Source organism: Ovis canadensis, chromosome 3 (assembly GCF_042477335.2).
Source record: "Ovis canadensis isolate MfBH-ARS-UI-01 breed Bighorn chromosome 3, ARS-UI_OviCan_v2, whole genome shotgun sequence".
Lineage (NCBI taxonomy): Eukaryota > Metazoa > Chordata > Mammalia > Artiodactyla > Bovidae > Ovis > Ovis canadensis.
The window spans coordinates 113,996,333-114,573,048 of NC_091247.1; the positions used below are offsets into that span (position 1 = coordinate 113,996,333).

Consider the following 576,716-nt stretch of genomic DNA (forward strand, 5'->3'; position numbering starts at 1 on the left):
TTTTAAGGTAGATAGAGATAAAAAAAAAGACCATACCCAAATAAGACATAATGATCACAAAACGTATTTATAAACATTAATTTGTGGACATACATTGCTTTTAAACACATCCTCTACTTTAAATAACTTTGATTTTTCTGCCTAGAAGAGTACATTAATACCTATCACTTACTAAGTTTACCTAGTTGAATCTTAGCACTTCTAGAAATGAGTCTAAAAAAAGTAAATATTCATTATTTTTTCATGTTGGAAGATTAAAGAAATAAATGATCCTTTGAAACTGAAACTGAAATTCTCAGAAATGTCAAGAAAATATTTTGCTCAGTCTCACTTTAAGAGGAATTGAATAGAGATGATAAAAGCCTTTCCACATTATGCTATTGTTACATAATGTAACCCAGGTAATCAGGATCTGCTTAATTTGGAACCTGTAGCAGAGAAGGTCTGAAATGTGTTTTGCTGCTTTGTAACTCATTTTTGAAACCCCATCTATTTAAAATGAATACAATAACATCTCTCTGGGTCATCCCCGTGCACCAGCCCCAAGCATGAGGAGGATTCATGTTTGGGAACGCATGTACACCCCTGGTGGATTCATGTCAATGTATGGCAAAACCAATACAGTATTGTAAAGTAAAATAAAGTAAAAATAAAAATTTTTAAAAAGGGGGAAAAAAAAGAAATTAATGCCATTGTTACAAAATAAATAAATAAATAAAATACCCCCCCCCAAAAAAAAATGAATACAATAAAACTGAAGAGAGGCTAGAAGTCATCCCTGGAGTTAAACTGTGTGGTGAATGGAGGTACCACCTACTTGAATACAGGGCAGCCCTTGCCTCTCCAGCAGTAGCACATGTCCAAGGAATCCCGTGCATGGCACTACACAGTGGTTTACTCAGCTTAAACTGAAGGACCCCATGGACTGTAGCCTACCACGCTCCTCCGTCCATGGGTTTTCCAAGTGGGTTTCCATTTCCTTCTCCAGAGGATCTTACAGACCCAGGGATCAAACCTGGATCTCCCACATTGTAGGTAAAGCGTCTGCTTTACCATCTGAGCCACCAGGAACAGAATTCGAAGGAAGACATACCTTTATTATTAACAAGCTAAAACATAAATGAAAACATGGTCTCCACTTTTCGTGGTCCCCAGATTAAAAAGTTCTATAGTTAGGGTTTTTTTCTTTGGTTGGTTGGTTGTGTTTTGGTTAAACTCTAAGAACACTGATTCGTTCAATGGTAGCTATGCAAAAGTTAAATGAAAAAAAAAAAAAGGTTAAATGGAGGACTATAGGTTGAATGTTGTCATTCTAAGTGTAAGTTGCTCAGTCGTGTCCGATTCTCTGTGATCCCATGGACTGTGGCCCGCCAGGTTCCTCTGTCCATGAGGATTCTCCAGGCAAGAATACTGGAGTGGGTTGCCATGACCTCCTCCAGGGGATCTTCCTAACGCAGGGACTGAACCCAGGTTTCCCGCATTGCAGGCAGATTCTTTACCATCTGAGCCACCAGGGAAGCCCTATCATTCTAAGGCACCTTTTAATTGGCTCCTGTATCAAATCCATGGGAAACTAAATATGTGTCAGAATGTGATGGAAAAATTCAAATATCAAAGATGCAAAAATTAATTAAAAGGCATTTCCTGAATTGGAAAACACAGCTTACTGTCTTTAGAGACTTGTTCAAGTCAGAAATGACTCGGGACTTGGATTCTGAAGTTTCCACAGCTTTCTGTACTGATAGTATTTGACTTTGGTTCAATACTAAAATTTTGAAGGTTAGTCGCTAAGTTGTGTCTGACTCTTTGTGACCCCATGGACTGTAGCCCACCCCACTCCCTCTGTTCATGGGAGCATCCAGGCAAGAATAATGGTTGCCATTTCCTTCTTCAGGGGATTTTCCCTACCCAGGATTTGAACTTGTGTATCCTGCCTTGGCAGGAAGGTTCTTTACCGCTGAGCCACCATGGAAGCCCATACTAAGATTTTAGAAAGCCTATAACAACACTTAAAATTCGTTGTTGGTGATGGTGGAGTGACTCCAGCATAGATGACTGATAGCTTATAATATTCAGGTTAGAGGTCAAATCTGAGACCTTATTATACATCCAGGGAAAATTACTTTGAATAATCCACAGTTATTTTGAATTATTATTTTAAAATTATTAAAATTATTATTTAACAGTTATTTTGAATAACCCACAGTAAAACCTTCAGCTCCAAATAGAGGAGGAGGAATTCACATATGGACATTTATACTTTCAAAGTGACCAAATTACACATGATTTTCACTTGCTCTGAAATGACTCCATATATGCAATTTAAAATTTTGTTTGTTCATCATTCTATAAAAAACTTAGCAATAAATTCTAACAAAAGTTTAGATGTTTAAAAAAGGAGAAAGTATTTTTTTTTTTAGCTACTCAGTATTATAACATTTATATATCAAGAGTGTTAGGGAATATATAACACATTTCCTGTGCATCTCTAATAAAAGAAAGCTTTCAATATGCTGTATTTTTTCCCTTATTTTTCATAACTGCAGCCTCATAATTAGAAAACAAACTGAGTAAGATAACTCACAGCCAATTGAATCTGGTGTTAGAAGTTAAGGTGCAAACGAGACTAAATCAGATATTTGAGTTTTTTCTAAACAGGATTGAGCAGCATTTCAAATCACCTAGAATCAATTCTCATGGGACACTGGTAGAAATAATGATACTGAGTTAAGAAAACATTTTTCTGATGGAAAAAATCACAAGTCAGAGATTGCCACTTACATTATCCAAGATAAGTTTGGTGATTATCCTGTAAATGAACATCGATTTTTGTGTAGACTCCAATATTTCCAATCTCTGAGAAACGGTTCTGGTGTCTAAAATGTCCAATTGCAGAATTATGGCAAATACCTTTTAGTGAAGTGGTTGCTTCTCTGAGAAAACAAAAGAAAATTGCTTCACCTCTGAGTTTTGCCACTCTACAAAGTCTAGCTCTAACCCAGCATGTATGCTTGCATGCTCAGCCATGTAAAGCTCTCTGTAAGTTCAGACTGTAGCCTGCCAGGCTCGTCTGTCCATGGAATTCTCCAAGCAGTAATACTGGAGTGGGTTGTCATTTCCTCCACCAGGGGATCTTCCCAGGGATCTAGACTAGATCTCCTGCATTAACAGCTGGATTTTTTTAAAAAATCACTGAACCACCTGAAAAACTCTTACGGCAGAGGGAAAGAAAAAGAAAAAAACCTAAATTCATACCCTATGTATTTACTGTTACTGGCTAACCCACAAGGTGGCACTAAAGAGAAAAGTGACAACAGTGAAGACCGCAAGCAATTTCTATACTAAATCAATTCCTTTATGGGCATTAATCCTATTTCCTGACATGATTATCCTTTTAATACGCTAGGAACCCAAAACATCCATATTCAGGTTCATTGCTTTTTTCTCACAGACTGTTCCTGGAGTTTAAAAAAAATCATTTAATCCAGCAGCCAATTATAAAGAGTAAGTTTAAATACTTTAGTGTAGTTCTTTTGTAGGAAAGTTTTTTTTCTTCCAGATACATACTTTACAATTGTAAGGTTATAAATTATGACCATTTTTAATGTTTTGTATAGTGCTTGGCACTTAATGGTCTTATAAATGTAAACAGTCTTATTTAATGTTTTAATGTTTATAGTAAAATGATATATTTAGACTTGTAACATAGGCATACCTTGTTTAATTGTGCTTCACAAATACTGCATTTTTTTTTTTGTAACAAATTGAAGGTTTGCAGCAACCCTGTGTCTATCTCGCCCTTTTTCCAAATGCATTTGCTCACATTTTGGTAATTCTCACAATATTTCAAACTTCTTCATTACTGTGATGTTTGTTATGGTGCTCTGTGATCAGTGATATTTAATATTACTGCTGCAAAAAGATTATGACTTGCTGAAGGCTGAGATGATGGTGAGCAATATTTTTTAAAAATATGTATTTTTGGAGACGTAATGTTATTGCATACTTAGTACATTACAGTATAGTGTAAGCATAACTCTTACACGGACTGGGAAACATATGTATGTGATTTGCTATATTGTGATATTTGCTTTTTTTTTCTGGTGGTCTGGAACGGAATCTGCAATATCTCTGATGCTTGTTTGTGTAATAGCATATAAATAACTTCTTTAAGTTATTTTAGGCAAAGTCTAATTGTTTGAGTTCCAAAAAATAATTCCTGAATCCCCAAATACATATTTTACCTAACTTTCAAGGCACTTGGAGAGCACTTCCTGGATGCATGTGGGCAAATGTTCTCAGAAAGCCTTGTATGGAGAAACAAACAAATGGTGTGACATTGGCACAGCCTTAATCACAACCCTGAAAGTAAGGGACACGGAGGATCCTTAGTTACAGTGCCATGTGGTAGAAGGAATTGGGTCTTCTCTAGCAAATCCGATTCTGAGCAAGGAAGGATAGCCCCCCAAAGAGGCTATTCTTCAGTTCATGATTAAGAGATAATGTTATTCATCCACATTTGAAGGAAAATACTGTGATTTGGTTATTTTTTTCCTTGGTTTCAAAGCAGGAATTTAATGAGTCAAGAAACAATTCAAATTTTTACTGTTATTGTATAATATGCATACTATGAATATGAATACTTGTGAAATATTTTCTAACAGAAGATATCTTTCTTACTCAGAAATGATTGCATCTTTGACTAGAATACTGACTCATTAAAAGTATGCCCTATGCATATGATTAAAAATAAAAAATATTGTGGATCTGGATCAGTTTTCAAAACCTTATGTATCAGTATATGACCTCAAGACTAGTGACATTTCATTATCTTAAAGAGAAACACTTCACCCTATTTATCCTAATTTCTTGATCAATCCATTTACAACCACCATTTGCTACTCAAATTCAAGAAAATATTGTAATTACCTTATTTAACGAATTAATTTTATTTTATTTTTATTTCACTTGTTAAGATTTAATTGATGCACTAACATTTTACGTTTAACGTACATAAGTTTAAGGTGTATGTGAAAGTTGAAGTGTTAGTCACACAGTCATGTCTGACTCTTTGCAATCCAAGGACTGTAACCTGCCAAGCTCCTCTGTCCATGGGATTCTCCAGGCAAGAATACTGGAGTGAGTTGCCATTCCCTTCTCCAGGAGATCTTCCTGACCAGGGATCAAACCTGGGTCTCCTGAATTGCAGGCATATTCTTTACTGTCTGAGCCACCAGGGAAGCCCACTACAACTATATATTGTAATTTGTAATATGATTAATACTGTAGCATTAGCCAATACCTCTGTTACTGTCACATAATTATTTCATTTTGTGGTGAGAACATTTAAGATCTAGTCTCTTAGCAACTTTGAGGTGTATAATACACTATGTAATTACCTCATTTAAAGAGCAATAGTGACAAACATTTATATATCAAACAAATGTCTGTGTATGTCTAGTAGGTACAGGTTTTAAAAGATAATATGCTTTATTATTAAATGGAAGAAGAGTGAACAAATGAGTGGAAGAGAAAAAAATTGGATTAGAAGGTACATATGGAAGAAATACAATAGGCTATCTCCGTCTCTATGTGACTTTACATTAATATTTAAATCAGCATACATTCTTCAAATATTTTTCATGGTTTCAAAGGGTGAGGCACTACTCTAGTCATGTAAATTTGAACAGTCACATGAGCTCGGGTCAGAGGTGAGATTTCTACGGCATGTGCGTGCATGCTAAGTCACTGCAGTCGTGTCCGACTCTGTAAGTAAGACTTGTTCTGTTTAGTTTTAAGCATAATTATGAGATTCTTGGCCTAATAATATGTAGTAATACATTAATAGGTTAGGGAATGTTTTCCTCTAAAAACAACTTTATAATTTTAAGATTTTATGTGAGTAAAGAAGACATAATCAAATTTAAATGTGATATCAATTCAGATTAATCTTTTAAAATAAACATAAGTCAGATAACCAGCAATTAAATCAAGGTGTTAATTGTAGTTAGTGAACATTATGGAATTGCACTGTTTCAATTATGGCCAATTTTAAACTGTCCTCTTTCCATTGCTAAGATTCTTGAGGAAAGTTCTATCTTGAAGGGTGTTTCTTACATGCTACCCTTTAACAGATGCAGTGATCAAATGGTATGAAAATCTGAAGTTATATAGTACAAAATATTAATAAAGTTTGCAATATTGTTTTTCTCATCAAGTTATCGCCATCTCAAGTCTCAAACCACATTGGGTGGCGCATGGCAGCGCCACTTCAGCTGGGTGCAGAGGCTCCTGCCGCTCACTGTCGGCTTCGACCTCCAGTCACGTGCGGCCTGCAGGGCCGCAGCCTCTCAGAAAACACATCAGTCCTGTTTTCCCTGCCAGAGTAGCAGGGGTTGTTTTCTTTTCTTCATATGCTTTTACTAGTGCAGTGTATTTTTATAAAGCTTTGTTGTCCATTAATAGTTTTTAGTTAACTTTTCTTTATTTTTGCTTCTCAATGGAGAAGATGAATTAAAAACCCGAGAGCGTGAAGAGATTAGTGTTTTAACTCTGGAATTTCTTTTACAGAATTTGAGAACTGGATGAGATCAAGGAGGTTGACTAGGCAATCTAATTACTGTACATGAACCTGTGGAGAAACTGAGGCAGTGAGGTAGGTTAGGATAATGTAGGGAGGCGAGGGAAGATTTGTATCTTGTTCTTTCTGCTGAGCCAAGCTGTTTCTGCAAGTGAAGTGCTAATTACACTTGAAGGGGCTGAGTATAAGGAGGACACTTCAGTTGTGTCTCTACATACAAACCAGTGGGAAGAGAGAAAAAGCAGCTCAAGTGTAAACAATCAAAGAGTAAAAAGCCTCTGAAGCCAGCGCATTCACTGAAAATAGTTCAGTTTGATTAATCATGGAACCTGGTTGTAGATTTAGTTAATAACTTCTGTTTGGACTTATGGATATTAAACATTCAGACTGTTTTCAATTTTACAAGCCTCTAAATCAAATATGGCCACGAAATGACTTGAAAGACATTTATTAACTAAAGAAAATAATCATAAAGTATCCAATAATAATAAATTTACCAAATTTATTATTAACGATAAGTGTGTTTCTGAGAAGAGCATCAGGCACTTTGGAAAGTCTTATTCTCCTGCATGGGTCTAACACTGACAAAGTCACACACTGAAGGCAACTTCTTTAAAGGAATATTAGTGAATCATCTCTTTAAGATTTTTCTTAGGTGCACTATCTGAAATTTTGTCTTTTTTGGTTTTGGTTTGAGGAGGGTAGAATACACATTCTCTAAAAAATAAAATTAAAAAGTTACTATACCAAAGTTATTTACTTCTCAGTGGTAGGTTATATACTTTCAGAAATTAACAAGAGAAAAATTCACTGGGGCCCTTTTGTAACATCCACATAAGAGGAAAAAATATTTACCCACTTGGCCTTGATACTACATTTACTGGGTTAAGTTGCATTTTAGAGGAATCAGTGTTTCATAAGTTATGTTCACTACAGGTTAATGAGCTCGTGTCTGCTCCACTTAGGTCTCAGAAATAACCCATCCACTAATTTAATTATAGCCAGTTGAGACTTTACTAGTTGGTAAATGTATTCTTTAATTCCAAAATCCTCAAGAGTTGCCTTGTAGAGATTTTCAAAAGTACACAGATAAAATACAAAGAAGAACAGAAAAAGCCTTCTTTGAATCTTTTCTTGACTAATATCATTTAAAGATCCTTTAGTGGGTAATATCTTCATTGAGGCAGTGGTTCTCAGACTTCTAGGGGGTGGTTCCAGATTCCTCTTATAATTCAAGTGAGTTGTATCCATGGACTTTTGATCAATAATCCTGAACTGTGGGTTAGGACCCTAAGGTCAGAGAAGTTTGGTAAGCTGCTAAGAGTCACACAGCTCTTTCTGCCTGCCTATACTATGTTTCCTGAGTCTGTGAAAACAAACTAACAAACCTTGGACTCCTCAGTTCTTAAAATGCACACAGGCAGATTCCTATGGACAGCAAGAGCACAGAGATTTAAAAACAGAGCATAAAAAAGTAACTTGAACAGACTGTGGCATTTCCCTTGGTCTGTTGCTAACAGCCCACATAAAACATGCTTAAAAAAAAAACCAAACTGGCACTTCTTTTTATCATCATTTTAAACGATTCAAATGGACATTCAGAATGTATGGCCTTGGGAATGTATCCCATCTGAGTATAAATGGTAAAGAGCTTCATTGAACAGAGGGCTGTGTTTTCAGTGGTTTTCGGGCTGAAGCTGATGCATATTTGGGCTGTTCTCTTTGGTCATGCTTTAAAGCCAAACGCAAGATTTTAACGTGTACGTTCAGGACTCCAAAGCCAGCGGTGTTAAACATTCCTTTTCGTAAGAAAAATAATTAGGGACATGATTTTTTAAAATGCCTTTGGAATTTGAAGATGTGAAAGAAATGTGTAAAAAGAAATTACTCCATTCTCTTTTTATTCTGCACTTTTCAAAATTGACTCTGAAGCCCATCACACTTTGTTTCATTGAAAACTAGAGACTCCTGCCTCTAAGCTGTGATCTTTGTGGTGGCTGTATTCTGAATAGTGTTCCAATTAGAGTTCTCCACCTAAATTCTATGGCTTGGATATTCCCTATACTCATACATATTCTGTACTCTAATTTAAAACTTCAACAAACTTAGACAAGAATCCATAACCAGCCAGTGGTCTGTGAATCTGTTTTGACGATACAGATGTGGATGGACACTTTCTATTGATAACTGTTCTTAAAACAGTTTAAACGATTTTCATGTAACACTGAAAACAGCCAAAAAAAAAAAAAAAAGTAATTGTGACCAGGTGAAGTGAAAAACTGTCCAATCACAGAATATCCCTGTTCACTATACTAAGTCTAAAGTAATGGAGCTTATGTCCTCAGCTTTTCTCAGTCTCAAGTTTCTGGTCCTGAATATTACATTTGAATATTTTAAGTATTTCCTCAATCCGAAAATATATTTGTTGGGAAAAAGCCATCCCTTTTCTGCAGCCTTTACTTCTGGAGGAGTCTAACGCTTTCTTGCTAACCCTTATTTTAATACCGCACGCCTGGACACATCACACAGTATAGTGTATGTTGTCAGGCTTTGGAGAATTTATTTCAATTTACATACAACCCTCCAAATCCTCTGGTGAGCTTGATGTGAAATCTGAGACCGCTCCTTCTCCCCAGCAGGCTCTTTCTTGGCCTCTAGGCATTCACAGCCAAAGGCTCCAAGGCTCCCTCCCGGAAGGCGCAGTGGGGCTGAAGGGTCGGGAAGAGGGTGACTGCGGGGCTCGTTGCGCTGAAGATTTACAGTACTTCTCGCAGGCGGCGCAGCAACCCCCTCTGTGGCTGTGGGTGTCTGGTGTGACGGAGCGGAGAAAAGCTCTCTAATCTCCCAGGGCCTGCCTCTGCCGCTCCCCTCCCTCCCGTTGTTGCGGCCTCCGCGCTCTCGCGCTCTCGCCGTGGCCTTTCTCGGGGAGTTTCGGTCCCTGAGCGCAGCCAGAGTAGCTTTGGCAATCTAGATCTGGAGCCTGTGTACACACGCTCACGCACACACGCGCGCACACACATGCACACTCACTCGCACACACGCACTCCGGCTCTCCCCACGGGCATATAGAGCAAACCCGGAGCTTCATCTACCTTAGGGGGATGGCCCGGACGGACACTTCTTGCTCAGTTGTCGTCTCCGGAGGTCAGCGCAACGTCGGGACCAGGGAGGCTCGCTGCCCGGTGTGCAGCCTTGCGCTGTTTGCCGCCACCGCTGCTTAAAGTGTCCAGGCTGGAGGAGAAGGCTTCTCCCGGACAGATTCCCGGCGCAGCGCTGCGGCCCTGGGACTTCACTGAGCTGCTTCATCCAGGTCTCTTCCGCCCCGGCCATCCTCGCGTCCCCGGCTGCCGGGCTCAGGACTCGGGCGCCTCCGCCGCTGCCGCCGCCGCCGCCGCTGCTGCGAGCACATCCCGCCCAGAGGACTGAACGCCGGCGCTGGAGTGGGGAGAGAAAGCGACAGCCCTAACTTCCCTCTCCACTGCTCCCTCCGTGGCAGCCGCGGACCAGCTAGAAGGCTCCCGCGGAAAGCCAGGCGAGAGCTCGCCGCTGGGAGCCGCGAGCGCACAGGGGCGGGGGCAGCTTGCGCCCTGGAGCCGGGCGCCCGCCGAGGAAGTAGTGCGCGCTCTGGGGCGAGCGAGACGCTCTCCAAGTTGGGCGCGTCCCAGAGCCCGCTGGCCCGCGCCCCTGCAGCCAGCGCGCTGTCCGGGGAGGGGCGGGGCTGATGGGGGGCGTCGCGGGCGCCATCGCCTACGGCCGGAGCCCGTCTTAAAAGGCGCCCGGCCGGCCTCCCCAGGGCCGCAGCTGGCGTCGCGCCCTCGGCCGGCGCGCGCGCTGATGCAGACGCTGCCGGTGGCCCGGGTGGCCCGCTCACGGGGGGCGCCCGCGGGGGCGGGGGAGGAGGAGGAGGCTGTGTGATGGCCCTAGACGGCGAGCGGGGGAAACAGGAGGAGGAGAAGAAAAAGAAGAAGAAGAAAAAGAAGAGGAAGAAGAAGGAGCAGGGGGCTCAGAAGAGCGGCTCCCTCTTGGCGGCCGCGATGGGCGAGAACGACGCCGCGCTCCGGGCGGGCGGCAGGGGGCTCTCGGACCCGTGGGCGGACTCCGCGGGGCTGCGGCCCCGCACCACCGAGCGCCACATCACGGCGCACAGGCGGCTAGTGCTGGCCTTCGCGGTGTCCATCGTGGCGCTGCTCGCGGTCACCATGCTCGCCGTGCTCCTCAGCCTGCGCTTCGACGAGTGTGGGGCGAGCGTGCCGTCCGGCGCCGACGGCGGGCCGGCGGGCTTCCCGGCGCGCGGCGGCAACGAGAGCCTTCCGGGCCCGGCCCGACGGAACCACCACGCCGGCGGGGACGCCCCGCAGCCCGCGGCAGGCGCGGAGGCCACCGCGGAGACCCCGTCCGCCCAGCCGCCGTCTGGGGAGGAGCGCGAGCAGTGGCAGCCGTGGACGCAGCTGCGCCTGTCCGGCCACCTCAAGCCGCTGCACTACAATCTCATGCTCACCGCCTTCATGGAGAACTTCACCTTCTCCGGCGAGGTCAACGTGGAGATCGCGTGCCGGAACGCCACTCGCTACGTCGTGCTGCACGCCTCCCGCGTGGCGGTCGAGAAGGTGCAGGTGGCCGAGGACCGGGTGGCCGGGGCGGTCCCGGTGGCCGGCTTTTTCCTCTACCCGCAAACCCAGGTCCTGGTGGTGGTGCTGAATAGGACTCTGGACGCGCAGAGGAATTACAATCTGAAGATCATCTACAACGCCTTGATCGAGAACGAGCTCCTGGGCTTCTTCCGCAGCTCCTACGTGCTCCATGGGGAGAGAAGGTACGGAGGGAGGCGGTGCCCCGCGCCGCCCCACCCAGCCAGGCTGCTCTAAACCGCCGGCCAGCCGGCGACCGGGCGACCGGGCGAGCTTCGGATACACGGGGCGGGGGCGGGGGGACAAGGATGGAGGGAAGGAAGTGAAGGTGGGATAGGGCCATCGCCCAGAACTCTCGGGGGTCTTCCTGAGGCTTGGGTTCTTCCTGTAGCCAGCTGCACAAACTCACTCACCGGTACCAGATGCCACTCTAGGCTGGGACCCCCTGCCTCGTTAAAGTTGCTTAGACAGGCAGAGCACACAGCCTTTTTTTTTTTTAAAGAATGATGTATAATCTGAGCGGCCCCAGGCCAAGGTGACATCAAAACCCTGCCAGCTTACCGTGGAGGGAAAATAGGTGAGCGCCAGAGGCCAGGGTCGCAGCCCGGTGAGGAGTCAGGGCGCGGGAGGCAGGGTCAGGTCCTCCTCCCTCTCCCTGCCCCCCCCCCCCCCCCCCCCGCCCCAACGTCCCACGGCCGCTTCTGGAAGGCGTAGAGCTGTGGACAGGCATTGGCCTCACGAAGTTTTGCAAAACTGGAAGTTGAGATTCTGGACAGTAAGAGCCGGTCCCAGTGGCAGAGTAAGGGAGGGCGTGGGGTGGGGGTGGTGGCAGCTGCCTTGGCCAAATCCAGCCAGGAATGTTCTTGCTGGTGCTTCCCACTCTCCTAAGGCAGAGTGACTCCTGTTTGTTCCTGACTTACTGCCTCTGGAAGTGACTCCAGTGGTGAAAAGGGAAAAGCTAAGTGTCAGTCTCAAATGCCTTATTACTGAGTGCCTTTGGTGCTTCTCTTAGATTTGGACAGTATTCTGTTTCTTATTTTTCTGAGAAGCTGTGGGGTTTCCCATCACTTGTTTAGAGTCCAGCAGAACTGGGTTCAGATCGCAGCTTCAACTCTACTGGTGATGAAGGCTTGCGGAAGCTGATTAATCTCTCACCAGGTCCTGGCAATGACTACTAGTGCTTAATGAGCGTCCTGTATCAACTCAGTCCTACAGGAGCCCCACAAGCCCGGGTGCTGTTAACATTCCCTGTTTTACTGATGGGGAAGAGGAAGCACCAAGAAGTGGAGTAACTTGTAATATAGCTAAACGACAAAGCAGGTTTTAGACTTAGGCACTTTGGCTCCAGAACCTCTACTTTTAGTTTTAATTTGGTGAAAATAATAATAATATCCTCATGGAATTGTTGCGGATGTCCATGATTAAATGCATTGAAAAGCACTTAGCCTTGTACTTCGCACATAGACTGCCCACTCATGTTATGAGTGTCCCATGGTAGCAAGCCCTCAAGCATGTTGTTGAATGCATAAACAAGTGATTTTTGTTTTTTTTTCCTGACCCCTTGCATTTAAAATAACTGAATAGTTAAATGGCTATGGGGCCAGGGAATAACCCAAATGAACTTAAAAATGAAATCAACAACCTTTGAAGTGGAGGCAGGTTGGAGATTAGTAATGGTGCCATTGGCAGAGACTCTCTTGTTCTCTAGAGTCTAATGACAGCAGAAAACTTGGGATCAGAGCAGTCCAGGGCTCCTGGGGTCAGCAGACTGGGCAGCAGAGAGCTGGGACTCAAACTTAGGTTTTCTGAACCCTGGACTAGAGCTCATGCTGTCTGGAGACTCCCAGAAGTTGCTATAGTATAAGAGGCTGGGAAAATTTAAGTGTGTTATGAGAGAACACAAAAGTTTTAATATTTATAGAGTGCTGTGGTATAACCTCATCTAAATAAATTACCCAGTGCTTTAGTGGTTAGGGACCCTGGTGACTCAGATGGTAAAGAATCTGCCTACAATGCAGGAAACCCAGGTTCAGTTCCTGGTTTGGGAACAGTTCCTGGAGAAGGGAATGGCAATCCACTCCAGTATTCTTGCTGGAGAATTCCATGGAGAGGAGCCACGGAGTCACAGAGTCCAGCACGACTGAGTAACTAACACACTTAGTGGTTGTGTGCTAATTAAAACCTCCTATAAGTGAACGTATAAATTATTCACAAACTCCTAAGACCAGATGTAGATAATTTAAAACCGCTTCCACCACGTTCTCTGACATAGTCTCAAGAATATAGAGGAAAAGTGAAAGTGAAGTCACTCAGTCGTGTCCGACTCTGAGACCCGTGGACTGTAGCCCACCAAGCTCCTCCGTCCATGGGATTCTCCAGGCAAGAATACTGGAGTGGGTTGCCATTTCCTTCTCCAGAGGATCTTCCCAACCCAGGGATCGAACCCAGGTCTCCCGCATTGCAGGCAGACGCTTTAACCTCTGAGCCACCAGGAGAAGGGTTTTTTAAAAGATCCATGAGCACATCAAGTTTAGGGGAAAAGCATAGAAGGAAAGTTTGCATGTTATGTCAAAATGCCAATAGTGGGAACTGCATATCATTACTGATAACTTGCTGTGGTGAAATAAGTATTTCCAGCAAATCCTGTTTTTTCTGAGCTGTGCCAAAATATATTTGGTGGAACTGAGCTTGTTGTGGTCAGTGCTTTCAAATTAACAGGACTCTTAAAAGGACCAGATGTTCCTGCTTGACCTATAACTGATTTCTTGTACCCTAGTGCATATTTATATTCCAAGTCTGCTTCATTTTCCCCAAAGATGTAAATAACGTGGTTGGGAGTTTAGCCTAGTGCCTATGTAGCTAAACACTGCATCCCATTAACACTCCAGGATTTGGCATTTTTGGAGATCTTAGCATGGTTTTATACTAAGCAGCCTCTTAGAAAAAGTACTTGTTCTTTTTTTTTTTTTCCCTTCAACATCAGAATGAATATGATAATTTCTTATATGTTTCTACTAGAGTTGATAAGGCAAAAGAAATCGAATCAAACATGTCACAGTTATGTCAAAATAAGATATATTAAGCTTCTTTGTTTGTTTGTTGTTACTATGGATACTTGGAGAATTTTTAAGCACACCAATATCAGGAACTCAGGTAGAGTTAGACTTTTATTGGTGATGATTCTGTCCCCCAAATGCAATGTAAATCGACATTTTAAAACATACTTTTCAAAAGGACTTAAATGCAAACTCTAAATTTTCATTTGTTTAGTGACTGAATGTCTTGGTCTTTTAGTTAGAATTTCTTCCAATTTAATTATCAGACAATTTCTGTAATGAAAGCATTTAATCTGGCAATAGGGAGTCACATTGAGTAATTTGAAAGATTTAAAAAGAGCAATGCTACCATTCTGTCCACCTGACTTAGTCTATGTGGAAACAACTGGTTAATAATCAGTCTGATTTTCTGGTTCACTCCTTAGAGGCCTGAGAGGTATAATTTGGGCAGAACAGGGAAACAAGATTTCATTATGTGCTGTATGCCTTTGACCCTGAAAAGTTTCATCCCCCAGGGGGTTTTGGAGGGGGCCTGGTTTTTGCTCTATAGAGAAGATTTACCTCCCTTGGTTCCCATATTACAGTAGAGAAAGTTTAGAAGACAAGCTCTTCACTTGAGGCAAATCTTTTACTCTCGGTTCAACATTTGGAAATTTACCACTTGTTGAATATTGCAAATAAATTCTCTTAAATTTGAAATGTTTACACATATCAGTAAATGATCTCTGTTAGGCAGAATACCCACTCGCTTTTCCCTCAAGTAGGTGGGCAGCAGGCAGATACATGCCATAATATCTTGTAGTAGAATACACTTGCTTAGAATTAGGCAAAATCTTCATTTACCTGAAGTAATTGATGCTTTGGGGTAGCCAGATGGTGAGCATACCCGTGTTTAAGGTAAGATACCTTAATTTAGATCCAGATGGTCGGATTGAAAGAGGAAGCTTACCCAAAGTAAATGACCGTCTTATTCACTTTCAAAAGGGACACCCTTTTTCTTTGACAAACTTTGAGTCTGTGACATGCCACAGTGAGAGAAGACAGAATGAAAAGAGGAGGTCTTTTTCTTTCAAGGGTTATGCAGAGAAAAACCATGATCTCCAAGTAAAATGGAAGGATAAAATTATGGTTCTCACAGAAAATTGCAAAAAGCTCCTTTGCAAAAATGTTGTGGAGAGCATAGAAGATTCTATGGGTAGGCATTTGATCATTTGTGATATTAGTGTGGATGGTTTGATGCTTTGTACTTTTCCTGAAATGAATTAATTTCATTCAAAAAACCATGGCATTTAATAAAAATAAGAAAAATATGTTGAGAGCAGTCTTACTTCTCCCATTCACTCTGCACGGGAGACATCTTTACATGAACAAATCAGAATATATGGCTTTTTCCCCCTCTATAGAGGGCCCTGCACTGAGAAATCTAGGAGAATCATTTGTTTCTGTGAAAACTTTTTGTATGATTCTTTAATGGACTTGTTTAACTCATTGTTTTCCTGTCAAGGCAGACACAGCTGTGTGGCCAATCTGAGTCCAGTGTTGGATTTTGGTTACAGTTCAAAATGCTATCAGCAAACTAAATTAGAAAATATTGGGAAAAAAGTTTTGACCATTTAATAGTCACTTATTCAGGGAGGAAAATTCATGTAGTTGGTGTTTGTCTCGCTATGTTTTTTGGTCACCCCGGATAGTCATAAAGTATACCTTATTTATGAAAGAGTTAAGTTAATTTGTCTGTGTATTTTTTCTTCAAAATAACCCTCAACAGGGCCTGTCTGCTCTGGATCTCTATGTTGGGTTCGCGTAGCATGTTTATTTTCTCAAGCCAATTTTTGCCACCATGTATGCATATGGGCTTCAGACAACAGTACAGGGTAGTAATTTAGGCTTGCTTGAGGATGATGATGGCATTTGAATGATATGAGAATAGGACTCGCTTCTTTAAGCATGGCTTTTAAGAGTGATATAAAAAGAGTATAGAAGAAATAGTCTACCTTTAATATGTGTTTGACCCTCTATAAGGAAGAGTGTCCCCCGTAACCCCAGGCTCATTCATCCTCCTATCCCACCAGCAATGATCATCACCTTGTTGTCCTTTTAATTCAAAATTATACCAGTGGCTGGATTCCTCCAGATTTTCTCAAAGATCCATGCAATCCTGCTTTTTGCCACTAGAGAGTAGCTGCTCTCTCCAACAGAATTTTGCTACAGAGGATCTGAGAGGATCTAAAGATGCAAAACACTTCTTGCCCCTCCCAGTTCTTTGGATGGTCTGAAATAATTCACAAACAGGCACAGCTGGATGGTGGTCCTGATGGGGCTGTAAGGGTGAAGTAAGAGTGGCAAGACCTTACTGAGTGGGGCTGAGCTGGGGTGACGAGTCCCTGGCTCCCCACTCCCCCCTCCCTGTCCCCAGGTGTGCCTTCTTGGTCTCTGAATAAACCGCTCGCTTATTAAGGCGCTCTGGCAGTGGTTGCACAGCGACAGGCGTGGTGAAGTCACTTTAATCATTTGGATATTTTCTCATGACTACACAACTCAGAAAACAAACAAACAAACAAAACCCCAAAACCAAAGGATGTAAAAAGAATGAAGTTTTAAAATTACCCTTGTTGGTTCCTTTTTATCCCTTTTAAGAAGAGGTTCGAGCACTGCTAGTTGTGTTGCTGGATGGAAAAGTGTGTGTGTGTTCAGGGACTCTGGAACCAGACTGCGTTGGTTTATGTCCTGACTCTTCCACTTAATTAGCTTCATGACCTTGGCCAGGTTTCTTCTTGTTCTGTGTCTGGTATCCTTATCGGCAAAACAGGGATAATGATATCCTCTTTCGTGGTGTTATTGGGGAGGATATTAAATGAGTTAAGTAATAAAGCGCTTAGAACAGTGTCTGACAGTTGGTAAGTATTTGTGGGTATGAAATACAATTATATTGTTACATGGCTGGATAGCTATTCTTCGAGCTGGTACAGGGTCATTTAGGTTCAATGTTGTTGCCTTAGGCTTCCCCTTATTCTTAAGGCAGCGAGTAAACGGTCACTTTGGACATTCCTTTCACTGCTGTTTGTTTTGCCCCCTAAGCAGAGTTCAAAAGACAGGGAGAAAAGAAGCAGAGCCCTTCCACAATGAAGAAGGGAGAGAAGAAAAAGGCTGTGGTATTTCATAGCTAGAGAAACCCCATGCTTGGTCCAGACGCTGCGATGGAGAGGGTCGAGGGGGCAGGAAGAGGGTGTGAAGCAGAAGGAACTCGTAACTCTGATTATTGCCCTGCTATCTCAGCAGTGAGAAAAGTGGAAAACAGTGACTGAAGGGTCAGGAGGGCTTGTTGCTGGAAGCCAGTACAGGAAATAGAAAAACCTCCAGTGCCAGGGGAAAGGCACATCGGTCATTAGCTACTGCTCCGCAGACTGTATTTGAGTGCCACCAGTAGCGCTTATTTATGATACTTACATAATACTTTTTCTCTTTCCAATATTAAACAAATGAATCTCAGACACTAGTTTATTTATCCTTATGAGAACCTAATATTATGACTCAGGAAAGTAATTCCAGTGAGTCCATAATACTCTTCAACAATGGTGATCAAGTACTCAGTACTCATTTTTGAGAAGAGTATTTAGTGCACAAAAATGAAAACAATTATGAATATTATGCTCTGTTTTTATAACACGATAATTCACATACGCACCACTTCCTACATACATATTGCTGGTATTATTGCATTATGTTTTTAGTTTACTAGAATGGTTATTTAAAAAAATATACTACACACTTGCTTATAGCACTGAATATTCAGCAGGAGCACGTCTCTTCTGAAATGGCAGAGTCTTAATGACTCATTGCAGTGCATAAAAACACAGTCTAAACAACGACCCATTTTGCCTTAAAATGTTTTGTCATCGAGTAATAATTTGCACTTTGATCAACAGTCTTCACTTTAAATGGGCCGTGGGTCATTTTCGTGACCTCGTCGCTGTCCAGTTACTAAAAGCAGTTGAAGAGTAACTAGATGATTCACTGGATCACTTCTTTCAATCTTGGGAGTTTTTGTTACTAATCTTAAACTTTTGCAACAGTAGGCAAATTGCTGTTGTGACAGAAGCAGCTTCAAAGATTATCATCCATTGTGCTCTATGTGTGGTCTGGATAGGTGTGGCTGAAACAGAAGTCTTCCAGAAATGTCCTGCCATTGTGAGGTTCTCTTGGTTTTTGGTGGGTTCCGCAATGAAACATGAATCAATCTGAATACGAGCCGTGTTATGCAAATATTTGTTTCCTTTGCATATATTAACTTTATGAAAAGGCAAACTGAAAATAATGGAACAGAAATTGTTTGTATCACCTACTGTAATTTGTTGGCAATATCAGCCAATGTTAATGCATTATTTCAGCTGAATCTTATCATAATGATTCAACACAAGTAGCTTGCCTAGTGAACTTCCGTAGAAATAAGAAGAAATCAATTCTCTATATCCTTCAGAGGCAACATAGAGCTTTAAGCTCTACTGCTTAGCATAAACAAAATGTCAAATAGACAAGTTGTTAAGAAATCAAATAATTTGTTTTAGATACAAGAGAATTAAAATAAATGTATATTATCCATTTTTCTAGTTATGCTAAAGTGATATTCTTGGAATAACAACACTTCCAGGATGTTACTTTTGGTAGTGAAATTCCTTTATGATAATAGGATGATTCTATAAAAGATAAAAATGTTTTTGTTTGAGAAAGCAGGAGAAAAATAGACGACAAAATACTTTTCCCCATTACCTTCTGCTGTTTTATTTTTACTTCTTGCTGTATTTACATATGTATTTCATATCCTTACTATATATTAAAGTGTTCTCTATTTTAAATTAATTTTTTTGTATGTTTTTTCTACCTGGTGTACTGCTACTACCTCAAACTCTGCCTCAAATTTGCTTAAAAACCAAACTCATTATTTTCTATTCCCAATCTCTTTCCCTAGAGGTCTTTGATGTTTTTAGTGACAGTAAGCAGGAAAGAGGTCTCAATTCCACTACTTGAAAGCAATCATCAAATACACGCAGTGAAGATTATGTTTTTGAAACCCAACAGACACTATTGCCCACTGAGGGCCCCAAGCCTGAAACTGGCTCTCTTTGTTAGAAAGGAGACGATCCAGGGAGAGAGAGGTATTAAAGATAGATGGGCAATACTGAGATCTGAGAAAACCAGAACCTCTAAGAGAGCAAATAGGACGTTAACTTAATATGTGAGTCAAAGCCTTTTTAAAAGCTTCTTTCTGTGCCACCTGTAGTCCACTTGCTCACTTCTCCATCCGTCTCTGACCCTTAAAGTAGTGCCCAGGCTTCAAGACCAGTTTTTAACTTCCTCCTCCAGAAAGCCTTCTTTCAGTTCTTAAGACAGGTGGTTCTCAGCGAGGTCGGTGCTGCCTCCCGGGGCACATTTGCAGTGTCCGGGGACTTTTGGGTTGTCACAGCTGGGGAGAGGCGTTGCTACTGGCCTCTAGCAGTAGACGTCTAGGATGCTGCTAAGCCCAAGATGGCTCTAAAAAGAGAATTATCCATCCTAAAATGTCACTAGTGTCAAGAATTCCAGCACTGAACCACCCATACTTACATTGAAAACAGAAAAGTCAGTAGTGCCGAGGCTGAGAAATCTCGCATTAGAAGATGTAACTTCTTCATGCATTCGTCATGGCCTTTTGTGCAAAACCTGTCTAGGCTTATGTTTTATTTATTTTATCAGAGTAGAAACTCCTTGAGGGAAGGAACATATATGTTTATCTTTATCTCCACAGCATTAAACACTCAAGAATGATGACCAAGAGAAGCAAATGTATATAGATCTTGTAGCAAAAAGCTATCTAGCAATAATGTAATTTAGTATTTTAAAATCATCTCATCAAATTCAAGGACTATTTTATTTCTAATTTTTATTCAGTTATAGGTTCTCAACTTGAAAAAGACCCTAAGCGTAGTCTAGCTCAATTGCTCTTCTTTTCCAAGGGGCTTGTTTTGATTTCCTAAAAACTGAATTGAAATTCAATTGCAATCGTCCTCAGGTGCCAGACTGTGAAATTGGTATTTCCTCATTTAGACATTATCAAATATATGCTAGCCCTCAGTGCATGGCTATAAATATACTGTGTGTAGGAATTCATTAAGAATATTAATTGCAGAAAAGTCACTAGTTGATCTTTATAGTTCCTTTCAACCCTGAGAATCAGCAATTTAATTGCTGGCCCTTACTAACATATTTACTTACTATGTGAGGCAAAAAGAGACTTGAACATGACATGATTCCTCTGCATAAATATTTGGTTTATTAATTTCTCATTAGCCCAGAGGTATTTAGATAGTCTACATATAATAAATTCCTACCCTTTAATTACTCAATACCAAAGACACCTTTGATTTTTTACCTAATGACCAGTACATTCTAAATGCAACCTCTCTGTTGAACTCTTATGGAAATTTCCCCTAGTATTATTAGTAGTTTTAATGCATTGTATATATTTTTCTTTTCAGGTAGATTGCAAAAGCCTTAAGGACAAAAATGATTCTATCTTGAAAAAAAGTCCTGCCACATGGAGTGAAAATCTCACACATGGCAGACAGTGTCTAACTGCTCAATGACAAGACTTGGATTTCTCAGTACTTGGAAGTGAACATATTTCCTTGTATATTAAATTTCATAAGTATCTTTTAAATGGCCTCAGTAAAGGAATAAGAAGCCTCAGTGACCATTTTAATTAATAAAAGAGTTAAGATTCAAGAACATTTTGAAGACAAAAAAGCATGTGAAGAGAAAATCGTGAATGAGTGCGTCTTAACAAATAGTTACTGATATTTCGTTAAGCAAAAACTATATTGCTATTGTTGTAGCCACGTGTTCTGGAAACAAACTCACTCAAAAGGACAATGCAGATAGTGGAGTGCAGTGTATTACACCGGCGGGCCCAAGGCAGAGTCTCCTCTTAGCCAAGGACCCCAACCAGCATTTGTGAAAATCTTTTATACCCCATGTGTATGGGTCTGAACCCACCACTCCAAATTCCTTGAGACTTACATAAACCAAAGAAAATACAATCCCAATAACCCCATCTTTCACGTGCTATGTGCTCATGTGCTCAAACAGTTAAACAGTTAGCCAATAATCAATAAACCCAAGGTTATACTCCGATTGATACAGAAAAACTTATGGCCTGTCTGGAGGAAGGGGTGATTAGTGTATGTTTTCTCCTAGGCGATGAGTAACCTAGATACGATCTTCAAGGTTCCCCGGTCTGGAGGGGGTCTTATCCTTCTGTTGTTGTTTTCATAGGCACTGAACACAGAGTTCAGAGTCCATTGGAAAGGTGGCCGAGCATGGTCAGATGAACAGGCCTAAGATGGAGTCCAGGCCCTATGAATTCCTTCCTCACGATCAGTGGAAAATAGGGAAAATATTGCCAAGATGCTAGCAGATTTGGAAACAAAAACTTTCATGACCAATAGTCAAAATAAAACCTTGCTTATAAATTGTGGGTGAACATTCATTTTGCTGTTTTTGAAATAGAATTACCTTTTTCTCGGACACAGAAAATGTGGATTCCGGACCCAGCTTTGCACTAATTGCCTCTGTAACTTTAGATAAATCACTTACCCTACTGGAACTACTTTTTCATTTTAGGAATTTATGAAAGCTGGACAATTTGTTTCTAAGATTGCTTCCAACTTTAACTTTATATTTTTTCTAAAGATTTACAGTTAAAACTTCTTTCCTAAATATTATCTCATTTTATCATCTCAACAGTTTCATAAGGGAGGCCTAGAAATATTTTCCTTCTACTAATGAAAAAATAAACTCAGGCAGTAAAGTGATTTACCCAAGCCTGGTATGGAGCAGCTCAGTAATGCTTCAAGATAATTCTTGAAACCCTTCTCTCAGAGGAAATTTACAATTAATCTTTAAAATGTCTTATTTTCTCTGTTTGAAAACTAAGCTTTTAAGAAGTAGTCCCTCAATAATACATGTGTCATAATTTTTAAAAGTATAAGCATTTACATTTTATGGTTTGATCCAGGGATAGCCAATAAGATTCAATACACATGTCAGCCTCTATTGATTAGTATAGCTCCCTGAAGTGCTGTGTTGAGAATAATTTTGAGGGCGAGCTTGGGCTCAGCGGGAAAGTGTGCCATGTGAGATTAAGCAAGAACTCTGTGGATGATGGGGAAGGCAGGGTGGGTGGAGGAATGGCTGTGGGGATAAGAGCCTTCTGAAGAGATGGCTGTAGCACTCAGCAATGTTTTACCAAGGGTTTGATATTGATTTGCCTTAGCTACAGTTTTAACTAGTATTATTTAAAAAGTTTGGGGCTTCTCCAGTGGCTCAGTGGTAAAGAATCGGCCTTCAATGCAGGAGACCCAGATTCAATCTTGTCAGAAAGATCCCCTGGAGAAGGAAATGGCAGTTCACTCCAGAACTGCCCCCTGGGACATTCTGTGGGCAGAGGAGCTTGGAGGGCTACAGTCCATGGGTCGGCAGAGAGTAGGACACAGCTGAGGGACTAAGCGTGCACATGCACATATAAAAAGTACAATTAACTTAGACTCTTTTCGCAAATAATGGCCCTCTTTTTAAGTTAAAGGAGTGTCTGTCTTCAAGTATGTAGTTTGGGTATTTTGATTTGAAAGAATGCAGAGGGTGTTTCTAGAGTTTGAATGAGATGCAACTTTGCAGCTTGATCTGAAAACCAGAGTGGATTCAATATAATATAGATATGCACATACTGACGTGCATATTTACTATACAGATATTTATTATATTAACATATAATAACACATACTGTATATAGCAAATATATACTGTGAGTGGTAGAAACCAATGGTCTCTGGATCATCCTGTGTAAATGCATGTTCTATCATTCTAAGAAAGGTCGGAGATGCTGTGAACCAGTGGCTGCCATTTACTACCTCCTGCTGGGTGCTGTTCATCTGGTCACACCTTTATATCCTCCTTTTCCATTCTACTAAGCTTTACAATGCTTTTTAAGTTGGGCATGGTTATTTCTTTTTAAGCAATGAATAGCTGCACCTTACGGACATTTGGTAATCATCCAAGATGATATGGTTGAGAAATGTTGTGGAGTCAGAATGCAGACCACGTTTTGTCAGGCTTCAGGGCCCATTTCCTTAACAAAACCAGGACACGTCTTGCTGAAATTTGAGGATGTAGATGTTTCCTAGTGATCATCTGTGTCTTACTTGTATCTAATGACAACTTTTGGATTTGATTTCATTGTCTTTACTAGTTGAACAGTTTCAACCAGTTTCAGAGAGGAGAGAGAGGCATACCACAAAGGAGAACCATTATTTTCTAATACTTTCCAATATGATGATGAGTTGTTTTCTGTAAAGTGTCAGTTTGGCCTAATAAGCACAACTCAGGGCTTCCCTTGTGGCTCAGCTGGTAAAGAATCCACCTGCAATGCAGGAGACCTGGCTTCAATCCCTGTGTTGGAAAGATCCCCTGGAGAGGGGAAAGGCTACCCACTGCAGTATTTTGACCTGGAGAAGTCCATGGACTGTATAGTCCATGGGATCGCAAACAGTCAGACACCACTGAGTGACTTTCACTTTCACTGGGTTTAGAGAATTTACTTTAGTTGAGACAGAAAGTTTTCTGAAAATTTTTTGTTGTTGGTGAAATATGCATGACGTATGCTTTTGTACCATTCATGTACTTAAGTTTGGTTCAGGAAAAAAGTGTCTTGTAATTTGCAAAAGGATTTTATTAACAGAAGTATATAAAGTGATCATAACTGAAGACATAAATGTAATTGAAAATGTCATATTCTTTTTTCCAGATTCCTCGGTATTACTCAGTTTTCGCCTACACATGCCAGAAAGGCATTTCCTTGTTTTGACGAGCCAATCTACAAGGCTACTTTCAAAATCAGCATCAAGCATCAAGCAAGCTATTTATCTTTATCCAATATGCCAGTGGAAACTTCTGTATTTGAGGAAGACGGATGGGTTACGGATCACTTTTCACAAACCCCTCTCATGTCCACGTACTATTTAGCCTGGGCAATTTGCAACTTCACATACAGAGAAACTACCACCAAGAGTGGGGTTGTAGTAAGTATTTTAAGCTTAATGTTGTTTTTGGAAAATATATGCTGATATCTGGATTAACAATGACTCATTTCTCTCTTCTTCCCATCTTATATAGCTGAATTCTTTTCTTAATCCTTGGAAGGAAAATTATCTTCTTGGTTTCAGAGTCGGAGAGGAACTTCTCTTCCTTACCCAGCCTTCTTATGAATTTAATCACTTTCCCACCCCTGCCATTCCTGTTCCTTTTGATCGCCTGATTATCTCTGCAACACCTGTTGTCTGTTATGGGAAATCGCCTGTTTTTATTTATATGATGATAAAGCTTCTTTTTATTATAAAATATTTCACACATAAAGAAAATGCGGAGAATAATATTATAAGCTCCATATACCTACTAGCCAGCTCTATAGAATCTGAACATTTTACCGTCTTTGTTCCAGTCTCATTTAATTTTTGAAAAAGTAAAACATGTTGGATAGAGTTGAAGCCCCCTGTGGACCCCTGCCTGATATTGTTGCCTTGCCTCCTACCTCCTACCTGGCCCTGAATTTGAATTTTGTCATTTCTATGCATATTATCACACAATTATTAAGTATATTATTCACTATTAAGTATAAGTGACATCGCTCAGTGGTGTCCGACTTTTTGCGACCCCATGGACTGTAGCCCACCAGGCTCTTCCATCCATGGAATTTTCTAGGCAAGAGTACTGGAGTGGGTTGCCATTTTCCTCTCCAGGGGATCTCCGCTACCCAAGGATTGAACCAGGGTCTCCCGCATTGCAAGCAGATGCTTTACCGTCTGAACCACCAGGGAATCAATCAATCATTATTAAGTATAAATCTGTTTAGATAATTCCATGCTTTAAAATTTCATATAAGTGGTTTTATATTACAGATAATCATTTCTTCAACTTATTTTTATTTGATTTCATTTTTGCTTAAAATTATGTTTTTGTGGCTTATCTGAGTAGAGTGGTTGAATGAATATATTAAAATTTCCCTTCCTCCTATAGATGAACAATTTAGTGTTTCCTGATTTTTCAGATTAACAACAATGCTTAGTGAACATTTTTGCACCTAAATTCTTCTGCTGATGCGCTAGAATTTCTGTAACGTATGAAGCTTCTTTTAACCCATAGCACCCATATGTATAGAAATATGTACTTAGATAAGGGTGTTATACAGGAAGCCTCAAGAATTCACTCTCTGTATTAAATTTATAACAAAAGTCAATTGGATTCTTTATGATCATTACCATTTGTGACACCATTCATTATTCCAGGTACTTTTGACATGCTATTGTCTTGCATTAATCAGACTAAAGCAGGCCATGCTCACTTAACAACTTCGTCTTCATTTTGATGGCTTATGCAATAAATATGCACTTATTTTAAGTTTCATGTCAACCCTAAAGCAAGGTATTATAATTCCATTTTTCCAAGTGAATAAATTTAGGTGGCACCAGTGGTAAAGGTCCTGCCTGCCAATACAGGGGACATTAGAGATGTGGGTTTTATCCCTGGGTCGAGAAGATCCCTTGGAGGAGGAAATGGCCACCCATTCCAGCATTCTTGCTTGGTGAATCCCACAGAGTAGCCTGGTGGTGTATGGTCCATGGGGTCGCAAAGGGTCGGACAGGATTGAAGAGACTTAGCACGCACAAATTTAGGGTTAAAGAGGTGAAACAACTTTATCAGAGTAAAAAGTAAGTGAGTGGTAGGGCTGCAAGACTAACTTCTTACGGTATGACCCTACGTTTTGGGCTCTCAGCCCCCATGCCCCTCCTCATGCTGTTTTTACCATTTTACCTGTGTTTCTATATGAGAGTTCAGGCAATGATTCTTTCCGTCCAATGCCCGTTGTATCTGGTGTTACTCAAACATAACAGAAAAAGTGAATAGAAATCTATATTCTTATTCTGTAGGAAGTCCATAGCTCTATAACCGCCTAAATTTTGAATAATAGGTTTAGATAAACAAATTTTTCTTGCTGTTAACTTTCAATTTAAATCACCACAGAACCTATTTAAAAAATAAAATTTGCTTGCATACAATTTTAATGCCATTACTAAAGAAGTGTATATGGTGAGTTAATCTACATAGTCATTAAAAATAATGCCCCTAAGTACTGACTGTAGAAGGCTAGAAAAAAGACATTTTGCTCTTTTTGGACTTATACTTATTTAATATGTTTAATTCCTCTGGTATTTCTTGATATCTCCTATGGATATATACTTCAAGGCTATTCATGTTGGACTGTACAAAGAAAAGGAATACTGATATATGTCATTTCCTTTAACATCTTCAAAATTTGATGAGAGTTGCTGTGGGTCTCTTAGGAGCATAGGGTACATTGGAAGTGTTTTTTTCTTAGTATGATTTCTTTATCCTAAAAGTATTTTCAGCTCTACACCATTATGCTTGTTGCTAAGTGATTCATGTTTTAGAACCAGATACACCCCAGTTATTTAGATATGACTTTTATTAGAGTTAAGAATTCAAGTGATTAGTAAACATTAAAAAATGCCTATTTAATTATTTTTAAGGAGAAAAGAGAAAGCATGCTACTAGAGAACACTGGAGGGGCAACTGAAATAAAATTTTTGTTGTATAATTTAAAAATACTAAGAGTAGTAAAATTGCTATTGGGAACCCTTATTTATCAACTGTGGAACTAAAATATTAAACCTGGTTCTCTTTTTTTGTCACCCCTTCTAAATCCAGCCTGTTTTCTTTTTATTGCCATTCCTCTTTATTACGGAGAACATGGAATGACATTTCTGAACTCTTTAACAGCTAGGAGTGGAAGTTTAGCTTTAGACTCTTGGGTGTAGGATGGTCATATGAAATCCAGGTGATCGTTTTGAATCAGAAACTGAAGGAGTTTCCTTTGAAATATGACAGAGTAACTTGAAAAGCATCTTAATATACAGCTGAATGGAAGCAGAGCATCAAGTATGCATATTTGAAGCATCATTATTTGCTTATCAAGTTACGTGTATTTTGCAAGGCACTAATTAGTCGCTCAGTTGTGTCTCACTCTTTGCAACCCCGTATAGACTGCCAGACTCCTTTATCCATGGAATTCTGCAGGCAAGAATACTGGCGTGGGTTGTCATTCCATTCTCCAGGGGATCTTCCTGACCCAGGGATCAAACCTGGATCTCCTGCATTGCAGGTGGATTCTTTACCACCTGAGCCATCAGGGAAGCTCCTGCAAAACACTATCCTAAGTGATTAAGAAGATTAAGAAAAGTCTGGCTTACTTCACTCTGTATAATCGGCTCCAGTTTCATCCACCTCATTAGAACTGATTCAAATGTATTCTTTGTAATGGCTGAGTAACACAGTGTACTAACGCATATATATGGAATTTAGAAAGAAGATAATGATAACCCTGTATGCGAGACAGCAAAAGAGACACAGATGTATAGAACAGTCTTTTGGACTCTGTGGGAGAGGGAGAGGGTGAGATGATTTGGGAGAATGGCATTGAAACTGGGGAGGGAGGTGGGAGGGGTGTTCATGTTTGGGAACGCATGTAAGAATTAAAGATTTTAAAATTTAAAAAATAAAAAACTAAAAAAAAAAGAAACATGTATAATATCGTATAAGAAATGAATCACCAGTCCAGGTGTGATGCAGGATACAGGATGCTTGGGGCTGGTGCACTGGGGTGACCCAGAAAGATGGTACAGGGAGGGAGGGGGGAGGGGGGTTCAGGATGGGGAACACATGTACACCCATGGTGGATTCATGTTGATGTGTGGCAAAACCACTACAATATTGTAAAGCAATTAGCCTCCAATTAAATAAATTTTTTAAAAATAAAAAAATTAATATAAGAATTAAATATCTATTAATAAATTAATATGAGAACTAAATTTAAAAGTGAAACTAAAAAATTGATATTGGGAAAAAAAAAAGAAAAGTCTAAGATCCTTCTAGTAGAGTGATTGAAGGGCAACTTTCAAGTGGAATCCGAACCTGTTGAATGTGAAGTTTCAGTTCAGTTCAGTTGCTGTCATGTCCGACTCTTTGCGACCCATGAATTGCAGCACGCCAGGCCTCCCTGTCCATCATCAACTCCCAAAGTTCACTCAGACTCACGTCCATTGAGACGGTGATGCCATTCAGCCATCTCATCCTCTGTCGTCCCCTTCTCCTCCTGCCCCCAATCCCCCCCAGCATCAGAGTCTTTTCCAGTGAGGCAACTCTTCGCATGAGGTGGCCAAAGTACTGGAGTTTCAGCTTTAGTATCATTCCTTCCGAAGAAACCCCAGGACTGATCTCCTTCAGAATGGACTGGTTGGATCTCCTTGCAGTCCAAGGGACTCTCAAGAGTCTTCTCCAACACCACAGTTCAAAAGCATCAATTCTTCGGTGCTCAGCTTTTTTCACAGTCCAACTCTCACATCCATACATAACCACTGGAAAAACCATAGCCTTGACTAGACGGACCTTTGTTGGCAAAGTAACGTCTCTGCTTTTGAATATGCTATCTAGGTTAGCCATAACTTTCCTTCCAAGGAGTAAGTGTCTTTTAACTTCATGGCTGCAGTCACCATCTGCAGTGATTTTAGAGTCCCGCAAAATAAAATCTGACACTGTTTCCATTGTTTTGCCATCTATTTCCCATGAAGTGATGGGACTAGATGCCATGATCTTTGTTTTCTGAATGTTGAGCTTTAAGCCAATGTTTTCACTCTCCCCTTTCACTTTCACCAAGAGGCTTTTTAGTTCCTCTTCAGTTTCTGCCATAAGGGTGGTGTCATCTGCATATCTGAGGTTATTGATATTTCTCCCGGCAATCTTGATTCCAGCTTGTGCTTCTTCCAGCCCAGCGTTTCTCATGATATATTGTGCATATAAGTTAAATAAGGAGGGTGACAATATACAGCCTTGACACACTCCTTTTCCTATTTGGAACCAGTCTGTTGTTCCATGTCCAGTTCGAACTCTTGCTTCCAGACCTGCATACAGATTGCCCAAGAGGCAGGTCAGGTGGTCTGGTATTCCCATCTCTTTCAGAATTTTCCACAGTTTATTGTGATTCACACAGTCAAAGGCTTTGGCATAGTCAATCAAGCAGAAATAGATGTTTTTCTGGAACTCTCTTGCTTTTCCCATGATCCAGTGGATGTTGACAATTTGTCTCTGGTTTCTCTGCCTTTTCTGGAGAAGGGAATGGCAAACCACGTCAGTATTGTTGCCTTGAGAACCCCATGAACAGTAATGAAAAGGCAAAATAATAGAATACTGAAAGAGGAACTCCCCAGGTCGGTAGGTGCCCAATATGTTACTGGAGATCAGTGGAGAAATAACTCTAGAAAGAATGAAGGGATGGAGCCAAAGCAAAAACAATACCCAGTTGTGGATGTGACTGGTGATACAAGCAAGGTCCGATGCTGTAAAGGGCAATATTGCATAGGAACCTGGAATGTCAGGTCCATGAATCAAGGCAAATTGGAAGTGGTCAAACGAGATGGCAAGAGTGAACATCGACATTCTAGGAATCAGTGAACTAAAATGGACTGGAATAGGTGAATTTAACTCAGATGACCATTATATCTACTACTGCGGGCAGGAATCCTTTAGAAGAAATGGAGAAGCCATCATGGTTAACAAAAGAGTCTGAAATGCAGTACTTGGATGCAATCTCAAAAACGACAGAATGGTCTCTCTTCATTTTCAAGGCAAACCATTCAATATCACAGTAATCCAAGTCTGTGCCCCAACCAGTAACGCCAAAGAAGCTGAAGTTGAACGGTTCTATGAAGACCTACAAGACCTTTTTGAACTAACACCCAAAAAGGATGTCCTTTTCATTATAGGGGACTAGAATGCAAAAGTAGGAAGTCAAGAAACACCCAGAGTAACAGGCAAATTTGGCCTTGGAATGCGGAATGAAGCAAGGCAAAGTCTAGTAGAGTTTTGCCAAGAAAATGCACTGGTCATAGCAAACACCCTCTTCCAACAACACAAGAGAAGACTCTACACATGGACATCACCAGATGGTCAACACTGAAATCAGACTGATTATAATCTTTGTAGCCAAAGATGGAGAAGCTCTATACAGCCAGCAAAACAAGACCAGGAGCTGACTGTGGCTCATATCATGAACACCTTATTGCCAGATTCAGACTTAAATTGAAGAAGGTAGGGAAAACCACCAGACCATTCAGGTATGACCTAAATGAAATCCCTTATGATTATACAGTGGAAGCGAGAAATAGATTTAAGGGCCTAGATCTGATAGATAGAGTGCCTGATGAACTATGGACGGAGGTTCATGACATTGTACAGGAGACAGGGATCAAGACCATCCCCATGGAAAAGAAATGCAGAAAAGCAAAATGGCTGTCTGAGGAGACCTTACAAATAGCTGTGAAAAGAAGAGGGGCAAAAAGCAAAGGAGAAAAAGAAAGATATAAGCGTCTGAATACAGAGTTCCAAAGAATAGCAAGAAGAGATAAGAAAGCCTTCCTCAGTGATCAATGCAAAGAAATAGAGGCAAACAACAGAATGGGAAAGACTAGAGATCTCTTCAAGAAAATTAGAGATACCAGGGGAACATTTCATGCAAAGATGGGCTCAATAAAGGACAGAAATGGTTGGATCCAACAGAAGCAGAAGATATTAAGAAGAGGTGGCAAGAATACACGGAAGAACTGTACAAAAAAGATCTTCACGACCCAGATAATCATGATGATGTGATCACTAATCTAGAGCCAGACATCTTGGAATGTGAAGTCAAGTGGGCTTTAGAAAGCATCACTACGAACAAAGCTAGTGGAGGTGATGGAATTCCAGTTGAGCTATTTCAAATCCTGAAAGATGATGCTGTGAAAGTGCTGCACTCAATATGCCAGCAAATTTGGAAAATGCAGCAGTGGCCACAGGACCAGAAAAGGTCAGTTTTCATTCCAATCCCTAAGAAAGGCAATGCCAAAGAATGCTCAAACTACTGCACAGTTGCACTCATCTCACATGCTAGTAAAGTAATGCTCAAAATTCTCCCAGCCAGACTTCAGCAACACGTGAACCATGAACTTCCAGATGTTCAAGCTGGTTTTAGAAAAGGCAGAGGAACCAGATGTTAAGTTTACCCATCCCCAATATGGCTTAGCATTTTTCTAGTTAGTTGGCAACATTTTGAAATTGGGAAATGGCACATAACATTCTTTATATCTGGCTTCTCTTGAAAAATTGGAAAATCTTGTGACAGCTGGCTCACATTCTCACTTGGCAATATTTGTTCATTCATTTATTCCTTCAGCAAACTATCACAGAGTTTACTGCTATAAAACAAGCGTTTTATTGCTTTCAGAGTTTCAGTGGGTCAGAAATTTAAAAGACCCAACAGAAACACTTTGTCTTTGCTCAGTGATGTCAAGGGGCTCGGCTGGGGAGAGTTGATGGCTGACTTAACAGCTTGAAGCCAGGATCATCTGGACCATCTTCACTAATTTGTCTTAGGACTGTTCTGTCAGTCTTCTGGGACATCAAATCGGAGGTCTGGCCACAGCGTTTATGTGCGGCCTTTCCATACTGTCTGGGCTTGCTCAAAGCATAGTGGCCTCAGGCTTGTTGGATTTCTTATGTGGTTGTTCAGAGTTCTAAAGATGACTGTCTTAAAAGAACTATGTGAAAGCTGTATGGCCATCAATGACTTATCCTCTGAAGTCACACAGCATATTGGGCTTTCCTGGTGGTTCGGTTGGTAAAGAATCCATCTGCAATGTAGGAGACCCAGGTTCGATCCCTGGTTGGGGAAGATCCCTTGGAGAAGGAAACGGCAACTCCCTCCAGTATTCGTGCCTAGAAAATCTCATACACAGGGGAGCCTGGAGGGCTACAGTCTATAGGGTTGCAAAGAGTTGAACACAACTGAGCGTCTGCATGCATATATATATCTCGCTTCTATTGCGTTTTAATAACTGCAAGTGAGTCACTGAGGCTGGCCTGAGTGACTGAGCGCGTAATCCATGGGCCATCACAGTAGGAATGTCTGAAGTCTCAATAGTTTCTGAAGTCACATCCTTGGCTTCATCGTGTGTTCCTGACAGTGACCTGCATATTTTTTTTCCTAAGGCCATTTCTTATTTTAAGAATATTTTGCCAGAAAGTGTTTTAACTCTGAGCTCTTCAAATCTTGGCTCTTTTCTGTTTCTTCTAAATTTTGCTTGGAAACTGGGTAGTTTGTTCTGAAGCTCGTCTCCTGGTTTGTATTTTTCATATCCAGGGAGAAGAAGCCAGTGGCACTTTCAGTGTTCTGTCTGGAAGTCTTCTTAGCTTGAAAAGGGAAAGTGAAAGTGAAGTCACTCAGTCGTGTCCGACTCTTTGCAACCCCATGGACTGTAGCCCACCAGGCTCCTCTGTCCATGGGATTTTCCAGGCAATAGTACTGGAGTGGATTGCCATTTCCTCCTCCAGGGGATCTTCCCGACCCAGGGATCAAACCCGGGTCTCCTGCATTATAGACAGATGCTTTACCATCTGAGCCACCAGGGACATCCTGACAGCTTGAAAACGTATTTTAATAATTATTTCTTATTTTCCATGGTATTACATGCAACAGTATTGCCAAACTTTCTTTCACTTAATAACAAAGGTCCTCTTTCAAAATTTCAGCTTCCAATACATTTACCTTAATATCTTTCAAGCTGCCACCACCAGCTTCCTCAGGGACTATAAATCTTTGGCTAGAGGATCCCCTCAAGGCTCTTCCAGCTTTTGCCAGCAGTTCAGTCTCAAAGCCAATGTCATCTGTTTTAAGGCTTTTGTTATGGCAGTGCCCCACTTCCAGGTACTAAAATAGTTTCCAGTTGGTATTGCTGAATGATAAGTCACTCTAAAACTTAGCAATAAAACAGAATAACCAGTGTTTGTGCCTGTTGCATTCTGTGGGTTGGAGGTACGGACAGCATGAAGCAGGGTATGATTCATCTCTGTTCTTTGATGTCTCGGCTGGAAAAGCTTGACTCCTGGGAGTGACTTGACAACTGAGGGCCAGCGTCATCGGAGGGCAATCTGTACTAACTTTCTTTGCTTGTTGTTGGTTGTTGTCCGGGATCTCAGTTGGGGCCCTTATCTGGATCACCTGTGAATGGTCTCCCTTTGAGGCCTGAGCTTCCTTGCAGCCTGGTGTTGTCAGACTTGTTACTGGTGACTCAAGCCTCCAAAGGTGAGTGTACCAAGAGATTTACACTGCCTGCTCTTTCCATTATGATTACATAGATTAAGTTAGTCACCATCTTCTTTTTTTTTCTCTCTTCCTTTTAGCCAGGCGGAGGCTATGTTATCTTTCCTGACCTAGTCTATGAGGTTAAACAGTTCACTGTTGCTGCATTCTGTTACTTACAAACAGATTCTAGCAGAAGGGACATAGTCTCCATCTTTCAATGGGAACAGTGTCAAAGAATTTGAAGGCTCGCTTGGAAACCACCAGTTGTTAAAAGTGTTATAGAGATCATAAAGTCACAAGCACAGTGCCTGACATGTGGTACTCTGATGATGACAAATTGATATATTCTGAAGTCATAGAAAGGAGAAGGGATATGTAAGTTTGAGAGGTAGATGGAATCTAGATTGCAAAACGGCTTATGCCTACTTTAAAATCATCATTCAGTTAACAGTAAGATCCACTGGAAATTTAAGACCTGGAAGCATGATATGTGTAGTTTTAAAAATCTTGAGAGAAGCATGCAAAATATGTGCATGTGAGGAGACTGGGAATAGGGGTCCATTTAGCTAAGAAAGTCTGGACTGGAGTAGTTATTATTTAAATGGATAAGATAGTGTAATTATAAGAGGCATTTTAAAGAAAGAATTGGTAGGACTTGGTGCAGGATAAAGTATAGGAAAAGTAAACACCGAGGAAGCAGAAGACGGAGTCAAGAATGACTTTAGGGCTCAGAGTAATAACAGCTCTATAGTTTCTGTCCTCCAGATTCACTGTGTATTCTGAACTGGTTCTCACAACCAATGAGAGTTTTAATTTTTTTTTTTTTTTGGCCAATCTGTTGAATGCACGACCTACACTACCCGAGTGATCTGTTCCTCCTATTATAACTGGTTATATAGAATTTTATTAGTTAGCATTTTTTTTTATTAGCAAGTGGCAGAAACTCAATTTGAACTTAAGCAAAAAGGGAAATGTGCAAGAAAAAACGGAGTATGTCAAAGAATTCCAGGTGAGGGGTGGACCTGAAATTTTGAGCCCAGTGAGGTATTTGGAAATGCTGCTTCAGATCCTTGTCAGTGCTCCTTCAGCTTTGGTTTACTCTCACTGAGGACAGGCTTCTTCTATTCTTTGACACATGTGGTAGAGTGTTGCTGCCAGAAGTTCCCAAGTTTTGTATATTGCCATGCAGGCCCTAAGAGGGAAGCTGCCCCTTACAAATTTCCAAACCCATAGGAATTGTATTGGTTGTCCTGGTTGGAGTCATGAGATCGTCTCTGGACACTGTATCTAGAGGCTGCACATCATAGGAAGATGACATCTTCTGTTTCACCATGTGGATGGGAGTGTGAGTTGCAAAAAAGAGGAATTACTAAAGAAGAGATGCTGAGTGAAAAGCAACTGCAAGTGCCCCAGATATACTTTTTGTTTATTTATTTTTTGTGTGTGTGGATTGATTAAAATAGGGAGGATACACAATTTACAGTGATGGTGTATATGTACCCACACCTGTACCTAGGAAAGTATACATACTCAGACACGTGATGCACATTTCTGACGCTAGAGTTCTAGTGAGAGTTCTAGTATATACACTTAAAACGTAATTATTCTGTGTTGTTTCCTACTGGAAATAAAATTTAGGTCTCATTTTAACAGAAGTGGAGGAGTGTAGGTTAATGTACTCTAAGCACTTAAAAAATTCATGTTAAAAAATCCATGTTAATATTGAGTTCTTTTGTTTAGACTGCATTACAAATATCGTAATGGTCCACAGAGAAAGAAAAAGTAATGACAAGAGGGTTGGATTGCAGTCTATTCAGGAATATAAGTGGAGGCTTCTTGATTATCCCAAGAAGAGATAATCCTCTTTGTCTTAGAATGCTCTCAGGAGACTTTGTACATTCTTCTTTCACAGTCATTATCCTCCTGTTTATAGTCCTTTCTTGCTGGCCTCTTTGCTTCTCTAGACTGTGAACCCTTTGAAGTCAGGCACTGTATGTTGCTCATCTTTGTAAGATCAGCCATTCCTATAGTATACAGAAAATGGGAGATAGTGAAAATCCAGTGCACGTCTAAATAGGTGAATCCCTTCAGAGAAGCCATGATGTCAGGAGTTTCCAAAACCTTTTGTTAGGTTAATGGTGGGGGTGGTTTAGTTGCTAAGTCGTGTCCAACTCTTTCGACTCTATGGACGGTAGCTTGCCAGGCTCCTCTGTCCATGGGATTCTCCAGGCAAGAATACTGGAGTGGGTTGCCATTTCCTTCTCCAGGGGATCTTCCAACCCAGGAATAAAATAAAAACTCATGAGAAGTAATTTTGACCAATATTGACTGTAAATAGCAAATGCTGCAAAACATATATCCTTACTTTTTAAGTACTTTGTTGGAAGATGTTGTTCAGGAGAGTTGAATCCTAAAAGTTTTACTGAAAATAGGGAACTGGATTTAGTTCAGTTTCTAGGATCTGGAGGATCAGGTACAGAGGAGGAGAAATGACCAGGGATTGTCTCTGTCATCTAACAGGAATGGAAAGACTCTGAGTGCTCACTGGCTGGTGATAGCTGGGCTTGTGGGCCTGGGCTGGCTGCCATGTGGGTGTCTGTCTTGGAATCTTGGGGCCCAGCTTAACCTCTGCTATGTGCGAGGCATGCCTGAGCCAGGCTGGGTCATTCAGTCAGGTCTGTACTGCTGTCAGCAGGCTATCTGGCCAGGTCAGGAGTTTATTGGAGTCAAGGAGTTCGAGAAATTAAAAAGGAAAGAAAGAATACAGTTGATGTGCCTTCTTAAATTTTATTAGTATGGTAGGAATAGAACCAAGGGCTTTTGTTAAGGAGTGAGTATAGAGTGAAGAAACGCAGGCAGTGATTCTAGACTGTGTCCTTAAGAGTACTAGTTAAGGGAAAGGAAAAGAAAATGCCTGTATGCAGAGCCTAGTGCAAGTGAGTTTTAGATATAGCAATGCTAAATCTACAAGAAAAAAACAAAAATTTTATTAAAAAACAAGTTTTGTTTGTTTATTTTTGGCTGCGCTGGGTGTCGGTTGCTACCCAGGCTTTTCTCCGGTTGGGGTGCATGGGCTACTCATTGCAGTGGCTTCTCAGAGAGCGCGGGCTCGAGGGCGCACAGGCTTCAGGAGTTGCGAAACGTGGGCTCAGTAGTTGTGCACAGGCTCAATAGCTGCCTGTAGGCTCAGTTGCTCAATGTCTTGTTGGATCTTCCTGGATCAGGGATTGAACCTGTGTCTCTTGGATTTGTAGGCAGATTCTTTACCACTGAGCCACCAGGGAAGCCCCTAAAAAGTTTTCTGACAGTTGTTAAAGAGCTACTAGATGTTCAGTAGCTTGCTTTTGTAGGGGAAATATCCAATACTCCTTTGTACTGTTCTGCAAGTTTTCAGAACCCAGGAACAGGAATAAAGAAAGCAGCTGTGGGAGATTCCACCTGGGAGACTGTACAAGACTCATGTGGCCAGCCATCAGGAGGATTCAACATTTAGTTACGGTGAAAACATTGTTGAAAGTATGGGCCCTGGTTTCCAGAAAGGTACAGAATCAAGGAAACCTGATAGCTTACTGTGAATGGTGTCTGATTCGTGATCTCCTAAAAAGAAGATTTAACTTTGGGACCAGGGACCAGGCTGCATCACTCAAGAGCTTTTGTGCAGCAGAGTTTTATTAAAGTATATAAAGGGACCGAGAACACTTCTGACACAGATATCAGAAGGGGGACAGAGAGCGCCCCCCTCGGTAGTCTAAGCAAGAGAGCTATATACTTTTTTAATTAGTTATTACAATACATCAAAAGAATGTCCCAGGGTTGTAAAGATCTTACTAGACCCACTCCCATAATTTACAGTTTAACATAACAGGATTAGCTAGAAGATTTTCAGGAAGGAGAAACTGTCCTCAAGCAGGATACATTGTTGTTATATAATCCTTAGTACATTTAACTTATATGCAGAGTACATAATGAGAAACCCTGAACTGGAAGAAACACAAGCTGGAATCAAGATTGCCGGGAGAAATATCAATAACCTCAGATATGCAGATGACATCACCCTTATGGCAGAAAGTGAAGAGGAACTAAAAAGCCTCTTGATGAAAGTGAAAGAGGAGAGCGAAAAAGTTGGCTTAAAGCTCAACCTTAAGAAAATGAAGATCATGGCATCTGGTCCCATCACTTCATGGGAAATAGATGGGGAAACAGTGGAAACAGTGTCAGACTTTATTTTGGGGGGCTCCAAAATCACTGCAGATGGTGACTGCAGCCATGAAGTTAAAAGATGCTTACTCCTTGGAAGAAAAGTTATGACCAACCTAAATAGCATATTCAAAAGCAGAGACGTTACTTTGCTGACTAAGGTCCGTCTAATCAAGGCTATGGTTTTTCCTGTGGTCATGTATGGATGTGAGAGTTGGACTGTGAAGAAGGCTGAGCACCAAAGTATTGATGCTTTTGAACTGTGGTGTTGGAGAAGACTCTTGAGAGTCCCTTGGACTGCAAGGAGATCCAACCAGTCCATTCTGAAGGAGATCAACCCTGGGATTTCTTTGGAAGGAATGATGCTAAAGCTGAAGCTCCAGTACTTTGGCCACCTGATGCGAAGAGTTGACTCATTGGAAAAGACTCTGATGCTGGGAGGGATTGGGGGCAGGAGGAGAAGGGGACGACAGAGGATGAGATGGCTGGATAGCATCACCGACTCGATGGATGTGAGTCTGAGTGAACTCCGGGAGATGGTGATGGACAGGGAGGCCTGGTGTGCTGTGATTCATGAAGTAGCAAAGAGTCGGACACGACTGAGCGAGTGAACTGAACAGAGTTTAAACTGACTTGTGTAATCATCAGTTGCAGGCTTAAAGAAAAAAACCTTTTTATGTGACTAAGACTAAGGTATGTAGAGAAGAAAAAGTTTGTCCTTTCCTCTACCTTGAGAATTCCAGACCCCTCTCTCCTCCTCAGGGACCCTGGACTTCTTATCAACCTGCCTAGGAATTGACACTCTCAAACCCAGATGGGACTGATGGTCATGGAAAATGGATTGGGACAGATGAGGAATAGCAGTCACCATGAAAATAAAAGAGTAGAGTGATGAAGTGGGTGAGGTGGGAAGCTGTTTTAGGAAGGAGATTTCAGGTTTCAGGGTGAGTTGGAGCAATTTTCACTGCAGTTTAGTGGCATTGGAGTAGTGTTATTACGAAGTTGGATGGAAGACAGAATCGTGGAGAGAGCTGAGATAAAATAGCAGTAAGATCATGTTAGAACAAACATCAAAACCACTGAGGGGGACTCCTTGAGTATGGCAGCCTTAAGCCAGGCTTTAGACTTTTGAAGTGTGAGTGTCACAGTTGGAGACCTAGATCGGGAAGAAAATTAGTGAGCTGCATTAACTCCAAAAGAGAAGAGTTTTCCCATAAAAGTGGAGAAAGTGAAAGTCACTCAGTCATGTCTGACTTTTTGTGACCCCGTGGACCATACAGTCCACGGAATTTTCCAGGCCAGCATACTGGAGTGGGTAGCCTTTCCCTTCTCCAGGGGACCTTCCCAACCCAGGGATCGAACCCAGGTTTCCCGCATTGCAGGGGGATTCTTTACCAGCTGAGCCACAATTTGGGGTATAAAAGCAGCAGTGGAAAGTCAGGAAAGCACTGATCCCTCTCTGGCTCTGCAGGTGGTTGAGAGAGGATCTAAATATAGATGAGAATGTGAGCAAACCTTTGACCTTTTCATGTCATGTGGCCACAGTTTTCATCCCAGTCCTAAAGAAAGGCAATGCCAAATAATATTCAAACTACCGCACAATTGCACTTATCTCACACACTAGCAAAGTAATGCTCAAACTTCTCCAAGCCAGGCTTCAATGGTACATGAACTGTGAACTTCCAGGTGTTCAAGCTGGATTTAGAAAAGGCAGAGGAACCAGAGATCAAATTGCCAACATCCGCTGGATCATCGAAAAAGCAAGGGAGTTTCTGAAAAACATCTACTTCTGCTTTATTGACTATGCCAAAGCCTTTGACTATGTGGATCACAACAAACTGTGGAAAATTCTGAAAGAGATGGGAATACCAGACCACCTGACCTGCCTCCTGAGAAACCTATATGCAGGTCAGGAAACAACAGTTAGAACTGGACATGAAACAACAGACTGGTTCAAAATCAGGAAAGGAGTACCTCAAGGCTGTATATTGTCACCCTGCTCATTTAACTTATATGCAGAGAACATCATGAGAAATGCTGGACTGGATGAACCACAAGTTGGAGTAAAGATTGCCGGGAGGAATATCAATAACCTCAGATATGCAGATGACACCACCCTTATGCCAGAAAGCGAAGAAGAACTAAAGCGTTTCTTAATGAAAGTGAAAGAAGCGAGTGAAAAAGCTGGCTTAAAACTCAACATTTACAAAATTAAGATCATGGCATCTGGTCCCATCACTTCATGGCAAATAAATAGGGAAACAATGGAAACAGTGACATACCTTATTTTGTTGGGCTCCAAAATCACTGCAGATGGTGACTGCAGCCATGAAATTAAAAGATGCTTGCTTCTTGGAAAAAAAGCTATGGTCAACCTAGACAGCATATTAAAAAGCAGAGACATTACTTTGCCAGCAAAGGTCTGTCTAGTCAAAGCTATGTATGAGTCATGTATGGATGTGAGAGTTGGACTATAAAGAAAGCTGAGCACCGAAGAATTGATGCTTTTGAACTGTGGTGTTGGAGAAGACTTGAGAGTCCCTTGGACTGCAAGGAGATCCAACCAGTCCATCCTAAAGGAGATCAGTCCTGAGTGTTCATTGGAAGGACTGTTGCTGAAGCTGAAACTCCAATACTTTGGCCACCTGATGTGAAGAACCAGCTCACTGGAAAAGACCCTGATGCTGGGAAAGATTGAAGGTAGGAGAAGGGGATGCCAGAGGATGAGATGGTTGGATGGCATCACCAACTCAATGGACATGAGTTTGAGTAAAGTCTGGGATTTGGTGATGGACAAAGAAGCCTGGTGTACTGCAGTCCATGGGGTCACAAAGAGTTGGAAACAACTGAGCGGCTGAACTGAACTCGATGTGAACAGAAGTAACAGGAGTCAAGGGTTTGTGTAAAGGCTAAGAGCTATTGATCTGAAGGGTGGAACACTAGGCTGGAGGGACATGTCCGCAACAGAAGAGAGGGGACTGAGTAGGCAGAATTTAGTGAATGGAGGAGATTATATGACCGTCCTGCTCCAAGGTTTCCACTGGGATGTTGGCGTAATGGAGTGTGCCTCAGCAAATCTCCATCCCCTGCTGGTTGGCCTGGGCTGATGGTGGATTAAGTGATGAATGATTATGAGTTTTGTTGTATAATCCACAATTTTATCAACTGTCCTGAGTCTTAAGAGTCCCATGTATTGAAGAGACTAATAGAAGCTAAGGAAGAGGGTTTAAGTGAAAACAAACCTATGAAACAGAACCGTTTAGTCATGTAGACTATTTGTGGTTGTAGTATGTTTAATCGTGATGATGTGTGTGATGGATGATGTGGTGTGTAGCCCGGTCCATTCTCTCTTGGTCGAGAGAAAAGAGATGACTCTGGCTGTGATCCTCCTTCCCTCAGTCTTCTTGCTGAGATTTTGGGTGGTTGCAATGGGGCCCATCAGTCCAATTACCTCTTAGATATGTTCCTGGCACATCTAGAGTAACATGCGTGCTGTGTGTATGTGCTAAGTCGCTTCAGTCGTGTCTGATTCTTTGCAACCCCATGAACTGTGGTTCTCCAGGCTCCTCGGTCTATGGGATTCTCCAGGCAAGCATACTGGAGTGGGTTGCTGTGCCTTTCTCCAGGGGATCTTCCTGACCCAGGGGCTAAACCCTAGTCTCTTATTTCTCCAGGTCTCTGGCACTGGCGGTCAGGCAGGTTCTTTACCACTAGCGCCACCTAGGAAGCCCTAGAGTGACGTAACATATCGTGTAAATTAATAATCTGACAGGCTCCTTTTCATTTCTTTGCTGTGTACTTTCCTTATGACTTCAGATTTATTTTTGCCAATTTTTGACCCTCCTTTTTTGTTTTACTTCTAGTTCTTTAGAACTTTTACTTTAAAAAACTGTTTGGCCCAAGCCTTTATAATCTAAGGGAAGTAGAATATTTTATAGTATTGAGGAAGAAAGTGGTGAGAGATGATGTTGGAGATTTATACAGGGGCCAGATCATGAAGGGATTTGTAGGTCTTGTTAAGGAGTTTTGATTTTATCCTTTAAGAAAAGGGGACCATTGAAGGATCTGAGCTTGGGAGGGCTTCAGAGCATGTCAAGAGCTTTCTGTGGAAGCATGGAGATGATACAAAATATCTTATCATCTTCGCCAAAAGGCTCTCAGTTCCTTTTTCCCTTGTTTTGTTGAGGATCCGCTTTCCTCTTTGGTTAAGGCTGCCATGCTGGTCTTGTTGACTTTCCTAAAGATCACGGAACAGGCAGCAAGCACGTGTAATGCAAACAAGTGGAGGGGCTTAGATCATGGGCGACGTGAAAAACACACGCAGACTTTCGTGCCTGGTCCCGGACACAGAATATGCTTCAGTCCAGAGGAAAAAACTCTGGGCAAACATGGTATAAAACAAAAGATGAAAGGAAATTGTATTCTAAAGGTTGATGTTACTGAGATTCAAATGATTCTTATAAGATTTGATGTCAAATTTCAGAGACTAACTAGGGTATTTTGTTAAGACATTAATATTTCCGGAGATGGAACTTGCATGAAACAAAGAGGAAAATTTTGTGCTGAAGATTCAGATAGTATTCCTGGAAGGTCCGTGTATTTAGCTGGATACATAAAGCTGAGTATTCAGAGTGAAAAAGGTATCCAGAATACTAATAATACTGTCTTGTAGCCACTGCCACCTACTAATGTTTCTTGACTTCCTTTTCAGACCAGATGGCAGGAAACTGACTGGGTCTATAAGATGTTGCTGTTTTCTGATTAGGTTCAATTTGGGGAGGAACTGGTGAACACCTAAAACCAACCACGAAGCAAATGTACTGTGCTCATGGCACTGAAAATTACTTATTTCTTATCATATTTCTTAAAGCCATAGAAAACCACTGCTTTATCCATTCACAAAGCTATATTAGTTGACTGTGGCCAATAATAAACTGAGAAAATCATAAAATTCTCGTGTAATTAAGATGACTAAAGAGAGAACGGACTGAGTGGAATTCATAAGCAGTTCACAAAGATGTGGGACTTTGAGTGATGAGGAGAGGAAAAATTCTCAACTTTTTGTGATTAGCCAATCAGCAAGCTAATAATAGATACCCAGTGTCTCCTCTGGGTTAAATACTGCACAAAACCAGTGTGTAAGATATAGATTTTATTTCCAAAGGCTTTAGGAGCCAGCTGATTAGACAAGGTAAACACATTATCACATACTGGATGGTTCAAGGCGCTATTTTATAATGGGAAGATAAATTCAGTGGCTAGATGTTAGATATCGAAGAACAGAGAAGGAGATTCATGTGGACAGATACTTATTGAGGAGTTTGGATCTTGAGGGAAGGGTGGATATTGATATGTGAAAGGCAAATTAGAGAGTCTTCTTTGTGAGATGAAGAGAGCGTCTATGGAAGGGACGACCACAGAATTTTCTTCGGAGTGAGAAAATTCATGTATCAGTTATTAATAGTTGGTTGCAAGTGTCTGAAAGCAACTCAGGAAAACTTAAGCAAAAGAGAAAATCAGTGGTGGGATTCTGACCAGCTCCAAGGAGTGGAGAATTAAATGATTATATCTTGGGAAGGACAGCCTCGCGCATCTAGATAGCAGTTACCGGTGAACAATCTGGGGATGCTGCCACGTGAGTGTCTAAGTTGCAGTCCCCAAGTTCCCCGGAGACACAGAGGGAGCAATTTGTTTTGCCTGAATAGAGCGCCCATCTCCATGGATGAGGTATTAATAGATTCTGGGATGCCTTCATAGGGGCAGATAGAGTCTGAGGAGGGGGAGTTTCTCAAAGGAAAAAGTGTGACATTATAAAAAAAAAAAAAAAAGGAAGAAGTGTATTCTGTCAGCAAAAATCAGATAAATAGCAGACATGATTGTTGAATACTTAGTAGCTGCCAGGCTCTGATCTGTTTAATAATTCATTTAATATTTTGAGATAAGAGCTGTCGCCCCTGTTTCCTGGATGAGGACAGTGAGGCACTGAGTGCAGGCCTAGCGTGCCCATGGCGACATGGCTTACAGCGGCAGAGCTAGCATTCACACCCGCCCTGGGAATGGAGCCCCTGTTCAGCTGGGCGGGGTCCCAGGGAAGATGCGAGGTGGAGCGGCCGGCAGGGAGAGGAAATCAGTGGAATGGGGTCGGAAAGACAGGTCTAGATCAGAAGCGGAAAGAAGCCAGGATCCCCGAAGGATAAGGGAATGACATGATAAAAGTGAGGTTTTTAGAAATACTAATCTTGGGGAAGGATGCCAAATCCAGGGGAAGGGAGGAAAGCCCGGAGCTTTGAAAGCCCGCCAGAAGGTGATGATTGAGCATGGATGGTGGAGATTCAGACCTGGTGAAGGCAAATATACTGACCGTTCCTATGTCTTTTTCACACGGCAATGAAACACTTTTTTAAAACATAACTCCATGAAATGCTATACTTTTATTACTGAATTGAGATTTTAAAGAATATTGATAAAACAGGGACAAATTATCCAGGCACTAAAGCTTAACAGATCTAGGCAGTTTTAGGTTTCATTTCTGCATGAAACCTTGCCCCAGCTAGCTTCTTGCCCTTCTTTGAACTGTAATTGCCCTGTAATCATAACTCTGTTTGGATCATTGTCCAAATAAATTAATTATGTTACTTTCTGCACATCTTTTTTTTTTGTTTTTACTTGTGAGATTGCAAGATCTGTGAGGATAAGAATGCCAGTGAAAAATACATTCATATACTATATTATTCATATAAGCATACAACATACGCACATGCCCTGGGCAGCTTACAGAAATCATGTTTCGTATATACTGTATACGCCATGGTATAGACCACATTTCTTTGCCTATAGCAGTCACTCAGTAAATATTCAGAGCATGGATGTTTTAAGATGCACTTGAAGGAAAAATCAATAGGCCTTGATGAGTGTGTTGATTTGGGTGACAAGGGAATAAAAGTGAATCAAACAAAACCTGAGTTTCAGGTTGCTTGACTGAGATGACGGTGCTTTACTGCTGCGTCTTTACTTCTTGTAGTTTTCTTCTTTGCTTTGCTTTCTTTCCCCTTGTTTCTTTTTTGTAATTTTTTTTTTAAATTGTGGTAAAAGTCACACAATGTAAAGAATACTATTTTATCCATACTAACTGTGCAGTTCAGTGGCGCTAAGTACCTTCACATGGTTGTGCAACTCTCGCCATTACTCAGCCCCCAACTCTTCACCTTCCTCCTGAAACTCGGTCCCCCTTAGACACTAAGTCCCCATTTGCCCTCCCCGCCCCAACCCTCCCCACTCCCCACCCCTGGCATCCACCAGTGGACTTTCTGACTCTGAATTTGACTACTCCAGGTACCTTGTATAAGTGAAATGAAACAATATCTGTCTGCACCTAATGTATATTGGAATGCATTTTTAAGGTTAACAATATATGTCCCATGGAGAGACTGTACCTTCTTTCCCCCCGATCCCATGCTATACAGTAGGTTCTTAATAGTTGTCCATTTTTTACGTGTATATGTCAATCGGAACCTCCCAGTTTGTCCTCCCCCTTCCCCGTTCTTTCTTCCTTTCTGTCTCTCTTCTCCATAGGATTCTAGGTTCAGGTGGAGGCTCAGCCTGTGTGAAGTGCCTCACTTTCCTTCTTCCCCTCTGACTTACACTATATATGCCTGTCATGCCAGGCATACCATTTCTTTCAATATGGTAAATTTATTATGTGTGTCTCTCTGATGAAATATGAATCTTTTAAATGGCAAGTCAGGTTGAAAGTTTGGTTATCTCTACACATGCCTAGAATTAATGCAGTTGTGTCTCTGAGCATTTCAGAGAGGAAAAAACAACCATTTGAACCAGTAACCCTTTTCCTGACAGGAGATATATTCTTATTAATTTCTTTATTTTAGTAATCCATTGGCCAACGAGAAACTCCATCAGAAGGGCCTTGTGGCAATGTCTGAGACGCTCGCGGTGGGGACAGTTCTCTGCCTTCAGCTTCCTCTGGAGACAGGCAATGTGAGTGTGTGGAGTAGTCCTGGGTAAGAGAATCCATCAAAGGGGAGAGATTCTATTACGTGATATGTGTTTTCTAGGAGGCCATCAAGGAGTCAAGCACAGGCTGGACCAAGAAGCATAGTGCGAATTGCGTTGGTATTTGGCAGATTGGGGTTGAATTTTGGATTTCACCACTTACTAGGGGCAGATTTCTTAACTAGAGCCACACTCTCTGATGTGACTGGGGATAACAATGCATACTTAGTAACACTGTTGAGAAACTTAAAAGAGCCAATGGAAGGGAACTGTCCATCACATTGCTGGGCATGTAAGGATGCTCCGTTCGTGGCAGCTATACCGAGAAGCCTGTTTCTGGGTTTCACTCTCACTAATGAGTAGGTTAGCGAGCAGGATGAGAAGGAGTACAGGAGGGTAGAATGGGAGCCTCTGTGGCACCCACTTAAAAAGGATCGTTTTCAAAGGCCAAAGAGGTTTGTGCGGAGGGGAAGATGAGAAACACTGCCATTTCATCTTGACACTCCAGCATAATGCCGCTGGGAAAGGTGTTGCAGAAGTTTTCAGTGTTCATGTTTGCTGTGATCACCAACATTGTGGAAATGAATTACAAGCTCATTATTAGTGGGAGGAAGAAGGGTGTGAGGTATCTTTCTCTGTGGTTCTGTCATAGGTGGGAAGATGGAATCATCTCAGATTTATAGAATTGCTCCCATGGAGGGAAGAACCCAGGGAGAAAAATGTATTTGCAGACATGGAGATTCTATGTCTATTTTCTATGTTCATATATTTAAAAATACAATTATTTCCAACTAGTTATCAGGCTATGATTTAAGGTAGGGTGAAGGAAAAGGAAAAAGAGGTTAAAAGATGGAGAAGAGATTTTCTGCACTCTTGGAACATCATAAAATCATTCACATATTCATCAGATTATCTTATTTTAAAATAGCATTATTTTATTAATCATTTATTATGTGTCAGATACTGTTCTAAGAACTTTACATGGATTATCTTATTTAATCTTCATAACAGTGATGTTTGGAAATTTCTATCACAGGTTTTATATTCTACAGACAAGGAATCAGAGGCTGAGAGAGATGTCATAACTTGTCCATCATCACACTGCTTTAAATGTTGTGCTCGAGCTGGAGCTCAAGTGGTCTTACTGCAGAGCCTGTGGTCCTCACTGCTCCACTGTGCTGTCTTACAGATGCTTAAGACTGGATGTTTACAGGGCCAGACACAGCCCTGTGCACAATAAGCATGACCTCTCTCTTCACAGAGCTTATGATCTAGCTAGCTAGATGTGAGCTGCTTCTCAGAGAATGTGTGTTTGGGTATTCTGTCCACATGTCTACAGGGGAAGAGTATCCTTCTCACTGGAAAAGTCTCTGATGCTGGGAAGGATTGAGGGCAGGAGGCGAAGGGGGTGACAGAGGACGAGATGGTTTGATGGCATCATCAACTTAATGGACATGAGTTTGAGCAAATTCTGGGAGATAGTGAAGGACAGAGAGGCCTGGCGTGCTGCAGTCCATGAGGTTGCAAAGAGTTGGACATGACTGAGTGACTGGAGAATAGCAACCCTTCTCAACCTTGGCCCTGTAGATTTTGGATTGGATAACATTTTGTTGCAGAGGTCTGTCCTGTGCGTTGTATGGGGTGCAGCAGCATCCCTCTCTCTGGTTGTTGCCATTAGCCCCTCCAGTCACGACAGCTGCAAATGTCTCCAGACATTGTTGAATGTGCCCTGGCAAAATCACCCTTAGTTGAGAACCACTGATCTAGAAGAATGACTTAGTGGTTGATGACTCTATGTGAAAGCCATGGAGAGGACTCTATCTGGAGGTGTGTGGCTAACCTGGATTACAGATTCAAGAAGTGACAGAGACTCCTTCACTCACTGATATACTTGCTTCTTCAGATAAAAGTGGACACAAATACAGTTCAGGGAAATCTAGAATACATTATTGGTGTCCGACTCTTGCAACCCCATGGACTATAGCCTGCCAGGCTCCTCTGTCCATGGGATTCTCCAGGTAAGAATACTGGAGTGGGTCACCATTTCCTTTGAGATTCTGCATAGGAAATGGATTAAGAGACAAAGCTTTACATAATTAAAGGACATAGCTCACCATGTTGAAAGAACAAATGAGCAGGAAATTTAAAAAAATATTGAATTTTGGCTGTGCTGAGTCTTTGTTGCCTTGCGTGGGCTTCTTGCTGCGGGGGCCCCTCACATCACAGCACATGGGCACTAGGGTGTGCGGGCCTCAGTGGCTGAGGTTCCCAGGCTTAACGGCTATGGCACATGGGCTGAGTTGCTTCCCAGCATGTGGGATGTTCCTAGACCAGAGATCAAACACGTGTCTCGTGTATTGGCAGGCGAATTCTTTACCTCTGAACCCTAGGGAAGCCCCATCAGCAGGGTATTTTTATGCTGTGTTCTGTGGTGAGGCTTTGTGTTGCTGTTTGGCTGATACTCTGATTCATTGATGTTCACCTAGTCTCCGTGTTCTAAATGTAGGGGACTTGGTGGAGACCCTACAGAGGGGTTCTTAAACCACATCAAAATCGCCTGTGGACTGGTTTTTAGACTCACACTTACGAGCCCTTCTGTTTAGACTTGATGAACTTGAACCTTCCTATGTGGGCCTTGACTCTTAGAGGCCACTGAAGCGCTCTGGTCTGCACCCCTAAAGGAAAAGCACGGGCTCTAGGCTTTCGTCTCGTGCCTGCCTATCTGGGCTGATCTCTTGTGACCGTGTGCTCTCCTTTTAAAGGCAGATCCTGAGAGCCACACATAAAGCTCTGAAAAAACTCCCACCGGCCATAACTTTCTGTGGCATAACTTACTATGCCTGAGCAAAAGGGATGACGGGAAATGTCGTCTTCCCTTCATTAGGCCGTGTGTTGAGCCAAAAATGAGGGATTCTAAAACTGAAAGACAAGGGGACTGGCTCAGTCAGTCAGTCAGTCACTTCAGTCGCTCAGTCGTGTCTGACTCTTTGTGACCCCACGAATCGCAGCAGCACGCCAGGCCTCCCTGTCCATCACCAACTCCCGGAGTTCACTCAGACTCACGTCCATCGAGTCGGTGATGCCATCCAGCCATCTCATCCTCTGCCGTTCCCTTCTCCTCCTGCCCCCAATCCCTCCCAGCATCAGAGGGGATTGGATATTGGTAGACAATTAGCAGTCCCTGACACAGATTATTATCATTAAAACATAATGAGAACATAGGCTATTTATTGAACACTATATGTGTATCAGGAGCAGGGAAAAGCAACCATGAGATGTTGCTGCTGCCCTTAGCCTTCTTTTATAAATGAGGAAGTGGAATCTCAAAGGGCCTACCAGTTTGATCTTTGTCACACAGTTGGTGGATGTCAAAGCTAAAATATTAAACAGCTTCTGTCTACAAGCTTTTTCCATGAGACAAATCTAATTACACTCGCTCAGTTGCCCCAACGAACCTATTAGTTACAGTTTTTAGATTGTTATTTTAGATATAAGACATATTTGACCTTTATTGATAACAGTAATGTCAATAGTTTTTCATCCTTCAGATTTTATTAGAATTTTACTACTATCTGTATATTTAATTTAGTCTCTACTTTGTTTTGAGAGTTCTAAACGAGGAAAAGCAATAGCACCATAAGATAGAGTAAGAGCACCATAAGCTCCAGGGATAGCCTGATATCATTTCGTGAATTTGGCAACATTTTCAGTTGCTAGTGCCCAATACTTCAGGGGATCATTAATAAATATTAGGAAAGGTTGGAATGGCAGTGATCTCACCAAAATATGATTCGTAGAAAATCTAGATTGAATTTATATAACTATATAAGCCCCTCTCCATGATAGCTAGTACATGAATCAAGTAGAAAAACACCTGGCTAAGCTTATTTATCCTCTTGAGATGACACAAACAGCAACCTCTGAGAAGTCTTAGAGCCGTCTGTCTGTCATCAAAAGGCCAGTTAATAAAAAGGTCCCCATAACCTGCTCCAAATCTGAGATGATTATTGTCACTGAGAGCCTTTTCTTAGATTGCTTTTGACTCCTAATATCACTGAGACAGATTATACACATAAATTAACCAAACATGTTTTAGGAAATTGTTAATATAGGGAATATATTTTTCCAACTCCCTGACTGGCCTTTAGAATAGTAAGCTATTCATAGCATACTGGTCTCTTTAGGGAATTATCTCCTCTGTAAGCAGTTGTATATGGTTATAGATAAGCAGAAATCACTCTTATTGTCCCATGTGTCTGTCATCTTGTCCTGTGGTTAGGTAAATATTCTGAGAAATTGACATTTACTTTATTAGACTACCTTACCAAAAAAAAACCCGAGACTCCAATCAAATCAATGTTCTTTTTGCATTTTTTTGTTCAAAAGTATCCAAACCCCACCAATAACAATAAAACAACACTGACAAAGTTTTAAACATGACATGTGACTTTCTTATTAGAAAATACTAAATATCATTCCACAAATGAGGCTAAATCATTTTCAAAAATTTATCGTTTCTGAAAAACCAGACGATCAAATCCTACTGACAGGCTTCGGGCTCAGTCATTCCGGACAGTTACAGAAGAAGATACTGAAATATCATTGGTGTTCACCATCTCACTTTTGCAGATGAGATCATAGAGATGTATGCTGCCATTGATGACAAGCCAAATAGCTAATCACCAAATGATGACTAAGAATCCCAGAGGATTTGGGCTACAAGAGTCATTTGCCTCCTCTGTAATAGGTCCTAGTATTTTCAGTAGGTATACCCTCAATGTGTTAGGACAGTTGTATCAGGAGGAATCTGCAACTAGAGAAAGAGAATTTCTCTGATAACATACGAAGGAGCAGGGAATTTTCAGGACAGGCAAAAAATAATCCCAACAGAGATGAGATTTGATTGTTGAAGATGCAAGGTCAGTCTAAAGGTGTAGGTGCAATCTGACAAGAGTTAATGATTTTCTCCAGGAACTTTACTGGTTTCAGCAACTTGGTGCCTAAAATTCCTTTCTTCTCAAACAAGGCTTCATTACCCCTCCACACACCCCAAATCTTGGCAGGCATTCCTGGATGTCCCTCCTGGTGTTCTTCCCCTCTTTGCCTTGGCTGTTACCACGTTTTAGCTCCTCTGGGTGTGACACCGGCATCTTACAAAGAACTCCATCTTGATGGCTTACTATTGGTGAAAGACACCGGTCCTAAGACAGGTCCCATGCGGGTTGGGTTGGTCTTTTAGTTGCTTTTCAGTCACTAAGTTGTATCCAACTCTGCGACCCCATGGACTGCAGCATGCCAGGCTTCTCATAGTGGAGACTGGTCCTCCACTATCTCCCAGAGTTTGGTCAAATTCTTGTTTGGTTTGGTCTTTCATCTCTCCTTTTCTTGCCTCATGGCCTAGAGTTTGTTCTCCTGGAGGACATCTAGTTGAAACTTTCTTGATTCCCTTTGAAAAACTGTGAGGTCCCATGTCTTAATCTAATATTTTGCAGGAGAAACAAGTAAGCTTTATAACATTTGTTTCTCATGAATGTTTCCCATATCTGCAATCATCACTGAAAGCACACCAAAGTACAGTATTCATCAATTCCCCCATCAGTTTTTGATTCTGTGTCAGAAACTGATTATGGACTAAGCGTAGTATTTCTGTAAATCACAGCCTAGTAAATGCTATTTTGAAAATCTGCGTAATGCTAACATTGTTAAATCAGGGAGGATAGAAATCAGTTTCTGATACATGCTATTCTAGTACTCAGCCATGTAAAGCAGCTTTTTGCCCTTAGTTCAATTCAGTTCAGTCGCTCAGTTGTGTCCGACTCTTTGCGACCCCACGAATCGCAGCACGCCAGGCCTCCCTGTCCATCACCAACTCCCAAAGTTCACTCAGGCTCACGTCCATCGAGTCCGTGATGCCATCCAGCCATCTCATCCTCTGTTGTCCCCTTCTCCTCCTGCCCCCAGTCCCTCCCAGCATCAGAGTCTTTTCCAATGAGTCAACTCTTCGCATGAGGTGACCAAAGTACTGGAGTTTCAGCTTCAGCATCATTCCTTCCAAAGAAACCCCAGGGTTGATCTCCTTCAGAATGGACTGGTTGGATCTCCTTGCAGTCCAAGGGACTCTTAAAAGTGTTCTCCAACACCACAGTTCAAAAGCATCAATTCTTCAGCACTCAGCTTTCTTCACAGTCCAACTCTCACATCCATACATGACCACTGGAAAAACCGTAGCCTTGACAAGATGAACCTTTGTTGGAAAAGTAATGTCTCTGCTTTTCAATATGCTGTTTAGGTTGGTCATAAATTTTCTTCCAAGGAGTAAGCGTCTTTTAACTTCATGGGTGCAGTCACCATCTGCAGTGATTTTGGAGCCCCCCAAAATAAAGTCTGACACTGTTTCCACTGTTTCCCCATCTGTTTCCCATGGAGTGATGGGACCAGATGCCATGATCTTCGTTTTCTGAATGTTGAACTTTAAGCCAACTTTTTCGCTCTCCTCTTTCACTTTCATCAAGAGGCTTTATAGTTCCTCTTCACTTTCTGCCATAAGGATGGTGTCATCTGCATATCTGAGGTTATTGATGTTTCTCCCAGCAATCTTGATTCCAGCTTGTATTTCTTCCAGCCCAGCATTTCTCATGATGTACTCTGCATTTAAGTTAAATAAGCAGGGTGACAATATACAGCCTTGATGTACTCCTTTTCCTATTTGGAACCAGTCTGTTGTTCCATGTCCAGTTTGAACTGTTGCTTCCTGACCTGCATATAGGTTTCTCAAAAGGCAGATCAGGTGGTCTGGTATTCCCATCTCTTTCAGAATTTTCCACAGTTTCTTGTGATCCACACAGTCAAAGGCTTTGGCATAGTCAATAAAGCAGAAGTAGGTGTTTTTTTGGAACTCTCTTGCTTTTTCGATGATCCAGCAGATGTTGGCAATTTGATCTCTGGTTCCTCTGCCTTTTCTAAAACCAGCTTGAACATCTGGAAGTTCACGGTTCCCATATTGCTGAAGCCTGGCTTGGAGAATTTTGAGCATCACTTTACTAGCATGTGAGATGAGTGCAATTGTGCAGTAGTTTGAGCATTCTTTGCCATTGCCTTTCTTTGGGGTTGGAATGAAAACTGACCTTTTCCAGTCCTGTGGCCACTGTTGAGTTTTCCAAATTTGTTGGCATATTGAGTGCAGCACATTCACAGCATCATCTTTCAGTATTTGAAGTAGCTCCACTGGAATTCCATCACCTCCACTAGCTTTGTTCGTAGTGATGCTTTCTAAGGCCCACTTGACTTCACATTCCAGGATGTCTGCCTCTAGGTGAGTGATCATACCATTGTGATTATCTTGGTCATGAAGATCTTTTTTGTACAGTTCTTCTTTGTATTCTTGCTACCTCTTCTTAATATCTTCTGCTTCTGTTAGCTCCATACCATTTCTTTCCTTTATTGAGCCCATCTTGCATGAAATGAAGCAGTCTTTGTCCGACTCTTTGCGACCCCATAAATCACAGCACACCAGGCTTCGCTGTCCATCACCAACTGCCGGAATTTACCCAAACTCATGTGCATTGAGTCGGTGAAGCCATCCAGCCATCTCATCATCTGTTGTCCCCTTCTCCTCCTGCTCCCAATCCCTCCCAGCATCAGGGTCTTTTCAAATGAGTCAGCTCTTTGCATCAGGTGGCCAAAATATTAGAGTTTCAGCTTCAACATGAGTCCTTCCAATGAACACTCAGGACTGGTCTCCTTTAGGATGGACTGGTTGGATCTCCTTGCAGTTCAAGGGACTCTCAAGAGTCTTCTCCAACACCACAGTTCAAAAGCATCAATTCTTCAGTGCTCAGCTTTCTTCACAGTCCAACTCTCACATCCATACATGACCACTGGAAAAACCATAGCCTTGACTAGACGGACCTTTGTTGGCAAAGTAATGTCTCTGCTTTTGAATATACTATCTAGGTTGGTCATAACTTTCCTTCCAAGGAAATTTAGGGCTTTTTGCCCTAATTCTCCTTTATTTTAAATGTACAATAAACACCTTGGCAGCATTGCTAGAGGAATCTACAGCTTCAGCTGTAGCAAACAAGATAGTAAGCAGTCCTCTCTGTGTAAATATTATGATTTCATTCATTCAGTCATACAAGAATGGTCACTCACCAAATGTTTACTTGAGTTTTCCTATGTTCCAAGCACCCCTGTAAGCACTGGAGACAAGGCAATGAATAAAGCAGATAAAACTTTACAAAGCTTACATTCCATTTCCTTGGGAGATTGACAATAAAATAGAATACATCTATGTGAGAGGATGACATGTGCTAAGGAGAAAAGCAAAATGGGAAAAGAGTGATGCAGTTTAAAATAGGGTGATTAGGAAAAGACCTCTTGAATAATGAATATCTGAACAGAGACTTAACTGTAGAAGAGAGTGCTGGGGTGTCTGGGGAAAGAAGATTGCAGACAGAGGGAACCGACAATCAAAGATGTTGAGGCAGGGGATAGGGGAAGGCCTGGAGTGTTCCTGGGGGTGAAGAAGAGCCCTGGGGTGAAGAGAAGAATAGTAGATGATGAGGTCAGGTGTGTGTGTGTATGGTGTAGGTAGGGTGCTGTGGGTTATTGTAGAGACTTTTGCTTTCAACCTGAGTGTGATTCCAAACCTTTGGAAGGTTTCAAGCAGAAACATGTTGTATCAGACTTATATTTCTAAAGGACCCCTCTGAGTGCAGTGTGGGAGTATGCTATATTCTGGTAAGGATGGATGCAGAGAGAGAGACCTTCTAAGTGGTGACAGTGTGTAAGTATAGAAAAGTGGTGGAATTTGGGCTATATTTTAAAAGTAGAATTGCCAGGATTCATGATGTATTGGCTATGGGTTGTGAGAAAATGAGAATTTGAGGAATACTTTCAGTTTATTTTATGCTGAGATGATACCTACAATTTCTGTGTTAGACAGGGAATGGTTGCTCCTTGTCATCAGAGAGAACAGTTCTGAATTTGCTCAACTGAAACTAAAATAGAAATTTTTCCATTCTTTAAATGGATAATATTGATACTAAATAACTCCACCCAACAAAGTAATTAATTGAGCTTTTAAGAGTGCATTTTGCAGCTAACACATTTTAAGTGCACCTGTAAAAATATAACCTTTATTAAAAATAAATGTTTTATGGTCAAGATGCTTTTTATGGTCATGCCTGTTTCTTGTATATCATATGATGTAGAACTCTTGTGATTCAACCAATTACTGCCTGAGGGCAATAGCTTTAAGGTTGAAAACATTATATATATATATATATATATATATATATATATATATATATATATAAAATTTATTTATTTATTTATCCTTTTTTTTTTTTTTTGCTTTTTTGAAGTTTCTCCTCTGGTCCACATCATTTGCGAGGACCTAGAGAGAATACAGGTAAGATCTCAGAGTAGTGACTCTGACTTCCGTGGTTCTTGGTGCCTAAGGAGAATGCGCTGACAGAAAGTGAGATGGTTGGATGGCATCACTGACTCAGTGGACATGAGTCTGAGCAAACTGTGGGAGATAGTGAAGGACAGACAAGCCTGACGTGCTGCAGCCCGTGGGGTCGCAAAGAGTTGGAAACAACTTAGGGACTGAACAACCACAAAGGCACATTTATTTCTCTGTCTGTTCCGTAGGCTAGGCACACATCATTGAACGTGAGGACAAATTGCCTGTGACTTAGCATTTGTCAATGACTTCCTCAGAGAGCTGATACCTGAGAGAAAGCACTTACTGGGCATGTTCCAACCCACTCCTTTAGGTGATTGGATATGTATGACATGGAGGAGGGTTTTAAATCTTGACAGATTCTGGAACTGATTCTGATTCCAGAATTCTGAACTGATTCTGATTCCTATTAGCTGTGTTATTTAACTACTTTCAATAAGATATTTCATTTCATCTAACAAGCTTTTATTATGCATGTTAGATGAAATGAGATTTTATATATATAAAGTACCTGGCATGCAGAAGATGATTTCTTTTCAATCCTTATCTGTTTCTGCAGTGTATTATATTGTCAGAAAGCAACAAGCCCCATCCAGGTTTTTCATCAGTAGCTGTAGAAATTCTTTCATCGAATATAATTTAATGTTATGTGCTCATTTTTTAAAAACAGAAAGTGATACATTAAATGTTCAGCTAAGTATTATGTCTGTATTTCAAAAAACTGTTACATTACCTTCAATCTCAACTGTGAAGACTAGGTAATATGTTCCTTGTTTAATTCTAGTACCCATGAAATGGTTTCTCTAGCCCAAGATTACTCCTTTTCTTTTTTGATGGAGAAGAAACTCACATCTTAATTTAGTATCTAGTTGCATAGTTTATCTTATTTTACCTGTTGATAACTCTGGTATTGCTGTGTTTATTCCCTCAGTCATGTCTGACTCTTTGTGACCCCATGGACTGTAGCCTGCTAGGCTCCTCTGTCCATGGAATTCTCCAGGCCAGAATACTGGAGTGGGTTGCATTCCCTTCTCCAGGGCATCTTCCCAACCCAGGATCGAACCCAGATCTCCCACATTGCAGGCAGATTCTTTACCGTCTGAGCCACCAGGGAAACCAAGAATACTGGAGTGGGTGGCCTATCCCTTCTCCAGCGGACCTTCCCGAAGCAGGAATCAAACTGTGGTCTCCTGCATTGCAGGTGGATTCTTTAACAGCTGAGCTACCAGGGAAGCCCTACTCTGGCCTACTTCCTTTTGATTCATTTCTTTGTTCTTTATTGAATGTTTGAACTCTTGTCCCACTTATATTTTTAATCAACTTTTTAGGGTACAGCTTAGGTATGATTAGTGGCACCCAGTTAAAATGTGTGAATTTCATTGGGTTATGATGGATGTGACCCTGCTGATACAGTGAAGATACAGATTGCTTCCATCACCTCCAAAATGTTTCCTAATGTCCTCCTTTCATCCCAGACAACTATCATACTGCATGCAATTTTGTAAAGTTAAGCCTTTGCAAAGTCCTTTTTGAGGTGAAAGACATATGACACTAGTTTGAGAAACAAAGAGGAGGGGAAGAAGGGGAGACCGCATCTACTCTTTTATGACTTTAGATGTGAAGAGAAAGTCTAGGAGAAGCGGTCAGACACAAATTAAGAGAGAAAGTTTTAAAAAATAAAGACAATTTTAGCATGTTTGTATGCTAAATGGAAGAAAGCAGTGGAGAGGCTGAAACAAACTCCAAAGTAGTTGAGAAGGGCTGGGATGAAACGTATAACTGGGGGAGTAACTGGCAACAGAGGAAAAACCCTTTTGCCTCAAAAAGTGGAGAGGAGGTGGTATGAGATGAAGCAAACAGGAATGTTACTATATGTGGAATCAGAGAGTTGAAGATTTTATCTCAGCTGCTTCAGTTTCTTTAATTAAGTGCCAGAACATTCAAATGTTGTGAGACATGAAGTAAGAAGGTACCTGGGCAAAATAATGAGGGTTTGGACTAGCACCTGTGGGGAGGGGAGAGTGTTCCTCTATGACAGAGATTACTGGTGGTTCTAACGTCTAGCTGACCCTGGAGGACACGATTTCATGGGGGAACCCATCTCATAGTGATCTTGCTTCAGTTGTTCTTTGTGGCTAGGCTATAGCAGCAAAGGATATATTATTAATAGAAATGAGTTTTTCAAAGGTGAGGAGAAGTTGCAAAGAAGATGTAGAGGAAGGACAGGAAAATCAGGAAGATTCTATTTAATACAATAGTTATACCCTGTGTGGTTTACATGGATTAGGAGCCTGGTCAGAGGCAGGAGACAGGGTAGGGTGAAGAACATTCCACTTTCCATCAAATCTGAAGCTTTATTATCCTCCAATTAAAAATAAAAATTAAAACAATTTGTATAAAAAGAACAATTGAGCTTTCTAATTTGTTGCTTATTCATTGAATAGTCAGTTTCCATTAGAACAAACGAGTTGTGTGTACCTTGGTTAGAGTAGACTTTGTTCCTAGCCCAGAAATAGTAGAAGACGCTGTGACACACTGTGCTCCAGGGTGTTGGGCCATGGAACCAGGCCTCTGTTGCCTGAGTTTGAATGCTGCTTCCTCTGTTTTCGGGTTGTGTGACCTTTGCCAGGGTCCAGCCCTGGTGAATCCAGGGTAATTCGAAGTGGGATCGGTGAGGAAAAACTTATTTATTTAGAAATATAAAGAGAGAATAGGAAAGAATAGTGTAGTAGGAAAATTAGTGGAGAAAAGAGGTTGAATAACTTGGTTTACCTGGAAAACCAATAAAGTTCCAAGACAAGAAACTTGCACCATCTACGTAGGCCACTGGCGCCCACTTGAATAGCGGAGGGTGCCCCGCCTTGGGCTCCCTCTCCTGTGGGTCTTAGAAGCCAGGGCAAGTAAGTAGACTCGGTGAGCCTCCACACTCCAGATGGGAATTCAGCCAGAAAAGGGAGAAAAGAACGACATGGGGGAGCCAAGCATCGGTGCCAGACCCACAACTTTATTTTCGAAAGCAGCTTATATACCCCAAGTTGTACATAAAGAAATAATGGAATATGCAGAGTTATGCAGGGGCAGCAGTCCTGACCTTTATCGAGACCAGGCTTTCTTTTTGCATACCTTCCCGTATACAAAAGGTCCCAGGTGGTTTTACATCATCTTCTGGCCAGGGGGCCTGTTAACATTCTTCTGGCTCTTTCCCTAGATAAATGTCTATCAGCCAGAAAACTCTTTTTCCCTTGAAGTGTTTCTTCTTTAATCTGCATCACCCTCAAAGTATTAAATAAAGTTACATTCTTGTAGAACAAAGGTGCAGTGGGTTATAACAAAGAAAGTACTTAACTTAAAGATCTAATGTTGTTAATACCAGGGCTACTACCTGTTTTTTCTATATATCAGCTATATCTACAAATAAAAGATATGAAAATTCGGCAGCAAGTATTGGCTCAACAAGTGAAACCCTTAATCAGTCTTATTCTAATGATTTTGACTCCTTGGAAGCCCCTACATTCCTAGGATGTTTTAAGCTTCCTGTGCCTCTCACAGTCAGGAGGCCACAAACAATCACATACGCAGCTGTAAGAGTCAGGCAGGCAGGCTAGAAAGCCATCAGAGGGGTTTTTGGATTGAAACACTCGTATTATGCCCAGGAGATTTATTATCTAAAAGCTCTAAATTAACTTTTTCCAGAAAAAGGTGGTGGGGGGACAGCCCCCTGTTAATGTCAGAAGAGTAGGTGGAAAGCATAACACAGTAAAGCAGGCAGACTCTGGCTTTGGGGGTAGATGCTCGAGAATTTCCAGGGGGACCCCTGAGGCTCGATCCCGCCTTTGTGTATGCCGACCCTCCTTCCTCATGACCTTTGCCACGGGCGGGGTTCCTCACGCTGGCTCCCGGCAGACCTTGGTCAAGTTGCTCGACCCCTATGGAAACTTAACAAATCTCCTTATTTGTAAAGTGAGACAATGATAGGACTCAGTTCATAGTGTTGTTGTGCAAGTTAAGTGCTTTGATGTGTGCTAATAGTAACTCTAGATATTGTTATTAGGAATCAGAAAACCTGGATTCAAGTCCTGTGTCAAAGATTCAGAGCCCAAGATCTGAGACTATGTGCAAATCATCCAGCTGTTGCTGGTTGCCTTTTACTTACCTTATTCGTGAAATCAGTTGAATAATTCTTACTGCATGTGCCTTAGTGACAGTGACGGAGATAATATATGCATGAAAGTCCTCTGTGACTTTGAAATACTATACAAAATAAAGAACTCTTATTATTTTCACATAATATACTACATTAATTGTATGTCCAGTTACTCAAGAATTATATGAAATAATTAATGTGAAAATGCTCCAAAATATGAAATGTTTACATAAATGTAGAGCAACAGTGGGAATTGGAAGTGTGTTTAGGTTTTAATTTAAATAATTTTAATTATATATTTGATTATATTTTTAAGCTACATCTCTGAAGAAAAAACTTGCTGGAGAAAAGGCAGCCATTTAAACTCCTAATTAAAATGAAGTTTTTGCTTTCCTCATGCATTTCGTTTCCTGTCTTTGCCTTAGCATGTGGAGTTGAAATTTGACAGTACTTAATCAATACCAATTTCAGTTGATTCTGACCTTTAATGGTATTGAGTCTAAGAATTTATTCATGTGCAGAATGTTGCAGGTTCTTTTAAAGATTCGTGACAACTCTGCATTTTAGCTTCATGGAGCATTATTGGAGGATAAATGATAGCATTTGTTGTCAGAAGGGTCCCTCCACTTTCTTTTCCCTTTTCCAATTAGCTGGCATTTATTAAAGTCAGGTTTATTGGTCTAAAAGTTATCAACAGCAATATTCACCCTTTTTAGATGTGTAATTCTGTGGATTTTGACAAATGGATACAGCCATGAAACCACCACCACAATCAAGATGTAGAATATTTCCATCACTCCCCGAAGTTCCTTTATGCCTCTTTGTGGTCAGTTCCTTCTCCTGACATCCCGCCCCTGGCGACCACTGATCTTTTTTCTTTTCCAGTTGTTCTGCCTTTTCCAGAATGTCATTTATATCAATTAGTCATTTTAAAACAGTGTTTTGAGGCCTCTTACTGGGCTTCATTACTGCTTGCACCCTAGTTTAGCACCATCTCTGCATGTGGGGTTTATGGATGTGTGTGTCCGTGTATCTGTCTGTGGTGGGTGCATGGAGGTGGTGCTACCGAGTCCACAGACGCAGGCTTTAGTGTAACTCACAGCGCCCAGGCCAGCGGTGCAGTTGCCGTAGGTGTGATCAGTGCACCAGCATCGCTGAAAACGCAGGGAGAGGGAGATGTTGGATCTCTCAGCTGCCACTCAGCGAACAGCACTGACTCTTCATCAAACGCACAATATCTTAATGGAACACTAACGAAATTGCTGACACAACTGCCATGGAGAAACTCAGTTAATCTGTATGATAATATAATAATAAGAGGATTAATCCTATTTTGTTCACTACACTGGCCGATCTGGAGTGCCATGCTTGAAGTCAGTACATATTGGTAGATGTCCAGTAACACAATCAGAGAAAACTAAATTGACTGCAACATGGTCAATTGAAAAGCCATATAAACTCTTCCCATAACATATGGGGGAGAATGAAACTCATTATTTAACTGTCTGCTGTGATAGCTTTAAGTCAGTTAGTGCCTTCCTTGGAGAAAGGCTTCTTTTTTACTAGTCTCTTTTTTACTTCCTATTTTCTTCACAAGGGCTGTTATATAGATTTCAAAGACTGGATGGTAGCATTTGTAGAGATGTGGATAGATGGACAAGCCGAGTGAGCCAACGTTTGTTGAGTGTGATAATCACTTTAAATACATCTCACTGATTTTTCACAGAAACCGAGAAGTAGGATTTTAATCTCCATTTTACAGGTAAGTAAATCTAAAAAGCGTGCCCCGAGTCACACAGCTAGTAAAACCAGGTCTGCCTTCAAAGGCCAAAGCCCCTCACCTTACTGATCCCCTGTCCTGCCAAAAGCGTTATGCTCTACGATGACTTTTCAGCATCGTCCCTGAGGCTCCACGTATCTGCTGGCTAAATGTATTGATACTGTTCACAGCACATCAGCTTTATGATTATGTACAGTTGCTCAACAAATAACAGGAATTGCTTTTTATTTTCTATATTTAGGAGTTTAGAATGACTTATAATAAAGTTGATGACCTAGGGTCAGACATTTCCTGTAAAGTGATGACCAAACCTTCTCCAGCCTGCTATTAATTATGACCCAACAGCACTCAGCCATTGCTTTAAAAATAATAAAAAATAAAAAATAACACAGCAAATGATACACTGGTTATTATGTAACAATGTGGTGGGTGTTAAAAAGGTACTATTGGTAGCCTGTGACTATTTCCTGTTACTCCACTTACAGAGCAGATGAACACATTTTCCGGTAGACCGTGAATTTATCAGATTTCATTAAGCTATCTTATCCTTCCAACCTTAATAAAATTTCATGAAGGTTATAATTCTGTGAGGTTTTTAAGGTTATGACACTTTAAAAAATTTGAGATAAACATCAGCTTCTTAGGCTAATGTGAAAATATTTGTGCAGGAATTTTAATAAGTAATAGAGTAGTGACTTGTACCTCTGCTGTTATTTTCCTTTCCCCCTTTTTTTCACCATCACTATGGATATATATGAAGAGACATATATCTAGTTTTTGAGGGTCTTGAAGAAAAACTTAGATTTCTTTTTCTTTTAAAAGGGGCTTTTCTTTCTCTCCCTTCCTTCCTTCCTTTTTAGCCATTTGTAATATTTCTGCTTTTGTAATATAAACCTTTAGGTTATCTTTAATTTGATTAGAAATATTAAAATTTTTCCAAGATATCACATTTTATGATTTTATTATTTTGGGCCATATTTATAGTTTCAAGTTATTAGGTCAGGTAGGTAGATAATTTTGCTACTCTTTTCCAAAACCCAAAATACATGACTACTTCCTGAATATTGACTATTTTAAAAAAATCTCTATAGATTTTGTTCCTATTGTAGAGCACCTCATAGACCAAACATTAGGACAGGTTTCTGTATATTCTCTTTGTACTAATATTTTTCCCTTAGCTTTTAACTTTAAAATTAAATTAATTAATTAAGTTTGTTTAAGTTAAAACATACAAAATATTTGTAATACTTGTTAAATGTTCTAATGAGTGTTTTTAAAATGTTCTTTTATGAGAATAAAATATAATTGTGATAGTCTAAGAATTGATGCTTTTGAGCTGTGGTGTTGGAGAAGTCTCTTGAGAGTCCCTTGGACTGCAAGGAGATCCAACCAGTCCATTCTGAAGGAGATCAGCCCTGGGATTTCTTTGGAAGGAATGATGCTGAAGCTGAAACTCCAATACTTTGGCCACCTCATGAGAAGAGTTGATTCACTGGAAAAGACCCTGATGCTGGGAGGGATTGGGGGCAGGAGGAGAAGGGGATGACAGAGGATGAGATGGCTGGATGGCATCACCGACTGGATGGACGTGAGTGTGAGTGAACTCCGGGAGTTGGTGATGGACAGGGAGGCCTGGCGTGCTGCGATTCATGGGGTCGCAAAGAGTTGGACACGACTGAGCGACTGAACTGAACTGAACTGAAGCTATAACCCAAATATATATTTATTGTACTGAAATGAGTACTACTATCAAAAAAGCATTATTTTTCTGTTTGTCAATACCAAACTTTGTCATTGCACAAATGTTCTTATAGAACTAGCACAAAATTTTTCTTTTAGATAAACGGTGAGGCACTTAAGAAGAAATACTTTTTATAAAGTAGGGAGTGTAGAGTACAGAACTATTGGGGACAGTTATCCAAGGTGTTTCTACAGGTCTTGTGACAGCCTTTGTTCTGCACTGTCTTTTCAAGGATGTTGGCTCAGTGGTAAAGAATCTTCCTGCCAATGCAGGAGATACAAGTCTGATCCCTGGATTGGGAAGATCCCCTGGAGGAGGAAATGACAACCCGCTCCATTATTCTTGCCTGGAGAATTCCATGGACAGAGGAGCCTGGCAGGCCACAGTCCATGGGGCTGTAGAGTCAGACATGACTTAGTGACTGAGTGTAGCAGCATGGCACAGGAAATAACTTTAGAAGCTAGAGATTGTATCCCCTAGGGAAGAAGGCAGATTTGTTTCCTGACCAAGATAAACTCTCTCAGGACAGAGATCAGGCAGTTTTGCTTGCAGTTCTCCTTGGAAGATTCTCTCTGGAAGACTGGCAGTTTTCCCAGCGTGGGTTTCCTTCACTGTGGCCTAGACCCTGGTGTGCGTAGCGTCCCTCTTGGCCACTCTCTGTCGCCCACATTGGACTTGAGTCCAAGGGTAACCCGTATGAACAGGAAGCTCATACCGCCTGCTTGTCTTTTGGTAGTCAACTTCTTTGCCTCTGACCCAGGGATGTCCTGTCTTTGCTAAAATCGATGAAACTGTAGCAAGCTAAACTGTTAGCTTGCAAGCAAGATAAAATGTCTGACCCTTCTCAGTTCTTGACAAAAACCTATTTTATCACATGTGATCTGAATGTGAAAGACCAGAGCATCAGGTATTAAAAAAAAAAAAGTAGAGAAATAAAATACCTTATAAATTGCAAACTTGCAATCTGTTTTTCTTGATTTTTAGTTGATTTTTCAAATTAAATGCACTGGGAATGAGTTGTTCCTATATAATGTTCATCTTATAAAACATAATCCACTATGGCAGCACTTATTGTAGACACAGGACATGAATATGAAATTAATTTTATTTGCATAAAATTGCTGCTGTTTCAAGTAGATGTCACAGAAAAAAAAAAGGTAGTTCTGTGGAGACTTTGGCTCTACTAAGAGTTGCGGGTGAAATTTATATCTGAATTTAACAACTGCATGAAAGTATTTCAGAATTTTTAAAAGTAAAGGTGCCTGGTAACTGTGACCTTATGGTATTGTGCCTTTTTTGTTTCAGACTTGGCTCCACTGATAAAATGCAGAAATTCGGGATTGAGATTTGAAATGGGGTTATGTTTAAACATTTTAAAAATACTACATTTATGACCAGTGTTCAGACAATTAACTGGCAAGTTTGCACTCACTGAACCACAATACCTGTTAATATAATTTGTATTTTCATTTCAAGTTGACCAGATCAGCTTGGTGCTACCTGTTTAATAATAGGTAGATAGGTATAGCTATATAATTTACACTAGGTTGGTGTCTTTAAGTTTCTTTATTTTTACCCCTAGTTTTTAAAATTGTAATATAGTGGACATACACTACTATGTTACTTTCAGGTGTACAATATGATGATTTGACATTTGCATATATTATGGGATGATCAACATGATAAATCTAGTACACATCTGTCCCTGTGCAAAGTTGCTATGATATTATTGACCATATTCTTTAGGCGGTATATTACTTCCCACAGCTTATTTATTTTGTGACTGGAGGTTTGCACCTCTTCATTCCCTTCACTAATTTTACCCCTCACTCCTTGCACTCTGGCAACCACCCATCTGTTATCCCTGCCGATGATTTTGTGTTTGTTTTTTTTAGATTCTACATGAAAGAGATATCATAGACTATTTGTCCTTCTCTGTCTGCCGTGTTTCACTTAGCATAATAGCCTTTAGATCCTCCTGTGTCATCACAAATGGCAAGAATTCATTTTTATGCAGAATAATATTCCATTGTATACATATACCATTTCTTCTTTATTCATTCATACATTGATAGACAGTTTATTTGCTTCCATGTCTTAACTATTGTGAATAATGTTGCAATTAATATTGATGTGTATATAATTTATAATTAAGTGTTTTTGCTTTCTTCAGCTGAGTACCCAGAAATGACATTGCTGGAGTCCATGGTTCTATTTTTAGCTTTTTGAGAAGCTTCCATGTTGTTTCCCATACTGGCTGCACCAATTTACAATCCTACCAGCCGTGTATGAGCGTTTCCTTTTCTTCACATCCTCTCCAGCTCTTGTTGTGTGCTGGTTTTTCTGATGATAGCCATTCTCACAGGTGTGAGGTGATATGATATTGTGGTTTTAACTTGTGTATTCCTAATGATTAGTGATGCTGAGCATCTTTTTGTGTGTCTGTTGGGGATCTGTATGTCTCCTTTGCAAAAGGCCTATTCAATACCTCTGCTCATTTTTTGAGCTGTATGTTTTTTATAAGTGTAGTCCTCTGAATTATTTGTATGTTTTGGATATTAACCGCTTGTCTGATACATCATTTGAAACATCTGAAATAGCTCTTTCCCTTCAGTAGGCTGCCTTTTCTTTTCGTTGATAGTTTCCTTTGCTCTAGTTTGATGTAGTTGGTTGTTTATTTTTGCTTTTGTTTCCCTTGCCTGAAAAGAACTATCTAAAAATATTGCTGAGATTGAATCTAAAGAGCATATGCCCCGTTTTCTCCTAGAGGTTTCGTTTCAGGTTTTATGTGTGTTTAGTCCATTTTATTTTTGTACGAAAGTAGTCCAGTTTGATTCTTTTGCATGTCACTGTCCAGTTTCCCCAATATCATTTATCAAAGAAGCTGTCTTTTCCTATTGTATATTCTTGCCTCCTTTGTCCTAGATTAATCGTCCATATAAGCATAGGGTTATTTCTGGGCTCCCTATTCTGTTCCAGTCATCTATGTGTCTGTTTTTGTGCCAGTACAATACTGTTTTGATTATTGTAGCTTCATAGGATAGTTTGAAATCAGAGATGTGGTATCTCCAGCTTTGTTCTTTCTCTTGATTACTTTGGTTATTTGAAGTCTTTTGTGTTTCCATTAAAATTTTAGAATTACTTGTTCTAGTTCTGTGAAAAATGCCTTTGGTATTTTGATAGTGATTGCGCTGAATCTATAGATTGCACTGGATAATGTGGACATTTTAACAACACTAATTTTTCTAATCCATGAGCATGTTGTATCTTTACACTGGTTTGTGTCATCTTCAGTTTCTTTTATCCATGCCTTATACTTTTCAGACTACTTGTAGTCTTTAACCTCTTTGGTTGATTTATTCCTGGGTACTTTATTATTTGGGGGCATTTATAAATGGGATTGTTTTCTTAGTTTCTCTTTCTGATAGTTCATTGTTAGTGTACTGAAAAGCAACAGATAATTGTACATTAATTTTGTGTCCTGAAACTTTACTGAATTCATTTATTCATATATACATTAGTTCTAATAATTTTTTGTAGCATCTGTAGGATTTTCTACATATAGTATCATATTATCTCCAAGTAGTGACAATCTCACGTCTTCCTTTCCGGTTTGGGTTTCTTTCATTTCTTGCCTGATTGCTGTGTCTAGAACTTCCAATCCTTTGTTGAATAGAAGTGGTGAGAGTGGACATCCTTGTCTTATTCCTGATCGTAGGGGAGATGCTTTCAGCTTTTCACCTTTGAGTACGATGTTAGCTGTGTGTTTGTCATTTACAGCTTTTATTATGTTGAGGTATGGTACCTCTATACCCACTTTGTTGAGGTGTAATAAATGGATGCTATTTATTTATAATGTAATTTATTATGTTAGAAGCTTTTTCTGCATTTATTGAGATGATCATCTGACTTCTGTTCTTTAGTTTGTTAGTGTAGTGTATCACATTGGTTTGTGGATATTATTCTTCCATCACTGGAAGACAAATCCCTCTTGATCATAGTGTATTATCTTTTTTAATGTATTGTATTTGGTTTGCTAACATTTTTGTTGAAGATTTCTTCATCTATGTTCATTGGTGATATTGGCCTGTAATTTTCTTTTTTGTGTGTGTGGTTGTCTGTTTTTGGTATTCAAGTGAAGCTAGACTCATAGAATGAATTTGAAAGCATTCCTTCCTCATCAATTTTTTTGGAATAGTTTGAGAAGTATAGGTGTTAACTGTTTTTTAAATGTTTAATAGAATACAACTGTGAAGCTGTTTGCTCCTGGGGAACAAAAAAAATTCCCTTTTGTTTGTTGGGAATTTTAAAATTAGTTATTTAATTTTGTTACTTTAATTTTTAATTCTGTTAATATTTTGTGGTTCTTTCTAATTCAGTTTTGGGAGATTGTACTTTATGAGGAATTTATTCATTTCTTCTAGGTTGCACATTTTATTACTGTGTAATTGTTTGTAGTAATCTTAGGATCCCTTGTACTTCTGTGGTGTCAGCTGTAACATCTCATCTTTCAGTTCTGTTTTTTATTTATTTGGGTACTTTGTCTTCTTATTCTTGATGAGTCCGGCTAAAGGTTTATCCATTTTGTTTGCATTTTCACAGAACAAAGTCTTAATTTCATTGATCTTTATTGTTGTTTTTTAAGTCTGCATTTCATTTAATTCTGCTCTGATCTCTATTATTTCTTTCCTTCTGTTAACTTCGGATTTTGTTTGTTCTTATTTAGAGTTCCTTTCAGTTCAGTTCAGTTCAGTTCAGTCGCTCAGTCGTGTCCGACTCTTTGCGACCCCATGAATTACAGCACGCCAGGCCTCCCTGTCCATCACCAGCTCCAGGAGTTCACTCAGACTCACGTCCATTGTCAGTGATGCCATCCAGCCATCTCATCCTCTGTCGTCCCCTTCTCCTCCTGCCCCCAATCCCTCCCAGCATCAGAGTCTTTTCCAATGAGTCAACTCTTCGCATGAGGTGGCCAAAGTACTGGAGCTTCAGCTTTAGCATCATTCCTTTCAAAGAAATCCCAGGGTTGATCTCCTTCAGAATGGACTGATTGGATCTCCTTGCAGTCCAAGGGACTCTCAAGAGTCTTCTCCAACACCACAGTTCAAAAGCATCAATTCTTTGGCACTTAGCCTTCTTCACAGTCCAACTCTCACATCCATACATGACCACTGGAAAAACCGTAGCCTTGACTAGACGGACCTTAGTCGTCAAAGTAGTGTCCCGGCTTTTGAATATACTATCTAGGTTGGTCATAACTTTTCTTCCAAGGAGTAAGCGTCTTTTAATTTCATGGCTGCAGAGTTCCTTTAGATGTAAGTTTAGATTTTTCTTGTTTCCTGAAGTAAGTTTGTATAGCTATAAACTCCCCTCTTGCAGCTGCTGAACTCCATAGATTTTATATATTTGTTTTTCTAGTTTTAGTTTTCTCCAGGTATTTTTTGATTTCCTCTTGGGTTTATTTGTTGACCCATTGGTTCTTAGTAGCATGTTGTTTAGACTTAATGTGTTGGGTTTCTAGTAGTTTTCTTCTTGTAGTTGATTTCTGCTGCTGCTACTGCTAAGTCGCTCAGTCATGTCTGACTCTTTGCGACCCCATGGACTACTGCCCACCAGGCTCCCCCGTCCCTGGGACTCTCCAGGCAAGAACACTGGAGTGGGTTGCCATTTTCTTCTCCAATGCATGAAAGTGAAAAGTGAAAGTGAAGTTGCTCAGTCGTGCCCGACTCTTAACGACCCCATGGACTGCAGCCTACCAGGCTCCTCTGTCCATGGATTTTCCAGGCAAGAGCACCTGAGTGGGGTGCCATTGCCTTCTCCAATGCATGAAGGTGAAAAGTGAAAGTGAAAGTGAAGTCGCTCAGTCATGTCCGACTCTTGGCGACCCCATGGACTACAGCCCTCCACGCTCCCCCGTCCCTGGGATTCTCCAGACAAGAGCACTGGAGTTGGGGTAGTTGATTTCTAGTCTCATGCTATTGTGGTTGGAAAATATGCTTGATGTGATTTTAGTCTTAAAATTTGTTGAGACATATTTTGTGTCATAGTACATGATCTATCCTAGAAAATATTCCATGTGCTCTTGAAAAAAATGTGTGTTTGCTGTTTTGAGATATAATTTTCTATATGTATCTATTAATTCAGTCTAATTTACCACATTATTTAAGGAGTGTGTTCCTTACTGATTTTCTGTCTGGATGATATATACCTTGATGTAACTGGGGTATTAAAGTCCCTTCTCATTGTATTACTGTCATATTTTCCTTTTATGTTTGTTAACATTCGCCTTATGTATTTAAGTGCTCCTATGTTGCTGTTGTTTCTCAGTGACTGAATCATGTTTGACTGTGACCTCATGGACTGTAGCATGCCAGGCTCCTCTGTCCTCCACTGTCCCCTGGAATTTGCTCAAATTCATGTCCATTGAATTAGTGATGCTATTTAACCATCTCATCCTCTGCTGCCCCAAATATTACATATATATATATTTACAATTGTTATATTTTTATTGAATTGATGCCTTTAACGTTATATCTTATTATAGCTCTTCTTTTCAGTTCATTTTTCATGATTTAAATATTGCTTCCCTAGCTTTCTTTTTGCTTGCACTTGCTTGGTATACCTTTTTCCATCCCCCCACTTTAAGACTGTGTGTGTCCGTAGATCTGAAATATGTCTCTTGAGGCAGCATATATATGGGTCTTGTTTTTTAACCATTCAGCCGCTCCGTATCTTATTTATTAGAGCATCTAGTCCATTTATATATCTATGTATGGTTGCTGTTTTTAAAATTGTTTCTCACTGGTTTGGTAGTTCTATTTTGTTCCTTTTTTCTTCTTTTGCTCTCTGCTTGTCATTCTTATCATTTGATGACTACTGTTAGCATTATGTTTGGATTCCTTTTTCTTTTGTGTGTGTGGTTTTTGGTTACCATGTGCTTCTTATATAACAACATGATGTTTTAAGTTGATTATCTCTCGTATTTTAAGTTGATAAGTCTCCTAAGTTCAAATGCATTCTAACCACCATACATTTTTGGTATCTTCACTATCCCCACCAATATTTAATGTTTGACATCATATTTGCATCTTTTTGTTTTGTATATCTCAACTAATTAGTGTGGATATATATGTTTTTACTACTTTGTCTTTTAACCTTCCCGCTAGCTTTGAATTGGCTGGTCTCCTCCCTTTACTGTATGTTTTCCTTTACCAGTGAGATATTTGCTTCCATTATTTTCATATTTCTAGTTATGGTTTTTCTTTTCTGCTTAGAGAAATCTCTTTAACATATCTTATAAAGCCAGTTTAGTGGCGCTGAACTCTTTTAGCTTTTGCTTACTTGGGAAACTCCATTTCACTCCTTTAATTCTGAATGATAACCCTTTCAGGCAAAATATTCTTGTTTGTACAGTTTAAACTTATTTTTTATCTTTGACTATATCATGCAGTGCCCTTCTGGACTGCAAAGTTTTTGTGGAAAAGCCAGCTCATGGTCTTATGGGAGATCTCTTTTGTATTACTAGTTGCTTTCCTCTTGATGCTTTTAAAATTCTATATCTTTAATTTTTGCTAGTTTAATTACAATGCATCTTGATGTGAACCTATTTGGATTCATCTTGTTTGGGACTCTCTATGAGCCCTAGACCCAGGTGTCTGCTTCTGTACCCAAGTTAGGGGATATTTGGCTATTATTTTTTCAAATAATTATCTGCTCTTTCTCTCTTCTTCTATAATGTGAATGTTAGTATGCTTGATGTTGTCTGAGAGGTCTCTTAAACCTTTTTTTCTGTTCAACATGTGGGCCTTCCACTGCACTGTAGTCTAGATTCTGTTCCTCTGTATCATCCAATCTACTGCTGACTCCTTCCAGTGTATTTTTAAATTTCAATTATTGTTTCCTGTTTGGTTCTTATATTTTCTAACACAGTTCTCACTGTGTTCATCCATTCTTTCCCTGAGTTCAGTGAACATCCTTATGATCATTACCTTAAACTCTTTATCAGGTAGATTACTCATCTCCACTTCGTTTAGTTCTTTTTCTGAGGTTTTTGTCTTATTCCTTTATTTAGAACGCATCCCTCTGTATTTTCATTTTTCCATATTCTTTGTACTTATTTCTATATATTAGGTAGGTGGGTTATATTTCCTAATCTTGGAGAAGTGGCCTTATGAGGACATGTAGTATGGGGTCCAGCAGTACACTCCTCTCTGCTCACCAGACTTATATCCTCTGGGGGGTGCCCTATATGGGTTGCATGTACCCTTCTGCTGTGGCAGGGCCCACTACTGTGGGTATGAATGGTCTGGCCTCTGGCTCTGTTGGCTGGAAGGCTGTGCCTCCACTGGAGAGTGAGGAAGACCTCCCATGCAGCTCTTTGTGTGGCCCTGGGAGGCTCAGGTAGTGCTGGTTTGCTGGTGGCTGGGGCTAAGTCCCTGGAGCTAGTAGGCTAGAGTAAGGATTCCAAAATGGTCCTTGGCAGCACTGGTGCTATTATGATGGAGTGAGCGCCCTCAAAGGGTGCTGCCAGGGTCTCTACCTCCCGGGGGGCTCCAGTTGCCTCCTGCATCTCCAAGAGGCTCTTTAAGATCAGTTAGCAGGTCTGACCCAGGCCTCTTATTGCTGCCTGTCCCCTGAGACTCAGGACATGTGAGATTCTACATGTGCTTTCAGAGTGGGGTCTCTGTTTCCTACTGCCTCAGGTCTTCTGAATGTAAGCCCTGCTGGTTTTCAAAGCCAGACATTTTGGCAGCTTATTTTCTTAATGCAAGAACAGTGAACTAGGGAGCTTAATGTGGCTCAGACCCCCATTTCTTGGGGAGGACCTCTAAGATTGGGATATTCCTCCAGTTTCTGGGTTGCAACCCATGGGTGTGTATAACACATCTCTAGTCCTCTTACCTCTTTCACCATGGGTCCTTCTTTGTCTTTAGTTGTGGGAAATTTATTCTTCTAGTCTTCAACTCATTCTCATAGATACTTGCTTTGTAAGCAGTTGTAATTTTGGTATGTCTGTAGGAAGAGACCCTGAGATCTTCTTATTTCACCATCTTGGACACCTCTACTGTTCACATTTTTAAAGGATACATTTTTTCCCATTTATTTATTTTAAAATATAAATTTATTTATTTTAATTGGAGGTTAATTACTTTGCAGTATTGTATTGGTTTTGCCCTACATCAGTATGAATCCGCCACAGGTATACACGTGTTCCTCATCCTGAACCCCCCACCCTCCTCCCTCCCGGTACCATCCCTCTGGGTCGTCTCAGTGCACCAGCCCAGGAAAACTGTATCTTTTTTTTTTTAAGTTCACTTGTTTGTAGGTTTTCTCAGCTACTTCCCTCAAAATCTTTCATGTGCATGATCAACATGAGGAAGATAAAACTTTACCTTAGTCTTTGGTAAGAATAGGAAGTATTTCAGGTAATATTTATGGGTTGCTTTCCACTAATTTTTTAAGAAAAAAACAAAAATGGACAAACTGATAAGTTTTATACAAGTTCCTCAAGGTGGCAATATTTTATGAAACAAATAGTTTAGTTTTGTGAAGTCCATATATACCTTAGATTATTTTCAAGCAGCCATCTGTGCCATAACTCATGATTTCTTTTGCATTTTTAATCAGCATATAGTTATGCATGGCCCCAGCATTAGTGCCATCTAAAAGCTTAAAACAGTAAAGTGCTGCAGGATATTAGGACTCATAGCTGTAAAATTATGGTGTGCATGTTTTTCTCTGTACCTGAGCAGATGATCTGCAAATCAAAGCCTTGCAGAGAAACATCTGCTAAACTGCTGGAGAGTGTGACTGGCAATACAATCCCAGGGCTTGTATTTGAGACTGCCACGGGGCTGGACTTCTTGTGGTTCAGCCTTGGGTTCTACCATTAAGGATGATGTGCTGTGTACTCCTACCGCTGGCTTATTCTCACCAAGAAGAGAGCTGGCGACACTGCATTATTGCCATGTAGCCTGATTTTCTGCAGCATTTTAATTACATCGTGTGGTCTTGAAATTACGGTTACTTTAAATGGATCTGCAATGATTTTTTCCTCCTTTATGTGTAATTTAGCTTGGAAAAAAAGAATGCAACTAAATTTCATTTCAAGCAGAAATGTGTTGCACCAGCTGCAGATTAAGGCCTGGCCTTGATTTGCAAATTTTCACAGATTCAGAGGATGTTCTGCCAGCAGCCAGTGTAATAGCTGGGATATGGCCAAAGAGCAGCTTTTCATTGAATGTATTCTATTCCAGCTTCCAAATGCACAGATCCAAGGAACTTTTTCCTTGAGAAGACACTGATATATTTACTTGGAGCAGCATTATACAGACATAGATTAAGAGCCCTGGCAAGAAAATCAGTACTTACAGGTTTTAGTTCTGAGTCATGGATTTGGTATATGACTTTAGGGTAGTCACTTACGCTGCCCGCACCCTTCTCATTTTAGCAATGAGCGCGTTGCCTATAGAACAGGTGTCATTTGGGGCCTGACAGCTAGTATGGAGTATAGCTAATGGTTAGCACCATCATTCTTTTAATAATAAACACTTTCGTTAAAGTATAAAAAGATCAGGAAAAGTGGCTAAGTTATATGCTTCTGTTTCAGTGAATTTTTACAAGGTGAGAACAGCTCACACCATTGAGATCCAGATCAAGAAAGGGAATCACCCATACGCATGAAATCCGTTCAGGCTTCCCCTTAGTCACCAATCCTCTTTTCCAAAGGAAAGTGCTATTCTCTCGTTAGTTTGTGTCTAGTTCTTAACGTTTTGTGAATGGAATTACCCATAATGCTCTTTGTTTCTGACTTTTCACTTACTGATATGTCTATAAAATTCTTTCATGTCAATGTATGTGGAAGAATCCCATCATAAGAAAATACCATTGATGCTTGAACAACTCAGGTTTGAAATGCATGGGTCCACTTCGTGTGTGTGTTTTGTTTTTTTCCAAAATATGCATGCATGATCTGTAGTTGGTTGAACCTATGTATGTGGAACCACAGATACAGAAGGGTCTGATGAAGAGCTATATGTGAATTTTCAACTGAGGGAGAGTCAATGGCTCTAACCCTTACATTGTTCAAGGGTCAAGTATACCACAATTTATTTATTTTTGTAAAAAGAGTGCATTGGATTAAATAACCCTGTAGTCTCTCCTTGGTTTAAAGATTATAACCGAATGATCATCCAGAAAAATGTGTTGTGATACATAAGTTACATGATTAGCTTGTAATCGCTTGTATAGGATAGCATTTAATGCAAATTGAAATTTTTAAAAAAGTAGGTTATGAGAATTTGAAAATAGAGGGATTTGGATATGATACATATCAGAAGAAGAGTTACATATATTTTTATTGTGCTTTGTACGTTAAATTCACCAAACAATATACAGGTGTCCCTTGTTTTTATTTGCCAACAAAGGTCTGTCTAGTCAAAGCCATGGTTTTTCCAGTAGTCATGTATAGATGTGAGAGTTAGACTATAAAGACAGTTTAGCATCGAAGAGTTGATGCTTTTGAACTGTAGTATTGGAGAAGACTCTTGAGAGTCCCTTGGACTGCAAGGAGATCAAACTAGTCAGTCCTAAAGGAAATCAATCCTGAATATTAATTGAGAGGACTGATGGTGAAGCTGAAGCTCCAATACTTTGGCCACCTGATGTGAAAAACTGACTCACTGGAAAAGACCCTGATGCTGGGAAAGATTGAAGGTGGGAGAAGAAGGGACAACAGAGGATGAGATGGTTGGATGGCATCACCAACTCGATGGACAGGAGTTTGAGTAAAGTCCAGGAGTTGATCATGGACAGGCAGGCCTGGCGTTCTGCAGTCCATGGGGTCACAAAAAGTCAGACACGACTGAGCGACTGAACTGAGCTGGCCTGGTTTTCAAAAGTTTGCTTTACAGTGCTTTGCTTTTATGGAAAATCTATGTTAGTACTGGCGCTAATTTAAAGAAATTCAAGGATTTTCACTTTCATGAACAAAAGGTGAGAAATGAAAGCGGTGCTCAGTGTGTGTCTTGCAGCGAGCTGTTGCAGACACAGCGCACACCCTGAACTGAAAGACTGGCCCCGCCAAGCCCCTTCTTTGGAAACTGTGTTCAGCATCTTGGCATCAGGCTGCCAGAGCTTTGAACTGCGTCTGTGAGCATCTGTGCTTTATCTCGATTAAGTTTGTGCACCCATTAGCAAGATGTGTTCTAAGGTAATTATTTTTTCACTTTATGCTGTTTTGGTTTACAAAAGATTTCGTAGGAATGCTCTACTTCTGGATAACGGGGACCATGTATTGAGTATCAGACACTATACTAGGTACTTTTAAATTTTAAAGCAACTTTATAGGGTATTATAATTCCTTTTTTTAAAAAAACAGATGAGGAGACTGAGTCTCAGAAAGTTTGTTGGTTGTCTGTTTTTATATAGGTACCAAGTACTGGCTTGTTTAATCCTGTTTTTTCTATTGTATCTTCTTAATAAAGTATTTAGACAAGATACTTGTTTGCCTCATAGTCAATAAAAGAGTCAGAAATGCTGGACTTGGGTGCAATTGCAAAAACAACAGAATGATCTGGGTTCGTTTCCAAGGCAAACCATTGAACATCAGAGTAATCCAAGTCTATGCCCCAACCGCTAATGCCAAAGAAGCTGAAGTTGAATGGTTCTATGAAGACCTACAAGACCTAGAACTAACACCAAAAAAAGATGTCCATTTCATCATAAGGGACTGGAATGCAGAAGTAGGAAGTCAAGAGATACATGGAGTAACAGGCAAGTTTGGCCTTGGAGTACAAAAGGGCAAAGGCTAACAGGGTTTTGCCAGGAGAATGCACTGGTCCTAACAAGCACCCTTCCAACAATACTAGAGATGACTCTACACATGGACATCACCAGATGATCAATACCAAAATCAGATTGATAATATTCTTTGCAGCTGAAGATGGAGAAGCTCTTACACAGTCAGCAAAAACAAGACCGGGAGCTGACTGTGGCTCATATCACAAACTCTTTATTGCAAAATTCAGACTTAAATTGAAGAAAGCAGGGAAAACCACTAGGCCATTCAGGTATGACCTAAATCAAATCTCTTTTGATTATACAGTGAAAGTGACAAATAGATTCAAGGAATTAGATCTGATAGAGTGCTTGAAAAACTATGGATGGAGGTTCATAGCATTGTATAGGAGGAGGTGATCAGAATCATTCCCAAGAAAAAGAAATGCAAAAAGGCAAAATGATTGTCTGAGGAGGTCTTACAAATAGCTGAGAAAAGAAGGAAAGCAAAAGGCAAAGGAGAAAAGGAATGCAGAATTCCAAAGAATAGCAGGGAGAGATAAGAAAGCCTTCTTAAGTGACCAATGCAAAGAAATAGAGGAAAACAACAAAGCAGATCAATGAAAAGTTTAGTCTGGTGGAGAAAAGTGGTAATAGAGGTATGGGTCCATGGAGGGGGAAACATCAAGGCTGTATATTGTCACTAACCTTATTTAACATATATGCAGTATACATCATGCAAAATGCCAGGCTTAATAAAGCACAAGCTGGAATCAAGATTGCTGGGAAAAATATCAATAACCTCAGATATGCAGATGACACTACCCTTATGAAGAGGAACTAAAAACCTTCTTGATAAAGGTGAAAGAGAAGAGTATAAAAGCTGGCTTGAAACAACATTCAGAAAACTAAGATCATTGCATCTGGTCCCATCACTTCATGGCAAATAGATGGGAAAAAAATGGAAACAGTGAAAGACTTGATTTACTTGGGCTCTAAAATCACTGCAGACAGTGACTATAGCCATGAAATTAAAAGAGCCTTGCTCCTTGGAAGAAAAGCTATGACAAATCTAGACAGTGTATAAAAAAAGCAGAAACATTACTTTGCCAACAAAGGTTTGTATAGTCAAATCTATGGTTTTTCTAATAGTCATGTATGGATGTGAGAATTGGACCATAAAAAAGGCTGGGCGGTGAAGAACTGATGCTTTTGAATTGCACTGTGAAAGACTCTTAAGAGTCTCTTGGACAGCAAGGGGATCAAACCAGTCCATCCTAAAGGAAATCAACCCTGAATATTCCATCCTAAAGGAAATCAACCCTGAATATTCCATCCTAAAGGAAATCAACCCTGAATATTCATAGGAAGGACTGATGCTGAAGTTGAAGCTCCAATATTTTGTGAAGAGCTAACTCATTGGAAAAGACCCCGATGCTGGGAAAGATTGAGGGCAGGAGGAGAATGGGATGACAGAGGATGAGATGTTTGGATGGCGTGACCAATTCAATGGACATGAGTTTGAGCAAACTCTGGTAGATAAGGAAGGACAGGGAAGCCTGGCATGTTGCAGTCCATGGAGTCACAGAGTTGGACATGACTGAGCAACTAAACAGCAGCAATGACTTGCATGCCTGGAGCTTGTATTCTATAGGCTTTAGCTGCAAATGAGCAAAGCAGATGAATTCAATGAAAAGTTTAATCTAGTGGAAAAAGTTGTAACAGACGTATGGGAGCTTATAGGTCCATGGAGAGCGGAAGGCCAATGGCAGTCTACAGAATGGGGAAGGGGTTGCAGAAGGGAAGGGAGTTGTAGGATAGAATGAACAGAAAGTATTCAAGGCGGAACAATGGCGTGTGTGAAAGTGCAGAATATTTGAGAATGCTGCTATGGAAAGACATCCAGATGAATGGGAAGGGGCGGAGTGCCAGAAGGAAGGCTATGTTAGGCGTGAGGCTGAAGAATGGCGTGGATAAGACATGGAGGATTGCATTTTCGTCTTAAGAGACTCTTCCATGTTGGGGATGTGCAGCCATCAGATTGTTTTTCATCATGGAAATAAATCATGATGAGATGTATTAGGACATTGTGGTGTCACTGTCCTTTAGCCAAAGACATATCTGTAATGGAAAAGTTGGATTTATTTCTCATTACAGTGAGGGACTGACTATTCACGCTATGGGCTATAATGGGATATCTCTCCCCCTCCCCATCCTCAGCATGTCCTTGCTTTCTTCCACCACAGAATGCCCAGCCTGTGTCTGCTCTGCCCTGCAACCTGAGATCTCTGTGGGTCTGGCCCTTGCCTTGGAGAGAGGGGTTAAAAACCCAAATGTGGGCACTGTGTTCTTCCAGATCCTATCAACCCAAGGGCCAAAAATGCCTATGTGGCAACTGTTGGTGTTTTCTAGTAGTTCAGTGGTAGAATTCTTGCCTGCCCACATGGGAGGCCTGGGTTCAATTCTCAGCCAGGGCAAAAAACTTCAGGAGATGCAGGTGTAATCCCTGGGTCAGGAGGAAGTCCCCAGAGTAGGAAATGGCAACCCACTCCAGTATTCTTGTCTGGTAAATTCCCTGGACAGAGGAACCTGGCGGGCTGCAGTCCATGGGGTCACAAAGAGTCAAATGCAACTGATCGACTGAGCACAGCATTCAGTAAAAAGGTGTTAGAAAGGACTTCCTATATCTGGTGATTTGGGGGAGTGTGCCAAAAAGTGGGGGTTCATTCTGGATTGGGTTCTATCAGGAAATAGGGGTGATAAAATGATTTTGTACCGCAATCAATCTTACCCATAAGAAAGGTAGAAAAGAGAAGTTTAAAACTGTAATTGGTAGAAGGGCAGCAGTCACTCACGTAATTGGAGAGGGGGATGTTTGGGAGTTCTGTCCTTGGCACAATGGCCTTATTTGTGTGTGCGCTCAGACGGGATTTTGAAATGGTATTGGGCTTGGTCTCACCTCATCAGTCATAGTGAGCTTGGCTGGTGCTGGCGCACTTCGGGGCTGTTTACACCAACAGGAAGACACTGGAGCTTAGCCGTGAGTTGCAGGCCAATTTGCAGATGTCAGAGCGTGCTTTTCTGTTTCTCAGTGATTAGAAGTGCAGTGTTGTTCTTGTGTCCTGGCTCCATTGTCTCAGCTGAGTGAATTTTGAAAAGATATCTGTTTTCTTTGTGACTCAATTTCTTTATCTGAAAATGGGATGATTTCAGAGTTATGAAGAATAGTGTGAGATATGCACTCACGATAGGCAAACTTTAATATATATAGTAAATATTGATGGACTTGGAAGAAGAAATAGACAGCAGTACAGAATAGCAGGAGATTTCAGTACCCAGTACCCCACTTTTGACAATGGATCATCCAGACAGAAAATCAATAAGGAAACATTGGATTTAAATTACCCATTAGACCAGAAAAACTGAACAGACATTTACAAAACATTTCATCCTACTGTAGCACTATGCGCATTCTGTGCCAGTGCACATGGAACATCTCCTAGGATAGAACATATGTTAAATCACAAAACAGGTCTTAATAAATTTAAAATGATGGAGATTATATCAAGCATCTTTTCCAAATACAATGGTATAAAACTGTGTTAAACTCGATAAAACTAAATGATGAAAAATCTAAGACACTGATGAAAGAAATTTGAGAATATGCAAACAATTGGAAAGATATTGCCTGGTCATAGCTGAAAGAATTAACTATTGTTAAAATGTCCTTATTACCCAAAGCAATGAACAAATTCAGTGCAATCTCTATCAAAACTCCAATGGCATTTCTTATAGGGATAGAACAAATAATCATAACATTTGTATGAAACCACAAAAGACCATGAGTGACCAAAGTAATCCTGAGAAAAATGAACAATGCTTGAGGCACCACACTCTGTGATTATAAACTATATTATAAAGCTATGGCAATCAAAACACTAAAGTATTAACCTAAAAACAGACATAAAGATCAATGGAAAAAGAAGAGGAAGCCCAGAAATAAACATATACATGTATGGTCAGTTAATGTATGCCAAAGGAGCCAAAAGTATACAACGGGGAAAGTACAGTTTTTTCAATAAATAGTGCTTGGTAAACTAGACAGCCCCATGCAAAAAAATAAAATTTGCATTACTATTTCACACTATAAATAAAAATCAGTTCAGAATGGATTAAAGACTTGAGCTATTTCAAATTGGATTAAAATTGAGCTATTTCAAATCCTGAAAGATGATGCTGTTTAAAGTGCTGCACTCAATATGCCAGCAAATTTGGAAAAGTCAGCAGTGGCCAAACGACTGGAAAAGGTCAATTTTCATTCCAGTCTCAAAGAAGGGCAATGCCAAAGAATGTTCAAACTACCACACAATTGTACTCATCTCACCGTTAGCAAAGTAATGCTCAAAATTCTCTAAGTCAGGCTTCATCAGTGTGTGAACCAAAAACTTCCAGATGTTCAAGCTGGATTTAGGAGAGGGAGAGGAACCAGATATCAAATTGCCAACATCTGTTAGATCATAGAAAAAGCAAGAGAGTTCCAGAAAAATATCTACTTCTGCTTTATTGATTACGCCAAAGCCTTTGACTGTGTAGATCACAACAAACTGTGGAAAGAGATGGGAATACCAGACCATCTGACCTGCCTCCTGAGAAATCTGTATGTAGATCAAGAAGCAACAGTTAGAATCAGACATGGAATAACAGACTAGTTACAAATAGGAAAAGGAGTATGATACGGCTGAATATATTGTCACCCTCCTAATTTAACTTACATGCGGAGTACATCATGTGAAATGCTGGGCTGGAGGAAGCCCAAACTGGAGTCAAGATTTTCAGGAGAAATATCAAGAACCTCAGATATGCAGATGACACCACCCTTGTGGCAGAAAGTGAAGAGGAACTAAAGAGCCTTTTGATAAAAGTGAAAGAGGAGAGTGAAAAAGATGGCTTAAAACTCAACATTCAGAACACTAAGATCATGGCATCTTGTTCCATCACTTCATGACAAATAGATGGGGAAACAATGGCAACAGTGAGAGACTTTATTTTCTTGGGCTCCAAAATCACTGCAGATGGTGAGTGCAGCCATGAAATTAAAAAACACTTGCTCCTTGGAAGAAAAGCTATGACCAACCGAGACAGCATATTAAAAAGCAGAGACATTACCTGCCGACAAAGGTCTATCTAGTAAAAACTATGGTTTTCCAGTAGTCATGTATGGATGTGAGAGTTGGACTTTTGATGCTTTTGAACTGTGGTGTTGAAGAAGACTCTTGAGAGTCCCTTGAGGACTGCAAGGAGATCAAACCAGTAAATCCTAAAGGAAGTCAGTCCTAAATATTAATTGGGAGGACTGATGCTGAAACTGAAACTCCAATACTTTGGCCACCTGATGTAAAGAACTGTCTCACTGGAAAAGACCCTGATGCTGGGAAAGATTGAAGGCAGGACGAGAAGGGGATGACAGAGGATGAGATGGTTGAATGTCATCACCGCCTCACTGGACATGAGTCTGATCAAGCTCTGGGAGTTTGTGATGGACAGGGAAGCCTGTGGTGCTGCAGTCCATGGGGTCACAAAGAGTCAAATACGATTGATCGACTGAACTGAAAGAATTGAGTGTAAAACCAGGAATCATAACATTCCTAGAAGAAAATGTAAGCAGTAAATACCTTAACATTGGTCATGAAGATGATTGTTTAGATTTGACACCAGAAGCAAAGGGACAAAAGCAAGAATAAGTGGAATCACATCAAACTAAAAAACTCCCATGGAGGAAAGGAAATCATCAGCAAAATGAAAGGCAACCTATGGAATGGGAGAAAACATTTGCCAACCATTTTTCTGAAGGGGTTAATACGCAGAATATACAAGGAACTCATGTAACAAAATAGCAAAAATTAAACATTCTGATTGAAAAATGAGCAGAGAAACTGACTAGACGTTTTTTTGAAGAAGACAGACAGATAAGCAGCAGACACATGAGAAAAATGTTCAACATTGGTGATCAGCGGGAAAACGCAAATCGAGCTTACAGTGAGATACCACGTCACACTATCAGAATACTATCGTCCAAAAGACCACACATAACAAATGCTGGTGGGGACATGGAGAAAGGGGCCACTTGTGTACTGTTGGTGGGAGTGTAAATTGGTGCAGCTGCTATAGAAAACAGAATGGAAGGTCCTCCAAATCTTAAAAATAAAACTATTACGTCCAGCAATCCCACTTCTAGGTTTATATACAAAAGAAATAACAATAAGATGGAAAATATACCTGCCCTGCCATGTTCCTTGAAACACTATTCACAATAGCCAACTATGGGAACAACCTAAACGTCCATCAACAGATGGGTGGATAAAGATGTGATGTATCTGCAGTTACATGGATGGACCTAGCGATGATCATACTAAGAGAAGTTAAGTTTTGAAGAGAAAGACGGATACCATATGATATCACTTATATATGGGCTCTAAAGTGTAACACAAATGAATTTATCTATGAAACAGAAGCAGACGCACAGACGCTGGAAGTCTTGACAGCCTCAAGTCTGTGGGGACGGAGGGAGAGGGCTGGACTGGGAGTCTGGGACTAGCAGATGCAAACTATTGTTTGTGGAATGGAGAAACAAAAGGGCCCTACTGTACAGCACGGGCAACTATATTCAATGTCCTGTAATAAACCAGAATGGAAAACAATATACATATATATGTTTATGGGGTGGAAAGTGATTCATATATATATACGCATGAATTCAATATATATATATGAATCACTTTGCTGCACCAGAAGCTAATACAACATTGTAAGTCAACTATACTTCAATTTTTAAAAATGTGCTATATATATCCAATTAAATATTATTCAGCCATGAGAAGGAAGGAAGTTCTACCATTTGAGACAACACAGGTGGACCTTGAAGGCATTATGCTGAGTGAATAAGCCAGAGAAATAAAATGCTGTGCAGTACCGCTTATATGTGGAATCAAAAAAAAAAAAAAAAAAAAAGGTTGCCAGTAAGGTCTGAGGATCTCATGTAAGAAATGCTGTCTAGAGTTAAAAGTGCTATATTATGTAGATAACATTTGCTAAGAGAGTAGAGCTTGAATGTTGTCACACAAAAAGGGAGACATATGTGAGGAGATGAATGTGTTAATTAACTAGATGAGGAAGATCCTTTTACGATGTATGGTGGTGGTGGCTTAGTTGCTCAGTCACGTCTGACTCTTGAGACCCCATGGACTGTAGCTCACCAGGCTCCTCTGTCTATGGGATTCTGCCGGCAAGAATACTGGAGTGGGTTGCCATTTCCTTCTCCAAGGAATCTTCCTGACTCAGGAATCAAACCTGCGTCTCCTGTGCTGCGGGAAGATTCTTTACCGACTAAGCTACAAGGGAAGCCCCTTTATGATGTATATGTATAACAAATCAACATGATATACACTTTAAATAGCTTACGATTTTATCTATCAATTACTCCTCAATAAAGCTGAAGTTAAAAAAGATGTATGCGATAATATACATAAAGTATTTAGAACAGTGCTTGGCATGTGGTAAAGTTCCAATAAATTATGCTGTTGATATTATTATTATTTTGGAAAGATGACTCCATCAGAACAAAAGAAGATAGGTGCAAAGGAGAGAGAGGGAAATGACCAGGAGCGTAATTCAGGAACCTCGATGAGGGGTTGTTTTCTCTTTGAACCAGGGCAGTGGGAGCAGGCATGGAGAGAGGGCACAGTGGGTGAGAGCTGGCACTGGAAGACGGGGTCACCCATGGGTGGGGTGACGGAAAGGAGGGGAAACAGTCTCCCTGTGGTTCTGGTTTGGAAGAATGGTTGGGAAGCAAGGTCATCGCTGCAGACGGGGAATACAGGAATAGAAAAGCGCGTTGGAGGACAGACATTACGGCCAGATGGAAGTGGCCAGCGGCTGCTGACGAGCCAGGACTGAGGCTCAGAGGCGAGGTCCAGTGCCATGGCCCGGGTCACTGCTGACCTCCACGGAGAGGCCAGCTGTCTAGGTGAGAGAAGAGAAGCCACTGCCCTTGCCCTCGGCGCCTCCCTCGGCTCCCCTCCTCAGGATGGTGGGAAGGGACTTCAGTTATTTCGTATGCAGTGTCAAGCCTACCCACCTTGTTCATCGTTAAAAGTTGTAGATTTGTCTTGAATCGACAACATGAAATTTTTCAGTGCCAAGATCTTGTCAGAGACTTTTAACCTTGAACTCTTTTCTGCACAATACTTAATCAAAAGCTTGAATGTGAACAATAGTATGTATGGAATGCCTGAAATGTATGCTGCTCATAGATACTTTCTTAGATTATCTATTTTATTAATCTGGCCATCAGATTTACTAAGTAACTAGACTATTTTACATTTAATAGAATTGCTTTTACAGAATTGTGATTTGACATTCTGCTGTCAGCTTGCTTTGGGGAATATACAAAATAGCTAAGGGCACCATGGTTTATTGTTTTATTCACTATTTTAATATTATGAAGAATCAGGGTATTTATATTGCATCTAAGAGAGTTTGTGACGACTCGTGGGGGGCAAATATCTCTCAGACATTGATAACATATTTTTTTCTTTGATATGGTGAGTTGGGTAGCTGATGATGTTTCCCTCTGTGCAGTGATCACTGGGAAGCTTGGAGTGAAATATGTAGCCTTGAATGAAGCATCTGATTATTATGACATGTACTCATGTATTACTCATACCTCTAGTTTTATTTTCTTTCTCTTACTTTTATTTTTCCTTAAATACAATCTTCTCACTCGTTTTAGTCTTGTTGCAACAGAAGCTTGCTTCAGTTCTTGTTTGGAATGAGGAGCATCTGTGTGCACTGGAGCACTTACACACAGAATCATATATTTTTTAGTAGCATTAATGGAGTGATATGGACAAAACTATCCCTATTCAAGTGAAGCTGACATTTCTGTGTGGAATATAAAAGCAGCACCTTAATTTCTATCTCTTTGGAGTTTCGCCTTGATGACAGGAATATATTTAAAAAGTAACGTGTGATAAAATATGGATCAGCCCTTTTGCCTATATGCAGACTGTAGTAGGAAAAGCTCTGAACTTGAAGCTAGAAGATTGGATTTCATCTTCCTTAGTCTGTTTCTTGCTGTATGGCCTTGGACAGGCTGTTTAGTCTCTGTGGGTTTTGGATTTCTTGGGAGAATGAGGATGAAATTACTGTTCTACCCGCCTTACCTTTATTGCAAAGATTACATTAGGTAATGCATAAGCCTCTGTGAACTGTAAAAGGCTAGAGGTAAGATCATTATCCAGGCTTTGATTGCATGTGGAGGATATTTTAACTTCTTGGTCAGAAGGTCTAGAGCTTAGTCTAAAGCTCCACCTGAACTTGGGAACAGGAGTCACCAACTCCCATGCTGATATGAACAATCAATGTGTGAGAGAAGGAAAACTGTGATCCTCATTTGTTTATTTCTTTATTTTGGTCTCAATTTGGATGGATTAGTAAGAGAAATACTTAACCTACCTCTTAATTTTAAAAAAAGGAAAATGCAGCTGACATGTAGCCATAATGTGAGCAGTAATCAGAAGTTCTAGAACCTGAGCAGGAGCGCCCTGCCTTGGAGGCAGCTACGTTCTATGCTGGCCAATGGCTTCCAGGCAAGAATGGGAAAGTGTTCACCAATGATTGTTTTTCCAGGAGAATTCAGAAAATCAGATTTTGTGTAAGTTCTCCTAGTTTATAAAGTTCAACAATTAATTCAAATTTCAACCCACTGAGGGAGTTAACACTGTTCAGGGGAAACGACATGATGTACATCCTTTGGGCAACCGGTCATGATTGCTCCTCTGGAAAGTTTTTATAGGTTACCTTGTGTTTGCGGCTACCTGGACCCCAAGGAAGAATATATTTTTGAGTTTTTATTTGTAGAAAGTAAATGTGTCTCTATTTTACCAAGTGTTTAAATCCTTTTCTTTAGTGAATATTCATTAAAATCTATACATTTTGTTCTAAATATATTTGGTTTGTTTCTAAAAGTCACTCTTTACTGTGAATGCTTTATAGAGGTATATGTTAAAATCAAGGTTAATAGTTATAAAGTACAAAAACAGCAGCGTTTATCAACAATTATTTGTAAATAATGTATGGTTTGGCTTAGTGTTGGTATTCTCTGCAAACTTGTAGGTAACAATATTATCAAAACTTGGTAGTTCTGAAGTCTGTATTCCACTAGCATCAAAGGAACTGTTGGCTACTCATTTTATTATAGTAGTCTCTGTGGCAAGAAGATCACAAAATATCAAGAAGAAAATAGGATGTGATTTAATCACTTAGATTATATCAATATAAATAGCCCTTGTGTTCACAAATTCTATAGTAGTAAATTTGCGTCTACACTAAAATTTATTTGTAATCTCAAAATCAAAAGTCATGGCGCTTTCATCATTGTTCCCAGGCAAGTGCAGAATGGTGAAAAATTGAGTCATCCGACATAAGTATTCCCAGCTGAGGTCACACAAAATGATGTTTTGCCCACTTGCTTCAGCTTTTGTATTTAGACAAGTGTCTTCCTCATGATCTGTTTAGTGCCAGTTATTTCCACCCCCCCCCCCCCCGCCCTACATTTCTGGGCTTTTTGTTGGAGATTTTACTGTTTAAAGGGCCCCGTAACAAAGTGCTGAAGTGCTATCTAGTAGTGTTCCTTAGCACAGGAAAGTTGTAATGTGCCTTATGGAGAAAGCATGTATGTTAGCTAAGATTTGTTAGAGCTTGAGTTATAGTGCTGTTGACTGTGAGTTTAATATTAATGAAAAATGTATAATAAATAACTTGTCTTTAAGCAGAAATAGACCTAAAATAAGGCCATATATTGTTTGATGAAAAGGTGTCCAAAGACTTTCAGGAGCCTTGTCCTATATTTTCCCTAGGAGCAATGGGTCAGTTCAGTTCAGTTCAGTCACACAGTCGTGTCTGACTTTTTGTGACCCCATGAATTGCAGCACGCCAGGCCTCCCTGTCCATCACCAACTCCCAGAGTTCACCCAAACTCATGTGCGAGTCGGTGATGCCATCGAGCCATCTCATCCTCTGTCATCCCCTTCTCCTCCTGCCCCCAATCCCTCACAGCATCACAGTTTTTTCCAATGAGTCAACTCTACATGAGGTGGCCAAAGTATTGGAGTTTCAGCTTTAGCATGAGTCCTTCCAAAGAACACCCAGGACTGATCTCCTTTAGAATGGACTGGTTGGATCTCCTTGCAGTCCAGGGCACTCTCAAGAGTCTTCTCCAACACCACAGTTCAAAAGCATCAATTCTTTGGCGCTCAGCTTTCTTCACAGTCCAACTCTCACATCCATACATGACCACAGGAAAAACCATAACCTTGACTAAACAGACCTTTGTTGGGAAAGTAATGTCTCTGCTTTTGAATATGCTATCTAGGTTGGCCATAACTTTCCTTCGAAGGAATAAGCATCTTTTAACTTCATGGCTGCAATCACCATCTGCAGTGATTTTGGAGCCCCCCAAAATAAAGTCTGACACTGTTTCCCCATCTATTTCCCATGAAGTGATGGGACCAGATGCCATGATCTTCGTTTTCTGAATCTTGAGCTTTAAGCCAACTTTTTCACTCTCCTCTTTCACTTTCATCAAGAGGCTTTTTAGTTCCTCTTCACTTTCTGCCCTAAGGGTGGTATCATCTGCACATCTGAGGTTACTGATATTTCTCCCGGCAATCTTGATTCCAGCTTGTGCTTCCTCCAGCTCAGCATTTCTCATGATGTACTCTGCATATAAGTTAAATAAGAAGAGTGACAATATACAGCCTTGACATACTCCTTTTCCTATTTGGAACCAGTCTGTTGTTCCATGTCCAGTTCGAACTGTTGCTTCCTGACCTGCATACAGATTTCTCAAGAGGCAGGTCAGGTGGTCTGGTATTCCCATCTCTTTCAGAATTTTCCACAGTTTATGGTGATCCACACAGTCAAAGGCTTTGGCATAGTCAATAAAGCAGAAATAGATGTTTTTTTCCAGAGCTCTCTTGCTTTTTCTATGATCCAGAGGATGTTGGCAATTTGATCTCTGGTTCCTCTGCTTTTTCTAAAACCAGCTTGAACATCTGGAAGTTCACGGTTCATGTATTGCTGAAGCCTGGCTTGGAGAATTTTGAGCATCACTTTACTAGCATGTGAGATGAGTGCAATTCTGCAGTAGTTTGAGCATTCTTTGGCATTGTCTTTCTTTGGGATTGGAATGAAAACTGACTTTTTCCAGTCGTGTGGCCACTGCTGACTTTTCTAAATTTTCTGACATATTGAGTGCAGCACATTCACAGCATCATCTTTCAGGATTTGAAACAGCTCCACTGGAATTCCATCACCTCCACTAGCTTTGTTCATAGTGATGCTTTCTAAGGCCCACTTGACTTCACATTCCAGGATGTCTGGCTCTAGATGAGTGTTCACACCATCATGATTATCTGGGTCATGAAGATCTTTTTTGTACAGTTCTTCTGTGTATTCTTGCCATCTCTTCTTAATATCTTCTGCTTCTGTTAGGTCCATACCATTTCTGTCCTTTATCGAACCCATTTTGCATGAAATGTTCCCTTGGTATTTCTAATTTTCTTGAAGAGATCTCTAGTCTTTCCCATTCTGTTGTTTTCCTCTATTTCTTTGCATTGATCACTGAGGAAGGCTTTCTTCTCTCTCCTTGCTATTCTTTGGAACTCTGCATTCAGATGCGTATATCTTTCCTTTTCTCTTTTGCTTTTCACTTCTCTTCTTTTCACAGCTATTTGTAAGACCTCCCCAGACAGCCATTTTGCTTTTTTGCATTTCTTTTCCATGGGGATGGTCTTGATCCCTGTCTCCTGTACAATGTCATGAACCTCCATCCATAGTTCATCAGGCACTCTATCAGATCTAGTCCCTTAAATCTATTTCTCACTTCCATTGTATAATCATAAGGGATTTGATTTAGGTCATACCTGAATGGTCTAGCGGTTTTCCCTACTTTCTTCAATTTAAATCTGAATTTGGTGATACGGAGTTCATGCTCTGAGCCACAGTCAACTCCCGGTCTTATTTTTGCTGACTGTATAGAGCTTCTCCATTTTTGACTGCAATGAATATAATTAATCTGATTTCGGTGTTGACCATCTGGTGGTGTCCGTGTGTAGAGTCTTCTCTTGTGTTGGAAGAGGGTGTTTGCTATGAGCAGTGTGTCCTCTTGGCAAAACTATTAGCCTTTGCCCTGCTTCATTCTGTATTCCAAGGCCAAATTTGCCTGTTACTTCAGGTGTTCCTTGACTTCCTACTTTTGAATTCCAGTCCCCTATAATGAAAAGGACATCTATTTTGGGTGTTAGTTCTAAAAGGTCTTGTAGGTCTTCATAGAACCGTTCAACTTCTTCAACATTACTGGTTGGGGCATAGACTTGATGGGTCAGTATCCATTAATTCAGTGTTTGCAGGAACTTTCCAGAACATAACTACTATGAATAATGAGAATGACTGTGTATGAAAACACAAATTGTTGACTATTTGTTCAATACATATAAAGACTTATAGTTCCTACTTCAGTGTTGAAAGAAGTATCCTAAAAATTCAGTAATAGCTCCATAAATTGTAAATGAATTTTTAGTATTTGAGATATCCACGTGTATGTATCATGTCAGCAATTGATATGGGGGTATATGAACTGTGAGTAGGACCTTAGCCTGCCTGGGTTCTTGTTTTAGTGTTGTTACTGGTTAGTTGAGTAATCTTAGACAAACTAGTTTCCCTATCTTGGACTCTACTTTCTCATCTCTGAGAAAATGAGAAGAGTGCAGGTTTCTAAAGTTCTTTCCAATTTTTAAAATATATGTCTATGAAAATATTGATTTAGCACTTAGATGATTATCCATGATCTTCAGGATAGAGGAAAGAGGAAGATTACAAAAATGTGTCTCTATAAAGTACAGTACCTATAATTAAGAAGGTCACAATCAATTTGGGGTAACTCAATAGATTGTTTGGCTTCCCTAGTGATTCATACACGGTAAATAATCCGACTGTAGTACAAAGGACACGGGTTTGATCTCTAGGTTGGGAAGATTCCCCTGGAGGAAGAAATGGCAACCCACTCCAGTATTCTTGCCTGGGAAGTCTCAAGGACAGAGGAGCCAGGTGGGCTGCAATCCATGGGGCTTCATGGAGTGGAACATGACTTATGACTAAGCAACAACTACAGTAAATTGGTTTCATTTAACCCTTGTCTCCACTTTGTGCTCTCCCTCAGAATGTGTTCTAACAACATAAGATGTGGAACCCTTCGTAATTAATTCTGTATGAGTTTCTACAAAATGACAATGCTCTACTTGCTTCCATTCTTGGAATTTGTCCTCACAGCTCCACTTACAAGGTCACATCCTTCAAAGGGCTGTACTTTTGCAAATGTTTGTTCCAGGTGCTCTTGGCGCTCCCTTCTCACCCTAATTCCACGGATGATTGAATTATATGAGGTCACCTTACCCACAGGGTGCCAATTCAGTGGGTATGTGTTGGTGCAAAAAGATGAACTGGGCCAATCAGATTTCCCCTTAGCGAATTTGAACCAAGTAATAGTAATTAAAGGAAGCAGCTGTGGGAGCTGAGGCTGAAAGTCCTGATGTAGAAAGAAGCTGGGTTGGTCTTGGTGGATCTCTCAGAAGATGAAGGTATAAAGAGAAGAGAGACAGAGATAGAGAAAGGATAAGGGCAGGCATATGAATAGAAATAGGGAGGGGCGTGGGTGGGGGTAGGAGAAGGAGAAGGAGAAGAGAGAGAAAATGGGTATGAGAAGGAATCTGGTTCATTAAGAGGACAGAGAGAGAACTAGATGCAGAATCACTGAGTCACAGTGATGGACGAATATTCGTTGAAAATCCCCAAGTCCAGCTCCACCACATAGTTTTGTGCTTTCTGAGATCAACATATACTGCAATTCTTGCCCTTCCGGCTGCCAGTTTTTTCAGCACTTCCTGTGCATGTTTGTCCTTACAGTAACCTCTCTTCCTTGGAACCAAACTGTCTAACAAAAGTGAGTAGTGAACCTGGAGCAATCAAAATGATTTGTGTTTAATGAATACCTACCGGACACTTTCTATTTGTTAACATCAGTTTAACATCAACAAGAAACCGAGAGACGTCTGAGGCTCAGAGAGGCTAAACAACAGTTGTTGTTTTTGTTCACGCATCAAGTCTTGTCTGACTCTTTGCAACCCCACAGACTGAAGCATGCCAGGCTTCCCTGTCCCTCATCATCTCCCAGAGTTTGCCCAAGTTCCTGTCCACTGAATAGATGATGCCATCCAACGATCTCATCCTCCACTGCCCCCTTCTCTTCTCCCCATAATCTTTCCCCACACTGGGGTGTTTTCAAATAGTATTGGAGTTTCAGCATCACTCCTTCTAATGAGTATTCATGGCTGATTTGCTTTAAGACTGACTGGTTGGATCTCCTTGCTGTCCAAGGGACTCTCAACAGTCTTCTCCAGCACCACAGTTCAAAAGCATCAATCCTTCAGTGCTCATCCTTCTTTATGCGGCAGGCCTCACATCCGTGCATGGCTGCTGGGAAGACCAGAGCCTTGGCTAGGAGGGCCTTTGTTGACAGAGTGATGTATTTGCTTTCTAGTACACTGTCCAAGTTTGTCATAGCTTTTCTGCTAGGAAGCAACTGTCTTCTAATTTCATGACAGCAGTCACCATCCGCAGTGATTTTAGAGCACAAGAAGAGGAAATATGTCACCGCTTCCACTTTTTCCCCTTCTATTTGCCATGAAGTGATAGGACAGGATGCCATGATCTTTTTTTTTTTAAATATTGAATTTTAAGTCGGCCTTTTCTTTCTCCTCTTTCACTCTCATCAAGAGGCTCTGTAATTCCTCTTCACTTTCTGCCATTAAAATGGTATAATCTGCATGTTAAACAACAGCTATTTATGTAAACAAGAAGGTGGAGGGTCAAAGAACTGAGGCTTTTGAACTGTGATGGAGAGGACAATCTTGAGAGTTCATTGGACTGCCCGGAGATCAAACCAGTTAACCCTAAAGGAAATCAACCGTGCATATTCATTGAAAGGACTGATGCTGAAGATGAAGCTCCAGTACTTTGTTCACCTGATGTGAAGAGCTGACTCATTGGAAAAGACCCTGATGCTGGGAAAGATAAAAGCAGGAGGAGAAGGGGGTGACTGAGGATGAGATGGTTGGATGGCATCACCGGCTCAATGGACTTGAGTTTGAGCAAACTCCGGGAGATAGTGAAGCCTGGCATGCTGCAGTCCATGGGGTCACAAACAGTCTCGACCGAAAAGCAACAATAAACGTCTGTAAATGTGTCAAAGCCAGGACTAGAACCTGCATCTCCTTGATATGACAGTTCTTGATTTTATGTTCTGCCTCCGTGGGTGCAGCAAAGGCCTCATGAATAAAGTAGGGGTGCTGGTGATGGGGAGGATATACGTTTTTTTTGAGCAAATGGTATCTGTTTCCTATTATCATGGGTAGAAGTGCATAAGCAACAATTTTATATGGAGGATAACCTCCTCCTGAAAGAGTACACTTTATCCCCTGTGAGTCTCATTTACACCTTCATTTACATCTCTGAGATTTTTGTATTTGAAGGAGGCCTCTTTCTTACATGATCTTCAGTATTATTTTACAAAAATACTTAATGGGTCATGCTATTTAAGTGATATTTTTTCATCTTTCTGTCGTCAACATCCATCTAGACCTTGGGTTTGAGTCGACATTTTAGAAGACATGGGGGATAATAATGGTAAATGTACAGTAAACTGAGCTTCTAAAGGTGGTGCTCATCAGTTGGGAGCTCCTGAGCTAAACTATTCCTCTCAGGGATAGAAAAAGAAAGCAGCAAGCTGTTTGAAACAAAATGAAATATGAATTAAAAGAGAAAAACAAAACAAAACTCAACAGAATTCTTTTGGCATAGAACATTGCCCATAGCCATTTGCTCCATATTTTTAATCTGGAAAAACCCTTGTTATTGGTTATGTAGACATAAGACTGTTATTTTTAAAAAGGCTTAATTCTAAATTAAATCCTATTTTCTTCAGTTTAAACCTGCACACTCCACAGTTTTATTTTAATGTAGACACCATTCTCCTATTAGCAATTTTTCATGTACTTTAAGGAACTGAAAACTAAAGAGATTTAGATTTCATCTTCAGAGACTTATGTACATATTTTTACATGTTTGTTTAAATCTCCAAAAGGCAAAACCCAGAGAGAGAAAACCTAGTAAAACAGATGAACATTTTTGTTTACCAAACAGCATTTTGTAAAGGAAAACTATAATGGTGATTTTGTTGTTCTTGTTATCAGAATTTGATGCTTTAGGAGCAAGGAAGCTATGCAAATATAACAAATAACAAAAAACAGCAGAATAAGATATTTTTCCCCTAGCAACAAAAAGCTAGGAAAAAATACAATATGACCTTTTATCAAAGGTATTTTACTTGTATTTTATCATTTCCTGTACCTGTAGATCTCTGTTATTTTCAGCCTTTCAAAAGATTTTAACCAATGATTATGAAACCAAGTCTTTATGTGAAGCACCACAGTGAAACCTTTTTATTGTAAAGATGAGTTTAATTACTGTAAAATGAGGAATTATTTAGTGAAATTGACAGAACAAGCAGTCAATTCTTTTTTTAAATAATAGATTTGGGGCTTTTTGCTTCAGTTATCTGGATAACTACCTATTGTGCAACTCACTTTGCTTCTACACAAAATTTGATTCTTAGTTTATGGAAATATAAATCAAGCATTTGATCTAGTGTATTCAATCAAGTAACTCGCTAATTTGTTTGTGAGAGGGAGTTTTTTCTTGTAGACCACTTAAAACAATTCTCAAGCCAGTTTTCCAAGTAGCTGACATTATTAACATTATTAACAAACACAGACAATTAAAGAACCTTTTGATGAAAGTAAAAGAGGAGAGTGAAAAAGCTGGCTTAACACTCAATATTCAAAAAACTAAGATTATGGCATCCAGTCCCATCATTTCATGGCAAATAGATGGGGAAACAATGGAAACAGTGACAGACTTTATTTACTTGGGCTCCAAAATCACTGCAGATGGTGACTGCAGCCATGAAATTTAAAGATGCTTGCTCCTTGGAAGAAAAGCTATGACTAACCTAAATAGCATATTAAAAGGCAGAGACATTATTTTGCTGACAAAGGTCCGTCTAGTCAAAGCTATGGTTTTTCCAGTAGTCGTGTATGGATGTGAGAGTTGGGCTATAAAGAAAGCTGAGTGCCAAAGAATTGATGCTTTTGAACTGTGGTGTTGGAGAAGACTCTTGAGAGTCCCTTGGACTTCAAGGAGATCCAACCAGTCCATCCTAAAGGAAATCAGTCCTGAATATTCATTGGAAGGACTGTTGCTGAAGCTGAAACTCCAATACTTTCCACCTGATGCAGAGAACTGACTTAATGGAAAAAAACCCTGATGCTGGGAAAGATTGAAGGTGGGAGGAGAAGGGGACAACAGAGGATGAGATGGTTGCATGTCATCACTGCCTCGATGGACATGAGTTTGCGCAAACTCCGGGAAATAGTGGACAGGGAAGCCTGGCGTGATGCAGTCCATGGGGTCACAAAGAGTCGGACACGACTGAGGGACTGATCTGACTGAGACAACTAGAACAGCTAGAACATTTGGAGGCGTTTCTGCTTTCTTCTTAACCACCAGTAGTTCCATGTTATGAGGAAGATAGTGTTTTTGTTATTATTATTTTTAAGGGACACCTCTATAGTTCAAAAACAAAGGGCATTGACTTGTCAACACACTAATCCTGTGTCCACCCTGGCACTTTGTACCACTGTGTTCTGGTTTCTTTATCTCACCAAGCTTTATTTATTTATGTGTTTACTACATAATGTTTGTATTAAATAAAATTTAAGTTTGAATTCACACATCAGAAAAATGAAGAAACAAATATTGTGGACCCACAGTAATTTCTTAACTTTTAATCTCAGAGTAAGCACAAGGAGCTCTTCTTCTAGCAAGCCACCATCATTACTGGCATCATCTCATCAAAAAGTGCATTTTAACCCCAAAAGTGGGAACTGCATTCTCAGAATACAGATAATTTTTTTTTACATTGAACAAATTAAGCTTTGTGAAAATTTGACACATTGCCCTTACTTTTCTCACTTTGACTTTAATGATGAAGCATTCCTGAGTTAGGTTATATGTATCTCTAGCTCTGCATCTACTGATAAGCTCTAAAGTACTTTGATTTGATGACTCTAAGTTTTGTTCCTTTGAGCATGCATTTACATACTAGAGGAAAAAAAAAGCTCAATTATTAATAGATTTTGATTTGGTAGATGACTCTTTGTGAGGACTTTTATCTTACTCATTTTTTTTTTTTAAACAAGCTGAGGATGATTTCGGAAAATGACTTGAGCTGACCTGTCTAATGAGAAAGGCACAGAGGCTGGAGACATGGAGCAGGGACTCTAATTAGTGACAATGAAATCTGAATGAGGAATCCTTTCTTTGCAAGCATGTGTGCTAAGCTGCTTCAGTTGTGTCCAACTCTTTGTGACCTTTTGGACTGTAGCCTGCCAGGCTCCTTTGTCCATGGGATTTTCCAGGCAAGAATACTAGAGTGGATTGCCATTTCCTTCTCCACGGGATCTTCCCATCCCAGGGACTGAACCTGCATCTCTTGTCTCCTGGATTGGCAGGCAGGCAGGTTCTTTACCACTAGTACCACCTGGGGTTCCCCATCCTTTCCTTATATCCCCTTAATTAATATTAGGACTAATACAGAGAAAATGCCGCATGAGGTGAGAACTGAGAGTTGGGCAGTCGTGGGAGTCTGATGTAGGTTTCCTAAATTAATGAGTATTGGGTGGGAAAATGAGTGAACAAACCAATGAATGAATAAATGTTCTTTCTCACATCATTAAATCTTCTTCCTGGTGAAAATACTTAGGTTAGGTTCATAATGGTCTAATACTATTCGTATTTGGGTAATCATTACATTTTAACAGACCATTTAGTAGAAAACATTGAATCACGAAACTGACCACAGAGATTTCTTTTCATAATTCAACGCAGTATTCATAGCGATATTGTCAATAGAGGAAACTGCTCTGAGACCACAATTAAGAGATTTTCTGTATCATTTTACGGATGATTTATTTTTTCTGCTTACAGACTTGAACAATTTTTTTTTTCTTTGTTGTTGTTGTTTGAGGCTCCTTAAATCCCAGATGAAACTAGCTCTTAGCAGTTGTCCTCTTTTATGGGATTGATTTTAAAAGAGAAAAAACGATGTAACATAAAATTAACACCCAAGCTACTTGATTATGTATCAGACTGGAAATGTGAAAGAACTGGCTTTGACTTTCAAAAGGTTGTTTTGGGAATTTGTTCTGCTAAGACTTCTTTTCGTCGCTTGTCTCTCACTTAACAGCATTTGCTCCTCAACTTTCTCACTAGGGGTGCGTGCGGGGCGCGCAGCCCAGGTTCAGCAATTGTCCTTGCTCGGCTTCGACCTAATCAGCACCAGTCAGTCTAGTTTTTGCATGCTGGCACGCGTTGTAAAGGGCCCGGGGGCATCAGAGAGAAAAGCTCGGCTCACCGGGGTACAACCGTGTCAAGTTGCGAATTATATCAGCCGAAGCCAGTATTTCAATCTGAGGCCCACCAAGCCACATTCTGAGCTTGCTGCTGGCTTGGGGTTCTTCCATTTTGCTGCACTGACACGCAGTAAAGTCAGTTTTCCACAAAGGCTGACACTGAAAGGGTGGGTGAGGTGCTCAGGGATGGTTAAGACAGAAGCTGAGTGTCACAAACACATTATAAGTAGTTGCCCAACTTGGAATTTACGTTTTGTAGTAGGTTGCACCTTAGTACAATTTAAGAGTTCAGATTTAAGTTTGATGGCCTTTTCATAAACAGCATTCATCTATTGGTTTTCCTTTTAAAAGCTTGTGCGTAGGCCAAAAGATAGATATTCTTACATTTACCCTTGGATTATTGATGATTTACTTCACCATAGTTTTAGGCAAGTAAAACAGAGGAGTGATTTGTGCTTTTATGATTTGGGGGCCCTTGGATGGGGAGCGTGCAGGTATTTTTCTGAGATTTCAGAATATTTCCACCTAGTTATATTTTAGAGAGAAGCTGTAGTACACATGCAGCATAAATGAACTGAACTGGAAACATTTCTACTGAAATAGTTTTAAATGACAAGATTTAACTTTGTGTGAAGTGAAATAATTTTTCAGTGAGGAAAGGTTTCTTTGCTGCTAACTTTCTTTGCCATGTCATACTGTTAGTTTTCTGGGGCATAATTCCAAGGGATTTTCCTAATTGGCATAATCCTATTTGAGTAAATAGTTTATTATTTGTTTTAGCTTATACTATAATATCTAGTTTATTTTAACACCCAAGTCACATAAGCTTTTGTATAACGACTTTATCCTTCTGGTGCTTGTGTGCTAAGTTGCTTCAGTCGTGTCTGACTCTTTGCGACTATATGCACTGTAGCCCACCAGGCTCCTCTGTCCTTTGGATTCTCCAGGCAAGAATACTGAAGTGGGTTGCCATGCCCTTCTCTAAGGGATCTTCCTGAACCAGGGATCAAACCCTCATCTGTTATGTATCCTGCATTGTCAGATGCATTCTCTATTACTAGCACCATCTGGGAAGCCCTATCTTTCTGGTCTCCCCATTTTAATCTGGTCTCCTTTCTCTGATGTCATTGAAAATAGGTCTCTATAAATATATAAGAAACAGTTTCAAAGTGTTATAAAGTTTTTATTCATTTATTTTACTACAAACATACTTGCAGAGAGTTTGGCATATTCTTAACTTTTGCTAGATCTGGTTATAGAGGTTGCTTTCCAGTTCACCATCACCTGACTAGGGACAGATAAGAAAACCAGTGTTTATCATGTATTGTCTACTGTAATAAACCAAACAGAGGGCATTATGGAAGCTTTAAAGGTGTATCCTTGTTTTTGGATATAAAAGTGTTGGTGGAACTCATCCACTTCAGATAAACCAATCCTTAAAAGTTCAAATAATTGACAACAAACTCAGCAATTTTAAAGCAAGATGTAGACTATAGGAAAATCTGATTTCATTTGGAGATGTCAATTAGGTATATCTAGTGCCAACCATAAGGAATCAGAGGCTTCCCAGATAATACTAGTGGTAAAGAACCTGCCTGCCGATACAGGAGACATAAGAGACGTGAGTTCAATCTCCAGGTTGGGAAGATCCCCTGGAATAGGAAGTGGCAACCCACTCCAGTATTCTTGCGGGGAAAATCCCATGGCAGAGAAGCCTGGCTGGCTGTAGTCCATGGGGTCGCAAAGAGTCAGTCATGACTGAGCACGCACACACACAAACAGGAAATCAGAGAATTGCTATAGTGATAGTAAATGCACCGAATCCATGTTTTCCCTTCCATACTGGTAATGCAGTACCTTTTTCTATTGAGTGTTTGAAGCGAGTGTTGTACCATGTTTTACAAGCAACCGAATGGAATTATTAAGGAACAGTGACATCTTTGGTTTTTGAGGAAGTTTCTGGCTTATTCCAATTTTGTTTCACTAGTATATTACAGGTTGCATTGATAGATGGCAGAATCACGAATCTCCATTTTAAAGAAGATTATGTGGTGAAAAGTGAAAGTGATGTCTTTCAGTTGTTTCCAACTCTGCGACCCCATGGACTGTAGCCTACCAGGCTTCTCTGTCCATGGGGTTTTCCAGGCAAGGGTACTGGAGTAGGTTGCCATTTTCTTATGCAGAATATGTGGTGGAACTAGAATATTTTCTTGTATTTTTGTTTATCCCATTTGAGTGGACAAAAAAAAGGCTCTTCTCTGGCTTATTTCCCCCATACTAGCTCCTTCAGAGAGGAAAAGGGTATCTTGAGGCTTGGTACCCAAAGGAATCACTTGTCTTGGATTTTACCAGGTTTTTATCTTTAAAATTTAAGAACACTGGTATCACAGGGGAAACCAAGAGAAACATAAGGGAAGCAGAGAGATGAAAGTGGGATTCCAACAAAACTGAATGGTTTCATTGTCAGCGCAGTGTAATGAAAATGAACTCAGTGTGGGCAGTGCCCACTTTTCTCATCGTGACTAGCCCCAAACACTACTTTAAATAAAGCATATTTCTTTTATTTCCCATTTCTTGCTTGCTAACTTAAAGATAAATGACTTACTTGCAAGTGCAGTGAAAAGGAAATAAAATCAGTAACAGGCAGTGCCCACAGTGCCCTAGCTGCTTAACGGTCTGGCCTTGAGCAATACACAGTTTTTATGGAAAAGTTTGAGTGTTCTGCAGTTAAGGAAGCAAAAGCACCTCTCCCTCATCCCCGCCCTCAATTCTCAAAAAATAAAAGCACAGAGAAATAGGCAACCAACATCAAAGCTTAAAAAAGTCACAGCGGATCAGAATCCTGCATGCAGATGGTCGTGGGAGTAGCTGAGACCTGGGGCGGGGGGGGTGGGGGTGGGGAGGGGTAGGTCGCGGCGCTCAGCCACCAGTACTGTTTCCCCCGGTGGCGGCGAGCTCGCCGTCCTGCTCCTGCAGCCAGGGGCCAGCCACTGGTGATTAGACCCATAGGGTTTCTAGGTAGGCAACTGGATAAACAATTAAATAGTTTGTGAGCAGCAGTTTGGGGCACTTGTGGTTGGCAATTAGGCAGCACTGTTACTGAAATGACTAGGTAGTTCAACACACTGGGGCAGAGCGTGTTAGTGTTAGGGTGCAGAGTGAAAGCACTTTCCAGGCAAAGGTCGTATCCCCTTAGAAATGATAGGAACCATTTAGTATCTCCTCTGCGCCTTACGCTAGCATTGTTGCTTTCCATCCACGGTTTCATTACTCTTTAGAACAGTGCTTCTCAAACTCACAGAGCACTGGATTCATCAGGAGGACTTGGTAAAACTGATTCCTGGGCGCCGCATGGGTGAGGCCTAAGAACTTGCATTTCTAACAAGTTCCTGGATGATTTTGCTGCTGCCTCTGAGAACTACCTTTTGAGAATCAGAGACTATATACTGATAAAACCCTTGGTGATGATGGTCACAGTAGCAAGCTTTGGGTACCTCCTGTGTGCCAGACACTGGGCTAAGCAGTTCACATCTGCTTCTATCTTTACAAACATGCAAACATGGTATTAGGCATCATTTCTCCCCTTTAAATGTGAAACTGTGGGCTCCCAAAAGCCAGAGGACTTGGCCAAAGCCATAGATATATCGGTGATGGAGCCATCATTTAGACCCAGGCAAGGATTTAAACAAAGACTTTGGTCTTCAAGGGGCTTCCCTGGTGGCTCAGATGGTAAAGAATCTGCCTGCAGTGTAGGAGGCCCTGGTTTGATCCCTGGGTCAAGAAGATCTCCTGGAGAATGAAATGGCTACCCACTCCAGTATTTCAGAATTCCATGAACAGAGGAGCCTGGTGGACCACAGTCCATAGGGTAGCAAAGAGTCGGACATGACTGGGCAACTAACACTTTGGTCTCAAAACCCATGCTCTGACCACCATAGCACAGCACATCCTTGTCTTTGTGTATAGTTTGACTCAAAATTTTCACTTTTTCCTCTGTCCCAGGTAAAGAATGGAAGAAGCCTCTAAAGGTGATTAATTTTCTTTATTTACTTAGCAGGGGTTGTGTAAATACAAGACAGCCATCTCAGTGAATCTCACTCTGACAAAAGGGCCTATCGCCATGTTGTCATCAAAATGACTTGTTATCTCTGCTGTGGAGGTGTTCATGTGTTATTTGGCTTTACTAACAATGTCCAAAAAGAACTACGAGGTGCAGACTTCTGGAAGGTGGCTGGGGAAGCTGGGCAGAACTTCGTGGAAGTGTGCATCTTGAGCTGAAGAGCTTGGTACCTCAAGATTCATGCTGCTGTAAAGAGGAACAGTTTATGGGGAACTCGAAAGGACGGGCGTGCATTTATGTACTGAAGTGTGGGAAAATGGTCCAATATGAGGGGAAGTTTTGCAGGGAAAAGCAGAAGGCTAGGGACAGTGGGTCAAATATAGACCCGGTTGATGGCCAGGATGTGACATTGGGTTTAAAAATGATTTGACTGACTGTATATAAGAGAAAGATTGGGTTGAGATGAATGCACTCCTTTCCTATATTATTTTCTTCTTCCTTATCTCTTTCACAACTATTAATAATTCTTTATTACAGTGGTAACTACTGAGCATTTTTGCATGCCATGCAGCAGGCCAGGCACTGGTCTAGAGCAGGGGTCCCCAACCTCTGGGGACCATCCTCCTGATGGCCTGAGGTGGAGCTGAGGTAATAATAATAGAAATAAAGTGCAGAGTAAATGTAAGGCTCTTGAATCATCCCCCAGACCATCCCTTCCTGCTACCCTGGAGCATGGAAAAAAATGTCTCCCATGAATCCTGTCCCTGGTGCCCAAAAGGCTGGGCCCTGCTGGTCTAGAGTGAGGCTGGGAGACAGACGCGGCGCTGCTCAGAGACCGCCCCGTGTAGCCTTTGCTCTCAGCGCTTAGCAACATCAGCATCAGGCATCATCGGGAGCTTGTTAGAGACGTGTATCTCAGGCCCAGTCTGGATGTACTGAGTTCGAATCTACATCTAAGCAAGACTTCCAGGTAACTTACACGGGCATTGACATTTGAGAAACACTAGGCCGTTCAGCTTTTAACACTTTGCCCTGTTCTCAGTCACTGCAATTACTGTCTGTGAGGAGGAGTTTCATTTAGAAGAAGATGAGTACTTTTCCTGGAGTGATCAAAGGAAGTAAGAACATACGAAAGTGCGAAGGAAATTAAATCTCCAACTAGCTGGTGTTGGGTGCTTGATTAGATGTCTCTAGCGATGGGGAGGATGCTCACTACCTTTCCATCTCTTCTCTAGCTTCTAATTCAGGGTCAGACACTTTGGCAATGCCCAGTGAGGACTGATGGATTGTTCAAATGGTGGAGAAACGAATAAAAGTTAAATCAGAAAATAAGGTTGTTTCTGAGTATTTACCAGTTTATATTCATGTCTTAGTATGAGATCTAAAGCCAGAATAAAAACTAAAGGAAACTGCTTTTAGCAGATCTGAAGGTTAGGTTGTACGAATACAGAGATGTTAAAAATTAGAAATTTGACATTGGAGAGAGTGGTAATCCAGGTGAAGATAATTGAAGTCTAGTTTTAGAAAAGACAGTATTTGGGGAGATATTGTGAAGAATTTGTGACAGTAATGGGATTAAAATAATAGCTCTGCACTACTGAAGATTTCTTTTTCTATGCATTAAAAGTGGATGAACATGGGCTGAAGGGACCCAGTAGGTATAAATTCACAAACCTCAGTGATCAGGTGTATATTAGGTTAGTAATGCATGTCTGTGCCATTAGTAACTCTTGTTTGATCTTCTTGCCTATGTAGGCTGAGGATAGAAATATACTTCTAAAGATGGGAATCGGGACAAAAATATCAACACCGCCAGACTGAGTTAGTGATTTGGGTTTGGAACTGAGGAGAAGTGTTACCTTGCTTAGTCATCAGTTGGGTCTAACTCTGTGACCCTTTGGACTAAAGCCCACAAAGCTCCTCTGTCCATGGGATTTTCCAGGCAAGAATACTGGAGCTGCCGTTTCCTTCTCCAGATCTTCCTGACCTAGGAATCGAATCCCAGTCCTCTGTGTCTCCTGCATTGTAGGTGGATTTTTTACCCACTGAGCCATCAAAGTGTTATCTTATGTACATATTGTTTTCCTAGGTGCGGATAGACTTTCTATTGGAAATTTTGTTACTTAAGAAACAGGTTTTTTCGTTTGTTTTAAAGCTTTATTATACTGTACAATTCAAATTTAAGTGATACTGCATAGAAACAAGTAATGTTTTATGGTCCAGCTATTTGGGGGTTAAAATCAACCTTTGATTTTCTGCAGTTAGTGGAATGGCTATAACTTTATGTTTGTTGAGAGTCCTCTGAATGACTTCTCCTAATTATTCTCCCTTCTTTTAATTCTTTTCAAGTGTAAACAGAAAAGCAGCAGTGGCTTCTGCTGTAAGAATTGTATTTCAAGGGGCAGGATGTAAAATAATAACATGATAGTGCTCACAGAGAGCAAAAATCTCTGTGTAATATATTGTTCAACAAATCATTCATCATCATAATTGTTATAATTGACACGTCGCTCATTTGTAGATTTTTCCTTTCTTGCCGTAAAATTTCTTTAGTAAAAATGATTTAAAGAGTAGCTATAGGGTTCAATCCTATTCTTCATGATAGAACAGGGACAAGAATGGTGTATTTTCCAAATCCACTCCCACTTGAATTCAGTTTATTGTGACTAAACATTCCTTAGGAGCTTGCCAATCATGAGTATTTTCTTTATGTTCTCTTGGGGGCGAATTCTATGTTTTGTCAAGAGAGTTCAGAGAGTGAACCCTAGCAATACGGGGTAACCCTTACTGTGTCTATTTTAGGAAGGCTCAGCCTTTGAGCTACAGACGTTAAGTTCAAATGAACCATTGGGCACAAATATATAATATTAGAAATTACTTTGGCATTTAGGCATCTGTTACATCAGTCGCTTCTTTTATGGGCCAGAGAGGTGACGAAGATATGCATTAAAACAAGCAAATGACTTGGCACCAACACTGGACTACTCTTGGGTGTGCAAATATCAGACAGACCTTCTCCCACCTCCTGCCAGTCCCTGCCCTGCATGCACACAATTACCCATGAGGGTATGAACGACTGGAGGGCAGGGACAATTTCATAACCATGTAGGCTTGTCCCAGAGAGTCTCACATGTAGGCATGTAAAAAAATATATTTATCACATTGAGCTTACTGAGTGAAAAATTGAATGAAACTTTTCCTAGGAGTGTAGCAGTCATTCAAAATATTCTGTTTTATATCTCTGGTGACTGTATTCTGAAGCCAAAAATTGGAGACTATTGTCTGATGAGTGGGCAGAATATTTGAAATCAGATCTGCCTTGAAAAACCCAGGTGTACAATTGCCATTATCTTTATTTCTGTTAAAGGATAGATTCACGAGCAATTATTTTTAAAATGCTGAGTGAGCAAGTGGGATAATACATTTAACATGCTTAAAAAAAGGAGTAAAATTCGTAAATTCAATGTAATTTTCCTTAGACATAAGCACATTTAGAGTAGTCAGGAATGGAAACAGTAGAATGGGATGGGGGAAGCATTTATAGTGACTTTGGAAATGCAGTTTATTTTAGGTGTCAGTGAAAGGGGAAAAGAGTTTTAACATTTGTTAAGAACTTGCATTTGTCATCTCTCCCAAAACCCGGAGGCAGGTTTTATTATACTTCTTTTATATTGGGAAACTGAAATTCAGAGAGCCTGTTTGACTCAAAAGCCTGTGTTCTTTTTACTCTGCACCGTCTTAGGTTCAAACAATGTAAAATCTTAGAGCCCAACCCAAGAGAATCAGCAGCTAATAGACTCTCTCCTGATCTTCCAATTATCCGTGTTAATTATCTGGGAATGAAAGGATTGTGAGTATTTCCTGGGTGTTCTTTCCTGATATTTGATTGTACTAGTATCTTCGAGACTCAGTTTCAAAGATTGTCCTCTTCAGGAAGCTTGTTTTTCCTCTGTCTCTCAAGCTGGATTAGGTGCCTATGGCATGTTACCATATTGTTAATTACTTCTGCATCTGTCTATACCGAGGGACTCTTAAGATCTTAACCCCTTGCTACCCGAAGTGTGGTTTGTGGGCTAGCAGCATCAGTGTTACCTGTAAGCATGTTAGAAATGCAGAATCTCATCTGAAAGTGAAAGTCGCTCAGTTGTGTCTGACTCTTTGCGACGCCATGGACTCTACAGTCTGTGGAATTCTCCAGGCCAGAATACTGGAGCGAGTAGCCTTTCCCTTTTCCAGGGGGTCTTCCCAACCCAGGGATCGAACCCAGGTCTCCCACTTTGCAGGCGGATTCTTTACCAGCTGAGCCACAAGGGAAGCCCAGAATCTCACCTGGGACCTACTAAATCAGAATATTCATTGAAGGAAACCCCCGAGTGATTTGCGTTCATTTGGGTTGAGAGCATCATCCTAGCACCTGGTAAACACACAATTGAGCAAATAGATACAACAGTAAGTATTTAAAATACACATAGTGACTTCCTGATAAGTCAGTGGTTAAAAATCTGCCGGCCAGTGCAAGGGACATGGGTCCGACCCTTGGTTCGGGAATTAAGGTCACACGTGCCGTGGAGCGACTAAGCCCGTGGGCTGTGACTGCTGAGCCCACACGCTGCAGTTCCTGAAGCCTGCTAGAGCCTGCGCTCTGCAACGAGAGAAGCCATCCCATGAGAAGCCCGTGCACTGCAGCGAAGGGCAGCTCCTGCTTGCCACAGCTAGAGAAACAAAGCCCGTGTACAGCATCAGAGACTCAGTGCAGGCATGAAGTAATGAAATAAATAACGCACGTAGCCCTGTTCTCTGAGTTTAGAAGAGGCTGATGCTCTGACTTCCTGGAGTGGCAGAAGCGTGTGCTGAGAGAGGTCCTATCCTTCTGCTCCTGCAGCTTGCTGATTTGGGGGCAGGTCTGGCTGCCTAGAGGGAGAGCTTGCCAGGCTTCACAGAAAGGGCAGGCTAGCTCCAGGCACTCGCCTGTCTAGTGCTCTGTCTTAGTATACCCCAGGCAAGAGCAGGGGACTCAAACAAACATGTTTTGATGCCAAGAAGAAAGGAAGGGAGGTGTAAATCTAAAACGTCATCTGTAGACCTCCTTCAGAGACGATGAACAGTTCTTTTCCTTAATTATTTATGGTGTTACCTTGGTGGTATTTATAGATTATGATCAGGTTCCCTCCTTGAAGCTCATTCTCTAGACTGTATAAATTTAGTTTCCGAGTGTGTCTCATATGTCTTTTCTTCCTAGCCAAGCCTAAAATGCATTCTATTCCCCTTTGCTTGCTCTGTGATTTATCTGCATTATTCCTAAACTGCTGGAGCCAGAGAGTTCCTGCTTCTGGTCTTTGGCTGGTTTAGATTCACTGCTGCCTCTCTGGCTTTACATGCTGTTCCTAATATCCATAACTGAAAGTTGCATTGGGATTATGATTATTTTTTTATTGTCAGCGCAGTGCAAACATTTAAAGGTTGTATGGTGGATAGCTATACCGTTTTCCCACTGCTTGCTCTTGGCTATGGTGAAGCATGATAACTAACAACTCTTTTAGGTAGGAACTTAAGATCTGTGAAAACATATCAACAAAATCAAATAAACCCTCAAACAGATTGCAGAGAAAAATCAACTTGTGGAAATCTCAGATTTTCAGGAATCTTCTGCTGTTGCTACTGCTGCTAAGTCACTTCAGTCATGTCCGATTCTGTGCAACCCCATAGACTGCAGCCCACCAGGCTCCCCCATCCCTGGGATTCTCCAGGCAAGAACACTGGAGTGGGTTGCCATTTCGTTCTCCAATGCATGAAAGTGGAAAATGAAAGTGAAGTCGCTCAGTCGTGTCCGAATCTTAGTGACCCCATGGACTGCAGCCCACCAGGTTCCTCCATCTATGGGATTTTCCAGGCAAGGGTACTGGAGTGGGGTGCCATTGCTTTCTCCGAATCTTCTGCTAATTGGAACTTAAAAATATATTTTGAATGAATATCACTGTGCCTACTTCTGTTTTCACACAGAGTGTTGGAAAGGAATGTGTTTTCTTTTTCTTGGCTCTCCTTATTTATTAGATTGATGCCAGCTCTTTCTGCTGAAGCTTTTTATTGCCAGTTTGGGGTTGTAGAATACAACCCATCCCACCTCTGGCAAGAATCCTGTTGTTCTTTAATAAAGGATGGTGGTAATGATTGAGTTTCTTCTTAGCAGTTATGCCAAAAATCCCGATTGATTTTGTAGATAGGTTGTGACTTCTTCAATCAGGTATTTCCTTGTTGACTTACCTGGTGAATTTTAAATAATTCAAGGACAGTGAAGAAATAGATGCTTAATAGCTACACTGAACTTCTGAATTTGGGATTACTGAAAGCAGAGAAAAGAACAGAGAAAAGAGTACCGTGTGTGAAAGTGAAGAAGTACTGGGTCAGGGGAGTTGGAGAGTGTGGATTCTAGCTTTGGATCTAGCAGGTACTAGTTATATGACTTTGCCTAAGTCACCTGTTTATACTGAGGAAAATGTCTTCTGTGCCACATGTCTCTGAGGAGGACTGAGTGGTTGATGTATGTAAAGCCCTTGCAGACAGTGATGTGCTATAAATATATCAGGTAGCAGATGATGATGAAGACGCAGCAGCTGCTGCTTATGGTGCTATTACTTATGTCCTATGAAGAAGATGTATGCTAAACGAATTTTGTGAGCCTCCAGCATCTCTTTAGAAAGAAATACTAACAAAAGGGGAATAGTAATATACAATTTTTTCCTCAAAGTGTGCCAAGATTTGACAGTCAGCAGAGTTTGAGTCCTTTAAAGACGAAAATATCTTTAAACTTTTTCTCTGTTAAAGCTGGCCTTACATTTATTCATCCAGGCCAAAACTTGGAAGCAACTACTGTCCTTCAGCAGGTGAAGAGATAAATAAATTGTAGCATCTCCAGACAATGGAATATCATTCAATGCTAAAAGGAAATGAGCTACCTGGCCATGAAGAGACACGGAAGAACCTTAAATGCTTATTACTAAGTGAAAGAAGCCAATCTAAAAAGGTGCCATGCTGTATGATTCCAACTGTATAACATTGTAGAAAAGAAAAAGCTTATGGAGACAATAAAAAGGTCAGTGTTTGCTAGGGATTGGGGGCTGGCAATGAGGAGAGATGAACAGGTAGAACACAGAAGATTTCTAAGGAAGTGAAAGTACTATGTATCATATTATATTGCTGGATAGATGTCATTTGTTAAAGTCCATAGTATATACAACACTAGATATGAACACTAAGGTAAAATATGGCATTGGATAAAAAAGAAATTGCCCTGACATTGGAGAAAATGATCATATTAAATATTTTTGTCTTGGAAAATGGTTTTTAAAACTTTGTGTGCTTAAGCTCAGTCATGTCCGACTCTTTGTGACCCCATGGACTGTATCCCGCCAAGTTTCTCTGTCCATGGAATTCTCCAGGCCAGAATACTGGAGTGGGTTGCCGTGCCCTCCTCCAGGGCATCTTCCCAACCCAGGGTTTGAACCCAGGTCTTCCGCATTGCAGGCAGAATTTTTACCATCAGGGCCACCAGGGAAGCCCTTTAAAACTTTAGGATTAGATAATTTGGAAGAGGTTAAGATTGAAATCAGAGAGAGGTCTACAATTTGTTGATGGATCTAGATGAGAAGTGATGAGGGGCTGGATTTAGAAATACCATTAAGGATGAAGCCAAGAGGCAGTATTCAAAAACTATTCAGAGAGTAGAGTCAACAGGATTTAAAACCTATGGACAAACGATATCCATTTGTGAAGAATGGATCTGAAGTTTACAAAGGCAGTTCTAAAAGAATCTTCTGAAAACAAACAAAATATTGTACTTCTTGAAAATCCTGGGCTGGTAAGTTATGGGTATTTATTCAGAAAGAGAAAATATTTGAAAAATGTTCTGGAGGAACTAGTCTGCAGGAGTGGTGAGCTTCAAAACAATAGGGAATAGATAACAGTGGAAACAGTGACAGGCTTTATTTTTTGGGGCTCCAAAATCACTACAGATGGTTACTGCAGCCATGAAATTAAAAGACTCTTGTTCCTTGGAAGAAAGTTATGACCAAACTATATAGCATATTAAAAAGTAGATATATTACTTTGCCAACAAAGGTTCATCTAGTCAAAGCTATAGATTTTCCAGTGGTCATGTATGGATGTGAGAGTTGGACTATAAAGAAAGCTGAGCTCCAAAGAATTGATGCTTTTGAACTGTGGTCTTGGAGAAGATTCTTGAGAGTCCCTTGGACTGCAAGGAGATCCAACCAGTCCATCCTAAAGGAAATCAATCCTGAATATTCACTGAAAAGACTGATGATGAAGCTGAAGCTCCAATACTTTGGCCACCTGATGTAAAGAACTGACTTATTGGAAAAGAGCCTGATGTTGGGAAAGATTGAAGGCAGGAGGAGAAGGGGACGACAGAGGATGAGATGGTTGGATGGCATCACTGACTCAATGGTCATGAGTTTGAGTAAACTCTGGGAGTTGGTGATGGACAGGGAGGCCTGGCGTGCTACAGTCCATAGGATCGCAAAGAGTTGGACACGACTGAGTGACTGAACTGAACTGAAGTGGTAGAAAGCATTGAAACACAATTCAAAATCAGCACTCAAGATTTAAATAAGAAAAGACCTTAAAAACTCCCAAATTTCTGTGGCTATAAAGCTATCTAAAATAAAATTGGAGCTTATTTAGAGAAAGAATCACCAATATTTGGGATCTGTCTTCCTAAATTTTTAGTATGTTTTATTGTTATACTTTGATTGTGTTCATTTGTTTGCATCATTATAATATAACCAAGTTCAAAAAAAACTGCGGATATAACTTTTTTTTTTTTTTAGATTGGAAAATACTTGAGAAGTATGATGTAAGTGAAACAAGTTAAATCAACCAGAGCCAAAACTTGTTTTAGTTATATCTAATCATTTCTTTTTAGATGTTTCAGTTCAGTTCAGTTCAGTCGCTCAGTCGTGTCCGACTCTGTGACCCCATGAATCGCCAACACGCCAGGCCTCCCTGTCCATCACCATCTCCCGGAGTTCACTCAAACTCACATCCATCGAGTCGGTGATGCCATCCAGCCATCTCATCCTCTGTCGTTCCCTTCTCCTCCTGCCCCCAATCCCTCCCAGCATCAGAGTCCTTTCCAATGAGTCAACTTTTTGCATGAGGTGGCCAAAGTACTGGAGTTTCAGCTTTAGCATCATTCCTTCCAAAGAACACCAAGCTAATTTTCAGTGTTTTGAACTCTCAGAGGTCAGAATAGTTTTTCAAGAGATAGTTCCCTGTATCCTGTATCTACTGAAAAAAGTGTATTTCTCCCAAAATAATATCTTTGTGTGCACTCTAGTTTCTAAAAAAGCAATAATGAAGAGTCTATAGCTCATGTAGATGACTGAGATGTGGAATTAGAAAAATCAGCCTTTTAAATTTTCATTAACTTGTAAAGTAAGCAGTTAATGAATAATGAGAACACCATTGGGATATAATCTATGTATTTTATAAGTATATTTAGCTGGTACCTCTGAGGAACAGTTAGTTCTGTTGTCCTAATATTATATATTAAAGATGGAGTTAGACACATAGGACATAGAACACATTCATTGATTTTCTTTCTTCATTATAGTGGCATGTAATATATAGTTCTATAGACATGATTCGCAGAGAGAGATTTTTTGTTTTCATTTTTTTTGGAGCCTGGCCATCGTAGCAACTAGGCTTTGAGATATGTCTTAGTTCAGGCTGCTATAACAGAATACTATAGATTGCATGGCTTAAACAATAAACGTTTCTTTCTCACAGTTCTGGAGGCTTGGGTGTTCAGAACAAAGGTACCGGCAGATCTGGTGTCTGGTGAGGGCCTTCTTCCTGGTGTGCAGGTGGCAGCCTTCTTGCCGTATCCTCACATGGTGAAGAGAGAGAGAGGAAGAGAGACAGAACTCTCTAGTCTCACTTTGTAATCCTGTCCTGATGACTTCAGCCTCACATGTGTGTGCCTAGTCGCTCAGTCATGTCTGACTCTTCCAATGCCATGGACTGCAGCCCACCAGGCCCTCTGCCCATGAGATTTTTCAGGCAAGGACACTGGAGTGGGAAGCCATTTACTCCTCCCTCACCAAAATGTAATTACCTCCCAAAGGCTCCATCTCCAAATATCATGTCAAGGGTTAGGTTTCAACATATGAATTTCAAGGGAGATACAAAACACATGGTTTATAGCAAGATATTATTTAATTTCAGTGATAATGCTAGTAATCATCACCAACATATAGCATTTATTTTTTGTCAGGCACTATTCCACGTGTGTTACATATAATACTAACATCCCATGAAGTGGGTCTCCATTATGTAGATGAGCAAACTGAGGAGCAATGAGGTTATGTAACATGGCTAATGATTGTCAGAATCAACATTCTCAATCCAAGCAGTCTCTTGATTTATTTATGTAAAATAGTTCTTATTGGAGTCCAGTTGCTTTGGGAACATTTCATGCAAAGATGGGCTCGATAAAGGACAGAAATGGTATGGACCTAACAGAAGCAGAAGATATTAAGAAGAGGTAGCAAGAATACACAGAAGATCTATAGAAAAAAGATCTTCATGACTCAGATAATCCCGATGGTGTGATCACTCACCTAGAGCCAGACATCCTGGAATGTGAAGTCAAGTGGGCCTTAGAAAGCATCACTATAAACAAAGCTAGTGGAGGTGATGGAATTCCAGTGGAGCTATTTCAAATCCTGAAAGATGATGCTTTGAAAGTGCTGCACTCAATATGTCAGCAAATTTGGAAAAGTCAGCAGTGGCCACAGGACTGGAAAAGGTGTATTCATTCCAATCCCAAAGAAAGGCAATGCCAAAGAATGCTCAAACTACTGCACAATTGCACTCATCTCACATGCTAGTAAAGTAATGCTCAAAGTTCTCCAAGCCAGGCTTCAGCAATACGTGAACCGTGAAATCCCTGATGTTCAAGCTGGTTTTAGAAAAGGCAGAGGAACCAGAGATCAAATTACCAACATCCGCTGGATCATCGAAAAAGCAAGAGAGTTCTGGAAAAATATTTATTTTTGCTTTATTGACTATGCCAAAGCCTTTGACTGTGTGGATCACCATAAACTGTGGAAAATTCTGAAAGAGATGGGAATACCAGACCACCTGACCTGCCTCTTGAGAAACCTATATGCAGGTCAGGAAGCAACAGCTAGAACTGGACATGGAACAACAGACTGGTTCCAAATAGGAAAAGGAGTACGTCAAAGCTGTGTATTGTCACCCTGCTTATTTAACTTATATGCAGAGTACATCATGAGAAATGCTGGTCTGGAAGAAACACAGCTGGAATCAAGATTGGCGGAAAAAATATCAATAACCTCAGATATGCAGATGATACCACCCTTATGGCAGAAAGTGAAGAGGAACTAAAAAGCCTCTTGATGAAAGTGAAAGAGGAGAGTGAAAAAGTTGGCTTACAGCTTAACATTCAGAAAATGAAGGTCAGGGCATCTGGTCCCACCACTTCATGGGAAATAGATGGGGAAACAGTGGAAACAGTGTCAGGCTTTATTTTTGGGGGCTTCAAAATCACTGCAGATGGTTAGTTCAGCCATCAAATTAGACGCCTACACCTTGGAAGGAGGGTTATGACCAACCTAGATAGCATATTAAAAAGAAGAGACATTACTTTGCCAACAAAGGTCCATCTTGTCAAGGCTATGGTTTTTTCAGTAGTAATGTATGGATGTGAGAGTTGGACTATGAAGAAAGCTGAGCACCGAAGAATTGATGCTTTAGAACTGTGATGCTGGAAAAGACTCTTGAGAGTCCCTTGGACTGCAAGGAGATCCAACCAGTCCGTTCTGAAGGAGATCAGTCCTGAGTGTTCTTTGGAGGGACTGATACTAAAGGTGAAGCTCCAATACTTTGGCCACCATATGTAAAGAACTGACTTATTGGAAAAGACTCTGATGTTGGGAAAGATTGAAGGCAGTAAGAGAAGGGGACGACAGAGGATGAGATGGTTGGATGGCATCACTGACTTGATGGACGTGAGTCTGAGTGAACTCTTGGAGTTGATGATGGACAGGGAGGCCTGGCATGCTGCGATTCATGGAGTCACAAAGAGTTGGACACGACTGAGCAACTGAACTGAACTGAACTGAGTTGCTGCATAATGTGTTAGCTTCTGCTGTACGGCAGAAATGATCGCCCCTACGTGTACATACACCCACTCCCTCTCGGGCTTCCTTCCCCTTCAGCTCACCACAGTACCTTATGTACGCTTTCTGTGCCATGCAGTGTGTTCTCATCCCACTCTGCTATTTAAATAGTGTGTATTGGGGATGTCAACATGAATAGCTCAGAGAAAAATCTAGAAAAGTCACTGTTCCATGTAAGTATTGCTCTGAACATTTAGATATGAAGATTTACAGTATTCTGGTGTGTTCAACAGCAGTTGACATGTTCTTGTTCAGTGTCTCAGTTGTGTCCGATCTGCACCTCGTGGGCTGCAGCGTGGCCGGCTTCCCTGTCCTTTACTATCCCCTGGAATTTGTTCAAACTCTTGTCTTGGGACAGGTGTAATGTTAATATTGTTATCTGTTACTTTAAATTTAATTTTATGCACTCTCCTGTTTATTGTGCTAAGAGTTTATGTTCTCAGTTGAAGGTAATTCATATTTGATGACTAGTACTCTTTTTAATTAATGTAGTTTCCTGTAAGTTTTTTTTGAAGTAGAAAATATAGTATGACTAATATGATTTGGGATGTGATACAGGGAGATTTAAAGTATCTAAAGAGAAAGTTAAACTTCTTGATTCTAAGAGGAGAGAGCCTTTCTCAGTGCTGGAGAACCTCTGTTTGGTTTATAACATAATCAGTCATTTATATTGTGTTGTTTTCCCTGAAAATTTATCTTGTGATTATTATTCTTATCTGCCGAAACCAACTTCTCTTAAAATAACTTGCCAATGGCAGGCGGATTCTTTACCACCAGTACCACCTGGGAAGGCCCAGCTTTATAATAGGATCATATTAATCTCCTTTGACTATATTGATTACTTTTCTTATAATTTGTTTTCATTGGACTCACTAACATTTGCTTTTCAGTATAAGATTTACTAAATATATAGGCAGATTATATGGGCTATTTCTTTATTAACATTTTAATAATCTTTTTTAAATTGGAATTTATTGCAAGTTAAATACTACCCAAATATATCATTGCTTTCATATGAGTAAAAAGCTATTGTTTGAATCCTATTATGTAAACAGAAGCTTCTTAAGCCTCAGTTTCTGCTTTTCTGAAATGGGTGTAATAATAGCACCTATCTCCTAAGTAAAGAATCTGCCTGCAATGCAGGAGACCAGGGTTGGATCCCTGAGTTGGGAAGTTCTTCTGGAGAAGGGAATGGCAATCCACTCCGGTATTCTTGCCTAGAGAACTCCGTAGACTGGGAAGCCTGGCGGGTTACAGTCCGTGGGGCCACAAAGAGGCAGACACAAGTGAGTGACTGACACAGTCACACAGTCCTAGGCTTAAAGTGTGAAAGGATTGGAATGAGATAGTCTATGTGACTCACCAAGCCCAGGGCCTAGCAAGTAAGTGCTTAATAAATATTATTGCTAGAGTTACCACATGTAACATCTTATTTAATCTTTATAACAAGGTGGTGATTATCTAACCTTACTACCGAGAAAGCTAAATCCTGAAGAGCGTAATAATGCCAGATAGCTAATAGGCAGTGGACCAAGCACTGGTGTCTGTAAAGATCGTTTATTCATTAATGCAAATCAAACTTGAGTCTTGCTATGTTTTAGGCCCTGGGTTAGGTTCTGATGGAAAGAAAAGGGCTTCCATGCTGGTGGGCAGCATGAGCAAGGACTTTCTGGGGAGAACAGCAGGGTGGGAGTGTGGAGAATTATAGGCAGTCTGATGCTGTTGGCATCCGAAAGGCAAGCTAGAGAGCGGCATGGGGCCTGGACTGCTTCTAATCCATGTGGAACTGGATCAGAGGATAAGTGGGAGCCAGGCCCAAGTCCCCATGAGGGCTCTGACCAGCTGCAGGCCTTTTGTCTTCCCACTCCTGGCTTGGCCCAGCACCATGTCACTCTCTATGTATGCCTGTGTCCAAATTTCCACTTTTTACAAGGAGCATCAGTCATGTTGGATTAGGGGCCCACCTATTCCAACATGACCTAATCTTAATTAATTACATCTGCAAACATTCTAAGGACATATCACATTGATATATGAATTCTTGAGGGACATAAACGCATGACACATGGATTCAGAGGGACAGAACTCACAGCAAGAAGACAAGTACAAGGGAGACATACCAAAATTCTGGATTGAGTAATGAGTCGAGGTGGACACAAGGATCTTTCCATTCTAAAATCAGCACTATGTTTATTCAAAGATCAAGTCATTAACGTGTTATTTTTGTTGAATATTATATATATATTTGCCATGAAACAACTTAACTCAGAAGTATGGTGCTTAGAACACACCAGTTATTATCTCACGGTTCCTGTGGGTCAGCAATGTGGATGCAGTCTAACTGGGTCATCTGACTCAGGGTTTCTCACGCAGCCACTGTCACGGCATGGCAGAGGCTGCCGTCATCTCAGGGTGTGGCTGGGGAGGAGAAGCTCCAAGCTTCTGCCGTGATTACTGGTGGGGCTCAGCTCCCCACGGGCTGGTGGACTCAGGCTTGCTGGCAGAGGTTGCAGACTGTGCTCACTGCTTTGCCACGTGGGCTTCTCCATAGCTGTGCTCACAACATGAAAGGTGGCTTCACAAGTGAGCAAGCTAGAGGAGCCACATAGAGTGCAAGGCAGAGACCAAAATCTTTCACACTCCAGTCTCGGAATTGACATCCCATTCAGTTCAGTCCAGTCCCTCAGCTGTGTCCGACTCTTTGTGACCCCGTGAACCGCAGCACGCTAGGCCTCCCTGTCCATCACCAACACCCAGAGTTCACCCAAACCCATGTCCATTGAGTTGGTGATGCCATCCAACCATCTCATCCTCTGTCGTCCTCTTCTCCTCCTGCCCTCAATCCCTCCCAGCATCAGGGTCTTTTCAAATGAGTCAACTCTTCGTGTCAGGTGACCAGAGTATTAGACTTTCAGCTTCAGCATCCAGTGAACACTCAGGACTGATCTCCTTTAGGATGGACTGGTTGGACCTCCTTGCAGTCCAAGGGACTCTCAAGAGTCTTCTCCAACACCACAGTTCAAAAGCATCAGTTCTTCAGCACTCAGCTTTCTTTATAATCCAACTCTCACATCCCATTATCCCATTAGCAACATGTTGCCAGGTCTAGGTAATACTCAAGAGGAAGTGATTACATAACGGCATGAATTTCAGCAGGCAGGGATCATTGGAGATGATCTTAGAGAGGATTCCTGCATGTATGCTTTATTGTCTGTAGCAGTTGAGCCACTTTTTAAAAGTTTATATGTCAGTCATCTTGGAATTTTTCTTTAAATACATTTTTCTTTGAATACAAGCTTAGAAATTTTATTTTTATATTGGAGCATAGTTGATGAACAATGTTGTGTTAGTTTCAGGCATACAGCAAAGTGGTTCAGTTACACATATTGCTTGTATACATCCTTTTTAAAATTCTTTTTCCCTTTGGGTTGTTACAGAATGTTGAGCAGAATTCCCCATCCGTAGAGTAAGTTCTTATTGGTTATTAATTTTAAATATGGCAGTGTGTACATGTCAGTCCCAAACTCCCTAACTATCCCTCTCCCTAATCGTTACTGTCTGGTAACTATAAATCTGGTTTCTAAGTCTGTGAGTCTGTTTTATATATAAGTTCATCTGTATCATGCTTTTAGACTCCTCATATAAGCAATATAATATGATACTTATTGTTCTCTGACTTCCTACACTTAGTATGATAATCTCCATGTCCATTCATGTAGCTCCAAGTGGCATTCTTTCATCCCTTTTAATGGCTGAGTAATATTCCATTGCTCATGTACCACATTTTCTTTATCCATCATCTGCCAGTGAACATTTAGATTGCTTCCGTGTCTTAGGGCTTCCCTGGTGACTCAGACAATAAAGCATCTGTCTGCAATGCAGGAGACCTGGGTTCGATACCTGGGTCAGAAAGATCCCCTGGAGAAGGAAATGGCAGCCCACTGCAGTACTCTTGCCTGGAAAATCTCATGGACGGGGGAGCCCGGTAAGCTACAGTCCATAGGGTTGCAAAGAGTTGGACACGACTGAGCAACATCACTTTCATGTCTTAGCTACTAAACGTTGGGCTGCATGTATCTTTTCAAACCATGTTTTTCTCTGGATATATGCCCAGGAGTGGGCTTGCTGGATCACATGGTGGCTCTATATTTAGTGTTTCACGGAACCTCCATATGGTTCCCCATAGTGGCTAAACCAATTTACATTCTTTTCAACATTGTAGGAGTGTTCCTTTTTCTCCACAGCCTCTCTAGCATTTATTGTTTGTAGATTTTTTGATGATGACCATTCTGACTGGTGTAAGGTGATATCTCATTATAGTTTTTATTTTATTTCTCTAGTAATTAGCAATGTTGAGCATCTTTTCATGTGCCTTTTGGCCATCTGTATGTCTTCTTTGGAGAAATGTCTATGTAGGTCTTCTGCCCATTTTTTGATTGGATTGTTTGTTTCGTTTTTTGATATTGAGCCCCACGAGCTGGCTCATCAGTTTGTAAATTTTGGAGACTAATATTTTGTCAGTCATATTGTTTGCAAATATCTTCTCCTACTCTGTGGATTGTCTTTCCGTTTTATCTTTGGCTTCCTTTGCTGTGCAAAAGCTTTTGAGCTTAATTAGGTACCATTTTTAAACATTTGTTTTTGTTTCCATTACTCTAGGAGACAGCTTGAAAAAGATACTGCTGCAGTTTATGTCCAAGTTTTCCTCTGTAAGAGTTTTTTAGTATCCCATCTTGCATTAGGTCCTTAGTCCATTTTGAGGGTTTTTTATTTTTTTGAATGGTGTTAAATAATGTTGTAATTTCATTTTTTTCACATGTAACTGTCCAGTTTTCCCAGCAGCCTTTATTGAAGAGATTACCTTTCCTTCATTGTAGAGTCTCACTTCCTTTGTCATAGATTAATTGACCACAGGTGTGTAGATTTATTTCTGGGCCTTCAATCCTGTTCCTTGATCTATACTTCTACTTTTGTGTCAGCGCTATACTGTTTTGATCACCCTAGCTTTATAGTATAGTCTGAAGCCAAGGAGTCTGATTCCTCCAGCTTTATTTTTCTTTCTCAAGATTGCTTTTGCTATTCAGGATCTTTTGTGTCTTCATACAAATTTTAAGATTTTTTTTTTCTAGTTCTGTGAAAAATGCCTTTGGTAATTGGATAAGAATTGCACTGAATCTATAGATTGCTATACTAACCAAGGCAATCTACAGATTCAATGCAATCCCTATCAGGTTACCAATGACATTTTTTTGTGTGTGTAATAATAAAGAATTTATTTCTTTAATCCTGTTAAAGCAGTTGAAAGCCTCTGTCTTCTTGTTTAATTCTCCATGTATATATGCTATCCAGTCTCCCTTCTGCATCACTCTGGACCAGTGCTGACATAATTAATTGCTCTGATATCTGACAATGGCATTGATCTTTTCCATCTGGGAGTTCTGCCATCTGAATAACTCTTTAATGGATGCAGGTCATCTTTTGCTTTTGGGTGTGCAGTATTTTTAAAAGATTGTTCTAGAAGCGATTATAAATCTTAATGAGTTTAAGTATACTGAAAGGGTCAAATCTTTCTTATTTGTCCTGCTCTTCCTATTGCAGAGGCTCAGACTTCTTTTTCAGAATAGATGTTGTTTGGAGTAATTTCATGATGGACACATAAACTTGGGACATTTCACATGAAACCTGTGGTAGCCCCTGTGATAATTTTTAAACTAACAATGTGTTTAAGTACACTCCAATCAACGTACTGTCTTTTGAGATCAATATACTCAGAGAAGTATATTGGTACTTTGATGGATCTATGTGGCCAAAACAATATCAGCACTATAAAATTTATCTAATTTTGCTTGACTTTAAATCTTTTATCTTTGTAGTTGTTTTAGGTTGAAAACATTTTGTCTAGTAGAGGTTTTTTTTTTTTTTGCTAATAGATATATATATTTTTCCAGTAGGATATAGTATATGGAAACTTTGATTTTTTTTTGTTTCTCTATTTCATGGTTAATGGAGTTTGCTTGTTCAAGCTGAATTGTATGTCCTCTCCTCATGTTTAGCTTCAGGAAACGTAGTCCCCTCTGGTCCATTAATATAGCAATCGTCAGTGATGTAATCCTGTTTCATTTCTACTGTGGATTTTATACAGTAGTTATGATTTCTCATACATAAAGTTGGGTTTAGCTAAGCATGCATTTTTACCATTTTTTCCTTTGAATATCTTTGCATTCCTAAAAATGCTAACCATTTTTTAAAATCAGAAATTTATTTGCTCATACAAATATTCTACAGTCATCATGGAGATGCATAGTTTTATTTCTAATCTGTCAGACTTTATTTCTTTGGCCTTACTAGACAAATAGTTGTTCTTTATGCTTCTGAAATTTCTCAGCATTATATGGTAATCTTGAAAGGATTGTTACAAAGTGCTGTTGTTAAAGTGGCTTCATGTGATGCTTGGGAACAGTGGATGCAAATGTGGCTCTTTGTTTTCTATGTTTTACTTTTAGTAAGAAAATTCCTTGAAAGGTAATTGGCAGACTCTTTGGCCCCTTTGACTCTTTGGTTTGTAGACAAATACACACTCTTACAGTGTCCTGAGTAGTAGACCCTGCTTACTTTACACTGAACTGTACCATTATCTGGTTATTGTTGAGGATGGTAATATGTGACTAAAACTAATTGCATATGCACTTTTACTCAGGAAAGACCAAGCTGTGTGGCCTTGCGATTGACTTTGGTGTAGTATAAAGGGCACTCTGAAGTGGACTTAGAAGGGAGGAAACCTGGTTTAGGTCTGGGTCTGTTATTTCCTAAATAAATGAGTCACTTCTTTGAGCCTTTGTTGCCTCATCTGTAAAATGGAAATATATGTCATGCATTTCTTATGCATGGTATTAGTTATAAACCAGAATATGCTTGTTCTTATAGAAAACTAAAATGTAATTAAAAAAACCAGAGATATTAGATTCAAGTCTGTGCTGCCATCTTTTTCCTTCACCTGGTGGTATATATCATTTCCCATACTCCATATACTTTTTTCTTCAGACCAACAACTTACTCCTTCATTTCATCTACTCAATAGACTTGCAAATACAATTTTACATCTTCCCTCTCCGCCTAGTCTAGATGCACTTACCCAGTTCTTTGAATTTGTTAGTAATTTTCTGTATTACTTACTTAATCTTGCATCTTCTAGTATGCCAGGAGAGAGCTCATGGGCACAACCTTTACCTGATACACATCCGTCCTGCTTTGGTGGATGGCCGTGGCTGAAGGACATCAGGAAGCAAGACCATGGTGCTAGTGGCGACAGTGATGTTAGTTCCTGTAACTTTCTCTCTGCCAAGCATTTTATGTATTATATCCCAGCATATTATATATTACATCGTATAACATAGACTACCACACATTTGGCTTATGTAGGTTAAGTAACTTGCCCAAGGCCATGCAGCTAGTAAGTCATCGAGTATCAGATTGATAACCAAAGTCCATGTTTTGAACCATGCATGCCTGTAAGCCCAGAATTCCAGTGGGTGTTTGATATGTCTGGTTTTCCTTGGCTAGATTTTGATCTTCCAGGTACCAACTCCGCTTATTGAAATTGCTAATGAGAAATTAGCAGTAGAAAAATGGGAGGACAGATATACTCTAAAATTAAAATGAGTATCTTTTCAGAATGTGTGAATGGATGTTAAGGAATAAATCTGATAGTTCAATTAGCAGTGAACATGGCAGAAACTTATACCATCCTTAGTGGTTATAGCTTAGCAAAGGAGACAAGCAATTTTAGAACCACAGAAAAGTGAAATTACTCTGAATGGCAGCATCGTAGTCAATGTCACTATGAGAGTCTGTAATAAAAGAATCTAAACCTAACCAAGTAGAACTAGCATTTGTATACAACTGACTGCGAAATTGGAGGAGAAATTTTTGCACAATATTTAAATATGCTTGTTTATCTATCATATACATCTTATTCAACTAGCAGAAGATTCAGAGGAAAAGATTAGACACTTTTTGAAATTTATACTTGTTTTTCAGATAAAATATTTCATAAACTGGAACAAATCCTTGGAAAGGAATGAAGCCCTGGGAAGCAGGCATCCTGTGTGTTATAATCAGACATTCTGAGGAAGCAAGTAAAGTTAACAGCAATGAAAATAGCTTCTGTCCCACAGGGTTAAATAGGATCATAAGTCGGTCTGAAAAATATGTTCTGCCATGTTACAGAAGTGGAGATTACAGAATATCTGCAGTTAAAACTGTTCTTTCTTGTAAATAGTGCTGAATTTATTTCTTTAATGGATGCATGAAAAATTCTGCCTGGGAGTCCCAACAGTAGCAAGAGTGTAGTTCCTTTAACTTGCAGGGCTGTGACCAACTGGCAGCCATAATGGAGTAAGCAGTACAATGGCTCAGAAGATTCTTAGAGAAATTATGAACGAGGCTTTTGTTGCAACTGCCCTTTGCTATCTCATTTTATTGATTCTGCCTCTTCAGTATCTCTATAGCCCCAGCACCTCTTCTTTTCATCTCTACTACTACCACCTCATTTCAAGTTACTTCTGTCTCTCACCTGGACTATAGAAACATTTTTTATAATTGGTTTCCATTCTTGTTGTTTCTCCCTATTCATTCTCCACATTGGAGCCTGCCTTCTTAAAGTCCATCAATAGCTTTCCATTTTACTTAAAGATTAAACATGTAAGATAGCCAAATAGCCAGGCACCTTCTGGAGACCCTTCTTTTACCTTTATCTTGCGTCTCCTTTATACTCTCCAGCCTAGCCATAGTTGCAGGCTTCCTACAGTCTCTTGCACCATAGAGTTTTGAACATGCTGTTTCATTCACCAGTTTAACTCATCCTCTGCCTACAGATGTTAGCTCAGGGAAGCTTTCTCTGATCTTTCAGACTAGGTCAGATTCTTTCATTATAGACTTTCTTTTTTTTTTTTTCCACTTTATTTTTTTTAATTGAAAGATAATTGCTTTACAGAATTTTGCGGTTTTCTGTCAAACATCAACCAGAATCAGCCATAGGTACACACATGTCCCCTCCCTCCCAAACCATCCTCTTATCTTCCTCCCCATCCCGCCCTTGTAGTTTGTCACAGAGCCTCTGTTTCTATCCTCCATTTTCAATTTCTAGTGTGTTTCTATATCAGTCAACGTATTTGTTATCTATTGCTGAGTCTCAGATTAGCCTAAAGCATGGTGGATTAAGACACTGAGTTTTTATCATCTCATGCAACTTCTGTAGAAGCTGCAGTCAGTGTGTTGCTGGGGCTGTGGGATCCCCTTGGATCCTCTTCCAAGCTCACTCCCAGTTTGGAAAGTGAATGCTAATAGTTGGCAGGAGGACTCAAGCCCTCAGCATGTGGATCTCCTTAATAAATAACATTGACTGTGATTCTGACTTTCAGAATAATTCCACTTTGATGTGATTTAGAGTTAACGTTTGTCTCCCCTGCTGAGCCACAACCACTTGGGATGTTGTGAGTTTTTGCTCATAATTGTAACTCCAGCATCTAATGATGTTCATGAAATAAACTAGATGAATCTGCATATCTGCTTTGGAATTAGTTATAATAAAAGAGATTGGGCTAACTTTAAAAACTTGTGTCCGTTTTACCTACTTAAAATATTCCTGATCCATACTGGAACATGTTACTGTTCACCAGGATGTCTTCTCTGTCATGGGCGGATTTTTATCTACATCACCTAGTCTTTCCATTAAAACAAATGACAAAAATCACACAGAAGCCTCAGGTTTCAGAAGGCCATCAAGATAGCATGTGAAAATGGTGGTGATTGGTCACTATTCTATTTATTTAGCTGTGATCCTTCATTTACCCTCCCATTTTTATATAAATTGCACTCTTTGATGAAGGAGACAATTACTTTTTTTCACTGACACTTTTGCATCTCTTCTTAAAAATAAGATATAGTAATCATAGACTTCCTATGCAGATCTGAACTGAGAAGTTCGTTTTCAGTTTGTGTGTTGTTTTGAGTTGCTACAAAAGGGTCACAAACTTTAGGGTTCTCCTCAAAGATTTTCATTAAACACTAATCCTTCAATTCAGTTGCTCAGTCGTGTCTGACTCTTTGTGACCCCATGGACTGCAGCATGCCAGGCTTCCCTGTCCATGACCAACTCTCAAAGCTTGCTCAAACTCATGTCCATTGAGTTGGTGATGGCATCCAACCATCTCATCCTCTGTCATCACCTTCTCCTCTTGCCTTCAGTCTTTTCCAGCATCAGGGTCTTTTCTAATGAGTCAGTTCATCTAATCAGGGGGCCAAAGTATTGGAGCTTCAGCTTTAGCATCAGTCCTTCCAATGAATATTCAGGACTGATTTCCTTTAAGATTGACTGGTTTGATCTCTTGCAGTCCAAGGGAATTTCAAGAGTCTTCTCCAACACCACAGTTCAAAAGCATCAATACTTCGGTGGTGCTCAGCTTTCTTTATAGTCCAACTCTCACATCTTTATACGACTACTAAAAAAACAACAGCTTTGACTGTTAGGACGTTTGTCGTCAAAGTAATGTCTCTGCTTTTTAATAGGCTGTCTAGGTTTTTTCCAAGGAGCAAGCGTCTTTTAATTTCATGGCTGCAGTAACCATCTGCAGTGATTTTGGAGCTCCCCCAAATAATGTCTGTCACTTTTTCCATTGTTTCCCCATCTATTTGCCATGAAGTGTTGGGACCAGATGCCATAATCTTAGTTTTTTGAGTACTGAGTTTTAAGTCAGCTTTTTCAATCCCCTCTTTCACTTTCACCAAGAGGCTTTTTAGTTCCTCTTCACCTTCTGCCATAAGGGTGTTGTTATCTGCATATCTGAGATTATTGATATTTCTCCCCACAATCTTGATTCCAGCTTGTGCTTTATCCAGCCCATGATTTCACATGATGTACTCTGCATGTAAGTTAAATAAGCTGGGTGATAGTATACAGCCTTGACATACTCCTTTCCCAATTTTGAACCAGTTCTTTATTCCATGTCCGGTTCTATAAGATCTTCTAGAAGTAACATCAAAAAAGAATGTCCTTTTCATTATAGAGGACTGGAATGCAAAAGTTGAAATTCAAGTGTTAACCTGGAGCAACAGGCAAGTTTGGCCTTGGAGTACAACATGAAGCAAGACAAAGGCTAACAGAGTTTTGCCAAGAGAACACACTGGTCATAGCCAACACCCTCTTCCAACAATACAAAAGATAACTCTATGCATGGACATCACCAGATGGCCAACACCGAAATCAGATTGATTATATTCTTTGCTGCCGAAAATGGAGAAGCTCTATACAGTCAGCAAAAACAAGACCAGGAGCTGACTGTGGCTCAAATCATGAACTCCTCATTGCAAAGTTCAGACTTTAACTGAAGAAAGTAGGGAAAACCACTAGACCATTCAAGTATAACCTAAATCAAATCCTTTATGATTATACAGTGGAAGTGACAAATAGATTCAAGAGATTAGATCTGATAGAGTGCCTGAAGAACTATGGATGAGGTTTATAACATTGTACAGGAGGTAGTGATCAAAACTATCACCAAGAAAAATAAATAAAAAAAGGCAAAATGGTTGTTTGAGGAGGCCTTGCAAATAGCTGAGGAAAGAAGAGAAGCAAAAGGCAAAGGAAAAAAGGAAAAGCTGTATCCATCTGAATGTAGAGTGCCAAAGAATAGCAAAGAGAGATAAGAATGCCTTCCTCAGTGATCAATGCAAAAAGAATAGAGGAAAACAGTAGGATGGGAAAGACTAGAGATTTATTCAAGAAAATTAGAGATACCAAGGGAACATTCACACAAAGATGGGCTCAATAAAGGACAGAAATGGTATGGACCTAACAGAAGCAGAAGATATTAAGAAGCGGTGGCAAGAATACACAGAAGAACTGTATATAAAAGATTTTTGTGACCCAGATAATCACGATGGGTGATCACTCACCTAGAGCCAGACATCCTGAAGTGTGAAGTCAACTGGGCCTTAAGAAGCATCACTATGAACAAAGCTAGTGAAGGTGATGAAATTCCAGCTTACCTTTTTCAAATCCTAAAAGATGATGCTCTAGAAGTTCTGCAGTCAATAGCCAGCAGATTTGGAAAACTCAGCAGTGGCTACAGGACTGGAAAAGGTCAGTTTTCATTCCAGTCCCAAAGAAAGGCAATGCCAAAGAATTCAAACTACCACACAGTTGCACTCACCTCACACACTGGCAAAGTAATGCTCAAAATTCTCCAAGCTGGTCTTCAACAGTACGTGAACTGAGAACTTCCAGATGTTCAAGCTGGATTGAGGACAGGCAGATTGCCAACATCTGTTGGATCATAGAAAAAGCAACAGAATTCCAGAAAAAACACCTGCTTCATTGACTATGCTGCTGCTGCTGCTGCTAAGTCGCTTCAGTTGTGTCTGACTCTGTGCGACTCCATAGACGGCAGCCCACCAGGCTCCCCTGTCCCTGGGATTCTCCAGGCAAGAACACTGGAGTGGGTTGCCATTTCCTTCTCCAATGCATGAAAGTGAAAAGTGAAAGTGAAGTAATTCAGTCGTGTCTGAGTCTTTGTAACCCCATGGACTGCAGCCCATCAGGCTCCTCCGTCCATGGGACTCTCCAGGCAAGAGTACTGGAGTGGGGTGCCATTGCCTTCTCCGTCATTGGCTATACTAAAGCCTTTAACTGTGTGGATCACAACAAACTGGAAAATTCTTTGAGTTGGAAATACCAGACCACCTTACTTGCCTCCTGTGAAATCTGTATGCAGATCAAGAAGCAACAGTGAGAAACACTAATAGAAACATTTGATAACAGATGTTTATTGCTGCTCTAATTTGATGTTTTCTATGATTTTCTCTATGTTTTTATAAGAGATTGCTAAGAATTTTATTAAAAGTGGCCCTTTAAGAGTGATAAATAGTTCGTTTAGTAATCTTACAGGGAATTATTTTGCAAGCCCATTTTAGGGATTATTCTAGTTAAATACTGAGTTTGAAATGGAAACAAAGTATTTGAGACAATTTTCAGACTCTATAGCTCTTCATTCTATAATTCTGCTTTTCTAATAATTTGCCAATAAAAACCACAAATAGAATTGTTTAACTTTTTCACAGCAGAGCTAAGATGTATCATCCTGCAATTTTGTATTTGTGTGTTGTTGACTTAGAAAAATGTAATATAAATTAAATTTTATTTAAAATTTATTGACCATATTAAAAATACATTGAGATTCAATATTTTGTTCACAAAAATGACCCAGCAAGGCAGTAAGCAGAAAGAGCAAACAGCTGGAGTTCTATCAGACAAAGACGGGATATTTATCTGATCACTCATTTACTTATTCATTTAAAAAGATTTGCAGGAGACTGATATTTGGAGTATACAAGAAGCTCATATAAGCCAGAGAGGAATATACAGGAAATAGAGAAGAAAAATAGTTCAAGGTTATAAATGGGCAATTTACAGGAGAGAATATGTGTATGAAAATAATAGTAAATAATTATAAAGTAGCCAAAATTTACTGAACACTTCTTTGTACCAGATTTTTTCCTGGGTGCTTAATTTTTTTGACCATTTAATTCCTCACAATAGAAGTATTACTATCATTCTGCTTTACAGAGGAAGTAAAGTGAGTCACGAAACAGTTAATAATATAACTACTTGAATACTACATGGGAATCTGGTATCAGATCTCTCATATGTACATGGAAACTCAGGCTCACTAATTGTCAGAGAAATGTGTATTAAATATATAATAACCAACCTAATACTTACACTTATCAGATTTAAAAAAATGTGAAATCAGGTCATATCAGGTGCTGATGAGAATGGAAAGATGAGGGGAGCCCTTTTTCACTCTTTGTGGTATCTAAGCTGGTATGGCCATTTCAAGGAGCAGCAGCAGTTCCTAGGGAAGATGGGTATGCCAACTATGATATTCTGGCAGTTCTGTTCTTGGGCATTGACCAGAGAGAAACTGTCAAGTCGTTGCACTTGGAGACGTGCCCTAGGATGCTTATTGCATTGATGCTGGGAATGTGGGCAGTTGAGAGTGTCATAGGATTCCTTTTCTAGGAAAATGGATACCTTCGTATATTTATAGGATGGTATGCTATGTGATGCTGGTAATGTTAATTTCCAGAAATTAACTAGATTTTATATTCAAAAACAGGAATAGATTTCCAAAGTAGTTGAATGAACAAACAGTAAAAATTAAAAAAGAAAAGGATGAGATTATTGAATCTGGGTCTCCCGCATTACCAGCAGATTCTATACTGATTGAGTCATCAGGGAAACTTTATAACATAATATCATATATAAAAAAATACATAGATACTGTGTGTTTTCCTGGATATACTTTTACAGAAAAACAGGTATGATGGGTAGATAGGAGGTTCATAGGAGTAGTTACCAAGAAGTGAAAAATGGTCTTGGAAATAGGGTATAAACAGGAAAGCAGTAATAAAAAGCAAATCTAGAACAGAGGAGGAAACTTTCACAGATCATTGATGAAAGCACGACATGACATAAGCTCTGTGGGGACCAAATTATAATCTACTTTATAGGCCTGTCGCTTGAATCTAAATCTGTATCTGGAGTATAAAAAGCCTTCAGATAAGTAAAGTCGGAATGAAGAATGTACAAATTAAAAAGAATGATCAACTCAGTTCCATGTGCCTGGGAGTCAATCAACATTAGTGTCTCTCCACTAATTTCTTATTTTATAATTAAATACATATTACATACAGGCACTAGGCCAGTTGCTGGAGATACAGAAATGAACCAAACACATTATCTGCCCCTTAGGAGATCACAATATTTTGGGGGAAACTGAATGGAAAACTGTTAATAAAGTCAAATGTGATAAGTGTGATAGGAATTTGCAGATTGGAGTGGAAGCACAGAGGCTAAATGCCTGGAGATTCATGCATTCATTCATTCAGTTGACCAAGATTGATTTGAGTTCCTGCTTCGTGCCAATTCCTCTTTTAGGTGTGGGGATACAATTAAGAACTTTCTTGGAACTCTTATTCTTCTGGGGAAACTGATATTTATCAAATAACCACATCAAAAATTGAAGGCGTAAAATTACAATTGTGCCAAGTATTCTCTCTCAGGATTTATTAAAAAAGAATGATGCAAAAACCTTCGTCTAGATTTGGATTCCAAGGATGGTTTTCCTAGAGAAGGAATGAGGAAAACTGAAAGGCTATTGGAAGTTAATTAGGAAGTGGATCTTCTCTGGCAGTCCAGTGGCTATGACTCTGCGTGCCCAAGGCTGGGGGCTTGAGTTCGATCACTCATCAGGGGACTGGATCCTATATGCCGCAACTAAGAGTTTGCATGCTGCAGCTAGAGATACTGCGTGCTGTGACTAAGACACGGCACAGCCAAGTACATATTTCTTAAAGTTAATCAGGAAATGGTTAGGGATGTGGTGGAGGGTAGAGGTTGAGGGCTATATCAAGATGAAATGAACAGTTTATGCATGACTGGTTAGAGACTGACCGCATGGAGCCCCTAGACCTTTTTCCTCAGAGAAAATGAAAGTTTGACGATGGAGGTTGCATCCACCAATTTGCATTCTGAAAAGAACCTCTGGCTACATTGTGAGCATTAGATATAGAGGAGAAGGGAAGGATGTGAGAAAACTTGAAGTTATTACAGAAGTTCAGAAGAGAGATTGGATCACTTGCCTTGGATGGCAGTGAATAGGGAGAGAAGTGATGGATTAAAAATCTATTAAGAAGGTTAAATAAAAGAACTTGGTGATGGATCGGATTTGGGATAGTGTATTGAAGTTGTGGGTGGGGGGCGGATCAGAAGTGACCTGAGCAAGATAAGGAAAAGCAAAGTCACATCAGAAACATTGTGGTAAAACTATGAAACACCAAGCTCAAGGAGAAAAAACAAGAAAACAAAAACCTTGAAGACAGCTGGAGATCATTTCATAATATGTATAATTACATCATCATTACATTAAAAAAAAACAGTTTTGGAGATGTATATGGTATGAGTGAAATGACTAAATGTCTACGATTTCCTTTAAAATACTTTAGTGAAGAAAGAAAAGGTATAGATGAAGCAAATTCTTGATAACTTTTGAATCTAGGAAATGGTAATATAGGAGCTCTTGGTACTGTTAGCTCTGTTTCTTTCTGAAAATTTAAAACTATCGTGTTTGAAAAAGGGCTTCCCAGGTGGCTAAGTGGTAAAGAATCTGCTTGCAGCGCAAGAGACATGAGTTTGATCAGGGGTCAGAAAGATCCCCCGGAGAAGGAAATGGCAACCCACTTGAATATTCTTGCATGGGAAATCCCATGGACAGAGCAGCCTGGCAGGGTATAGTTGTGGGGTCGCAAAAGAGTTAGGCACCAATTAAAGATGAAACTACGACAATGAATGTTTAAAAAACGTTACTAGAGAGAAAAGAAAGATCACTTCTTGAGAAAGGAATGATAAGAATCACATCAGTGATAACAGTGTCTCCTAGATAGTGTGATAGACATTTTCAAAATGTGGAAGAAAGTTAAAGTTGTAGCCTAACTGGGCTTCCATATTCTGATGAATTATTATGAGTGAAGGCAAAATAGAGACATTTTCAGACAAAGAAGGACTAGAAGAGTTTTCTGTTTACAGACCACTGTGGAAAGAATGACTATAGGGTATACCCCAGGAAGAAGAAAATTTAATCTAGGAAGAGAGAAGCAATGGTAAAGCAAAGATTGGTAAACCTGTTGGTAAATTTGAATAAGCATCACCTGTTAAATAATAATAATGACTAACTTTGATGATGTAAAAAATTACTATAACAATAGTTTAATAGTATGATAGGAAAATGAAAATGTATAACAGGTAAGATATACTAGCTACTTCTCTCAGCCCTTTCCATGTAGTGACTAATTGAATTCTCAAGCAATTATGATTAGCATTTTTATATTAACTTTATTTTTCTGATGAAGGGCCTGATGCAGAGTGATGGTTAGCAACCTACCAAGTAAATGTTATGAGGAGACAGAGCCAGGATCCAGATCCAGGTAACCTAGCTCCAGACCTCGTCACTTGATACCGGCATGACACTGAATGTACAGTGTGTTCGGGCCCTTGTTCTCAAGGCATGTAGAGGCATGGATTAACATTAGACTGTAAAGTCATCATGCATTAGTACTGGAGTGCAGCCACCGAAGGAGCGCATAGAAACAGATTATACAATTTTGAAATGATGAAAAGGATAAAAATAGACTAGAGAAAATGATAGATCTACTATAAAGCAGGAAAGGAGAGAAAAGAGGCAAACAAAAGCAAGATGAATAGGAAACATTGAAAATACAGTAAAGCAGGATCAGAATCTGTCTGTAGCTGTATCTGCATATCTGTTTACACTAAATTTGCCTATTAAACTAAAGAATGAGTAAAGCTGCTTTTGTTTTAGTTTAAATAAATCGAATAAAAAACTGGGTAAAGAAGTAAAATATGATGCTATCCTCTGACAGAAGATTCATCTTAAATATAAAGCCCACAATTTTGAATGTAAAAGGAAGGATAAAGTCAATGTTATTTGGTAAAATGGATTTTAAGGCTTTCACATTAATGAAGCTGAAATTATAAGACATAAAATGTCACCGGGAAGACATGAACCCATATGCACCTAATAATGAGAACTCAAAGTATATAAGGCAGAAATTGACAGAACTATAGATGGACAATCAACTCCATGAACTTGTGGGAGATGCTAAAATCTTTCTCAGGAACATAAAACAAAAACCTAATAGAGGTTTGGAAGTTATAAACAACATAATATTAATCTCAGTATGTTTTAGAACCATTTTAGTGGTTAAACATTGTTTTCAAGCATCTGGATCCATTGCTTATAGAATTCATCAATCGCTAGTCTACAAAAAGTCTGAAGAAATACCAAGAATCAGTGTCAAATGGGCCATCCTTTTGACAATAAAGTTAGATAACAATAATAAAAATGTAACCTAGAAATTACATACATAGGAAGGTAAAAACATACTTCTAAATAGTTTATGGGTGAAACAGAAACTTAAAAAATGCTTAGAAATTAATGAAAAAATGAGAACACTGCTTATTGAATTTCATGGATGCAACTAAAACTATACATAGAAGGAACTTAGAGCCTTAAAGGATATAGAACAAAAGATTGTATTTAAAACATGAGTAATTTAAAATTCATCAGTTGATCATTTCATTGAAACAGAGAAATAACAGAATATAATGAAAGAAAGAAGCAAGAAAAGAATAAAAATAAGATTAGAAGTTAATGAAATAAATTAAGAAATAATATGCTTAATGATGAGAAGGCAATGGCAAACCCACTCCAGTACTCTTGCCTGGAAAGTCCCATGGACGGAGGAGCCTGGTGGGCTGCAGTTCATGGGGTCGCGAAGAGTCGGGCATAACTGAGCGACTTCCCTTTCACTTTTCACTTTCATGCATTGGAGAAGGAAATGGCAACCCACTCCAGTGTTCTTGCCTGGAGAATCCCAGGGACGGTGGAGCCTGGTGGGCTGCCGTCTATGGGGTCGCACAGAGTCGAACACAACTGAAGCGACTTAGCAACAGCAGCATGCTTAATGAAAGTTGTTAGAGACTTCTTTGAAAAGAGGATTAGACATACCTCTGACAACTTTAATAAGAGAAAAAAATAAGTACAAATATTATTAGAATTGAAACAACTCTATAGATGAGAGATTTTAAAAATAGATAATATTATGAAGAAACTCTGCGTGCTTTTAAGACTTAGATGAAATTTTTTTTAATGTTCATTTATTTGGCTGTACCAGGTCTTAGCCCCAGCGTGTGGGGTCTAGTTCCCTGAGCAGGCCCCTCTGCATTGGGGGCTTGGAATCTTAGCCACTGGGCCACCAGGGAAGTCCCTGAAATGCATAATTTTAAGAAAAATATGAATCATCAATAGCCACAGAGAAGTGAATCACTAATCAAAATCTGTCCTCTCACACACAAAGCCAAGAGGCTCCCACAGCTTTTTAGGAGCTTCCCAGGTGGTGCAAGCAGTAAAGAACCACCTGCCAACACGGGAGACCTAAGAAATGAGGTTTCAGTCTCTGGGTCAGGAGGGTCCCCTGGAGGAGGGCATGGTGACCCAGTCCAGCATTCTTGCCTGGAGAATCCCATGGACGGAGGGGCCTGGCGGGCTACAGTCCACGGGCTGCAAAGAGTTGGAGCCAACTGAAGCAACCTGGCATGCCCACATAGGCATGTTCTAGTTAAAATAAAGTTAAATTTTACCTTAAACAAAAAGCTTACCAACACATCTAAGTGGGTTGCCACTTCCCCATCCCTGCCCCAGTAAAGCACAGTTAACACTAGAGAATTTGCTGTTATGATTCACTGTGCTAACAGAACACAGGAAAAAAGAAAAATATCATCTGAATAGATGTGAGGAAAGCATTAGAAAAATCCGCCACTATTCATGACGTAATTCTTGGCAGACAGTGAATACAAGGGAATTTCCTTATCTGGCAGCAAGAATTATAGTTGGTGGTGAAACAATAGAAGCATTCCAAATAAAGTAAAAAATAAGATAAAGATGCCTTCTTTCATTGCTTTTATTTTTTTAAAATAAAGCTGGCATTGTTCTATAAATCTTGACTGAGACCAATCAACACAGAAAAATTGTTAAAATTATTTCAGTCGCTTAGTCTCAAAGTACTTTACTAAAATCAATATATGACTAATATCAGAAGGGATAGATTAGAAATATGATTTTTCAAATCCCATTCACAGTAACAACAAACCCCGAGGTATCTAGAAGTAAATCTAAAAAAGATATGATGCAAGGTTTATGTGAAGGAAATTGAAATAATCAGGATGTAGTCCATGGGCATGGGTGTTAAGATCTAACATTTGAAGGAATACATTTAACATGCAAATCTAATGCAATTTTATCAAAATCCTCAAGAGGATATTTTGTATAAATGTGTAAAATCTTCCTAAAATTCATGTAGAATAATAAGGAAGCCTTGAAAAAAATTAAGGAAAAGGACTGGTCTTATTAGATCTCACAATTTATTATTTAGTTTTAGTGGTTCCAGAATGTGCTGTTGGTACAATGATAGACATACTGACCTATAGAAAAAAATGGAGATCTCAGTTTGTGTGAGAAATTGGTATATGGAGAGGAGCATTATAAATCAGTGGGGAAGGCAAGACTTCAGCAAACTGTACTGAGACAATTGATCATCCACACAGAAAAAACAAAAAAACAAAATGAGGTTGTTCTATCCCATTATTCACATAAATACATTCTGCGTGGGTTAAAGCTCTGATTTCGAAAAGCAAAAGTTTAAAAATTTTAGAAGAATATATAGGAAAAAAATATCTTTTTTGACCTTGAGGGCAATGAAAGATTTCTTTAAAGAGACCCAGAAAGCACAGTCTCTTAAAGGAAACATTTGCTATTTGACTGCATTCAAAGTGAAAAATTCTGTTTGATCAGGGACATAATGTTGAAGGTGGCTTCCCTTGTGGCTCAGTTGGTAAAGAATCTGCCTGCAATGCAGGACACCCGGGTTTGATCCCTGGGTCAGGAAGATTCCCCTGGAGAAGGAAATGGCAACCCACTCCAGTATTCTTGCCTGAAGAATCCCATACACAGAGAAGCCTGGTGGGCTAACCGCCCATGGGGGTAAAAGCTTACCAACACATCTAGGTAGGTTGCCACTTCCCCATCCGGCAAGAGTTAAACGCGACTTAGCAACTAAATCACCATAATGTTCAAGACTAGCACAGACTGGTGGCTCAGATGGTAAAGAATCTGCCTGCGGTGCAGGAGAAGGGAATGGAGAAGGGAATGGCTACCCACTCCAGTATTCTTGCCTAGGAATTCCATGGGCAAAGGATCCTAGTGGCTAGAGGATCCTGATGGCTACAGTCCATAGAGTCTCAAAGAGTCGGGTATGACTGAGCAACTAACACGCACACACACACAGAGCACAGAATAGGAGGAATTTTTTGTAAGTAGTACACAGGCAAATTACTACTGTCTAGAATATACCAAGGACTACTACAGATCATGAGAAAAAAGATAAGTGAATCAGTGGAAGACAGGCAAAGGAACACAGGGCAGTGTGCAGAAGAGGAAACTATAAGCCAATATACATGTGATATGGTGCTTAACGTCCCCAATAGTAAGAGGATGCAAATTATAACTAGTGCTATCATTAAATAAGCACTGATGAACAAACGTTTCAAAATTCATGAGGATATGGGGAAACAGGGGCTCTCATGCATTGCTGGTTGGACGTAAATTGGTACACCTCCTTTGAAGAGAAACTGATAATGTCCATTAAAATGAAAGACAATTATAACATGGATTGAACATCTACTGAAGTCTGTACTCGATAGCCATGGTTAATTCTAGAGTGGGAGACGGAGGTGTATTGCCTCAGGAGTTTAAACATTTTACATGGTTAAAAAATATCTGAAGCAAATGGAGAAAAAATATAACATTGTTTAAAATCTGTTAGGGTAACAAAAAAGGTAATGTACTTTTATATGATTGGAATATTTTGTAATTTATTTATTTATTTTAAAGTTTGAATGGAGAGACTTGAGGACAAGAATGAAGTTTTCAGGACTTTGATAAGTAGCTCTTCCTGGAACCTATGCCTACATTGCTTCCATCCTTACTTATTTTATATTTGTATTCAAACACCAACTTCTCATTGAGGCTTTCTCTGATCTTTGACATTTTCTAACTCTTTTAAATTTATTTTAATGTTGAATACATTACTATTTAACATGCTGTATATTCTTTGTATCTATTTGTATTTTTACTATTTGTATTGTATCAATATATTTGTATCATTTGTAGCATTTATTTGTGGTGTTTCTATTTATCCCTCTTTCCTGCCAGAAAAATAAACTTTCCATGGTAGGGATTTCTATCTGTTTGGTTTACTTTCTAGAAGAATGCCTGGCACAGAGTGGACTGTCAATAAATATTTATTAAATGAGTGAATGGACAAAGGCATTCTGAGTTCTGACCCCCAGGTGTGGAAGACTGCCTGCATCACTGAAAGATCCAGAAAAGAGGACTGGTCCAGGAGGGATGCTGTGTTTGCCCTGGATGGTGCTGAGTTGGAGGGGAAGGTGGCATAGATAAAAGTAAGGTCAACGGGCTGCTGGAAATCAGGGAATAAAAGGACAGATGGGCCAAACCAAATTGAAACTGAGTCCAACTGAGCCCTGAGCTCCTGTATTTACAAATAGATGTTCTTGGCTGTCAATCTTGTTGAAGAAATTTGACCAGGCATAAAATGGATGGCTTAATAGGGAAATTCTCTACATTTATTCTCTCACTTAAAAAAAATGCAATTCAGTTTACTACTCTGTCTCAGAGAGGGAATAAATGCTACTGTTTTGTCTATAGACTTTGACAGTATTGAACAACTCTTACTGGTCTTCAAACACTGGATCTGACTCATCAATTGTTTATCGTTTTTTGTGCAGGGGAAAGAAAGATTAGTTTTTCAAATTAAAAATAATGAGTCATGTTGAATGTGTCTTCATTGAAGATTCTGATGTTGAAAGAGATTTAAGGAATAAGGATTTATATGTTTTCCTATGTGTTGGGCTTTTGTTAAATATTTCTTTTCAGTCTTGAGGCTTGCCTGATGTGGGACTGAATGAGCAAAAAGTTCTTAGGTGACTCTAGGCCAGAAGTTCCTCAGCTTTAGTGAAATATATATAATTGAATTGGTTAGCATGTTCAAATGAAGATTAGGGCTCTATGGAGAGAGATAATTCAGAATTTCGGCAGCAGTTAGACACAGGAATCTGAATTTTAAACAGTTACTTCAGGTGATTCTGCTACAAAACATAATGAGACAATAGTTGGAAAATACTTACTGTGGATGATTCTCACTTTTACTCAATCATTTCACTTTTGTGCTTGTGTCCCAATTATACACAATACTGTGTTGTGTGCTTGGTAATAATATATGTAAGTAAAACAGCTGTGCCAATATTAGCAGACTGAAAGCTGTAAATAATTATATCTATAGTAGAAAGAGTGACACAGGAGAAATATGAAATATGCTCTAATCTGAAGGTGAAAATCGAACACAAAACAATGTATTAACTGGAATGAAAATTAAAAAAGCATGTTATATTAATTTTTTATTACTGATGTAACAAATTGCCAGAAACTTAGGGACTTAATACCACACAAGTTCATTCTCTTACTCTTCCAGAGGTTAGAAATCTAAACTGAGTTTTCTTTATTTTCTTAAAAGCAAGACAGTAAGGAGGGGCCGAGCTAGCAGCCACTCTCCTTTGCGTCTTTCTTTTGCTCCTCCGGATCTTATTGATTGGCTGCGCGGGGTCTTCATTGCCATGCACGTGTTTTCCTGGTTGCTGCTCTAGCTGTGGTGCACAGGCCCCTCGTTGTGGCGGCTTCTTGTGTAATTGCGGGCTCCGTGGCTGTGGCACATGCGCCTACTTGCCCACAGCACGTGGGATCTGCCAGGACCAGGAGTGGAGCCTGTGTCCCCTGCATTGGCGAGTGGACTCAGCCACGGAACCACCAGGGAAGCCTCTAACCTGACTTTTACGGGGTTAAGATCAAGTGTTGCAAAGCAGGCTCCCTCTGGAGGCTCTAGAGGGTGAGCTAGCCCTTGCCTTTCTGGCGTCTAGAGCGGCAGGACTTGCGTTTGGTGATTTAGGACCTCTTTCTCCTTCTTTGCATCTTCAGATTTCGCTCTGCTTCTGTCACCTGGAGCTTCGCTGGTGGCTCAGATGGTAAAGAATCCACCTGCAATACAGGAGACCTGATGTCGATCCCTGGGTTGGGAAGATCCCCTGGAGAAGGGAATGGCTACCCACTCCAGCATTCCTGCCTAGAGAATCCCATGGACAGAGGAGCCGGGCAGGCTACAGTTCACGGGATTGTAAAGAGTCAGACATGACCGAGCACTCTTGTTTTCTGTAGTCAAAACTCCTTCTGCCTCCCTTCTAGTAGGAGAGTTGTGATAACATTTAGGTCCTAGCAGAACTATCCAGGGTAGTCTCCTTGTGTCAACATTCTTAATTTAATCACACACAGTGTCCCTTTTGGTAACATTCCTAGGTTCTAAGGATTCGGCCGTGACCCCGGTGAGGGGCCATTATTCAGCCCACCACATAAATATTAGAAGGATGTGGCACTGGCAGCGTGACTATGGCAAAGCCCTGCCCTTTCCTCGAAGTCAGTATGTTGAACTTGTAGGCTCCATAGTGAGCTAGTAAATAATATGCTTAGAAAGCAAATGTGAAGAGATTTACAAGAAGAGACTGTTCAGGTGGCCACAATACTAATTTCCTTGCCTGAAGCAAAATGCAGTTGGAAGATGCAATCAATCTATGATAATAGCATTTTAGTACTTGAGCAGACAAGGACCTTCAAAGTTTATTGCCATTTTATGGGCGTCAGCAACACGTTGTCAGTTCCTCTCGGGTGAAGGGGACTCTATTAGACACATTAAGGAGTAAAAAGAGAAATTGAAGAGATGGACCCAAGGCTTAAAGAATTTCAGTCATAGAGAAAGATGAAACAAAAATGCTTTAAATGCAGAGAACCTATGAACCCATAGAATTAAGGCTGCTGCTGCTGCTGCTAAGTCGCCTCAGTCGTGTCCAACTCTGTGCGACCCCATAGACGGCAGCCCACCAGGCTCCCCCGTCCCTGGGATTCTCCAGGCAAGAACACCGGAGTGGGTTGCCACTTCCTTCTCCAATGCATGAAAGTGAAAAGGGAAAGTGAAGTCGCTCAGTCATGTCTGACTCTTAGCGACCCCATGGGTACTACCAGGTCCCAAAGAAACCCCATAGTATGTAGCCAGTCTGTCTCAGGAGTCTCAGAAGTGCTTTTTCACGGATCCTTAGTAAAATTCTATGAGAGGGGAAGGGAGAAACTACAGGCAGGGACAGGCAGAAAGAACAACTTAACCAGTGACAGTGCGCTGTGTTCACCTTATGACAGCATTTGATATGAAGTGAAATGTAGATCTCATTAAAGATGTAAGTCACTGTCCTCATAAGAGATCTCAGGTGGGTGCGAGGCAAGGAGTTCCAGGTCAGGCTGCTGGAGGAGCGCTGCGATGGTGTCTACAGGGCGTGTGTGTTGGGACGGCAAGTGCGGGGGCTCTCATGGTTTTATCATCACTGCACGCCTCGCTCTTAGTGTTGCTGTTGTTTAACAGTGTTAGGTCGTGTCTGACTCTTTTGCGACCTCATGGACCATAGCCCATCAGCCTACTCTGTTCATATGATTTCCAGGCAAGAATACTGGAAAGTTCCTCCTGTTGCCATTTCCTCCTTGAGGATCTTCCCGATCCAAGGGTCGAACCTGGGTCTCCTGCGTTGGCAGGTGGGTTCTTTACCACTGAGCCACCAGGGAAGCCCCTCATTCTTAGGACTGGGATCTTACTCCCCATCCATTCCCCATTCTCAATTCTCCTCCAAATGAGCTTTTTGACTGCAGTGATAGAGACTGGCTATTACTGGCTGTTCTCCCTGTAAAAACTGGAGAACTTAATTTTCACTGTATTATTAGGCTTTCTGCTCACTAGCCACTCTGTCTCAATATGTCTTATGTTCTGTTGCCTAAATAATCTCCCGGTGTCGTTTTCAATCATGTTCCTGTGCTGAAGGCTCCGAGGTGGCTCTGTTACTGAAAACAGCACACCGGGCTCTTCACTCGAGCTGCCAAGCCCCTTTGCGGGCTCTGCCTCCTGGACTGGCACCACCTGCTCCACCCAGGCCAACTCCTGCGCCAGCCCCCTTGCAGCCTCCTCTTTCTGTTTATTGGCTCATGCATCTGGGTTCTGGTTCCTTCTTTCTGCCAGAGTTCTGTGTGTATTTATTTTCCTTTTTGTTTACTAAAAAAAAGGCATCTTCCAAATTTTAAATAAGACTAATTCTGCTGGGCTTTCAGCTTCTCGTTTACATCCTTCCTACCTTGTATCTGTGTATTTGTCTTCTACTCAGTGCCAAAAGCACCTGCTCCCTCCTGCTGGGCTTGTTCTATTTTATTGATTTATATGAAGAACCCCCAAATCAAATTATATTCACATATGAGAATTAATTCAGCTTAAATGGTGGCAAGTTTAGTGATATCACGTCATTGTTTTGTAGTTATTGAAGAAAGGGGCTGCTTTTTTCAGTTAGGTGAAAGAAAAAGTAAATTTGTTATTGTTAGAGTGAAAATTTAATGCCATGAAATAATTTCTGTCTTCCAAAGTTCTCAATGTACTCTTGCAGTGTGAAATTTTCTCAGAGAATATCTCTGGCAAGCCAGAAGGTTTCTTCCACTTAACATACCAAATTGCAAATGTCAAATCAGAGAAAATGCTGTTTAAGTCTTTGTTTAACAGGTGTGCTACTGTTGTAGATGGTTTTCCTTTTTTTTCCTTTTTTACCTTTGCTGTATGGGGAACACACTGTTTCACATAATTATATAGAAACTACCATAATTCATTTTTAATACAACAAATAATTAAAACAGTCTAGAAGAAAGACACTAGAGAGATTTAGTTTCACTGTCCTTTAAAATGACTCAGAGTCTATAGAAAACTTTCTTTTCAGACTCTTCATCTGTAATATCAGAATTTACCGATGAACTCCATACTGATTCTACAGGTGTTTTGTTAAGACAAATAAGAAAACCTATGAAGTATCTTAAATTATTAGAAGAAAGTCTCTAAAATTATTTAGGGAAAATTTGTATAATGTGTCTGACAACTGCATGTATTTACTTATTTGCTTTATATTACAATTGTATAAGTGTTCTTACTTTTCATTTGAAATCTTTAATACAGTGAAAGGTAGAATGTGAGTTGTAAGAACTTGGATAGGTGTTTGCTTCTCTTTGCTTCTTTGGTGCTCCATCCTTGTTCCGATGAATCACTATTATGATGCCAACAGCCACTGTGAATTAGGTCCACATTGATTTTCTCAGTGACCACACTTACTTGCTGTATCTTTCCACCAGACTGCAAGCTTCTTGAAAGAAGAGACCACGTCTGTTTTGCTTACCTGTGGGTGCTCGGTGCATGGCCGTCAATGGGCGCTCATGAAACAGTAGCTAGCTGACTATCACGCAGTCTTGGACGTTCTCACTCTGCGCTGCACAGCTCTCAGAGACAGTGGATCTGAGCCTGTCCAAAGCTTCCTTCCATTATGACTTCTTTCCAAAGAATATTCTGCTAATAATGGCAGGTATCTGCCATCAGTGCCGCCTCTCCTACCCCTGCCAGCACAGACGGTGTTTCACACGGTCAGGGCACCTTCTCCGGGAGAGTGCAGGGGTGGCCTCAGGTTTCCTCCAAGAAGCCAGTCTCAGTTGTTAGAACAAGTGGAAGCTTAATTGCCACCCCTGTTATTGTGAGAAAGTAAGATGACTGATGGGATTGATGATATCTGCCTTTAGTATTTTACCCCCTTCTGTGATTAAAACACAGTTGACCCTTGAACAATTAGGTTAGGGGTGTCAACGCCTTGTGCAGTCAAGAATCTATGTGTAACTTTTGACTCCCCAAAACTTAACTACTAAGATCATATTATTGACCCAGAAGCATTACAGACAGCAGTCAATTAACATATATTTTGTGTATTACATGCATATCTACATATAATTTATGGGTTCATGACATGCCTATTTTTTATAAGTTTTTTGATATTTTTAGACTATGCAGTTCATATTTTTTCAAATTGTTGCAAATCTCTAAAAAATTTTCCATTGTATTTATTAAAGAAAATTTGAATATAAGTGGACCTGTGTGGTTCAAACCCATTATTCAATGATCAACTATTCGTAAAATCCTATAAAAAGATGAAATAAAAATACTTTAAATATAAAGGGTCCATAAAAATACAGAGTAAAGGCTACTGGGGTAAATAGAAGCCCGCTAGGAATATCCATTTTGGGCATTTAAGTTTTCTATGGGATCAAAATTATATAGCTCCTAAACCTTAGCTCATTGCTACAATGGTGGAACCATAAGATCATTTTTTTCCAAAGCAAGCTTCTTGTATTTCATATTGGCTGGCTACCACAGTTACATCTGTCCAAGTTCATGGACAGTTCAGGAACAAAAAGAGAACTTTTTTTTTTTTCCCCAAGAGTGAAGAATGGAGAATGACTGTTGAGTAGCTGGTATGTATTTTCATGGTAAGTGAAAATGTCGAGGAGTTAAACTGTATGAGAGTTAAAAACAAAACTTTTCATTATTTTCTTCTCAAAATAAGTAGTGCCTGCTGCTGCTGCTGCTGCATTGTTTCAGTTGTGTCCGACTCTGTGCGACCCCACAGACGGCAGCCCACCAGGCTCCGCCGTCCCTGGGATTCTCTAGGCAAGAACACTGGAGTGGGTTGCCATCTCCTTCTCCAAAGCATGCATGCATGCTGAGTCTTTTTAGTCGTGTCCAACTCTGTGTGACCCTATGGACAGCAGCCCACCAGGCTCCTCTGTCCACAGGATTCTCTAGGCAAGAATACTGGAGTGGGTTGTCATTTCCTTCTCCAAAGTAGTGAGTGGAGGAGAATAATTTATGATACACCAGTCGCTCGGGGTTAATGTGGTATATAGATAATGATAAACTCTTATCCCTGGAAGGAACTCTGAACTGAGACCCACAGAAGTTAGTAGACTTTCACAAGCTGACAGTAGTTGGTGAGAAAGCTGAGTCTCATATCCCTGTTTGCCACTTCTTAGTGTAATGTCCTTTCCACCAGACTTAATGGGCAGTTTGGTTTATATTGGTTTTAGGAAGAAGCTATGCAGAGGGAGAGATAAAGCTTGGTTAGCAATTTACATGTTCAGAGCTGGGCTCTTATCGTGGAATGTCAGAAAAGCAAATGAGCAGGTGTAATAAAATTATATTTATTGCTTTTGAATGATAATTATGTTTATGAAGATTTAGTTTCTGTGTTACGATTAGTAGAACCTAGTTTACTCTAAAAGAAAAGAAAAGCTGGTTGTATTTTTCACAGTATAAAATGAATTATTGCACAGCCAACTCTTGATGAACCACACAGGAATTATCCAGTTTGTGAAATATTTTGGACTTTCCCCTGTCCTTCAACTGATCTCACTTGTTACAACTGGGCACTGAGTGAGACAGGTACAAATAAGGTGAATGATTGTTCACAAGTAAGAATGTGAGTATAGTTAGTTTTACTTGATAACTAAAGGACATGTGCAATAAAATATTTAAAGTGAAAAAGTGAAAGTGTTAGTTGCTCAGTCGTGTCTGATTCTTTGCGACTCCATGGACTGTAGCCTGCCAGGCTCTTCTGTCCATGGAATCTTACAAGCAAGAATATTCCAGTCCAGGTTTGATGCATGAGACAGGGTGCTTGGGGCTAGTGCACAGGGATGACCCTGAGGGATGGGATGGGGAGGGAGGTGGGAGGGGGGTTCAGGATGTGGAATACATGTATACCCATGGCTGATTCATGTCAGTGTATGGCAAAACCACTACAATATTGTAGAGTAGTTAGCCTCCAATTAAAATAAAAACATTTTTATTTTTTTAAAAAAGAAAAGAATATTGGAGTGGGTAGCCATTCCTGTTAGGACCAAGTGAATGAATCAGACCATTTCTCTCCATCCCTACTTGCCATCTCTACAGTCCAAACCACTATCATTTTTTCACTGCAATAGTCTAACTCATTTCCTTTGTTTGTTCCTAGTCCCTCCCAATCTATCATCTACACTGTAGCTAGTGTCATCAAGGAAAACATAATTCTTTTTTTTGTTATTAATTTGTTTTTTATTGAAGGATAATTGCTTTATAGAATTTTGCTGTTTTCTGTCAAACCTCAACATGAATCAGCTGTAGGTGTACATATATCCCTTCCCTCTGAACCTCTCTCCCATCTCCGTCCCCATCCCACCCCTCTAGGTTGATCCAGAGCCCCTTTTTGAGTTTCCTGAGCCATACAGCAAATTCCCACTAGCTATCTATTTTACATATGGTAATATAAGTTTCCATATTACTCTTTCATGCATCTCACCCTCTCCTCCCCTCTCCCCATGTCCATAAGTGTATTCTTTATGTCTGTTTCTCCATTGCTGCCCTGTAAATAAATTCATCAGTAGTATTTTTCTAGATTCCATATATATGTGTTAGAATATGGTATCTTACCTTTCCCTTCCTGACTCACTTCACTCTGTATAATAGGTTCTAGGTTCAACCACCTCATTAGAACTGACTCAAATACACTCCTTTTTATGGCTGAGTAGTATTCCATTGTGTATATATATCACAACTGTATCCATTCATCTCTCGATGGACATCTAGGTTGCTTCCATGTTCTAGCTATTGTAAAGAGTGCTGCAGTGAACAGTGGATACATGGGTCTCTTTCAGTTTTGGTTTCCTCAGGGTATATGCCTAGGAGTGGGATTGCTGGGTCATATGGTGGTTTCATTCCTAGTTTTTTAAGGAATTTCTGTACCGTCTTCCATGGTGGCTGTATCAGTTTACTTTCCCACCAACAGTGCACGAGTGTTCCCTTTCCTCCACACCCTTTTGCGCCTTTATTGTTTGTAGACTTTTTGATGAGGGCCATTCTGACAGGTGTAAGGTGATATCTCATTGTAGTTTTTGATTTGCATTTCTCTAATATTGAGTGATATTGAGCATCTTTTCATGTGTTTGTTAGCCATCTGTATGTCTTCTTTGGAGAAATGTCTGTTTAGGTCTTTTTCCCACTTTCTGATTGGGTCGTTTGTTTTTCTGGTATTGAATTATATGAGCTGCTTGTATATTTTGGAAAGTAATCCTTTGTCAGTTGTTTCATTTGTTATTATTTTCTCTCATTCTGAGGGTTGTCTTTTCACCTTTCTTATAGTTTCCTTTGCTGTGCAAAAGCTTTTAAGTTTAATCAAGTCCCACTTGTTTACTTTTGTTTTTATTTCCATTACTCTAGGAAGTGGATCATAGAGGATCTTGCTTTGAATTACATCATCAAGTGTTCTGCCTATGTTTTCCTCTGAGAGTTTTATAGTTTCTGGCCTTACATTTAGGTCTTTAATCCATGAGTTTATCTTTGTGTATGGTGTTAGGAAGTGTTCTCATTCTTTTACATTTAGCTGTCCAGTTTTCCCAGAACCATTTATTGAAGAGGCTGTCTTTGTCCCATTGTATATTCTTGCCTCCTTTGTCAAAAATAAGGTACCCATAGGTAAATGGGTTTATTTCTGGGCTTTCTATTTTGTTCCATTGGTTGATATTTCTGTCTTTGTGCCAATATCATAATGTCTTGATGAATGTGGCTTTGTAGAAAAACCTGATATCAGGAAGGTTGATTCCTCCAGCTCTATTCTTTCTCAAGACTGCTTTGGCTATTTGGGGTCTTTTGTGTTTCCATATGAATTGTAAAATTTTTTGTTCTAGTTCTGTGAAAAATGCCATTGGTATTTTGGTATGAATTGCATTAAATCTGTAGATTGCATTTGGTAGTATAGTCATTTTCACAATATTGATTCTTCCTACCCAGGGACACAGAATATCTCTCCACCTGTCTACGTCATCTTTGATTTCTTTCATTACTGTCTTATAATTTTCTGTGTACAGTTCTTTTGTCTCCTTAGGTACGTTTATTTCTATATATTTAATTCTTTTTGTTGCAATGGTGAATGTGATGGATACTTTAATTGCTCTTTCTGATTTTTCATTGTTAGTATATAGAAATGCAAGTGGTTTTGTATCCTACAACTTTGCTAAATTCACTGATTAGCTCTAGTAATTTTCTGATACTATCTTTAGGGTTTTCTATGTGCAGTATCTGAATTTGGTAATAAGGAATTCATGATCTGAGCCACAGTCAGCTCCTGGTCTTGTTTTTGTTGACTGTATAGAGCTTCTCCATCTTTGGCTGCAATTCAGACTTAAATTGAAGAAAGTAGGGAAAACTGCTAGACCATTCAGGTATGACCTAAATAAAATCCCTTATGATTATACAGTGGAAGTGAGAAATAGATTTAAGGGACTAGATCTGATAGATAGAGTGCCTGATGAACTATGGAATGAGGTTTGTGAAATTGTACAGGAAGACAGGGATCAAGACCATCCCCATGGAAAAGAAATGCAAAAAAGCAAAATGGCTGTCTGGGGAGGCCTTACAAATAGCTGTGAAAAGAAGAGAGGCGAAAAGCAAAGGAGAAAAGGAAAGATATAAGGATCTGAATGCAGAGTTCCAAAGAATAGCAAGAAAAGATAAGAAAGCCTTCTTCAGTGATCAATGCAAAGAATAGAGGAAGAGAACAGAATGGGAAAGACTAGAGATCTCTTCAAGAAAATTAGAGATACATTTCATGCAAAGATGGGCTTGATAAAGGACAGAAATGGGATTTACCTAACAGAAGCAGAAGATATTAAGAAGAGGTAGCAAGAATATACAGAAGAACTATACAAAAGACAACTATACAAAACTATAGAGAACTATACAAAAGATCTTCATGACCCAGATAATCACGATGGTGTGATCACTCACCTAGAGCCAGACATCCTGGAATGTGAATTCAAGTGGGCTTTAGAAAGCATCACTATGAACAAAGCTAGTGGAGGTGATGGAATTCCAGCTGAGCTATTTCAAATCCTGAAAGATGATGCTATGAGAGTGCTGCACTAAATATGCCAGCAAATTTGGAAAAGTCAGCAGTGGCCACAGGACTAGAAAAGGTCCGTTTTCATTCCAATCCCAAAGAAAGGCAATGCCAAACAATGCTCAAACGACTGCACAATTGCACTCATCTCACACGGTAGTAAAGTAATGCTCAAATTCTCCAAGCCAGTCTTCAGCAATACGTGAACTGTGAACCTCCTGATGTTCAAGCTGGTTTTAGAAAAGGCAGAGGAACCAGAGATCAAATTGCCAACATCTGTTGGATCATGGAAAAAGCAAGAGAGTTCCAGAAAAACATCTACTTCTGCTTGATTGACTATGCCAAAGCCTTTGACTGTGTGGATCACCATAAACTGTGGAAAATTCTGAAAGAGATGGGAATACCAGACCACCTGATCTGCCTCTTGAGAAATCTGTATGCAGGTCAGGAAGCAACAGGTAGAACTGGACATGGAACAACAGACTGGTTTCAAATAGGAAAAGGAGTACGTCAAGGCTGTATATTGTCACCCTGCTTATTTAACTTATATGCAGAGTACATCATGAGAAATGCTGGACTGGAAGAAACACAAGCTGGAATCAAGATTGGCGGGAGAAATATCAATAACGTCAGATATGCAGATGACACCACCCTTATGGCAGAAAGTGAAGAGGAACTAAAAAGCCTCTTGATGAAAGTGAAAGTGGAGAGTGAAAAAGTTGGCTTAAAGCTCAACACTCAGAAAACAAAGGTCATGGCATCTGGTCCCATCACTTCATGAGAAATAGATGGGGAAACAGTGGAAACAGTGTCAGACTTTATTTTTTTGGGCTTCAAAATCACTGCAGATGGTGACTGCACCCATGAAATTAAAAGACACTTACTCCTTGGAAGGAAAGTTATGACCAACCCAGATAGCATATTCAAAAGCAGAGATATTACTTTGCCGACTAAGGTCCGTCTAGTCAAGGCTATGGTTTTTCCTGTGGTCATGTATGGATGTGAGAGTTGGACTGTGAAGAAGGCTGAGTGCCGAAGAATTGATGCTTTTGAACTGTGGTGTTGGAGAAGACTCTTGAGAGTCCCTTGGACTGCAAGGAGATCCAACCAGTCCATTCTGAAGGAGATCAGCCCTGGGATTTCTTTGGAAGGAATGATGCTGAAGCTGAAACTCCAGTACTCTGGCCACCTCATGTGAAGAGTTGACTCATTGGAAAAGACTGTGATGCTGGGAGCGATTAGGGGCAGGAGGAGAAAGGGACGACAGAGGATGAGATGGCTGGATGGCATCACCGACTGGGTGGACGTGAGTCTGAGTGAACTCCGGGAGTTGGTGATGGACAGGGAGGCCTGGTGTGCTGCGATTCATGGGGTCACAAAGAGTTGGACACGACTGAGTGACTGAACTGAACTGAACTGATGTACAGTATCATGTCATCTGCAAACAGTGAGAGCTTTACTTCTTTTCCAGTCTGGATTCTTTTTATTACTTTTTCTTCTCTGATTGCTATAGATAGGACTTCCGGAACTATGTTGAATACCAGTGGCAAAAGCAGACACGCTTGTCTTGTTCCTAATCTTATGGGGAATGCTTTCAGTTTTTCAGCATTGAGAATAATGTTTGCTGTAGGCTTATCATATATGGCCTTTACTATGTTGAGATAGTTCTGTCTATGCCCGTTTTTTGATGAGTTTTAATCATAAATAGATGCTAAATCTGTCAAAGGCTTTTCCTGCATCTATTGAGATGATCATATGGTTTTTATCTTTCAGTTTGTTAATATGGTGTATCACATTGATTGATTTCTGTATATTGAAGAATCCTTGCATCCCTGGAATAAAGTCAACTTCATCATGGTGTATGAGCTTTTTGATGTGTTGCTGAATTCTGTTTCCTAAAATTTTGTTGCAGATTTTTGCATCTATGTTCATCAGTGATATTGGCCTGTAGTTTTCTTTTTTGTGTGTGTTGTCTTTGTCTGGGTTTCATATCAGGGTGATGGTGGCCTCATAGAATGAGTTTGAAAGTGTTTCTTCCTCTGCAATTTTTTGAAAGAGTTTTAGAAGGATAGGTGTTATCTCTTCTCTAGATGTTTGATAGCATTCTCCTGTGAAGCCATCTGGTCCTGGGCTTTCATTTTTGGGGACATTTTTGATCACAGCTTCAATTTCAGTGCTTATAATTGGGTTCACAATTTGTATTTCTACCTCTTTCAGTCTTGGAAGATTGAACTTTTCTAAGAGTCTGTCCATTTCTTCCGGGGTATCTATTTTATTGCCATATAGTTGTTCATAATAGTGTCTTATAATCCTTTGTATTTCTGCATTGTCTGTTGTAACCTCTCCATTTTCATTTCTAATTTTGTTGATTTGATTCTTCTCTTTTTTTCTTGATGAGTCTGGCTAAGGGTTTGTCAATTTTGTTTATCTTCTCAAAGAACCAGCTTTTAGTTTTATTAATATTTACTATTGTTTCTTTCATTTCTTTTTCCTTTATTTCTGCTTGGATCTTTATGATTTCTTTCCTTCTTCTAATTTTTTAAAGAAATTCTTCTTTTTCCTGTTGCTTTAGGTGTAAAGTTAGGTTGTATTAGATGTTTATCTTGTTTCTTGAGGTAGGATTGTGTTGCTATAAACTTTCCTCTTAGAACTGCTTTTGCTGTATCCTGTAGGTTTTGAGTTGTTGTTTTTTCATTGTCGTTTATTTCTAGAAATTTTTTGATTTCCCTTTTGATTTCTTCAGTAACTTCTTGGTTATTTAGAAACGTGTTGTGTAATCTCCATGTGTTTGTATTTCTTACAGTTTTTTCCTTGTTATTGATATCTAGTCTCACAGCATTGTGGTCAGAGAACATGCTTGATACAATTTCAATTTTCTTAAATTTACTGGACCACTGATTTGTGGCCCAAGATGTGGTCTATGCTGGAGAATGTTCCATGTGCACTTGAGAAGAAGATGTATTCTTCTGCATTTGGATGGAATGTCCTGAAGATATCAATGAGCTCCATCTCATCTAATGTGTTATTTAAAACTTGTGTTTCCTTTTTAATTTTCTGTTTTGATGATCTGTCCATTGGTATGAGTGAGGTGTTAAAGTCTCACTATTCTTGTGTTACTATCAATTTCTCCTTTTATGTCTGTTAGTGTCTGTCTTGGATATTGAGGTGCTCCTATGTTGGGTGCATAGATATTTACAATTGTTATGTCTTCCTCTTGGATTGATCCCTTGATCATTATGTAGTATCCTTCTTCATCTCTTGTAATATTCTTTATTTTAAGGTCCATTTTGTCTGATATGAGGATTGCTACTCCAGCTTTATTTTGCTGCCCATTTGCATGGAATATATTTTTCCATCCTCTCACTTTCAGTCTATATGTATGTGTCTTGAGGTCTGAGGTATGCTTCTTGTAGACAGCATATATATGGGTCTTGTTTTTGTATCCATTCAGCCAGTCTGTGTCTTTTGGTTGGAGCATTAATCCATTTACATTTATAGTAATTATTGATATATATATGTTCCTATTTCCATTTTCTAATTGTTTGGAGTTGATTTTGTAGATCTTTTTTCTTCTGTTGCATTTCTTAAACGGACTATATAAGTCCGTTTAACAGTTGTTGTAAAGCTGGTTTAGTGGTACTGAATTCTCTTAACTTTTGCTTGCCTGAACAGCTTTTTATTTCTCCATCACTTCTGAATGAGATCCTTGCTGGGTACAGTAATCTTGGTTGTAGATTTTTCCCTTTCAGTACTTTAAATATATCCTGCCACTCCCTTCTGGCCTGCAGAGTTTCTGCTGAAAGATCAGCTGTTAAATGTATTGAGTTTCCCTTGTATGTTTTCAGTTCAGTTCAGTTCAGTCGCTCAGTCGTGTCTGACTCTTTGTGACCCCATGAATCGCAGCACGCCAGGCCACCCTGTTCATCACCATCTCCCAGAGTTCACTCAGACTCACGTCCATCGAGTCTGTGATGCCATCCAGCCATCTCATCCTCTGTCGTCCCCTTCTCTTCCTGCCCCCAATCCCTCCCTGCATCAGAGTCTTTTCTAATGAGTCAACTCTTCGCATGAGGTGGCCAAAGTACTAGAGTTTCAGCTTTAGCATCCTTCCTTCCAAAGAAATGTTACTTGGTGCTTTTTCCTTGCTGCTTTTAATATTCTTCCTTTGTGTTTAGTCTTTGTTAGTTTGATTAGTATGTGTATTGGTGTGTTTCTCCTTGGGTTTATCCTGTATGGGACTCTTTGTGCCTCTTGGACTTGATGGACTACTTCCTTTTCCATGTTGGGGAAATTTTCAACTATAGTCTCTTCAAAAATTTTCTCATACCTTTTCTTTTTCTCTTCTTCTTCTGGGAACCCTATAATTTGAATGTTGCTGTGTTTGATATAGTCCCAGAGGTCTCTGAGACCGTCCTCAGCTCTTTTCATTCTTTTTACTTTAGTCTGCTCTTCAGAAGTTATTTCCACCATTTTATCTTCCAGCTCACTGATTCAGTCTTCTGCTTCAGATATTCTGCCATTGATCCTTTCTAGAGTATTTTTAATTTCAGCAATTGTGTTGTTTGTCTCTGTATGCTTCTTTTAAAATTTTCTGGGTTTTTGTGAATTGATTCTTGCATTTTCTCCATTTTGTTTTCAGGGTTTTTGATCATCTTTACTATCATTTTTCTGAATTCTTTTTCAGGTAATTTTCCTATTTCCTCATCATTTGCTTGGACTTCTGTGTTTCTAGCTTATTCCTTCACTTGTATTGTATTTCTCTGCCTTTTTATTTTATTTTATTTTATTGTGTTTGAGGTCTCCTTTTCCCAGGCTTCGAGGAAAGTTGAATTCTTTCCTTGAAGAAGGTTGAATTCTTTCTTCCTTTTGGTTTCTGCTCTCCTAAGGCTGGTCCAGTGGTTTGTGTGAGCTTCTTGTAGGGTGAGATTTGTGCTGAGTTTTTGTTTGTTTGTTTTTCCTCTGATGGGCAAGGCTGAGTGAGGTGGTACTCCTGTCTGCTGATGATTGGGTTTGTATTTTTGTTTTGTTTGTTGTTTAGATGAGGCGTCCTGCACAGGGTGCTACTGGTGGTTGAGTTATGCCAGGTCTTGTGTTCAGGTGGTTTCCTTTGTGTGAGTTCTCTCTATCTGATATTCCTAGGGTTAGTTCTCTGGTAGTCTAGGGTGTTGGAGTCAGTGCTCCCAATCCAGAAGCTCAGGGTTTGATCTCTCTCAGTGTGCAGTCAGCTTTGTGCTTCCCTCCCTCCTCTGCAGCCGCCGGGACTGCAGCTGAAAACTTAATTCTGATTATGTCATTCTGTAGCTTAAAATCCTTGACTCTGCCTATGCCTAGAGCAATAAATTAATCATCTACAATTTGGTTTAAAAGTACTTCTTTAATTTGAAGTTTTTCTTTACTTATCAGTATGCTTCTCTTCACTTGTCTAATTTTGTCTCTCTTGAGTCATCATTGAGTGTGAAAGAGGGCAAACAAGGATGGTTTTGAGGTACTGAATTTGGGCAGCTGGATGGAAACACTTCTGGAGGGTTAGGTGTGTGTGTGTGTGTGTGTGCGCTCCATGTGTATGAAAAAGAGAGAGAGAAAAAAAAGAGAGAACGATTGGGAGTTTGGATTTTAGACATGTTAAGTTTGAGATGCTTGTTCAGTATCCAAATGGAAATGTCCAGTGGGCAGTTGGAAGTCTGGAATTATGGGGTAGGTCATCAGCATCTCTATAGCATTTATAACCATGAGACTTGCTGCTATCTCCAAAGGACTAACTATAGGCAGAGAAATGAGGTCTACGGTTTGAAATCCAAGATCTTCCAATATTAAGAAGTGAGAGGAATGAGGGAGAGGATGAGGATGAATCAGCTGAGAGACTGAGAAGGAGTGATCAGTCAGATGGAAGGAAAGTAAGATTGAAGTTAAGTGAAGGAAGCCTTTGAAAGAGGGGAGAGGATCCACTGTGTCAAATGCTGCTGCTAAGCTAAGCACGTCGAAGACTGGGAGCTGATGGATTTGGCATCCTGGGGCCAGTAGTGACGTTGATGAGAGCAGGCTTGGTGGAGCAGTGGGAATAAAAGCCTTGTGGTGGCGAATGCAAGAGAGACTAGAAACAGGGAGCATAAATGGGCAACCACCCTGACTGTGACTTAGTCGCTCAGTTGTGTCCGATTCTCGTGACCCCATGGACTGTAGCCTGCCAGGCTCCTCTGTCCATGGGATTTTCCAGGCAAGAATACTGGAGTGGGTTGCCATTCCCTTCTCCAGAGGAACCTCCCCAGGGTCCAGGAGATACCTATTATCTCAGGCTAAGTGATGCTTTTCATTTTGAAAATGTTCTAATCATATGTGAATTCTAACTATATAAAAGGAAAGTAAGGAAAAATGTTAATTCTAACTATATAGAAGTAAAGTAAGTTATGTTAATTCTAATGTTAATTCTAACTATATAGAGAACTCTTTCAAGGACTTGCTGGAAACCATAGCTGGAGGAACTATAGTCAAGGAAGATTTTTTTCTTAAACATAGGAAATGATACAGAGTATTTGCTGATGAAAAGGATCCAGTATGGGAGCCTAAATTGGTGATACAGGACATGAAGGGGAGAATTTTGAGAACAATGTCTTTGAAAAGGCAGGAAGGATAGACTATGGTTTGGCCTTGGACAGGAGCTCAGTCCTTTGCAATGGGTGTTCGTTCTATTAAATTACAGGAGGTCAGGTTGTAATGGGAGAGAAGGCAAAATGCAGTTAAATTTCTCACTTTGTATTTTGCCATTGATTAGTTTGGTTCTCCACATTGTGAACCTCTTAAGAGAAGTAAGAGTAAATGCTTTGTTTACTTTGTGGCAGAAATTTTTATTGTTATATTTCTACTCTCTAGTTCAATGCCTGGCACACAGCAGATATGCGATCAATGTTTAAATGAACAAATGAAGACACTGTACTAAAGATGGGTATGCTTCTCACTTAAATTGGATCATTTCCATCAAATCTTGACAACTAGATTAATTTAATTGTGCATCGCTTGTCTGGGCCTATAGATAGCTTGACTGACTGGTAGAGTTGACTGATAGGAATGGCCGTGTTTCTACTAAAATCAATGATGTTTCTTAGGAGTAAAAAATGACCTTTTGCTGCATTATTTTGCAATGGTCCTGGTTATGGTTTGCATATGAGTTTACTATTTACTTCACCTTGAACCTTCTGAAAACTATCTATTCTCCTCAGTATCCACCTGGCACTTAGAGTTTACCATTCATTGGGCATGTATCCTTACCTGTTACTTTAGTTAATTTACATATGAATAGGAAGGTCTTTGAGAATGGGAATTCCACCTTTATTGCTTTTTGTTCTCAGTAATGCTTTGAACCGTCTCTAATTATAGAACCTGTCTTTTTCATCACTAAGTTAAAAAGGCTTAGTCCAGGCCCAGGTGCAAAACAGGTGCCAAATAAATATTGAGGGAACGAACGCAGTCATGACCGATTCTCGTCTGTGGTGTGTGCTGTCATGCACAGGCCAGGCCTCCTTTCCGTCTGGGGTGCTTATCCCCCAGCTCTCGCTGTTCTGCTTCTAACAGCTCACATCTGAAGTCTTCTCCCAAGGACTATCCTTGAGCCACTGGAACTATGTCATCCAGATGCTCCGAAAGCAAACTCCCAGAATTTAATGCTTTCCCCTTGGGAACCAGCATCCAATGACTGAGGAGCAGGAATATGGGAGCTCTCTCGCTTCAAGGCAGCACAAACTTGCCAGTGCAATTTACAAGCCAGGACTCCCTGTAGGGTTAGGCCGAGGCCAGGACTTCACTTGAAATTGAGCCCTTGCTTGGCTTTGAATGCTTTCTTATATTGCTTCCCTTGCTCCCTTGTAGGTTTGCCCTTGAGGACACTTCCTTAATAAATCACCTGCACAGTCATGTTTTCCTTAGGACCTGCTTTTGGGGAATTCAAGGCCTTTCATGTTTATAAGCAGTTGATGTCAAGGGTAGCAGATCACGACCTCTGTCTCTCTGAGTGTCAGGTTCTGCTGTTGCAGATGGTGTCTCCTGATAGTTTGTGGTTTCATCCTCCTGCCAACCAAAACTGCAGGTGACTGCAAACAACATTTGATATTTCATTTGACTGTCAGGTGAGAAGGCATTTCACAATTTCAGTAAATAATAGTCATTGAATTTGTTAAGTATATTGTTGAATTATAGATCTTTCTAGCAAAGTCAGAATGTATTTTTCTTGACATTTTGCTCTTTTTGATTACACACATCTCTGTTCTCTTTCCTGAAGCAAGAATAATAAAGAGTTAATTGTAAAATCAATTTTTATATGATTGTGTACAGCTTTCTTTTGTCTTCCTGTTGTATATAAATATCCATTTCCCCATACAGAGTCATCTATTTACGTTTTTAGTGATTTGCAAAGATCTTTTATCTGTAAAATGGGATTGGAAGTAATGTGTTTTAGGACTGAAAAGTACTTTAGCAACCAGCTGGTGGCCAATGCCTTCATTTTATAAAGGAGAACTTTTGAGACTGGAAGAGGTTAAGTAATTTGTTCAATATCACACAGCTTAGTTAGCAGCAGAGTAGGAATAAAACCCAACTCCTGGGCTGCAGGGCTCTCCACTGCCCCTCAAAGCACATATTTCTTATTCATAGAATTGATATGAGGATTAGGGACCACATCTGTGAAAAATAGATTTAGCCTTTGGAAAGAAAGATGCTGGATAGCTTTATGAAAGCTTTAAGAAAACTAATCTCATTTTAACCTTTTCTGTACAGTTGTTAGTTTTGTTCAGTTTTATGTTATTTGCCTCAGGCTCCTTTTGGCCAAGGACTAGATAATACGCAATGCTTGATTTGAAAATCAATATTAAGTATCTGGATTGTGTCAGAAATATGGATTATTTCAGCTGGTTTTGAAGCCTGGGAGCAGTTGCCTTCCTCAAGACAGCCTTCCAGAATGGCAATCATTTGTGTACAAGAAGAGTTTTCTATTCCTGCTTTGCATATTGAGAATAAGGACAGTTGGATAGTTGGTTCCAAAGAAAAGTAGAAGCATAAATTAGTTTTTTGTTCAGCCTGGTAATACTTCCAAAGCTTGTTGCAGTATATCTTTAACAAACCATGAATTTTCTCTCCTGCCGAGTCACCACATCCTGCCTGCTTTCAGCATAGTCAGGGAACCGTTATACTAATCCACCATACCTTCCTATCTCTAGCAAGCACATGTAAGTGATAACTTTGAATATTTATTTTGATGCAAGGTGTATAAATCTTCTCTGTGTCAACTTGAAAAGCTGGGAAATTGTGACTTGCTCAACGTGGTTACTTCAATTGTTTAAGTTTGGTTCTTTCAGTCCCAGCGTGCTTTGATATATGAATAAGAATGCTGTTTAATTTTTGTAGTATTTGAAGTGATTTGTGTAGATTCATACATACAGGGAAGATAAAATTCGAGTATCAAAAGGCTAAAGTAATTTTTATATATATTTTAAATTAGGTACGCTTGTATGCAAGACCCGATGCTATCAGAAGAGGATCCGGGGACTATGCGCTCCATATAGCAAAGAGATTAATAGAATTTTATGAAGACTACTTTAATGTGCCCTATTCCTTGCCAAAACTAGGTAAGAATTTTCTTGGTTATTGTGTTGGAAGGACTCCTTGAAAGTGGAATTTCTTATTCGTGCATGTATCTGAAACATTCCAAGGGTTTTATTTTTAGAGAAGATGAGAACAGAAAATAGTTTCTTCTGAAGAGGTAAAATAAAATTTAGTGTGTCTCATGGGAATTAAGAAAGGCATTATGGAACTTTAAGCTTCCAAAAGATAACCCAAATAGCTAATTTGTTGAATAAGTACTATGGAAGGATGCTTGCCAACATCTCATTTAATCCTTGTAACTACTCTGAGGGTAGGTACTGTTAGAATACTTTCCACATAAGGGAATTGAGACTTGGGAGTCTCAATTCACTCAGACAGCCAATAGAAAAGGAGTTGGGATTTCAAGCTAGGTCTTGATGATTCCCAGAACTATTCAGTGTTTTGCACTAAGAAGGCACTCGTTGATTGGTTTCTGTTTCCTAATTCTCAGATGTCAGACTTGAATTTACTGGTTATTCCTTAGATTATTTTTATTCAGTCAGTCATATTTTGAGTCCACAGTTATAGTAAGTAGAATAAAAGCAAGAGATGAGGAAAATTGCAATGATGGAGATTGTATTCACATGTCTTTCTTTTACAAAGACAGTAAGTTCAATAATTATTTGTTATATGAATAAATGAATGAATTTTGTTGTCCTAATTTGAATGAAACTGCTGCTTTTGCAGGGGGTGAACTATGATGTTCCAGGAAGTTAGAAAGGGTGTAATATATATATATATATCTCATTGCAGTTCAGTTGCTCAGTCATATCTGACTCTTTGCGACTCGATGAATTGCAGCATGCCAGGGCTCCCTGTCCGTCACATATATATCTCCTATATCCATTAGAAATGCTGAAGTGATTTTTGCTTCTCAGAAAACCTGTTTTGAAATATTACATCGTCACAGTTTGTTGTTCCCCATCCATTATCCTTCTCAGGAACATTGTTAATCAACATCTACATACGAGTTATCACTTACTGACAAAAATAAAGTACTTACCTGATCAAAAGTATTAACATTTGAATCACAAGTTCTTCTCTCTCTCTGGAGATGGGCCTATTTCACTAAAGTAACTGCCTGCTGTGTAGTGGTCTTACCATCAGAGATTCAGAAAATAGAATAATTGATGTTGTCAATGAGTACAGCATACAGTGTTAATGAGTGATGGTACAAAATTCTGAGGTCTTTTGAAACATGTAACCTTACAATCCCTAAGCTTTTCTTTCAAATTTCTAAACAAATTTTTATTTCAAATAAGATCTGTGTTTTGTTTTGCTCTGCCTTCTTTATTCTCCCCTCAATATCAACTCCCCTGTCAGGATCTGTTGTACTGAAATCTCCCTGGTGGGCACCCAAGGCAGAAAGGAAGAGCTGACCCCATTTGCACGGGGCGACACTGTTCTTCTCCTCCAGGTAAAGCAGTCTGGGGACGTCCCAGCCTGACCCTGATGTAAAATCCACCAGTGCTTGTGCTGAACATTCAGCAAGAGAGATAGAATGTGGATCTTTGTCCTCTTCAGACCGGTAATCAGTAGAGGAGCTCAATGGATAACTTCGGGGGGTTCCCTGTAACTGGCTGCTTGCAGCAGGAAGCATTCTGTTCCTCTCTTTCACTCACAGTTGAACTATGTGGGCTTTCATCCATAGGAAAGAGCTGTGTTCACTGTTACTATTACTTGGTAAGTTACCTTATGGCATATATAATTGAATGATTTGACTTACCCCAGCACACTCCTTTTTATGTATCTAGGGGAATTTCCACAGCCCCTGCAGTTTGTACATTTTCTCTTAAAGCTCTACTTTTTAAATATACCTGTGGATATTTAGAGCTACATATTAGTAGATTTGTAAGTATGCTTTCCAAATACTCCCTACATAAAAATTCTGAAGCACAGAAGCATTTGGACAAATCCTTACTTTTTATCCCCCTTGGAGAAGGAAATGACAGCCCATTCTAGTCCTCTTGTCTGGAGAATTCCATAGGCAAAGGAGCCTGGCAGGCTACAGTCCATAGCGTCATACAGAGTCAGACAGGACTAAAGCCACCAAGCAGCAGCAGCAGCAGCAGCAGCAGCAGCAGCAGCAGCAGCAGCAGCGTAGCATATCAAATGAAGATAAGTGCCAATTAAAATAAAGCAAGGGCTTCCCTGGCGGTCCAGTGGTTGGGAGTCCACTCTGCAATGCAGGGGATATGGGTTTGATCCCTGGTCTAGGGTGATCCCACATGCTATGGGGCAACTAAGCCACGTGCGGCAACTACTGAGCCTGCACTCCAGCGCCCTCTAGCCACGGCTACTGAGATGAGAAGCCGAAGTTCCTGAAGCCCACGTGCCCTGGAGCTCATGCTCCACAGCGAGGGACGCCACCGCAGTGAGAAGCCCGTGCACGCACCTGGGGAGTAGATCCCGCTCACCACGACTAGAGAAAGCCTGCACACGGCGACGAAGACCCAGCCCAGCCAAAAGCAGACAAATAAAAAAGAGAGGTAGAGTGTAGGGGTAGGAAGTGTGGGGAGCAGATGGGGCATGGAGAAAAGACTGAAGTTTTTAAACGGGGGATATTGAAAGCTTTATTGGGAAGCTGACTTTGGAGCAAAGAACTTAAGGGAGTAAAGGGGTAAGCCAAGGGGATATGGAGCAAGGACTCTAGCCAGAAGGAACACAGTGCCCAGATTTTGAGATGGGGACTTTCATGCATTTGAGGAATGGCAAAGAGGCAAGTATAACTGGAGGAGAGTGATTTAATGGGTTGAGAAATAGCAGATGATGTCAAGGAGTGATGAGTGGGTGACAGACGTAGGGCCAGCAGGCTGTGGTAAGGATTTTAGTTTAGTTTTTTTTTTTTTTAAATAAGATGGAGATTTATTGTTCAGTTTTGAGCAGAAGTATTACATTATCTGGTTTCTGTTATAAAAGTGTATTCACTAGGTTGAATACACTGTAGGGCAATGGTCCTCCACCGAGGGTGATTCTCTCCCTCAGAGGCACTTGGTAACATCTGAAGACATTTTTGTTTCTCATAACTCAAGAGGGACTGTTGGAGTACTACTGGCATTTAGTGGGTAGAGACTAGCGGTGCTGCTAAATGTCCCACACGTGACATTTAGTGCGCGTGACAGTCTCCCACACCAAGAGCTATTAATGATGGCTGAGATGGAAAGACCTGTTGTAGGGAGAAAGGACAGAGACATGAAAACCAGCTAAGAGGCTATGGCAAAATGCAGGCACAGTATGATAGTTGCTTGGACTGGGATCTTAAGAGTGAGATAGAAGTGGTCCAATTCTAGGCATATCTTGGAAGGAGAGACAGTGATGAGCCAGATGTGAGATCTGAGGGAAAGAGAGGTACTGTGAGTGATTCCAAGATTTTGTGCCTTATAACTAGAAGGATGGAATTGTCATTTACTGAGAAAGGATTGTGGAAAGAGATCATTTTAAACATTTAAGTGGCAGCTTGATGTTTCTAGGAAATTCAAGTAGACAGTTGAATTTATGAATATGGAAATTGGTTGAGGAATCCAGCTAGAGACATGCATTTGCCAGTGTGTTATGATGGATAAAACTATGAGGCTGGATGGGGTCACCAAGGCTGTGAGAGCAAGTAGAAAGAGAATAGGAGCAAGGAAGGACTGACCTGATGTTTAGACGTTAAATTTGGAGCTTGAGTAGGGCTCTGGGGAGGAAGCAACTGATTAAGACACTAAAGAAACAGGTATATGAGATGTTTGCAGGCATCTAGTGAAGACAGATGAGGACTGAGAATTGATCATACCCTGAGGCTAGCGTGTGAAAGTAACCAGTGACCTTGGCAGGACTGGTTTTAGATCAGAGGCCTGATGGATGTGTTCAAGAGCAAATAGGGGTGCCCTCGGAAAAGGATGCAGAAACTAGAGACTGAGTGCAGATCACAGACCAGCATTTCTGAAAATTCCCCATGGAAGAGTTCTAATGGACAAAGAGAAATATTTGTGTTTTAAAAATGCTCACCTCTTGATAAGCACTGTTTCTGTGAACAGATCACTTCCTCACCCCATATGTTGTTCCTGTCCCAAGCTACATCAAGGAGAACGTGCCTCTTTCTTTGATTTGCATTAAAAAACATGGAGAGGAAACACACGGATAAGAGCACTCTCCACCAGCTGACCTGACCCTACTGAAGGTTTGCAGAGATGTGTGTAAATGTGAATGTCAGGGTGTTAGACATTGCAGAATCTCAAAACAAACCTTTAAAACCTAATAATGAATCCTTCTTTTCTTAACAATATCACTTTGCTGTTCTGTCATAAACTCAGCAATGTCTTCTCTCTTCCCCAATTCTTGTTCATTTCTAATGCTGAACAGTTTACGCTTCTCTGCCACTGTATCATCTCATATTAGCTCATCTCTAAGGATTTAAGTTTCACTACAAGTAATTTCTCAGAGTAGTTCCCCAAAAGAAATTCTGATGCTTGCCGCTAGAACAAGATTGATTCTCCTCGTTGCATAACAATATTCCTGTAACATTTTAAAGCCCAAATAGGCAGCCAGTGTGTGCTGTGTAAGAGTTTGTTTTTAAATCTATTAGATAACTGAAACTATATTAGGCATCCCTGCTGGCTCAGACAGTAAAGAATCTGCCTGTATTGCAGGAGACTTGGGTTCAATCCCTGGTCCAGAAAGATCCCTTGAAGAAGGAAATGGCTACCTGCTCTAGTGCCCTTGCCTGGAGAATATTCTTATTCACGGAGAATACCGTGGACAGAGGAGCCTGGTATACTAATCTAAGGAAACTTATACTGATACTATAGTATTTGTATAAAGTTTGTAGAGATTTTCTCTTCATTACTGCTAAGTTGTGATATAAGGTGTAGCGTCTACTTGATACAGTGAAACAAGACTTTCTATAGCTCTGTGCCCTATTTTCTCGAGAACTCTCTGAGGCATGGAGTTTGATTTTAAAAGATGGTTGTTGTAGACATATAAAGAATTAACTTATCTTTCCTGCTATCTTCAAAACAATTGAACATAACTACAAAAGCAAATGGGCTTATGTTTATTAAGTGTGGGCCGTGCTTAAAGGCTTTGCACCTTTTAACCTGTTTAATCTTTACTACAGACTTTTGAGGCTGTTATTTTTTCATTTTCTAGGTGACAAAATTTAGGCACTACATTACTATGTTCTTAAATCACACAGCAGGAAATAGTGGATTTGTAATCCAAAACCATGTTTAATTCCAGAATCTTAAGAATCTGGTGAAACAGATTCCCAAAATTTTGAGAATTCAGAAATTAAAATCTAAGTCAAGTAATTTGATTGCTAGAGGAATAATGGAATAGCTATTTTTGTCAATTTCATGTTCATGTTAAAAAGTGATATGTGGTTCTTATAGAAAATTTGTTTAAAAAAGAGGCGTGACTTACAGTTTCTTTACCAGAAGATGTGTATTTTAAATGTTTTTGTCATGATGGACTTTTTAAAAGTCAATTAGATGGCAGATAAAGTGACTCAGATTTCTATTGGAATATTTTGTTATTCATCCTATTAAATTTCCATTAATTATGGAAGTAGTTTTCAGTTTTCTTTGCTGTTACTGTATAGTTTGTAAACCAGTACATTCTATAAAGGAGTTTGTTTGATTATTTCTTTTAAGGACAACATGCTTTAATGAAGAAGATATTACTTTCCCGGCACACTGCTATACTTGTAGAGGAAGCATAGTTATTTTGTAAGAAGAATTTCTGGCTTCAGGGAGGTTGTGGTTTTATTAAGGAGAGAATATGATATTTACAGGAATGAATGGATTAGAGACTCACACTATATGGAATATAATTAAGCTCCAAAATTTTGTAGGGCAAAAATGTAGAACCATGTAGTTAAGGCTGCGGGATCATTGCAATGCTGTAGGCATGGAATGCACATAAAAAAGAAGCTTCATCTTTACTGGAGTCCTGAAAAAAGAAGCAACTTTAGTCAGAGGTGGAGAAGAAAGGGGAGAAGTCATTTTGAGAACTGTGTGGTAGGGAAAGCCATGAAGTCTGTTTTTCTATAATGGAATAGAGAAGCTATTGGATAACTTGCATTATTGAACTTCATGAATAAGAAAGGTTAGCTTTAATGACTGAGTTTTGTTTAAGCTATAACAGATACAACCATTTCTTTATCGTGGTGTTGATGATGGAGGTGGTAGTGATGGTGATGAGGATCAGGATTTGCTATTTGTGAGCAGTAAAACTTTGGAGTTTTTTCCTTCATAAAATATTTGTCTTGACTGCTATAGATTTCATTGTCTGTGATTATATATCTTTTTTCTTTAAGTAGTGGGTACATTTGAGGTGATAGTCATTTAATACTATTCTCATTTTAATTGTATCAATTCATCTCATACTTGAGTTATCATAAGAGATATAATTTTTAAAATTGTGACTTTTCTTACCTTCTTTTTGATTAGGTAAATATTGAGTAGTATATATATGTTTCATTGATAGCTTCAAGTAATACTACTTTTTAAAATAAAATCTCTAGAAGCTCTTTTTTTGGTTTATATTTATTTTTAATTGGAGGATAGTTACTTTATAATGTTGTGTTGGTTTCCGCTGTACAGCAATGTGAATCAGCTGTAAGTATACCCATATTCCCTCCCTCTTAAGCCTCCACCCCCTCATCCCTCACCCCCTCCCCTATCCCGCCCCCAAACCTGCCCCTCTAAGTCATCACAGAACACCCAGGTGAGCGCTCTGTGTTGTCCAGTAACTTCCCACTAGCTATCTATTCTGCACATGGTCTTTATATAGTTTGATCTAATTATGTATAATGTCTGTTCACTCCCAAAATGTTTTCTTCAATCAGGATTCCTAAAAATATTTGAATATACACTGGAGCTATTTAATGGTAAGGTTTCTTGACGGGAACTAACATAAAGGTCTCTCTGTGGGTTAACATTACTCGTGCATTTTTTCGGGAATCAGATGAGGCAGTTCTTTGCCTTCTAGTTTACCAAGTGCTGTAGAGAAGTGAGTTTCTTCAAATGACTATCCTTTTCCTTCCTCTTAGGAATCATATAAATATGCTCTCCCATTTATGAAGGTAATTTATTTCTGAGAAACCTTTCACGTGGTGATTTTCTCATCAACCCAAAGAGCAGTTATCATGCCTTTTAATGGAAAATATTTTTTATATGTTGCTAACCTTCATTCTGACAACCATTTGTGCTGAAACAACACCAAACCCTATTAAAATGGACACAGTTACTTCAATATTTAACAATTATTTTAACACAGTTTAACAAGGCATTTTCCCCTTCATTAATTATTCTATAATATGGCCATTTAGCCATTCTTGTTAAGCTGTTTTGCAGCTATTACGTGCTGTACACGTCTAAGATTGTACTAGCAAGCAAACCATATATACGATGCTCAGTGTTTATGATATTCAATTACTAATGCAAAATAGAAATAAACAAATCAATGAAAACAGTGCATTTTAGTGGGAATGATGCATGAGATTGTTACTGCTATAAACTAGCAAACTACAAGTACGCTAGATGGAGTGCAACACAAACCAGCTATAGAACTGAATTAACTAATTAAGTCAACAAGCATTTATTGAGTAGTTACTATGTGTGTTGTACTCAGCAGTGGATTTTAAATGGCCTCTTCCGTTAGAAGCTTACAGTCTAGTGGAAGAGAAGTTTTTCATTATTTAGCTAGTTTGCAATATTGTGACATGTTCAATTTGTTTAACACCCACCTCCCTCCTTCCCTAGTTTTAAAAATTTCAGAGCTTCACAATTTTGGATTTACTCCTAAGTATAAGTTTTCACTAATTTAATTAAGGTTTTTGTGAAAGAATTTTTATCCTGAAAACAAATGCAAGTTTAGAAAGTGTTTAACTTAATCAGAACTTAGTTATAGAGGCCTCTGAAGCATTATTTTATATATTACAGCAGAAGTAGTTGGGCCTTTCAGTTATGCTCTTAAACTAGGAAATAACTTTCAAAAAATTGGTTGGATCTTCTTTGCTGTGTCCGGGCCCTCTCTAGTTGCCGTGAGCAAGGCCTGCTCTTCACTGTGATACAGGTTTAAGGTTTAGTTGCTCAGTTGTGTCCGGCTCTTGTGAGCCCATGGCTACAGCCGGCCAGGCTTCCCTGCCCATGGGATTCACCAGGCAAGAACACTGGAGTGGGCTGCCGTTTCCTTCTCCATCATTGGGATGTAAGGGCTTCTCATTGTGGCGGCTTCTCTTGCGGCAGAGTGCAGACTCTAAGCACGCAGGCTTCGATAGCTGGGGTACACAGGCTTAGTTGTCTCATGGCATATGAGGTCTTCCTGGACCAGGGATCGAACCTGTATCTCTTGCACTGCAAGGTGGATTCTTAACCACTGGACCACCAGAGAGGTCCCAGGAAATACCTTCTTTCAGCATCTTCTCGTGTCATTCATCATTGCACCAGCCTTGTGCCGTGTGGTCGGCTTTCTTTCCTGGTAATGTGGCTGGTGCTGGTCCAGTCGTGGGCGCCTTCTCCTTTGGTGCACCTGGCCCCATCCTCTCTCATTTGCTCAAGGACATCCCTTCAGCAGTTCTCTCTTCTCCTTCCTGTATCTTCAGTTCTCCCGCTTTATTGGGTCTTTGCCCGTCAACATTAAACCTAACCTAACCACACACATCCATACCCACTGCAGCTGCTACGCCATTTCTCTCCATTATTTTACAGCTAAACTGCTTGAAAGAGTTGTCCGTCTGTACTGACTCCAGTCTCTTGCTTTCTCTTGTCTCTTGGGTGCACTCTGAATCAGCCTTTTGCCCCCAAAACTGTATTAAAACTGCTCTTGTGAAGTTCAATAATGCTTCCACATTGCTACATCCAATGGGCAATTCTCAGTCTTCATCTTGAGCTGTCAACAATATCGACACAGTTGCTCTCTCCAAATCCTTGAAACACATTTTTCATTTGTCTTTCAAGGCAATGCATTTTCCTGTTTGAGGGCTTTGTTTGTTCTCACCGGACATTCTTTCAAAGTCTAATTTATTCTCCTCTTCCCCTCTCTAGCTGTTCAATACTGAAGTGCCCAGGACTCCGGTTTTGCCTCTCTTCTCTTTGATACCTGCCTTGGTGGTGACTTCATCCAGCCTCATGGCTTAAATGCCATCTGCTGATACTGGATTCCCAAATTTATATTTCCAGCCTGGTTCTTGCTCCTTAACTCCAAACTTGTACATTCTACTGGCTATTTGATATCTACATTTGGATGTCTAATGAATATGTCAAATTAACATGCTCAAATTTATCTTCAGATCCTAAACCACAATCTTCTTCCCTTCATAATCTTCCCTGTCTCAGTAAAGGAGAGCTTCATCCCTTCAAAAGTTGTTCAGATAAAAAAAAAAAATCCTTGGATTTAGTGTCTTTTTCTTGCATGCTACACATCTAAGCCATCAATAAACTCTTTTGACCCCACGATCTAAATGTGTTTGGAGTCTGATCACTTCTTCACGTTTCCATAGCTACTGTTCTCATTCTTGCCTAGCTCAACAGTTCAGCGTCATTGAACTGTGAAGTTAAAGTGGTCTGAGAAGATGAGATGCTTGAATTTACCCAGGTTTGGGGAAGGATATTGAACTTACCTGGTGATGTTGCACTCCTGCTCAAACATTCCAATGGATTCCCATTAAAATATCATATATTAACACATTTGTGGACTCTAGAAAAATGGTATGGATGAACCTGGTTCCACTGCAGAGATGGAGCTGTGGCTGGAACTGTAGAGATGCTGATGTAGAGAATAGCATGTGGACACATAGGGGAAGGGGATGGTCGGGATGAATTGGGACATTAGATTTGACATGAATACACCACCATGTGTGAAATAGGTAGCTAGTGGGAACCTGTGGTATATCATAGGGAGCTCAGCTTGGTGCTCTGTGATTACCTAGTGGGGTGGGAGGCCCAAGAGGGAGGGGATATATGTGTACATACACTGATTCACCTTGTTGTACAACAGAAACTAACAAAACATTGTAGAGCAATTATGTGGTGGTTTAGTCATTAAGTTGTGTCTGACTCTTGCAACCCCATGGACTGTAGCCTGCCAGGCTCCTCTGTCCATGGGATTCTCCAGGCAAGAATCAGTTATACTCCAATTAAGAAAACCGATATCTTAAAAAATAGTAAAGTAATAGAATCCAGAATTCTTCCTTTTGCCTGCAAAACTCGTGAGGATCTGGCCTCTCCAACGTCATCGCCTGCTTGTCTCCTGCTCAGTCTCTATCTCAGCGGCAGTGCCATCCTTGTCTTTTCTCCAGCATACCAAGTGTGCTCTAGCCTTGGATATTCAAATTCATTCTTCCATCATCCCGGAATAGATATGTACATGGCTGAAATATCACCATTTCCAGTGAGGCCGTCTTTGATCCTGCTGCTAAATCACAGCCTTGCTGATCACTCCCCATGTCTTTTTGCTGGTTTACTTTTCTCCAGAGCGCTTATAATTACTTCCCCAACATGTGTTTTCTCTGTGTCTTCTCTTATTATTTGCCTCCGAGCTGCCTCTCCTCCTCTGCCTCATGTTAATGTTCTGTGAGAATAGACATTTTGGTCTCTTTGCTGCTTTGTCCTTTCTGCCTAGAACAGTGGCAAACCCAAGGTAAGTGATCAACCAACTATTGTTGAATGAGCAAGTAATCTCCAACTTCTTCCTCTGAACACTGTCTTCCCCACAATAGAAAGCAGAAATAGGCAAATCTTTGACGACTTTGTGAATGAATAAAATAGGATTTTTAAAAAATAAACAAAGAAATCGTGATGATGTGGTCTTCCCAGGTAGCTCAGTGATAAAGAATCTGCCTCCCAATACAGAGATGTGGGTTTGACCTCTGAGCTGGGAAGATCCTCTGGAGAAGGAAATGGCAACCCACTTCAGTATTCTTGCTCGCAAAATCCTGTGGACTGGGGAGCCTAGAAGGCTTTAGTCCGTGGAGCTGCAAACGAGTCATACATGACTTAGTGACCAAATAACAACAACAGCTAAACTACCAAGGAACTCTTTTCTTGTTTGTTTTTTGGCAAATGTGGATGAAAGAGGTGAAAGATGAATTAGTTGTAGTTGAACCACTGTCTCATTAGGGTTTATGTATTGGAAATTGTTGGTGAAAAATGGGTGAGTTGATAACTAGAAGTATTGAGGTTTTGGTTCATTATCTTGGCAGTTCTAGACTGAGGCTATTAAGAGGCTATACTTTGCAGCTGGGATGATTTTGCAACCTGAAAATGAAATAAGCATCATTGTCTATTGACTCTTTTTCTCCTTGTTCTTTGAAATGAAAACAACATTGTTTCATGTATTTGATGACATTTGTGAATATCTCTTGTATACTAGACATTGTTCTGTTAGATACGGAAGAATACACAGGTCATCACAGAGACAGCAATCCCCATCCTCACTGGGCTTACATTTTAATAGGAGAAAGAAACAAACAAACAATAAACTATATAATGTTAGAAATTAATAACTACTTTAGAGACCATCATGTAGAGAAGTAAGTGTTGGAAATGTTGGCTGGGGGAGGGTTGCAGTTTTAAAAAGGTGGGATAGTCAGGGAATGCCTTGCTGAAATGGAGACACCTGATTCAAAATCCTAAAGAGTACACAAACTCTAAGGAAGAGGTGATCTGACTTGTTGAAGAACCAGTATGCCTGATGCAGAGTGAGTGAGACTGTCAGGGGAGATGAAGTCTGAGAGCTAGCTAGGCCACGTGGTGAAGTCCTGTTGGTTAGCCATTGAATGACATGCACTTTTATTTTGAGCAAAGGCATTTCTTTAGAGGCTCAGGCTACCATAACAAACTACCATAAACTGGGTGGCTTACACAACAGAAATTTATTTTCTCATAGTTCTGCAGGCTGGAAATCTGAGATCAGGGTGCAGTATGATTGAGTTTCGGCGAGAGCTGTCTTCCTGGTTTGCAGGCACCCACCTGCCTTCTGTGTCTTCACGTGGCATGAGTGTGTACTGAGTCGCTTCAGTCGTGTGCGACTCTTTGCGACTGTATGGACGGTAGCCCACTAGGCTCCTCTGTCCATGGGATTCTCCAGGCAAGGACACTGGAGTGGGTTGCCATTCCCTTCTCCAGGGGATCTTCCTGACTCAGAGATCGAACCACATCTCCAGCAACTCCTGCATTGCAGGTGGATTCTTTACTGCTGAGCCACTGGGTGAGTCCTTTCATTTGGCAGAGAGAGACAAAGCAAGCTCTGGTGATTATTCTGATGAGAGCGCTAATCCCATCATGAGGACCCATTCTTTTAACCTTCTAAGCCTGACGATCTTCCTCCAGAAGGCCCCATCTCCAAAGACCATCACATAGGGAGTTAGGGCTTCAGTGTCTGAATTTTGGCAGATATAATTCAGTCCGTAGCAGACATGATCTGCCATAACTTACATTTTAAGGGCTCACACGGACTGGCTGTCTCGTAAGGAATAGATAGGTGGGAGGAGGGGAGCCACGCACAAGCAGAGAGAAGCAATTATATTAATCCAGGAAATAATATACTATATTGAACCAGCGTCATAGAAGTGAAAGTGGTGAGATTTGGGCAGATTCTGAATATTTTGAAGGAAGGAGAGATAGAGTTTACTACTTTATGGTAGGCCTTCAAGTAAAGCTTTGATGTCAGTTCCTCCCAACTACAGTTTAGAAAATTATGACAAGGTTGAAAAACTATGAGCTTTCTCTCATCCCAGACAACCCCAAAGTGGCTTATTTTTTCTGTGTATCTACAGTGAAAAGGAGCAGTCTTTTTGTGGTTCCTTTACTTTTCTTGCTCATTTGCAATTAAATAGCAAGATAACTAGTATTTTCTATGTTTTCTAGATGGAACAGCTGTATTTAGAACAAAATAATGGTTGTAATAATCCTCTTCTTAGAGTGAGTTGCTTCCTTCACTGGCTATTGGTCAATCTGGAATTAATTATAGCCAAATTGCAATCCAAAGCCCTAAAGAAAGGGAGGAGCATTTCATTAAAGTCTAGGCGGGAAATTGCTGCCTATTCCTGGGGACGCACTGGCAGTCGGGCAGTTTTAAAAGAAAGGTGACAATCGCTGTAAAACTTGAGAGCTAAAATAGCTTAGCTATTTAAATCAGGTTTTTCCAAATAGCTTCATTTCAAGAAGCTGAGACTGAGGGATAGTTATGTAAATTAGGGTTAAGTATCTAAAAGTCAATGAAGGCACGAGGCTCTGAGGAAAGAGTCAAAATGTTTTTTTTTTTTCCCTTTGTCCCTGTGTAATTGCGACAGTGTCCTTTATCTAATTCAGAACTTTTCACGTTTCCACTGTAAAGATTTGCAGTGATTATTTATTGATTTATTATTGTTTCTAAGGTTTAGGCATTCTAAGTGATAATCATAATCAGGGCATCACTTTGCCTTTGGCATTAAGGTCTTTTGATCTTATCAGATAAAAATCTATGTGTGTCTGTGTGTGTGTCTGCGTGAGTGTGTGTTGGTCGCTCAGACGTGTTTGACTCTATGACCCCGTGGACTGTAGCCCTCCAGGCTCCTCTGTCCATGGAATTCTCCAGTCAAGAATACTGGAGTGGGTAGCCATTTCCTTCGCCAGGGAATCTTCCCCGATTAAACCCAGGGGTCTCCTGCGTTGCAGGCAGATTCTTTACCATCTGCGCCACCAGGGAAGCCTAAAACCATAGAATGTTCCTTACGGTTTTGTAGGGTGAGCACAGGTGCGCTGCTGTGACCCGAGTGAGGTATACATATTTCGTTTACTCTCTTTTTCAAATATAGGAGATGGATCCTCAGTAAACTGTATAAAATTCAACTTTGCTGTATATGAAGAGATTACAACAAGCAAAAATATGTTAGAAAAAAATTAGCTAATATAGAAGTGATATAATTATTTGAGAATGAAGTGTTACCATAAAATCAGCTATTTTTACAGGTTTACATTATGACTTTATCTACTGTGACACTACAGGGATCTAGGTTTGAGACTAAAACTTTTAGAAAGATTTCAAATGGAAAGTGGACTACTGGCCCATCTTCTAGCTTAAAATTTTCACTCCTGCTTTCGAGAATTTTGATACCTCTGCTATGGTCTTTGAAATGTAAAACAGACTGAAGTGTGAAACAGACCTTAGCCTGTAAGGGAGGTTGCAGTATACAAGCAGAGCAAGTCTAATATGGTTGTTGTAAATGAAGCCTTTTGGGCATTTTTAAGCTTTTAAAGAGTAATTTTGAAAGAGAGGGTGGGTCTCAAATGCCGTTTTTTCAGTTGGAAGAATTTTAATGGTTTATAACTTAGATTTATTCTTTATTGGCTTTGTTTTTTTCCTTATGGGTTTTACCTTCATATGGGAAATAATTCATGAATGACCTAGAATGTGTCTCCAATAATATAAAATAGACTGGTTTTTAGCTTTTAAATTGTTTAGCAATTCTTTTTATTTTACAGACTGAAAAATATTCACTAAACTGTAAAATAATTGTTAAGTTGATAATGTCTGTGATCATTTAGCTTTTAAGTACATTGAGATATAGCCTATCTATTTTTATTAATATTAATAAAGTCATGGTATGAAACTTGATGAGCTAAATTTCTCTAGTGGACAAAACCAGTACTCCATGTCTGTAGCAGAAATTTGGGTATACCTCTAATCATAATTTCTTAGATATATTGTTATGAATTAAATTGTATCTCACCCAAATTCTTATATAAGTCAAGGAAGATTGTATATACTCACAAGGAAGATTTAATTTTCCTTGTGAGTATATCTGGACATGGGAGATAATTAAGAGGTTCAGTTCAGTTCAGTTCAGTCGCTCAGTCGTGTCTGATCTTTGCGACCCCATGAATCGCAGCACGCCAGGCCTCCCTGTCCATCACCAACTCCTGGAGTTCACTCAGATTCACGTCCATTGAGTCAGTGATGCCATCCAGCCATCTCATCCTCTGTTGCCCCCTTCTCCTCCTGCCTCCAATCCCTCCCAGCATCAGAGTCTTTTCCAGTGAGTCAACTCTTTGCATGAGGTGGCCAAAGTACTGGAGTTTCAGCTTCAGCATCATTCCTTCCAAAGAAATCCCAGGGCTGATCTCCTTCAGAGTGGACTGGTTGGATCTCCTTGCAGTCCAAGGGACTCTCAAGAGTCTTCTCCAACACCACAGTTCAAAGGCATCAATTCTTTGGCACTCAGCCTTCTTCACAGGTAACTGAGGGTAAATGAAATCATAAGGGTAGCATCTTAATCCATTAGATCTGGTGATTCTGTAAAAAGAGGAAATGAGTGAAATCTCTGTCTTTCACATGAGGACACAACAAAAAGATGGCTGTCTACAAGGAAAGAAGAAAGAGAGCTCTCTCTAGAATGTAACACTGCTGGCAACCTGAACTCAGATTTCTAGGTTCCAGAACTATGAGAAAATGAACCTTTGTTTAAGTCACCCAGTAGGAAAAGGAGTATGTCAAGGCTGTATATTGTCACCCTGCTTATTTAACTTCTATGCAGAGTACATCATGAGAAACGCTGGGCTGGAAGAAGCACAAGCTGGAATCAAGTTTGCCAGGAGAAATATGAATAACTTCAGATATGCAGATGACACCACCCTTATGGCAGAAAGTGAAGAGGAACTAAAAAGCCTCTTGATGAAAGTGAAAGAGGAAAGTGAAAAAGTTGGCTGAAAGCTCAACATTCAGAAAACTAAGACCATGGGCATCCTGTCCCATCACTTCATGGCAAATAGATGAGGAAACAGTGGAAACAGTGGCTGACTTTATTTTTGGGGCTCCAAAATCACTGCAGATGGTGATTGCAGGCATAAAATTAAAGATGGTTACTCCTTGGAAGGAAAGTTATGACCAACCTAGACAGCATATTAAAAAGCAGAGACATTACCTTGCCAACAAAGGTCCATCTAGTCAAGGTTATGGTTTTTCCGGTAGTCATATATGGATGTGAGAGTTGGACTGTGAAGAAAGCTGAGTGCTGAAGAATTGGTGCTTTTGAACTGTGGTGTTGGAGAAGACTCTTGAGAGTCCCTTGGTCTGCAAGGACATCAAACCAGTCAATCCTAAAGGAAATCAGTCCTGAATATTTATTGGAAGGACTGATATTGAAGCTGAAACTCCAATACATTGGCCACCTGATATGAAGAGCTGACTCATTTGAGAAGACCCTGATGCTGGGAAAGATTGAAGGTGGGAGGAAAAGGGGATGGCAGAGGGTGAAATGGTTGGATGGCATTACCGACTCAATGGACATGAGTTGGGGTGAACTCTGGGAGTTGGTGATGGACAGAGAGGCCTGGCATGCTGCAGTTCGTGGGGTTGCAAAGAGTCGGACATGACTGAGCGACTGAACTAAACGGAACTGAAGTCACCCTGTCTATGATATTTCGTTTTTGCAGCCCAAGCTATCTAATACTTCCATGCATGAGCATGGGCTTGAGTCATTTGCAAGAATGCTTAGATTGTGGGGGTATGACAGTGAGGACAAGGCCAAAATAAAGACTGTAGAAACCACCTGAATTATGCTGGTCTCTGTATTACAATTCTATTTTGCTTAAATTATTTTGATCATTTAAGAAGAAGTTATTGCTTTAAGTTTTAACATATCTATTCGTTTGCCTCACCTCTCCCTCTCTTCTGTAATGAAAAAAGGCCTGTGATTAGAAAGAACTTTAATCATGTAAAGAAGTCTCCATAGTCAATATCATAGTGATCAGCAAACTTTTTCTGTAAGGGCTCAGATACAAAGTGTTTTCAGCTTTGTGAACCATGCCATCTTGGTTGCCACTTTTTAACTCTGTCAAGGAAAAAGCAACCATAGACAACATATCAATGAATAAACATGGCTATGTTCCAATAAAATATTATGACAAAGGTCCATCTAGTCAAAGGTATGGTTTTTCCAGTAGTCATGTACGGATGTGAGAGTTGGACCATAAAGAAGCCAGTGAATTGATGATTTTGGTGTGGTGATGGAGAAGACTCTTGAGAGTCCATTGCGCTGCAAGGGGATCAAACCACTCAATCCTAAAGGAGATCAACCTTGAATATTCAGTGAGATGTTTGACTGACCTGAAGACTGATGCTGAAGCTGGAGTTCCAGTAGTTTGGTAACCTAATATGAAGAGCCCACTTATTGGAAAAAACCCTGATACTAGGAAAGTTTGAAGGCAAAAGGAGAAGGGAGTGGCAAAGGATGAGATGGTTAGATAGCATCTCCAACCCAATAGATATGGATTTGTGCAAACTGCAGGAGATAGTGAAGGAAGGGCAACCTGGTGTGCTTAGTCCATGGGGTTGCAAAGAGTTGGACATGACTGAGCAACTAAACAACATCAACATGCCCGGCCAGATTTGGCCCATAGGCTCTAGTTTGCTGAATCCTACATTACTTGATAACCTCTTTTTCAATAATATAAAAATTACAAATCCCTCAAACCAAGGAATTCTTATTAGGGATTTGTTTTTTCTACATTTTTAAAAATAAATGCTTAAGAATTAAGCTGGTTTTCATTTAGATGACTATTATAACTAACACTCTGGGCAAGAATCCCTGAGAAGAAATGGAGTAGCACTCATAGTCAAAAACCAGTCTGAAATGTAGTACTTGGGTGCAATCTCAAAAATAACAGAATGATCTTGATTCATTTCCGAAGCAGGGCATTGAGTATCATAGTAATCCAAGTCTGTGCCCCAACCACTCATGTCAAAGAAGCTGAAGTTGAATGGTTCCACGAAGACCTACAAGACCTAGAAATAAAACCCAAGAAGGATGTCCTTTTCATCATAGGGGAACTGGAATGCAAAAGTAGGAAGTCAAGAGATACCTGGAATAACTGGCAAGTTTGGCCTTGGAGTTCAAAATGAAGCAGGGCAAAGGCTAAGAGTTTAGCCAAGCGAATGCAATGGTCATAGCAAATATGCTCTTCCAACAACACAAGAGATGACTCTACACATGGACATCACCAGATGTTCAATACTGAAATCTCAGATTGATTATATCCTTTGCAGCCAAAGATGGAGAAGCTCTATACAGTCAGCAAAAACAAGACTAGGAGCTGACTGAGGCTCAGACCATGAACTCCTTATTGCAAAATTCAGACTTAAATTGAAAAAATTAGGGAAAACCATTAGCCCATTCAGGTATATCCTAAGTTGAATCCCTTATGATCATACAGTGGAAGTGACAAATAGATTCAAGGGATTAGATCTGATAGAGTGCCTGAAGAACTATGGATGGAGGTTTGTAACATTGTATAGGAAGTGGTGATCAAAACCACTCCCGAGAAAAAGAAATGCAAAAAGACAAAATGATTCTCCCAGGAAGCCTTACAAATAGCTGATAAAAGAAGAGAAGCGAAAGGCAAAGGAGAAAAGGAAATATATATCATCTGAATGCAGAGTTCTAGAGAACAGGAGGAGACAAAGTGATCAATGCAGAGAACTAGAGGAAAACAACAGAAAGGGAAAGACTAGCGATCTCTTCAAGAAAATGAGAGATACCAAGGGAACATTTCATGCAAAGATGGGCTCGATAAAGAACAGAAACAGTATGGACCTAACAGAAGCAGAAGATATTAAGAAGAGGTGGAAAGAATACATAGAAGAACGATACAAAAAAGCTCTTAATTGCCCAGATAACCACAATAGTGTGATCACTCAACTATGTCCAGACATCCTGGAGTGTGAAGTCAAGTGGGCCTTAGGAAGCATCACTATGAACAAAGCTAGTGGTGGTGATGGAATTCCAGTTGAGCTATTTCAAATCTTGAAAGATGATGCTGTGAAAGTGCTGCACTCAATACGCCAGCAAATTTGGAAAACTCAGCAGTAGCCTCAGGATTGGAAAAGGTCAGTTTTCATTCCAATCCCAAAGAAAGGCAATGCCAAAGAATGTTCAAGCTGCCGCACAGTTGCATTCATTTCACATGCTAGTAAAATAATGCTCAAAATTCTTCAAGCTAGGCTTTGACAGTCTGTGAACTGAGAACTTCCAGATATTCTGGATTTAGAAAAGGCAGAGGAATGAGAGATCAAACTGCCAACATCCATTGGATCATAGAAAAAACAAGAGAGTTCCAGAAAAACATCTGCTTCATTGACTATGCCAAAGCCTTTGACTGTGTGGATCACAACAAACTGTGGAAAATTCTTCAAGAGAGGGGAATACCAGACCATCTTACCTGTCTCTTGAGAAACTTGTATGCAGCTCAAGAAGCAACAGTTAGAAACAGACATGGAATTAGGGACTGGTTCTGAATTGGGAAAGGAGTACTTATAAGCAGAGTGCATCATGTGAAGTGCCAGACTGGTTGAAGTACAAGCTGGAGTCAAGACTGCAGGGAGAAATATCAATAACCTCAGATATGCAGATGACACCACCCTTATGGCAGAAAGTGAAGAGGAACTAAAGAGCCTCCTGATGAGAGTGAAAGAGGAGAGTGAAAAAGCTGGCTTGAAACTCAACATTGAAAAAACTAAGATCATGGCATCTGGTCCCATCACTTCAAGGCAAATAGATGGTTAAACAGTGGATACAGGGAGTGACTTTGCTTTTTTGGATTCTAAAGTCACTGTAGATGGTGATTTGCAGCCATGAAATTAAAAGATGCTTGCTCCTTGGAAGAAAAGCTATGACAAACCTAGACAGCATATTAAAAAGCAAAGACATTACTTTGCTGACAAAGGTCCATAGATTGAAAGCTATGGTTTTTTCAGTAGTCAAGTATGGATGTGAGAATTGCACCATAAAGAAGGCTGAGTGCTGAAGAATTGATGCTTTTAACTGTGGTGTTGAAGAAGAGTCTTGAGAGTCCCTTGGACAACAAGGAGATCAAACCAGTCAATTCTAAAGGAAGTTAATCCTGAATATTCGCTGAAAAGACTGATGCTGAAGCTGAAACTCCAATAAGTTGACCACCTGATGTGAAGAGCCGACTCGTTGGAAAAGACCCTGATGCTGGGAAAGACTGAAGGCAAAAGGGGAAGGAGATGACAGAGGATGAGGTGGTTGAATGGCGTCACTAACTTGATGGACATGAGTTTGAGCAAGCTGTGGGAAGTGGGAATGATGAACAGGGAAGCCTGGGGCTGCAGTCCGTGGGGTCACAAAGAGTCAGGCAGAACTGAGAGACTGAACTGAACTGAACTGACCTAAGTGACTGAACAACAGCAGCAAAGAATTAAACTGAATTGGTACATTCAAAACAATTAGTAAACTTTGTTCTTAAAGACATTTGTTTTGATCCTAAGTATATAAAGAATATGTACATTAATGAAATTTGCCTTTCTATTAATAAGCAATAAGTATATACTATATAATATATATAGTAGTGTGTAATATTGCTATATATCAATTTATTTTATCCATAAACTTAAAAACTCAGTACTGTATATTTTATACTATCTGTTTATAGATACAGATTACATATATCAGTTCAGTTCATTTGCTCAGTCTTCCTTACAAATAGCTCAGGAGGCCTTACAAATAGCTGAGAAAAGAGAAGCAATTGCATGTATATTCATGTCTTGATTATTACATGCTATATTCATATTCTGGATTACATATTCACAGTAAGGCTATTATATCAAATGCCCTTATATAATTTATTTCACATTGTCAGTGAAAATGAATGATATCTGGAAGCTTTGATTTTGTCAGGATTGCAATGTCCATTTTTCTCTACAACCTCTTATTTCAAATTAAGAAAGGAGATAGTGGGGAATAGCTGAGATTTAGGAGAGGAGAGATGTGAGGTAATTGTCTTAGAGGGTAGGAGAGCATAAGTAAAAAAAAATACAGTATAACTGTGGCATAGCAGAGGGACCCACTATATGGTCATAAATTCAAAATTTATACCATTAGCAAGTCAGTGCAGGCACAGGATAGGTGTAACATTGGGTATAACTGGGGTAGAAGTTTTGCCAGATGAGAGTGATGGCCAGATGGCCATCCCTTCCCTCTCTTTATTAAATAATTTTGATGATGCCTGTATCACCAATTCTGTGTGAAAGTATCCAGAATCATAGACTTTGGGTGGGAGAGGAAGAGAGGCTTTGAAACTGTGTAGAATTAATGGGCTGAGGCTCCTAGGGAAGAGGATGAAGTACCGAAGCAGAAGTGGCAGAACAAGGCTGTGAACACAGGATGCTGAAAACAGGAGTGCAGTGCTTGAAATGAAGACACGTCTCAGTGATAAAAGTTTGACAGTGTCCAGTGTAGAGCATTGGCTGGATGTGGTCAGTGGAGGACACTAGACCTAAGAAGGTCAATGCCTCTCAAGGGTCTTTGGGGGTTATCAGTGAGAACATGGAAACATCCAGGTAGGATGATCAAAGAATGCTGGAAAATCCCTGTTTGGGGTCATCAATGAGGCATCTTCAAACGAAATGCGATGCCTGGAGGCAATGGCGGATGAATTCAGGAAACAGGTGGTATCGATGGCATTTATTCAGGAAACTGAGAATTTTAGGGTGATGGAAGAGAAGCTACTTAGCCTGTAAGTATAATAGCTGTAAACAACTAGGATGACACTTCCAGGCTTGTATGTCATGGGAAGTGAAATAAATCAGCCCCATCTCAGAGAGTGTCCTTCAAGATATAGCCAGGTTTCAATCAGAGCTAGAAAGAAAAAAAAAAACAAAACACTCAGAAAAGAAATGAAGGAGATAGGAGAATTTGCTAATGATACAGAGAAGTTCCAGAGGGTAGAATGAAAGAGCTTGAATAGATGTGAATTTGAATTGGATTAAGGAATGTACATATGTAAATATGTCAGACGAGATGCCGAGGGATGCTCCGGATGCTTGGGATTCTGATGGTGCAGAGTTGAATAGGCTTGACCGTCTACTAAGGAAGCCAATAGTCAAATCCAAGTAGGACTTCTTTGTACAGTGTTTTTCTTACGCAATTTTTTATGCCTAAGAAAAGGAAGAATTGTGTTGGGAAATGAGAGGGGTGAAAGTCAGGTCACAAATAAATGCTGCTCTGTGGCTCTGCTTTACATTCTATTGAAAGTGGCATGTTTCGGATCTACCTGTTATCTGGGCTATGAGTCAGATATCTCAGTGTTTGGAATTGGAGAGCTCAAGAAGTGTTGTCTTGCCCCATTTATTAGACACTGGTGACTTTTAACACATTTAAACTAGCACACTAAGATAGGCCTGAAAATAGCTCATCTCAACATTTCTAAGTCTATGCAGTCAGTTCTCGAAACTAATATTTCTTAAACTTTGCCTCCCTCAGCACGCAAATGGGTAGTGTATGTGTGCTCAGTTGCTGACTCAGGTCCAGCTGTTTGTAGCCTCATGGATTGTAGCTGCCTAAGTACATTCACACAAGCCAGATGAATTAACAGTTGTCATCCCAACCCATTCATTCTCTCCCATGAAGCATTGCTGAAAGCAAAGGTATGGGAATTGTCTTGGTATATTAACCTTGATCCCGCTATATCTTTAAAGAGAGAAAGGACTTAGTAAGCTTTAACACTTTCTTGAAATTTGTAGTAACATCTTTGCAGTACCTGTGATACACTTCACATCTGAGCTTGATTGTCTGAGATTCAGTCTAGGCTCAGTACAAAAAGCATGTCAACTATAACACAGCACTGTATTGTTCAAAATAAATCAACTGCTGTCTAAGAAAGAGGATCAGCGTATTTCCTTTTCTGTAATCATTTATTTGTAGTTTTTTTTAAAATCTCATCTTCAGTGACTGGTATATTTGAAAGCAGATACACAAAATCTGACACTGTCAGGGCAGATCCTCAATTTTGCTATTTGCTAGGTTTAAAAAATGTGACACGTTCTGAAACATTCAATGTGTCCTCTGAAATTGACTGTTTGCTTAAGCACTCTCCTTCCCCACCCTTCCCTTGCTCCCCGCTTCGCTTCTCAGGAATAGGTGTTCGGTGAGGGCACTTTCTTGCTGCACAAGCTGTGAAAACATGGGCTGAGGAGGCATGAAGCTTACTAAGTTACCTCTGTCCTTTGAGCTCTAATTTATTTGACATTTGTGATGTCAAATGGGCAAACATTAACATTTTCACCTTAGAACTCTTGTTTTCCCCACCGAGCCTGCTCCATCTTCCATCTTCATTTAAAAAAACGGCAGCCCCATATACAGGCTACTTAGGTAAAATATTGAAGAGTCAGTCTCGATTCTGTCCTGTACAGCCTTTCTGCAGTTCAGCAGCAAGTCCTGTAGGCTTTTATCTTCAGCGTGTATCCTGTGCTTTATTCATTCTCCCCATTTTTGCTGCTACTCCCTGGTCCGTGTTACCGTCTTTTTCCTCCTGGATTATTTTCCAGGCAAGAATACTGGAGTGGGGTGCCATTGCCTTCTCCTGGATTATTGAACCAACTTGTAAACTACTCTCTCTCGCAAGTTTTTTGCAACATTCTCTACTGCCCAATTTTGTTGTTAAACAACAACCAAGACTGAGCTTTTCAAAATATAAATGACATTTCCATCAGTCTTGCCCTGTATGACCAGGCTACCGGAAATGGCTGTCCTCTTGCTCTCTGTCCACCCGCCACTCCACCAGTCCCTGCCGCACCTATACCCTACTCACCTGACTGGCCTTCCCTCTTAATGACAGAAACTAATCAGTGGATGCTGATGGACGTGACTCTGGTCCCAAGTAGGGATTTCTCTAAGTTTTTAGATCAGAAAGGCTCCACTGTGACAGTTTATCAAAGAGATGACATCTGCCCAGTGAAAGTTGTTAGCCCAAGGCGCTAGGAGAGATGTGCCTTCTTTTTTCCCTGGTAACTGATGAGCCGACTTGAGGTCAATTCCCCCTAACTGGGAGTCTCCCTTTCCCTGTATTAGGGGAGGCTGCTGCCCCGTCCTGCCTGCAGCCTGTCGTCCGTGATGGGGTGTATGCTCTGGGAACTTCTTGCTTCACGTGTGTAGATGCCCCATCTATTAAACCACTGATGTCTCTTGCTGACTGCGGGGTTGTTTCTTTGGTTTTAATGCTGGGCAGGCACAGGGCTTGCGTGCCTGTAGGATGCACCCCTGCACTCCCTGTGTTGCTTCCCTTCAAATTTAGGGCAAGTTCTTTCGTCAGTCTATGAAGCTCTCTGGGATCTGACTCCTGTTTACCTTTCTGAGAGGACCCATCATTGCCTGTGTGCTTATTGATCTCTATTAATATAACTTTTTTTTATGCTTCTTGAATGCACCATTCTCCTTTCTTCCTTTGAATGATCGCTCCTTCATTCTGAAATGCTTTTTCACTGGAGACTAATTTGGAGAATATGTTCAAATGCCACCGCTCAGCAGAGATAGAGACATTCCATGATGATCTGATCAAAAGTAACTACCCATTAGACCCTGTCTCCTTGGCTGTATTTATTTTTCTTTATAGCCATTGTATTGTAAGTTTTGCCATTTATGTAGTAGTGTCTACTTATTCTGTTGGAAATTTCATGAGGGTGGGGATTTTATCTTAACCATGCATGATTTCTCAGTGCCCAGTGTAGGGGAACATAACTTGCCACCCCAAAATATGTCTGTCTTGAGGATTATTTAGGGATGATTGTTCTTAAGAAACAAAAGACTCAGGAAGCGCTTTTACCTCCTCCCTTTAACTGCCTAAAGATGTTTAGATAAAGGGCTTGTTCCAGGAAGAGGAACTATCGCCATAAATAAAGTATAGTATAAGCTAGGTATAGTAGACTAGGGGACACTTAGCAAGGCCTGTTTCATAAAGTCCTCTCAGGGTCCCACCATCTCTGCATGGCACAGCAAACATTTGTTTACCAGCAAACTTCTGTTTACCAAACATTTGCTCTTTTTTCATCTTCTTGTAAGTTGCTTTTCTTTCCTTTGAAGTCCCAAACCCCTGCCCTCTTCTCCTTCTCTCAGATGGCATGTAAGCTTTATTTGTCTAACTTGTCCTTGAACCTCATATTCTTATAGAATCCTGAAATATGTAATTAAATTTTATTTTCTCCTGTTAATCTGTCTCATGTCACTTTAACTCTTGGACCAGTCAGAAGAACATAGAAACAGGAATGTTTTTTTTCTTCCTCCACCCTAGAGGAAGATGCTCAGTAAACATGTGTTCACTAAGTGAATTATTAAAATATCAGTATTTGATTATAATTTACCCCTAGTTCACTATTTTTTTTCTTTTCTAAGTTTAATCAATGTCTCAATTATTTTAAGTCAGCAGGATCCAATTTAAAAATTAAACCTTATTTTGAACTCCAATAGAGACAAAAAATGCAAGCAGAAGCTGTCGTTAATGGGGTGGGGGTTGGTGGGTTATTCTTCACTCTCCCCTTTCTCCAAAAGGTATGGATTGAAGTATTACATACTTAATTTTAATAGAAATATTTTTACCAGTCCAGGCTTGAGCTCTTTCCAAACTAATAGAAAAGTTAATATCAAAGTATTACCTAAAGGCCAGTATTAGAAAAATCTTCACAGAGTGGCTAAGGAGAATCTCCTAAACATTAGATCATGAAATTGAGTTTTTAAGAGAAGAAAGACTATCTAATTCTTCTTAGGAAAGCATTTTATCCAGTAAATCAGTCAAGTTCTAATTTCTGGAATAATTGGCTTCTCAGATGGCTCAGTGGTAAAGCACCCACCTGCCACTGTAGAAGACCCCAAAGATATGGGCTTGATCCTGGGTCAGGAAGACACCCTGGAGGAGGAAATGGCAACTGACTCCAGTATTCTTGCCTGGAAAATCCCATAGACAGAGGGGCCTGGTGGGCTACAGTCCACGGGGTCACAAAGAGTCAGACGCGACTGAGCGTGCATGCATGCATACAGTACCCAATTTTTGGAATAATTCTTTGTGGAACTTGATAATTTTTTGCTTATTTAATGATAATAATTATAAACCACTCCTTTGCTGCTTAATAAAATATAGGAAACAGAGATGATTTATATATTATATCCAGGCTTCCCTGGTGGCTCAGTGGTAAATAATCTGCCTGCCAATGCAGAACACCAGGTTGAATCCCTTGGTTGGGAAGCTTCCCTGCAGTAGGAAATGGCAACCCATTCTGGTATTCTTGCTTGGAAAATCCCATAGACAAGGAGCCTGGCAAGCTACAGTCCATAAAGTCACAGAGAGTTGGACATGACTTATCAACTAAGCAACAGCAACAGTTTATTATATTATCCACAAAAGAACATAAATATTAAAGCTGTAAGTTACTAACAGTTTTTTAAATCACAGAAGCTATAATTCTTGGCAAAAGCTAAAATTTGCATGTAGGAAGTTCAAATTAAACCTAGTTTGTAATTGACAAGACATATAAACTGCAAAAATAACTTCCTTTCATTGGATTTTAGGTGACTCCTGTGGAAATTTAATTTTAAAAAGTTTTCTTTTTATTCTTTATTAAAGTGCAGTCATTATTATCACTTTAAAAACCAAACTGCTTTTTTAAAAATGAGAGTAAAGGACTTCCCTGGGTGTCTAGTGATTAAGAATTCACCTGCCAACGCAGGGGACACGGGTTTGATCCATGGGTTGGGAAGATCCCTTGGAGAAGGGAAAGGCTACACACTCCAGTATTCTGGCCTGGATAATTCCAAGGACTGTATAGTACATGGGGTCGCAAAGAGTTGGACATGACTAGCGACTTTCACTCACTCACTCACTGTGAGAAGATTCCAACTGCACAAGGGAACCACGCGCCTGCACTACAGCTCCTGAGCCCACTTGCTCCAACTGTTGAAGCCCGTGCACCCTGGAGCTCATGCTCTGCAACAGGAGACGCCAATGAAACAAGAAGGCCCAGCACCGCAGCTGGAGACGGAGACGAGCCCCTGCTCGCCACAACTACAGAAAGCCCACGCGCAGCAACAGAGACCCAGTGCAGCCAAAAATAAATCAGTAAAATTTAAAAAAAATTAAAAAGAGGAAACTCTCCATGATAAATGCTGACACATTTCTAGATTCTTTATGCCTGTGTCTCTCAACTGTTTCTCAATTGTCTATTTTAATGTAGATGAATAAGCTATCAAGGGAGAAAATGGAGTGCAGTGGTTTCAGTTAATTTAAATTAATTTCTCACGCAACCACTAACTCACTATCTAATCTTGGGCAAAAATATCTCTGGACCTTAGTTTTTTAATCTAATAAATGGGAATCTTTCATTTTGTGTTATTAACAGATGAATAGCAAGCCTTTTGAGTCAGACAGTGACTTATTTGGTGACTACAGATGAGAGACTTACGAAAGTACGTTAAATTATTCTGTTCCATTAAGCAAGTGTAATGAGTCATTTTAAATAGTGAATATTGACTTATAGGACACTGTAGCAGAAAGTATTTTGCAAGCTGTTCAAGTTTATTGATGTTAAAGTAATTTCTTGGTTTTTGATAGCTTTTCCATGACAATGTAGAAAACTAGGTATTGGTATTAACTACTACTGGTATGAGTAATTTTTTTTTTCAAAAGGGAGATACATCTTAGACTACACATACATTTATTTAATATGATGTGCACTTTTACATACTAAGTCACTTCAGTTCAGTTCAGTTCAGTTCAGTCGTGTCCGACTCTTTGCGACCCCATGAACTGCGGCACGCCAGGCCTCCCTGTCCATCACCAACTCCCGGAGTTCACTCAGACTCACATCCATCCAGTCAGTGATGCCATCCAGCCATCTCATTCTCTGTTGTCCCCTTCTTCTCCTGCCCTCAATCCCTCCCAGCATCACAGTCTTTTCCAATGAGTCAACACTTCACATGAGGTAGCCAAAGTACTGGAGTTTCAGCTTTAGCATCATTCCTTCCAAAGAAATCCCAGGGTTGATCTCCTTCAGAATGGACTGGTTGGATCTCCTTGCATTCCAAGGGACTCTCAAGAGTCTTCTCCAACACCACAGTTCAAAGGCATCAATTCTTCGGCCCTCAGCCTTCTTCACAGTCCAACTCTCACAGCCATACATGACTACTGGAAAAACCATAGCCTTGACCTGATGGGCCTTTGTTGACAAAGTAATGTCTCTGCTTTTGAATATGCTATCTAGGTTGGTCATAACTTTTCTTCCAAGGAGTAAGCGTCTTTTAATTGCCTGGCTGCAGTCACCATCTGCAGTGATTTTGGAGCCCCCTAAAATAATGTCTGACACTGTTTCCACTGTTTCCCCATCTATTTGCCATGAAGTGATGGGACCGGATGCCATGGTCTTAGTTTTCTGAATGTTGAGCTTTAAGCCAACTTTTTCTCTCTCCTCTTTCACTTTCATCAAGAGGCTCTTTAGTTCTTCACTTTCTGCCATATGGGTGGTGTCATCTGCACATCTTCAGTCGTGTACAACTCTTTGTGACCCCATGGACTGTAGCCCACCAGGCTCCTCTGTGTATGGGATTCTCCAGGCAAGAATCCTGGACTGGGTTGCATGCCCTCCTCCAGGGGCTCTTCCCAACCCAGGGATCAAACCCATATCTCTTATGTCTCCTAAATTGGCCGGCAGGTTCTTTACCACTAGTGCCAACTGGGAAGCTCTATTTAATATGGTCAATACTCAGCCAAAGTTTTGGAGCATGAACATCAGTATCAGTCCTTCCAATGAACATTCAGGGTTGATTTCTTTAGATTGACTGGTTTGATCTCCTTGTGGTCCAAGGGATTCTGAAGAGTTTTCTTCAACACCACAGTTTGAAAGCATCACTTCTTTGGCACTCAGCCTTCCAATTCTCACATCCATAAATGACTACTGGAAAAGCCATAGCTTTGACTAGATAGACCTTTGTCGGCAAAGTAATGCCTCTGCTTCTTAATACACTGTCTAGGTTTGTCATGGCTTTTCTTCCAAGAAGCAAGGGTGTTTTAATTTCTTGGCTACACTCACCATTTGCAGTGATTTTGGACTCCAAGAAAATAAAGTCTGTCACTGTTTCCATTGTTTTTGCTCTGTTCGCCATGAAGTGATGGGACCGGATGCCATGATCTTAGTTTTTTGAATGTTGAACTTAACGCCAACTTTTCCCTTCTCTAACTTTTTCAAGAGGCTCTTTAATTCCTCTTTGCTTTCTGCCACAAGGGTGGTGTCATCGGCATATCTGAGGTTATTGATATTTTTCCCTGGAATCTTGATTACAGCTTGTGCTTCATCCAGCCTGGCATTTTGCATGATGTACTCTGCATGTAAGCTGAATAAACAGGGTGAAAATATGCAGCCTTGAGATACTCCTTTCCCAATTTGGAACTAGTCTGTTGTTCCGTGTTTGTTTTTCACTGCTGCTTCTTGACCTGCAGGCAAGATTCTCAGGAGGCAGGTAAGGTGGTGTGATATTCCCATCTCTTTAAGAATTTTCCACAGTCTGTTGTGATCCACAGGCAAAGGCTTTAGCCTAGTCAATGAAGCAGAAGTTGATGTTTTTCTGGAACGCTCTTGCTTCTTCTGTGATCCAATGGATGTTAGCAATTTGATCTCTGGAATTTGATCTCTGGAACATTCACTGGAATTGGTACAAAAACTTACTTAGTTACATTCACAGCCCCCAAGCAGTGTGCTCCAGAGACTGCAGCTGAACATTACACATAGAAATTCAGATTTTCCTTTAAACTGGCAAATGACAGTTTAGATACAAGGGGAGTTTAAGATCCTGTTTACAACAGATTTTATAAAATCATTAGGAATATCATTAATAAGAAAATTTGAATATTATTCAGTGTCATTTAATCTACTTGAACCATTTTATATATTATCTTAAAATAAAATTGACAAATGCTTTTAGTATTCAATTGGAAGAATAGAAATAGATGCACAAGAATGGACCACAAACCTTTAGAAAGAGAAATAGTAATGGGAGGGGCTGAGGACTGCTTGCCTTTCTGGATGTGGATGAAAAGCTGCTAAGTGGAATTGCTGACCTGAGATAAGTAACAAAGTGTATTCCTAGGACCCAGGATTGGACACAGGTGTAGGATAGACTGTGTTCAGAGACAGCATAATTTCAAGCTGAAGGTTAATCCAGATCCTAGAATGAATTCAACATTGAAATCCAGCTAGGAAGTCCCAGCCAGGCTTCCAAAGACTGTCAGAAAAGCAGAACCCAACAGGACAGAAACCAGAGTTACCAGGACAGATCATGGGGGCTCGGAGTAGTGACAGAGGTTAGGTTACAGTTGAAGGTGTTTTCAGCAGGCATTTATTTATTTATTTATTTTGACTGTGGGTAGAACGTGTTAAGGAGATGAGGTTGACTCATACTTGATATCTGTGCTATTTATAGCTAAGCAGGACACATGCAGACGCGCATGTTTGTATAGTGTCTGTACTCAGTGTGTTATACTATCTGTGTGCCAGACTACCTGGGTTAAGTCTTAGCTCTGCCACTTTCTAGAGAGGTGACCATGGGCAACTCAGTTATTCTGTTAGTGCTTCTCTTTTCTTGTCTGTAAAATAGGATAACGATAGAATCTCCATGTAAAACATGTAGACCAGTGCCTAGTATGTGGTAACTTCTCAGTTAATAATAGATGTTAGTTTTGACTATCTGTGATAAATTCTTTGGGGCTTCCTCAGTGTCGCAGGGTAAAGAATCCACCTGCAATGCAGGAGACCTGGGTTTGATCCCTGGGTCAGGAAGATCCTCTGGAGAAGGAAATGACAACACACTCCAGTATTCTTGCCTGGGAAATCCCACAGACAGAGGAGCCTGGTGGGCTACAGTCCATGGGGCAAATACAGTCTATGGATAAATTCTTCAAGGAGATTGTAATAAGGGAGACAGATCTAAGCAAAGAATTTAGAGTAGAACCTTAATGTTCATTCTTGATGTTCCCCTGCTAGTCGTGCTTATGGTCAAGAACCTGCCTGCCAATGCCAGTGAAGGAGACTTAAGAGATGTGGGTTCGATCCCTGGGTTGAGAAGATCCTCTGCAGAAAGAAATGGCAACCCACTCCAGTATTCTTGCCTGGGAAATCCCATGGACAGAGAAGCCTGGCAGGCTACAGTCAGTGGGGTTGTAAAGAGTCAGACATGACTGAAGCGACTTAGCACAGGGAGCCCCCAATGTTTAGGGCATGTGTTAGGAGCTTTTAGAAGTTATTCCATTTAATCCTTAAGGTATCACAAGTTATTTTTACAGAAGACAATACTAAGATGAAGAGAACAATATGTGATTAGAGATGGTAGAACGCTTTCCCAGGACACTGGTGACTTTATTTGATGGTAAGTATGGGGGAAAGTCGGGAGCTCAGCTGGTAAAGAATCCACTTGCAATGCAGGAGACTCCAGTTCGATTCCTGGCTTGGGAAGATCTCCTGGAGAAGGGATAGTCTACCCACTCCAGTATCCTTGGGCTTCCCTGGTGGCTCAGACAGTAAAGAATCTGCTTGCAGTGCAGCAGACCTGGGTTTGATCCCTGGGTTGGGAAGATCTCCTGGAGGAAGGCATGGCAACCAACTCCAGTATTCTGACCTGGAGAATTCCACGGACAAAGGAATTCATGGGGTCACAAAGAGTTGGACATGACTGAGTGATTAAACACAGCACAGCATGGGGAAAGGTCACGGAACACCTCATGGAGGAGATAATGTTTAATATTTTTATCTATTGACTTGTATAATATTGTATATATCTTGTCTGTTTGTGTTTATTTATAATGATCTCTAGTTGCTACTGTTTGGGATGTCTCTACTCTCTTCAGTGGTCCTCTTTCATGATATGCTTTGGTTCTCTAGTTGTACATTGGTAAATCTCATCTCTTATACTCAGTTAATTTCTAATTATACTTTTCCCCAAAGTCATCTCTTATCTGAAGCATATCTCATGGAAGTCTACTGTTATTTTTCTTTTATCTCTAAGGTGTCTGTTCTCCGTGTGCTTAAACCACAGAAGGAAAATAAAAAAGCAAACAAAAAACTCCTTTGGATAATTCACAGAGTTTTTATGCAGATTCATTCAAAGCCTCACACAAAGTCCTTTGTGATGTTTCTAAAAGAGTGATTGCTTGGTCAGTGTAAAGGAAAACATAACATTTCATGGGGATTGTATTTGCAAGCAAGTTGGCAGTTTTGCAAACATGGAACAGTTACTGAAGGCAACATTTTGGGATATAAACATCAAAGAGATGATCAGTGTCCCTGTCTTTAATTTGTATCACTATACCTTTGCAGGGACCTTTGCTTTGTAAGACTTGCCAACTGCAACAGCTCGCTCTTAGTCTCATGAACTCTTCTCAATATTCAAACATTGCTTTGCTTACTGGCCCATAGGACTTCTATTTCTCTTCTCCTTAAAACAAGAGCAGAAGAAAAGGAAAAAAAAAAAAGAAGCTTAAGTAAGTAACTTGGCTGCTTTACTGGAAAGCATTCAGGGATGCAGGACTCTGAAGGTTTCTGTATAAAATAATGTGTAATATTATTTCAAATACTGTGTTTACAGAGCTCATACTGCTAAGGATTAAAGGGATGTGCTATGACAAATCTGATTTTGAGTGGGATTGCCTTCCTTAAAATAGCTCAGCTGCATTCAAGTAGAACTTTTGATTTATGAGAATTAGGGCTTCCTAGGGCATTGTATAGTGCTCTATATAATGACAACAGATTATTGTTTCCTGTGAGACTCCCAGTGGAATCCAGCAAAGATCTCTTGGCTTGCAGTATTGGGTTTGAGCAGGGGCTAGGCTATTCAGGCTTTCCCTTATGTGAAAGGCACACAGCTTTTAGAAGAAATAGGATTTTTACTGGTAGGTGTTGGTTAATCTAATAAGAAATGAGTAGTGTATCTGAGTGTTTCTGATGAGGGTGATTTGGTTTTTTTCCTCTTGCAGAAACTTTAAAGTAACTACTTCTCCTAAGTATTAATACACTGAAATAGATTTTGATATTTTAGAGAGCTTTAAAATGCTCCCTCTTCTTTGTGAGGTGCATATCTATGACTTTTTTTTTTTTTTCTACCAGAGTTTGGATTTTTCTGTCAGTGAGCAGTTTTGAGATTTTTAAGAATCTATTCAGTTGACTATATTGTGTAGTTTGACTTGTCTTAAAATATTATTAAAGAAATGGTATACATCAGTATCAGACTTTTTACCATAAACATCACACAGATAGATCATGGTTAAATGTGGAGTTAACAATTTAAAAAACAAATTTTCATAAGTAGTTTTTGATTATAAAACAGTGATATTAAAGTATATAGAACATCCCATTAAGAAATATCTGTTTATGTGACTGTGTCACAGCTTAATTGTGGGACACTGGCATAGCTGCTTCAAGGCATGTGGAAGCTTAGTTCCCTGACCAGGGGTTAAACCTGAATCCTCCGCATTGCAGAGTGAATTAACCTCTGGACCACCAGGCAAGTCCCCAGAATGTTCCATCTTTGATTGAAGTGTTAAAACCATATTTAGGAGGATGTCAGGTAGGAATAAATTAATTCATTTTTCATGCAGTGAATGAATGATAAGCTGCTCCACAAATTTACGATCTCTCATGAAGATCAAGAGCTTGAAGGGTGAGATAGGATTGGGGGAATGAATTGCCAAAGATATTTGTTTTAAGAGAGCTATGAGTCATAGCTGGAAAGGTCAGTTTTCTGATCTGACCTGGAAAAGGTCAGTTTTCCTTCCAATCCCAAAGAAAGTCAGTGTGGAAGAATGCTCAAACTACAGCACAATTGCACTCATCTCACACGCTAGCAAAGTAATGCTCAAAATTCTCCAAGTCAGGCTTCAACAATGTGTGATCCATGAACATCCAGATGTTCAAGCTGGATTTAGAAAAGGAAGAGGATCCAGAGGTCAAATTGCCAACATCTGTTGGATCATTGAAAAAGCAAGAGAGTTCCAGAAAAACATCTACTTCTGCTTTATTGACTGCTTTATTGCCAAAGCCTTTGACTGTGTGGATCACAACAGACTGTGGAAAATTCTTAAAGAGATTGAAATATCAGACCACCTTACCTGCCTCCTGAGAAATCTGTATGCAGGCCAAGAAGCAACACTTACAACCTTACAAGAAATAACAGACTGGTTCCAAATTGGGAAAGGAGTACATGAAGGTTGTATATTATCACCCTGCTTATTTAACTTATATGCAGAGTACATCATGAGAAACGCTGGGCTGGATGAAGCACAAGCTGGAATCAAGATTGCCAGGAGAAATATCAATAACCTCAGATATGCCGATGACACCACCCTTATGGCAGAAAATGAAGAAAAACTAACGAAAATGAAAGAGGAGAGTGAAAAAGTAAGCTTATAACTCAACATTCAGAAAACTAAGATTATGGCATACAGTCCCATCCCATCATGGCAAATAGATGGAGAAACAATGGAAACAGTGACAGACTTTACTTTCCTGGGCCCAAAATCACTGCAGATGGTGACTGCAGCTGTGAAATTAAAAGACACTTGCTTCTTGGAAGAAAAGCTATGGCCAACCTAGACAGCATATTAAAAAGCAGATACAGTACTCAGCCAACAAAGGTCCATCTAGTCAAAGCTATGGTTTTTCCAGTGGTCATGTATGGATGTGAGAGTTGGACTATAAAGAAAGCTGAGTGCCAAAGGATTGATGCTTTTGAACTGTGGTGTTGGAGATGACTCAAGCAATCTCCAGGAGTTGATGATGGACAGGGAAGCCTGGCATGCTGCAGTCCATGGGGCTGCAAAGAGTCAGACATGACTGAGCCACTGAATGAATGAGTCATGAGTCTCCATTCTGCTGCCTTTAAGAGAATGGTCTGTTCCCTCCCTCAAAGTTAGTTGGGGAAGACTTCAGTGAGGCAACTTACAGCTCTAAATGTTTTTCCTACAGCTGGGAACTATAGATGATTTATGTCTTCTTACAGGTGAGAAAAACTAAAGCAGATGTAAGATTCCTGCCTGAGAAATCTGGAGATGAGAAAAGTGGACACATTGCTTTTTGACAAAGCTAAGAGAGTGCTCATGTGTTTTGATTGACTTGTACTTCCAGAGTTTGTAGGGCACATTTCCTGTAAACTGAATACAGGAGAAAAGTGATATGGAATCACCTGAGGATTTATCCAGTGGTTATCCTCAGAGTCTGGAATTGTACCATCAATAGCCCGGGCTTGAGGAAGGCATCTCATATAACCATCAAGAATAGAATCACAGGTTCTCTGTAGGAATCATCCTCTAAGCTCACAAAGTATCTCACAAAAGTCAACTTTCATAGTTTGCCGGGTTCAGAGAGTGCAAAGCCTCTCATCTAAGTAAGTACATGGTCGTTCCCTTAACTCTTACACCTCAGTTCTTTGACTCAGTCTCTTGATTGTGATACATAACTTTAATCCTGGAGAGAGGCTAATTAGCAGTTAGTGGAAAGGGAGGAAATTGCATATAGAGGAGTAAAATAGAATAGCAAAGGGATAAAATGGGAAAGAAAGTGAGTAAAGAGAGTAGAGGAGAATAGTAAAGAGATCCGTTTCAATACTTCAGACTCCAGACCAAAGTAGGCTAAATTTAATGAGGGTGGTGGAGGGAAGTGAGGCAATTTAATGCTAATTGATGTTTAAAACTTACTATAGTCCAGAGCTGATTATCCAAAACATGAGAACTATTGCAGTTTTCATCTAGCGTGAGGAAGGCTCCTTCCACTAAAGTGGAGGTGGGAGACAAATATGATTTGTGTTTTGTTTGCAATGAATATGTTCCTGATAGAAAAAACGTCATTGAAATGTATGAATAATTTTATTTTTAAATTAATTTTTAGGGGGGTGTAGTTGGTTTACAATATTATGTTCATTTCTATTATACAGCAAGATGAATCATATACCCCCTCGCTTTCAGATTCCCTTCCCATTCAGATCACCACAATGTATTAAGTAGAGTTCCCTGTACTATAAAGTAGATTCTCACTAGCTGTCTATTTTGTGCATAGTATCAATAGTATATATGTGTCAAAGATGCATTTTCAGACTTCCCTTCTTGGAAACATGATGAGATAGATTATTAGGACCAACCTTTGCAATGGAATATTAACAATGCTCCATAAAATAGAAAACAAAAATTTAAAGCACCAAAGATCTAAAAATATAGTAACGGTCAACTGAATTAAAATATAAATAAAAGCTAGAACTGGAAGCTCAAGAGGATCATTGAACCCCTCACTTTTCTCTGAGGCTGTTTGCCAAATGCGTTAAACTCAAATGAAACCAGGACATGGCAGCCAAGAGATAAACCAAAGACCCACTCTAGGTGGGACATCTAATAGGTAGCACTCCTCTTGTAGAGTTGGGAACCGCAAGGAATGTGAGAGGGTGAGATGAAACTGGGCCTCAGTTTTCCAGTACAGGTCTATAAGGAAGAGCATCTTGGTGCTCTGAAAAGCAGAAGAGGAAACTTTCAGAGATGTTAAAGTCACAGTCTGTTTGTCACATGTATTTAAACCCAAATTTACATTGGTTGATGGCTGATGGCTCCCTAAGACCTTGATTCTGTTTAATTGCTTCTGAACTGAGGGTATTCTTAGGGATCTGACAGAAGTAAATTAAAAGCTTTTCTGCTGAAAGTTGTCTTCATCTTAGCCTCGAAAAGTATCTTGAATATTTTTCTAAGGAAAATGACTCCATTCACTAGTCATAAAAATGAACCAGGCAAGGAAATAAGACATCAGTAGCAAGAATCAGCTAACAAAACATACAACAAAACCAAGTGTACAAAACTTCAGTTATTGTATAATCACAAGTTATAAAAGTCATACTGTGCTCAATCGCTCAGTCGTGTCTGACTCTGTAACCCCATGGAGTATAAGCCCACCAGGCTCCTCTGTCCATGGGGGTTCTCCAGGCAAGAATACTGGAGTGGGTTGCCATGCCCTTCTCCAGGGGATCTTCCCAACCCAGAAATCAAACCAGGGTCTCCTGAATTGCAGGCGGATTCTGTACCAGCTGAGCTACCAGGGAAGCCCAAAAGGTTCAAAGAAATAAAGATGTATTTGAAATTAGAAAATTCTAAACATACCCTAGTGTATTTGGAAAGGAAACAAATATGTTTTAGAAATGAGAAAACCAATAATTCAAATCAGAAACTCAATGACCAGGTCAGAATAATTATCCAGAAGGTCAGTCAGAATAACTTTATAGAATTTAGCTTGAAGATATATATGAAAGAGACATAATTCATGGAGGAAAGAAAAAGAAAGTCTAATATATCAGGTATAATACATGTTTAATTGAAGTTCTAGAAGAAAACTAGGGGAAGAATGAGAAAGAGAAAATATTTGAGGAGATATTGGCTACAAATTTTTCAGAACAGAGCAATGCAATCTGTGGATTCAAAATGCCCAAGAAATCCCAAGTGTGATAAATAGAAAAGAATACACATCTGAATATGTCATATTCAATAACCAAATACAAGTTCAAATCTTAAAAGCAGCCAGGGATTTAAAAAAAGATTATCTTCAAAATGGTAGCAATTAGACTGATAGCTAATTTAATAGTAACAGTGAAGTCAGAAGTAACTGACTGATATCATTATTGTCTTGAAAGGAAAAATACCCAGAGGTTGCATACGCAGAAAATGTCAGTAAATGAAAGATATTTTTCAGGGCAGACAAATCCTGAGTTTGTCATAACAGACTCTGTCTGGTGGGAACATCAAAAAAATGATTGGGGAGATATTATTAAATGCCAGAGTTTTTTCCTGCTGTTTCTAATATAGATCTTATGCCCCAGTGTTATCAGATTTTACCATATCACTTTATTAGCTGAATTAGTTTGAGTGAAAATGACAAGTGACACTTCTGGGCAAGAGTTGTAAAACTGTTGTCCTAATGGCACCCCATTCCAGTACTCTTGCCTGGAGAATCCCATGGGTGGAGGAGCCTGGTAGGCTGCAGTCCATGGGGTCGCTAAGAGCTGGACACGACTGAGCGACTTTAGTTTCACTGTTCACTTTCATGCATTGGAGAAGGCAATGGCAACCCACTCCAATACTCTTGTCTGGAGAATCCCAGGGACGGGGGAGCCTGGTGGGCTGCCGTCTATGGGGTCGCACAAAGTCGGACACGACTGAGGCGACTTAGCAGCAGCAGTAGCAGATAGAAATTGCTCCATTGACTTTGACCCTGAAATAAAGAGCATATTAAGCATAGCTATAGTTGATCCATCATAGGCATAAATGTGAAAGAAAAGAATAAATCTTCGTTGTTTCAAGTCAATGAGATTTAATTTGGACTAAAATTTCAATCCAGATGTCATTCAGGTTGAAGAAAAATAATCCCAGATAGGAGGTCTGGAAAATAAGAGAAATGAGAAGAAAAATACCTAGGCAAATATAAAGTAACATTAATTGTTTAGAATAATAATAAAAATGTATTATGAAATTTAAAATAGAAATAAAGTAACTGGTAATGATAACCCATCTATTGGAAATGGAATAAATATGATTAAATTGCTCTAAAGTCTTGGCTTTATCCAGGAAGAAGGTAGAAATTAAAGAGCTATAAAATAATCCAAAAGAAGTGATCACAAGTGGACTTCCTGAAAATAATAAAATTTATAAATATTTGTTGAGATTAATCTAAAAAATGAGAATGAGCAAATTATCAATGTGCAGAGCAAAAGACTATCACCACAGATATTGTGTATGTTAAAAATAATATGAGGCTTTTATTAATATTTTATGCTACTAGTTTTGACAATTGAGTAAAATGGACAGATTCCTAGAAAAAATAAGCTTGTTATTGTTGACAAAAGAATAGATAGAAATATAGGAATAGTTGTTTATCTATTAAACAAATTGAATATAGTAAAGTATCTCTACAAAGAAACCTCTGAGTCTAGCTGACTTTACTATTGAATTCTATCAAATTATAAAGAGTAGTTAAAAAAAAGAATAACACCAATTTACAGAAATTCTTAAATTTAATAGGAAAGCAAGAGTGCTCCCCAATTCATTCTGTGAGAGCAGCATAACTTGCAAATCAGAACCTGACATAATTATTATAAAAGAGAAAGTCACAGGTATTTCTCTTGCATGAACATAGATGCAAAAATTCTAAACAAAATTAATAGCAAGTGTAAAGTACAGCATTGCAAAGTTGAGTTTATTCCAGAAATATGAGATGGGTCGAGTATTTGAAAATTGATCAGTACAAACAAGGACAATAAAAGAATGCAAAAGAGAAAATATATTATTTCAATAAATGGAGAAAATACTTAATCACAGTCAGCATCCAATTCATGACAAAATTTCTTTGCAATCTATGATAAGCATTTTTAATATGATAAAAAGTCATTTGAAAACATTGTACCACAGCGTAGAACTTAATGATGAAACATTGAACATTTTCTCTTTTGGATCAGAAATCAGACAATGATGCTAGCTGGGTGTTCACCACTTCTCTGTAATATCACATTGGAAGTAAGGTGGAAAAAAAACCCAAAGATGCGAGGATTAAACACAAAATACAAACTTGCCATTGTTTAGAACCAAAGAACCAAAGTAACGTCACTCAGTCGTGTCCAACTCTCTGTGACCTCATGGACTGTAGCCTACCAGGCTACTCTGTCCATGGGATTTTCCAAGCAAGAGTACTGGAGTGTGTTGCCATTTCCTTCTCCAGGAGATCTTCTCGACCCAGAGATCAAACCCAGGTCTCCCGCATTGTAGGCAGACACTTTATCGTTTGAGCCACCAGGGAAGTCCTGCCATTGTTTATAGATAACATAATTCTGTACAGAATAACCAAGAAATCTAATTGTTATTAATATGGTTAATTTAATAAGATTGCTAGATACACTACTGCTGCTGCTAAGATACACATTCAAGCACAATAATGAATTATATATATATGTGTATATATATATATATGTATGTATGTATAATCTGAGTCCTAGGGTGCCTCAGATGGTAAAGAATCTGCTTGCTATGTCGGAGACCTGGGTTAGATCACTGGGTCAGGAAGATCCCCTGGAGAAAAGAATGGCAACCCACTCTAGTATTCTTGCCTGAGAAATCCCATGAGCAGAGGAGCCTGGTGGGCCACAGTTCATGGGGTCACAAAGACACGATTGACTAAGCATATATATTTATACACATAAAAATGTATAGATATATAAATAAAAGCAACATAGTAACTAAAATAATACATTTTAGCCTTGTTTAAAAAATGTGTAGTACTTGGCAATAAATCTATAAGATAAATGAATTCTGTGGAAAAATATAAAAATTTATATTAAAATGACCTAAATAATGTTAGAACAAAAAAATTAATAGAATAAATGTCTTAATTCTGTCTCAACTGATCTGTAAAGTCAATGAATTCTAAACCAAATCCTAGCAGACTCTTTCATGCAACTTAAAAAACTGGTTGAGAAATTATATGCAAGCTGAAAAAATCAAGAAGAGAGTTGAAATGCTCTTGGAAAATAAATATAAGGTGAGAAAGAATTGCCTTATCCAATATCTAGCTATTTCATATCAGATATGAAATAATGATATAAAATATGTACGTGTGTTCAGTCGCTCAATCATGTCTGACTCTTTGCGACCCCATGGATGGTAGTCCTCCAGCCTACACTGTCTGTGGCGTTTTCCAGGCAAGAATACTGGATCTGGTTGCTGTTTCCTTCTCCAGGGGATCTGCCCAGCCCAGGGACTGAACCCGAGTCTCCTGCATTGGCAGGCGGATCCTTTACCAGAGCCACCTGGGAAGCCCCAAAATATATTGTAAAATATATCAAATATATTATTACTTTTTCTCTGTTATCCTACGATAACAAATGACCTAGTTAGGCAATAAAATTCACATGTCAATGATACTTTTGTCCAAGATAATTTTACAACATTTTCTTCTCAAGAGTCATACTCATACGCTGAAAGATTGAGTATGTTTTACAAATTATAGAATGATAGGTCTCTAGACTTTGAGGGTGCGAGAGAGCTTAAAGGTTGTCTAGAATTGTGTTGCCCAGAATGATAGTCAGCAGACACAGCTGACTATTGAGTGCTTGAAATATGGCTAGTTTAAATGTGCTGTATGTCTAAAACACACACCGAACTTCTTAGACTTGGAAAAATAATGTAAATACCTTATTAGTAATTTTTATATAAATTACCTGTAGGAAGGATGTTTGGGGTATATTGGGTTAAATATTATTAAAACTAATTTTACTTCTTACTTTTCTAAACTTGGTCACTAGAAAATTTTGAATTATGTATTGGCTCACATTTTATTTCTCATAGGTGATGCTGATATAGACCATTTCACCAATGAGAAAATGTATTCCAAATATGCAGTAGTAAATTGCTTGTCCCACATTTGTCTACCATGATCAATACATATACAAAGCGTAAAATTTTCCTGAGAGTCCTCAAGTCAGGAAAAGGTCATGAACATCACATTCCTTCACAGTTAATAGTGTCACATGATTGTGGTAAATACAGAGAATGTTGGCCTTATACAGACTTGGGTTCACATCTCAACAGCATGACCTACTAGTTATTCATAAAGTAATTTAATTTCATCAAAGTTATTTGATTTGTCTATTAAATCGTATCAGTTCAGTTCAGTTCAGTCGCTCAGTCGTGTCCGACTCTTTGCGAACCCATGAATCGCAGCACGCCAGGCCTTCCTGTCCATCACCAACTCCCGGAGTTCACTCAGACTCAAGTCCATCGAGTCAGTGATGCCATCCAGCCATCTCCTCCTCTGTCGTCCCCTTCTCCTCCTGCCCCCAATCCCTCCCAGCATCAGAGTCTTTTCCAATGAGTCAACTCTTCGCATCAGGTGGCCAAAGTACTGGAGTTTCAGCTTTAGCACCATTCCTTCCAAAGAAATCCCAGGGCTGATCTCCTTCAGAATGGACTGGTTGGATCTCCTTGCAGTCCAAGGGACTCTCAAGAGTCTTCTCCAACACCACAGTTCAAAAGCATCAATTCTTCGGGCCTCAGCCTTCTTCACAGTCCAACTCTCACATCCATACATGACCACTGGGAAAACCATAGCCTTGACTAGACAGACCTTAGTCGGCAAAGTAATGTCTCTGCTTTTGGATATACTATCTCGGTTGGTCATAACTTTTCTTCCAAGGAGTAAGCGTCTTTTAATTTCATGGCTGCAATCACCATCTGCAGTGATTTTGGAGCCCAGAAATATAAAGTCTGACATTGTTTCCACTGTTACTTAATTCACTGGGCAGTTGTGATAATGATAGTCTACATGTTTGTTCTTAGCAAAGTGACTATTTTAGAACAAATCTTTAAAAAATTAATTCCTTTTAGCATTTATATGAACTGCCCTTGTCATGCTAGTTTCTATTTGCTTATGTATCTTAGAGTTGAGGCCTATTATATTTTTGTATTTTTATTTTACTTCTTTCTATAAATGGATTCTAAGTTGTTGTGGGCATAACTGGGGTGTTATATACTGAAGGAAAGTTTCAAAATATGAAAAATTGTTTCATTGTCCAGGTGAAATTTTAAAATCAACACTGCATAAAATATATGCTTTAATATACATAGTAGATACAAATTTTGGTAATTAACTGACTTTTGAGCAAATTCTCTTGTGCTTACTCATTCTGTATAGCCTGGAATTGCTATTCTCTTATATGATTATACTGGTTGGTGTGATGTTTTTTACATAGGAAAATGAATAATTGCATGATTTTGAGAATATAACAAATTGGTGCCAAAGCAAAGCTTAAATAAAGACTTGGAATATTTTTTAGGGAATTAATGAAATTTGTTGCTTTATAAACTAGTAGCAGGGGAAATAAAGTATTCTATATTGGGGGAAATCAGGTATCCATGGACACCCTTGGATTAATTTACAAGACTGGTAAAGATAAGACGTGAAAGTCCTGTGTAGTGTAATAACCAAATATTCATTGCTAGCTCCTTGATGTGATAATTCATCTGCATAAAATTAAAAGAAAGGACAAAGAAAGAAAGGTTAAAAAGACATTACTAGATTTTAATTTTAGACAATGAATTTAAAAAGGCAAAGAGTTTCTCTGTACCACCTTCTGTCCAGGAGCTTAGAATTTAGAATGGAGTATGGTGATTGAATAAGGTCAAGAAGAAAGTGACTTAATTTGTGGTTAGGTAAGCAGGAGGGACCACGCTCTTGGCAATAAAGCTGTAAATCACTGTGATAACCTACCAGAGAGGGTGAGCTATAAAACTGCTTTCCCACTAAGTTTTTAATATGGATAGTGTTTAGTTTTTGTGGAGACATGGGGATTTATTAATTGATCCCTGCTTAGTGTCTTTAGGGTGGAGGGGGAGGACATAATTCATTCATTTAGTACTCTTTGCTGATCTCTTTACATACATTAAAGCATTTACTCTTTCCAGTAGTTCCTGTGAAGCTGGTGTTAATACGCTCTTGTTTTTAAAAATTAGTGAGGGTCTGAAAAAGGCTTTGAAATTAGTTATATTTGTCTGATTCTGAATCCCTTTCAGTTTCCTCTATGGCAGGTTCTCTCACTATTTATTAGTTCATGAATCTGTATTTCAGGATTTTAGCAGTGGAGTCCTTTCTACAAATGAGAACTCTGTATGTGATATAATGCTACCCAGTCTCTCAATACCTTGCTTGGAAAACCATTGCTATAGTTCATTTCTTTGTTTTTCACTTCTTAATTCTTTTGGTTCTGCCACTAATCTGTAAACGGCAAATGTAGTAACCTCAAGGAGGCTAGAACATGACTTTAATAGTCTTAAATTTCAATTGTATTTTCTCAATAGATATATAATTAGAATCAGTGGGAGTTTAGCCCTGGTGAAGATTATAGAATTAAACTCTGATTCTTTCAATTTCACATCAGCTTTGGCTTATTTGATTACTCTGGTTTTCTTTTCTGCCCTGTGCAGTCTGGGGCAAACCAAGACCTTACTGAGTCTTTGTAAAACAATTTGTATTTTGCATATTGGAGTTACTACGAGCACTGATGCTATCTGTATCTTGCTGATGATATAATGTTGATGATTTGGGCTTGAAATTGTTTTCCAAGGAAAGGAAGAATTCTGGGGAGGTGGGCTTAGTAATGTTCATTTACTGATTTTATTTGTATTAGTGCTCTGTGATGGACTTTTACACTTTGCTTTGCCAGATCTCTAGGCCATGAGTTTATACGTGGTGCATACAGTTTATATTGTTATTGAAGTTTTTTTCTTGGTTTGATTCCTCAGTTTCCTAGATGACATGGCTTCTGAGTCTGATCATCTGAATAAGCCTTAGGTATAAATAAGTATAATTTCCTTCCCACAAACATTAATGATATATTTTATTCTTATAAGTCTACTGACCAGTTTTGGTGAGTCATTTCCATATTTTCAGTGTCTTAATTACACAGGGACATTCATTGTATTAATTGTTTACTGAGTGTAGTAGAAAAATGAAAATTTCATATATGACAATTATTTGGAAGTAGAGTGAAATCAGCTAGGGTTACTTGTGTTTTCAGATGTCCTAGGTATTATTTTTAAATATATTTCAGACTTTATGCTAAAGTTTAAATCTTTCTATAATTCCTACTTTATTAATTCTTATTATCAAACATAACTGGAGGAGAGAGTGAGTTGCTTAAAATTTCTTTGAGGCATAAAGATGTGAATCAAGAATGGTTCTCAAGAGTAACTTTAATTTCCATATTTGTTCAGGTATGACTCAAAGTTTTTACTTCAATGTTTCTCTTTTTATATTCCATCATAGTAGCAGTATGTAAGATAAATACTTTCATGGATGATTGAAAAACACGTGATACTTACTTGAGAAATGCCTATTTACTTTTGTAGATAAATGTATATTTAAAATATTTAAAAGCTGCCAATTGCATATAACATTTCTTATATAATATTCATGGCTCTGATGACAAAATACAGCGCAACATCTTTGAATCTGTATCTTTTCCTATGCAAACTTCTTTCTCTTCCAGCTCTGTTAGAAAAAGTGAGCAAAATGGATTTTTAAAAACTTTCCATAGAGACTGGTGAGTTGATTTCTCTATCTTTTGAGGGGAAATTGGAATGATAATAGAGCAACTTTTATTGGAAGTGCTCAGAGTTTTTATATTGCTTCATTAATCCACATACCAATAATGGGAAAACATTATTGTCCCAGTATTTCAGGTGAGAAAAAGAAAGTATCAAGAGGTCTTCTTGTTTCAAATCAAGTGCTGAGTCAGAGGTCAAGTCTATAAAAGAATTTTGTCTTTTGTTTTTTGCTTCCAAGAAGCATGGTTGTCCCCTATGCATTTTGTTGCTAAAAAAGAAGATACTTCAGAAGTGAACTGAAAGTGGATGTTGCTCAGTCATGTCCAACTCTTTGTGATCTCATGGACTGTATAGTTCATGGAATTCTCCAGGCCAGAACACTGGAGTGAGTAGTCTTTGCCTTCTCCAGGGGATCTTCCCAACCCAGGGATCAAACCCAGGTCTGCTGCATTGCAGGTGGATTCATTACCAGCTGAGCCACAAGGGAAACCCAGATACTTCAGAACAGCCTCTTTTTAAAAAAAGTTAACAAGGAAGCACAATGATAATGATGATGAGCAAAAGTAACTTTATTTTCTTGGGAAATAGAAGTAGACATACTGCTATTTTGACTTAAGTCTGGCCATGTGCTATGCTGTTTGCTGAGTCTCTTCAGTTGTGTCTGACTCTTTGCAACACCATGGACTATGGCCCACAAGGCTCCTCTGTCCGTAGGATTCTCCAGGCAAGAATACTGGATTGGGTTGCCATTTCCTCCTCCAGGGGGTCTTCCCAGGAATCGAACCCACGTGTCATGTCTCCTGCATTGGCAGATGGGTTCTTTACCACCAGCACCACCTGGGAAGCTCGAATCTGTCTATGTAAACACTAAAGTGAGGGATATGAAGTAACTCTAGAGAAAAGCAATTTTGTCATCCAAGAAGTAGTCAGAGAAGAGGTATTTAAACAAATTACAGTTCAAAATTGTGGTCAAAAATCAGTGTAGAACTCTTTGGATGGAGACTGAAGAGTGCGTAGATGTCAAGAAGGAGGGGATATATATATATAGCTGATTTGTATTGTTGTATGGCAGAAACCAACACAACATTGTAAAGCAGTTACCCTTCAGTGAAAAAATAAATTACATGTGAGAAGAAAAATAAATGCAGGCAAAGGTAATACTCAACTAAACCAGTACTAGCAGAAGGTTTTACAACATTCATTTCTTTGAAAAGAAACGACAGTACATATGTTATCTCAAAAAAAATGAGTAGATGAACTAAGAGGAATGGAAAAATAACTTCAAATAAAAGTCTGACAGTATAATCAGTGTTGGAAGAAATCAGATTGGGGTCAGAGGAAAGATGTTAAAGGATGTGCACCAGAAGGTGGAAGGAGAGGCGGGTGACCAAGGGCGATGGTAGAAATTAGAGTGACATTCGCTGAGCACTTCCTACAACCACACTGTGCTGTAAATTTCATGGCATACTGTAAGTTGGATGCTATTGTTATTTCATTTCAGAGATGAGGATTTCAAAGAGATGCAAGGTGCCTCAGGTCATACATGAATATAGAAGAGCAGCATGGACTTAAATGAAACAAATCCGAAAGGTAGAATCCAGATGTAAATGAAGGTTTTTAAGAGGAAAAAAAGTGCTAGTAATACTTGAAAGGGCAAATGTGTTTGGAGCAAGCAAATAAAGGGAGTGGCTGGTTTCCTGGGGACAGATGGCAAGAAGAAGAGAAATTTTTCAACCTCATTTCTTCCTTCCTCTTCTCTATGAAGGAAAATAATCCTCAGACCAACGAGAATAGCATCTATAGAGAATAATTAGACATCCTACCCCAGACAAGTTTAACCTTATGGTGGAAGGTACATAGGCTTTGGAGTCAAGCAGGTGTGGGTTTGAACCTTGAACTTCTGACACTCCCTTGCTTTAGAACTTGGGCAGGGTATTTAACCTGAGTCTCAGTGTCTTGCCAGGCAGCAGACTCAGGTTCCATCCCTGGGTTAGGAAGATCCCCTGGAGAAGGGAATGGCAACCCACTCCAGAATTCTTGCCTGAAAAATTCCATGGACATAGGCGCTTGGTGGGCTAAAGTTTGTGGGGTCTTAAAGAGTCAGACACAACTTAGCAACTGAACAACAAGGTATTTAACCTGAGTCTCCATATCTTTACACAGTAATTAGGAAAAACACAGTAGCTCCTGGAATTTAGGAGATTAAAGGCAATAACTAATATGAATAAAAAGATCTGGTAAATTGTAGCCATTTAATAAATAAATATTACTTGCCTTACATTTCCTTCCCAGACCTTGATGAAATGTGTTCCAGTAAATTGCAGCAGAATCTGCTGAACTATTATGGGAATATCTTTGAAAATTCGTGGAAAATAAGAATGGAAATGGCCCATTTTCCAAAGAAGCAAAAAGGCAAATTAATAAAGCCACAACCAAAAAATCAACAAATTTAAAAAAAAAAAGATAATTCTAGAATGCATTTCTAGAGACTGCCACCACAAACTGTAATGGAGGTATTCGTACTATAAAGAATTGCCCTTTCCCTGGCCTCTACCTTCTGCTACATCTTACCCTTACTTGACCGTATCAGTTGATTCAGATCCACCCCACATTCAAAGGTCAGGTCTGAAATAGGTTGGGTATAATTAAGGAGCTCTAGCTTAGAACTCTGAAAGTCAGGATCCAGGCAGTCCATCTCTAATTTTGGAAACTTCAGCCTTGTCCTGTTTAATGTTCTTGATTCTTTATCTGGGAAGACACTCCTAGTATCCTAATTTTCATAGAATGCAGATAAGGAGCTGAGGGAACAACCTTTGAACAAGATTGGGACTTACAGTGGAAGGTACAAACTGTTTACATAAGCAAGTCCAAGGGATTTGGGACCTTTCTGATCCAAGTCAGCATCAGGTACAATGGGTCTGCATGATAAGATACATAATAGTATCCATGGTCCTTTGCGTTAGATAGATTCTCACTCAGAGTAAGGGGAACTTGAATAACTTCCTGGAAGCAGAATTTAGCTCTAGAGAAAAGGTCGTGAAAAAAGCCAAGGGGATTAAGGCACCGTCCAGATAGACTCAGTTCAGTTCTACCTGAGATTATTGCATACAGCTAATCACACAAAGTGGCCACAAGGAAGATATGTAGGGAGACTCTAGATCATTTTCGCATGTACTGGGGTTGTCTCCAGCTTTGGGATGTCAGATGTGGGGAAGTGGATCCCAATCTGCAGTGGGGAAGCAACTCCTAATATACTCTTAGGCTAGGCTCTCAGCTTGATCTCAGGGCTGGGCTTGGCTCTAAGCCTGCAGGTGAAGACGTGTGGTACATGTGGCATGATTCCTAAATGCCAGAATAATATACCATATTGGATCTTTTTTTAAATCAGACTAACATTGGGATTAGCATAGTTTTTATACAAAATATTAACTTGAACTAATGTCAAGTTATCTGTATTGCATAACAAATGAAATCAAACTCGGTAGTATCATACAACCATTTGCTGGGATCATGGATTGTGTGGCTTGTGTACTCCACAGTTTCCAGCTGCAGTTGGGAAATTCTGAGGTTGGGGTGACTCTTGGATGCACTGGGAAGCTTCTTACACCTCTGGTAACTGGGAGTGGGCGGGAATTGAAGCTGTGTCCGAGATCAAAGCTGTGACTGATAACATGAGTGTACATGCATGTGATCTCTCTGTGTGATTTGGCCTTGTTACTGCATGGAGACTGGTTCTGAGAGGTAATGGATTGAAAAGGAACGCATGGAAAGAACATTCCCAGAGACCAAGGCAGGAGCTGTCGGGCTTCCTCTGACCTGGTCTCTGAAGACACGAAGCGTTATTCTGCTATGATACATTCTGTGGGTTATGCTAAGTCATTTCAGTCATGTCCGACTCTGTGCGACTCCATAGATGGCAGCCCACCAGGCTCCCCTGTCCCTGGGATTCTCCAGGCAAGAACACTGGAGTGGGCTGCCATTTCCTTCTCCTATGCATAAAATGAAAAGTGAAAGTGAAGTCACTCAGTTGTGTCTGACTCTTAGCGACCCCATGGACTGCAGCCTTCCAGGCTCCTCCATCCATGGGATTTTCCAGGCAAGAGTACTGGAGTGGGGTGCCATTGCCTTCTCTGCTATGGGTTATAAGAGAGTCTTAAAAGCCAGCCTAAGGGAAGGTAACCCTTAGTGGAAAGAATTGAAATGTGAAATTCCTTAAAAATTTATTGATTTAAATAATTTTGCCTATGTTACACATAATAAGAACCCTTTTTTAAATTAAAAAATTATTTGTTTTAGTTGGAGGCTAATTACACTATTGCAGTGGTTTTGCCATACGCTGACATGAATCATCCTCGGTGTACATGTGTCCCCAACCCGAACCCCCTCCCGCCTCACCCCTCTCCCATCCCGCTAGGTTGCCCCAGTGCACTGGCTTTGAGTGCCCTGTTTCATGCATCGCACTTGGACTGGTCATCTGTTTCACATATGGTAAAAGAAATCTTTTACACTAAAAATTTAAAATAAATTAAAGCCAACCCAGATTCAAGGTAGGGGGAAATTTGTGAGATCACACCATGGAAGATCCTGAGTGATAGACATCTCTGTGGGCATTTTTTGAAAAATGCCATCTAACAACAATGTGCTGTTTTGGTTAATTTCTTTGGTTGATTTGGTTTTGTTTTGCTTGGACATTGAGTGAAGTGGGAAAATCTAGAGCAATCTTTAGGTTATTTGCTGCTAGGTATGTAAGCTTTCTAAGGTTCATTTATGGTGGTGATGGCAGTTCAGTTATGACTTTTAATGATTAACTTTAATTATTTATTTTAATTGGAGGCTAATTACTTTACAATATTGTATTGGTTTTACCATACATCAACATGGATCTACCATGGGTGTACACGTGTTCCCCATCCTGAACCCCTCTTCCACCTCCCTCCCCAGGATGATTTGAAATGAATTGCCAGTCCAGGTTTGATGTGTGATACAGGATGCTTGGGGCTGGTGCACTGGGATGACCCAGTTACTTTAAAGCTGGATTACTTCAGGGTATTTTTTGTAAAATCTAAGATAGGTATATATTCCAATACTCTATTAAATGGAAGTGTTGTGTAAACCAGAATGCCAAATATTTTATGTTACAGAGACAACAGATATATGTATCTACTCTTATTCCTTAGTATTGACATATATTTATTGTTATGAAGTCTTATGTCTTTTTCACAGCTACAATGATTCATTATCTCTCATCTTGGAAAATTGTTTTAAAATATTCTGAGGCTGCTACTGTTCACCTTTTATATTGTATTAAATTTGTATCTCTAGAAATAATTTCTTTTTCAGTTAGGATTTTATGGTTCTGATAATAGTGACAAGGGTATGAAAATCTTGCCAGTTTTATAGTGTACTTTGAAACAATGGCAGGAGTTTGAAAATTGGTTAACTAGCAGTTAGCATCATGTTGCATTGGAAAAGGCTAACATTTATTACAACTACTACCATTTAATCTTTGCATTCTCTATACAATCTTCCAAGTCTATATTCATTAGCAGTGAAAGACAGGTAACTGTGATATAGTTATATAACAGTGCCAAGAGGTTGAAAGATTTTGATTAGCAATCTGTCTTTTTAGTTCTTGCCAGGGATTTATTCTTGGAGAGAAATGGATTAAGATAGGATTGGTTAAAAAAAAGAAATTGTGGCCTCATAACTGAATAATAAAAAATGAGATTATTTCAATATTATGTCTTCAAAGACAACTGACTGTTTTCATTTAACTCTTCCGGGTATAAATTACTTTCTGGAGAAAAAACATATGTATTCCAGAAGTGAGTTATTGTATTTCTGTAATGTTTTTGGTTTCTTGACTCCCCAGGTGAAATTAAACTCACTTAAGTTGGTCCTCTGGTGAAAGCAATGGCACCCCACTCCAGTACTCTTGCCTGGAAAATCCCATGGGCAGAGGAGCCTGGAAGGCTGCAGTCCATGGGGTCGCAAAGAGTCGGACATGACTGAGCAACTTCACTTTCACTTTTCACTTTCATGCATTGGAGAAGGAAATGGCAACCCACTCCAGTGTTCTTGCCTGGAGAATCCCAGGGACGGGGGAGCCTGGTGGGCTGCCATCTATGGGGCTGCACAGAGTCGGACACGACTGAAGGGACTTAGCAGCAGCAGCAGCAGCAAGTTGGTCCTCAAACTTCTTGAACTCTGGCATCATTCTCATTTCCAAACTGGTTTTTCACAAATCTCCTTTAGATTATCTTTCCCTAGGGTAAGACTGGGCTTCCCTGGTGGCTCAGTGGTAAAGAATCCACCTACAATCCACCTTTAAGAGACTCAGGCTAGATCCCTGGGTTGGGAAGATTCCCTGGAGAAGGAAATGGCAACCCACTCCAGTATTCAGTTCAGTTCAGTTCAGTCGCTCAGTCGTGTCCAACTCTTTGCGACCCCATGAATCGCAGCACGCCAGGCCTACCTGTCCATCACCAACTCCCGGAGTTGACTCAGACTCACGTCCATCGAGTCAGTGATGCCATCCAGCCATCTCATCCTCTGTTGTCCCCTTCTCCTCCTGCCCCCAATCCCTCCCAGCATCAGAGTCTTTTCCAATGAGTCAACTCTTCACATGAGGTGGCCAAAATACTGGAGTTTCAGCTTTGGCATCATTCCTTCCAAAGAAATCCCAAGGCTGGTCTCCTTCAGAATGGACTGGTTGGATCTCCTTGCAGTCCAAGGGACTCTCAAGAGTCTTCTCCAACACCACAGTTCAAAAGCTGGTAAATCCCAAGGACAGAGGAGCCTGGTGGGCTACAGTTCATGGGGTCACAAAGAGTCAGACATGACTTAACAACTGAATAACGACAGGGTAAAGCTACACTATGTTTCCATGATCACGGTCTTCATTTTCCTCTCTTTATATATACACTCAAAGTCTTTTTCATTTGAGATACTTTTTTTTCTCAAGACCACCAATCAGAAATCCTGCTTGATTTTTAGTTTCTGGTCTCCACTCACAAAATAGGAAGTAAAATCTAAGAGTCTGACACTAAGGTGATTATGATAAAGATGATGTGTCCACCACACTCTGAGAACTCTGCTTTACGGACTGTGGTAGGCAGAATAATGGTCCCTTAATGATGCCTTCATCCTTATCTCAGAAACCTATACATATTGTATGTTAAATGGGAAATTAAACTGAAGATAGAATCAAAGTCACTAATCAGTTGGCCTCTTAAATAGGGAAATCAGGACTTCCCTGGTGCTCCAGTGGTTAGCAGGGAGCTAACCACTGGGGAAGCAGGGAAGTGGTTCTGTGCTTCCATCGCAGGGGGAAGAGGTTCATCGTCTGGTCAGGGAACTAAGATCCCGCATGCCACATGGCATGGCTAAAAAGTAGCAAGTAAGCAAGCAAAGTTAGCTCATTGGAAAAGACCGTGATGCTGGGAGGCATTGGGGGCAGGAGGAGAAGGGGAGGACGGGATGAGGTGGCTGGATGGCATCACTGACTCGATGGACGTGAGTCTGAGCGAACTCTGGGAGTTGGTGATGGACAGGGAGGCCTGGCGTGCTGCGATTCATGGGGTCGCAAAGAGTCAGACACGACTGAGCGACTGAACTGAACTGAACTGAACTGAAGCAAACAAAAAATAGGGAAATCATCCTGGACTATCTGGGTGTGCTGTGTGTAATCACAAGGACCTTTGAAAATGGAAGAGGAGAGCAGAAGAGGAGCCAACTCGAGCAGGAGGTGTGGCAAAGGAAGCAGTGCTCATGGTTTGACATGGGAAGGACTAGACTTGCCCGTGCTGGGTTTGGAGATGCAGGAAAAGGGCCATCAGCCAAGAAAGACAGGTGGTTGCCAGATGCTGAAACAGACAAGGAAACAGACTTGGTCCTTATATTGGTGTCCTAGGGTGCTGTAACGAAGTACTGTCACTGCATAGTTTAAAAGGACAGAAATTTATTCCCTCACAGATCTGGAGGCCAACAGTCCAAATAAGGTCTCAGTGGGATGATGCACGCTCTGAGACTCTGGGCAGTCTTTCCTTGCCTGTTCCTGCCTTCGCCGGTGACAGTGGATCCCGGGTGTTCCTTGGCTTGGGATGCAGATACATCACTGCCATGCCTGCCTCTCTCATCTTCTCCCTGTGTGTCTCTGTCTCTATGTGGGATTTTCCTTTTCTGAAAATACGAATCACATGAGGGCCCATATTGATGACCTCTTCTTACTCTGGTTATATCCACAAAGACCCTATTGTCAGGTAAGGTTTCATTCATAGGTACATGAGTTAGGCCTCTAATATACCTTTTCTAAGGGGAACACAATTCAACTCATAACATTCTTAGAGCCTCCAGAAAAAAACCCCAGCACTGCCAATACATTGCTTCTAGCTTTTAGTGAGACCCAAGATAATCAGTTTGCTTTAAGTCATTATATTTGTGGTAATTTGTAACAATAGCATCAGAAAACTAACCCAAGGACTAACTGAAACCCTATCTTATGTGTGAAGTCCCTTGTTTCTCCTTGCTAAATTCCATCTCTTCTTCCCATACTAACTTGCTTGTACTTTCCTAATTAAATTTTAACCCCTAATCATCATAGTCAAAGCTGTGGTTTTTCTAGTAGTCATGTACAGATGTGAGAATTGGGCCGTGAAAATGGCTGAGCACTGAAGAACTGATGCTTTTGAATTGTGGTGTTTGATAAGACTCTTGAGAGTCCCTTGGATTGAAAAGAGAACAAATCAGTCAATTCTAAAGGAAATTAACCTTAAATATTCCTTGGAAGGACTGATGCTGAAGCTGAAGCTCCAGTACTTGGGCTACCTGATGCAAAGAGCTGACTCATTGAAAAAGACCCTTGACATTGGGAAAAATTGAGGGCAAGAGGTGAAGGGTGTGACAAAGATAAAATGGTTGGGTGGCATCATCAACTCAATGGACATGAGTTGGAGCAAGCTCAGGGATATAGTGGAGGACAGAGGAATCTGGCATGCTATTAATACAATCCATTAGGTCACAAAGAGCTGGACATGGCTTAATGACTGAACAACAGCAATACTAATCATGTCCTTGTTACTTTGTTATGCTTGTATCCCTCTAATTCTAAAGTTGTTGAGGGAAGAGGCAATTGATCATTCATCTTTGTACCTCCTTGAGTAACTCACAGAACATTAAATTCTTTTACAGAACACAATTGCTATTGTCAGTGTCAAGGAATTCTCCTCAAACAACTATGTTTAAAACTAAAATGAGAGAGAAGAAATCTAAGAAAGGAAGAAAAAAATCCTTTAAAAATTTACTATAAAACGATTTTATGGTAACTTTCAAAGTTACTATAAAAAATTTACTCCTCTAAGAGAAATGAAGGCAATACTAGCCTTGTGTTTTACATTAAATTTTATTGTGGATTTAGACTATGTTGATCCAAAAAAGCAATTCAATATGCATTTTGTTGTTGTGGTTAATGTGGCTCAGACTCCCCAGATGCTTTTCACATGTAGCTCGGAAAGTGCTGGCACTCAGTGGACCAGCAAATTCATGTTTTCCCTTAAAAAGCTATACTGGATCTGTTTTGCTTCTTATTTGGGTTAATTTCTGCAGCCAATGCGACTTGTGTATTCCTGGTTAAAGATGCCTGCAATATATAGTCACTATCAAACTTTGTTTTATAGTTCCCAACTGTTCCATAATATATTTAATGTTTTAAATTTTCAGAAGTGCTTGAGAAAGCTGGACATGAAGAAGAGTTTGAGAAAGTTTTTGACCAGATTGTGTATATGTGTTTAGCTTAGTTTGGTTTAGCAATTGTACTGTTATCAAATCAGGTGAGTTTCTATAATTTGCCTTCAGTTAAGATGCTCACTTCATGACAGTTGATGGAAAGCTCTTGAAAGAAGTTATTATGAGCAAGACTGAAAATAAACGGAAACCAGGGCTTTTCCCTGGCCTCAGGTCTCAGGGAGATGACAATCTTCTATGCCATGTTTCTGTTCCATCCCTACTGGAAAGAGACAATTTAAGAGGAAAACATTGACACTTTGCTGTATTATTAATGGAAAGAATATACATATTTATTTTTATTTTTAAATTTATTTAACTATTTGCTTTTTACTTTGGATCTTGCCATACAATTGGGTTCGTTTCCTATATTGTAAGGTTATACTCAAAATTCTTCAATCTAGGCTTCAACTTCCAAGAACTTCCAGATGTATAAGCTAGGTTTAGAAAAGGCACAGGAACAGAGATCAAATTACCAACATCTACTGGATCATAGAATAGGCAAGGGAATTCCAGAAAAATATCTATTTCTGCTTCATTGAATACACTAAAGCCTTTGACTGTGTGGATCACAGCTGTGGAAAATTCTTCAGGAGATCAGAATATCAGACCTGTTTACCTGTCTCTTGAGAAACCTGTATGCAGGTCAAGAAGCAACAGTTAGAACCGGACAAGGAACAATGGACTGGTTCAGACTGAGAAAGGAGTATATTCAAGGCTGTATATTGTCACCCTGCTTATTTAACTTATATGCAGATTACATCATGCGAAATGCTGGGCTGGATGAAGCACAAGCTGGGATTAAGATTGCTGGGAGAAATATCAACGCCCTCAGATATGCAGATAATACCACTGAAATGGCAGAAAGTGAAGAGGAACTAAAGAACTCTTGATGAGGGAGAAAGAGAAGAGTGAAAACGCTGGCTTAAAACTTACCATTCAAAAAACTAAGATTGTGACATCTGGTCATATCACTTCATGGCAAACGGAAAGGGTGACAGATTTTATTTGCTTGGGCTCCAAAATCACTGTAGACAGTGTCTGCAGTCATGAAATTAAAAGATGCTTGGTCCTTGGAAGGAAAGCTATAACAAACCTGTGAAAGTGAAGTCACTCAGTCATATCCGACTCTTTGTGATTCTATGGACTGTAGCCTACCAGGCTCCTCAGTCCATGGAATTCTCCAGGCAAGAGTACTGGAGTGGGTTGCCGTTTCCTTCTCCAGGGGATCTTCCCGACCCAGGGATCGAACCCGGGTCTCCTGCATTCCAGGCAGACGCTTTAACCTCTGAGCCGGTATTAAAGAGCAAAGACATCACTTTGCTGACAAAGGTTCGTATAGTGAAAGCGATGGTTTTTTCCCAGTGGCATATACAGATGTGATAAGTGGACCATATAGGAAGCTGAGTGCTGAAGAATTGATGCTTTCAAACTGTGGTGTTGGAGAAGACTCTTGAGAGTCCCTTGGAAAGAAGGAGATTAAACCAGTTAGTCCTGAAGGAAATTAACCCTGAATATTCATTGAAAGAACTGATGCTGAAGCTCCAATACTTTGGTTGCCTGATGGGAAGAACCAACTCATTGGAAAAGACGTTGATGCTGAGAAATATTGAAGGCAAAGGAGAAGGGGACAGCAGAAGATGAGATGACTAGATAGGATCACCTACTCAACAGATGTGAATTTGGACAAACTCTGGGAGATAGTGAAGGACAGGAATGCCTGGTGTGGTACCATCCGTGGGACTGCAAAGAGTTGGACACAACTTAGCAACTGAACAACAACAATGGATCTGTAGCAAATAAACCATGCTTGGTGCTATGGATAACAACAGCAATAGCCAAAGTTCTTATTGGAGAAATTAGGAAGCTCGGGAACTATTGGAATTTCTGAAGCTTACAAATATAAAATCAGAGGATTTATAAAAGAAAAGTAAGATACCAAGTGTTCATGCCAGATAAACACTTATGATGAATCAAATGATAGTGTTCATGCCAGATAAACACTTATGATGAATCAAACGACTGAGCTAGTGGTATGGATGGAGCTAACATTATTAAGGAATAATTTGCTATAGTGTGAAGTAAATGCAATTACATGGCAAGTGAATCTCATACATATAACCTCTCAATAATTCAAGATATATATGGTTGTAAAGCACATAGGGATGTATTATTGGGTATATTCTTAATAAATACATACTTGATTAAAGAAACAATTGCATTGGCACATGCTATTTTCTCGTTGCTGAATATAATAATAAAAATTTTAATGTATTTTAATGAACAAAATGCCCACATAGAAATGAATAACATATACGTTGGGCTTTCCTTCTCTATAAGTTTATAAAGTGCAATCTTTTTTCTTTTTTTAATTAAAGAATAGTTGATTTGCAATATTGTGTTAGTTTCAGGTGTGCAGCATTGGGATTTGGCTTTGTTTCTTTTGTTTTTGTATTATATTCCGTTTAGGCTATTAGTAAGTTTTTGTGGCTTATCTCTTTTATGTACAGTAGTTTGTATCTATTAATCTCATACTCCTATTTGTCCCTTCACCTTCCCTTTCCTATTTGGTAACCATAAGTTTGTTTCCTATGTCTGTGAGTCTGTTTCTGTTTTGTATATGGATTCATTTGTATTATTTTTTACATTCCACATATAAGTGATTCATTTTTTTCTTTCTCTGACTTACTTCACTAAGCATAATATTCTTTAGGTACATCCGTGTTACTACAAATTGCAATATTCTTTTATGGATGAGTGATATTCCTCTAGGTATCTACCCATCTGTCCACCCATCTTTCCCATCATCTGTTGATGAGTACTGGATTGCTTCCATGTCTTAGCTATTGCAAATAGTGCTACTATGAATGCTAGCATATTTGGGGTACACACATCATTTCAAATTAGAGTTTTCATTTTTTCTGGATGGATACCCAAGAGTGGAATTGGTGGATCATATGGTAGTTCTATTTTTAGAACTTTGATCACTCAGTAAACTAAAAGTGAATTCTTAGTTATTCATGTTCCATAACAAACAGCTACTGAATTCTACCTGCTGCTGTTGCCTGAAAGTAGCCATAGAAAATATGTAAATGAATGGATGTGGCTGGATTTGGCCGTAGAGGCTGTAGTTTGCCAACCCCCTGATCTAAAAGGTGGGATACCTGGAGGACAAGGCTCTTTCTCTGATTTTCATATGAGTGTCATGGTGCCTGGGCCTTCCCCAGTGGCTCAGCAGTAAAGAATCCATCTGCAATGCAGGAGCTGCAGGAGACATGGGTTCGATCTCTGGGTTGGGAAGATCGCCTGGAGGAGGGCATGGCAACCCAATGCAGTACTCTTGCCTGGAGAATCCAATGGAGCCTGGTGGGCTAGAGTCCATAAGGTCACAAAGAGTGGGACATGACTGAAGCGACTTAGCACACATGCATGTCATGGTGCCAGAGCTGAGAGTGGACCAACGTATGTTCACTTCTTGAACTTTCTCTATGGCCCTTTTACCTCTCTGCATCCTTTCCCTAGGGTCCAGCGTCTCCTGCTCAGCCTTTGGGTAGAGCTGTAAGGCATTTCCTTGTGCCGTATTTCACACTGTGTAGGATGGTTTCCTGTTAGTATAGCTCAGGGAGGATACCATGCCAGAGAACCTATTTTCTTTCCTTCTTCCAATCTCAATGCCAGTTTGCTCCATCCAGATCCCTGGTTTGTGTGCATGTGTATGGGGAGGGGTTGGGAAACGTTAGGGAAGAATGTCCCTCAGTTGGATGTATCACTCTCCCACATGAGTTTATGTACCATTGTTATAATACAGAGAAGTCTAGCATGAATTGGTGGCTTTTAATATATTGGCCTAAAATATATTTAATGTGTTTTAATATATTCCACAACACCAAGGGAGCAAACTAACAAATAGAGCTCGCTGATGATAGGGTGGTCTGCCATCTGAGACTGAGAACTCCCTTTCCCTTTATCTGTTCAGGTGTAGCTGGGTGGCAATATGTTTGAGATGCTGTGGAGGCCATTCTCTTATTAGATTAGAAATTAGATAGACTGTTGATATCTAAACCCCATAGCTGGGGTTGAGGGAGCGGGGGTAGGACCAGAAAGATCACAATCTACCCCTTTGGACTTTGATTATTTGAATGTATTGCTTATTCAAAATATAAATAAAGCTTTTTAATAATTAAAAAAACCCCATAACTGTGCCATACTGGCTATGTCCAAATGACCTGGAGAACTTGGAAAAGCTCATATTCCCTATGTCATACCTCCAGAAATACGGTAGATGGAGGGTGGGGTCAAGTGATCTGTCTGTAAAGCTCCAAATCATTGTTAAACCTCTGACAACATAGAAAGTTTAAAGAAAACAATAAAAGAAAAATAAATGTTAAAACAGTAATCCCAACAGCTAGATAGTACTGCTCTTAACATTTTGAGTTAAATTATTCCACATATATTGAATTAATCTTTACATATTTAGGTTGCATCCCTTATAAAATTTGTTGGAAAACTCAGCAGTGGCCACAGGACTGGAAAAGGTCAGTTTTCATTCCAATCCCAAAGAAAGGCAATGCCAAAGAATGCTCAAACTACTGCACAATTGCACTCATCTCACACACTAGTAAAGTAATGCTCAAAATTCTCCAAGCCAGGCTTCAGCAATACGTGAGCTGTGAACTTCCTGATGTTCAAGCTGGTTTTAGAAAAGGTAGAGAAATCAGAGATCAAATTGCCAACATCCGCTGGATCGTGGAAAAAGCAAGAGAGTTCCAGAAAAACATCTATTTCTGCTTTATTGACTATGCCAAAGCCTTTGACTATGTCGATCACAATAAACTGTGGAAAATTCTGAAAGAGATGGGAATACCAGACCACCTAACCTGCCTCTTGAGAAATCTGTATGCAGGTCAGGAGGCAACAGTTAGAACTGGACATGGAACAACAGACTGGTTCCAAATAGGAAAGAGAGTACGTTAAGGCTGTATATTGTCACCCTGCTTATTTAACTTATATGCAGAGTACATCATGAGAAACACTGGAGTGGAAGAAATAGAAGCTGGAATCAAGATTGCCAGGAGAAATATCAATAACCTCAGATATGCAGATGACATCACCCTTATGGCAGAAAGTGAAGAGGAACTAAAAAGCTCTTGATGAAAGTGAAAGAGGAGAGTGAAAAAGTTTTCTTAAAGCACAACATTCAGAAAACGAAGATCATGGCATCCAGTCCCATCACTTCATGGGAAATAGATGGAGAAACAGTGGAAACAGTGTCAGACTTTATTTTTGGGGGCTCCAAAATCACTGCAGATGGTGATTGCAGCCATGAAATTAAAAGACACTTACTCCTTGGAAGAAAAGTTATGACCAACCTAGATAGCACACTCAAAAGCAGAGACATTACTTTGCCGACTAAGGTCCGTCTAGTCAAGGCTATGGTTTTTCCAGTAATCATGTATGGATGTGAGAGTTGGACTGTGAAGAAGGCTGAGCGCCGAAGAATTGATGCTTTTGAACTGTGGTGTTGGAGAAGACTTGAGAGTCCCTTGGACTGCAAGGAGATCCAACCAGTCCATTCCGAAGGAGATCAACCTGGGGATTTCTTTGGAAGGAAGGATGCTAAAGCTGAAACTCCAGGACTTTGGCCACCTCATGCAAAGAGTTGACTCATTGGAAAAGACTTTGATGCTGGGAGGGATTGGGGGCAGGAGGAGAAGGGGATGACCAAGGATGAGATGGCTGGATGGCATCACGGACTCGATGGACACGAGTCTGAGTGAACTCCAGGAGTTGGTGATGGACAGGAAGGCCTGGCGTGCTGCGATTCATAGGGTCGCAAAGAGTTGGACACGACTGAGCTACTGAACTGAACTGATTAGGCATATATTATATATTTACAAGTCAATACATAAGAACAAATGTACCTACGTGGAAGTTTTTGAGACAACCACAGGATATTGCAGGATTTGAATGCATTCAATTATTTAACTTATTTTATAAATTACCATTATAAAGAATGTGGTAGGTGTGATGGTGAACGTTCATGTGTGTGTTTATGATTTCTATATGTATACACATGTTCCCTTATTAATTATGAAGTGATGTTAGTTTTTATTTTTTTCAAATGCTTTTAATGCTTCTATTGAGACGCGTGGGTTTTGTCCTTTATCTTATGGATATGGTGTCCAACATTACTCATTTTTGGATATTGCACCAACTTTGCACTTCTGGGATAAGTCTCGTTTGGTCATGGTGTATAATCCTTTTTATATATTTATGGGTTTTGTTAACTTGTATTTTGATGATATTTGTGCCTGTTTTTGTCATAATTCCTGTGATTTTGATCTCTTGTCTGGTTTTGTAGTCATGATAACATTGGCCTTATAAAATGAATTGGAAAGTGTTCCCTCCTCTTCTCTATTTTTTTGGAAAGAATGTTTGGTGAATTAGTATGAATTCTACTTTAAACTCTAGTCCAGTGTAATTCAGACTGCTTTGTGGGAGCAATTTAGAGGGCAGTCTTGACGGATTGTTTTGACCCTTGAGGGCTCTTAGCTGTTTCTTTCTCTGATTCTCTCTGGGAAACAAACTGGCCAGTGGTTTAGTTTGTTGCTTTTATGTAGCTACAAGCCTCGTTTTAAATGCTTACTAGCAAAATATCCATGGTTTCTTAGAGTATCTATGGATTTTTATTTTTGTTCCTTCTGTTCCAAATAAAGAAATCTATGGGGATAACTTCTCAGTAGCTCCTGTGTATAGCCTCTCTTTGCCATAGGTAAAATCTCTGAGCCACTGTTTTGGAACTGGGCCTGAAGACAATGCCCTGCTTCTCTTGGAATAAAACCTCTGCTTTATGAAAGTGGCTCTAGGCCGGCGCAGGAGCCTCTAGTGTCCTGGCCTGTATCTCCCAGCACTGGCTCTCTGCCCGATGAGAAACCTGAAGCCAAGGCCCGTGGGACACAGTGTTCTCAGCCTGCCATGCCCGAGGCAGTCTCTGCCGCACAAGTAGGGGCTGGGTATGGAAAGGAAGCTTCTGATCTCTTTGTGCAGGCCTGGGCTTTAGTCTCTGCAGTGTGGGACTGGGGCTGGGGAGAAATGCTGGCTACCTTTTGCTCTAGGAGAGACTGTGATTGGGAGCTGGTGGGACAGCATTTCTGAGCCCCATTTTCTGGGTCATGGGTGACATAGTGGAGCTCCCATTATGGTGATCTGGGGACAAGAGTGAGCGAGGGAGTGACTTGTGGCTCAGGTGACTCACATCCTTCTTACTGAGAACTTAATAAAATTTTAAAAAATATTTTTCCATTTGTTATATATCTTTTGTTGTTGTTGTTGTTGTTCAGTTGCTAAGTCATGTCCAACTCTTTGGGATCCCGTGAAATGCAGAGCCAGGCTTTCCTGTTCTTCACTGTGTCCCAGAGTTTGCTCAAACTCACGTCCATTGAGTCGGTGATGCCATCTAACCGTCTCATCCTCTGCCTCCCTCTTCTCCTCTTACCCTCAGTCTTTCCAGCTTCAGGGCCTTTTTCAGTGAGTTGGCTCGTCTCATCAGGTGGCCAAAGTATTGGAGCTTCAACTTCAGCATCAGTCCTTCCAATGAATATTCAGGGTTGATTTCCTTTGGGATTGACTGGTTTGATCTCCTTGCTGTTTAAGAGATTCTCAAGAGTCTTCTCCAGCAGCACAGTTTAAAGGCATCAGTTCTTTGGCACTAATATCTTTAGGGCATTTCCAAAATTTTGTTTTATAGTTTTTTTTTTTTTTTTTTTTTTTTCGCTGCTTTGTGCTTGGCTTGGCTTGTAGGATCTTAGTTCCCCAGCAGGGGATGGAACCTGTGCCCTCTCTCGAGTGGAAGTGCTGAATCTTAACCACTGGACCCCCAGGGAAGTCCCTCAAAGTTTTTTATGTTTATCGTTTCCATCATTTTCATCAGCTTTGGTTTGTTGAAGACTGGATCTGAAAGCTCCTCATGCCACCATTCTGGAAATCTTTGGAATCATAGATTAGATCAGTTCCTACTGAAATTGTATCTTCCCTGGTGGCTCAGAGGTTAAAGCATCTGCCTTCCATGCGGCAGATCTCTGGGTCAGGAAGTTCCCCTGGAGAAGGAAATGGCAACCCACTCCAGTATTCTTGCCTGGGGAATCCCATGGATGGAGGAGCCTGGTAGGCTACAGTCCACAGGGTTGCAAAGAGTCAGACACGACTGAACAACTTCACTTCACTTCACTTACCGAAATTCCTGCCAAAAATAAATGTCTTTCAATGATTCTCACGTTGGGGCCAGTTTGGGGGAACCATGGACACAATGACCTCATAGGTTCTCTCTAGTACTGAGATCCTCCATTTTAATGTATACCTCTGTACCTCTTAACTTCCACGCTACATCAGTCATGGGAAGAATGAAAGGCTCTGGTACAAAACAAAACAACAAAAAAGCCAACAACGCATTCCGTCTACCCAATCATTCTGCATCCCCAGCAGCCTCACACTTGGTGGGAGTGAATCCCACTTCTTCTCTCCTTCTGCTGTCCCTCACGCATCTTCCTCCGTGACGTACATCCTAATCTAGAGCTGAAGAGAAAAAGGAAGATGTGTTCTTTGGACTATAGAACAAGGGCGACAAATTTAAACAGCTTAAATGTGCCTTCATGGGTCAAGTGAGTGAGAGGAACTGAGAACTGGAGACTGGAGGGAGCTGCAGATGATATGTGCTCAAGTCGCTCAGGCGTGTCCGACTCTGAGACTCCATAGGCTGTGCCCACCAGGCTCCTCTGTCCATGGGGTTCTCCAGGCAAGCACACTGGAGTGGGTTGCCATGCCCTCCCCCAGGGCATCTTCCCGACCCAGGGACTGAACCCAGGTGATATGCCAGCCTTTAAAAATTCTTTCTCATCACCAGAAGATTGTTTCTAAATGGATGTCATTCCTGTCATTCTTCCTGACCATTATCCATATCTGGTAATCAGATAAAATTAAAAGCCACTTTGATAACTCCTTTTCACAAATGAATGAAAATCTTCCCTCAAGGTGCAACAACTTATCTAACTAATCTTGTAGGAATGGATCTTTATGATATCAGTTCATTAGTGTTGGTGGTCTTTTGGGTTGATAGATCCCTGGTTTGGGTGATTAAACCAAATTCCCCTAAAATGGGATTGAAAGCTATTCAGGAATGAATGATTCTTGACTTAATCTCTCCTAAATGAGGTTATTACAGGCCTCTTCTAATTTTATGACATTAATAAAACTATCAGGCTTTTCTTGTGCTCATTCAAAATGCACTTGATTTAATTTTGTGGATACAATACTTGAGTGGAAATAGAACCACAGTTGGGCATACGTTTTTGGTCAAAATTTCTCCAACTCCTTGTTGTACTGTGTTTGCTCTGAATGAAGTGGTGTTAGGAATTTTTTTCATGGTTATTTTGGGATGTAATGTAAGAATTTATTATTATCAGCTGTTACAAGAGAAACATATAATTTTGAACTAATGACCTGATAGGTAAAGGACTAAACAGCTACAATATAAAAACCAAGTTCCCAAGGACATAATTACGTTATTACTAGCAAACAGAGAGTTTCTGGTTCATTAAGTCGGAAAGGCAAAATATAAGTATAAATGATAGAAGGTGAAAATTTAATCTTTTACTCGTTCACGTATTTTCCCCTATGACCAATAAAAACAAGAGAGAGGTTTTTTGTATTAAACAAAAATATAAATGATGAAACCTCGCTTAAAATCAGGGCCATGTGTCTATCCTCAAGTGTTTTATTATGTGAAATTTGACCTTTATTCAAAGAGCATCTCTGTTTGATGGTAATTGATGGTGCTTTGAGTGAGAGTTTATGACAGTACTTCTACTTATTAAAAATATTTTCCTTAAGGTGAAGATGCTTCTTTTTAACTTTTGTCCTAGCTTAACCTTTGAAAATACCCTGTCAGTTTAGTTGCATTTATAGATTTAATTAACAAAGTGTGGACCTCTTCAGGTCATTAATAAAAATATGGAATATGACCAGATTTATTTCTAATCCAGATGATTCACCAGCTTGTTTCACTGAATCATCCACTCTTCCTTTTCGTCATGTTGGCTTTTTGTTTAGTTTGATGATCATAATTCAAACCCACTGAAATTTTAAAATGCTTTATATATGAAGACATTATCCTAATTACTTCACTGGAATTATTTCTGAGGTGCTACTATAAAATCATGATATTTTGTTTTGTTTTGTCAGGCACATGCCATCTGCTAGGCTTCCCAGGGTTCCTATGGGGATAGGCTCAGTAATGAGACATGGCCCAGGTACAAGTGCTAATGCTCCCTTTAGTAATATTCCTAGAGAATCAGTCCAACATGCCCTACAGAATCAGGATATTGGAAAGTTCAGCAAAGTTGAGGTGTTGAAGAATAGAGAGCTATTTCTCGAAACTGTCTTGTTCTCTTGCTTCTAGAATCACATTCTGTTTGACACTATCAAGACAGGATCAGGACAGATCAAGTATAATGCATTGTAAATTCTCTTCTTAAGTGTCATAAACACCCCTGTAACCCACACAGATTCTATTATATTAATGTGAAATTTTAGCATGTAACCACTATCATCTATGTATTAGCTTTATGTTAGTATCTCATTGAATCAACACACCGTGAAACATACTGTCCATGATCTGTTTTCTGATATTTGTACTTTTGGCCTAAGCATGACCTATTTAAGCAAAACACTTACATCACTTTGCTTCTGAGGAAGGCAGCAGAGTATCGTGAATAAAAGCTAGACTGTTTGCGCACAGTTCTCAATTCTTGCCTGTACCGCTTACTGGCTATAGTATGACCTTGGGCAAGTGAATTAACCTCTTTCACTTTCCTTTTATACACAATGAGAAGGATAATAGTGCCTTCCTATGAATTTGGGTTGTCTGAGGGTTAAACAAGTGAATACGAGTAAAGCACTTAGAAGGTGGCCAGATGGCAAGTGAGTACTTTATGAAGTAATTATGACTGTGCCTTCTTAAAACCTCCCCTAGCTCTAAGTCAGTTCAGAGTCTGTCCTTCTCTGGCCTCCCGTCACCCATTTCTCAGCTGCATCTCACATGGTAACACTTCATGTCACACTGCAGGTGTCCTTGAGACCTCTGTAATTTTTGTCTAAAAACATCAAATAAGAAAAATATTAGAAGTCAGAGGCAGGCAAGTTTTGAACTACTAGTATCTCTTTCTGCTGATATGGTTTGATAATTTTTATGGACTACAGCATGGTAAGAATCTTCAGAAGTCCACTTTTAATTCATCTTTATACACACGGAAAATTGACTCTTTGATTTTTACATATATGCCTTTGAGAGTAAGCTGACATCTGACAAGACTTGAGTTTTGGACAAACTGTTTCTGTTTTGTAGAGGGATCAGAAAATATATTCACCTCTTTAAATTCATGTTAATAATTCTAGACAAGATGTATTAAGCATGCATTACATGCAAACACATGTACTGACTTATTTTAACTTTATAACATTCCTCTGACATGGGCTTCCCAGGTGGCGCTAGTAGTAAAGAATCCACCTACCAGTGCAGGAGACACAAGATAACACAGATTCAATCTCTGGGTCAGAAAGATCCCCTGAAGTAGGAAATGGCAACCTGCTCCAGTATTCTTGCCTGGAAAATTCCATTGGCAGAGGAACCTGGCATACTACAGTCCACGTGGCTGCAGAGTTGGACTCAACTGAGCAGCTGAGCATGCATGTGACATGTATATTCATATTATCCTAAAACAGGAACCGAGGCTCAAAGAGATTAAGCCATGGTGGTAAGTGGCAGGTTCAGGATTCACTTATAGGCAGCCTGACTCTGATATTTGGGTCTAGACCCTTCCACTGGTCTTTTAGTGGGAGCTACTATGTGCTGAAAACATCAAAAGTAGATCCAACTCAGTGCAGTGTCTGTCACAGACAGATATTTTGTAATATTTTGTTAATAATGGCAATCGGGACCTCAATTATTACAACTCAAGTTACTTTAACTACAAAGGGTAGTGTGCACAGCAAAATGGATTTTAATCAAGCAACTAGTAACAATGACTCAATAAACAATATACACTTGCTGGTGTTTTTGAGGTGAGGGATATTCACGTTTGTTTTGACTTTGTGAAATGAAGAAAATAAGGATGAATTAGGGAGGGTCAAAACACTGTCTTACTCATTCCATGAGTTGTTGCTTCATTATTATTTTTAACAGTGGAAAGTAATATTTCCCCTCCACCCCATCCAAAACCCTTCCAAATCCACTCCATAGTAATTATTATCAGTTTTTGCAGTTTTGTAGAGAGAGATACCATTTTATCAGTTGATATTTACCATATAGTCTATCAGCAACTTTGTTATCAGTTAATATATTCTGAGATTATTCTGTTTTTTCCCTTACTTTTTTTTATTGGAATATAATTGCTATACAATGTTGTATTAGCTTCTGCTATACAATGACGTGAATCAGCCATATGCCTACATATATCCTCTCCCTCCGTGTTGTTGCTTTAGCTTTTAGTATATGAGAGGGGATAAGGTTTATGGAAAAATCATCCAGAGAGAAGTTAACCTCTTGCAGTTCAGAGTGGCTATGCTGTAAGAGGTACTTCCAGCTTTATTTTGATTGTTGCTTTTCTTTTTTAATTGACACTTGCTCTTCCTCTCAGATAAACAGGTTTCCCTTTTTCACCATTGAAGTTATGTAGTTGTTTGCAAGGAAAAAGATAATTTGTTGTTTGGCTGAAGCAGAAATAAAATTGCCCGATGATTACTGTTCAATTTTCTTTCATTCCCTTTGCTTCCCTCCCTCCTGCCCCATGATGACTGACTTTCTCTGTCTGCAGAAGCCACCTTTGATGAGTGCCTCTGGATAAGGCAGTCCATCATTGCTCTATACAAGGCGGTTGACATTGAGCAGGACAGGCAGGGAAGGGAAAGAGACAGGAGGTGTGGGAAAAGTCTGATGAGAAGTATAGTTTCCTATTAATCCTCCTGGAGAAGGAGGATCTCTTAAAATCTCTTTAAGTGGTTTACTGTTATAAGAAGCCTCATAAAATATAAGTTACACCAGGTTTAGAGTTTAATGAAGAGAGCTGTTATAGGTGCATCCTCATTTCCAATGAACTAGAAGCTATTTCATTCCTGTTGATGTTCTTAGGCCAAATTCATCATGTACATGTTGACTCGGATCACCAAATTACAGCAATGAACAAGATAATAAAGCCAGTGCTTGCAAGAAATAGAAAAGAGCAACAATAATTCAGAGGCAGTGTTTGAAATATATATAAAGAAGATATGTTAATTTGCATGAGTCCTCTTCTTTTCTACTACCCATTTTCCTTGAGGGAGCTTGGGAGCAAGAGACTAGAATTCTCTAGAACATTCCCGATACACACTAAGCAAAAGATTGGGTGGCTTTATCAAAGCTGCACATCTCTCTCTCTTTATATTCTTTATAATGTTTGAGGTGTGTTTAGGACAATGTTCTACCTGGCAAAGAAGGTCTAGTTCCTAAGTGGTGTTGAGATTATTAGAGATTTATGGGTTGGCATCTTGCCTCATCAGACTCCTCCATAGGAGATTTATTAAGGTGTGTGATAACTATAATTCATGATGGCTTTTGAATGTGATTAAGACTTTTCATTCAGCCTGAGTAAAATAATTCTATTACCAAGCCATCTTGATGGAGATCCTCATTGATTATGTGTTAACATACAAAGGAGGTTTCCACTCACAAAGAGGAAGCAGTGATATCCGGGCAAGTCTCACCTATCTGGGCTTTCCCGATGGCTCAGTGGCAAAGAATCCCCCTGCAGTACAGGAGAGGCAGGAGACTCAGGTTAGACCCCTGGGTTGGGATGATCCCCTGGAGGAGGAAATGGCAACCCACTCCAGCATTCTTGCCTGAACAATCCCCTGGACATGGGAGCCTGGAGGGCTATAGTCCAGGGGGTTGCAAAGAGTCAGACAGGACTGACTGTACGCGAGCCCACACTTGCCTACAGGAGTTTGCAACCTCTGGGGGATTTGGTGATGTCATTTCCTGACCACTAGTCCCTCCTCAGCCTACAGCATCTGGCTCTTCTTTCCCAGCAGTCCACTGAAACTGCCTGGCAAAGGCCAAACCACCCAATCCAGTAAATACTCTCTGGTACTTACTGAATGTCCTTGCTGCACTTGGCAGTATTGATCCTTCTTCCATTGCTGGAACTTTATTTTCTCTGCTAGGATATTTCCTATTTCTCCTTCTACTGCTTTGATTAGTGTTTGCTGGCTCTCTTTTCATGGATTATGACTCATATTTTTTGCCACAGATCCAAACAGAATTCAGCTTCCCTGCTCCCCATTTTGCACCCTCACCAGACGCAGGCTCTTCCCATGTATTTCATACCCCAACTGTTTAAACTCCTATGTAGGGAACTGGCCCTAAAGCCATCAGTATAAGGAGACGATTCTTTATTCCTCCATCTTGTTGAGTCTGTATCACTCCTCTGATTTTAAGTCTTAAATAGTCCCTAATTCTATCCTCTCTTCCACAGTTCTGTTAACATTACACAACATAGGGACTCACTTGTCACTAATTTTCTTGCCCTCTGTCATTTCCACTTCAGATCCATCATTCAAACAAAACGTAGACAGTTCCGGGATGCTCTTCTCATGCCCCCCCCTCCGCCCCCCCCATCGGTTTTCCATTGCCTCTATGATAAAACCCAGCTTCTTAGCCTGACATGAGGCAGGGGCCTCCGTGACGTAGCACTGCCACGACAGCTTCACTTCCCCGTGTTCCACTGCGTCTACTCTGCTCCTGGGTTGGCCAAAATGTTTATTATGGACGTTACGGAATGATTTTCTTTTGGCCAATCCAACACAATGCTGGGTTTCCCAGGTGGCGCTAGTGGTCAAGAAGCCGCCTGCCAATGCAGGTTACACGTAAGACATGCTGGTTGGATCCCTGGGTCAGGAAGATCCCCTGGAGGAGGGCATGGCAACCCACTCTAGTATTCCTGCCTGGAGAATCCCATGGACAGAGGAGTCTGGCGGGCTGCAGTCCACAGGGTCTCACAGAGTCGGACATGACTGAAGCACTTAGCATGGCATGGCAACACAATGCTACCTTAGAGCTTTCTCCAATATATACTATGAAGCTTCACCCCTCGTGTCTTTCTCTTCACTGTTCCGTCTTCTTGGGATGCCTTATGCCCTCTTTTTCTTTTTCTTCTGTCTCTGTTTTGTCTTTAGAAAACCTCAAGCATCATTCACTCCAGGAAACCTTTCTTTGATTCCCCAGTTGAATTAGACACCCTCTTTTTGTGTTTTCTAAGCATTCTAGGCATATTGCTCTTATTATGTACTTAACTATTTGTTTTATGACCTCTTTGAATCCTAAGAAATAAGGACATGAACTGAATATTATTCATTTTTGTTTCCCTAGGATTTAGCATAATAGCTCAGTATGAACATAGCAATGTTGAAGTGAACTGCCAAAAATTAAGAAAAAAAAGTTTTTGAGTATTATTAGAAAAAATGTACTCTTGCCTGGAAAATCCCATGGACAGCAGAGCCTGGTAGGCTGCAGTCCACGGGGTCGTTAAGAGTTGGACACGACTGAGCAGCTTCACTTTCAATTTTCACTTTCATGCACTGGAGAAGGAAATGGCAACCCACTCCAGTGTTCTTTCCTGGAGAACCCCAGGGACGGGGGAGCCTGGTGGGCTGCTGTCGACGGGGTTACACAGAGTCGGACATGACTGACACAACTTAGCAGCAGCAGGAATAATGGAGAATACGTTTGTTGGAACATTTTGCATATATATATGTGTATATAAGATGTACATATATATAAATGTATATGTATATGTGTGTCTCGTTTATCTGTGTCTATGAAAAATTGCAATGTACCATGGCGACACTACCAGGAAGAAAGGCATCTTGTTTGGTTGCTCTGTATATTCTCTCGGTAGTTCTGGATTTCCTACTGACAGCAGATAAAGGAGTTATTCCTTATAGTTAGGTGAGGCTGTGATAGAAAGAGATGGATTCCAAGAGAACAGTGGTCCTTGCATGACTTACTGGGTTCAGGATTTACACATGGTTTACATATCAGTCTACTCAAATATTCCTTAGGATTGAGATAAGTTTTCAATTACAAGGGCTGTAAAGATTGTCTAGTTTACCCTCTCATCTGGCTGACGATTCTGCCAAACACAGAATTTGGCAGTTATCAGGCTTTGATTAAATTCGAATTTATTTCTTTCTTCCTTTTGTATGTAATGAGAATTTTATGGTGACATCAGTTTAAAGTAAACTGCTTTGGTCTTGAGTCACATGGTTTCTTGCAGGCAAAGGTAAAAAGCAAAATGCTTTTGATTTTCAGTGCACTCCTCTCTTATATTCTAATTTTAATATTTTTTTAAAAATCCCACAGATGAAGCATTATCTTATAAATATAGTTGCTAGTGTATACTAAGGGGCTTCCCATGTAGCTTAGTTGGTAAAGAATCTGCCTGCAGTACAGGAGGCCTGGGTTCAATCCCTAGGTTGGGAAGATCCCCTAGAGAAGGAAATGGAAACCCTCTCCAATATCCTTGCCTGGCCAATCTCATGGACACAGGAACCTGGTGGGCTGCATTCCATGGGGTCACAAAGAGTCAGGCACGACTGAGCGACTAACACTTACTTACTTAGGGTACATAATCTCTAATCTTGGCAGCTTCAACTACAAATTCTCATATTTTGATAGGCCTATTAAAATCTGTCCTTCATCTGCCCATATATGTTATTTAAGATGACAAATGTAATATGTTTGAGGTGCTATTTACTTTTTCTTTGAAAAATAATTGTCTAATATATCTTTATTGGTTAAATGTCCTTGGTATACACAACATTTTTTTAAACAGGCTGAGAGAATAAAGAGATGATGGGGGCCCTCTCAAGTATTGAACCAAGAAGGGCATCTAGCTAACCTTTGTTTCATTATTTTAACAGCAAAAACTTGAAATGTTCATAAGGATATATTTAAGAGTGCAGAAAAGTATGTGTTCTCTTAATTGCTGGCCTAACTGAGGGGATTTAGAGAGAAGTGTGAGATAGTATTTAGTAATTTAGTAGGATTAAAGCTAAATTATATTATGAATAGCTTTTATCACATTATGAGACATGTGATAGTTATCATGGAGAGAGAGCCTTTTGAGGTTATAGAGTTCAAGAACACACAGTGAAAGAAATGTGTTAGAAGGACAGCCTGGTTAGGAGAGATTGGAGATTACCTTATCCCTTTTTTGTATGCCATTCTCAAGTCCTTTGTGGAACTTCGCTTGTTTACTGGTACTTTAGCAGAGTAATAAGCAGTTTTCATAACTTTTCCCTTTTCTTCCCCTCAGTTATCTAATTTGACTTTCTTTCAACCTGCTTGACTACCCCTTTTGTGTTTCTCTAGTCCTATGTGACCTTTCTCAAAGGTGAGTGGAGTGAAAGTCACTCTGTCGTGTCTGACTCTTTGCGACCCCATGGACTGTACAGTCCGTGGAATTCTCCAGGCCAGAATACTGAAATGGGTAGCCTTTCCCTTCTCCAGGGGATCTTCCCAACCCAGGGATCAAACCCCAGTTTCCCCCATTGCAGTTGGATTCTTTATCAGCTGAGCCACAAGGGAAGCCCTTCTTGTTATTCTCTGCTGCGGCTGCTGCTAAGTCACTTCAGTCGTGTCCGACTCTGTGTGACCCCATAGACGGCAGCCCACCTGGCTCCTCCGTCCCTGGGATTCTCCAGGCAAGAACACTGGAGTGGGTTGCCATTTCCTTCTCCAATGCATGAAAGTGAAAAGTGAAAGTGAAGTCGCTCAGACGTGTCTGACTCTTTGCGACCCCATGGACTGCAGCCCACCAGGCTCCGCCGTCCATGGGATTTTCCAGGCAAGAGTACTGGAGTAGGGTGCCATCACCTTCTCCAGATCGCTTCTAAGATTTAATAAGTGATTGTACAAAGTTTAAAGACAAAAAAACCTCAATGACCATTAAACTGTCATACCTTGAGTATATTGTGTGTTTCCATGGGAACCTTTCTTCAGATTGCTTCATAATTGGAGGAAATGACACAATCCAATGCTATCAAATAAAGGTGAGGGGAAGTATGGAACTGAGGTTGTTATACTATCTCTTTTTTACAAGGGAAAATAAATTCTACTTATATAATACTGCTATTTTTCTTCCACTCTCAAAGGCTTATGACTAGAAATTTTGCTGTGTCCATAGGTAGTATTTATCAGTAAACACAATCAAATGCCTCCCCTTGCTTGTTTTGAGATTGATTGCTTGAGCGTCTCCTGTTCTTTAGAGGCACCCCTGAGGCATTTCAGCATCCTCTCTTGCTTCCTACCTTATAGCTTTATATATTTTTTTCCATAACATATTTCAAAGCTGCCCTAACATTTGTTTTCGTTGCTTTACTGAGTTTGTGTCAGGCAGACGTATGCCCTATGGAAAATAATTAACTGTTGCCAAATACATCATTTATCTTGAGCTTTTAAAGGAAGAGTTCTTAGGGGATTTCCAGTGATTTATTTCAAACTCTAATTCAATTTATGATTGACCCTTTCTAGATCAGAGGTCACATACAGGCAAACTATGGTCCAAATATGGCCCAAAGACATAGTTTATTTGGTCTTAAACATGTTATAAAACCTTTGAATAAATTGCTAATATTTTACAGTTGAGGGATTTCACATTAAAAAAACTTACTAACCTTCTTGAAAAATTAGAATATCTGGTAGCAGTGAATCTGCAGGCCCGTGTGGGCATTGATTGGCTAGAACTGGTGATTTTAGAATATGAGCTCTCTCATTATTCACAAATCCCTATTCTATTTCATCCCCATTTATATTCTTTCTTATCCCAGTAGATTTTTTAATTGGTCTGTGGTCTAGATTAGTGCTCCTTAAACTTTAATTTCCATGTGAATCACCTGGGAATCTTACTAAAATTCAGGGAGCCGTTCAGAAGTGGATGGAGCCTGCAAGCCTGCATTTCTGACAGGGTCCGTGTTATGTCGTCCTTGCCATCTCAGGATATTTTGGGTAGTAAGTTCCAGATCAGTGGTCCTCAAAGTGCAGTTTTTGACCAGAAGCATCACCATGTAACCAAACCAAGGACTCTGGAAGTTGTGCCCAGCAGTCTGTTTTATGAAACTCTCCTGGTGACTCTGTGTGTGTGCTAAGTCGCTTCAGTCGTATCTGACTCTGTGCAACCCTATGGACTGAAGCTCCCCAGGTGCCTCTGTCCATGGGATTCTCCATGCAAGAATACTGGAGTGGATTGCCATGCCCTCCTCCAGGGGATCTTCCTGACCCAGGGATCAAACTCGAGTCTCATGTCTCCTGCATTGGCAGGCGGGCTCTTTACCACTGGTGCCACCTGTGAAGCCCCCTGGTGACTTGAATACACACTAAAATTTGAGAATCACTATTCTAGTTTATCTTAGCTAAGAACACTGTTTATAAATCATTTAAGTTGGAGGTTTGAAACCCTGGCTGAACATGAGAAATCATTTTGGGAACTTCCAGAAAGATTGATCCATGAGCCCTACCCTAGAGATTCATACAGAATTGGTCTGGGGTTGACACCCAGCCTTTAATATTTCCAAAGCTCCTCAGTGGATTCTAATGTACAGCAGAGCTGAGACTTAGGCTAAGTAAAGAGACTTTCTTGGCACATTACCTGTGCCAATATTCTTGTCAGAAAAATATGTATAACTTCAACTCTTTAAAATCCATTTGTTCTTGCTCTGTCCTATGTATGGGCTTCCCAGATGGTTCAGTGGTAAAGAATCTGCCTGCCAATGCAGGAGACCTGAGTTTGACCCCTCGGTCAGGAGGATATCCTGGAAAAGGAAATGGCAACCCACTCCAGTGTTCTTGCCTGGGAAATCCCATGGACAGAGAGAGGATCCTGGCAGGCTATAATCTATGGGGTTGCTAAAGAGTCAGACATGACTTAGTAACTGAACAACAAAACAAGAAACAGAAAAGCAATGTCCTCTGTACAGCAAAGCATCTGTTCTCATTATGTTCTTAATGATCACTGGGTCATTTAAACAAATATGGTATTGCAGGGGGACAAACCTTTACCACCTCAAAAGGCATCACTTTTGCTTGAGAGTTATTTTGGGTTGTATGTTTTTAAGAAATAAAAGTCTCAGGAAGAGCTTTTGCTACTTATTCTTAACTGCCTTAAAGAATTTAGGTAAAAAACCTGTTCCTGGAAGAACTATCATCACAAGTAAGTAAAGTATGAGATGAACTAGGTGTGGTAGACTGGGGGAAACTTAACAAGACCTGCTTGATCAAAGTCGGCACTGTGTCCCACTGTCTCTGTACGGCCCAGCAAACCTTTGTTTACCGAGTGTGTTAGTGGTTCAGCTGTGTCCAACTGTGACTCCGTGGACCATAGCTCACCAGGTCCCCTCTGTCCACGGAATTCTCCAGGAAAGAATAATGGAGTGGGTTGCCATTCCTTCTCCAGGGGATCTTCCTGACCCAGGGATCGAACCTGGGTCTCCCACATGGCAGGCAGATTCTTTACCATCTGAGCCACCAGGGAAGCCCCTTATTTACCAAACATTCACTCGTTTTCATGTAAGTTTCATGTAAGTTACCCTCTTCTCCTTCTGCCAGATGATGTGTAACATTCAATTGTCTAAATTGCTCTTGGGTCTCACAGTCTTATGGAACCCCCATAAGTATGTTAAATTTTATTTTCTCCTATTAATCTGTTTCATGTCAATTTAATTCTTAGATGAGCCAGAAGAACCTAGAAGGGGAGAGGAAAGATTTTTCCCTCACCCACAGTAGTTTCACAAATCATCTCTTAACAAGTGGACTTGTTATTTTTAAAGCATGTCTCACTGTCTCCTTGCAGAGTACATTAGACTTCTGAGCTCTATGAATCAGGAAACATTTCTTGTTAATGATGTTGACACAACTTAATAGATTAGGTTGTCCATCACAGAGCTCTAGAAGTGCACGCTTCATGTTTGGAGCCATCATAGATTTGTAGATTTATTAAAGCTGTTTTCTGACACACGGCAGTGTGATGCCTTGGGAAGAGGTGACTTTTTATAATTTGTGTAGTGATGTCCTTTGAGTTAGCAGTAGCGCTGTATTTGGTCTAACAAATTGGTTTTTTCAGTCATTAAGTTGTGTCTGACTCTTTGCGACCCTATGGACAGCAGCATGCCAGTCTAACAAATAAGACCACTAAAAAGTCATAATAAAACAGATTGCCCTCAACTGGAAAACATTCTGAATAATCAGTCACTTGGCAAATAAGCATTGGGTCAGTTTAGTATCCATGTTAAACAGTTAATATGTTCTCATTAGTGTCCGTAAACTTAGGGTGAGTGTTCCAGTCAAAGTTTATTTGAAAGTCGGATCCTAAGACTTAATTCGCTTGACTAACTTTGCCTATTTTTAAAAGTTGTGCCTATTATGTACTGTGTTTTCAATTATGGCATTATTAAGACATAATACTTCAGGTCACTGAAGGATCTCAGAGGAAGCAAAGAGCTATTGTCAGCTAGCCTAATGAATTGAATGACAGCCTTATAGAAAGCAATCTAGAAAAGAAAAACAAATAAAGAAAAAGACGTATTATCAACTAGTCATTTTGTTTGCCTTTGGAGAAAATGGAAATTTTTTATTTTTGGTTTTTCTGACTGGATGTATGCATAGAAGAAGCAACAGAATAACCTAAGCTAACTCTGCAAATATTGATAGAGTGAATCCTTTGCATTTGGGCTTAGAGTGAAAGTGACTGTCTTGTAATGCCACTTCACTACCTGCTGTTCCATTCCAATAGAGTGGAAATTAAATATTTGTATATTGTATCAGTCAGTACCTCGCCGTATATGTTTTCTTAATTTGGGAATGTCAACAAAGTGGTTTGCATCTGATATCAAGTTTTGCCTTTTCTTGAAAGACTAAAATTCATTTGTTCTTGTTATAGGGTCTTTGTATATGGGAGAGCAGGTTGATGCTTTTCATTAACACCAGGTTGCTGCTGCTGCTGAGTCACGTCAGTCGTGTCCGACTTTGTGCGACCCTATAGATGGCAGCCCACCAGGCTCCGCCATCCCTGGGATTCTCCAGGCAAGAACACTGGAGTGGGTTGCCATTTCCTTCTCCAATGCATGAAAGTGAAAAGTGAAAGTGAAGTTGCTCAGTCGTGTCCGACTCTTAGCGATCCCATAGACTGCAGCCTACCAGGCTCCTCTGTCCATGGAAGTTTCCAGGCAAGAGTACTGGAGTAGGTCGCCAGTGCCTTCTCCTAACACCAGGTACTATGTCATAATAAAGAATGCCAACTCTCAGCTGACAACAAAATTACGTTTAAAATGGAGACCTAACTGCGTTTTTATACAAACTTGTTGGCATGTAAGCAAAGGCATTTAGCTCAGGTTTACTTAGAATCCTATGACTATACAGTTCTATGAGGGGATCAAACATTTGTGGAAATCAGCACTGATAGTCCATAATAAAATCCATAAATAATGTTTATTTTATGTCTCACTAGATATTAGCAGAAGTCCGTGTAATCTGAGATTTCAACATTTTCCCCCCCCGTGTTGCAGAACACACTGCCTCTCTTTTTTTTTTTTTTTTTTCAAAATGCTTTTTAAAACAATAGACTTTAGTTCAGACTGCTACTTAGGAATTTGAAAAATAGCCTATGGTAAGCATCATCTTTTTACTATTTCATAGCTTTGGGTGCTAATCCCTATTACTTTTCACTTACTATTTGCCTTTAATTGAGTTCTATTTCCATCAATATAAAAATAGAAGAAGGTGCAGCATAGAGACTAATGACATGAATTCTGAAGGCAGGCAACCTGAGTTTTAAATGCTGGGATGATTTAAAGAAGTGTATGCTGTTAATAAGGAGAAGGCAATGGCACCCCACTCCAGTACTCTTGCCTGGAAAATCCCATGGATGGAGGAGCCTGGTGGATTGCCGTCTATGGGGTCGCACAGAGTTGGACATGACTGAAGCAACTTAGCAGCAGCATGCTGTTAATAGAAACTTTTGTATCACTTTTTCATTACTAGCAAAAATGGGCTTTCAAGGTTAGTATTATGAAAATAATTTGTTCTTTTTGTGCTATAAAACTATTTTCTGTTTCTCTGCCTTGTTCTCCTTTCTCATTCTCCCCCTTCCCATTACTTGGATTTATAATTATGGTTAATGGAATACCATAATTCTATTCATTACCCATTCATTCAATTAGCAAACATAGTCTATGCCTTTTTGGTGGGTTTCTTATCTTTAATATTTATTAATTAAAAAGTATTGTCTGTTTTCTCTGACACACCTCTGTATTTTAGTTAGGATTCTATTTTTTAGAAACAGTCTTTCTGTTTTTATTTTCCCTCCACCTAAAGCAATGATTTCAACCTTTGTACATTAGGGTCATTTAAAGAGTAAGAAGGCTGAGTTCCCTCCTTAGAACAATTTGGAGTCTTGGGAGAAGCATAAGGCATAATATTTTTATTAAAGTTTTCCTAGGTAACTCAAATATATAAAAGTATTTGCGGTCTTCAGTTCTAAATGCTCCTTACAAAATGTGATTGCCTGACCAGCAGCATCACCTGGGAACTTGTTAGAAAGACAAATTAAAGCTCCACCCCACTGTGTGCTTTGGACCCAGAAATATATAGTCCACCTAGCCCTCCAGGTGATTCGCATGAATGCTCAAATTGGAGAATTACTCCTTTATGACAGAAGTTTTTTCTTTTTCCTGGTTGTGCACCACTACTGTGAATATTTCAATTATGTTCATCCCTACTTGGCTATATTTATTTAATTTTGAATTAGTCCACATAATATTTTGAGTAGCTAAATTTCAAAGTGCACTATACACCTCAAGTAAAGTTCAAAATGAAGTTCATTGTTAATGAGAATGTTAATCACTTAGAAACTGACTGTCCCTTAGTATGTGCTCAGAAACAGAAGTTACTCTTACTTAGAACTGAACTGTCAGCTCCATTGGTTTTTGATGTTGTTGTCTTTGTATTATTAATATGAACCTCAATCTATTATTATTTTGCAGGGGTCTTTTTAAATCATCTGTTTATTTTCTGAGGGTTGGTTTATGACAGAAGTCATAATTTCACTAGATAAAAAAATCCATAAATCCATTTAACTAGATACACTGGATAATATAATCCATAAATCCATTTAACTGGGTGCTTCTGTACTGCCACATGCCCCTGAAAATGAACTAATGAGATGGATAGTTGTTGTTATGATGTCTATGTAACTTCTGCTCTCTTTAGACGGACTTTGATAATTCACCAGGTGAATTATCTGCATGAGACAAACCTAAATACAAATAAAAGTTCTAGTTTATTTTCATACCTTCATAGGTGGTCTCATACAACCCCTGAGGGAAAGCAACATATCTTAGATGTGTTCTCAAATTTTAAGGTATACATGAATCATTTGATGATCTTATTAAAATGCATATTAGGATTCACTAGATCTGGAGCTGGCCTTGAGATTCTGCTGACAATGGCATTAATTATAATAACATATCTAGTAGTCAACAACTGATAAAACTCGAGGTGTGACGGAGATCAGGGGAGTAGTAAAACTGACTACAAACTTAGAGTTACTATCACACACACATATATATATATATATATATATATATATATATATATATATTTACCTCTGTATTGCGAAGATACTCCTAAATGTTCGTTTTAATTTTCTTGGTATTTTACTTGTTATTTTTAAAGTAGAGAAGTGCTTTACAATAGAACAGACTTACTTGCTTTTTAGTAAATGTGGCCAGAATTGTGTTTTTGCTAACTTTAAGCCATTTTCATGACAAGTGAGAGGCCCAGGCCCATGCACTGCAACTAGAGAGTAGCCCCCACTCCCAGCGACTAGGGAAAAGCCCGCATGCAGCGATGGCCCCTGTGCTCATGCACAGCTGTGTCTGCTCCTTATGACCCCATGGACTGTAGCCTGCCAGGCTCTTCTGTCCATGGAGTGAGTTGCCACTTCCTTCTCCAGGGGATCTTCCCCAACCCAGGGATCAAACCCCCGGCTCCGGCACCTCCTATACTGGCAGGCAGATTTTTTACCACTGAGCCACCTGGGTAGCCTGAGTTAGTGTCTCTGTATAGCTAATTTGGAGACCAGGGCTTCCCAGCTGGCTCAGTGGTAAAGATTCCACCTGCCAAGCAGGAGACACAGCTTTGATTCCTGGGTCTGGTAACCCACTCCAGTGAACAGAGGAATCCAGTGGGGTCAGTCCATGGGGTCGCAAAGAGCCAGAAACGACTGATGACTAAACAATTATTGACTATTATTTGGTAAAGAATCTGCCTGCAATGCGGGAGATGAAGGTTCAATCCCAGGATTGTGAAGGTCCCCCGGAGGAGGGCATGGCAGCCTACTCGAGTATTCTTGCCTGGAGAATCCCCATGGACGGGGGGAGCCTGGTGGGCTACAGTCCACGGGGTCACAGAGAGTTGGATGCAGCAGCGACTCAGCACAACACAGCACATGATTAAAACTGACCCCTGGGGACAAAAATCAAAATTGTGGTCTGGTTTTAATATCTCCATCAGCTTGAAGTTACATAGGATGAGATAAAAAGCGGTCTACATCTGGCATGAATTTGGAATGATAAACTCATAAAATTCAATGAATTCATCAAACTTCAGCTAATTTCTATAAATGTATGTACATGTATTATAGTGTGTATAGGTGTTTTTGTAATATTATATAGTATGTACACTTAGGTAGACTTGGTATGTATATTTATATAAGATGCACATATCATTATATAATAAATACTTATACAAACATATATACATACACCCATACATCCATACACACACATACATAATGCTCTGAGATCCAGAGTGGTGGATACAAGTTCCTTGCGCGAGTTAGCTCTTAGAGCATCCCAAACGCTTTGTAGCATTTTCTGCTCAAGCTGTAAGGTGGTCAGGCTGTAAGGATACCATTCCCTACCCAGGACTGTGATAACCCGAATGCTCCAACAGAACATGAACACAACCTTTAGTGTCCTTGGACCTGTATCTTTTAGTGCAGCATTCCACGGAAAGTCAGCTTTCATTTTAATAATGATTCAGACAGGTTCCAAGACAGGTGTAGAATTTGCATAGTGCTTTAGGACAAGAAGAAGCAGAAACAACGAGAAGGGTGTTACCACTGTCTTCATGATGGTCTCCTTGCTGCGAGTGTGCAGTGATCAGTTCCATGTTCTGTTGAGCTGTAGAACCCTCATGCTCTATTAACTGTAGTGTCAGGAAAACTGCTTCTGGCAACTTTCCATCATAATTCCCTGAGTATTTACATTAGCAGCAACATTTGTATGATGGATACAAAAAAAAATCCCCTCTTCTCAGCTTTTCCCCATTAGGCATACAAAATATTTTTCTTCCTAGAAAATACGCTTTAGGAATACAACTTAGTGATGCCCATTACATACTGGAGCTTGGAGAAGTGAAGGATTCAGTTCAGTCTCTGACTCATTATCAGTTCTTCCTATATTCCATTTCTGGGTCTAAAGTAAATTGAGTTAGGGAATATTTGGAACACTAGTAATGGGTTTTGAAAAAAAAATTGATTACAAGCTCTCAGAAACTCTTCTATAAAAAATTTGGATAAGGTGGTTTCTTTATATTCTCAGAAGATATTTATAACAAAACATCAGGTAATTTTGGTAATGAAAGACATGGGTCATATTTTGATCAATACCTCCCATCTGGTACATAATTCAGGCTGAATGGGACATGGCATTATTTTACTTCGTGGCATTGAGTGACTTGATGCTATTTCAAATGGTAGATCTATAGGTTTGGATTATATGAAGATAAAGTTTCAGTAACACACTAAGTTCTAAACTGATACAGTTCTACTTTAGTCCCCTTAAAGGGAAATCACCTTTGAATTAATGCTAAAATTTAGTAAAGTAGCACAGTATCACTAGGTTTTCTGTTTCTATAATTGTGCTATTTTTAAACTCTATTTTCTTTTTTCTCTCTGCCTTCATTACCCCAAACATCACCAGAGATTTCCCTTAGGAACCTTTAAAATTCACAGTGAATTTTGGAATTTCCTGTTTATACTACTAGCTCTCTGAAAATTTATCCGTTGTTTAAATGCCAGTTAATGTCAGATAATACTTTGTATCACAAAAAGAAGTGATTTAAACAAAAAGAAATCAACAACTATCGGGCTTCAGTGATTTTTTTTCCTCGGGAGCTTCACCGAGTATTTGATTTTTTTGCTTGAAAATAATGCTAGACAGTTTTAAGCTATAAGCATCCAACACTGGTTCCTTTGAGTTATATATTTGCATTATTCTATTGAAAAGTGTGCCTATTACTGGTACAGTTTATGCTAAGAGGAATTGGCCTTAAGGCTCAATGAATCTTTGTTTCCACTTTACCAAACTTACATAAATAATTTCTTTTAGGAGTAACCACTCTGTCCTCAGACTGTCTGAAATGCATATGAATTTGGAAATATATTTTACTGACAACTCCAAGTTTCAAGAGTTAAGAATGCTCATTTATAAATAGTACTATTTTTATTCTCTCTTCTGCTGGAAATGTGAATCTGTCAATTAAAGAGTGTCAAAGAGCTATCTAAAACTCTAAAATGATTCCCAGTTACCTCAGACTTTCGAAACAGAAAAGACTCCTGAGTTCCATGCTGTGGGATGGGCCCAGTCCAGCAACTAACACTCATGAGAGAGCCCCTAACAGAGTGTTGTTTTTTCCCTGCCTTGGGTGCTGATGCTAACACATACAATTAGAGTTTGTGTTGGATCTATGTAAAAGCTTTTGTAATTCAGTGTGAAAATCTAGTGAAAATGATATGAAATGGCTAGCATTCTTTGAAAACATGAATTAATATATAACCACTTCAGTGTATAATATCTGTGTTTTACAAATATCCCTAAGGCATTCTTTGATGCTGTTGACTCTTGCCTCCTTTTTGGGCGGATCACTGCTGGAATGATGTGCCGTCACCCTTCTGGCGTCTCCTCACCTCTTATGACACTGCCTGTTAGTATCCTTTGCGGGCCTGCTCCATTCTCCCTCTTCCTCTGCCTCTTTCTTAAGTCAGAGTGCTCCTCAGACATCTTAGTCCTTCTCTATGCTCACCATGAGTCATAGTCTGCAATACACGTTGGTGACTTCTTAACCTGTTCCCCAGCCCACACAGACCTCTGTATCCAGCCTCTTACTGAATTTCTGTTTGGATGCTCCGGAGAATCTCAAACTCAGCATGTCTTAAACAGGATCTGTCACTATATACATCAGCTGTATTGTCCCAGGTTTTGTTTATTGAAAGTCCTGTGTTCTCTCTCACTTGTTTGCACATACCTTTAGCCTGAAATATACTTTCCCTCCAGCTAACTGAACAGATCTCATAATTGACTTTCTCTAGGAAGCCTTTCCCAATTTTCATGTTAAGATCTGGAACTTCTTTTATATGGTAATAATGATTGAGAGTCCCTTGGACTTCAAGGAGATCCAACCAGTCCATTCTAAAGGAGATCAGCCCTGGGATTCCTTTGGAAGGAATGATGCTAAAGCTGAAATTCCAGTACTTTGGCCACCTCATGCGAAGAGTTGACTCATTGGAAAAGACTCTGATGCTGGGAGGGATTGTGGGCAGGAGGAGAAGGCGATGACAGAGGATAAGATTGCTGGATGGCATCACTGACTCGATGGATGTGAGTCTGAGTGAACTCCGGGAGTTGGTGATGGACACGGAAGCCTGGCTTGCTGCGATTCATGGGGTTGCAAAGAGTTGGACACGACTGAGCAGCTGAACTGACTGAACTGAACTGAATGATAGTAATATAGTAACATTGTTATAGTAATATAGTAGTATAATACAATAATGTAGTATATTTCTCAATATAGTAATAGTGATAAAGGTGATGATGATGATAATATTCTGTTATCCTCAGTGTCTTACTGATGCTGGGACAACTTACCACATCCTTGGTAGTTTGATCACTAGGTTGAGTCTGACTCTTTGTGGCGCCATGAACTGTAGGCCATCAGGCTCCTCTGTCTATGGGGTTCCCAGGCAAGAATATGGGGTAGGTTGCCATTTCCTTCTCCCCAGGATCTTCCCCACCCTGTGATTGAACCTGCGTCTCCTGCATTGCAGGTGGGTTCTTTACCGTATGAGCCACCAGGGGAGCCGTCCGTCGTGCTTTAAAACAGCACAAATTTATTATCTTATGGTTCTCTGCATTGCAAGTTGACACTCCTTTCACTTAAGGCCATTCTTTAGGGGAGAATCTCTAAATTTTATCTTGCCATTTCCAATTTCTAGAAGCCCTGCACTCCTTGGCTTGTGACCTACTCCATCTTCCAGAGCAACAGTAGGCTCCAGAGTCTTTCTCTTGTTTCCTCACTCTGACATGGACTCTTCTGCCTCTGGCTTTCACTTTTCAGGACACTTGTGATTATATTGAGTCCTCCTGGATAATCCAGGATACTCCTCCATTTTAAGGCCAGCTGATTAGCAACCTTAATTCCATTCGTGTCCTTAATTCCTCTTTGCCAAATAATCTAATACATTCACAGGTTCTGGGAATGGAGGAATGGACATCTTTGGAGGGGCATTTTCCTGTCTGCTCCAATATTGATAACTTACCACCTGCTAGGTACTGTTCCAAGCACCTCACATGTCTTAACTCACATTGTTGTCAAGAACTGTAAAGAGTCTGAAGTTTTTATCTTATCCTGGTTGCAAGCTTGACAAGTCAGTCTGCCGTTGTTTCATGAAAGTAGACAGAAGACAGGAAACCCTGAGATTATAGACAATAAAACTTTATTGCTCTAGCTGTAACAGTGGCCAGAGTATCAGTATTTTTGTGCCAGTTCCCTGAACCCCAATTCCCAAGAGTAACATGAAAGAGGCCCAGAGTTCCTCGCCTGCTATATGATGCATCGCATTGCACTCTCCTTAAGTGAGGAACTGTAAGCCTCAGAAATCTAGTTATTTTATAAATCATGGTATATACTCCTGTCCTTTGCTTTTGAGAGGGCACTATCTCTGTTTGGCTACACAGATATCTTTAAAAAGTAGTTTGGAACAAAAGCCAGTTGCTATCTATGCTTTTTAAGATACACAGAAATGTGAGAGATGCTTCAGAGTTGTGGTCCAACAGTAGCCCTCACAGTAACCCCGTGAAAGAGTTGCAAGTATGGTAATCACTTTACAGGTAAGGAGAATGAGGAGCAGAAATGATAAATAACAAGCCTCTTAGGCAGCAGGATTGAGTTTTGACCCTAGCCTACCTGGCTTCGGAGCCCGTGTTCTTAATCTCTCTTCTGTGTTGCCTGTATTATACCATGTCGTCATGTTAGCACATGTATTATATTGCAGTTTCCTTCATGCATGTGTATGATATATATTGATACTTTTAAATGTATTTGTATTCCATATTGGTTTTTAAGCTCCATAGGTTTTAATGCGACTGTGTCTTTATTGTTCAAGGTTTATATATCCAATGTCCAGATTAGTCTGGCTCATGTTAGGTAATGAATAACTGTTTCAGGAATAAACAAAGAAATACTATATGTGAAACCATCATATAAGGGAAACTTACTTACCACCTACATTCTCTTAGAGAGCACAAAATCTTTGTTGTGTAACAAGCATTAGTCAACTTGGCCTGTTACCAAATGATGGTGTTAGGAATCATTTAGTGTGTTTTTGATGTTTATGCCTAATCATGTCCATTAAAGACCATGAGTTTCGAAAGTGCTTGAAAGAAGATACAAAATATGAAATGAAAGTAGAGCTAATTTTAAAAATTAAATGGGTAAGAAAATGACAAACATTTTTTGTGCATATGGGATAAGTCCTTTGGCATAAAAATTCTTTTTCAGGGAAAAAGGGAATTAAGCAAAACTTGACAAGTGTTTCTCCTTTGCAGTTGACAGTAATCAGTAAGTGTCGAGGAAAAGTGATTGCAGAGATGAAAAAAAAAAGTCTTTTGAGTGTGTGGTAGGAAGATCAGCAAAAACACTGACTGCATATTATGGCCTAATGCTAATTCAGTAGAATGCTAGGAGTTTGAGAACTTAAATGCTAGGCTTGTGAGTATAAGTGATACTGATGAAAGTTTTGTTACAGGCTAAAATATGTAGCTGAAACCAGTCTTTTTTGATAGAAATATGCACAAAGTCCATCAGGATAACGCATGCTTTGTTTTAAAGCTTTGAAGTACTGATTCACACTTTTTTAAAACATTTTTCATTGGCATATAGTTGGTTTACAATGTTGTGTTAGTTTTGAGTGTATAGCAAAGTGAATCAGTTATACAAATACATATATCGACTCTGTTTTAGATTCTTTTTCTGTGTAGGCCTTAAATCTGGTGGAGTATGTAGGGATAGCAAGGCTTAAAGTCCTCTTTGTCAAACGTATTTGAAAATAATTATTCAGAACTTAATCAGTTGGTGAGTAAAAAAAAACTTCAGAATATGTACTTGAAGGAAGAAATTTTTTTTTCATTTTATAAATACCAGTAATAGATGACTTCTATGAATTTTATCTTATTAATGCTTCTTTTTCAAATGCAATTTATATTTATACTAGTCACATATGGTAATTGTCAGAGCAAGGAGTTTTATTTTTTAATACAGAAACTTCAATGCTTATGTAAATAGTATCTTCAAGTGCCAGTCATGACATAATAAAAACACCACTTTTTAAAAACCTGTTAAACCTTTAAATCTTCAAATTTAAAGTCCTTAAATAATAAAGTGGGAGTGTCCTATGACTTTTTTTTTTTTTAAAGCTTGTTCTTAGGTGGGTTCTGTATTGCTTTACATCATAAACAGTATTTTCCATTCAGAAATCAGGATGCAACATCTTTGTTCAAAGACAAAGTTAGGCCTGTCATGCATCAGATTGCCTAAGGTGAGGATGGACTGGTTAGATCCCAAATAGTGATGGCATTGACTTATCATGTTTTGTGCTTAGGACTAAGTGCTTTACATGGACCATCTCATTTACTCTTCACAACAATCTGCAAGGATAGTACATTAATATCTTCACTCTATCTATGAGGAGATAGAAGCTGAGAGAGATTGAACAATTTATTTGAAGTTTCATAGCAAGTAAGTGTTAGACCTAGATCATACTTAGTGTGGACTCTAAAGCTCCAACTTTTTAACTGTTAAGTCTACTGACCTCTGCCAAGAAGGCCTAGGCTGCTGAGCTGGGGTTGTGATGGATATGCTGGTGAGGACACAGTGTGGAAGACACTGCTGAGGGTGGAAGTTAAGGATGGGAAGGAAATAGAAGGCAGAGTTAGTTCAGAAGCCTGGGGATTTGACAGCAGGACAGATTTGGGGTAGAAGAACCAGGACAGAGTTCAGAATGCATCTGTAATCTAGAGGGAGCGCCTCTGAGTGGTACTCAGCAGAGAAGCCGAAGGAGCCGCAGAGCACTTCACATAGCAGAGAGTGAAACCAAGAAACTGATGACCAGAAGTGCAGAATTTGATCTTCTTTCTCCAATAGGAACTGGCTATGGTTACATATCTTCTTTGCAACATCAGGCAAGACTAGTTATAAGCTATATTCAGCATGACTTGTCATCGGAAAGGAAAAACTCTGGATGACAAACTCTGTTGGTCAGTCTGAGCTCAGAATCTGACCTGACTGTGGTAGGGAGGAGAGGCCTGACATAGCCCACTGGTTTTTTTTTTTTTTTTAGTAGTTATTTAATAATGTAGAATACATTAAAGTCTATTTCTAGTATATGAAGCTTCAAACCAGAACATTGCCACTAATGCTAGAGACTGGATTTTGGTTTGCATGTATTGTCTGTCAATATTAGGTTCTGTTTTGTGAGTCTCAGAACATTTCTACATGGTTTCAGTTTCTTAGTGTTGTGCTGTCAGGGTGATGTGCTATGCTTAGTTGCTTAGTTGTGTCCGACTCTTTGTGACCTCATGGACTGTAGCCCCCCAGGCACCTCTGTCCATGGGGATTCTCCAGGCAAGAATATTGGAGTGGGTTGCCATGCCCTCCTCCAGGGGTCTACCCAACCCAGGGATCAAACCCAAGTCTCCCACGTTGCAGGAGGATTCTTTACCATCTGAGCCACCTTGGAAGCTGAAGAATACCAGAGTGGGTAGCCTAACTCTTCTCCAGGGCATCTTCCCAACCCAGGAATCAAACAGGGTCTCCTGCATTGCAGGCGGATTCTTTACCAGCTAAGCTCCCAGGGACACCTGTGGTGGTGCAGTTTTCATAGTGACTGACTTTCCCGAGAATCCAAAAGAGGAAGTTATAGTACTTTCTTAAGGTTTGCGTGCATGCTTGCTTAGTCGCTTGGGCTTCCCCGGTGGCACTAGTAGTAAAGAATCTGCCTGCTAATGCAGGAGACTCAGGAGACAAGGTTCAATCCCTGGGTTGGGAAGATTACCTGGAGGCATGGCAACCCACTCCAGTATTCTTTCTTGGAAAAATTCCATAGACAAGAGGAGCCTGGCGGGCTGCAGTCCATGGGGTCTCAAAGAGTCGGACACGAATGAGTGACCGAGCATGCACAGCACGGACATGCTTTTCTGTCCGAGGGATTTTTCATGGCAAGAATGCCGGAGCGGGTTGCCATTTCTTCCTTCAGAGGACCCAGGGGTCAAACCTGCATACAGGAGACAAAGGAGATGTCTCCTTTATTGCATGTAGGTTCTTTATCCACTGAGCCATCAGGGAAAAGCTTCTTAAGGTTTAAGCCAGATTTAGAAGGTGGGGACCATGCTAGAAGGGGAAGTTGGGGGGCTGTCAAATAATAGTCTACTACTAAGGTGCTTAGACATTTTCCCCTGGAAGTCAAAGAGAACTATCTATCAGGGTGTGTGCGTCATTACAGATGACATTGCAATAGGGGAGAACACTCAAAGAAAACTAGTAGAATGAGTTAAAACACACACACATAAATGGAAATCCTAGAACTCTGGTTTTCAAAAGTTAGAAGATGACAAAATAAAACAAACCACAAAATACACCAACAACAGGAATTGCTAATCTGAGAAGTAGAGGAGAAACTACGACAGACCCTAACTGACAGTATGTGAAAGTGAAGTCGCTCAGTCGTGTCTGACTCTTTGTGACCCCATGGACTGTAGCCCATCAGGCCCCTCCGTCCGTGGGATTCTCCAGGCCAGAATACTGGAGTGGGTTGCCATTTCTTTCTCCAGGAGATCTTCCCAACGCAGGGATCCAACCCTGGTCTCCCGCATTGCAGGCAGACGCTTTACCATCTGAGCCACCGCGGAAGCTCAGTTAATAGTGTAATTCTCAGCAATATCTAAGAAAAACCCAGAGGTCGCCATACTTTGTAATCTTAGTGAGAGCTGTTTAAACAGTGTTAAAAGTAGAAAGCAAATTCTAGTGCACTGAAGGGAGCAAGTAGAGAAAGCCAGATTTTTATGGTAATGTATGTAATCACATTCGCTACTATTATATGAATATTTGCTACCTGCCTCTAGTTTTTAGGACTGTAGTAATTAATTGGGGTCAACGCCTATGCACAATTTTATCCAGGATTTCCTTTGAATTTCCAAGTAAATTAGACCCTGAAACATTTGAGTTTTCTTACTTCTATTATCAAGGCATATGAAAAAGTTGTGGTTGAACATTTTCATGGATATAACCTCATGACAAATTTATTTTGCAAAATTAAAACAATTTGTGAATACATCTTATCTTCAAAGTTAAGCAATGGAGTATTTCAGTAACTGAAGATATATTTTTAAATGTATTATTATTATTTTTAAAATCTGTTTTTATTTTTGTCTGCACTAGGTCTTTCTTGAGGCAAAGGGTTTTCGTCACTGTGCTCAGGCTCTCTCTAGTTGCGGAGCGTGGGGGCTAGTCTTCATCCCGTGTGCGAGTTTCTTGTGGAGGCTGCTCCTGCTGCAGAGTACAGGCTCCAGAGAGCATAGGCTTCAGTACTTGTACCACATGGGCTTAGCTGCTCTGAGGCATGTGGGATCTTAAGTTCCCAGAGCAGGGATAGGACCCATGTCCCCTCCTTTGGCAGGTGAATTCTTAACCACTGGACCACCAGGGAAGTCCCTGAAAAAATATATTTTAACAGCTTCGATGAGGTATGGTGACATGCAGTATATGTGACATGCACATGTGTGAAGTGTACAATTTGAAGTGTTAAGACATGTATTACACCCATGAAATCATCACCACGATAAACTGATCTCACTTCCAAACATTTCCTCTTTCCATTTTAACCCCTCTAATCTTTGTCCCCAGGCAAGTGCTGATCTGCATTTTGACGTTACAGATTAGTTTTCATTTTCTATATATAAATGACATGAATCATACAGCATATATATTTTTTCTCCCTTTTTACTCAGCATAACTATTTTGGGGTTCACCCGTGTTGTTGCGTGTATTGACAGTTCTTTCTTTGTATTGCCTAATAGCATTTTATTCTGTGGGTGCATCACACATTCATCACTCAAATATTGATGGAGATTGGATTTCCAGTTTGGGAGTACTGGAAGTAACACTGTTATGAACATTTGTGTACAAGTCTTCGTGTGGATATATGCTTCCTGCAGATGTTCTTAAAATTTAGAACTATTTATGAGGTAAAGATTCAGAGCAGAGTATGTGTGTGCTCAGTTGCTTAGTCGTGTCCGACTCTTTTGCGACTCCATGGACTGTAGCCTGCCAAGTTCCTCTAATTTTCCAGGCAAGAATACTGGAGCAGGTTGCCATTTCCTTCTCTTGGGGATCTTCTTGACCCAGGGATCAAACCAGTGTCTCCTACATCAGCAGGTGGATATTTTTTTACCACTGAGCCACCAGGGAATCCCTACAGAGCAGAAAGGTGCAAAGTGTCTCTCAGTAGTGCAGTAAAATCCAGGTTTCTCTGTGCTTTGACATTGGGTTATTATGTCTGTAGAAGAATAATCTCCTGCTCTGCCAGCCATAGACATGGTTTCCTCTATCAGTAATAAAGCCTGTGAGTGTCTGAGAAGCTGCCTTCTATTGCTGACCCTTCTGTGTTTCTCTTGCTCTTAACCCCTTTGTCTGTATCTGACTCCGTTTGCTCAGGAGTCAGAGCAACCTTCAACCTTGTCTGGTTGGAGTCCAGCTTTGTCTTTCAGTCTGACGCCTCTGCCCTTAGACCTCTGGAAACTAACAAGTCACCGATCTGCTTAGGCTACCGTTGCCTGAGGTCTTTGGCACCGGCCTTCAGCTGCCACGCACACGCTCAGGCTGCAGGTCAGACTGTGGCTGTGTGCTGACTGCCGTCGGATGTACCTTCTTCTTTATTCCAAGCTTTTAGACTCTGCATCTGGCCTGTGTGTGGAGTCCTCGCTATGCCCTTTGAGCCAGTCCATATCCCAGTGTGCGGCCTGACTTGCTTACTTAATCCTGGGGACCTGAGTACCCCTGGCTCTTGGAAGTCTCCAGGGAACAGAAGTGACTCTCTTTTGCAACAGTCTTGTTCGTAAGTCCTACAGGTGTTCCTACAGGTAAATGGCACCAGACCTGCTACTGCTGCTGCCATCTGCTGGTGGCAGACAGAGGTGACACATAGTGTTCTGTTGCCTACTTTGTTCGAATTTAGGGGAGGCCTCAAAATAAAATCTCAAGCGGAAGTGTGTCTCTTTGCTCCATCCTTGCGCTCTGCACAGTTCTCACACCCGTGCTCTTCCTCTCTGCTGCCTCAGCCAAGTCAGCCTCACTCTGTTTGCCCAGTGTCTCATTCCCTCCTTAGGTCTGTGCAGTTTTTGTCCCCTCTTAGAAAACTATACTTCCACATATCCTCAGGCAGGTGGCTTCTACCATTACTCATGTCTCCAGTGAGATGTGTTGGCCTTATGGATGCCTTGACCACGCTCCACCCAATCACTCCACCAATTACTGCCTTCCTCTATTATTATTTTTTTTTGATAGCATTTGTCATTTGCTCAGTTTCTCTCATTCATTTATGACTTGTTAATTGATCTCTTCCTCCTACACACACCCACATGTGAGTGCCACGAGAGCAGGGGACAAAGAGCCTCGAGGGCAGAACAGTGCTTGTATTGAGAAAAGAGGCGCTCAAAGATACGTGCTTGTGTAAATGACTGCACGTAGTATCTCTATGTGCCCGTTGAAATCCTACTTATTTTCAGAAATCCAGCTCAAGTGCTACCTCTTTCAAGAACTAGATCTGATATTCTCTCTCTTTCACAGCACTTTTTATTCTTTATTTCTTTGTTAAGTTGTCATGTTTCCCTGTAGTGAATACAGGGGCCACACTTGACTTATTGTAATACACATCTCAGATTTACACGGGGGCTGCCCCAGTGGCTCAGCGGTAAAGATTCCGCCTGCCAATGCAGGAGTAAAAAGTGGAAGCGGCTTTGATCCCTGGGTGGGTTGGGAAGATTTCCCGAAGTAGGAAATGGCAACCCGCTCCAGTATACTTGCCTGCAAAATCCCATGGACAGAGGAGCCTGGCGGACTACAGTCCACAGGGTTGCAAAGAGCTGGATATGATGAGCAACTGAGCATGCACACAAACTTAAGGGCACAGCAAATGCTTAGCTGCTTGTTAACGTCATGAATAAATGAAAATTAGCTTTAAGACTCGACCATTTAATTTTTTTCTTATTAGGAAATATTTAAAGAATACAGAAAAGAATCAATAATATTATAAGTAATACCCATGGATCCATTATCAGCTTTGAAAGATTGAAAATATATTGGGGGTACTTACGTGGTCCAGTGGTTAAGACTCTGCCTTCCAGTGCAGTGGGGTACAGGTTCGATGCCTGGTCAGGGAACTAAGATCGCACATGCCATGAGGTGTGGCCAAAGGCTAAAAAGTAAAATACAACGAAACAAAATGTTGGAAGAATTCCCTCGTGGTTCAGCGGCTAAGACTCTGTAGTTCCATTGCAGGGGGCATGAGTTTGATCCCCGACTGGGGAACGGGGACCCGAGCTGCGGCATACTGCACAGCACATGGAGTGGCCAAGACAAAACTAACCACATTTGAAATCCGTTGTATATGACCCTCTGTAATGTTGTGATTTATGATAAATATATCCACGTCATTCAGATTTCTCACACATGTTTTCTGGCTTACAGCTCCCAAGACCTTCAGAATTTTGCAAGTGAAGAGAAACCTAAAGTTGTCTTTTGTTACGTTAATAAAGTGACCTTTGGAACTCACCTAAGGATGGAGCCTGGTTGCCGGGGAAACTAACCTTGTGATTAGAGGGTTGGAACTTTTAGTCTCACTCCTTGGCCTTGAGAATGAGGGGACAGGGGCTGGAGACTGAGTTCATGCCTCAGTGGCCAATGATTTAATCAACCATCCCTCTCTAATGCAGTCTCCATAAAACGCCAAAGGTATGGGCGCAGAGAGCTTCCAGGTGGGAGAGCAGGTGGAGATCTGGGGAGAGTGGCACGTCTGTGAGAGGGCACGGATGCTTTTCACCCTTTCAGATGTCTCTTCCATCTGGTTGTTCCTTAGATAGCTTTATAACAAACTGGTGATCTGAAAGTTAAATGTCTCTGAGTTCTGTGAGCTGCTCTAGCAAATTAATCAAACGTTATGGGAATCTCTGATTTATAGCCAGTTGGTGAGAAGTGCAGGTAACAACCTAATCTTTCAGTTGCATCCTGATTTGAGGTGGGTGGTGGAACCTCCAGTCTTTAACCTATAGATCAGAAGCAAAGATAACAACCCAGGCTTGGGACTGATTTCTCAAGTGGGGGGTGGTGTGTAGTCTTACAGGACTGAACCTTTATCCTGTGGAATCTGATTCTGTCTTTGCATAGATAGTATCAGAATTGAACTGAACAGTGGGTCACTCTGTTGGAATTGCTTATTGATGATGTGAGACAACCCCCCTCTGCCTACGCCTTTTGCATACAATCAAAATTGATTCCGGAAACGTAAAAGACTGTCCCTCATTCCTTCCTTCTCCTTTTTTCCCTGAAGCGATCACAATTCTGAATTTGGTGTTTATCGTTCCCGAATGTGTGTGATTCTGTGTGCATTTTACCGCTACTCTTTGTCTGACCGTGAGTGTGCATGTGTGAATGCCCATTTTCCACCTATGGTGCTATTCGCCTTGCTTTTAAGCAGTGTATGTAAAGGGCATTCTACACTTTGCTCCCTCAGCATTATGTTTTTCTGATTATCCATGCTGATACATGTTGTGTTAGAATTTTGTGGTGAGACTATTTCAACTGTTGTATGGTATTCCTTTTTCAGAACTGTTTCACAGTTTCTCTGTCCAGTATCTTGGTGAAAGGCATGTAGTTTCTCCTTTCACTTTTACAAATGGTACCGCAGCAACATTCTTGTACCGTTTTTTTCTTAGCATCCTGGGGTGTTACTCCAGGGTTTATATGGTTAAGTGGAGCCAGCTTGCCAGGGTCTGAATCCTTACATCGCCGCTTGCTGGCTTTCCCAAGAAGCATTGACCACCAACTATTTTCAGCCCTTCTCCTGAGCATTCACGCCCTATCTCAGCTGCTGGCAACAAGCCATCAACTTGGCTTAGATCCTTTTAATTCCGGTAGATCCTGCTGGAGCCAATTCCCAGATGCCACTGCTTGCTCCTGGAGCCAGACCTCAGCAGGCCTGTGGCTTCACTTGCAATCACTACTTTGCATTTATGTACCATTTCTGGTCCATGAAAAGGTTTATTTTCCAGCCTGGAGATGATGTTTAGTTTTTCTTTTTCATATTTTATTTATCATTGCTATGTGTTTGGAGCAGAAGGAGCACCTCAAAGCATGAGCTTACTGTGTCACCTTAACCAACAGTTGACAGCATCATACCTTTACCAGCTTTTAAAGTAAGCATAGATCTTAAATCATCTAATAATAAATTTTTGGAGCTGAAAGGGATTTTAGAGATTATGATGTCTAATAACCTCATTTTGTAGGTGAGAGAATTGTGGTCTTGAGAAATTAAGTGATTTATTGATGTCATATATTTAATTAATGATGGAGGCAGGACCAGAACCAAAGCCTGCAGGTTCCCTCTGTAGTCCTTTTGATACTACATCGTCCATTATAACTTTCTTTATGTGAGCTATATCTGCATGTAACATTTTATTTTTAACAGGACTCAAAAATACATTAAAATTAAGCAATTAGAAATAGGACATGTCAGATTTTTAAACCACTGTGAGATGTTTTCTTTTAAACAATATTGACGTAAAAGCAAGAGTACAGTATTCTCTGCGTTGAGCTGATATATATTCATCAGAAGGCACAGTGCCTTGTGACTCTGTAGATTCCTGCTGCATTTGGTTTCCTTGACTTTCTGCAACTTATTAGGATAGGCGCATCAATAATGGTGCTGATACTTCCCACCTCCTCCACCACTGGGTCTGAAAATGGACTGTGATGGATGGATACGGCCAGCATTTACAGTGATAGCCTATATTTCTGCTGTCACGTAGAAATAGCAGGTAGTTTAATTTAGAAAAAAAAAATACTGAGAAAGAGCAAGTATTCTTTTTAACGAGAATTTCTGGACTTTTGTCAGACATGCATTTAGAATCTACTGTGTTTGTTAAAGCCTTTGGAATTGTTTTATTTTATTTCTAGATCTTTTAGCTGTGCCTAAGCATCCGTACGCTGCTATGGAGAACTGGGGACTAAGTATTTTTGTGGAACAAAGAATACTGCTGGATCCCAGTGTTTCGTCTATTTCTTATCTGCTGGATGTTACCATGGTCATTGTCCATGAGATATGTCACCAGGTATGAGAAAAGGATCAGGTGTAAGTATAATTGCAAACTATGGAGCATGCAAAATGACATCAGATAGTTAGATTAGGAGTTCAATTGTTATCCCCCGAATTGAGTTTTAATTCGGTGTAGAGCACTGTGTAGCGCTTCCCGGAAGGTATGTCGCTCTTCTCGAATGACAGCACAAACGAAAGCAAGCGCACAGGTTGTACTGAATGAGCAACTGTCAATCACTTTAGGTGAGGAGTGAGATGGCATCGCTACCCAGCGGCCTCTTTGGAGACCCCATCCACTCACTATTCTTTGTCAGCCTTGCTTTACTTTCTTGTGATTATTGGTGTGTATATTTGATAAGTGCAGTGATGGTGATGATTTATTGCATTGCTGCAAGATGCAGCCGAGTTCTGTGTACATGTCGAAATTTGCTTCTGCTGAAATCAATTTGTTATTCCCCTTCTCCCATCACACAGACACTTAGGAAGTCTTTCACTAACTCAGCCACAGACTCTTTGTTCTGAAATGATTGATATTTTTTTTGTCTTGGCATGTTTAGAAATTCATATGTAAATTAGCCCGCTTTGTCGTGAAGCTAAGATAAAATTAATTTCATGCATTTTACTACAATGAGCAAAAGGTATTACAGACTTCACAATACCTATTTGAATCTTGATTCTAATGAAAAGAATAACTGAAAATAAACGTCTGTGCTTTAATAAAAAGGAGGTTGTCCTGGTGACCGGAAACTATGGATAGTTTGTAAGTGAAAACACCAGAAATCTCAGTGTGAAACCGTAACACTTCAACTTGTTATCTTTTTAAAAAGTTTGAAAACCTTAAAGAGAGGTAGAAAATGTTGTCAGTGAAGACAGTTGAATAGGTAAATGCTGATACATGAACACAGACTTCATGATCAATTGTTCCGGGCCACGTGACTATTTACCTAAATGTCAGCCTTCGGCAGTGAACCTGTGTGGTGTTTGTACAGGCCATGCTGCTCAGCTAGGGCATGTGTTCCTTGCTTGAGTGACTTGAGCGGATCCATTGTAGAGATAACTAGTGCTTCTCTGTTGTGCTAAAAGTGGTTTCCAGCTAATCATATAATTCTTTGATGCAAAAACTGATTCCTTTTTGAACATTCCTAGACACAAGTTACATGTAGAGTTCTTTTGAAATAAGAGCATACTGATAATCGTTGTTCCTAGAACTGGATTTCATTTGTTCCAGACTCTCAGTTACTTTCTTGTTTTAGCTTAGTGATGTTCAGCTACTTACTATGAGGAAATGAACCAGAAGCTGGGAGAAACACATAATAATTTCCACTGTCAACGCCAAAGTATTTTCTACATTACTGTCTCTCCTCACCTACTTCTTATTGCAGTTTTTAAGATAGACTTTTAATTGCTGATCAAGAATAAAAAATACTTAAAATATCATTTAACTTGTGGTCATCAGCATGTTCAGAATTATCTTGTATTTGTATTTCGATTAGAGATCCTTCTGAGTAAGAGATACTTTATTATTAATATTGAAACGCTCTGCCACCAAGCTATTTAGCTCTTAAAGCCGTAGAGCTATGATCTGATACTTGCCTAACTGTCTTTTCCTTCTGTTTCTTAAATAGCTCACTCCCACTTAGAATCTTCACACTGAGTTACTTATAAATGCCTAAAATCCTCTTGCCTAAGGCTTTCTCATGGCTCCTTCTTATCATTAAAGTCTGAGCTCAAATGTCATCTGGTTAGAGAGAACCTTTTGGCTTTTACAGTCTAAAGCAACCCCTCCCCCATACATATCACGTTTTAATAGGACCTGAAATTCTATTGTTTCTTTGTTTCTTTTTTATTTTCTATCTCACCTCATTGTCCCTTCCTCCACAATAAAGTGTTCGCTGCCTCAGAAGGGACGTTGTCTAACTTTTCATCATTAAATCCCAAGTGTCATAGTTCCTGGTATATAATGTTTTTTGTTTGTTTTGTTTTTTTTAATGAAAAAAGAATTCCTTTAAGCTTTTTCTGAACTCAGCAAGGAATTCAGGGTAATGCATCATGATCTAATCAAAACACCAGTTAAAAATTACAACATTACTTTTCTTGAAGTGATCTTAGGGGTCTTTCTGGTCCAAACTCATTATCATAGAGAGTCGGGTTTGGAGCATCTTGAAAGCCTTCCGTTCTTTCAGTCAGCTGACGTTGTCTGTGAAACGCCTCTGCCACGGAAGGTGCTGCTCCAGTACTTCCTGTGGTGAGCTCACTACTTCTTGAGGCAGTAGTTTCCATCTTCATCCATTTTAGTCTGTTAGAGGGTCTCCTGCATTTTTAGCAACCTCTACCAATTGACAGACTTCCCTGGTGGCTCAGATGGTAAAGCATCTGCCTGCAACACGGGAGAGCCAGGTTTGATCCCTGGGTTGGGAAGATCTCCTGGAGAAGGAAATGGCAACCCACTCCAGTATTCCTGCCTGGAGAATCCCAGGGACGGAGGAGCCTGGTAGGCTACAGTCCATGGGGTCGCAAAGAGTCAGACACGACTGAGCGACTTCACTTCACTTCACCAATTGACAAACCCCAATTTCCATCCATTAGTCCTGATTTGTCTCCTGCAGGGCCACAGAACCCAAGCTTCTCTTAAATATTAGGTCTTCAAATATTTGAAGACAACTGTCAGCAATTTTTTTTTCTCCTGAGTCCGTCCTTTCCTAGGTTAAATATTCTTTTCTTGTTCCTTGATCATTTTATTTTTGTTCTATCCTGCATGCACTTATTAAAAAATTAGCATCACCCAAGTAGTCCAATTAATAGTCTTGCTATAACCTATTTTAGGATCCCCAAATCAGTTAGAAAATGAATTCCAGTTGTGATCATCATAGTTGAATACATTTAATTCTAGATGAGATAACTCTGGCTAGAGGTGATTTTATCTGATGCCCATTCATCTGTGATGGCAGTGGTTTGGTGACCTCGTGACTCCCGTGTGGTGGGAAGACGTGTGGCTGAAGGAAGGGTTTGCTCACTACTTTGAGTTCGTTGGCACAGACTACCTCTATCCCGGCTGGAACATGGTAAGTGCATTTCTCTTTAATTGTTTGGAACTCTCAGTGAAAGCTTGATCATCCCATGTCATGCTGGGCTTATCTGATGGTGAGACGTGTTTGAAAATGCCAACTGATGCATGAAAAAAATTAGCTACCCAACAAAAGAAATGTAACCCAAAATATAAATGGTAGTATTCTAGAAGAATTCTCTTTTAGTTATTAGAACTAAATACAGTCTGATTGGTTATCCATTGATTTCAAAATACTACAAGTTTTCTAAATAAAAATATTTTGGATTGCAATATTTGATAACAAAGATAAACTATCCCATAAATTGATAAGGTAATAGCAATTGATAAGTTATATTTTAAATGTGTATAGGATATGTCAATATATAGGAAGGAAAATGAGAACTTAATATTCAGTGTGATGAACTCAAAACATAGCTAAAATCTTTGATACATTTTTTTTTTACTTTAGGATTAAATGATTTAATGAGATCCCTAAATTTATAAAGACTTGTGCGCATTATATCCAAACTTGTATGTCTGAATCTGAAGTAGAGTTTCTTGTACCAGAAGCAGTGACGTTCTTGAACATCCTAGAAGAAAAGTGGACGGGGGATATGATTTCTATATGTTGTTCAGTGTAAGTTTTTCATTTTATGGCCTTCCCTGGTGGCTCAGATGGTAAAGCGTCTGCCTGCATTGCGGGAGACCTGGGCTTGTTCCCTGGGTCGGGAAGATCCCCTGGAGAAGGCAATGGCAACCCACTCCAGTACTCTTGCCTGGAGAGTCCCATGGACAGAGCAGCCTTGTAAGCTACAGTCCATGGGGTCGCAAAGAGTCCGACACGACTGAGCGGCTTCACTTCACTTCCCTTCATTTTATACAAGCTTCCATTAATGAGTAAGTGACTATGTTATTAAATAGAACCCAGGATGTAGGCTGTTTTGGAATTTGAACTTTGTTTTTAAAATTTACTTCATCATTATTTTTGGCTGTACTGAGTCTCAGTTGCTGCTCGGGGCTTCCCCGCTGCTGCCGCAGGTGGGGACTGCTCTTTAGCTGTGGTGTGAGGGTGTGGAGCACGCGCTCAGGGTGCATGGGCTTCAGCGGCTGCGGTGCATGCACTTGGTTGCTCCGAGGCACGTGGGCTCCTCCCAGATCAGGGACCGAACCTGTGTCTCCTGCACTGGCAGTCAGATTCTTTGCCCCTGAGCTGCCAGGGAAGTCTGGAACTTGAATTTTAAATTTAAGTGGCGCTATGTAAAAATTGCAAAATACTAACATTTGCCGACTTCCAGAAGCTCAAAAGCTCAAATTTCACCTGGGTTATAGCTTGAGTGATAATATAAATTTATTTTACACCACTCCGTTTTTGATATTTAAACTACTAATATATGTGATTATCTAATTATCTGTCATGATTACAAGTGTGATATGGTGAAATATAAAGTTGTCCATTAAGTCATGATGTAACTTTTCTACCATACTCCTACTGAGTGTAAAAGGTGATCTTACATATCTCAGAAGAAATGTTACAATTGTAATATCATACTGATATGTTTGAATTATCCAGTTTTATTTATATTTTATAAAAACAACATGGTTCATTTGTACAAATATGTGAATTAATTTTACTTGGCCTTATATATCTAGGTATATATCTATAAATAATACAATTTTAAAAATCTTATTTGAACTATTTTATTTTATCATTGAAATTAATTTAAAAAATGCTTTTAAAGAACTTTGAAGAAAAATTATCAATAGCATGCAGTATTTATTATTAAAGGTATTTTTTAAACAAATATGCAGTTTTAAAACTGAAATATTAAGGATATTGAAATATTTGTAAAAATATATTTTGGTTTCTAATTGACTTTCAACCAAATTTGTTTAAAATTTTTATTTAATTTTCATTATGCTGTGAGTTATTACTGATTGGTAATTCTGTTATGTTTTAATGTTTAAAATGTTAGTATTATAAATGACATGTTACTCATATAGGTAAGATTTTTTTCTTAGCTCATTGAGCTATCTATGACAAAATCTATTCAGCATTATAAAAATAAATCTTAGATTGAAAAGCTATGAACAGAATTATAATCATGGTGAAAACTGACAGTTTTTGATGGTTTTAGCATTGCAGTCTACCCCAAGTTTCAATGTTCCCATACTAAATTTTGTTTTCAAATAATTTTTTATATTTCTTCATTATTTTATCAATCAAATTATAAATGGAGAGCATTTTTGTAAGAATATTGAAAATGAATACAGAGGATAAGTAACACTTCTGATACTTTATCCTAAATACAATAAAAACCATGTATTGAAAGCATTTATAACAAATGTTTTGGTGTGGTAAGATATAAATCCATATTTTATAATCAAAAATGGGGATTAATGATGGATTATACTAAGAAATGAAAGCATAAACTCCATCACAACTAACTAGGCAATGGTGGAAGCAAGCTTGCTGCTTTTGCTTTTTTAGTAGTTTTTAAAATTTAGTTTGTAGAGTACTTCAGTATATTAAATTTATAAAACCTGTAAGAAGAGACTCTAAACAAATGCTCCTCCACGATCATTAATATCCTCTTTGCAAACAAAAATTTAAGACAAGTCAGCCACATAAATAAGAAAGGATATTAAGTGACTTTAAGGCTGTGTCAGCACTATTTTTCATAATGGCATCAGCAAAAGAGTGAAAGAAATACTAAGAAGAACAAGAGTGATGGCTGTGTCAGCAGTAACTCATACTGTTGTGATATACACAAGAGCTTGACTATGAGAGCAAGGCTCGGGCTGCACTAGAACTTAGCTGAAATTAGAAAAGTCAGAAGTCAGACGTGTCTCAGAAGACTTAAAGTAAGCAAACTGACCTCTTTTGCCTCTAATCTCAAAAACCATGGTTTTGTTATTTTTAGACAACAACACTCAAACACTGAAATACAACTTCAGCTTGCTAGGGAGATTACTGTGACAGTCTATGTTTTATGGAATAGCAATAAAGAAGCCCAGAATTACACAATATTGTTAAGGAAGCTAAACCTAAGTTCTGGTTTAGAATGGTATACTTATGTGGCCTCTTAGGCTGTATATATGCATATGTATGTGTTTATAGACAGTTTCTGCTGAAGAAATAATGTTTTTTTACATTAAGAACACTACATGAAATAAACACTACTATCAAATCTTTTTCCCCAACAAACTAACCAAGTATACCATTTTATAGATATGGGTCTTTACAGGTAGTATGATATAAGGTCAGGAAATAGATTGACAAGAAGTAATTCAGATTCCAAAAAGGCATTTCACTTCTTGACTCATCTTTATCACTTGAGAAATGGGATGACTGTATTGACTTAATAAGCACACATGATTTTTGTGAGGATAAAATAACTTGCAAGTTCTTAGAAATCCGTGAACAAATGTGAATAGGTATCATAGACCTGGAAAATATAAATGTTCCATTAGAAAGGGGCATTGATTTTATGTATAATACCCTAACACTTCCAACCTTAGTAAGCTATTTTGATGCCCTAGATTTTATAACGATTACCTATAGATTGAGTTGGATCATAAGGAAGGCTGAGGACTGAAGAACTGATGCTCTCAAACTGTGATGTTGGAAAAGATTCTTGAGAGTCCCTTGGACAGCAGGGAGATCAAACCAGTGAATCCTAAAGGAAATCAACCCTGAATATTCTTTGGAAGGACTGATGCTGAAACTGCAGTACTTTGGCCACCTGATGGTGAAGAGCCAACTCATTGGAAAAAACCCTGATCCTGGGAAAGATTGAAGGCAGGAGAAGGGGGTGATAGAGAATGAGGTGGTTGGGTGGCATCACTGACCAAGTGAGTTTGAGCAAGCTCAGGGAGATAGTGAAGGACAGGGAAGCCTGGGGTGCTGAAGTCCTTGGGATCACAAAGAGTCAAACATGATTAGTGACTGAAAAACAACGTGTAAAGATTACAAAAAAAATTCTGTAAACTTTGTATATAGACTCAGTCTCTTCAAATCAATGCTTAACTATATTGGCAATGTGGACTATTTTATAGGTACATAAGCTTTATATCATGTTTCATTCATCAAACAGAAGTGTCAAGATCACTTAGATTATTTTGTGGGGTTAGATTTCATAGAGTGAGTCGACAACTTGATGACTATTCTATCACAGTTTGTTGTTAAGGACAATATTATTGGATGAATTAAGTTGCATTAAGCTATTGATGACCGTCATATTAAATCTTACTGTGATTCCTCCAAAGGGAGAAAATAAAGGATCCATGCAGCATAGTTACTGTTCAACAAGTCTTTATCATTTTAATTTGAAAAAGGTATATGATAAAAGAGTTTTAATACAGGAAAAGGATAAATAGTAAAATGATATCATGAAGAAATCCTTATTTTGCAGACCCAGTGCTGATGTAGGCCAAATCATATTCCCTGTGCGTATTGGACAGGTTTTCACTGCAATCAACCCTGCATATTACACAGGTTTTCACTATAATCAGCCCTGCCTATTGCACAAGTTTTTACTATAATTTGTATCTATATGATAGATCTATCCTGTAGTTTCCTGAATGTAGCCTTGTAAGAATGTGCTTGCTATAATGAGAATTATTAAACATGTGTATATTCTCTTATTAAATAACTTGGGATGCTGAGGAGCTTCACACAGCAGTAACTTTAGACACTGATAAAGTCCAAGGACTGGGAATTCATCTTAAATTTTTATGAGGGCACATACCTGGGCAGAAAGATAAGTATTAATAGAGAATTGTGCAGCTAAACTTAATTATGCTAAATACTTAGGATATCTCAAAGTGTATTGCCCAAAACCTTGATAAATGTTCTCAATGTTTTTAACATGGTCAGGATTAAAATGGTAAAAATGAATTCTGCCATTAGACTCAGTATGTGGTAAAACAAAAATTGCCTTCTAAATTTAATAGGCACTGCAATAAAATTATCTTTGCTTCTTAAATTATTTTATTTTTATTCAAAAAGAAGATGAGAAAATCATTGGTGAACTGAAATAGATACAGAATTTATTGAGTTCATTTGCTTCCAGTTTAAACATAAAGATATATTGATTAATTATTCCAAACAATAATAAAAACTCTGCTATTCAGAGAGGGGGAAATAGAAAATTAGAGAAAAATTATTTTTGTTAATATGTTACTTGTTCAGCTCTTCATGTCTTAAGTCCATCTTTGATTTAATGTCTATAAAAAAAAATGTTTTCACGTGCCTTTCAGAGTTAGTTAATACACATTTCAACAGTAGTTGGCATGTTGGTACTTATAATTCATCAATATTAAAATATATTTGCCCACGAGAGCTATGGTGTCAGAGATGGACCATCTGGGAATTAAATATTTGTTTTAGAATCTTACCTTCAGTTCAGTTCAGTTGCTCAGTCGTGTCTGACTCTTTGGACCCCATGAATCGCAGCACGCCAGGCCTCCCTGTCCATCACCAACTCCTGGAGTTCACTCAGACTCACGTCCATCGAGTCAGTGATGCCTTCCAGCCATCTCATCCTCTGTCGTCCCCTTCTCCTCCTGCCCCCAATCCCTCCCAGCATCAGAGTCTTTTCCAATGAGTCAACTCTTCGAATGAGGTAGCCAAAGTACTGGAGTTTCAGCTTTAGCATCATTCCTTCCAAAGAAATCCCAGGGCTGATCTCCTTCAGAATGGACTGGTTGGATCTCCTTGCAGTCCAAGGGACTCTCAAGAGTCTTCTCCAACACCACAGTTCAAAAGCATCAATTCTTCGGGCCTCAGCCTTCTTCACAGTCCAACTCTCACATCCATACATGACCACAGGAAAAACCATAGCCTTGACTAGATGGACCTTAGTCGGCAATACCAAATAAATGTGAGTATATATGTAGATTTCCCATGCAGTTGTATTTTGTCTATTGTGATAAAAAATCCACATATAATATTCTACTCCTGATGTCAGTAAATTAGAAGATGATGCAATTGTTTTCAACTGGTCGATATTTTATTCTCAACTGATTGACGTATTGAATGTAAAAAATTTAAAGATTTCTATTGGTTAGTCCCAAGGGTCTGTGATATTTTTGATCCATCTCAGTAGCTTAACAGTGACATTTACATTGAAAGACTAGAAGAAAAGTAGAAGGGGTGCCTCTGGGTCTGTTGGGGGTCACAGTCTTCAAAATGGACTTCTTTGTGCTTTCCCCTTACTCTTCCCTCCGAATCCCTCTGTAAGTAATCTTTCTTCACGTTGAAAACATTAACTTTTGTTTTTTAAAGAAGAGAAAAATTTTTTTTTCTTATTTGAGGGAATCTGGGGAGCAGCAGCCTTCTATTCTGGAAAAATGGGGTTGCTTTCTCCTTAGCATTAGAGGTCAGAGAAGTTTGGAGCTTTGGTGGACAATTTTTGCCTGTTATTGTTGAGTCACTAAGCCGTGTCTGACTCTTTTACATAATAGACACATAGAAAAAGTCCACAGAGGAAATAAGAGCTAGCAAAGAGAACAATCTTAGAGAAAAGTTTCTCATAGAATTCGTCTGAATTCTGAGTAAATGAAAGAGGATTCTGAGATGCAAAGGCCTAATGCATTGAGAATGAGATTTACACTCAGAATGTACAAATTAGTTTAATCTAGGAGAAGGCAATGACACCCCACTCCAGTACTCTTGCCTGGAAAAGCCCATGGGTGGGGGAGCCTGGTACGCTGTAGTCTGTGGGGTCACTAAGAGTCGGACACGACTGAGCAACTTCACTGTGACTTTTCACTTTCATGCATTGGAGAAGGAAATGGCAACCCACTCCAGTGTTCTTGCCTGGACAATCCCAGGGACGGGGGAGCCCGATGGGCTGTCGTCTATGGGATCGCACAGAGTTGGACACGACTGAAGCGACTTAGCAGCAGGATGTCAGTGTTAAGAAGCAGGTCAGAGACTTGGCTTCTGATTAATGATGACTGAAGAGATATTAGGCCTTCCCAAGTGGCTCAGTGGTAAAGAATTTGCCTGCCAGTGCAGGAGACACAGGAGATGTTCAATCCCTGAGTTGGGAACATACCCTGGAGGAGGAAATGACACCCCACTCTGGTATTCTTGCCTGCAAAGTCCCATGGATAGAGGAGCCTGGTGGGCTACAGTCTACGAGGTTGCAAAGAGTTGGACATAACCGAGATGCATGCACAAAGAGATATTAAAAATTTCTAGCAAAGAAGGACAGTGAAAAAAAGAAATGCACCTGTTGTACTAACGTTAAAATAATTCCCACTAAAGCTAATACATAACTAATTGGGTTAACATTTTCTCGTTAGGACTAATTCTGTGCTTTTTACCAATGACCTTACTGATGTGCTGGTAGCCCTGTTAAGAATATCAGTTAGAAGGAAGAGTGAATAAGGCCAGTCTTTAGTTAACTGTTGATGTACATTAACTGACTTAGAAACTTTATGGTAAAAATACAGTTTTGAGATGACAACTGAAGTATTGATAATACATTCATATATTTGTTTATACTTATAGATTTTATATAACAATCAAGATGTTGGCTTCACAGTTTGAGAAATGGAAACTTTTGAAAAGCTTATTATCAAAGTGTGTTGTTTCAGAAAATGTAAATCTGCTTTATTTACTGCTTCAAATGAAAGGCCAACTTTTATTAAATACTTTTAGAAAGGGAAGAAAAAGTAAGCATAACTCATTAGTATTCATATATACTTCTATACAGGTATGTATCTGAGAGGGTTTTCTTAGTCACATTACCTCACTTTTTTAACTATATGAATTTTTAAAATTTAAAACAAAGCTGCAAATTGAAATTTCATGTATGTTCTTAAAGAATGATTTTTTAAAAAGCCATTTATGTTCAGAAAGACACTAAGTGTTTCAGGTTTTGTATATTTTAAACTTAGTGATAAAAGATAAATGAGCATTCCCTTTGGAATAAAATATTTCTTCCAGAGACCATGTGCAGTTTGCATTGTGTCAGGCTCTTTCTACCTTTCCTTAGGAATTGCAAAAGCAATCAATACATTGACAGGATTAGACACTTCCTAAGAAGAAAACTTTTGCTGAACCTGAAGCCTAACAATAAAGCAAGGCTGTCCTTTTTCATATCTAGGGACAAAGCAGGAAAAGTTAACCCATTCATTACCAGGTGAGAGCAGTTTGTGAGCAAAATGTTCCGACATCACTTGATAAACAGAAAATGGATGATGCCAAAAATATACCAAGACAATTAAGTGTTCTGTTAGACATCATTGTTCATAAGTATTTATGACTTACAATAGCAGATTATACCAGTTTAATCTGTCCTTTTACTACACCTGGTTTAAAAAAAAAGTTTATCTTCTTATGATGCATGAATTGCTCAACACTTTATTTTAGTCAGTGTATTATAGATATATTACAAAGAATTTGCTTTGCAAAATCTGTAACATGAACATAAGCAAAAAAAAAAAAAACCAAAAACTGGGGACCAAGAGGACAACCAAAGACTAATTCATTAATTTTCCAATTATTAATCATCCTTAACCAGGTCGCTATATGTGTTAAAAGACATGAGAACACAACTTATTTCTAAACCAGGAGTGACTGTTTCAGTCCATAACACTTTATGGGACTTTTTTTTTTCCTTCTTTTCATCAAGGTTACTTTAACACTGTTCAAATGTTACTAGACAAGAATGTGATAAATGAAAGTAGTGAGTTCAAGTAATATTTTCGAAGAGCCAAAAATGGAAGAGACCTTCCTGTCCAGAGAAGCAAAAAGCAATAATTTGAGGCTCGTGAGATTTTGCTTCAATTACTCCAGTAACACTTGCAAAAATAAAGACATGTAATATTTACTGTGTACCATTAAGCACTTTAGATACATTAATTCCCTGTGAAACAGAGTAAGACCTTCTGCTATGTATTTTGAAAGTACACATCTTTGCTGTCATTTTTCTTAAGAGTCTGAGAGTGTGGTAATGGTTAGACATCTATGCAGGCCACCACTCAAGCAGCTCTCTTCAACTATGAATTCAAAAAGATGTTTTGGGGTAGAACCTGTTTTGACACTGAGTTAAATAACCTCTGTGGGTCTACCGTTCATAAAGTAAGCTTTTTTTGAAGCTATTTATATATTTAGCTTTTTACCTTTCCCTGGTACTAATGAAATAAAATTCTTTATGATTATTGGAATGTTATCTTTGTCATATTGATCTTTAATTAAGATATAAGGGGATGCTTACTTTTCTCGAAGAACCTACTTTAAATCCACCTGTGTCCAATTTATTCTGTTAACCATGTTATTTTGTCTTCTCCAGATTTCATATATAGTTCAGTGATGCCTTTCCTGGGTGCTATCAATGTTAATTTTACATATACTAGTTTGATGGATTGCTGCCCCAGGTTTGCCCATTGCATTGTTATACATTTCATTCATTCTGTTTAATGAATTAATTCAGAGAATTATCAAGTGCCTAAAATGAGACCTTCATTTTGCTGTTAGCAGAGACCTGCTATATATCAGCTTCTTATACACTGCATTTTATCTTTTGTGTGGTAGTTTCAGTTAGAAGGTGTGATTAGATTTAGGATTTTATATTTTTTACCTGTTAGTTGACAACCATGGAAGAAAAGTTATGACCAACCTAGACAGCATATTAAAAAGCAGAGACATTACTTTGCCAACAAAGGTCCATTTAGTCAAAGCTGTGGTTTTTCCAGTGGTCATGTATGGATGTGAGTTGGACTGTGAAGAAAGCTGAGCTCCCAAGAATCGATACTTTTGAAATTGTGGTGTTGGAGAAGACTCCTGAGAGTCCTTGGATTGCAAGGAGATCCAACCAGTCCATCCTAAAGGAAATCAGTCCTGAATATTTACTGGAAGGACTGATGCTGAAGCTAAAACTCCAATACTTTGGCCACCTGATGCAAAGAACTGACTCATTGGAAAAGACCCCGATTCTGGGAAAGATTGAAAGCAGGAGGAGAAGGGGACGACCGAGGATGAGACGGTTTGATGGCATCACTGACTCATGGCCATGAATTGGAGTAAGCTCCAGGAGTTGGTGATGGACAGGGAGGCCTGGCATGCTGCAGCCCATGGGGTCACAGAGTTGGACACGACTGAGCGACTGAACTGACAGCCATGCTTCTGTCAGAAGCTGTTTAGTTTATGGGATAGCTCAGAAACGCAGATCCATAAACTCGGTCAGACTCTTCATATTCAGGGATATGTTTGGAGAATAAGATTTAGTGCAGTAAGTCTCAGAGGATTAGCCAAATGATGGAGCAGGAAGAACATCTAGCTACCTATTATCATTTTCATATTACATGGATCAAATATTCTCTAACATTTACTCGGATTTACCTAGTAACAATAGCTATTTATTTTTATTTAGATTTTGAGTATCTTTCTGCTCAGTTAAGTTCTGTTCTTTCCCAAAGCTTCACAGCTTTGCTCAGAAGATGAGTACTTAAAAAAATTTTTTTAAAGATTTCTGTTCTTCTCTTTGTAGTGGTGGTGATGGTATGGTGGGGTATTTTCATCTAAATATTATTTATTTCCCAAGTTTTCTGATTCCAGACCTCACTGATTTCAAAAACTTTCCATTAGGATGCAAATAGAAATTGAATCTCAGTATGTATTTCAAAATACTCTGGGTTATGTTTTATTAGTCAAGTATTACGGGGTCTTCCTAGCTTATTTATTTATTTATTTATTTTTAAAATTTTTATTTATTTATTTGGCTGCTCTGGGTCTTAGTTGTAGCATGTGGGATCTAGCTCCCTGATCAGGGATTGAACCTGGGCCCCCTGCACTGGGAGCTCAGTCTTAGCCACTGGACCACCAGGGAATTCCCTAGCTTATTTTTAATGTACCTGAAAATATTAGCAACTTCTTGTGATTGATGTGCAGAGCAAATGCATGATATACCAAAAAGGGTTGGCAAATCTGATTTTATTGTAATGTCTTATCAGCTTTTCGAAACAATTAAGCACAGAGATAGAGGAAGATTCTTATTGCCAGGGTAGACAGAGGGTTATTGAGCATATGAAAAAGCCATTACCTCTTTATGCAGAAGGTCCTGGAGTGACATGTAGAAGAATAAGTATGAACTCATGTGAGCTAACAAAGGACAAGAATTAAATCCCTCCCACTGAACAGTACATTTCATCAGTTAAGGAAGTTTATTTCACCATTATTTCTCAACATTTAACCCAAAGTATAGCATCAATGAGGTAATCAATAATAAAAATCGGGTCAAAAGTTAACAAACATTTTTGAAATGAAAGACATTAAAAATTATGAAAGATTGTAAGATTGTTTATATCATATAGGAACTCATTCATTCAATTATTAATAAAAAGGATAGTGAGATTAAAACACATGTAAAGCTATATTTGGTAAGTGTCTGAAGGAAAACAGAAGGAAAAAATGTCAAGAAATCCTAAAAAATAAAGGGAAGCTAAAATGGTATGAACATTCTAAGAGGGTTATGTAAAAGCCCAAGGCATATGGCGATTGTTCACAGTGATTTTGGGGGGCTGCTAGTTGACTCATTGGAAAAGACTGATGCTGGGAGGGATTGGGGGCAGGAGGAGAAGGGGACGACCGAGGATGAGATGGCTGGATGGCATCACCGACTCGATGGACGTGAATCTGAGTGAGCTCCGAGAGATGGTGATGGACAGGGAGGCCTGGCGTGCTGCGATTCATGGGGTCGCAAAGAGTCGGACACAACTGAGCGACTGAACTGAAGAATCAGAATGAGCGATGTAATTAGGCAAACTGTTCATAATTATTACTGTGATTGACATTATTTGAAGCACATTCAAGGTTATTCTGTAACACACAAGGTTATCATAATTAATAAATGTACAAATGACTAATCGATAGTGACTTCTGACATGTCAGTATTGCTCTATCTTGAAGGTTCTTGAGTAAGTATGCAGAAGGTTTAGAATTTGGTTGAATACAATGCAGCCCATTTTGTGTTTCATCTTAGCATTTCCTCTTAACTGTGTCACACCTTGGATAATATGGGACATGACACTATCAGCCTGGATGTTACAAACGAAACATAAGTCAACTGAAGGGTGTAGGCATGGAAGAGACTCACAGTTTAAGGCACTTTCTTTGTGTTAATCATGCTTGGGAGTATATCAGTTCATAAAAACATGTGCAGTGGGTTATTTGGGGTTATGAGAGCCTTAGAAAGTGATCCAAAATAGTCTTGTACAGATATAATTGCTCTTTTAGTTGCTGCATTGACTAAGGTATCTTAAAGTGTTTGTCACTTGGCAGTGGATGAAGTGTGGTTAATGGTTAGAAGAAATAAGAACATTACGACAATTTTGGTTACTTACTGTAAGGCTTATATGAAATTACATAATACTATTGTATGCTTTGGCCACCTGATGTGAAGAGCCAACTCCCTAGAAAAGACCCTAATGCTGGGAAAGATTGAGGGCAGGAAGAGAAGGGGGTGACAGAGGATGAGATGTTTGGATGGGATCACTGACTCAATGGACATGAGATTGAGCGTACTCCAGGAGACAGTGAAAGACAGGGAAGCCTGGGGTGCTCCAGTCCATGGGGTTGCAAGGAATCAGACATGAATTAGCGACTGAACAACTACAGAGATCTGCTCAGATAACTGTGTTTGTGTATCACTTTCTGTAAAAAGTTATGTGAACAAATGCAGAAGTAAAATTTTCAGTGCAGTGCTTGTTTTATTATAAGCATTAATGCTTATAATGGTAATTATTTCTAAAATTATTATTTAATGCCTATTTTATGTGTGTGTTTTACATAAGTTTGACTTTAAGTGGACTGCTTTAACAACCCGCACATAAAAATGATTATCAACATCTTAGGTATGTGTATTTAAACATGAGATTTTGAAATGTTGATTTTTAAAAAATATTATATAGAAGCAACACTTACTTTCACTACATCTTTAGTTTTATTTCATTTATTGTATAATTTAGATATCTACAAAATGTTCATTTTAATGAGCTAAATAATGAATAGTATTTCACGTGTATATAGCTAACTTTAAACTGAGTAAATCTTAAAATAATTTTGGACATTTTAGAACTTTATAAAAGTATATTGAAATATAAAATTAGGATAAAATTCTCTTAATATTTAAGACACTTGGGATCCAAATAATTTCTAATGTTTACAAATATGAGATTGTGTTATGTGTCTATAAAAGATGTTAATTGCAAAGTCACAGAGATACAATATCACATAAATAAAACCTGATGAATATCTTCCTCCAATATGCTTGTTTTTCTTACTTGAATTTTTGATTACGTTCCTATCCTTTAATTTGTCCTGAGTTGAGTAAGTCATGAAGAACAAGAGTGAAGAGAAAAATACGCACTACTAGGTATGTCTCTGTCCCTTTTCCGAGTCTTGTGTAAGCAGGAGGTTCAGATTAGTAATGGTTCATGTGGCATTTTGTTCAACCTATGAAGTCTTGAATGTGTTTATCTTATGGTAGTATAGATTTCCAAAGACACAAGATATGAATATATGCATGCATGCTCAGTCGTGTCCAACTCTACAACTCTATGTATGGTAGCCTACCAGGATCCTCTGTCCATGGAACTTCCCCATCAAAAATACTGGAGTGGGTTGCCATTTCCGACTCCAGGGGATCTTCCTGACCTACAGGTCAACCCGTGTCTCCTGTGGCTCCTTCATTGCCAGGCAGATTCTTAACCACTATGCCACATGGCAGTACAGATTTCCAAAGACACAGAATGTGAATGACGTAGCTTCTTTCTTCTGTTTATGACGGATTACCGGCAACAGAGCCAACATGGTCATAGACACTGAAAGCACTTACACCCAAGCTTTCACTCTATTCTCTGCTCCCATAGTACTTCCCGTTCAGTTCAGTCGCTCAGTCGTGTCCGACTCTTTGTGACCCCATGAACCACAGCATGCCAGGCCTCCCTGTCCATCACCAACTCCCGGAGTCCACCCAAACCCATGTCCATCGAGTCGGTGATGCCACCCAACATCTCATCCTCTGTCATTCCCTTCTCCTCCTGTCCTAAATCTTTCCCAGCATCAAGGTCTTTTCAGACCTTGAGTCAACTTTTGCATGAGGTGGCCAAAGTATTGGCGTTTCAGCTTCAACATCAGTCCTTCTAATGAACACCCAGGACTGATCTTTAGAATGGACTGGTTGGATCTCCTTGCAGTCCAAGGGACTTGCAAGAGTCTTCTCCAACACCCCAGTTCAAAGGCATCAATTCTTCAGTTCTCAGCTTGCTTTATAGTCCAACTCTCGCATCCATACATGACCACTGGAAAAACTGTAGCCTTGACTAGATGGACCTTTGCTGGCAAAGTGATATCTCTGCTTTTTAATATGCTGTCTAGGTTGGTCATAACTTTCCTTCCAAGGAGTAAGTGTCTTTTAATTTCATGGCTGCAGTCACCATCTGCAGTGATTTTGGAGCCCCCAAAAATAAAGTCTGACACTGTTGCCACTGTTTCCCCATCTGTTTCCCATGAAGTGATGGGACCAGATGCCATGATCTTCGTTTTCTGAATGTTGAGCTTTAAGCCAACTTTTTCACTCTCCTCTTTCACTTTCATCAAGAGGCTTTTCAGTTCTTCTTCACTTTTTGCCATAAGGGTGGTGTCATCTGCATATCTGAGGTGATTGATATTTCTCCTGCCAATCTTGATTCCAGCTTGTGCTTCTTCCAGCCCAGCATTTCTCATGATGTACTCTGCATATAAGTTAAATAAGCAGGGTGACAATATTCAGCCTTGATGTACTCCTTTTCCTATTTGGAACCAGTCTGTTGTTCCATGTCCAGTTCTCACTGTTGCTTCCTGACCTGCATATAGGTTTCTCAAGAGGCAGGTCAGGTGGTCTGGTATTCCCATCTCTTTCAGAATTTTCCACAGTTTATTTTGATCCATATAGTACTTTGCTTGGCTGCTAATACTTTACCCATCAAATAGCACTAATGTGTTGTACATGTATCTATTTTCCCCATCATAAAGGGAGTTTCTTGGAGCTCGGAATTGTGCCCCAAATGCATTTGTTTCCCCAGCTTCTGACACATGAAGGTTGCATATACAAAGCCCTCAGTGAACACGAATGGAATTATATTGTATTGTTCAAGTGATTTTTGTCAGATATTCTTGTTCATTTGACACTATGGATTGGAGAAGTGCCTTTATCTATGTTCAAGAGATTATTGTCAACATTAAACCTGGAATAAAACATTGCTTTAAATAAACAAATGAAAACACTGAAAAAGGAAATACTTGTATCTATTTGGTTATCTATATGTGTATCTACATACATATCTAAATATCTATGCCTAGGTCTATATTTATGTCTAAACCTATATTTGATTCACACATCCTGGAATTTGAAAGTAAATACCATGTTTTTCACCACCGGTCATCACAAAATGGAATTAAGTTGTAGCTACTTTGTGATCACAGAGATAAAGCCCCTGCCTCGTGCTGTTTGTGTGTGATTCTGCAGTATGGCCCTATTTTGTTTTGAGTTGCTTCTCCCTCCAGTCCACCTTCCAGTATTCATAGTCATCTCTCTAAATGTAGGTTTGATGATGTCACGTCTTAATTCTAGTTTCCTAACTTGGCATTGAGGATCTTGATTTTGTTCTTGTGTGTCTCTCTGTACTAATTGCTGTTTGTTTGCCCATTATACTCCCTGCCTTCTGCCACTGAGAGCTCTGGAGCCCCCCAAACAGGCCAGGCTGTTTCAAATCTCCATGACTTTCCCCATATACCAGATTTTTTTTTCTGTTCAAAATACCCTTTTCTACTATATTCTGGAAAACTCCAATCATCCTTAAAGATTCAACTCAAACTATCAGTTCAGAAGCTTTCCTTCCTTCTTCCAGGCAGACCAGTGACACCTTCTCTGTGAGGTCATGTCATATTCTGAACCTATTTCCATTTGTATATACAGCAGGTGTTGTTAATATTTGTTTCATCTTTGTGTCTTATTCTACTAGTATAGAATCTCTGAAGTTGAATTTGTATCTTTCTTTTTATGCTCAGAACTGGGTATACCACATGGGATATGGCAGGTGCTCAACATGTATTTGTAGAACAAATCTTATTCAATCTTCACAACCACACATGTTTACAAATGAGTGTGCTGAGTTGTGAAAAGACTGAGTAACTTGCTTGTGGCCAGACAGTTAAGTGAATGGCAGATTTTTTTTTTTTCCAGTCTAGGACTCTGTCATCAACTTTCTAGCAGTGTTCCCATCTTTTCTCCCAGGAATAATGAAAGAGCCATTTATTTCAGATCTATCCTCCTAGATATGTGAAATCTAAAAAATGGCACAAATAAGCTTATTCACAGAACAGAGTCATAGGGAGAAAACAAAGTTTTGGCTACCAGGAGGGAAGGGGGATACAATGGGGGACACATACATACTACTACATTTAAAATAAATAACTAGGAAGCACCTACCATATAGTGCAAGGAACACTACTTGATAATCTGTAATGACACGTATAGGAAAATAATCTAAAAGAGATTATACAGAACTAATTCACTTTGCTGTACAGCAGAAACTAACACAACATTTCAAATCATTTAAAAAATAAGCATTAAAATCATTTTAATAAAGATTAAATTAAAAAAATAAAATTGAGTCCTTGTGACAGCTCTGATATAACCCATGTCTGCCTAGAGAATTTTTTCCCACTCTTTTTTTCCTGTAAGCACTTCATCATGTCTTGAATTGGCTCTCATGTCTTTGTCTATTTTGATATAGCTGACTTTCTTTGATTTCAATTCAGATTATTTGATTTTTTTCTTCTTTCCTTTCTGATGATGAGGAAAAATGTCTGTCTGGCATTGCTCTTCACTAAAATTAGTCAGCCTTTCTTCAGAGGAACTTCCCACCGTCACCATGGCTATGACTAGATCTGGCATATTCAGATCTTGACATGTTCAGGCAGAAGCCTTGATTTGGGGATGAGTTCAGTTCAGTTCAGTCGCTCAGTCGTGTCTGACTCCTTGCGACACCATGAATCATAGCACGCCAGGCCTCCCTGTCCATCACCAACTCCCGGAGTTCACTCAAATTCACATCCATCAAGTTGGTGATGTCATCCAGCCGTCTCATCCTCTGTCATCCCCTTCTCCTCCTGCCCCCAATCCCTCCCAGCATCAGAGTCTTTTCCAACAAGTCAACTCTTCCCATGAGGTGGCCAAAGTACTGGAGTTTCAGCTTTAGCATCATTCCTTCCAAAGAACACCCAGGACTGATCTCCTTTAGAATGGACTGGTTGGATCTCCTTGAAGTCCAAGGGACTCTCAAGAGTCTTATATCAAGGAATTAATTTTCTCAAGTGTATCTGATGATAAGAATTTTTAATAACTTGTTCCACATATACTACTAAATATTGGTATATGAAATGTTAGTATTGTAAGAAAAATTTTTAAAAAGAGTTGGTTCTTTCTGAGACTTATTTACATTTTTTTATGTAGATTGCTATTTATTGCCAAAAGTTGTTTGGGCCTTGCCCTGTATCTTAGACCTGGCTTTTACATTGCATTGCCTGTGGCACATTGCTTTCTAAAAGGTCACTGTCTCAGTCCTTGCAGCATGTCTAAAACTGATCTTTTCAGCTCACCCTCCAAAGCACACTTTATCCACTCCTTCATTTCTGTCAGTCACATGCCCCCTACCTTTATTCTGTCAATCTAAAATCTTTTAAAAAGCCATCAAATCATTCTGTATAGTTATTCATTGGGACTTCCTCTTTACCCCCTAGGGACAAAGGCATCAGTGTCACTTGGTCATTCATTCAAAGTCTCTCTCAGATTCAAAAGTCCTTCAGTAACGCCCGCTCTAATACATCATCACATATCCCCCAGTACAATAACCAATTCCTGCCTCTCATTTCTACATATGTCAGGCACTCTGTATAGCTCAGATAAATTAATTTTCCTGAGACACTGCTTTTATTATGTCACTATGCCTGCTACTGCCTATTTATTGAGACCAAACCTTCAACCTGATATCTTAGGATTCAAATGGACTCGCTTTTTTTTTTCTCCATGTTTCCTCTGCCTGGATTTGCCCTTTTAGGTTGCTTTCCCCATTCATCTGAGTAGACTTTCATCCTTCAACAGCCCACTTTAATGTCACCTCCTCTGTGAAGACTTTTCTGAACTAATTAATAATTTCATACTTCATGTTTTATAACACCCATCGTATTATAATGCAGTTAGCTGTTATCTTTCTCTTGTACCTTCTCTTCTGGTTTTGAGTTCTTTAAGGTTGTCGATGAGGTGTTAGTCATGTATTTATTCCCAAAACACAGTTCAGTATCTGGCATTGTATAGGAATTTAACATATTTGTTAAATGAATGTATGAATAAAATGATAATGGCCTTCTTTTCCACGTGTTATTCTCAACTCTGTGCATTCGTTCACATTTTACTTTTCTGAAAGGCTTTTACACTGCTCTCCAAAAATTCAAGTGCAATATATTTTTGAAAGTAGTTCAACACAAATTGATACACATACTCAGTATTATTGGGACTGTTTAAGTTTAGGCATGAAAATAACATCTCTAAGAAGTGTCTGTATCAGAATGGTTGGATTTATTGTTACTGCTAACAATAACTTCTTGTTAACAGATTTTCAAGTTCTCCATTTTGCTTATTGTTCTGCATTTTAAAAGTTGTAGAATGGGCTATCACAGTGTCTTTAAAATATCGAGTAAAATAACAACTATTGACTATACACCTCGCAGAGAAGGCAATGGCACCCCACTCCAGCACTCTTGCCTGGAAAATCCCATGGATGGAGGAGCCTGGTAGGCTGCAGTCCATGGGGTCTCTAAGAGTCGGGCACGACTGAGTGACTTCACTTTCACTTTTCACCTCATGCTTTGGAGAAGGAAATGGCAACCCACTCCAGTGTTCTTGCCTGGAGAATCCCAGGGATGGGGGAGCCTAGTAGGCTGCCATCTGTGGGGTCGCACAGAGTCGGACATGACTGAAGCGACTCAGCAGCAGCAGCAGCAGCATACACCTTGAGTACATTTTTCCCTGCACACAAACACACACACATGCACACAACTTTAAATTACTTCAAGGATCATACTCACTTCTACATTTTCCATTAAGCTTTCCATCAATAATTATACTTTACTGTGTTTTTGTCTCAAAATTTTTTAGCATTTCTAGTCTATGAGAGAAAACTATTATTTCATTCACTGTGGCTAACTTTTGTTTGTTCTTTTATTTCACATAAAACCAAGGATTTCTTTTGCTTTATTTTTAAACTTTCACAGTCTCACATCAACAGTAAGCAATTGATTGCTATTAGAAATTTTTGCTGTAGCTGCTTTTGTCGTTGATAAGAGGGTGAAGGAGGGAGGGCCCTTGCCAGGGACTGACAAAGTAAAAATATTTCTTATTTTATAGTGACGTGGATCTTTTATAAAAAAAATTAACACCTTCTCTCTTGGAAACTCTTTGTAGTTTTGTTAAATTGCATTTGCAATTTTCCTTTTTCCTTTTAGAAATTTTTCCTTTCCCCCCCCTCAAGTTATTCTCTCTTCTGAGCTTTGTGAATGTCTTTTGCCAGGATTTTCTTTTTCCTTTTTTCCTTCTCTCTTTTAATCTCTTTTCAGTTCAGTTCACTGCTCAGTTGTGTCCAACTCTTTGAGACCCCGTGAACTGCAGCACACCAGGCTTCCCTGTCCATCACCAACTCTCAGAGCTCACACAAACTCATGCTCATGGAGTCAGTAATGCCGTCCAACCATCTCATCCTCTGTCATCCCCTTTTCCTCCTGCCTTCAATTTTTCCCAGCATCAGGGTCTTGTCCAATGAGTCAGTTCTTTGCATCAGGTGGCCAAAATATTGGAGTTTCAGCTTCAGCATCAGCCCTTCCAGTGAATATTCAGGACTGATTTCTTTTAGGATTGACTGATTTGGTCTCCCTGCAGTCCAAGGGACTCTCAAGAGTCTTCTCCAACACCACAGTTTCAAAAATATCAATTCTTTGATGCTCAGCTTTATTTATAGTCCAGCTCTCACATCCATACATGACCACTGGAAAAACCATAGCTTTGACTAGACAGATCTTTGTTGGCAAATTAATGTCTCTGCTTTTTAATATGCCATCTAGGTTGGCCATAACTTTCTTTCCAAGGAGTAAACGTCTTTTAATTTCATGGCTGCAGTCACATCTGCGTTGATTTTGGAGCACCTCAAAATAAAGTCTGTCACTGTTTCCTTTGTTTGCCCATCTATTTGCCGTGAAGTGACGGGACCAGATGCCATGATATTAGGTTTTTGAATGTTGAGTTTTAAGCCAACTTTTTCACCCCTCTTTCATTTTCATCAAGAGACTCTTGAGTTCTTCTTCGCTCTCTGCTATAAGGGTGGTGTCGTCTGCATATCTGAGATTATGGATAGTTCTCCCAGCAATCTTGATTCCAGATTAAAATCTTAATCTCTTTCAATGCCCCCTTTCTCAATCAGACAGTATCATTCTCTCCAAAAATTTAGAGATGAATTTTTTGCTAACGATGCAACACTGCTCAATTTAAACCCTCCCTTTTGCAGTTCTACTGACCAAAGATTTGTTTTGATTTTTCTCCAGAAGCATGAAGTAATATATCATCATTACTATATAAATATATAATATAGTTTCAATTCAGTTCAGTGCAGTTCAGTCCGTTCAGTCGTGTCCAACTCTTTGCAACCCATGGACTGCAGCACGCCAGGCCTCCCTGTCCATCACCAACTCCCAGAGTTTACTCAGACTCACGTCCATTGAGTCGGTGATGCCATCCAACCATCTCATCCTCTGTCGTCCCCTTCTCTCACCTTCAATCTTTCTCAGCAACAGGGTCAGGTGGCCAAAGTATTGGAGCATCAGTCTTGGGGTATTGGAGCAAAGTATTCAGTATCAGTCTTTCCAATGAATATTCAAGACTGGCTTCCTTTAGGATGGACTGGTTGGATCTCCATTATCTTAGATTTAATTTTTATAATTACATGGTCATTTACTTTATACCATTTAACAAAATGTCATTTCCAGCAAACCAAGTTATGTTTGCTAAATTTAGATATTGACTAATATGTATTTATTGTTTCTAAATGTTAAAAATTAAGGTTAAAATAAATCATTCTGTTAAGGTTTTCATTTTGTACTGTGATTTTTGATCAGATGTTTGAGTGATGTAATGGAGCAATAATTATTATTTGAAGAGTTGTGTATTATTTGATCTTCAGAATGGACATCACATCTTCAGTTGGTAGTTTTTATAAATAAAAATGCTCAGTTGTCAAGTTGAAGTATCATTATATATTCCATAATTTCTCATTAATACCAGTATCAAATAGCTTTAATGTGCATTTTAAAATTAAATGAGCAACCAGATTGCCTATCTGCTTAAAATTCTTGTTTTGGAAATATATGAATTTCTTTTACCCTCTAAATCTAGGCCATTTGTCTGAGATCTTGTTTTTGCTTTTTGTGGACTTAAAATGGGCAATATAAATGCCAGTTTTTTAATTCAAATTTTTAAATCACAAGGTCCAATTTCACTTTCCTCAGTTCATCTTGAATTAGGAACTCAATTAGAAGAGATACAGTATTTTTTTGTGTAATACTTGTCACTTAATTCATTGTCAGTTTGTATTTTTTATTGTAGTCTCTTAGGGTCTGAAATATTCTTCTGGGAGTCAGAGTGACTTTTGGTTCAGTCACTGTAACACAGCCCTTTTTGATGGAGCACTGATGTGAAATTCTTAGGTGAAAAATAAGGACCAAAGAAATTAAATGTAAAGTCCACAGGCTATAAAAATAAGCTATTAGAAAATAAACCTTACAGTGATACTTGGATGACTAGTTAAATTGATTAAACGTGCTAAATTATTGAGCAAGTGATGATTATTGTTTTTAAAGCCAGATTTAAATTAATATGGTTATTAACACATATGCTTAGTTAACGATTCTTTTCTTAGTATATTTATTCTCCATTTCCAATTTTTAAAATCCAGAATTGGTGTAGTCTCAGCTTGAAATTACAGCTCACTCAGAAATAAAGCAATTTATCTGCTGGCCCAAAATTTGGAGGCTCCAGGAATGAGTTCAGAATTAGCTAGAGCAATTAAAGCACTGTAGTCTTTAATCTCTGTAATGATACTCCTCAGGTCCCAACTATCCAGGGGCTATTTAGCTCTCGTTATCTCTTGCAACTTCTTTTTTCTCTCCTCCTCCTCAATGAAGGCGGTAGGCTAGGAGGACTGATAACTGCCAGCATTTTTGTTAACAGAAGCCAAGCTGTTTCTTTTCTTTTTTTTTTTTTAGTATATAATCTGTTGACTTTTTTTTTTTTTTTTAGTTTTTTATTTTTTAAATTTTAAAATCTTTAATTCTTACATGCTGTTTCTTTAAAGCAGACTTCTTAAAGCAAAAACAACAGAGAAGCACTTCTTTTTCTTTTTTTTTTTACAGTTTATTTCTAACATAGCAAGTCAGCTTTTATTAAAGCAAATACTGATGTCTCAACAAGACACAGTTTTGTCTAGTTTCACAAGTTTTATGGTAATGAATTTTTTTTTTTACTTTCTTTTTTAAAATTTTTTACTTTACTTTACTTTACTTTACAATACTGTATTGGTTTTGCCATACATCAACATGAATCCGCCATGGGTGTACACGTGTTCCCAATCCTGAACCCTCTTCCCTCCTCCCTCCCCATACCATCTTTCTGGGTCATCCCAGTGCACCAGCCCCAAGCATCCTGTCTCCTGCATCAAACCTAGACTGGCGATTCATTTCTTACATGATATTATACATACTTCAATGCCATTCTCCCAAATCATCCCACCCTCTTCCTCTCCCACAGAGTCCAAAAGACTGTTCTATACATCTGTGTCTCTTTTGCTGTCTCGCATACAGGGTTATTGTTACCATCTTTCTAAATTCCATATATATGTGTTAGTATACTGTATTGGTGTTTTTCTTTCTGGCTTACTTCACTCTGTATGATCGGCTCCAGTTTCATCCACCTCATCAGAACTGATTCAAATGTATTCTTTTTAACGGCTGAGTAATACTCCATTGTGTATATGTACCACAGCTTTCTTATCCATTCGTCTGCTGATGGACATCTAGGTTGCTTCCATGTCCTGGCTGTTATAAACAGTGCTGCGGTGAACATTGGGGGGTAATGAATTTTTGATACCTATGGCTCTCTGCTTTCTGAATTCACGCATCACATCCAGAGATGTTACAGTTTGTTGTCGATAGTGCCTCATTATTTGTGGTCTCCTGAAGTTCTCTTAGAAAGTAAGTGTATGCATGTGTGTGTTAGAGAGAGAATACGTGAGACAGAGAGAGTGGAGGTAGGAGGAGAAAGAGAATGGTTGTTGAATGGACTAGAAATAACACATAGTATTGGGATTCTGAGATTTAGTCATTATTCTTGTATTGAATTAACTTTAGAACTGTTATTTGGGACTGGTATTTTAGATTTGACCCTGCAGAACATATAAACATGCTGTGTCTGCTTAGTCACTCAGTCGTGTCCAACTCTTTGGGACCCCATAGACTGTAGTCCACCAGGCTCCTCTGTCCACGGGGATTCTCCAGGCAAGAATGCTGGAGTGGGTTGCCTTGCCCTCCTCCAGGGGATCTTCCCAACCCAGGGGTTGAATCCAGGTCTCCCTCACTGTGGTCCAGTTCTTTACCATCTGAGCCACCAGGGAAGCCCGTAAGCAAGCTGAGTCAGTTTCATTTATGTGCCCACTCTCCAAATTTGCTTTAACCACTGTTAAAACAGAGCTCATTGTTTGCATCTATTTAGGGCCTCTTGTAGCTCATTGGTTTTGTTTCATGTTGTGCTCAAATCAGCCACTTTTATTTTAGAGTGACTTAAGAGGCATTTTATTTACTGCTTTCTCTTTATAGTTGTCTTATCTAGTAGGCTGATGAGCATCATCAATTCAGCAACACACTGAACATTCAGTTCATATTGTCACCCATATTCTGTCATAACCACGAATCACCTGTGATGTTGTTCCACCTACTGTATTGCAGGAAAAACAGAGGTTTCTGACGGATGTTCTACATGAAGTGATGCTGCTTGATGGCTTGGCCAGTTCCCACCCGGTATCACAGGAAGTGCTACGGGCAACAGACATCGACAGGGTGTTTGACTGGATCGCATATAAAAAGGTGGGAATAGATAAGACCCAGTTACCAATTGGGTATTTCACTCTCCTGGCCAAATTCTGTCATGCTAGATATAGATTTTTCTCTTCTTTTTGGCAGATAGAAATGGATTGTGAGAAAATATAGTCACTAGGTTCATGTCATTTTATGAGTTAGGATTTTGCTTTATAAACCAGTAAAATATTTGCCAAATAATGCATAGAAATATTGGAAGTATTAATGAGATAAATGTTTGAAGTCTTGATATGAAGCGGCTGTATAGATGGCATTATGTAAATGTCAAGTTTTATTGTTATTAATAAGACAGCTGACCTATGTAGTGACAAATTATTTCCCACCTGTGCCCCTAATACTTTTTGATAGGCTGCTACAAATGGGTATAGGCAGTGAGATGACATATGTATTTTATAAACATTATTTAAGGATGATTTGGGGAATTAACCATGTTTCCTGGATAATAATAGATAATAAATAAATAATAATAAGTGAAATCTTAAAGAATAGACTTTGAATGGCAAAGATTTTGGACCAATGACTAGACATCTGTAGAAATAAGATATATTATGAATTTTTTTCCGTTGTTACTTGTCTTAGGATTTTTCCTTATATCTCTATCCTTTAGTTTTTCTAATTTTAACATAAGCACCTATATCTCAGTGTTAAACACTTGAAGTGGAAATGAAAGTCACTCAGTTGTGTCTGACTGTGTGATCCAATGGATTATACAGTCCATGGAATTCTCCAGGCCAGAATACTGGAGTAAGTAGCCTTTTCCTTCTCCAGGGGATCTTCCCAACCCAGGGATTGAAGCCAGGTCTCCTACTTTGCAGGTGGATTCTTTACCAGCTGAGCTACAAGGGAAGCCTGTTAAAAACTTAACAGCCATTTAATACTTGTTAAAATAATTTTAAATTTTACTTTGTCTTTGCTGTAGATTGGATTGCATTTATTGGAATTTCTGTATACTTTATTGATTTAATAATGTTTAAGTTTGAATATAAGTTGGTAACATTCTTTCTGAAAAACAAGTTATTCTCTTTATGACTAGAGATCTAATAATGATTCATCAGAATTCTTTGGTGCACTAATTTGGATATTTGGGTTTACACCTAGGAAATTACTGTGTCAATGATTATTAGTTAATATTGTTTGCTATAATATGTAAAGATGCCAATTGTTTTAAAAAATATGTTTTTGAAGTCACTGATCATTGCATTGGCTCAAAAAGGATATTTTTGATGCTTTATAAAAATAAGTGAAAGTGTATAACCATATTTAAAGTATGTAGTGTTAATGTATATATTTTACAAATTAAATAAATAAAGTATATATAAATTTTTACATATAATATTTTGGGCTAGCTTTTGGAAATTTAGATCATTCAGCTATATTGATTCCTAAAATATAATGCAGAAAATTCATTAACTTAGCTTGAGACAAATTTGGAGACATGTCTAGTTTTTTCCCACCTAACTACCAATTCCAAAATACCAATTTAAATTCTGTATGATATTATTAGGAAAATATTATTTTGATTAAATATGTTAATAGATGTGCTTTTACATGTAAGTTAACATTTATTCCAGATTTCATATATTTGAGTAATTTTGAATTTAATCAAGAAGGCTAAGACTCAAAACAGTAGGAAAGAAGGAATTCACAATGATTATTATTTTACCCTCTCTATATTTGGTGCAAAGGCTTATCAATTTACAAATGTGATCAAGAGCAAACTGAGCCAAGATCCTCAGGACCAGAAAGGACGCTGGCTTATTTGCCTCTAGCCGTGTATCTTTATTTTTAATTATTTTTGAGAAATAGCTGATAAATATAATTGTGTACAATTAAAGTAGACAGTGTGATGACTTGATATACATATACATTGTGAAGTGGTTACCAAGATCAAGATAATTAAAACAAATGTCACCTCACCTAACATTTGTGGGGAGTGGGAAGTGAGGATGCTTAAGATCTGTCTCTGCAACTTTCCAGTATATAACACTGCATTATTAACTGTGGTCACAGTGCTATACATTAGAGTATTAGAATTTATTCTTCTTATAAGTGAAAATTTGTAGTTTGACTTATATCACCCAATTTCCCCTTTCCCGTAGCTGTTGGAAACCACCATTCTATTCCCTGTTTCTATGAAATTGGCTTTTTTTTTTTTAGATTTTATATATGCTTAACACATAACATATGTATTAATGTTTGTCTTTCTCTGACTTATTTTAGTTAGCATAATGACCTTCAGGTTAATCCATGTTGTCAAAAATGGTAGGATTGCTTTCTTTTATTACTGAATAAAATTCAATTATATATATATCACATTTTCTTAACCCATTCATCTGTTGAGACATTTAGATTGTTTTTATACCTTGATGATTATAGAACATGCTGAAAGGAACAAAGGAACATGGGTGTGCAGATATCTTCTGAAGATGCTGGTTTAAATTCCTTTGAATATATAGGAGTGGGATTGCAAGATTATATGGTTGTCTGATTTCTGATATCTTTAGGAACCTCCATAGTGTTTTTTGCAATGGCTGTACCAATTTACATTCCCACTAATACTACATAAGCATTCTCTTTTCTTCACATCCTTGTTAGCATGTGTTATCTTTTGCTTTTTTGATAATAGCCATCACAGATATGAAGTGATATCTTGTGGTTTTGATTTGCATTTTGGTGATAATTAATGATGTAGAGCATTTTTTCATATAACTAATGGACATTTGGATGTCTTTGTTGGAAAGATGTCTATTCAGGTCCTTTGCTCATTTTAAAATTCTATTATTATTATTATTTTTGCAATTGAGTTGTATGAGTTTTTTACATGTAATTTGGATATTAACCCCTTATCAGATATGTGATTTGCTAATGTTTTCTCTCATTCTTCAGGTTGTCTTTTCAATTTATTGATTATTTGCTTTGCTGTGGCAAAGCTCTTCAGTTTGATGTAGTTCAATTTGTTTACTTTGACTTTTATTGGCTGTGCTCTTAGTCTCTTATCTGATTAATCATTGCTTAGACCAATATTGGGCTTCCCAGGTGGTGCTAGTGGTGAAGAATATGCCAGCCAATTCAGGAGACAAGAAACGTGGCTCTGACACCTGGGTTGGGAAGATCCTCTGGAGGAGGGCATGACAGCTCACTCCAGTATTCTTGCCTGGAGAATTCCATGGACAGAGGAGCCTGGTGGGCTACAGTCCATAGGTCTCAAAGAGTCAAACATGACTGAAGTGACATAGCATGCATGCAAGACCAATGTCAAGCATCTCTCCCCCCTATATTTTCTTCTAGGAGTTTTATGGTTTCTTGTCTTACATTTAAGTTTGTGACCCATTTCAAGTTCATTTTTTTGAGTGGTGTAAGAGAAGAGTCCAGTTTCCTTCTTATGCATCTAGATGTCCAGTTTTACCAACATCATTCATGGAAGTTACTAATCTTTCTCCTGTGTGTGTTCTTAGTGCTCTTGTCAAGAATCAGTTCATCACATATTTATGACTCATCTGGAATCTTTGTTCTGCTCCACTGGTTCCATGTACCTGTTGCCAGTACCATGCTGCTTTGATTACTGTAGCTTTGTATATGGCTCAAAATCAGGAATGACGATGCTTCCAAGTTTGTTCTTCTTTTTCAGGTTAACTTTTGCTATTTGGGGTCTTTTATGGCTCCATACAAATTTTAGGATAATTTTTGTCTATTTCTGTGAGAAATGGAATTTTAATAGGGATTGTATTTGTAGATCATTTTCAGTAGTATGGAGATTTTCACAGTATTAATTTTTCAGTCTAAGATCACAGGATATCTTTCCATTTATTTGTGTCTTCTTCAGTTATTTTCACCAATATCTCATAGTTCTCAGTGTATAATCTTTTACTTCCTTGGTTCAGTTTATTTATAAGTATTTTATTGGTTTTGATGCTATTCTAAATGGGATTGCTTTCTTAATTTCTCTTTCAGATAGTTCATTGTTAGTGTTTAGGAAAACAGCTAATTTCTATATGTTGACTTTGTATCTTGCAGTTCCAGTGAATTAATTCATTAGTTGTTAACCATTTTTGTGTGTGTGAAGTCTTTAGGGTTTTCAATATAGAATACCATGCCATCTATAAACAGAGATAATTTTAATTCTTCCTTTCTAGTTTAAGGCTTTTATCTATCTAATTTTTTTCTCATCTAGTTGCTATGACTTAGACTGCCAGTACCACGTTGAGTAGAAATGGCAAGAGTGGGCATCCTTGTCTTATTTGTGATCTGAGAGGAAAGGCTTTTAGCTTTTCATCATTGAGAGGGGTTGTCTTCATTCTAGTCCTGTGTCATTATGCTTAAGTATCACTGAAAATGCTGTCCTTACTGTGCTTTTAATTGATAATAGGATCTATCCATTTTCAATGAAGACTTCTCAAGGAAAACATTTTCTTTGTAATAAGTGTATTGAGAAATAATTAACATGCAATGCACTATAATGCTTAAAATGTACAATTTATATGTTCTAACATATGTATACACAGTGAAAATATCACCACAATCAAGTTAGTGGACTCATTCATCAAAAGTTTCCTCAGGCCTCTTTGTAATTCCTCCTCTCATCCCTCCTCACTCTTCCATTGATCAACTTTTCACTGTAGATTAATTTGTATTTTCTAGAGTTTTGTATAAATAGAATTACGCAGTATACACTCTGTTCTTGTCTGACTTTCTTTCACCCAATATCATGATTTTGAGGTACAATTCATGTTGTAGAATACATGGATGTAATATAATTTGTTCATTCATGGGGATATTTGGATTTTTCTAGCTTGGAGCTGTTACAAATAAAGCTACTATGAATATTTTTTTCAAGTCTTTGTGTGCATTTTGCCTCTCTTGGGTGATTACCAGCAATATTTAGATGATTAATGGAGAAGGCAATGGCACCCCATTCCAGTACTCTTGCCTGGAAAATCCCATGGACAGAGAAGCCTGGTAGGCTGCAGTCCATGGGGTTGCTAAGAGTTGGACACGACTGAGCGACTTCACTTTGATTTTTCGCTTTCATGCATTGGAGAAGGAAATGGCAACCCACTCCAGTATTCTTGCCTAGAGAATCCCAGGAATGGGGGAGCCTGGTGGGCTGCCGTCTATGGGGTTGCACAGAGTCGGACATGACTGAAGTGACTTAGCAGCAGCAGCAGCAGGTATATTTAATGTTTTATGATACTGCTGAACTGTTTTCCAAAGTAGTTGAACCACTGTACCAAGGTAAAGTCTCATCAAAAGTGTATCAGAGTTCTACTTTTTCCCACATCTTCACCAACACAAACTAGATATGATCAGTTTGCTTAATTTTAGATATTATAATGGCATCTCATTGTGATTATTAATTTACATTCCCCTAATGACTAATGATATTGACCATTTTTTCCTTTGCATGTTTTCTTTTATGTATCTTCCTTGGTAAAGTGTCAGTTCAAATCCTTTGCCCATTTTTTAGACTAGATTCAATTCAGTTCAGTTCAGTCACTCAGTCATATCTGACTCTTTGCAATCCCATGAAAAGCAGCACACCAGGCTTCCCTGTCCATCACCGACTCCCAGAGCTTGCTCAGACTCATGTCCATCAAGTCAGTGATGCCATCCAACCATCGCATCCTCTGCTGACCCCTTCTCCTCTTGGAATTTTTTCTTATTATTGAGTTTTGAGAATTCTTTATACTCTGAATATAGGTTATCATATACATGATATAAAATAATGGCTTTCCTAATTTGTGACCTTCTCTTTATTTTCATAGCAGTATCTTTCTAAAAGCAAACTATTTTCATTTTAAGTTCATTTTACCATATTTTTTAATTGATGGTGCTCTTGGTGTCATAGTTAAGGCCATGAAGGTTATTCTTTTGTTTTTTTCTTAGAGGTTTTTCAGTTTTCAGTTTATATTTAGATCTATATTCTATTTTTGAATCGAGTCAATTTTTAAATATAGTATGAAGTTTGAATGTTTTCCTTTTTATTGAATATTGATATTCATTTTTTCAGGAATCATTTCTTGAAATGAATTGCCTTTTCGCATTTGTTGAAATCAGTGAGCTATCTATGTGTGGGTCTTTTCTCTGAACTGTTTATTTTGTTCTATTGATATGTTTATTTATCTTGGTGCCAGTACCACATAATCTTGATGACTGTAGTTTTTAATAAGCAGTGAAATTATTGTTAGTCCTCCAATTTTGTCCTTCTTTTTAAAAGTTCTTTTGGTTATTCTTGATTTCTTGAATTTCTATGTGAATTTTAGAATGTTTTGAAATTTATTTTAAGTTCTGCTATAATTACAGGGATTGCATTGTATTTATATAAAAATTTGGGAGCATTGACACCTTAGCAGTATCGAGTGACCCATGAATAGCATACACTTTTCCACTAATTTAGGGGCCTTTTTATTTTCTCTTAGTAAGATACTTTTTGGCTCATTTTACCTAATATATTTATTTTATTGGCATAAAGATTTACATGTTTAATTCTTTCATTATTCTTTTAATATCATATAATATCACCTCTTTTATTCCAGATATTGTTAATTTTTGTCTATTCTCCTGATTAGTCTAGCTAGAAGTTTACACATTTTATTCTGAAAAAATCTGCTATTTATTTAATTGATTTCTGGTCTTACTTTCTATGTCATAGATTTCCTCTCTAATTATTTCCTTCTTTTATATACTTTGGATTTAGTTTGTTCTTTTTTTCTAGTTTCTTATGCCGCAAACTGAGCTCATTAGTTGGAGGCCTTTCATCTGTTATAGTTCAGGTGTTTATTTTATCAATTTCCTCTTAAAGTGTACTGCTTAGGGCATTCTCCAGCTTTTGATAGATAGAGATTTCATTTTCATTCACTTTATGGTATTATTTCCCATTTGATTTAGTAATTTATCCATGGGTTGTTTGAAGTTTTCCCAGAAAATTTTCTGTTTTCATTTCTTATTTAATTCTGTTGTGGTCACGGAAGTATATTCTGTATGACTTGAATCTTCTTAAATTTGTTGAGGCTTATCTCATGGCCTAGAATTTGGTCTCTATTGGTAAACGTACTGTTTGCACTTCAAAAGAATGTGTATCCCACTTTTGGCTGAAGTGTTTTATAAATGCCAGTTAGGTCAACTTAGCTGATGGAATTGTTCAAGTCCTCTACATCCTTATTGATTTTCTGTCTACTTGTTCATCATGCTTTTCTGATGGGTGCTCATTGTTTGGATTCACCCACATGATGTCAAATCAAACTTCTAAAAATGTAGTAAAAAAAAAACATGGGCCAGGTACCTGCTGGCATGTCTGAAAAATAATCTTCAATGTGAATCTGGAAAAATGAAGCTCAGAAAAATCTGGCTGGAATCTCACAGGCTTTGGTTTGCTAATCTTTATATCAGGCCTTCATGTATTTTCAGTGCTTTAGACTAGTTCTCCAGTTTGGCTTCTCTCAGGCCCATTCTATAAGCAAGTTAGTATGTGGGTAATATACAATAACCAACTTAACTCTGTGGATGGAATGGATGTACTGTGTCATTCCAGGATGTGTATGACAGATATTACTGACTCTGTTCGTCTCCAAGGCAAACCATTCAATATCACAGTTATCCAAGTCTATGCCCCAACCAGTAACACTGAAGAAACTGAAGTTGAACGGTTTTATGAAGACCTACAAGACCTTTTAGAACTAACACCCTAAAAAGATATCCTTTTCATTATAGAGGACTGGAAGGCAAAAGTAGGAAGTCAGGAAACACCTGGAGTAACAGGCAAATTTGGCCTTGGAATGTGGAATGAAGCAGGACAAAGTCTAATAGAGTTTTGCCAAGAAATGCACTGGTCACAGCTAACGCCCTCTTCCAACAACACAAGAGAAGACTCTACACATGGACAAAACCAGATGGTCAACTCTGAAATCAGATTGATTACATTCTTTGCAGCCAAAGATGGAGAAGCTCTATACAGTCAACAAAAACAAGAACAGGAGCTGATGTGGCTCAGATCATGAACTCCTTATTACCAAATTCAGACTCAAATTGAAGAAAGCAGGGAAAACCACTAGAAAATTCAGGTATGACCTCAATCAAATCCCTTATGATTATACAGTGGAAGTGAGAAATAGATTTAAGGGCTTAGATCTGATAGATAGAGTGCCTGATGAACTATGGAATGAGGTTCGTGACATTGTACAGGAGACAGGGATCAAGACCATTGCCATGGAAAAGAAATGCAAAAAAGCAAAATGGCTGTCTGGGGAGGCCTTACAAATAGCTGTGAAAAGAAGAAGGGCGAAAAGCAAAGGAGAAAAGGAAAGATATAAGGATCTGAATGCAGAGTTCCAAAGAATAGCAAGAAGAGATAAGAAAGCCTTCTTCAGTGATCAATGCAAAGAAATAGAGGAAAACAACAGAATGGGGAAGACTAGAGATCTCTTTAAGAAAATTAGAGGTACCAAGGGAACATTTCATGCAAAGATGGCTCAATAAAGGACAGAAATGGTATGGACCTAACAGAAGCAGAAGATATTAAGAAGAGGTCGTAAGAATACATGGAAGAACTGTACGAAAAAGATCTTCATGACCCAGATAATCATGATGATGTGATCACTAATCTAGAGCAAGACATCTTGGAATGTGAAGTCAAGTGGGCCTTAGAAAGCATCACTATGAACAAAGCTAGTGGAGGTGATGGAATTCCAGTTGAGCTGTTTCACATCCTGAAAGATGATGCTGTGAAAGTGCTGCACTCAATATGCCAGCAAGTTTGGAAAACTCAGCAGTGGCCACAGGACTGGAAAAGGTCAGTTTTCATTCCAATCCCAAAGAAAGGCAATGCCGAAGAATGCTCAAACTACCGCACAATTGCACTCATCTCACATGCTAGTAAAGTAATGCTCAAAAATCTCCAAGCCAGGCTTCAGCAGTACATGAACCATGAACTCCCTGATGTTCAAGCTGGTTTTAGAAAGGGCAGAGGAACCAGAGATCAAATTGCCAACATCCGCTGGATCATGGAAAAAGCAAGAGAGTCCCAGAAAAACATATATTTCTGCTTTATTGACTATGCCAAAGCCTTTGACTGTGTGGATCACAGTAAACTGTGGAAAATTCTGAAAGAGATGGGAATACCAGACCACTTGACCTGCCTCTTGAGAAATCTGTATGCAGGTCAGGAAGCAATAGTTAGAACTGGACATGGAACAACAGACTGGTTCCAAATAGGAAAAGGAGTCCGTCAAGGCTGTATATTGTCACCCTGCTTATTTAACTTATATGCAGAGTACATCATGAGAAATGCTGGACTGGAAGAAACACAAGCTGGAATCAAGATTGCTGGGAGAAATATCAATAACCTCAGATATGCAGATGACTCCACCCTTATGGCAGAAAGTGAAGAGGAATTAAAAAGCCTCTTGATGAAAGTGAAAGAGGAGAGTGAAAAAGTTGGCTTAAAGCTCAACATTCAGAAAACGAAGATCATGGCATCCGGTCCCATCAATTCATGGGAAGTAGATGGGGAAACAGTAGAAACAGTGTCAGACTTTATTTTGGGGGGCTCCAAAATTACTGCAGATGGTGACTGCAGCCATGAAATTAAAAGACGCTTGCTCCTTGGAGGAAAAGTTATGACCAACCTAGATAGCATATTCAAAAGCAGAGAGATTACCTTGCCGACTAAGGTCCATCTAGTCAAGGCTATGGTTTTTCCATTGGTCATGTATGGATGTGAGAGTTGGACTGTGAAGAAGGCTGAGCGCCGAAGAATTGATGCTTTTGAACTGTGGTGTTGGAGAAGACTCTTGAGAGTCCCTTGGACTGCAAGGAGATCCAACGAGTCCATTCTGAAGGAGATTAGCCCTGGGATTTCTTTGGAAGGACTGATGCTAAAGCTGAAACTCCAGTACTTTGGCCACCTCATGTGAAGAGTTGACTCATTGGAAAAGACTCTGCTGCTGGGAGGGATTGGGGGCAGGAGGAGAAGGGGACAAAAGAGGATGAGATGGCTGGATGGCATCATGGACTGGATGGATGTGAGCCTGAGTGAACTCTGGGAGATGGTGATGAACAGGGAGGCCTGGAGTGCTGCAATTCATGGGGTTCCAAAGAGTCAGACAGGACTGAGGGACTGAACTGAACAGCCAAAAATAACATCGACTGTTAACATGTATCGAATGCTTTCTCTGTGCTAGGCAGTGTATTAACTCTACACTTTCATTAGCATTTAATTCTCATAATCCCCTTTAGGGATTGTTATTTCCATGATCCTCACTTTAAAGATCAAGATACTGATCATGGTCAATCCAAGGATATGTTTCCCAGGAAATCAGATTCTAGAGCCAATATTCTTAAACACTATCATATTTGAACAATATAGTTGGCTGGAGCGCTCATTCCAAAGTCATTTGTAAACCCCAAGTAATGTTCCGGGCTCTGTGTCCTGAGTGTTACGGATATTACAGTCAGTAAGACACAAAAGAGGCTTCCCCCATGGCTCAGCAGTAAAGAATCCACCTGCAATGCAGGAACTTCAGGAGACGCTGGTTTGACCCCTGGGTCAGGAAGATCCCCTGGAGGAGGGCATGGCAACCCACTCCAGTATTCTTGCCTGGAGAATCCCATGGACAGAGGAGCTTGGTGGGCTACAGCCCATAGTGTTGCAAACAGTCAAACACAACTGAAGTGACTTAAGCACGCATGCATGCAAGACACAAAGGAGGAAAAGCAAATAAATAAGTCAAGGCAGTAATATTTGGGTATTAACATCCATGTCTTCATTTTAAATGTAGAAACGTAACTCAAATCATCTTAAGCAATAAAAATTTGTTGACTGAATAACTGGAAAGTCTGAGATGTTCAGTTCAGTTCAGTCGCTCAGTAGTGTCTGACTCTTTGCAACTCTGTGAGCTGCAGCACGCCACGCCTCCCTGTCCAATACCAACTCCCGGAGTCCACCCAAACTCATGTTCATTGAGTTGGTGATGCCGTCTGACCATCTCATCCTCTGTCGTCCCCTTCTCCTCCTGCCCTCAATCTTTCTTAGCGTCAGGGTCTTTTCAAATGAATCAGCTCTTTGCATCAGGTGACCAAAGTATTGGAGTTTCAGCTTCAATATCAGTCCTTCCAATGAACATCCAGGACTGATCTCCTTTAGGATGGACTAGTTGTAACTCCTTATAGTCCAAGGGACTCTCAGGAGTCTTCTCCAACACCACAGTTCAAAAGGATCAATTCTTTGGCTCTCAGCTTTCTTTATAATCCAACTCTCACATCCATACATGACCACTGGAAAAACTGTAGCCTTTATTAGATAGACCTTTGTTGGCAAAGTAATGTCTCTGCTTTTTAATATGCTGTCTAGGTTGGTTACTGGAGAAGGCAATGGCACCCCACTCCAGTACTCTTGCCTGGAAAATCCCATGGACGGGGAAGCCTGGTAGGCTGCAGTCCATGGGGTTGCAAAGAGTTGGACATGACTGTGCGACTTCTTTCACTTTCACTCCCTGCACTGGAGAAGGAAATGGCAACCCACTCAGTATTCTTGCCTGAGAATCCCAGGGATGGCAGAGCCTAGTGGGCTGTCATCTCTGGGGTCACGCAGGGTCAGACATGACTAAAGCAACTTAGCAGCAGCAGCAGCAGGTTGGTTATAACTTTCCTTCTAAGGAGTAAGCACCTTTTAATTTCATGGCTGCAGTCTCCATCTGCATTGATTTTGCTACCCCCCAAAATAAAGTCTCTCACTGTTTCCACTGTGTTTCCCCATCTATTTGCCATGAGGTGATGGGACCAGATGTCATAATCTTAGTTTTCTGAATGTTGAGCTTTAAGCCAACTTTTTCACTCTCCTCTTTCACTTTCATCAAGAGGCTCTTTAGTTTTTCTTCGCTTTCTACCATAAGTGTGGTGTCATCTGCATATCTGAGGTTATAGATATTTCTCCTGGCAATCTTGATTCCACCTTGTGCTTCTTCCAGCCCAGCGTTTCTTATGATGTACTCTGCATATAAGTTAAATAAGCAGAGTGACAATATACAGCCTTGACGGTCTCCTTTTCCTATTTGGAACCAGTCTGTTGTTCCATGTCCAGTTCTAACTATTGCTTCCTGACCTGCATACAGATTTCTCAAGAGGCAGGTCAGGTGGTCTGGTATTCCCATCTCTTTCAGAATTGTCCACAGTTTATTGTGATCCACACAGTCAAAGGCTTTGGCATAGTCAATAAAGCAGAAATAGATATTTTCCTGGAACTGTCTTGCTTTTTCCATGATCCAGCGGATGTTGGCAATTTGATCTCTGGTTCCTCTGCCCTTTCTAAAACCAGCTTGAACATCTGGAAGTTCATGGTTCTTGTATTTCTGAAGATTGGCTTGGAGAATTTTAAGAGTCATTTTACTAGCGTGTGAGATGACTACAATTGTGCGGTAGTTTGAGCATTCTTTAGCATTATCTTTCTTTGGGATTGGAATGAAAACTGACCTTTTCCAGTCCTGTGGCCACTGCTGAGTTTTCCAAACTTGCTGGCATATTGAGTGCAGCACTTTCGTAGCATCATCTTTTAGGTTTTGAAATAGCTCCACTGGAATTCCATCACCTTAAATAGCTTTATTTATAGTGATGCTTGTTAAGGCCCGCTTGACTTCACATTCCAGGATGTCTGGCTCTAGGTGAGTGATCACACCATTGTGATTATCTGGGTTGTGAAGTTCATTTTTGTACAGTTCTTCTGTGTATTCTTGCCACCTCTTGTTAATATCAGATGTTGTTATGTTTAAAAGTTATTGAATCCAGGCATTTTAACAATGGCATCAGAAATCTCTTTTCATTGACTTCTTCCTCTTTGCCTTTGATTAATTTATGGATGATTCTTAGGGTGATAAAAATGTTGAGGCTGATAGAGTCCTTGAACCTGTGATCCTAATGAGCTTAGGAAAGAGCCTCTATCACAGCAGAATCTGCATCTGTCTCTCCCCAAAGCTGTGATTTGTTCTGTTAAGTGACAGAGCTCTATTGGCCAGTCCTCTGAGCATAGGATGGACAGTCCCTATGAATGTTCTCTTGGCGAGCCTGGGTCATGCGCTCATCCTCTGGTGGGAGAGATAAGTCATATGAATGGTAGGTCCACTCGGATCACCTGAAGTAGGGTTATGAAAGAAAATAATGGCTAGATAAAAGTAATGGGTTCCAACCTCAGAATTTAGGAGTTATGATAGAAATATAAATAAGGTACGTAGAGTCATGAGGGTAAGGGTGAGAGGAGTGACAAAATGGCAAAAAAGGGCCGTTCTGTGAAATTAGCCCAGAAAAGGGACGCAGTGATGAATGAGTGGAACATCAAGGAGGTCGGTATGGCCAGAGCATAGTCAGAGTTTGGGGCAGCAGCAGGCTGAGGATATAAGCTGGTGAGAACTTTTAGGACATGTTATCTAACACTAGGAAGTCTGAACTTTATCTATCAGGCCAAGAGGAACTAATAAAGAGTTTCAAGCATAGAAGTGATGTAATTAAAATTGTATTCCAGAAAGAATATTCCTGAAGGTATGGGAGAGATGGAAATAATATGATAGATCTAGACATTTCAGTAAAGATTGTAGCAACTAGATTTGTAGCGTGTAGAACGTTTTTTTCTTTTGATTGTAGTAGGTGGCACTTAATAAAGACTTCTTGCCACCTCTCTCCTCTGCTCTTCTCCCTGGAGACCCCTGTCACTAGGCTACATTAACCTCTGCCATCAGTCAACCTCTCATTGTATCAGTGCTCTGTTGGCTCATCATCTCTTGTAATTATTCCCTAATAATTATTCTAAGTATTCCCACTTCTGTTTTATTGTTATTTTCCCTGCATAGTAATTTTATTGTACTTTAAATCACTTCTTAAAAAAGGACTGCATTACAGGAGTAGAGAAGATTATAGAGAAATACAGATTAGGAACCAATAAATCAGATACTGATTTCTTTGGATTTGAATTTTAGAACTGAGTGCTTTTGAAGAAAACAGTGTTAAATATGGATAGTTTCAAGGCCAATATTAAAATAAAAAAATAAAACTCCTAAAATTGCATACATGTTTTTAGAATGGGTAGAGAAAACATGAAAACTAGTATTTCAAAACAAAAGAGAAAGAGAACAAGTTACATCCTGGGAAATAGCCAATTTTCCATTTTAATCATAAGCTGGAAATGAGGATCCAAATGTGCAGTGGAAACCAGAAAATACTATCCATAGATAGGAAGACTGGGAAAGATGGATTGAAATAGTCTCTTTACTCTAAAAACACAAAGGGCAATAAGAATCGATGACCCAGTGACCTGGATGATGAAAGTGAGTGAATGCTCATTAAGTTTACGTATGGTGCCAGGTTGGAGAATATTGCTACAAGCTTGGGAGAGAGGAGCAGATTTCAAATGACTTAAAGAAGGTCCTTTAAAAACAAGAACACATTTCAGCAATTCTTATATCTAGTTTGATATACTTTAGAGATCAAATGAAATTACATAGAGTAAAAGGAAAGAATTGACAAGCAGGACAAACCCACAAGGGGTCATAGTGAATATGAGTTAAAAAAAAATGGGGCAGTGGAAATTCAACTTTTGTTATTCTGCCAACATATTGCAGACTTAAAGTTTAAAATTCTCGCATGACTAAAGTGGAAAATATGTATAATTTCTATCATCTTTAAAAATGACTATGAAAAGGCCAATCAGCCATTTGAATCTTTTGTCCCTTTTGATGCCAGGTTCCCCATCCACAGCATCATGTGCGCCAGGCCACAATTAGCGCAGTGAGAGAGCACATGCTGCCTCTATACACAGGGCAGTGTGTTTCTGTAGAAAAACAACAATAATAATGACAATAGCAATAATAGTAGGATGGTGCCTTCTTTCAAGAATATAACCCAGTAGCAGATTTAAAACATGAAATTTAAAAAGTAGTTATACTAAGAATCATAGTAAAGCATATATTTCATTTAACAAGCATTTATTAGGTATGAGGCATTTTGTGAAATGCTTTGCATGTATTTTCCCATTTACTTTATACAAAAAACTTGGGATTTGGTGTTTTTAACCCATTTTACTTAACACTGTCATATTCACTGATGAGGAAACTCAGAATTAAGTTCAGTGATTTCCCCAGAGTCAGACATTCAGCAAATGAACAAGCAGTATCTGAAGTCTGATCTATATAACTCCAAATTTCAGGCTCTTATATATAAAACTTTTCAGTAATAAACATATTTCAAGACAAGTGATTATATGAGCCATCACAATGAATGGCAACTCCAAGTTCTTAGGCCATCTTTGATTCTGTCTTTTTCTCATCCTGTTTGTCAGGAAATCTTACTGTGTCTGCTATAAAATATTTCCAGAATCTGACCTGTTCTCAACCATTGCCAGGTGGTGCTAGTGGTAAAGAACCTGCCTGGCAATGCAGGAGACATAAGAGACACAGGTTTGATCCCTGGGTCTGGAAGATACCCTGGAAGAGGGCATGGAAACCCACTCCAGTATTCTTACCTGGAGAGTCCCATGGACAGAGAAGCCTGGTGAACTACAGTCCATGGGGTCACAAAGAGTCAGACTCAACTCAAGCGACTTAGCACACGGCACACACCCCACCATTACTGTTCCCATACTGGTCTGAAAAACCACTGTATTGCCACGATAGTGTCTTAAAGATCTCTCTGCTTCTAATCCTCCACTCCAGTCTATTTTTGACCAAGCACTTGAAGTGATCATTTTTTTTTTTCCATCTGATGAGAACTCATAGGATTTACTCTCTTAACATATAAAATATAGAGCAGTGTTAATGATATCATGTTGTACATTACATCGCTAGAACTTATTTGGTAACATGACATCAGGAGAAAATTTGTACCTTTGGACTGCCTTCATCCAAATCCTCACCCACCTCCCCCTGTAACCACAAATCTGAGCTCTTTTTCTGTGAGTTTGTCTTTGAAGTCTAATTGACGTGCAACACTATGTTAGTTTCTTTGACACAACATGGTGATTTGATCTTTTCATTTATTTGAAGATGATCACCACAACAGTTATGATTCATCATTTCTTCTTGTTTCATGAATTGTTCTTTCTCCCTGCTCTTTGGAATACACACCTTTCTGGGTCTCAGGAGCTGCTTCCCCCACCTCCTCTCGGTCTTCCCAGATCGACAGCCATGTTCCCGTGTTGCTTTTGGCAAGGCAAGCACCCTGGAACATTGCCTTCCACTCTGCTGTCTGGGACAGTAAAACTTAAGCCAGATAGTCCCACTTTGCTAGAACCCTGCAATGACTTCACACCAAAATGACAATAAAAGACAAAGTGTTTCAATGACCTGTGAGGTCCTACCCGATTCCCTCTCACCATAGTCTTCCCAAGTCCTCCGTAGGTCTCTGACCCTTATTCTCTCATCCCTCCTGACTTTACCTCTTCTTATTATTGTCCCTTCACTCAACGTTATCCTGATCTACCTCTCCGGCTTTCCCTGAAATCCAAGTAAACTCCCTCCCACACCAGGACCTTTGATCTGAGAATGTTGTTATTCTCAATATCATCATAGTTAGTTCTAACCTAAACTTGTTCTTGAAAACTTTACTTCAATGTCATCTTTTCAAAGATACCACCCACTTAAAATGCCAACTGATAACCTCACTCATTTTCTTCATTCATTTTTCTTGTTCTGATCCACATACTATTTGATCGCTTTCAAATGTATGATACAATTTACTCATTATTCTGGTGATTTTGCAACCTGGTTTCCCACTCCCCCCCCCCCCCCCCACTGAGTATAAGCTTCATAAAAGGAGAGATCTCTGTGTTTCTCACTGTTTTCCAGTACTCATTATGCTGCCTGCATATAGTAGGCACTCAATAAGTATTTGCTGAGTTAAAGTAAATGTCAGAAAAGCAATATAAGCAAAACAGTGTGGTGTTTCAGAGGGAAAGATCCCATCTGTTTATAGGAATTAGGAAAAAGTCTTGGTACTTGAAATAGAATTAAAGAGTTTCAGACGTAATTCCATATGAATTCTAGGGGGGAAGGAAGATCATGTCACCCAGTCACTCTGCTTCCTAATGGGTTCTGTCACATGTGGCCCGACCCCCAGCCCTGGACCACCTGGGACCCTTTCACATCAACTCAGCTCCTCTCCTGCTGTCTCTGCACCCTCCAGCCTCAGGCACAATCAGCCTCCTGTTCTGCAAGCTTCCCCAGCTCTTATTCTTTTAAATAGATCCCTCTTTTCAGCTTCCACTTTTTCTGTTTACTATCTACTACATACAGGCTATCAAATGAATATAGCATTGCTATTTTGTCCTGTTTGACACGTTTGTGCGTACTGTACGGTTTCTGGTGTACGATATATATTGATTCACTGGCACTTGTGGTCATTTCTGTAAGACAGTTGGACAGCAGGCTTTTGGTCAGGTATATAATGACAATAATACTAGTAGTGGGAAAAATAGTTCTTTGAGAATTTATTTTGCCACTCAACATCCGCATAACTATCTCATTAAATCTCCCATCCCTGTAAGTACATTTTAGTATGAACCATTGAAGATGACAATCTGAATTCTTTGATATTCTTTAAAAATAAAATAAAAAATCTGCTCCCAAATTAGCAAACTAAATTATAAGACTACTGAAAAAGTTCCTATTGAATCTTGCTTCCATGATATATTATAGTCAAATAAAGTAATATAAAATATATAATTTATTAGAAGTTAGTTTTGCATGTATATATTGATGTTTATATGATTTAAATTCTCCCTTTTTAGTAAATGTAGACGTGTAAATGACAAAAGAAGCAAAGTACTTGTTTCTTAGGTAAAATGGGAAAATTTGAGATAATTCTCAACCATCTCTGAATTATCTGTTGATATCAGTGAAAAAAATCATGAAAAGACCATCTAGAATAGAACTTTGTTTTGTGGCTCTCTCTATTATCAGTCCTGAATATTCATTGGAAGGACTGATACTGAAGCTGAAACTCCAATACTTTGGCCACCTGATGTGAAGATCTGACTCATTTGAAAAGACCCTGATGCTGGGAAAGATCGAGGGCAGGAGGCGGGGGATGACAGAGGATGAGATGGTTGGATGGCATCACTGATGTGATGGACATGAGTTTGAGTAAGTTCTGGGAGTTGGTGATGGACAGGGAGGCCTGGTGTGTTGCAGTCCACAGAGTCGCAGAGAGTCAGACACGACTGAGCGACTGAACTGAACTAATTACCAGTGAGTCTTGTCTTTGCCTTTAGCCTTGAAATTACCATTATTCTAGGCCAGAGGTGATTTTAAGACATCATATAAAGAAAGGACTTTTGCCCTTGTAAAGAAAATGTACATGGTGGGAGGAGATGATTTTATTGAAATTTCTGTGATAAATGCCTTTACCACTTACTGGTAAATTATTAATTTGTGCATTTTGCTGATCGAGGCAAGCTTTCTTTTGCACATGTGTTTGACTGAGTCATCATCAATGGAATGATTTCTTTCTTTTTTTCTTGCTCAAATATTATTACTTAAAAAGGCTTGTTTTTTTCCTTTCAAGTTACTTGCATTTCTCCCTGTTAGCTGTTCTCTGATTTATTTGCTAAAATGGAAAGATAAACTACTGAAATAGTTTTAAGGAAACTATTTTTATTAAATACCAGTATTTAATGAAAATACCAATATCTAATGAAAACCAGTAGCAGATTCAGTTCAGTTCAGGGAATCTTCCCAACCCATGGGATCTAACCCATGTCTCTCACATTGTAGACAGACTCTTTACCATCTGAGCCACCAGGGAAGTCCTGCTTAGTTCTCATTGATTTATTATTGCTAACTAATAGTCAAATATGCTAATTTGAATTTCTCTATTGCACAGTTTCTTTTTTACTTTGTGGAAATGTTTAAGAAAGTGCAGTGTTGGTTTTGACTTTATCTTCTGCTATTTTTGTGTAAGCTAGAGTGGTGATCACACAATATAAGGAGCTTAAGAGGCAAAGCTGTGTAAGTCTTAGCTTGCAGAATCTGGTGACAGTGGCACCCTGCTTCTGAAGTAGCTTTATGAAATACTTTCACAGCTACAGTTGTTCTTAGTGTTTTGCTTATGCAAAAAGCGTAATTCTAATAACTTCTGCAATGGTTTATTCATGTCAGACTTTATCAGAAGTCATAATTAAGAATAAAAAGTACCATTTCAATAAGTATTAATGGTAATTCTACAAAGAGCACTCCATTGCTGTAACTTGCCCAACTTGCGACTGTATGCGATTTAAATTCCATTAGGTGAGGAGGCAGCTACAGTGCATCTCAGAAGGGAATGAGATTTCCATTTGCCGTACAAGGTCAGTTCCGTCAGGAGGCCTGTGAATCTCACATTGTTTTATGCAAGATATTCAGAAAGAGCCACTGAAGATAGAAACTACAAAGCACTGGGAATCATCCAGTGTATATTCCCCTAGCACATAAGAGGATTGCAATGTTTTAAATAGATTTTCTGGAATAACGGGATTTGTAGTCTTTAGAAAAAGACAAGTAAAGTTAGAAACAAATTAAGATTTAAAGGATAAACAAGAAAGGCAACTAGAATTAAAGGCTGACATTTTGACAAATGAGAAGTTTATAGAAGGAAAAGGAGAACAGAGATAAAACTTCCTTTTTACACAAAGAATGTTTGGAGGAAGTAAAAAATAAAAATATTCACAATGTCAGTAGTTTATATGCCTACAACAATGGAATAGGTTGAAAGAAGTAGAGCTGAATGAGTTTTCCAGTAGAATAGTCATGAATGGGTTGTGTTTTAGCATCTGATGGATTCACGTTTTTATTTACCATAACTTCCTCCCATTTTTAATCAAATACCCAAGGTATGTTGATGCAGTATAAAAATCTTCAGAAGCCCGATATGGTTACTGATACATATAAAGTGTCTTGTATGATTACTTTACATATAAAGTACAAAAGACTTATGCCCCGATTACTTTATCATTAAGCAACTATTAAAAAAGTCACCTGTATTAATAAAACACATATATAAGTCTCAGTGACGGTTTCTGTTTCAAACAAGTCAAGCTTGTTTTACTTTGCAAGGTAAATAAAATTCTAGTCAAACAAACAGACAAACAAAAAACCTTTCTGTTTGGTCATTTGCTGAAGGTAAATATGGCATTTCATTTGAATCAGTGAAAATCTTTCTTTGGATACAATTTCACAGATATTATCATGGATTCTTTCAGAGGAGGCTGAGGGTCATTTGATGACCTACTGAAAAAATTACCTAGCGATGACACGTTTTATCCATCTTTTATCATCTATGCCATTACATATTTTCTGGTAGTACTGAATCAAGTTTTTGGTTTCTCTGCTTTTTAAAACTAGGATGTCTTTTTTTCAGCTTTTTTTTTTTAAGTTGTCTTATATCAGTATTAGAAGGCTTACCTGTGATTCCATACAGCATATTTTTACCTTTAAAAAATAGAGAGATTAAAAAAATACTGAAGCTGGCTTTTGTCTTGAGGGCATTTTTCCAAATATGAATATTTGAACAGTTTTCAAGATTTTACAGAACTAGGAAAAGAAGACAAAGCTGAAGGCAAGAAGTTTAATGGGAGGCCTCCCTTAAAGCCAGGACCTTAAACTGCTGTACCTTTAACACACACAGATGAACTGGAAATAAAACTGTCCCTTTCCTCAGGAGAATACAGAGAAACTATTCCAAACTATGAAAGCAAGTAGAGAGGGAAACAAAATTTCTCCTGAAAATTTGTGATTATGAGCAACTCCTGCATAGCATTGCAATTCAAATGAAAGCTACTGTGAACATCAAGCCCAGATTTTAATTTAAAATGCTTGGTCCTGGACTAGTGGTATCCCCAGATGCCACACAGAACTAAAATAAACCCTTCCAGAAATGCATGCCTTCATATCACAGCTCAAAGATCTCCACAGATAAATCCCAACAAAAAGAGCATCTCACAGTCAAAAATCACCAGCTATGAAAGGAAAGAGGGTTCCGTGAACCATAAGGCAGCTGAAACAGTTGAGAGCAGAATCACCCATGCATATGATTAAAACATTGGGTATGTTAGGCATGGTGTATAAAACTGTATATTAATAAATTTGAGGAAATAAGCTTGAAAATACAAACACAATGCAAACAGATTAAAGAGAATAACTAACAAGAATATCTAGAAATAAAAATATAATAATTGTATTTAATAATATGGTATATATATGATTGCAGCCATGAAATTAAAAGGCGCTTACTCCTTGGAAGGAAAGTTATGACAAACCTAGACAGAAGATTAAAAAACAGAGACATTACTTTGCCAACAAAGGTCCATCTAGTCAAGGCTATGGTTTTTCCAGTGGTCATGAATGGATGTGAGAGTTGGACTGTGAGGAAAGCTGAGCACTGAAGAATTGATACTTTTGACCTGTGGTGTTGGAGAAGACTCTTGAGAACCCCTTGGACTGCAAGGAGATCCAACCAGTCCATTCTGAAGGAGATCAGTCCTGGGTGTTCATTGGAAGGACTGATGCTGAAGCTGAAACTCCAATACTTTGGCCATATATATATATATATACATATGGTTTATCACAGATTAGAATGAGTTGAAGAGAGAATTTTAAATAGGAAGAGAGTTGAAGGAACTAGAGTGCAGCACAGAGGGGGAAAACATGGTAAATATGCAAGAGTGATTAAGAAACATAGCTGAGGGGATGAGAAGGTCTAGGGGAGATGCCTAGTCTCAAATTTTAGCTTCACTTATTATTATTTTTTAATTTTTTTATTTATTTTTTATTTTATTTTTTATTTATTATTTTTTTAATTTTAATATCTTTAATTCTTACATGCATTCCCAAACATGAACCCCCCCCTCCCACCTCCCTCCCCATAACATCTCTCTGGGTCATCCCCAGGCACCAGCCCCAAGCATGCTGCATCCTGCGTCAGACATAGGCTAGCGATTCAATTCTTACATGATAGTATACATGTTAGAATGTCATTCTCCCAAATCATCCCACCCTCTCCCTTATTTTTTTATGTCCTTTATTTCTTTGTAAAATCATTGCCTCTTAATTTAAAAAGGGCTAAAGTTTTCTGCTTTAAACAGCACATTATTCTTAGAAATAAGAGCTCTGAGTTTAATCTAAGATTTTCTTTATTTTATATTTTTATTTTTTTGTTTTTAAATTTTATTTATTTATTTATTTATTAAACTTTTTATTTTTACTTTATTTTACTTTATAATACTGTATTGGTTTTGCCATACATTGACATTTTAAAGTAATAAATTTTACCCATTAACAAAGAACTGTTTGTTATCTTTATTCTCTTTTATTCACATATTAAAAGTGTGAACAAGATATTAATTTAAACACTAAACCCAGTGCATTTTTTATATTAGTTATTGTTTATGGAGTGTTCACTGTGTTCCTGGAGTTTTACAAGAAGTCTACAAAGAAACTACCTAAAATACATACTTTTATTTAAACATTACCTGAAGCTGAGGCTTATGGTAGTTACATTTTATGGCCCAAGTTCTTGCAGCTCATAAGTAGAAGAACCAAGATTTCAACCCAGCCTGCCTGATTCCAGTTTCTGCTCTCTCACTGCCTGATCACCTAGTCAAATAAGTGTTGGCTTTCACAGTAGAAACGGTTATGCATTTATTCAGATAACTCTACCTCTCATCTGTTGCATCTCTCTTTTGAAAGGTCTTTCAGATATAGCTCTTGCCAAGAAAGCCAGTCTCATTGCTTTATGGTTCCTGAAGAGTCTATCTTGATCAGACAGATGCTTTTGTTTTCTTTGTCCTCCATTCTCATCCATTCCTTATTTTCCCTGCTCACCTCTTCCCAGTTGACATTCCTTTTTAGTTAAGCCGACAACCTAAGGATCCTTGGAAATTTTCTATACCAAGACTGTCTTGGAGCTGAGAGAGCCCTCAGTAGAGACATGCCTGGGCCCGGGGTGGAACGATGGGGGTCGAGGTGACTCAGAGGCACAGCTGGGCTCCCACAGAGTGGGGCATATTCAGAAGTAAGCTGACTGGTGCAGTTCAGCTGTGCACTGACTTTCTGCTGTAATTTTATAGCAAGAATGCAACTAGTTCAGGGCCAAAAAAATATCTGGCCTGAAGTAGAGAATTTGAGGTATGGATCCCCTGGTCAGGACTGTAAGGCAAAGCAGAGACATGATCAAGCAGTTAACTGTCTATGTTTTGCTTTGTTGTTCAGTCACTCACTTGAGCCTGACTCTTTGCAACTGCATAGACTGCAGTACGTCAGGCTTTCCTGCCCTTCACCACCTCCCAGAGCTTGCTCAAACTCATGTTTCGTTTACATATTCCCCGAACAGTTCTCCAGCCCCACAACTCTAAGATGAAACGTGCAGACATTTATTATCATATCATTTTCCTTCTGGAAGGGCGTCAGTCACAGCAGGGACTTTGCAACTAAGTTGGAGCAACTGAAACTATTTTAGTAGGCACATCATCAAGAGTTTTAAGTGCTATCTAATATCTAAAAGTGTTTTCCCAGTTTGAAATGGATGTGATGGTAGTGTTGGAGAAAAGATAGCATGCTTAAAAATATTGATGTCTGAAATAATAACCTCAATGAACACTTCTGTAACACCATGTACCAGTTACTTTTATATAAGTTCTTTAACTGTATTAAGTCATATAAGCCTTGCAACAACCCCATGATGCAGATAACCCTTTCCTTCCCCAATTTATGGATGAGGAGACTTAGCAACTTATCCAGATCACTAAGTTAGGCAATGCTGAAGTCAGGATTCATACACTGGCAGTTCTCTCTGCGCTGTTTGTCAGTTACACTTGACTGGTCACCCTTCTCTTTTTATGTTTTGAGAACACATTGCACATCAAACATGAAGATAGTCATTTCTTTTCTAGTAAATTTCATATTTTAAAATTGTTTATGTATGTTTGTTTAATTATCTCTTTTAAAATCAAAACTTTACCTACTTCACTGCCTTGAAGATGGTGAACACACAATAAATACTTGTAGTTTGAATGAGTTTTCTTCTTTGTGGCTGCACTGTGTAGCTTGGGGGAATCTTAAGTTCCCTGACTGGGAATTGAACCTGTGTCCCTGCAGTGAAAGCTCAGAGTCTCAACCTGTGGACCACCAGAGAAGTCCTTGCATGGATTTTAGCAGAGGTTAATTCCACCTTCCAAACCCTCAGAGGCTTTAAAGTAGTGATGCACATTTGATTTCTAGTTGGTTCAGATCCCTAACAACAGTGACTTTTGAGATATTTAGGGTTTTTATTTTAAACATTTAGCATAAAATAGAGAAGTAAATAAGGTCTGTACTATTCAGCGGAAACTTCCCTAGTGGCTCACAAGGTAAAGAATCTGCCTGGAGTCTGCCTGCTCGATCGCTGGGTGGGGAAGATCCCCTGGAGAAAGGAATGGCAACCCACTCCAGTATTCTTGCCTGGAAAATCCCATAGACAGAGGAGCTTGGTGGGCTACAGTCCATAGGGTTGCAAAGAGTCGGACATGACTGAGCGACTAACACAGACACACGCACACACACACTATTAAGCAGAGCCATGCTTTATTAAATGCTAACATTACCTTTTTAAGAGTTCTTTAGTTTGAACTTGTCACACTTATCCTGAAAATTAATGCAGAATGAAACTTCTTCTGCTTGTCCTGAATTACTTTGCTTAAGTGATCATCCCTCATTCTGGTATCCTGGAATCCCTTCCTCAAGTCTGATGGAGAAGTTAAAGACATTCAGAACACACTCCACATCTCCGAGTTGAAGGTCATGGAAAACAGCCAGCAAAGGTGCTTCATAGCATCCCTTGATGCCTCTATCAGAGACAGACTCCAGTCTGACAGACCATCCATCTCCCCCTTTATGGCATTTCTGTTCCTAATTCCACTCTTGTGTACTTTAAGAGCTAAGTCTTTCACTTTTTCCATTTTTGCTTGAGAAAACATTTTTACAGCTTTGGGACCAAATCTTTTTCATCAGCTCATTTTAATGTCTTTTATTTTCAGTGATCTTTTCCCAGTGGAAGCCATGATGTTGGTGGGGGATATGGTAAAAATTTGCTGAGATCAAAGCAGAATATTTTTTCTTTTCTCCCAGAAATGATGAGTTGGTTGCTTTTCCCTTTTTATGTTTGCTCTGTCTTAAACCATAAGAAAGTTAAGTTGACCTTTAATTGCTTCTGAAATGAAAGGGTACTAGATTGCCAGGTGTTTAAGTGGTTTATTTCTTCTAAAATTCTGGTAGTGGCAGCAGTCACATTTCTTGCTTTGGTTGATGATGGAGAGAAAGTTAGAGGTGGAAATTTGCTGCCACATACAGGAAGCTAGAATTTTGGAAGGTAAGAGGAGGACCTGTGATGTAGATGTTTGCTTAGAATGTGAAAGGCTTCCTTGTAGATTCCTAGGAGAAAGGCCAGTGTGTATTTTTATGTATGTGTCTCGGGAAGTTTTATCTTATAAAATTGATGTTTCCCAAAGTGTGAGCTGTGGAATATCACATATTCTCGTAAAATGATTTTCTTCCCCTTCACTCCCATATGGAAACTTCAGACCTTATTGATTCGGCTTAATGGCATTACACAAAAGTGTACGTTACATGAAAAGTTTAAAGATGGACTGACTCTTTGTGCTTATGGTCCACTACTGTCATAAAAGTTTGCTTTATGACAAATAGCTTGCCAATTTGGATCCCTAGACGATATGTTCTGAGTTTTGAAACTCTAGGATCAAAATACATCTGTGCTTTGCTACACTGAAAACAAAAATCAAACCTGAGGGGGGAAATCTGTCCTATTTTTTACAAGAGGAGGTGGTGATGAACACTTTCCTTGGTGACTGGTTTCAAGATGTTATCAAGTCCTCAAATACTAACCTGCTCCCCATTATACTCTACTACCCACAAGCATCCAAATGGAAGGCATGCCTCTGCCTTTCTAGAGGAGAAGCAAGGAAAGAAATAATCCATTTCTCAATGAAATGGGAGAAGAGGCTAATTTATTTTCTTGAGAACAGCCGAAGGGGTTTGATGAAACTATAATCTGGGCATTTCATTCTCTTTGTAAACTCACCCCAAAGTCAGAAGAGCAGAAAAGGAGATAGAGAAAACTTTACTCAAGCAATTATTTCCTTTATCCAGCAAACATTGGCACAGTAAAATAATTTCCTTAGCTTCCAGGAAGTTATTTGTATCATGTATGAATGAATTCAATAGTAAAGACGAAAAAGGTATCATTCAGTTATCAAACTCATGCCCTAGACAAGGTATTTTTATTCTTTTCTTTTCACTCTATATATCTGAATGATAAAAGGAAAAAATGATACATGATAAAAGGAGTTCGGTTGATTCTTTTCTGCCATGGATTAATTGCAGTGATCGAAACATTAGCTATGCTAGTATCCACTGATAATACATACTTTATTTATTATGAATTTGGTAGGATGGTAAATTCAGTTTTATAGCCCAGTGGTTTGAGAAGCATGGCTTTAAATTGTTCTTGAACTCTGTGATGGCCCATCTGTGTAAATAATCTCATCAGCTTCTTATGTGAGCCCATCCTTGAAAAGTTCCTCATGTGGATGCCTAATGAAAAAATATACTATGATCTTGTCCTTGTCAGTGGTGTCAGAACATATGAGGTGTTCAGCATAACTGCTAAATAAAGCTTCTGCTATAAGAGGAGGCCCAGCAACATTTTGTCTGGATGAGTAAGCAACATCCTGGGTTTCACAGAAAAAAGACAGTCCTGGGTCCAAATGAAGGACACAGTTATTTATGGTCAGGTCTAGTGAATTTTGTTCATGTGGAAATTATACCTAAAAGTTCAGAGAACTGACCTCCAAGTCTCCAGTTTTCTGGACTTGAATTTCTTTAATTTTCTTTATAAGTGTCTTTTAACACCTGTCCCCAAAGATGTATTTATACCACTAAAGGCAAAACTTATCCTAAGATATATTTGAATCTAGGGTTTCTGAATTAGACCAACAAGCTAGGCATGCTTACATAAAATACTCCGTGAACATAGTCATTGCCCCAATTTACTTCATTTTAAAGTTTTTTGAAAAAATACCACTTGACATGTTTTAGAAAAAGCAAGTTTGAAAATCTGAATCCCTTTTTAAAATAAAATTAATATAACTTTGCCCTTTAGGTATGTGTATTAAGTTGAAAAGTATTATATTCTTAGGTCAGACATAGTTATTTTTATTATATCCTAAGATTACTTATTTCTAAAAATATCAACCCTTTCAAATCTACAAATGGTACAATGTAGTGAAACACTTAAATGTCAATTAGCCTGGTGAATTACAAAATGAAAAGATTCTGTCTAGTATATTTTGAGATTATATTATTGAAAGTTAGGCTTGAATTCATTTGCCTTTACTATGTATAATCATACAGAATCTTAAGACAATACACTAGGCTTCTTCTGTTTCTTATTAATGTTCGTGTGTGTGTGTGTGTGTGTGTGTGTGTGTGTGTATGTAGTTGGCAACTTTTAGGCTATTGTCTTCTTCCCAAAAGGATTTCCAGTGGTCTATGGTAGAGAAGGATTTTTAGAGCAATACCTGTTTTAGTAGGAGGCTGGGTTAGATGGACACATAAATGAATGAATCAAAGAATGTTCCAGTTTGATGATGAACTAAACAAGCGTCCATACACAGCTGCCTGATTGTGGAAGATTTTTCTAGAGAATATCCTTATACTTTATGGCTGGACTGGAAGAAACACAAGCTGGAATCAAGATTGCCAGGAGAAATATCAAGAACCTCAGATATGCAGATGACACCACCCTTATGGCAGAAAGTGAAGAGGAGCTAAAAAGCCTCTTGATGAAAGTGAAAGAGGAGAGCGAAAAAGTTGGCTTAAAGCTCAACATTCAGAAAACAAAGATCTTGGCATCTGGTCCCATCACTTCATGGGAAATAGATGGGGAAACAGTGGAAACAGTGTCAGACTTTATATTTCTGGGCTCCAAAATCACTGCAGATGGTGACTGCAGCCATGAAATTAAAAGACGCTTACTCCTTGGAAGGAAAGTTATGACCAACCTAGATAGCATATTCAAAAGCAGAGACATTACTTTGCCAACTAAGATGCGTCTAATCAAGGCTATGGTTTTTCCAGTAGTCATGTATGGATGTGAAAGTTGGACTGTGAAGAAGGCTGAGCGCCGAAGAATTGATGCTTTTGAACTGTGGTGTTGGAGAAGACTCTTGAGAGTCCCTTGGACTGCAAGGAGATCCAACCAGTCCATTCTGAAGGAGATCAACCCTGGGACTTCTTTGGAAGGAATGATGCTAAAGCTGAAACTCCAGTACTTTGGCCACCTCATGCAAAGAGTTGACTCATTGGAAAAGACTCTGATGTTGGGAGGGATTGGGGGCAGGAGGAGAAGGGGACGACTGAGAATGAGATGGCTGGATGGCATCATGGACTCAATGGACATGAGTCTGAGTGAACTCCGGGAGATGGTGATGAACAAGGAGGCCTGGCGTGCTGCAATTCATGGGGTCACAAAGAGTCGGACATGACTGAGTGACTGAACTGAACTGAACTGAATTTATGGCAGATTAATGCTTAAATCCTAAATACAAAAAGAATATTTAGTTTATTCAAGCTACCTTTTGAAAGACAATCTATGTATTCCTCTGATGGCTAGTACCAAATAGTAATTCTTTCCTTGCTGAGAAATGTCTTCTTTCTTTCAGCCATTTCTTTTTTTCAAGTGGTTGCTGTTTAACTCCCAGTGGACCTAAAAACAAACCAATTACATCTACTTTGTGTGAAACTTTCCTATATTTGAAAATTATTATTGTTGATTTTTTTGAGAAAAAAAACCTTTATATCTACTTTTTAAAAACTTTTAATCCTGTACCTGGATTTTCTATGATGTTCCTCTGACATTTTTACCTGCAACCTTTTTTTTTTTTTCCCTCCAGCACAGAGTTGTTTTAAATCATGTTCAATATAACAGGTTTTTTTTTTCTCTGCATTATATTTTACATCTCATTCTTGTGCTCACTCTGAACAGCCCTCCAGATACTCAGGATACAAAGGGTCATGCATTTTACTGTTGTGCTTCCATTGGGTTGTTTTTTTCATATAACATTGCTAAAATCCTCTTTTATTCTAGCAATTCAGACAAATAGCCCTTGCTTGCTTTTTGTCAGCTATTGGTAGACAATTTAGAAATATTATTCAATATTTCAAGATTCCAGCTTCTTTTGACTTGGTTATTAAGCTTCTATTTGATATTTTATGTTGCCTGGATGATTGTACTCTGTAAACATTCTGTTGATGACAGATAATAGTTCAAAATTATTATTTAAAAATATGCAGAGACATTTTTCCATATGGTAAGGTTGCTTCTTTATAACCTGTAAATAGATTTTGTCTGCAACATGAAGAAAACACAAAAGTGCCTGTCTCTGGGCACTCAGGACCAATGCACTGGGATGATCCTGAGAATGGGATGGGGAGGGAGGTGGGAGAGGGGTTCAGAATGGGGACACATGTAGACCCATGGCTGATTCCTGTCAATGTATGGAAAAAACAACGACAATGTTGTAAAGTAATTAGCCTCCAATTAAAATAAATAAATTAATAAAAATAATTAGGGCTAATAGAGTTACTCTGAGAAACCCTAAAAAGAAAAAAAAAAAGCAGTGCCTGTCTTCTACCAAGGCTGGTCCTCCTCCAAATGTCACTTTCAGTTGAGCTACACTTGACAATGCTCCAGCTTGAGTACGGAGTCAGTAAAGTGTCTGCACATGGGTATCTGAGATTTGGAAGCCTGTCTCTTCATGACTTTAAAAACAAAAGTTTTATAACTAAAGGTTACAATTTATTGGTTGAATGAATGAGATTATTTAAGAGAAAGTATTAAGAAATTTTGAGGATACTACAGTGAATCTATAAAAGGGAATCTTGAGCTTGAAGAGCCCCCCAAAAAGTCCATGTAAATGAATGAAAAAAATCTGCATTTAGTTTTATACAATCATTTTCTTCCTGGCATCTCCACCTGGGATAGACTTTATCCCAAATGAAGTTGCTATCATACTTATTTACTGTTTTTTTTTTTTAAATTGCTTTCTGCCAATATTTCATACATTGATACATTTACTTAGTCATCTTATTAAATAGGCATATATAGTGGCTCAGACAGTAAAGAATCTTCCTGAAGTGCAGGAGACCTGGGTTCAGTCCCTGAGTTGGGAAGATCCCTTGGAGAAGGAAATGACAACCCACTCTTGGAAAACTCCATGGACAGAGGAGCCTGGCAGGCTAAAGTCCATGGGTCTCAAAGATTTGGATACAACTGAGCAACTGACACACACGTATGCATTGAATGTATAATCATGCAGAAAGATGCTTGGTTTTGTGGATCAGGGACCCTCCCTTCCTGACTCAAAGTTAGTGTGGCTAATAATTTTGGTATGTATGTATGTAGGATGTAAATTCTCAACACAGATATAAAAATAGGTTTAAAAACAAGAGCTCCAGGAGAATTATAAGAACAATCTTATAATGGATTTTTTGAGTTGGGACAGATTTCATTTTTAAAAAGTGGCAATAAATTTAATAGAAAACTTAAGTTATAATTGAGTTAAGATGATTTTGGGCAATTGGGGTGTTTTTCACACGTGAAGAACTTGTTCAAAGACAAGGAAAAGGGAAGTACAGGGAGACCAGAGTTATGGCTCTTTACATGGTCTCTCAAAAGACAATGCAGGTCACAGTCTGCAGGGAGGGATTATAAAGAAGACAGAGGCAGATATAAGAAAGCACTATTCTGTTAAGAGTCACACATCCATTCATTTTTTTACCTTCTGTCAGTAAGTCAAATAAAAATATAAAAGAACTGATGTATACTGTATGTATTTTATATACTTCACTATTATATACATCAATATGCATAATAAAAATAAAATTTAGAAAATAAAAACTGGAAAGAAGAATGAATTTAGCCCCATCACTAAATATATTTTGTTCGTATAAACTAGTTTATTGATAGCTACCAAATATGTGAATATTTGGCATTTTGATCATTAGATGACAATACAAATGTTTAAATTACTCAGAAAATATGCAATTTAGTAATTTATTAGAGGTTAATGTTGTTCTCTAATTTTCAGACAAAATGTCCAACTAAAGTTTCATCACACTAATATACATTGTTGTATGTGTGTTTTGCTCAGTCGCTTGGTTGTGTCTAACTCTTTGTGACCCCATGGACTGTAGCCCACTAGGCTCCTCTGTCCATGGATTCTCCAGGCAAGAATACTGGAGGGGTTTGCCATTTCCTCCTCCAGGAGATCTTCCTGACTCAGGGATCAAACCCATGTCTCCTGCATCTCTTGCATTGGCAGGCAGATTCTTTACCATTGAGCCACCTGGGAAGCCCCATTGTTTGTATTTACTTAAGTTGTTAGAATCATATTTACTTAAGTTGTTAAAATTCAACTTAATGCAGCAATGCCTCTTTAACAAGTACTATGTCATCTTTTACATTAGACAGAATCTGGGGAAGTATTTTGTATTCAAAACATATCAGAAACCTAATTTGTAATGATTCTGTGAAGTATTTAATTTGTGACATTTGCTAGCACAGTATTATGCAAGTGTCTTTTAAAGGTCTTATTAAAGGTCTTAAAGGTAGCATGTTTGGCATGCCTTGTTCATGAGCATTAATTCATGTTGCATTTTTCTTAATAAGCTAAATTTCATATGGGTTTCCAGCTGTGATAGTTTAATCCCAACAAGGAATAATTGTTCTACAATATGGTACAAGGGTACCATTTGTTGGCTGATATTCAGGAAAGCCTGTTTTTCTTACATTCTAAGATGAATTTGAGATTAAAAAGTACTTAGATTCCTACAAACAAACAGTGTTTCCTGAATTCTTAAATCCTTAAAAATTACATTAGTTTAACTCATCTAAAACTGTTGGTTTGGGACAATTCAGCATTACATTTGTTCAGAAATAAAAAGAAACATAAATTTATTTATCACTTCCTCTTTATCATTGCCTGCTAATACTTTTATCCTTCAGTGGAGATTACAATATTTCATTAATAATTTGATTTTTAAGAGAAAATTATTATGTATAAGATCTTATTTAAAGTATATTCTAAATATCTGGCTAATTGATTTAAACATTTCATTTTATTTCTATCAGATAAGTTTCTTTTTAAAAATGCCAGCACCAAAATATTCTTAGAAAGCTCTACAGAACATTATAGAACAAGGGGATTTCCACTAATAAGGTGATTAAGACAAAGAGGATATGACATCTGTTGAATCTGCATTTATTTCACAGAGAAACAGCAGTGTTCTTCCACTATCAAACCTCTATGTGCATCTCACCTGTTGAAGCCCTTGCTCTTTGCTACAACAGATAAATGAGTGTTTCTGTCTAGGCCAATGCCCCTTCTGTGTTCCGCATTTCATCCTCTCTTGCTTTTCTGGGGAGATTATTTAAGCAGAGCTGTCTCTTCTCTCCTGAATCATCAAATTTTCCTTCTCTGCTTACTACCTTTATCTGCATAGAATGTTTTAGTTTATTCCTTTTTTTTAACATTTGAACTGACATTTTAATAACGAACATATGTAGTTGCGCACACCTCCTCAAAATACACAAACACAAACTCAGAGTGCCTTAAAGACATAAACCTAAGAAATGATGCCATAAAACTCCTAGAAGAGACCGCAGGCAAGACATTCTCTAACATAAATAGTTTTCTTTTCTTTTTTTTTTTTTTTTTTGTGGAACTGCTACTTTTTTTCCTTTAATTTTTTTTTTTTTTTTACTTTATTTTACTTTACAATACTGTATTGGTTTTGGCATACACTGACATGAATCCACCACGGGTGTACATGAGCTCCCAAACATGAACCCCGCTCCCACTTCCCACCCCACATCATCCCTCCGGCTCATCCCCGTGCACCAGCCCCAAGCATCCTGTATCCTGTATCAAGCATAGACTGGCGATTCGTTTCTTACATGATAGTATACATGTTTCAGTGCCATTCTCCCAAATCATCCCACACTCTCCCTCTCCCTCAGAGTCCAAAAGTCGGCTCTACACATCTGTGTCTCTTTTGCTGTCTTGCATACTGGGTCATCATTACCATCTTTCTAAATTCCATATATATGTGTTAGTATACTGTATTGGTGTTTTTCTTTCTGGCTTACTTCACTCTGTATGATCGACTCCAGTTTCATCCATCTCATTAGAACTGATTCAAATGTATTCTTTTTCATGGCTGAGTAATACTCCATTGTGTATAGGTACCACAGCTTTCTTATCCATTCATCTGCTGATGGACATCTAGGTTGTTTCCATGTCCTGGCTATTATAAACAGTGCTGCAATGAACATTGGAGTACATGTGTCTCTTTCAGTTCTGGTTTCCTCGGTGTGTATGCCCAGCAGTGGGATTGCTGGGTCATAAGGCAGTTCTATTTGCAATTTTTAAAGGAATCTCCGCACTGTTCTCCATAGTGGCTGTACTAGTTTGCATTCCCACCAACAGTGTAGGAGGGTTCCCTTTTCTCCACACCCTCTCCAGCATTTATTGCTTGTAGACTTTTGGATCGTAGCCATTCTGACTGGTGTGATGTGGTACCTCATTGTGGTCTTGATTTGCATTTCTCTAATAATGAGTGACATTGAGCATCTTTTCATGTGTTTGTTAGCCATCCATATGTCTTCTTTGGAGAAATGTCTATTTAGTTCTTTGGCCTTTTTTTTGATTGGGTCATTTATTTTTCTGGAATTGAGCTGCATAAGTTGCTTGCATATTTTTGAGATTAGTTGTTTGTCAGTTGCTTCATTTGCTATTATCTTCTCCCATTCTGAAGGCTGTCTTTTCACCTTGCTTATAGTTTCCTTTGTTGTGCAGAAGCTTTTAATTTTCATTAGATGCCATTTGTTTATTTTTACTTTTATTTCCAGAATTCTGGGAGGTGGGTCATACAGGATCCTGCTGTGATTTATGTCTGAGAGTGTTTTGCCTATGTTCTCCTCTAGGAGTTTTATAGTTTCTGGTCTTACGTTTAGATCTTTAATCCATTTTGAGTTTATTTTTGTGTGCGGTGTTAGAAAGTGATCTAGTTTCATTCTTTTACAACTGGTTGATCAGTTTTCCCAGCACCATTTGTTAAAGAGATTGTCTTTACTCCATTGTATATTCTTGCCTCCTTTGTCAAAGATAAGGTGTCCATATGTGTGTGGATTTATCTCTGGGCTTTCTATGTTGTTCCATTGATCTATATGTCTGTCTTTGTGCCAGTACCATACTGTCTTGATGACTGTGGCTTTGTAGTAGAGCCTGAAGTCAGGCAAGTTGATTCCTATAGTTCCATTCTTATTTCTCAAGATTGCTTTGGCTATTCGAGGTTTTTTTGTATTTCCATACAAATCTCGAAATTATTTGTTCTAGTTCTGTGAAAAATACCGCTGGTAGCTTGATAGGGATTGCATTGAATCTGTAGATTGCTTTGGTTAGTATACTCATTTTCACTATATTGATTCTTCCAATCCATGAACATGGTATATTTCTCCATCTATTAGTGTCCTCTTTGATTTCTTGCATCAGTGTTTTATAGTTTTCTATATATAGGTCTTTAGTTTCTTTAGGTAGATATATTCCTAAGTATTTTATTCTTTTCATTGCAATGGTGAATGGAATTGTTTCCTTAATTTCTTTTTCTACTTTCTCATTATTAGTGTATAGGAATGCAAGGGATTTCTGTGTGTTGCTTTTATATCCTGCAACTTTACTATATCATTGATTAGCTCTAGTAATTTTCTGGTGGAGTCTTTAGGGTTTTCTGTGTAGAGGATCATGTCATCTGCAAACAGTGAGAGTTTTACTTCTTCTTTTCCAAATTGGATTCCTTTTACTTCTTTTTCTGCTCTGATTGCTGTGGCCAGAACTTCCAGAACTATGTTGAATAGTAGCAGTGAAAGTGGGCACCCTTGGCTTGTTCCTGACTTTAGGGGAAATGCTTTCAATTTTTCATCATTGAGGATAATGTTTGCTGTGGGTTTGTCATCTATAGCTTTTATTATGTGAGGTATGTTCCTTCTATTCCTGCTTTCTGAAGAGTTTTTTTTTATCATAAATGGATGTTGAATTTTGTCAAAGGCCTTCTCTGCATCTATTGAGATAATCATATGGCTTTTATTTTTCAATTTGTCAATGTGGTGAATTACATTGATTGATTTGTGGATATTGAAGAATCCTTGCATCCCTGGGATAAAGCCCACTTGGTCATGGTGTATGATCTTTTTAATGTGTTGTTGGATTCTGATTGCTAGAATTTTGTTAAGGATTTTTGCATCTATGTTCATCAATGATATTGGCCTGTAGTTTTCTTTTTTTGTGACATCTTTGTCAGGTTTTGGTATTAGGGTGATGGTGGCCTCATAGAATGAGTTTGGAAGTTTACCTTCCTCTGCAATTTTCTGGAAGAGTTTGAGTAGGATAGGTGTTAGCTCTTCTCGAAATTTTTGGCAGAATTCAGCTGTGAAGCCATCTGGACCTGGGCTTTTGTTTGCTGGAAGATTTCTGATTACACTTTCAATTTCCGTGCTTGTGATAGGTCTGTGAAGATTTTCTATTTCTTCCTGGCTCAGTTTTGGAAAGTTGTACTTTTCTAAGAATTTGTCCATTTCTTCCACGTTGTCCATTTTATTGGCATATAATTGCTGATAGTAGTCTCTTATGATCCTTTGTATTTCTGTGTTGTCTGTTGTGATCTCTCCATTTTCATTTCTAATTTTATTGATTTGACTTTTCTCCCTTTGTTTCTTGATGAGTCTGGCTAATGGTTTGTCAATTTTATTTATCCTTTCAAAGAACCAGCTTTTGGCTTTGTTGATTTTTGCTATGGTCTCTTTTGTTTCTTTTGCATTTATTTCTGCCCTAATTTTTAAGATTTCTTTCCTTCTACTAACTCTGGGGTTCTCCAGTTCTTCCTTTTCTAGTTGCTTTAGTTGTAGAGTTAGGTTATTTATTTGACTTTTTTCTTGTTTCTTGAGGTATGCCTGTATTGCTATGAACTTTCCTCTTAGCACTGCTTTTATAGTGTCCCACAGGTTTTGGGTTGTTGTGTTTTCATTTTCATTAGTTTCTATGCATATTTTGATTTCTTTTTTTATTTATCCTGTGATTTGTTGGTTATTCAGAAGCATGTTGATCAGCCTCCATATGTTGGAATTTTTAATAGTTTTTCTCCTGTAATTGAGATCTAATCTTAATGAATTATGGTCAGAAAAGATGCTTAGTATGATTTCAATTTTTTTGAATTTATCAAGGTTAGATTTATGGCCCAGGATGTGGCCTATCCTGGAGAAGGTTCTGTGAGCACTTGAGAAAAAGGTGAAATTCTTTGTTTTGGGGTGAAATGTCCTGTAGACATCAATTAGGTCTAACTGGTCTATTATATCATTTAAAGTTTGCATTTCTTTGTTAATTTTCTGTTTAGTTGATCTGTCCATAGAAGTGAGTGGGGTATTAAAGTCTCCCACTATTATTGTGTTATTGTTAATTTCCCCTTTCATACTTGTTAGCATTTGTCTTACATATTGCAGTGCTCCTATGTTGGGTGCATATATATTTATAATTGTTATATCTTCTTTTTGGATTGATCCTTTGATCATTATGTAGTGGCCTTCTTTGTCTCTTTTCACAGCCTTTGTTTTAAAGTCTATTTTTATCAGATATGAGTATTGCCACTCCTGCTTTCTCTTGGTCTCTATTTGTGTGGGATATCTTTTTCCAGCCCTTCACTTTCAGTCTGTATGTGTCTCTTGTTTTGAGGTGGGTTTTTTGTAGGCAGCATATATAGGGGTCTTGTTTTTGTATCCATTCAGCCAGTCTTTGTCTTTTGGTTGGGGCATTCAACCCATTTATGTTTAAGGTAATTATTGATAAGTATGATCCCTTTGCCATTTACTTTATGTTTTGGGTTCGAGTTTATACACCCTTTTTGTGTTTTCTGTCTAGAGAATATCGTTTAGCGTTTGTTGGAGAGCTGCTTTGGTGATGCTGAATTCTCTCAGCTTTTGCTTGTCTGTAAAGCTTTTGATTTCTCCCTCATTTTTGAATGAGATCCTTGCTGGGTACAGTAATCCCGGCTGTAGGTTATTTGCTTTCATCACTTTAAGTATGTCTTGCCATTCCCTCCTGGCCTGAAGAGTTTCTATTGAAAGATCAGCTGTTATCCTTATGGGTATCCCCTTGTGTGTTATTTGTTGTTTTTCTTGTACTGCTTTTAATATTTGTTCTTTGTGTTTGATCTTTGTTAATTTGATTAATATGTGTCTTGGGGTGTTTCGCCTTGGGTTTATCCTATTTGGAACTTTCTGGGTTTCTTGGACTTGGGTGATTATTTCCTTCCCCATTTTAGGGAAGTTTTCAACTATTATCTCCTCAAGGATTTTCTCATGGTCTTTCTTTTTGTCTTCTTCTTCTGGGACTCCTATAATTCGAATATTGGAGCATTTCATATTGTCCTGTAGGTCTCTCATTTGTCCTGTAGGTTGTCCTCATTTCTTTTATTTCATTTTTCTTTTTTCCTCTCTGATTCATTTATTCTTCTTCTATCTTCTATCTTCATTCTATCTTCTATTTCACTAATCCTATCTTCTGCCTCCATTATTCTACTATTTGTTGCCTCCAGAGTGTTTCTGATCTCATTCATTGCATTATTCATTATATATTGACTCTTTTTTTATTTCTTCTAGGTCCTTGTTAAACCTTTCTTGCATCTTCTCAATCCTTGTCTCCAGGCTATTTATCTGTGATTCCATTTTTATTTCAAGATTTTGGATCATTTTCACTATCAATATATGGAATTCTTTCTCAGGTAGATTCCCTATCTCTTCCTCTTTTGTTTGGTTTGGTGGGCATTTCTCCTGTTCCTTTACCTGCTGAGTATTCCTCTGTCTCTTCATCTTGGGTATATTGCTGCGTTTGGGGTGGCCTTTCTATATTCTGGGAATTTGTGGAGTTCTCTTTATTATGGAGCTTCCTCACTGTGGGTGGGGTTGTATCAATGGCTTGTCAAGGTTTCTTGGTTAGGGAGGCTTGTGTTGGAGTTCTGGTGGGTGGAGCTGGGTTTCTTCTCTCTGGAGTGCAATGGAGTGACCAATAATGGGTTATGAGACATCAGTGGTTTTGGAGTAACTTTCCGCTGCCTGTATATTGAAGCTCAGGGGTGTGTTCCTATGTTGCTGGAGAATTTGCGTGGTATGTCTTGCTCTGGAACTTGTTGGCCCTTGGGTGGTGCTTGGTTTCAGTGTAGGTATGGAGGCGTTTGATGAGCTCCTATTGATTAATGTTCCCTGGATTCAGGAGTTCTCTGATGTTCTCAGGATTTGGACTTAAGCCTCCTGCTTCTGGTTTTCAGTTTTATTTTTACAGTAGCCTCAAGACTTCACCATCTATATAGCACCGATGATAAAACATCTAGGTTAAAGATGAAAAGTTTCTCCACATTGAGGGACACCCAGAGAGGTTCACTGAGTTACATGGAGAAGAGAAGAGAAGATGGAGGGGGTAGTTAGAGGTAACTGGAATGAGATGAGGTGGGATCAAAAGAGGAGAGAGCAAGCTAGCCAGTAATCACTTCCTTATGTGTGCTCCATAGTCTGGACCGCTCAGAGGTGTTCACGGAGTTATACAGGGAAGACGAGAGGGAGGAAGTAGACAGAGGTGGCCAGAAGGATAAAAGAGGGAAATGAAAAGGAGAGAGACAGATCCAGCCAGTAACAAGTTCCTTAAGTGTTCTCCCCAGTCTGGAACACCCAGAGATTCACAGAGTTGGATAGGGAAGAGAAGGGGGAGAGAAGAGACAGAGGCCACCTGGTGGAGAAAAAGGAGTCCAAAGGAGGAGAGAGTGGTCAAGCCAGTAATCTCGCTCTCAGGTAAAATTGGGTAGTGAAGTTTGGGTTTTTAAATGTACAAAATTGACAACAAAAACCAAAAAGCAAAGATTAAAAATCTAGTGTAGAGGTTGGATTTTAAAAAATACAATATTAAAGAAATGAAGGAGAAAGAAAAAAACAACAACAAAAGAAAATAAGAACTAATTCAAATGAATTCTTTTTAACGTCTGAGTAATACTCCAGGAACGCATGTAAGAATTAAAGATTTTAATAAAATAAAATAAAATTAAAAAAATAGATTATCAAGAACCTACTGTATAGCATAGGGATCTCTGGTTAATATTCTGTAATAATCTAAATGGGAAAATAATTTTAAAAACAAAGGATGATTGTATGGGTATAACTAAATCACTTTGCTGCATACATGCAACTAACACATCATTGATAATAAATTGTATTTTAATATAAAATAAAAATATAAAAACAACTAAAAAAAAAGAAAACAAGAAAACAAAGCCACAAGAGTTATTAAAAAACAACAACAATCACACAAAGACTATATATAGCGTTTGCTTTAAAAAATAGGGTTTTTTTTTTGAAAAGTAATAGTAGGTTATAGAAATAAAAATTAAAGGAGAAATAGAGGACTTAACAATTTTTAAAAGTAAGAAAAAGAAAAGAAGAGAAAACAACCACACAACAGCATCAACAAAAGACAAAAAACAAACAAACAAACAAAACCAAGGAAAAACATACAAACAAACAAAAGAATGATTGTAAAAATAGTAGAGATATATCTGACCCTTTCTCTGGTGTTGTGGGCAGTGTGGGGTCAGTTCCAAGGTGGTTCCCTTTGTTTAACTTCTTTTGTTTGCTGGTCTCTTCAGTGTCTGATTTCCATCCTGACACAGGGCTGGTGGTGGTGGAAACCTGTTTTTTTTTTTTTTTTTTAGGCTCACTTGTTTAGTCGCACTGTTTTTGAGGTCAATGATCTGCTTTTCTGGGTGCCTGATGTCCTCTGCCAGCATTCAGGAGTTGTTTTGTGGAGTTTGCTCAGCGTTGAAATGTTCTTTTGATAAATTTGTGAGGGAGAAAGTGGTCTCCCCTTCCTATTCCGCCATCTTAGGTCAATCCTAGTTTATTCTTAATAAATACCTCTTGACTGATGTCTCCCCAGACTATTTCCTTATGTCTTTGTATTGTCATAGTGCAAAACCCCATTTCCTCTTTCCCTTTTCTCTTTTAAAACCACTCTAATTGTTTCTTCATTCTTGCCATTTGACCGGGTCTTTCTAGTCAGATCAAAATAAGCTCCACATTGCAAAATCCGATTAGTCTTCAACTTACTTGACTTGCTTTCTCAGGCACATCTTATGGCAATGAGCATTCTCCCCTTGAAAACTTTCTTCATTTTATTTCCTAGAGACCATGTTATGTTTTTGTTTGTTTTTTAGATACTCACTCACTGGCCGTTTCTTTCTCATCTTTTTTAATGAACTTAATCACCTTTCTGAACTTCTAAATGCTGAAATATCCCAGATCCAGTTCTTCAGATATATTTATATAATAATTTGATATATATAGGTTATTATTTTTTCATCTCCTGGTGGGAGCCTGGGGCTTCCAGACTTCTAACTCCAACTCTTGAATTCTTGGTTTCAGACTTTAACACCATGTGTTCTATCTGCCGGAAATGCTCTTCCCCTGTTGTTAACACTCTCCCCCTGTTGTAAACATGGCTTGCTTCATTGAATTCTGTCTGTTCTCAAATGTAAGTTTATTAGATCAGTCTTCCCTGATTATCTTATGTAAAACTTGAGAGTCCATCTCCCCCAGCATTCTCTTTTCCCTTACCCTGCTTATTTTGTCTTCATAGCGATAATACCTGGCATGATTATATTAAGCTGTTTCTTTATTAACTGCCTCTTCTACCTAGAATGTAAATTCCATGACATCTTTATTTGCTTCATTCTCTGCATCATTTTCAGTTCCTACTCAATAATTGTTTGTTAAATTCACAAAGAAATCAATCTTTACATTTACCTTAGTGTGACAGTTTTTGCCCAGATTGTTGGCACTTAAATTCGTACACCCTCTGGAAAATTTGAGAGACAGCTTTCTCACATCCTTTATTATTCTTGGTATTATGAAACTCCCAGTGTTTTTGCTTGGTTAATGACTGTGAAATGCTATCTTACTGTTTACTTTGGCTTTATTTATTTGTCAGACTAAAACTCCTTCATGTATTTATTGCCCTTCGGGCTCCTTACTTTGTAAATTTTCTGTGTATATCCTCTGCCCATTTTCCAATGGAGTCTTTTTTGTTTTAAAATTTGTTTGCTTATTTATTGATTATTGAGAGGTTTTCTTTGTATTATGGACACTAATCTTTGATAATAGACTTGTACTTTATCTTTTATGTCTTTTAGCATATAGATGTTTTAAACTCAGATTTAGACTACTTGTCCATTTTCTTTTTTATGCTTCATGACTTTTGTTTTGCTTAAATATCCTTCTTTATTCCAAATTCTCTAAGGTATACTTTGAGATGTCTTTTCTAATATTTTTAAAGTTCTATATTTCATATTGAGGGCTTCCCTTGTGGCTCAGCTGGTAAAGAATCCGCCTTCAATGTGGGAGGATCAGTCTGGGTTTGATCCCTGGGTTAGGAAGATCCCCTGGAGAAGGGAAAAGCTCCTCACTCCAGTATTCTGGCCTGGAGAATTCCATGGACTGTAGAGTCCCTGGGGTTGCAAAGAGTCGGACACGACAGAGGGACTTTCACTTTCACTTTATATTAAATTCTTTTGTCCGTTTGGATATTTTTTGTGGTTTGTTTTTTGTGTGTGCTGTACAATGTAATGTCATTATTTTTTAGATAATCAATCTTTCCAGTGCCAATTATTGAATTTCCTGCCCTACTCTCACTCATGTGTAATACCATTTCTGTCAACTATTACAACTGTCAGCTTTGGTGCACTTTCAGTCCTTTATTCTGACCCTGGTTTGCATGTACATTCCTGCTTCAATACTTCTGTCTAAGGTCAAACTACATACAGATTTTTAAATTTGATGTCACGTATGGTGATTCTCCCTGTCTTGTTCTCTTTCAAAATAATACTGTCAACTATTTTCCAATCCATATGAATTTTCAGAAGAAGACAGTCCCTAGAAAAAAAAATTTGAAGGTTTAATAGTTTAATTTTGGAATACTTGACATTTTTACAGTGACAATTCTCTTCAGCTTTGTAAGGGAAATATATAATTCTTCATTTTTAGGTTGTGTCTTTGGATAATTTCTGTAATTTTTTTCCATGAAAACTCTGAACAACTTTTAATTCTTCCCTATAATTTTTGGTTTTCTCATATTTATTTGTATATTTGTTCTTGATGTTTATGTATCGGTTGTGTCAGTCAGCTTTGTATACTATTTTATTGTTTTATAGATTAGTTCTATAGATTCTCTTGAATTCCTATAAGGACTTTCACATTATCTCTAAATAATAATAATATATTTCTTCATTTCTATCTTTTGCTTCATAATTATGTTATTTATTGTGCTTTTATGCATAAATATTAACAGAAAGCATTTTTATTTCTATCTTTATGGAGAAGGCTTACTATTTCAATGCTTAGTATATTTTTGGAAGAAGGTGTTTAATATGTTAATGAATTCCTTTCTCTTTCTAATTTATTAAGACATATTGTTTTAAATGAATTTAAGTCATAACAAATGTTTTTCATCTTAATAATTTCTTTGTTTTCTAGTTTGTTAATTTCTGCTCTTGATAGTCTATCCTTCCATGAACATTCACTGAGTTTTCAGTATTGTTATGTTTCATATTTCTTTAGTTGAATGTTTTCATTTAAATACTATTTCTGACACTGTTGAAAACTTCTTGTTTTCTTGTTCCAGATCTGTGTTCCTTTTTTTTTTTTTTTTGGTTTCCTTTTGACTTAAATGGGATCCTCTGCCCATGAGATTTTCTAGGCAAGAATACTGGAGTGGGTTGCCATTTCCTACTCCACAGGATCTTCCTGATCCAGGGATCAAACTTGCATCTTTTGTGTCTCCTGTATTGAGCAGGTGGATTCTTTACCAATTGTGCTACCTGCTGCTGCTGCTGCTAAGTCGCTTCAGTCGTGTCCGACTCTGTGCAACCCCATAGATGGCAGCCCACCAGGCTCCTCCGTCCCTGGGATTCTCCAGGCAAGAACACTGGAGTGGGTTGCCATTTCCTTCTCCAATGCATGAAAGTGAAAAGTGAAAGTGAAGTCGCTCAGTTGTTTCCAACTCTTAGCGACCCCATGGACTGTAGCCTACCAGGCTCCTCTGTCCATGGGATTTTCCAGGCAAGAGTACTGGAGCGGGGTGCCATTGCCTTCTCTGATTGTGCCACCTGCTAAGCTGCTTCAGTCTTGTCCGACTCTGTGCTACCCCATAGACTGCAGCTCACCAGGCTCCCCCATCCCTGGGATTCTCCAGGCAAGAACACTGGAGTGGGTTGCCATTTCCTTCTCCAATGCATGAAAGTGAAAAGTGAAAGTGAAGTCGCTCAGTCATGTCTGACTCTTAGTGACCCCATGGACTGCAGCCCACCAGGCTCCTCCGTCCATGGGATTTTCCGCAAGAGTGCTGGAGTAGGGTGCCACTGCCTCCCCTGGATTGTGCCACCTAGGAAGCCCTAAGTATGTACTTCCATGTTTTAATATCAATGCTGAAGAGTACTAGTAAACAGAAGTCCTCAGTGTGGGATATAAGCTGATTTTCACAGTGGTGAAAATTGAATACCTGCGTATTGGGCCAAAGCTTATGGTTTGGATTGCTGATCTGAAACTAACAAGTTGTTGCTGGTGGATACTTTTCTTAGCTTGGACCATCTTTCACTGGCAATGAAAAAGTTACCGTGTTGACAAATAACAGGTGTGCCAGATAAGTCTAAATGATCTGACCTACATCTAACTGTGTAAAGAAGAAATGGTCACATGGAACAATTAGTGAGTGATGTAAAATAATTTGATACATTATGTAGTTTAGACAAAGGATTTATAACTGCAGAGGAGAGCAAAGCATTGAGGACTAACATATTTACAGGAAGTTTCATACTGTAGTGTGGACTTTGCCTCTGCTTTTGGATGAGTTATAGGGCTTAGAATATAAGGTCAGGAAAAAAAAAATGTCATTGCAGTTGAAGTAAAGAGCATGATTAAAGCCTGAAGGTATAAGGTATGTTCATGGGATATGAGATCAGCTTAACCAGAGGCTGATTATTTGGCCATATGGGAAAAAGCATTTATAGGTAATATATCTATAAAAATATTTGTAGGTAATTTACACACAGTTTCACTGTGTAGGGCCTTGATTTATTATTATAGGCATTGCTTTTTAAAAGCAAAGAGTTTGGTGGGCAGGGTGCTAACATAAAAATGATGCTAATGATGAAGATGATGAGAATAACTACAGACTTCTGTAGATGCATATTACTTGCCCCAAACTGATCCAAGTTCTTCACAGGAATGATTTAAGTGAGTTCTCAGAAACTTCTTGAGGTATCATCATCATCATCAGTAGAAGTAGTCTTTGTTGTTGCTGTTGTTCCGTTCCAATTGTAAATACTTAGGCAGCCTCTCTAACATGCCTAAACTCTCACATCTAGTAAGAGCTGGGACCTTTAGCAGACATGCTTCTTCAGAAGTAATAATCAAAATTAGTCTGCGGTAGTCCCTAGGATGGACATGTGAACGTGAGAGTGCATCTGCAGGTTGCCACTGGGAGGCTGTGAAGCAGTTCAGCTGGCGGTGACAGCAGCATGGCCTCAGGAAGCCACCAATCAGAGAGGACTCAGGCTCAGGCGTGAGTGACGGGGCTGGGGGGGCACTAATTCTGCTTTCTGTGTCAAGCTAACTTTCCTTCCCTTTTTGTTTTCTACCCCCTGTACTTCTTTCTCTTCTCTCTCTCTCTCCCTTTCTTTTCAGTAATCAATTTGAGAGTAAGTGATATTCAGGATTAGATATTTTATGTATTTATTTTTCCTTTTCCTCGGGTCCTACATACAGCTGTAGTACTCTTGCAAAAAATAAAGGAAAAAAACATCTTTTTGGAAAATGTGTGGAGGATTTAAGATATGCTTTTACTCCAGACTGAAAACTTTCTTCAGTAACAGTAAGATTCTTCAGTAACAAATCATGTCATATCACATAATCTCCAAATATCTAGACATAATGTAAGGACATCATTTAGAAATTTACACTATAAAAGTACCTTGATTTAGAGTCAGTAGACTAATCCTTCCAGTAATTTAGAAAGTAACAAGAAAATCTTACCTTATAGGTTTCTGTGCTAATCAAAGATGCAACAACCCCCCCCCCCCAAAAAAAAAATGGAAGGAGACAATTTCCAGTAACTACTATAGTTGTTACTTTGAACAGTAACCTATTACGTATTAACCTTGTTACCTATTCCTTTGCCTCAGTCTCTCCCATATGTAGAGTGAATATAATGATACTGCATTCCTTACTTGCTCTTATCCTGAAGTTGAGCAAACACATCTGTAATGTGGAATACTGGATTGTAAGAAACTTCTTGAGAGGACTAAGAAAGAAGAGATTTTATCTGGATGTGTGCATTACTTTAAATATTAGAGTATACTTAGTACCAACTTACTCCAATGACTTATCATCCAGCAATTTATACTTGTTTGTACTTCAGCATTTAAAGTTGCCCTATTGGATTAGGTTTTCTGAGAAGAAAAATTATGGTGTGTGAGTTATTTACTTGGGAGGAGAGCCAGAGGAGAGAGCGAGAGCCCCTTGAGACCACACTGCAGGTCTCAGCCTGTGCAAGGAGAGAAGGCACAGAGAAGCATTGCTTTGAAAGAGCTGCATACTGCAGCTAATTGCAAGAAACATTCATCCAGGACAATGGGGAGTCTATGAGCCAGAGTTTCCCACTGGAGGAGTCCCCGTCTCTCTGGAATGTTCCCAACTTAGTTCCGCTGCCATGCTCAGTCATAGGGCTTGGAATGAATTGTGAAAAGTGCAGCCTTCAAGGGGCAGAAGAAAAGGGGCAATAGAAGGAAATTGAAGCAATGCGTTTTCATAGCTTCCTTATCCACACACAGCACTCGATACAAATATCACTATTTTCAACTTTCTGGCTGTTTGTTCTTATTGAACCTGCCGCCAACTAACTTTATGTCTCCTAGTTCATCAGTATGTTTTATTGTGCTAACCAGTTTACGTCTTTTATGCCATCTCCCATCCTGGGCATATTCAGCTCCTTCAGCTAGGTTTTTTCAATTAGGTTCCCCTTCATCCTCTTCTGGGAATGCTTATTGATTCAAAACCCTGAGTGATTCTAAGAATTTCTGTTCTTTTTCTAAGTTCCTCCTATACCCAGTGTTTCTGAAGAGTATCATATAACTATTTTGATTTGGAATCACAAGAAAGTCATCCAAATGCGTTAAGATTACTGATTTTAGAGGTAAATATGATTGGGTTTCTGATTCTGGCTTGATTACTTACTACCCGTGTTAATTTGATCAAGTTACACACCTCTCAAGTCATCACCTCTCAATTTTACCACCTGACAAATAAAGATAGTGGCATTTTCCTTACAATATCATGAATATGGCATCTTCTTGTTCAGTCAACTCAGTCATGTCTAACTCTTTGTGACCCCATGGACCGTAGCACACCAACCTCCCTGTCCCTCACGATCTCCCGGAGTTTGTCCCAACTTCATGTTCATTTCATCAGTGATGCCATCCAGCCGTCTCATTCTCTGATGTCCTCTTCTCCTGCCCTCAATCTTTCCCAGCATCAGGGATTTTTCCAGTGAGTCATCTGTTCACATCAGCTGGAGCTTCAGCATCAGTCCTTCCAGTGAATACTCCAGTGAATAACCTTGAGTATCAAACCCTGAGATTGGTTTGATTTCCTTGCTATCCAAGGGACTTTCAGGAGTCTTCTCCAGCACCACAGTTAGAAAGCATCAATTCTTTGGCCCTCTTTATGGTCCAGCTCTCACAAATGTACGTGACCACTGAAAAGACCATAGCCTTGACTATAGGTACTTTTGTTGGCAGAGTAATGTCTCTGCTTTTTAACACACTGTCTAGGTTTGTCATCATTTTCCTGCCAAGAAGCAATTGTCTTCGATTTCATGACAGCAGTCACTGTCTGCAGTGATTTTTGGAGCCCAAGAAGAAGATATCTGTCTCTACTTCACCACCTTGCCCCCTTCTATTTGCCGTGCAGTAATGGGCATCTGCCATGATCTTAGTTTTTTTTTTTTTAATATTTAGTCTTAAGCCATTCTTTCACTGTATATAATAGTTGCTTAATTAATGACAGGTACATTATTACCAATTTGAATTAGGACTTATGACTTTTCTATACATTTCCACATTTTTTCACTTCCCCTTATCTTCTCACTGGAGTTACTTCAAACCTAGTTCTACTCTTTCCAATCATTATTCTTGGGACCACATCTCCTACATGACTGAGAAGTGACAGGCCATGTATCATTCAGTATTATTAAGAACTGGAATGTACCAGGAACTGTTTTTTTGCAATGAATCTATAGTGGTGAATCAGACAGACCAAGTCTCCACCTGGATGAAACTTAACAGCCTGTTTCCTCCACTGCAGTGTCTCATACTTCAAAAATTTTAATTTATTTTTACTTCCCTTATCTGTCGTAGGCCTGTCTCAGTGGAAGCTTGTCCTTATTCTTTTCTAAGACTAATCTAACTTTTCTTACTTAGCTATACTAGAATTTTGCTCCAACATTCATCCCTTGACCTACTGTCTCCAGTATCTATCTCTCCTAGATTGTCTTTTTCTATGCATAAAAATTCCTGCCATGTTTTAAAAAATAAAAACACAAACAAATCTCACATGAACTTGCTTATTGCTTTCTCTTCTCCTCCTCTTTATCCATTGTTCTGCAATATGGCTTTTATACAAAGTCTATTTAAATAGCACTCTGTAATTGTGACCTACTTTGGCCTTCTTGTTAGCTGTATTTTTTTTCCCTTTAAAACTGAAGCACTTATTCATCAAACAAGTCTTCTATGACACATTTTTTTTAATCATAGTATTTCATCCTTAGGTCTTCATTTCATTTTTTTTTTCACTGATTTCCTCAGATGTTTATTGAGTTCCTATTCTAGGCACTCAAGTGCAGGTCATACAGAATCTGTAAATGCTGTTTTAGAGTTTTACCAAGAGAACACAATGGTTGTAGCAAACAACCTCTTCCAAGAACACAAGAAAAGACTCTACACATGGACATCACCATATGGTCACTACTGAAATCAGACTGATTATATTCTTTGTAGCTGAAGATGGAGAAGCTCTATACAGTCAGCAAAAACAAGACTGGGAGCTGACTGTGGCTCAGATCATGAACTCCTTATTGCCAAATTCAGACTTAAATTGAAGAAACTAGGGAAAACCACTAGACTATTCAGGTATGACCTAAATCAAATCCCTTATGATTATACAGTGGAAGTGAGAAATAGATTCAAGGGATTAGGCCTGAAAAACAGACTGCATGAGCAACTATGGATAGAGGTTCATGACACTGTACAGGAGGCAGTGATCAAGAGCACCCCCCCCAAAAAATGCAAAAAGGCAAAATGGTTGTCTGATGAGGCCTTACAAATAGCTGAGAAAAGAAGAGAAGTGAGAGACAAAGGAGAAAAAGACGTACCCATCTGAATGCAGAGTTCCAAAGAATAGCAAGGAGAGATAAGAAAGGCTTCCTCAGTGATCAATGCAAAAAAATCGAGGAAAACAATAGAATGGGGAAGACAAGAGTTTTCCTCGAGAAAATTAGAGATACCAAGGGAAAATTCCATGCAAAATGGGCTCAATAAAGGACCGAAATGGTGTGGATCTAACAGAAGCAGAAGACATTAAGAAGAGGTGGCAAGACTACACAGAAGAACTGTACAAAAAAGATCTTCATGACCCAGATAATCATGATGGTATGATCACTCACCTAGAGCCAGACATCTTGGAATGTGAAGTCAAATGGGGCTTAGGAAACATCACTATGAACCAAGCTAGTAGAGGTGATGCAATTCCAAATGAGCTATTTCAAATTCTAAGAGAAGATGCTGTGAAAGCGCTGCACTCAATATGCCAGCAAATTTGGAAAAGTCAGCAGTGGCCACAGGACTGGAAAAAGTCAGGTTTCATTCCAATCCTCAATGAAAGGCTATGCCAAATAATATTCAAACTACCGCACAGTTGCACTCATCTCACATGCTAGCAAAGTAATGCTCAAAATTCTCCAAGCCAGGCTTCAGCAATATGTGAACTGTGAACTTCCAGATGTTCAAGCTGGGTTTGGAAAAGGCAGAGGAACCAGAGATCAAATTGCCAACATTCATTGGATCATCAAAAAAGCAAGAGAGTTCCAGAAAAACATCTACTTCTGCTTTATTGACTATGCCAAAGCCTTTGACTGTGTGGATCACAACAAACTGTGGAAAATTCTTAAAGTAATGGGAATATTGATCACCTTACCTGGCTCCTGAGAAATCTGTATACAGGTCAAGAAGCACCAGTTAGAAACATGGAACAACATGGACATGGAACAACAGACTGGTTCCAAATTTGGAAAGGAGTACGTCAAAGCTGTATATTGTCACCCTGCTTATTTAACTTATATGCAGTGTACATCATGAGAAATGCCAGGCTGGAGGAAGCACAGGCTGGAATCAAGATTGACAGGAGAAATATCAATAACCTCATACATGCAGATGACACCACCCTTAAGGCAGAAAGCATAAAGGGACTAGGGAGCCTCTTGATGAAAGTGAAAGAGGGGAGTGAAAAAGTTGGCTGAAAACTCAACACTCAGAGAACTAAGATAATGCCATCTGGTCCCATTATTTCATGGCAAATAGATGGGGAAACAGTGGAAATAGTGACAGACTTTATTTTCCTGGCTCCCAAATCACTGCAGATAGTGACTGCAGCCATGAAATTAAAAGACACTTGCTCCTTGGAAGAGAAGCTGTGACCAATCTAGCAGAGACATTACTCTGACCACAAAGGTCCGTCTAGTCAAAGCTATGGTTTTTCTAGTGGTCATGTATGGATGTGAGAGTTGGACTATAAAGAAAGCTGAGCACCAAAGAATTGATGCTTTTGAACTGTGGTGTTGGAGAAGACTCTTGAGAGTCCCTTGGACTGCAAGGAGATCCAACCAGTCCATCCTAAAGGAGATCAGTCCTGAGTGTTCATTGGAAGGACTGATGCTGAAGCTGAAACTCCAATACTTTGGATCAATACTGATGCAAAGAACTGACTCATTGGAAAAGACCCTGATGCTGGGAAAGATTGAAGGCAGGAGGAGAAGGGGATGACAGAGGATGAGATGGTTGGATGGCATCACCGACTCAATGGACATGAGTTTGGGTAAACTCCGGGAGTTGGTGATGGGCAGGGAGGCCTGGTGTGCTGCTGTCCATGGGGTTGCAAAGAGACGGACATGACTGAGCGACTGAACTGAACTCCTTCACTGAAACTTTGGCGTATATCTGTTCATCATCTCATTCCGTACAAATCCTTGTTTATATCCTCAATCATAGTCTTTCACTTAATTTCATTCTTATGATCACATTTTCCTTCTGTTTCTCTGTGTCCGTACGTGGTCCTCAAAATACCACCTGTTTCAAATGGATGTGACTATTGTCTTCTAACTAATACTTTATTTTAAATGTCCCATATCTGCTAATGTCATCATAATCATCTGAAAGATGATTTTAGGCTTTAAGATTTAAAATGAACTTTGTTCTATTCTTTAAACCAGTCTTTTTCATTTTTATCCTCATTGTTACCATTTGCTTCTGGTTATTTTACTTCCTCCTTGAAGTATTTTAGATGAGTTGTGGCTTTTTTAACTGTCTTTCCAAAAACCCTTCCCAATCCTCTTTTTTATTGTTGTTACATCACTAAGTCATGTCCAACACTCTGTGATCCCATGGACTATAGCCCACCAGGCTCCAATGTCCACTCTCTTCCAGAGTTTGCTCAAAGTCATGCCCACTGAGTCAGTGATGCTATCTAACCATCTCATCCTTTGCCTCCCGCTTCTCCTTTTGCCTTCATCTTCCCCAGCATTAGGGTCTTTTCCAATGAGTTGGCTCTTTGCATCAGGTGGCCAAAGCATTGGAGCCTCAGCTTCAAGTCACTTGTTCCAATGAATATTCAAGAATGATTTCCTTTATAATAGACTGGTTTGATCTCCTTCCAGTTCAAGAAACTCTCAAGTGTCTTCTCAGCACTACAATTTGAAAGCATCAATTCTTTGGTGCCCAGCCCTCTTTATGGTCCAGCTCTCACATCTGTACATGACTACTGAAAAAACCATAGCTTTGACTAAATGGACCTTTGCCACAAAAGTGATGTCTCTGCTTTTTAATATGTTTTCATCTTCATAGGTTTGTCATAGCTTTCCTTCCAAGGAGCAAGCATCTTTAAATTTCATGACTGCAGTCACCATTTACAGTGATTTTAGAGCCCAAGAAAATAAAATCTATCACTGCTTCCACTTTTTTCCCTTCTATTTGCCCCATCCTCTAACAAAGTTCAAATGTATTAATCCTGATATTCAATTTTGTCTAACAACTGCTTCAGTTTTATGTTCCATTGAATCTTCTGTCGCTTAATCGTAAGCCCTTTTTCTTTCCGTATTACCTTCCCCACTTGTGCTTTTCACTTTCGCACCTTAATGATATCACACAAAGGCTGTTTCTCCCATACCATGAACACTGTTTACCTTTGCTCATGGAATCCTATCTGTCCTTCAAAGCCCAACAGAAGCGACCCTTCTTCGGATCCTCCTTACCCTTCATCTCTTCAGATAAAATGACCTCCCCTATTCTGAAACACAGTAAGGTATTTTATTTCTTTTGGCTTTCATCTTATATTGCATTGTATCTTTGCTTGAGTTTAGAGACTCATTACTATTTATGCTTTATAGGATTCTGAAAGTGTGAAAGTGTTAGTTGCTCAGTCGTGTCTGACTGTTTGCCACCCTGTGTGCCACCAGGCTCCTCTGTATATGGGATTCTCAAGGCAAAAATACTGGAGTGGGTTGCCACTTCCTTCACCAAGGCATCTTCCCAACCCAGGGATTGATGCATTGCATCAGCGGGTCTCCTGCATTGCAGGCAGATTCTTTTTTTTTTTTTCCAGTTTTTAAAACTTTTTTTATTTTTAAATTTTTTAAAGTTTCTATTTTATATTATCTACAAAGATTTTCCCTTAACTTAAAAGTTGAACCACTGCAGACAGTGACTACTTCATCAAACTTGATTTATAATTAATAATCCATCAGTTTAACGGTAAGAATTTACTGAAACTTTGTCAAGTTTGGTAAAAGGGAGTTCCAAGTCTTGATTTTTTTCTTTTTGGCAGTAATAGCAGCAAGAATCACTCTTGTTACTTCTTTTGCTGGCTGATGCGTTCATGACTTTCAAGGGTCATTAAAAAATAAATAACTTCCAGTTTCAGCAAGCAGAGTTGGGGTACTTGCGGGACTCGGAAACAGCATATGGAATTATGGGACAGCCCACAAGTTCCTAAATGCCTCCACTCAGTCCAAGTATCTTCCACTGCAAGTGAACTGTTCACATTCCTATTGGATGTTACAAGAAATCAACTTTTTTTTTTTTTTCAAAACAAAACAATGAAATTCTAGTTTTCTGTGCTTCCAGTTGGTAGAGGCAGTAGAAGGGAGGAGGGAATTGGGCCTTTTGGTTCCTCCAGGGCAGCCTTACAGCTGCTGTTGGTGCGGGGCTTGTATCCAGGTCCATCGGCCGTGTGGGGTGGATGGGTGTTCGCCGGCTGAACTCTAGAAGGAGGAATGGTGAAGACAGTCTGCTGCGCTGCTGGGAAACTGTTCTGTGGAGACTGCGTACTGCAGGCAGGCGTTGTGGAAGGTGGGGTTGGCGCAAGCGTGGTAAATGGCAGACTGCAGGCAGATTCTTTACCACTTGAGCCACCAGCAAAAACTTATAGGATTCTGAGCATACAGTTTTCCTCAACAAGCATATGTTAAAGGAATAAATTAGTTGAGATCTTCCTCTTTTTAAAAGTGATTGCTTATCACTGAGAGTGTGTGTGTGTTAGTCGCTCAGTCGTGTCCAACTCTTTGTGACCCCATGGGCTGTAGCACGCCAGGCTCCTCTGTCCACGTGCTTCTCCAGGCAAGAATACTGGAGCCGGTTGCCCTTTCCTTCTCCAGGGGATCTTCCTGACCCAGGGATTGGACTGGAGTCTCCTGAATTTCAGGCAGCTTCTTTACCATCTGAGCTACCAGGGAAACTCTTTGAAAGTGATTACTTATCACTGAAGCACACCAATAAGATAAAGAAGCTCCAGTAATAAACTGTCTTTCCTGCCTGAGTAGTCTTCGAGAAGGCAAAGTAATTGCTATATGTGCAATGTATTTCTCTTTCTCTCTCATCCAGTTATTGTGGTGAGGAAGCACCTTTCTCAGCCAGGCAAATGGAACAGGGGCACCAAGTCATACACACTCTTGCCTCTGGAGATGTTTACTGTCATTGAGACTGACATGCATGCAAATGCTTGCATGAAAATAAAGGGAATTTTAGCTAGGAACTTATATGAGAAGGATACTACAAATAGGAAAATCACTAAATGAGTAATAGGTTTATAAGCATACTTTTGTAGAATTTTCTTTGTGGAAGTGTTAGTTGCTCAGTTGTGTCTGACTCTTTGCAACCCCATGGACTGTAGCCCATTTCTGTCCATGGAGTTGTCCAAGCAAGAGTACTGGAGTGGGTAGCCATTCTCTTCTCTAGAGGACCTTCCCCATCCATGGACAGAACCTGCATCTCCTGCATTGCAGACAGATTCTTCATTGTCACCAGGGAAGTCCAGAATATTCTTTATAGAACCTTAAAAAAAATCATTTAATAGTTTCTACCCTATCATCTCCCTGAAATTTAGTATAGCAAATATAGTGATATTTTCTTGATTAAATCTCAGAATTATACAAATCTTGCAGAAATAGTATATTTATTTCCCATAAAGCTACTTAGGCTGTATAACATCCAATTTGTTTGATTGGGGCCGGAATTTTGAATCACAAGTGAGTATAAATTATAATACTACAAATTATATTGGTGAAAAAATATTTTAAAGACACAGTGAAAGGGGATTTATTGTTTTCTTTTTCAACAAGAGTTTACAGTGAGGTGTGCCTGCATTAAGAAGTGTAATCTTTGTTATAATCCATATGGTAGTTTCTCAAACTACTGCACAATTGCACTCATCTCACGTGCTAGCAAAGTCATGCTCAAAATTCTCCAAGCCAGGCTTCAGCAATACGTGAACCGTGAACTCCCTGATGTTCAAGCTGGTTTTAGAAAAGGCAGAGGAACCAGAGATCAAATTGCCAACATCCGCTGGATCATGGAAAAAGCAAGAGAGTTCCAGAAAAACATCTATTTCTGCTTTATTGACTATGCCAAAGCCTTTGACTGTGTGGATCACAATAAACTGTGGAAAATTCTGAAAGAGATGGGAATACCAGACCACCTGACCTGCCTCTTGAGAAATCTGTATGCAGGTCAGGAAGCAACAGTTAGAACTGGACATGGAACAGCAGACTGGTTCCAAATAGGAAAAGGAGTACATCAAGGCTGTATATTGTCACCCTGCTTATTTAACTTCTATGCAGAGTACATCATGAGAAGCGCTGGACTGGAAGAAGCACAAGCTGGAATCAGGATTGCCAGGAGAAATATCAATAACCTGAGATATGCAGATGACAACACCCTTATGGCAGAAAGTGAAGAGGAACTAAAAAGCCTCTTGATGAAAGTGAGAGAGGAGAGTGAAAAAGTTGGCTTAAAGCTCAACATTCAGAAGATAAAGATCATGGCATCTGGTCCCATCACTTCATGGGAAATAAATGAGGAAACAGTGGAAACAGTGTCAGACTTTATTTTGGGGGGCTCCAAAATCCCTGCAGATGGTGACTGCAGCCATGAAATTAAAAGACGCTTACTCCTTGGAAGGAAAGTTATGACCAACCTAGATAGCATATTCAAAAGCAGAGATATTACTTTGCCAACAAAGTTCCATCTAGTCAAAGCTATGGTTTTTCCAGTGGTCATGTATGGATATGAGAGTTGGACTGTGAAGAAAGCTGAGTGCCGAAGAATTGATGCTTTTGAACTGTGGTGTTGGAGAAGACTCTTGAGAGTCCCTTGGACTGCAAGGAGATCCAACCAGTCCATTCTGAAGGAGATCAGCCCTGGGATTTCTTTGGAAGGAATGATGCTAAAGCTGAAACTCCAGTACTTGGGCCACCTCATGCAAAGAGTTGACTCATTGGAAAAGACTCTGCTGCTGGGAGGGATTGGGGGCAGGAGGAGAAGGGGATGACAGAGGATGAGATGGCTGGATGGCATCACTGACTCGATGGACGTGAGTCTGAGTGAACTCCGGGAGTTGGTGATGGACAGCGGGGCCTGGCATGCTGTGGTTCATGGGCTCGCAAAGTGTCGGACACGACTGAGTGACTGAACTGAACTGAATAGGTGCTCAGTATATGTTGGCCGCTTGATGACAGTTGAAGAACCCATCTGCCTGTGAAGATCTATGAAATAGTGATATTTAAAATTCAGTTTTGGAAAGAAAAGTCTAGTTAAATATAGAGGAATGCATGCATGCTACTCTGGAGAATTTAAAATATTCAAATTGGCAAGACAAACATAGTTTTGAAAAGTTAACTGTGCAATATAATCATAAGAGGGAGTCCCATAGTATATAATTTTAAAATATTAAATATATTCCTAGGGTTTCTTTCCTTTTAGTACTCTGCTCCAGCTCAACCCAGACAAGAAAACAGGTACATTCTTTATGATTTGAAAGGACTCTCTTGTCATTAGCACATGCCAAGTTGATAGTTTTTATAGCCTGACAAGAGACCAAGGCTTCATTACCTAGAGGGAAACACTTAAATCATCCGAAGATGGTTGTTCTGTACTGAGGACAGTTTTCCGTCGACTGCTCGAGATTCCATCTCACTTCCCAGGTGGCAAGGGTTAGTTTTTCTTCAGAACTGACAATTTCCACCTTGGAGTGGGTAGATTAGATTGGGAATGTATAGGAGGGGAGCTTGTCAAGGAAATTCACGGAACAGAATTGATAAGTTCTAAAGGGAATTCTAACTTGGTCCCCAGATTGAATCATAGATGCTCATACTTTATGGATTTAAACAACTGTGCAGAAGATACAAAGTAAGAAGCAGAAGAAAGAGCAGAAAGTAGAAGCTATGGAAGGAAAATATACCAGAAAAGGCATACAACTCTATGTCTTGTCCAGGGAACCCATCATTTGTTGAGTTGTGAATAAAATACCAATTTGGGGAGTAACTGTGATAATGACTGATTTTTTTCGAGACATTTCTGTAATACTGATTCGTAGAGTATGAATACTTGACTGCATTAAAATTCTGGAATTACAGGGAGCAGTTTTGGTAACAGTGGAAATTCATTCTTGTGTCTCTGTACTTGTTGTTGCCATCCAGCCCCAGGCTGGATGAGTCTATATGGGATTCTTATGATTCTCTTATAAAAAAGAGAAACTTGGTAAGAAATTAGCTATTGATGGGTATGAATTTAAAGTGAGTATGAAGTTAGAAATGTAGTTATAAAGGGATTTATTTCACTTAAAACCAGGCTATCATTTATTTTTTTCTTTTTTTTTTTAAAGATTTTTAAAAGTGTATTTATTTTTAATTGAAGGATAATTGCTTTACAGAATTGTGTTGTTTCCTATCATTTATTTTTAAACTTTTGCTGCTTTCATTTACTGCTTCATAGTTAAAACAGTTTGCTGCAGATTGAAATATCTTCTTGAAGTCTTATTTATATTTTGCATACAGATGTGTGATAATCTAGGCTTAACCATCAATTCTTGGAATTTTTCATATTGATTACATGTCAGCCTTTTCACACTGATTTTGTTCTACAATGTAATAACCATTTTCAAAATGAGATAGATTCTTACATTAGTATTTTGTTCTATTGCTCTAAATATTTATCAGCCTCATATATGTTCTACTTGTATATGGATTTATAGAAGACTCTAAAAGGAAAAAAAAACACAGGAAATAAATATAATTACCTTGATATAATATTGACAGCTAACACTTCTATCATAGTTACTAATTTTTAAACCCAGCTTGAATTGCCTTACATTCAGTAATTTATTTAAATTTCAGGAAAACCATATAAATTTGGACTATTATTGCCTGTACTTTTCAAGTGAGAAAAGTGAGGAACTAAGGGGTTAAATACTTTTGCTGAGTAAACATAGAGGGTAATGCCAGAACCAGGATTTGAATCCAAGAAATCTGATTCCCTGGAACTTCCTACCCTCCACTTCTATAACTAAATGATTCTTGATTGATCCACAGATAAAGTATGTAGCTATGTTACTTCAAAGCTATATTTTGATATGATTATTTATAAGATGGGTGTACCACCTTTACTAGATTATGAACCTGTGAGTACAAGAACCTTGTTTTATTAACTTTGTCATATATGGTGCTCAGTAAAATTTCTAGTGTTCCTGAATTACACCTTATTATTGCTCTGAGATATTGTATCCAAGAGACTTCTACTTCAAAATCATCAGTTTTAGATCCATAAAACTTTTAGATTGACTGAACAAAAAATGCAGTTGTAGCCTATAAGTGAAGTATTGTGCTCATAATTCTCTTATTTCTTAATTATTTTAAAGAATAAAACAGCATGAATGAAGAAGACTATTTTTGACTGATATAGAATAATTTTAGAATCATGTTACTTGTTGAAACCTTTTTCTTTTCTTTTTTAAAAATACTCTTTCTTACAGGGTGCTGCTTTAATTAGAATGCTGGCTAATTTTATGGGTCATTCAGTGTTTCAAAGGGGTTTGCAAGTAAGTAAAATGTTTTCTATTTTCTTTTACATTTTTCCTTATTCTTGTGTTTATTTAAAGATATTTCACAGCTTGGGAAATCGCTAATACAAAATTGCTGAATTTTATGGGAAACTATAAGGTAAGTAAGGTAAGCAGTGCCTTACCATAAGACAAATGAAAAAGGAAGATAAGATTCTGTATCAACCCACAAAACTCAAAAGGTTATATCATTTAGAATCTCTTTAATATGCATTTTAAAATTGAAGTAATTTTCAAATATAGCAGATCCTAAATCGTCTATATATGATTTCACAAAAGTCTATTTCTCTTTTCTTCCTTTTAAAAGTTTATATAAAATGAAAGCAAATTTTGTTAGCCTTCTTGGAGTTATGCACTGTTTGAGAAATTCTTAACACTTTTTCAAATATGTGCCTTTTATGTTGTTTACTGTTTTAGTGTTGATATACAGAGATTATTATTTTTTCCAAATAAAGCATTTTTATTTAGGAAATATAGTACTTAAATAAAGAAGGAAAAAAAGAAACAGTTTTATTATAATACATTTACAGTATGAAACATGGAATCTAGAAGTAGATTCTTAGAAAAGGAAGATTGTTAAATTCTTGAAAGCAAACACAAAAATAGAAAAATAGAATTTTTATTCCATTGAATCTGTTGGAGTAAATCATGTTCCTAGCAGCTGTGATTGATGAATTATTTATGATGCATTCTGCTACTTAGAAGTGTCCTTTAAAGTAAATTGATGTTCACCTGAAATACAATTATGCTAAGACAGAGAGAGCAATCAATCTTATCTTTCTCAGTAAGCTTTTCATTTTGAAATTTAAATAAACTACATGTGGGATCAGGTCATGTTTTAGTAGTCTAATTCTATCTTTACCCAAAATAAACTAAATGATAAAATACAAAACAAGAGTTAAGTATGTTATGAGAAAGCTATAAATACTTAACACAAGAGAAAAAAATATATAAGTTCCTTGAAGAATAATTTTCCTTAGAAAATATTTTTACCAAATTGTTCCAGCTGGAGTTGGAATTACTTTAATCAGCTCTTTCCATTAGGGCCACTTTTGGAATCGCTGAATTCCGCTGAATCTGTTTGCCAAGTACTAAAGTCTCTGTTCTGATCACATAGTTAGAAAAATCCTTTTTTTTTTTTTTTCCTCTGTGAGTGACCTCCATGAATATCAACTATCTGGAGAAACGTCCTTCCTTATCCCCACTCCTTTGTTTTTCCCACTGAAGTTGTAGCATGACAATACAGTTCCAGAAAATAGCTGAGCTTTCATAAGAGTTCCACAAATTGAATTTAATTTCCTTGTAGCAAGCTGATGTGAAATCACTTTCTGTATACAATTTTTATTTAATTTTATTTTTTTCATTTGTGTGTGTAGATTTTCTTGGAAGATTGAATAACAATACTTATCTGGAAAGGATTTTTTTTTTTGCAATGTTTTTCTTTTTCTTATCATACTTTCTGTGGTATGCAAACTAGAACAGTTTTGAATACAGCCTTTTCTACTGACCTAGTCTGTCCAGTTTTATCTGTAACAGTTAGACTCTACCCTCTAACTCCCATGATATTAAACTTTCATTTGAAGCCTGTATTAATGTGTGCCTTTATGCTGTGGTACTTGATTTGCTTAATTTTCAACTGAGGGACTCTGTGTTTGTCAACATTGCATTTCATTTCCCTGTGACATCTCATTGATCAGATAGATCTTTATCCTTCAGTACTTTCCTTGCCGCTTTATTTATACTCATCACTCAAACTGATTTAGTGTATCATCAGCAGTTTGGATTAGTTTACAGTAGATTCAAGTGTCTAGGTGATAAATTATCATCTCTTGTGCATGAAGATGCATGGGATACGGTTTGAAAATGACCTCCTGAACAGACACTTCATGTCGTGGTGCTGAGTGGTCACAGAGTTGATATTAATATATTTCCCATCCACAAGCTCCAGGGGAATCTTGGTTTGCATGTTGCTGAAAGAGCTAATCTAGACTGTCAGTGCTTATCTTTGCTGGAAAATCTATTAATTGTTTTTATATTAACAATGGCTATTTCTATGTTGACAGGTGGAAGTTTATATTTGCACACAGACCCAAGGTTAGATTTACAAGTGTAGGCATCCTAAATTGCAAATACTATTTTTTTCATATATTCTCCCCCCATCCCACCATCCTTCTCTTTCTTTCTTCTTCCCTCCCTCCATATTTCCATTTTATTTATTTTTTTTAGTACTTGGACCTTAGCCCTGATATTCCATACCTGAACAATATTATAATGGTGGTTTCTTCTAAAACTTGGTTTCTCTTGAATCTTTTAGTCCTTGTGATCCATCTTAAGCTCTTTTGGGAACAAGGAAAATGGTTTTTTACAAATACATTCACAAATAAATAAAACAATATATTTATGCAATATTAAATTTAAAATATAAAAACACATGATAACATTATATAAATAGATAAAGTAAAATGTAATATTTATATAATAAATATAATAAAAATGATATAAAGGTAGATGAGTTCACATGTTTATATTTAACTTAGCAAGTACCTGAGTATTGATTCAGCTACATATTTCTTAACTTTTATAATATTTTGTATTGGACAACATATTTCAAGTTTCAACTTATACATACATCCCTCAGTAGAAAGGGGCTCCAAAGACTTTTTGAGAAAAGTTTTGTTTCTAGTATCCATATAATCCATTCGATCAGCTATCTGAATGTCTGGTAAATGGTTTAATAATGAATAATCACAACTTTCCTTGGTCTGATCTTCTTGATTTTTTGGTCTTATTTTTTGGCCCTTATTTCTTGAATGTTGTGTGATGCTTAAATGTTAAGTTTTGCACAATTTTTAAAATAAGTTGCCTCAAAACTTCTTTTAGTATGTAACAGACAGAACACACGTTCTGTCTACTTAGACTGTAACAGATAGCGTAGGGCTTCTCAGGCGGCTCATTGGATAAAGAATCTGTCTGCAGTGCAGGAGAACACCTGCAGTGTAGGAGACTGCCTGCAATGCAGGAAACCCAGGTTCCATCCCTGGGGCAGGAAGATCCCCTGAACAAGGAAATGGCAACCCACTCCAGTATTCTTGCCTGGGAAATCCTATGGACAGGGGAGTCTGATAGGCTACAGTCCATTAGAGTCGGACATGACTGAAGCGACCGAGCACCATTAATAAGTCAGTCTCCATTTTGTTTCAATGGTTAAATTGAAAGTGAAATAGAGCAAATGAAGTGAACCTTTGTGGATTATGTATGCCACTTATAAATAATACATTTTTTCAAACACAGAAATATTTATCTTTTTGCAATTCTGTATAGCTACTGTTCTTCCATAGTAGATTACCCAAAACAATTGCTGGAATATTTTGGGACACAAGAGGCAACGGAATAAGTCAGGAGAAACATTTCTTATTCTTTTTTAAAACTTTTTCCTTTGTGTTGGGGTATAACTGATTAACAGTGTTGTGATAGTTTCAGATGAACAGCAAAGGGACTCAGCCACACATATAGATGTATCCTTTCTCCCCCAAACGCCCCTCCCATCCAGGCTTCCAAATAACATTAAGCAGAGTTTCATGTACTACACAGTACGTCCTTGTTGGTTATCCATTTTAAGTATAGTAGTGTGTACATGTCCATCCCAAACTTCCTAACTATTCCTTCCCCCCATGTTTTCCCCCTGACAACCATTATTCTTGTTCCTAATTAATGATGGGCTTTCTGCTAGTCACTAAACAGTTTGGGTTTGATACTTTAATTTAGGACAACTGTTTCAATTTAATGGGAGAATTTAGCTAGCGTTCCTGAATCTTCAGTTACTCATCTGCATGGTGAGACTATATGGCTTTGCCCCTGTTGGGAGAGTTAGAGGAGTAGCAGTCAGGAAAACCACTGCTAGATTTCGAAATTTTGGTATCACAGAGAAAACACCCATACATTCAACGTAGTTCTAGTCAGGTTTTGGGAGAGCGTGGAATCAGATGTGTTTGTTCAATTCACCACTGTAACCGAGAGTCCTCGGAGCCTTTCTTCAGTCGCCTTCAGTGCACTGTGTTCTGATATCTTCTTAGTTCGCCTAGTGCTCAGCCTCTATTACTGCAAGAATCGCTGAATCTTTCTGAAATGCTCACATCTTTAAGTTCCTAGGTTTCTTATAGTTTAAGTACACATTGTAATTTGTGCCCATTTGCATAATGTTTGTACCTATGATCAGTAAATTTGGATCTACTTCTTTTACCTTGTTTTTATAATTTAAGCTTCCACAGCTCAAATCCTCATTCTTACCTAAGTGCTCTAGACTTATTTTTAAAGTAAATTATTCAGAGAAGGATTCTTATAGATAGAATTGCTTCACATGACTTTGACCTTTCTTAGTTGATTTTTACTTGTTTTCATCTCCCTAGTTGCATTTTTTTATAATTTTTCTTTGAGTTTTTAGAAATAAAAGAATAAAGGTATAATTTTAATTTTGACATTCTCAGATAACATTGACTCAGTAGCTATTAAAAATAATTAGTACATACTACTACTGTTTTTTTTCTTTTCTATTTTGAAACAAAACAATATTGCTTTAATGATTTGAACCTGGCAGTACTGTTCTTTACGTTGTTAAGAGGCAATACCAGGGAACTAAAATTATAAAGAAAGATCACCGTTAAACATGATATAAACACTTCAAAATCCGTCAGAGAGTGAGTCACCTTCCTGCTCATCCAATGAAGGTAATTCAATATCATTTAAAATATGGTTGAATAAAGAAAGATTTCTTTTGATTAGTATTTAACTGCTCTTTTCCATAAGGTAACCTACAAAAAGATGTTTGGATCCAATTATCAAGGTGGAAATTGCTTATGCAAATCAATGTAAGGCAATGAGGTGTGGATAAGAAGTAAATATCATTATTATTGGTTGTGCTCATAAAATTCTGATAGCCTGAAGGTAATGACAGCACAAAGCCATAGGGGTTATGGCAACAACATACTCAATAACCTGGGTTCCATGGGAAGCTACATGTTAATATGTGTACATAGGATTTTTATTTGAAAACTGAAAGCTTATGTTCGTGAGACAGTGGTTTGCTCCCTTGCATGTAAGTTTTTAGATAAATGGGAAGTCAGAAAATAACAGAGGAACAGAGACAGTTTGTGTCAAAGTTAATTTCCTTTCTGAAGATTTACTATTGTGTTTTTAATCAGATGGTAGCTGAATCATGCTTCATCTAAATCTGAATGACCATAGGCAGGTTCTGTTCATATTTTCCCGTTTCACTTAAATCACTGTGCAGTTTTAGGTATGCTATAGGTAGAAAGGTTAATTAACTCTTCATGATAGTTTTTTGTCATCAGTCAATACCGTATGATAATAATACTATCATTGATCATGTTTAATCATTGGATTTTACCTAATTAGCATTTAACTTATTAAAGACCAACTACAAAGCTAAACTCACTGAGTATGCTATAGAGAAGAAAATATTAATTTTAAGGAAAGATTCTATGAATTTGAGAATCAAGAATACTATCTCTAATAAAAAGCAAGTATTTAAAAAACATAAATAGCAAAAACTATTCATATTTTTAATCAGAGAAAAATAACTTCTATTCGTCAGTTTTAATTAATTTGCTTATATACAGCTACTGGTTGAATTCTTACCATTTTGCCTCTGAAATAAATGTTGTTAGTTGACTACTGTGACTATACAGCATGAACTAAAATGCCTTCATTGGTAGTGACATATATCTCTATTTGTTTATCCCACAAGCATTTACCTAGGTTAATGGGAGGTCTTAGAAATTTATTCTTACTGGTTTCTTTTACCTGTTAGTCAAGAGCTCAAGATATATTCATCTTGTGAAAGTGTTAGTCACTCAGTCATGTCCGGCTCCCCTATCCATGGAATTCTCCAGGCAAGAATACTGGAGTGGTTTGCCATTCACTTCTCCAGCAGATCTTTCCAACCCAGATATTGAACCTGGGTCTCCTGCTTTGCAGGCAGATTCTTTACCATCTGAGTCACCAGGAAAGCCCTATATTCATTTTAACTAATAGGATTTATACTGTAAATGATGTTTTTGATAATTTTATTTAAAATACATTTGTGCAATGATTTGACATATTAGACTGATGTATGACATATATGTGTGTGTGTGTGTGTGTGTATGTTGGTCTGTGTAAATATGTAAATATGCACATACTTGGATATGTATACCTATCTACAAACACTCTCTCCTTGTAAACATTACCATTTGGTTATATTACTAGTTCAGAGGTACAACAAACTTGCCTTAGAGGCATTTTCCTCTAACCTAATTAGCTCTTGCATCAGCAGTTTTCTTTCGTTTCCTTTTTTATTTTTTCTCTTATATTATGCTCTATTTTCAGAATGTTCATGTAATAGCCCAGAACTATATATTTGGCAATATTGAAAGCTTTGATGCTAAAAAAAGCCCTTCCAGGTTGGGAAGATTTTTTTTAACTCCTATTTTCATAATTGCTAGATGATTCTAGAACATAGTTTAGTAGTAGTAATATGGCATAGATGTACATAATAATTTTAGTTTTTTTCCTAGTTGACAAGCATTTACATTGCTTTCCAATACTGGTAAAATAAATAACACTGAAATAATTTTTAAATTATATATTTACCCATTGATTTTGATTTTCTTTTAATCTATATTTCTGGAAACACATTACCAATGTTTTCTTCTAAGATATTAAGTCAAGACATAATTTAGAAAGAAAGTATGAAAGTTCTATTTTTATAATACACTAAGCAAACAACATTGTGTCTTATTTGCAAAATAAATTTCTCACCAATTTAATAAGTAAAAAATTGCTATTTCAGTGTATGTATTTTTATCACAATGAGATTGAGAACTTTTCATGTATTCTCTCGCCTCTCCATGTGACTGTTTAAAAAAATTAAAGTTTTCCTTTTTTAAAGTTAAAACTATTCATAGTTATAGAAATAATGAACTGTAATATATTTATACTAATTCTTTTCCTTCTTTGATATCTAAATGTCAAAATTAAGTTGTGAAAAGCCATATGTTATAAATAAGTGGCTTAAGAGTGCTTTAAAGACCTATCCTAAGTTATGTGTTTGGAACTTATCTTACAAAAGGTTCAAATGTATTCAAAATTCCATGTTGCTCTACCTCGGTATTTCTGTCTATGGAAGAGAAGGCTCCGTGTTAGTATAGCACACAAAGAAATGGGGATATCCGTGTGTCATCCTGCATCTTATTTCCTTTTGCAACCAGTCTCTTGTACTCACTTTTTCACTTCTGCTCAAAGTCTCTGTGATTATGTTACAGATCATTCCTCCCCCCTTAAGAGCAATAGCTCATTTTAGTGTCAAAACCTTCCCTTAGTGCTTTGTGCTAATAAACCAAACTATGATTTCCCTTCCTGCCTCTCTTTAGATCCATGTAGTTCACCCATCAAATATGTTCAGTCACTCATTTATTCCGCACATGCTGCATGGCCACACAGTGTCAGACACCATGATATGTACCAAGTATGTAAATGTTCAGGGTATGCTACACACAACAGATATGCCCCCTGGTCTCATGAATCATATTTTTGGACAAGATTGATGCTAAAAAGGAAAAAGGCAAATACAGATATATTTCCTAAGTGTCATAAATACTAGGCAGGAAAAAAATAGGATGTTGTGATAGAATATATAAGATGGTGGTTAGGCAACTTTAGACTGTTTAGAAAATCCTTCTTGAGAAGAAAGCATGTGTCCTGAGGTCTGAAGGATGAGAAAGGGGGTTGAGGGAGATCATTCTGGGAAGATGGAAGGGCTTGCACAAAGAGCTGAGGGAGGAACTTGGTGTGTTCAAAGAAAAGAAAAGAGCTAGTGTAGATGAGCAGAGATAGTCAGGACAAGAGATAGGAGAACAGGAGCTAATTATGCAATACCAAAGCGCACTGTGCTTAGGAATGTTGGGTTTTATTCTGAGTGCAGTGGGAGGTGATTCACCAATTTTAAAAACTGGGATGCAACCTGGTTCTATTTATACTTAAAATAACTATTTGGCTAATTATAGTAATACATTTGGACTGAGGCAATCAGTATACCAGTAGGGGAATCAGGTAAAAAAATTAGGAAGATGGTTTAATAGCTGGGTGAGTGATGGTAAAGGCTTAAAGAGTCACTAGATATATAGAGACATAGATAGAGTCAGTGTTTTTGAAGGTAGGATGAAATGAACCTAGGGATAGATTGGCTGAAGAGTGTGGCAGGAGAGATCCACAAGAGTGAGGTATGAAAGGAGGAAAAGGCAACTAAGAATGATTCTGAAGTTTCTGGGTTGGAAGCCTGAACCTTAGTCCTGAAGGGCTATATTGTTGGAGGTGGAAGGAAGAGAAGGTGCTAGTAAAAGAGGCTGTATCAAGTTAAGTGTCAGTTGATCAGTCATGTTCAACTCTTTGTGACCCCATGGACTGTAGCCCGCTAGGATCCTCTGTCCATGGGATTTTCCAGGCAAGGATACTGGAGTGTGTTGCCATGCCTTCTCCAGGGGATCTTCCCGACCCAGGGATTGAACCCAGGTCTCCTGCACTGCGGGCAGATTCTTCACCATCTGAGTCACCAGTGGAAAGAATAAGGAGGCAGGCAGAATGCCAGTGGTATGCTGTTACTCATGTCAAGAAAAAAACATATTTCAAGAATAAGAAAGTGACCAAGGAGGTTAAATGCAGCTGAGAGGTGGAATAAAATAGAGACTAAAAAGTGTTCCTTTTGGCAGTTTGCATATTTAATGACTTTAGTGGACTGTGTTAAAGGGTGGGAGGGGGGAAATGTCTAAGAAGAGACAGTGTATCTAGGATAAAATTTTTAAAATTTGCCAAGGAAGGAGATCAGAAAAACAGAGGAGGTAGTTAGAGGGCAAAGGAAGTTTGCTTTAAAAATGGGAGACAGGTGTGCTAGTTTTAGGCTGGTAGAGCAGGAGTCGGGACAGAAGTTGATTGTACTGGAGAAGAAAGAAATAACAGGGGCTTTGGTTCTCGAGACAGTAAAAAGGCAGGTCTTCTGTAAGAGAGACCCTTCCAGGAAATTTGGAGATTTGGAATTCAGAAAATAAGGGAGTTGATTTTCTGATGAATTCTATTTGTTTATTTATGTCACACATGAGGCTTGTGGAACTGTAGTTCCATGACCAGGGGTCAAACCCAGCCCATAGCAGTGAAAGCACTGAGTCTTAATGGCTGGCCCACCAAGGAATCCCAAAATCTGTGTTTTAGTGTTCTGTTTGAGGCAAGGTCACTAGCTGAAAGGGAGGTCATGCTGTGTGGTAGAGAGGTCTGAAGACTGAGAACTGGGTTGAGTAGGCAGTCACGGCTGCCTGGTAGTCCTGAGTGCCTGTTTGAGTTTGGCAATTATGAATTCATAATAATACTCAGCTGCTCAAATTGCATCAGTTTTTTCCTGTGATGTTAACTATACTTCTGCAAGTTTTTAAGAAGCAAATACTTGAGTTTGTCCAGGATTGGGGTTGTTGCCAGGTAGTCTAATTGCAAAACAGAGCTGCAAAGGAGATGAGGCTATCTGCTAGAAACTGATTCAGATACAACTATAACAGAAGCTGAATAACCAGCGAAACAAAACCAGGAAGGATCTGATAGGAAACTATCTATCTAGGTAACAGTGTCAACAGTATTATTTATATAATATAATATATCGTTTATATTAGTAAGTGTATGTGATTTTAACATTTAATGAAAGGCATCCCCATGCTTCTGAGCCTACGGGAAATTTAATCTGTCCTTAGGGAATTGCCCCGATGTCACTCCCACTAACAGGAGAATGTTCTAGGGAGCTTTGTCAGTCCAGAACACATGGTGAAGAGCCCTGTGTTCACATCCACGCTGACAAGCAGTCGTGGGCGTTTCAGGGAAGAGTTGAGACAGAGTTCTTGCTTGAGTTGTTGGTCTGTCTCTTGCTCAGGCCTTGCCTTTCTGGTGCCCTGCAGGTGAGTATCCTTGTCGCATTGCTGCTCACCTAGGTATGGCTCTTTTGTGCTGAGGAGCTGACTAGTGCTTGCCCGCCCTCTCATCAGTGGCCTCATCACCTCAGAAGACCTCTGTGAAATGCAGACTTTAGCGTCCAGGCCTCTTTCTTTCCTCAGACTTGGGTAGGGGAGGTTTCTAAGCTTTTCTCACATATAGGGAAACTTTGATCTCAACTTTATTCTTGCAGTTTTACCTTTTTAAAACTAAAAATAAGATTCCTCCGAGCACTTTCCTCTTACAGGTTAGTCCATTTAATTTCCCTACCTTGGTTCTCTAGAACATTTTGACTTCTCTTGGAGACGAGGTTGAGGAAGATGTTGACTCCAGACAATTTTTCCCCTTGAGCTTGGTCTTAAAATAACTAGTTTCTCAGCTTCTTTGGGTGGCAGACTTTTTTTCCCCCTAAATGCTTTACTTGTTTTATGTCATTTTCTATGCACACTGTTCTCAAGTAAGTACTATATTATCTACTTTTTCCAGTTGAAGAAATTAAGGCTTAGAGAAATTAGATATTTTACCCAAGATCACACGGCTGTTAAAGATTGGCTTGAATTCTTAGTTTTCCTAAATATGCACATCATAATCTCTTTCTCAATTGAGTTTCATTTTCTTCTCAGTGACTCACCAGCGCTGAGTAAGAAAACTCCATGTACATGGCTTGCAGTCAGTGGGCATCTTGATTTACAAAAGGCAGTGTATTTTTACCAGCCAGGATATATTTTATCTCTTTTGTGAGCTTGCTGTGGTCAAGACCCTTTACCCAGGCCTTCAAAAAAAGGAATGCACAAACTTCAGTTTTACCAATAGATTCACTTTATGTCTCAGTAATTCTTCAAGCTAGCAGTAGAAGTGAGAGGTGGGGATATTTGAGTACCCAGAATACCCCTATAGACTTACATTCACACTACTTTGCTGACAGGTGTTAAGACCCTGTCCGGTTGTTCTGGAATGGTAGTGCAAATCCAACAGCAGCAATATTGCCTCTCTGGTGATGCTCCTGCATGTTGGGGCATTGATGGTGTGGTCTAAAATTGCTAAATAAGAGATATGTGAAAACAGAGCTGAATTGAGAACATGCCACTGTCTATAATTTAAGACAAACAAACAAAACATCTTTCATGGGCTAGCAGGTTGTTTTGATGTAAAATTTTCTGGCATATTCACAACTTTAAGAAAGAATACTAATGTTTACAAAATTTATACTCAGGTGGCATAAAGGATTTTTAAAAGCGTAAAATACCTTTTTGTTCCTACAGAAATATGAGTACTTCTGTAACTAAGCAACTTCTGAAAGTTAATTTAAGTTAAACACACATTAAAAAAATCAAACTGGCCTGCAAACAATGATATAACTGACTTTTCAACTATTATTGCTCTAGCTGTTCAAACAACATTCCTTCTGAAATTCCATTTTTCATTGTATCTTGTAGTCAGAAACTACTGTACCTCCAAATGTTTGATAATGATTTCTATTTTTACTGCGTTTCCTCTTGGAAACTGTTGTAATTTAATAACAAACATTTAATAATTATTTATACCTTTCTATCCTGTTCTTATTTAATAGAATTAAAATACAAGCATGCTGTTATTTTCCATAATGCCTTTTCAGTACTTTGCTACTCACTTTTACTTAATTTCATAATGTCCAGCCAGTCTTTGTGTATTAACCAAACTATTATTTTGAGCTACAGCCTAGGTTTCTTGTGATTCAGTTCGTCATCTGTCACTGTTTCAGTCTCTTACTTCTGTTTCTCAAGGTCAGGGAATGTAGAAACGTCCTCTGAAATGCATGGCCAGGCTTCAAATGGTTTTTTAAAAAAATTAATTTATTTTTTATTGAAGGATAATTGCTTTACAGAATTTTGTTGTTTTCTGTCAAACCTCAACATGAATCAGCTGTAGGTATACATATATCTCCTCCCTGTTGAACCTCCCTCCCATCTCCTACCCCATCCCACCCCTCTAGGTTGATCCAGGGCCCCTGTTTGAATTTCCTGAGCCATACAGCAAATTCTCATTGGCTATCTATTTTGCATATGGTAATGTAAGTTTCCATGTTACTCTCTCCATACACCTCACCCTCTCCTCCTCTCTCCCATGTCTGTAAGTCTATTCTCTATGTCTGTTTCTCCATTGCTGCTCTGTAGATAAATTCTTCAGTATCATTTTTCTAGATTCTGTTTATATACATTAGATTATGATATTTATCTTTCTCTTTCTGACTCACTTCACTCTGAATATTAGGTTTTAGGTTCATCCACCTCATCAGAACTGACTCAAATGCACTCCTTTTGGTGGCTGAGTAATATTCCATTGTGTTTATATACCACAACTTCTTTATCCATTCATCTGTTGATGGACATCTAGGTTGCTTCCATGTTCTAGCTATTGTAAATTGTGCTGCAATGAATAATGGAATACATGTGTCTCTTTCAATTTTGCTTTCCTCATGGTATATGCCTAGGAGTGGGATTGCTGGGTCATATGGTGGTTTTATTCTTTTTTTTAAGGGATCTCCGTTCTGTCTTCCACTGTGGCTGTATCAATTTATATTCCCACTAACTGCAAGAGCATTCCCTTTTCTCCACACCCTTTCCAGCGTGTATTGTTTGTAGACTTTTCAATGATGGCCATTCTGACCAGTGTGAGGTGATATATCATTGTGGTTTTGATTTGCATTTCTCTAATAATGAGTGATGTTGAGCATCTTTTCATGTGTTTGTTAGCTATCTGTATGTCTTCTTTGGAGAAATGTCTCTTTAGGTCTTTTCCTCACTTTTTGAGTGGGTTGTTTGTTTTTCTGTTATTGAGTTGTATGAGCTGCTTTAATATTTTGGATATTAATCCTTTGTCAGTTGTTTCATTTGCTATTATTTTCTCCCATTCTGAGGGTTGTCTTTTCACCTTGCGTATAGTTTCCTTTGCTGTGCAAAAGCTTTTACGTTTAATCAGGTCCCACTTGTTTACTTTTGCTTTTATTTCCATTACTCTAGGAGGTGGGTCATAGAGGATCTAGCTTTGATTTATGTCATTGAGTGTCCAGAGAAAGACTTTGACAAAATTCAGCACCCATTTATGATTAAAACTCTTCAAAAAAATGGGCATAGAAGGAACCTGCCTCAACATAGTAAAGGCCATATATGATAAGCCTATAGCAAACATTAGTCTCAGTGGTGAAAACTGAACGCATTCTGCCTAAGATCAGGAACAAGACAAGGGTGTCCACTTTCACCACTATTATTCAAGATAGTTCTGGAAGTCCTGGCTACAACAATCAGAGAAGAAAAAGAAATAAAAGGAATCCAGATCAGAAAAGAAGAAGTAAAGCTCTCACTGTTTGCAGATGACAGTTTCGATCCCTGGGTCAGGAAGATCCCCTGAATAAGGAAATGGCAACTCACTCCAGTATTCTTATCTGGAGAATTCCATGGACAGTATAGTTCAAGGGGTTGAAAAGAGTTGGACATGACTGAGTGACTAACACTTCAGGCCAGTCGTTGGACTCATTGGGAAGGCTGGAGAATCAGGCTTACAAAACAGATAATAATAACTAAGAAAGCATTGCAGGGGCTTCCCAGGTGGCACCTGTGGTAAAGCACCCAATGCAAGAGACAGAAGAGATATGGGTTCAGTCCCTCGGTTGTGAAGATTCCCCTGGAGGAGGGCATGGCAACCCACTCCAGTATTCTTGCCTGGAGAATCTCTGTGGACAGAGGAGCCTGGCAGGCTACAGTCCATGGGGTCACAAAGAGTTGCACATGACTGAAGCAACTTGGCTCACATGCATGCAAGGAAGACTCAGAAATGAAGAAATGTAGCCACGGTCATGCCATAAGCCTGGTTGGTTCAGTTGCTGCCATGAGCATTGCTGTTCCTGGGCCCTCAGTGTCACCATCACAGGCAATGTGATTGCAACTCTTCCTGCTCCTTTGCTTTGATCCTGTAGGAGTCACCGCCCTGGGATGAAGTGTCCACTTGTGTCCATGCTTTAGCTGCCAGGGAGAGTGGAGAGGGAGAGAATTTCATCCCTTCCATTTCTAAGGGAGAGAGCCCTCACTTCCCTGTAAGATTACATGATGACTTATTACCCTCATATAGAAGTGGTATTTTAAATGCTGGAAAGACACAGGAATGACAAATGGCCACTACAAATATTTTGAACTACAATTATTCTTAATAGAAAGGAACAATATTTCAAACCCTTGCTTTAAACTTCCTGACACATAGAAAAACCAATGCCCAATTTACCTGGCATTTCCCACATGGTTCTTACAAGTAGATGGAGTCCTGCCTCCCAATGTCACTGAGGCTCATACTTGCATCCCTTGTCTCACTGGAGAAAACACTGTTGGTGTCCTACCCATAAACTAGTCTCCTTTTCCTCCTTATCAACCAGATTTTGATTTTGTTTGGGCTGTCATCCATGTCTGTATAATCATTTACTTCACAGGACAGAGTCCTGACCTGTGCAATTTCCCCCAAGTATTTCACTAATTAATTTTGGCTACAGGACATAATACAATTCTGTTAAATGAGAAACATGGGGGTTTGATGTAGGATTTGAGGGAGAGTTTTCCTGATTTTTTTCTTTAAATATTTATTTGTTTTTGTTTATTTATTTATTTGGGCGCACTGGGTCTTGGTCGCGACATTTGGGATCTAGTTCCCTGACCAGGAGTTGAACCTCTGACCCCCTGCAGTCATAGCTTGGAATCTTAGCCACTGGACCACCAGGGAAGTCTAGACTTTGCCTAATTTTTAAAGAGCAATCCTTAGGAAGAAAGTCCTTATTTTCCTCTGTGCAGTGTTCCATCTGAATATGATGACTGGAATTGCTTCAGCCATCTAACCCCAAACCTGAAGATGAAGCCAAAACTTAGGTAAATGTGGAGCCAAAAGAATTCCACTGGAAAAGAGCTGCAGCACTATCTCATCTTCTTACAGCAGGAAAAAATAAATCTTGTTTTTGGAAAAAAAAAAATCATTCCAGGCTGGATTTTCTGTTACTTGCAGCTAAACATCTTTGAATTTTGTCCAACTCTCCCTCCATGTCATAAGGAATACACCATATATATGTTTGATCCCCTGTTTCAGCATGCTGAAGGGCCTATTAATAGAAGAGTAAGTATTCCATAATTATTTTTGTGTAAATCTTAAAAGATAATAATGCTTTACTTCTTCAGTGCACTTTTTACTTTCCCCCCTGTCTTTATTAGTCCCACTGGCTTTTATACATAAAATGTTATGAACTGTGTTACTTGTTAGCAAAGAAAGTAAAACAAAAAATGGTCTCATACCCAATATGGTGTACACTCTTGATGACATCACAGCCAACTGTATATATCAATGCAAGTTATATATCTGACAAATAAGCTCTGAAATAATAAAGTCCTCTATAAGTGTTTACAGATGGTGTTTGGGGGGAATGTTTTAGGTACAAGAAATCTCTCTCTCTCTGCATTGTTGGCTGTCAGCAGCAAGGCATATTGCGTAAGGAAAGTCAGAAATCTCACAAATATATTGAACATCTACTGATATCAGGCTGGACACATAGGTGCTGGCTGAGTAGGGTAAACGGTAATCATGGGATCCTTACTCTAATGGAGTTAACAGACTATGTGGGTGGCCAGATTAACTAACAAGCAGTTATGACACAGTGTGGTAATTGCTGCTATATGTTGAAACGTGAGAATGTGAAGGGTACTTAACTCAGAATTAGGAAGAGAGTGGGAATGCACAAGAAAGGAATCCAGAGGAAACAAAAGTAAGTTTGAGTCCTGGAGATTGAATTGCATTCAAATGGGCAAAGGAGAAAAGAGTATGTAGAGAACCACATGGGTAGGGAACTAGACAAGCGGGAAAGTAGTCATTAGGCACCTGTTTCAAGAAAGCTGCAAATGACAAAGTTGAGGCAAGGAGGCAACAAAGTAAGGGGGATTGGAGCAGTATAGAGAGACCAGATCAGGAGAGACACCTTTAAGTTACGTTGAAGTGTGTTTGAATGATATTCTGAATACAGCAGGGATTCATGTATATATTTGATGAAAAGTATTTATGCATGGCTGAGTGATTTGATTAGATTTTAGAGGGACAAAGCAGAAATAGTAGCAGTAGTCGGTATATCTGGACAAAACAGTGTAGAGTCGTTGTCCAACAGGCAAAAGGAAGGGGGAGTATTGGGAGAACGTTTTATCATTGTCTGACTGTGGTGGGAAGGGGAAGAGAGGCATCTTGTTTGACTTCTGGTTGCAGTGAATAGAAGGGTTATTCCTGGGGAAGTGCTCCCAAAAGGAGCTGATACAGGGGAGGGTGATGAGTTCAGCTTTGAACATAGCTCTTAGTCAGCTGTGTGCCATCTCACAGACACTGGATTTGGGTCAGAACTTGTGTGGACAGGTGTAGGATTTGGAGATGGGCTGGAGTCTCTGAGTGCTGGTGTTTGGATTTATTGAGTGATGATAATAACACCTAGCTCATAAATGTTGTCATGGGATTTAATGAGAAAATATAAAGCAATTTACACAGCTAAAATGGAGACACATATTATTGTTCTCATGTACTGTGTTCTTTATTACTGTTAATGATGCTTTTTTTTTTGTTACTCTGTTTTCCAACCTGTAGCCAGAAATGATTAAAAAGATTATAGCAGCTACTGTCTATTGAATAGACATTACTGTATTAGGCATTCTTCACTTTTAAAGATTTTATCAATATTAAATCATTTAATCCTCAGAACACCTCTATGTAGCAGTTACTTTTTTTTCATAGAAAACTGTACTACTTATTTTTGTGGGTATGAAGATAGTCACAAAGAAGTTAAGTGACTAGCCAAAGATGATTTAACTAGGGAACACTGGAGGATGGATTTGAACAGACAGTCAGACTTCCATTCCTATACTTTATGTATCACACTATACTTGTGCTTAACATGCTTTTAACTTTTAATCAGTTTATATCGTTAGTTATATTCCTTTAGAATGTGATGGCTATCTTTGTTTTATTCTTTTTAACAGCTCTACTGTTTCTGAAATACTTTGTATAGAGAACCCACAATTCTCTTTACAGAGTTAATATTAAATCATTTTTCTGCTTTGTAGTATAATGTCAAACTGATTGACTTTCATACACATAATATAAATAAAAGTTTTCATTTCTGGTTCACAACTCCAGCCATCTCCATATTCACTGACTTGTAGTTTTGAAAGGAGCTTAAAGTCTTATTCAAACTCATATCGAAAGTTACATTCATCTTGTCAAGCAGTTATTGTACCACGACTTGCCCGCCTTCGGTTACAGAACCCTCCCTCCACAGGTTGTCTCATTTGCGGTTGTCCTCAGCACGCCTTATCCACCACTGCTGCCCCAGCTCCTGGCAGGCCGCCTGGCACAGGCAGAGCGCAGAATGAGCAAAGAAATAAATGATTGCTCATCAAAAAAGCACACTGTTCTTTACGTTTTTCTGTAATTCTACAAAGACAAAGCAAAATTTCAATTCAAAATATGACTATATTTGTGCAAGTGGAAGGCTAAAATAACTGAGGAAAACATTTGGGTTTTATTGTAGAGGAAAGAGATGGCATGTGTAGGATTCTAGAAGACCCAAAAACTGGCTGGGTCTGCTGGCAGGCCAAGAAGGCATGAGCTGCCCTGAATACTGAGGCAGGCAAGTTGGAACACCTTCCCAAGCTAGGATGATTGCCATTTCAGCTTGCTTGAAACGTACATTTGAACTTTATTCTAAATTGAGGAGTGAACCAAGAGCTCAAGTTGATCAGCATTGGGCCCAGGATAACTCATCTCACGAACCATTGGATTTTTATGGTCTGCCCGTGAAGAGAAACCTGTAGTTATCTATTGGCCCTTTCAAGGTCTGTGTAGTACTCCTTTGTTCTCTCTTTTGGATTATTCTAGCAGCACTATCCATAAGCAGAACCCAATAATAAATAGTTCTACTTTTAATGCCTTTTCATTGGTGTTAGTCGCTCAGTCATGTCCAACTCTTTGCAACCCCATGAACTGTAGCCCTCCAAGCTTCTCTGTCTATGAGATTTTCCAGACAAGAATACTGGAATGGATTACCATTTCCTTCTCCAGAGGATATTCCTGACCCAGAGATTGAACCCCAGTCTCCTGAATTGCAGGCATTTTCTTCACTGTTTGAGCTACAGGGAAAATACAATTTAAATTTATGTTTCATAATTCCTGTTTTTCCCCAGTTTAGTCACTCAGGCGTGTCCGACTCTTTGCGACCCCATGGACTGTAGCTTACCGGGCTCCTCCGTCCATGGGATTTTCCAGGCAAAGGTACTGGAGTGGTTTGCCATTTCCTTCTCCAATTTAAATGCTTAACAAGTACAAAAAATAATTCTGAAAACTAAATCTGAAATAACTGATTTAAATCCTTGTCTCTGGGATCTAAATGGAAATGCTTCATATGGCAGGTTCAAAGACAAAATTAGGATTCAGATTGGTCATTCACTTGTAATTTTTCAGTAAAGTTATTCCTAACGCTTGATGGTGACGATGTATTTGTGATTGCTGAGTGTTGGGCATTGCATCTCTAGGAGTCTGATTAAGCAGGGGTTGCCATTTGCTGTGCTATGAGTTGCCAAGAAAGCTGAGTCTGTCACAGGTGCTACAATTTGTATTTCAGAAAATTTTCTTCCCCAACTTTAATTATCCCCAAAGTATTCCACTCTACATAAAGTACTGAAAGAAGTCAGCATTTTTTTTTTCAGTTTTAGTACTATGACGTAAATTAGAATTTTGCCTACTACCTACGTGTTCTAGAGATCATGAAATTTCAGATGAATGAGGGGATACTGTTATATATTGATCTTTCCACTTTGGATTCAGAAAAAATTAATGTCAAGAAGTCATAAATAACATATTCACAGTGACATAAACCATGCTTCTTAGAAAGGAACAGACACGAAACAGAAGTGTATACAGTTAACTACTAGTGATAGAAAATGGCAAATGTGAAGCCCTAGGCTTTAAAATAGTATATAAACTCAGGATTGATTTTTTAAATTAAATATTAATGTGTTTCAAGCTCATGAAAATAAGCATGTATCATTTTATACAAGGCAGCCTGTCCTTTGCAGAGAGACTAGGTAATTGGACAGGTCATGGAGATAGTCATCACCTTTTTGGCAAAACAATCCCTCTGCATTTGTACATATAAGTCAGGTTTTCTGTTTCTTTTTTTCCTTTCCCATAAGATGAAATATGTTTTCAACACTTCAGCATGAAATCCTGATGAGAAAGTTGCCCCTAAATATTTCACTGTATACATAGTTTCTTCAAAATTGCCTGAGTTTAACTTGCTAAATTTAAGGAAGATATTTGACCCTGGAAATCCATAAGAAGTGATGACAGATATGAAAATAAATTTTAAGAGATTAGTACTGTTTGATGATTTAATCAAAAATATGCTATAGCTCACTCTCTTTGGAATATTTTAAAATGAGATTCTTTTTTGGGGGCACGTCTTTATCATTGTGTTAATATAGTTCCAACAATTGGAAATAATTAATTGAACTTAGAAACAAATGTGTTTACTGGAAATTGCTTAGCCTTTGAATTTTAATTACAATTTTATATTCTTTGTAGGATTACTTAACTATTCATAAGTATGGCAATGCAGCCAGAAATGATCTCTGGAATACACTATCAGAGGTAAAGTATAGGAAGCTTGAAAACCAAAACCTCTTCCTGAATATTTGAATTGAGTTTATAAAACATTCATAACTTTTATTGACACTGATGGTTTGTTTTCACTTTTTACATTTCGCTTTTCTTGATATGCTTTCTTGTTTTATATTTGATGTATTATAAGGATGATGAGGTTTAAAAATTAATTCAGCTACAAATTGTTGATACCTTTCCTAGTTTCAAATATGATAATACTTTTGAAATCTAATTTTAATATGGTATCAGATATTCATGTTTGAGTAAAATATTGATGGTAAAGAATTTTTTCTCTATAAGTGAATAAAAGCATTTAATACTAGACACACTGGTTATGTTAATGATGCTTCAAGTACTTGCTTTAACAATAAAATATGTTTTATCCTCCATTAGGTTAAAAATGTTTATATTGATAAAGCTTTCATTTCTATTATATACACATGAAGCTTAAGCAAAGGCAAGAAGATTAATTTTACTAACACATTATGTTAGTTTCACTGATTTTGAGTGTTTTCATCCTGAAATAAGTCATAAAGGTAACCATGAAAATGGTTTAATGTTAATTATGTTTATAATTCATGTTTATAAAATTAATTTATACAATTTTAATTATAAAGGCTTTAAAACGGAATGGAAAATACGTAAATATACAAGAAGTAATGGATCAGTGGACTCTCCAGATGGGTTATCCCGTTATCACCATCTTGGGAAATACAACAGCTGAAAATAGAATAATAATTACCCAGCAGCATTTTATTTATGATATCAGTGCTAAAACTAAAGCACATGAACCTCAAAATAACAGGTACAATTCTTTTTTTTACATGAAAAAAATCCTTTTTTTTTTTTGCACTTTTGCTTTTGCACTTTAACATTTTAAAAAGAATTGATAACAGAATTATGAAATGTACGTGAAATATAGTTTTAATTTCTTTATTTGCATATGATGTTTTCATTTTGAGCCCTTTTTTACTTCCATTTCCAGATATTTTACCTATCAATGTGACAGCATACCAAAGTTGTTTCACTTAAGAGGGCAGGATTTAAATTATTACGGTCATTTAAAAAAATGTTTTTCAGTCAGTAAGTTGTGTCTGACTCTGAGCCCATGGACTGCAGCACGCCAGGCTTCCCTGTCCTTCACTATCTCCCGGAGTTCGCTCAAACTCATGTCCATTGAGTAGGTGATGCTATCTAGCCATCTCAGCCTCTGTTACCCCAATTCTCCTTTTGTCTTCAGTCTTTCCCAGGATGAGGGAAAAATAAAATAATGTGTGATTTTTTTACTTTTCCCTATAAATGTTTATCGAATTAAATTTAAGAAAGTTAAAATACTTTGAAGTGAATTGAATAGTATTGAGAAAACTGAGATTTATAAAACAGACAATAGAAACTAACTAATCCAGAAAGACCTGTTAAAACCAACAGAAATATAAAAACAAGATAAGTAGTGTTTGAACCGAAGGAACTCAAACTAGATCCATTTAGTCTAGGCATCAAAGTCACATAGTATCAATATATGTTCCTTTCCTTAACTTTTAGTGTTTAAAAACCACTAAATGCAACATACATAGAATTTGATTTGTTGTTATTTTAACTTTCATTTGAAATTCTTATTTCATTACTGAAAATTCAGCATATAGTGTTTCTTTTCTATTTCATGTTTTCCCACTGTTTTGCATTTTATTAAAGCTGAGCCAAGGAAAGATAGTATAACTTAAATCATTGCATTTTCTTTTTTCTAAAGTATCTTGATAAGAAGTCAAGAACTGGGGACAGGGAGGGATGGAGGTTAAATTAATAAGTTAAATGAGGTGTAGACTGTAGACGGGTCCTGCTGTCTCCCATTTGGAATATTAAGAATTCTGATTTGATCATGCACCATTATCTAGGTTATGCAAAGCATGCATTAACTTTCTTTGTTATATCTAAATGGAGCAGACATCATTCTAAGTAGGGTAGCTCCAAGACAGAGTCCACGTAGAAGTGACTGAGAAGTTACAGATGTTTTCTGCTGAGTAAATGGGGAAGCCACTCAAGAAAGTATTGTAAGTTTCCTGGTCAGTGTCCTTCAGTAAACTGCCCTTGCAGTTCAACTGTTTGGACCTGTGGAATACAAGGTACTATTCTGCCACATTGTCAGGGTCAGATCCTGTCAACACTTCTTTACCCAGGCTGAATCACTCACAGCTGCCAAACAGTGCTTCCAGTCAACCACTGTCTGGCCCCAGGTGAAACCCGCTTAGGCATCACCCTAGGCTGCCAGGAGGTACATAAAGAGTACTTGGCTGTGGCAGAGTCAGAGAGACTCAGGCCATGCCTTTGAAAATGATTCAGCTGACACAAGCATCGCTGATGCAGAAAAACGTAGAGGACATGCAGACGATAGAGCAAATTGTGAACAAAAATATTCTGTCAGCCTATAACATGCTCCAGATGTATCAGCTGCGAGTCTGATTCTCTAAAGTAAGACTTTCTCCCAGGATGTATAGGCATATATAGCATCTACAGAGCTTTGCTTTGGCTGAAGTTATGAAATCACAGGAATGTTTTAAATGCTGAGAACTTGGCATAGAAAATATTGAGTGAGATAATGCATGGAATCCCATCAGCCTCAACATTTTTTTTTAATCTATTTTGAAATAATAGAGTTTGTAGTTGAAATTTTAGTATTCACTTTTATACAACTGATTATTTAATTCACTGTAATGTTGTGGTCAATTCTATCTGCTCTTTGTAAACTTCTTAGATCTTCATTATATAATGCAAATAGTTAGTGCAGTAAAACATAGAACTCATTTATGCCAGAAATCCCGTTGAGGATATTTTCTAGGACAGCATAATCAGTTCTTTGTCTTCGATTTTGTAGAGGACACTAGAATACTATAACACGCCTCAGTTCAGTTCAGTTCAGTCGCTCAGTCGTGTCCGACTCTTTGTGACCCCATGAATCGCAGCACGCCAGGCCTCCCTGTCCATCAGCAACTCCTGGAGTTCACTCAGACTCACATCCATTGAGTCAGTGATGCCATCCAGCCATAGAACATTTTAAATGTTTGCACCCATTAAAAAGCAGAGACATTACCTTGCCAGCAAAGGTCAGTATAGTCAAAGATATGCCAGTAGTTTTGCCAGTAGTGATGTATGGATGTGAGAGCTGGACCATAGAGAAGGCTGAGTGCTGAAAGACTGATGCTTTTGAACTGTGGTGTTGGTTGACTCTTGAGAGTCCCTTGGACTGCAAGGAGATCAAACCAGTTCATCCTAAAGGAAATCAATCTTGAATACTCACTGGAAGGTCTGACGCTGAAGCTGAAGCTCCAATACTTTGGCAACTAATGCAAAGAGCTGACTCATTAGAAAAGCCCTGATGCTGGGAAAGACTGAAGGCAACAGAAGAAGGGGATGACAGAGGATGAGATGGTCGGATGGCATCACTAATTCAGTGGATATGAGTTTGAGCAAGCTCCAGGTGATGGTGATGGACAGGGAAGCCTGGTGTGCTACAGTCCATGGGGTTGCAAAGAGCTGGACATGACTGAGCGACTGAAAAACAACAGTCATTTTATTTTTCATATGAGGCAGCTAGCTATGTTACAGCAGAGAAAGGAAAGATTTTTATATAATAATTACATAAAGTTAGTTGATGTGTGAAAGTAACATATTTGCTAGTATTTTGATATTTGGAAAGTTGTAACTTTGTGTAGCTTTTTTTTCATAAAGTTAATATGAAGATTCAGTAATGTCTCTCATATGTATGAAGCTTCTTGGAGTCCTGTGCTATAGAGAATTACATTTATCTCCTTTTGTTTTGGGTCTAAAAGCAGCCTCTAAACCATTTTTCATGGCATCTGCTTGAATGCTTTACTAATACTGGTACAATAAAAAAAAAAAAAGATTTTTCACTCAAGCTAAAATAAGCAACTATTCTTTTCTACCTTATCATAATCATTAGAATAAATATTGCTTTATTATAAAAATGTGACCTACATGAAGAGAGGTATTCTCAGGGACTATTAAAGGAAAAAATTATCTGCAGAGTCTGTTGAAATATGTTTCTCTTTTCTTCTTAAAATGATATGACAAAACATTCAAGTCAAATTTAAGGGGCAGGTGTACAAGCTACTTTCACACATTCTTTTTTCTAGTTTCTTTTAAAATATAACTCACTGCAGTCTTGGATTTTTTTCTTTTTCTTTTTTTTTCTTTTTGCAGCACACCACACAGCTTTTTGCCCACAATATAGAGGGTCCCTAGCCTTTTAAGTTGTAATCACAAAGGAACATAATTGTCATTCTTTGATCTTAAAATGAAATTGGTGGAAAGTTCAAATATGTGTTGCTTGGAAAGTTACAAAAAGTAACTTGTAGGGTTGCCATTTCCTTCAGGGGTTCTTCCAGACCCAGGGATCTAACTGAGGTCTCCCGCCATGGACGGAGGACCCTGGTAGGCTGCAGTCCATGGGGTCGCTAAGAGTCGGACACGACTGAGTGACTTCACTTTCACTTTTCACTTTCATGCATTGGAGAAGGAAATGGCAACCCACTCCAGTGTTCTTGCCTGGAGAATCCCGGTGACGGGGGAGCCTGGTGGGCTGCCGTCTATGGGGTCACACAGAGTCAGACACGACTGAAGCGACTTAGCAGCAGCAGCAGCCTTGCAGGCAGACTCTTTAACCTCTGAGTCACCAGGGAAGCCTCATAGTATTTACAGTATAACAAAATGTGCTTAGTGATTTGTAATTTTTATTTTGTCTTTGTGACAACATATAGATTTTTTGTGTCTATCAATACATGTACATACATGCATATATACACACACTCACACACAGACACAGAGTCATATAGAATAGAGGCCAAAAATATTCGTAAGAAAAATATAGAGGCTAGTTTAAAAGTTTTACAAAAATGCCCTGATGGTTGTGTCCTGTTACTTTTTTTTTTTTTTGCATCTGAATATTGCTATACAGTGCAGTGTTGTCATTCAGGAAAGTTTCTTGTGTATGGAATTGTCTGTAAACAACATGCAGGTATTGATATTAATCTCTTTTTCTGCACTTTTGAGACTTTTGCAAAGACTCAAATATAAAAACCTCAGTTTTTATTATTATATATAATTTCATTATTTATAAGAATGAAGTTTAAATAAGTATAAAATTAGAAGTATAATTATATTAAGAGCATATAATTTTCATAAATATTTTATGATCATGCTACAAAAAGATACATTTATCCTTGAAAAGTTTTAAACATCTTTAATATATCTTTTGCCCTTTAACTGATACTTATTTGATGTCAAAATTTAGTTGCCCTAACTACATACAGAAGACATATACTAAAAAAAATCTATTTTATAAAGTTAATCTCTATTATAGACAGATATGGTTCCCTTTATTTTACTTCAATTCAATCCCATTCAATCCATTTCAACAACAATTTATGGAATACCTTTCATTTCCAGGCTTTTGAAAGATCTTGGGTACACAAAAGTGAGTTCATAGCTTCATTGAGAATCAGATGCAGAGTTAGGTATTGTTGTCTCTTAATTAATAATTTCAATTAAAATGATTCCATACTCTTAGAGAACAGCGATATCTAATGATCGACATCATTATTTTTAGAGAATAGCTATATTTGTCTACATCTAAGTATCTACCTCAGTTCTCTGTATATCTTCCTCACAGTAAATCCATTTTAAAATATTTCTGGCATATTCTTAGTATCATGTTATGAGTTTTTTTGTTAAAGAGTGCATATGGGTTGTGTTTACCAATGTGTATTCTAAATGCAGTACTATTTTGCTGCTATAGGTTGTTTATTTCCTGACCTGTCTGGAGTCCATTATAGTATAGCATCATGTCTTCCCTTAGTGGGGACTCAAAAATGTTTCTCTGAATAAGCATAGCATATACTTTTAAAATTTAGAATCTTAAACATATTAACTTTTGTTGGAGATAATAGTCAGTATAAAACTAGGAATTTCTCCCAGTCTTCTGTTTGGAGGTTTGTACTATTACTATATTCTGTTTATTGTGACTACAAAACATGAAATGATGAACGAATAATCACATTCAGCATGACAGATTTGGAGATGTCCCCCCATTAAAAGGCATATTCATTCTATTTTTAGGTGTATAGCTCTGACATGTTCCCTGAAAAATTCTCCATTAACTCTCACGGTTACTGAGATCATACAGCATGTCTTCCTATAGTTTTCAAGTTAGAAATAGTTTTCACATATTGCATATTGTTGTCTACCCCTCTTGCTAATGATACAGTGATTGGTCAACATAATCTGGCTATATTATAGGGGGGCAAAATGTAGTCCCCGGATTTTGTTATAAGACTATCCAGCTTATCTCTGGCTGCTCATTTGAAGTTAAATTGGTACTACTTCATGTACAAGTTTAGGCCTCAATTTTTGTCCTATCAAAAGTCATAGCCTACAAAATGCTTCTCTTTAATAGCTGAGACTCATAACTGATCCCTGCATGCTGGTGGATGATTTCACATATCAATTTGGAAAATCCACTTTAGAAAACAGAGCATTAAGTGTGTCTTACAGTATTCTTTGTATTCATCTGGATATCAGGGATATCTGATTAATTTTTCTTTTTGTCCTTACTTTGCTGTGTAACTTTAGGTGTGCTATATTAACTTTTCTTTAAAAAATGACAAGTTTTTTCTAAGAATAGTTATACAAGTAAATGAGAAGAATGTTGAAATGTAAATACATAAAACCACTGAATGTGCATTAATATAATATAGAATCAAGTAGAAAGAAGTTATTTTAAGACTTTAATCAATATATTATGTGGCTCAGATTTATAGATTTTAGCTACTTTTTATTCCTTATGTAAAATGCAAATCTTTTTTCCCCCCAAGATAAATTGTTTTTCTGGTAGTCCTCCTTTTGTATTGAAATTAGAACTCTTAGAAGTCAAGTCTGCTCAGTGAGTTGAAAGAGTAAATTCATTTTGACTTACTCCTCACATTTATGACTGGGGGATCTTTTAAATTTTCCTAAAGAGAATAATAAAAAGAATCACATGGACGATGTATAAGAAATACTGTTTATTTGTTACAACCATTTTAATTCCTAAAGTTTGTGTTTTATTTTGCAGCTACCGGTGGCAGATTCCATTAACTATTGTGGTAGGAAATAGAAGCCATGTGTCTTCAGAAGCAATTATTTGGGTGTCTAACAAATCAGGTAAAACATATTTTCCTCTGAGGAACTACTTGGTCTCAAATAAATGTTTAACAATGTAACTTCTGGTTTCAGCTGTTACAAACATGTGAATGAAAACAAATTAGAGAATATAGAAGAATAATCTCTATAAAATTAAGTATAGTATAGTTTCTACATAGTCTAATTTCAGTCTATTGATATAATTATTAAATTTGTGTTTTTGACTGTAAAGAGAAAATTAAAAACAAAATTCTTGTAGTATTAGTTTTAACTGTTTTAAACTGCATTATTTTGTAATCCCAAATGTAATTAAATTATAACCATAGTTCCCAATAGAGCAGTATGTCAAGCACTGAAACACTGGCCACATATTTAATTCCACTTTCCAGCTATCTTCTCTTTATTAGACTGGCCCTTTATATAGAATGGGTCTGGCAGTAGTTTCCATAAAATTGGATAATTATAGAGCTGGATATGAGAGGCCTTGATAGCTCATCAAACCATCCTTTTGGTAGGGTTAATGCTCAAGGAGCAGAGAAAGATGAGATTCTATTCTGTTTCTAAATATCTTCAAATAAGATAGTGACCTATTTCAGTTCACTGCTGCTGCTGCTAAGTCGCTTCAGTCGTGCCCGACTCTGTGCGACCCCATAGACAGCAGCCCACTAGGCTCCTCTGTCCCTGGGATTCTCCAGGCAAGAATACTGGAGTGGGTTGCCATTTCCTTATCCAATGCATGAAAGAGAAATGTGAAAGTGAAGTCACTCAGTCGTGCCCAACTCTTAGCGACCCCATGGACTGCAGCCTACCAGGCTCCTCCATCCATGGGATTTTCCAGGCAAGAGTACTAGAGTGGGTTGCCATTGCCTTCTCCTTCCAGTTCACTATCAGAAAGCTATTTCTTGAAACCAGTCCAAATCCTTCATGCTAGAGTGTGAACCAGGTCTCTTTTATTTTTGTTTTCCACTGATTTGAAAAAACCAATTATCATTTTTATGTAACAGCTCATTTAGATATAAATGGTCAAGTATTCCACATTTTGTTTTTCTTAGTTTTCTCATATTCTGCTAATATATCTTTTCTTACTATTTTATAAGCATCATTTTAAACAAATCTTTTCTTGAAATAAGGTGAAGTATAAATAAATAACAAAATACTGTTTCTTCCCCTCAGTCTAGCTATTATACAGGTCAGTTCAGTTCAGTCGCTCAGTCGTGTCTGACTCTTTGCGACCCCATGAATCGCAGCATGCCAGGCCTCCCTGTCCATCACCAACTCCCGGAGTTCACTCAGACTCACGTCCATCGAGTCAGTGATGCCATCCAGCCATCTCATCCTCTGTCGTCCCCTTCTCCTCCTGCCCCCAATCCCTCCCAGCATCAGAGTCTTTTCCAATGAGTCAACTCTTTGCATGAGGTGGCCAAAGTATTGGAGTTTCAGCCTTAGCATCAGTCCTTCCAAAGAACACCCAGGACTGATCTCCTTTAGAATGGACTGGCTGTTATTCAGGTCAGTTCAATTCAGTTGCTCAGTCATGTCTGACTCTTTGTGACCCCATGAATCTCAGCACCCCAGGCCTCCCTGTCCATCACCATCTCTTGGAGCTCACTCAGACTCACGTTCATTGAGTCCGTGATGCCATCCAGCCATCTCATCCTCTGTTGTCCTCTTCCCCTCCAGCCCCCAATCCCTCCCAGCATCAGAGTCTTTTCCAATGAGTCAACTCTTCGCATGAGGTGGCCAAAGTACTGGAGTTTCAGCTTTAGCATCATTCCTTCCAAAGAAATCCCAGGGCTGATCTCCTTCAGAATGGACTGGTTGGATCTCCTTGCAGTCCAAGGGACTCTCAAGAGTCTTCTCCAACACCACAGTTCAAAAGCATCAATTCTTCAGTGCTCAGCTTTCTTCACAGTCCAACTCTCACATCCATACATGACTGCTGGAAAAACCATAGCCTCAACTAGACGGACCTTAGTCAGCAAAGTAATGCCTCTGCTTTTGAATATACTGTCTAGGTTGGTCATAACTTTTCTTCCAAGGAGTAAGCGTCTTTTAATTTCATGGCTGCAGTCACCATCTGCAGTAATTTTGGAGCCCAAAAAAATAAAGTCTGACATTGTTTCCACTGTTTGCTCATCTATTTCCCATGAAGTGATGGGACCGGATGCCATGATCTTCGTTTTCTGAATGTTGAGCTTTTAGCCAACTTTTTCACCCTCCTCTTTCACTTTCATCAAGAGGCTTTTTAGCTCCTCTTCACTTTCTGCCATAAAGGTGGTGTCATCTGCATATCTGAGGTTATTGATATTTCTCCCAGCAATCTTGATTCCAGCTTGTGTTTCTTCCAGTCCAGCATTTCTCATGATGTACTCTGCATATAAGTTAAATAAGCACAGTGACAATATACAGCCTTGACGTACTCCTTTTCCTATTTGGAACCAGTCTGCTGTTCCATGTCCAGTTCTAACTGTTGCTTCTTGACCTGCACACAGATTTCTCAAGAGGCAGGTTAGGTGGTCTGGTATTCTCATCTCTTTCAGAATTTTCCACAGTTTATTGTGATCCACACAGTCAAAGGCTTTGGCATAGTAAATAAAGCAGAAATAGGTGTTTTTATTATTAGGGAGATGTAAATGGTCAAAATACATACACACATAAATACAATAAAAAGGTTTTACAGCAGAATCTAATCTGTTTACCAGAAACATAAACTCTTGTTTTGACAGTTGAGTTTTTATTCAAATGTTCATGTTACTGTATTTTTACCACATATTATGAAAATATGTGCTTTCATTTATATACATGGTGTGTAAAACATTCATATATAATGCAATGGTGCATTGAAAGACTTACTTTAAACATATTGGTGAATCTCCTTTTAAATTATTTGCTATAATCTATTCATTTCTTTGAATTAGCTTTTATACCATGCTCTGAGTTCACACTTACTCTATTTTCTTTATGCTTCTCTGTTACCTTCATGTAGTTGTATCATTTATCTACATAATTTATTGTGAAATGATGAGTGAAAGCAGTGAGCTCCTATTATAATAATTCAGCTATTAAAATGAAGTCTTCTCTCCATAGGATTGCTAGAGACACAAAATAGAAGAGTTTTCAGAAATAAAGTAAAAAGGTAGAAGGTAGAATAGAAATGGGAAATTAGATACTGATTATGACCAATCTAGATAGCATATTCAAAAGCAGAGACATTACTTTGCCGACTAAGGTCCGTCTAGTCAGGGCTATGGTTTTTCCTGTGGTCATGTATGGATGTGTTGGACTGTGAAGAAGGCTGAGCGCCGAAGAATTGATGCTTTTGAACTGTGGTGTTGGAGAAGACTCTTGAGAGTCCCTTGGACTGGAGGAGATCCAACCAGTCCATTCTGAAGGAGATCAGGCCTGGGATTTCTTTGGAAGGAAAGATGCTAAAGCTGAAACTCCAGTACTTTGGCCACCTCATGTGAAGAGTTGACTCATTGGAAAAGACTCTGATGCTGGGAGGAATTGGGGGCAGGAGGAGAAGGGGACGACAGAGGATGAGATGGCTGGATAGCATCACTGACTCAGTGGACATGAGTCTGAGTGAACTCCGGGAGTTGGTGATGGACAGGGAGGCCTGGCGTGCTGCGATTCATGGGGTTGCAAAGACTCAGACACGACTGAGTGACTGAACTGAACTGAACCAGTGTCAGGATCAGCCCCAGCTTTCACCTTTAGACAGTGCAGGGATTCAGGGCAAGTCTGATTCTTCTTCAGCTCTTTTCTCAGGGTCCATTTCCTCTAACTCCCTAGTTATTTCTATGGTGTTATCCACGATGTCCACAGATTATCTACAATAGTATCATGACCTTTATTTTTATTGAAGTTTGGTTGATATACAATGTCAGTTTCAGGTGTACAGGATAGCAATTCAATATTTTTGCAGATTATACTCCATGTTGGGCTTCCCTGGTGACTCAGTGGTAAGGAATCCGCCTGTAATGCAGGAGACCTGGGGCTTGATCCCTGAGTTGGGAAGATCCCCTGGAGGAGAGCATGGCAGCCCACTCCAGTGCTCTTGCCTGGAGAATCCCATGGACCGAGGAGCCTGGAGGGGCAGTGGTCCATAAGGTCGCAAAGAATTGCACATGACTGACGTGACTGAGCACATGTGCCCACACACTCCATTCTAAATTATTACTATCATGGCTTTTCTTGACCGAAGACCACAGGTTGTTGTATTGATATTTGAGATATTGCTTTTATTTATGGTCTTTTATTGTTAATCAGAAATAATAACAACATGGTATTTCAAGCCATAGCTTGCCTAAAATGTCCTCTGTGGTCATACATTTGATTGTTATACACAGCTGCATAGTTTTGTGCAATGCATAACTCTAGGATATGATATTTACATGGACTGTGATATTACTTTAGCTTCCCTAGTGGTTCAGACAGTAAAGAATCTGCCTGCAATGCTGGAGACCCTGGTTCAATCCCTGGGTGAAGAAGATCCCCTGGAGAAAGAAATGGCTACCCACTCCATTATTCTTGCCTGCAGAATTCCATAGACAAAGGAGCCTGGCAGGCTGCAGTCCACTGGGTTACAAAGAGTTTGGACATGACTGAACAATGTTATTACTTGCAAACCCCCTCACTCCATAATTGTGTAGTGTGCAACCTATGGAGTGAAATGTGTCATATTCCATTAAATCATAGCAGAGGCTTCTGATTGATAAAATGTAGTCTCAGTTGAATGTTGAGGCTTTTGTTTGGAATTTCATACCAACTAAATGTTTCTTGAAAACTTTATGAATACATACATCTGGAAGAATTTTACAAGTGGGACATAAAACAAAGGCAACCTTTCTAGTTTCCCTGTTTATTCTCGTTCTCAGTGTATTTAGTTCTGTCTTGAACTCCTTCATTCTGATGACAAATAAAAACAGAAGCCAGTCAAGGATTAGGGAAAAAAAAGTTAAATTTGTATCCTTTTAGATCGCCTTTTATCCTCAAAATATAGTCAACCAATATTAATGAAAAATGTTTCTTCATAGATATGATAAGAACATATTCTGATCAATTCTTACCAACATTTGTTAAACATTCGACTTTTTAATTATAAGAGATCGATGCTTTTATAATTTTTCATCATCAATAATATCAATTTGATGTCACATGATACTAAGGTCAAGTTATTAGTGAACAAAGTTAATATAAATATGAATTTTATTTGTATCATTATATGTTCTTGACACTTCAATTTTTTGTTGTGTTGGGTGGTTATCTAATTAATTCCAAGCTAAGGCACATATCATTTTAGGTTAAACATAGTTTTAAAACAAATTTTCCAATTATGAAAGTAGGTAAAAAATTTTTTCTCTTTTGTTTTTACTATGAAAATGCTGAGAAAGCAAACATTTATACATAGTAGCCCTCATATTGACTGACTATTAACTAATGTATAGTGGAAGGAAATACACTTAATGACAAATGTTAGGAAAGAAAAAATTCAAATTAGAAGGGAAATTGATCCTGAAGATCAGAAGTAAATATTAAAAATAGCATAATGCTTCCCTTAAATATTGGCTCATAGGATTCTCATAGCCTTTAAGGTATGTTTTTTTTATCTCTACTTTCCAAATGAAAAAATTAAGGCTTGAGAAATAACGTGCCCAAGTGTCTTAGGAGCTTGATTTTCTTTTCTAAGTGTGTGTATGGCACACATGCACACACAGGATTTTAGCGCTTTGGTGGGCTACTTTGCAGATCCGTCAGTTTCAACGCCTGGCCGTAGAACGCACACGCATGGTTCTCTATCATCTCTACAGAGCATGATCGAATTTGATTCTCACAAGAGGCCGATGAGAAAACCAGGGTGTGTTATTAAATGTTAATTTTCACGTGGATCCCCTTTGCATCCTGGTTCACATTTTTGTTTTAAATTCTCATTGTTCCGCAACCAGCCAATATTGAGCAGAAAGATCTGATCTGCTTTCTTTTTCATTCCAAAAGGAAGAATAAAATATAAAAATATAAAACATTATAAAATGCCAACTACTCTGTGCCTTGATGTAGTCTAAATCTTGTACCATTTTGGATATATTCTAAATATAAATTTTAATTGTTATTACTAACACTTGAAATATAACATCCATGCTTTTTACTATGGTTCTCATCACACACTGTACCTCATTAGACCATTGGAAAAGATCTCTTTAAAATTCATTGCTTGCCATTAGTTAATCTGAAGAACATTTTAGAGATATAATTAAGTAAAATGAAAAAGATATTTAAAAATCTATTACAAAATCTTTTGGGGAATCATTTCTCCAAGGATTTCATTTATAGCAAAGGTGTAAAAATATCCATGAACAATAATAACCTTCAAGTTTTAGTTATTAATTTAATAATAGACTATTTAAAAATAATAGATGCTTGCCTTTTTCTCCTCAGATAACATAGAAGGTGTAGGGATTGTTTTCTGGTTTTAATTGGTTTCTATTCTACCTATAAGTTGTTGAATTCAAAAGCTCAAAAAACTAGAAATAAGTGCGTTATATGAATGTAAGTTATACCATCTATATAAAATGTCAGGAGGAAGTAACTTTATTTATTTATTTTTTTTAATTTTAATTTTTTTTATTTTTTAAATTTTAAAATCTTTAATTCTTACATGTGTTCCCAAACATGAACCCCCTCCCACCTCCCAGGAAGTAACTTTAAAAAACAGATTTAATATAGAAATCCATGACCATTTCAAAGTTGTAAAAAGTTTTATCATATGTTTATTAAACCCAATGCTTTAATATTGTAATTTCTTCAAAGAATAATCACTTGCTAGATAAAAATGATTAAACTTGTTCTTAAGCCATGTGAATTCAATAATAATTTTTAAATGTTTTGTTATAAATGTTTAAATGTTTTTTTATAAAAAAATCTTATCATTCCTAAAGGGTTAGGGTTACTCAAGAGAAACAATATGATCAATATTTCAATCAGTTTTTCTTCAGTGAATTCAGACATGATTAACTAAAATCTGTATGAGAACTAATTTTATATGCTCTTTTTTAGATTATTTGTTTTTACTTTTACATCTGTAAAATTGGGTGACATTCTAAAGCTTCACAGAAATTGGGTGGGTAAATATTACATTTTTGAAAAATATGCAGATACAAAGTATTAGACACTTGGAAAGTTATAAATATTTTAGAGTAATATCTGACAGATTTAATTTTCTAAGTACCACAGATTAAGCTGTGTAAAACCTCAAACTAATAAATTATCCCCTTTTGCCATTGGATCCTATAATTGGAAGGGTCCTTAAATGGCATTATTTGGCCTTTAGGTTATAAGTAAGGAAATTGAGAGCCAAAAACAATCAATGGCCTAAGTTCAAACATTTTAATATTGGAGAATAGTTACAACAATACAGGTTTTCAGTTCAGTTGAGTTCAGTTGGTTAGCCATGTTCAACTCTTTGCGACCCCATGAACTGCAGCATGCCAGGCCTCCTTGTTCATTACCAACTCCTGGAATTTACCCAAACCCATGTCTATTGAGTCAGTGATGCCATCCAACCATCTCATCCTCTGTCGTCCTCTTCTCCTCCTCAATCTTTCCCAGCATCAGGGTCTTTTCAGATGAGTCAGCTCTTCCCATCAGGTGGCCAAAATATTGGAGTTTCAGCTTCAACATCAGTCCTTCCAATATATATAGTAGAGTTTTAAATAACTTCATATATTATGCTACTTCTATGAAGCATGAGTCCTGACAGCATCAGCAACAAAGTAATTATAATTGTAAACTATGGTTTTAGGAAGTCAATAAAGGCTGCCATTAAAAGTGAATGAGTTCCCTGTATCATATTTGAAGGGGTTAAATATGTTAAGTTATAAGATTGCTTTTACTGGCTTCCTTTAATTGAATTAACCAGTGAATGCAATCAAGTTACCATTTTCCAAAGTGATTCTAATAAGCAAAATTTATTATCTGTTCTAATTATATGTAGAAATATTAGAGCTTTAAATGAGGTTTTTTTTCCAACATGATTGATGATGCTGGAAAATCTGTTATTTATTAGCACATTCAAAAAGCACAAGGAAAAGTGTAAGAAACAACAGTGACTTTCAAATAAATGAGCCCTATTGTTTTAATCACTTTCTTCCTGAATAAAATAAGTAGATTATGTACCTGAAGCCTGTTTTTTTATTCCAACCACAGATACATAGACAATCTAAATGAAAGCCACATGAATGCAGTAGTAGATTTCTTGGTTATATTTATCTTGAGAAAGATAATTATATATACATAATAGGGCTTTATCAAGAGTAAAAATGTTAATTATAAGAAAACAGTTAATTGAGTAATAATGAATAAGAAACTAAAGGTTTTCTAGCAAATTCTAACCATAGTGATTAATTGCATAATGAGTAAAGAGTAGATTCAATTAGGTATTTAGAATGGTGTCCTCTTTTAATTCTTGGTACTGTGACATTTGATATTAAGAAAGCATAGTTCCTTCTATTTTTAACTCATAAAATTGAAAATCTCTCTTACCCCTAAAATGCTGTTTTCAGAACACCATAGGATAACTTTGGACAAAGGAAGCTGGTTGCTGGGGAACATCAATCAAACTGGCTATTTTAGAGTCAACTATGACTTAAGAAACTGGAGATTATTAATTGATCAATTAATCAGGAACCATGAGGTAAACTGGACTTAATCATCAAAGATCTGTTTAGACATATGAACATCTGCCATTTTAATCCTAAATAACTCCATTTTTTTGTATTTTTGTTTGTTTTTTGGTTGACCTCATAGGTTCTCTCTGTCAGCAACCGAGCAGGTTTGATCGACGATGCCTTCAGCCTAGCCAGGTATGTTTCCCTGTGGATCTCCACAATAAAACTAGTACTCTTAAGACTGCCTCTGTTAAGCTAAATAGTATATATTTTTTGAATCAGAAATCTTTTAAAAATAATTTCTATCTCACATCCTTTGTGTTTAGATATAACCAGTGTCCCAAACTCTTGATCAATAGTAGCTGTAGGGTATTTCTGAGCCAGGAGAAGCTTGATCAATTTTTGCCACAGGTTCAATTTAACACTCAAGATTAATAATCTCTTTCCAATTTCATTAATGAAGTCTACAAAATGACCATTGTGCCATATTTAATTTTTCATGGAAAGTACCTCAAGCATCATCAATTTTTTTTTCCTGACATATACTAGTATATCTTTTTTTAATGAATTTTTGAATGTGATTCATTATGAAAAGCTTGTGCTGCAAGACAGAAATAAATATTCTACTGGGTAAAGCTGTTCTGAACAAAATATATATCAATCTTAGAGCAGAAGTTTTAGTACTAGTTACAGTAATGTTTGTTTCTAATAATCTATTTTCATAGTTATATTTATAATGTTAAAAAAATCAGATATTCCTTTGAAGAGTCATTAAATAGCTATTCTTTTAAAATAATGTTGATCATAAACCCAAGTTTTAGGCTAAATAGTAAAATAAACTCAGTTCTTTTAATATTTTGTGTTGCTTCACATCCAAATATAGTTTTATTTTAATAATATAAGACTGGACAAAAATTTAGAAACGATACAGGTGGAGGAAAGTCATATATGGGGATAACGATTCAGTAAGATATGAAGACTTTCAAGAAAGTATTAGATATGACATGAAGATTATTTTGACAGAGGAGTTTGGAGAGTACAGAAAGCCAGTAAGGGAGTATACATTGCCCTGAAAGAGAAGCAGGCAAAAGAGAAACATGTTAAGGGTTCCCTAGGAAAAATTAATGTACTGGAAGGTAACTAATATTACCAGTTAATTAAACATTTAAAAGATTCCAGACACTATTTTGTTTTACATATAATAATGTGTATAATTCTTACAACCTTATAAGTAGACCTACATTATTATTATTATTCCTGTTTTAAAAGTGAGGAAACTGAGGCTCGGAGAGGTCAAGTAACTTATCTAAAGTCACATAGCTAGTAACTGACATGGCCAGGGCTTTGCATATATATATATATATATATATATATATATATATATGCAGTAATATCAGAGCCAGGTAATATAGGAAGATTGAGAGGGGGATTTGAAACAATAGTTCATGTGAATCTTTATGGGTTTGAAATGATGGTGAGAAAGCAAATATATAGTGACATCCTAAAGAGAGAGGCAGATGGAAACTGAAAGGAAAGGAAATTTGTATTAAATAATAGAAGCTATTTTTAAATGAAATATTTTAATTTTAGTAGATGAATTTTTTTTCAAAAATTAAATTCTTTGTTGAACATTGCTTTAAATAACAACTGTGGAAGCCTTAAATGTTTGCAAGTAAACAATTTCATTATCATTTATATATACTTACCAGGGAAATATGCAAATCTCATTGAATATATATTAAAATTTGTTCTATTGATCATGAAATAGGTCTCCTATTAGCATGGAAGTAAATAAACTCCAAGGTAGATTTATTCTGCATTTACGTGAAACACTCTGCAGTTACTTGGAGTTCTTCATGTTTTAGTGTATGCTAGTAAATGTTTCAATGGAGAAGGAAATGGCAACTCACTCCAGTGTTCTTGCCTGGAGAATCCCAGGGACAGCGGAGCCTGGTGGGCTGCCGTCTATGGGATCACACAGAGTTGGACACGACTGAAGCGACTCAGCAGCAGCAGCAGCAGCAGCAGTAAATGTTTCGAAGTTTTGCTACCAGCCTATTTCAGCCTTCTTTCAGTTTCCTGAACATATTGCAATCCTTTTAGCTTCTTTATAGGTAACACATAGAACAGTAGCAAATATTTATCAATAACATGTTCCAGTTACTGTACTGAGGCTTTTATGACTGATTTTGTCCAGTCTTCTTAGTGAACCCAGGGAGTGGGTGTGATTAATACAGCCGTGTTATAGCATGTTATAGACATGGAGGCTGAGAGGGGTTAGCCTCTTAGTTAAGGGTGCACAGGTTTCAAGTACAGGATGGGAGATAACATTCACCTTAAGACATAGCACAGCAGAGCCTGTGACCTTAGGTCAGGATGACTTTGCCCATTACATGAAATTCTTCTCCTCTCTCCTTGTCTGTTGGGAACATTACTATTCACTTAATTTTTTTTTTTTCATTTGCACCACCTTACCTGAAACCTGCCTGTCCTCCCCAGCAAAAATAGGGTGACATCTGTGTATCTCTGTGTTGGCAGTTGTCACCTTATACTTCAACTACTTTTCTGGGTCCCTATGATTTTTGAGTGATCCTGAGGGTAGGGGTTGTCTCATCCTTGTGTGACTACTGCCTAACTTAATCTTTGGTACTGGATTATACCAATATATATTTGTTGAATGAATTGCTGATTATTGATTACTCAGACCATAAACTTTCATGCCCAGTATTTTTTGTGCAATTAAGTACACATATTCTAGGTATTTGTCATGGTTTTTTTTAAAAAATATAAAAACTGCAAGAATGCATTCTGGTTGTACTGATTCAAACAAGAAAGATAACAATGTGAAACTTTTGTTTTTCTCCTTCTGTGACCTCCCATAGCTTTTATCCTCAGATAAAATTGTTAATATTTGATGTATATAAATCTGGCCCCCTTTTTTTTAAAACAATTTCTATACAGTTTAATTTTTTATGTGAACAGAAATGTTCTCTGGCTTGTTTATAAAAATAAGTCTGAGGAGCTTTATTCCATTTTTTCTAAATTTTCATTATTAAAATCAAGACTGCACTGAACATCCTTGAACAGTCTTTTGTTGTACATATATGTATTTTGGTATGATTGATTCTTGAAAGTGGAATTTTTGGTTTAAAGAGTGTAACATTTTTGATAAACATTGCAAGTTGTATTCCAAAGGATTCCCAGTAGAACCCTCCATCAACCATGTATGAGGGGGCCCAATGCCCTCATACCCTACAGGATAGTAAACAATATATATCTTTTACATTTTTGACAGTATGGAAACAAAGTTTTTTTGAAGTTGTTACAGAACTAGTTAAAATAACTTGTACATCTTTTCCTATACATCTTTCATGCGCATTTAGTTTTCTTTTTTTAATTGTTACCCAGTTAGAAGAAAAAGAAAAGTCTAATAGAAGATGGGTGAGGTGTTTTTCCTACTCTTTTCCTATATATTCTGGATGTTTTGAGGTTTAAAGCTTTTTTGTAGAAGATGATTTTACAGTATTTTCTCTCAATATTATGTCTTTTTTTTTTTAACTTTGTGATATATGTCATCATCTCAGTGGTATTTACATGGTATTCCATTTGTAGCTTTGTTTCTCTGGTTCTGCTTTCCATAGGAGACCCTTGCTACATGAACATTATGAAAATATTTCATTTTTTTATTTGTAAGCTATTTTATTTTTACACCTATTTTCTCAACCCCTTCTTCTCTAATGAGTTTTTATGTATAGCATAGCTTTCTTTAACATTATACATTTATAACCAATTATTTAATCCTGTTTGTTTACAAGACTTCTTTTTATTCATAAATTTGAAATGATGTCTTTATCTTAATGCTAATATTTTTATTTTAGGGAATTGATTCAATTCTATTCAACCGGTCTCTGTTCATTTTGGCACTAGTACCACGTTGTTCTGATTAGCTTAGCTTTATAGTGTGTTGGGGAAGGCAATGGCACCCCACTCCAGTACTCTTGCCTGGAAAATCCCATGGTTGGAGGAGCCTGGTAGACTGCAGTCCATGGGGTTGCTGAGAGTTGGACACGACTGAGCGACTTCACTTTCACTTTTCACTTTCATGCATTGGAAAAGGAAATGGCAACCCACTCCAGTGTTCTTGCCTGGAGAATCCCAGGGATGGCAGAGCCTGGTGGGCTGCTGTCTATGGGGTCGCACAGAGTCAGACACAACTAAAGTGTCTTAGCAGCAGCAGGATAGTGTGTTGTGGTTGGTGACATTTCCTCTTGTTCAAAATCTTGCATATTTTTTCTCTTAAGTATAGATCTCAAAATCAATTTGACAAAGCCATTAAAAATCCTGCTGTAGTTATGACTGAATGTGCATTGGATTTATGTTAATTTTTAAAGAAGTAGCATCTTTTCAAATGTGAGTTTTCTAATACCAAAACATTTATCCTCACTTATTTAGGTCCTTAGTGAAGTTCTGTAGCTTTATTTACATGAGTTCTGGTAATGCCATGTTATTCCCTCATTTTTTTAATGATATGTGCTTATATAGGAAGTGGCACTGCTTTTGCACTTACATGTTGTGATGTTCATTCCTTATGTGTAAGGAACGAATCAGTTGCCTTGCAAATGTCATTGTATTATGACCTGAACTTTGGAATTAGTGACTAAATGCCTAGACATATATATGTTTTTTGTAAGTGGTCCTTCATGTCTATTGTTGGGCTTTGTTGTGATGAAGCATTGCTAGATCGAAAGATATAAGAATGAACAAGGTACAGCTCTTGTTTTCAATGAGTTCATGGTCTAGCAGGAGCAATACACTGTAGACAATAAACTATACTCAGTGTGTCAAGATGATGAATAAAATTTTATGAAAGTGTCGGAAAGTAAAGAATTATTGTGGCCTAGAAAGATTGTTGTCGTTCTTCAATTGCTAAGTCACGTCTGACTCTTTGTGACCCCAAGAACTGCAGCACGCCATGTTTCCCTGTCCACTATCTTCCTGAGTTTACTCAGATTCATGTCCATTGAGTCACTGGTGCCATCAACTGTTTCATCCTCTGTCTCCCCCTTCTTCTCTTGCCCTCAGTCTTTCCCAGCATCAGGGTATTTTCCAATGAGTCAGCTCTTCACATCAAGTGGCCAAAGTATTAGCACTTCAGCTTCAGCAAGTCTTTTCAACAAATATTCAGGGTTGATTTCCTTCATGATTGACTGGCTTGATCTTTCTGTCCAAGGGTGATGGACATCATATAGGAAATAACATCAAGAGAATGAAAGTTTGCTATGAAAATCCATTAAAGTTTTAAAAGTAGCAAAATGAGAGCAGGGAAAAATATAAGCTAGAGGATGGATTTAAGGCAAGGGAACTGTCACTCCAGTGATACTCATGGAGCAAATTGATTAAAACATAGATTTGAGAAGGAGTGGAGTTGGCAGCTAGATTATATAAGAACTCATATTGAAGTTATTTATTCACTTAATATAGTACAAACTGGAAATTTGGAATATTTGCCATAGAAAATATAATAACCACTGGATTTGGATATTAAAAGCCATTAACATGCTCTGATATTATTTTAAAAAGTTATGCAAGTGTGTATCACTGGATTGTGGACCTATGTGATATTTTGTTTGAAAATATTCAAAATACATGAAAATTATTTGGAATATTTGTTCATATTCAAAAGAATTCCAGAGATGCATCATCATTGCCACCCTTGCCCTGGGCAGTTACTGCACTGATTTATTTATTTAGTCACCAGTTTCCTGGAAAATTTAATTATGTATAACACATGCCAGATTATTACATTATTAATGTCATAACATATACTTTAGCCTGAGCATATTATTAAAAATTCTGTTATAGGCTATTCTGTTAAGGATCCAATCACCTAAAAAAGCCTCAGCTAGGGCAGAATCTTACAGCTTAGTTTGCAAGTTGTGTTGGGAAAGAAGATAACAGTTATCTCTTTTAAAATACTAGTGATGTGTTTGCAATAAGCACAAAGACCTGGGCCTGGATATCATGAATGTCACACCTAGAAGTGCTTGAAGTACTGGTGAGCTGCCATCAGTAGTACTCAATACATTTCTGAAGACTCTATGAGTTATAAAATTAATACATACATTTTTATCAACTTGTTTCTGAGTTTAAAAATCTGAGAGAAATCTCAGGAGTGCTGATAGAAGAACTGCAAATTCAGTAGATGAGTCAGTGAAAATCTAATGGCTCATGAAGAAGCAGATGATGAGAATACTCCATACCTATCCTCCTCTGTTGTTGCTGTTTCTGGGCTGTAGTTTCAGGAGCTAGCCACATTGTTAAAACCGACTTAACATTTGCAAACTAAGTGGTAGTCATCTGCTGCCTGTGAGACTTCTTGTTTCATAGTTTTTATTAGAAGGTCTGTGTCTTCTGGATGGTCCTCCTGTACTTTGTTTAAAGTTTCTCCTGCAACACATGTGTTCATTATTTCTTTGTTGATTGCAGAAAATAGGAACATTGTGTACCTGAAGGGTAAGTTCATCCTGAACTGGGCTAGATGAAGAGTAGCTTTCCTATGTCAATGGCTGGATGTTTAAATCGCCATGTGTTGACCTTTCGTAGTACTGAGAAGTAAGGACTTAGAAACCTTTTATAAGAAATACTTTGGCAGACTGGACTTTTCATCCTGATTACCCAAGTCAGTTGTGGAGATCACAGGACTGCTTTGCTTCACCTGAACATCGCCATGCAAAACCTGGTTAAGAGTCCTGGATCCCTCTGAGTCTGTCCATTGTTGTTCAATCGCCAAGCCCTGCCTGACTCTTTGTGACCCAGTGGACTGCAGCATGCCAGGCCTCCCTACCCCTTACCATCTCCTGGAATTTGCCCAAGTTCATATCCATTGAATCAGTGATGCCATCCAACCATCTCATCCTCTGTTGCCCTCTTCTTCTGCCCTCAATCTTTCCCAGCATCAAGGTCTTTTCCAATGAGTCAGCTCTTCACATCAGGTGGCCAGAGTATTGGAGCTTCACCTTCAGTATCAATCCTTCCAATGAATAGTCAGGACTGATTCCCTTTATTATTATTTTTAATTTATTTTTTTAAAAAATATAAATTTATTTATTTTAATTGGAGGTTAATTACTTTTGACTGGTTGGATCTCCTTGCTGTCCAAGGGACTCTCAAGACTCTTCTTCAACACCACAGTTTGAAAGCACCAATTAATTCTTTGGTGCTCGGCCTTCTTGATAGCCCAACTCTCATATCCGTACATGACTACTGGAGAGACCATATTCTTGACTCTACAGACCTTTGTTGGCAAAATGATGCCTTTGTTTTTAATACACTGACTAGATTTGTCATAGCTTTCCTGCCAAGAAGCAATCATCTTCTAATTTCATAGTGCAGTCACCATCCGCAATGATTTTAGACTGACACTGTCTACTGCTTTATAAATTCTGGTTTCACAAAGGATGTTTAGTTTTAGAATTCTTTCATCAATCCCTGCCTTCTTCTTTTTCAAAAGTACTATATAATTTTAGTATAAACATTTTTCTTCCTTAGCTGTATTTTATAATGGAATCACAAGAGTTATTAATAATAGAATACTGAGAATACTGATTAAAATGGATATCATATTTACTCACTGGGGAGGGAGAGAGGAATGATTCTTTAGCTGTTTATATTAGACTCATTTGGGAGAAGTATCCGTGTATGATTATATTCTTATTTATTTTTTGTTAGGCTACTAGAAAGTGTGTGCAAAAGGATTGCAATTAAATGTTTATGAAATCCTAAAAGTGATAAAATTGTTTATTGTAAACTAGGATTTATTGTTAGCGCTATACTTCCAATCTTCTGCCATTGACCAAAGGCTATTAAAGTTAGCTTGTGGTTATACTTTTGGACTTTCTGACCAGGGAATATCTTTCCATGCCCTGAGCAGAGGCTCATAATGAGTCCATTCAGGAGCTTTGTGGCCATACCCAAGAGATTAAAATATTTCTCCCATCTGTAAGGCTGGAGATTTAATTATCTATTTGTCATTATCAGCTAAGGCTCCTCTTGAGATATACAAAAAAAGTCACCTTGAAGCCCTCTCATTTTATAACTTTCTGTATGCAATTACTTAAAAATTCATATCCAAAAGGACTGCAAATTGATATTAGTTTATGTAACACTTTGTCACAGTAAATGTTAAAAATAATTTGAAAGCATTTCAGGACATTTACTATAATGGGCTAGGAGTCGTCACTTTCTTTCTGTGATAACCCAGTGAAAGTCTAGAGTATATTTCTGAATTATCAAGCCAAACTGTTCCCGCAGGCATATGCTTGTTTGCTCAAGGTTAGAAAATGAGGTAATGTGTTCCCTTGAGCTATATTTAGAAACCTTATGAGGGTGAAGTCACAGATGTTATCCTTGAGGTAAGGATTTAGAGGGAGCTGCCATACATACCAGCTGTTTCTGAGAATAAAGCTCTTGAGGCATTAAGGGAAGATCCCCTGGAAGAGAAAAAGGCAACCCACCTCAGTGTTCTTGCCTGGGAAATCCCACTGACAGAGGAGCCTGGGGGGCTATGTCCATAGTGTCGCAGAGTTGGACACAACTGAAGCAACCTGGCATGCGAGCACTGCAGCTCTCGAGGATGGCAAACTTTCTTGGAGACTTTTCAGTTGTACTTCATGAAATCAAAAGCAAATGTGTAACCTTCTGGTGCCAAATTTGTGTTTCAGGTCTATAGGTGAAAATTTTTAATGTCTGAGAGTGCTGAATAGAAAGAAGAAAGATATTTTGACATTCTTCTGTAGGTTTGATACTTTTTCATAGAAAAGGCCTCAAGTCTTGAGTTACAAAAGTGAAGTGATATTTGTATATATGTCAGTGCTACAGCGGAAACCAACACAACATTGTACAGTAATTTTCCTCCAATTGAAAAAAACCTGTACTTAAAAAAATGTGTAAGTGATGTTTGTAATATACATGGATTTGCATAAGCCATTCTTTTTTTAAGGATAGTCTATTTCCAAATGCAAATACAAATTTGCTTGAATAAGTGTATATAATCTTTTTAGAGTCTCACAAATTAAAAAATATATATAATGTTCAGTATAGTTAGTACTCTCTGGTTACATTTACCATAAAGTTATGATTCTTTTGATTTTATAATTGGTCTGGAACATAAGCCTGAAATTTCATAAGAATTTCTCTAGGATTTCTCTGAACCTCCCAATAATTTGAAATACTTACCTATTCACAAATATTTTACATTATCTAGGTAGAGCTTCTTCCAAGATGGCCGTTTACACCATCAATTTTACTCAAATAGATATTTTTAACATGTTCTTTTAGCATAAAGACCTAAATATTCCTCTGATCTTAGATTCTTGGACTGTGATGGTACTATCTCAGTGGTTTTCCTTTCATGAATTTGAGTCATCTCCTCTGCTGCTTGTGGGAATCTTTTGCATATTCAGGTGCAGTGCTTCTTTGAGTATGAACCTTGAGACCACCTGCGTCAGCATACTGTACCTGAGATGTTTTATTAAAAATTGCATATTCCCACCACTACCTAAGAGTCTGCATTCTATGAAGTAATTCATGTGATCCTGACACCCACAGCAATGTGAAAACCACTCCTTTTGAGGAGCAGAAGGTATTTATGGCATCAACTTAGGCAGATGCTCCTGTGAAGCTGAAAGTCCTTATATAGTATTCTTAACAACAGTGAGCATGACTTTCTTTGGATACTAGTGTCAGAAGCTGACCATCAGGGACTTAGTTGTAACTCTTCAAAACCCATTTTTTTTTTATTCTTGCTATTAGATATTTTACCATGTCAGATATACCATTGGATAGCTATGAACAGAGTTCAAAATCTGAGTGTCTTAGAAACTTTCCCAAGCACGGAAAGCTCCTGGAGGAATCTCATATAATTAAGGGACACCTTTATGTTTAAATGAGCATACTGGCATAGATCAACCATACATAGGCATACTGAATTCTGATGTGTTCAGTAGTTTTCCATGGTGAAGGACATGGCGGGATTTTTTTGCAAGTTAATCTGGCATCTAAACCTGGGTAATTTGTAAATCTGTTGACAGTGCAATAGGCAGGAAACTAGAATTACCCAGAACAAATGTAAACTGTGAGAAGAAGGCATGTTTGGGTTTTGTGGTTATTCTGTGATACTCTGAAGGAATCAGGAACTTAGAAAGATGAAGGAAAGAAAAGAAAAGTAATTACATTTTTTCAGCAAGAAATAGTTGATAAGAAAGAAGAAAATGAGAGTTTTATGGTAGACTAAGTGTGTGAAAAAATTAAATGAATCCTCTGACATTTAGTCTGTTAAGGTAAAAGCCTAATTTTCAAAGAGCTCTCAAAAAAATCTCTTTTCATTTCTATTATGATAAATTAAATTATAAATAAAACTTTAAAATTAGTAATATATGAATATTGGAGAAGATAATGGCAACCCACTCCAGTGTTCTTGCCTGGAACATCCCATGGGGTCAAAAAAGAGTCAGACACCACTTAGTGACTAAGCAGTGTGAGTATAGGTGTTAATGGAGGTTTTATGTTAGAGTAATTCCTTTAAATTATCTTGAAATGATACTTTCCCACCTTGGAACAGAGATTCATAGGGGCTTTCTGATAGCAGTCTTTCTTAACAAACGTAGTAATCAGCCAGTGCTAAAGAGCTGCTCATAATTTTCTCCTAGAACTCATAAAATCTGTTTTGTGCTTTAGCATTTATTTACCTAAGGTAGCAATGTTATCTTGATAAGGAAGCTAGAGAAAAGGTAATGGAAAAAAGTATCTTACATTAGTTACTGCTTGGCATGAAGCATGAAAGATTTCATTTTTATATTTGAAGAGACAGTAATTTGGGAAAGAGGAGAAAGGAAAGGAAATTTAGTTCCAACATTTGTGCCACAAAGGTGAGTGATTAATTCACAATATCAGACACTTTTGCTTATATGGCAAATCTTAATGCCTTGGGAGATGATTTTAAATACATGATGTTTTCCTTTAATTGCATGTGATGCTTCATATGCCCTTATGAGGAATGGAGTACTGATGAAGAGGCCTTTACTATTTTGGATGTGAGCAAACATCAGATTAGGAAACTTGATTTGTTGTAACTGTGCCAAAGCCTCTTTAATGTTCTTTAAAGATATGAGTACAGGCCAACTCAGAAGCTAAGAAGTAGCACCGGGCCCTGTGAATCAGACCACATTTGAATCACAGATTGCGTTCTTCCTTCCTAAACTGAATAGCCTGGAGTGCAGTGGATTTGAGCCCCAAAAGGGAAAGAGGCAGAGGTTTCTGGTTGCTCAGCTGCTTCACTTAATTAGGGTGAGGATTAAACAGAAGTTCAGTACCAACTCTCCAGGTCACCAGGTGGTAGTGCTAACCAAAGGGGAAAAAAGAGAGATTTAATAAGAAAGAAAATATTAGTCTAGCCATCCATATGTGACAAATTCAAGTAAGACTAATAGACCCTGGAGAGCATAATGATTATCAGCGAGTTTTATGGGGATGCTAACTTAAACCCACTCTAAATTCGTGGAAGGTTCTCAAGAATGCTGTCAGAAATGCCAAAATGGAAAGGATTCAGGGTGAGAATTATCTGGTTTTGCATTCCCAGTATGCAAATGCATTGGAAGTTAATTGCATATGCTGAGGGCAGATCATGAGCTTTATCCAGGCCATATCAAGGGAAATGTTACTTCCCCTTTTCAACTGATAGTGAGACTAAAATTATTATAGAAATATAGTTACTATGCAGAGCAATTAGGCACCTTGCCTCCCAGCTTACCACACTTTTAAATTTCTATCTTTGTAGAATTTTTCAGCTTTCCTTTTTCCATTTTTAAAATGTTACTGCAGTCTGTAGAATTTTGACATGGATAGACTATCAGTGATTTCACAGAGTGTGAAGAGTTGAGAAATCCATATGAAAATTTGTGTTTCAATAAATGCAAAAGTAATATGTAGGGTATTTCAGTAAATTATATATTCAATGTGAACATTAATGAGTTTGTTGACAGAGAAATAGATGATGGATACCTGGATTGAAGGGTAGGTGGGTAACAAAGACAGAGACATAATACTTATTTTATGCTATGATGAAATCATTATATTTGGCCTCAGAAAGATTATCTTGTCATGCTTGCCTTTCATATGGGAAAAGCAATACAGAATTTTAAAATTTGAGAATCATAGCCAATGTTTAGTCAAAAAAATTCAAGTGATTTTCTTAGTGGCAGGAAGACATTGAGATAAAACATAAACAAATTATATACTAGATAGTTATCACATGAAACAATAGAAAGTTACAAATGTTGGTAGAGATGTTTATCAAATGTTTGTTTATTTCAAAGGTATGCAAAATTCAAAATAACTTAGAAGTATATTTTTTTATTTTTTAGTCTGTATTTTGTCATTATAGAATGTATAGAAACTAGTAGGAAAATCTTTCAACAGCTATTTACCTGGTTTGTATGTCACCATTCAGTATCTATTTTTCATTCCAGATAAGCTAATCAGTTTCTAAAGTGTATATACATGACATTAAAATGAACTGTGTGTTCTCCATACTCTCAATAGATAAGTGATATGAGAACATCTTTCACAAACAAACAAAATAAAAATTATGAAAAGTAGGAGAAACAAGGATGTCAAAATACTTTTAGTGGGTTGATCTTTTTTTATTTCAATTTCTGATGCTCATTTGTAAGAATCATTCACAAATGGAAGATTCTGTAATACACTTAGTCAGCAATATCTTCCAGTTATATAGTAACAATGTTTCACATTTGAAAATACATGAAAGTTAAGAATATACATAGATGGGGATGGAAATGGTGATCCTAAATGGCGTATCCACAACTTGACAGATCATTAACTCAACAAATATTTAACAAATACCTAAATACTACTACACAATAGTGCCTGGTACACAGTAGGTGAAAGTGAAAGTGAGGTCGCTTAGTTTTGTCCAGCTCTTTAGGACCCCATGTGCTGTAGCCTACTAGGCTCCTCTGTCCGTGGAATTTTTCAGACAAGAGTACTGGAGTAGGTAGCTTTTCCCTTCTCTAGTGGATCTTCCCAACCCAGGGATCGAACGCATGACTACCACATTGCAGGTGGATTCTTTATCAGCTGAGCCACAGGGAAGCCCAAGAATACTGGAGTGGGTAGCCTATCCCTTCTCCAGCGGATCTGCCCAGTCCAGGAATTGAACCGGGATCTCCTGCATTGCAGGCAGATTCTTTACCAACTGAGCTATCATGGAAGAACACTACTCTATGGAAGTATAAAATGTACACCCAAGTTTTCATCTGAATTCATTCTGATGAGGTTGTTTACTTGGTTTTCATCTTAATTTATCTTTCTCTGTAAGATGCTCAGACAATTTTTGCAAAAAATATTACTGAAATCTAGAATAATTCCTCTAATAGGCAGCTTATAATTTTAGATATGAAAGTTGAATATTAATATTAAATTTAATAGTTTTCATAATTAAGTAGTTAAAAGAAGTATAAATATATCTGAATAAATGCAGTTTCATGATGTTGAGAGCAGCAAGGAATCTCAAAAGCAACATTCACAACAAAATTAAATTTGTATCAATTAATAGTTGTTAGAAATACATGTATTTTGTTTGTTCACCATGTAAATGTTTATGAGGACTCTGCTATAATAGTATATTCTATTAAAAATACTGAACTACATTAATTAAACATATGAACCACAAAATTTAACAGCATATTCTTAAATGTCTTAGAATTTAGGAGAAATTATAATCTCACAATTATCTAACAGGAGAATTTAATGTAACATACTGGTCTAAAAAATTTAGTGTTCATCTACTATGAATGGTAGGTTGTTTTAGAGCACAGTATTTTATTTTATTTTATTTTATTTTTTTATTTTTTTTATTTTTTTTTAATTTAATTTTTTTATTTTTTAAATTTTAAAATCTTTAATTCTTACATGCATTCCCAAACATGAACCCCCCTCCCACCTCCCTCCCCAGAACATCTTTCTGGGTCATCCCCATGCACCAGCCCCAAGCATGCTGCATCCTGCGTCAGACATAGACTGGCGATTCAATTCACATGATAGTATACATGTTAGAATGTCATTCTCCCAAATCATCCCACCCTCTCCCTCTCCCTCTGAGTCCAAAAGTCCGTTATACACATCTGTGTCTCTTTCCCTGTCTTGCATACAGGGTCGTCATTGCCATCTTCCTAAATTCCATATATATGTGTTAGTATACTGTATTGGTGTTTTTCTTTCTGGCTTACTTCACTCTGTATAATCGGCTCCAGTTTCATCCATCTCATCAGAACTGATTCAAATGAATTCTTTTTAACGGCTGAGTAATACTCCATTGTGTATATGTACCACAGCTTTCTTATCCATTCATCTGCTGATGGACATCTAGGTTGTTTCCATGTCCTGGCTATTATAAACAGTGCTGCGATGAACATTGGGGTACATGTGTCTCTTTCAATTCTGGTTTCCTCAGTGTGTATGCCCAGAAGTGGGATTGCTGGGTCATAAGGTAGTTCTATTTGCAATTTTTAAAGGAATCTCCACACTGTTCTCCATAGTGGCTGTACTAGTTTGCATTCCCACCAACAGTGTAGGAGGGTTCCCTTTTCTCCACACCCTCTCCAGCATTTATTGCTTGCAGATTTTTGGATCGCAGCCATTCTGACTGGTGTGAAGTGGTACCTCATTGTGGTTTTGATTTGCATTTCTCTAATAATGAGTGATGTTGAGCATCTTTTCATGTGTTTGTTAGCCATCCGTATGTCTTCTTTGGAGAAATGGCTATTTAGTTCTTTGGCCCATTTTTTGATTGGGTCGTTTATTTTTCTGGAGTTGAGCTGCATAAGTTGGTTGTATATTTTTGAGATTAGTTGTTTGTCAGTTGCTTCATTTGCTATTATTTTCTCCCATTCCGAAGGCTGTCTTTTCACCTTGCTTATATTTTCCTTTGTTGTGCAGAAGCTTTTAATTTTAATTAGATCCCATTTGTTTATTTTTGCTTTTATTTCCAGCATTCTGGGAGGTGGATCATAGAGGATCCTGCTGTGATTTATGTCTGAGAGTGTTTTGCCTATGTTCTCCTCTAGGAGTTTTATAGTTTCTGATCTTACATTAGATCTTTAATCCATTTTGAGTTTATTTTTGTGTGCGGTGTTAGAAAGTGATCTAGTTTCATTCTTTTACAAGTGGTTGACCAGTTTTCCCAGCACCACTTGTTAAAGAGATTGTCTTTACTCCATTGTATATTCTTGCCTCCTTTGTCAAAGATAAGGTGTCCATATGTGTGTGGATTTATCTCTGGGCTTTCTATTTTGTTCCATTGATCTATATGTCTGTCTTTGTGCCAGTACCATTCTGTCTTGATGACTGTGGCTTTGTAGTAGAGCCTGAAGTCAGGCAAGTTGATTCCTACAGTTCCATTCTTCTTTCTCAAGATTGCTTTGGCTATTCTAGGTTTTTTGTATTTCCATACAAATCTTGAAATTATTTGTTCTAGTTCTGTGAAAAATGTGCCTGGTAGCTTGATAGGGATTGCATTGAATTTGTAAATTGCTTTGGGTAGTATACTCATTTTCACTATATTGATTCTTCCAATCCATGAACATGGTATATTTCTCCATCTATTAGTGTCCTCTTTGATTTCTTTCATCAGTGTTTTATAGTTTTCTATATAAAGGTCTTTAGTTTCTTTAGGTAGATATATTCCTAAGTATTTTATTCTTTTCGTTGCAATGGTGAATGGAATTGTTTCCTTAATTTCTTTTTCTACTTTCTCATTATTAGTGTATAGGAATGCAAGGGATTTCTGTGTGTTGATTTTATATCCTGCAACTTTACTATATTCATTGATGAGCTCTAGTAATTTTCTGGTGGAGTCTTTAGGGTTTCCCATGTAGAGGATCATGTCATCTGCAAACAGTGAGAGTTTTACTTCTTCTTTTCCAATTTGGATTCCTTTTATTTCTTTTTCTGCTCTGATTGCTGTGGCCAAAACTTCCAGAACTATGTTGAATAGTAGCGGTGAAAGTGGACACCCTTGTCTTGTTCCTGACTTTAGGGGAAATGCTTTCAATTTTTCATCATTGAGGATAATGTTTGCTGTGGGTTTGTCATAGATAGCTTTTATTATGTTGAGATATGTTCCTTCTATTCCTGCTTTCTGGAGAGTTTTTATCATAAATGGATGTTGAATTTTGTCAGAGGCCTTCTCTGCATCTATTGAGATAATCATATGGTTTTTATTTTTCAATTTGTTAACGTGGTGAATTACATTGATTGATTTGCGGATATTGAAGAATCCTTGCATCCCTGGGATAAAGCCCACTTGGTCATGGTGTATGATCTTTTTAATGTGTTGTTGGATTCTGATTGCTAGAATTTTGTTGAGGATTTTTGCATCTATGTTCATCAGAGATATTGGCCTGTAGTTTTCTTTTTTTGTGACATCTTTGTCAGGTTTTGGTATTAGGGTGATGGTGGCCTCATAGAATGAGTTTGGAAGTTTACCTTCCTCTGCAATTTTCTGGAAGAGTTTGAGTAGGATAGGTGTTAGCTCTTCTCGAAATTTTTGGTAGAATTCAGCTGTGAAGCCATCTGGACCTGGGCTTTTGTTTGCTGGAAGATTTCTGATTACAGTATCAATTTCCGTGCTTGTGATGGGTCTGTTAAGATTTTCGATTTCTTCCTGGTTCAGTTTTGGAAAATTGTACTTTAATAAGAATTTGTCCATTTCTTCCACGTTGTCCATTTTATTGGCATACAACTGCTGATAGTAGTCTCTTATGATCCTTTGTATTTCTGTGTTGTCTGTTGTGATCTCTCCATTTTCATTTCTAATTTTATTGATTTGATTTTTCTCTCTTTGCTTCTTGATGAGTCTGGCTAATGGTTTGTCAATTTTATTTATCCTTTCAAAGAACCAGCTTTTGGCTTTGTTGATTTTTGCTATGGTCTCTTTTGTTTCTTTTGCATTTATTTCTGCCCTAATTTTTAAGATTTCTTTCCTTCTACTCACTCTGGGGTTCTCCAACTCTTCCTTTTCTAGTTGCTTTAGTTGTAGAGTTAGGTTATTTATTTGACTTGTTTCTTGAGGTATGCCTGTATTGCTATGAACTTTCCTCTTAGCACTGCTTTTATAGTGTCCCACAGGTTTTGGGTTGTTGTGTTTTCATTTTCATTAGTTTCTATGCATATTTTGATTTCTTTTTGGATTTCTTCTGTGATTTGTTGGTTATTCAGAAATGTGTTGTTCAACCTCCATATGTTGGAATTTTTAATAGTTTTTCTCCTGTAATTGAGATCTAATCTTAATGCATTATGGTCAGAAAAGTTGCTTGGAATGATTTCGATTTTTTTGAATTTATCAAGTTTAGATTTATGGCCCAGGATGTGATCTATCCTGGAGAAGGTTCCATGAGCGCTTGAAAAAAAGGTGAAATTCGTTGTTTTGGGGTGAAATGTCCTATAGATATCAATTAGGTCTAACTGATCTAATGTATCATTTAAAGTTTGCGTTTCTTTGTTAATTTTCTGTTTAGTTGATCTGTCCATAGAAGTGAGTGGGGTATTAAAGTCTCCCACTATTATTGTGATATTGTTGATTTCCCCTTTCATACTTGTTAGCATTTGTCTTACATATTGTGGTGCTCCTATATTGGGTGCATATATATTTATAATTGTTATATCTTCTTCTTGGATTGTTCCTTTGATCATTATGTAGTGGCCTTCTTTGTCTCTTTTCACAGCCTTTGTTTTAAAGTCTATTTTATCAGATATGAGTATTGCCACTCCTGCTTTCTTTTGGTCTCTATTCGCGTGGTATATCTTTTTCCAGCCCTTCACTTTCAGTCTGTATGTGTCCCTTGTTTTGAGGTGGGTCTCTTGTAAGCAGCATATAGAGGGGTCTTGTTTTTGTATCCATTCGGCCAGTCTTTGTCTTTTGGTTGGGACGTTCAACCCATTTATGTTTAAGGTAATTATTGATAAGTATGATCCCGTTGCCATTTACTTTATTGTTTTGGGTTCGGGTTTATACACCCTTTTCGTGTTTCCTGTCTAGAGGATATCCTTTAGAATTTGTTGGAGAGCTGGTTTGGTGGTGCTGAATTCTCTCAGCTTTTGCTTGTCTGTAAAGCTTTTGATTTCTCCTTCGTATTTGAATGAGATCCTTGCTGGGTACAGTAATCTGGGCTGTAGGTTATTGTCTTTCATCACTTTAAGTATGTCTTGCCATTCCCTCCTGGCCTGAAGAGTTTCTATTGACAGATCAGCTGTTATCCTTATGGGAATCCCCTTGTGTGTTATTTGTTGTTTTTCCCTTGCTGCTTTTAATATTTGTTCTTTGTGTTTGATCTTTGTTAATTTGATTAATATGTGTCTTGGGGTGTTTCGCCTTGGGTTTATCCTATTTGGGACTCTCTGTGTTTCTTGGACTTTGGTGATTATTTCCTTCCCCATTTTAGGGAAGTTTTCAACTATTATCTCCTCAAGGATTTTCTCATGATCTTTCTTTCTGTCTTCTTCTTCTGGGACTCCTATAATTCGAATGTTGGAGCGTTTCATATTGTCCTGGAGGTCTCTGAGATTGTCCTCGTTTCTTTTAATTCGTTTTTCTTGTTTCCTCTCTGATTCATTTATTTCTACCATTCTATCTTCTATTTCACTAATCCTATCTTCTGCCTCCGTTATTCTACTATTTGTTGCCTCCAGAGTGTTTCTGATCTCATTTATTGTGTTATTCATTATATTTTGACTCTTTTTTATTTCTTCTAGGTCCTTGTTAAACCTTTCTTGCATCTTCTCAATCCTTGTCTCTAGGCTATTTATCTGTGTTTCCATTTTGATTTCAAGATTTTGGATCATTTTCACTATCAATATTCGGAATTCCTTCTCCGGTAGATTCCCTACTTCTTCCTCTTTTGTTTGATTTGGTGGGCAACTCTCCTGTTCCTTTACCTGCTGAGTATTCCTCTGTCTCTTCATCTTGGTTATATTGCTGCGTTTGGGGTGGCCTTTTTATATTCTGATAATTTGTGGAGTTCTCTTTATTATGGAGCTTCCTCACTTTGGGTGGGGTTCTTTCAGTGGCTTGTCAAGGTTTCCTGGTTAGGGAGGCTTGTGTTGGAGTTTTGGTGGGTGGAGCTGGGTTTCTTTTCTCTGGAGTGCAGTGGAGTGACCCGTAATGGGTTATGAGACATCAAAGGTTTTGGGATAATTTTGAGCTGCCTGTATATTGAGGCTCAGGGGAGTGTTCCTGTGTTGCTGGAGAATTTGCGTGGTATGTCTTGTTTTGGAACTTGTTGGCCCTTGGGTGGAGCTTGGTTTCAGTGTAGGTATGAAGGCTTTTGATGAGCTCCTATTGCTTAATGTTCCCTGAATTCAAGAGTTCTCTAATGTTTTCAGGCTTTGGGTTTAAGCTTCCTGCTTCTGGTTTTCAGTTTTATTTTCACAGTAGCCTCTAGACTTCTCCATCTATACAGCACCGATGATAAAACATCTAGGTTAAAGATGAAAAGTTTCTCCACCTTGAGGGACACTCAGAGAGGTTCACTGAGTTACAAGGAGAAGAGAAGATGGAGGGGGTAGTTAGAGGTAACTGGAATGAGATGTGGTGAGATCAAGAGAGGAGAGAGCAAGCTAGCCAGTAGTCACTTCCTTATGTGCGCTCTATAGTCTGGACCGCTCAGAGGTATTTACAGAGTTATACGGGGAAGAGGAGAGGGAGGAAGTAGACAGAGGTGACCAGGAGGATAAGAGAGAGGAATGAGTAGGAGAGAGACAAATCCTGCCAGTAACCAGTTCCTTAGGTGTTCTCTACCATCTGGAACACACAGAGATTCACAGAGTTGGATAGAGAAGAGATGGGGGAGAAAAGAGACAGAGGCCACCTGGTGGAGAAAAAGGAGAGTCCAGAGGAGGAGAGAGTGGTCAAGCCAGTAATCTCGCTCTCAGGTAAACTTGGGTAGTGAAGTTTGGGTTTTTAAATGTACAAAATTGACAACAAAGATTAAAAATCTGGAGTAGAGGTTGGATTTTCAAAGATACAATATTAAAGAAAAGCAGAAGGAAAAAGGAAGAAAGAAAAAAAAAGAATTATTAAAAAACAAACAAACAAAAAAAAACAAAACAAAACACCAACAACCATCCAAAGAGTATATATGGTGTTTGCCTTAAAAAAAAAAAAAGTCTTTTTTTTTAAAAAAATAGTAATACTAGGTTATAGAAATAAAAATTAGAGGAGAAATAGAAGATTTAACAATTAAAAAAAAGCTCGGAAAAAAAAGAAAAAAAAAGCAAAAGGCAAAAAAAAAAAAAAAGAATGATTTTAAAAATATTAAAAAATTAAAAATATATCTGGCTCTTCTCTGATGTTATGGGCCGTGTGGGCTCACTTCCAAGGTGGTTCCCTCTGTTTAACTTCTTCTGTTTGCTGGTTTTTAGGCTCACTAGTTCAGTCGCGCTGTGGGGAGGGGGGATGCTGCAAACAAATAGCACTGTCGTGTGTACACAGTATCTCTGGCCCGCTTGACCTGTCCTTCCTCGCGGCGCACAAACCGCTCCGGCTCTACGATGCTCAGCCGGGAACCATCTGGGGCCGGCCCTAGGCTGCGTGCACTTCCCGGTCCAAGCCGCTCAGGTTCGGCCCTCAGGCAGCCCTCAGAGGCACAAATGCGGCTGGGACTGCGCTTTGTGCCCTTCCCAGGTCCGAGTAGCTCAGGAGTTTGGCGAGCGCAATCGCCGCGGCTTGTCACCTTTTCCGCCGCTGCCGCTCAGCTCTCTGGGTGGACCGCTGGCGCACCCCGTGAGGCAGACTGTGACTGTCCAGCACCCCCAGAAGTCCTAGCAAAGGAGCCTGCTTGCAGTTAGGTAAGTAAAGTCTCTCTGGGTCTGCAATTGCCCCTTTCCAGTCCTTATGGCTCTGGCTGCCTGTCCCTGGCGGGGAATGGTCTGCAGCCGGCTTTTTCCGTTCCGTCCTTTGTTCTGTGCTGGGTCCTGGCGGTGTCTTATGTTCGAGCTTTTCGCGTGGTAGCTATCCCACAGTCTGGTTTGCTAGCCCAAGTTAGATCATTCTGGTGGAGCATGGGGCGTTCCTGCCCGATTCTTACAAAGCTCTGCAGCCCGCGCCTCCCGCGCGTCCCTGCCCTGCCCCCACTTCCCAATGGCGGATGCAGGCGTCTGTGCTGCTTTTCCGCTGGGGGAGTTACTGGTGGGCTTGTAATCTCTTGGTTTTAATTATTTATTTATTTTTCCTTCCTGTTATGTTGCCCTCTGTGTTTCCAAGGCTCGCCACAGACTCGGCAGGGAGAGTGTTTCCTGGTGTTTGGAAACCTCTCTTCTTAAAATTCCCTTCCCGGGACGGGCTTCCCTTCCCGGGACGGAGCTCCCTCCCCACCTCCTTTGTCTCCTTTTTCGTCTTTTATATTTTTTCCTACCTGATTTTGAAGACAATGGTCTGCTTTTCTGGTTGCCTGATGTCCTCTGCCAGCCTACAGAAGTTGTTTTGTGGAGTTTGCTCGGCGTTGAAATGTTCTTTTGAGGAATTTGTGAGGGAGAACGTGATCTTCCCGTCCTATTCCTCCGCCATCTTTCCCTCCCTCCTAGAGCACAGTATTTTAAAGGAAGGAGAGGTCACTTTAGAATGGTATACTCACAATCTCCTAATGCTTCATGGAAGACACAGTAATTGAGGATTTAAGGTCAGCTTTGAAAAACATCTGGAAGAAGGAAACAACACATCACACAGAATAACGACACCTGTGTCCACCATTATCTGGTCATTGATCTCAAGCATGTTAGTAGTAGATGGTATTTTAGGATAATCTTTAAAGAGCTCTCAAAATAAAATGAAGCAACAAATGCACATAGAAGAGGAAGACAAACATGAAGAAATCAAAATGGAAAAGTTAACATGATATCATCTTTATGAAATTTGACTTTTAAAAGTAGTATCTTGCTAGTGCAAGATTTTGCCAGTGAAATTTGGTCCCCATTTTAGATTAAGATGCATGCTCAGATTTCAAATATATAACTAGATAAACAATGTCCAAATTTTGGCTTTGCTTAGTTAGAGTGACATGCTAATATAGAAAAGTCATTTTAAGATATTGTGTTTGACAACCAGTTTCACTTTTTATTCGATGCAGTTTTAAACCATATTGATCTGAATTAAATCACAAGGGAATAGCACTATAGGAAAGTAAAAAATCTGTCACTCTGGAGAATGTAATATGTCTCTAGTTATATACTGCTATATGAGAATGTTCTGATATATGGACATACAGATATTTCTCTCTTTCCAATAAACATCAATGAAGTGGAGGTGTTTTGGAATTTCTTATTATTGGATCCATGTTTAGAATATTATAGTGCATTTCATATTTAACTATTAGTAATGTTGTGGTCCTTTTCATATTTTATTCATCAATCAATAGCCATTTGTACTTTAAGAAAAGTAAGAGATGTGTGTGTATTCTAAAATATAAATTATATTGGATATTAATATATATTTCAAAATGGAAGTTATATATAAGGATTTTAAAAAACAACCAATGTGCTGTTTTTCCTAATCTACATGCCTCAACTGAGAAGGTAAAAGAGAGAAAAAATGCTTTAATATTTTCTTTTTCTTGAAATATTGTCTTCCTAAAAACACTTATTAACTCAGAATTAACAAGTAATTATTATTTAATTGTACAAGCAAAATTAAATGTGCTTAACCATTTTTTCTTCCATAAGTGTATTGTGTAGTATACGTAACATGGTGGAAAAATGAACTGGTTTATTTACAATTATTAATTATCAGAGCTTAATATTAGTGACCACATCTCTACATTTAGTTAGAATCAACATGGTTTACAACCACTTTTGTTTTCCAAACATTTCAACTGAATTCCTACACTGCTTTTTTACATTGGAAAGTCTTAAAGAAAACCTACCTGAAACCAAAGAAGGATTCCTGATAGATGGGATTGCTCTGCATTTTTAAAAAATTAATGAAATGCTGATTTGTTTCTGCATGCTTTATATTCTTCGTCAGTGAGTGGAGTATTCACATGACACTCTCTGAAATTTTATCTTTTGAATACAGCAAATTCCCAGTCCAATATCTCCAAGTGAAGCACAGATCTCTACAAACTTAAAAAAAAAAAATCGGAAGAAATAATAAGTTGAATGTCTCTCACATAACTGATTCTCAGTGGTAGGATAATGACAGAACAACATGTGACATTCAAAAGAAGGAAAAAAATGGAAAACTAGGAGCTGTTATAAAGGTCTTGGGGATAAAAAAAATTTTTTTTTTTTTTTAGCTTTTTTGTAGATATTTTAATCAAAATATGTAAATTATTCTCTGTTTATTTTTTTTTAATTTTTAGTTTTTTATTTTTTAAATTTTAAAATCTTTAATTCTTACATGCATTCCCAAACATGAACCCCCCTCCCACCTCCCTCCCCAGAACATCTTTCTGGGTCATCCCCATGCACCAGCCCCAAGCATGCTGCATCCTGCGTCAGACATAGACTGGCGATTCAATTCACATGATAGTATACATGTTAGAATGTCATTCTCCCAAATCATCCCACCCTCTCCCTCTCCCTCTGAGTCCAAAAGTCCGTTATACACATCTGTGTCTCTTTCCCTGTCTTGCATACAGGGTCGTCATTGCCATCTTCCTAAATTCCATATATATGTGTTAGTATACTGTATTGGTGTTTTTCTTTCTGGCTTACTTCACTCTGTATAATCGGCTCCAGTTTCATCCATCTCATCAGAACTGATTCAAATGAATTCTTTTTAACGGCTGAGTAATACTCCATTGTGTATATGTACCACAGCTTTCAAAAAAAATTCTTAATTAAATTTTGATTTTACTTTTTGAGCATAGCCTGCTGGTCAGTTTTTCTTAGTAGTCTCTGGGTCTGCCTTTTGAGAGGCTCTTCCCTTTCCATCTTCTTCCATGAACATATGTGAGATGAGTGGTGGGCATATACCTCTCTTGGGCACCACGCAGTGTTGTCATCCCACTTCCAAGCCCATAGAAAGTTGATGCCTAAAGGTTGTTTCAAGTCTTAAACAGTTACACATGCTTTTAGTCTAAGATTGTAGCATCTTTGGAAGCAGAACCCTCTTGAAACCTTCAGTTCAGTTCAGTTCAGTTGCTCAGTTGTGTCCAACTCTTTGCGACCCCATGAATTGCAGCACACCAGGCCTCCCTGTCCATCACCAACTCCCGGAGTTCACTCAGATTCACGTCCATTGAGTCAGTGATGCCATCCAGCCATCTCATCCTCTGTTGTCCCCTTCTCCTCCTGCCCCCAATCCCTCCCAGCATCAGAATCTTCTCCAATGAGCCAACTTTTCGCATGAGGTGGCCAAAGTACTGGAGTTTCAGCTTCAGCATCATTCCTTCCAAAGAAATCCCAGGGCTGATCTCCTTCAGAATGGACTGGTTGGATCTCCTTGCAGTCCAAGGGACTCTCAAGAGTCTTCTCCAACACCACACTTCAAAAGCATCAATTCTTCGGCGCTCAGCCTTCTTCACAGTCCAACTCTCACATCCATACATGGCCACTGGAAAAACCATAGCCTTGACCAGACAGACCTTTGTTGGCAAAGTAATGTCTCTGCTTTTCAATATGCTATCTAGGTTGGTCATAACCTTTCTTCCAAGGAGTAAGCATCTTTTAATTTCATGGCTGCAGTCACTATCTGCAGTGATTTTGGAGCCCCCCAAAATAAAGTCTGACACTGTTTCCACTGTTTCTCCATCTATTTCCCATGAAGTGATGGGACCAGATACCATGATCTTCATCTTCTGAATGTTGAGCTTTAAGTCAACTTTTTCCCTCTCCACTTTCACTTTCATCAAGAGGCTCTTTAGTTCCTCTTCACTTTCTGCCATAAGGGTGGTGCCATCTGCATATCTGAGGTTATTGATATTTCTCCCGGCAATCTTGATTCCAGCTTGTGCTTCTTCCAGCCCAGCTTTCTCATGATGTACTCTGCATAGAAGTTAAATAAGCAGGATAACAATATACAGCCTTGACATACTCCTTTTCCTGTTTGGAACCAGTCTGTTGTTCCATGTTCAGTTCTAACTGTTGCTTCCTGACCTGCATACAGGTTTTTCAAGAGGCAGGTCAGGTGGTCTGGTATTCCCATCTCTTGAAGAATTTTCCACAGTTTATTGTGATCCACACAGTCAAAGGCTTTGGAATAGTCAATAAAGCAGAAATAGATGTTTTTCTGGAACTCTCTTGCTTTTTTGATGATCCAGTGGATGTTGGCAATTTGATCTCTGGTTCTTCTGCTTTTTCTAAAACCAGCTTGAACATCTGGAAGTTCACAGTTCACATATTCCTGAAGCCTTGCTTGGAGAATTTTGAGCATTACTTTAGCCTTCTTATTTTTTCCTGGCAACTTGTGTGAGTCCCCACCTCAACAATATCTTAGAGATTTAGTTCTCAGATCTTTTATATTTCTTTGACATATTGGGGGTTATCTCAAGTTCTTCAGCCTTCAAAAGGAGAACTAGACTTTCAGTCTCATCCCCTGAGTTATAATATTTCTGTTAGAAAAGACTTACTATCATCAAGTAGGCCAAGGGTTGTTATCCTTAACAAGTAAGCCCTTGGTGAACTTGGATTTGACTCTATTTCAACAGGACAGAATGAGACAGGGAGAAAAACACAATAAGCTTTAAGATGCCAGTTTTGATATGCCTATTTCCTTTTGGTAGAAGTCGATTACATGGTAATTCATAATTGTGAGGGAATCAGGTAAATAAAATCTTTTTATGCCCTCAGGATAAAAAATGAAATTGATCTGGACAAGAGCAAGCTGAGTAATATGCAGATAGCAATTGAATATGCTACTGGAAATACACAAAAACCTTGGCTTCTACACTACATTTTCAAGAGCAGGACCAGTTTTTGTTTGCTTATTATGCTTTTTTAGAAAAAATGTTCAGTTGAAGGAAGTTAAATATACATATATATATATACATATTTATATATCTCCCTGCTTCCCCACCACCAACTGCCAACAACCAAAAAAGGAAAAAAAAAAAGAATGACTGACAAATACAATGAACTGTGGGCCCAAACGCAGAAAGATTCTGAAAATGGATGAAAGGATTTATAGAACCTCTGTGGGACACAAAAATCTACAAAAATGAAAGGCACATATATGAAGAGACTGCCTTATTTGGATTAATGGAATCTGGAGGAATGGGGTGGGGAAGAAATATATATGGCAATTGGCTTGGCAACCATTAATTGAGACAGCTGGAGAGAAACAATTAAATGCTAAATCTCCACAACAAGCACCTTCACTATGCAAGGTTGAGCTGTGAATCACACAGCTCTCTGGAAAATTTTGAAATGTGACTTTGGAGCAGAAATATACCCCTAAAGAGATGGAACCACTGATTTGATTAGAACTGGGTCTGAAATAACAGCAACACAAACGTTAAACCACTGTTTCAGCCTATTCACCATGATGGCTCTTAAGTTACAATCTATCAGCAACTACTTCTACTAGATAAGATCACCCTTTCAAACATAAGTGTAGTCACTCAGTCATGTCTGACTCTTTGCGACCCCATGGACTATAGCCCTCCAGGCTCCACTGTCCATGGGATTCTCCAGGCAAGAATACTGGAGTGGGTTGCCATTTCAAACATAAGTGACGTTTAAATATACACCAGCCTGAAATCCATCAGTTCAGTTCAGTTGCTCAGTCATGTCTGACTCTTTGTGACCCCATGTACTTCAGCATGCCAGGCTTCCCTGTCCATCACCAACTCCTGGAGCTTGCTCAAACTCATGTCCACTGAGTCAGTGATGCCATCCAACCATCTCATCCTCTGTTGCCCCCTTCTCCTCCCACCTTCAATCTTTCCCAGCATCAGGGTCTTTTCCAATGAGTTTGTTCTTTGCATCAGGTGGTCAAAGTATTGGAGTTTCAATTAAATCTGAATGAATATTCAGGACGGATTTCGTTTAAGAATGATAGGTTTGATCTCCTCATAGCACCAGCCCCAAGCATGCTGTATCCTGCGTCGGACATAGACTGGTGATTCGATACTTACATGATAGTATACATGTTTCAATGCCATTCTCCTAAATCGTCCCACCCTCTCCCTCTCCCTCTGAGTCCAAAAGTCTGTTATACACCTCTGTGTCTTTTTCGCTGTCTTGCATACAGGGTCGTCATTGCCATCTTTCTAAATTCCATATATGTGTGTTAGTATACTGTATTGGTGTTTTTCTTTCTGGCTTACTTCACTCTGTATAATCGGCTCCAGTTTCATCCATCTCATCAGAACTGATTCAAATGAATTCTTTTTAACGGCTGAGTAATACTCCATTGTGTATATGTACCACTGCTTTCTTATCCATTCATCTGCTGATGGACATCTAGGTTGTTTCCATGTCCTGGCTATTATAAACAGTGCTGCAATGAACATTGGGGTACATGTGTCTCTTTCAATTCTGGTTTCCTCGGTGTGTATGCCCAGAAGTGGGATTGCTGGGTCATAAGGTAGTTCTATTTGCAATTTTTAAAGGAATCTCCACACTGTTCTTCATAGTGGCTGTACTAGTTTGCATTCCCACCAACAGTGTAGGAGGGTTCCCTTTTCTCCACACCCTCTCTAGCATTTATTGCTTGCAGATTTTTGGATCGCAGCCATTCTGACCAGTGTGAAGTGGTACCTCATTGTGGTTTTGATTTGCATTTCTCTAATAATGAGTGATGTTGAGCATCTTTTCATGTGTTTGTTAGCCATCCATATGTCTTCTTTTTTTTTTTTCCTCACATCCTTCACCTTTCCTTTTTTATTTATTTATTTATTTTTGGAGAAATGTCTGTTTAGTTCTTTGGCTCATTTTTTGATTGGATCATTTATTTTTCTGGAATTGAGCTGCATAAGTTGCTTGTATATTTTTGAGATTAGCGTTTGTCAGTTGCTTCATTTGCTATTATTTTCTCCCATTCTGAAGGCTGTCTTTTCACCTTGCTTATATTTTCCTTTGTTGTGAAGAAGCTTTTAATTTTAATTAGATCCCATTTGTTTATTTTTGCTTTTATTTCCAGAATTCTGGGAGGTGGATCATAGAGGATCCTGCTGTGATTTATGTCAGAGAGTGTTTTGCCCATGTTCTCCTCTAGGAGTTTTATAGTTTCTGGTCTTACATTTAGATCTTTAATCCATTTTGAGTTTATTTTCATGTGCGGTGTTAGAAAGTGATCTAGTTTCATTCTTTTACAAGTGGTTGACCAGTTTTCCCAGTACCACTTATTAAAGAGATTGTCTTTACTCCATTATATATTCTTGGCTCCTTTGTCAAAGATAAGGTGTCCATATGTGTGTGGATTTATCTCTGGGCTTTCTATTTTGTTCCATTGATCTGTATGTCTGTCTTTGTGCCAGTACCATACTGTCTTGATGACTGTGGCTTTGTAGTAGAGCCTGAAGTCAGGCAAGTTGATTCCTACAGTTCCATTCTTATTTCTCAAGATTGCTTTGGCTATTCAGGGTTTTTTGTATTTCCATACAAATTTTGAAATGATTTGTTCTAGTTCTGTGAAAAATGTGGCTGGTAGCTTGATAGGGATTGCATTGAATTTGTAAATTGCTTTGGGTAGTATACTCATTTTCACTATATTGATTCTTCTGACCCATGAACATGGTATATTTCTCCATCTATTAGTGTCCTCTTTGATTTCTTTCATCAGTGTTTTATAGTTTTCTATATATAGGTCTTTAGTTTCTTTAGGTAGATATATTCCTAAGTATTTTATTCTTTTCATTGCAATGGTGAATGGAATTGTTTCCTTAATTTCTTTTTCTACTTTCTCATTATTAGTGTATAGGAATGCAAGGGATTTCTGGGTGTTGATTTTATATCCTGCAACTTTACTATATTCATTGATGAGCTCTAGTAATTTTCTGGTGGAGTCTTTAGGGTTTTCTATGCAGAGGATCATGTCATCTGCAAACAGTGAGAGTTTTACTTCTTTTCCAATTTGATTCCTTTTATTTCTCTTTCTGCTCTGATTGCTGTGGCCAGAACTTCCAGAACTATGTTGAATAGTAGCAGTGAAAGTGGGCACCCTTGTCTTGTTCCTGACTTTAGGGGAAATGCTTTCAATTTTTCACCATTGAGGATAATGTTTGCTGTGGGTTTGTGATATATAGCTTTTATTATGTTGAGGTATGTTCCTTCTATTCCTGCTTTCTGGAGAGTTTTTATCATAAATGGATGTTGAATTTTGTCAAAGGCCTTCTTTGCATCTATTGAGATAATCATATGGTTTTATTTTTCAATTTGTTAACGTGGTGAATTACATTGATTGATTTGTGGATATTGAAGAATCCTTGCATCCCTGGGATAAAGCCCACTTGGTCATGGTGTATGATCTTTTAAATGTGTTGTTGGATTCTGATTGCTAGAATTTTGTTGAGGATTTTTGCATCTATGTTCATCAGTGATATTGGCCTGTAGTTTTCTTTTTTTGTGGCATCTTTGTCAGGTTTTGGTATTAGGGTGATGGTGGCCTCATAGAATGAGTTTGGAAGTTTCCCTTCCTCTGCAATTTTCTGGAAGAGTTTGAGGAGGATAGGTGTTAGCTCTTCTCGAAATTTTTGGTAGAATTCAGCTGTGAAGCCGTCTGGACCTGGGCTTTTGTTTGCTGGAAGATTTCTGATTACAGTTTCAATTTCCGTGCTTGTGATGGGTCTGTTAAGATTTTCTATTGCTTCCTGGTTCAGTTTTGGAAAATTGTACTTTTCTAAGAATTTGTCCATTTCTTCCACGTTGTCCATTTTATTGGCATATAATTGCTGATAGTAGTCTCTTATGATCCTTTGTATTTCTGTGTTGTCTGTTGTGATCGCTCCGTTTTCATTTCTAGTTTTATTGATTTGATTTTTCTCTCTTTGCTTCTTGATAAGTCTGGCTAATGGTTTGTCAATTTTATTTATCCTTTCCAAAGAACCAGCTTTTGGCTTTATTGATTTTTGCTATGGTCTCTTTTGTTTCTTTTTCATTTATTTCTTCCTTAATTTTTAAGATTTCTTTCCTTCTACTAACTCTGGGGTTCTCCAATTCTTCCTTTTCTAGTTGCTTTAGTTGTAGAGTTAGGTATTTATTTGACTTTTTTCTTGTTTCTTGAGGTATGCCTGTATTGCTATGAACTTTCCTCTTAGCACTGCTTTTATAGTGTCCCACAGGTTTTGGGTTGTTGTGTTTTCATTTTCATTAAAAAACATCAATTCTTCAGTGCTCAGCTTTATAGTCCATATCTCACATCCATACGTGACTACTGGAAAAACCATAGCTTTGACTAGATGGACCTTTGTTGGTAAAGTAATGTCTCTGCTTTTTAATAGGCTGTCTAGGTTGGTCATAACTTTTCTTCCAAGTAACAAGCGTCTTAATTTCATGGCTGCAGACACCATCTGCAGTGATTTTGGAGCTCCCCAAAATAAAGTCTGTCACTATTTCCATTGTTTCTCCATCTATTTGCCATGAAGTGAGGGGACCAGATGCCATGATCTTAGTTTTCTGAATGTTGAGTTTTAAGCAAACTTTTTCACTCTCCTCTTTCACTTTCATCAAGAGTTTTCTTTAGTTCTTCTTTACTTTCTGCCACAAGGGTGATGTCATCTGCATATGTGAGGTTATTGATATTTCTCCCGGAAATCTTGATTCCAGTTTGTGATTCATCCAGCCTGGCATTTTGCATGATGTATCTGCATATAAGTTAAATAAGCACTGTAACAATATACAACCTTGACATACTCCTTTCCTGATTTGAAACCAGACTGTTGTTCCATATCTAGTTCTGTTTCTTTTTGACCTGCATAGAGATTTCCCAGGAGGCAGGTCAGGTGTCTGGTATTCCCATCTTTTTAAGATTTTTCCACAGTTTGGTGTGATTTACACTGTCAAAGGCTTTGGGGTAGTCAATAAAGCAAAAGTAGATATTTTTCTGAACTCTCTTGCTTTTTCAATGATCCAGCAAATGTTGGCAATTTGATTTCTGGTTCCTCTACCTTTTCTCAATCCAGTTTGAACATCTGGAAGTTCACGGTTCATGTACTGTTGAAGCCTAGCTTGGAGAATTTTGAGCATTACTTTGCTCCCATGTGAGATGAACACAATTGTGAACTGGCATTGCCTTCTGTTGAGATTGAAGTGAAAGCTGACCTTTTCCAGTCCTGTGGCCAATGCCGACTTTTCCAAATTTGCTGACATATTGACTGCAGCACTTTCACAGCATCATCTTTCAGGATTTGAAATTGCTCAACTGGAATTCTGTCACCTCCACTAGCTTTGTTTGTAGTGATGCTTCCTAAGACCCACTTGACTTAGCATTCCAGGATGTCTGGCTCTGAAAGCCATAGAACTATATAAAAGTACCATAGGAAAGATAGTTAAGAATAAAAACAGAAGAACTATATCAAGCAAAAAATTCAAATATTCTCATCATGTGATTTCCAAGAATGAAAACAGACATGTGGTTTTCTTGAGGCAAGACTTCAAAGAAAACTCACAAAAAGAATAGAAGAGGTAAAGCAGCAGAGATAAAAGGAATGAAATTGATCTGGTATTATAAGAAAGAAAACCATATTACAGTAAAATTACAGACACAGGGACAAACATATTCAGGAATGATGTTGAGAAAAAGCTTGAGGTAACTGAAATAAATGAAATGGAAAAAACAAAGAAAATTGTAAGCAACAGACATTCAGTGTGTTTGTGTATTGGTATATGTGTGTATGTGTGCACTTAGTGTTTATGAAGAAAAAGAAATCAAATGAAAAAAATTGAATGTATAGAAAAGGTAAAATTTCTTATAGTAAAGATGTGAACATGCAGATTGAAAGGGTACCCTGTGCTTTAGGAAAATAACCCAAATATTAAGACATATTTGGGTGAAAACGTTGGGCTTTAAAATTTTTACAGGTTACCTAGAAAGTGGAAAATTCAGACTGGCTCAGATTTCTATAAGCAAAGAATATTTCACTGGATAGAATACAAAGCCTTTTATGCAATCAAGTCATCCGTTGACTGCAAAAGAATGGTGGTACGTCTTGAATCCCCATGAATGTGCAACAGATGAAACAAGGAAATGAAGGTTAGAAAATAGAAGGCAAATTTTTAAACCAAGGAAACTTTAACATAATTCAACAATTAAAAATCCAGAAGGGACATACGAGTTAGTAGAAAATATGAGTCTCATGAATTTTTTGTTTTTCCTTATCAGGGATTCAATGGATAAAGTTTTAACAATGAATAAATCCATAGGGAAAATTATCTTAATATAGTTTAGTGGGGATGAAGTTCCATCTGAAAGAAAGTAGTAGCAAGTGTAAGTTTCTTTTTTAATTGTTTAACTTTTTTATTGATGTATAGCTGATTTACAATGTTGTGCCAAGCTCCACTACAGGAAGTGCTCATTTTTAAAGTGTATTATAGTTTATGGAGTGTCCCAGCTTTCTTTCATTTTTCTAAAACTCAATAACTTCCTTAAGAGATTTTGTCACTTTGTCATATTTTTGCCTACATTTTTACTTTTTACTATTGATATATGATTCTTGTGAAAATTATTATTGTATTATCATTGTACATTAAATAATAATGACTTTCATTAAATTAAGATTTCAGAATTATCTTCTCATAAAAGTGGTTCTCTTACTGGAGAAATATTTCTAATTTTTATAATTGTATATCACTTTGAATTTTGATAATGTTGAACTATATGTAATCATTTTAGCAAAATAGAAAACATTTTAAATGTATTATTCTTGTAAAGATATATGTAATAGTATTTTAAAATTGTATATATGTATGTTTACTCTGAATTAGCTAACAGTTTTTGGTATTGTTTGTGTTTTCATTGATGCTTCAACTTTTAAAAATTACTTGCTACAAGTGGTAATGAAGGGTAAATTTTCAGAGGATAAGCAAGGACTTAACTATAGGACTATTAAAATTAATGAGTGTCATTGTTAGAACACAGTAAATCTATACCATTAATATCCTCTAATTGCTAATTATCATTAAGGAGTTAGAACATCATTATCATTACTTTTCCCAAGGTTTTTTTTTTTTTTTAAACATTATCAACATTAAAGAAAATCAAGGAAAGGCTAAGGTCACATATTTCTGAGTTGGAGATCTAGATTAATTAAACCTTTATATGTAAATACCATATGGTCAGGATTTTTTGTGACTTTTAGCTAAACTTTAGCTAAACTGAAACTTTTAGCTAAAATTTAGAGAAGAGAGAACTATGTAGCTATTCTGTGCCTGCTGAGTTGACTTCACATGTCGGACTCTGTCCAACCCCAGGGTCTGAAGCCTGCCAGGCTCCTCTGTCCATGGAATTTATTGGGTAAGGATAGTGAAGTGGGTTGCTGTGCCTTCCTCCAGTGGATTTCCCCGACCCAGGTATCAAACCCACATCTCTTATATATCCTGCGTTGTCAGGCAGGTTTTTTGTTTTTGTTTTTGTTTTTTACCACTAGTGCTATCTGGGAAGTCCTTTAAAGCCCTAACATCTGTCTCAGGAGGTTTTATAAATTGTCTGCAAGTTAATGTCCCAAACGACAAAATTTTTCTGTTGTAATATATAGCTGTTCAGTTCAGTCGCTCAGTTGTGTCTGACTCTTTGCAACCCCATGAACTGCAGCATGCCAGGCCTCCCTGTCCATCACCAACTCCTGGAGTTTACTCAAACTCATGTCCATTGAGTCAGTGATGCCATCCAACCATCTCATCGTCTGTCAGCCCCTTCTCCTCCCGCTTTCAATCCTTCCTAGCATCAATGTCTTTTCAAATGAGTCCGCTCTTTGCATCAGGTGGCCAAAGTATTGGAGTTTCAGCTTCAACATCAGTCCTTCCAATGAATGTTCAGGACTGATTTCCTTTAGGATTGACTGGTTGGATCCCCTTGCAGTCCAAGGGACTCTCAAGAGTCTTTTTCAACACCACAGTTCAAAAGCATCAATTCTTTGGCACTCAGGTGGCTCAGATGTTAAGGCGTCTGCCTGCGATGCAGGAGACCCAGGTTCGATTCCTGGGTTGGGAAAGTCCCTTGGAGAAGAAAATGGCAATCCACTCCAGCACTCTTGCCTGGAAAATCCCATGGACGGAGGATCCTGATAGGCTACAGTCCATGGGGTCACAAAGAGTTGGACACGACTGAGTCCCTTCACTTTCACTTCTTTCACTTTCACTTTCTTTATAGTCCAACTCTCACATCCATACATGACCACTGGAAAAACAATAGCCTTGACTAGATGGACATTTGTTGGCAAAGTAATGTCTCTGCTTTTTAATATGCTGTCTAGTTTGGTCTTAACTTTTCTCCAAAGGAGTAAGCATCTTAATTTCATGGCTGCAGTCAACATCTGCAGTGATTTTGGAGCCCAGAAAAATAAAGTCAGCCACTGTTTCCGCTGTTTCCCCATCTATCTCACATGAAGTGATGGGACCAGATGCCATGATCTTAGTTTTCTGAATGTTGAGCTTTAAGCCAACTTTTTCACTCTCCTCTTTCACTTTCATCAAGAGGCTCTTTAGTTCTTCTTTGCTTTCTGCCATAAGGGTGGTGTCATCTGCATATCTGAGGTTATTGATATTTCTCCTGGCTATCTTGATTCCAGCTTGTGCTTCATCCAGCCCAGTGTTTCTCATGATGTACTCTGCATATAAGCTAAATAAGCAGGGTGACAATATACAGCCTTGACATACTCCTTTTCCTATTTGGAACCAGTCTGTTATTCCATGTCCAGTTCTAGCTGTTGCTTCCTGACCTGCATACAGATTTCTCAAGGGGCAAGTCAGATGGTCTGGCATTCCATCTCTCATAATTTTCCATAGTTTATTGTGATCCACATGGTCAAAGGCATAATCAATAAAGCAAAAATAGATGTTTTTCTGGAATTATGTTGCTTTTTCAATGATCCAACGAATGTTGGCAATTTGATCTCTGATTCCTCTGCCTTTCCAGTTTGAACATCTGGAAGTTCATGCTTCACGTATTGTTGAAGCCTGGCATGGAGAATTTTGAGCATTACTTTACTACCGTGTAAGATGAGTGCAAATGTGCAGTAGTTTGGGCATTCTTTGGCATTGCCTTTCTTTGGGACTGGAATGAAAACTGACCTTTTCCAGTCCTGTGGCCACTGCTGACTTTTCCAGATTTGCTGGCATATTGAGTGCAGCACTTTCACAGCATCATATTTTAGGGTTTGAAATAGCTCAACTGGAATTCCATCACCTCCACTAGCTTTGTTCATAGTGATGCTTCCTAAGGCCCACTTGACTTCACATTCCAGGATGTCTGGCTCTAGGTGAGTGATCACACCATCCTGTTTATCTAGGTCCTGAAGATCTTTTTGTATAGTCCTTTTGTGTATGCTTGCCACCTCTTTTTAATATCTTGTGCTTCTGTTAGGTCCAGACCATTTCTGTCCTTTATCGAGCCCATCTTTGCATGAAATGTTCCCTTGGTATCTCTAATTTTCTCGAAGAGATCTCTAGTCTTTCCCATTCTGTTGTTTTCCTCTATTTCTTTGCACTGACCACTGAGGAAGCCTTTCTTACCTCTCCTTGCTCTTCTTTGGAACTCTGCACTCAAATGGGTATATCTTACCTTTTCTCCTTTGCTTTTCACCTCTCTTCTTTTCACAGCTATTTGTAAGGCCTCCTCAGACAGCCATTTTGCTTTTTTGCATTTCTTTTTCTTGAGGATAGTCTTGCCCTCTGTCTCCTATACAATGTCATGAACCTCTGTCCATAGTTCTTCAGGCACTCTGTCTATCTGATCTAGTCCCTTAAATCTATTTCTCACTTCTACTGTATAATCATAAGGGATTTGATTTAGGTCATACTTGAATGGTCTAGTTGTTTTCCCTACTTTCTTCAATTTAAGTCTGAATTTGGTAATAAGGAGTTCAGGATATGAGACACAGTCAGCTCCCAGTCTTGTTTTTGCTGACTGTATAGAGCTTCTCTATCTTTGGCTGCAAAGAATATAATGAATCTGATTTCTGGTGTTTAACATCTGGCGATGTCCATGTATAGAGTCTTCTCTTGTGTTGTTGGAAGAGGGTGTTTGCTATGACCAGTGCATTCTCTTGGCAAAACTCTGTTAGCCTTTGCCCTGCTTCATTCTGTACTCCAAGGCCAAATTTTCCTATTACTCCAGGTATCTCTTGACTTCCTACTTTTGCATTCCAGTCCCCTATAATGAAAAGGACATCTTTTGGGAGTGTTAGTTCTAGAAGTTCTTGTAGATCTTCATAGAACTATTCAACTTCAGCTTCTTCAGTGTTACTGGTCAGGACATAGGCTTGGATTACCATGATATTGAATGGTTTGCCTTGGAAATGAACAGAGATCATTCTGTCATTTTTGAGATTGCCTCCAAGTACTGTATTTCAGACTCTTTTGTTTACTATGATGACTACTCCATTTCTTCTAAGCGATTCCTGCCCGCAGTAGTAGATATAATGGTCATCTGAGTTAAATTCACCCATTACAGTCCATTTTAGTTCACTGATTCCTAAAATGACATTCACTCTTGCCATCTCCTGTTTGACCACTCCAATTTGCCTTTATTCATGGACCTAACATTCCAGGTTCCTATGCAATATAGCATCGGACCTTGCTTCCATCACCAGTTACAATCACAACTGGGTGGTGTTTTTGCTTTGGCTCTCTTTATTCTTTCTGGAGTTATCTTCCACTGATCTCTAGTAGCATATTGGGCACCTACCGATCTGGGGAGTTCATCTTTCAGTGTCCTATCATTTTGCCTTTTCATACTGTTCATGAGGTTCTCAAGGTTTGCCATTCCCTTCTCCAGTGGACCACATTTTCTCAGAACTCTCTACTGTGACCCATCCATCTTCGGTGGCCCTACACATCATGGCTCATCATTTCACTAAGTTAGACAAGGTTGTGGTCCATGTGATATAGTCCATATAGCTGTTGGCTGTTTTCAAATTATTTCAATATGCTTTAATTCTGAGAGTTGAAAATTCCCTAAATCTAAAATTCCTTTTGGTACAAAGTCTCAAATAAATTGATTGCCTTGTTTCTTTATACTGTTAATGCTCTTTATACTCATTGACTCCTGTACTCTTTGTGGCTCAGCAAGTTTATTTAGCTTTGTCCTTTCTTCAAATTATCAAAAATCTCGCTAACGTTCCTGCTTCCCTAAGTCATGATTTTAAGGGGCCACAACTATCTAACTATTTTTTCCAAGATATTAATCCTTTTTTCTGTATAATGAATTATAGAGTAGAAATCCCTTTTCTATCTCATTGATAATAAAAGGTATTTTTGCCTTCCACATTTCATCTGCAACAGCATTGAGTGGCTCTTACCCTAATTTGGGATAGGGTATAATGTTATGAGAGGCAGGAAAATATCACTTTAAATCATAAAGAATTGGATTAAATATTTCATTTCTCCATAAGTAAAAATGAGTATCTCTTACTAAGATTAGGGAAGGAAAAAATGCATGACAGAAACAGAAGTTGTGTCCTTCTGACTCCCTTTTCTCTCATTCACTATTGTTGCTTGAAATTGTTTCCTTGACATGCTAGGAGCAGTTATGATTGAATTTAAGAGAACTGTGGATGACTGTTATCATTGCCAAATGAAAACACTTGGTTTCTTTGATGCAACAGAAAACGTGTAAAGAAAAACATAATGCTTGTCACATGTTGTACAGTCTATATAAGACGGTGACGGGACATTTCTCTAGCTGACAGCTGAGTGAATCGCCTCATTTTCATTGTTTAAAATGTGTTGACCAACATGCTGCCAGCCCGGCTTCCCCCTTCTGATTTAAATACATGTTTCAGAATGCCTTTGGAGGGCTGTGATCGTCTCGGATTTATGGGTGTTTGTATGTGGGGTTCTCATCACTGTACAGCACCCCTGTTGTTTTTGTGATAGAGCCTGTCTGACTGGTTTTGGATTTATGATGGAAATAATTCAGAACAGAGTAATAATTTTCCCTTGGCAATTACACTACCATTTGGTACTTTGTCCCTAAGGGGAAAATGAATGTGCTGGGATCTATCCATGAGTTTAGTGGCTCGTTGTAAGAAACAAATCAAGGTCAGAATACAAATGCAGAACAAGTGATTGTTGGATTTGGTTCTAGTTCTTCAGCCTGAAGGCTTTCCACGTTTGTGTGTGACACTTTATGGCGAACAAACTGCTCTTCCATTTCTCCTCTTTTAACGCTCACAATGACCCTGGGAGGTAAAAAATACTGTTGCTCCCATTTGTTAAGAACAAAACTGAGAATGAATACGTTGCCTTCCTTGAAGTTCACTGTTCAGCAAATATTTTTAAGCAATTTGCAATGTGAAGGTTTTATTATGTACACTGGGGCTACACAGATAAATAAAACTTAGTTCTTACTTCAATTATTCTTTTAACTATTTATTACAAAAAATTTCAAATGTATATAAAAACCTCTAGAGCTCTGTATCAAAGCCCCTATATACGTTGCTCTGTATTAGCAATTATTGACTCATCAGTCTTACTTCGTCTGTGTTCCTAAACAATCTTTCGTACTATTTTGAAGTCTAGGCATCAAACCATTTTCTCAAAATAATTTTCACTATGTATACCTTAAAAAATGAAATTATTAAACATAATGACCTAAAACTGGTATTTCCTCTAAATACCAAATATTCAGGGGGAGTCCCTAGGTGTTTGGATCTAGGGCTTTCACTGCCATGAGCTGGTTTCAATCGCTGCTAGGGGAATTGAGCTTCTTCAAGCTGCTCAGTAAAACCAAAAGAAAATGTTCAAATATTCAGGAAGTGTTCAAATTTCCAGTTGTGTCATAAATGCCATATTTTGTTTTTAAGTTTGTATGAATTAAGATCCAAATAACATTACTGTGCTGTGGTTGGTTGATATTTTTTAGTCTCTTTTAAACTATTGATTTTCTTCCTCACCTTAAAGAAATGTTTGATAAAGCATGAGGGTGTTTGTGCTATATGATTTCCCACAGTGCGTATTTTGGTGATTGCATCTCTACTCTGCGTTTTTATATGATCATCTGTGTTCTCTATCACTTATAAATCGGTAATCAAATCTAGAGGCTTAATTTAAGGCCTTTTAGTAAGTTAGCTTCAGAGTTGACTCTATATGAACACATAAAAGAAAGAGCAGTCTCTCCTTTTATGACATTTGCAGCTCTAATAAGTCACTAGAACTTACAAATGGCGATTCATTCTTTCCTTTTCAAGTTATAAAATAAATAGCTTTTCAAAGAGAAACTTGCTCTCCACTCTCCTTTGCTATTTGGTTACCCAGTGATACAGTTCTGAAGAAAAGACAGGGGAAATACCTGATTGTTTCCCTGAATTTTTCAGCATCAAAAATAATGAGCCAGTTCTCTGGTATAATGAGCCAGTTCTTTCCATAGTGACCAATTATTTTGTTTTGTTTTGCTTTAGTTAAGTACCATTTTGACCTCTGGATTTAAGTATATTTGATGAGTTTAAATCCATTGTGGTTTTTTATTCTTATTGATACTCAAAATGTCTAACTTTGGCCAGGAGCTTCTTCAAGCTGGCTTCAGAGCATGGATTAAATGGGATGCTATTGCTTCACTCTTATTAGATTTAGATTTCACAGAGATTTCGCTGTTTGGTTCCTCTTCTAAAAAGCCTCCCTACTGAGTCATGACTCATTTGCATGGCGTGGTTACACTCTCAAATGTGTTCCCCCCACCCCCATACCCAATACATCCACTTTTTGGATTATATCTTCTTGCTTAATTTTGTATCAGTCTAAAAGTTAGACCTCAGCAGTATATTTAGAAAATTACATAAGCAGTTATAGGCGCCACATATGTGTAGCAGTACCTCTGTGCATACCCTGGTGGTGGGGTTGCCTTGATTTTGAGCTTTCCTGTTGAGATTTTGAAATGAGGTGGACTATCCAAGCAGTGCCTTGCAGTCCTGTCCAGGAAGCGGTTTCTCCCATGCTTTGTATGCTTGTATTCTAGTCCTTCTTTCTTCTCAGCCTGAATTTAGAACCCCAGATCACTCTCCACAGCCTTAACTTGTCCTTTTCCCATAAGACCTTGATATGGAAAATATCTCCTGTTAATTTAAACATTTCCTCTTGTTTAAATTAAAGCTGATAATTTTATGCAATTATCTCTTTCTCTTGTAGACCATACTCAAGTACTCTGTGGTTTTTACTTCTGTCAATCATATTTCTGGACACAAAGTGTTATTGCAATGCATGGTCTTCATGATAAGTATGTTGCTGCTAACTAGAGTTAATCTTTTCAGGCCAGAGTCTGAACTGTGGGTGTTCCTTGACTTGTAGAGATTAGACATGATAATGAAGGGACCCAGGAAGTGAGGGGCAGTGATGAAGAAAGTGATTTTGGCAGAAGAGGCCCAAATGACCAAAGTCTAAAAGGTATATCTACAGTGAGTCCACTAATCCCCCACTTCAAAGGCACAGTCATGTACCAAACCAGTCTCTCTTTCCACATCTGTTCTCGTGTTGTTCTCAAGGCCCCAGAGATGACTCCCACTTGGTTTCCCCCATATTCTGATGCTTACTTTTTTAGCTAGAAGGTGGAAAAAGGAATAAAAAGTTACATTCTAGGCCTTTCAGAATAGTGGTTAAGAATATCAGGCTCGGAGCCGAAGATTGGGTTCAAATAACAGCACTACCCGTATTAGCAATATGACCCTGGAGAGCTTAGGTAACCTTTTTGAGCCTCCGTTTTGATCTGTAGGATATTAATGGTGCTCACCTCAGAAGATCATCATGAGGACAGCGTTATGTATGCGTAGCACTTGGTATACGGACCAGCACATTGGGAGTGCTGACTCAGTATTGGCCGCCACAGTAACTCACTGTCTTTTTTGCTTTATCTGAGATCAGTGGCTGATGGATGAAGCCTGAAAACATGAACTCAGGTTAACCAAGAACCACAATATTTTATAACTTGTAGCATGAGAATTCTAATTTGGGTGTTCCACCCAAGGAAAATCATCCAAGCCATGTAAAAGCATTGTGCCCGAAGATGTCCATAGTTCTGTTACTTGAGATGTGAAATATGTTTATATCCAAAATGCACAACAATGGTGAGCTTCACTTATCTTCCCAAAAGAATATTCTTGAAGTAATCTGAAAGCAATTATGAGGCATTCTCAAGAGCATGGAAAATAAACTTGTTAAATATATAAACTTACATATAATATAATAAAACCTATATAAAAAGTAAAATGTTGACATAAATTTTAGGCAAGAGGGGATATACCCAGTTATTTTTAAGTACCTTGGTTTGGGTGATATTTTTATCTTTCTTAGTTTCCTATTATTCACACATTTTTCTAAAAAAGCAGCCATGTAGGAAGTTAGAAGCTCCACTGATTTATGAACCTTTAGGTTAATGATTTGATATCCTGATGTCAGTAAACTCAAACTCTGCAAAATCATGCTGTAATTTTTTATTCTTTACCATCCCATGTACTTCTGTGGAGCACTGGAAAATTTCACTGCCTAGAAAGGATTCCATATCAACTTTAAGAATTGTATTGATATTTTCCATGGAAATTATAATCTATGTGGGTAATTTTTTCTGGTACTCTTTCAGGCTATTTTCTATATTTAAATTCTAGAATAAATCTTCTAATTAGCTCAAAGTGGAATATATAACTTCTCTTATATACAGTATATGTGTTTTTAAAATGTGTTCTTGTTTAAGTGATTTCTCAGTGATCTTCCCTTATCATCTGATGCTGTTTTTAGCAAATTGAGCAGCAATAAAAAAAAATGCATGAATAAGCTTCTAGAATTTTTTTTCCTGATACCTGCATAAGAAACTGTTTCTAAAACAAATCTCATGCATAACCTATCTTAAAAACAAAATAAAACATTATGTCTGTTTTCATGTCATCAGTTTTACTCACTAGATTATGTACCTCTCATGAATACAGTTCATATAGTAAGAGAGAGAGATCAACTGGACAACCATATTTCACTTCCTTCTCTCTTGGAAGACCACATGGCATATTTAAGTTTGCTCTCTATTCCAGTGAGTCACCCTTGTAGAGCATAAATCAGATCATGCTATTTCCTAGCTCAAAAACTTGTGGTGGCTTCTCATCATCCATAGAAAAATGATCTGAAGCCCTTAGAATTTATTAGAACTGTTATGATTTAGTGCCACCAACCTCTGCAACCTCAGGCCTTCCTCTTTGTTTCAGGCTTATTCTGTTTCATCCACAAAGTCCTTTTTGTTATCTTAAAGATCCCAAATTTGTCCCTGTCTCCGGACCTTTGAACTTGCTGTTTCCTTGGTCAGAAATCCCCTCCTCCCAGATTTATGCAAACCATTCTCTCACTTCATACAGATGTCCTCAGGGAGACCTTTCCCTAAACACCCTATTTAAATTATTTCCCCATAAATCTCCTTTCCCTAACATTGCTTACTTCCCCTTCAAAGCACTGAGATTTTATTAGGTATTTATTTGTGCCTTGGTCTGGGATGTGAAAGGAGGGCATGGCAACCCACTCCAGTATTCTTGCCTAGGAAATCCCAAAGACAGAGGAGCCTGGCGGGCTACAGTCCACCAGCTCTCAAAGAGCCGGACATGGCTGAGCACAGCATGGCATCTGGAATCTAAGTGCTGTGATTATGACATGCAAACAGATGTTAAAGGAAGAGAGAAAGAAAGCCTTTAACCCTATTTCAAAGTGGTATTTGGGGAGGGAACCACATGCAGGGGAACCATGGGAGCTTCTTGTCAGTCCTGACTTTGAATTCCAACTCTGTCAAATGAGCTTGGGAAGGTGCTTCTCTTCTACAAGTTTTAGCTATCTTAAAAAAAAGGACTTCCCTGGTGGTCTAGTGGTTAAGACTCCACACTTTCACTGTAGGGGGCACAGGGTTGCATCCCTAGTCAGGGAATGTAAATCCCACATGCAGCAAAGTGCAGCCAATATATATATATACATATAGCGCTTCCCTGGTGGCTGAGTAGTAAAGAATCTGCCTGCTTATGCAGGAGATGAGCGGTCAGTCCCTGGGTCAGAAAGATCCCCTGGAGAAGGAAATGGCAACCCACTCCAGTATTCTTGCCTGGAAATCCCATGGACACAGGAGACTGGCGGGCTACAGACCTTGAGGTTGCAAAAGATTCGCATGTGACTAAACTACTTGACAGTATGCATATGCATGTATTCTAGACAATGTATATATGCATATATGTGTGTATGTAAACACATATAGTATACATATATGTGTATGTATGCTAGACAATATAGATATGTGTGTATACATATATGTTGTTGTTCAATCGCTCAGTGACTGAATAATAACAATCTAAAAAATGGGTGTAACAGTACTGATCTTGAAGCTTTTAAGGACAATACAGTGAAACAGACTGTCATTCCATAACATATAGGTGAAGTGAAAGTTGCTCAGTCATGTTCAACTATTTGCAATCCCGTGGATATATAGTCCATGGAATTCTCAAGGCCAGAATACTGAAGTGGGTAGCCATTACCTTCTCCAGGGAACCTTCCCAACCCAGGGATCAAACTCAGGTCTCTCACATTGGAGGCAGATTCTTTGCCATCTGAGTCGCCAAGGGCATGCAGTAATTCCTCAGTCTAGGATGTCTGTGTGCGCTCAGTCACTCAGTCGTGTCTGACTCTTTCGCAACCCCATGGGCCGTAGCCTACCAGGCTCCTCTGTCCATGGAGTTCTCCAGGCGAGAATACTGGAGTGGGTGGCCATTTCCTCCTCCAAGGCATCTTCCCCTTCCAGGGATTGAATCTGTGTTTCTTACATTGGGGGGCAGATTCCTTACTACAGAGCCACCTGGGAGCTCCCTCAATATAGGATAGCTTAGCTGATAGTTTTCTAAAATGTAAAATGAACTATTAGTTGACTTTGACCATAAAGCTAAGGACTTTTTCACTTTGGGGAAAATAGCTAACATCTGTTGGCTTTTCCAACTAATGACCAAACATTGACTTTGCTTCTGAACATTATTGAGTGCCTAGAGGACCCACTATATTTACATAATGACTGATTTCTTGAGAAATTATGTTTGGAAATGAAGAAACAAGTGTGTGGGAAAAAAAGGATGGTTGTGGTTGTGATGGTGGTGGTGGTGGAACTATACAAGTTGCAAAAATTATGTTGGGATGTTTTATTGTTAATTATTAAGTATTTACTGAAGAAGGGGCCTTGGAGATCATGTAGTTTGACCCTTGTCAATTTACTGAACAGAGGAAAGACTCCTAAGCCCTCTCTCAATTTAAGTACCTGCTATGTAATAACACTTCTAGGAGACTAGGAGTCATTTGCTAATCAGAAAGAAAAGAACAGAGGTGTTGTATAATACCTCTGCTTTCTCACTGGCTATAAGGCTACTTTACTTTATTATAGACTAGTTTATTCAAAGCTATTGGTTAGATAGCAGTGGCCTTCATCTCTTCTATTATGCGTGCCATTAGTAAACAAGATGAGCAAAAATACTACAAAGGTCACTCAGACAGAATTTTCCCTGGTATCATTTAATCTTAGAAAATATTTAATTAAGAAATGGTAACAATGTTTGTTTTAATATACTTGCAAAGTGTTCTTGTTTTTAAGAACTGACATTATTGCCATGATTTAATTTAGTTTGAGTATGTTTATTTTGAACTAGATTCTGCATTAGACTATGGGTGTAAAAAGATGGGTAAAAAGCAGGTTTCTTTAGAGATCTAAGTTCAGTGAGTAAGAAGGTAGTATTAGGATAAGATTCTGATTAATATCATGATACTTATTATGAATAGGGGTGTTATCAAAGTGTATGTGAAATCATAAACTAAGTGCCTGAGTCAGTTTTGGAATTGGGCTTTCTGGAAGAAAAGGAGCAGGAGGAGAAGGGGCCATGAGAACTCTCTTTTTTGTGTGCAACTTTTCACATTCCTAATTTTGTGGGGCTACAAGGAAGTAAGCCATCTTTTGGTATACTCTGCCTCAGAACCCCCACAGATACCAAAATCCTTAGATCCCTTGTGTAAAATGGCTTGATGTATATGTCTATCCTCAGTAACTCAGTCGTGTCTGACTCTTTGCAACTCCATGGACTATAGCCTGCCAGGCTCCTCTGTTCATGGGATTTCCCAGGCAAGAATGTTGGAGTGGGTTTCCATTTTCTCTTCCAGGAGATCTTCCTGACCCAGGGATCAAACTTGGTGTCTCCTTCATTGGCAGGCAGCTTCTTTACCACTGTGCCAACTGGAAAGCCCAAGATGGCATACATAGTACTTGTATATAATTTAAATAGTCTCCAGATTGCTTATAATATTAAATATGGTATAATTGCTTCATTTATATTTGCCAGCATGCAGTGAATTCAAGTTTTGTTTTTTAGAACTTTGTAATTTTTTTTCTCAAATATTTTGATCCACAGTTGGTTGAATCCACTGATGCAGAACCTGTAGGTGTGAAGGACCAACTGTAATTTCTTCTTGTCTCTGCAGACAATGGTTTGCCAATGCCTGAACCATATCTTTGTTTTCTCTGGGAACTTATCGCAAGAACCCGTGGTTGACACAGATACCTCCTCTGTGTAGTTCCCTCTTTATTCTGTGGTGCTCTGTGGACAAGTGGGGTTTTCAGTCTCCACCACAATATCTTTCCACAAAGAGCACATAAAAGTCTTACAATAATGAATAGCAAAGAACAGTAGATAGAATAGTAAGCTTCTTAATTAAGCATTGCGGTAATTGCTTCAAACATCTATGCCCTAAGGGACAGTTATAGTCTCTTCTGCATGTATGGTGAGATATGTAGTAGGCTATTCATTGTTTTTAAATAAACATTCAATTAATGAAGACTGGAGTATGATGCTCTGAAAAGTCTGAAGGTTGTGCTTTTTACTTTTCATTAAGTTTCAAGCACCCAGAAACCAAAGGCTTTTAAAGAAAAGGTAAAATAGGTTATGTGTACAAGCCACCTATCACAGAAGATTTAAGAGTTACCATTCACAGGAATTCAAGTCGTTTTAGATCTTGGGTGAAAACAAAGCCAGCTAAGGTCAGTGCATTTTTACATCAGTTAATATAGGCTGATTTTAATGTCCTTCCTTCATAAAATATCCTCTTGCATGTCTAAAGATATATCCCATTGCAAGCTCCAGTAACTAGAGAAGGAAGAGCAGAAGGCACGTGTGCGTTGGGAGAGACACAGGGGTGGGAGGAAGAACTGTATAGGCGTCTGCAGGCAATCTTTTATCCATGGCTTAAACTTCCCCCATTTTCCTGTCTTCCCAACGGTATTTTTTTAAAAAACTATTTATTTTAATTCGAGGATGATTGCTTTACAGTGTTGTGGTGGTTTCAGCCATACATCAACATGGATCAGCCATAGGTTACACATGCCCCGCCTCCCCCCGCCCCGAGCCTCCTTCCCGCCTCCCACTCTGCCCCAGTCCCCTAGGTTGTCGCAGAGCACCAGCTCAGGCTCCCTGTGTTACACAGGAACTCCCCACTAGCTGTTTTACACATGGTAATGTATGTGTCTCAATGCTACTCTCTCAATTTGGCCCGCTCTCCTTCCACTACTGTGTCCACAAGCCTGTTCTCTATATCTGCTTCTCCATTGTTGCCCTGCAAATAAGTTCATCAGTACCATCTTTCTAAATTCCATATATATATGCATCAATATACAGTTTTTGTATTTCTCTTTCTGACTTACTTCACTGTGTATAATAGGTTCCAGTTTCATCCACCTGATTAGAATTGACTCAAATGTGTTCCTTTTTAGAGCTGAGTAATATTCCATTGGGTATATGTGCCACAACTTCCTTATCCACTCATCTGCTGATGGACATCTAGGGTGCTTCCATGTCCGAGCTATCGTAAAAAGTGCTGCAGTGAACATTGGGGCATATGTATCTTTTCCAATTATGGTTTCCTCCGCGTATATGCCCAGTAGTGGGATTATTGGTTCATATGGTAGATTTATCCCTAGTCTTTTAAGAAATCTCCATACTGTTCTCCATAGTGGCTGTATCAGTTTACATTCCTACCAACAATGCAAGAGGGTTCTTTTTTCTCCACGCCCTCTCTGGTATTTACTTGTTTGTAGATTTTTTTGATGATGGCCATTCTGACTGGTGTGAGGTGATACCTCATTTTAGTTTTGATTTGCATTTCTATAATTATTACTGATGTTGAGCATCTTTTCACATGTTTGTCCCATTGTTTTGATTCGTAACTAATTTCTTATGCCAAGCCTCACCTCAAGAGTAGAGAAGATATCATCTACAGCTTCTTCCTAAAAGAGGAATAACCCATATAGTTATACATGCACTATTCTTTAAAAATTTGTCCCCGCCCCCCCCCCCCATCACATTTTCTAGTAGCATTTCCCTGTGATGATGCAAATTTAAGGAAACTGCATTTCAGCATCAGGACCCTAAGTGTGCTTCCTACTGGGCTGATTACTTAGAGCTAATATAGTGTTCCATTCACTAGGATTCCACACACTTCTCCTATATTGATTGCATTATCAGTAGTACTAATCACACATATCATTACCAGCCAATTACACAAGCACATATCTAAACTAGGTAACTTATTCACCAACGTTATCTGTTACAAGTCTTAATTTTGTAATGAAGTTGATTATCCTCTTACCCAATTGAGTATAGCTACATACTTTGATCTAGCAGGCTAAATGCAAGTTTATTGAATTATATAGTAGATAATTACTTACATATGTTTGTAACAACACAAAATGAGGGCAATTTGAGAGTAATCTGTTTCTTATTCTATTTAAAGAAGGCAATAGAGAAGGTTAATTGTTTTAAATAAAACAGACCCAAAGATACATTTGGATTAAAAAGAAAAAGCAATAAAAGTGTACTTCCTGCACACAAAACAGAATTGGGTATGAGAACTGGTACTTAGGGATGCAGTCACTCAGACCCCCAGGTAGGGTTCTCACATATTCAGCATAAGAGTTCCGTTCAGGGTCACTCTGAAGGATTCATTTTAGGGAAAAAGGACATGGAGGACTAAAGAAGGTGTCTATGGGCTGACCTTGACAGTGAGGAATGCTAATACTCTATAGGCTACAGTTTAGTCACATGACCACAACTAGCTACCAAGGAAATGAGAATTATCCTTTATTCCAGGAAGTGGAACAGGGCATAGATTTTGGTGCACAGTTAGCAATTTTTGCCTTAAGGACTCAAAGCATAACTTGCTCTATTTCTTGATTTAATGAATACTTCACTTGCCTTGGTCATTGCTTAAATTTCTCTTAGGCTTGCTTTGATTTAATTTTATTACACTACGTCAAATGTCCTATAAAACCTGGATTCAAGCTCTGACTCTTAGAAGACTTATACATATCAAACAGCTGAATAATGGGGAACATAAAAATGAAAAAGCATTTTTTTCAAAAATTTTATGTAAACACATTATGCCCTTGTTGTGGTGATGATTTTTTTAAGCAGGCTAAAATATAGGTAAGTGGGTTTGAATAAAAGTGTTAGCTTCAAAACCTAAAAAAAGATATCACCTAGTTCAAGCCTCTTATTTCACAGATAAGGAATGTGAGGCTTGGAGAGATGGACGGACCTGATTGTACAGCGAGCACTCAGGCTTTCAGGCTCTTCCTCAGTTTCAGGCTCTTTTTTCTGCACCAAGTCTCTTTTCATAACATTATTTGTCATATTTTTATTTGTAGTCATATTGCTTCCAAAACATAAGTCATTGAAAGATGTCCATCCATTTATAAGGAAGAAATAATATGCAATATATTATAACTGACAAGAGGTAGTGTGTTTAAATCCATGAGAAAATAGACACAAACACCTTTCTTGATTTTCCAAACTCATCTGAAGGACCCTAATAAATTAGCTACTTACTAAAGGTTCTTTTAAAAAAAATACATAATTTTTTCTTATTTCCTCAATAAAAGAATAATGGGTTCTAGATAAATCTTCTTCAACTCTAAAATTATCTAATCCATGGCATGCAGATTTTATAATTTTAAAGAAGGCAAATTTGTGATCACCATGCTAGTTAAGATCTAGGATTAAAAGTTCAGAAAAAACAAATTATGAAATACGAAATACTGGAAGCTGTGTTATTTTTAAGGAAGAAAACCACATCATTACTTTTACAACCCCTGTAGGCAAAATTTGACTGTTTTATTATGCTACATTAGCAAAAATATGAAGTTTTGTTTCTTATTTAATTACTATTGCCTTAGCCTAATTTCACGCTATTTTTGTAAGGATGTATAAAATAGAAAGTGGACAAGGAAAGTGGCACAAACCTAGGTGGAGTCTAAGGCATACAAACTTCAGGGAATTTTATGGAACTGTGGAAATTCGGGGTTATTTTCACCATTCTTATTTATGTCAGGTGTTAGCTATGGTTGATCTTATACCAAGAGTGAATCAAAATCATTAGAGTGATGATGTGTATGTTCATTTATTAAATCCAAAGAAAACTGAAGCAGAATCTTCAGAGTTGGTTTTCATTATGAACATTATAGACACAGCTGCAAGTTAATATTTGTGCATAGAGTAGTTTTTGCTTATCACGTTAGTAAAGACTAAATAATCTGGCAAACTTGCTGGAAATGAAGATGAGAAGACTTTGCTCCCTCCCTGTCCACCTTCTACCAAACATAAATAAAAAAATCCATCTAATTTTGTGATGCCATAAAAAATAATGGTGTGAAATGTAAGTAAAGAAGAGAACCAGGCTTTGCTTGCCTTCATATTTACCTGTCCCCTGTGTTAGGAATCTATATTCAGTTGATTATTAATGTAAAAAATCAGCAAATGCATGGTGTCACCCTGTGTATACATCAGGGACTTTAAGGCTAAGACCATCTTTTAATGTACTCCATACTGTATTTCATATTGCTTTGATCTGTGAGGATTTTCTATGCAGTCCACTGTAGTGTAGGGATATTCGCTTCTTTTGGATCCCTCTTTGAATATACCCTCTTTAAAAGTGGGCTGCATGTGATCAGACAGTTTTTAAAAGCTACTGTTTCATATTTTCCAAAGAATCTGACGTTGGTCCCCATGGTGACATAGCACCTATTGAAAATAATAAAGAGGAAGAGTCTATTTTTTTAACATTTTTTGTAATTTAATCTTTAACTGCTCTTCTTCACAGGTGCTATATTGATAGAATTGTTTTTAATAGGAAGTTTTGAAAAATGTTTGTATGGTAATGTAACAAATACAGTCAAAACTGGAAGTTGCTATTTTAATTTGATTATCCTTTTGGGGACAACCTGGATTAAATGTCATTATACAGAAGTACATGAAAAGTAAAACAAATGCATTGAGAACCCAGAATTTCATTTCAGTAATCAATTATTTTCAATGACTCATGACCTCTGAATGGTTTCCATGAAGAAAATACCTAGAGTTGATTTTATTCAAGTCCCACCATTCTTTCCTTTTTAAAAACATGCATGCTGATATTTTTGTGTTCATGCAAATTTTTTACTCACTAACTCTGTATATATTAAGGGGCATTGGCATCCTGAGTAGGACTATATTTAAAAAGTGAGTAATTTTATTCTTATAGTTCTGAGTATGGCTTCTTTATACTGTGATGAATCTTGCTTTCTGCCTTTTATTTGCATACATAAAATCTTCATTTTTGCCTCATCATGTATCTTTTCTGCATATAATTAACATTAAATTTTTTTGTGCAGAGCTGGGTATTTGCCTCAGAATATTCCCCTGGAGATTATCAGATACCTGTCTGAGGAAAAGGATTTTCTTCCTTGGCATGCTGCCAGCAGAGCTCTTTATCCTCTAGATAAATTACTGGACCGCATGGAGAAATACAACGTCTTCAATGTAAAAAGATATATTTTCTTCTTTCTTCTTTTCAGAAGATAAACTGTTTTCTCATTATCTACTATGTTCAACTTGATCCCAAGTTATTTTAGTTTCTTCTAATTTGTGTTATCATTTTTGTTCTGATTTTCTGCATGACACTAATGGCAAATTCTGAAGAAAGAAATGGAATACAAGCTACTTTTTTTTTTTTTTTCTGGCCTAAAAGTGTCAGTTAAGCTTAAATGCCTCAGAATTTAAGAATAAATATACATAACAAATCCTTAAAGTTCAAACTTACTTCCCTAGAGTTAAAGGGTTCTGTGTTCACAAAGGACTTAACCTGGGAGAGGGATGCAAAAATCTTCACAGAATAAAGACAGTTTCAGTAAAGATTCTTAGTCATTATTTTTATCCAAAGGGGCATAGTAAATTCAATTCACTTCCTTAATTAACAAGGTTAAGATCAACATTGAGGCAAAAGCCCATTCATAATTGGGTCCAAGGAGATATAGGAGAGCAAACAACAGCTAATCCAAATAGACCTGAAGACATGGCAAACATTCCAATATGTTACTTGACCAGATTTCCTAAGCCTAAGGGCTGGAAATGGGGAAGGCAATGGCACCCCACTCCAGGACTCTTGCCTGGAAAGTCACATGGACGGAGGAGCCTGGTGGGCTACAGTCCATGGGGTCGCTAAGAGTCAGACACGACTGAGCGACTTCACTTTCACTTTTCACTTTCATGCATTGGAGAAGGAAATGGCAACCCACTCCAGTGTTCTTGCCTGGAGAATCCCAGGGACGGGGGAGCCTGGTGGGCTGCCTTCTATGGGGTCACACAGAGTCAGACACGACTGAAGCGACTTAGCAGCAGCAGCAAGGGCTGGAAAACCAAACTTGCACAGCTGACCCCATCTAATCTAATGCAATAATCATTTTGAATAGCATTAGGGTTAAGTACTGCTAATGAGCTTTTGATTCCAAAATTTCTTATCACCAGTGAAGTTTTGCATGCGAGAATGTATCTCTGTAACTCCTATCACCATTGAGCATTATTTATTTTCCTTTTACTTATTTGAAGGCTCTGCTCTGTGTCTTATAAAATTTTCCTAATTTATAACATACTGGCTCTGCTAATTAACCTATGAATTTGAAATGACTCGAGGCAAGATGGCTCTGACATGAAAGCTGTTTATTAGAGTCATCTAAATAGTGTGGTGTCCATAAGAGTTGCTTTTTTAAATCGTATCCTAAGCCTGCATGAAAGCACCTTGGCTTTAACAGTTTTTTTAATGAGGATAATCTTGGCTTGACTGTTCATTGTTATCAGTTTTGTTTTAGTCTGCCTTTGCAGCAGATGTGCATACAAGTGTCAGTACAGTTATGGAGTCTATCATTTTTATCTGCTGGAGAAAGGCTTATTACCCTTCTCTTTTCTCCTTAACACAGAGACACTGTAATATTCACTTATGTAAAACAAATTTACATTCTTGTGTATATTTGTACTTTAGAATAGTATATCATGTCAGACACTTCATTTCCAGTAAAAGTTAAGAATTGTTTTACTGTAATTTCAGTGTTTTCCTTCCTTTGTCAAAATTCAAGGACCACATTAAAATGAGGAGAACATATCTTACATTACTACTAATATTTAATTATATCATTAGATGAATGGATTTTGACTTTGAAATATTAATAGTGCATCATTTTACTAAAGAGTGAATCTCTTTTTTGTGCCAGGTTCAACAAGGCTAGGCTTATCTAATAGTTTTGCATTAAATAGGGTCTATTTACATAAAATGATAAAGATTAGGTACTCATTTTCACAAACTATATCTACATACATATGTAACTATGTATACACGGATTCATTATCAATATTCCTTAGTTTCTTTTTCGCTACAAAAATTGTCATCTCAAATATTTAATAGTGAAAATTGCTTAATTTGTCAATAGGCAGTAAAGAGCAGACTTCCACCATTGCAACTGTATTTTATATTTATTTTCTATGTTTGAAATACTAAGTCGAATGAAATTATAATAAAGCTTTACCATACCCATTATTTTACGGACATTCAAAGTAGGTTCATTTGGAAAATATTTTAAGTTACATATAATTTCAGTTGTCAGAGCAAAGTGATTTGAAAGTAACATTATCTTTATTTCTCCTACTCTTCATTTAGGAATATATTTTAAAGCAAGTTGCGACGACGTACATCAAGCTTGGTTGGCCAAAAAACAATTTTAATGGATCTCTTGTCCAAGCGTCCTACCAACATGAGTACGTTTTATTTTCTTATTTGCTTCCCCCCAGAACCGCACAGTGACACACCGCTAGAAGCACTGTGGCTGTAGCAGCGTGAGACGACCTTTCATCCTGCATCTTTCATTTCCCTTCCCCAGAAGGACTGCTGGTGGACAGCACGGTTTCCACCACCTGGTACTGAGAACAAAGGCTTTTCTTGGCCGTGTTTTAATTTAAAATCTGCCTTTACTGGTAAAGTTGAGATCTGAACCTAGACCCCTCACTCCTAGAGAGCTGTTTGCAGAGAAGACGTTTTTATGCACAACTCCCACCCTGCTCAAGTATCTCTTACTCAGCAAAATGGAATCCCCGTGTCTGAAAATGGTTTTGTGCTGATTATTCACATATGGACTGTAATGTAGGGTAATGAGTTACCCTTTCTCTCCAGATAGTAACACTGTTGGTTTTTCCTTTCCTTTCGATGATGCCTAGAGAACTACGCAGAGAAGTTATAATGCTGGCATGTAGTTTTGGCAACAAGCACTGTCACCAACAAGCATCAACACTTATTTCAGATTGGATTTCCAGCAACAGGAACAGGTAAGCTGAAGCAAATCCTATTCTTCTGATATGATATGTACTACTTTCAGATTCTGAGTGGATGCATTACAATCATTAACTGGAGAGAAACAAGACGATATAAAAACACTGCAGAACTTTGTTTCAGGTTCACAGATTACCAAGCAGCCACACGGAAGCCACAGTGTACATCTCTCTGGAATATTTTATCTAGTTTTAAACTACCTTAAGACAGGCCCTTATTCTTCATATATAGAGTGCCACCTTATTTTGAATCCTGATAGCTTTGCTGTCCCATGAAAACAAAATAATTGAATTTAGGTCAAACTCTCAAGTTCCTTAGAAAGGTTGTGGTATTTATTTATAAAACAACTGTGAGCATTTGATAGAAATAAAGCAGCACAGCAAATGTTAATTGTAAAACCTAAAGACAAAAATGTTATGAAAAACCTTTAGTCTTTCAGTGACCTTTGATAGAAACCTTAAACTTGTGTCTTATCTTGGAATTTCACAGTACAGTATTTTCATATATTATATGAGGTTAAAAATATTTGATAGAATTATTTTCGACTTAAATATTATACTAAATGTCATTTAATGTTAATGAAAAAATATGAAGCATAAACAAAATCAAAGATCAGTGATTTTCATACTATAGTTTTAAAAAATATTTTAGGTGTATTTGAATTTCCAAACATCATTATGTTCCATTTCTTTTTACACTCTGGGGAATTTTTAATCACACTTCTCCAGTCTTTGCCACCTTGTTAAGGAGAGTCTGATCAGAAGGGTGAGGATTTAAGGAAAAATTAGTTCAGAAGATTCTATTTTACATGTTTCAGGGGGCTTGTTCCTGGTGTCAGTGGCTGAGACAGCCCCGTGGGCAACAGAAGGAGGCTTGTTGTAGAAGAACATTGGGAACCACAGAGAGCATAATTTGTTTATGGAACAAAATGGTATTTGTCTTGCTGAGAGTTGTTTAGGTTTAAACTTATATCTGACTCCAGATCAAAATGTAGCTTTCCTGCTTTAAAAGTTTGTGAGGGAAATCTTTCACTGCATTACTTAGTAATTAGTCATAATCTCTCACTTTCTCTAGAGTTTTCCTCTTTTCTTTTTAAGTCAATCCTTGTTGGCCATACACTGAGCTAAGAAGGAAAATATTTTATTACTATCATCTCTCAATGGAACCGTCATATACTAGAAGACAGTGATTAAATTCCTCATCACTCTGCTCTAGAACTATACATCTTCATTTTTTAAAACTTATCCTTTTTGCTAAGCCCTCTAAAACCTTTTATGCAACACTGATGAAGCTCAGTCGTGTCCGACTCTTTGTGACCCCATGTCCTGTAGCCTACAAGGCTCCTCCGTCCATGGAATTTTCCAGGCAAGAGTACTGGAATGGGTTGCCATTTCCTTCTCCAGGATATCTTCCTGACCCAGGGGTTGAATCCGGGTCTCCCGCATTGTAGGCAGATGCTTTACAGTCTGAGCCACTAGGAAACCTTTTATATTAGTCTTAAAATGTTATTTTAAAATCTTTTCCTGTTTTTTTTTTTTTTTTTTTACCACCCCCTTCAATGCTATCACATTTAATCGGGCTATGAAAACTTAAACATTTATCCAAAATCAATACATCTAAAATGTGACCAAGATATTTAATCATATATACATTCAAGGAAAAAAAAGTGAAATATACTCTTTGACAATTGTGGTCTCAACTTTCCACCCTTCTGCTTTTTTGTTTGATTCTTTGATTGTTTTATTTGGCAATTTGACTTAAACGTGCTAAATTGCTTCAGTCGTGTCATGAACTACAGCCCACCAGGCTCCTCTGTCCAAGTCTTCCCAGGCAACAATACTGCAGTAAGTTACCATTTCCTTCTCCAGAGGATTTTCCTGACTGAGGAATCAAAGGCATGTCTGTCACTTCTCCAGCATTGGCAGGCAGGTTCTTTACCACTAGCGCCACCTGAAAAGCCCCTTATTTGGCTATAGACAGGAGAAGGCAATGGCACCCCACTCCAGTACTCTTGCCTGGAAAATCCCATGGACGGAGGAGCCTGGTAGGCTGCAGTCCATGGGTCGCGAATGACCGAGTGACTTCACTTTCACTTTTCACTTTCATGCATTGGAGAAGGAAATGGCAGCCCACTCCAGTGTTCTTGCCTGGAGAATCCCAGGGTTGGGGGAGCCTGGTGGGCTGCCGTCTATGGGGTCACACAGAGTCGGACACGACTGGAGCAACTTAGCAGCAGCAGAGCAGGTGCTTTTTCTCAGAACTGATAGCTCTGTTTGAACCTTTTCATGAATTTGCTCATACTTACGTACATTCTTACTATTTTATTAGAACTGAACTTATACCACTGTATTACCATAATTTCTCTAAGGAGTATTCAAGCCTGATATCATTTTCTACATTTAAAAATATAACTATCGGGAAAATTCTATCTTTAAAATAATTCATTTATTTAATGAAATTTTATTGAGCAATTCTCAGTAGCAGCTTTCACTTTCATGCATTGGAGAAGGAAATGGCAACCCACTCCAGTGTTCTTGCCTGGAGAATCCAAGGGATGGGGGAGCCTGGTGGGCTGCTGTCTCTGGGGTCGCACAGAGTCAGATACGACTGACGTGACTTAACAGCAGCAGCAGCAGTAGCAGCTGGTAAACAAAAAACAAAGAGAAGATGCGAAGCTCAAAATTCATAGGAGATACAGCTCTGTAAACAAATAGTGGTACTTTGAAGCAAGAACCAAGCATAAGACAGTGTGTGAACCCACAGAAGAGGGAGGTTGCTGCCTGGGAGACCCTGTGTTCTGCCTTATGAAGAGTGAGTGGGACTTAGTTAGAGGACCAGGCGCATGAGGCAGGGCTGCGTGTATATGAGAATGTTATGGGGTGGTAGGGGTCCCAAACAAAAGGGAGGTGCGTGGGTTGATGTTTAGTTTTAAAGAGTACAGCAGTTTTTGACTTGTGAGTTTGAACCCTCTATCACTTCCATAGTTCAGTTCAGTCGCTCAGTCCTGTCAGACTCTTTGCAACCCCATGAGTCACAGCATGCCAGGCCTCCCTGTCCATCACCAACTCCCAGAGTTCCCTCAGACTCATGTCCATTGAGTCAGTGATGCCATCCAGCCATCTCATCCTCTGTCGTCCCCTTCTCCTCCTGCCCCCAATCCCTCACAGCATCAGAGTCTTTTCCAATGAGTCAACTCTTCGCATGAGGTGGCCAAAGAACTGGAGTTTCAGCTTTAGCATCATTCCTTCCAAAGAAATCCCAGGGCTGATCTCCTTCAGAATGGACTGGTTGGATCTCCTTGCAGTCCAAGGGACTCTCAAGAGTCTTCTCCAACACCACAGTTCAAAAGCATCAATTCTTCAGCACTCAGCCTTCTTCACAGTCCAACTCTCACATCCATACATGACCACTGGAAAAACTATAGCCTTGACTAGACGGACCTTAGTTGGCAAGGAAATGTCTCTGCTTTTGAATACGCTGTCTAGGTTGGTCATAACTTTTCTTCCAAGGAGTAAGCGTCTTTTAATTTCATGGCTGCAATCACCATCTGCAGTAATTTTGGAGCCCCCCAAAATAAAGTCTGACATTGTTTCCACTGTTTTCCCATCTATTTCCCAAGAAGTGATGGTACTGGATGCCATGATCTTCCTTTTCTGAATGTTAAGCTTTAGGCCAACTTTTTCCCTCTCCACTTTCACTTTCATCAAGAGGCTTTTTAGTTCCTCTTCACTTTCTGCCATAAGGGTGGTATCATCTGCATATCTGAGGTTATTGATATTTCTCCCGGCAATCTTAATTCCACCTTGTGTTTCTTCCAGTCCAGCGTTTCTCATGATGTACTCTGCATATAAGTTAAATAAGCAGGGTGACAATATACAGCCTTGACGTACTCCTTTTCCTATTTGGAACCAGTCTGTTGTTGTTCCATGTCCAGTTCTAACTGTTGCTTCCTGACCTGCATACAGATTTCTCAAGAGACAGGTTCAGTGGTCTGGTATTCCCATCTCTTTCAGAATTTTCCACAGTTTATTGTGATCCACACAGTCAAAGGCTTTGGCATAGTCAATAAAGTAGAAATAGATGTTTTTCTGGAACTCTCTTGCATTTTTGATGATCCAGTGGATGTTGACAATTTGAGTTCTGGTTCCTCTGCCTTTTCTAAAACCAACTTGAACATCAGGGAGTTCAGGGTTCATGTATTGCTAAAGCCTGGCTTGGAGAATTTTGAGCATTACTTTACTAACGTGTGAGATGAGTGCAATTGTGCAGTAGTTTGAGCGTTCTTTGGCATTGCCTTTCTTTGGAAGTGGAATGAAAACTGACCTTTTCCAGTCCTGTGGCCACTGCTGAGTTTTCCAAATTTGCTGGTATATTGAGTGCAGCACTTTCACAGCATCATCTTTCAAGATTTGAAATAGCTCAACTGGAATTCCATCACCTCCACTAGCTTTGTTCATAGCGATGCTTTCCAAGGCCCACTTGACTTCACATTCCAGGTTGTCTGGTTCTAGATTATTGATCACACCATCATGATTATCTGAGTTGTGAAGATCTTTTTTGTATAGTTCTTCTGTGTATTCTTGCCACCTCTTCTTAATATCTTCTGCTTCTATTAGATCCATACCATCTGTCCTTTATCAAGCCCATCTTTGCATGAAATGTTCCCTTGGTATCTCTAATTTTCTTGAAGAGATCTCTAGTCTTTACCATTCTGTTGTTTTCCTCTATTTCTTTGCATTGATCCCTGAAGAAGGCTTTCTTATCTCTTCTTGCTATTCTCTGGAACTCTGCATTCAGATGCTTGTATCTTTCCTTTTCTCCTTTGCTTTTCACCTCTCTTCTTTCACAGTTATTTGTAAGGCCTCCCCAGACAGCCATTTTGCTTTTTTGCATTTCTTTTCCATGGGGATGGTCTTGATCCCTGTTTCCTATACAGTGTCATGAACCTCATTCCATAGTTCATCAGGCACTCTATCTATCTGATCTAGGCCCTGAAATCTATTTCTCACTTCCACTGTATAATCATAAGGGATTTGATTTAGGTCATACCTGAATGGTCTAGCAGTTTTCCCTACTTTCTTCAATTTGAGTCTGAAATTGATAATAAGGAGTTCATGATTTGAGCCACAGTCAGCTCCTGGTCTCGTTTTTGTTGACTGTATAGAGCTTCTCCATCTTTGGCTGCAAAGAATATAATCAATCTGATTTCGGTGTTGCCCATCTGGTGATGTCCATGTGTAGAGTCTTCTCTTGTGTTGTTGGAAGAGGGTGTTTGCTATGACCAGTGCATTTTCTTGGCAAAACTCTATTAGCCTTTGCCCTGCTTCATTCTGCATTCCAAGGCCAAATTTGCCTGTTACTCCAGGTGTTTCTTGACTTCCTACTTTTGCATTCCAGTCACCTATAATGAAAAGGACATCTTTTTAGCAACCCCTTATAAATGGAAGTGTCAGCTCATTTCAGTTCTTATAACTATTGGGCTTATTTGTGGTACAGTAGTTAAATGGGGCCTAATTCTTTAAGTTTCTTTTGTTATTTCCTTCATTGTTTTTACATGGTCGTGTTTTGCTTCTTTTTGTGACTGGGCAAGTAAACCTGCTCAGTGAAACTAACTCTGTGTTTACTAAGAAATACTCAAGCAACCAGCCAAATGACATGCCCCAGCATACACAAGTGACCTCCTGCAGGAAGTGTACATGACGCTTACGGGGCTGGCTGTGTGTGAGATCAGAGGTTTCATCTGTAGTTTTGAAGTGACAGCTCAGTAATAAAACAATAATGTACCCTGTAATTGGTGCTGAGTTTAACTTTCCTAAATTGAGTCAGTTAAGGGGAGGGTTAGGTTTCTTTTTAAATGTGCCTGAAGTAGTAGACCAGTTTTGTTTGCTTGTTTTTGTTTGATTGGAACCTTAAAAATCATCTTAAAAGACTCTCCAAAGGTAATGTTAAAGTGAAAGTATTAGTTGCTCCATCATGTCTGACTCTTTGCGACCCCATGGACTGTCGCCCGCCAGGCTCCTCTGTCCGTGGGATTTCCCAGGCAAGGATACTGGGGTGGGTTGTCAGTTAATTCTCCAGGGCATCTTTCCGACCCAGGGAATGAACCCAGATCTCGTGCATTGCAGGCAGATTCTTTATTGTCTGATCCACAAGGTAATATCATAACATACTAAAAAATTTTGGTCAGTGAGATGCTATATATTTGTGCTAATAAATCTAAAGGACAAGGAGTCCTGCAAGACGCAGCAGTTGCAAAGATCTGTGCTGCTTGTTACTATACAGCCTGGTCCTGATACACTGGGGAGACAGGTCAAATCAGTGGCACTGGAAAATAGAATGGAAAGTTGGTGCAAGGATGGCTAATGGATCCAAAAAGTGCAACGAAAGGCTAGAGGTGGTAGTGGCAATGAAAAAAATTCAAGAATTACAGTGAATGAGTCAACATTCTGATCTCTTAAAATATTCAAATGCTACAGTGTGCTGAATTGTAATGGTGATGTCATGCATACAGACAGACTGAGCTGTGTTCAGGTCTTGTTAGGCTGTGGTTTGGAGACTAAGTTCAGCAGAATGCCACATTTCAGAAAAGAGACAAACCAGCAAGCATTCGGGAGAGAACAATACAAATGATAAAAGAGATTGTGAAAACACCAGCTATGAGAGGAGAGCACGAGAACTGAGAATTTCACTCTGAAAAAAAGACACACAAAAGATAATAGCTTTTTTGTATGAATGAAAAGCATAATAAAAAGGACAGAAATTGGTTTCTTTCACTGCTGGGTGGAAATAAATAAATGATTGGCGTGAACTTCACTGAGTAAAATAGAAGGGATATATTTTTTACTCTAAATGAATTATTATCTGAAAACCTCTGTATTAAAACACTTTTGAGATTGTACGGTTAACTACACAGGGATCTCAATATATCATTGTGGGATTTTCTTTGAATAAACATGTAACCTGAAATTAAATGTGTCCACGATAACACAGCCTCTTAATTTTGTGTTCATGTCTTTCTCAAATAATATTAAAAGATACATTTTTTTCTTTTAAAAAAATTTTTGCAGTAGAGTTGATTTACAATGTCATGTTAGTTTCAGGTGTACAGCCAAGTGAATCAGGGAAGTTCAGTTCAGTTGCTCAGTCGTGTCCGACTCTTTGTGACCCCATGGACTGCAGTACAACAGGCTTCCCTGTCCATCACCAACTCTTGGAGTCGGTGATGCCATGCAACCATCTCATCCTCTGTCATCCCTTTCTCCTCCTGCCTTCAGTCTTTCCCAGCATCAGGGTCTTTTCCAGTGAGTCAGTTCTTCCCATCAGGTGGCCAAAGTACTGGAGTTTCAGCTTCAGCATCAGTCCTTCCAATGGACACCCAGGACTGATCTCCTTTAGGATGGACTGGTTGGATCTCCTTGCAGTCCAAGGCACTCTCAAAAGTCTTCTCCAACACCACATACATCTGCCTATATCCACTCTTTTAGATTCTATTCCCATATAGGTCTATAGAGTACTGAGTAGAATTCCATGTGCTATTTGGTAGGTCCTTATTAGTTATCCATTTTATGTATACCAGTATATATATATATGAATCTCGATATTCCAATAAAGCTTTAAGCCAAGACAGGGTAAAGATTTTAAGTGGTTAATTTTTTAAAAGTAATCAGTAGTGATATCCATTCCCTCGCATAAACTGATAACTGGTATCAATACTCTGGGCTCCCCTGGTGGCTCAGTGGTAAAGAATTCACCTGCAATGAAGGAGATGCAGGTCCTGGGTTGGGGAGGTCCTCTGAAAAAGGAAATGGCAACCCACTCCAGTACTTTTTCTTGGGAAATCCCATGGACAGAGGAGCCTGGTGGGTTCTTGGGGTTGCAAAGTGTCGGACATGACTTAGAGACTAAACGACAACAACAAATCAATAATCTACTTAAAAAATACCCTAAAAGAGCAGAAGACCTTGTACATTGTGGGAAAGTAAAACTGCTTACTGAATTAAAATTTACTGTGAATTCATTTGAAATTGAAAAATATAAGGTCATTTTATAACAAAAATTGTAAGTAGAGGGGCCTCTGTGGAGCTTTGCAGCATACATAATACATAAGCTTAATATTGTTGTCCTTACTGATGATAATAATAATGAAAATTATATCTACTTTACTGAGTATTTATTATATTCCAGGCATTTATCTAAGTGTTTTTGGTATATGATTTCTTATTTTTAATTTTCCTTTGACAAAGAGAAATCTAAAACTTACAAAGGTTAAATGTAACTTGCCAAGATTATACAGCAATAGATGCGGTTGGGGGAGAGATCTGGGCTTCCATCCAAAGCCCATCTTCTACCCTACAGCCTAGAATTCTGTGGTGGTATATCAAATTTCCATATATCAGTAACAGATATTTGTTCAAAATTGATTAAAAAAAAACAAAGAAAAACAAAAAAGGATACACAAGAAAGCCAGTGTTTTCTGTGCACAAGAGTCACTGGGGAGACTAGTTAAACAGTTTATATGACCCCTCAGAGCTCTGATTCATGGGTGAGATGGGGCCCAGGAATGTGACTTGCTAATAATTTGATAATTTTCCAGATGATGCCAAGGCTGCTTGTCTGTGTCCCACACTTTGGGAACCACTGGTATTAGGATTGGTTATGGTCTTCAGAGTCAGAGATACTGTGATCAAATTGCAGCCATTTGACTAAGTAAACTTAGGAAAATCACTTGGTTATATCATCTGAAAAGTGGCCAGACTACTAACAATCAAACAAGTAGTGAGGATTATATAAAAGAATGCCTATATAGGACCTGACCCTTGTAAGAAACTGTTCAACATTCAGCATCTCTGAAGTTGGCTTCTACTTATTTTGACCATGCCTGTGTAATGGGTGGTGTGAATCTGAGATGGAGAAAGTAGGAACAGTGTGGAATAGAACAGGATAAGACATTTATAGAATGCCTTCAGTATTAGACTTAACTTTCTATAAATTTTGAGGAAATAAGGATGTGACTTGTAACATAAAATGTAAACCAAAACATTGCCATAAAGGTTCTGAATCAAGAGCAGGGGGACCTTTGCCCCTCTCCCCACTGCCTGTCTTGGCCTCTGGGTAAAGGTTAGTTTCCTCCCTCCCCTTAATCAGGTGCTGTTTTGGTACTTGCCCCTCCCTCAGTCATAGCTGTTGTTTAGTCTCATAGTGTAAAGGGCTCCAGTTAAGCGCCTTTCCTTTTGTCTGCTCTTCAGTTCAGTTCAGTCGCTCAGTCATGTCGGACTCTTTGCGACCCCATGAATTGCGGCACGCCGGGCCTCCCTGTCCATCACCAACTCCCGGAATTCACTCAGACTCACGTCTATCGAGTCAGTGATACCATCCAGCCATCTCATCCTCTGTTGTCCCCTTCTCCTCCTGCCCCCAATCCCTCCCAGCATCAGAGTCTTTTCCAATGAGTCAACTCTTTGCATGAGGTGGCCAAAGTACTGGAGTTTCAGCTTCAGCATCATTCCCTCCAAAGAAATCCCAGGGCTGATCTCCATCAGAATGGACTGGTTAGATCTCCTTGCAGTCCAAGGGACTCTCTTAGCCCAGCAGTAATTGTTGAACTTGTGTGAGAGCATAGAAGTGGCAGGACAAAGGGCTCTTTCCATTATGGTTTTTATGTATTTGGTTCAGAAACCTCAGAACCTCAGAAACCTGTTTTCTTCCCTGAAAACATAGATCCTAAGTTACTGGCCATGTTTTCAAGTTATTATGGTCCTATTCCCTCTGCTCTTTACACTCTTTTTTGTATTCTTTCCACTACTCTTTGGCTTGCTGTAAGTTTTCCTACCAGTCCTGCCATTCTGGTGGCTGGTTCCCAGCGTAGTCCTGTTGCAAACTAGTGAACACAGCCAGAGTCTGTATGGAGTTGTGGGAGAGGCACGGTTCCCCAAACCTCCAGTGAGTGGGGGTGAGGAATCAGGTTTGCTCCTAATTTGTCAGTAGGCAGCTGTGGGTTCAGACAAGTCTGTCAATGTCTCCAAATTTTCAACCTTGTTTCTACAGTGAGGGCATTGTATCTAAATCTCTAGTGCTTCTCTCAACTCCAACAGTCCAAAATTTCACACTCACTGTGCTTGAACATAAATCATAGTTTCCTCACAGCATGTCCAGTTTGGATTCTCTTTTGATTGCATAGTTAAAGGGAGCATATATTCATTTATTGATGTATTTAACAAGCATGTATCAGGCACTTTGAAGGAAGCATCCCTTCATTCAAGAAGTGCCAGCCCCTATTACCTGACTGGCGTTGAGAATACGTGATCTGCACCCCTATCTGCACTAAAGATGAATGCAGGGGCAAGGAGGGGAGTGTAGGAAGGAGGCAGAAATTGTTCAAAATAATCACACAAAGCTAAAAATGAAACTTAGGTGTGTGATGCCCTGAGAAAATTTGACCAGGCCTGTGGAAATGTGACCAGAGCAGGGAGAACTTCCAGCCCTGATCACTGGGGCTGGAGGTGAAGAGACAGGGCATATGTGAACAGGAATGAGGAAGGAAAGTGGCAGGAGTTAATGGATGTTTGGATAGAAAAAGTAAGAGAAAGGAAGGCAATGATGACAACTGATGAAAATAATCCCTGGGGCTCAAACGTTTATGTATATGAACTGCCTAAAATGGCAGTTTAAGTCTATATCCAAAACTCTCCATCATTCATTTAAATGATTGTAAAACCAGCATATTGTAAAAATAGACATTTTTTCCCCAATAAAATTCTTTTCAGGCTTTTAAATGTCTCCAGTGGATCTGAGACACCATAGCTATTTTATGCTCATCATTAACCATTTAAAAATATGATTACTTGTTTACTAAACACTAATTTCCTATTATTCTTCTATTCTCCTCCAAGTTGTATTCTAGCATACTATATTTCTGCTTGAAAATCTCTTTTGGATCACCCTACCATGTTTCTCTGCAATAAAAAATAGAAAATGCACACAGACATACACACACATAAATTTTTTCATTTTATAATGAAATCCTGTTACATATTTTTTTCTAAATTGAGTTTTCATTACAATTGTTTCTTATATATACTTGATCAACATAAATACTTTGCAAATTTTGGTAAATAATTTCTAAGTGAGGAAATAAAAATTGTTAAATATAAAAATAAAAATTGAAATTGGCCTTTTCCCCCCAATTAGTTTATATGTTCACAGATAAATAATACTCACTGCTGGAATGAGACAAACTTCACCATAAATTCTAGTCATATATTTATGTTAAAGTGCTAAAAAACCTTATACATGAAAATAAGTGGGAATATAAATTGTTTTGTTATAGGAATGTAACACAATTCTTCAAAAGCTTTCCAAATTTTGTTCCGAAAATGACATAGTAATCTATCACTAAAATTTAATTATCACCTGACAGCTTGATTAGTCCGTTCATTTTATGGAAACAGGTTTTGAAAAATGTAAAATTCACTTTCTAGATATCAACCCCAATATGTAGAATTTTCTCTTTACTTGGTACTGTAATAAAATGCATCCTTAGAAGACACAAGATGAGTGAATGAGAAATATGCCTCTCTTCTGGAAAGTGAGAGAAAGTGGGAGAAGGGTTTTTATGAGAAGAGAAATATCCATTTAAGAGTTTAAAATGCAGAAATGGATTGCCATGTGTGTTAGTCACTCAGTCATGTCCAACTCTTTGCAGTTCCACGGACTGTAGCCCACCAGGCTCCTCTGTCCATGGGATTCTCCAGGCAAGAATACTGGAGTGGGTTGCCATTCCCTTCTCCAGGAGATCTTCCCAACGCAGGGTTTGAACCCAGGTCTCCTGCATGGCAGGAAGATTCTTTATCATCTGAGCCCCCAGGGAAGCCCAGGGAATTATCCTTAGGTACTCCTTGAAAAGTCTTCCTTTTTGCCTAGAGTTATGAACATATCATTTTGAGGACCTGCACTAAGATGTAGGTAGAAATGGAATGGATGAGGAGTAGATGACGTTGTCTAGGGAGAGAATTTAAGAAGGGAGTTCAAGGCCGAGAATTAGGAAATCACAGCATGGAGTAGCTGGGTATAATTCACACATGTGTTGAAGCCCCTGAGGATGAATATTTACGGTGTATTCTAAAAATTGTTTTATTTCCTCTGCCAATTTCTGTGTATTTTTCACTTACTATTAATCCTTTCCGCTGTAAATGTTTGAAGTTGTGTCTATTTAAACAGTGGTAAAGAATCCTCCTTTTTACCTGTGGCGGATTCATGTCAATGTATGGCAAAACCAATACAGTATTGTAAAGTTAAAAAAAAAAAAAACTTAAAAAAAAGAAAAGAATCCTCCTGCTAATGCAGGAGACACAAGAGACTCAGATTTGATCCCAGTGTCAGGAAGATCCCCAGAGGTAAGAAATGGTAACCTACTCCAGTATTCTTGCTGTAAAATTCCACAGACAGAGGAGCCTGGCAGGTTACAGTCCATGGGGTTGCAAAGAGCTGGACATGACTGACTGTACAAACATGCATATATATCTGTAAATATAGATATGTAAAAATGGTATATAATTTAAGAGCTATATACTTTTTCTTGTAGATGTCCCCAAGGGACCTTATATAATTTTGTTTTACTTTAACTCATTTCCATCAAAAATGCAACTAATTGCCTCTACCTTGCATTATAAAATAGGCATTTTATATCTAAAATAATTTTTTAATACTTTTATGATTGTCTCATGTTTCAAATAGTTGACTCACAGAATTCTTTTTCAGTGTTAGCCAGTCAATACTGCTTTTACAAGTAGTGTATTTCTTTACCTCCTAACCAATATCTGGCATAAAATCTGTTTTTTGGAGGGGTTAAAATATCAGAAATTATTTCATTTTTAATTTCTAAGAATTTAGGAAGTATGCTACAGAAGGTAGTTATAGTCCCAGTGTATTTATTATATTAAGAAATTTCAAACTGATTGACCTGTGTTTTCAGTTGTTTGCATTTTTACTTGTATGTGAGCATCCTATGCATAATTTATTTGGCTAGTTATTTATTTCACACTGTGCGCAGTTGAGACACTGTTAATAGAGGACTTCATGCACTATGGATGTGATTTCCTTCCTTAATCATTTTTTTTTAATAACAGACTAGTCCTTTGAGGTGAGAGGAAGAATATAATGAATTAGCTACTAGAATGTTTATAGTGTAGATTTAAAAAGTACTTTCAGCTAGTTTTCCCTTTGCTTAATCGAAAACTTGAGAGCATGTATTTTTGTTTACTTTTATCTTTGCTGTTCAGTTGTTATATCCTGTTTGACTCTTTGTGACCCTATGGATTGCAACACACCACGCTTTCTCGTCCTTCACTATCTCATGGAGTTTTGCTCAAACTAAGTCCAATTAAGTCCATGATGCCTTCCGACCATCTCATCCTCTGTCACATCCTTCTCCTCCTGCCCTCAATCTTTTCCAGCATCAGGGACTTTTCCAACAAGTTGGCTCTTTGTATCAGATGGCCAAAGTATTGGAGCTTCAGCATCAATCCTTCCAAAAAACATTCAAGATTGATTTCTTTCAGGACTGAATGGTTTGATCTTCTTGCTGTCCAAGGGACTCTCAAGAGTCTTCTCCAGCACCACAATTTTAAAAAAAATTTTTTTTATTGAAGGATAATTGCTTTACAGAATTTTGTTTTCTGTCAAACCTCAACATGAATCAGCCATCAGCTCAGTTCAGTTCAGTCGCTCAGTCATGTCTGACTCTGCGACCCCATGAATCACAGCACACCAGGCTTCCCTGTCCATCACCAACTCCCGGAGTTCACTCAAACTCATGTGCATCGAGTCGGTGATGCCACCCAGCCATCTCATCCTCTGTCATCCCCTTCTCCTCCTGCCCCCAATCCCTCCAAACATCAGGGTCTTTTCCAATGAGTCAACTCTTCTCATGAGGTGGCCAAAGTATTGGAGTTTCAGCTTCAGCATCAGTCCTTCCAATGAATACCAGGACTGATCTGCTTTAGGATTGACTGAGTGAATCTCCTTGCAGTCCAAGGGACTCTCAAGAGTCTTCTCCAACACCACAGTTCAAAAGCATCAATTCTTCGGCTCTCAGCTTTCTTCACAGTCCACCTCTCACATCCATACATGACCACTGGAAGAACCATAGCCTTGAGTAGACGGACCGTTGTTGGCAAAATAATGTCTCTGCTTTTGAATATGCTATCTAGGTTGGTCATAACTTTTCTTCCAAGGAGTAAGCGTCTTTTAATTTCATGGCTACAATCACCATCTGCAGTGACATTGTCATATATATGTATATAGGTATACATATATCCCCTCCCTTTTGAACCTCCCTCTCCTCTCCCTCCCCATCCCACCCCTCTAGGTTGATACAGAGCCCCTGTTTGAGTTTCCTAAGCCATACAGGAAATTCCCGTTGGCTATCTATTTTACATATGGTGATGTAAGTTTCCATGTTACTTGTTCCATACATCTCAGCCTCTGCTCCCCTCTCCCCATGTCCATAAGTCTATTCTCTATGTCCATTTCTCCATTGCTACCCTGTAAGTAAATTCTTCAGAAGCAGTTTTCTAGATTCGATATATGCAGCACCACAATTTGAAAACAGCAGTTCTTAGGTGCTCAGTCTTCTTTCTGGTCCAGCTCTCACATCAGTACATGAATTACTGGAAAAGCCATAGCTTTGACTATATGGACCTTTGTTGGCAAAGTGATGTCTCTACTTTTTAACATACTGTCTATGTTTGTCATTGCTTTCCTTCCAAGGAACAAGCATCTTTTAATTTCATGGCTGCAGTCACCCTCCACAGTGATTTAGGAGCCCAAGAAAATAAAATCTATCACTGTTTCCACTTTTTCCACATCTATTTGCCATGAAGAGATGGGATTGGATGCCACGATCTTAGTCTTTTGAATGTTCAGTTGTAAGCCAGCTTTTTCACTCTCCTCTTTCATCAAGAGGCTCTTTAGTTCCTCTTCGCTTTCTTTCATAAGGGTGGTGCCATCTTCATAGCTGAGGTTGTTGATATTTCTCTCTGGCAGTCTTGATTCCAGTTTATGAGTCATCCTGCCCGGCATTTTGCATGATGTAACTTATATGCAGAGTAGGAAATACTTATATGCAGAGTTCATACTCTGCATATAAGTTAAATAAGCAAGGTCACAATATACAACCTTGACATACTCCTTTCCCAGTTTTGAGCCAATGTGTTGTTCCATCTCTGGATCTAACTGTTGCTTCTTGACTTGTATCCAGATTTCTCAGGAGACACATAAGGTGCTCTGGTATTCCTATCCCTTTAAGAATTTTCCACAGTTTGCTGTGATCCTTTAAAGGATAAATACTTTCTTTCTATTACCTTTCTGCTCTAGGAATTTTATATTTTAGTAGTTGTGGCTGGTTACTTCATTATGAATTGTTTTTGCATAAATCCAACAAAGAAAATCTTTAAAGCAAAAAGTATTGTGGGAACTTCTGGAATAATTCACAATTATCATCAAAATTATTGCCATCATTGATGTCTTTTTATTAATTTATTCCTCAGTAGTTTTTCAAAGTTAAAACATAAAATCTTAAATATGCTGCATCTGTCACTGTGATCAATGCAAAATTACAAAGTCAAGTTCACCAGTCACATTTGAATAATGAAATAATACCTGGATCATAACTTGAAAGTTTGAAAGTTTTTAACTTTCAGCTTGATTTCTAAAGTAAAGTAGTATGTCTTCCACAGTAATATCTACTTAATGTGGTTAATCAATATTAATTCAGACTCTGTCAGCATTTTATTCATGTACCAAACATACCCTGAATCTCTACCATATCCCAGGCATTGGGCTAAAAGGCACTGGTATTCAGTGATGAGCTAAAGGACAGTTTCTTCTTTCCTGAAGTTGACAGTCCAGTGGGATAAACTGAGACTAATCAGATGTCATAAAAATACTGTATAATTTTAGTGTATTGAGAACGAGAGGGAGATTTATAAGACAGGAACCATATGACCCATCAGTAAGGCTGACATTGCTGCAGAGTGACAATTGACCTGAGGCCTACAGGAAAGACACACACTCAGTAGGCAAAGAGGGAAAGATGTTAAGAGGAAGGAACTGTGTATAAAAATGGCCTTCCTTATTATCTGTTTTATAGATAGTAGTGTGTATATGTCAATCCCAATCTCCACATTTATCCCTCTCTCCACCCTTTTGCCCCTGGTAACCGTAAGTTTGTTTTCTGTATCTGTGGCTTTATCTGGGAACTCTTGTCAATACCGGAAAAGAATCTAAAATGACTGGATATATGTATATGTATAACTGATCAACTTTGCTGTACAGAAACTAATACAAAATTGTAAATCAACTATACTCCAATAATTTTTTTAAGTTACCTTAAAATATAGCCTTCTTCCTCAAACTAATTTATCAAGATTGAAGTCTTGGTACTGTGAAAAATTTAACTGATTGGGCAGAATCTATACTGACTCAAGAACATCCTCTGATACTGTTATAATTTCATTTTCAGTTAATCAGTTAGTTTTGTTTTATTTGCTGAAAAAAGGCAAAAATTCCAGTTAATTGATTAAGCTCCATCATTCAAACTTAAGAAGGAGATTTTTCTGCTAAGATTAAAGTATGTTAACAAATAGAAATGTATTGATAAACTATGGAGAAGAGAAGCAATATATGAGATGTAGCAAGTAGACTTGCTATCTGAATTGATCCAATTGTGAATTCCTTTGTCAAACTGGAAATCTTTTTCATAACTAGTAATCAATCACGACCTGCCTGACTTTCTGTATAAAGAGAAATCATGCATTAAAATTAATTTGCTGTTGTTCCGTCACTCAGTCATGTCCGACTCTGTGAGCCAATGAACTGCAGCACGCCAGGCTTCCCTGTCCTTCACCATCTCCCGGAACTTGCTCAAACTCATGTCCACTGAGTCAGTGATTCCATCCAGCCATCTCATCCTCTATTGTCCCCTTCTCTTCCTGCCTTCAATCTTTCCCAGCATCAGGGTCTTTTCCAGTGAGTCAGCTTTTTGCATCAGGTGGCCAAAGTATTGGAGCTTCAGCTTCAGCATCAGTCCTTCCAGTGAATATTCAGGGTTGATTTCCTTTAGGATTGACTGGTTTGATCTCTTTGCAGTCCAGGAGACTCTCAAGAGTCTTCTTCAACACCACAGTTCAAAAGCATCAGTTCTTCAGTGCTCAGCCATCTTTCTGGTCCAGGTCTCACATCCATACATGACCACTGGAAAAACTGTAGCTTTGACTACATGGACCTTTGCTGGCAAAGTAATGTGTCTGCTTTTTAATATACTGTCTAGGTTGGTCATGACTTTTCTTCCAAGGAACGAGTGTCTTTTAATTTCATGGCGGCAGTCATCATCTGCAGTGATTTTGGAGCCCAAGAAAGTAAAGTCTCTCACTGTTTCCATTTTTTCCCCCATCTATTTGCCATGAAGTGATGGGACTGGATGCCATGATCTTAGTTTTTTGAATGTTGAGTTTTAAGTCAGCTTTTTCACTCTCCTCTTTCACCTTCATCAAGAGGCTCTTTAGTTCATCTTCGCTTTCTGCTATAAGACACACACCTCATCTGTGTGTCTGAGGTTATTGATATTTCCCCCAGCAGTCTTGATTCCAGCTTGTGCTTCATCCAGCCCAGCATTTCTCATGATGCACTTTGCATATAATTAAATAAGCAGGATGACAGTATACTTAAGGAGTGGCAATAACTAAATGTAGAAGACTTTATACTCCGTCTTCTCCTTATGCTTCTCTAGAATCACACTAAAAGTAACTCTTTTTCTCACCATTTGGAGAATTCAATATATGTTATCTCAGTTCAGTTTATCATCAGATGAATATTTGACTGAATGACCTCCTTGCATAATGTACTTTTAATTTACTTTTTGGTGTAGCAGGGATTTTAATTGCATTGAGAGCTAATATAACTCTGGTAAGTGCATGATTCTATGAATTTTCTTATAGTCACATTTAGTTTGTAATATAAATGCATTAATGATTGTATATTCTAATTTAAAATGCAGAAATAATCATACTCTTATTTTCCATTTCCCAACCCTTTTGGCTTTTTCTGACATTTTACTTTAAAAAATTATATTACTGGACATGCTTAGAGGCAAATAGTCAATAGTGTTTTTTCAAAGTATTTTAATTTTTATAGAGTGTGCTTTTTAAAAGAGCTTCATCTAACTTAACTTTTTTTCTTCTTTTAGTCTAATTGGCTTTTCCCCCCATTTCTTCCAAAAATAATTTTCCTGTCATGCTAGCATTGTTTGCCTAATATTATACCAATTTTAGGCAGAACACTATTCAACTCTTGTGTCATCTGTCAAAAGATATGTATTGATTAGTTGTAAAATAGGTCTATTTTAACTGCCTAACTGTTTATCAAAGTATAAGTACTAAGTAAATATAGATTTACATGGGCAACACAGGGAGCAATGGTGATTAAATTTACCATAGTAATCATTATTTACTAAGCCAGAGCAGAAACACCAACAGAAATATTTGCAGCTTCGAAAGCATTCTTATGTACTAACACAGAGTAGATTATACTGATGGGTTCAAGATTCATTGATTATAAAGTTTATTGCAAATACTAGAAGCACTATAAGTAAGAAATTTCCTCCACATTTTCCAAAAATAATATAAGCGTTGCTATTAGCATTAACAACATTTCTTTTATATTTTCCCCCTTGTGATTAAGACTTAGGACTGATCTTATACATATAATTTACTCTATATCAAAATGAAAATAATTCATGTTAGTCTTTCTAATAATAGTGTGACAGTGAAAGTCATTCAGTCATGTCCAACTGTTTGCAACCCCATGGAGTATACAGTCCTTGGAATTCTCCAGGCCAGAATACTGGAGTGGGTTCCCTTCTCCAGGAAATGTTCCCTTCTCCAGGGGATCTTCCCAACCCAGGGATTGAACCCAGATCTCCCAAATTGCAGGCAGATTCTTTACCAGCTGAGCCACCAGGGAAGCCCAAGGATACTGGAGTGGGTAGTTTATCCCTTCTCCAGCAGATCTTCTCAACCCAGGAATTTAACTGGAATCTCCTGCATTGCGGGCAGATTCTTTACCAGCTGAGCTACCAGGGAATCCCCATAGTGTGATAATATTTACTCAATATTGTGATAATGTTAATGAAAGATGTTCCTAAGCATCAAATATTGTTTTGTGTAACCCATATCTTAAAATATCTGAAAATGAGAAAGAACTTTGATTACTTGTAGTTTCTCAGCAATAATAGGAAAAATAAAAACACATGCACATACTTGCATGGACTGAAAAGGTATCTTCATATCTTCTGAAAGATATGTCTAAATCCTAAACCCCATCTGTGAATGTGATCTTATTTGGAAATAGGATTTTTGCAGATATAATTAATGATTTTGAGCTGAGATTTCATGGATGAAAATGTACCCTAAGTCCCATGTTCAGTGTCCTTATCAAAAGCAGAAGAGAAACAACAGAGAGACACAGAAGGAAATCCATGTGAAGACAGAGGCAGAAATGGAAGTAATTCACTTCCAAGCCAAGGAATGACAAGGATTGGCAGAGCCACCAGAAGCTAGGAGAGATGCATGGAACATATTCCTCAGAACCCGCGGGGGAAGGCACCCTGCTGACACCTTGCTGGGACTTTTAGCCATAAGAACTGTGAGAGAATACATTTCTGTTATTTTAAGCAACCAAGTTTGAGGCAATTTGTTATGGCAGCCTTAGGAAACTAATACGCACAACTTTAGCCTCTGCCCTGCAATCAAAACTCGATACATGCAGTTTTTTGGATTGTGTTTCTCTATTTGATGGGATTTCAAGGAGTGCTAGTGATATCAAATAAGCCTTCTAACTTTCATTGACCTCACCCTATTCTTACTTAAGATATTCATTGTGAAATGGAGGAATAAAAGAAGATGTTGAGAAGGCAGGTTCTTGTTCCTCAAAAATTCAGAGAAAATTAAAATCATGATTCTTCAGAATACCATTTTTTTAATTGTGTAAGAAAAAAAGAGGAGAGTGGCCTATGGCATGAAGATAAACTAATAAAGATAGCCCTAAAATTCACAACAGAGAACCCATCCTCATGTTTCAGGCTCCCTTCACATCTAAATATTTAGAAAGACATATTTTTTTGTCTTTCTAGTGATTTGAGATTCTTTCTATAATCAAAAAAAAAAACAAGGTAAAAATTGAAGTGACTTTTATTTTTGTATATAAACAAATCTTGCTTATTTTATGTTGATGAGCATATAATACAAGCATTCAGTGTGCATTCTTTCTCTTTCTCTTTATACAAATAACAACACTATTACCAGTACCTGCCAGTTACATGTATATGTACACACATATATTTCAGTTATTTCAGAAAGTCATAACAATTGTGCTGATTCTTTCGAAGTGTGTGTTTTTATAGAACACAGATTGTTTTTTTAAAACAATAATTTTATTTTGCTTTTTGTAATGTTTATAACTATTTTAATTATCAAAAACTATTTTTTAATTAATCTTTATTGTTTGACATCTAAAGTTCGTCACAGATTTTACTACTTTCTCACAGGAGGATCAAAGTATATTTCAGTGAAAACATAGAACATCCAGGATTAATGGGCATAAGAATATTTCTCTATTTTTTAAAATTCATATTTTCTTATACAGTGAATCTAACAGTTAAAATTATGAAAATGTACAGAGTTACCTTTTGGTTAATGCACAGACACATACACACACACACAGAAAATAGTAAAATTTACTTTAGCCAAATAAAGTCTTTCAGTTAGGGACCTTTCAAGTGAGGAAAATTTATTAATTATTGCCTACTCATGACAGCTTCCTTGTTACGCTTAAAGAATTAACTAAATGGCTGTAGTTGATTCTTCCCAAGCTGGACAATCAGCCTTATTAACCACAGTGACCTTGACAGTGCATTAGAAATGAAGGTAGACCTCATTTGTACGTGGCCATATATTTGCAGATGTAGTAATTTGATGGATACAATAAATTAGTGCACTTTTCAACCTTTGTATGAAGAATTCCAGTGACTGTTGCTAAAAACTATTCCTCAACAACAAGAGTTGTTTTCCAGGTGGAGCTGATGTCATCCAGTGGAGTTTTCATAAGCATTCAAGCCTGGATCATGATTTGAATGAGAACAGTGCTATAGTTTTGCTGTTGGAGCTCATGTATTATTCCTGTCATTATCTTCCATCTTAAAAGTTAACATAGAGTACTTATTCCTAATCATTGTGATTCAGAAAACACCACTTATCTTTAAAATTCATATCATAGGGGGCACTTCGATTTACACTGCTCTGACCTGAATGAGGTGAAGAAGAAGCTGAAATATTCAAGGATTGGGATAGAGCAGATTGGAGATTGATTGGAAAGCCATGCATAATAGGCACACAATTACAGGAAACAATTAGGAAACAATTTATCTGCACTTTAACACAGGCATCTATAAACAGGGTCATTTATCAGCCATTTTACAACTTGTACTACAACTGTATACCTCTTAAGTTTTAAATTATGTTATGCTTTTAGTTATTTATACTCACAGCCTACTTCTCAGTTTGCAAGTAAGTCGTCATAGATATCTTAATTTTTCTACCTTTGTTATAAACCAGTTTGATTTTTTAAAGTTCTTATAGGCATAATTGATTCTAGATGTCATAAGTGTTCTGAGTTGTGAAATGTTAAATAACTGTGTTCTAGGGTTTTCAGTGGGAGAAGGAAATGGCAACCCATTCCAGTGTGCTTGCCTGGAGAATCTCAGGGACAGAGGAGGCTGGTAGGCTATGGGGTTGCACAGAGTCGGACATGACTGAAGTGACATAACAGCAGCAGCAGCCGCAGGGTTTTCAGTAGAATGTATTTAAAAATCACACCTTTATGTTTTTGCAGGTTTTTGTCATGCTGGTCTTGGTCATCATCACTCTGAATTTTTTGGCAACTCTGTGTATGTCTCGTGTGTTTTTCCTACCTTTTATTCGATGTCTCCTTCTTCTTTCTAGTCCTCTTCTTTATAATCTTGTGTCTGGGCTGCTTGGTTTCTTTTGTTTTTGTGCTTTTGCAATTATATTTTATAAAATGGCCTTACAGCCCAGAAACTCGACCCTCACCATTCCCCTCCCTTCCCACCCAGTAGAAGTAGTAGCTACTTTATATATAGGAACGTAAAGGTTTCAGATATAGTGTCATATTGATTATTTCAGCCTAAGCAAAGTGAACGTCCCTTTTAAAGTTCATTTAATTATAAAAGCCATTTAAAAGGAGTGCAGTTATCTTAAAATATACTCTTGATACATTTAAGATATTGAGTTAAAGTGACTGACCCCTTCCCAGCAGTCCTTTTTCTTTCAACTAGGAGCATCAACATATGCTTCTTTACAATATGCAAAGTGAAAATGTGAAGAGGTTTTGAACATCAGTTCAGGACACATTTTAAATACAGTTGGTCTATAGTCCACCAGGTTTCCCCCTACTCTATTTTTTTTTTTTTGAGGTAAAAAGGATATTTCTTTTGCTGTGCTCAGTGTTTAGTGGGAATGGGCAGGTTTGTGGGCACCAGTAAGAGGGTTCTTCAGAAACAGAGCAACCCCTTATAGGAAGGATACCTTTGAGAGCATTGTTGCCGCCTCCCCAGCTGTGTACTTCACGTGGGATTCTGTTCTTCCTCGGCCAGGGGGCTTGTAGAGATACTAAGGAATTGTAGTCCTTGGGTTGCCAGAGTTTTTGCATGGATTCAGTAGCGTAGGTGGTGCTAGTGGCAAAGAACCTGCCTGCCAGTGCAGGAGACATAAGAAATGGGGGTTCGATCCCTAGGGTGGGAAGATGTCCTGGAGGAGAAAATGGCAACCCACTCCGACATTCTTGCCTGGAGAATCCCTTGGACAGAGGGGCATGGCGGGCTACAGTCCATGGGGTCGCAAAGAGTCAGATACGACTGAGGCGACTTAGCCCACACGCATACCAGTCAAGTTAGGTGGAATTAAAATAGTGTATTTTATTGTAATGCCTTAAACCTGAGATGCATGTCATTCATGACCTTTATAATTAATCCTTCATTTTTGGCAAGATTGGCTTAAACCTTTATTTTTGCTTTCTTTTTAGTCCAGTACTCATTTGGGAATGATATTTGTTGCCACTACATCTTAAAATCGTAGCAAAAAAAATGATGAAGAGGATGATGAATGTTATTGTTAGCTATTTTCTGTGTTCAGACCTATTTTCTATGAATATAGACAATTTTCTATGTCCCCTGTATTTGGTATGCACAATGTTTATCTGAAGTCTATGCTGAACTCTTGATATGCACCATTATCATGTGAATATCAAGTGAAACATTATTTCGTTTAATCATTGCAACAATGCTGTAAGGAATTATTATTCCCATTTTCCAGGAAGACGGACAGGAAGGTGCAGAAAGTCACACATTCATTCTATGCACCTTTAATTTTTATTCACTATGACTGAGCAGCAGCCAGGGGGCCAGGGGATCAAGACAGAATGAGAAATGCGGGTAGAAGACAAAATGGACAGGGTCAGCCTTTGATAATGCAGGTTACTTTTCAGTCAGATGTTTTAAAGTCTAGGACTGTGTGCCCTGAAAGAAGTAAGAGTGCTTGTAAGTATAAGGCAGACCAAGATAGAGAGTGTTGGTGCAGGAAGCCTCAACCATAGCTGTCTTTTAATTTTTAGTTAGAATAGGAAAATGATATTTCAAATGATGTAGTTAACTGCAAATTAATTACAATGAATTAAATGGTAGGCCCACTCTGTATCAATGGCATGTATAGTGCCACTGAAAGAAGAGGCTAGTGATTTGAAAAATCTTTTTTATTGTCTTTGAAAATAATTAAATGTACATTTCAAAGTTAATACAACCACTAATGGAAAGAAGCTTGTACTCACAGAGCAGGAAGGGACCTTAGAACTCATGTACTTTAAAAGCTTTTGTCCAATTAGGGTAAAAAGTAGAGCCCAAAGCAATGACCTTGACTTGCCTTGTACTAAAGGCAGTTACTAGTCCAATTGGGTCTACTAAAAACCTGCTTAAATGAACCCATATCATGATTAAGCATCACAATTTTATTTTAAAGTGTGGTCTTTTTTATTTTGGTAAGTGTAATTTTCCCCTGGGAGATATTTTAACTGTATCATAATTATTTTTATGTATTGGTAATAGCATTTTTATATTGAAATATATTTTATTCCAAGAATTTTGTCTTTATAAATATAATTATACACTTATTTCCAAAGTAACTGTAAAAGTTATTAAATCATTAAATTTGAAATATGTGAGTTTAAAAATTCTAATTATTTATAATCCCCAATCCCAGAAGCTAATGTTAATATTCTCTTATTTATCCTTTCAGTCTTTCTTCTAACATACAAATTATCGTTTTTCTTTAGATTAGCATAGAGATATTATATTAATACATATATAATCATAATACTCTGTCTTTAATGATATATTTCATCATATTAGATAAAGTATTTTACCATATCATTCAATATTAATCTATGATGTAATTCTTAGTTGCTATTTATATCTTAAATTCTTTACTGTTATTTTGTTTTAATTTATTTTTTATTGAAAAATAATTGCTTTACTGAATTTTGTTGTTTTCTGTCAAACCTTAACATGAATCAGCCATAGGTATACACATATCCTCTCTCTTAGATGTTCTGACTTTTCACCTTAAAAAATGCAGCAATGAAAACTTCCGTAGCAAAAACTTTGGAAATTTTTCTAGTTATTTATGTTAATTTACCAGTCTACTTCACAATTTTCCATTTAATAACTAAAGTACAAATTTACTATGTTTTAAAATATTAGTCCCACTACATCACCATTACTATTTAACTCTGTAAAAAGTTTTTCCTAAAGATGGATGCCTTTAATCATCCCAGTACTTAATTTGTTAACTTCTACCTCAAAGTTTTTAGTTTTTAGGCATTTGCTTTTGGTAAGGTAAAAAAAGATTAAACATATCACCAAAATATAAAAAACTATTTCAACATGATATGTGCAACTTGTATAATTTCAGAACTTTTACATACAAATGAACTGTCATCATGCTGTTTAAAATGAGAGAAGAATAAAAAATATAGTACAGTCAGACTAATTAGGTAATCATTTCTGCAGTGTTAGTGCCCTAGAAAGATAAAAGCACTTCTTTTTTGGCTCATTCATCTTGTAGGAAGGCAGCTAGAAAAGTCCAGTTCTCTAATTCTGTATGCAATGCATACCATACCTAGAGAAAAACAAGCACAGCTTTCCTTCCCACGTGATCAAATTCCACTAAAAGATTTACTTCCGAGGCAACAGTTAAAGAGATATGACTGTGAGGATATTCACATTTTCATAAACAATTTCTATGTTCTCACTCCCTGTAATTCTAATATCAAGAATCTCACAGGACTTATTTGCACTATTCATAACTATGGGTACTGTGGGTTTTTCAGCTCATGCTTTACAAACAAATGAGCTTTCTCATTTGTTTCTAATGACTTTGGTTTATACCAAGAGATCTTAAACTGTCCCCAGAGCAATCATTTTGCTAAAATGCCATTAGAACATCTTTACAAATTTAGCAATGAAAGGGGGTTCCGTTAACAATGGAAATCATTGGGAACCAAGGCCTTTGGCAAGTTTAGTGCTCACCCATCTTGCTTTATTTTCAGTGATGAGTGCAAGTAATTTTATGACCCAGATAGTGATTCTTTAACTGGTGGGTGGGTAAGGAAGACAAAGAGCTGGTGGGTTGGGAAGAAATGCTAGAAAAATCAGAGCAGTATTTTCTGGCTAATCCGCTCTGTCCTTGCTCTTCTAAGGAGGCTTATGAATCTTTAAACAAGTGTACCTCCCAGTATCTGCTGATAGAGCCATTTCTTTCCTTAAGTTTGAGGACTTGTAGCTGACATCCTTGTGTTCCTGCTCAGTCTTATCCACCTCTTTTGCAACCCCATTGACTGTAGCCTGCCAGGCTCCTGAGGGATTTTCCAGGCAATAATATTGACCGGAGTATGTTGCCATTTCCTCTTTGAGGGGATCTTCCCAACCCAGCAGCTGAACCCGCAATGCATGTGTCTCCTGCATTGCAGGCAGATTCCTTACCCACTAAGCCATCGGGGAAGCCCCGTATAACTGAGACAAAGGGCTAGTTTTCAATAGATCATCAATAGGCTCTAGGTTATATGTGTAAATATATGAGGGTCTCATTTTCATCAACATCAAATTTGATGCATTTGCTATACATAGGGAAACAGCTGCTCATGAGCCTGAAACTTGACCTGCAGGTTCTTGCAGAGGAGGTCCAAATTGTGTGATCTGTCTCTTGATTTGAGGCTGCTGCTTCAAAAGCAGAATTTGCCCCTATTCTAGACAGCTTTGCTTTCAAAGGCCTCCTTTGCCCAGGACACCTTTTGTTAGATTCCTTCAGGATGATCTATCTGTTGTTTCTTCCAGCAGTTCCTTCCTGGTGCCCTTTCAAGATTCTTCGTGCTCTGTGTATGGCCATACTGCTACACATCTCTATAAATGCACCACCAGCCTATGTCTTTTCAGTCACCCAGAGGCTGAGTTTTAACAAGTGTTGCTTTGATTCTGGTGAACAGAATGGAAGCTTATTGTTGGAAAACCATCCTTGCTGGTGTTGAATATTTCTCAAAGATGACTGATCAAACTGTGGGTTAAAGAAAGTAATGAAAAAGAGAGGGTAGAAGTGACAGCTTCAGCCAGTTCAGCATTAAGGGAATCACAGACTGGCTGCACTGGTATTACTTTGCTAGCCTACTCAATAGATCCAGGGTTTGGTGATGGTATCCTTTTAAGGGATCTATTTTTTTCTGTTTAAAATTTTTTATTGTTCTTACTTTCTATAAGATAGTGTTTTACTGAACAAGAAATATCAACAGTCAGTGACAATTACTGATTATTATTACTAACAGAAATCAATATATTTTATTTTCATCATCATTAGCCACCTCTAAGCTGCTAGAAATAGGAAAGATTTTCATGTATAAGTCATCCTGGTTTTCAACCTACTTTATAGTTGTTACAGTGCAAAATATTCTCTCTCAGAAAAGTTTCCTCTCCTGCAAAATGAAGTTTATTATAATACAAATATCATTGTATTATTGTATAGTCCAGATAAAATAAGATGGGTAACCTGGAATGCAGTATTGCATGAAAGTCTTATTTTCTACTTCTGATGCCCCTTAAAGCCACTGTTTAAGACTTTGTACCAACCAGTCCATTTATTCATTTGCGTCTGCTGTTCAGCATCAGCCAGGAGTTACAAAACTATGGACTGTTGCTAAGGACTATAGTACATGACACAAGTTGTTTCTAAGGAACATAGTTTAATGTCTACTTTTTTCTGTTTCTTTCTTTTTTTTTGCCTTTTTTTATATTTCTGTATGCCTTTCTGCTTGATATTGGAGACTGGTGTCCTAAGCAGTAATAACCTCATTCAGTGGTCTCTATCCTTGAACTTTTTGGTATATTAATTGCTTAAGAATTTATAAGCTCTTACTATTAGGTCTAATATTAGATCTAATACATATCGATCCTTGAGTCAATGATTTAAGTAGACATTTTATTGTTAATTCTGGCAAATTTTTATAGCAATCTCTTGGCCAAAATCATGACAGTAATACAGTATTATGCTCTATAGCCTGTAATATTTGGAGGAAAAGATTCATCCACTTCCCTAGCTGTTGATTTAACAAAAGAGTAGATTTTTTTACTTTCTTAAGGCAGTTAGTAAAGATGGAGACATTTTTGTATCTACCAGGACTGATGCAATCTTCAAAATGTGATGGTAATGTTTTCCTTAGTGTTTTCAGATGTGCTGTGTGCAAATCAACAAGTTTTATACACATAGTCGTTACCAACTCTTGCTGCTCTGTTCATTGGATTCTCCAGGCAAGAATTCTGGAGTGGGTAACTATTCCTTTCTCTAGGAGATCTTCCTGACCCAGGGATCAAACCCAGGTCTCTTGCAATGAAGGTAGATTCATTACCCACTGAGCCACCAGGGAAGCCCAAGATGGGCATGAACAGAGCAGGGGGAATAAGGTTTCACCACCTTTAGGAATACTATTCTGGGTACTTTCTTCAAGGGATTCCAGGGCTGAGAGAGGTATGAAACTCTGGCTTCTTCTGATATCTATACCTCTTTCATTTCTTCAAAAACAAAACAAATCAAACACATAAAATGCTTGTCTTCAAATACTACAAAGAAAGAAAAGATTCAGTCAGCAAGACTAAAGTAGCTTTTCTCCAAACAATTTAGTTATTGGTAGGAAGAGACAGAGTGGTGTAGTTTTAGCCATTTCTGGGAACTGTGAATTTTGTATGATAGTACTAACTCTACACATTTGGTATCCTGATACACAATCTCTGATGTAGCCTACTTAGCTGCTTAACAAAAAAAGATGAAGATCACCTTTGATGTTTTCAGTTACTAAATCATGTATGACTCTTTGCTACCCCATGGACGGCAGCACATCAGGCTCCCCTGTCCTTCACCATTTTTCCCGAGTTTATTCAAACTCATGCCCAGTGAGTGAGTCAATGCAAACATCTCATCCTCTGTTGTCCCCCATCTCCTCCTTCCCTCAATCTTTTCCAGCATCTGGGTCTTTCCCAGTAAGTCAGGTGGCTAAAGGATTGGTGCTTCAGCTTCAGCATCAGTCCTTCCAATGAATACTCAGGGTTGATTTCCTTTAAGATTGATTGGTTTGATCTCCTTGCTGTCCAAGGGACTCTTAAGAGTCTTCTCCAGCATCATAGTTTGAAAACATCCATTCTTCAGCCCTCAGTCTTTTGTATGGTCCAGCTCTCATACCCGTACATGAACACTAGAAGAACCGTCGTTCTGACTGTACAGATCTTTCCCAGCAGAGTGATGACCATCTCATTGGTAGTCATGTAGGTGCTTCGTCCCGTTTTCTAAGCACTCCTTTAACCAAAGCAGTGTTTGGGCCGTCAAGGTCCTAAATATTTAACAGAGATTTTCATCTTGTTATACAGAGAAAAATTTTCTTATTATTAGTCACATTCAAATTATAAATGATAAATGTTAATAATAGATTACTAAATATTATACAAAGAGAAATACATTTTAACTTTTTAATGTATTGGAGTATTCTTTCAGAGATCTGAGTTTTTTTAAATGTGGGAAATATATAAAAACTTGAAAGAATAATATTTAGTAAAAAACTAATTACCATGGCAATGTACACATGAGAATTTATAGCTTATAAATAACCAAGATTAATTAAATTGACTAAGAGTTTCCCTCCATAACATTTAGTTTGAAGTCAAAATCAAAATTTAGTTTATGTTTTATAGTCACTTTTATAAACATAGGAAAAAGAGCTTTCTACGTTCTCAAATTTTGCTGCTGCTGCTAAGTCACTTCAGTCGTGTCTGACTCTATGCGACCCCATAGATGGCAGCCCACCAGGCTCCCCCGTCCCTGGGATTCTCCAGGCAAGAACACTGGAGTGGGTTGCCATTTCCTTCTCCAATGCATGAAAGTGAAAAGTGAAAGGGAATTCGCTCGGTCGTGTCCGACCCTTAGCATGGACTGCAGCCTACCAGGCTCCTCCATCCATGGGATTTTCCAGGCAAGAGTATGCTACTTATGTTTTATTTATTATCTGTGTTAGTCGTCTTCTAGCTTCCCAAATTCAGAGAGGTATTTGAGAATAATAATTTTAGAAAAATAATGTCTCAGAACTTAGGAGGTATTTGTTTCATCTTCATCCAGTACTTTCTCATCATTCTTGGGTCTAATAATTCTGAGAGCATAAATATATTTATGTTGGTTGAAATATAAGATGCCTTGTTTGTATTTTTTAAACCTTTATGTTCTGACTCCTATAAAATAAAAAGATTTTTTTAAAAAAACCTTTATGTTCTGATTTTTGTCCATATAATTTCAAAAGTGGGAAAATTGCATTCAAGACTATCGTTAAATAAAATACATTATTTTATTCATTCAGTTGTGAATAGTTTGAATATTGTTACTATATGGTATTATTATCTTTCAGGTAAATCTAATTAACAAAACCATCTTTTAAAAAACTGTACTAAGGCAGCATTTGTCTTTATTTTCAATATTATGAAGCTTTTAATTAACAGAAAACCACCATGGGTTGCTTCTTTAGAATACCACTAAATGTTAGAGACATCGTCTACTGTACAGGAGTTTCACTACTGGATGAGGATGTCTGGGAATTCATATGGATGAAATTCCACTCTACCACGGCCATTTCTGAAAAGAAAATACTATTGGAAGCCTTAACTTGCAGTGATGACAGGAATTTATTAAATAGGTGGGTGAATTAAATCTTTAAATTTGTATAATGAGAGTATTCTCTGTTAAATTGTACTGCACTTGTTTTTATTTCTTTAAATATGCTGGTTACTCTAAAATATATCATTTTAGAACTAAAGAAAACTGAGGTATTAATATGATGAAAGCTTGTTGATTTGAAATGTTTGTTTCTATTTTATGTTATTTATTTGTATGTAAGATAATATTTCATTATAAAATTGAAGTATTTATTAAAAATAATTTTTAAAGCAAAATTTCATCATTAAATCAGAATGATTTAACCACCTACAAGATTTTTTTCAGACATTAATTAATACATCAATTAAAATAATATGAGTTTGTTCTTCCTTTTATAAATATAAGATTGTTCTATTGATAAATTTTTATTAGTAAAGTTTAAATGGACTATTCTTTGAAGATTGTGATAACTTAAGTCCTATAATTCTGATAGTAAAGAAAAGTTTGTTATTAAACTAAAAATTTCCCTGCAATTCTATCCTTAAAGGCTTCTAAATCTATCACTGAATTCTGAGGTGGTTCTGGATCAAGATGCAATTGATGTGATAATCCATGTAGCTCGAAATCCACATGGTCGAGACCTTGCCTGGAAGTTTTTTAGAGATAAATGGAAGATATTAAATACCAGGTAAAAATAAGACTTCAATCATTCTTCCTGGAGTGAGTAAATCAAAGGTAATATCTGAGAGATAAAGGCCCAACTTTTTGTGGTAGAAGCAAGATCCAGATAATAGAATTAGATTTTGAAGTAGTCAGCCAAGATGGGCGTTGCCACTCCTGTGAAGCTCAGAATTAATTTAACAGTTCTATAACATTATTCATTTATTAAAGATTGATAACCATAATTATGTATGGAAATGTGCAGAATGAAAAGGTTTAGTATTGCAGCTTTCCTGGAAAATCTATCAAACTGTCTTAGGTTGAAGAAATTGTATCATTAAAATCTTATATCCTGAGTGTGTTGTAGAAAAAATGATTTATGAATCATATATAATGGTATTAGAACAAGAAATGGAGAAGGAAATGGCAACCCACTCCAGTGTCCTTGCCTGGAGAATCCCATGGACAAAGGAACATAGTGGGCTACAGTCTGTGGGGTCATAAGGGTCGGACACAACTTAGAGACTAAACTACTGCTTCTAAAATTCACATTGGAGAAGGAAATGGCAACCCACTCCAGTGTCCTTGCCTGGAGAATGCCATGGACAGAGAAGCCTGGCGGGCTGCAGTCCATGGGCTCACAGAGAGTCGGACATGCCTGAGTGACCAACACACACGCACAGAACAAGAAAACCTTAATTCCTTCTATAGAATTGTTTAACCTATTTAAAAATATAAATATCATAAAACATCTGAAGTCAAACCGTGATATAGAGGAGGGATGCTTGAATCACTGTATAATTCTAGATGCAGTAGAATTCATTCCTGAGCCATCTTGCTTCATGTTGAGAATTCTTCAGACTCTGTTTTAGAAAATATTTCATTATATATTTAAATATATTGTAATAAATGTTAATGTATTACTCTGATAATCTCTATGGTAGTTTAAAATTAAATTTATTATAGAGCACGTAAACACTGCATGTTCTCAAACTTAAATGTTCCCAGACTTTTAGCATACCCTCTGTTCTGTCTCTTAAAAGCTGGTATATAAATTTTATTTTTTAAAAATTCACTGTTATTGGTTGACCTTGTATAATGAGTTCAGTTTGAATTTATTTTTAATAATAAAATATATTTCTATCTGTAGATATTTCATTGTTAGAAAGCACTAATATTCCTAGATGACACATTGTTTTCCTATTTCTTGTATTTTCAGCTCAGAAATTAGAATGATTTACACTTGATTTGTTGTCCTGCACATAGTATAAGGAATAGTCAGATACAAGATGGGATTAATATATACGTACAAGCATTTGACTTTAAAGAGTATCAGATATCTACCAATGCAGAGTCTCTCTTTAGGAACTGGTTTTGTAAATCAGAGTTCGGTATAATGCCTATATAGTTTATAGTCCCTGCCTAAAATATTCAGTTCCTGATATGTCTGTTTTGTTTCACTGAAAGTACATCATCTCTAACCAAAAGGCAGAAAGATAGAGATAACATTAGAACCACCTCAGTCTAATGACCTCTTTGTTTAATTAGCTGGACATCAATATTAGCTACAACTCTGAAGAGGGAGGAAGAGGCACTTGGGAATTCAAATTTCTGCTCAGTTTTTCCGTAAACCTAAGACTTCTCTCAAACTAAAGTTAATGGTAACGATAACCCTGTATGCGAGACAGCAAATGAGACACAGATGTATAGAACAGTCTTCTGGACTCTGGGGGAGAGGGAGAGGGTGGGATGATGGGAGAATGGCATTGAAACATATATAAGACCATATATGAAATGAATCACCAGTCCAGGTTAGATGCAGGATACAGGATGCTTGGGGCTGGTGCACTGGGATGACCCAGAGGAGTGGTACAGGGAGGGAGGGGCAAGGGGGGGGAAGGGGGGTTCAGGATGGGGAACACGTGTACACCCATGGCAGATTCATGTTGATGTTGGCAAAACCAATATAATATTGTAAAGTAATTAGCCTCCAATTAAATAAATTTAAAATAAAAAAAATAGAAATAGAGCCTTTAGGACTATACCAAAAAAAAAAAAAAAAAGTAGAAAGGTGAAGTACCAGCATTTCTACAGATAGAGCTGTGTTTATCTTGACAAATAGGATTGTCTTCTTCATCTTCCACTCCCTTGTCCATCTTGGAACATCAAAGTTCATGAGGGAACAGTCCAAGGTTCTCCTTACTACTTGGCCTGCAGATTCTCCCTGGTTTTCGTTGCCATCTACTCTCACAGTTTGAATCACTCCAAAATCTACACCTCTAGCTCAGATATTTTACCTAAGCGTCACTCTATGAAAGATGGTTTTTTTTTTTTTTTTTTTGAGGTGTACCTGCAAAGCTAAACCATCATTTTCTATGTCTTCATTCTCTCAGTAAATAGATGGCCATCCACCAATTGCTCAATCTGGGCCCCTGGAAATCTATATATAGTAGATTTTTTCCTTGATATATGTAAAAAGTAACATTTAGGCTTGATGTCCTATCAGTTTAACAATTCCTAAATGTTTCTTGAATTCTTCCTCTCTTTACTACTACCACTGCCTTAGTGAAGGTTCTTATCCCTTGTTAGTACTCTTATGACTGTGTCCTGTCTCTAATTACATATGCTGCCACATATATGTACACACACACACCACTTCCCTTTGTCCCAAGAATATCTCTGAAAAGCAAAAATGACATTTCCTCTCTTAAAGCCTTCAATACTCTGTGCCATGTTGAAAATCTAAGCTCCTGTCTTACTGACCCTTCTACCTCTTTTTCTGTTATCCTCAGTCTCACAGTTTATACCCTCAGTACCAAATGCGTGTAGTTGTTGGCACACACCGTGGTGTTTCACACCTCCTTGCCTTTGTGTATGTTGGTTCTCTGCCTAAAATTGCTTTCTTCCTTAATAGTTGAAATTACTCCATATTCCATCCATCTGTCTTCATCTCCTGAAAGCCTTTCCGGAGACCCCACAGCTAAAGGAACTCTGAACAGTATATAATTTTATTTTCATCACGTTTAACCATAATGACTGGGAATGATCTGTTTACAATACTATATAGTACATAACCTTCAAGGAAAGGACTATTTTCTTTTTCACATGACTGCAAGTATAAACAAAACACTCTTTGAAGAGGAATTGTCAACTTTCCTGTACAGTTGGCCATTTTTGTAACCACATATTGATTACTAATGAATACTTATTTTATTTAACCAACTTTTCCCATAGATTCAATGTTAGAACTGAATCATCTCCCAATTCAATGTTAGAATTATAGCAATTTATGATGGTCATATGGTTTAGCCTCCTTCTTTAGGCCAAGTAGTATTCCACTGTATATATATACATCTTTATCCATTTATCTGTCAATGGACATTGAGGTTGTTTCCATGTTTTGGCTCTTGTGAATACTGCTGCTATTGAAATAGGGGTACAGATATCTTTTTGAATTATAATTTTTTTCTGGGTATATTACCAGGAATGGGATTGTGGGTCATATGGTAATTCTCTTTTTAGTTTTCTGAGGAACCTCCATACTATTTTCCACAGTGACTATAACAATTTACATTCCCACAAACAGTGTAGGAGGATTCCCTTTTCTCCATACCTTCTCTGCATAGGTGCATGCTAAGTCACTTCAGTCATGTCCAATTCTTTGCAACCCTATGGACCATAACCCACCAGACTCCTCTATCCACTGGATTCTCCAGGCAAGAATACTGGAGTGGGTTGCCATGCCCTTCTTTAGATCTTCCCAACCCAGGGATTGAACCTGCATCTCTTATGTCTCATACACTGGGAAGATGAGGATTTTTTTTTAGCATTGGTGCCACCTGGGAAGCGTTTCTGGTGGCTAAGATGGTAAAGAATCTACCTGCAATGCAGGAGACATGGGTTTGATAGCTGGGTCGAGAAGATCCCTTGGTGGAGGAAATGGCTACCCACTCCAGAATTCTTACCTAGAGAATTCCATGGACAGAGGAGCCGGGTGGGCTACAGTCCTTTGGGTCACAAAGAGTTGAGCACAAATGAGTAGCTAACACCCTCCAGCATTTGTTATTTGTAGACTTTTTAATGATGACCATACTGACCAGTATAAGGTGGAGAAATGTCTATTATGATCTTCTGCACATTTTTCAGTTTTTTTTTTTGTTGTTGTTGCTGAGTTCCTTGTGTATTTTAGAGGTTAAGCCGTTGTCTGTGATATCATTTGCCAATATAAGCACCTCCCACGCCTCATTTTAAAGATGAGAAACCTAAGGCTCCAGAAACTAAATTACTTAAGTTCCCACAGACAGGGACAGCATTAGAAAGCCTCTTGTAATGAAGGCTGGACTTTTGCTTTTAAAAACTCATAATCTTATCTTTAGTGTACTTTAAAAAAAATTCTCAACTTGTCTTTATGATGGTTCAGTATTAGTGTATAGAAATGCAACTGATTTTTGTTATTAATTTTGTATCCTTCTATTTTACTGAATTCACGTAGTCTAATAATTTTTTATGTCTGTGTAGTTTTTAGGGTTTTCCATATAGTATAATGTCATCTGCAAGCAGTGAAACTTTTACTTCTGCCTTTCCAGTTTGGATTCCTTTTATTTATGCTTCTTATCTGTTTGCTCTGGCCAGAACTTCCAACACTATGTTGAATAGAAGTTGTGAGAATGGTCATTCTTATCTTGTTCCCAGTCTTAGAAGAAATGCTTTGATTTGTCACCAGTCAGTATGATAGTAAATGTGGACTTGTCATATATGAGCTTTATTATGTTTATGTGCATTCCCACTCATTTGTTTAGGGTTTTTATCATAAATGAACAGACAGTAAGCCATTCTTAGGTTCTTTATGTAGTTGTATTTTGGGCATGTTCATAGGAGAAGGTGAATTCAGGGTCTTTCTAACTCAGCCATCTTGATCCTGCCTCCAGTTTAGCCTAGTGTACTTTTTTTTTTTTTCAAAGAGTATGATATCCTGTGATAGGTACTCTTAGCACAGTAGACACAAATCAGTAAAAGGAAAAATCTTTTCAGCTTGCTGATACATAGTATTCTTACCTTAGGTCATGAGTCAAATATGCTTGTGATACAAAGATTGTAAAATTCAAAGGAAAAATTCAATGTTTCATTTTAATGCTCATAGGAAAAAGTGCTAATCTTTTGGGAGTCTTTTTGAGAAAGTTGGCTTAGTTTTTAGGAATGAAATAGAAAATAATGCCAACATCAGTTTGGGCTGACCAGATCAAAGGATCTCTGACTTATGGATAATTCCAAAAGTTGATTCTGCAGATTTGGTGGAATCCTTATTTACAGTGACCCAGGTTGCTTTAAAATTGAAAGTTTTAAAATACTTTTTCTTCATGCCTCATATTGGAAATATAATAGTCATCCCAAATTATAATATCATGGGACTCCCTTTTAAAAAATGTACTATAATGTAGATCTCTCTGAAACACTGTGAGCCAAATCCAGATACACTGGATGGCATCCCATAGCCAAAGCCCTTTGCACCTCTCCATTCCCTAGGGGCACAGCCTTGAACAGCGTTAAGAGACGGAATGGAGCTCATGAGAAGGAGTCTAAAACATCTGTGTAGTAGTAGTATTTCTTAAATTACTGCCTGTTTTAACATTATGACTTTTTTTTAAATATTTCAAGGTATGGAGAAGCACTGTTTATGAATTCCAAACTTATCAGTGGTGTTACAGAATTTCTTAATACTGAAGGTGAACTGAAAGAGGTAAATATTTTAAGATGAATGTAATATTTTTCTTTTGTAAACTTATGAAATTATAGATAGACTTCAACCATTTCTTTCCAATAAATTCATACTCATTCCTTGAAAGTACACACACACACACATATACATGCACACATACGCACATTCATGCTAAAGACTTTACTTCAGTCATTATTTGCAAAAATGTTTCTAACATATTAAACATTAAAAACTCAGCCAGTGAAAGGTGCTTGAATGTAATGATTCTCAAAATGTTGTTTGTTGTTGTATAGTCACTAAGTCATGATCGACTCTTGGCGACACATGGACTATAACCCACCAGGCTCCTGCGTCCTTGGAATTTCCCAGGCAAGCATACTGGAGTGGGTTGCCATCTCCTTCTCCAGGGGATCTTCCCTACAGGGATCAAAACTGGGTCTCCTGCATTGCAGGCAGATTCTTTTCCACTGTCCACTGGGGAAGCCCCAGTGATTCTCAAAATAGGAGACTCCAAATATACCCTAGAAATCTTCCCAATCAGCTGCTCCTCATTTGTCTCTGTGAGCCCAGTTTAGGATCCTTGGAACATTAAAACTATCCTGTCACAATGACTCAGCATTCAGATATGCAGAATTAAGATTGCTGTTGAGGTACAGACCTTGAGTCTCATTGCTTTGTGGTCAGGTCTATACAAAGAATGATAATTGGATAAGATAATATGCTTCATGCTATCTGTTTTGTTAAATGGAATAAATTGATATATTTGGAAGTAACTATCTGACAACATATATTAAGATTAATAGTTTAAAATTCTGCTGAATACTGTCACAAGTGAATTTAATTAATGAAACTGAAATCATTTTTTTTTAAAAGACTAAAGTCCAGTTTGCAGAATATCTAACATTTTCTTTTTTCTCTGGTTTATGTCTCCGGAATTTAAAACAGGTGGTTTTGTGACCATTAATTCACATCTCTAATAGAGAGGGATGTGAGATTGGGGGTGCATAACTAGGTAGGAAGAAGGAGCAAAATATTTCACTGATTAAAATGAATTGGACTTCAAACATTTATCATTTTTTAGCCTCTCCTCACCTATAATTATAAAATATAGCTGAGGTGTACCATTGAGAATCACAGTTTCTTCAGTTTTCACTGACAGAAAGCCTGATGCTGTGACCCAGAGCTAATCCCGTTGAGCAAGGTTCCCCCGGAAGCATCAGCCTTCCTCCGTCCTTAATATCTCCGAATATTACCCAATTTTGTATGATCATCTTCCACGTACCAACTTGGATTCTTTCACACCATGAGCTAAGCTAAGTCTCTGATTGTAATACTTTGAAGTTCTATTTTTATCCCTGCTATGTGTGTTCCCAGCCCTGAAAGATTTGGATTTGAAAGCCCTAGTACATGTTTTGCTATATTTTTTATTAGAAACCTAAAAGAGAAGGAATTCTTTCATATTCAAAGGAAGCAAAAAGAAAGAACAATTAAGCTAATGGCTTTGTGTATTTAAAGGAAGTAGTTTTAACTCTTTGATTTTGCATTCAATAATCTGGGAATGAAAGACTCATTTAGTGACAACTTGTGCAGCCATTGAAGTGAACAAAAAAGTGAAAAATCTCTCCTCTCCTCTCTTCTCCCCCGTCTTCATTTTGGCTCCCTTTCTTCTCCTGTCTTCCCCTCCCATTGTGCCTCTCCTGTTCTCTCTCCCTCTTCTTCTGTTCTCTAATCTTTCATTTCCCCTTGCTTTGGTGATAACCCAACCCATGGAAAAACATGTTTTAAGCGGACATTTAAATTAATTTTATCATATGATGGCCATTTTGCTTTACATATTTCACTTACATATTTAATTTTTTTCACTTGATTTAATTGCCATGTGAAATGTTCCAAGATACCCCTGTAATGAAATGTGTCATCTGGAAACTGAAACTCAACTGTAGCTTTTATTCCATTATCTGAAAAGCAGCTAACTTCACAACACAAGCTCTCCATAGCCTGAGAGATGAATCCCTCCAGGACACAGCTACTTGCACTGACTTTCTAGTTTAACAACTGCAGCCTGAGGCTTTTCCACACTTTTGTTATCTAATCATTGACTGTAAGACTGTGGACCACTGTTGTTGGGTGGGAGGGGGGATAATTTGTATTGCTGATGACCGCCTTCCATAAATTAGAAGCAGCTGGAGAAATGTCAGTCTCATTTTCCCATATCCAATGAGCCTTGTAAACAGAAAAGCCAACGTGCTCTTTTTGTCTATAGCATATTCTTATTTTCAAAAGTTTACAGATCAAAAGGGAATCGGCATCTTTATGAATTCTGAAAGCTGATTTGAGATTTTAATAATCCCCATCAGCTTTAGGGGCATTCAGCAGAGACACTTACATTGTCCTATGGTCTTTCCCCAAAGCGCCATTCTAGAACCTGAAACTGGCCGTTTCTTTTTAATTACATGGCTCTAGCGATTTGAACACTATTTCTCCATGAAACAGTACATCGTTTCCTTAATTTTAAACTAATGGAAGTACAACCTCATCGACTCTCAGAGGCCCTTGCCATTTTTCATACTGATGTTCATTCAGCCATCCTCTCCAGCACTCTTTGTTTTTTGTTTATTTATTTTGCCTTATACAAAACACTGTTGTGAAACAACACAGCTCCTGTGCATCATGGGCATCCCATTTACAGTTTTAATGTTGAAAATATAAACCTCACTAACAAGCAATAGCTAATTCGACTCACTTAGACAGTTCGATAGTTACTGAGCATATTATGTGTTGCACATTACAAATTATTTTGTGAGTTTTAGGGTCTAGTGTACCCTAAGTTAAGAATTTTTTCAAATACGGAAATGTTTTTAAATAGATAAATTAACAAACATGTCTAGAAATTTTATGCTAAGAAGAACAGGCAACACAAATAACTCTGACATCTTACTAAATGTTGTTTTATAGAAATGTCTAAACTTGGAACATTTTCAAATAAAAGCATATGATAGCATAAATATTTAGGAAGTGCAATGATAAAAACTAACAGCAGCGAAACATCTACTGAAGAACTGCCAAAATAAGCAAAATGGAATGCCAAATGCCTTCTATCTACCCCATGCCCTCGATAGTGAGGCAGGGTCTGGAAGGTGCTATGATCCTGCCTGAGGACCTATCACATGGCTGCTCTGGCCACATGTTCACCAGAAGAGTTGTGGAGGAGTGTGAGGCATAAGATCAGTTTATGCCAGCTATGCAAAGGGGCCATCTGTGTTCTGATGAATCAGCTAATCTGCATATCAGTCACGTCATGCTCTCCAAGCTCACAAAGGAAGTATTTAACACACTTAAATAGTGATTTAAGAAATGAATCTCTAGAGACACTCCAGTTACGTTTTCTACTAAGAATTCTCTTGCAGGATAATCCGACCTACTGTGTTTGTGTTGATAACACATTCATAGTCAACCTCACAGTTTGCCTTTGAGATAGACAAGAGTTTTCCTTCATGTAATCAGGCTGGCTTACTATTTTATCAAAAGGCCAAGAGCATACTCCCCAGAGTCAAAGTTACCAAAAGGTCATTTATTACTGTCTGGAGTATTCATTGACTGCCTAGGAAAATATGTAATAATGTGGAACATAGTTTAAAAGAAGTAGATGTAATTTTTTTTTCCTGATTGACATATTATGTAAATAAAGCCACCATAATGAACAGATATAATATACAAATATACACTGTAATGTACATATTTTGTAATAAATTAAAACACAAAATTCAAAACATAGATCAAAATGTACTACTTGTTGCTTTAGGAATGTGGACTGAATGAATCTGAACATAAATATATAAATTCAAATGAATTATTAGATAAATTAGTTGTTTAAAAATATGATTCGAATGCTTTCATTAGACTTCTATTTATCTATGTGTACATGTCACAGGTATATATTGAAGGTATCAATAAATTTCAGTTCCTTCGCTTTGTCCTCTTTCTTCTGTATGTGTCAGATGTCAGATAAGTTTTAAGGACAGTAACGATAAATCTTTGTTACACATTGAATATTTTTCATGTTTGTTATTAAAAGATAGTGATTTTGAAGTCTTACAAAGAATATAGCTCTGAGATATGATAATCCATTTCTAATGCTGCAAGGTGCCTGGCTTTATAGGAAAGTATAGGATAAACTTAAAAAAAAATGTATCATATAATCAAAGTAATATTGTCATAAACAAACCAAGCTACCCAGAACCAACTTCTAGATTAATTCAGAAAGGTATAATTATTAATAACTCCATTTTAAATCACCCCCTCCACCCCTCCCCCCCCCCCCAACAATACACATGCCCTTATCCCTGAGTCAATCTCGATGACATGTCTCTCCTGGTATACTCATCATGTGGCATCCATCATGTGATGAATCTCGCCTTATCCTAATTATACAATATAAACACTTCTGTGTTAACGAGTTGATTTTTCACATTTGTCTATAAGCCTTGCATTCATTGGTGGTTGCCAGTTATCAAAACATATGAAACCGAGAGAAAAACTGCTAGTATCTAATCTTGCAATAAAATTCCTGTGCATTCCTAAAGTGTGTGTACTCTAGAGAACATCTTACACCCATAAAATTATGACAAATCATTTAAAAATTTTCACATTCTAATTAAAGCTCAACTTCTCCAGCTAAATGAATCAACATTGCGTCTTCATTCTTTCTAAATCTAGTTACTCAGGTGATCCAGTGTCATTTATCATCCAGTACTCATAGCATCATTATTTAGTGTTGTTGCTGTTACTCAATACTTTTGGTATTCTTTTGCCAGCAAAGATGGTGTCAAACACTCATACTGCTTGTTTAGAAAAGATGAATCTTTTTTTCCCTGTGGACAAAAAGTTAACTTTAATGCTTGTATTCAATGTTAAGGCTATTAGTATATTAGATAACACATATTCACCAGGCTTCCCTGGTGGCTCAGACAGTAAAGAATCTGCCTGCAATGCAGGAGACCAGGTTCGATTCTTGGGTTGGGAGGATCCCCTGGAGAAGGGAACGGCAATCCACTCCAATATATGTATACTGGTAATATAAAAGATAGACCAGAAAGAATAAGGGAGAGGTCTCAGACATCAGGTAACAGATAGCCCACTGTATTCATCTATGACAGAGTTGGAGCTTCCCGTGACAGGGTTGATGGGTTTCTGAATAGGACTGTGACAGCTGAGGTGGAGCAGAGGGAATACCCTTGAGCAGATTAGGAGATAGAAATTCCAGAATATAGCTGCTATTAAGTGTGGTGGCTACACGACACAGAAAAATTTCCAGTAATAAATAGGCTGATAGGTTGAATGTTCTCTGTCAATAAGCCCAACGCAGAGCTATGGGGACTTCCTGGTGAGTCAGCGGTAAAGGATCTGCCTGCAATGCAAGAGACCAGGTTCGATCCCTGGGTTGGGAGGATGCCATGGAAAAGGGAACCGCAATCCACTCTAGTGCTCTTGCCTGGAGAATTCCATGAACAGAGGAGCCTGGCAGGCTACAGTCCATGGGATTGTAAAGAGTCGGACAGGACTGAATGACTAACTCTACTGCTAGTACATTAGATATGCTTTGTTATTAGAACTAGTTCTTGCCACTACCTCATCAGCCCATTATGAAAGATGAATTAAATATGTCTGCTTTAATATTTATGAAACAAGAAGCTAAACTTGGAGTTATTTAGGCTTCCCTGGTGGCTCAGACAGTAATCTACCTGCAATATGGGAGACCCAGGTTCAGTCCCTGCATGAGGAAGATCCCCTGGAGAAGGGAATGGCAACCCGCTCTAGCATTCTTGCCTGGAGAATTCTATGGACAGAGCCTGGTGGGCTACAGTCATTGAGGTCACAAAGAATTAGACATGACTGAGCAGCTACACTTTAAACTGTTCATTTATTTATTTAAACTGTTTTCATTCTTTTTTTCCCCTTTCAGTTCCAAAAGAAATGATATTACACCTAATGGACAAAATCTGTTTCATTGAATTTCATTATAAGCTCACTCCACATATTAGATAGACCTACTTACCTCACTCCACACCTTAAATATACATGCTGTAGTGACTGTGACACTTTTTTTTCAAATAAATTCTTGTTTATATGTGTTGGACATGAGCTCATTTTAAGACATGAATTTATCATTTTTACATTTTGTTTTTTATTGAAACATAGTAAAATATTGTATTATTTTCAGGTACACTGTGTATACCTGTCTATATTTGACATTTGCATACATTATGAAACGATCACCATGATAAGTATAGTAACCATCTGCCCCCATACAAAGTTAATAGAGTATTATTGAGCATATAACTTATGCTGTCTGTTTACCATTCTAATATTTATGTTTCCAGCTAAAGAACTTTATGAAGAGCTATGACGGAGTAGCTGCTGCCTCTTTCTCAAGAGCTGTGGAAACTGTCGAAGCCAATGTACGCTGGAAAATGCTTTATCAGGATGAGCTTTTTCAGTGGCTGGGAAAAGCTCTGAGACATTAATATGTGTCTCTTATAATCAGTTCAACTCAGAATTTTATGAGAAGACCTGCTGTGGAATGAGGAATATGGCCAGATTTTCAGTGTTAACATGTGGGAGGAAATTTTTTTTTTTAATTTTTAATTTTAGGAATTTTTTTTTGGCTTTATTCATTCTGTTTTGTTTCTCTACTGGGTGTTCTTCTCTTAAGAAACTCTTGCCAGTGAATCTAGCCATGACTGCTTCTGCTGTGCATTCCTCGCTGTACAGGACCAAATATGATAGCGGTGCATGTTGACGTTGCAGTCGGTATGGAAAAACATACTCAGAAAATGTGGTGCATGGTTGTGTGGTCCCGCCTGTGTGCCAGCATGCTTATTTAAAATGTCCACTGTTGTATGTGAATATATGTTCCATCTGGATGGGCATTATGCAAAAGCACAAAGATTATCCATGACAATCAGTGTTGCAACAAAAGAAAACCTGAAACAGGGAGTTATAGTCATAGTCCTGGGCAATGTGAGAGGGGAAATCACCCTTTGATTGGTGTCACGTATTTCAGCACTTGGATTGTCTTGCAATGATTATTGTGTTGCTAACTAATTTTCTTTGAGTTAAAGCTGTGTATATGTTTTTAAAAAGACATATAGACACTGTGTGCATATGTATATGTGCATAGGGAAGCCCAATATGTATATAGTATGCTGTACTCTGCACTTGTGCAAAAACTTCACCTCAAAGAAAATTTATCTCTTTTTATAAACGTATGCAAACTTTGAAAATGCTTCAAAGAATTTATCTCAGTACTATCCTTCCTGACAATTTCCTGATAAATTTCTCACCTGTTATAGATTTTTTTCATCTATTTCCTGAATAATCTATTCTACTACATAAAAATGAACTAAAATACAATTTTACGTACAGACACTCTTCTAATTTTCCAAAGTAGCAGCCTCACCTCGTAAATATAGATTCTGTCATCATCTTAGTCAAACTTCCTATTACAACTAACAGTTGTGAACACTTAATGATGATCAGTGCTGAGAAAGTGTTTCTTTGTCATCTTCTTTGTTTTTCCCCTTTTTTCATGTTGGGTGGGTCCAGAGAGTTAAACACTCTCTCCATGTGTTGATCTTTGGGTCTGTGTGAATCTAATCCCCCATGAAGCAACCCTACTGCAGGTGGATTTTAATGATCTTTGATGCCAGTTGTTCCATTCATTATGATGAAAAGTTTCTTTTCTTGAGCAAAGTGCATCCTTTGGCATTGCCAGCTCTGTTCTAACTGAGAATTTTGAATAGTCTTTTCCTGATTGTGTATTATGTAACACAAGTGTTTTTAAATGGTACTCTCACCCAGTAGGCCAGCTCTCCAAGCACTGCTTAGATACTCAAAAATGAACATATTTTACGTTTACCATTATGAAATGCCAATACAACTAATCGCACATAAGCCAAATGTTTGTGGACCACTTTATGTTTCCCTGAGGTTTTTCCACTTCTCCAAATGTTACAAATCATCGAAAGAATATTTTCTAGCTCCAATAGTCACTGAACACTGGGGGGAGGAAAGTAGGCATTTTAGAAACCAGAGCCATAGATTTATTATAAGTTTGCATAAAGAGGAGCAATTTCCTAGTCCATAGAACAAGTACCATCTAAACTTGAATTTTATCTTTTTAGCAATTAATTGCTATTACTCATATCTATTTTTTTCAGCACTTCGATTAATATATGAATCTTAAATACTCTATGTGTTGTTAATAAGACATACTAATGCTTAATATAAAATCTAAAAGTCATCCCATCTATCTGAAGTGATGAAATTTAACTAGCACATATCACACGTATGTGAAATCTTTAAGGGGTAAGTTCTGAAACATAACAATTATAAATATCACTGTCATGCAGGTCCAAAATATGTACTATATCACCACTGGATTCATTTTGATAGAAAAGATAAAAAATTAGAGGTGGCTGTCTTGTTTTGTGTCGTGAATTACTGAAAATTCTTGGTAGTTGTGACATTCTTTTGAGTGAAAGCACCATTTCCAGCTTTGAGTTACAAGGGGTTTTATAGTTCTGTTTCCTCTGCACTGTTAATAATTTTAATCCTCTTTCAGTATTTTAGTGGCCTTGAACAACTGGTTTAGCTACAATGTCAAATCCTAAGTGTATAATTATGTGCAATGTTCAATACCTCATACTTGTTTAACAGTATAGTGATATCAATGGCATTGAGATGGAATTTTTGTTCTACATATTTTTCAATAATTTATCCTTTCCAGTGTTGAAGATTATATCAAGCTTTAACCTTTTTTAGTTGTTTAAATGAGTAATATTTTCAAAATAATAAAACGACCAATGATATCTCTTGGAATATTCTGTAAAATGTAGTCATAAAATTCTATTTTCTACATAGAGTTTTTATCTTTTTTCTCTCCATTGTCTGTCTTACAAATCACACACACACACACACACACACACACATGTGCATGAAATAGCAAATTGTTAAAAGAGTTCAACATCTAGGTTTAAAACTTTACTGTGCCGATATACGTATGACGGTAAAACTTGGTTGAAATTAGAAAGGACTAAAAATTTACCATCCTAAGTATTAAATATCTCTAGGTAACCTGTAAATAAAAACTTTTCCCCATTTTTACACCTTTTCCTTTAAAATGTTCTTAACAATTGTTGTATTTTTTTTTTTACATATACAAGCACAAGCTCTAAGGCTATTATCTATAGTGTTGATTCTTCAGTTTCAATAACATGGATTTTACTGGAATTTAAATTCACTTTGGTTTACATTATTTTTAGAATAATTATATCATATGACTGAGATTTCTGTGATAGTGCAGTTTCCAAATATAACAGTAAAACTTACAAGGTCATTAAGATTATACCATATGTTATAACTGGGGGCTTCCCAGGTGGCACTAGTAAAGAATCTGCCTGCCAATGCAGGAGGCGCAAGAGACACAGGTTTGATCCCTGGGTTGGGAAGATCCCCTGGAGGCAGAAATGGCAACCCACTCCAATATTCTTACCTGGAAAATCCCTTGGACAGTGGAGCTTGATGGGCTGCAGTCCACGGGTCGCAAAGAGTTGGACACAACTGAGCACGCATGCACACACAATAAATTGTGCTTCATTTTCAATGCAATATACTGGTTCATTTGACTCTTTTCAAAAACATAACAAATTATATTAATCATAGTTTGATCAAAACACAGGCTCAGAGTAGCAACATGAACTGCTTAAAAACTACATAACTGTCATTTGCAGAACAGTTACAATAACTTTAGACTTTCAAGAAAGCCTTCCTACAACTAAAATATAAGACATGTTTGAAACATCTGTCAGTTGCATTAATTGGAGATTTTCCAAATATCAGAAGCCGTATCAAAATATGAGATTACATATGTCTACAGTTATTACTGGGGCTCCTCTGGTGGTGCAGATGGTAAAGAATCTAACTGCAATTTGGAAGATTTGGGCTTGAGTCTGGGTCTCGAAGATCCCTTGGGGAAGAGAATGGCTACCCACTCCAGTATTCTTGCTTGGAGAATTCCATGGACAGAGGAGCCTATTGGGCTATAGTCCATCAGTTCACAAAAAGTTGAACAGGACTAAACAACTAACAATCTTTTCACAATAATTATATTATTTTTAGAAGTATGTGTTTCTAGTTTGTATAATGTCAAACAACGGAAAGAAGTGTTAATCAGCTTTCACTTTTAGTCAGTGTAAATAGCCAAATCGTGGAAAAAATATGGCTCATTGATAATACTTTTCAAAATATTTTGGTGAACATTATTTAAAAATGACATTAAAATACCGACAATTTATTTTCCACAAAGATTTATCTGATAAACTTTGTAGTAACAGATGGTCAGACCACAGGTAAAATGATGTCCATTTAAATCTGTGAAAGTAACCTTTAGTAAAATGTTTATAAATCTATGCACACCTAAGCAGTGCAACAGCAATTTTCAAGCAAATATAGTACCACATTAGATACAGTCAAGAATTCCTAACAAAGTTTATGATAATATATTTAATTCAAAATCTATTGGAAATTTTTTCCTTTTAATATATATATTTTTGAAGGATAATTTCTTTACAGAATTTTGTTGTTTTCTGTCAAACCTCAACATGAATCAGCCATAGGTATACATATTCCCCTCCCTGTTGAACCTCCCTCCCATCTCACCCCTCTAGGTTGATACAGAGCCCCTGTTTGAGTTTCCTGAGCCATACAGCAAGTTCCCGTTGGTTATCCATTTTATATATGGTAATATGAGTTTCCAAGTTACTCTTTCCATACATCTCATCCTCTCCTCCCCTCTTCCCATGTTCATAAGTCTATTCTCTATGTCTGTTTCTCCATTGCTAAGCTGTAAATAAACTCTTCAGTAGCATTTTCCTAAATTCTATATATGTGCATTAGAATACAATATTTATCTGTCTCTCGATGGACATCTAGGTTGCTTCCATGTTCTAGCTATTGTAAAGAGTGCTGCAGTGAACAGTGGATACATGGGTCTCTCAGTTTTGGCTTCCTCAGGGTATATGCCTAGGAGTGGGATTGCTGGGTCATATGGTGGTTTCATTCCTAGTTTTTAAAGGAATCTCCATACCATCTTCCATACTGGCTGTATCAATTTATATTCCCACTAACTGCAAGAGCATTCCTTTTTCTCCACACCCTTTCCAGCATTTATGGTTTGTAAACTTTTTGATGATAGCCATTCTGACCAGTGTGAGGTGATATCTCATTGTAATTTTGATTTGCATTTCTCTAATAATGAGTGATGTTGAACATCTTTTCATGTGTTTGTTAGCCATCTGTATGTCTTCTTTGGAGAAATGTCTGTTTAGGTCTTTTTCCCACTTTCTGATTGGTTTGTTTGTTTTTCTGGTATTGAGTTGTATGAGCTGCTTGTATATTTTGGAAATTAATCCTTTGTCAGTTGTTTCATTTGCTATTATTTTCTCCCATTCTGAGGGTTGTCTTTTCACCTTGCTTATAGTTTCCTTTGCTGTGCAAAAGCTTTTAAGTTTAATCAGGTCCCACTTGTTTACTTTTGCTTTTATTTCCATTACTCTAGGAGGTGGGTCCTAGAGGATCTTCCTTTGATTTATGTCATTGAGGGTTCTGCATATGTTTTCCTCTAAGAGCTTTATAGTTTCTGTTCTTACATTTAAGTCTTTAATCCATTTTGAGTTTATCTTTGTGTGTGGTTTTAGGAAGTGTTCTAATTTCATTCTTTTACATGTAACTGCAGTTTTCCCAGCATTTATTGAAGAGGCTGTCTTTGCCCCATTTTATATTCTTGCTTCCTTTGTCAAAAATAAGTTACCCATAGGTGCATGGGTTTATCTCTGGGTTTTCTATCTTGTTCCATTGGTCTATATTTCTGTTTTTGTGCCAGTACCATAATGTCTTGATGACTGTAGCTTTGTAGTATAATCTGAAGTCAGGAAGCTTGATTCCTCCAGCTCCACTCTTCTTTCTCAAGACTGCTTTGGCTATTCGGGGTCTTTTGTGTTTCCATATGAATTGTGAAATGTTTTGTTCTAGTTCTGTGAAAAATGCCAGTGGTAATTTGATAGGTATCACATTGCATCTGTAGACTGTATTTGGTAGTGTAGTCATGTTTACAATATTTATCCTTCCCACCCAGGAACATGGAATATTTCTCCATTTGTTTATGTTATCTTTGATTTCTTTCATTAATGTCTTATAATTTTCTGTGTATAGTTCTTTTGTCTCCTTAGGTAAGTTTATTCCTAGATATTTAATTCGTTTTGTTGCAATGGTGAATGGGATTGATTCTTTAATTTCTCTTCCTGACTTTTCATTGCTTGTATATAGAAATGCAAGTGATTTCTATGTATTGATTTTGTATCCTGCAGCTTTGCTAAATTCACTGATTAGCTCTAGTAATTTTCTGATACTGTCTTTAGGGTTTTCTATGTACAGTATAATGTCAGTGATAGCTTCACTCCTCACTGAGTGAGGAGTGAGAGCTTTACTTCTTCTTTTCCTATCCAGATTCCTTTTATTTCTTTTTCTTCTCTAATTGCTGTCTAGAACTTCCAGAACTATCTTGAATAATAGTGGGAAAGTGGACACCCTTGTCTTGTTCCTGATCTTAGGGGGGGAATGCTTTCATTTTTTTCACTATTGAGAATAATGTTTGCTGTAGGCTTATCATATATGGCCTTTACTATGTTGAGGTAGGTTCCTTCTATACCCATCTTTTGAAGAGTTTTAATCATAAATGGGTGCTGATTTTTGTCAAAGGCTTTTCCTGCATCTATTGAGATGATCAAATGGTTTTTATCTTTCAATTTCTTAATATGGTGTATCACGTTGATTGATTTGTGTATGTTGAAGAATCTTTGCATCCCTGGAATAAACCCAACTTGATCATGGTGCATGAGCTTTTTGATGTGTTGCTGAATTCTGTTTGCTAAAATTTTGTTGAGGATTTTTGCATGTATGTTCATCAGTGATATTGGCCTGTATTTTCTGTTTATGTGTTGTCTTTGTCTGGGTTTGGTATCAAGGGGATGTTGGCCTCATAGAATGCATTTGGAAATGTTCCTTCCTCTACAGATTTTTGAAAGAGTTTTAGAAGGATGGGCATTAGCTCTTCTCTAAATGTTTGATAGAATTCTGTGAACCCATCTGGTCCTGAGCTTTTATTCTGGGGGAGACTTTTGACCACAGCTTCGATTTCAGGGCTTGTAATTGGGTTGTTCATAATTTCTATTTCTTTCTGGTTCAGTCTTTGAGGATTCAACTTTTCTAAGAATCTGTCCATTTCTTTCAGGTTATCAATTTTATTGCTATATAGACGTTCATAATAGTCTTATAATCCTTTGTATTTCTGAATTGTCTGTTGTAACCTCTCCTTTTTCATTTATAATTTTGTTGATTTGATTCTTCTCTCTTTTTTCTTGATGAGTCTGGTTAGAGGTTTGTCAATTTTATTTATCTTCTCAAATAACCAGCTTTTAGTTTTTTTAATCTTTACTATTATTTCATCATTTCTTTTTCATTTATTTCTGCTGAGATGCTTTCTTTCCTTCTACTAATTTTGGGGTTTTTTTTTTGTTCTTCTTTTTCCAGTTGTTTTAGGTGTAAAATTAGGTTTTCTATTCAATGCTTTTTTTTATTTCTTGAGTTGGATAGCATTGCTATAACTTCCCTCTTAGAACTGCTTTTGCTGCATCCCATAGGTTTTGAGTTGTCGTGTTTCCATTGCCATTTGTTTCTAGAAATGTTTGATTTCCCTTTTGATTTTTTCAGTAACCTGTTGGTTATTTAGAAACGTGTTGTTTAATCTCCATGTGTTTATATTTCTTCATTTTTTTTGTAATTGATATCTGGTCTCATACAATTGTGGTCACAGAATATGCTTGATATGATTTCAATTTTCTTAAATTTACTGAGGTTTGATTTGTGACCCAACATGTGGTCTATCCTAGAGAATATTCCATGTGCACCTGAGAAGAAGGTTTAGTCTTTTGCATTTGGATCAATGTCTTGAAGATATCAATGAGATCCATCTCATCTAATATGTCATTTAGGACTTGTGTTTCTTATTAATTTTCTGTTCTGATGATCTGTCAATTGGTGTGAGAGGGGTGTTAAAGTCACCTACTATTATTGTGTTACTGTCAATCTCTCCTTTTACGTCTGTTAGTGTTTGTCTTATGTATTGAGGTGCTCCTACGTTGGGTGCATAGATATTTACAATTGTTATGTCTTCCTCTTGACTTGATCCCTTGATCATTATGTAGTGGCCTTCCTTATCTCTAGTAATATTCTTTTTTTTAAGGTCTATTTTGTTTGATATGAGGATTGCTACTCCAGTGATTTGTGTAAGCTTCATATAGGGTTTGGCAGCCCACTCCAGTACTCTTGCCTGGAAGATTCCATGGACGGAGGAGTCTGGTAGGCTATAGTCCATGGGGTCATGAAGAGTCAGACATGACTGAGTGACTTCACTCATATAGGGTAGGTGAGATTTGTGCTGAGTTTTTGTTTGTTTGTTTGTTTTTCCTCTGATGGACAAGGCTGAATGAGGTGATAATCCTGTCTGCTGGTGACTGTATTTGTATTTTTGTTTTGTTTGTTGTTGAGATGAGGGGTCTTGCACAGGGTGCTACAGGTGGTTGGTCTTGTATTCAGGTGGTTTCCTTTGTGTGAGTTCTCACTCTTTTCATTATTTGATATTCCCTAGTGCTAGTTCTCTGGTAGTCTAGGGTCTTGGAGTCAGTGCTCCCACTCCAAAGGCTCAGGGCTTGATCTCTGGTCAGGAACGAAGATTCCACAAGTGGCTTGTTATGGCATTAAGTGAGATTAAAACACATATCCAAAAATGAGAAACCAAAGATGAACCCCAGACAAATGGGAGTTACAAAATCAGGCAAATAATAATTAAAATAATGGAATACACACATATACATATACAACCATGAACAAGGTCAACACAGTCCAACAAAAATAAAGTACAGCAGATTGACCTGGCAAACAAAGGAAATCAAAAATTATGTTTACCAGTTAAGAACAAAACTAACTAGAGCACAAACTGGTAAACAGAACTAAAGCAAAGTGCCAAGTGGGGAATAGAGCAGTGAAAGCAAAACTAACAAACATGTTGAGAGGAAAGGAGAGAAAGAATAGATGCATAAATCAACTGGAATTTTAAGGAGTGTTTTGTAAGTAGTTAGAAAACTGAAATGGCTTATTCTTCTCACTACTCCAGTGAAGTTAAACATATATACTTTTTCAAAGAAAAAGCTCATGTAATGGGAAATTAAGATTCCCATAGCTGTTTTTTTTTTTCCTTTATCAGAGACCATAGCTGAATTATTTTCATTTGACATTACTAATTATACAGTGATAGGATATAACAGATATTTTCTGAAAACCTTTTATTTCACAAACCACTTAGTGAGCAGAAGGGAAGGGATGAACAAGACCTAAAAGAATTTACATCACAATAAATGAAACAAACAGTGAAATAATAAATCCATAAGGGCACATGAAAGATAATTACATGCTACAAAAAAGAAACTAAATAATTTTTAGATATAGATAATATTAGGCATTATTTATGTATACTTCTTTTCAAAACATTTATGGTACTTCAGGATAATTCTCATTTCGGTTTCACGGCACTTAATTGTGTTTTCGAGAAATGTGTATCATTTAGAAAGCATAATAAAACCATATAGTTTAAACTTTTAAAGTTGGAACATTAGTTAGGATAGAATTTATCTTTAAGGAGAGCTATTTGAGCATTTTAATAATATCAGTAAGTTGCAGAAAAATGTTTAAGCTTCTTATGTAAAAGTAGCTCAAGTTTTCTACAATAGTTTTAGCACACTGTATGTTCACAATGTGTTAATTTTAAGTTAATCATATGTTTTAGAAACAGATTCAACAATTATTATACTAAATAATAATGTATTTGTTCAATTAGTATATGTGAACTTTTGAATATGAAAATGTTGCTGCAAAATATCCTGGAATTCCATAATTTAATTACATAAGAATAACTTTCGGTTCAATTGCTTTGAATGAATAAGGTTGTTGTTTTATTAAAATATTTGAACATGCATTGTTTATATTCAAAAAAAATCTAACAAAAGTATAGTCTAGTAGCTTTTATTTTCAATTTTATTTTATGAAATTTTACTCAGAAAATTTCTGTATTAAATATTAAAAATAAGCAGTTGGTGAAAATATATGTTCTATTTTATGTGTACTGTATATGCATTTTATTTTTAAAATAGATTTTTCACAAATAGCCCTACTAGAAGGCAATGTTAATTTTACCCAGATTTTGAAAACATAGCACTTTAAGGGATTTTATTTTGAATACTTAGCACATTAAGGGCAGTACACTGGAGATGTTTACCTCTTGTACATTCCCAGTTCATGTACCAATCCACTAAGGAAAAAGAACAAATAATGACCAGTTGTTCATTTTAACTAGAATTAATTTTTTGTTCTGTGTAAGTGTTAAATGAGTTAGGATATCAGGAAAGAATGAAAATTTGAGTGTTTTCCTAAGTGCTGGGCATTGTGTAAATTTCACCTCATTTAACAACCTTGTGAAATACCATTGGTTCTAGTCAACAGTGAGGAGACAGAGGCTAAGAGTTGAGATGAGTTTGTGTAACTGGTGGTAGGTTTTTGGTGAGAATTAGAAAACCTTCAAACCCAAGCCTTACATGGCTTAAATCAGTCATTAATCTGCCTCCTACAAACCTGGAAACATAAGGATTATCCATACAGACCAGTCTATGTAGAAGATTTGAGTAGATACCTAGCTTACTTTTTCATTGTCATTAGCTAATTTGAGAAAAATGTTAATTAGTGCATTTTGGTTTACCACTCATTTCTTTCTTTTTCTTTTTAAAATTTTGAAATTGAAGAAGTATCATTGCTCTACAATGTTGTGTCAGTTTCTGCTGGACAATGAAGTGAATCGGTTATAGGTATACATGTATCCCTTCCCTCTGGGGCCACCACCCCCACCCCCATCCCGCCCATCAAGGTCATCACAGACCACCTGGCTGAGCTCCCTGTGCTATGCAGAAGATCCCCACTAGCTATTTTATACATCCCAGGAGGCGCTAGTGGTGAAGAACCCATGTACCAATGAGACAGAAAGAGAGGAGGGTTTGATCCCTGGGTCAAGAAGATCCCCTGGAGGAGGACATGGAGACTGAACAGAGGAGCCTGGTGGGCTACAGTCCATAGAGTTAGAGAGTCGGGTACAACTGTGGTGACTCAGCATGCACGCAGTGTGTATATGCAGATTTCCCTGGTGCTTCAGGTGGTAAAGAATCTGCCTGCAATGCAGGAGACCCTGCTTTGATCCCTGGGTTGGGACGATCCCCCAGAGTAGGGAATGGCAATGCACTCCAGTATTCTTACCTGGAGAATGCCACGGACAGAGGAGCGTGTGGGCTACAGTCCATGGGGTCACAAACAGTAGGACACGACTGAGCGGCTAACAACGCTGACATAAGTGTATGTGTGTCAGTCCTCCCGGTCTGCCCCACCCTCTTGTCCACATGTCCCGATGGCAGGAATAGAGACTTCATTGGTTACTTCATATGGCCCATAAAACTTTTCTTCAAAGTGTTTTGAATTAGTGTGCTGTGTAGTGGGTTTTGAGCTATTACAAGTAATTAAGAGATAGTCCAGCCAACAAACCATGAAAACTAAGGGAAGAGAGAGGATGGATTGCAAAGCTCTTCACTAGTGGACCAAAAATCAGGTTAAATCTCTATCCTGCATCTGGAGGAGACCTATTAGTTTATCCAGGACTTTCCTTTCACTTAGTGATAAGGTTAGAGAAATATTTCTCTGTGCTTAGAACCATATAGATGGACTGAAGTGCCTTAATTTATTTGAAGTTATATTTTCCATTGGCCTTATGTGTGCAGATAGAGTTTAAGATGACTGCTTTGACCTAACTCTGCACAGGCCAACTTGGTCCTAATCGCACATATTTTTATGATGTCATGTAAGTAAATGAAAGAGTGAAATGTTTTATAGTAAATATTACAGTGGAGTTAAGAACATCTGCCTTGAATGTGCTGGCATTTACTTTCTAAGTGTCATTCAGTCACTCTCCTTTTAACCCCTACAAGGGTCACAATACAACTTTTGCTCTTGTTCACAATTCTGTTCCCAGCTTTGGGAACATAACTCATGACCTACTGGGTGAAAACATTCATTATTAATTTTTTTTGCTATTCAGTTTCATTTTTGAAAGGTTTATTGTCTGTCAGTTAAGTACAAAACATTTTTCAAGTAAATGTAGTATTTCTATCCTTCAAAATATTGTACACTAATAACCTGACATTATTTTTTAAAAGCTACCTATGCATTGCCACGGGAGAAGGCAATGGCACCCCACTCCAGTACTGTGGCCTGGAAAATCCCATGGATGGAGGAGCCTGGTGGGCTGCAGTCCATGGGGTCACTAAGAGTCGGACACGACTGAGAGACTTCACTTTCACTTTTCACTTTCATGCATTGGAGAAGGAAATGGCAACCCACTCCAGAGGTCTTGCCTGGAGAATCCCAGGGATGGCGGAGCCTGGTGGGCTGCTGTCTATGGGGTCACACAGAGTTGGACAAGACTGAAGCAACTTAGCAGCATGCATTGCCACATGTGATTATACTTGCCTTTTTTTTTTTTTGCTGTTTTAGTCCCTTTACATTTTAATAACTTTTTTTAAACAGACCAAAACTATAAAACTAAAACACTGTAGAACTATGAAGCTTATGCCCTGTCCAGTTACTTGAAATAAGAGAAATTCTGCCTTTGAGCTTTCATAATTGGCTTTTAGACATTACTGAATTCATCAGATAATCTTTTAAAAATATTATGTGGACTACTTCTAATGAACTTGAATTTATCCAGCAAAAAGTTTATTTTTGTAGAGCCGTTCCCCAAATGAACAGACATTTAAAATATGCTGAATGGAAGAAATTTTCATTTCTAATACTTTATGATTTAGGAATAAAAAAGTCACTGTTTTAGTAAGTATGAGTTACTAAAACATTTACCAAATAACTTGTTAGTTTAGCAGATTAATGTTTTCTATGGTATGCCTTTAAAATTATTCAGTAATAATTGAATCAGTATGTGTACAACATGAAATTTTTATTCCACTATAACCAAGCACTAACAAAATGGATTTTTCTAAATGAGAAAATGTATCTTCTGTATTTTAAGCAGAACAAATTTGAATTTTGACTCTGATAATAAAATTTTGAACAGTAATGTGTAATTCATCACTGTCTTAATTTTCTGACATGTACAGAGAAGGCCAAGATAAATAATATCTTCTCCCTTTTTAAAATAATGCTTCTGTTCTTACTTGAGAACCAATGTTTAAAATTCTGAATAGACACACTGTAGAGGTCCATGAAAAAAGAAAAAATTCATTTTCTTTTTTGACAGTTTTAAAACTATACACATGCTGAAGCTGGAATAAAGAAGTATGTATTTGTGCTATACTGTAAAAAGGAAAAAAAAAAAAAAACCAATTCAGTCTCCTTTCTAATTATATGCCTTTAGAATAAATGAAATGATCTGTACTTTGGTAAAAGCAGTTTCAGCAGAAATGCTTTTCCAGATTGCTTTTTAATAGGTTTCCATGTTCTACAGACTGTCAGTATCCCTTGAATTTCAAGAACAGTTTTCAATAACAGGAACTATAAAATATATATCATCACATTGCATAAATAGTACTCAAAGTATCATTTTCAATGTCTCTTGATTTTCTAAGGATTGTTCAGAGAACATTAAGACTTGACTCTGCAGAGCTGTCCATTTAAGCCTTACCCATGATACTTTATTCAGCTATATGAAATTCTCCTCTGCTGTTGAGTATGGGAATAAGAATCAGAAGGCCTTCCAAGCCAGAACAAAGAATGCCCCTATTAGTATTATGGTCAATGTCCATATTATCTGGAGATATATAGATGCACATATATGTGCATATCTCATATATAGAGTCTTCCCAGGAGGTTGAGTGGTAAAGAATCTGCCTACCAATGCAGGAGACGTGGGAGACACGGATTCGATTCCTGGGTGGGGAAGATCCCCTGGAGTAGGAAATGGCAATCCACTCCAGTATTCTTGCCTGGAAAATTCCCTGGAAAAAGGGCTCAGAGGGCTACTACCCATGAGGTAGCAAAGATTCAGACATGACTGAGCGACTGAGCAAGCACTATAGATATCATATATAGAGGTATATCTTTATATCTATAGTCATATGATCTCTTTATCTCTTTGTCCAAATGACTGTTCTCTGAAAACAATCACATAGATCAGAAAATGGCTATTGCAAAATATAAATTGGGGTTATAGAGTATGGCTCTATACATTTGAAAGTGAAAGTGAAGTCACTCAGTCGTGTCCGACTCTTTGCGACCCGTGGACTGTAGCCCACCAAGCTCCTCCATCCATGGGATTCTCCAGGCAAGAAAAGAGCCTGTCAAATGACATTAAATTGTACAGACACAGTAAAAGGAATTCTAAGAATCGTGAGGGAGCTTCTGAAGAAAACAATTCTTTCTGGTCCCCACCTCTAGCAATTCTGTCTTATTGGTGTCGGGTTTGATGTGGTTGTTTGCATTTTGAGCGAGGATTGTCGTTGGGTCTGGTAGAGACTGTCCATCTAGACCACACTGTAAGAAACACTGAGAGGGTGGGCAACGGTGGTTCTCTGCCCTGATATTAGACTCAAATGAAATAGCTTTAAAACATACTTATGCCTAGGCCACATTTCAGTCAAAGAAGAGTCTTTGGCACAAGTATTTGAATTAGCAATATTTTTAAAGCCCCCAGATGATTCTAATACACAGTCATAGTCAAGAATCTCCAGGCAGCAGATACCAAATTGTACTTTTAGTAGCACAAGCAATAATTATAGAATGTTACCAAAAGTACCTATTTTTTAGAAATCTAAGAATTTCTGACTATTGTTTAACATTCTTTGAATATAGAAATACAAAATATGTTCTCGGTGAGTTAAATTGTGAAAAGCAATAGGAGGATTAAACAACTCACCTTACAGCTATACTATGTCACTGATTCAGTGCAGAAAGCTGACTGGTTCCCTGCCATCCACATAAATGCCTCATTTCCCCTGTGTTCCCACACTGACATTTTCCTGTCACCCACTTGGTCTTATGAGTCTCTATCATCTTGTGACTATGTACACATCTACTATTATCGGCAGTAACAAATTTTCAACTTTTGTTTTGCTTTGAAATGGTGGAATCTTCCAGCAAACGACTGCACCTTTGCTCCGCTGAATAAAACAAATTTTTGTTTCTGCTGCCCATTTCCCAAGTGCTTGAAATCAGAGCTTGGGCCTAACATGTGGGTTAAAATTGTCACATCAGGAGGATAAATGCATCGTAAGATATTCTTAACAATTGCTATCCTCTGAAATATTCTGCTAGCTTCTGAAATATTATTCTTTTTTCCATTTCTTTTCCTGGGTCTTTTACTCTAGTTTCCCTACTCTTTCTCTCTCTCTTGTGGTCTGCCAGCTGAGCCTCAGCCTTTTTCAGCCATAGACATTATATTTTCAACTGATATTGCAAAAGAATAGTGCAGGTTTGGAGCTCTTTCTATATTGGTGTGCATAATAGAAAGTGACATGTGTCCTTGAGATTGTCAAACAAGACCCAAAGGGCATCTGGGTGCATTGAAACTGCTTGGGTGTGCTCTGCAGTTGTTGTGCAAACACATTGATCCTTTAGCTATTGGCTTCCCTTGGGTTGCTGAAATTTGCTTTCCTTTCCTGAATTATCTAGCTAATTACAGACTTCAGAATACAAGCAATTTTTTTTTCACTAAAAATGAAACTAGAAACATTGTCACCTGTCACCTCTGAAACATGGTCACCTCTGGAACATTTTAGCAAGCTGTTAGAGGGTGAATCTTAGCAGGAGATGCTAGTGGTAAAGAATCTTCTTGCCAATGCAGAAGTTGCAAGAGACTTGGGTTCGATCCCTGGGTTAAGAAGATCCCCTGGTAGATGGCATGGCAACCCACTCCAGTATTCTTGCCTAGAGAATCCCATGAACAGAGGAGCCTGGCGGGCTACAGTTCATGGGGTCACAGAGATGGTCCTGACTGAAGCAACATAGCGCAACACAGAACAGAGGGTGAATAATTTCACTGGGCCATGAGCCATAAGTGGCCAAAAATATCTTGAATCTCCTTTATTCTGCTTTTGCTAGGTTTTTTCATTCTCTTTTACCCAATAGCAGTGATCTCCAACCTTTTTGGCAACAGGGACCAATTTCCCGGAAGACAGTATTTCTTCCACAGAAGGCATGGGGCTGGGAGGTGTTCAGGCAGTAATGAGAGTGTTAGGGAGTGGCAGATCAAGCTTCATTTCCTCCCGCACCACTCATCTCCTGCTGTGTGACCCGGTTCCTAACAAGCCACAATAGTATGGTTCACAGCCTGGGGGCTGGGAACCCATGCCCTAAAGGTAGTTATGTTCATATGATTTCATATTGAAACTGTTTTTCAGGCAGAAAGGAAATTTTGTTGTAAGGTAAGACCTTCTAAGTGAGTAGCTTTTTATTAAATTATCAGGATTATAATTTGCACTATGATGAACGTCATTAAGACATTTGTGACAATTTCAGGTCTATCCAACAACTGCTGGGTAAGGTAAAAGAAGGAACTGCTTAATGAGCAAAGATCTATGTAGAAGTCCTAATGCTAAAGCTTAAAACAAATGAATTCAGTGTAGCATTACGAGGTAGACTTACAGGAAAATTTAGCCCAAAAAGGGATTAGAAAGTCACCTTGCTATATTTAAGATGGTGATGGACTTCAGAAGACAGAGCATATGCAAAATGCACAGGTGTGTAAAGGACTACAGTTAAGTATGAATATATAATACAAACAACTGTAATTCTGGTGCTTGTATCACCTTGCTATTTTCCTAGCAATATGTGAGTGAAAAAATTGAGTAAAATAAATGGAATATTTTATATAATAAGCATGAGTACCAAAATAAAATATTAATTTCAATCCTGTTCAAATTACATAGGAAGAGTAAGAAGTGACTGGTGTTGAGATATTCAAAGTGTGTGTGTGTGTTTCTGTGTTTATTTATTTTGGATGAAGGAGAAGAGTGAGGAAGGTTGAGAGCAGATGACATAACTTTTAACCAAGCATATTTCCACATTAAAAGAATGAAATTAGAGTCTCATGTTCCATATTCATATCACTTTCCAATCATTTAGACTCAATTTTTCAATTTTCTAGTTTAGAAACTCCCATCTTGTTGCATAAGAGAAAATACCCAGTGACTGAGGGGAGAGATCTATCAGTGCAGTTCAGTCGCTCAGTCGCGTCCGACTCTTTGCGACCCCATGAATCGCACCACGCCAGGCCTCTCTGTCCGTCACCAACTCCCGGAGTTCACTCAGACTCACATCCACTTTAGCACAATTTTATTGCTTTCGGTTCAAAAGAAAGTGATGCGCATTTCTAGAGCCATTAAGTACGATTCAGTAGCTATCTTGAGTACATAGACACTCATATCTGGATGTGCTCTTGAGAGCAAAATGAAATACCAAAACCTAATTTTTGCCAAATGAAACTGGAAAAAATCAAGTTGTCTTTTCTGGTCGTTTTGCGACCCCATGGACTGTAGCCCACCAGGCTCCTCTGTCCATGGGATTCCCCCAGACAAGAATATTGGAGTGGGCTGTCATTTCTTTCTCTAGGGGACCTTCCTGACCCAGGGATCAAATCTGGATCTCCTGCACTGCAATCGGATTCTTTCCCACTGAGCCACCAAGGAAGCCCTAACAAAATGCAGGAATGCTACTGTTAGAGGTGACAGAGCGTGGTCCACTGGAGAAGGGAATGGCAAGCCACTTCAGTATTCTTGCCTTGAGAACCCCATGAACAGTAGGAAACGGCAAAATGATAGATACCAAAAGAGGAACTCCCCAAGTCAGTAGGTGCCCAATATGCTACTGGAGATCAGTGGAGAAGTAACTCCAGAAAGAATGAACGGATGGAGCCAAAGCAAACACAATACCCAGCGTGGATGTGACTGGTGATAGAAGCAAGGTCCGATGCTGTAAAGAGCAATACTGCATAGGAACCTGGAATGTCAGGTTCATGAATCAAGGCAAATTGGAATTGGCCAAACAGGAGATGGCAAGAGTGAATGTCGACATTCTAGGAATCAGAGAACTAAAATGGACTGGAATGGGTGAATTTAACTCAGATGACCAATATATCTACTACTGCGGGTAGGAATCCCTCAGAAGAAATGGAGTAGCCATCGTGGTCAACAAAAGAGTCTGAAATGCAGTACTTGGATGCAGTCTCAAAAACGACAGAATGGTCTCTGTTCGTTTCCAAGGCAAACCATTCAATATCACAGTTATCCAAGTCTATGCCCCAACCAGTAATGCTGAAGAAACTGAAGTTGAACAGTTTTATGAAGACCTACAAGACCTTTTAGAACTAACACCCGAAAAAGATGTCCTTTTCATTATAGGGGACTGGAATGCAAAAGTAGGAAGTCAAGAAACACCTGGAGTAACAGGCAAATTTGGCCTTGGAATGTGGAATGAAGCAGGGCAAAGACTAATAGAGTTTTGCCAAGAAAATGCACTGGTCATAGCAAACACCATCTTCCAACAACACAGGAGAAGACTCTTCACATGGACATCACCAGATGGTCAACACTGAAATCAGATTGATTATATTCTTTGCAGCCAAAGATGGAGAAGATCTATACAGTCAACAAAAACAAGACCAGGAGCTGACTGTGGCTCAGATCATGAACTCCTTATTACCAAATTCAGACTTAAATTGAAGAAAGTAGGGAAAACCACTAGACCATTCAGGTATGACCTAAATGAAATCCCTTATGATTATACAGTGGAAGTGAGAAATAGATTTAAGGGCCTAGATCTGATAGATAGATTGCCTGATGAACTATGGGATGAAGTTCATGGCATTGTATAGGAGGCAGGGATCAAGACCATCCCCATGGAAAAGAAATGCCAAAAAGCAAAATGGCTGCCTGAGGAGGCCTTACAAATAGCTGTGAAGAGAAGAGAGGCGAAAAGCAAAGGAGAAAAAGAAAGATATAAGCATCTGAATGCAGAGTTCCAAAGAATAGCAAGAAGAGATAAGAAAGCCTTCTTCAGCGATCAATGCTAAGAATAGAGGAAAAGAACAGAATGGGAAAGACTAGAGATCTCTTTAAGAAAATTAGAGATACCAAGGGAACATTTCATGCAAAGATGGGCTCAATAAAGGACAGAAATGGTATGGACCTAACAGAACAGAAGATATTAAGAAGAAGTGGCAAGAATACATGGGAGAACTGTACAAAAAAGATTTTCAAGACCCAGATAATCATGATGATGTGATCACTAATCTAGAGCCAGACATCTTGGAAAGTGAAGTCAAGTGGGCCTTAGAAAGCCTCACTACAAACAAAGCTAGTGAAGGTGATGGAATTCCAGTGGAGCGGTTTCAAATCCTGAAAGTTGATGCTGTGAAAGTGCTGCACTTATATGCCAGCAAATTTGGAAAACTCAGCAGTGGCCACAGGACTGGAAAAGGTCAGTTTTCATTCCAATTCCAAAGAAAGGCAATGCCAAAGAATGCTCAAACTACTGCACAGTTACACTCATCTCACATGCTAGCAAAGTAATGCTCAAAATTCTCCAAGCCAGGCTTTAGCAATATGTGAACCGTGAACTCCCTGATGTTCAAGCTGATTTTAGAAAAGGCAGAGGAACCAGAGATCAAATTGCCAACATCCGTTGGATCATGGAAAAAGCAAGAGAGTTCCTGATAAATATCTATTTCTGCTTTATTGACTATGCCAAAGCGTTTGACTGTATGGATCACAATAAACTATGGAAAATTCTGAAAGAGGTGGGAATACCAGACCACCTAACCTGCCTCTTGAGAAATCTGTATGCAGGCTAGGAAGCAACAGGTAGAACTGGACATAGAACAAGAGACTGGTTACAAATAGGAAAAGGAGTCCGTCAAGGCTGTATATTGTCACTCTGCTTATTTAACTTCTATGCAGAGTACATCATGAGAAACGCTGGACTGGAAGAAACACAAGCTGGAATCAAGACTGCAGGGAGAAATATCAATAACCTCAGATATGCAGATGACACCACCCTTATGGCAGAAAGTGAAGAGGAGTTAAAAAGCCTCTTGATGAAAGTGACAGAGGAGAGTGAAAAAGTTGGCTTAAAGCTCAACATTCAGAAAACAAAGATTACGGCATCTGGTCCCATCACTTCATGCGAAATAGATGGGGAAACAGTGGAAACAGTGTCAGAGTTTATTTTTGGGGACTCCAAAATCACTGCAGATGGTGATTGCAGCCATGAAATTAAAAGACGCTTAATCCTTGGAAAAAAAGTTATGACCAACCTAGATAGTATATTCAAAAGCAGAGACATCACTTTGCCGACTAAGGTCCGTCTAGTCAAGGCTATGTTTTTTCCTGTGGTCATGTATGGATGTGAGTGTTGGACTGTGAAGAAGGCAGAGCGCTGAAGAATTGATGCTTTTGAACTGTGGTGTTGGAGAAGACTGTTGAGAGTCCCTTGGACTGCAAGGAGATCCAACCAGTCCATTCTGAAGGAAATCAACCCTGGGATTTCTTTGGAAGGAATGATGTTCAAGCTGAAGCGCCAGTACTTTGGCCACCTCATGCGAAGAGTTGACTCATTGGAAAAGACTCTGATGCTGGGAGGGATTGGGGGCAGGAGGAGAAGGGGACGACCCAGGATGAGATGGCTGGATGGCATCACTGACTCGATGGATGTGAGTCTGAGTGAACTCCGGGAGTTGGTGATGGACAGGGAGGCCTGGCGTGCTGCAATTCATGGGGTCACAAAGAGTCGGACACGACTGAGTGACTGAATTGAATGTTAGAGGTGGTATATGGAGATCTGCTTGTTTTGTTACAGATTCCTTTTTTTTTTAATTTTTATTTTTTTAATTTTTATTTTTACTTTATTTTACTTTACAATACTGTATTGGTTTTGCCATACATTGACATGAATCCACCACGGGTGTACATGCGTTTCCAAACTTGAAGCCCCCTCCCATCTCCCTCCTCATAACATCTCTCTGGGTCATCACCGTGCACCAGCCCCAAGCATCCTGTATCCTGCGTCGGACATAGACTGGCAATTCGATTCTTACATGATAGTATACATGTTACAATGCCATTCTCCCAAATCACCCCACCCTCTCCCTCTCCCTCTGAGTCCAAAAGTCCATTATACACATCTGTGTCTTTTTTGCTGTCTTGCATACAGGGTCATCATTGCCATCTTTCTAAATTCCATATATATGTGTGTTAGTATACTGTATTGTTGTTTTTCTTTCTGGCTTACTTCACTCTGTATATCGGCTCCAGTTTCATCCATCTCATCAGAACTGATTCAAATGAATTCTTTTTAACGGCTGAGTAATACTCCATTGTGTATATATACCACAGCTTTCTTATCCATTCATCTGCTGATGGACATCTAGGTTGTTTCCATGTCCTGGCTATTATAAACAGTGCTGCGATGAACATTGGGGTACATGTGTCTCTTTCAATTCTGGTTTCCTCAGTGTGTATGCCCAGCAGTGGGATTGCTGGGTCATAAGGTAGTTCTATTTGCAATTTTTTAAGGACTCTCCACACTGTTCTCCATAGTGGCTGTACTAGTTTGCATTCCCACCAACAGTGTAGGAGGATTCCCTTTTCTCCACACCCTCTCCAGCATTTATTGCTTGCAGATTTTTGGATCTCAGCCATTCTGACCAGTTTGAAGTGGTACCTCATTGTGGTTTTGATTTGCATTTCTCTAATAATGAGTGATGTTGAGCATCTTTTCATGTGTTTGTTAGCCATCTGTATGTCTTCTTTGGAGAAATGTCTATTTAGTTCTTTGGCCCATTTTTTGATTGGGTCGTTTATTTTTCTGGAATTGAGCTGCAGAAGTTGCTTGTATATTTTTGAGATTAGTTGTTTGTCAGTTGCTTCATTTGCTATATTTTCTCCCATTCAGAAGGCTGTCTTTTCACCTTGCTTATATTTTCCTTTGTTGTGCAGAAGCTTTTAATTTTAGTTACGTCCCATTTGTTTATTTTTGCTTTTATTTCCAGAATTCTGGGAGGTGGGTCATAGAGGATCCTGCTGTGATTTATGTCGGAGAGTGTTTTGCCTACGTTCTCCTCTAGGAGCTTTATAGTTTCTGGTCTTACATTTAGATCTTTAATCCATTTTGAGTTTATTTTTGTGTGCGGTGTTAGAAAGTGATCTAGTTTCATTCTTTTACAAGTGGTTGACCAGTTTTCCCAGCACCACTTGTTAAAGAGATTGTCTTTACTCCATTGAATATTCTTGCCTCCTTTGTCAAAGATAAGGTGTCCATAGAAAACCCAGAGATAAATCCACACACAGATTCCTTTTAAAGTAAGAGTTCCCATGTGTCAATTTTCTAGTCAATCTCATTTAATTGGGGAAAAAAAGTTTGAATTAAAATAAATGCTTCGAATTTTTTGTGCAAATATTTTATTCAGTTTGACTATGGTGCTTACTTACCATAATGTTTATCATCACTTGGGTGGTTTGCTTTTGTTAATACAGACTTTATACAGATTGGCCAAATTCTGAGAATAGAGCAGAATATCTCTTACCATATCTTAGGGACTGTACTCTTGCAGCGGATTAGACTTCCCTGTTGGCTCAGATGGTAAAGCGTCTCTCTACAATATGAGAGACCTGAGTTTGATCTCCGGGTTGGGAAGATTCCCTGGAGAAGGAAATGGCAACCCACTCCAGTACTCTTATCCTGAAAATCCCATGGACGGAGGAGCTTGGTGCACACTACTATCCATGGGGTCGCAAAGAGTTGGGCACAAGTGAACGACTTCACTTTCTTTCTTTCCCTTTCACTCCTGCAGTGTGATGCTCAGTCGTGTCTGACTCTTTGCTACCCTATGGACCGTAGCCCACCATGCTCCTCTGTCCATGGGAATTTTCAGGCAAGAATCTTCCCAACCCAGGGATCAAACCCAAGTCTCCTGCATTGGCAGGTGGATTCTTTACAACTGTGCCACCTGGAAAGCCCACTATACTTCTAGTAATGCCTAAATATGTAGGTTTCTTATAAAAAGCAACTTGATCCACATAGTTCTTATTTTATTAAAGGTCCAAACTTTGAATCCTGCTAAGCCAAATATCAATTAAATACGGGTTATTTTTCATACTTAAGAAATTAATATTTTTGGTCTTGTTAAATGTTATTATGTGAGAATTTAGGGATTCTGATCTTGTTATCTATTATACCTCTCTATGTATGAATAAGATTACAACTTTGTCTTGAATGAAATGATGTTGTTAAATCTCATCTTAAATCATGAGTTGAGATTGTTATCAACATGCCAGCAGATCTAATACTTGCCAACATATTCTCATTTAGACATGTAGATCCTATAGTTAGTTAACATTTATGTGGGACTTGTTTGGGGAGAACTCTGCTTATAGACTGAGCTTCTCTGGTGGCTCAGATGCTAAAGGATCCACCTGCCAATGCAGGAGGTGGGAGTTTAACCCCTGGGTTGGGAAGATCCTCTGGAGAAGGGAATGGCTTTCCACTCCAGTATTCTTTCCTGAAGAATCTCATAGACAGAGGAACCTGGTGGGCTACAGACCTTGGGGTCGCAAAGAGTAGGACACAACGGAGTGACTAACACTTTCACTTTTCACACTGCTGCTTATGCACGAGGGTTTCCCAGATGGCACAGTGGTAAAGAGTCCGCTTGCCCATGCAGTAGATGCAAGGGACTTGGGTTCAATCCCTGGATCAGGAAGATCTCCTGGAGTAGGAAAAGGCAACCCCCTCCAGTATTCTTGCCTGGAACATTCCATTGCAGAGGAACTTGGTCTACAGTCCATGGGGTTGCAAAGACTTGGATGTGGCAGACCATTCACACATGCACTGCTTATAGTCTGCCCTGTCTATTTCAGGGGTTCATTAAAGCTGTTAAAATAAGGTGGTAACAGAACCCTATGCTTCTTCATTTCTGATAACTCCACTTTACCCATCTCAGAAACATTAAAATGGTGGTCACCAACATGCCATAGAACCAGTAAATATTTTTAGTCTATTATCTTGCTATCACTTTAGGAAGATGAGTAGGGTAGATGTTTTTCTCTCACACGGTTTTCAAACACATCTGAATAAAACCAACTGGAAATCTTATAATCTGTATTAGACATTGATCTATTCACAGCTACATTTTTGGGGGGTCAATTTGAAAGCTCTCTCCTCTGAATATAGTTCTTACTGGCTATACCATCTATTTCACCCTTCTTTAATATTTTATGTCACAGTGAGATTATACATTCTTCAAGGGCAGAGGTGATGTATATCATTTTTTGACAGGCGCCTCATATATAATAAATTCTCAATCACGTTTTCTTGATTGAGAACAACGTAAGTGAAAGTACAGAAACCAAGGGCTTTCCAGTATAAGCAAAATCAGCACAGAGCAAAAAGTTCTTGGGAGATTGAGAAACATAACTAAAACTAAAAGTGTTGATCATTTTATTTTTTATTTATTTATTTATTTTTTTATTTTTTAAATTTTAAAATCTTTAATTCTTACATGCATTCTCACACATGAACCCCCCTCCCACCTCCCTCCCCATAACATCTTTCTGGGTCATCCCCATGCACCAGCCCCAAGCATGCTGCATCCTGCGTCAGACATAGACTGGCGATTCAATTCACATGATAGTATACATGTTAGAATGTCATTCTCCCAAATCATCCCACTCTCTCCCTCTCCCTCTGAGTCCAAAAGTCCGTTATACACATCTGTGTCTCTTTCCCTGTCTTGCATACAGGGTCGTCATTGCCATCTTCCTAAATTCCATATATATGTGTTAGTATACTGTATTGGTGTTTTTCTTTCTGGCTTACTTCACTCTGTATAATCGGCTCCAGTTTCATCCATCTCAACAGAACTGATTCAAATGAATTCTTTTTAACGGCTGAGTAATACTCCATTGTGTATATGTACCACAGCTTTCTTATCCATTCATCTGCTGATGGACATCTAGGTTGTTTCCATGTCCTGGCTATTATAAACAGTGCTGCGATGAACATTGGGGTACATGTGTCTCTTTCAATTCTGGTTTCCTCGGTGTGTATGCCCAGAAGTGGGATTGCTGGGTCATAAGGTAGTTCTATTTGCAATTTTTTAAGGACTCTCCACACTGTTCTCCATAGTGGCTGTACTAGTTTGCATTCCCACCAACAGTGTAGGAGGGTTCCCTTTTCTCCACACCCTCTCCAGCATTTATTGCTTGCAGATTTTTGGATCGCAGCCATTCTGACTGGTGTGAAGTGGTACCTCATTGTGGTTTTGATTTGCATTTCTCTAATAATGAGTGATGTTGAGCATCTTTTCATGTGTTTGTTAGCCATCTGTATGTCTTCTTTGGAGAAATGTCTATTTAGTTCTTTGGCCCATTTTTTGATTGGATCGTTTATTTTTCTGGAGTTGAGCTGCATAAGTTGCTTGTATATTTTTGAGATTAGTTGTTTGTCAGTTGCTTCATTTGCTATATTTTCTCCCATTCAGAAGGCTGTCTTTTCACCTTGCTTATATTTTCCTTTGTTGTGCAGAAGCTTTTAATTTTAGTTACGTCCCATTTGTTTATTTTTGCTTTTATTTCCAGAATTCTGGGAGGTGGATCATAGAGGATCCTGCTGTGATTTATGTCTGAGAGTGTTTTGCCTATGTTCTCCTCTAGGAGTTTTATAGTTTCTGGTCTTACATTTAGATCTTTAATCCATTTTGAGTTTATTTTTGTGTGCGGTGTTAGAAAGTGATCTAGTTTCATTCTTTTACAAGTGGTTGACCAGTTTTCCCAGCACCACTTGTTAAAGAGATTGTCTTTACTCCATTGTATATTCTTGCCTCCTTTGTCAAAGATAAGGTGTCCATATGTGTGTGGATTTATCTCTGGGCTTTCTATTTTGTTCCATTGATCTATATGTCTGTCTTTGTGCCAGTACCATACTGTCTTGATGACTGTGGCTTTGTAGTAGAGCCTGAAGTCAGGCAAGTTGATTCCTCCAGTTCCATTCTTCTTTCTCAAAATTGCTTTGGCTATTCGAGGTTTTTTGTATTTCCATACAAATCTTGAAATTATTTGTTCTAGTTCTGTGAAAAATGTGGCTGGTAGCTTGATAGGGATTGCATTGAATTTGTAAATTGCTTTGGGTAGTATACTCATTTTCACTATATTGATTCTTCCAATCCATGAACATTATAAAACTAAAGCTTTAAAGATCACTCCATTCCTTTAACTTGTTCAAAAATATCATGTTAGAGGAACACTTGTTACTGACTTTGACCCACTTGGTAGAGAAAATAGAAGAAGAGAAGAATAATAAGATGCTATTTCATGACATATTTACTACAGTAATTCATTTATAGTATGGAAACTTTGCCAATGTAAATGCATGCTGCTGCTGCTGCTGCTGCTGCTGCTGCTAAGTCACGTCAGTTGTGTCCGACTCTGTGCAACCCCATAGATGGCAGCCCATCAGGCTCCCCCATCCCTGAGATTCTCCAGGCAAGAACACTGGAGTGGGTTGCCATTTCCTTCTCCAGTGTGTGAAAGTGAAAAGTGAAAATTGAAAGTGAAGTTGCTCAGTTGTGTCCGGCTCATAGCCACCCCATGGACTGCAGCCCACCAGGCTCCTCTGTCCATGGGATTTTCTAGGCAAGAGTACTGGAGTGGCTTGCCATTGCCTTCTCCAATATATATGTATACTTATATTTGATACATATATACACAAATACATATATAAATGAATCTTTTTGCTATACACCTGAAACTAACTCACTTCAGTTGTGTCTGACTCTGTGCGACCCCATAGATGGCAGGCCACTAGGCTCCTCTGTCCCTGGGATTCTCCAGGCAGGAATACTGGAGTGGGTTGCTGTTTCCTTCTCCAATGCAGGAAAGTGAAAAGTGAAAGTGAAGTCGCTCAGTTGTGCCCGACTCTTAGTGACCCATGGACTGCAGTCTATCAGGCTCCTCTGTCCATGGGATTTTCCAGGCAAGAGTACTGGAGTGGGGTGCCATTGCCTTCTCTGAAATGCATGCTACTGTGGTACAATTATGAATGAACCTTGGCTTTTAACAATAAAGCTGCCAAAAGGTTGGAAAATGCATAAAAGAGAAAGAAATTGTAGTTGAAGAGCTGAACTAAGAAGTGTAATTAAAAAAAAAAAAAGCTTCTGTATTTTAAAAGACAATTATGTTCACTGCTAAAGTTAAATCATAATAGCAAAACACATTTTTCACAAAATATTTTGTCAACTTCACATACACTTGAGTTTGCATGCAAGTTACAACTTCATTATCTTCTTATAGACAACATTTGCATTAGTAATTTGTTATTACCATAAAAGTGAATCTATCCTAAAAAATGGTGCACTGTATGGTTTTGAAATTTCTTGCAAGATCATGGATTGGACTGGGACAATTCCTTGATATTTTAGTGTGAAATGGAGGTGAAGGTGAATTATACAATCCTCTGACTCACATGCCACTGCTAAGCTTCATAATGCTACAAAATGTTAAAGGTTTAAGCTTCAAACACTATGGAGCTAATGAATGGGCAGAAAGTGAAGAGGAACTAAAAAGCCTCTTGATGAAAGTGAAAGAGGAGAGTGAAAAAGTTGGCTTAGAGCTCGTGGCATCTGGCCCCATCACTTCATGGGAAATAGATGGGGAAACAGTGGAAACAGTGTCAGACTTTATTTTTTGGGGCTCCAAAATCACTGAAGATGGTGACTGCACCCATGAAATTAAAAGACACTTACTCCTTGGAAGAAAAGTTATGACCAACCTAGATAGCATATTCAAAAGCAGAGACATTACCTTGCCGACTAAGATCTGTCTAGTCAAGGCGATGGTTTTCCCTGTGGTCATGTATGGATGTGAGAGTTGGACTGTGAAGAAAGCTGAGCGCCGAAAAACTGATGCTTTTGAACTGTGGTGTTGGAGAAGACTCTTGAGAGTCCCTTGGACTGCAAGGAGATCCAACCAGTCTATTCTGAAGTAGATCAGCCCTGGGATTTCTTTGGAAGGAATGATGCTAAAGCTGAAACTCCAGTACTTTGGCCACCTCATGCAAAGTGTTGACTCATTGGAAAAGACTCTGATGCTGGGCGGGGTGGGGGCAGGAGGAAAAGGGGACGCCAGAGGATGAGATGGCTGGATGGCATCATTGAGTTGATGGATGTGAATCTGAGTGAACTCCGGGAGTTGGTGATGGACAGGGAGGCCTGGAGTGCTGCGATTCATGGGGTCGCAAAGAGTTGGACACAACTGAGTGACTGAATTGAACTGAACTGAACTATCCAGAAAAGCATCTACTTCTGCTTTATTCAATATGTCAAAGCCTTTGATTGTGTGGATCACAATAAACTGTAGAAAAATTCTAAAAGAGATGGAATACCAGACCACCTGACCTGCCTCCTGAGAAATCTGTATACAGGCCAAGAAGCAACAGTTAGAATTTGGCATGGAACAACAGATTGATTCCAAATAGGAAAATAAGTACTTCAAGGCTATATATTGTCACCCTGCTTATTTAACTTATATACACAGTACATCATGAGAGATGCTGGACTGGAGCAAGCACAAGCTGGAATCAAAATTTCAGGTAGAAATATCAATAACCTCAGATGTGCAGATGACACCACCCTTATGGCAGAAAGTGAAGAAGAACTAAAGAACCTCTTGATGAAAGTGAAAGAGGAGAGTGAAAAAGCTGACTTAAAGCTCAACATTCAGAAATCTAAGATCATGGCATCTGATCCCATCACCTCATGGCAAATACATGGGGAAGCAGTGGAAACAGTGTCAGACTTTATTTTTTGGGGGCTCCAAGATCCCTGCAGATGGTGACTGCAGCCATGAAATTAAAAGACACTTGCTCCTTGGAAGAAAAGTTATGACCAAACTAGACAGCATTTTAAAAAGCAGAGATATTTCTTTGCCAACAGAGGTCCATCTAGTCAAAGCTATGGTTTTTCCAGTGGTCATGTATGGATGTGAGAGTTGGACTGTAAAGAAAGCTGAGCTCTGAAAAATTGGTGCTTTTGAACTGTGGTGTTGGAGAAGACTCTTGAGAGTCCCTTGGACTGCAAGGAGATCCAACCAGTCCATCCTAAAGGAAATCAGTCCTGGGTATCCATTGGAAGGACTGATGATGAAGGTGAAATTCTGATAATATGGCCATCTGATGTGAAGAACTAACTTATTTAAAAAGACCCTGATGCTGGGAATGATTGAAGTCAGGAGAAGAAGGAGATGACAGAGGATGAGATGGTTGAATGGCATCACCGACTCAATGGATATGAGTTTCAGTGATCTCCCCCAGGAGGCAGGCCTGGCGTGCTGCAGTCCATGGGGTCACAGAGTTGGACACAACTGGGCAACTGATGACCAACCTAGATAGCATATTTAAAAGCAGAGACATTACTTTGCCAACAAAGGTCCATCTAGACAAGGCTATGGTTTTTCCATTGGTCATGTATGGATGTGAGAGTTGGACTGTGAAGAAAGCTGAGCACCAAAGAACTGATATTTTTGAAACTGTGGTGTTGGAGAAGAGTCTTGAGAATCCCTTGGGCTACAAGGAGATCCAAACAGTCCATTCTGAAGGAGATTAGCCCTGGGATTTCTTTGGAGGGTATGTTGCTGAAGCTGAAACTCCTGTACTTTGGCCACTTCATGTGAAGAGTTGACTCACTGCTAAAGACTCTGGTACTTGGAGGGATTGGGGGCAGGAGGAGAAGGGGACACCAGAGGATGAGATGGCTGGATGGCACCACTGACTCAATGGACGTGAGTCTGAGTGAACTCTGGGAGTTGGTGATGGACAGGGAGGCCTGGTGTGCTGCGATTCATGGGGTCGCAAAGAGTTGGACACGACTGAGCGACTGAACTGAACTGAACTAAGTGACTGAACTGAACCGTGCACTCACGCCTATATTAGATACTGTGTGTGCTCAGCCATGTAACCTCATGGACTGTAGCTTCCAGGCTCCTCTGTCCATGGAATTTTCGGGTCAAGAATACTGGAATGAGTTGCCATTTCCTCCTCCAGGGGATCTTCCTGATCCAGGTATAGAACTGGACTTTCTTGCATCTCCTGCTTTGGCAGACAGGTTCTTTACCACTGGTGCCACCTAGGAAGCCATGTTAGATACTTCAGGTCGGTTCAGTCACTGAGTCGTGTCCAACTCTTTGCAACCCCATGGACTGACTGCAGCACACCAGGCTTTCCTGTTCATCACCAGCTCCTGGAGCTGGCTCAAACCCATGTCCATTGAGTCGGTGATGCCATCCAACCATCTCACCCTCTGTCGTCCCCTTCTCCTCCTGCCTTCAATCTTTCCCAGCATCAGGGTCTTTTCCATGGAGTCAGTTCTTTGCATGAGGTGGCCAAAGTACTAGACTGGCATTAAAGAAATGTAAAGCATAAATTTTTGCTGAGAATAAATTTTGATTGATTGGACAAATGGCAATTATGGATAAAACAGAATATCATAAAAGAATATAGGAAAACATAATACACATTTAGGTTACTTTTGAGTAAAAAGAAATTTGGATATGGACTGAACTCTTTAGGAAACACGGAGGAGTAAATAGAATTGGAGGAAGATTGCTTATCATTCTGCACTTTCTTGAGAGAAAAAGTAAGACTTGGGAGGGAAGTGGTACATAGGGAAAAGTTAAATACAACCTTGAATATTTCTCCTATTCATCCATTTTATCCAGCCAAGTTAGAAAAAAGTTCTGGCTTTAAATTAATTCTGCCTGCTCCAGTGAAAACAAACAGTTTCTATTCTGAGGACTATTTTTTTAAGAAGTAACAATTATTACGGGAAGAATCTGAGATAAAGAATAAATGCTTTCTTAAGATTGTGGATGATATGCAAGCGCATGTATAATCCCTTAAACTTCCATTTCATGTTTTTTTTTAAAGTTATCTATATAATTGAAATGATTAAAATTGCGTTTTTCTTCTAGAGTGCTCAGTGATAAAGCCTCTGGGATTATGCTTTGGATGTTACATGAAAGTTCTTTAAGAAATAAGTTTAAATGAATGCTGTAATTGAATTTCTTCCATAGATCAGCACCGAATGTTTTGGGGGGCTGACTATATAAGAATTATCTTAACTCTGTGAATCTGTTTAGAGTTTCCTATGTTTGTCTTGTCCTTAGTCAACTTCTCTATACTTTGTGTACACTTCTAACTTCCTACAGACCAACTTTGAATTATGTGGAGTAATTCCCCTTGGTCTGTTGAAAAAGTCCTTTTCCACCATCAAGATTTTTCACAATTTGCCTTTGGCATATAATTTATTCCTTGATTCTCATTCCTTACCATATAGCGCATCTTAACCATAGTGTTCTTAATTCTTTTACAAAGTTTTTGCGATAACGGACACATAGAAAGTTCTCCTCTAGTGGATGCTGGATGTTTACCGATTATACAATGTTTCTCCTTGAGTTATAGACCCCACCTCTGCTGCTTTAACCGTGTGCCGACACAGATAATGCTAGATTCCTTTTTTGCGGGGCAAGGTCGTGAATAGGACATGCTTCCCAGGTGGCACTAGTGGTAAAGAACTTTTCTGCCGATGCAAGAGATGTAAGAGGTTCGATCCATGGGTCAGGAAGATCCCCTGGAGGAGGCATGGCAACCCACTCCAATATTCTCCCTTGGGAATTCCCATGGACAGAGGAGCCTGGCAAAACGACTGAAGAGCCTTAGCAAGCACATTTGAGCTGGACCCAGGCAATCGAAGGCTTGTCACTTCCTCCCCTTCCTTTGAATGTTTGTTCAGTCTACCATTTCCACACTAGGAGCTGTTCTAAGGATGCAGCCTCGGAGGGCAAGGTGTAGTTGAGATCATCTGGACTGAATATGTGACTGCATCCAGTTAAGCGATATAAACTTCTAGACACAACTTAAGATTCTGGCAGGGCACTGTGGAGATTTCATCCTGCAGACACCCAAGATAAACCTTGTCAATAAGTTCTCTTGCATTTTCTGGCATGGTCTCTCCATTCTCTCCTTGCTCTCTGTGTACAGGGGCCAGTTTCAGCTTCCACTCTAAAGTTTGTGAACCTACATTTTCTGCTATGTAAGGATAGATAATATGGAAAGTGGGGATGAGAGAGGGAGAGTAATCTATAACTAAGGGAATCTGAGCTTGTGTCCAAAGATACAGGACATAGAGAACTCCCGATCACTAGCAGCTGGACTCAGGAGAAAGATAGTTGACCTCCACCTTCTGTCTGCCATGACAGTTATGAGTGTCTGTTTATGGAAACTGCCTATTGATTATGGGGACAAGTTGAGCCAGCCTGACACCAGCAAAATCGGGCAGTTACTCAGAGCTGGCCCATGGAAAGTCAGTATCTGTCTGTTGTTCTGAAGTGCATCAGCTCCCTGATCTCCCTTGCTGGTTCCCCAAGGTGCCTTTCCCTCCAGAGTTCCATAGCTGTTTAAATGAGATCACTTGAAAATGTGAGGATCTCTTATTAATACTTCATATACTCTTCATCAACTTGTAGGCGATTTAGGGTTATTTTGGGAGATAGTGATATTAAATGTGTTCTATTGCTGACCTCCAAGTTTCTTCATTTTCTAGAATGACTCATCAGAAACCATTGTTACTTTAATTAGCTAATTGGGGTGGGAAAAGGGATCCCAAAATCCCCCACAGAGATCAGATAATGTATCACACTTTCCTATCTCCTCATTTATTCTAGCATTTCTTTAATCTGAATTCTTTCTCCTTACACACTGCCTTCTCAATACTATTTATCTTCTAAGGCTCTAACCATGTGCTTCTACAGCACTGTACTTGAGCCATTCCCATCTAAATCACCCAGGGTGCTAGTTAGGAATGCAGACTGATTATAAAAATCAGAATCTCTAGGGATGGTCCAGAAATCTAAATTTTAGCAAGCTCAGCAGGCATCTTTTATGTATGCAGAAGTTTGAGAAACACTGTTCTATTCAAACACCGTGAAGTCTTTCTCATTCCGCTAGAAAACCAGTGTTCTTTCTCTCTCTCTGTGGAATCTCTGAAAAAGTTCACTTTTATGCCCTACCTAGGGTATTCATAATATTCTGTCTTCTGTCATAATTTGCCATAATGTGATGATCTGTGCACCGGGTTTTACTCCTCCAGTTATAGGTGTAAGCCCCTTGTAGGCTAGGCCTGTGTATCTCCAGAGCATCTGGCGTGGAACTTTGCTTCTAGCAGGTGCTGAGTTCTTATTTCTGAGAATGCACGACATGTTAGCTTAGGGCCTTTCCCCTCCTCTTCTGTCAATGCACTGTGGACAAAGCTACAGTGTAACTCCAAAATGCTTGTACCATATTAAAATAAATGAACTGCTTAGAAAACCTCTTGCTTGAACTAAGCTTAGTTCACAGAATTTAGTTCCAGATAAATAGTTGACTCAGGCTTTTTGTTCTCTGTAAATCTCCTTATCAGCAGAAGGTTTATTTTTGAAACTCATGGCTCAATATAGTGAGAAGTAGTCACTTGAATCAAGAACTTAAGAACGATTCATGGCTCAGGTCATAAAAATTACCTATATGTCTGTCACTGGTGAATCATTTATGATGTCCTCAGTGCCGTTTGAATTTTCAAAAGGTTAGCTTTGATATGCATTTTTAGAGTGCATGTGTTTGCTTAGAATATGTCAAGCTAGGAAAATGGCATTTTCTTAAAACACCACTGTTCAATTTCTACAAACTTCAAGCAAATGAAGAAGGCATACTCACATCAAAGATTGGCTTGAACTTCAATTATTTAGCTGCAATTATGAAATCAAGATATAACCTAAGCACTTCAAACAAGTGTTGTTATAGATTTGAATGAACTGAATGGTTTGTTTTGTTTTCTAATATTGAATAGACATGATGTTTTTCTTATTTTTTACAAGTCAGGTAAAATTCAGTAAAAATCACACTCAAAAGATAATTGAACTACAGATTAAAAAAACGCAACATTAACAACTAACCTTATTAGGTAATCATTTTGCAATATATATGTGCATTGATCATCACCTTGTACATCTTCAACTTACACACGTTTAAATGTCAATTAACCTCCAATTAAAATAAATAAATTCATATTAAAAAATAAATAAATGCCAATTATATCTCAATAATTCTGTGTAAAAAGAAAGAGAATAGATTTCTCTAAGCTTGTTGTATTGTTAGAAACTTTATTAGAATTCAACTCTCCATTTAAAGAATGCTCTAACTGAACACTGCATGCATGCTCAGTCGCTTAGTCGTGCCCCGCTTTGCAACTGCATGGACCATAGCCCTCCAGTCTCCTTTGTCTGTGGGATTTTTCCCAGCCAGGATACTAGAGTGGATTGCCATTTCCTCCTCAAAGGGATCCTGCTGACTCAGGGATTGGACCCGTGTCTCTTGCATCTCAGTACAGCTGGAATCTTTACTGCTGAGCCACTGGGGAAGCCCAAATGAACATTAGTAAAATTATATTAATAAATTACACTAGAATTGAAATCTAAACAACATTCATCAAAAAAGATATCACAAATACTTTTACAGAAGTGGAGTAGATACACTTGAATGTTTTATAGATACATACCTTTCTCAAATGATAGGAATGGAAAACATTTTCGGGAGAAAACATTTTAGGCAAGAAAATGCTACAGAAGTCCATGGCTTTTACAAAAGTCCATAAATGCAATATTTTGAATTCAAAAGAAAAGTCACTTATTAGCATGCTGTCAAAAGTAATAGAAATGGAGAGAAATAAACTGTTGTGTTACCAAGAGCACATTTTAGAAATACAAGAACTCCCACAATCAGGCATCGTCTGAGCAATTCCGAGAAAGCAGACTCTCTCCTGGTTACCCTGATCAGTTCCTTCTCTGTCTCAAAGTCCAGTGTTTGCTAATCAACGCTCTCTGGATCATTTGCATGTCCCAGGTCTAAACCAGGGCTGGATTTTCCAAGTACATCTTCTCACTTTTCTTTTAATTTTCTGCCCACCTCTCCTTAACTCTAAGTTTCCATCCTACACACCTCTGCTAAAATGATTCTCTTCAAACATAATTTTCATCAAGTCTCTCCTGTGCTTGATAATTTAGAGTGATTTTCCATAACTTGTTACATAATATCCTAACTTGCCTTGCGATAACATCTTTCACCAACTGGACTGTCCCTTCATCTAACTAAACAAATATTCAGCATTCTCAGAAATATGTGAGTCTCTATATCTTACAGAACCTGGTTGGTATTTTTAGGAAAATTCTGAAAGATTTTTGAAAAAGATTACTGGATGGCTTTTCAAAGGAATGCTGCATCTTATCTCGGGTACTTTTCAACGATTATCTTATTTTTATGGGGTGTGTCCATTTGATTGTTCATGGCTGGGGTACTTTGCGCCTTTAGAAAGATAAACATTTAGATGGCTGATGACAACGCACTAGTGACTCATCAGCAATGTTTCCTGTCCATAGCAATGCAAACAATTCCTGCCAATGACAGTTTGAAGAAGAATTGGGCTTATGACAAGTAACTCTACTAGTATTTAAATCTGACTGTGAAGTGTGAAAGTTGCTCGGTCATGTCTGACTTTTTGAGACCCCATGGACTATACAGTCCATGGAATTCTCTAGGCCAGGATACTGGAGTGGGTAGCCTTTCCCTTCTCCAAGGGATCTTCCCAACCCAGGGATTGAACCCAGGTATCCCACACTGCAGGTGGATTCTTTAACAGCTGAGCCACAAGGGAAGCCTCAACTAATTAACGAGCTAAATAAAATTGTTGACTTTATTCACTTTCTTTTTTATGAGATTCATGATTTTACCTTTTTGGAAAATTACTAGATAACAGGGAATAATATATCAATACATAAATCCTTACTGCCCTCTTTGCCTTGTTTGTCCCCACATATCAGTACATTCTTATACTCTCTTTGAAACTCAATTCTCATCCGTCCCTTTCCAGAAACTTTATCAATGTGGATGTTATGAAAAGATAATTAATGAGAGAAGTAGTAGGATTTTACAAGTTCTTCAAAGAAACTTAAAGAACCACACATACATAATGCCATTAAGAGACAAAAAATAAATGCTACTTTTTAGTCACTAAGTCATGTCCAACTCACTTGTGACCCCATGGACTATAACCCACAAGGCACCTCTGTCCATGAGATTCTCCAGGCAAGAATACTAGAGTGGGTTGCCTTTTCCTCCTCTAGGGGATCTTCCCAACCAGGGACTGAACTCATTTCTCCTACATTGGCAGGCAGACTCTTTACTATTGAGCCACCAGGAAAGCCAATGCCATCGAGAATGTTGATATAAATTTTCTTAAATGAAAAACTGTCAAATTGGTCAATATCCAAAGGGCTATATTGAACTAAATCTCCACCAAACCAACTTGCATTCCTATGGATAAGTATAGTTTGTATTATATTTTCTACAATTTTTTGGACACTGTTCTAAGCACTGTGTAGAGAAAAGAGTACACAAAACAGTTCCTGCCTTCTCGAAGCTTATGTCACAGTGTATGGGGAGTGGGGAAGGAGGAGTAGAATCAGATGTTAAACATAGAAAGATACTGCGTGGCCTGTAGAGACAGGTGCTGGGGCTTCCCAGGTGGCTCAGTGGCAAGAATCTGCCTGCCAGTGCAGGAGACATGGGTTTGAACCCTGGACTGGGGAGATCCCCTGGAGAAGGAAATAGCAACCCACTCCAGTATTCTTGCTTGGGAAATCTCCTGGACAGAGGAGCCTGGCAGACTACAGTTCATAGGGCTGCAAATGAGTTGGACACAACTTAGTGACTAAACAACAAGAACAAAGAGACATGTGCTATCTGTTCAGTTCAGTTGCTCACTTGTGTCCGACTCTTTGAGACCCCATGGGCTGCAGCATGCCAGGCTTCCCCATCCATCACCAACTCCTGGAGCTTACTCAAGCTCATGTCCATTGAGTTGGTGATGCCATCCAATCATCTCATCCTCTGCCGTCCCCTTCTCGTCCCACGTTCAATCTTTCCCAGCATCAGGGTCTTTTCCAATGAGTTGGTTCTTTGAATCAGGTGGCCAAATATTGGAGTTTCAGCTTCAGCATCAGTCCTTCCAAGGAATATTCAGGACTGATCTCCTTTAGGATGGACTGGTTGGATGTCCTTGCAGTCCAAGGGACTCTCAAGAGTCTTCTCCAACACCACAGTTCAAAAGCATCAATTCTTTGGGGCTCAGCTTTCTTTATAGTCCAACTCTCACATCCATACATGAGTACTGGAAAAACCATAGCCTTGACTAAATGGACCTTCGTTAGTAAAGTGTTATCTGTGAAGTACAAACCAAGATACTGTTGCTAAGTAATACAAGGTAGAAAAGAGTGTTAATTTCCATGGAGTCATCAGGAGAGGTTTCTCCCTAAGATAGTATTACCACAGAAGCTTGAAGGGAAAAGGAGCATGTTAAGAGCTGTGGGAGTTGAGGGAGAGAGAGAATTTTATATGCAGGAAACATGAAGTGCAAAGGCCCTGAGGCAGCAGCACCAGAACTGAGAGAAAGTCTGATGCGGCTAGAATGGAATTATCACAGGGAGAGGAAGTTCTGAGAAACAGCCCTGGGGTGGGTGAAACACAGGGAGGTTTGAGAAGATCGAGATGAATTCTTTTGTCTTCTTTCAGAACTTTGATTTTTTTTTTTTTCCTTCTTCATGGCAAATGTATTTTCAACAGAGGGTTTGAACAAAGGAGGAACATGATCAGGCATGGAAAACATTTCAGTCACGATGAACTACATAGTTTGAAGGTAAGTCAGGGAAAGCAGATGGGAAGTATTAGAAGTTGAAATATATCCACCAAAAAGATACATTGAAGTTCTAACACCCCAATACCTGCAGATATGACTTAGTTGGGAAATAGTGTCTTTGCTGTGGTGGTTTAATCCCTAAGTTGCTTCTGACTCTGTGAGCTCATGGACTGTAGCCCACCAGGCTCCTCTGTCCATAGGATTCTCTAGGCAAAAATACTGGAATGGGTTGCCATTTCCTTCTCCAGGAGATCGTCTGGGCTCTCTGCATTACAGGTGGATTCCTCACTGACTGAGTCTCCATAGTGTGGAAACAATGTCTTTGCCGATGTAACCAAGATGGGATGAAGTTATGCTGGATTAGTGCAATCTCTAATCCAAAAACTGGTATCTTTGTAAAAGGAAAATGTAAACGTACATTGGGAGAAGATCAGAGATTGGAGTTAATGTTGCATTTGTTTGAGGAATGCCAAAGGACTTCCAGCAAGTACTAAGTACTATTTCCAACAAGTACCAGTAAGTGATAAAGTGAGCTTCTAGACTCCCCCTAGACACTTCAGGTGGAGCATGGCCCGGAAGACACTTTGATTTTGGAATTTTAGCCTCTGTGGCATGAGAGAATAAATCTCTGTTGTTTTAAACTGTCTGGTTCATGGCACTTTTTTAAAAAAATGGAAACAATACAGAGATTGCAAATAACACGTGAGCATTGATGGTGACTTGGCCAGGTCGGTACTAGTGGGATTCATGAGGGTCATTGGATCCAGGGTACTTTAAAAAGGCAAAAGCAACGGGATTTGCTGGTGCATGCGTGGTTCAATAGAGAAGAGTGAGAAGGAATTCAAGAATAACTTGAATAGGCTATTATTCTTAAGAACTGAACGCACTGAATCTTAGTAGCCATTTTTTTGAGCTATGATGATAGATATCTAGGATCATCTTTAATGCAAATTTTCAATGGAAAATACACCTAGAAGGGTCATTTATAATGAGAGCTGTCTATTATTGATCTCATTCTATGTACTAGGCTCTCAGTATATGTTGTGCCATTTAATCCTCCCAAGAATTCTGCAAGTTAGCTATTATTACTCTCATTTTACAAATAGAAGCTTTTCACTAGAGATGCTTTATATGCAGTCAAGGAAGTATTAAAGGAAAGATCAAAACCCAGATTTTCCTGATGTCAGCGTCAAATCTTCCGTCAAGAAGTGAATAGTGCTTCAAAGGATAAAATAATGTTTCTGAGAAATTTAGATGCTAAATAAAATAGTTCTTTTCATTTGTTGCTTAGTTTTAAGAAGTTTTTATATAGCCTTAGAATACATGGAATATACCTATCTTTGTTGTTTTTGTAGCTTTATAGAACCTGTTTTTTCTAACTATTTATAGATACTCAAGGAATACCCACTGGATTTAAATGAATTTACTAACTGGTCCTTGGTATTGAACACTGAAATTTTTATGATTTCATATTATTTAATGTAATATCATTGCTTCTATACACTTAATATAGGTTAACATTTCTTTCCATTTGTACAGTGCTTTATAATATACTAAGGGCTTTCATGGGCTTCCCTGGTGGCTTTGACAGTAAAAAGTCTGCCTGGTTTGATCCCTGGGTTAGGAAGATCCCCTGGAGCAGGGAATGGCAACTCACTCCAGCATACTTGCCAGGAGAATCCCATGGAAAGTGGAGCCTAGTGGGCTACAGTCCACGGGGAGGCAACGAGTTGGACACAACTGAGCGGCTATCACTTTCACTCTTCAAGGGCTTTAAACTTGCTCTTGTAATACTGACAAATGATAAAATTGTTCCTATTACCTATTGGTGCATACAAAAGCACCCCTAAGAATGGCTTAAAACAACTTTTAATGATTTTTTTATGATCTCTCATGGTTCTGGGTTTGAACTGAGGGTAGGTGATTCTTTGTTTGTTTATTTGTTTGTTTGTTTTAAGTGGCTGTGCTAGGTCTTAGCTGTGGCACGCAGGATCTTTAGTTGCAGCATGTGACTCTGAGTTGAGGCATGTGGAATCTAGTTCCCTGACCAGGGCCTGAACCCAGGCCCTCTGCATTGGGAGCCTGGCATATTAGCTACTGGACTACCAGGGAAATCCTAAGTGTAGCTGATTCTTGCTGAAGCTTCTCATGCAGTAACAGTCATACTCCATGTCCAGGGTCAAGTCAAAGATTTCCTTGCTTACATATCAAAAGTCACTATTGGCTGGAGCTCTACCCAGGCCATTGGCCTCAACACTTACACACAGGCATTCCCTGAGCTTCCTCACCCATGAAGGCTAGGTTCTAAGAGAGAGAATCCAAACAGACAAGAAGAAACTGATAGATTTTTAAGGACTAAACCTAGAAACTGGAACAGGGTCACTTCTGTTGGGGGAATTACGAGCCTACATGTAAGGGGAGAAAAACATATTTCACCTCTCAATGGAAATTTAAGATCAAAGAATTTTAAAACTACATTAAAACTGCCACAAAAATAAAAATGTTTATATTTTATACTGAAAAACTTGAAAGTTGAGAAATTAGAAATCTTGTCCAAGATCACAAGAGCTAATTACTGTTCTAGCTGAGATTCAAACCTAATTTTCCTTACTTTCATTGTACTTTCTATCTCTAGAAAGCAGTGGACTGAAAAGAAATGTTTGAGAACTGGGAATATACCATTAGGTTGCCTGAGTGTGATTTTTAGTTCTACTGTCTAGTTCTGTGACCTTGAGAAAGTAACTTGGCTTCTTTTGCCTTAGTTTCCTCATATGTGAAATGAGTTCACAGTTTTGCTTACTTCAGGGAATTGAGAGGATTAACTGAGTTAATACACATAATATTGTGTTAATCTCACAATAATGCCGGCATATCAGTAAAAGTTAGCTATTATTATACTTTTCACATCTGACTGGCAGTGTTTATGAAGGAATTTGGTAATTTCATGGTCAAAGTTCAGCACGCATAGTATTGAATGACAGGAGCGCACAGGTTTATAATGCAGCGTGACAGGAGCTCTGACAAGCAGTTAGTTACCTTTTGTGTGTGCTTTCATTCTGCTGAATCATGCCTCAATCATTTTACTTTCCACACTACATAGAAATGGTCTGTTTAGCCAATTTGTCTCCCTACTAAAATGTCACCTCAAGGAGGACAAGCCCACTCTTATTCACCTGTGTTTCACTGTGACTTGCATAGTATCAGGTATACAGTAGGAGTTCAAACAGATAACTAACAGGTCAATACATTGGGCTAAAGAAAGAAAAAGGTATTTTTTTATATAAGGATTTTCCCTGCGGACTTATGGGTTGATCATATTCTTATAATTTCAGGGAAAGGACAGGGGAAGGAAGTATGGACCAGGATAATAACCCAGCAAATCAATTGCTTCAAAAATCATTCATTCATTCATTCACCAAAGTGATTAGGAGGTTAGGATCTTCTGTGTCTCCTTAGGAAACATTATTAGTTTTCAAGTTTTTTTTAGAGATAATTTGTTACATATTATGCAGTCCAGCCACTCTGGTTTAGCTAGGACTCAGCAGTATGTTTATACTCAAGAGAAAATACCTACCTTTTGAATTCATTAACAGGTTAGTAAATGCTAGAAGTTACTGTCATGTTTAAATATACTGAGAGAAGTAAAGGACTCCTCTGTTCTAGTATTTAGTCATTCAAATATATTTTAAAGTTTACATTTTATTTCAAAATATAATGGTCTTTACCTTTCCTGTGATGTTGGTAATCCTTTGAGAAATACCAGGATGATTTGGAATTCTAATCCCTAGAGTCACTATGAAAAGAATTATAATAAGGCTCTAAAATTCCCCAGGTTGATAATTGGGTGAGTGAAATTTTGATGGAAAGATAAGCTTAATGACATATTTCAATGTTGTCCTTTTTGGAAAGGATGAGAGAGTCCTGCCTTGTTGCATATTACATAAGGTGGCTATTAAAAACTGATTAATTTTCAGCAGAGAGACAGAGATGAATGGGTAAAAACATAGTGAAGCATTAAATGAGTCAGATGCAAGAGCTCATTAAAGAACCAGCAAAAGTATTCATAGAATAAGAATAATTGCAATGTGATTGTTGAATGATAAATTTAAGAAGGGCCTTGTCCCAAAACAAATATTATTGTAGTAAAATGTTTTTATAATACATTAAGCAGTTTTTGACACTTTAGTTTGGGATGTAAACACTGAAAATGTTTGTGTAAGTTATATTCTCAGTAGTTTTTGAGTTTCCATAAACTTTTTTTGTCTGTAGTCAGCAAGTTCCAGATCATCGTTATGAGGAAAAAATTAAGAAAATATCTTTACTTTTGGTCCTTTGGCATTGTTTGCCTCTTTCCATCCCACCCATGCTGAAAGTATAGGGAGAGCTTGATGCTAAAGAAACATTCTTCTTGCATTCTTTCAGCGTAGATTTTGTTTCTTCTGTGAGTAAATGGTTTTCTAGAGGCTTAAAGTCTTTCATAAGAAAGACTACTCACCCAGTGAAGTAGTTAATTTTATTAGAAGAAGGGCATTGGCCAGCTGTTCTCCATAGGGAGCAGAATTGGAAGAAATAGACTTCCATAGGAAATGGAACATTATAAGGAAGGAAGCCTTCTTTCACTAGAAGCCTCAGGGAGTCAACATTTCTCCCCAGAGTAAATATGACCCAGTGGATGAGAGCTATACTGTAACTGAGTATTATTTCTGACTCTACATCTTCCCAGGCAAGGCTGTATCCTTGGAGGACTTGAACTTTTCTGGCCTCTGTTTAATCAGCTGTAGAAAAATTGTACTTAATTCTTAGAATCATAGTGTGGATTTTGATATGTTTTATATAAAATCTTTGGCACATAATTAATAGTCAGTAAATGGTAGCTATGACTGTTATTACTACCACTGATTAGGGGCATGCAGTTTCTCATCAGTTCAAGGTGATTTCAGTTACAGCAATTTGCCCAGTCTTCATTTGGAGGAAAGGGAGCTTGCAAATAATATACTTATGGTCCTTATAAAAATGTAATTGATAATGAATATTTCCTCTTTAAGTATAGGACAGAGAGAGAATTCTCAATATTTCTTGGAGGAGGAAACCATTTTTCTCTAATGGCATTTCATAATGCGCCACTGCCCATATCTTTGCCATGCTAATTTACAATAATAATATGCTAATTTTATGCTTATAATCTTAGATGCATTAAGTGTCAGAATTTAGAGGAATACATGACAAAATGTATTTCTTTCAGAATATGTTTACATAGAAACATACTTAAATACTTCCAATGACTATATTTGGCATCTATATCTGATCACATTTTTCTGAGTTTAGTCTTTTTTGCATGCACTTTTGATGATAATATAGAGATGTTTAAGAAAAAATATGTTTTTCTTTTATAAATGTATTAATCATGAGTTTGTTAGAAGAGCAGTGAAGAACACCAGTTCTCACTTATTTTGGCTTATATTGGGATTATAGATAGTTTTATAATTTAAGTCTGGCTTATACTTTTCCTGCAATTAGAACAAACACATAAATTATATCCACATGCTGAACTTAGAGTTACACATGGTTGGAATCAATACAGATGCAAACAACATGTATTTCCAAGGCATGGGAACGCAAAAGCATAAATTAGATTACTCTGTGAAAGGATCTAATTACTTTTACTGGCTTTTCTTGTAAGATGAAAAATAGCTGTGGTCTTCTTAGCATAGAAATAGTCTTCCTTAACCTGGGTAATCAGTACTTTTCTAGAGAGGTTAAAAAAAGGAAGCAAATTCTCCACCTGCTGGGTGGAAGTTGGTATTTATTTGTCCCTATCCCACCCCCCCCCCCCGCCTCCCCCCCCACCCCCCCATGAGGCACTCTCTAACTTCTGTCAGAGAAGTTAAATGGAGTGTGCTTTGGATTTGCCCTTGCTGACAATATTCAATCAGTTGAGAAGTATTTACAATGTTCTATGTACTCTAATAAGTACTCAAGAGACTAATATGTGAGGAAAAGACATGACACTTGTCAATGACATATTTATTGAAGTATTTCTTGGAGGGAAAGATTTATTCATAAGAAGTAACTTCTAGGTGGCCGTTTCCAATTTCTTATTATTCCGTTCCTTCAATCAGCACCAACATTTGTCAAACATGCCATGTGATCAAACTATAGTGGCTGTGTTGTTGTTGTTTAGTTTCTTACATCGTGTTCAACATTTTGTGACCCCATGGACTGCAGCCCAGCAGGATCCTCTGATCACGGGATTTCCCAGGCAAGAATACTGATGTGGGTTGCCATTTCCCTCTCCAGGGTATCTTCCCAGCCCAGGGACTGAACTGAATCTCCTGTTTGCCAGGCAGATGCTTTACCCCTGGGCCCCCTGGGAAGCCACATGGTAGCTTTAGGAATTAAAATGAAAATGGTGCATACTTTTAAATATAGTGGAAATGATTATGAAGTTTATTCACAAAGAGTAATGGGCACACAAAGGAAATAAAGTTAATTCCCAGGGTGTTGTCAAAGAATACTTAACGTAGGTCATTAAAGAAGAAGAAGAAGAAGAAAACCTAGGTCTTGAAATATGTCTTGGAATTTACTGGACAGATTACGGTTAACCAGGGAATAAGGTGATGGAGTTAAAGCCATCATTAACAGGGTACATTGACAGAGAAGCATGGGAGTGGGACACAGGGTAGCATTGTCAAAAAATGAATAGTAATTCAATGCAGCTGGGAAATAGGAAGAAAGCAAATGGTGAAAGAGGGGATGATACTGAGGGAAAGGTATTGACCAGATCATGAAGGATCTTAATTTCCTACTGAGGAGTTAGCATTTACTCTAAAGGAAATGAGAAGCAATTGAAAAATTATATGAAGTGGATTAGGCATCCCTGGGGGCTCAGACGGTAAAGACTCTGCCCACTGTGGGAGTCCGGGTTTGATCCCAGAGTCAGGAAGATCCCCTGGAGAATGAGATGCCTACTCACTGCAGGATTCTTGCCCAGAGAATCCAATGGACTATTATGAGTGTATTTGAGTTTTATAAAAATAATACTATTGGCAATATAAAAAATAGACCAGAAAGAGTAAGGGAAGGGGTTCAGACATCAGGTAACAGAGAGTCCGTTATATTCATCTATGAAGAGTTGATGGGTTTCTCAATAGGATGGTGACAGCTGAGGTGGAGCAGACAGAATGCCCTTGAGAAAGATTCAGTCAGTTCAGATTAGGAGATAGAATTCCAGAATGTAGCTGCTATTAAGTGTGGTGGCTACAAGACTGAGAAAACTTTCCAATAACAAATAGGTTGCTGGGCTGAATGTTCTCTGTCAATAAGCCCTAGAGCAGGTGGGGATTTCCCCCGGTGGCTCAGTGGTAAAGGATTTGCCTGCAATGCAGGAGACCCAGATTCAATCCCTGGATCAGGAAGATCCCCTGGAGGAGGACTTGCAACCCACTCCAGTATTCTTGCCTAGAGGAATCGCATGGACAGAGGAGCCTGACAGGCTATGGTCCACAGGGTCACACACAATTGGACATGACTGAAGCAGCAGCAGAGCAGATGCAATGGCATAGAGATGGGCAGGAAAAAATACGAGGAACACTAACAAACCAAATGCGGATCTCAAGTATCCCACAGAATACGTGCATGTGTTTCAGCTGAATAGCCTGGTTTGGGGAGATCTGATGTCTATTCCATTTTGGTGGACCTTCTTTAGGGAAATATATGACATCAAAAGCAAAGGCAGCAAACGCAAAAGTAAGCAAGTGAGTACATCAGACCAGAAAGCTTCTGCTTCACAAAGAGCACCATCAAGAAAATGAAAAGCAAACTATGGGTTGGGAGAAATATTTTAAGTCAAACAGAGTCACATAGTTAGAATAGGTTAGAATAGTTAGAATAGGAAAAAAGGAGTCCAAAATGGCAGTGGCTAAAAGATAAAAAGGGAAAAGCCTGTGAAAACAGAACAAAGGAAGGTCTGAGGACTGGAGTAAGAACCTCAGGTGAAACAAGCAGCCCTCCTGGCTGGATCAATTTACACAGGGCAGGCTCAGGGAAAGGAGAAAAAAAAAAATATAAAAGGAGGAGCCAAAATAGAGCCTGGGGCCTCTCTTTTATCTTCGCATCTTTTGGATCCGCTTGCCCTCAGGCGTCAAGGATGTATTTTCCTTTGCTTGCCAAATAAAATAGCTGTAACACTGGTCCACTCATCGCTTCAAATTTTTGCTGTGGTGAGACAGGACCGAGGAAATTACACACTCCCCCAACATCTATGATGCCTTGACTCTGATTTGACCTGGCTGAAACAACCTTGGCTTGGCCCCTATAAGGTGGAGGCCAAGCACAGCAGAAGCCCAACTCGATGAAATCTCCTGTGGTGGAAGCTGAAAGTGAAGAAAACCGTGTGCAGGGAAAGTGACAAGAAGCCCAGTGTGCTGGAAAGTGGGACAGCAAAGACAATTTCAGCAGAAAGCTCACGTGGCTCAGTCTCAGATTCCAGGAGATCTCTGATTGGGGTAGGAAGTCCTCATCCCTATGGCTGGAAGGACATATGGCTGAAAAAAATCTTAATTCCTTTGTGATTTCTCATTTCTTGTTTCCTTGAACCCCTTGAGAACATGCAAGTGGAAACAGGTGCAATTGAGGGACTCTGGCAGGGGCTACTTAGTAGCTGTTGCCCAAGCAGGTGGGGGTTCTTCTGTCCTTAATCTTCTCTGCGCCAAGGATCAGGTCAATAAAAACTGAGCAAAGGTCAGGTATTTAGCAGATTTTCCAGAAGGTTATGATGGGGATTCATTGGCACGTTTTTCCCACTGCTTTTTCCTTCCATCCTTCAGCTCCTCTCTCCATCTATGCCACTGCTTACAAAGTATTGGGCAGGTCATCATCTTTCCATTTCTGAAAGTTGTGCTTCAAACTGATTACTTAAAATTGGGACTCAAACCCACATGGTAGGGACTCTGTGCTATGCTTAGTCACTCAGTCATACCCTACTGGTACTTGAGCCTGGCCAAAACCCACAATGCCTGGTTTTAGGACCTAATGAAAGACAGGCTCTTGATGTCTCATTGCAAAAAAAAAAAAAAAAAAGTGCAAAAAAAAAAAAAAAAGTCAAGAGGTGGATTTGTTTGGATTCAGAGAGCACACTCCACAGAGTGTTGGCCATCTCAGAGGGAGAGTGCAGTGCCCATGGAATGTGGTGCGGTTAGTTTTTTTGAGCTGGGTGATTTCATATGCTAGTGAGTGGGAGAATCATTCCAACAATTGGGAAACCTCCCACTCCTAGGTCTTTTGACAGTGCTTTGGAATGTCCTGGTACCTCTGGGTGTGTCATTTAGCTTGCAGATTGAGGATCAAGGTTTAGTTGAATTTGACTTGTCATCTTGGACCCATTTGATTTTAGTTGGTTTATGTTGTGCTCTTGGGCTATGATATTCTTTCAAAAGTTGTGCCCTGCCCTCTTCCACCCTGTTTCATGCTTTTTCCTGGACAGGGTTCCAGGCCCACAATGTTGCTTTACAATCTTCTGGAGGGACAACCAGAAAATAGCTGGCCTTTGAGAGGGATAGTGAAAGTCACTCAGTTGTAGCCAACTCTTTGTGACCCCATGGACTGTCCATGGAATTCTCTAGGCCAGAATTCTGCAGTGGGAAATCTTTCCCTTCCTTCTCCAGGGGATCTTCCTAACCCAGGTCTCCTGCATTGCAGGCAGATTCTCTATCAGTTGAGCCACAAGGGAGTTCCAAGAATACTGGAGTAGATAGCCTATCCATTTTGCAGCAGATCTTCCTGACCCAGGAATCAAACCAGGGTCTTCTCCTTTGCAGGTGGATTCTTTACCAACTGAGCTATCAGGGAAGCCCTTGGGAGGGAAATACTGTGTAATATCCAATCTCTCTAGATATTCAGGCCTTCATCTTCCATGTTTCCTACAACACGTGCAACGTGGGCATCTCTCAGTGAACCCGCTAGGGCGGGCGACAGGCACACAGTGTCTGCTAGAAGTCCATCTGGTGGCATCCCTTCAAAGGCAACTGGGCTTCCAGGAATAATGTTTGCCACTTTGGGGGTTAGCTCTATAGGCCACTGGGCCCAAACCCTTACCACCCTTCTCCTAAAGTTACAAACATACCCCTGGATCAAATAGCCGCTCCACTTTTATGGTACATCTGGTCTGTTGGGCTCTTATCAATTTGTTCTTAAGCTACTTACTAACTCCTACAACCAGGACCCTGTGCCCTTGTAGGCAACATGGCTCCACACCACTTATTATTAAAATACTCTTAATGCCCCTAATAGGACCAGATAACCCACTTCTTTGTCATTACTTCTGTGTTACCTAAAGTGGGTCTATGACAATGAAATGTTTACCATTGGAAACACTGTTCATATGGAGGACTAGGGGAGGAAATTGATGACTTACATTCCCTCAGAGCAATAAGAGGATAAGGCTTATGGCTGTTTGACCAGGTTTCCAGTCTCAGGACACAGGCTTGGACTGCTTTACACCATGATATCTATGCCCATCCATGGTGAACAAACCAGCAATGAGTTAAGATTACAACCCCTTAATCCTACCCAGCACTGGTCATGCTGGAGACCTTGGGGATGCCCAACTCCAGTCCAGGGGTCCCAGGAGGTTGACCTGCCTCAACCTTCCCAGGGATCTGATCCTTGGAAGGTTGTCATGCCTTAACCTGCTTGGGGATACACCAGTTCAGGGGTCCCAGGAGGTCGACATGCCTCTGCCTGCCCAGAGACCCAATTCTTGGGAGGCTGACATGCCTCAACCTGCCCGGAGATTCAACCTCTATGAGGCTGTCATGCCTCAACCTGCCTGGGGATCTGCACCCTGACCTGGTACACGTGATTCTCAGATTGCAACAGTACTGGGTAGGATAAGGTTCAGAAAGACTCACTCCTACAGAAGTCCACCCATGGAAATAGAAGGAAGACTCTACTCCAGTACTTGTGGGACTGTCCCTGGTCTCAGCAGTAACTCAGCAGCCCAACAAGAACCACATTGCCTTTCTGGAAAGGCTAAAAGAGGCCCTCCAAAAGTTTACTAATCTGGATTTAGACTCTTATGAGGGACAGGTGATTTTAAAGGACAAATTCCTGTCCCAATTTGCATCAGATATCAGAATAAAGTTACAACAGTTACAGCAACAGGACCCATACCTTTTATAACAGAGAACAGGAGAGGGAGGCCAAGGCCCAGGAAAGGGAGGAAAGGTAAGAGATAAGGCATGCCCAGATACTGGCCACTCTCCAGGGAAGCCCTATGGCAAACCCTGAGTTCTTAAAGGACAAAGCATGAGGAAAATGCTTAATCTGTAGACAGGTGGGACATTGGGCCAAAGAGTGTCCAAACTGTAACAAGTCTCCTAAAACAGCTTGTTACAAATACCATCAACTGGGACATTGGAAAGTACTCTGCCCTTGGGACCCAAGAGCCTCAAGGTCAAGCACCAAGCCTCCCTTCACGGTGGTTCAATGGGACTGAAGTGGCCCAGCCAGCCTGCCTGTCACAGATAACAATCACGGGGCTGGAGCCAAGGGTGCAACTAGATGTGGCAGGTAGGTCCAAGATTTCTTGTCTGACACAGGGGATACCTACTTTTTCCTGACCTCCTATTCCATAGCCTTCTCCTCCCAAACCTGTATCATTTTTGGTGCTACAGGAAAAACAATTACAAAAAGATTCACCTGAGCACTTTTTTTGTTACTGGGATGGACATTTTCCTACCAGTTTCTGGTGGTCCCTAAGTGTCCTACTCACTTATTGGGAAGAGATCTTGCCTTGCCTTCAAAATCTTGCAGCTATTTCAGTTCTGATAGAAGATGCTTTAAAACTCTCTTTTGAGGGCAAACTATTTTCACCAGCCACCAAGTGAAACAACTCCTGAGTGGGAGAGGCCATTTATGGATGTCTGATCAAAGGATCCTCAGATATCAAGTAGTGCTGATGGAAAATCCAGGCCTGACTATATCCCCTTGTGAGGTTCTTAACTGAGCCACACTCCTGCCTACTTCCGAGGGCTCTCTTCCCTTTCACTCTTGCCTAGAAACCTTGGACCACTGGACAAAACCCCGAGAGGGATTGTTGGAAGATCCTCTGACCAATCCTGATGAAATCTGGCACACTGATGGAATCAGCTTTGTCTTGGATGGAAAAAGAAGAGCCAGATATGCAGTAGTCTCCAATTTTGAGACTGTAGAGTCTAAATGTTTGCCACCAGGTACTTCAGCCCAATTAGTTGAGCTCATAGCCCTGACTTGAGCTTTAGAGATGGGAAAAGGAAAAAGAGAAGTCATTTACAATGACTCCAAGTATGCCTTTCTTGTGCTACATGTACATGCTGCTGTTTGGAAAGAAAGAGCCACTTGACCACCTGAGGGTCCCCAATCAAATATGATCAAATCCTTAGGCTCTTGGAGGCAGTCCATGATCCCACTGAGGTTTCAGTCTCCCACTGTAAAGGACACCAAAAAGCGAGCACGGAAGTGGCACGAGAGAACCAAGCACCCGATCAGGCAGCTAAGAGAGCAGCGTTACAGAACAATGACAATAGGGATTGCCACCTTAGTTCCACAGTCTAATTTGCCAGAAACTCCTTCATATACTGAAGGTGAGACTTTTAAATCTAAGAGTGAGGGCTTTCAAGAAGGTCATATGGGGTCGCTCCACAAGGAGGAATTCCTTTTTCTGCCTGGGAACCTCCAATGGAAGTTGGTTAACTCCTTACATGCCTCCACTCATTTAGGGGAAAAGGCTTTCCAAAGATTACTAGAAAGGTCCTTCTGAGAAACAGGCCTCCAGATGACTATGAGGCAAGTGGTTTCCTCTTGTCCTATTTGCCAATTAAACAACCCCCAAGGAGCTCAAAGACCCCAGCTGGCCCAGCCTGTCCATCGACATGGGGCCTACCCAGGAGAGGACTGGCAGATGGACTTCACCCACATGCCAGCTTCTCAAGGGTATAAATACCTATTAGTCATGATAGATACATTCACAGGACGGATTGAAGGCTTTCCCACCCAGACTGAGAAGGCTGAGGAAATAGTAAAAAAAAAAAAAAACTGCTCCATGAATCATTCTAAGATTTGGTCTGCCCAGGTCATTACAAAGTGACAATGGGACATCATTTAATTCTAAGGTCACCCAAGGGGTCTCTAAAGCATTGGGCATTACTTATATTCGTTGTGCCTGGAGGCTTCAGTCTTTAGGAAAAGTAAAAATAGCCAACCAGTTCTTAAAATCAGCAATAAGAAAGATAACCCAGACCTCCCTGGGATGGAAGGAGGCTTTACCAAAACTCTCCTCTCCACCTGTATTGTTCCCAAGGAACAGCTTGATCTTAGTCCTTATGAGATGCTATATGGGAGACCTTTTTTTATGTCAATGACCTCTTCCTAGATCCAGAGGCTCAGACCTTCTGGTCTTATACCATGGCCATTGGGCAATTTTGACAGGATATATGCTTGTGGGGTGTCAACCAGGACCCAAAAGATTCTAAAGAGTGACCACTATATGCTCCAGGGACTCAAGTCCTAATTAAAGTCTAGAAAGATGGGTCCCCAAAGGCTCCAGCCCATGAAAGGGCCCCTACCCTGTAAAACTTTTTACCCCCACGGCACTCAAGGTACTCATGAGTCAAGCCATAGAAGAAAACAGAAAAGGACGCTCAATACACCTGTGAGCCCTGGGAGATCTCAGACACCTATTCAGGACTACAAATGAGTGCCATTCTAATGAACAGCCTGAAAAGTAAGTTTCTGGGGAAAAGATTTCTCAGGACAGCTCTAAAGAGCCAACACAGGTTGGCAGGGGTTGTGGTCCTAAATAGACAGGAGATAGATTTCCTGATCCCTGAATAAAGAGTGACTTGAGAAATCTTGAATGAGACGTGTTGTTTCTGGGTAAGTACCTCCAGTTAAGTTAAAGAAAGTCTCACAGTCCTCAAGGAAAACATTCAGATCCTACAGGATCTCAAATAATGAGCTGGAGAGCTACAATCTCTCTTTGGTGGATCCTTCTTCTGAGAAGGGGAATTTGGAGTTGGCCAATTCCCTTACTAATCCCTGTTATCACCATATTGATGCTGCTTATGATTGCTCCAGGTATTATCTATTGTTTAACCCATTTTGTCTCTGCTCAGGTCAACAAACTACAACATGCAGTGCCAGTTTAATAAGGATATATAAAACTACACCTGACCACAGAAAATATCACTCACCCTCAGATGGACACCACTATAAGGACTCTGAGGCTTGAGACTAGCAAGAGGGGGAGGCCAATGCCCCTTGTCATCCTAGCTCAGCAGGAAGTAGCCAGAAAGACCTCCATGCCCCTGTTCCCAAAGAACTGGGCCTCCCATCTCTTGAGGGGGGAATGTTAGGTAGTTACAATAGGAAAAAATGAGTCCAGAGTGGTGGTGGCTAAAAGACAAAGAAGGGAAAATCTTGCATAAATAGAACAAAGAAAGGTTCAAGGACTAGAATGAGAACCTCAGGTGAAACAAACAGCCCTCCTGGCTAGACCAATTTACATAAGGTAAGCTCAGGTGGAGGAGAAAAGAACACATAAAAGGAGGAGCCAAAATTGAGCCTAGGGCCTCTCTCTTCTCTTAGAATCTTTTGGGTTGGACCGCTCTCACGCCTTGAGGATGTATTTTCCTCTGCTTGCCAAATATTACTGAGCTATACCACTGGCCTATCCATCACTTCAAATTTTTGCTGTGGTGAGACAGAAGAGAGGAAATTACAAATTTTCCCAACATATCCTATAAGGGACATTTGAATATTTGCAAACTACGACTTCAATATCCAAAATATACAAGCAACTCATGGAATTCAATAGCAGGAAATAAATAAATAAGCCATGTTTAAACTGGGCAAATGTCCTGGATAGACTTTTCCGAAGAAGGCATACAAATAGCCAACAGGCACATGAAAAGCTGCTCAGTATCACTAATCATTAGGAAAATGCAAATCAAAATCATAATGAACTATCACCTCACACCTGTTAAGATGGCTATTATCAAAAATATAACAGATAAAAGTGCTGGTAAGCATATGGAAAAAAGAAAACCTTTGAAAACTGTTGCTGGGAATGTAAACAGCCACTATGAAAAATAGTATGGAGATTCCTCAGGAAATTAAAAACAGAGCTACTATAAGGTCCAATAATTCTGCTTCTCGTTATACAAAGGGAATAAAATCACTACTACCTCAAAGAGATGCCTACACCCCTATGTTCACCGCAGCCGTAATCATGGTAGCCAACCTATGGAAAGAGCCTTAATGTCTACTGACCGTTGGGTGGATGAGAAGATGTGTGTGTGTGGAATAATATGTTGTTGTTTAACTGATAAATTGTGTCACACTTGTTTGCAACCCCATGGAAGCCCACCAGGTTTCTCTGTCCACAGAATTTCCCAAGCAAGAATGCTGGAGTGGGTTGCCATTTCCTTCTCCAGGGGATCTTCCCAATCCAGGGATCAAACTCAGGTCTCCTGCATTGGCAGGCAAGTTCTTTACCACTGAACCACCAGGGGAGTCATGGAATAATATATACACAATGGAATAATATTAGTATTATTTAGTCTAAGAAGGAAATCCTGCTATTTGGGACAATATCAGTGAATGAATCTGGAGGGCATATGCTAAGTGAAAGAAGTCAGACAGAGGAAGACAAATGCTGCACGGTATCAGTTATATGTGAAATCTAAAAAAAAAAAAGAAGATAATTAGATAGTAAAAGTACAGTTACCATGGGCTGGTAGGGAAGTGGAAAAAAGAAAGGATTGATCAAAGCTTACAAACTTTCAGTTATAAAGTAAATAAGGTCTGAAGATCTAATGTATAACATGATAATTATAATTGATAAAACTTTTGTGTAATTGAAATTTGCTAAGACTTCCCAGACGGCATTAGTGGTTAAGAATCCACCTGCAAATGCAGGAGATGTAAGAGGCATGGGTTCAGTCGCATGGGAAGATCTCCTCGAGGAAGGTATGACAATCCACTCCAGTACTATTGCCTGGAGAATCCTATGGACAGAGGAGCCTGGCGGGCTACAGTCCATGGGGTCGCAAAGAGTCAGACAAGACTGAAGTGACTTAGCACAGCCCAAGAGAGTAGAACTTAAATGTTCACACACACACATACACACACAAAGGTAAATATGTGAGACAATTGAGGTACTAATTAACTCAATGGGAGTATCTTTTCACACTTTATACATGTGTCAAATTCCCTGGTGGCTCAGACAGTTAAGCGTCTGTCTACAATGTGGGAGATCCAGGTCTGATCCTTGGGTTGGGAAGATCTCCTCAAGAAGGAAATGGCAATCCACTCCAGTACTATTGCCTGGAAAATCCCATGGACAGAGGAGCCTGGTAGGCTACAGTCCATGGGGTTGCAAAGAGTCGGACACGACTGAGCGACTTCACTTCACACTTTAAATATTGCAATTTTATTTGCCAGTTAAACTCCAATAAAGCTGGAAAAGAAAATTGCTTCAAAATCATTAGCACAAAACTAAATTCACAGATTATTAGGTCTCCTCCTCGACCTTAGAAGGGTCCTGCATTATAAAGTTTTCCAAAGTTTCAGCTTCATTAGCTTCATAGAAAATCCACTTTCTACTAAGTTATAAACTCCACAAAATTATGTTTCTCAGTTATATTCCCAGCTCTCCACACACATTCAGCTCTGTTCTCCTGTCTTTCCTTCACACTCTCCACTGTGGAATTTTGTGGCTATTTTCTGTATGAGAGTTTACTTAATGTTCACCAGGAAACACTGAGCCCCTTCTGAGAATCTGATTTATTTTTTAACCCTACACACAAATATTGGAATAAAATTTTAATCTGTTTCACATATGCATTACTCAGTCTTTTTTTTAAGAGCATAGATATTATTTTAAAAATCAATTGAGAGGTTTAAACAATAATATTCAATGTTTATTGAATAAGTACTGAAGTATTGAACACGTATTAGTAAGTATTGAATCAGATAGTTCCCTTAATATGTTAACTTATTTGATCCTCACAAAATCACCCTGTATAGTAGGTTCCATTACTCTTCCCACTTTGCAGATGAGAAATGCAAAGCACAGAGGAATTAAATAACTTTTCCCAGTTGGAAGCAGTGAGTAAATAATTGGGCCAAAGTTTTCATCTCTGCAGCCTGGTACCAGAATCTGTGCTGTTCCCTGTCTGGTCACTGTATTGTTTCCTGTGAGTTTATCTACATTATAAAATTTTCAGTGTGATAGATGCCAAGCACACAGACATTCATTTGTAGGCATTTTAATGAACAGTTAAGAAATGAGTTTTGGCTTCCTTAGTAGCTCAGCTGGTAAGGAATCTGCCTTCAATGAAGAAAACCTTGATTCGATTGCTGAGTCAGGAAGATCCCCTGGAGAAGGGAAAGGCTACCCACTCTAGTATTCTTGAGTTTCCCTTGTGGCTCAGCTGGTAAAGAATCCACTCACAATGTGGGAGTCCTGGGTTTGATCCCTGGGTTGGGAAGATCCCCTGGAGAAGGGAATAGTCTACCCACTCCATTATGCTGGCCTAGAGAATTCCATGGACTGTGTAGTTCATGGGGTTGGCATGGCAACCACTCCAGTGTTCTTGCCTGGAGAATCCCCATGGAGCCTGGTGGGCTACAGTCCATGGGATCACAAACAGTTGGACATGATGGAGCAACTTGCACTTTCACTTTCAAGGAATGAATTTACAAAGAGAGAGAAAGGCTTGTGAACTAGGAACCTTTTATATATATATATACATATATATATATATATATGTATATATATATATATTTTTTTTTTTTGGCTTCCTGGCTGACTCAGTGGAGAAGAACCTGCCTGCCAATGAAGGAGATACCAGTTTGATCTGGGTAGGGAAGATCCTTTGGAGAAGGAAATGGCAACCCACTCCAATCTTCCTGCCTGGATAATCCCATGGACAGAGGGGCCTGGCAGGCTACAGACCGTGGGGGTCGAAAAAGAACTGGATTTGACGGAAGCGTCTTCTCACAGCGCAGTGACTAAGGTCATCTGCATGCCTCTCCCGTCACTCCTTCCATCTTAGCGGCTAAACAACAACAAACCGTTTTTTGAGTCTCGCCTGTATATGAGTGTAACTATGCTTGGCAGACCTTTCCCTTTTACAGTCCCCTGAGTATGCTCCCAGTTCCTTTCTAGAGATGAAAAGTATCAGAATTGATGATAGAATCACACAGACTGTCTTCTGATTGCTTTGGAGAATACAAAAGAGGGTATGCTAACACTGCTCAGCATCCCACAGGATGTGATGGCTAGAATTATGCCATTTCTGTCTTCTCGTGACCAAATATGCTCCTGACTCCATATGCCCCATTTATCTATTTTTTTTTTAAATTTGTGTCCTGTGGACTTCACTTTAAGGCAGATTTTGTAACACAGATGTTTTCGGAGGACAGGGATATAAGATTAATAGTGGAAATTAGGGCAGAGTAAAACCATGAGGAATGGTGGAAAATGTGGAGTTGACAATTTGTATTTTATCACCCTAAAGGCATTCAGATTCAATGTAAAAACCAAACAGCAAATACCTTACTAACCAGACAAATCCACCAACCAGATACAACTTATCTTCAATCAACCACTGTTAGTCAGTCCATTTCTATTATATGTCTTCTTTCCCCCTTTTCCATAGCTGAACCATTTCTTCCAACTCTGATAGTGAAATCAGGCTATTTAAGCAGAATAATGGCATCCCAAGGATGTGCATACCATAATCCCTCAGAAACTGTGAATATATTATTTACTTTGCTGATGAAATAAGGTTGGGAGCCTTAAATACATTATGCTGAATTACAAGGATGGACTCAAGTCTAATCCTAAAAGTTTTAGGAGCAGAGAAATATGTCTAGCTGGAAGAAGCAGAAGTCAGAGATACTCAAAGCTAAGCAAAACTCGACAGCCGATTGCTGGTGTGAAGATGGAAGGAGTAATGACGAGAAATGCAGATGGGCTTGGGAAACTGGAGTGGCTCTTGTGCGGATGGTTAATAAGGCAGCATCTCACGCCTACAGCCACAAGGACCTGGGTTCTGCCAGAGCCCGAATGAGCTCAGTGCTACTCTTCCCTGGAGCCTCCAGAAAGGAACGCAAGCTTGCAGGCACCTTGATTTCCTCCCTGTGAGATGCTAAGGTGAGAATCAGCTGAGTCCCACAGCAATTCAAGTAACAAATGGGTGTTGTTTGAAACTTCTATATTTTTGTACTTTGTGATAGCAGTCCTAGAATTCTAATATACAAGTCACAGTATCTACTTGCTTTGGCTTACAATGTATCATTTTAACATCTGACCAGAATTGAGTCAGATGTTGATGAAATCAATTAATATCTGCTGGCCCCGCAGGGCTACATGGGAAATGGGAGCTCTATGAGGGGACAGAAGTCTCAGACAATAAGTATGGAAACAGCATTTTTGTCTCTGTGTTGGTGCTGGTTGTGGCCCATTTTCCTCCTGAATTATATTTAAAAAATACTCTTCACTAAAGATAAATAGATTTTTTGAGAAAATCTGGCCTGTCTTGTACTATGCCTTTATTTCCCCCTGTTTTTACATTTAATCTTTCAAAGTTATCAGGTATTATTTATTTGCAGCTTTCAAAGACAATACCTGCAGAACAGCCCAGTTACAAGTAGTGTGTGTGTATGTGTGTGAGTATGTCCTTAGCTGTGTCCGACTCTTTGCAGCCCATGGACTGTAGAATGTCAGTTCCTCTAGCAGTTGTGGCTGCTTCGTTACGAAGCACTTGGAAGTCAGGCTCAAACACCACTGGCTCTCAGCTAGGGTGTGATATCTCTCAATCCTTCTGTGTAAAAGCTTTTCCATGTTCATATGAAAGCGATCCCTCCCCAGCGTCTATAATTCGATTTCTTGTTGTCAATTGAAAATTTGGAGCGTCAGAACACTTATTTAATTTCTATGGGGCATTCGTTATTTTATTAAAGAGTTTATAATACAAAAGACATGCACTAATCTCATGTGGAATGAAATGGCTTCATGTATTTGATAGAATATCATCTACTACTGCAAAGAAGCAGTCTGCATCAGTATGTCTCTGCCCCTCCAGCCAATTTCCACAGTTCCGTGCTCCCAAGTCACACTATTTTAAACTTGAAAGCTTACCTCAATGAGATTACTGATTTTTCTGTCACTAGATTATAAACTCCATGAGAGCAAAGACCATTGCAGCTTCTGGAATACCCTTTGGAATATATAGAGTAAGAATTCAATGCATATTTATAGAAAAAGTAAACACTGAAATTCCATTGTTTAAAAATAGAAGAATCATTATTATATGGTTTTATTGGCATGGAATCTTGCCTGAACATTACTTACCTGATAACATTTGTGTGTAGGTTGGAGGGGGAATAGTTACCGGAAATCCTGAATATTCAAGCTGGTATTCACTCTTTGCTATGCACCCTTGGAGTCCTCTTTGCTTTTGCCTCGTTTCTTTTGTTGTTTTTCTTTAGTTGCTTACCTATGGTTTTGTTTTGTGTTTTTGCGTACTTTTTGTTTGATGACTTTGTTAAGGTTGGAAAAAGGAATATGATGAGAAGCTATAATGAAGCCAAGTGGAAGTTTGTCTGTTTAACCTGAGTGCAGGGCCCCACTGACCTATACAGAATTTGAGCAGGCAGAGGAGACTCAAAGAGGTAGCCCTCACTTGCATCTTCTGTCTTTTCATGCACTATACAAGCTGAAGAGGGGCACAGAGCGGTCCTTTCTGGGTGGATGTTTTCATGGGCAGCGGCCTAATGTTGATTTTAGGCAAATGTCTAAGACAGCCATTGACCTTTGTATTTAATTTTATCTATGTATTTATTTTCGACTGTGCAGGCTTTTCTGCTGTGGCACACAGCTCGCCGCTGCTGCTGGCAGGCTTCCTCTAGCCGCAGAGAGCAGGGGTGACGTGCTTTCTCCAGTTGCATTGCTCAGGCTTCTCACTGTGGTGGTTTCTTTTGTCGCAGAGAGCAATCTCTAAAGTGTGGGCTCAGTCCTGGTGGCACCTGGGCTCTGTTGCCCAGAGGCATGTGAGGTATTAATTCTAGGACCAGGGACTGAACCCTTGTTTCCTGCACTGGAATGCAGATTCTTCACCACTGGGCCACCAGGAGGTACCTCGATATTCTTTTACTTGAGCTCATGTCCTAGCTCTAGAGCCCCGCTTCTTCCTTCCTCCACTCTGACGTCTGCCTGTGGAAGCTTCAGATGGAATAGGCCTCACCTCCTGCCATTTTAATTTTAGGTATGTTTGCTGGTTTTTTCTTTGTGGCTTTCTTCACTCTTTGGCTTTTCTGACCGTGATGCTTCAGAGTGGGTTTCTCAACTCTGGTCTCGATCCAGCAGAATTCAAATTCCCATTCAGCAGCAAACCTATCCTATTGCGGGAATTCAACCAGACCCCAGTGCTTTTAAGTGACTTAAATGAATTTCTCAAAGAACAACTTGAAAGGTGTCCCTGTGGCCAGAGCATCAGGCAAAGGTTGAATCAGTGTGACTGTGTTCTGAACGGTCAGAAGGACCTAACTGCATAAGCTATATGGCAGATTTGATCACTTTGGGGGAAAAAAAAAAAAAAGAAATGCATGGTGCTTGGCATGAGTTGAAAAGTAAAATGATCATATCATAAAAAGTTTCATTATGTGGAAATGAAGATTTTACCTTATGTTCAAAACATAACTCATGAATGTATATTATCCTAAAAGTGGTCATTATTTCTCATGGACTGTACAAAGCAAGTGCAAATGAGCAGATGTATAAGGACATCTGCCATACTTAAATAATCACATTCAATAAAGTGCTAAGGGTAAAGAATTATTATTAATAAAACCTCCTCCTTTCAGTATTTACCCTTAGAGGGCTACTACTTCTATAGGTATTGTGATGAAAAAAGAATACAAGATTTTGAACAAAGACTATCTCTTCCAATTCTGTCCATAGCTGGTAGAGTCCCCCTGTAATAATGCAAATGTCTGTTCTGAAACACTGTTTTCTCCAGAAGTTCTCTTTCCACCATCCATCACCATCATGATGTTTTCATCATCTGCTTCTAATGATTTTGTTGCTGCTTCTGACTCAAAATTTTAAGGAGATGAGTGAATTGATAAATGGATGAATGGATGCATGCTAACAGAATTGTCCTATTCTGACTGGATGGAAGTCACTCAGATGGCATGGATGGAGAATGTGAGACAGAATAGGGCTCTTCTTTGCCTATGTTAATGAAACTCTGTCCTGTTATGACTCAGTGATTCTGCCAACTGATGGGAAACAGACAGCTGTGGTGAACAGTGAGGAATTTTAAGATAGTTTGCAGTTTATTTTTTTTAATGTATAAATTTATTTATTTTAATTGGAGGTTAATTACTTTATAATACTGCAAAGTATAAATGCATGATTGCAGTTTAAGTTATGTGACTAAAAAATGCAAGTCAGAGTATTTGACTTTTTAGCTCAATGGACTTATCTTCCTAGTAAATATATTATTTTTTTCTAAACAAATAAACAAATACTTTAAGTGGAAGTGACTTTAAAAAATCAGAAAAACTGAAATCTCCCTTTTTCTAATTGAAACTTCTGACCAGCAGTTTCACTCTTTGATGATAACCATTATGAATAATCTTTGATGTATCTTTCTAAGAATATCTGTAAGCACACATAAGCATGTTCTGTTTGTTGTGTGTGTGTGTATCTTTCCTAATTTACTCTAATGCATGTGTGTGTGTGTTTAGTTGCTCAGTTGTGTCTGACTTTTTGTGGCCCCACGGTCTGTAGCTTGCCAGGCTTCTTTGCCCATGGCATTTTTCCAGGCAAGAATACTAGATTGGGTTACCATTTCTTACACCAGGAGATCTTCCCCACCCAGAGATTGAACCCACTGTTCTTGGGTCTCCTGCATTGGCGGGTGGATTCTTTATCATTGAGCCACCTGGGTAATGGGATTGTATTAAAGATGGTATTATGTATTTTGATATTATTAGTTAACGTTGAGTTTTATAAATTATTTTATATTCCCAAATCAGACCCACTTCATTTTTATACTTTTGGAATATATTTCAATCAAATTCAAAACAATAGTAAAAATTAAATTTTACCTGACCCCTCCACCACATCTAGAAAAATCTACAATATTTTTAAAACTTTGTTTACTTTAAATTCTTGGGTGGTTACTTTCAAGCCACTGAATTATATGAGCAACATATATTATTACCTTTAGACAGAACCCTCGTGTACTGTGGCTGGTGACAGTGGTGTAGCCATAATGGTGTGTGTGTGCTTAGTCGCTCAGTCACGTCCGATTCTTGTGACCCCATAAACAGTAACCTACTAGGCTGCTCTGTCCATGGGATTCTCCAGGCAAGGATACTGTTGCCATTTTCTGCTCCAGGGGATCTTCCAGACCCAGGAATCGAACCCAAGTCTCCTGTAACAAAATCTTGCTAATATTACATAAGTGAGAATTATGTCTGTTAGCTTCAATACACATTCTGGGAAGTAAATCTCTACCTTCTATTCTTTCCCCTGGCCAAAAAGGTGATTTTCGAAGTGGCCTTGAACACCATATATTGAATATAGTGGAACTGTCATAGTCGTGGCCTCTGAATGGCCATATGGAGAAGAGCCGCGTATCGATCAGGAAATTTGAGTGCAACAAGAGAGGAAAATGAGCTTCTATCTCTTTTGAACCCTAGCATTTTGGGAATGTCTACATGACAATATCTTATCTTTTTACTCTAAGAAATAAAATATTTTTTTTAATCTTTCTCTTATCCATCCCTTTCTTCCTTTCCATCAGCTATAATGTGTGTAGAACATATAATTGATGTCCTGCCCATGTCTCCCCGGTACTCATGGTGACACATGTTTCCTGTTGCGTGATCCTGCCATTTCAGTCTCACGGCTTCTCTCATTATACAGTTAGTGCCCTAGGAACAGTCCTTGGCCAATGACGGATGAGAGTTTGAAGACTGATACTTCAGTTTTCCTGACCCTTCGGAAGGATAATTTCAAGTTTCTCAGCCAGACTGCATTTTAATTGCCTGAATCAGTAACTTGCTTGATAACAGTCTGTATTTGGCTTCCTTTCCTTATTTGTCTTTCTTCCTCTTCCCCCTGCCAGTAAGTCTTGGGTGTGATTCTTAAATAAGCTTCTTGTCCTTCTATCTTCTTCATGGGGTATGCTGTTGAGGAACTCAACTTAGGAGGATACCAGAAGTTGTCCCCTTGATGTGAAATACTGGAAGAGGAGAGCTTACTAGTCAGATAGTAGTAAGAACTCCATCACCAACTTGATGAATGAGCAATTTAGAATAAATTTATTAAACAAGTGCAAAAAATACCATCTGACTATGTTTCTTGGAAGGTCCCAGAGGACTCTCCTTTTACTAAAAGGATAAGAAATTCAATATTGATGAGAAGCATAGTGGTGACTATCTCTGTAGGCTTCCATTGATGATGGAAGATGCTTGTATGGAGCTTGTCTCCCTGGGGTCAATGTGGATAATAAAATCATGGCATATTTGATGTCAGATGGCAGCCCTCAGTGAACAGCAGCAAAGTAGATATCATTATTATGATGGGCAGCAAGGTCAGAGCAGCATGCAGGGACTGACTTTGGAGGCTCTGTCTTATTTGAGAGACCACAGATCTCCTGTGACTGAGATAGATGGGTAGCAACAGTAGGGGTATAACTTGACTTGTATCAGGGTCAGGAAACTACAGTCTGTGGGTCCAAGCCAGTCACTTGCCTGTGGAACATAAGCAGTACATTTGTTTGCCTATGGTTTATGGCCATCTTGTGCCACAGTGGCAAAGTTAAGTAGGTTCAGCAGAGACTGTGTGACCTGAAAAGCCATAAAATAATTTTTTGTGTGGCCCTTTCCAGAGAAGTTTGATGATCCCTGACCTATACAATCAAAGGAGGTCAAGAACAAGTGAGAAGATTGATGGCAGTCTCTGCAAGGGAAAACCACAGTCCTTGTTCCCAAAACTTAGCCAGTTTTCAGTCAGGGTTATTGATCAAAGGGGTGGAAGAACACTGCAGAAAGAATATACATAAAAGACACATTCAATAGCCATTCTCCCATTCCTTTTCCTTTAATATAGGAGAATACATTGAAGAAAGTAGAAATACTCAAATATTTTGAGAGCACTTAAGTACAGGCTCTGAGCTGACTTTCGCATCTGAAGATTCAAGCATCAACTGCCCACCTTGTGAAGGCGGATACACAGAGGCCGGTGACAAAGTCCTAGCCCAGGTGCACTTCACAGATCTCCAGCATAGTCATTTCTCTGGTCCCTGAGGACATATTCATGTGCGATAAACTTATTAGATAATGGACATTTCACATTGCTGACCAGAGCTCCTTGTCACTTAACACTGTTATTAACTCTAAGCTCACAAGTGCATCCTCTTTGAGGGTTCCTGAAGGCCAGCTGATGGGGGTGCCAAACACCTGGGTCTGGATCTGGATGGATTGACTGATGCAAGTGAAGACAAGATTACCGCCATCACACAGTCACTGCTTGGAGCGGCCCTGGAAGACAGCGGTGAGGGGAAAGTCTCCCACTAAACAGAACTTCATTCAGTGTAACTTGTCACCAACTATATGTGAAGAAAGAAGTGGTTGAAGGTACAAAAACCCCTGGGAAGTGGTGAATAGCTTTGTAGGTTTTTCAGGGATCTGGAAAGTGCAAGAATAGAACATTGGAGACAAGGAAATACACAAGAGGCATGAAGATGGATGGGAGTGGCACAAAGATCTGTACATCTTCTTATTTCAAAACAATTCATACTCTAGAGTACCAATTTCAGAGGCACCACTAAAAGCAGATGGAAGTAATTACTAATTTAATTTATGCTAGCCAGCTTCTGCTTTTCTGCTCTAGTATTTGCACATTTGGCTCATGAATGGAGAAGCTATTATGGTTGGGATAATGTCTATCTATAGGCTAAACAGCATGGGTTCTCTTTCACCAAAAGTAACTTGCTGTTGAATGTCTAACCAGTCAGCTGTGAGATTAATACTAAACCCTCATCTTTTGAAGAATCCAGCAAGTTACTTGGTGTCTAGTTGATTATACAAACAGCAAACCACCTGTATCGAGATTGATGTGTATCTGTGTATACAGTACCTCAGCTAGCAGACTTGTCAGAGGGCTAACAAAGTGTCTGATTATACTTTGAAAAGACATCACCTAGGATGAAGAACTCACTGTAGGACTGAGGAGTTAGAGCAAGGAGCGCATGACCATGGGATCCACAGTTCAGGAACTGTTGATCACATACAGTCTCAGAAGTGTCTGTCAAAAGTGCACATAAGGTGTCAGCTGGAGAAGGGAAAGGCTACCCACTCCAGTATTCTGGCCTGGAGAATTCCATGAACTATATAGTCCATGGGGTCGCAAAGAGTCGGACACGACTGAGCGACTTTCACTTCACTCACTCACTGGGGAGGACATTTTGCAGTATTGGTTGCCTTTTGCACATTGTCCTTTAAGTTGCTATATATTCTTTGAAGCCCAGGTTACCTGGTGTTTTAGATGGTAAAGAGGAGATGTGGGTTCTATCCCTGGGTCAGGAAGATCCTCTGGAGGAGAGCATGGCAACCCACTCCAGTATTCTTTCTGGGAAAACCCCAAGGACAGAGGAGTCTTGTGGGCTACAGTCCATGGGGTTGTGCAAGGAGTTAGACATGATTTAGCAACTAAACCACCATTACAATATACTTTGAATCAATTGCTATTCTGTGAGATTGTGATGCAAATAGATTATCTAAATGAGCCTGTGAAACAAATAATAGAAGTAGAAGGTCTTCCATTGACCATTACTTCTGTGTATCCAGTTGGGGAATTTGTGCTTCCTGTACTTGCAGTGTAGTCTTTACAGAACTCATATCTCGGTTCCTGGGTGGGATGTGAGAAGGGGAAGGGCCTGCAACTAGGGGCATAATAAATGTTGAACTATATTTAAAGTCAAAGCTGCCACCACGTCATTTTAGGTTCCTCATGCCAATAGTGTGTGTGTGTGTGTGCTGTGTGCATGCTCAGTTGCTCAGTCATGTCTGACTCTTTGTGACCCCATTGCCTGTGGCCCCCTAGGCTCCTCTGTCCATGAAATTTTTCAGGCAAGAATCCCAGAGTGGGTTGCTACTTCCTCTTCTTGGGTATCTTCCCAATCGAGAGATCTAGCCTGTGTCTCCAACACTGACAGGTGGACTCTGCCACTGAGCCACCTAGGAAACCCCATGCCAACAGACCAGCAGACAAATAACAGAGTTACTATATTGGCAGAAATAATTGACCTGGCTACTATGCAGACACTGGGCTGCTATAACCTATTGGGGCAGAGAGGAATAAGTGTTTCAGGACTCAGGGGGTTCAGCGAGTCACCTTTTGCTGTTTTCATGCCCAGTGATAATTACCGCAACTGAGGCCTGACAAGAACAAGATGACTAGGGGATCAGACAGCTAGTTATAAAGGTGTGAGATAACCAAGCAAGCGATCTAGAATGGAAGGGTGTCCAAAACAGGAGAATATAGAAAGACTGATAAAGAAGGGAGAGCAGGAATACAGAGGATAGTAGCTTATCCCATTAAGCCTCTCACCTTATAAGTCTTTTTTCTTTCCTTTCAGATAAAGTTTGCCACTAACTTGGAGAAGTGATGACACATAGTGAAGCTATATCAGCATTAATTCATGGAATGGAAGTGATAGCTCAAGAGTTTGAAAGCACATGTAACATCTTTGTAAAGATGTTTACAAAGCATAGATGCATTTTCTTGGTGCACAGTATTAGTTTTTCTTTGGTGTGGGTCTATGGCAATGGTTTTTCTTAGGGTTTGTTCTTAAAAATGTTTTTATTTCACATTTATTTTTAAATTATGTGTGTTTGTGTAGATGTATTTTGGGAAGGGTGAATCATGGAAACTTCACAGTTGAGTATAAAAGAAAGAATAGGGAGCAGTTTGGTAAAGCAAGTGAAGAGACAAAGAGGAAAAAGTATTTCTTGTGGGTGGCATGTGCCAAGATAAGAAAGAAAAGAATGTTGCATTTGAAGAGTTATATCATTTAATAGCTTTTTCTAAGACAGAGATGAGGGACTGAGATGGACATGAACAAAGGCAAGAGTTTATCTAGGATCAGGTTGTGAAAGATCTTGTATCCAATGCTTGAGAGTTTAGCAGGAGATTCGAGATCCAGGTAGAGTAGTTGAATGGTTATCACAGAACAGTGACATGATAAGAAGTGACTTTTAAAAAGATAACTGTTACTAGAGGGCAGGGGCTATATTAGAAGCAAGCAAAACAAGAATTAAGAAAAAAGCTGTTGAAATAATTCTGGTGAAGGAAGATAGAGATGGTAAAGAGATAAATGGAATCTTTTAATGCACATATTAAAATTGGAGGATTGATATGAATTCATTTTCCTTCAGGCGTGGTGGGTGTTGGAATTGAGAGTGAAGTTAAGAACAACTTCCAGAATTTAGGAATAGGGAAGACTACATGAACAGTCATGGCATTGGATAAGATACAGAAGATAGGAGAAAGAGCAGCCTGCTTGGCAGCAATATGACAGGTCCATTTCTAATTTTCTTGATATGAGGGGCCCAGCTGGAATTATCCAAAATACAGTGTGATTAAAAGGTCATCAGAGAAATCAGGACTGGAAACATGATTTTTGAAATAGTAACTACAATTGAGACTTCCCAGGTGCTGCTGGTGGTAAAGAACCCTCCTGATAAAGGAGGAGCCATAAGAGATGGGGCTTCCATCCCTGTGTCGGGAAGATCCCCTGGAGCAGGGCATGGCAACCTACTCCACGATTCTTGCTGGGAGAATCCCGTGGACAGAGGAGCCTGGCGGGCTACAGTCTATGGGGTCTCAAGCATTGGACATGATTTAGCCACTAAATCACCACCAATGAAGAATGGAGGAGACTCATTAACAAAGAAAGAATCACAGAGGAGAGCTGAGAAATACGTTTCCTTGAACACCAACATTTAAAGTACTGAGAAAGGAGGAGGAAGAAACCTCAGAAGATGTCTTGAAGGAGTAGTTAGAGGGACAAGAGGACATCCAGAGAAGAATGGTGACTAAGAACTCAGGAGAATTTCAAAGAGAAGTTAGTGGTCAAGAGCATAAACTGTTTCAGAGAAACTGAATTCAGTGAGAACTGTCAGATACTTCTTAAATATGTAGCACCTAGAAATTCTGGGAGAACAATTTTCATGGCTGACAGATTCAAACATAGTGGGTTGAATGGGAGATAAGAAAGTGCCCTCCAGGTGTTAACAATGCAAGAGCAGAGAGACAAAGGATGTGGGATGTGCTCCTCTAAAGCATGTGGGAGTCAATGAGAAGATAAAAATTGAGCTGAAATGATTGTATCTTTTTGATACATATATTAGTTTTTTTAAAAAGATGTTTTTGACATAGACCATTTTAAAAGTCTTTATTGAATTTGTTACAATATTATTTCTATTTTCACTTCAGTTCAGTCAATCAATCATGTCCGACTCTGCGACTACATGGACTGCAGCACGCCAGGCCTTCCTGTCCATCATCAATGCCCAGAGTTTACTCAAACTCATGTCCATTGAGTCAGTGGTGCCATCCAACCATCTCATCCTCTGCCGTCCCCTTCTCTTCCTGCCTTCAATCTTTCCCAGCATCAGAGTCTTTTCCAATGAGTCAGCTCTTTGCATCAGGTGGCCAAAGTATTGGAGTTTCAGCTTCAACATCAGTCCTTCCAATGAATATTCAGAACTGATTTCCTTTAAGATGGACTGGTTGGATTTCCTTGCAGTCCAGGGACTCTCAAGAGTCTTCCCCAACACCATAGTTCAAAAGCATCAATTCTTCTGCACTCAGCTTTCTTTATAGTCCAACTCTCACATCCATACATGACCACTGGAAAAACCATAGCCTTGACTAGACAGACCTTTGTTGACAAATTAATGTCTCTGCTTTTTAATGTGCTGTCTAGGTTGGTCATAACTTTCCTTCCAAGGAGTAAGCGTCTTTAAATTTCATGGCTTTAGATTTCATGTTACAAACTTGTGTCCATAGTTATTCAGGAACTCTGTCTACCAGGTCTAATCCCTTGAATCTATTCGTCACCTCTACACTGTGTGTTAGTCACTCAGTCATGCCTGACTCTTTGCGACCCCATGGACTGCAATCCACCAGGTTCCTCTGTCCATGAACTTTTCCAGGCAAGGATACTGGAGTGGGTTTTATTGCATAATTAATTGCAGTAATTAATTTCAGTACTTCCATAATAATCCAATAGTTCAAACTTATGTTTTGTTTTTTACCTTGTAAGAATAGTGAGGAACACGAAGAAATCTCAATGCAGACATAATGTGAAATTACCTACTTGCTTGATTAAAAAAACAGAAAAATGCAGTCTTCTTTCAGTTATCTGTTTGTAGCTTGTTGGTTTTGTGGGTTTTATCACAAATGTTCATTCCCACATGTTAATATCCTTGTGCTCCAGCCTTCTGCCTTCTTTCTTCACTTAGAACATGCTGCTGAGGACAAAAATGCATGATAATATTAATATAGGAAATAATTGGCAAGGTAAATCTGTTCACCATACATGTTCTAAAGGCATTAAAGGTATATTTTGAATTACTGATAAAATGCTCTTTTTCTGTGGATGTGTCTTATGTATTTAATATATTTGATGCCAGAAACTAGTCAGTTGATAAAGCTGCTGGATAAGTTCAGTCGTGCCTGAACTTATTTAGGCCCTTGTCTGACTTTGTCTCCAGTCCTTACTGGACTGCGTGACTTGGGAAAAGTGACTTAACCTCTCTGGGTCTCATTATTCTCAGTTGTAAAATTGAGATCGTGCATGACTTTGGGGGTTTTTTATGAATGGAAAATTAGATAATGCACTCATGTAAGATGCTTATCATAGTGCCTGGAACTTAACAGAGTAATGATAAATTAAATTTCATCTGCTCCTCTACTGCTCTTACAGTATGTCTGGAAGGTTTCTTCCCACATAGAGGGTAGTAAGAAAGCCTCTGCTCAAAAATCTCTGCCGACTTGTGCTCCAGAACCACAGGAGTTCTGCGTGCTTTGCCTCCCAGCCTTTATTCTGAGCCTTTTCTCTATCCCTCGGTGACTAGTTCCTATTCTGTTGCCTGGTTCCCATTTTCTGCCTCACTACCCAGTTTCATTAAATTGATGCTTCGGTTTTAACGTCAGCTTGGTTTTTCTCCGGCTTTCTCCCTGGTTGTCATTATTTAGAACTGCCTCTATTCATGCACTGTCACTCCCATGTCAACCCTGTCATCTCTGCCAGATTTGGATCCCATGACTCCAGGCTTTGGCTAGCACCGTATCTCATTTTTCCAGGAAGGGAGTTTGAATGCAAGTGTTAGTGAGATGCTTTAATGTAACATTTATCTATAAGAAGAGAGTCTCATTGTATTTGTTTGCTTAACATGTGAGTTTTCAGGAAAATCACACCTACTCTTTATATAATTCTCAGATCACCACCTCCATTGCCCTTAGCTATGCCTCTCTATAATTTTCATAATCTTATGAGCAGGGACTGATTAATAGGAGAAAGTTGGAGGAGGACATATTCATTTTGCCTTCTCAATAAATATTTATTATGCAATTTATATTATGCCAAGGGCACTGGATAGTTTATTGGTTCTTAGCCCCACACTTACTATTTTCTCTTCTCTGTATTATTAAAACCAGATGGCTACAAAGGGCATTTCCCAGACTACTTTACCAGCTGAGTTTCAGTTAAGTTTTTTGGGTGGCCTTCCTGGTGGTTCAGATGGTAAAGAATCTGCTTGCAATGCTTAAGACCTGGGTTCTATCCCTCGGTCAGAAAGATCCCCTGGAGAAGAGAATGGTAAGCCACTCCAGTATGGACAGAGGAACTTGGCGGGCTACAGTCCATGGGGCCACAAAGAGTTAGACACGACTGAGCAACTAAGACTTTCACACTTTCACTTTGTGAGTGGAGGCATTGATCAGAGAATAGATGACAAGAGGAAGGGGGGCAGCATTTGCTTTTGGCTCCAGCAGGAGCATACTACTCATATTTGAGAAATTAAAGAAGCCCAGCATATCTGGAGTAGAGAAAGAGTGAGTGGGGAGGAAGTATGAAAAGACTTGAGACAGCTGTTGTTCACACAGTCGCTCAGTCATGTCTGTCTCTGCGACCCCGTGGACCGCAGCATGTCAGCTCCCTGCCCTTCACCATCTCCCGGAGCTTGCTCAAACCCACCTCCACTGTGTCAGTGATGCCATCCAAACATTTCAGCCTCTGCCACCCCCTTCTCCTCCTGCCCTCAGTCTTTCCCAGCATCAGGGTCTTTTCCAATGAGTTGGCTCTTTGCATCAGGTGGCCAAAGTATTGGAGCTTTAACTTCAGATCAGTCTTTCCAATGAATATTCAGGACTGATCTCCTTTAGGATGTACTGGTTTGATCTCCTTGCAGTCAAGACTCTCAAGAGTCTTCAGCACCACAATTTGAGAGCATCAATTCTTTGGCGCTCAGCCTTATCTATGGTCCAACTTTCATGTTAGGTGGCCGGTTAGCTCAGTTGGTTAGACCGTGGTGCTGATAACACCAAGGTTGTGGGTTCAGTCCCCATATGGGCCAGAAATGCAAACTTCAGACAGTTAGGAGACACCAAAACAGATATATATAGGGCCATCGTGGGTGTTGGTAATCACTTTGGATTTTATTCAGTCTTATGGGAAGCTATTAAAAGGCTTGGAATGGAGGACAGATACAATGTTTTGTGCACTGAGAGAGAAATTGGTAGCTTTGTGAAAAATAGTCTGTAGGGATGTAGAAGCAAGAGCATACCAAGGAGATGGTTTGGAGGTCATGTTGATCAGGCTGGATAGTAACATGTGCAAAGTGTGCTGTGGGTTGAGGCAACTCCCACATCAACAACTGATGAAAATACCATCAATTTCCTGGCCCCTCCATGTCAACAAGGGCTTCTATAATTGCTAAAGAAAGGAGAAAAAAATGATCTATTGAGTCAGCAGTGGTGATTAAGTGACTTTATCTGAAAATGAAACAAATCACATGCATATATTTTACTTGCTAAGGCAAATCACATGTCAAGCAGGTGACATGTGGGTCTTTGTACCCACAAGTAAGGGAGAAATAAATATTTTTTAAACAAAAATAATACTTTCCACAGAGGAGATTTCAGTAATCTAGAGAAAAAATAATGATACTGGCAGTGGAACTGCTGGGGAGTGGTTCGGATATGACTCAGGATACAACCTGATAGGAGAATTGAAAGATGTGCTAAATTGGAGGCGGGATGTTAGAAAAGTAGAATACTCAAGGGTGACTAGAATTGATGACTTTAGTATTGAATGAACAGAGATGTCTTTCTGTGATGGGAAACCTTGAGGAATAGCAAGTTTGGATATGTTACATTTGAGATGGTGACTAGGCATTCAAGTGGAGATGTCATTGTGAGCCTAATACTCAGAAGAGAGGATCATGCCTGAAACATACATGTGGGAGAGACAAACAGCAGTAGAAGGAATTGAGATTAGCATATCAAGTGAAGTCAGACAAAGACAAATGTCATATGTTATTGCATATAAGTGGAATCTAAAAAAAAGACACAAATGAACTTATTTACAAAACAGAAATCGGGTCACGTATATAGAAGACAAACTATGGTTACCAAAGGGAAAGACGGGGGTGACAAATTGGGAGATTGGGATTAACATATACACACTGCTGCTGCTGCTGCTGCTGCTGCTAACTCGCTTCAGTCGTGTCAGACTCTATGCGACCCCATAGACGGCAGCCTACAGGCTCCCCCATCCCGGGATTCTCCAGGCAAGAACACTGGAGTGGGTTGCCATTTCCTTCTCCAATGCATGAAAGTGAAAGGTGAAAGTGAAGTCGCTCAGTCATGTCCGACTTACTGACCCCATGGACTGCAGCCCACCAGGCTCCTCCGCCCATGGGAGTGGGGTGCTATTGCCTTCTCTAATATACACACTACTTACGTATAACAGAAAACCAATAAATACCTACTGTATATTACAGGAAACTCTACTCAATACTCTATAATGACTTATATGGGGAAAGAATCTAAAAAAGAGCATATACATATATACATATATATATAACTGATTCAATTTACTGTACAGCAGAAATTAACACAACATTGTGAATCAACTGTACTCCAAAAAATTTAAAAACAAACAAACAAACAAAAAAAGTGAAAAGGAGACCATGTTAAAATAGAATTTTTTAGGATTTTTCGGTAGCCATCAGATAAGATGATAATGGTTTCAACTGTAACAGTGAAAAGGGTTAAAAAAATGTTTTCATGTTTGAACATATTCAAATGAGGCACCTATGGATATTGAGACCATTGAGGGAGAGAGAATAAATCAAAAGTGAAGACAGTATCTTGGAAAAAATGCACACACTTAGAAAGGAACAAGACAGTTTAGAGAAGTGTTTGGTGAGGCAGAAAAACCAGTAACAAGTTGTCACAGAACTCAAGATAGCTGAGAGCTTCATGAAGAAGGAGGTGGTAACTGTCAAATGCAGCCAAGTTTGAAATATAAGGCAAAAATATAGAGCTTGGATTTTCTGATAACTCATGAGCTTGAGTTATATTTTAACATATTTCCTTGTCCCCCAATCAGGTGACTTATTCAATTGCCAGTCAAGGTGATTCTGTCTTCTGAAGATTCCTATGATCCTAGAGTTGTTTAGTTATTTAGAGACTGCGAAGGAAAAGGACAGGAAGAGTTGACTTTTTACTGTTATTATGGGAAAAAATTCCTTTTAGTAGATAATAATATCCAACCAGTCCATTCTGAAGGAGATCAACCCTGAGATTTCTTTGGAAGGAATGATGCTAAAGCTGAAACTCCAGTACTTTGGCCACCTCATGCGAAGAGTTGACTCATTGGAAAAGACCCTGATGCTGGGAGGGACTGAGGGCAGGAGGATAAGGGGACGACCGAGGATGAGATGGCTGGATGGCATCACTGACTCGATGGACGTGAGTCTGAGTGAACTCTGGGAGTTGATGATGGACAGGGAGGCCTGGCGCGCTGCAATTCATGGGGTCGCAAAGAGTCGGACATGACTGAGGGACTGAATTGAACTGAACTGAACTGAATAATAGTTAATATTTATTGAGTTCTTACATGTCAGGCTCTATTCAATTATATGTTTTATTCCATTTAATGTTCACTACAATCTCTGAGTTTAAAAACTAATTCTTGATCATGCATGCTCCTTTAGCTACTTTCCCTTTTTCCATTGGAGCAAAACTTCTTGAAAAGATTGGCTGAGTTATCGCTCTTATTCCTCCCTCTTGAGCCCACTCTAATAGGGTTTTAATTCCCACTATTTTACCAAAATTTCTCTTGTTAACTCAACAATCATGTTACCAAGTTCAGTGATCACTTCCCATTACTCATCTATCAACAACATGTGGAACATTTTCTTCCTTAATCCTCTGGAGATTTCTAGCCATTTCTGATCTTCTCTAACTTCAGATAGAATGCCTTAAAGCTCAGTTCTTGGACTTATTAACTATCAACATTAATAACTCACAAGATGTTATTCAGTGTCATGAGTGCAGGTTATAGTTCTACCCTGATGAATTCCAAATTTATACCTCCTTCTCTTACCAAACTTAAGGCTCTTGTAGGCAACCAGTGGATATTTATAATATATCATTCCCTTAATCTCCTTTCTTTACCATCTGAGCCACCAGGGAAGCCCAGCTGAAACTCCAATAATTTTTCCACTTGGTGTGAACAGCCAGCTCATTGGAAAAGACTGATGCTGGGAAAGATTGAAGGCAGAAGGAGAAGAGGGAGACAGAGGATGAGATGGTTGGATGGCATCACTGACTTAAAGGAAGTGAACTTGGGAAAGCTCTGGGAGATGGTGAGGGACAGGGAAGTCTGGTGTGCTGCAGCCCATGGGGTCACAGAGTTGGACATGACTGAGTGACTGAAAAACAACAAAAACCTCTCTTCCCAACCCCAAATGTTCCTCTTCTAATCTTCACCATCTCAGCAGATGACAATTTCTTCCCTCCAAGATGCTGAGGCAAAATATTTCTATCTATCCTACCATAACAGTCAATGTGTTAGTAATTCCATTTAGGTCTATTTTCTAATTTTATCTGGAATCTGATATGTCCAATGTGTTACTGGATTAGTTGGAGCTACAATTATTTTATTTTTGAGTCATCTTTATGTTTCCACTCTTTCTCTCCTACAGTCTTTTTCAACAGATCAGCCACTGCTATTTTTAAAACATAAACAAATTTATGTCATGCTTTATGCAAAATCCTACAATGGCTCCTCATTTCGCCCAGGGTAATAAAGTCCTTATCATCACTCAGGGCCCTGGATGGTTTGCTACCTTTCCACCTCTTGCTTCGTGCCTCTTGAAATTCCCCTTCCCTGCCGCTTTTGCTGCTTCACTTTGCTGACGCTCATTGGCTTCTCTGCCTTTATTTGTACACACTGCACATGCTCTTTAAATTTCATGGCTGCAGTCACCATCTGCAGTGATTTTGGAGCCCAAGAAAATAAAGCCGGCCACTGTTTCCATTGTTTCCCCATGTATTTGCCATGAAATCATGGGACCAGATGCCACGATCTTTGTTTTTTGAATGTTGAGTTTTAAGCCAGCTTTTTCACTCTCCTCTTTCACTTTCATCAAGAGGTTCTTTAGTTCTTCTTCACTTTCTGCCATAAGGGTGATGTCATCTGCATATCTGAGGTTGTTGATATCTCCCAGCAATCTTGATTCCAGTTTGTGCTTCATACAACCTGGCATTTCTCATGATGTACTCTGCATATAAATTAAATAAGCAGGGTGATAATATACAGCCTTGACATACTTAGAGATGTTACTTTGCCAACAAAATCTGTCTAGTCAAAGCTATCGTTTTTCCAGCAGTCATGTATGGATGTGAGAGTTGGACTATAAAGCAAGCTGAGCATTGAAGAATTTGAATTGTAGTGTTGGAGAACACTCTTGAGAGTCCCTTGGACTTCAAGGAGATCCAATCAGTCAATCCTAAAGGAAATTAGTCCTGAATATTCAGGACTGGAAGGGCTGATGCTGAAGCTGAAACTCCAATACTTCACCTACCTGATGCAAAGAACTGACTCCTTGGAAAAGACCCTGATGCTGGGAAAGATTTAAGGCAGGAGAAGGGGCTGACAGAGGATGAGATGGCTGGATGGCATCACTGACTCAGTGGACATGAGTGTGAGCAAGCTCTGGGAGTTGATGTTGGATAGGGAAGTCTAGTGTGCAGCAGTCCATGGGGTCACAAAGAGTTGGACGTGACTGAGCAACTGAACTGAACTGTTGTTCCATGTCCGGTTCTAGCTGTTGCTTCTAGACCTGCATACAGATTTCTCAGGAGGCAGGTAAGGTGGTCTGGTATTACCATCTCTTGAAGAATTTTCCACAGTTTGTTTCCAAAATCACTGCAGATGGTGACTTTGTTGCTAAGTCACTTCAGTCGTATCCGACTCTGTGCGACCCCGTAGATGGCAGCCCACCAGGCTCCACCGTCCCTGGAATTCTCCAGGCAAGAACATTGGAGTGGGTTGCCATTTCCTTCTCCAATGCATGAAAGTGAGAAGTGAAAGTGAAGTCGCTCAGTCGTGTCTGACCCTCAGCGACCCTATGGACTGCAGCCTTCCAGGCTCCTCCATCCATGGGGTTTTCCAGGCAAGAGTACTGGAGTGGGGTGCCATTGCCTTCTCTGGCAGATGGTGACTGCAACCATGAAATTAAGATGCCTGCTCCTTGGAAGAAAAGTGTTGACCAACCTAGACAGCATTTTAAAATGTAGAGACATTACTTTGTCAACAAAGGTCCGTCTAGTCAAAGCTATGGTTTTTCCAGTATTCATGTATGGATGTGAGAGTTGGACTATGAAGAAAGCTGAGCACCAAAGAATTGATGCTTTTGAGCTGTGGTGTTGGAGAAACCTCTTGAGAGTCCCTTGGCCTGCAAGGAGATCCAACCAGTCCATCCTAAAGGAGATCAGTCCTGAATATTCATTAGAAGCATTGATGCTGAAGCTGAAGCTCCAATACTTCGGGCACCTGATGTGAAGAACTAACTCCTTGGAAAAGACCCTGATGCTGAGAAAGACTGAAGACAGGGGGAGAAGGGGATGTCAGAGGGGGAGAAGGGGATGACAGAGGATGAGACAGTTGGACGGCATCACCGACTTGATGGGCATGAGTTTGAGCAAGCTCTGGAAGTTGGTCACGGACAGGGAAGCCTGGTGTCCAGCAGTCCATGTGGTCACAAAGAGTCAGACACGACTGAGCAACTGAACTGAACTGAACATATTTTGTTGGTTCAGACCTTTGAGTCCAATTGTTTACATAGAATGATGTTTTTCCCCAGAATATCTACATGACTTGCTCTATGGCTTCCTTTAGATACCATCTTCTTAGTGAGCTCTTCTCTGAGCACCTTTTATAAAACACTGACAGCCTCCCCATTTTCCTGTACTTTCACTCTAGTCTTTAATTTCCATCATGTCTGTTCATATAACCCCACGGCAAATTATAGCTTTACTTCCTCATTATCTCTTCCTTCATGTGAGTTCCATGCTGTCACAAATTATGCTTTGTTGTTCCATCACTGATACCTACGACAGTCCGTGGTATCTATAAAGTAGGTGCTAATAGTTTTCTCATGTATTGATTAGGCTCAGAGACGTTAAGGGCCTTGCTCAATTTGTAAGTGGTGGTGCTGGAACTCAAGTCCAGAAAGTTTGAATCCAAAGTCCATATACATCACATATACTAAATATTAACAGACACTTTCACTGAATTTTTAGTAATTTCTATTACCTTTCTCATCTCCCCATGACATTTATTTTAGCCTGAGTTTATTTGTGCAAATACATTAATGGCAGCAAGCGGCACAGTGGAATGATATTCAGTCTCCTGAAGCCACTCCAATCATCTGAGCAGCATTTCACTGTCTGTAGTGAAACCTTTGCTACCAACACTAATGATTAAGAGTTAAAATTTTCCAGTAGACCACAGGGAAGACAAACTTATCAATTTGGTTCATAAAAGTGAATATTTAGATAATTGGAAACAACTATGATGTATAATAGCATGAGACCTCAAGAAAAATAAATCAAATGATGTGTATAAAAACTGAGAAAAGTGATAAAAACCATCTTGGCACGCTCATTATGAGAATTTCAGGAAAAAAAAATACTGGAAATAGACACAATTTTCTTTTTAATTTTAACCATCATTTCAGTTCAGTTGCTCAGTCATGTCCGACTCTTTGCGACCCCATGAATCGCAGCACACCAGGCCTCCCTGTCCATCACCAACTCCCGGAGTTCACTCAGATTCATGTCCATCGAGTCAGTGATGCCAACCAGCCATCTCATCCTCCGTCATCCCCTTCTTCTCCTGCCCCCAATCCCTCCCAGCATCAGAGTCTTTCCCAATGAGTCAACTCTTCACATGAGGTGGCCTAAAGCTTCAGCATCATTCCCTACAAAGAAATTCCAGGGCTGATCTCCTTCAGAATGGACTGGTTGGATCTCCTTGCAGTCCAAGGGACTCTCAAGAGTCTTCTCCAACACCACAGTTCAAAAGCATTGATTCTTTGGTGCTCAGCTTTCTTCAGGTCCAACTCTCACATCCATACATGACCACAGGAAAAACCATAGCCTTGACTAAACAGACCTTTGTTGACACAGTAATGTCTCTGCTTTTCAATATGCTAATTAAGTTGGTCATAACCCTCCTTCCAAGGAGTAGGCGTCTTTTAATTTCATGGCTGCAATCACCATCTGCAGTGATTTTGGAGCCCCCCCACCCCAAATAAAGTCTAACACTGTTTCCACTGTTTCCTCATCTATTTACCATGAAGTGATGGGACCGGATTCCATGATTTTCGTTTTCTGAATGTTGAGCTTTAAGCCAACTTCTTCACTCTCCTCTGTCACTTTCATCAAGAGGCTTTTAACTCCTCTTCACTTTCTGCCATAAGGGTGGTGTCATCTGCATATCTGAGGTTATTGATATTTCTCCCTGCAGTCTTGATTCCAGCTTGTGTTTTTCCAGACCAGCGTTTCTCATGATGTACTCTGCATATAAGTTAAATAAGCAGGGTGACAATATGCAGCCTTGATGTACTCTGTTTCCCATTTGGAACCAGTCTGTTGTTCCATGTCCAGTTCTAACCGTTGCTTCCTGACCTGCATATAGGTTTCTCAAGAGGCAGGTCAGGTGGTCTGTTATTCCCATCTCTTTCAGAATTTTCCGCAGATTATTGTGATTCACACAGCCAAAGGCTTTGGAATAGTCAATAATGCAGGCATAGTTGTTTTTCTCTCTGCTTCTTCCATCCAGCGGATGTTTGCAATCTGATCTCTGGTTCCTCTGCCTTTTCTAAAACCAGCTTGAACATCAGGAAGTTCACAGGTCACGTATTGCTGAAGCGTGGCTTGGAGAATTTTGAGCATTACTTTACTAGCCTGTGAGATGAGTGCAATTGTGCAGTAGTTTGAGCATTCTTTGGCATTGCCTTTCTTTGGGATTGGAATGAAAACTGACTTTTTCCAGTCCTGTGGCCACTGCTGAGTTTTCCAAATTTGCTGGCCTATGGACTGCAGCACTTTCACAGCACCATCTTTCAGGATTTGAAACAGCTCAACTGGATTTCCATCACCTCCACTAGCTTTGTTCATAGTGATGCTTTCTAAGGCCCACTTGACTTCACATTCAAGGATGTCTGGCTCTAGGTGAGTGATCACATCATCATGATTATCTGGATCTTAAAGATCTTTTTTGTACAGTTCTTCCGTGTATTCTTGCCACCTCTTCTTAATATCTTCTGCTTCTGTTAGGTCCATACCATTTCTGTCCTTTATCGAGCCCATCTTTGCATGAAATGTTCCCTTGGTACCTCTAATTTTCTAAAAGAGATCTCTAGTCTTTCCCATTCTGTTCTTTTCCTCTATTTCTTTGCATTGATCGCTGAGGAAGGCTTTCTTATCTCTTCTTGCTATTCTTTGGAACTCTGTATTCAGATGCTTTTATCTTTCCTTTTCTCCTTTGCTTTTCACTTCTCTTCTATTCACAGCTATTTGTAAGGCCTCCCCAGACAGCCATTTTGCTTTTTTGCATTTTTTTTTCCATGGGGATGGTCTTAATCCCTGTCTCCTGTACAATGTCATGAACCTCATTCCATAGTTCATCAGGCACTCTATCTATCAGATCTAGGCCCTTAAATCTATTTCTCACTTCCACTGTATAATCATAAGGGATTTGATTTAGGTCATACCTGAATGGTCTAGCAGTTTTCCCTACTTTCTTCAATTTAAGTCTGAATTTGGCAATAAGGAGTTTATGATCTGAGCCACAGTCAGCTCCTGGTCTTGCTTTTGTTGACTGTATAGAGCTTCTCCATCTTTGGCTGCAAAGAATATAATCAATCTGATTTCGGTGTTGACCATCTGGTGATATCCAGTGTAGAGTCTTCTCTTGTGTTGTTGGAAGAGGTTGTTTGCCATGACATTTTCTTGGCAAAGCTCTATTAGTCTTTGCCCTGCTTCATCCCATATTCCAAGGCCAAATTTGCCTGTTACTCCAGGTGTTTCTTACCTCCTGCTTTTGCATTCCAGTCCCCTATAATGAAAAGGACATCTTTTTTGGGTGTTAGTTCTAAAAGGTGTTGTAGGTCTTCATAGAACCATTCATCTTCAGCTTCTTCAGCATTACTGGTTGGGGCATAGACTTGGATTACTGTGATATTGAATGGTTTGCCTTGGAAACGAACAGAGATCATTCTGTTGTTTTTGAGATTGCATCCAAGTACTGCATTTCGGACTCTTGTTGACCATGATGACTACACCATTTCTTCTGAGGGATTTCTGCCCACAGTAGTAGGTATAATGGTCATCTGAGTTAAATTCACCCATTCCAGTCCATTTTAGTTTGCTGATTCCTAGAATGTCAACGTTCACTCTTGCCATCTCTTGTTTGACCACTTCCAATTTGCCTTGATTCATGGACCTGACATTCCAGGTTCCTATGCAATATTGCTCTTTACAGTATTGGACCTTGCTTCTATCACCAGTCACATCTACAGCTGGGTGTTGTTTTTTCTTTGGCTTCATCCCTTCATTCTTTCTGGAGTTATTTATCCACTGATCTCCAGTAGCATGTTTTAACCATAGACTTGCTTAACTGAATGTTTTTGAACCAAACTCATCTTGAGAGGTAGGCATTCATCAGATACTTTTCCACTTAATATTTTTTATGTACATCAGCTTTCTTGGAAAATTGAAATGTTATGTGAAAAAGTGCCAATATAATGCACTTAATAAAAAAGTTCAGTACCATCTTTTCACACCTGTACACTAGCAAATAACAAAAGTAAGCATATCCAAGTCACTACTTATCCAAAAATCAGCGTTATTCCAGAGGAAAGAAAATCGCTTTAATTTTATGTCCCCATTTATACAATTAAAACTAAGCTATATTTGAATTGCACACTTAGAAAATTCTGAGTTACCTTTTCTGTGTCAGTAAAATGAGCAAACTCCGTTCCATTGGATTTTGTGTAAATTCTATGAATTAATAGCAAGATTGTGTTGTGCTCAGTAGTTCCATTGTGTCTGACCCTTTGAGACCCCATAGAGGGTAGCCTTCCAGGGCTCCTCTGTCCATGGAATTTTCCAGGTAACAATGCTGGAATGGGTTGCCATGTCCTACTCCAGGGGACTCTTCCTGACCTATGGCAGGAACCTGCATCTCTTGAGCCTCCAGCATTGGCCAGCAAATTCTTTACCACTGTGCCACCTGGAAAGCCCAGTAATAAGATTAGCACAATATTAATATATGAACAAAAAAATTAATAACTATCACTCCACCTTTCCTATCTTAAACTTTAACAAGTATTTTCAAAATGCCCCACATTTTTTAAAAAAAGCTATCACACTCATTCTAGTATGTCTTCAACTATAAAGTCTTTAAAAAAAATGTCCAAATATACAAAAAGAAATAGAAAAGAAATACTTTTTGTAATACATTTATTATATTCTATGCCTTAGAATATAAAATAATGGAAGAAAATCAGTCAGAAAGTAGATTCAGTTTACAGAAGAGTGAAAACACTTTAAATACATTTCTCAGACATGCAATCAAAATATACTATTCCCATTAAAATTAGACTAAATTATCTTTAAAAATTACTTTCACTAGTAATTTTTTCACTAGTTAGCATATTTTAAACTTATTTATTTGTAAATAAAGAGCTATCACTGAACAAATTTCATCTATTTATTTACACAGGAATTCTTGAGGACAAGAACATCTAGGTTTGTTTTTTCCTGTGAGTATGCATATACAAAGAGGCAGAGATAATCTTCTCTAAAAACAAGAAAAGTTAGTCTTGAGTATTATTTAATCATTTACTGTTCTGAGAGTACAATATTGTTTAAAGAACTATGCCTGCTTGGAATGATGTAATTGCTTAGTTGGGATACTGTGGTCAGTGAGGGTACATAAAATATCTGAATACTTGTACTTTTAAAAATATTTCTATCTTACTCATCAAAGTCTGCATCTATTAGAAGGTTGGTCAGAAAATACATACTACCTGCTGTTTAAGAAGCATTAACAGCCTTGACATGCCATTCTATGACAAATAGGTAAGCAAAAAAAAAAAAGAAGAAGAAGAAGAAGAAGAAGAAGAAGAAGAAGACCAATTATGAAAAGCAGAGTAAATAAGTATAAACAGAAAAGAAATTCAAATCATCTGTGGAAATTAAAATGTGGATATTCTTTTTATCATAGTTTTTAGGAGGAGAACTTACAAGAAAGACTTTTTTCATATTCAAATAAAATACAAGTGGTAGGCAAATCCAAAATATTCTATCAGCGTATTTTGATACTTTCAAAACACTTTCACTATTTGACACATTACGATTAGAAAAATAAAACAGATTTTTTACAAAATTATTAAGTGCTTTTTGGCTAAGCAATACAACTATAATTTACATCTGAGCAAGTACAAATCCAAATAATATTACTTAATATAAATTTATTTTCGATTAATATGCTATAATTATTTTTAAAGCTGTGTTAAAGAACAAGAAGTTGAGTTGAAGTTATATTTCTAATGGCCTTAACTCCTTTTTGAGAAATAGTGTGGGTATTAATCAAGCAAACTATATACTTCTTGCCCCTGATAAAAACCTTTTTTGGCCCCTCCAAAGTAATTTAATAACAACTCAGTTTGTACACATTATGAAGTTTTCATAACATTGCTTCCACTTGATCTATGAGACATTCTGAGTTGCTCCAAGTAAAAAAAGCACAGTAAGACACATTCTGGGTGAGTCACAGAAGCAAAACAACAGATCTGTGTTTTTTACTTAGGGGCAGTACACTGGGAAGATTTTTCCCAAGACAAGCTAGACTGGAAGCATCACTACCGAAGTGAATCAATGAACACATTCAGTTGTTGTCAGTTGTAGCTAGGAGAAACAAGAACCCTCAGTAATCCAAGAAGGAATGGGTTGGCAGGACCATGGGCTTTCATGTCAGAACGTTCTGAATGTTAAGTATGGGTTCACTTCTCACAAGCTATGTGATCTTCTAGGCTGTAAGTCTTACATTTCTTCTCTCTAAAATGAGCTTAAAATTATACTCAAGTTTCTGAACTGTTGAATGGATTATTTGAGATATTATGTGCTAGGCAGCCGTCACCATGCCTGGCACAGAGAAAACACTGGCGGCACACGTGCAGCTGTGGTTATTATCATATCATCATTGTAAATATCATCATCATCACCATTACCATCAGAGAATGAAAAAAAAAAAAAAAAAAAAGAAGAGGCCAAGAAGCAGAGAGGAATGAGATGTACCAGTGACAAATAGGGCAGTTTAGGGAACTAAGTTGGCAAGCTCTGGATATGAAGCAGATGCTTCTATCATGCAGACCTACGCATGCATTGCCAGAGCAGGACAATTCCTTAAAGGTATTGCTCCAGGCTAAAAATGAATCGGGAGGAATACACATAGTCCCAAACTGGCAGACATGCTACCCAGCTGCAAGTGGTCATTAAACACAAACCCTTTGGGGCAAATGTGCTGACCATTCTGTATCAGAAAAGCTGTGTGATTTAGATACTAGCCAAAAAATACGGCATCATCGAAACACTGCATTAAATTGGAAGGCATGTGAAAGAATGATGGGGAGAGAGTACCTGTTCATTTTGTTTCTAGCTCTGCAGCAATCTAGGCTACATTCTTCCATGTAGTTGTACTAAAACTTCTCCTCCAAGAAGTGGGGACTAAGAAGACCCCTCATGAATATACTCAGAAGATCAGCTAAGAAGACCTGATGTTAATACATTCAGAAGTGAAGCAAGTTCATACTGAACTAAAAAGGACTTTCCTAAAGAGTAGGACTGTCAGGAGCAAGAGAGCCAGCAGCAGGGTAACTAATCTGGTTTCATTCAGGAGGCCGCGTGGGGACACTACTAGGAGGGTGGGTTGAGGGAAGTATTGTGAGGGGTTCCCTCTGTACACTCCTAGCAAGGCAGCCTTGTTGTTGTTCAGTCACTAAGTTGTGTCCGACTCTTTGTTACTCTGGGAACTGCAGCATGCCAGCCTTCCCTCTCCTCCTCTATCTCCCAAAATTGCTCAGACGACTGAGCGACTGAACTGAACTGAACTGAATGTTCACTGAGTCAGTGATACCATCCAACCATCTCATCCTGGCTATTATTAGTACATGCACAGACGGTAAAGAATCTGCCTGCAAAGCGGTAAACCTGGGTTTGATCCCTGGGCTGGGAAGATCCTCTGGAGAAGGAAATGGCAATCCACTCCAGTATTCTTGCCTGGAGAATCCCATGGACAGTGGAGCCTGGTGAGTTACAATCCACGGGGTCACAGAGAGTCAGACACTACTGAGCCCCTGACACACACACCCTGTGCTAGTGGCAAAAGCAGCGGGGAGGAGCATGCTCTTTTTAGAAAGCAACTTAAATCGTGTCATTTTCTGCTCAAAATCTTTCAAAGTTTTCCCCGCTAACTTACAAATAAAAGTCTATTCCTTTCAATAGCCTAATAGTCTTTTTTTCCCCCCGGAAAGAATCATTTTTTTTTTAAATTTTTACTTTATTTTACCTTACAATACAGTATTGGTTTTGCCATACATTGGCATGAATCTGCCACGGGTGTATTGAGTTCCAAATCCTGAACCCACCTCCCACCTCCCACCCCATATCATCTCTCTGGATCATCCCCGTGCACCAGCCCCAAGCATCCTGTATCCTGTATTGAACATAGACTGGCGATTTGTTTCTTACATGACAGTATACATGTTTCAGTGCCATTCTCCCAAATCATCCCACCCTCTCCCTCTCCCACAGAGTCCAAAAGTCCATTCTATACATCTGTGTCTCTTTTGCTGTCTTGCATACAAGGTTATCATTACCATCTTTCTAAATTCCATATATATGTGTTAGTATACTGTATTGGTGTTTTTCTTTCTGGCTTACTTCACTCTGTATAATCGGCTCCAGTTTCATCCATCTCATTAGAACTGATTCAAATCTATTCTTTTTAATGGCTGAGTAATACTCCATTGTATATATGTACCACAGCTTTCTTATCCATTCATCTGCTGATGGACATCTAGGTTGCTTCCATGTCCTGGCTATTATAAACTGTGCTGCAATGAACATTGGGATACATGTGTCTCTTTCAATTCTGGTTTCATTGGTGTGTATGCCCAGCAGTGGGATTGCTGGGTCATATGGCAGTTCTATTTGCAATTTTTTAAGGAATCTCCACACTGTTCTCCATAGTGGCTGTACTAGTTTGCATTCCCACCAACAGTGTAAGAGGGTTCCCTTTTCTCCACACCTCTCCAGCATTTATTGCTTGTAGACTTTTCGATCACAGTCATTCTGACTGGTGTGAAATTGTACCTCATTGTGGTTTTCATTTGCATTTCTCTGATAATGAGTGATGTGGAGCATCTTTTCATGTGTTTGTTAGCCATCTGTATGTCTTCTTTGGAGAAATGTCTATTTAGTTCTTTGGCCCATTTTTTGGGTCATTTATTTTTCTGGAATTGAGCTGCATGAGTTGCCTGTATATTTTTGAGATTAGTTGTTTGTCAGTTGCTTCATTTGCTATTGTTTTCTCCCATTCCGAAGGCTGTCTTTTCACCTTGCTTATATTTTCCTTTGTTGTGCAGAAGCTTTTAATTTTAATTAGATCCCATTTGTTTATTTTGCTTTTATTTCCAGAATTCTGGGAGGTGGATCATAGAGGATTCTGCTGTGATTTATGTCGGAGAGTGTTTTGCCTATGTTCTCCTCTAAGAGTTTTATAGTTTCTGGTCTTACATTTAGATCTTTAATCCATTTTGAGTTTATTTTTGTGTGTGATGTTAGAAAGTGATCTAGTTTCATTCTTTTACAAGTGGTTGACCAGTTTTCCCAGCACCACTTGTTAAAGAGATTGTCTTTACTCCATTGAATATTCTTGCCTCCTTTGTCAAAGATAAGGTGTCCATAGGTGTGTGGATTTATCTCTGGGCTTTCTATTTTGTTCCATTGATCTATATTTCTGTCTTTGAGCCAGTATCATACTGTCTTGATGACTGTGGCTTTGTAGCAGAGCCTGAAGTCAGGCAAGTTCATACCTCCAGTTCCATTCTTCTTTCTCAAGATTGCTTTGGCTATTCGAGGTTTTTGTATTTCCATACAAATTTTGAAATTATTTGTTCTATTTCTCTGAAAAATACCACTGGTAGCTTGATAGGGATTGCATTAAATCTGTAGATTGCTTTGGGTAGTATACTCATTTCCGCTATATTGATTCTTCCGATCCATGCACATGGTATATTTCTCCATCTATTACTGTCCTCTTTGATTTCTTGCATCAGTGTTTTATAGTTTTCTATATATAGGTCTTTAGTTTCTTTAGGTAGATATATTCCTAAGTATTTTATTCTTTTCATTGCAATGGTGAATGGAATTGTTTCCTTAATTTCTTTTTCTACTTTCTCATTATTAGTGTATAGGAATGCTAGGGATTTCTGTGTGTTGATTTTATATCCTGCAACTTTACTATATTCATTGATTAGCTCTAGTAATTTTCTGGTGGAGTCTTTAGGGTTTTCCATGTAGAGGATCATGTCATCTGCAAACAGTGAGAGTTTTACTTCTTCTTTTCCAATTTGGATTCCTTTTATTTCTCTTTCTGCTCTGATTGCTGTGGCCAAAACTTCCAGAACTATGTTGAATAGTAGCGGTGAAAGTGGACACCCTTGTCTTGTTCCTGACTTTAGGGGAAATGCTTTCAATTTTTCACCATTGAGGATAATGTTTGCTGTGGGTTTGTGATGTATAGCTTTTATTATGTTGAGGTATGTTCCTTCTATTCCTGCTTTCTGGAGAGTTTTTATCATAAATGGATGTTGAATTTTGTCAAAGGCCTTCTTTGCATCTATTGAGATAATCATATGGCTTTTATTTTTCAATTTGTTAATGTGGCGAATTACATTGATTGATCTGTGGATATTGAAGAATCCTTGTGTCCCTGGGATAAAGCCCACTTGGTCATGGTGTATGATCTTTTTAACGTGTTGTTGGATTCTGATTGCTAGAATTTTGTTGAGGATTTTTGCATCTATGTTCATCAGTGATATTGGCCTGTAGTTTTCTTTTCATGTGGTGTCTTTGTCAGGTTTTGGTATTAGGGTGATAGTGGCCCCATAGAATGAGTTTGGAAGTTTCCCTTCCTCTGCAATTTTCTGGAAGAGTTTGAGTAGGATAGGTGTTAGCTCTTCTCTAAATTTTTGTAGAATTCAGCTGTGAAGCCGTCTGGACCTGGGCTTTTGTTTGCTGGAAGATTTCTATTTTTATAATAATAATCAAAATGCTTTAAAAAATGAGACTCACTAAAAATCTTTAAGATGATTCAATTTGTACATGGTTATTCAAGAAACACAGTGGATATCCTCTGTCAAGTACACTTACTAATGTATTGCAGGGGTTTTATTTTTATTATTTTGGTTATTTTATTAAAAAAAATTGGAGTATTTACAATGTTGTATTAGTCTCAGATGTACTGCATAGTGATTCAGTTCTACATATACACATATTAACTCTTCTTCTGATTCTTTCACCATATAGTTTATTACCAAAGTATCAGTAGACTGATCTGGTTTACATTTTTGATCTTATGTCTTACATATTTTTCTATAGCTGGGTCCTTTTCATTCTTTGAGTCTCATCTCAAATTCCAACTTTTTGAGAAATTCTCAACCTGTCAACCACTCTGCATCACTTTGGCCAGCAGTAACCATGCCCTATAATGTGCTTGGTCACTCAGAGGTGTCTGACTCTTTGTAACCCCATGAACTGTAGCCCACCAGGCACCTCTGTCCATGGGATTCTCCAGGCAAGAATACTGGAGTGGGTTGCTATGCTTTCATCCAGGGGATCTTCTCAACCCTGGGAAAGAATCCAGGTCTCCCACATTGCAGGCCAATTCTTTACCAGGGAATTCTGAGCTACCAGGGAAGCCCAATAATACTGTAGTGGGTAGCCTATGCCTTCTCCAGGGGATCTTCCCAATCCAGGAATTGAACCAGGGTCTCCTGCATTGCAGGCACATTTTTACAAGCTGAAATATCAGGGAAGCCCCAGCCATGCTATACTGGTTGTTAAATATTTTTACTATCACACTTACTATATACTAAATATCATGATATATACTGGTAAATACATCTATAAGGAGAAATATCAATAACCTCTGATATGTAGATGACACCACTCCTATGGCAGAAAGAAAGAGGAACTACAGGGGCTCTTGATGAAAGCGAAAGAGGTGAATAAAAAATCTGGCTTAAAACTCAACATTCAAAAAATTAAGATCATGGCATCTGGTCCCATCACTTCATGGCAAATAGATGAGGAAACAATGGAAATAGTGACAGACTTTATTTTCTTGGCTCCAAAATCACTGCAGATGGTGACTGCAGCCATGAAATTAAAAGACACTTGCTCCTTGGAAGAAAAGCTATGACCAACCTAGACAGCATATTAAAAAGCAGAGACATTACTTTGCCAACAAAGGTCTGTATAGTCAAAGGTATGGTTTTTCCAGTAGTCATGTATGGATGTGAGAATTGGACCATAAAGAAAGCTAAGGGCTGACGAATTGATGCTTTTGAACTGTGGTGTTGGATAAGACTCTTGGGAGTCCCTTGGACTTCAAGGAGATCAGACCAAATTAAATCTAAAAGAACTCAACCCTGAACATTCATTGGAAGGACTGATGCTGAAAACTGAAGCTCCGATACTTTGGTCACATGATGTGAAGAACTGCCATGCCCAAGATAGGTGAATGCTTTGAGCAGACCAATGGAGTCTTGTGCTCAAAAAGGCAAATGAATATCTGATGAACATGATTCAAAATATGATTCCTATTACAAAGGTCTTCGTCATCTTCTGAATAGAATATTTATAAGACAAGAAATCTTTTCTCTTGCTAATAGAGTGACCAACTATTCTGGTTTGCCTGAGACTCAGGGTTTTCTAGAGTTGGAAGATTTTCAGTGTAAAATTTTTCATTTAATATGCTAACAAAGTCTGTGATTTTACTTGGCCTGCAAAAATAAATAAATAAATCTGTTCCTATAAAAGGTGAGAGATTAGAGGAGAAGACACGGTGGAGGTGGCAGGGTCTTGCCATGGTTACTTTGCTTCTTGCTGGTGAACATTTTAATGAACCCTCTCGCAACCAGTGCCGCAAAAGCTAAGTTCTGTCAAATTGTGAGATGGCACATCCATCCTTTATTCAGCTAGTAAACTGCTTTGTTTTGTCTGCTAAGCTGCTAGCTTAGGTTCTTAAATTCATTTTAAAAGTTTCTCTATACTAGTTTAGTCAACACATATTTTCTTGTGATTTACTTGTAAAATAAATACTATTGCTATAGATTTATATGTTGTATTGATGCTTGCACTTTACAATTGTTCTAATAAGTTTTGTATTCCTTTCATGATGGCTGGTTTATGGTCGTCACTGCCTGAACAACAATAGATAAATTTAGAAGGTAATCCAATTGTTCAAACTTAACTATTTATTTTCTCCTTAATATTGCAACTGAGTATCCCTTTCTTTACAGATAAGATTATAATGCTGCTACCTAATAACTATTTAGTATACATATAATTATTTTAATATCTGCTCACATGCTCAGTCCTTTTCTCTCTCTCCTCTTCTTTTTTTCTTTCTTTTAACTGAAACCAGTGTTGCTAGATAGCTTAACCAGTATTCAAATAACTTAGACACCATGTAAAACCTTCAAATATTAAGGAAGCAGAATCTCCGAGGCATAGGGCAATTTTAACACACTCCGTATGCACCTTGATGTCTGAGAACCACTTGACTACTTACTTGTGTGAATAACTAGAGTCCACCATACACCCAGCAGCAGTCACCCTAACTTTAGCCACAGTGTCTGGATGCATGTTAGGCTAATGAGATATGCTCTCTGATACATCTTTTACTAGATGGAAATAAAACCTCTTCTGTGTAGTCAAAAGAGCTGCATATATAGAACACACAATATTTTCACAGACTAAAAAGTCCAATGTTCAGAAAACTTTACTTCAGAAAACAGAAAAATAATTTAATTTTCTCCTATCTGAACTTAATTTTTATCTTGATTGCCAATTCTGTCAAGGAATAGAATTTGCAATAGAATCAGTTCATTCTAGGGAAACTTAGATATTTTGAAATTATTTCAAGTCTAAAGTCAAATATAGAATGATTTCTCCTTGCGTTCCCAATTCCTGAAGTTGATTCTAAGATTCAGGGCTTATAAAAACTCTGTAGTATTGGTAGGGAGAGAACTCCACTTCTTGGTCTCGATCTGTCCTGTGCTGGCATTCAGGGAGATACATAATTGTTTGTTTGCATATCCACTGGCATTTGTTTCAGTGGTTTCTTGCCACTTGGTACAAGCTATTTGTGAATGCATATTTCCATTGAATTAAAGATTAATTTTATGTGATTCTTCTGCCTTCCGGTAAGGTTTGGCTATTTCCTGAACCTTCCTGAGACTGCAGTTGACTGGATCCCCATCAGATATTCTCTGCTCCTGAAATCCTGGGCAGTCACCCTGATTCACTTGGCACCTACATCACAGTGACCTGGGGCACATCTGCAGGACTGTCAGAGCTCATCCAGAAAGGAGGCATCAAATATCCTCAACTTTTCTCAGTTTTAAAGGGCTGTGTCCTACCTCAGTTTCAGCACCTCCATATCAAACTGCTAAGCTTTCAAGCTTCAATTTTATTTCCTCCCAATTTTCTCTCAGTCTCCCCAGCTCAGAGACATAGAATCCAAGTGAGTGGTGGGGAGATTGCCAGAGAAGGTTAAAAAGAGCTGGGGTGTTGCACTTTTTTTTTTTCCAACTTTAACCTAGACTGGGAGTTTTTAAAGCCAAGAAAGCAATCATTGACCATTAGTTTTTTGCATCTTCTAATGATAACCACTAACCACTAAGCGCGGGCAGCTGCGACAGGGCGCACTAAGCGCAGCCGAGAGGAGTTACCCCGTGTCCGAGGTCAGGGGCAGCGGCCGAGAGGAGCTACCCAGCGTCTGAGGTCAGTGGCGGCCGGGAGGAGCCACCCCACGCCCAAGGCCAGGGGCGGTGGCCGGGAGGAGCAACCCAAGGAGCAGTGGCTGTGCGGGTGGAGGATGGCCTGGAGGAGCTATCCCACGTTGAAGGTCAGGAAGGGCGGCAGAAAGGAGATACCCCTCGTCCAAGGTAAGGAGCAGCGGCTGTGCTTTGCTGGAGCAGCTGTGAAGAGATACCCCACACCCAAGGTAAGAGAAACCCAAGTAAGATGGTAGGTGTTGCAAGAGGGAAACAGAGGGCAGACACACTGAAACCACACTCACAGAAAACTAGTCAATCTAATCACACTACGATCACAGCCTCTTCTAACTCAATGAAACCAAGCCATGCCCGTGGGGCAACCCAAGACAGGCGGGTCATGGTGGAGAGGTCTGACAGAATGCAGTCCACTAGGGAAGGGAATGGCAAACCACTTCAGTATTCTTGCCCTGAGAATCCCATAAACAGTATAAAAAGGCAAAATGATAGGATACTGAAAGAGGAACTCCCCAGGTCATTAGGTGCCCAATATGCTACTGGAGATCAGTGGAGAAGTAACTCCAGAAAGAATGAAGGGATGAAGTCAAAGCAAAAACAAGAACCAGCTGTGGGTGTGACTGGTGATAGAAGCAAGATCCGATGCTGTAAAGAGCAATATTGCATAGGAACCTGGAATGTCAGGTCCATGAATCAAGGCAAATTGGAAGTATTCAAACAGGAGATGGCAAGAGTGAACATCAACATTCTTAAGGAATCAGTGAACTAAAATGGACTGGAATGGGTGAATTTAACTCAGATGAACATTATATCAACTACTGCGGGCAGAAATCCCTCAGAAGAAATGGAGTAGCCATCATGGTCAACAAAAGAGTCCAAAATGCAGTACTTGGATGCAGTCACAAAAACGACAGAATGATCTCTGTTCATCTCCAAGGCAAACCATTCAATATCACAATTATCCAAGTCTATGCCCCAACCAGTAATGCTGAAGAAGCTGAAGTTGAACGGTTTTATGAAGACCTACAAGACCTTTTAGAACTAATACCCAGAAAAGATGTCCTTTTCATTATAGGGGACTGGAATGCAAAAGTAGGAAGTCAAGAAACACCTGGAGTAACAGGCAAATTTGGCCTTGGAATGTGGAATGAAGCAGGACAAAGACTAATAGAGTTTTGCCAAGAAAATGCACTGGTCATAGCAAACACCCTCTTCCAATAACACAAGAGAAGACTCTACACATGGACATCACCAGATGGTCAATAACAAAATCAGGTTGATTATATTCTTTGCAGCCAAAGATGGAGAAGCTCTATACAATCAACAAAAACAAGACCAGTGGCTGACTGTGGCTCAGATCATGAACTCCTTACTGCCAAATTCAGACTTAAATTGAAGAAAGCAGAGAAAACCACTAGACAACTTAAGTATGACCTAAATCAAATCCCTTATGATTATACAGTGGAAGTGAGAAATAGATTTCAGGGCCTAGATCTGATAGATAGAGTGCCTGATGAACTATGGAACGAGGTTCGTGACATTGTACAGGAGACAGGGATTAAGACCATCTCCATGGAAAAGAAATGCAAAGAGCAAAATGGCTGTCTGGGGAGGCCTTGCAAATAGCTGTGAAAAGAAAAGTGAAAAGCAAAGGAGAAAAGGAAAGATATAAGCATATGAATGCAGAGTTCCAAAGAATAGCAAGAAGAGATAAGAAAGCCTTCTTCAGTGATCAGTGCAAAGAATAGAGGAAAAGAACAGAATGGGAAGGACTAGAGATCTCTTTAAGAAAATTAGAGCTACCAAGGGAACATTTCATGCAAAGAAGGGCTCGATAAAGGACAGAAATGGTATGGACCTAACAGAAGCAGAAGATATTAAGAAGAGGTGGCAAGAATACACAGAAGAACTGTACAAAAAAGATCTTCATGACCCAGATAGTCATAATGATGTGATCACTGATCTAGAACCAGACATCTTGGAATATGAAGTCAAGTGGGCCTTAGAAAGCATCACTATGAACAAAGCTAGTGGAGGTGATGGAAATCCAGTTGAGCTGTTTCAAATCCTGAAAGATGGTGCTGTGAAAGTGCTGCACTCAATATGCCGGCAAATTTGGAAAACTCAGCAGTGGCCACAGGACTGGAAAAAGTCAGTTTTCATTCCAATTCCGAAGGAAGGCAATGCCAAAGAATGCTCAAACTACTGCACAATTGCACTCATTCACATGCTAGTAAAGTAATGCTCAAAATTCTCCAAGCCAGGCTTCAGCAATGCATGAACCATGAACTCCCTGATGTTCAAGCTGGTTTTAGAAAGGGCAGAGGAACCAGAGATCAAATTGCCAACATCTGCTGGATCATGGAAAAAGCAAGAGAGTTCCAGAAGAACATCTATTCCTTCTTGATTGACTATGCCAAAGCCTTTGACTGTGTGGATTTCAAGAAACTGTGGAAAATTCTGAAAGAGATGGGAATACCAGACCACCTGACCTGCCTCTTGAGAAACCTGTATGCAGGTCAGGAAGCAACAGTTAGAACTGGACATGGAACAACAGACTGGTTCCAAATAGGAAAAGGAGTACATCAAGGCTGTATATTGTCACTGTGCTTATTTAACTTATATGGCGAGTACATCATGAGAAATGGAAGAAGCACAAGCTGGACTGGAAGAAGCACAAGCTGGAATCAAGATTGCCAGGAGAAATATCAACAACCTCAGATATGCAGATGATACCACCCTTATGGCAGAAAATGAAGAGGAACTAAAAAGTCTCTTGATGAATGTGAAAGAGGAGAGTGAAAAAGTTGACTTAAAGCTCAACATTCAGAAAACGAACATCATAGCATCCGGTCCCATCCGTTCATGGGAAATAGATGGGGAAGCAGTGGAAACAGTGTCAGATTTTATTTTTGGGGGCTCCAAAATCACTGAAGATGGTGACTGGAGCCATGAAATTAAAAGACGCTTACTCCTTGGAAGAAAAGTTATGACCAACCTACATAGTATATTCAAAAGCAGAGACATTACTCTGCTGACTAAGGTCTGTCTAGTCAAGGCTATGGTTTTTCCTGTGATCATGTATGGATGTGAGAGTTGGACTGTGAAGAAGTCAGAGCACCGAAGAATTGATGCTTTTCAACTATGGTGTTGGAGAAGACTCTTGAGAGTCCCTTGGACTGCAAGGAGATCCAACCAGTCCATTCTGAAGGAGATCAGCCCTGGGATTTCTTTGGAAGGAATGATGCTGAAGCTGAAACTCCAGTACTCTGGCCACCTCATGTGAAGAGTTGACTCATTGGAAAAGACTCTGATGCTGGGAGGGATTGGGGGCAAGAGGAGAAGTGGACGACAGAGGATCAGATGGCTGGATGGTATCACAGTCTCAATGGATGTGAGTCTGAGTAAACTCCGGGAGTTGGTGATGGACAGGGATGCCTGGCATGCTGCGATTCATGGGGTCGCAAAGTGTCAGACATGCCTAAACGACTGAACTGAACTGAACTGAACAATAACCTCTCCTTAGAGCAGGAATGGTCTCAATTCTCATCCCCAAATGGAACAAAGTCTTGGGTTAACATTGTGCACAGATTCAAGAGGGACTGAACTGAGATGTTAAAATATTATTATTCCCATTTTACCAATGAGGAAAGAGTTTAGGGAAATTAAATAAATTTCTCAAGAACATACTACTAGGAAGTAGTTGAGCTAAGTCTCAACTCCAAGTCTGTCCTACAGTCTAGCGTCTGTTCTTAAACATGCAATCATTCCATTTCTGACCTTCCTGCTTTCCTCTCTCATTTTAGGGCTGACTTAGCATGCCCCAACTTTTCGTATGATGGGGTTGACAGCAGAATATGGAAGTAGGAATGTGCATGATATATTTGTGTGACAATGATGTTAACTGCATTCAAGAATGGAATTTTCATAAAAACACATTCAAAAAAATTAAAAATAAAAGATACGTACAATGCAAAGGCTTATTCTTGTTTTTATTAAGAATATATATAAATGCTCTGAGATTTTAATTAAGCCTCTTTAGCAGATTTTCCACATGAGATGCTTCCTCACCCAATGAGGTTTCAGATTTCATAGGTCAAGTTTGCCAATGACTTTGCTGCTTACAGTTTCCTTTGTACATTAAATGTCAATGCCTAGACAAAAAGTCCACATTTTGCCTGACCTCCATTTCATTGGAACATGAGCTCATCTACCCTGTCTCTTGGAATTAGGGAATTTGAGTTTTAAGAATATCGGACATTTTCCTGGCTACCTGAAAGTGCAGAAGAACTAACTTTATTTTTAAAAAATTAATTTATTTTGTCTTATTTTAATTTTGTTTCTGCCTTAGTATTATTTGGCAAATGATCATGAAAAGTCTGAGTTGAATATTAAAAGAATTTGGCATAACTCTGTGTGGAAGCTTCCTACACTACAGTGTGTCTGGCTCTAGAGACCTTTAGGATTAGAGATCAGTAAAAATAACTCTCTGAAGCTTTTTTTGGGGAAATACAATGACATATACCAGGAAAATAAACAAAATTAAATATTTATTGAAATTTCTAATATTTGTAGGATGATTATGCAGAATATTTATATACACATTTTTACTATGTCATGTTAACATCATGTTAAATTTGATCACAGACAAAAAAGAAAAAAGAGCCAAGTACAGTATATAAATTTTAATGACGTCAATTTTCTGTTGTGGATGTTCAATGATTATTAGGATTGGAGTTAAAATTTTCCATTGTTCAATGTGGCCTTCCCTCAAGGCTCAGATGGTAAAACATCTGCCTGCAATGCAGGAGACCCAGGTTCAATCCTTGGGTCAGGAAGATCCCCTGGAGAAGTGAATAACAACCCATCCCAGTGTTCTTGCCTGGGAAATTCCATGGCCAGAGGAGCCTGGCTGGCTACAGTCCTTGGGTCACAAGAGTTAGACACGACTCAAAGACTAAACAACAACAAATTCCATCTAGTGGTAGAGTCTCAGGAGATTTTCATCATCTAGTGGTTGGTCTGTGCTCAGAGAAGCAATAGATACAGGTGAGGTTTGCATGGCATTTAGCTTGAATAATGAAATCTGTGACCGCCAAAAAATATATTAATAAATTAAAAACACTTTTTTTCATGGATCAGTCTTCTGAACCCAAGCTAGTGCTACATTTCTAGGAGCTTTTTTTTTTTTTTTTATGGTAGAGAGTTTTATTTCTATGTGTTTTCTACAGTTCCCATTACCTTCCCCTCACAACAGAAACAGGATTTTGTGTATCCTTCCAGAGTTTCTTTATACAGTTGCAAAGAGACACATTTTCCTTCACTTTACACAAAAGGTGGTTTGGTATACTCAGTGTCCTGAATTTTTTTTACTTCATCTATATTGGGGAATTTGTCATAATATATAGAGAATCTTTATAGCTGTGTACTATTTCACTGTATTGAAGTTTCACAGTTTAATCAACCCCCAATGCCATTACTTTACTTTCTTTTTTTTTTTTTTTTAAATTTTATTTTTTTTTTTAATTTTAAAATCTTTAATTCTTACATGCGTTCCCAAACATGACCCCCCCTCCCACCTCCCTCCCCACAACATCTCTCTGGGTCATCCCCATGTACCAGCCCCAAGCATGCTGCACCCTACGTCAGACATGGACTGGCGATTCAATTCTTACATGATAGTATACATGTTAGAATTCCCATTCTCCCAAATCATCCCACCCTCTCCCTCTCCCTCTGAGACCAAAAGTCCGTTATACCCATCTGTGTCTTTTTTCCTGACTTGCATACAGGGTCGTCATTGCCCTCTTCCTAAATTCCATATATATGTGTTAGTATACTGTATTGGTGTTTTTCTTTCTGGCTTACTTCACTCTGTATAATCGGCTCCAGTTTCATCCATCTCATCAGAACTGATTCAAATGAATTCTTTTTAACGGCTGAGTAATACTCCATTGTGTATATGTACCACAGCTTTCTTATCCATTCATCTGCTGATGGACATCTAGGTAAATATGTGCATCCTTTGAGTCAGATAAAAAATAAAATATCAAAATTTATTACAAAATATATTTCAACTACATTTTTCATAGGGACAAAGTTATAGGTAAATGCACAATTCTAGTTTCTTCAGGCAGTAGGTCTGTGAGCAAGAGTTTTTTTAGAGTAACCAGAAACAAAAATCATATTTCAGTGGCATTTCAAGTAAAAGTCCCTCCTCCCCAGCACCGTAGAAAAGGACTATATGTTAAAGGAGAAATTTTAGATGTCACCAGAGACCTTATGAAGAGTGCTTTACCATAGAGTCTTTAAACATAGTTCTTTGGTGGTGACCACAGTATATAAATGGAGAGATAGAGAATTAATTCATCGTACAGTGGAGCAGAAAACTCACATCTGTTCATTCTACAACCCAGTACACCCCATTTATTATTGCTTTGCCCTGCTCTGTCAGGTCCAAGCAATTAACTTGTGCAGACTGGCTTCTGTGAGGATAGAAAGACAGTGTGTTTATCAGGGGGATATACTAGTTTTGGCTTTTTTAACATCAGAGAAAAAGAAATAGAATGTTCCCTATGCTCTATGTAGATGAAGATACTATCAAGGTACAGTCAGGGAGTAATATAAGCACCAATACATACAGATGATTTTACATAAAAGATAAAACTCGAGTGCTTTCCCCCCCTTTAATCAGCTAAGAATAGGTCATTTGAAATGGAGTTCAATATAGTTATTTTAGTTTCTTGGTGAATGTTTCATTTCTAAATATATAGGTTACCCACATCACTGGTAATCTGGAAATGGGGGAAAAAAGAAAATGATCCTGTCATTGCCGTTGAACACAGCAACGAAGGTGGATATATATTCATATATGTGTGCTCATCTGAGGGCCTACCCTCAGGTTCTATCATATAAAACAGAAAATGGGGTGTGCTTTTGTATATCCCAGGTATTATGACCAGAAAATAGTATTTGCAATAATATATTTTTCATGAGTCTTCTGTTTTTATTGCAACTTCATTTTCTAGCTCTTCAGTAGATAAAATGTGCTTATTTCTTCCTGCTTATAGTGGTTAAGACTGGGATAAAATGCGTGAAAGCATTAAGAAACAAATGCACAGAACTTATATCTTTCTCTTGTTTTTTGAAACATGTTTGTTCCTAGGCTTCCAAGGGACCACACATTCTTCTTTTCATTCTGCCCCAATAGTTTCTCTTTGATCTCTGTGACGGAGTACACCAGTTCAGTTCAGTCGCTCAGTCGTGTCTGACTCTCCGCGACCCCATGAATCGCAGCACGCTAGGCCTCCCTGTCCATCACCATATCCTGGAGTTTACTCAGACTCACGTCCATCGAGTCCGTGATGCCATCCAGCCATCTCATCCTCAGTTGTCCCCTTCTTCTTTTGCCCCCAATCCCTCCCAGGATCAGAGTCTTTTCCAATGAGTCAACTCTTCGCATGAGGTGACCAAAGTACTGGAGCTTCAGCTTTAGCATCATTCCTTCCAAAGAAATCCCAGGATTGATCTCCTTCAGAATGGACTGGTTGGAACTCCTTGCAGTCCAAGGGACTCTCAACAGTCTTCTCCAACACCACAGTTCAAAAGCATCGATTCTTCGGCACTCAGCTTTCTTCACAGTCCAACACTCACATCCATACATGACCACAGGAAAAACCATAGTCCTGACTAGATGGACCTTAGTTGGCAAAGCAATGTCTCGGCTTTGAATATACTATCTAGGTTGGTCACAACTTTCTTCCAAGGAGTAAGTGTCTTTTAGTTTCATGGCTGTAGTCATGATCTGCAGTGACTGTAGAGACCCAAAAAATAAAGTCTGACACTGTTTCCACTGTTTCCCCATCTATTTCCCATGAAGTGATGGGACCGGATGCCATGATCTTCGTTTTCTGAATGTTGAGCTTTAAGCCAACTTTTTCGCTCTCCTCTTTCACTTTCATCAAGAGGCTTTTTAGCTCCTCTTCATTTCCTGCCATAAGGGTGGTGCCATCTGCATATCTGAGGTTATTGATATTTCTCCTGGTAATCTTGATTCCAGCTTGTGTTTTTCTAGCCCAGTGTTTCTCATGATGTATTCTGCATATTAGTTAAATAAGCACGGTGACAATATACAGCCTTGATGTACTCCTTTTCCTATTTGGAACCAGTCTGTTGTTCCATGTCCAGTTCTAACTATTGCTTCCTGACCTGCATACAGATTTCTCAAGAGGCAGGTTAAGTGGTCTGGTATTCCCATCTCTTTCCGAATTTCCCACAGTTTCTTGAAATCCACACAGTTAAAGGCTTTGGCATAGTCAATCAAGCAGGAATAGATGTTTTTTTTTTGAACTCTCTTGCTTTTTCGATGATCCAGCAGATGTTGGCAATTTGATCCCTGGTTCCTCTGCCTTTTCTAAAACCAGCTTGAACATCAGGGAGTTCATGGTTCACGTATTGCTGAAGCCTGGCTTGGAGATTTTTGAGCATTACTTTACTAGCATGTGAATGAGTGCAATTGTGCTGTAGTTTGAGCATTCTTTGGCATTGCCTTTCTTTGGGATTGGAATGAAAACTGACTTTTTCCAGTCCTGTGGCCACTGCTGAGGTTTCCAAATTTGCCGGCATATTGAGTGCAGCACTTTCACAGCATCATCTTTCAGGATTTGAAACAGCTCAACTGGATTTCCATCACCTCCACTAGCTTTGTTCATAGTGATGCTTTCTAATGCCCACTTGACTTCACATTCCAGGATGTCTGGCTCTAGATGAGTGATCACATCATCATGATTATCTGGGTCATGAAGATCTTTTTTGTACAGTTCTGTGTGTTCGTGCCACCTCTTCTTAATATCTTCTGCTTCTGTTAGGTCCATACAATTGCTGTCCTTTATCGAGCCCATCTTTGCATAAAATCTTCCCTTGGTATCTCTAATTTTCTTAAAGAGATCTCTAGTCTTGCCCATTCTGTTGTTTTCCTCTATTCTTTGCATAGATTACTGAAGAAGGCTTTCTTATCTCTTCTTGCTATTCTCTGTAACTCTGCATTCAGATGCTTATATCTTTCCTTTTCTCCTTTGCTTTTCACCTCTCTTCTTGTCACAGCTATTTGTAAGGCCTCCCCAGACAGCCATTTTGCTTTTTTGCATTTCTTTTCCATGGGGATGGTCTTGATCCCTGTCTCCTGTACAGTGTCATGAACTTCATTCCATAGTTCATCAGGCACTCTATCTATCAGATCTAGGCCCTTAAATCTATTTCTCACTTCCACTGTATAATCATAAGGGATTTGATTTAGGTCATACTTAAGTTGTCTAGTGGTTTTCCCTACTTTCTTCAATTTGAGTCTGAATTTGGTAATAAGGAGTTCATGATCTGAGCCACAGTCAGCTCCTGGTCTTGTTTTTGTTGACTGCATAGAGCTTCTCCATCTTTGGCTGCAAAGAATATAATCAATCTGATTTTGTTGTTGACCATCTGGTGAAGTCCATATGTAGAGTCTTCTCTTGTGTTGTTGGAAGAGGGTGTTTGCTATGACCAGTGCATTTTCTTGGCAAAACTCTATTAGTCTTTGTCCTGCTTCATTCCACATTCCAAGGCCAAATTTGCCTGTTACTCCAGGTGTTTCTTGACTTCCTACTTTTGAATTCCAGTCCCCTATAATGAAAAGGACATCTTTTTTGGATGTTAGTTCTAAAAGGTCTTGTAGGTCTTCATAAAACCGTTCAACTTCAGCTTCTTCAGCGTTACTGGTTGGGGCATAGACTTGGATAATTGTGATATTGAATGGTTTACCTTGGAGATGAACAGAGATCATTCTGTCGTTTTTGCGACTGCATCCAAGTACTGCATTTTGGACTCTTTTGTTGACCATGATGGCTACTCCATTTCTTCTGAGGGATTTCTGCCTGCAGTAGTAGATATAATGGTCTTCTGAGTTAAATTCACCCATTCCAGTCCATTTTAGTTCACTGATTCCTTAAGAATGTTGATGTTCACTCTTGCCATCTCCTGTTTGAATACTTCCAATTTGCCTTGATTCATGGACCTGACATTCCAGGTTCCTATGCAATATTGCTCTTTACAGCATCGGATCTTGCTTCTATCACCGGTCACATCCACAGCTGGTTCTTGTTTTTTCATTGGCTTCATCCCTTCATTCTTTCTGGAGTTACTTCTCCACTGATCTCCAGTAGCATATTGGGCACCTAATGACCTGGGGAGTTCCTCTTTCAGTATCCTGTCATTTGCCTTTTCATACTGTTCATGGGGTTCTGGGTACCAAAAATAGATTAATCCAAGGCTCCAACCTCAAATCTCATTTTCTACCCATTTTCATGACTTTAAATACTATCTATATGCTGGTGGCTCCCAAATTTGTTTCAGTGGCTTTGACATGTATTCGCAAAATATGAATTTCTACAAATGGTTTGATCAATATCTCCTTTAGATGTATATAAAGATATCACTTTTGATTTATTCAAAATTCAGCCTTTTATACTTTCCTGGTTTCCGTCATTGGCCCAACAATTCACCCAGTGTTGACCTGGTAATACTGGAGAGAGACATAAAGACATTTGATCCATTAGCAAAAGGTCTTCAAAAGAGATCAGAAATCCTGCTGCTCCTCATTTACTTGCTTTGCGGCCTGTTCTAGGCCGCCTCCCTCTCTCACTTGGATCTGTGCAGCGTCTTCCTGGCTGGTCTCTTGACTTCCCCTCTGTGCCCACCCGCATATAGTCTGCTTGCTTTTGCACCATTTTAAAAACTGCCTGATCAACGGCTTTCCTGCTGAAATTCTCTAGTGATCTTCCATTACATTTGGAATAAAATGCAATAAATACCACATGATCTGGCCCCTGCTCCTTTCACCTTCTTAGAGTTTATCCCTTATCACTCTTCCCTTACCCATGTGTCTGCTTGAGGCACACTGGCCTCCTTGCTTGTTCCTGCCTCAGGGATGCTGAACCAGCTGTTCCTTTTGCTTAAGGTGATTTTTACCTAGATAAACTGCCTTGTTCACTCTTACTTTATTCATGTCTCTGTTAAAATGTCACCTCCTTAGAGAAACTTTTCCTGACCATCTTTCAAAAGTATATCTTCATCACATTTAGTCTCTTAGCAGTTATCACTGACATTATAATGTAAGAGAAGGCACTTTTTATTTATTTAATTTTTAAATTCAATTTTTTTTTCAGTATCTCAGTGTTCAGAATTGTGCCTGATACAAAATCAGTGCTCAATCAATATTTGTTAGGCAATAAAGTAAGAGAATGAAATTCATATAAGGGGATTATTCTATATACATAAATTTTATTCAGGGTGTGTAGGTGCTAAGCTGCCTCAGTTGCATCTGACTTTTTGCAACCCTATGGACTGTAGCCCACGAGGCTTCTCTGTCCATGGGATTCTCCAGGCAAGAATACTGGAGTGGGTTACCATGCCCTCCTCCTTGGGGTTTGTGACCCAGGGATAGAATCCACATCTCATGACTCCTGCTTTGGCAGGACGGTTCTTTACCACTAGCTCCATCTGGGAAACCCTTATTCAGGGTAAGGTTTCTCATAACTCTAATCAGATAATATCATTAGAAGTCAAAATTCAGTTAATATTTATTACCAGGATTATTAACAATTACAAATGGGACTCAGAAAATATTCCAGTTAAATTCTCCTACTTCGTAACCCAAAATAATTATCAAAGTGCCATGAAATCTCTCTTCTGAAATCCTTCACTGGCGCTGTGTAGACATAGCCTGAGACTGGTATTTGCCAAGTGCTATGAGTTTTACTGCTTGAGCAGATGGTGAAACAATCTCCTGGGAATAAAATCGGCCAGGTTGCCTTTGAAGCTTTTCACACAATAAATAAAATACTGTGTGGCAGAGAAGGTTCTACATATGATGAAAAAAGAGAACAAAGATTATCTGTAAAGGCTGAAAAATGCCCTGCGTTGCACAGTGTTAACCCAGAGTTTACTTACTGATTCCCTTCTTCAGTGCTTTCTAGTGTCTCAGATGTTAGAACATAAGATTATATACATTTTTCTTGAAACAAGTGCTATTTTCAGCCATCCCCATCAACCTAGATTCATGTTGTGAACAGTAAAGCCACTTTATGCATGGAGAATTCCCAAATGAAGCCTGACTGAGAAGGAAACCTGTTCAGAGATATCTCAATGAACTTCACTGCTTCTTCCTCTGTGCCATTCATAACTTAGTGGGAATTAACTTGCAAAATGAACTGCATCCTGGCAAGTAAAATAAATTTCACTGTGTCATTTGACAGAATATTGAGCTCCAAATTATTTTAAAGAAATTAAAAAAAAAACACTGCCAAATAAATACTATTTCTGTCTCATCATTTTCTACTTCTTTTGTCTCAAACATGATTGAACTTATTAAGAAAATGACAACAAAAAACCTAAATGTAAATAACTAATAACAGCTTCAAAACACATGAAGCAAAAACTGACAGGACTGAAATAAGAAGTGGAATAATCCCAATTATAGTAGGTTAATAATAATTTATAGAAACTGATAGAACAAGTAGATTTAAAATGTTAGTATGGTTATAGAAGATAATATTATCAAGGAAATTAACATAACTAATTAATGGAACATGCTATATGACAAAAGTAAAAAACATTTGTTTCCAGTACACAAGTGACATTTGCTAATACATAACATATTCTGGGCTATAAAACAAGTATTAACAAATTTAAAAGAATTAAAATTATATAAAGCATGTTCTCTGATCATGTCAGAATTGAACTAGAATCAATAACAGAAAGATGATGGAAAGAAATCTCAAATATTTATAAATTCACAAACGTACTTCTTAATAACCCATGAATCAAAACAAAAAATAAGTTACAGGTAAAATTAAAAAAAAAATCTAAGCAAACAAACAAAAACACCAACCCTCTGCAATGAAATAAAAATGAATGAGTAAAAAATCTCACTCAGATCCAAAGTGTAGACAGTGCTTGTGCTTAACCACTCAGTCGTGTCTGACTCTGTGACCACAAAGACTACAGCCTACCAGGCTCTTCTGTCCATGGGGATTTTCCAGGCAAGAATTCTGGAGTGGGTTGCCATGCCCTCCTCCAGGGGATCTTCCTAACCCAGGGATTGGACTCAAGTTTCCTGCACTGCACGTGGATTCTAAGAATACTGGAATGGGTAGCCAGCCTATCCCTTCTCCAGGGCATCTCCCTGACCCAGGAATCGAACTGGGGTCACCTGCATTGCAGGCAGATTCTTTACCATCTGAGCTAAGACAGTTCTTAGTGAATGGCTTATGGCATTTTATGCTTATATAAGAAAAGAAGAAAGGTCACAAATCAATTAAGTAAGTTTCCAGTTTAACAAGCTAGAAAAAAAGAAAACTAGATCTAGAACAAACAGAAGGATAGAGATGTAAGAATAGAAAACAATAAAATAGAACACGTAACACAATAGAGTCAAAACAATGAAGTCAAAATCTTTTTCTTTTAAAAAGATGAATAAAATTGATGAAAATATAGCCAGACTGATAAAGAAGAGATTATAAAAATTATCACTATCAGGAATTAAAGAGGTGCTGGAGCAGCCGAGAAGAGACACTCCATGTCCAAGGTCAGGAGCAGCGGCTGATGGGGGAGTTACCCCACGGCCAAGGTAAGGAACTGCACTTTTCTGGAACAGCTGTGAAGAGATGCCCCATGTCCAAGGTAAGAGAAACCCAAGTAGACAGTAGGCGCTGAGAGAGGACATGGGAGGGCAGACAGACTGAAACCATAATCACAGAAAACTAACCAATCACATCAACCACAGCCTTGTCTAAATAAATGAAACTAAGCCATGCCGTGTGGGGCCACCCAAGATGGACAGGTCATGGTGGAGAAGTCTGACAGAATGTGGTCCACTGGAGAAGGGAATGGCAAACCACTTCAGTATTCTTGCCTCAAGAACCCCATGAACAGTATGAAAAGGCAAAAAGATAGGACACTGAAAGATGAAACCCCCATGTCAGTAGGTGCCCAATATACTACTGGAGACCAGTGGAGAAATAAGTCCGGATAGAATGAAGACATGGAGCCAAAGCAAAAACAACACCCAGTTGTGGATGGGACTGGTGACAGAAGCAAGATTCAGTGCTGTAAAGAGCAATATTACATAAGAATCTGGAATGTTAAGTCCATGAAGTGAAGTGAAGTGAAGTCACTCAATTGTGTCCAACTCTTTGTGATCCCATGGACTGTAGCCTACAAGGCTCCTCTGTCCATGAGATTATCCAGGCAAGAATACTGGAGTGGATTGCCATTTCCTTCTCCAGGGGATCTTCCCAACCCAGGGATCCAGCTACCAGGGAAGCCCCAAGTGAACTGTGGCTCATAAGGCAAATTGGAAGAGGTCAAACAGGAGATGGCAAGAGTGAGGGTCGACATTCTAGGAATCAGCAAACTAAAATGGACTGGAGTGGGTGAATTTAACACAGATGGCCATTACATCTACTACTGTGGGCAGGAATCCCTTAGAAGAAATGGAGTAGTCATCATAGTCCAAAAAGAGTCCAAAATACAGTACTTGGATGCAATCTCAAAAACAACAGAATGAACTTTATTCATTTTCAAGGCAAACCATTCAATATCACGGTAATCCAAGTCTATGCTCTGACCAGTAATGCGGAAGAAGCTGAAGTTGAACGGTTCTATGAAGACATACAAGACCTTTTAGAACTAACACCCAAAAAAGATGTCCTTTTCATTATAGGGGACTGGAATGCAAAAGTAGGAAGTCAAGAAACACCTGGAGTAACAGGCAGATTTGGCCTTGGAATGCAGAAGGAAGCAGGGCAAAGACTAAAAGAGTTTTGCCAAGAAAATGCACTGGTCATAGCAAACACCCTCTTCCAACAACACAAGAGAAAACTCCACAAATGGACATCATTAGATGGTCAATATCAAAATCAGATTGATTATATTCTTGGCAAACAAAGATGGAGAAGCTCTATACAGTCAGCAAAAACAAGACTGGGAGCTGATGTGGCTCAGATCATGAACTCCTTATTGCCAAATTCAGTCTGAAATTGAAGAAAGTGGGGAAAGCCACTAGACCATTCAGGTATGACCTAAATCAAATCCCTTATGATTATACAGTGGAAGTGACAAATAGATTTAAGGGAGATCTGACAGAGTGCCTGATGAACTATGGAATGAGGTTTGTGACATTGTACGGGAGACAGGGAGCAAAACCATCCCCAAGAAAAAGAAATGCAAAAAAGGAAAATGGAGGTCTGACAAGGCCTTACAATAGCCATGAAAGAAGAGAAAGAAAAAGCAAAGGAGAAAAGAAAAGATACACCCATTTGAATGCTAATCCAAAGAATGGCAAGGAGAGATAAGAAAGACTTCCTCAATGATAAGTGTAAAGATGTAGAGGAAAGCAATAGAATGGGAGAGACTAGAGATCTCTTCAAGAAAATTAGAGATACCAAGGGAACATTTCATGCAAAGATAGGCTCAACAAAGGACAGAAATGGTATCAACCTAACAGAAGCAGAAGATATTATGAAGAGGTGGCAAGAATACAGAACTGTGCAAAAAAGATTTTCACTATCCAGATAATCATGATGGTGTGAACACTCACCTAGAGCCAGACATCCTGGAATGTGAAGTCAAGTGGGCCTAGGAAAGCATCACTATGAACAAAGCTAGTGGAGGTGATGGAATTCCAATTGAGCTATTTCAAATCCTAAAATATGATGCTGTGAAAGTGCTGCACTCAATAGGCCAACAAATCTGGGAAAACTCAGCAGTGGCCACAGCACTGGGAACGGTCAGTTTTCATTCTAATCCCAAAGAAAGGCAATGCCAAAGAATGCTAAAACTATTGCACATTTGCACTCATCTCACACGCTAGTAAAGTAATGCTCAAAATTCTCCTAGCCAGGTTTTAGTAATACGTGAATGGTGAAATTCCAGATGATCATGCAGGTTTTAGAAAAGGCAGAGGAACCAGAGATCAAATTGCCAACATCCGCCGGATCATAAAAAGGCAAGAGAGTTCCAGAAAAATATCTCTTTCTGCTTTATTGACTATGCCAAAGCATCTCAGTTCAGTTCAGTCGCTCAGTCGTGTCCGACTCTTTGCTACCCCATGAATCGCAGCACGCCAGGCCTCCCTGTCCATCACCAACACCCGGAGTTCACTCAGACTCTCGTCCATTGAGTCGGTGATGCCATCCAGCCATCTCATCCTCAGTCTTGCCCTCCTCCTGCTGCCCCCAATCCCTCTCAGCATCAGAGTCTTTTCCAATGAGTCAATCCTTCGCATGAGGTGGACAAAGTACTGGAGTTTCAGCTTTAGCATCATTCTTTATAAAGAAATCCCAGGGTTGATCTCCTTCAGAATGGACTGGTTGGATCTCCATGCAGTCCAAGGGACTCTCAAGAGTCTTCTCCAACACCACAATTCAAAAGCATCAATTATTTGGCGCTCTTCCTTCTTCACAGTCCAACTCTCACATCCATACATGACCACAGGAAAAACCATAGACTTGACTAGACAGACCTTAGTCAGCAAAGTAATGTCTGTGCTTTTGAATATACTATCTAGGTTGGTCATAAATTATCTTCCAAGGAGTAAGCGTCTTTTAATTTCATGGCTGCAGTCACCATCTGCAGTGATTTTGCAGCCCCCGAAAATAAAGTCTGACACTGCTTCCACTGTTTCTCCATCTATTTCCCATGAAGTGATGGGACCAGATGCCATGATCTTCGTTTTCTGAATGTTGAGCTTTAAGCCAACTTTTTCACTCTCCTCTTTCACTTTAATCAAGAGGCTTTTCAGCTCCTTTTCACTTTTTGCCATAAGGGTGGTATCATCTGCATATCTGAGGTTATTGATATTTCTCACGGAAGTTTGGATTCCAGCTTGTGTTTCTTCCAATCCAGGGTTTCTCATGATGTACTCTGCATATAAGTTAAATAAGCAGGGTGACAATATACAGCCTTGATATACTCCTTTTCCTATTGGGAACCAGTCTGTAGTTCCATGTCCAGTTCTAACTGTTGCTTCCTGACCTGCATACAGATTTCCCAAGAGGCAGGTTAGGTGGTCTGGTATTCCCATCTCTTTCAGAATTTTCCACAGTTAATTGTGATCCACACAGTCAAAGGCTTTGGCATAGTCAATAAAGCAGAAATAGATGTTTTTCTGGAACTCCCTTGCTTATTCCATGATCCAGTGGATATTGGCAATTTGATCCCTGGTTCCTCTGCCTTTTCTAAAACCAGCTTGAACATCAGGGAGTTCACGGTTCATGTATTGCTGAAGCCTGGCTTGGAGAATTTTGAGCATTACTTTACTAGCATGTGAGATGACTGAAATTGTGCAATAGTTTGAGCATTCTTTGGCATTGCCTTCCTTCGGAATTGGAATGAAAACTGACCTTTTCCAGTCCTGTGGCCACTGCTGAGGTTTCCAAATTTGCTGGCATATTGAGTGCAGCACTTTCACAGCATCATCTTTCAGGATTTGAAACAGCTCAACTGGAATTCCATCACCTCCACTAGCTTTGTTCATAGTGATGCTTTCTAAGGCCCACTTGACTTCGCATTCCAAGATGTCTGGCTCTAGATGAGTGATCCATCATCATGATTATCTGGGTCGTGAAGATCTTTTTTGTACAGTTCTTCCGTGTATTTTTGCCACCTCTTCTTAATATCTTCTGCTTCTGTTAGGTCCATACAATTGCTGTCCTTTATCGAGCCCATCTTTGCATGAAATGTTCCCTTGGTATCTCTAATGTTCTTAAAGAGGTCTCTAGTCTTGCCCATTCTGTTGTTTTCCTCTATTTCTTTGCATTGATTGCTGAAGAAGGCTTTCTTATCTCTTCTTGCTATTCTTTGGAACTCTGCATTCAGATGCTTATATCTCTCCTTTTCTCCTTTGCTTTTTGCCTCTCTTCTTGTCACAGCTATTTGTAAGTCCTCCCCAGACAGCCATTTTGCTTTTTTGCATTTCTTTTCCATGGGGATGGTCTTGATCCCTGTCTCCTCTACAATGTCACGAACCTCATTCCATAGTTCATCAGGCACTCTATCTATCAGATCTAGGCCCTGAAATCTATTTCTCACTTCCACTGTATAATTATAAGGGATTTGATTTAGGTCATACCTGAATGGTCTAGTG

The 576,716-nt window shown here is 38.8% G+C and overlaps 1 protein-coding gene across 1 annotated transcript; it reads left to right on the forward strand.

Moving 5' to 3' along the window:
* Positions 1 to 9,244: 9,244 nt before the first annotated feature.
* TRHDE (thyrotropin releasing hormone degrading enzyme) lies at positions 9,245 to 470,595 on the forward strand. The gene is made up of 19 exons (XM_069584013.1): positions 9,245 to 11,393; positions 24,100 to 24,373; positions 154,713 to 154,839; positions 250,238 to 250,392; positions 253,325 to 253,438; positions 277,517 to 277,654; positions 335,492 to 335,557; positions 355,220 to 355,285; positions 355,915 to 356,102; positions 362,421 to 362,509; positions 371,050 to 371,180; positions 371,294 to 371,349; positions 421,994 to 422,141; positions 424,309 to 424,406; positions 424,863 to 424,970; positions 455,200 to 455,367; positions 455,875 to 456,015; positions 461,643 to 461,724; positions 468,084 to 470,595. Exons 1-19 carry the CDS (start codon positions 10,495 to 10,497, stop codon positions 468,225 to 468,227), a joined length of 3,192 nt encoding a protein of 1,063 aa, XP_069440114.1. The 5' UTR covers positions 9,245 to 10,494; the 3' UTR covers positions 468,228 to 470,595.
* The last annotated feature ends 106,121 nt before the right edge of the window (positions 470,596 to 576,716 follow it).

Excerpts from the sequence above, each read along its gene's own strand:
- TRHDE (XM_069584013.1), top strand. The coding sequence starts at position 10,495 with ATGGCCCTAGACGGCGAGCGGGGGAAACAGGAGGAGGAGAAGAAAAAG. Across the intron at positions 371,350-421,993 it reads GATGCCTTCAGCCTAGCCAG|AGCTGGGTATTTGCCTCAGA; the intron begins GTATGTTTCCCT and ends TTTTTTGTGCAG. Across the intron at positions 456,016-461,642 it reads TGGAAGATATTAAATACCAG|GTATGGAGAAGCACTGTTTA; the intron begins GTAAAAATAAGA and ends AAATATTTCAAG.